Here is a 576,716-nt window from a genome sequence, read left to right as displayed (position 1 = left end):
TTAAACAATCTTGTTCTATTTTTCTAATCAAAACTACTCCAGAGTTGTGTTGAAACTGAGCCGCTGGGTAACTCCAGTTAAAGTAGCAAACTGTTGGATATTGACCTCTTACAGGGGCAATAGGCCTCTCAGCCCTAACCTGCCCAGGAGAAGGCTGGACAGTGCAGAACCCACACTTTGGGGGAAATTCAGGACTGGGAGTGTGTGGGGGCCAAACTGCAAGAAGTAACCCAGGCCGATGGAAGCCAGAATGTGCCTGGAGAGTTGCTGACAGGATGGTGGGTCATAGCTGCAGGACACAGATACTCAGAGTGGTGCATGCTGGAAGGCTGTTTCTGAGATGACCAGGTTGGGCACACCAACAGCAAAGCATTGTGAGGCACTTAGGGTTACAGGGCAGGTGGTGACAACCTCTCACTTGTCTGGACTGCACCCTGGAATGTGACATTTGATAATAACTTCAAAATCTGAATAGACCTACAGACTTAAAATCCTCATTTGCAGGGGATTTCCTGCCCTGTATAGCAAACTCCATTGAATAACAGTCAGTTGTTGTTTAAAAATATGTATATTCCCTTCCTCAGGACAGATAGAAATAAGCAAGGTTCCAGAATGCACTGGTGCCTGGGGGTTGAACTGGAGACTCAAAGCGGCAGTTGTATCAGGCGGCTGCTCCCTCCCCCGGCTTAGAGACATGCTGGCTGGGATGTAAAATTTATTCTGATTTATAGTATAGCTGCCTCTCTAAATCTTAAGTAGGAATCAGTTAGAGGTTAAATTAGAAATGTCATTGAACTGGACCAGGCAGAAGCTGTCCACAGGGAGAATTTATCATCTCATTGGCTTATGGGGTGTCCTGCATATTCAGGAGAGGCTGGGGACCACAAAGAAAGAAAATTAAGCTGATTAAAGACAAAGAATTCTGTTTTCATTGTTTTCAGCTGTCATTGTTAGTGGGGATCCTCTTCACCCTCTTCTACCAATTGTGTGGTTTTTGCAAAAAGAAAAGGAGTACTTGTGGCACCTTAGAGACTAACCAATTTATTTGAGCATAAGCTTTCGTGAGCTACAGCTCACTTCACTTGGAAGCTTATGCTCAAATAAATTGGTTAGTCTCAAGGTGCCACAAGTACTCCTTTTCTTTTTGCGAATACAGACTAACACGGCTGTTACTCTGAAACCTGTGTGGTTTTTGTTCTTCTTTTCCAATTCTGCCCCATTCTCTTGCTTCTCATCTGATTGCTCATGCGTCTCTCTCCCTTCTGACTATCTTCCTCCCTTTCAGAACTCATGTCCGCCTACGGCAGGGTTCAGAGGTGCTGACTTCCCCAGTTCCCAGGAGGTGCTTGACCCCCACTCCACCCCTTCCCCCAAGACACCACCCCTGCCCTGCCCTGCCTCTTCCCACCCCACTTCTCCCCTTCCCCCTAGAGCCTCCTGAATGCCGCTGAACAGCTGATCGCGGCGGGCAGGAGGCACTGTGGGGGTTGGGGAGGAGCTGATCCATGGGGCTGCCAGTGGGTGCTGAGCACCACTATTTTTTTTCCGTGGGTTCTCCAGCCCCAGAGCACACACAGAGTCAGCAGGTATGGCAGAGTTTCTTACCCCTTCCTCTGTAGCATCTGGTACTGACCACCATTGCATTCAGGACACTGGCTTAAATGGACCTCAGGTCTGATCCAGTACGGCAATTCTCATGTTCCTATGTTCGTCCTTTTCTGCCCCTCTTTCCCCTACCCCCAATACTTCCACCCCTTAAAAATTATCTAATTTGGTGTACCTACCCCCTCCCATCCTTTACCGAAATCCCCAAGTGTCAGGGTCATTAACAGAGCGGGGTCACCTCAGGCATGGACCTGTGTTCAGGACATATGCCAATAGAATGGGTATCTTCTGCCATAGGTTTGTTTTCACTGCTGTAGTTGATTTGTTAAAAAGTGACATTGCATGCTTGTTTTAAAGGGAAACTGCCAATTGCTCCCCTTTTACGCTCAGCTGAATTCCCCATCAAAAAACAAGTAAGGCTGACGCTGAGTCATAGAATATCAGGGTTGGAAGGGACCTCAGGAGGTCATCTAGTCCAACCCCCTGCTCAAAGCAGGACCAATCCCCATCTAAATCATCCCAGCCAGGGCTTTGTCAAGCCTGACCTTAAAAACTTCAAAGGAAGGAGATTCTACCACCTCCCTAGGTAACGCATTCCAGTGTTTCACCACCCTCCTAGTGAAAAAGCTTTTCCTAACATCCAACGTAAACCTCCCCCACTGCAACTTGAAACCATTACTCCTTGTTCTGTCATCTGGTACCACTGAGAACAGTCTAGATCCATCTTCTTTGGAACCCCCTTTCAGGTAGTTGAAAGCAGCTATCAAATCCCCCCTCATTCATCTCTTCCGCAGACTAAACAATCCCAGTTCCCTCAGCCTCTCCTCAAAAGTCAGGTGTTCCAGTCCCCTAATCATTTTTGTTGCCCTCCACCGGACTCTTTCCAATTTTTCCACATCCTTCTTGTAGTGTGGGGCCCAAAACTGGACACAATGCTCCAGATGAGGCCTCCCCAATGTTGAATAGAGGGGAACGATCACGTTGGCAATGCCCCTACTTATACATCCCAAAATGCCATTGGCCTTTTTGGCAACAACAGCACACTGTTGACTCATATCCAGGTTCTCGTCCACTGTAACCCCTAAGTCCTTTTCTGCAGAACTACTGCCTAGCCATTCGGTCCCTAGTCTGTAGCGATGCATGGGATTCTTCCGTCCTTAATGCAGAACTCTGCACTTGTCCTTGTTGAACCTCATCAGATTTCTTTTGGCCCAATCCTCTAATTTGTCTAGGGCCCTCTGTATCCTATGCCTACCCTCCAGCGTATCTACCACTCCTCCCAGTGTAGCGTAATCTGCAAACGTGCTGAGGGTACAATCCACACCACCTTCCAGATCATTAATGAAGATATTGAACAAAACCGGCCCGAGGACCAACCCTTGGGGCACTCCGCTTGATACCGGCTGCCAACTTGACATGGAGCCATTGATCACTACCCGTTGAGCTTGACAATCTAGCCAGCTTTCTATCCACCTTATCGTCCATTCATCCAGCCCATACTTCTTTAACTTCCTGGCAAGAATACTGTGGAAGACCGTATCAAAAACTTTGCTAAAGTCAAGGAAGAACACGTCCACCGCTTTCCCCTCATCCACAGAGCCAGTTATCTCATCATAGACAGCAATTAGATTAGTCAGGCATGACTTGCCCTTGGTGAATCCATGCTGACTGTTTCTGATCACTTTCCTCTCCTCTAAGTGCTTCAGAATTGATTCCTTGAGGACCTGCTCCATGATTTTTTCAGGGACTGAGGTGAGGCTGACTGGCCTGTAGTTCCCAGGATCCTCCTTCTTCCCTTTTTTAAAAGATGGGCACTACATTAGCCTTTTTCCAGTCATCTGGGACTTCCCCTGATCACCATGAGTTTTCAAAGATAATGGCCAATGGCTCTGCAATCACATTCGCCAACTCCTTTAGCACTCTCGGATGCAGCACATCCGGCCCCATGGACTTGTGCTCATCCAGCTTTTCTAAATAGTCCTGAACCACCTCTTTCTCCACAGAGGGCTGGTCACCTCCTCCCCATGCTGTGTTGCCCAGCGCAGAATCTGGGAGCTGACCTTGTTCGTGAAGATAGAGGCAAAAAAAGCACTGAGTACATTAGCTTTTTCTACATCCTCTGTCACTAGGTTGCCTCCCTCATTCAGTAAGGGGCCCACACTTTCCTAGACTTTCTTCTTGTTGCCAACACACCTGAAGAAACCCTTCTTGTTACTCTTAACGTCTCTTGCTAGCTGCACCTCCAGGTGTGATTTGGCCTTGCTGATTTCACTCCTGCATGCCCAAGCAATATTTTTATACTGCTCCTTTGTCATTTGTCCAATCTTCCACTTCTTGTAAGCTTCTTTTTTGTGTTTAAGATCAGCAAGGATTTCACTGTTAAGCCAAGCTGGTCGCCTGCCATATTTACTATTCTTTCGACACATCGGGATGGTTTGTCCCTGTAACCTCAATCAGGATTCTTTAAAATCCTGAGTCTGTTGTTCTCAGGTCAATGGGCTTCCTGTTTTGTAACGTAATGCAGCAGCAGTGCCACGGGTGCCCTTTCACTCCCGTCGCCGTCTGCCCTTTCACTCCCTTAGTACAATCAGTACTAGCAGCAGGAACAGTCACAGCGCTACAGGGTGGGGTTCTGTTCATTGAACTGGCATTGGAAGAACTGACAAAATGACATACTTGGGGAGCCCTGGATGGGTGTTTTACCCAATGTCCTGAGTCCTGCTTTACACACTGATCAGATGGATAATGGACTCCCTGACAAATAACAGGCCTATTTATGTGGGAAGGTTCTAAGGGATCTGATTTAGTGCAGTGTAGTGGAGTGACTCTGAACCACTAATGCTCTAACTAGGTGACTATCCTCCTTGAGAGTATATAACCTCTCTCTTGGGACATGCAAGCAAGCCCCCAAAAACGGGAGGGGGAAGGCTGGGAGAGCGTATATGCTTTTTCTTTCTTGCTGTATTATTTTCACCCAGAAACCCAGAACCATTTATTCTATGCTGAATAACCACTGGGGCCTGCGTCAAGCTATCTAGAGTGGCTCATTATCATGAGTGCCAACCTCCAGGCAGACTGTTAAGAACCAGAGCACAAACCCCAAAGTGGTTGTGAGTTCGATACTTAGATTTCACCAACCATGTGTCAACTGTGAACTCCTCAAGCACTGTAAAAGCCTTAACATGGAGTCACACAGTCGCCTTGGGTACTCTGGCCTATCTTGCCTCTCCACACTAGTCTGCCTTTGTGATAGATGGTCTCTTACACCGAAAATCACAATAATATTCAGGTTACTCCCAGTCCCAAAGGCCCAGTCACTTACTCCAGGTCAATTGTACCTCAGATCTCTCATCAAAGACAACGCTTGTAGCCTGCAATAAACTATCTAAAGATTTATTAACTAAGAAAAAAAACTAGAGTTATTTACAAGGTTAAAGCAGGTAAACATACACACACAAAGGAGTTACAGTCTTAGGTTTCAAGAAGTAATAGAAGCTGCTGTAATGTGCAAGCTCTATATGTCCATTAGGGCTAACCCAAGCTAAATAGCTGAGGTTTTCTTGCTTCTGCTTAGAAGTCTTGCCCTCTCCCTGAAGTCCAAACAGTGTAGGGATAACAATTTCTCTTGAATGGGATTTTTCCCTGTCCCCAAGAACTCAAGCTGAGGGGATGAGCGATTGTGCGTGTCTCCTCGTCATGGGGGGAGGGAGGATCAATCAACCAAATCTTTTGTCCACTGATGTTCCACACTGGCTTGTCTGGTGTGCATGGGCCTTCTTTTGTTGGAGAGCAGATGACACCTCTTGTGGTAAAGTTGTATTTCGCACTTGGTAATGCTTCTCTCCAGACTGTGAGGGTTTATAGCTATAGAGCAAACAAATGTTACTTGATAACATGGCGTATAGATGTTATAAATAAGATTAATACATGGTTAATCCTACAAACATTTAATAAACTCTAAATACATTCTTATAACTCTAATATCTGTGTTAACAATACTAACACACAGGCAACCCAGACTGGTTTCCAGCTAAGCACTGGTCAGTGTTCCATGAGGCGTAGGGGCCATGACATAAGCTGGCACCTGGTCTGCCAGTGTCACAGACTGGTCTTGGCTTCAATAGAAGTAAGACCACATTCTAACCATCCTCTTGAATCCTAATAACTCATCAGTGTTTTAGTCTGTGTTTGTACAGTGCCCAGAACATTGGGGATCCTGGTCCATGATGGGGGCTTCCAGGTGCTATTGTACTATAAATAATACATGATAATATTTAAAACAAATAATTTTGTAACAAAAAAATCCACAACACAGTTATAATTAGAACAGCCCATAATAACTGTGTCCATCACAATAACTCCATCTGAAACCTTCAAAATACTTCCCCTTCCATCTCACCAACCCTTCAGTCCATCGCCTCCCCAGATTTCCAAGAGACATTATGAGCTCAACTCAATGCGCAGAAAGCTAGCAAATCCAGTTTCTTGAAAAATGCAGCCTGACCCCCCAGTGAGGCTGTGGTAAAAGCTAAATGATTGAACCCCATTCTGCCTTTGACTAAATGAAAGAGAGAAAGCTGTGTCAGTGGGAACCTAAGTGAAAAGCATACTAAAAGACATCTTAACTGACCCTTACACAAAACATCAGTAGGCTGGCAAAGCAAAAGCACTAGAAGGAGCAGGGTATAACTCAACTCTTTCTTAGTCCAGATTCTTTGCCAGAAAAAAAAATCCTAATGTAATTTCCAGCAGGAGTACATTCCTGTAATATAATTTGGATTGGCTGCCCCATTCAGCCACATCTCCTATGCTGAACTGGCTTAGGTCCATTCTCTTAACTGTCTCAGTAATTACAAATGCAATCGAAATATACCACCAGACTTTCGCTCTGGCCTATTAGAACCTGGAATGATGCCAACATTCATTATATAATTGAGAAGAGCTCTAGTTCACAGCATATAGCACAGCTCTGAAGGTATAACTGAACGAATTAATGTATTAACCTTGGAATGGGAAAGAACAAAAGCCACACGGAAAATGGCTTATTTGTGGAGAAGGGGGAGATCCCCTTTCCTGGCTTTAAGTTATCTGGTCTGTCCGTGCTCAGTCTGTTTGTAAATTGTATAGTCCCTAATGGATTTAGTAGACAACAGCTCTTCCACACTGAATTATTGACAATAGATTTACATTCACCATTTTGTCTGATTCGCTTCATCTTCCTGCCAGCACCATACATTAACCACAGCAGAGTTCACTAACCCGTTACTTGGTGTCTTCCACTTAATAGAATGGTTTCTAGGGACTGGACAATTACTTTGCAGTATATGATGCTTGAAGAAGGGAATGTCAAAGTTCACATGTTACAGAAGGGGCTTTGAAATCAGTTAAAAATGTACTTCTACCTTTACTAACTAGAATGCCCGCTACTTGGAGTAACCTCTTCAAGACATGCACACCACATACAATCGAGAAATGCCTGTAGGTTAACAATACACATCTAAGCAATACAACAAAGTATAGGTCTCTCTCTCTCTCTCTCTCTCTCTCTTTTCATAGCGTGGCCATCATCATAGTATCTGCGTGTCTGTGGTACTGTGTGGCTATATGTAGTGAGGCGGAGTGGCCTCCCTCTGGACTTGAGAGCGAGGGACCACTACCCTGTGCCTGGTGGGGGGAACCAGACCTGCCCTGCCCCCATCACTGGGGTAGCAGGGCAGGACAGGAAGTATAAAGGGAGGGCCCTGCACTTCAGTGAAGTAGGAGCCATGGGAAGGAGATAGACCTCTCCAGTCTGCTGCTGAACACCACAGGCAAGCCAATGCTGCACCACACCCTGGCTCTGGAGGAGACCAACACTGGGAAGGAGTTGCCAGGACTGCCGTCCACAATATACCCTTAGGAAACAGAGGTCCCTTGGACTACAGACCCCTCTCTCCAGACCGTGGTAGGAAGAAATCCAAGGAAACCAGATTTTAGTCCGGCTTTGTTGCCGGAGCGGGGGTTAGCGTGTTGTGGCTGGATTCCCCACTGACCCAGTGGCAGAACACTCCACCACTGTTAGGGCCCTGGGCTGGGACCCGGTGGAGTAGTGTGGGCCCAGGTCCTCCTGCCCTACCTGCCACCAACGCCACCCCTGGTGTGGTGACCTTTGCACCCAGAGGCCAGAAGTCTGTGCTTGGTGCGTGGCTCCCCCCACCCACACTCACCCTGTTAGGAAACAGTGAGCATAGACTGCGTGTTTGCTGGCTAAAGCCTGCACCCTGCTCTGCCCTGCCCAAAGGGCCAGAGCCCCAGACTGTGTTTGCTGGCTGCCTTAGCCAGGAGGCTTGGACTAAAGCCTGCTTTCTGCTTCGAGCGGGGGTGCGAGCACCAGACTGTTACTGCTTGTTTGTCTCTGCTTGGCAGCTACAGCGCTGTAGAACTTTATGGCTCAGCGCTGCCAGAGAGCCCTGAGCCCAGGTGCCATTGCCTGATCCAGCGAGGCGAAGCGTCCTTCCTCCCCACCTGCGAGTGGGGGACCACTACAACGTAATCACCGCTTTACTCTTCGTAGGTGCTAAACAGGGACTTGTATCACTATTAATTATTAATATAATTTATGTATGGTAGCCCCCACTGAATGCTAGCTGCTTTCCAAAGGCTCAAGAAAGGCAATTCCTGCTGTGAGGAGCGCCCTTTCTAAGGACAGAGATGTAGAAAGGGGTCAGAGGAAAAATGAATAGGAACAACATTAGGCAAACTATATACAATTTTTATACATGTCAACTTGATTCTCTGTAAGCAGCAGAGCAGAAATGGGTCTTTAAACATGGGTACAGTAGAGGCTTTGCAGATGAGCTCATAGGTGTTGTACTATACGTATGGTACCATGTGGAAGAATGCACAAAGGTGATTGCATTGAGAGGCTGACTGGCAGATGAGGCTGGGAGCAGAGTGGGGAGGGAGAGTTATATAGAGCTTTCAAGGTGATGATAAGAAGCTCAAATCTGACGCAAGAGTGGATGGGCGCATCTGAAAGTAGTCAAAGAGGGGAACTAGATGGTCAACTCAATGAGCAAAGAAGACGTTTGGTAGTTGCATTTTGTATGGACTGAAGGGAGAGGTGAGGCAATGTGTGTGTTTGGGACACCAGAGAGGCAGCTGTTGCAGTAGACATGACTCTAAAAAGTACCGGGAGCAGATATATTGGTGGAGAAGATACTCTTCATACAGCATCCATTTTCTGATCAAAAGCACACTTGTTTGTCATCTGATGGCTGTCAGAGCAGTACAACCGGACTGTACCACTACTTTACTATGTCCCACTGTAGCTGGGATGGCTAGGAGAATAGATTTATTGTTCACTTTAGCCAATCAGAAACTATCTGATCAATAAGCACATTTCTAAAATCATTACAAGACCGTCTTTTCAATTGCTTATAACTATGAAAACCTGTAACCATTTGGACTGAAATTTCCTGTGCTGGGCATCTGCCTCAAGCTGGGGATTTTTGTTTGTTTGTTTTAAAGTTTCAGCTAAGGCAGTTCCACCCTTTCTAAGAATAATAGTCATAAAAAATATATTGTTGGGCTCATGTTTAAAACACCCATTTGCACACCCATTTCTGCGAGAAGGTTCAGTGTCTCTGTCCTTTGGCATAAGTGCTTGGCATTTGGCAGGGAGTTGTCCAGGTGTCAGGCATGAGTATTTTGCAATCCCTGTGAAAATTCACCTAAATATGGCCAAGATGCAATCTTCTGGAAAACCTCGGTTTGCACATGTTTAGTAGTGACATGTTAGAGTTTGACAGCTAGGTGCTCTGACGATTCCATCTATACTGAGCATGCACAGAGCCAGGGCTGTAGCGGTTGAGCAAGACTTTCACTGCAAGTGCTTCTCCTGGCTGCTGTGATGCCAGGCCCAGGAAATGAGAAGGAGGAGACTGGCTTTCCTGTGTGCTCAATGCTGGCACCCAAGTTTTGAGGTGGAAGTGGCCTGATTTGACAGGGAGACAAGGCAAGGAAAGAACTGGGAGGTTGAAGGAGCCAGTCAATGAGGGTGAGCTGTGGAAGAGGCTTATATAGGTGCAGAAGGGGTGGGAGGCAGATGCTGGGGTGAGGTTGGGATTGGTTACAGACAGGGGGAAGGAAAGCACTTTTCAAACTGCCAGGGGGTGGGGCTTGACCCCTGGCTCCACCGCAGGCCCTGCCCCCACTCCACCCCTTTCCCTAAGGCCCCACCCATGCCCCACCTCTTCCTGCCCATTTCCACCCTCTCCTCCGAGCACGCCGCATCCTCGCTGCTCCCCTTTTCCCCCAGAGCCTCCTGCATGCTGCAAAACAGCTGATTGCAGCCGGCAGGAGGCACAGGGAGGGAGAAGGAGGCGCTGACCTGTGGGGCTCACCGGTGGGCAGGAGGTGCTGGGGATGGTGAGAAAGCGCCTATGGCTGAGGGGTGAATAGGAGCAGAGGTGAATGGGACAGGAGCTAGGTCAAAGGGAGGGGTTGGATAGGAGCTGAGGGGGAGGAGAGCTGCAGTGGAGGTTAGGAGTAGAGGAGTTGATAGGAGAGAGGGGGAGGAGGATCCTGGGAACTACAGGCCAATTGGGAACTTCCCAATCTTTAAAAAAGGGAAGAAGGAGGATCCTGGGAACTACAGGCCAGTGAGCCTCACTTCAGTCCCCAGAAAAATCATGGAGCAGGTCCTCAAAGAATCAATCCTGAAGCACTTACATGAGAGGAAAGTGATCAGGAACAGTCAGCATGGATTCACCAAGGGAAGGTCATGCCTGACTAATCTAATCGCCTTCTATGATGAGATTACTGGTTCTGTGGATGAAGGGAAAGCAGTGGATGTATTGTATCTTGACTTTAGCAAAGCTTTTGACACGGTCTCCCACAGTATTCTTGTCAGCAAGTTAAAGAAGTATGGGCTGGATGAATGCACTATAAGGTGGGTAGAAAGTTGGCTAGATTGTCGGGCTCAACGGGTAGTGATCAATGGCTCCATGTCTATTTGGCAGCCGGTGTCAAGTGGAGTGCCCCAGGGGTCGGTCCTGGGGCCGGTTTTGTTCAATATCTTCATAAATGATCTGGAGGATGGTGTGGATTGCACTCTCAGCAAATTTGCGGATGATACTAAACTGGGAGAAGTGGTAGATACGCTGGAGGGCAGGGATAGGATACAGAGGGACCTGGACAAATTGGAGGATTGGGCCAAAAGAAATCTGATGAGGTTCAATAAGGATAAGTGCAGGATCCTGCACTTAGGACGGAAGAACCCAATGCACAGCTACAGACTAGGGACCGAATGGCTAGGCAGCAGTTCTGCGGAAAAGGACCTAGGGGTGACAGTGCACGAGAAGCTGGATATGAGTCAGCAGTGTGCCCTTGTTGCCAAGAAGGCCAATGGCATTTTGGGATGTATAAGTAGGGGCATAGCGAGCAGATCGAGGGACGTGATCGTCCCCCTCTATTCGACATTGGTGAGGCCTCATCTGGAGTACTGTGTCCAGTTTTGGGCCCCACACTACAAGAAGGATATGGATAAATTGGAGCGAGTCCAGCAAAGGGCAACAAAAATGATTAGGGGTCTGGAACACATGACTTATGAGGAGAGGATGAGGGAACTGGGATTGTTTAGTCTGCAGAAGAGAAGAATGAGGGGGGATTTGATAGCTGCTTTCAACTACCTGAGAGGTGGTTCCAGAGAGGATGGTTCTAGACTATTCTCAGTGGTGGAAGAGGACAGGACAAGGAGTAATGGTCTCAAGTTGCAGTGGGGGAGGTTTAGGTTGGATATTAGGAAAAACTTTTTCACTAGGAGGGTGGTGAAACACTGGAATGCGCTGCCTAGGGAGGTGGTGGAATCTCCTTCCTTAGAAGTTTTTAAGGTCAGGCTTGACAAAGCCTTGGCTGGGATGATTTAATTGGGGATGGGTCCTGCTTTTGAGCAGGGGTTTGGACTAGATGACCTCCTGAGGTCCCTTCCAACTCTGATATTCTATGATTCTATGAGGGAGGCTGAAGGGTCTATAACCATTAGAGTACACATCTCTCTAGGACCTGGAATTGAACCCAGGAGTCCAGAATCGCTATGCAGTGCTCTGCTGTCAGCAACTATCTTCAAAACCCATTAGCAAAATGTGTGTATTATCCCCTTTTAGTGGCTGGTCCATATATAACAGCCTGCTATTGCCACCAGTTGCTAAAGTGGTAGAGGTCTGTGCTGTGGCACTAAGATCCAGACCCTGTTGATCACCTGAGTTGGGGATCATGAAAAAGTGGTTTTTTTAAATTAGGAAATTATATATTTTTTTAAAACTACATTCAAATAACATTAAGTTTATTAAGTCAGCCACTTAAAAATTAGAAAATGCCAGAATTAAGGCTAACTGTGTAACCTTAATTTGGCCCTCTTGTGTGTATGCGTTATGATACAGTCTTTAATTACACGATCACATACTACCTGATCACGTCATGGGCAACCTTAATTCTGGTGTTGCTTAACTTTGGAGTGCTTGACTTTGCAACCATAACATTCTTTTAACATAGGTTTTTTTGGGTGTTATATATTGCAGAAAAACTAAAGGAGAAGGGCCATTGGGATTTATAGGGTATCTCAGAGGTTGCACAGCTGCATGGAGCAGTTAGATGAAATAGAGATGAATTCATTGGAGAAAGCGAGGTGAGTGTGCAGGGGAAAAGAACATGACTGACGTATAAAGGAACAAGGAGTCCTTGTAGCAAAAGACTAACAAATTTATTTGGGCATAAGCTTTCGTGGGCTAGAACCCACTTCATCAGGTGCTTGGAGTGGAAAATACAGGAGCAGGCATAAATACATGAGAAGGTGCTCTCTGAGGAATAGAGAGAAGGTGGATGTCATACAACTGTTCAAAAGGCACAACAGGGCCAAAAACAAAAGGGCACAAACTTAGATAAATGAAGGGCCTGCCATTATAGATGTTTAGAAGATGTCGCTTTAAGCAGAAGATAGTGAATATGAACCAAAGGCTGCTATAGATGTTTCAACTGTGGAATTCTATAAAGGAGTAGGTCCTATCAGAACCCCCAGTCCTGCGTTGGGGATAATGTCTAGCACTGCACTCTTTCTGCAGCGTGCCTCCCCATAGGAACATATGGCCAGCATTACTATGGCACTGCTGTAGCTCACACCTTCAGCTTGTACCAACATACAGCTTGCTTACATGAAGGTTAAATAGCTGCTCTTCCACAGGAGCTAAGATGTTAAGGAAATGTACACAAACCACACAAATCTAACTAAACAATGATAATTTATTAACACCTCTGCTTAAAAAAATTGAAAAAAGAAAAAGAAAAGAAAAGAAAAGAAAAGAAAGACTGATCATAAGATCAATGAGCTGGACCTCAAACAATATTGGCCTTGCCTCATAACAGCATAAATAATACAGGTAAGAGAGAGCCACAGAGAGTGAATTAACTGCCTTTATTTTTATACCAGTGAATTCCAATATTACTATGGGCATGCAGAATTAAAGCCAAGTCTTCTACACATGTGGTAAAAGATGTATATATTGGTTGGTTGGTTTAATGTATTATCATTGTAACCTAACATCCACCTTTAGTTAACCTTTACAGAAGTAACTGCATATATGACAATTGTTCAGTGCTGTCACTGGTACATGTAACTCATGCATTTCAAACATTCACATACAGGATTTATCACAAAGCAGAAACAAGTGGCCCATGTGAAAATGAGACCTGAGTGTGAGGCTTATAACCTTAAATTCCTTTGATTGCAAACTTGTTACATTTGCATGTAGCATATTCAATATTCTTCCCACATAAAATTTGCTCTTTAAACATCTACTAATAAACAAATACATCAATTACCCTGAATGCTATTGGAGCTCACATACCATTTGACCAACTTTTCTGAAAAATAAAAACAATATATATATATATATATATATAATCTATACAGCATATAGACTGAAGGAGAATCCATTAACACACTATTATGAGATTAGTCCTATAGAGATATGAAAATAAGGATATATATTTAATAGTACTGAATGCTAGACGAGAGAAGAAACAGACAGCAATGGATAGGACAGGAAATCTGGAGTGTAGAACTTGACCAAATAACTGATTAAGATCAGGTGGATGAGGAAAAGAAAGGGGAAAGTAATGACCTCTGGTGTAGGAACCAAAGTGAAAGTGAATGATTAAATGTCCACATTTTAATTTTCACAATCATTTTTATGCTATCCTGGAAAGATCTAAACTAAACCATCCTAGTCCATGTGGGATCAGTAATAACGCAGAATACAGCCAGCTTGACAAAAGGATAAGAAAATGAATTGTATTAAATGTTTGCCTTTTTTTATAGTCTGATCTCCTCCTAGGAGACCATATTCCCTGGCCATTCCACAGTTTGTCCATCCAGTTTGGCCTTTGTGTTCAACAACTGTGGGCCCTGTATGAATCACTTGTATATGCATACATACACACACACACATATCTACATATCTCAACTTCTTATCTACTGTATAAACTGTCAGTAAAGTCAATCAGTTCCTTTCCCTGATTTGCTGTCCTTAAAAACACTTACTGGACTGAATCCACCGGTAAGGGTTTCGGTTAATTAGCAGTAATTGAAACTATAATTCATGCGGCTACAACGCATACAAAGTTCACATTGTAGTAAAAGAGTATATAGTCTCTATAAACACCGCATCCAGGATATGCCTTGTGTTTATGCTGAGAAAGTCTAAAAACAAAAACCCTGAAGAGTTTGTATTTAGGTCTAACAGTACTAAGCTGAGGTATTGTTGTCTTGTTACACAATATTCCTGTTTAGTGAAATTCAGTTTTCCAGTGGTTTAGTCTGGCGGTTCTGACAAAGAGCAGTTCCCATAGGCAGCCATGTGAAACACAAGTCTTATTGGCAAACACTGTTTGACATTTTTCTGTTAAGACAGGATGCAGTGGTCCTATTTTCTTCCAGTCGGACTTATTACAAAAAAAACACAATCTCAAAGAGCCATCAGCAGCACGATATTTGTTTTTCCCCCACACAGAGGTTTTGTAGATTTCCCAGTCCTTCTCAGATTGATGATAGTGTAGCACCTGCTGTTTCTGTTACATGTGGGATGCTGCCCACCTCCATTTTTCCTTCATGTGAAATACCGACACTGTGTAGAGTCAATATAACAATAAGAAGTACACCGTAATTTTCCATAAGACCTAAGACAAAAGAGAATGTGCATCAGTTGCAATGTATGAAATATTTGACCATTAATGCATTTTTTTCTCTTTTATAAATTTACAAATATTGTATATAGATGGGCTGTGCCTAATTTGCTGGAACCCTTTAGTACCCAAATTGCCAACATATTGTGCATAGGCTCTGGGAGTAGCTTTCTGGAGGAATCAAGTCTGTTCACATAAATATAAAAACAAGAAACACCAACTACCAATACATCTGACAGCAAAACAGAGGTACAATTTCCACCTATACTCTATGTCATTCACCACTGCCAGTGAAGTTGATCCAGCAGAGTCCAATATACACTAGGGGTAAAATTCAGACCCTATTGAAGTCAATGGGAATTTTTCTAATCCTACTTCCTCCACAAATTCATTGTATAATCTTAGGTAAATCACATAGGGCCTAATCCAATGAGTCAACGAATGTCTCTCTGTTGATTTCAATAGACATTAGATTGCATCCATAAATTCCGTGCCTCAATTGTCCATTTCTGTGAAATAGGGATAACAATACATACACATCATGATGAAGCACTTTGAGATACCTGGTGAAAAACACTATATAGGTGCCAAGTATTATTATGGTATTGTGTGTGCGTGTGTAGGAGGCAGGAGAAATTGTCTTAGATTCATTGATTTCAACTGAGCTGTGATGATTTATGCAAGCTAAAGCCCTGACCCCAAGATTTTTATACAAATGCAATTTTGATGAGGGTTTTTAAAAAAGACGACTTAAATGATCTTTCACAATCTAGGTATACATTGAAGCTGAGGTTTCTCATAAGTCACTAGTGGTTTTCAGTGTCTCCATTTTTATGGTACCCAGCTTAAGACAATGAAGGGGAGACTGATTTTTCAGAAGGGAGTTGCCCACCACATTCTGAAAGCCAGACCCCTTGAAGACATATCAAGTTGTACCCTAAAATTCAGGCACCCCAATAACTAGTCACTTTTGTAAATCTTGGCATAAGCAATCGATCCTATCGAGCTGTGCAACCTCTTAGTCTGTGACTGTTCCAGCAATTGCACTAGGAGGATTAACACAACAGGCAGTTTGCAGAAATGTCCTGTGGTTTCTTATCCCTGTCAATTAGCACATTATAGTTTCACAAACTATGAGGACTCTGCAGATAATTTCATTTACAAATTAAATGTTTCCTGCTAGATAGTAATGATACCTGACAGTGAGATAGAGGTATGACTGTTGGAGGTAAAATGCTGACCAGAGGAAGCCACTTACACAAATGCAGACCAGGCAAATCAACAATAAGCAGATGTTACAATGAAGGATGCTGCCAAGCAGAATTACAGCTTTGCTTTTGTTTAGTATTTTTTGCAGATCGTTCTGGTCTTTGAAAATGCCTGCACTAATATATGACTGACTGGTTCGGAATCAAAGGAATCGCAGGTGGTGGACCCACAAGCTGGGCTCTTTCCCAGTAAAGGTGACATGCAAAGGATGAAATTGGCTTTGTGCCTTTTTTTCTTTCTTACAACTAACATGTCCTTATTTTTACAGCAGAAATTCTGGACTTGTCTACTCTTGAAAATGTTATGAAAACTAGTCTCATGAGAACATCAGAAAAGCAGGAAAGCTGAGATTCTCCAAGATATATTAACACATTAAGGGCAATTAATTATGCAACATGTGTGTACAATTCTCATTAACCACAATAGGAATCAGATGCATGTAGCTGAGAGTTGAATTTAGCCCTAAAAGTCAATACAATACAATTAGACTATATATGAACATCATTTCCAATTCATGCTTTAATAACCACACATGCGTTAGTGAAATACATTCTTGCAGCATTCTTTTGTTTTTGGTGCTCAGTCAAAAAATAAAATGAAGATAGGTTTGTCCATACCCAGGGAGATATGTTTTACATGTCAAATATCCAAAATCTTTTCCATCACAATCTTCTACTCCCTCGTGTCGGTAGCCATCTCCACAGTAAGCATGGTGGCATCCTAATGAACATGCAAGAAAAGGGCACCTTCACAACTGAGACAACCAAGTCAAGGATGCAGGAAAGACAAGCAGGACCATATTATTAAGGGCACAACATGAAACAGGGAATCCAACTGGCATCATAGTAAGACTGCCCACTCAGAAAGGGCTGGTTGCTCTTCATTATAAAGAATGTTCTTTGACTCAAATTGAAGTGATTAGGAAAAGGGAACGATTTAGGTTAGACAGGGCTCTAGGAATTAACCAAAGGAAGCATAAAATATGCTTAGGATAAACTTTGGGATTTGGATTTTCAAAAGCCCCCATGTGACTTAGGAGCACAAATCCCATTGAAAGCTGTGGGACTAGTGCTCCTAAATCATATAGGTGTTTTTGAAAATCCCAACCTGGCTCTCTCCTTGGCATCCCATAATATCCAAGTATATTATGAAAGTAGGTTCCCCTACACAAGGATGTGTTATGTAGATCTATTGTTTCTCCATAAAAAAAAAATCCCATGTATCTGTGTACAGTGACTGCCAATGCAATGTCAATAGGCATGCAAGGTTACCCCAAGATGGGAGAGCAGAATTATTTCGTGTTCCAAGCAGCAGGAAGTAAGCTATCCAAGTCAGTAGCAAAACTCCCATTGACTTAAGTGGGAATAGGCCTTGGCTAGGTCCAATCTGTGGTATTCAGAGAGACCTTGGATTGGTAATCGTGAACCAACCTTGACTTTTTATGGCAATTGCTGTCTGTATCACTGTAATCATTTTTGGCTGGTCAGTAACTGGCATTTGATTTTAAAGTCTGTGATTTTTCTAAGCATAACTTTAAAAGTTGAGACCATGTTCATTTAGCTGTGAAGCAAAAGTTAAAGGGAATTTAATCATTGTTAAGCAAACTACATTGATTAAATGAGCATGCAGAAGGAGTGGGGAAGTTGAGGATAATTATGAAAATTTGGTAATTTACTAATTGTTTATTTGTTAGAAGGAAGGGTGGTCTCCCCTGGAAATAACTCACTTATTACACCAGCGATCTATTTGTCAGAAATTGTTGCTTCTATATAAAGAACAATTAATCTGTTATACAATTAAATCAATCCAAAAGTTAGCTGTTTTCTTTTGATTCAGTCATAAGAGAATCACTGGCAGAAGTACATAGGTCCATGTATGAATGTTTGTTTAGTTTTCATGGGTGCTTAGTTTTCAGCTTTTTTGTCACATCAGTGTCATAACTGCATAGGTCCCAAGGGCTCTAGTCACTTGAAACTATGCTCAGTTTATAGCACTCTACAGTAACGTGATGGGTTTTCTGGGACAGAGTGTGCTCACAAGGAAAGGGGGTGGATATAAAAGGGACAAAAGAAGCTTGCATTTTTCAGAGTCAACAAACTCACTCTGCATTGTGAAAAAGGCTCATCTCTCCTATGTTCTGCTAAAAGTGACTAGAAAGTAGTGAAGAGCTGCTGTATGTATGTCTGGGGAAGGGATGAGGTGATGAATGCCAGAGATAGCTCTAAAGTTATTCTCCATGTTTGTATGCTATCATTTGGCCTCTGCTTTCAGTGACCGGCTAAATGAAAGCTAAGTTTACTTAGCATGAAGCAGTCCTGGGTAGACCTAGAAGTGCACATACTGAGTCAAAATCTGATTCCACTGAATTCAGTGGAAAAACTGCAGTTAATCTCAATGGGACCAGGATCTGGCCCATTATTAATTCCTTTCTAGCAGAAATAGGAACATTTGTGTCCCAATAGCCTGGACAAATTCCCAGCTGGGTAATTAGATCTTGCCTACCTAAAATCCTCACCTGTAGCCTCAACTGGTTAGAGCAGTCATCTCCACTTCCTGTCCTAAATGTTTGAACGATGCACTAACAAGGCACAGTCTTGCACTCAAAATCCCAATGATTTCCATGGAAGTCCTGCATATAAATCAATTGCAGGATCAGGCCCTTTCAAATACGTTTGTCATGTTCTAACTCAGAGGGGATTCCTGTTTGTGAAGTGTGAAAAGCATATCTGGGATCCTTTGAGATAAAAGGCTACATACAAGTTATTATTTTGCCTAGAGTTTATAGCAACTTGCATGCCTGATCTACTCAAAATGCAGCTGTCGTACCTTCCTTTTCAACATCGGTGTTCAGTTTGCAAACAGTCGCCTAAAGGTCCCACATAAGACGTCATGGACTGCACATGTGATTGACATTATGGTTTGTTTAAAGAAAGAAATAACACTTCCCACATGTGACTTACTTATACAGTCATCTGTCACAATAGTATTGCCATCATCACATTCTTCCCCATCCTGGATGATGCCATCTCCACAGGTGCTGCCATCCTCTACAGGGTAATCCACAGGATAGAAAGGGGTAAGCTATCCAAATAAACACATGACAATTACCAGAACTGAACTATCAGAGTCTTGTTATCATTAAAAAGGTAAAGCGGGTGACAGAGATGGGTACAAGCCACATAGTTTGGATCCAAATGGGATCTTTGCCAAAGTTTGGGGTTTTCCAGGATTTGGTGTGGCCTACTACTGAGCCGGTTGGGAACCTGGGATCTGGATCTAAACTTCTTCAGGGTTTAGTGAATGTCTGAAGATTTGATCTGAGCCCGCCTCCAAAGAGACATTTTTCAGGAATTGTCAGTACAGCGGAACCTCTGGGAACTGCTTTACATTGTAACCAGGTATTCAGATCATGTTATTTCAAGGTGTGTACTAAAAGGGTCTCACACAGGGCCTGATTCAAAGCCCACAGAAGTCAACTTCAGTGACCTTTAGATCAAACCCTTACAGCTGTGTGCAACTCAGAGGTTTTGGTTTGCAGGCATTTGTACAAAACTTATGTTTTTCACAACTTTTCATGAGTTATGGCTTTGTACAGGGTCCAAACACTCTGGCAAACCTGTGACATTTTGTCTTATGGGTCAAATACCAAAGCCTCTCTGCTACTTGTAGCGGGGTGGTCACCCGTTCCGGCCTTAGAGGGCTTAAAACAGCCCAGGAGCAAGCAGTTCCCAGGCTGATTGGGTGAAGCAGGCTCAGCTCTGGCCATGCCCCAATCAGGGCTCAGCTGGCCCTTATAAGAGGGCAGTGGGCCAGGAGCAGACACTCTCTCTCTGCCTTTAGAGGGAGAAGGGCCTGGTTGCTGGGGAGCTTGAGATGGTACCTGGAGTGGAGCAGGGCTGGGGAAGGCCAGAGGAGCTGAGAGGCTCCAGACTGGAAAAGCCCCAGGCTGCAGGCCTGGCAGATGGCCTAAAAAGTGGTACTGGCATTGCAGGGGACAGCCAAAGACTGAGGCAAGGTGGGGATAGTGGGTGGGGGTTCCCTGGGGAGGGGAGACCCAGATCTGTGTGGGGTACTGCCAGGGGGCAGCACCTCAGGGAAAGGGGCAGTGGGGTCTGGGAGGGACACAGGGGCAAGTGGGACACCAGCCTGCAGAGGGCGCTCTGGAGGCTGGAAGAGCTAATTCCCTGAGAGACCAGCAGGGGGTGCCGCAGGGGTGAGTCCTGCCCTGTGACACCACCCTAATACACAAAATTCAACCCCAGTTTGTTCACCAGTTGAGCCAGCCTCACAGGGAGGTTTCCAAAATCTGAAACCATTAACAATTTAATACCAATAGTTAAGATTCCAGTAAACACGAATTCCAAAATTTTAATCAGTTCTGGCAGTGCTCCACTTTTTAGGAGAAGTTTCCACAGAAAATAATTAGATGCTCAAACACTGGGGAAAAATGAGCATTTTCTTTTAATTTTTCTTTATGCAATCCAAAGTTCAAAAGCACAAATCTTGTTTTTAAAATGGAACATAAATCTTCATGAAATCAGATGCCTTCTGAGAAACTCATCCTGTTTTTACCTGGATTGGAAGCCATCCGATGGTATCCTTGAAATACAGAGATCTCTGATCTCTTCGAAAGGCTAAAGCATTTTCAGTATTCAGCCGGTCCAACTCCTCCTGATTGTTCACCACAAAAATCTGTGACACAAAAAACAAAATCACTGAGGATCCTTTCAAACAGCGTTTCACTCATGGGGTCTAGTTTGCAGGGTTGACAAACAGCTCTACGTATGTTGATAATCAAACAGAAAAATTATTTAATAGATTGATTCCAAAAGCAGCACTGTATTAATAATACCAGGCTGAAATGTAAACCTGTGCGTTTCCAGGTCACCCAAGGACAGCTAGTAATTGTTAAGAGAGATGAGTTTTAAAGAGCTAGTGTCTCAGTTTCCTAGGACCAAATTTTTTGAACTCAGCACAACGGCTATTCCCACAACAATGCTTGTGCCAGCCCATGCCTGTGCAGAAGCTCCTATACACAAATGGGTATTTGGAGGAGCAGTTACAAAACACATGCACACAAAAGGGTTTTTGGGGATACATTGAGTGTGCCACCATTTCTTCAGGCACATTCACTGCAAAATAAACAATTAATTGCATTGCTAGAGGCCCTACTTAGCTTTTATTACTTTGTTCAGACTTCACTGGCATGGAAACCTGTACTTCTCTGTATGTGTCTGTTTCTATCCAAAGCAAATTTTTTAATTGAATAGAAAAATTAGTTCAAAACTAGGAGAAATAGAATGAGCTTCTCCCTTCCCAAATTCTTTTATGTCTCAGCCATTGAAATTTGGCAGCAAGAGGCATTAAGCTGTAATCTCTTCCTTTAGCAGTTTAATCAAATTAATTTTAGCAGGATTCAAAACATTTTTAAATTAAGAAAAAGTAAATGGAACGCATCTGAAGAAAATGGATTTAGTAACATAATGTCTGAGCCTGATTTCCACTAAGATAAACAGAATTAGTTCTTTTTAAAAAATCAAGGGTAATTTATTTTTACATAGCATGACAATATCCCAGGGCCCCTAACAAAACTCAGCACCATTAAAAACAGCATGGAATAAAAATGCCTTCAGTTCAAATGAAGGAAGACAGGGAAGACTAGAGTCTCCCTCCCCCAACAAGAGTTGAATCTGCAACTGTAAAGCATTCGCGGTTAAAAGAGGAAGGCCCAATACGGTAGCTCTAACTTCAGTTGAAATCAAATGGCAGTTTTGTCTTCTCAACCACTACAAGTTTGAACCCTTCGTATCCTGAACACTACAACAAATCTAAACATTAAAATGAGCCACAGTTACGGAGAAGAAGACTGCAGCGGGTTAATGACATGCGAACCTGAGCTGATACTTTACACAAAGCCAACAAAGAGCTCCCAGAATGGAGAAAGCATTGGGGTTGTGACATGCTGTGAAAGGAATGATGACTTGTAAATGTGAGTAGGTGTCTACTGAATTATTCAGCTCTGGTTGGAATCCTGCTCATAATGAAACCTAGCAAGCCAGGCCAGGAGATATCTCTCCTGATCTTTTACGGTTGCATCTGTCTCAGCATGTCACTTTTCTTTAGGTGATATAAGGGGACTCCAATGGTGCACACAAAGATGGCTTTGAAGAGGAGACATAAGTGCAAACTTAAATCCAAATTCTTAACAGTCAAGCGAGTAAGGACAAATGGAGTAAGCCAGTAGAATTGCCAAGAAGGGAGCATTGCTCAGGAGGTGGTGGGATGCAACCAATGACAACTCAGTTTTATTAGGATATGGCTTCCAAGATTGCCTCCTTTATCCAGTACCCATTAACATTCAAACTGAGTATCAATAATAAAAGCAACCTCAAAATATACTGAGGTCAGAGCAAATGTCTGCAATCCCAAAATAGGGAATGCTAGAAATGGGCTAAACCACATACCCAAGTCGGTGTTATTTCAAGACAGTCCATAGTATCCAACACACCAAGTCTTGGGGCTTGTTATAGGATACAAGTCCCTCACCTAGACTGACTCTCAAGATTTATATACTAGAAATAAAACTCTGAAGCACACTTATGACATTTAGACAAGTTCTCCCTTTGATCCAGAAGTTTGGCCAACACAGTGCCTTTAAAATCAAAGCGCTTAAAAATCATTTACTTAACCTCCTAACAAGCTGCCTTACCGCAGGGACTTTTGGATAGCTGTGTCCAATCACGGATTCCTCATATGGTGGGATATTCACATTTTGTGGGGGTTTGCAGAGACATCTCCCTGGAGGCCCTGGAAGCCCTCTTTCCCCTTTTGGTCCTATTGCTAATTGTCCTAGGAAGCAAAATACCAGGCTGCCATGTTATGTCACTACTGCACAGAACATAAACCCAGCCTCAGAGGGGAACAGCTGAATGTGGACCACATAATACCAGTAAGTTGAATTCACATCTGTCTAAGGTCTGGGCACTGTGAGGTGCTGAGTGTTATCTCCCATAGACTTCACTGAGAGTTCAAGGAACTCATTGCTATGTGGGAGCAGGTCTTAAGAGTGCCTATATTAACAGTATGGGGAGGGACATCATCACAGGGTGAGGTTTTAGGATAATAACTCAAATTATTGGACCAAAAAGGTTTGGAATTAGCAAATCTGATATGTGGAGCTTTCTATGGGTGGAGTGGAACCTTTAAAATTAAATCTCAAGGTCTTGGTTGCCCTCCCAGCAGTATGGAGAAAACATTGCTTTGGAATTTTCCAGCTGATTTAGTCTATGCCTAGGTGTTTCTTATTGAGGGACATCAGCTGTATGAAGATCCATTCCCAGGCAGCCACCAGCGCCATAAGTGTACTGTTTCCAAGCCACTGCAGAGAAGGTAACTCTCGCCCACTGAATAAGCCAAGAGGCGGCAAAGGGAAAGAGAAAACTGAGCAGATGAGCAGCAGCACAACCAGATGGTGCCCATCTGAGACACTCTTGGTTTCCAGCCATTTGTTTTAGTTAAAAAAAAAAAAACGAACATATTTTTTTATGCTTCATTATAAAATCATTAGGGAAAAAAACCTGACTGTTAATATCAACTATTGCTGCCTCAGTATCAGATTCTGTGTTGTCCCACGTGTCTAGATTTTGTCATCTCCAAAGAGAGAGAAATCTGCCTAGGGTTTGAGTGAATTCGTATGTTTGAATTTGTATATTTTTCAATAATATGGTTCTTCCTTCCTCCATCTCCCAACCTCTGCCTTTATTTCTGCAATACACACAAAATGCAGACTGCAGGGGCATTTGCATCACACATGAGGAGAGAGAGACTCCTTTTCATCTCTCCCATTTCCCCCCCTCCTTCTCAGCTGTTATTGTGGCATCACTTATATCTGATATGCTTACGGCTGTTACTCTGAAACCTGTCATTTTGCAGAGCAGTTCAGGGTGGGGCTGCACCAGGTGATTAGAAGGATCAATCTTGCTTTGTAAGCTGGAACATTTTGCGAAGGAAGGCTCCTGTCTCCCAGGATCTACTATGAGGACTCACTAATCCTCCAAGGCTGCCATAGCTTTTCCTCTTCCTCAAGCCCATCACCACAGGATGGGGTTTTAGGATAAGAACTTTCTCTCTCATGTGTGCTGCGAATGCCTCTTTGCTCGGGTATATGGCAGAGATTGGGGGAGGGAGGAAGAGTCTTATTACTGAATATTATACAAATTCACACAAATCCTAGGCAGCTTTGTTTCTCTTTGGAGATGAAGAAAGCTAGACATTTGCCACAACATAAAAGCTGATACCGAAGTTGCAATAGTTGCTATTAACAGTTAAGTGTCTTTAGGGAATCTTATGGGCCAGATTATCTGTTTTTATTTAAATATTAGCAACCATAACAGATGCTTCAGAGGAAGTAGAACCAGCATAATGGACAATCATGGAACAACCTGCCCACAGGGGAAGTCTCTTCCTCAACCCAGGCAGCTTGCGGCTGAACAACCAAAATGTCATGGAAGTTTCTGTGCCGATACCTGTTTAACAACATGATACAGGCCAGAAGAGGGGGTGAGGGAGGGAAGATGGGGAAGATGACTGCTAAGAGTGGCCTCTCTTACCTGATACTGAAGGTCCTGGTGGACCTGGTTGACCTGAAGGACCAGGCCTGCCAGGTGGACCCATAATTCCAGCAGGTCCAATATCTCCCTTTTGTCCCTAGCATATGAAAAACATTCATTAATGACACAGCAAATTAGTGTCTACTACATTTAACATAAACAAAGCAGATTCACCAGTGGAAACACATACATCGTACACTTCATACCCTCCATGCATGGGGACACTGGAAAGGGAAACCTACCTTATTCTCATACATGAATGAGGAGGAAAGTCCTACTGTGATTCTGCTCTGAGATTAGACTATGTAAAAGTGGCGCCATCTTTCTAACTAGATCTGTTCTCTGTGTGTAATCAAAGTCATCTCTGCTGATGTGAGTGATTGAAATTAGGGTTCACTCCTGTTAGCCATGCAGGAGGCAACGCAGAGTGAGCTGGATTCTACTGCTCCTTGTGCATCATCTACAGAATTGTTTACCGAATTCCAATCTATACTTGGTGCAAACCCTTTGATGGTTGGGCTTGTGCTGAGGTGATGGAGGAGGATATAATTTGCTGACATGACAGTGGGGTTGTCCTGCAGAACTTTTACAACTGGTTATAATGCACAAGGAGGGAAGTTTGATTTTTGTTGCCTAGGCTGAGTTTTCAGGGCTGGCAGAAAAAAATTCTTTTCACCTGTAAATGGAGCAAATCTGATCTTGGAATCAATGAGACACAATAAACGTGGAACCCCAGGATGCCATTTTTATTGCCACTTTTTGGGCTAGGGTTAATTTTTTCAAAAGCCACTTAGGAACCTAAGTCCTATTTATACAACTAATTTGGAGCTCGAGTCCTACCGACTTTCACTTAGGTCCATTTGAAAATTTTGCCCTAGGACTTCACAGCATCTGCCAGTTCTTTGCCTGTCTCTAGCCAGTACTGTCTCTTTCATACGCTTTAAAAGCACCCATGCAGATATTAATAAAAAAGAAATGCCAGTTAGAAAAATAGATCAAATCCAAATTGCTCAGAGACCCAGTTTCCTATTAGAGATGTTTCTGAATTTAATATGATGGCACTTATTTAAGATAGTTATATTTATCTTATCTGTACGGTACCTGAGGATTACGTTTCTCTCTCTCTTTTTTTTCTAAAAACGGATCCAGAATTCCGTGGTGCATCACTTAAACCATGGTTTACATAACTGGTATGACCTTGATACAACAAGACACACCATTTTGCATGGTAAAAACTGTATATATTGTATTAACTTTCCTTTAATCCCAAAGGTGATGAATTCCAATGAGATGGTGTAATTCTAGGGTAACATGCGTTCAGAGGATAACGACAGGCCACTGCACGTCTTGTTTCAGAGTAACGGAGAGTACACATAGCCATGTATACTAAAATAATTTTGTGTTATATAATACTCTGTATCCCATGGATAACTTTAAATGTCATCTGCAGTATCTGTAGCCAGGGCCCATCCAGAATTAATGGAATATTTCACTTTGTTTAAATAATCGCTTTTTCACCAATGAACCTTAGTGTCCATGTGAATATTCATGTTGATGGGCAAAATTGCTTACATTATGCAATGGGTATACAAAACTGGCAGAGCACAAGAATAAAAAATTGAGTAACAACCAAGAAACTTCCTAGGAAACCTCCCTCCCCCTCAAAATGAATATATGGCAGAGGAAATAAACTGTCATATATTGGCTGTCTGAGAGGTGCTTGATTTCCATGTGCAATATACTGGATGAACAATCAACTAATGCTCCTTGCTCGATGCAGATAGAGCAAACCAGGACAATAATTTACACTTGAATGTCTTTTGCCTTGTTTCTTTTCACGAATCCCTATAGCACTCGGGAAAGCTCTTCTCAAAGACAAAATTTAATCTTCCCAGATGCAGGGAACCAGCCCTCTAGAAGGGCCTTTTTCCAAGTAACACTATTCGCTCATGATCGATATAAGACATTCTACCTTGTCAACACTGAAATCCTGGATTGGCTACTTAGTGTCAATTTCCATGCCGCAAAACTGAGGGAATGGTCCTTTTTATGTCAGTTTGTTAGCAGCAAGGCTGTGACTTCTGAGTTCCACAGTCTGCCTGTCTTTTCAGAATGGATATGCCCCTGAAGACTCAGCACACAACTGAAGAAGCCAATGAGATAATCAAGATGGATCTCAGAATGGAACTGGAAGTAACACTTTCTTAATTTAGCTGCTATGCAGACATTTATACAGGGATGTCAGCTGTTTCTGGAGACAGGAAACAGCTCTGTGTGGGTGAAAGCTATCTTCTCTGTTTAACAAATAGCCATTTAAATACAGATTTCCCATTTAACACAAGCAACATAACAGGCCAGCAAAGCTTTAAAACAACATTGTAAAGGTTTTTTTAAAAAGAGAAAATAAAAATATCAGCTTAGTTGATCAACAACAAAGAGCGAAACCCAATTTTCAACCTAAGCACAACTAAGATTAGTGCTCAAATTAACATTTAGACACCCAGAGAGTACTCGGATGCTAATGTCCAAACATGGGATTTTGACTTCTAATTTAGGGCCAGATTAAAGTATCCGTAATCTTGTGGAATGGTACTTTACACCACAAGTACTCCTATAAATCAATGGGATTACTTATTGAGTAAAATACTACTTAATGTGACAACGCTCCCAAGCTCAAAAACTGGTAAGATCAAAAGTTACTGCAACTCCAAGTATTAAAGAACTGTGAGCACTGTGCCTTCTCTCTATTTAGGCATCAGAGGCTGACATCTGTGCCCTTTCCTTCTGGTGGGACAAATTAACACAGTGTAAGAAAGATGTCAGAGGGTACATAGCAACTTTTAAAAATTCACATCTGAAAGGGCAAAATTCTTCTCTCCATATCATGCGACAGACCTATTTTGCATATTCTACATTTAGTTTGTATTCTATTTTTAGGATTAACCCTGCAAAAAACTGGTATTTAAAAATTTCCCACATGGTAAGGCATTATCTCACATAGACTTATTCCTGCTGACACTGCACCACCAGCAAATCAGATCAATGATTCAGATTTTCAGTGCTGGGTGTAACCATCTTGCAAATAAAATACCTGCAACTGGCCATTGAACATAAGCTTCTACAAAGGAACTGCTGGAGCTCCTGCAACTGTATGCAAATATTATTGTTTAAAATTGGTTCAGGCTGTAAAGGAAGCAATACGAGGAAACGTACTAAAAATGCAACTGATGATGCATATTAGCTCTTCTGAGTTCATAATTAATGTAATACTTCTAATTACTTGGAGAAACGTATACAACTTGTATTGGAGAAGCTTGCATCAACTTCCTTATACAATTATCAGCTTTTACACCTAATCCCAAAGAATTTGAAGATGTTTGTTCTATACATATAATTATTTTGAACCCCCCAAAAAGAACAAGTTATTATAATATTATTTCATCTGGTGAATCCTGTACCAGATTTCAATTATTTTCATTTTAAAAGTTGCTGCATGCCCTCTGTCACCATTTTAAGAGTGCATGGATTTATCCTTTGTATGCAGTACTATGATGATTGGTTCCATACATGTAACCAGGATGATTAATCAATGCGATCTCAGGATCTACTCCATAAAGTAGAAGAGACAGTAAGAATGTTTTGTAACAGCTTCCTTTTTTTACACTGAGGTGTGGTAACCTCAAAGGTCCCAGCAGTCTGATCTGTGTGGACAGAGACCCATGCAAAGACCATTTGAACTCAAGGGGGCCGTGCCCAGGCACAAGGGTCTATCCATGTGGATCCAATTGCAGGATTGGAATTTAAAATGGCACTGGAGGCATACTTAGTGCTTACACAGTAACATTACTGTGTTTTTGAAGTACAAACCAATGGTTCTTGTGAGTCCACAATGTATTAATCTAGTCCATTACAGTGCCAAGTGGCTCTTTTCCAATGCACACAAGCAGTTTCTCTCTGAGTCTGGTCACTGTTTAGCCAAGCTGAATATATTTAATCTTCCCTCATAAATCAATTCCTCCAGTCTCTAATCATCTTTCTTGCTCTTCGCTGAACTCCAGTTGATATATTTCTGGCATGTGGTGCCCAGGGCTAAACGCAGTATTCTAGGCATGGCGGTCTTGCCAGAACCATAGGAGATGGATTATAACCTGACACCTTTGGTTACACAACCCAGAGCCCCCATTTACTTCAGCATTACTGCCTTCCAGCTTTCTACCTCTTACTAATTATTTGTATTTTATATTCATTCATAGATTAGAAGGCCAGAAGGGACCACTGTGATCATCATCTACTCTGCCCTCAAAAACTGCAGTTTCACATCAGGAAATAAAACTCTGGCCTCCAACATGACAGGCAGGGATACTCACCACTGGGCTAACAAGGAAGGGTCTAGAAGTGTAATTCTGGTGGGATTCAAACCCACAGTCTTTGAATGCCCTCCCAGCTCTAGAAGTCCAATGCATGACAGAGCCAGTAAAAGTGCATTTAAGTGCCGCTGAGATTTGAACGCAGTTTGCTGGATTCAGAGTGTAGCGTGCCAATCATTACATTGTGGAACCACTAGCATTACCCCCTTGACATATTTGTTCCAGGTTGAGAGTAACATTGCTATTTCCTACACATATTTCTAATTTTGAACCACTGGATAGTTTGTTTTCATCTCAGATGCCACGTTGTAGTGACTGCTGGTAAATGATGACAGTGGAATGTTTCTGATTCCAAACCAAACTTGGAAAGCAGACTATAAAGGCTTCCTCCAATTGGTTACTTCCAAAACCTTTCCTTAGAGTGGAAATGGGATACCGTGCAGTGTTTACAACAGGGCCAATGAACTCTGCCCCACTCTGCTGCTGAGGGCAGATGTTAGGGATGCTCTGATCATGTACAGTGGCTTCCCAACTCCATGTGGGTGAGAAAGTTAGTTGGGGAGACTAAGGACCAGATGCTGGCCTTCACTATGGCCTCGCCAGTGCCCCAACAGGTCCATAAAGCCAGCTTACCTGGCTGGCTAAGAATTGCCTTAGCCTGAAGAATCTAGTGCCACCCCTTCTCACAGCCCCCAATGGCAACAGCATGGCTGGAGTATCACTGCATGCTGGGTATCCCTGTCTGCCATAACCATCCCTTGGACTATTGACATCTGGGGGGAAATTAGAGCAGCCTTGACTCCAGGCCAGCCTCAGTACTGGGGAGCCACAAAGGTTTTTTGTGGCTTCACTGTTGCTCCCAACACTTTGGGTCCTGTCCTGTGCCGACTGTACCTCAGTGGGACCAGAGAACCAGGCCCTCATTTGAGTTGAGAGTCAGAACGGGGATACCCTCGCTGCCAGCTCTGACAGGGAAATGTCAACGAGGGCAGGGGTTTGGAGCCTATCAGCTGTAAGAACTACACCCCTGCCATGCAGCTTGGCACTCAGAGGGAAGATCACAGCCCTGTCTGAAGTTACACTCAACCAAACTCTTATCAATCTAGGAAAAATTACATTTCAGATAACATACAGCCTGACCTTCGACCTTCAAATTCTGACTGCATGACTGGCCAGTCTTGTACGCCTACACAAGTAGAACACTTCCATTATATACTGTATGCATGCACACACACGCATGCTCACCCCCCCCCCCACCTATATATATTCAAAATCATCCAATTTCTATGCAGAAAAAGTGGAGAGAATCAATGTAACAAAATATTGGTGCATGAAATGACAGAGGATCTAGTCACTCATCACAACCACACAAGTCCCAGAAAACTCATAAAGAGAAAACGTAGGGTTCCTACTTGTTTGCCTCGTTTTCCTGGTCTTCCAATAGGTCCTCTGTGCCCAGGCACTCCAGGTTCTCCCTTTGGACCCATTTCTCCCTTTGGGAGTCGGGGGTGGGAGGGAAAAGAAGCAGGACTTAAGTATATAAATATGTATTAAATTGGTAATATGTGTCTTATACAACACAGCAGGTAATTCAGTATGTTCAATGTACACTATTACTCTATGTGCACAGTCTGGCCCTGAGAGAATACCACTGTTGTTGTAAAATATATTGGCAGTTTGTGTTATAACTAAATACTTTTAAAAAAATACTTTAAAATTTTAACTTATTTTTTTACCCAAAATCCCTCAGAAATGTCCCTCATCTAAAGAAGAAGCCAGCTGGCGAAATTAGAAACAGGTTAGCAGACATGGAGTTATCCAGGCAATTTGGCTAACAACCCTCTTTCTGACACGTTTAGAAGTATCTAGGTTTGCTGCAAGGATCCATAAGTAATAAAATCACCAGTAAGAAAGGTGATCAGCTCTTTCCTCTGCTATCCCCCTCAAAAGTAGTCATTATTTTCTTAACCTAATTTCCCAGACAAAATGGGATTATGATTGTTACATATAGACCTTCCTTTAAGGATTCTGCCCATAAAACAATCTTTAAATCTGAATTATAATTATTTGTCTAGTTCTTGATAAATGGAGGTACCAAAGCCAGTCAGGGTAAGCCCAGCTATTTAGAAGCGGGTCATTCTAAATCAGAATACTATTTAATAGAGAGGTTTAATAACAGCATGCAATTGGGTCGGCTATAAAGTCACAAACAAGAGTTTGGAAACTTAAAGTGGGGGCAAGTTTCTGATCAAATAAATATTCCTGAAAAGAGAAATGAAAAAAATAACTCACCTTAGCCAAAACCTGCAGTCTTCACCTAAAATAAAAAGACTGCAGGGTTTGGTTCAAGGGATGCAAAATACTGGTCAACTGATTAAAATGAAACTCTCAATTTTCTGACACCCTATGACCAAGTTCCATGGTTCTGGAACTTAGATGCTGCTGAAACCACCCAATGAACCAAGTGTCTATGTGGATGCTTACATAAATTTCTAAGCAGACCCTATATCATGTTTACTTACTTTCTGCCCCAGCATTCCAGGGAAACCTATATACCCCTGTAAAGCAAAAGATGAGAGTAATCCAAAACACGCTGAGTGATCTTTGACAGCATAGCATCAGTTTTTGTTTTGATATACTCCAAAGGAGACAATATATTGAGATTTTGTAGCCAGACAATTTGTCCAGACACATTTTCATTATAAACGGGCAGCAGCCTCTTTGTGCCACAGTAGCTTGAAGATGAAAAATCCCTGGTGGCCAGGGCTGCGTGTGGCTCTTTTAATTAGCCAGAATGGGCTACCAGAGATCTCGAGGGTCTTAACACAATGCAATATGCTTAACATGTCCCAGCGCCCTAACACGGGAGAATATTCTTCACTCACTGGCTGAAATGTAAAGGTCCCTGAAACTCCTCCTCCCAGCTGATTGATGAAGGGGCCATATAACCCAAGAATTACTCTAGGGTCAGTGATGGAGGCATTTCTGTGAACTCTCCTTCTTAGCAGCAGTTCTACAAATGCCTGGCACAAGAAGGCGATGATTACTGTTAGGCCATGTATAGCTAACAAATATTTTTTGTGATTACTATGTAGAATCTCATTTACCCCAAAAGACCACTGATATTTTGATCTGGACAAGGCCCAAAGCATTAATCAAATTCCTGTACTTACATCGGGAGGGACTCACATTCTATGTGGTTGGGAATTTAATTTTATGGTAAAAAATCCACATCATCAAATCTCAGTTTATTTTCAGAACAATGTGATATTATCAGCTAAACCCATTTGAAAAGGATTTTTAGGCTGGTTTATGTTTGTTCAGGTTTAATTTAAAGCCAGTGTGAAACCAAAAAACGTACCTTGTCTCCTTTGAGGCCTTTGTCACCCCTCTCTCCTCTGGCTCCCTGGGGGGAAAATGGTAGAAATAAAGACAATTGTTACTGTTTCATAGGGGATTTTTTTCTTGTCTGTGTGAAGCATTAAGCAGGCGAAGGCAATTTAGTAACATATAGTAACATTCACAGTGTGTGGCAGACAGCAGATTACAAATTCACTTAAAAACTTTCTTTATTATTAATATTTATATTACAGCAGTATCTAGATTAGAACTCATTGGAAAAAAGGGCACATTTGCTAAACTTGAATTTTTTCAACTGGCTCTAGTCTGGAGGCTGCAAACATTGTGCTATGCACCATCTTCACACATGGTGAGGGACTTTCTCTGCGCCCGCCCCCCCCCGGAGCCTATGATCTAAACAGATGATAGACAAAGGAGGGATTACTATGCTTATATTACAGATGAGGAATAGAGAGAGAAAATGATTCACAAGTTCAAATAGGGAGTCTGAAGAAGAGCTAGGAATTGAATCCAGTGCTTTGGGAGCTCAGCCCAGTGCTTACACCACATGCCCATTTTTCTTCTCAGTACAAGTCTTAATACCACTCTCCTTTCATAGGATCTTCTGATTTCGCATCCTCAGCATCTCAACCTGTTCATGGTGTATAGTATATTTCTACAATAGTTTCCATTATTGCTTTCAATTTTTAAGTTATTGCAACACTGACCTTTTCTCCTCTACTCCCAGGATAACCCTAAAAGGGAAAGAGAGACATTTTACTGCTTCACATTTTCTAGATCTTCTGAGAAGTGAATTCACATCTTGCAAATTTAAAAGTCGGGGGGAGGGGGGAGTTTAAATAATTAGTTGCCCCAACTTCTAAATCTAAATGTTTTCTTTGTAGATTGTAAGAGAGCAGAGAAAAAGTATAGCTATGAAGATACAAGACAAAGGCAAGATATTCCAGCCCAAAAGACAACACGAAAAAGCCAGCAGGTAAAGCAAGCACACTAATCATGTTTGAAATTGCTTTAAAAACTAAAAGAGCAGAAAGCAAATGCAATTACTGGTTTAATTAAATCTTATTCAGTCTCTGCAATTAATAACCCCAAGCCATTTTAGAAATAATTTCCCAATCACCTTTTTTTTTCTCCTAAGTGGCAAATATATAAAGTGAAGTCCCTAAAATATGTTTTAGTTGGCTTCCAATGTGAAGATTACGATGACGTTTAGTTTTTCCTTCTTAAGAAATACCCAACAAATAGTCTGGGAGCATGTATAATTCCGTGCTAAGTTAGGGGTAGAAAGCTAAGGGAGGTGTCATTTTATTCATACAAATCTACACAATCATAATTTCAATGGTGTCACCCTCTGCAGCATGGCAGGGGGACTTGCCCTCTCTCATCCCCATCCCCCAGCACCAGGTCCTTAGGTTCTGATAATACAGTATCATCAGGAATGGGTTGAATTGTGCATCATTTGAAACTGCTTTCGACTGTAAACACAATGGTACCACATACGGCCTGGAATAATTATGTAAATATGTATTTGAGAAAATATTTAAAAATCCATTTAAAAAAAATTATTCTTTAACACGGGTGTGTCAAATATGAGGCCCTAACACAGTTAAATTGTGGCCCTTGACTGACAGTACTGTGCTATCAGTTATTGCTCAGGACATGATACCTGATTTATTTATTTTTAATGTTGCACGGTACTATAAAATGGAAGGCCAACCAAGCTGATTTGCCATGACTGGCAAAAAAAGAGGCAGTTCACAGTGATATTGACGATCAGCTTTATTAATTATGCCAAAAAAGTTGTAATGGGGCACTAGTTTGGACGTCAGCATTCAGCCAGACATTACTGGAATTCATCTGCAAATGGTTTGCATATAGTTACACAACGTACATTACATAACATAATGAATTACAATCCCAACATATTTTATTACACAACTCTTGTTTTTACCTTGGTTTTGCTCATTTTTAGATATCAATGTGGAGATGAAGAGTAGCGACTAGTAGCTGAATCTTGGAGGAGCTGGTTAAACACAATGTTCAGTGGCACCTTACACACTAAAAGAAGTGTATACATACATTGAATTTGGCAAGGCGGGAAAGGAAATACATCGAGTACAAGGAAAAAGTTGAAGATGTTGGGACAACTACCAGCTGTGGGCAAATCTTTGCTGCTCTTTATTTGATCTGGCAGGACTGCTAATTGGAATTTGCACCTCACAGCCCTGGAAGATTTTGTGAAATACTTTTTTGCTTTAGATTTAACCAGCTATTCTGCACTGATAGCCTGGTACCTTCCTGAAATAAGAGAAAAGTCTGATCTTGACACATGGGATGAATTTCAAAGAGGAAATTGGGTTGTTAAAAGGTCAGCAGTTCTGCGCACTTGGTTCAGAGAAAGCCCTAGAGCATGGAAACATAGCAATGAACATCATTGAGGGGTTGGTAGGCATAAGACAGCATCCAAATCCTTTTCCCCAGTTTTTCCTGACAGCCCCAGAACTCTATTGAATTTTGAACAAAACATTATGTGCGGCTGAGATGACTTTCCTAGAAATAACCAAGCACCATATAGACTTATTAGGTGCTGTTAAATGCCAAGAAGGGGCTATTTTAAAGCTACAGGACAAGCTTACTCACACTGGCAACGCACTTGCGTATGATGGACCTGAGCACCTCAATATCATGACGAAAGCAGTCTTCAGTGATGAGCTAGCTAGAGATGTCAGTTGAAGGTACATATTGGGTCATGTCTGGTCTGAAGCCTTCAAAACCCAACAGAATATCCAAGGCTCCATCAATCTAAGGGCTCCCGTCAAGAAGAACAGATTAAGGCTGTGCTTTAATGCAACGAAGAAAGTCAGAGTGAAGGTGGCAGGGACTACTACAGAGCGAACCACAGGCAGGTCATTGTTTGCTCATCTCCTGATCGTGTCCAGATCTCATCGGGATGTTGATCTACACGAGACTTTGGGAACGTAAAAGTTTTCCATGGTATCGCGATCCATGTTCAAATGAAATAGAATAACGTATATATGTCAGGTGAACAGCAAACCAATGCACATCGTGCATGCTCTTCCTAAGCCAGAACCTACTAACAGTGTGACTAATATCTTATGCCAGCAAAGGCCTTCAGCATAGCAATCATAGATGCCATGGCTGAGGTACAAGCTCTCATCAAACCAAAAACAGTTAATATCTGCCAAGATTTGGCTGAATACTTCATCATGAGGCTACAAAGTAAATACTGGACTTTTGACAAAGTTCTCCTTGTGTTTGATGTGTATGCAGAGGATTCAATTAAAACTATGACCAGAAAGAAGAGACTTCATGGTATTGAGCCTGTCCAATACAAAATCACTGACTTCACAAACACCTCCAATGTCACAATGAAGAAGCTACCGTCTCATATTTGCATGAAGTACAAGTTAACCTCATACCTTGCAGGAGAAATGCTCCAGCATGTGAAGAATTGCTCAAAGAATTTCAGCATCACATGGCATAATGAAGCTGCTGCCTTGCACTGTTCAGTGGAGTTTCTTCGTAGTATCATGAGGAGGCTGACGCTAAAATTATCTTGCATGCTGTCAATGCCACAAGAGAGGAATGCTACTAAACTTCGGATTTTTGCACAAGACACAGATGTCCTAATGCTCTCTGTAAGACACTACCCCAGACTTCAGCAAGATTCTGTTTTTGTGCCTGCTGCTGGAGAACAGAATCACTGTCCGCCCTCAGAGATGTGTCCCTATCACTCAGACCTTAAAAGCCACAGAATGTGACACTCCTGCAAGGTTGGCTGGAGATCTCAAATTATTTTACTGGAATGCATTTGATTCAGCCTCCATAGACTCTCTCTTCACTATGAAGGTGTTCAGCCAGGCTGAGACAGTTACTGATGAGGTCAAATGCACTTGGAATCATTCGCATGCTGAGTTTATCATTTGATGGCCAACATAATGACACTTGCACAGCTAGGTTGGTGGATGTTTTCCAAGAAGCAAATGGAGAAAAATTGCCACCTACAAGGGGTGTGTTTATACCTACTATCAAGAGGGCAAATTATCAAGTAATGGAAGGACTCCAGGATGATCAAGCACATCCAAAACTGCCCTCCTCTGTTGGGCATGGATGGGTCTGTAAGGATGGACTGATCACATCAGTTGTGTGTGAAATACCATGCATTCCTGAATCAATCATTCAGCTAATCAAATGCTTGTGTGCAAAGACCAGATACTCACCAGCCCGCAAATGTTTGGCCAGCAGCCTGCCTTGTACAGAGATGTGTGAGTGCGTTGCAGATGAGGACAACTTGTGTGATAATGTGTCTAGCAGAGGTGCCTTGGACAGAGACAACGCTGCTGACTTTGATGAATAAATGTTTCCAGTCCTACACGTCAAGGCTAATTTCCCTAGGATTACTAATGATCAATGTCTTTTTTAGGTAAGCAACGCATCCCTATGTGAAAGCATAATTAGAAAAAGTTGATTTTTAAATATTTTCTTCAATATATCCACATACTTGTTCCAGGTTTGTCAGTGTATTTGTGGTAGAAAGGGCACTGAAATAATACCCAACTTGATTAATTTCCAATGACATTGTACTATCAAAATTTCCATAACTTGAGGAACTGGTGCGGAAAGACCATGGGAAGGGGTGGGCAGAGGGCCTGCCATGCTGCAGAGGGTGACACCATTGAAATGATGCCTCTGTAGATTTTTACAAATCAAATGACACCTTCCCTTTCTATCACTAACTTGTCCAGGTAATGAAATTTTACTATACTATGCTCCCAGACTAAAATGACTGCATCTATTTCATCTTTCCTGCTCCGTTTTTGAGTAAGGTAGTGACGTAAAGAGCAGGATGAAATAACACACTCTCTGCATTGGTCAGCGTAGAATTGACATTTGAGTTCGGATCATATTTGGAAACCCTTGTACGTTGCATGAGAGAGATTGTGCTATTCCTGTCATGTTAAAGATATTAGTTCAACTCTAACATTGAACGCAAGGCCTATCCTCAGTGTGTACGTGTCATGGGAGGGCATGGGAGCATTTAGGCAGTTTACTGCTTTCTTTGTTTTTTATTTCTTTAACTGTTGCAAATTTACATTCTACAAAAAATATAGTTACTAAGGTCATATATCTGTTCTCCTGTCCCCTTCTCTCTTCAGAGCCAAGTGGGCAGCACAGTCTTCATATCCTGCACCACATGCTGAACAGTTTGCAGACTTTTACACAGAGGAAATGCCCTGAGAAGTATTACAGCACAAATGACAGGTTTCAGAGTAGCAGCTGTGTTAGTCTGTATTCGCAAAAAGAAAAGGAGTACTTGTGGCACCTTAGAGACTAACAAATTTATTTGAGCATAGGCTTTCGTGAACTACATGGTATCACAAATGTAAAGCAAATAAGTGACCCAAAGTTTTGCTCAGAAAGAAAGTTCTTGCTCTTCATATAATTAGCATCCCAGGCAAGTCTGGAAATTCCTGGAATCTAGGTACTGAGACTCCATAGTGAGCAGAATAACTGTGACTGATTGTGTCTGAATTACTGGGGTATTCACACACCTGCCACTAAGCCCACATAGTCTTGATGGCAATCTACTCTTTGGTTGTTCCAACATCCAGTCCAGGAATCTGAACGAGCTAGCCTCATAACATTGTACTGCCTGTTCTGTGCAGCCACCAGGGTACCCCCATTAGAGCCTTCCTCTCCCACAAGAGAAACAGGTTTCAGCACCTTTGAGGGAAGGATTAAGTCATCAGAGAAGATACCTCATATTTTACCTTTTCCCATTCCCTCATATTTTGTGTCATACACATATACATTCAGAAGCCACAATCTAATCTAATCTAATATCCAGAGACACCATCATCTACATGGGCCAAATTCTTCCCACTATTAAACACAGCAATGAGAGTACATGGTTATAACAGAGGATGAATTTGTCCACATAATCTTACAGGACTGGAGGGAAAATAATGGGATGGGTTACATGCTTTGCTCTTAAAACGAATCTCTTCCCAATTACATTGATTTACACCAAAACGTTTGAGTAAGAATCTAGGAAAGTAGCCACAGCATGCCATATTGCACAACCTTTTTTAGCTTCAAGAAGAAAATCTTGTGGTTTTAATTGTATTTAAAAGAAAACCCCAAAGCCTACTGTTATTTGAAACAGAACCAAAATCTCCACTAGTGCTTTCTACTCATTCATGAGGGAAGCAAACACAGTGTTAGAAACCGATGTCTGAATATATAGCAGCTGGGTTAACAAACCTTTGAGCCAATTGGTCCTCTTGTACCTGGCAATCCCATCACACCCAAATCCCCCTTTTCACCCTAAAGGAGTTAAAAAAGAGAGAGAGAGAGAGAGTTAACAACTGCGGCTCTTGAAAGGTGTCATATTGGAACAACTGATGATTCAGTTTTTGCGTCAAATGTATGAAACATGCCTGACTTTAACAACTCTCAGTGTAGTTTTATAGTGTAAATCCAAACTGTATACTGCCAACTGACTTAGCCTGAGTCATCAGGCATTTTCTTATTCCTTCCACTCTCAGCTCTTTGGGTATGATTTTCTTTCTAAGTAATATATGCTTTAGTTTTCCTAGACCCTGCACAAGGACATGTGGGCAAATTATCCCCGGTAGCATTTTCCCCTATGCCAAGGCTTATAGACTCAACCTGGTGTGCCTTAATGATACCACCTCCCCGGGTTATAGTGACCAAATGCTGTAGCCTGCTGGGATCCTCTTGGTATGGAGAGATACAACCTAGCTGGTTTTATTCTAACAGTGATTTCATTTGGTATCAATCAAGGCCTCAGACATCTACCACCCTGCAGTGCTGCCTGGCAACCATTGTGTCCACACATGGCTTTGCAGGTTCTTCTCTGGCTGTTGTCAGCCAATGTATTGACTGCCTGTCAGATGAGCATCTGAGAAGGGTGAGATCTGGAGTCACAGCAGAAGCAGAAGCCCTAGCAGGGAGGCAAACTTGGACTCCTTGTGCTCCTTGCAGAAGGAAGTGCATTTGGCCTTTCCAGCCTCAGTGGTGAGCAAGATCTTCATGACAGATGCAGCCTAGGCAAGGGGAGAGTTAATGGAGCAGAAGAGAAGGCTTGGAGAAGCAATGTGGGAGAAAGGAGACCTGGAGGAAGGTTATGTCTAAGGGAGACTGGAAACCGGAAAGAGGACTAATGAGAAAGGAAAGAGAAAGGAGACCTGGAGATGGGGAAAGAGGGAGAAAACAGCCCATAGGAGGTTTGTAGAAAGAAAAAGGTCTGGAAGAATAACTCAGGAAAAGGAAGGCCTCTGGAGGCTGGAAAATGGGAGACAGAAGACCTGAATGTGGAAAAGGGAGAGAAAGAGGAATGTACTTTAGGGAAACAAGAACAGGCACCTATAGAAATCTATTTAGGCCAAGCCAACCTTACCATAGATTGGTGGGAAACAGAAATAAGTGAAGAGTAGAAGACAACAAATCTAAAGAACAGAAGAAGCAGGAGAACAGAGGAGGTGGATAGAAGCAAAAGAACAAGAAATAAGGTAGGACTTGGAGCCAAGTTATGAGAAAGATAAGAAGGAGTGGGGTCTGTAAGGGGTACAGTAAAAGCTACACTAATAGATGAAACAGGAGAAAATTGTCTGTATACAGAAAGGTGCCCTTCACTAAAGGATTAGGATTCATGGATGGAAATGGCCAACTGAACCAGTTTTTCATTTTTAAAATACAGTTAATTTGCTCTCAGAACTCAAAGTGTTGAGGTGCTAGATGGTTGTGCTAGATGATGGTGCTAGAATCCTCCCATTCTCATTGCTGCCACTGGGGGAAAATACTGGTGCATATCGTGACTTTTGAGAGGGATCACTTCCCCACTCCCACCACAAATGGAGCACTGAGCCCTTTAATGCCAATGACCATTGTGCAGATTAAGTTCAAGGAAGCCTCAAAATTCAGATGCTACCATGTACAGTAGCAAGATATTCCTTACCTAACTTTTATCAGTGACCAATTGGAGGAAGCCTTTATAGTCTGCTTTCCAAGTTTGGTTTGGAATCAGAAACATTGCACTGTCATCATTTACCAACAGTCACCACAACATGGCATCTGAGATGCTGCAGCATCTCCCTACACAAAAAGCAAGACATAACTGGAGACTGAGATGCTGGTTATACAGTTTGACTTTTTAATGGCAACCACTGTATGTGTTCCTTTTGCCTAATGGTTTATCGGATTGAAGAGATACAGGGTCATCTTGGAATGGAGAAGCACAGTTACCAGCACGTATATCTCAGCTATTGTGACAGCCGTGTATCTTGTATATAAGATGGTGTTCAGTGAAGGAGTATACTACAGCTTCTGTACAATGAGCACTCATCACTGACCGCTCCATTAAAGCAAACACAAAGCTTGTCCCATGATTTTCCATGCAGTTTACTATGAACAGTCACTATAATTAACACCTTGTTGATACTGAACTGAAGTCATGGCCCCAGCAGTAGTGCTAGCAAAAGTACAAAGACAATATAACAAGTGAAACTTTTATCATGACTGATTGAACAAAACCATGAACCTGTATTTCAAAAATCTGATCAGTGTACACCCAGATCTTGGTCCCTTCCACTGATATCAGTTGAGCTTGTTACCTGGAGGTACCCAAATAAAAAGCTGTGCAGTCAACAAGTGTATGTAGTATGTCCAAAGAAGGGGATAACTGAATGGCCATGCAGGAAAATGACCAATCTTGTGCATACTAGAGGGACCTATAATTAAGGCTGCATGTCTGTCACAGAGGTCACGGAAATCATGGATTCTGTGACTTTTCATGACCTTGGTGACTTCTGCGGTGGCTGGTGCCCGAGTTGGGCAGCCCCTGGGCCAGCAGCAGCAGTTTGGATGTGTGGGAGGAGTCTCGGGGCTGGGGGTTGGGGTGTAGGACAGTGCTTACCTGGGCGGGGGGGCTTCCCGGCTACCACCGGCATGTCCCTGCAGCTCCTCGGCAGAGGGACCACGGGGCTCCGCGCCTGCAGGCACTGCTCCCGCAGCACCCAATGGCTGCAGTTCCTGGCCAATGGGAGCTGTGGAGCCAGTGCTTGTGGTGGGAGCAGTTGGCAGAGCCCCCCGGCTGCCTCTCCTGCTAGAAGCTGCAGAGACATGCCAGTTGGAGCTGGGTAGGGAGCCTGCCAGTCCCACCCCCCAGCACCAGCGCGGGTCCCAAGTCGCACACCGCCACCCACCCACCCCTGCATGGGTCCTGGTTCATGTGCCACTGCCCACCTCCCCCCCACCCCCAGCATCAGCAAGGATCCTGGGCCACCATCCCCCAGCACCCATGACACCCCTGGATCACCCCCTGCCACCCCCGAGCACCGGCCCAAGTTTTAGTTAGGGGTATATAGTAAAAGTCATGGACAGGCCAAGGGCCATCAATTTTTGTTTACTGCTCATGACCTGTCCATGACTTTTACTAAAAATACTCATGACTAAAACGTTGCTATCGCACTCCCTGACTTGAAGTGGTTTCCATTATATAAAGCGTTTACAGTTTGGTTCAATGGCTCTCAGCAATCCCACTGTACAAATTGTTCCAGAACCCCTGATTATTAGCAAGTCTCCGTTAGACTTGATTTGGCAATTTTCATTTAACATAGTTTAATTCCTGAAGGGCAAGAAAAAAAGTATCCATTCTGCTCAATATATACAAATTCAATGTAGTAAAAGTGTTTAAATGTTACCTTAGGTCCCATTGGTCCAGGCCATCCAATTGGTCCTGGCATTCCCGGGACACCTGGAGGACCTGGTCTACCCTTAAAAGGAAACAATCAAATATTATGAAAATGGGTTTAATATCATTCCAGCACATGGGGTTCGATCACAGATGAGATGCAAATTAGAGAAGAAGTATTTTAATATCTTCAGTACAGTATCTTCAAGAAAAAAATTGCCACTGAGACATTATTTTGGCTTTTTTTTTTTTTTTAATCCCAAGGAATCCATAGTATGCTTTCTGTTGAGTCTAAGAAGGGAAGTTTGGACTCTCAGAAACAAATATATTCTAACGCATAGTATATATATCAGTGCTGGAAGTATGTATAGTATATATAGATCAGTGATGGGGGACTCTACATGCAATTTAAGATATTCATCCTTAAAAACAGGATCAGTAAACCAAATTCTGCCCTCACGTATGCCAATTTAAATCAGGAGTAACCCCTTGTAGTTACACCAATGCAAACCAAATATACAGTAAGGGAGAACAGAACTAGACCACAGTTGTCAACTTTCACACAGTAAATAAGCACCCCAACTTTCACAATAATTCGAAAATCAAGCTAATTCCATTTCAAAACAAGGCCAAAACAAGCCAATCTCTAAGAACCCCAACACTCTATGAGACTAGGTCCACCGGGCCTGCAGTCTGGGACTGTGGTGGGCACGCTGTGCACCCCTGACTCTCTCCCCTCCTTGCCCCTGCTCGTCCCCCCTTGTCCCGCTTGCCAGGAGTTGATCAAAAAAAAGAAGCAACAAGCTACAAGCCAAAGAAGCAACAAGCTACAAGCCAAAGACAAGCCCAACGTCTGTGTTTTTTCACGGGTTTGGCATCTCTAAACTAGTTCCATAGAATCATAGAATATCAGGGCTGGAAGGGACCTGAGGAGGTCATCTAGTCCAACCCCCTACTTGAAGCAGGACCAATCCCCAATTTTTGCCCCAGATCCCTAAAAGGCCTCGTCAAGGACTGAACTCACAACCCTGGGTTTAGCAGGCCAATGCTCAAACCACTGAGCTATCCCTCCCCCCAGTAAATCACATTTACTAACACTGCATTTCTATAGATTCATTTTACTTTCTTTTTCAAATGTTAACCTAAAATATTGATATATTTTATTAATTATGATTATAATTAGGGTAAAAAACTTGTAAGAAACCTCTAGGACCAGATCCTGGAGCTGCATCCATTTACACTGGCTGTGGAGCTGGCCTTAGGACTCCAATCAAGACCACTAGGGCTAAAAGTATGCCTTAGAATAAGCCAGCCAGCTTTCACTCAGTAGTTGTGCTCACTGACTCTAGGACTGTATTTAGCCCCACTTCTCTTTAGAGATCTGATGATTTTAATGAGAAGAGCAAGTATTCCAGTGTCTAAGATATGCCGTCTCATTATCATGTTTGATGACACTCTCTGAAATATTACTATCTGGGAAACTCAGAGTTATACAGGTCATTTATTTTTTTTTCTATCTGGCATTTGAAATCTAAATAAATAAATAAATACTATATACATAGTTCTTATATTTATATGCCTTGTATTAATTTGAATTAATTGATTTGTGCCTATTGTTAAAATATTCGGTGTATTATTTAAAAGAATGGCTGTTTTCTTGGTGGAATGACCTAATCTCTGCATATCTCTGATTTCATCCTGCAGAGGATTTTTTGGCTTCTTTTGAAAATTAATTACATTAAAAGGAAGCACTTAGCCAGTGAGATGAAATATTTTGTGACATTTAGGGGCACATACTGTTGACAATATAGCATGGCTCACATGTCAGCAAATGCAAGGCTGTAGTCAGCATATTGTGCTGGTGCCAGAACCCCTCAAGTATAATCACTAACAGTTATTCGTCTTTGGACACAAAAGTCATTTAATTGAACCCTATTTTCAATGGGTGTCCGACTTAGGCTTGTGTTTCTCTGTGGATCAGTCGGGATTTTAATTTTGACTTTTTTTTTTTTTTTACAGCTTTTATAACTGTTCCCAAAGTCTACTCCCTTAGGCACAAATATCTAGCTTAGGTTATTCTCCACTCTCTTTTAATAGTGTGGTTAGGAACATATCTTGTTACCCATTTTCACACAGAATTCAAATAGACTCCAATTAGACATCTGGGTCAACCCCTACTAGCTGCCAATGTCAGCTATGAGGCTGGTGCATGAACCAGATTCTATAAACCTTGATTCGTACCTTTCTTCCTGGTCTGCCAATTTCCCCCTGCCACAGGGAAAAAAAACATATTAGTCATGGAGATACCAAGTGAAGAACAGCAGGTCATAAATGAATGTACTTAAAAATGGAATTGGGAAGATCTGTGTGTCTTGGACTTCACTCTATGAGCTAAAGTGGACAGTACTCACGTAACAGAATAAATGGCATCTTCAGTTATATTTGGGTCCCAATTCAGCAATCCCACCCTATTCAGCAAAGCACTTAAACGTATACTTAGCATTAGGTATATGCTTAAAATTAAGCTTCTGCTTAAGTCCTTTGCTGAATGTGTGTGGACTTAAGCATGTGCTTAAATATTTTGCTGAATTGAAGTCAAAAAGATTAATGTGAAAACTATTTATTGTATCTGAATGGACCCACATATTAGATATTGCACGGGATGGCGCTGCTTCTTGTTTCTTCAAATAGGGTACGATTTTCAAAAGTTACTATGCAACTTGGGACCATTGACTTCCAATGTAACTTGTGCTCCCTAAGTGCTTTTGGAAATCCCACCCATAGGGTATCAACAATCAGCCTTTTCTACAGCATTTTGTAGATATAGAAGGTGTCATTATGAAAAGCTATACAATAGGCCCACAATGATACTGAATAGTTATAGTTGAAGCTTTAAATTACAGCCTGAAACTGATCTATGGAATCTAGCTGGTATTAAAGCAAACTCTCACTAGGTGACCAGATAGCAAGTGTGAAAAATCGGGTCCGGGAGGGGTAGGGGGGAAATAGGTCCCTATATAAGACAAAGCCCCAAATATCGGGATTGTCCCTGTAAATTTGGGACATCCGGTCACCCTATCCCCCACCCACCCAAAGAACACACCACCACCAAAAAAACCCAAAAACCTGAAAGCAAAACGAAATCCCAGCCACCTGCTCTCTCTCTCTTTCCCCTACCCTCCAAACAAACAAACAAACAAAAACGCCAAAAGAGTTGGTACTTACTTTTTCTCCTTTTGGTCCCATCACACCAGGAATTCCTTGTGGGCCCTACGAAGAAAAGTGAAGGAAATTGTAAACTTACTTTAAAAAAAATACCCATTCCTTGTTTTCCTTGCCCTGAACTATCTGTCTGAGAACTGAGAGTTCCTCTGGGAAGTGACTTCCCCCAAGTTCACAGGTGTTTGTTGTGCTGGTTCAGGCTCCTCTTTAATTGTAAGTGCTGTGGCATCACTGAATGGCAGGAAATGGAGAGGTCTGGTGCAGTGAATGCAGAAAGGGCAGTTTTGAGGTGAGGAAGAAATAGCAAAAAAAAGGGGCTGGAGCAGAGCAAAGAGGCCAAACATCAAGGAAGCTGATGGAATTCTGGAGAGCAAGAGATGGAACGAATGCTGAAACTGGTGTGGAGTGCTAACACATCAAAAATTGAGGCAATCTGTTCAACCAAAGTGACTGTAAATGGAATAGTCTAAAATGTATTCATTATGCTTTGCAAAAAACCTTGTAATGGGAAGCTGTGACACTCTATAAACCTTTCTTCAGAATGAAACTGCTGAAATAAGTTATTTTCCCTGCCATTGCAAGGGCCTTGGGCATGGGTGCACCTCAGTCCCTCTTATCTCTCTATGCGGGATAGAGGAATAGCCTATTCTCCTGTGGGCTGTAATACTTGGGTCTAATTTTGGTTGTTGGCTTTAGAGAGTGGGTGCTGGCTGGTATTGGTGGCCTGTGATATGCACGAAGTCAGGCAAGGTGATCTAGTGGTGTCTTCTGGCCTTAGACTTTATGACTCATTATCTTAGACAGGATTTCTTAGCCTTTTCAGGGCTGCAGCTCCCTTTTCTTTATGAAGATCTCTTCACCTCCTGCAACTTCCTTCCATCTAGCCAGGACCTTCCTTTCATTTAACAATAAGAGAAGGGAAAGATAGTTGCAAACTGTAGAGATCAAAACCTCCAGGTTGAAAATCCCTGATCATGGAAATTTTGCTGTGATTTTAAGAACTTCTTATTTCAGTGAACTGATACGATTTTTTGTTTGTTTTGTTTTCCCCCCCAAACAAAAAGGGTTTCCAACAGCAAAATTCACCTTTCATTTTTTTGAAAAATAGCTGTGAAACAAATTATATTTACCTCCTCATAAATGTGACAAAAAGGACAAATATTTGAGGGTTACATTTATAGGGTGAAATTTTTCACACCATTCATGTTGTGAAAATGAAATGCCGTGCTCTGAAATATAACTTTCATAACTGCTGTTGTTATAGCATTTTTAAACTAGGAGGTCCAAAAGATCTTAAGTCTCTAAAAAAAATTCTAACTGTTTTAAATTAAATCTCAAACTAAGTTATAGGTCTCACTATCTCTGGTATAAATTTCTCTCATGCTGTCTGATGTCTAACTCAGTCTAAAGCTGTATTTTAGCTCATTGGGATCTGAGGGGACTCTTTTCAATCAGTTGAGCAATGGAGGGGACTCTACACCTCACTGGGGGTGCTGGCCCGACCTCTTCAAGTATCAGGCCATAAAACTGTATCAAACTATTTCATTTCTAATTTCCCTGAAGTGACACTTGAAATCATTACTGTGGCTTTGGTCAACAGGACATTGGTCATGGGCAATGACGATACAATCCAGAAGTCATTATTCAGGAAGGCTCTGAAGAAGGCACTTCTGAAACTCCATTCCCTCGAACACCACAAGTCAGTTTAGTGTTTTAACTGAAGGAGGTGGAGGGATTTTGCCACTTCAGGTGAAGGCATCTCTACCGTTAAACCAGGGGAGACTTTGAGCCTCAACTCAGAAAGATTCTGAAAAACAACTGTTTTGGTTTTAGAATGCACCAGAGGGCAGATATTTTTTAAAAATTGTCCAGGGGAGGATATCCTCTGAGCCTTGATAGTTAGGGACTTGACCCCACCACACAAATTACTTGGTTCAATTCTGAATACTGCCTGTTCGTAGCAATTATACCATCCAAAATACAATGTAAACTAATCATCACACTATATGAATAGGGCCAGATTCTATCCTCAGTTACACTCAAGTATAGCTACTTTGAAGTCAGTGGAGTTACTTTAGATTTACAGTGGTGTAATTCAGAGTAGAATTTGGCCAGCTATGTATATATATGAGGTAAAATGAAAACGTAAAATTCATCTCAGATTCTGTAGAGAATGTTCAGTGTGACTCACATCAGGGACATTCAAGTTACAAAAAAAAAGGTGTTTGGAGCTATTATCGTAGATTATTTGTTTATTTTAGTACCAATATTTCCATTCCATGTGCCAGGAGCTGAAATGATACTGTCCAGAGGATTTTCTGCTCTAAGCTTGGGAACCATGAATCCTTTATAATGCACATTCCAACAGTTTATAATTAAAAATTCCCAGACATGCTACTCCATGATTGTAGTACGACCTGACAGCCAATTGTTTTCAAGTTGTCATAAATATAAAGGGAAGGGTAAACACCTTTAAATCCCTCCTGGCCAGAGGAAAAACCCTTTCACCTGTAAAGGGTTAAGAAGCTAAGATAACCTCGCTGGCACCTGACCAAAATGACCAATGAGGAGACAAGATACTTTCAAAGCTGGAGGGAGGGGAAACAAAGGGTTTTCTGTGTGATGCTTTTGCCGGGACCAGAGCAGGAATGCTGGTCAGAACTCCTGTAAAGAGTTACTAAGCAATCTAGTAAGATATGCATTAGATTCTGTTTTGTTTAAATGGCTGATAAAATAAGTTGTGCTGAATGGAATGTATATTCCTGTTTTTGTGTCTTTTTGTAACTTAAGGTTTTGCCTAGAGGGATTTTCTATGTTTTGAATCTGATTACCCTGATTTACCATCCTGATTTTACAGAGGGGATTCTTTTACTTTTTCTTTAATTAAAATTCTTCTTTTAAGAACCTGATTGCTTTAGTCCTTGTTCTTAAGATCCAAGGGTTTGGGTCTGTGTTCACCTATGCAAATTGGTGAGGATTTTTATCAAGCCTTCCCCAGGAAAGGGGGTGTAGTGCTTGGGGGGATATTTTGGGCGGGAGACGTTTCTAAGTGGGCACTTCCCCTGTTCTTTGTGTAACACTTTGATGGTGGCAGCTGTTAACCTAAGCTGGTAAGAATAAGCTTAGGGGCTCTTTCATGCAGGTCCCCACATCTGCACCCTAGAGTTCAGAGTGGGGAAGGAACCTTGACATGGTGATAGCGGTGGGATCAATTTGAGATTTTTTTGGGGATTAATTTGAAATCATTTTGAGATTTTTTCTTTGAACCAGAAGCACAGATTTTAAAAGGAATTTTTTTTCTTTCTTTTTCCTTTGGGCTGCTTGGAAACAGGTTTTAAGCTGAAAGCAATTACAGTTTTTTTGTCTCTGCCTGGGGCCAGAGCAGAGACAAAAGGGAGCTTGCTTTTGTGAGCTGGAGTTTCTCTACCTAAAGGCAGGGTAGTTAACCTCCTGCAGGGAAATTCACAAGTTCTTCACAGACCTGAAGAGGTGGGTTTTTTTTAGCTAAGAGCAACTAGAGGGGTTTTTCTGTCTATTTGCCTGGAGACAAAGGTGTTAGGTTTTTTTTAAAGGATTTTTCTGTAGGCTGACAATCCCTATCAGAGAACATAGGAATCTGGTTACAGCACAACCTATATATATATATATATATATATATTTGACAAGCCAAGTTTTTGTTTGTTTGTTTGTTTTATTTCTAACTCTTGGGTGTAAAGTTAGTTAAAAAACAGAGAGGCAAACATGACAGAGCCCAAGGTAGAAACAGCCAAAGAGGCTGCCCACAGGAGAGCTATGGAGGCAAAGGAAAAAGAATGGAAGCATGCTGAGGAGGAAAGGGAGGCTGCCCACAGGAGAGCTATGGAGACAAGGGGAAAAGAAATGGAGAAAAAAGTAAAAGAATCCCCTCTGTAAAATCAGGATGGTAAATCAGGGTAATCAGATTCAAAACATAGAAAATCCCTCTAGGCAAAACCTTAAGTTACAAAAAGACACAAAAACAAGAATATACATTCCATTCAGCACAACTTATTTTATCAGCCATTTAAACAAAACAGAATCTAACGCATATCTTACTAGATTGCTTAGTAACTCTTTACAGGAGTTCTGACCAGCATTCCTGCTCTGGTCCCAGCAAAAGCATCACACAGAAAACCCTTTGTTTCCCCTCCCTCCAGCTTTGAAAGTATTTAGTCTCCTCATTGGTCATTTTGGTCAGGTGCCAGCGAGGTTATCTTAGCTTCTTAACCCTTTACAGGTGAAAGGGTTTTTCCTCTGGCCAGGAGGGATTAAAAGGTGTTTACCCTTCCCTTTATATTTATGACACAAGTGCTCTAAGAAAATAAATTTCATAAATTCTTTAGCCACTTTATTAATACTATTTGTGTCAATGGTCTTTGTAGACCATCACATTCAGCATTATTGCTCTTTTAGTTAAAGGAAGAATTGATGTATTCAGTGTTTCAGGAGTTCTATTTTTAGACTCAAATAACTATTGTCATCTTTCCCACATATCGCAGCTTCATAAATCCTTTGGAACATCACTGAGTACATTGTGGGACTGTGTAATAATGTACATAAGACACTGCTCAGTATAGTACAAGAGAACCATGATCATTTGCACGTCACTAATCTACACACACCATATGCAAAATATGTCTGCCTCACCCCACGTTTCAGCAAAGATATAATGACAAGGCGCTATAATGAGACCTTATTATTTTTACAAAATACACTACAGAATAGTTACTAGTCTACTATGAAGTATTATTGTGTAAATAATTAAAACTAAATTCCATTTGAACAAAGCCTATTAGCGTTGATTTTTAAAATTGTGTTTGTGCACTTATTAATATGTAAAATACAGTGATTCCCAAAAGATCTCCTAGTCATAAACATGCATTAGTGAGATTCTACTGTAGCATAGTACATATTTTCGGTATTATTTGTATTGCAGCAGTGTCTAGAGGCCCTAACCTAGATCAAGGCCCCATTGTGCTAGGCACTGTACATTTCATAGTATAGGACAGTCCCTGACCCAAAGACCTTACAATTAGAGCTGAGTAGAAACTGGAATTTCTCACCCATGACAAACTCCCACATTTCCCGAACAAAATGCCATTCTGAATTGCTATGAAAAAATGAAAATTTCCCTGGGAGGAACATTTTAAAGTAATTTCATTTCAAAAGGACCAAAACGTTCTGGCATAAAATTCCTAATCCTCTTCTTTACAAGCGAATTTGACAAAGAATGGGAGGGGAAACAGTGGCACAGATAGATAAAGTTTCTTGCCCAAGGTTGCAGAGCAGGTCAGTAGCAGAGTTAGAAATAGAAACCAGGTCTCCCAAGTCCCAGCCCAGTGCCCTAGCCACTGCACCATATTGCCTTTAATGTATAGACTGTATGCATTTAATTTATGACACAAATATTTCACTAAGATAAAACTGCACAGGTTTTAATCAGTGTTGTGGACCTTTCCTCATAATATGGCATTTATTGGTGTCTGTGTAGAATCCACCTTTGCAAAACATACCATTCTGTGAGGGCTCTGAGGCTTTATGGTCTTCTGAGCTGACATGTGCGAAACACTGTCCAACTCTTGGATCCCGTCTTTCATTTTCTGGTCCTCAACAGCCCACCTTGCAGAAATGTTGCACTCAGCATTGAGGGAGAGCTTTGTTCCACTCACCAGTCAATACTGGATCCGCACTGTAGTGCTCTGGCAAGAGTCTTATCCAATCCTCCATGCCTAGAAAGATGGATTCCCTAGTGGAAATTCCTGCAGAAAATTTTCAGCTGGTTCCTACTGTTTCCAGTTGGCAAGTAGGTTTCTAAACAGAGCAATGGATATTCTGCTAGTAGAGTACTCATTTCTAGAGCTCTTGATCCTCCAGCAGAAAACAACAGAGACCAATATTAAAAGAAAACCAGTAGAGACTAGTTGAAGGCTTGAAATGATGGTTCCTGAAATTTCCATGGAGGTTAAATGATTCAAGACTTTAGGCTGGTTTAAAGCAGATGAAAATGAAGTGCAACCTCAAGTCTTTGCCTGGAGGGCAGTAGGCAGAGAGAGGAAATAGACAAATATGTTATTTATGCCAACTTTTTAAAAAGGCCAACCTTAGTTTAAAATATTGTGAAAAATTAAATACCATTTTCAAAACTGCCGCAGCTTTGTAAGGAGCTTAGAACAGATCAGAACATGGAAGGGTATTGTTTAAGATACAGTACTAACCTGGGGGCCAGGAGGCCCTGAAGGGCAATTGAATTCTGGTTCACGTGAAGCTTGTGTTATCTGAAGCTCTTGACATAAATGTTTCATATCAAGGGTAAGCAGCTTCTAAACAAAAAGAAATATATATATATATATATATATATACACACACACACACATCCACACACATCAATACACATCATACAGGGAGGCATGAACAATCAATCAGCAACAGTACAGATCTCTAGGGCATTTAATACCACCCACTTACAAGGGTCCAGTGCAGGTTTGTGGTTTATCATGCATTTCTCTTAATGGAAACTTAATTATCATCACTTCAGTAACCATCTTAATTATCATCACCCACCCCACGTTTCATCCTCCCTTCTAACAGCACTGTCATAACAGTGTGCCAGCACCATGGCATGCCCTCTCAGCTAGTGTGGGACCCAAATCTATTCTTAAACTTGACTCAGCTCCTTACAGGCACAATTTATGAGTAACAGCACAGCCCAGAAATAGCCTCTTTGCTCTAATAATACAAACTACATTAACCTGTGCTCTCGACTGAGTAAACTTCACTCTAGTGATATTTAACTGCATGGATATTCATTCATTACAGGCCAGATCCAACTCCTTTGAAAGTCAGGGGAAAATCTCCCATTGACTCCCAATGGATAAAGCCCTAAATGAGCATAGACTGTAATCAGGTTAGAGCATGCACCAGGGCCCAGCACAGTATCTTATTGTTAAGACAGAGAGGGGAAACCTAGAGTCAGTCAGTCAAAAAATCTTAAGCACAGTACTAGAGCTGGTTCCCTCAACCACAGTACTTGACCATCAGTAACTGGCTTGCATTAGCAAACCACCTTGCTTATGCCTGCTAGCATAAGAATACTAATACTGAAATGCATAAGAATAATGATATGGAATAACTGGGATTAACAAAACCTGTCTTCACTCGCAAAAGCGAAGATCCATTCCTCAAGCAAGAGTTTAGAACTAAAGTAACATGCTACTGCTGAAAAACCCCTCAGCAGAGAATATTGGGGCTCAGGTCGTGAGGATCCTAGAGACACAGAGATTAATTTGTTTTATATACATTTTTAATAAGAAGATAATGATAAGGTACGCTTTCAGGAAAAATGTCTCTACTTGTGATTATACAGTTGGATTTAAACAGTAGCTTTTAAGTACTGTAGCTGACTAAGAGACTAAACAAAAAATAACGTACTCATTCTAAACACTAGCCAGAACTTCAGAATATTAGAAAGTTCTGGTTTCTTCAGTTTGGTGGGAGTAGTGCTATAAACCTAATCCAAAACCCATTGAAGTTAATGGGCATTTTAGCACTGACTTCAAAGGGTTTAGATCACACCCTCTATACATTCTTGACAAAATATCCAAGGTATACTTAATCCTGCTTCAATGTAAGGGGATGGACTAGATGATCTCTTGAAGCCCTACATTTCTATGATTCTAAAATATTAGTATAATATGATAACTTACACAGTATTGGAAATCATCGGAGTATTTGCCTTGGATCTCAAAGAAAAATAGCTCACAATAGTTGTGGGGCATTAACAATGAGAAATTAACAAGAGGCCAATGAGAAAATTCTCCCTCCCGGGGAGAAAATGTGTGGGAGCCAGTGTAGGCTGGTGACACATGTAAGTGAGCAGACAACACTGCTATGATAAGATAGGCAAAGAGCCAATTCATAGCACTGAGTAACAATCATAGCTATACAGATCTGACTAAAGCAGGGATTCCATACACAGCGCATACACAGAGTGGATGCTGAGGAAAAGCTGATGGAAATGCAGTAGGGAGACTGTTTTGTCAGCTGACCTATTTGTCCAAAGCAAACAAAGATGGAGGTGTTGAGTCAATATCAGATTACTAAAAGCTGGGTGCCAGCCCACAAACAATTGGAGACTGAGTTAGCATCCATTCAAAATGAAAACAATAAAGTGTTTCCTGTTGCTGCACTGTATGGCGAGATGAGATTGCTGGAATACAACAACCAGAAAGTGCTAAGAAAGGATACACGCGTGTATTTAAAAAAACAAAAATAGGAGAGGCAAGAGAAATGCTCCCAGGCAATACTTACAGAATCCCAGCCCTGTTTGAAATACGGTGGTGGAAATAACGGCGGCGGAGGAGGGGCAAGGAGACAGCATGCTCTGTTATTAATTCGTTTCTTCTGTTCCAAGCAAGGGAGGTCTGTTCAAAAGAAACACTCAGCCATTACTAACGGGCAAATGCTGCTAGATTCAAATGGCTTGAAAAATGTAGGTGCATTAATCTCTCTTATGACCTCTGTAGCCCATATTGTAAAGTAATGTTTGAGTAGTTGTATAGTGAGCCTCTGTCACTGCGTAAATCACCAGACAGAAGAGCAATATTAATTAGGGTGAAGGGCAGATCTTCAACAGAAGGTGCTAAGCCCTTTGCAGAAGGAAAAGTCCATTGATATTGTGGGTCGTCGTAACTGGAATTTCCCTACGTACCATCTACCAGAGGACAAAAGACTTTTGTTGTTCTGCTCTCCTCCCCGTGAAGATGAGTCATTCAAGTGGACTCCTCCCATCAGCTGAGTTTTCAGCTCAGAGCACATGGCAGGAAGGGGGTAAAAACCCCACACAAAAAGAACTAGGTATCTCTATGCCTCTTGGTCTCTGAGGGAGGCATAAGCAAGAGATCCCCAGCTGCTTAGCCTGGGTTAGCCCTAAAGGACATATAGCGTTAGCTGATTATAGAAACTTTTCAAACTTAAGATTGTAACTCATTTGTGTATTTATATTTAGCAGCTTTAAACTTGTACATAACTCTCTTTTTCCTTTTTAATAGATCTTCACATAGCTTATTGTAGGATTGGCTACAAGTGTGGTCTTTGGTATGAGATCTAAGGTGCAACTGACCTGGGATAAGTAACTGGTCCTTTGGGATTGGGAGTAACCTGGATATTGCTGTGATACTTGGTGTAAGGGACTATCGATCACAAAAGTAGGCTCACCTGGGTGGCGAGATAGATCAGAGTACCTAAGGGGAGTTTTTCCTTTAACATTTCCAAGTAACATTCTAAAGCGGTTATGAAGTGAAAGGGGCAGGAAAAAAAACCTTATCAATTTGCCACCTAAGATGAATAATTTTCACTCAGCTGAGGTGCAACCAATTATAACCTATTACTTGCATATATCATTTCATCATTTTATTGGTGGCCATTATTCCTGTTCTCAGTATTGCTCAATTCTGAGGAAACAAAACCTAGTGACTTGCCATGTAGCTGTTTTCAGAATACTATACTAGACAATACTAAATGCTGGGGCACTGTATAGCTGGAGTTTCTGTCTTTTGGATGAGACTTAGAACTGAGAACTTGACCTCTCATAGTCCTTTAAAATACCAAAGTACTATTGGCAAGAGTCCAGGGGTCCCATCAAAGGCACTGTGGCTGCTAGGTGATGGCAGAGGCTGCATTGGTGCAGAAAGTAACATGCGCCTGAAGGCCTTCAGTATAGTGTTGATGCAGTAGTTCATCTCACAGTCTCTCTGAGTGCTTTCAAATATATATGCTGAAGAGAAAGGATGACAACGCTGAGCCCAACAGGACTCCATCTGGAGGAGGAGCATCATGACGTTCTGCAAGGAATGATTAAAGCCCGCAGGTGGCTGTTCCACCCATTCCTGCTATGTGCTGTGTGTACGTCAGAGGTATCGTCGCTTTCAGAGGAAACATGCAGAATAAGTATGGAGGCCTGGTTTCTGCAAGGTCAGGAACTTTTTTCCCATCTGAGTCAGGCTACTGTTGCTATCACCTTTGTGCTCACTTTGCTCAGGAAGGAGCATCTGGTAATGGGGGCAGCAGTGAGTACTTTGCAAGGTCATTGACGTCAAGTGTAAGGTTTTGTCAGAACTGGCAGGAGTATTGCATTGCCTTGGATGGCTGATGGAATGCCTTCTTTGAAGTAGTCAGTGATGATTTCGGATGTTCTTTACTTGCTTTCCCCAGCCATAAAGCAGGACAGCCAGCCATGCCCGGGTGCTCCCAGGGTTAGATTGTTTGAAGTCCAGAATCCCCAAAGCACTGAGCTCTACAAGCTTGATCCCTTAGGCCCCATTCCACCCCCATCCCCACGGCCAGGGAGGGCAGCATAATGCCACTTACATCAGCCCTACACTCCTCCTTTGCTTGGGGAATTCTCCTCTGACCCACTGTAGCCTCTTTATCAGCCCCACAGGCCAATGTTGAGTGGCATATAGGAGCTGGAGTAGGGGCCAGAGTCTAACCCTAGATTTCTATGGCTGCCAAATTAACTCTAATTTTTAGTGTTTAAATTAATCGCGGCTGAAAGTGTCTCCCCGGATTCTTCTGTAACAGTGAGCACCGTGTGCAGATGTGGTCACATTAGGTTCTATTCCGTATCTTTTGCATTTTCGTGTGAGTTCAAGCACTGCATTTGCCATAGACAAGGAGATAGATTATGTAAATAAATCTTAATCAAATTGAACAGCAATATACTAACCCAGGACAGAAGTAATAAACCAGGTTTGAAAGAACAACAACATACAAAGAAATTACTAAAAGAACTAACATCTAAAAAAAATACCAAATTAAAATTAGTTGGACTTAGTAAACATAGCCCTGTCTAAAAGCATTATCTTTGTTCTCATACACTCAGTCTCTCTCTTAGAGAACTGAACAACCTTCAGCCGCCCATTAGAGGGACAACCACACCTTTTGTCAAAGCACCTAGGGCCAAATCCCCAAAGGTGCTTAGGCACCTAACTCCCATTGATTTCAGTGGGGGTTAGGCACACAATGCCTTTGAGAAGCTCGGCCCTAACCCTTAAATCCATTCACCACTCACTCAGGGCTTTCTACATGGGAAGTTTAGTGCATAGCAAACTATGTTGTGAATGTAAAATGCACTAGCTACTCCGTACTAATACCCTGTGTGGATACCCTTACTGCACACCCAGTGCCCTCGGGTGGTTTAGCTTAATGCACTCCCTTAATGCACAAAGGCACTCTTAGGCTGCAGTAAACGCATTAACATGGGGAGTTTTAGTGGAGTAGCTAGTTCAGAGTACCTAGTGCACACTAGCTACTACAAGCTTTTTCCCCATGTAGCCAAGCCCTGAGACTTTGCTTTCATTCCAAGGAAAGGTACCACCCAGGTTACTTCAAATGACATTTCTTCTCTTCCAGGAAAACTTCTTGGATCTGCATCTTACCAGTTCCCTTTGCCACTGGCATTCAGACAGGAAACATTTTTTGCCACTCGCCCACTAAACTTCTCAAAGTTTACAGTCCAGTCAGGGAAGCTATATGCATTCCCTCAGTGGCTTCCAGATCACATGTGCTCAGATTGACCTAAGTCAGCCTTGGAACTGAAAATCAAGTTGTGTTATTTCTGATTCATACATCATCACTAGTCATAAAGATTCTGCAATCAGAAGTTAGCTGACACTTTAATTGCTGGCTGATGGGTGGGGCACAATAGAATAATCTTGCTAACTCTTCCATAATTGTATTAATTCTTCAGGAGTAAGGGTAGGAGCTGAAGAGAAATAGTCAAATGAAAAAGGGGCCAATTCAATTACATCACACGAAGGCACACAACTAAATATTGACAAATTTTATAAGTTTATAATTTACTTATACACAAATGCAAGAAATCTAAATACTAAGATGGGTGAACTTGAGTGACTGGTATTTAATTCTGATATAATAGGCACCACATAAACATGGTGGAATAATGATAATCAATGGGGCCTGGTAATATTATCGCACAAAATATATAGGAATTACAGAGTAGGTCACACTAGTGGCAGAGTGACACTATATCTAAAAGAAAGCATAGAGTCAAATATAGTAAAAAAAATCTTAAATGACTCCAACAGTCCCATAGAATCTCTAAGGACAGAGATTTCATGCTTGAATAGGAAGAGTATAGCAATAGGAATATATTACTACTGATAACCTGATCAGGATGGTGACAGTGACTGTGAAATGCTCACAGAAATTAGAGATGTTATGAAAACAGAAAACCCAGTTACAATGGTGGATTTCTACTATCCCCATATGGACTGGAAATAGGTCACCTCAGGATGCGATTCAGAGATAAAATTTCTAGACACCATTAATGACAACTTCTTGGAGCAGCTAGTCCTGGAACATAGAAGGGGAGAGGCAATTCCTGATTTAGTCCTAAGCAGCGCCCAGGATCTGCTCCAAGAAATGAACACTGTTGAACCGCTCAGTAATAGCAATCATAATGTAATTAAATTTAACATCCATGTAGAGGGGAAAGTACCAAAGAAACCCACCACAGTAGCATTTGTCTTCAAAAAAGGGGACCGCACAAAAATGAGGAGGCTAATTAAATGGAAATTAAAAGGAACAGTCCCAAGAGTGAAATGCCTAGAAGCTCCATAGAAACTTTATAAAAAACATCATAAGAGAGACTCAAACTATATATATATATATATATATATATATATGTATTCTTAAAAAAAAAAAGGTCAAAAATGCCATCATGGCTAAAAAACAGAGTAAAAGAGTCAACAAAAAGAAATCATTTAAAAATTAGAGAGACAAGGTGGATGAGGTAATATCTTGTATTGGGCCAATGTCTGTTATCTCACCCAGTTTATGTCTCTAATATCCTGGGATTGACACAGCTACAACTACACTGCATATCATTTAGAAATTGGAAGTCAAATCCCACTGAGGAAAATAGAAAGGTACATAAATTCTGGCGAGTCAAGTATAATTAGGCAGGCCAAAAAAGAATTTGAAGAGCAACCAGCAAAAGACCCAAAAATCAACAGCAATTTTCTTTTAATTACATCAGAAGCAGAAAGCCTGTCAAACAATCAGAATGGCCACTGGACGATCGAGGTGCTACAGGAGCACTCAAGAAAGACAAGGCCATTGCAGAGGAGCAAAAGGAATTCTTTGCATCGGTCTTCAGTACAAAGAGAGATTCCCATACCTGAGCCATTCTTTTTAGGTGACAAATCTGAGGAACCAGATTGACACCAGATTGAGGTGTCAATAGAGGAGTTGTTGGAACAAATTGAGAAGCAGTAAAAAGTCACCAGGGTCAGATGCTATTCACCCAAGTATTCTAAAGGAACTCAAATATGAACTTGCAGAACTACTAACTGTGGTATGTAACCTGTCACTTCAGTCAGCCTCTGCAACAGATGTCTGAAGAATAGCTAATGTAATGCAATTTTTTAAAGAGGCTCCGGAGTTGATCCTAACTTCAAACTATAGTAAAGAATATATGAATATTTTGGGGAAGAGTCAACACAGCTTTTATAAAGGGAAATCATGACTCACCAATCTATTAAAATTCTTTCAGAGTGTCAACAAACATGTGGACAAGGGAGATCCAGTGGATACCAGCTATTACCAGCAGGAGAGTGGGGGGGGGAGGTATTTTTTCATGCTTTGTGTGTATAAAAAGATCTTCTACACTTTCCACAGTATGCATCCGATGAAGTGAGCTGTAGCTCACAAAAGCTTATGTTCAAATAAATTGGTTAGTCTCTAAGGTGTCACAAGTACTCCTTTTCTTTTTCCAGTGGATACTGTATACTTGGACTTTCAGAAAGCCTTTGAAAGGTCCCTCATCAAAAGCTCTTAAGCAAAGTAGGCAGTCATGGGATAAGAGGGAAGGTCTTCTCATGGATCAGTCACAGGTTAAAAGACAGGAAACAAAGGGTAGGACTAAATGGTCCATTTTCACATTGGAGAGAGATAACTAGGAGGGTACCTCAAGGATCTGTACTGGGACCAGTGCCATTCAACGTATTCGTAAATGATCTGGAAAAGGGGGGAAACAGTGAGGCAGAAAAGTTTGCAGACAACACAAAATTACTGAAGAGAGTTAAGTCCAAAGCTGACTGTGAAGAGTTGCAAAGGGATCTCACAAAACTGGGTGACTGGGCAACAAAATAGCAGATGAAAGTCAATGTTGATAATGCAACGTAATGCACATTGGAAAATGTAATCCCAACGATACATACAAAATGACAGGACCTAACTTATCTGTTGCCACTCAAGAAAGAGATCTTGGAGTCATCGTGGATCGTTCTCTGAAAACATCTGCTCAATGTGCAGCGTCAGTCAAAAAAAGCTAACAGAATACTAGGAACCATTAGGAAAGGAATAGATAAGACGGAAAATATCATAATGCCACTATATAAACCCAGTGTATGCCCCACAACTTGAATACTACATACAGTTCTGATCGACCCATCTCAAAAAAAGATATATTACAATTGAAAAAAGTACAGAGAAGGGCAACATAAATGATTAAGGTCATGGAACAGTTTCCATTAGAGGCGAGATTCAGAAGACGGGGACTGTTCAGCTTAGAAAAGAGACAACTAAGGGGGGACAAGACAGAGATCTGTAATATCATGACGGGTGAGGAGAAAGTGAATAAGGAACTGTTATTTACTCCTTCACATAACACATCCAATGAAATGAATAGGCAGCAGATTTAAAACTAACATAAAGAAGTATTTATTCACACTATGCACAGTCAACCTGTGGAACTCATTACCAGGGGGTGTTGTGAGGGTCAAAAGTACAAGTGGGCTCAAAAAAGAATTGGGTAAGTCCATGGGGGATAGGTCCATTAATGGTTATTAGCCAAGATGGTCAGGGATGCAACACAATGCTCTGGGTATCCCTAAACTTCTGACTGCCGGAAGCTGGATGTAGATAACACGGAATGGACCACTTGATAAATTGTCCTGTTTCATTCATTCTCATGAAGCATCTGACACCATCCAATATTAGAAAAGAGGGATTAATATAAAATTTCCAAATTAAATTCCTATGAAAACAAATCTGACAGAAGTGTTGTAGATTAATTGCACCCCTAGCTGACGCAAATAGCTGAGGTGTTACATTCTAGTACGTATTCACTGGATTGGGGACTGTGTCTGTCTCTTTATTCACATAATATACCATTTAATGCAATTCCATGCTCTTCACAAGGACTGGAATTTCATCATAACATCACAACACACAAAAATTACATTTAAGAGTGTGTCTTAAACCAATCAAAATCAGGACATTTTGATTCCAGATTGAAACTTGTTACATTATTCAGCTAAAAGCTGTTCCTAAAATAGCATATAACTCACCTGGCACAGAAGAGTTTGGAAAGCCTGTAATACTTACTGGGATAATATTCATAATTTGATTATTTAAATCTAAAGGGCTTAATTCTTCATTCGGATTGAGCTATGCAATGCACCTCACACATATTTTGAGGCTGCCTGGGGGCCTAACATAAGCTATAGCAATCTCACACAAGCTATGGCTGCTTTAATTTATGTCCAACTGCCCATGTCTCTTAATGGTTGTTTCAGCAGCCATGAAGAGCCAGAATACAACCGGGTTGCAGCCATGCCACTTTCCTTTGGCTACACCCTTGGCATGCCCCCACATTGAGGGCTGTGATGGGTTGGGGGGCGCAGCCTAGAGTCAATGTATAGTAGAATTCCCTAGTGGGTATACCTACTGCCTTTACATCGCTTTTTCACCACCAGAGTAGTGTTGTCTTTGGGCAATGGCGAATGAAATCCTATGTCTAAATTACCACGGATATCTTTGTTTTTGTCATTTAAATCTAGGCTTTTACTTACTGTGCCATTTTCAAAGCATTGCACAGGATTTTCGCCACATGACTCCTATTCAGAATCAGTTTGCTAATTCTTAAGGACCATTATTTAATAAAACATGCATGAATTCCCTTCATCTTTATTTATTTAACCTTAGCTTTACAAGCAAATTAGAAAAGGTCTCCCCATAAAAAGTGTTGATGCAAATAATTAAGAATGATAGGCAGGAAAGTATTCTCGTACAGTTCTATAGCACTTCTACTAGCAACTCCATTTAAATTGTAACCTCTGGGTTCCATAGAGAGTCATCGACTTAAGGACTTGTCTGCACTGGGTTTTCCTGCATCTGTATAGCTACACCAATGTAGCTGCACTGGTGCAAACCACTAGACTATGTACATGCTGTATTGGTATAAAAAGTAATTTGCCTCAGTGGGTCTTATTCCGATTTATAATGCTGTAGCATGTCTATACTGGGAATTTCCACTGGTGTAAAAAACACTTAAAGAGGCAATGTGCTTTAGCGGATTGTGCTCTGGTCTTGGAACCAGGGGACCTGAGTTCTATTCCTGACTTAGCCCCTACCCTGCAGAGAGATCTTGTGCAAGTCACTCCCCTACCCTGGCCTGGTGTCTGCATGCCATATTTGGGGGTCAGGAAGGAAATTTTTCCCTGCCTCAGACTGGCGGAGACCTTGGGGGGGTTTCACCTTTCTCTGCAGCGTGGGGCACTTGCAGGTTTAAACTAGTGTAAATGGTGGATTCTCTGTAACTTGAAGTCTTTAAACAATGATTTGAGGACTTCAGTAACTCAGCCAGAGGTTTGGGGTCTGTTACAGGAGTGGGGTGGGTGGGTGAGGTTCTGTAGCCTGCAATGTGCAGTCTGACTAGATGATCATGATGGTCCCTTCTGACCTATGAGTCTGTCTTGACTATTTAGACTGTAAGCTCTTTGGTGCAGGAACTGCTCCCCGACTCTAGCTACATCTGTACTTGGCACAGCAGGTGTGATTCCCAGCTTATGAAGGCACACTCACACTAGCTCCCACAGTGTCAGCATGTTAACACTAGTAGTGTAGCATGGGCAGCAGAGATCAGTCATGTTGAGTACAAACTCATGGGGTTCAGGAGGGTTCATGGCTAGCCCACGTCACCTTGTATGGAAAAGCAGTTGAACATACAAGCACAGCCAAAACCCTGCAGTTTTCAAAAACCAGCACCTCTAGGAAATAGCTTGAGCTGGAAGTGCATTCTGGGTACTGCCATGCAAATAATATTGAGCATTCTACTTTGCAGCAGGTGTGGAAATGTGAAAAAAATATCCTACATATTGAGGAGTGTAGAATAAAAAAAAACGTTAAACTGCCTCCACACAGCCCAATCTCCTCAAATTGGGGTGTTTTTTTTCAGATTCTTTCCAAAACTATTTGTTACACTAAAATATTGTAAATCTCAGCATTTGAGACAAGCTATTTGTACTCGGCATGCCATGTGTGTTGAATAATAAATAAAACCACAGTGTTGCTACATCCAGCTCTGTGCATGCCACAAGTACTAAACTTGACACAAATGTATCAACAAAAGCCTTTATTTCCCATGAAGCAGAAGCACCCCAGTTGCTTACAGCCAGTCAATCTGACCCCATGCAACCAACAATGGCTGTAGTGGCTTGATTATCAGATTCAAGGTTGAATTTAAGTTGCTGGCAGTTGGAAATATTGCTTTTTTACTTTCAAATGGAGCAATTTTGAATAGGAGTTTATTGGGGGTGGGGGGGAACATATCAGCAAAGCAATTCAGCACATGCTGAAGTTTAAGCTTGTGTGTATAGTTCCATTGACTTTGTGTTTCTCCCCTCCTCCACACTGACCCATTGGAGCAGGACTTCATGAAAAGGTATAACAGATGCATATTCCCATGTGGTCCAGGAGAGTTCTCAGTGATTCTCCTGTGGTGGGATGGCAGCACCGTGTTGTCCTCAGCAGCACACTCTAGCCCATATCGTTTTGTTATCACAGAAGAATTCTTCTGCTCATAATTTGTTTATCCTAGTTCTTTAGAACTATAGTATGGATTTTGCAATTTGGAAATACTCTACAAATGGACAAGCCCTGAACCCATTGAAGCTGATAGTAAAATTCCCATTGGTTTCAAATCCTGGCAGCCTGGGCACTCTTTTTCACCCAATCAAAATACATCATCCAGATTTTCCTCTCTCTGCTGTTTTTCATCCTACCAGTTTAGGACCTGATCCAATTCCCACTGACATTAATGGGATTGGATCAGTCCCTTAGCCTCAGTACTGCAATGCACAAAGAGGTTGTCTGCAGCAATGTGATTCCAAAAATGTTTTCAGTAGCCCAACAAGCAAGTCAGCAGGTGTTTTACTTATTCTACTTTGTCTCAATCACAGATCTGGATTTGTCAGATAAGCTAGAGAATAGAGTTATCCAAGGACGGAATCCAGTTACTATTTGACTCGACTGATGCCAGATTATATCCCACACTTAGGCTGTAAAGACACTCTGGGCACAAGATCCAAAATAAAAACCACTTTTCACTAATCTCGCTTCCAATCACTTTTCTTAACAAGGGTATTTTTACCAGGTGGGACCTGTTCACTTTCACCAGCAAGAGCTGCAGAAGGTTTTTATTTACTTAAGAGATTTGAATATTTATTACATTGCACCTGTAGATAAATAGAGTTAATTTATATTATTCAGAGATCCTACCAAAACATTGTTTCAGATGAGATTAGAGACGGGTAATTCAATCTCAGAAAGAATCCATAATTCAGAACCTTTTTGAATTTCTTAGGTTGTGGTATTTGAATCTCAGCAGAAGATTTTATTCTATTTGGGAGAAGGAAAAATATTTTTTTCTTTGATCAAAAGAAACAAAAAACAGTGTTGTGTTAAAATGTTTGAAGTGCTTCTTATAGACTTTAGATCTCAAAGTACCAAAGGCTTGGTGGTTCTGTACATTTTTCTGAATTCTCCTGTCTCTAGCTTAGTCACGACACAACAAAATATAAACATATTCTGTCATAGGTTACTTTGAATACAGCCTATCTTGCATAGGTGTAACAGATGGTAGAATCCGGATCTTAAATATTTCAGACCGTCAGAGTGTCCCTAATTCCAGGATTGTGCCACAGCTGGTATAAGTATGCAAGAGCATCATTAATATTACTCCTGAATAAAAAGTTCCCGTTGACTAGTCTTAAGTGACAGCTGGATCAGGCCTTAAGGTTATATACCGTATTGCTGCACTAGGGGCCTGATTCAAAGCTCCTTGAAATCAGCAGAATAGAGCAAATTGCGTAATATCACAGGCACCTTATAACCATACATAATAAGATAGTTATGCTAAATATCATCATAGGCTACATTCTGACCCCGTTATTCTTGCTTAATAGTAACTTGTTCGATGATTGATCCCACGGATTTCAGTGGGACTGCTCATGTTATATAATACCATTTAGACTTGCCTGTGTAGATGGGTATAGAATGTGCTGCTCAACCCAACAGTGTTATAAATACAGGTTACTGTGAAGCATTTTGGGAAAGCTTTGATTTGATTGTGCAAAAACACCATGCACTGCCAAGTTCAGTCAAAAAAACACTGGTTTGTTTCAGTGGAACAGGATCAGTCTTGAATTAGAAAGTGTTTATCATTTTTCACCTAAATTGTTGCTAGTGTCTGGGTTATTCTTATATCCAAATCAAGGGCATGAACACTATTTAGTCCTATGCATGTATTTTGTGTCTAGTAGTTGCTTCAAAATAAAAAATATGCTAAAACTAAACTGCCGCAGCATTTAATTTTCTTTTGGCATGTTGCCTATTTCAGCTAGGGGTTTGAAAATCCACCATCTGAGACAGGGTCCAAACTATAGCCTTAGTTCTGCCCATATAGCCACACAGAGTCCTTCTGAAGAAGGATCACTTTGCAGGCTCAGGATCCATATGGACCTACAGATGGATAACTATTGAAAATCCACTGAAGTCAATGGAGCTACATCAGCATAACACCGGTTTGAGATCAGAATCAGGCTCTCAGTTTTTCACTGCTCAAAATTATCTGATTTATAAAAAAACAATTATAGTCTAAGTTAAAAAAAGGGTATGCTAGCTTGTTTAACCAGATTTCCAGACAAAGTGATACTATGGAAAAAATATTTAACATGTTTCTCTTCCACTACGTGCAACCACCATTCTCACCTTCATCACGGACTAGAATCACAGCAGCTGTCTAAAGGCTTGTCTTCCTAATATCTGACTTGATGGCTTGCCCAAATTCTGACTGACAGACTCTGCCAGGCAGAGAGAGGCCTCTAGTCACTGACACTCCATCACAGGTGCGTTTCCCACTTGGCTGTTGATCAAAACTAACCATAAACAACAAGCTGGGCAGGCCAGTTTCTTAATGATTATGTGCTCACTCTCCAGAAAGTGAAACTTTCATCTGCTTTGCTTTGCTTTCATTCATTCAGCCTCCTCTCACTCTCCCCACAAGGACACCACCACTCTATATGTGAGCAGCCTTCAGGTATATATTAATGATTTTTTGAGTGAAAACATCTGTGGCCAAGACACTAACCCCTTTTTAAATGATTTAATGCTTGTGAAGGGGGCCTTTTGATAGCTCTAGCAACAGCTCTTTTGACAGAACATACACAAGATTTAATTGAAGAACCATGAGGGCTTGTTGCTAGAGTCCCAGTCCCCTCCCAACCATTTTGTTGCTCTCTGCATTGCATCACATCTGAAATTAGACTGTAAATTCTCTAGAGCTGGTTGGAAATTGACTTTTTTTCATCCCAGACTGGAAAGTTTTCAGCCAAATTTTCTTCAATGATCATTTGAAATTTTCCACGGGAAACAGGCATTTTCTGCATAAACATTTTAGTTTTGTCGAAAACCCAATTTGCCATCAAAAACAGTTTTGACAAAAAATAGTTCAGACAGCCCTAGCAGAAACACTGGGTTTTCTCTGTCCTGTAATGCAGCAAAAACACTTTCAGAAACTATCAGAAAACTAAAAGAAATAAAATATTTATAACTAATAAAAGTTCAGCAGTCAGTAGCAGCATGGGCTTCCTCATGGTGTCCAGCCAATGAACCTCAGTCCCCTTCATTTGGAGGACAAGAATTTGTTTCTGTAGTCCAGTGGTTCTCAACCCACAGGCCATTTGCAGCCCAATCAGCTCACAGCTGCAGCCCATCTGACATTCTCAGGGCAGGGCCATACAGGTAGTATATTGTGTAGATGTGGCCCACTAACACACCGAGAGCTGCATATGTGGCCCACACTGATAAATAGGTTGAGAACCACTGCTCTAGTCCCATTCAATACTTGGCTCAGAACTGCCAAAAGAGTTCCAAGGTCTGCCAATTGTGTTGGTAAGTCACTTGATGTGGACTTGCATTCGCTGGGAACTGGTGGTTAACCAAGAATGTGTTTGCATAGACTATCAAACAACCATCAGATGGAAATGATTTTGGGGCTATTTCTTTTAGCCAGTGGTAGCAACTTCTACAGCATAAGAGGTGGGCAACACTCCCTACAACAACCCCCTAGTCCTAGCCTTAGGGAGACTGGAAATGGAAGGAGAAACTACCTGGTGCCTGCTAAATTTCCCAGGGAAGGAAAGATCATCTACACTCAAAGGCATCAGAGCTGTATGTCGGAGAGAGAAGTGTTGTATACTGTCCCCTCAAATTCCATGTATAAGGAAGGCTTTGAGATGAGGGACCAAAGGAAGAGAGTGTTTGCATGGATTGGCCCAGAGTTCATGTGAACATGAAACTCCAAGCAAAGTTGAAGGCATGGAACAACTCTGACCATGGATGTGCAGCACCCATCTTTTTAGGCTCACAAAATGTGAGAACCAAAACAGGTCAGTTATGCACAATTTTGCTTCTATAACACCTTTCATCTGAAGAGCAGTAGGCACTTAACAGACATTGATGAATTAAGTCACACAGCTAGGTAACTATTATCCCCAGTTTACCGAATGGGAAACTGAGGTACAGAGAGGCTAAACAATTTGCCCCCAAATCACAAAATGAATCAGTTACAAAATCAGGACTAGAACCAGGCCTCCTGAGTCACCATCCCCGGCTTTAATAGCTTTATAAAACAAGGCTCTAAAACTCAGCAGCTTGATATCACAATACAAAGCTATAGAGAGTGTGATTGTTAAAACCAATATTCAACACAATCCCTGTTACAACCTGCAATCCTAAAGGCCAATGCATTAAGGCTGCTGTATCAGCCCCACAAGAGCTCCGTATGCAGTGCCGTATTATACAGTCCCATAGTATTTTATCTGTGAGGTTAGTAACAATAACACAGTGGAACACCAGCACTGCGCTTCTGCAATTGCAAGAGCAAGATGGGTCAAAATGTACCTGACTTTCATGTTATTCCCCCATTATGTTCAAACAATCCCAAGCAATCTCCATGTGAATCCAGGTGCTCCTGTGCTCTCAAAAAGCTTTCTGAGACTAATTTGAATTCCAATTTTATTCCTGGTGTGTCTCCACTGACTTCAATAGAGTCACAGCAGGGATAATTTTGTTCCCCTGGGCTCTAACAGAAAATGAAACCCATATCAATGTAGCGCATAAACCTGTATTCCTGAAATTTCTGGAACTTTATCATTAGAAATCCATTCCTCTATCTAAAGAAAACTGAAACTGAATCCATGGCTTCTTTAGGTCAATCAGCCCTCTCTGCACATGGGGATACCCTCCCATAAGCGCGTGAATGCACCCACACCCACACCCGCACCCACACCCACACACACTGGATACGTCTATACTGCACATTCCTTTCAGCAGCATGTAGAATATGTACACTACCTACCCCTCAGTAAGGGTATAAATAGTAGTGCAGACGCTGAGACACTGCTTAGGTGAGTCAAGACACACCTGAACCCTTTGGGTGTGTGCTCGGGAATGTACCCTACGCAGCGCACCACTTGCCCAAGCGGTGCCTCCCATCTCTACACTGATACTTTAAGAGGTCTAGTGGCCTGCTGCCTCCCCATGGCTGGAGTCTTTCCCCTGTGGCAGTGGGGAGTCTTCCCCCACCACAGGAACCTGCTGGAGCCTCTCCCCACCACAGGGAAAGGCTCCGCCAGGTAGGGGACAGAGGGAAAGGCTCCAACAGCTCCTTGCTGGCAAACTTTTCTTCACTGTCTCCCCATGCCAGAGCCTTTCACTGACACAGGTAGTTATACACTAAGTGTGGATGCAGCCTGCTTTTCACTGTGGCGTGTAGCAACACATACGCTACATGCCGCCACAAGAGGCGTGCAGTGTAAATGTAGCCATCATATGCATGCAGTTTTTCACATGCTTGTTGCACACTCCATTTCTCTCTGCTAGCCTCCAGTTGCTGAGGAAAATAATAAGCAGGCCCCCCTCCCACTCATCAGGAGTGGCAGAAGCACCCTAAAAGTGTGGGGAGGGCCCCGCCGTGCCATGCAGCCCCCGTTAGGCTCTGCCCTCTTACCGCCCATTGCACCAATATTCGCATCCCCCCGCCCCTTCCCCCAAGACTCCACCCCCACACCACCCCTTCCCCCACTCTCATACCACCTCTTCCCCCCAAAACCCCGCCCCCTCGCTCACTCTTCTCCACCCCCTCCCCACATCGCTCACCTTCACGACCAGTAAAAAGTGAGAGGGCCATGGCCTCTCCTGTTCTGGCACCCCTGCCACTCATCCCTCTCCATCTTCTCAGCCCCTTTTCATGCCCTTCTGACCAGTATGCTTTCATTCACCCAAGGTTCATCTGTTTTGGCCTCTCTTGTGTGAGGGAAGATGATCCCTGGGAGGTGTGGGAATGGTGATATCTCCCTCAAGAAAAAGAGAAGTGGGGTTCTACCTCGAGTTTGTTTTCTTTCCCTCCCCAACACCATGATTAAAGCTCTTCCCCATTCCTCTCCTGCCCACAGAGAGAGGGCCTTAGTGGGTTAGTAAAATAGCTCATGTTACAACACTGTAAAATGCTGCAAGTTGGCACTGGTGCCTCTACATATTTCTCTCTCTTCCAAGTTTGATCCCACAGGGCTTACACACATGTAACGGGTAGCTCCTGGTTAGTAGGGAGCAGCTCAAGAGAAGGTGTACTCATCTGGAGTATTGTGTCCAGTGTTGGGCCCCACACTACAAGAAGGATGTGGGAAAATTGGAAAACGTCCCGCAGAGGGCAACAAAAATGATTAGGGGAGTGGAACACATGTTTTATGAGGAACTGGGATTGCTTAGTCTGCGGAAGAGAAGAATGAGGGGGGATTTGATAGCTGCTTTCAACTACCTGAAAGGGGGTTCCAAAGAGGATGGATCTAGACTGTTCTCAGTGGTAGTGGATGACAGAACGAGGAGTAATGGTCTCAAGTTGCAGTGGGGGAGGTTTGGTTGGATGTTAGGAAAAACTTTTTCACTAGGAGGGTGGTGAAACACTGGAATGCGTTACCTAGGGAGGTGGTGGAATCTCCTTCCTTTGAAGTTTTTAAGGTCAGGCTTGACAAAGCCCTGGCTGGGATGATTTACTTGGGGATAGGTCCTGCTTTGAGCAGGGGGTTGGACTAGATGACCTCTTGAGGTCCCTTCCAACCCTGATATTCTATGATTCTATGATTCAAAGCAGCATTAATGCCAGCAGGGAATTGTGTGCTCCCTGCTTAACTCAAGCCTGGGACAACATCACCATCTGCACCCCAACAGCGGTCCAGGCTCTCACAATTTGTTGTGGCACTGCTACAAAGAGAAATCACTGCCTTCTCTGTGCCTGTGACCTGCTACGCAAACAAAATTACCTTTAGATTCCTCTTCTGAGGCCAGAGTTCAGTTCCCGCTGAGTGCACCTGCCAGGAGCTGCCCCAGATAACAGTCAGCCACCAGTTCAGTTTGACTAAAATCAAAGGAGTTTGCATTTGAAACCTTACAAAAAGGGAGCAGAAGTCCTAAAATACACATCATGCTAAATTCAGAGGTGACCTTCATGGGGGTTTAAATTAGACTTCAATAGGTGGAGTTAAGTGGATGCAAATTCATCTATGTTGGTGCTGAGGAGCTGGAAGACGGCACAAGAAGGGAGTGACCTACTTTAACTTAAACCTTCTTACATCCTCCTGGTAGCTGCTTTTCCTGATGCTCCCTTTTTTTTTCCAGCTCATTCACATGGAATTACACAATTTTAGGCTCCCTAAGACTAATGGACCAAAACCACAAGTGATGTGTATGAGGGTGCACATTGGTAAGTGTTGGGAGTCTAAGGCTTAGTTAGTCTGCACTACGAAGTTTTGCTGGCAAAGCTATGTCGGTTAGGAGAGTGGGGGGAAAATCACATACCTGTAATCTCTACGGCAAAGTTGGCAAAACCCCGTGTGCAAAACCTCTGTCGGCATCTGCTGCATATGCACTGAAGGTTCTGCCAGCACATCTATACTAGTATTAGCTAGGATGGCAGAGCATTTGTAGCTTAGATAAGACCTAAGATGACACAACATACTTGCTGAGGAACCCCCACCTGCTTAGACTGACCTGTACTGACCTGAGAATTGGGCCTTTCCGTACTACATGAATACTACACAGTGCATTGCTAGCACTAGCTTGCAGGAGCTCTTTAGAAACCATGTCAGGCATTTAGTAATATTTGTATTTTCTGTTTTCACTGTTACAATTCCCAGTGCATGTTGTTTGGTGTTTTGTTTTGTTTTTAATCCAAGATGGACCAGATCCATCTGTTGTTAGAGACTGAGTTGGTACGTGTCTAAAAGCTGGGACTTTTGAAGGGAAGATTTTCACTGTCCTCTCAAGAGTAGCAGGAAAAATACACCCAACAGACTACAGTAAGTACTGGTTGATAGTGGTTCCAACTCAAAAAATTCCAGTCCTCCACCCTCCCAGCAGGGACCACACCCCAGTCCCCACTCATTGCCCTCCACAGAGACCCTGGGTCTCCTTTGGCCAGGAGTCTCCACTCTCTCTTACCCAAACTGTGCATGAGATGGTGCCACCGGATGCCGAGTTCTTGGCAGACTCCCCTGCACGTTACCATACAGGAACAGACTTCCCATGCTCAGGTTGTGACCCACTTGGTCTGGCCACCCCTCTGTCTGGATAGACAGGCAGCAAGGTCAAATCTGAGAGCCATTGAGCCCCGGCATGCTTGTTTGCAATGCTTGAATGCCATTCACTGAAATTTGGTTCAATCCCCTTCCATCTACACAGGTATGTGTGTCAAATTTCAGTGCTGTTGGGACCACTCAGCCAGAGCAAGGTTTTGGACTGCTGATTCAGTACAGGACCACTGCTTAAAATTGGTTGGGCCATTCCTCCCCAGACCCACAGCTATGGAACTTACAACCAGAGCAAAAAACCGTGGGTGGGTGGGGGCATTTGTGCTCCCTTACCCCCAAATGGGGATACCACATTACAAATATGCTTGGAGAATGATGTGTGTCTCTATCTCCTAATTAGAGAGCTGGACCCAGTGGCACTAAGAGAGGAAAGCGGCTTTCACAACCTGCAGTACAGATTGCTCTGTGATTGTTATTTAGGCATTGCACTATACCACAACTGCCTGTATTGTATTCCTGTGTATCTAATCTAGAGACAAAAGGGAAGGGGTCTGTATGTGGTACTGCTAATAAAGCTTGGGATTAAGCCAACATTATTTCATACCCATGCCTGCGTGTAAATTGTGTGGAATTAAGTCTGAACTAAAGGAAAGCATTATTCAGAGAACTGTAGAAGTTAGAGATGGAAAAGATTTATTTCATCATCTAAACAACCCTCTTGCTAGGATGGATAGACAGATACTGCGTACTTCAGTGTTCTGACCAAGCTGGTTTTACCCTTTGAGACAAAGGACAAAACTTATGTCCTCCAGGCTTGGTCCCAATTTTCATGTTAAAAAAAAAAAAGAAGTGAATAACTGAGAAAAGTTCAGTATAGCATTAGCACAAGAAATATACACCACTGGCAACAATCTTGCATTGGTAAAGGTCGTGTGCGGGGGGAGGAGGGGCAGAGACCCACAATGCCTTTTTTATATAGTAATTCTATGATTACTTCATATACCTAAATATTTCCATCTGAGGAAAGAGTGCCTTGTCACTGAAGTTGTGGCCCAGAGACCTGGGTTCCATTCCCGCTTTGCCACAAGCTTCCTGTCTGACCATTGGCAAGTCAACTTGCCTATCTAGGCCCCAGTTCCTCATCTGTAAACTGGGGATAAGAATACTTCCTTACCTCACAAGGATGTTGTGAGGTTAAATGCATTAAAGGTTATGAGGTGTTTAGATGTTATGGCGATGAAGATAGATAGACAAGGGAACTTTCTCTCCCTGCAGGTTGAATAATATTAAACAACACTGAGTTTCTGTAAAAAAAAAAAAAAGAAAAACCCAACCCCCGCCCCCAAAAAACACCCCATCTTCTTTCTACAAGGGAGATGGCATTTTAAAGCCCATAGAAAGGAAACATTTATATAAATGCAGCTCACTTGGCCATTAGGTCCCATGGCTATTACTTTCATGAGGTGTTTGAACAGGAGCTTTCTCCCTCACCAACCAGCCTCATCTTCTATTCCTTTATTTGTGATGTCACAAATTGTTACTGTGTGATTACTGTGGAAATTCAGAATGATGTCTTCACTGTTTCATCCAGCAAGAGAAGAGATGCTGGGAGGGGAAATTCCTTATTTAAATAAAATTCCTTATTTAAATAAAATATCTCTGCTAATCAGCAAATATGGCATGAATTTATGAAACACAATGGGAATTGAGTTTATGCCTTAACTCTCTCCTATCATGGATGTACCTCTTTAAATATTTTCCCTTTTGTGTTCAGTAGTCTTTAGCAAACTGATTTTTATCGGCAGAAAAAAACAAAACACTTTGTAGCCTAAAGAACAAAGCGAAGGTAAGGGGCAAGAGGATGTTATCCCTTTTGACCCGAGTGGTTAGCCAATATTCTTAACAGGTTGTTTCCAGTTGGAAGAAGAAACTGAGATAGAGTCGGCTATTTCTTTGATGCAATCCTGTTAATTTCTAAAGAATGTACACAGTGCTGTTTCCCTGAACAATCAAACAGCAGGAGGCAGTTTCTTTGCTCATAGCTCCAAGCCTTTTTCCAGACAGAATACTGCCCAAAAGCACACTCTCTCCCTCTCTCTCTCTCTCATGCGCCTCTCTGGTTGTTTCTGGTCCTTCTGTGGTGTTTCTTCTGCCTCTTTCCACACATATGCAGTTCCCTCAAAAAATGCCCAGCCCCCTACAGTTACACTGAACCTCTAGTAAAACCTTTCTGCCTACATAGCTCAGTTTCAGACCAACCTTGCATGTGGTCTGTGTTTTGGGTGGTGGCTCCTATTGTTTAGCTCTCTAGTCCATAAAGAAGCTTAATTGCTTTTTACATTTATCCTGAATTCAGGGCAACTGTTACACTCACCAGTTTCAATGAGGTTTCACCCAACCCCCAGCATAACACTTTGTTCCTTTTCACTGAAAAATACATCATCTAAAAGCATTCATTTGTCATCACTGTAACTCGGAGCAAGCAAAAATAATGGTAGCAATAACATCAATAATGCTGCATTTTATAATCTTTTTGTATCCTTTAAAATCAGCGTAATCTGCCATGTTCATTTTATAGGACTGGGTATCAATATTCTTAGAAGCCCACAGAAGAAAATTGAATCATACTACAAATTTGTGTTGGGCATAAAGGGACGTTTTGGTCAGTTTAACTATCCAAATATTTTGTCGTCTCCTCTTTTCCCCCCACTTTGTGACTCTCCAGTATTCTACGCTTCCCTTCTTGCAATACAATCCTTGGGAACCTTCAGGCTGGGTCCCTAGGAGAGGGAGGGAGGACTTAGCATGTAAGCTCCTTGGGGCAGGAACTGTCTTTTTGTTTTGTGTGTGTACAATGCCTAGCACAATGGGGTTCTTGTCCATGACTGGGGCTCCTAGTGACTATGGTAACACAAATAATAAACGAACAATAATAATAAGGATCTTTAACTGATCTGAACCTGGAAAGAGGTTTGCTTCACTGCGGTTCTTACAACACTTAACCCTACTAAAAATAAGTGTGAAATTCCTTCTTAGAATTCATTAATAGATTTACTTCATTCCTCTATTATACAGCAGAGTCACTCAGATGCCGTGGTGATGGGCGCAGTGCAAGGACCTAAACAGAATAAAACTTTGGAAAAAAATGATAAAACAACTCAGCCAAACTATATCTTTAGAAGGCGATGCTACAGGACCCTCTGACAATATTAAATAGCCCTGCTGCCTCCAGTAGGGTTTAATTACCTGCCCTCCTCCCCAATGGTTTTATTGCCATGTTGCTACACTGACACGTGGAACCATGGTCTCATGTCTGAGCATGCTGTAATATTATTCCCTGAAGCATTTCCTCTAGAAATGATGTTTCAGCACCAGGAAAACAGACTGGCTGGTGTTGACATGACATTTCCAGTACTTCTAGGAACTGCGAAGCACTGTTGTACCAGGTTGTTGGGGATCTGTGGGGCAGCAGAGTGGAAAGGGGAGAGGGTTTTCCTTTTTAATCTCCATCTTTTTTTAAAAAAGATTGATCCAAGTTGTCATTCCTTCCCAAAATATTTCACATAATCAAGAATGTTTTTTCCTATGTTGTTTATCTCTGCTTCCTAGTTACCACCTCGTGACCTGATAACCTCTTTATTTGTGACCTGTTGCCATGGAAAGATATGTGAGGACATAAATAAAAGACCACAAGTTTTCAAACATATCTGGAAAATAGCCAGATGTATTTTTACAACTATAGGAAAGACTCATCACTCAAGAATGAGCTCACTATTAAATTATTAGTTTTATACTTTGCAAGGTTGGTATTGAAACCTGTTCTTTAAACATGAAGTCAGCTCTTGTTGCCAGATACAGATAACTAGCTTGGTATGCAGGTAGGGTGACCAGATGTCCCGATTTTATAGGAGCAGCCCTGATATTCAGGGATTTTTCTTATATAGGTGCCTATTACCTTCCACTCTCTGTCCCGATTTTTCATACTTGCTTTCTGGTCACCCTAGATGCAGGCTGATAGTGACTGAATGCAATGGGCAAGTGCAAGACCATTACAATATTTGGGAATTCAAATTGTGAAATGTTCGGTTTCCCCTTTCTCCCCAGCTGTGAGATTTCTACGGTCAAATACAGAACTTTGGATTTCCCTTAGAAGTTTATTGTCTCAAATGCAGATATAGTCAGAGCATCTCTTCTTTTTATTTCACTTCCCACTGATAAACTTTTTCCTACTGTTGGACCCCTTAGCAAGCAATTACCAACACATGGGTAAACAACTGCTCACCGGTGTGAGTAAGGGGTTCACAATCTGATCCTATGTTAGGGAATGGGAGAACTATTTCCTCCATTAAGGCCCCAGTCCTGCACTGAGCTTTGTGTAGATGGGCCCCTGCCCCTTACCCTTGAAGTCAAAATAACCCTGTGCATCTGCCAATACAGAGCTCCTTGCAAGATCAGGGCCTAAATTAGCACCCCACTTGAAAATAGTAACTTGTAGATTTAGAATGGAATTTGAAAATGCTTAACTTAAAGTTACATTTGACTTTGGGAAAATGTGAGTTCTGCTCCAATGGATAAATGCATTTGTATATATATTTTTCCAGTTAAGCCTAGATGCAGGAGTAGAATTACTTCCAATAACGAACATGTAATGACTGTGTGGTACAAACATCCATCTAATTAGAAACATATTTTAAATTAATTTAAATCACTGTTTTTCCAAAGGAAAATTAACTAGAGTAAGGTCATCACCAGGATCTTTTAGCTGAACTTTCCCCACTGAATTTTTAGATTAAAAGGAAACTCAGATCTGAACCACCTCTCAGTTTGGTTTTCTAAAACCAAACCCCAGCCTCCATGGGCCACCTTTAGTTTAAAATAAGGATAGAAATTATATGACATCCAAAACAAGCTTGTGAAGCACAAACCACCACTGTGTTCCCCACCCTTATTCCTAGATGTTTATTTTCCTTTAAGGCTGTGGATCAGCCTCTTTGTTTTCAGCATACAATTCACTGACTTTACAGATAATTTAAAAAAAATTAAGGATGAAATCCTGACCCTATTGAAGTCAATGCGAGTTTTGCCAATGACTTCAGTAAGGCCAAGATTTCACCCAAGAGCTTTTAAACCATTATTTGGAGGAATTCTGACATCATCATCCATTAGGAGTTTTTTCTACACAGTATCAAACAAATATTTGTAGTTATTGCAACGGCTCAGTGAAAGAGGACCTGGTGAGGTTTATATGAAATATTTCATACCCGGTAAGACAGTTATGAGGGTTGTCATGGAGAGTTCAAATTTTCAATATATTACAGTGGGATTATTTTTGTAATCCCGCTGGGCTAGGAACTGTCTTGTCATTATTTAGGTGTACAGTGCCTAACACAGTGGAGTCTGGATCCTTGACTGCGGCCTTCACATTCTACTATAATAATAATGTCAGTTTTTAAAAACAGACCATCTTCATTCACCCCGAGCAGAGGTTCACTGGAACTAGCATTGTAATTTTGTACCTTGCAATCATTGACATTAGAGATTGGCCCAAGATGTGACATTTGGATCTGTTGTGATAATTGGGCCTACAAATTTACCCTATTTGTGACTTTAATGTAAAAAGTGAGTGCAAGTTCATAAGATGTCACAATAACCTGTAACAACCAATGGTGATGGGAAAGGTATGAAAAAGAGACAGAAAGATTGAACTAATCCAAACAAAAAGACCTACAGCCATCACTCAAGGACTGTGTGTTAAGATTATGTCTGCTAAACAAGAGAAGTGTGGAACCAGAAATCAGTGAGCCAAAATTGGTATGTTGGAAACTAGGCCTAATTGGTAGACAAAATAATGAGGGGATGGGCTATTCCACCCATCACTCCCTTTGTGGGTCCTTAAAAAAAGACTTAGGGGCAAAAAAATGGCTACTGGAGTGAGCTTCACCATCATGACTGCCACGTCCACCACCACCTGCGCCACCAGGCCTGCTCCTGAGAAATGTTCTGACCAGACCTGGCCAGAGAGAGGCCCCAGATGACATTGCCACTTCTGCCAGCTCCAGCTGAATCCCAAACACCAACTGGGATGAAATGGGATTGGACTTTTAACTACAGCAACAGCTCCGGCCCATCTCAGCTAACTGCTTCTCTTTTCCCCAGATTTACTACCAGTTTTGGTACCATCTCAGAGACTGTCAAAAAAGGGATTTTTCTTTCAAAAACTCTTTCCAGCTAAAGGGAAAGGGAACAAGGGCTGTGGCTGAAAACCTTATTTAATACTTTACATTTCAAATGCTTTAACTGTTTCTCCTTCTTTTCTGTATCTTTAATAAAAGGTTGAAAGAATGTTTAATGGTGTGTTTGCCATGGCACTAAGCAGGTTGAGGTTGCTGTATGCCAAACCCCGAACCTCGTTTAAAGCTGTTTGGCGCTGGACAGTGAGAAGGTTATCACTGGGCCCCTATATTCCATTTAAATGTATGCAACAAAACACACTCTTTTCTGAGACTTTTACTAGAAGACCCAGGCTGGATGGCGCAGGGAAGGGGAACAGAGGCACTTCCTGATATAGCTTCTGCTTTGGGAATCCTGTTGGCCAGGATTCCTCGTAGGCAAGCCAGAGGGGATGCACCATGGAAAATATTTTGCTGCTCCTCTGAACTCCTAGAAGCAAAGCTTGTCTCCACCTGTGAACAGCCAGTACTCTCTGTTGACAGCACGCCAGTTTCAGAGCTACAGGGGGCAGACCATGCTCCTCTTAGGACATGATGTTAGGGCCGGCAGATTAGTCTGTCACTCTCAAGTGCTATATACTGTCCCCACTTATTCCCAAAGCCATATGCTCCATGGGCAGGGCTCAGCCCTATATGTGTGGCAATGTTTACGTAAAACAGGTGAATAGCACTTATGACTCTGAATTTTCTTGTGAATACTGATTTCCATCTCAGACTTCATGCTGTTGCAGTTTTACAGACTCAGCAGTTTCAGTGCCCCCATTGTTGGCACAAACTCACCCCTCCTGCACCAATGTGAACAATGTGAGATTTTAAGCATTTAGATAAACAAAATAATTTCTCAGGACTAATAACATGTATACTACATAACAGTCCAATATGATTTGGCCTATATAAGATATAAATAGGGGGCTTTCTGATATAAAAAGTAGCTCAACACTAACATTTCCCTTATGGAAAAATCATACACAATTGAATAAAAATAATAACATTTCTATAGGTTTATAAACTATCCCATAGAATTTAATGGAAAATTATTTGCCTCCTTACAGAATTCTATAGGATTTAAAAAAAAAAAAAAAAAACTACACAAAGGATATAAAGGATATAAATTCTACACAATTACACAAAGGATATAAATTCTCTTTTAAGAGTAATTTACCATAGAAGCCAGTTACATTTCTATAGAACCTTATTGGTTCTATCCCTATCAAGTGCTACAGGACTTTCCCAAAGGGTTCCCCCCATTATATTTGTTGCCAGCAAAATATTAATACATGAATGATGATATGTTTTTATGAATGAGGAGTTCAAATCATAGGAGCTAAATGGGTGCTGTGGACTGATGGGATAGTTCTGCATTTAAATCTGGCTGACAAAAAAAGAAAAGAAAGAAAGAAAGAAATTGGATCCCAAGTGAAAAAATGAATGTGGTAGTTTTAATCTGATCCCTAAAGGGACATTTTTTTAAATCTCAGCACCTCCCATCTCTGAGCAGCAGTTCCTGCTAAGGAGAGATTTTCATGTGGAATATCAAAACAGATCACGACTTAAGTGCATGGATATTGACAGAGCTGTGAGAAGAAGCTTGTGCAGCGCCTGCCTCAAGCAAATGCAATTAGTTTCTCACTGAAACTAATAGCAGATTTTTAAAGAATTAAAAAACCTAAAGGAAATCTCCCAGGCAGTTAATATTGTATGGCTAAGAAGTCTATCACCATGCACTTGCTTCTTAGTCACTTTTCCCTCTTAAATGTTTTGACTATAATCTATCTGTTCTTTTATTTCACCAGTGAGATTTAAAATAAATAGGAGACAATATATCTTCAAAAGTGATTTTATCTGCAGGTTTTAAATTTGCACCTTTTGGGTAACTTACATTGTGTTAGGAACAGAGACGGAATCTTGGGATCCAGCCAAGCTCAAGCTGCAAAACCGGGATCCAGTTTTAAACAGACCCAAATGTAGACTGGCTGAATCCAAGCTTTTAGTAGGGGGGCCATCTCTGTTTACACATTCATAATAGCGGGAAAGAGAGAAAAAAAGATAGACACTTGCCATATAAAGAGGAAGCTAAAGTAACTCAAAGAAGAGCCATAATCATAGTTCTCCTCAACTTTCCCCTCACCTTCTAGTGGGCAAAGGAAAGCCTAGCTGATTAGAACGGTAAAACCTATTAAATGGGATTTCCAGTGCCCTGGCTCAGCTGACAATTAATCTGTTTTGCCTTTTGCCTGTCAGGGTTTTTCCATGCAGTGGGCTCTTGTTTGCTATGAAAGTCATCTGAGTATTTGTTAGTGTCATAGCCAGAGCCAGATGATGTTTATTCTGCTAACATCCAGTTGGAGTCCAGCAGCATTGGACGAGGTCAGGGATATATTTATAGAAGCAGCTATACATCAGGACTCATTTTCTTTCCCTTGCACTAATCTACCTAAGCTCATCCAAAATAGAAAGAAACATGCAGACATGCAACTAATATACTCATTGGGCTGGATCCTTACTTGGTGTAAACTGGTGTAGCACCGTAGAAGTCAATTGAGCCACACTGATTTACACCAGCTGAGGCGCTGGTCTGTTATTATGAACAGGGAAAGCAATAATAACAATTTTTAAAAAAATCACAGTGTGTTGCAAAACAAGTTTTCAGTGAAAAATTACCAGCCACCTATTCTGGGAACTGCTAAATGTGCAATCAAGTACTGTTCCTCCCACTCCCTCAATTGCTAGAACATGTGAAAGTTGGGCTGGATAGGAAAGATCCAGTCAATAAAAGTAACAAAAAGACTTAAAGCAACATCATCATTTACCTGAGGAAACGGGGAAGACGCTGTCTATGAACGAAGTGTGAGATAGAACACAGCAGAAAAAAAGCTGAAGATAAAATCCCAAAGCTATTAAACTGAAGACAACCATGCTGGCTGCACTCTGTAAAATTCCAACTTAGAGATGCAGGTCTGCTCTGGGGATCTCTCTCTCTCTCTCCACTGTCTTCTCTATATCTGTCTTGCTTGCTCTCTCTTCCCCTTTCTCTGTGTGTGTGAGAGTGTGTGTTTGTATGTCTCTCTCGCGCTCGCTCTCCTTCTGTCTCTCTGTGCCTTTAGGAAGAAAGAATGCCAACCATTTCCCATTAAATCTTCTCCTTACACTAGACAGGGTTATATTTAACTCAAGCAGTGGATCAGATGCCCCCACCATGCATATTAGCTATTAAAACCATGGTGTTGGGGATTCTGTTTTTGTTAGCAGACACCAAAAGGCATTTTAGATGATAATAACAAGGAGGAGGAAAGTGAGATATTGTAAACTGAACCAGAAACAGCATCCCTCATTACTGACAACCAGACACAGACATCAAGATAGGGAAACTCCCAGTCTAGTTTACTTATCACCATTTTGCAGTTCAGTTTTTGCATTACACTAATTTTGGACTGGGCCATTTCACCTTTGGCTGATATGATTATGTGTTAGTTAATTATTGTTAACTTTCTCAGCACCGGGCAAGTCACAGGGGAAGACATGGTTCATGCCAGAAGGGATATATCTACACGGCAAAGGGAAGGGGTGATTGTAGCACAGGCAGGCATACCCAGGTTAGCTTTAATCTATCTAACACGGGTAACAATAGCAGTGTAAATTTGGTAGCACAGTCTTCAGCCTGGGCTAACAACCAGAGAGCAAGCCCTCCACTGGTCCCTGGTTATGTACTATGGTTTCTAGCCAGTGCTGAAGCCCCTGCCACCACAATCTACGCTGCTATTGTTACCCATAGATTAAAGCTAACATGGGCATGACTACCCATGCTACGCTTGTACCTTCATTCTGCAGAGTAGACAGACCCAAAGGAGTTTATCATTTAAGATCCTGATTCTGCAGAAGAATCCTTGTACTAGGACTCCTGATGAGCATAAGGGTCTGCAGTGGCAGATCCCTTTACAAGATCAGGGTCCAAATTAGGTAGCTGGTCAAAAAACACCGTGGGAGCTTCCCACGCTGCAGAGGAAATGTTTAAATAATAATACAAATATTTTTTTAAAAAAACCTTGCCAACATTTTTATGAATAGGCCATAACAGGCCACCTGACCCACTGCGATATAGGCTGGAACAGGGAGCACACGGTGCCAACAGCGGCAACTACTTTACTGAAGACAGCATAGCTCCGAAGTAATACAGCAAGTGAGGCCATATCCGCGCTACAGCTACAGCTGTGCCGCTGTAGGGCCATAGCACAGATGCTTCCTACATTGATGGAAGGGGGTTTTTCCATCTATGGAATTAACCCACCTCTCCAAGAGGTAGCAATTAGGTCGAGGGGGAAAAAATTCTGTTGACCTAGCTACATCTACCCTGTGGGTTAGGTTGACCTAACTACAGCACGCTGAGCGTGAAATTTTTAATATAATTTTTCAGTGTAGACCAGGCCTCCGTGCAACCTACAGTTAACTCTTTCAATGCCTCCCATCAGTTTTCTCCCAATTTCTTTTAATGGGGAATTCTGCTTAAAAATTAATATTACAATATGATCCCACACCTCAAGATAGTTTTGTGAACAACCCCCTTTACTTTTATGGAACAAGCAGTTTAAGCCTATCCTGCCTGAGCTAGATAAACTATTCCTGAGCTAAACCTGGTGCCAAAGGGATATTCTAATGTGTCAAAGAGAATAAAAACAAATCAGGCAAAATACTGCTACAGAAAACATGTCCACCCCCATAAATAAGGTGAATACGGAGATGTTTGCATTTAAACACAAAGGGGCCTTTTCATCACTACATGGCTTAGGCGGATTTAGTTCATTATCATCACTAGTTATTACTGAAGTTGTCACTGGAAACTCAAAAGGTAACATCTGATCTTCAGTCTGCCTAACAGCTCCCAGCTGAAGTCAGCCAGCCAGCCAGGCCCCATCAAGGCACAAGTGCTGAGATTTTGCTTTATTTTCATTAACGGCTCAGTCCTACTGAAATTCATGGCAAAACTCCCCTTAGTTACAGTGGGAGAAGGATCAGGCCCTTTGAAAATGAAATGGTGAAATTATTTGAGTGGTTAATAAAAAAACAGCACTAGGTTTGCCTAAAGTCTTTCCCCAGCCCCTGCATTACATTCAGTGAAGCTCCTCAGTCAAATGGTTTACTTCCCCAGCCACTCTGTTTGGGCTTGATCCAAACCCTGCAGAAGTCAATGGAAAGCTTCCAATCATGCTTAATGGGCTTTGGATCAGCCCCTTGATACAGTGGTTTGGCAAGGTTTGGGGGTTTCATACAGTTAAGCCCCCTATCTATCACCCAAAGGGCAATGAATGCTAAACAGAGATCTTTCCCCTTTATCTTATTGCATCTGCTGTTCACTGGTATGGTTAAAATGCATATTAAAAGTGATTCATAGACCCAGCCACCACAGTTATCCCATAACCTTTTTTACAAGCCAGTTTTTTCCATGCAATGATGTTACAGAAGAGACTGAACTGGATGTGTGTTTTACATGATCCATATTTACATCTTGCCTGAAATTTCTGTTCCAACAGCAGAACTGCTGTGCATAGACTAGAAAGTATATTTATTTTAGGGGTATTTCTATTTTTAAATTCCATTAGCTTCAGGCAAACACAACAGAACCCCCAATCTTGCAGACCCTTAATTAGGTGAGGTACCCCAGTGGGACTGAAAGTTTTGCAGGATCTGGCCCAAATAAATTGTTCCACAGCCATGACCCTTAACACCACTGCAAGCTTCAGTCTTTTGATCCGTTATGGTGGGGTATATCAGTATTTTTATTTCAGGGAATAAACTGGGACTTCAAAAAATCCACATTTGATGCTATATTAATTAAGTAAATGTCAAAAATCCAACTAATCATTATGGGCAAAAAACAACACAGCCACTACCTTACCTGCTCCAATAGCTGTCTATTGCCTTTTTCAGCCCAGAGCTAAACTCTTGAAGGGAGAGGATGGTGGAGCCCTATTGATCAGTTCTCCCATGTAAACTGAATTTATGAACCTGTCCTTTCTGTGCAAGAATTAATGACAATTCAATTAAAGAGAAGGCTTCTTCCCAGTCCCATCTACTTTCAGCTGGCAGCTCCTTCATCTGCAGCCAAAGGAGAACAAATGCACCTAAAATAAACCATCAGTAATCTCAAAGGCCTGTGCAATCAAAAGTTTAATTAAAGAACAAAGCCAATGAAGCCTTTTCAGTTCATATGAATGAAAGATCTTCAACGGTGTGACTGGGTAAAATGAGAACAAGACAGAGTATTAATGCAATAATTTAATATGCCTTTATGTCTGCAAAGTAAGTAGTACAGAAAAAACCTATTCATTTAATTAGAGGAGAGCTGGAAAAGATAATCTTAATTATGTTTTCTTTGCAAAATTTGCAGAATATCCACATAGCATTAATTTAATGCTAGCCATTTTTAACAACAAGAACCTGGTTTTTGTTTGTGTGTGCGCACAAATTAGGTCCATTTACCAACATGGGTGTTCACAGTTCTATGATGAAGCCAAAATTTCTTTGGGAAGATATTACCTGCAGGTACAGCCCATCAAAACCAATTCCTGAAGTAAACAAGGTAACAAATGAGAAATGCAAAGAATGGTCACAACACTTCCCTGCTGTTGTGTTTAGAACTAAAGGTCTCTAGAGACAAGGCAGAAAAATTAGCTAACTTTGTGATGAGCTAAATCCAACTATATGGACAAAAAAGTTCTGGCTTATTCCACATCTCTATAAACACTGTTCATCAACTGACAATACAGTCAGTTGATTAAATACGAGATAGCACTATTAAGTCTTCTTAAGAATACTCATTGGGTGAACACAACCTGAGGGCAGGGCACTGTTGCCTAATAACTTCTGAAAGCCACAAGCTTTAAAAATTAACCACTTCATGGGCATCACATACTTCAGAGCAGCCATGTCCTCAGGTGTAAATGTTGCCAACCTCTCTCTTCTCTCTCTACTCAGCTCTCAACTGTCCTAAAATAAAACAGTAAAAATTGGTAGAAGAAAGATATTTTATTGTCAAGCTTTCCTGGGGTTATCTGACTACAGATAGGCCAAACCTAGCCCTCCCGCATCCAGACTTCCCTAGCCTTTGAGGAAGTTCCGATCTAGACCTAGAGGTTGCAGCTCCAATCCATCTCTAGGGCCCAATCCTGCAACTCTTTTACCCATGAGTAATCCTTATGCACACATGTTGTGGGTATTTTTTCCCCAGCTTCTTCAGCTGTTGCTTTATTACTGAAAAGGGGATTCAGGGTCTCTTCCCACTATCCTGGTTCTGGCTGCCTGTTTAGTCCCTATTTTTATGTATTAATTTATGTTTAACATTTATAATTTAAATGTTAAAAATGTTAAACTTTGTAAAAGCACTGAGACATTCAAAGGGTTATCTAACACAGTTAAGACTACCAGGAGACGTTGGCTGCTGCCCAAGGAGCATCTGTGTCAGTTCTGCAACCTTGAATGAAAGATTTGGATGGATTTTCAGTGGATTTTTTTAAAAGCCAATTTATTTTACACATACTTTTTACAGTTTTTAAAATAGCTTTTTTTAAAATGTTGCAGTCCCTTCCTATGCTGTAAACAGGTTATTAAAAGAGACCACATAAAAATTATAAACTTCTTTGGCTTAGACATGCCAGCTGAACCTTTGAACTTATTTTTAAATGGTTTTATACTTTAGAAACTTTTTTTTTGCAATAATGAGCCAATGACATATTTAAGCTGCCTACTTTTTAAATTAAAATTTGTATTTTTTATACTTAAGCTTTCAATAAGGTTTTTACAGACAATATCACTTTTTTTGACCTGGGCTTTGATAATTGTGTTTTTTTTGTTTTTTAAAGCAATGTTTTGTTTTACTGCCATTTTTCCTTTTTCTTTTGTATTTTAGTTATTTGAGACTTCAGTAGGCTTATTTTTATACTTAAACTTTTTTGACAGGCAATGTTAGCTGCTGTTTTATTTATTTATCACTATAATTTATATAATAGGTCACTATGATAGGTCACGTTTTACTAGTGCATTTGGAAGCAGTGAAACCGTACAAAAACTATTTTTTTGGTCAGTGATTTTAACTAAATTGTTCATAGTCAAACAATTTAAATGAGATTGTCGCTGTACTTGCAGCAGCCAGCACAACTGGTTATTTACAGACACATGTATTAGGAAGGGCACATTTCCTTCAGAATGGCTGTCAAGGCATCTCAGGGAAAAGAGCATAGTGGTAGTAGATGTCACCATCTGATCTCTCCTTTGCACAGTTTGTTTGATTATTAAGGATTTTACTAGGTATGTTATACTGCCATAACTGGGTTTGATTATTAAACCAAGAATTCTTTTAAAAAAACAAACCAACACTTTTATATACTTTTTAACACTTTATTACTTCCATTGCCCCGGCCTATATAGTCCCCTCGAAGCTCTGCTGTGTTAATTTGTGCAAAAGCTCCTTTTAACTACACATACCTTTTCCTAAATAGTCACTTAAGTTTTTCATTCTTTCAGAAGACACTTCCCAAGACCTCACACAAGCTACTAAATTCTGGGATCATAACTCTGACTTCCGAAGTATCTCAACTGATTTTTTCTTGGCGGTTCTAAGCTTATCTTTGATGGGTTTTGCAATTATTTCTTAACTTAGTTCACTTTGCCTGCAAAGCTGTACTCTCTAAATAAAGTCCTTGAAGGACGCCTGGTTTTTACTTTGGATTTATGAAGATAGGTAACAGACATTGTGCTCTCCCTGCCCTTTCAGGAAACTCTTCTATTTAGTGTCTTTCCCCCTCTACAACTTTTATTTGCTCTTCAAGCTTTTTGCATCCATCCCTCAAGGTGGCATGTTTTGTTTGTAACGTTTTAGCCACCAGAAATAATCCTGGTGAAACTGCTGCCTTGATTTGGGCTTTCTTTGCCTTTGGATTAAAAAAAAACCTCGATACTATTTTTCCCATGGCTGCCAATGGGTCCTATTTTTTGAGAATTTCAGTCACATTCAACAGACTTTGCTGAGCTCTGCCAATCATTTATGGCATTCAACAGCTCTCTGCTGTGCGCCGCAAACATTCTTTTAATCTAATACCGCTCTCTGGAGTTCCTTTTACACTCAGTCCCAGTCTCCCCCTAATACTTCTTTAGGGAGTCCATAGGGGCCACCCTTAGATTTAACCCATTTCTCCAGGGCGGTACTAACTTCCTCATATTTAAACCCTTAAACCCTTCCAGTGCCATTTCCCTTATTCTTAGGTAGCAACCCTCAGACTAAGGGGTGTATACTTAACCTCCTCCAGACAGTGGAACCTTGGTTTGCTCTGGGCTCATCACTGAAGTTACTTTACCTGCTCCAGACAAATGGCAGCCGAGTCATGGCACCACTATTTTGGCATTTCCTTGAGACTTCTTCCACTCGGTTCTTCAGGAATTCAGTCTGAGTCCAGGTTCCTTTATCTGGCATACAGCAAAGTTGTGCTGAGTTGATCAGACTCAAATACAGGGGGTGGCTATAGGGCATACCACACACCTAATGTTACACAGCAACTTCTTTTCTATACATTTACACATTACATTACTTTTACTACATACTGCATTACACATTTTGGGATTGGCTTTCTTACTTTGTAGGAACCAATCCCTGCACAGCCTCCATTGTCCAGGCATGACATACTCTCTATCTCATTTAATGTTCTAGGGGCTTATCTTATCCATTGGGATCTTGTTCATTGTATATGGTTCCCTGGGTGTTCCCCCTTATCCGAGCTAGTACAAACAGTCTGTTTCCAGCCTGCTGAGCCATTTAGCTCCCTAATCCTGTCTCCCAAGAAACGAGGCCTCACCCATGACCAGTTACTCATGTCAAGCCTGGCCTACAAATACCAGGTGCTGAAATGAACAAGAATAATTTTACAGTCATAAATCAAACACTGAAACTCCCTATTATTGCTGTTCCCCCTCCTCCCCACACCTGCTTGTTTGTCTCATTGACTTGCTACTGTGCCTCTTTCCCACTCCAAGCTCTGTACTATTTACAGGTTTGTACAGTTCTTAGTGCAACGTGACCCCCAAGCTTAGCTGAGGTCTCTAGGTGCTACCACACAAAAACAATAAATATTGTTTTCAGAGGAAGGGGAATGTAAATAAATCTCAGTTATGAGCTGGGCTCTTGTTGATATTTACAGCCACTCCTGTCAGAAGAGAGGGTCTCTGGTAACGTTTTCATCTCCTTTTCATTTAGAGCTTACTCTAAATGGCTTCTGCACTGCTGCCCAGTGCAAAACTTACCAGCTATCCTAATATCACTGCAATGCTGCTGTAGGTATGAGGCCAAAGAATGTGCGCCAGGAGCTGGCTGTGACGGCTGCTAATTTAAATGATTTATAATTTACCCCTGCCAAGAAGTACAACCAATTAAATACCTCAAAGCACAAAACTCTTCTACATGAGCATTCCTGTTGGAAAAGTATTAATGACATTGCTTTCACATTTATTCCAGCCTCATGTTGTCTGCACCAAAGGATATTATGGAGGCTGACAATGCAGCTGCACTAGGCCTGATTCCCCCATTGCTCAATGGCCTCTTTACCATGTACAGGGCTCATAAAGGCAGTGCATCTGTGCAGTGGAGGATAACGTAGTGCTGCTTGCTGTTTGTCACCCTCCTCTGCATCCCCCAGCATATGCATGTGATAGAGGAGAGGCCAGAACACCACTAATTCAGCAAAGGACTTAAGAATCTGCCTAACTTTACATGAATACTTCCAGTAATGATTGTTTAAGTGTCATGCTGAATCAGAGCCAAAAATCTGTATTAATGCTATCTTTTTTAAAATTACTATACCATTTTCAGTTTACTCTGATTCTCTCAACCATCTTTCCAAGGGTTCCTCCTGCTTTTGGATTACACAAGAGCTATCCACAGAGCTGAAAATCATGTGTGATCTGTGGCGGTGACATAGGCCTACACAAGTTTATCAAAGAGCAGGATTGATCCTGGAACAGGGAGCAGAGCTAGGTGTTTGAGTCAAATGTCCCTCCATACCTGCCAGACTGGAGGAATGGAACAGGGGGGAAGTGGAAAGGGTGTTGCGACTGTTAACTTCACAGATGTTCTAGTAAATGAAAGCATTGAGATAGGAGAGAGAAATGACAGTGAGCATAAGCCTCACTGGAGCTTGGTTTGGGCTTTTCTGGCACAGTGAATTTTCCACTGTCTTTTCTTTGTTAACTATGCATCCCACAATTGGCCTTTAAGGCTTCACACTACTCCCATTGAAGTCGATGGCAAATTTTCCACTGACTTCAAAGAGTGCAGGATCAGGACATTAGTAGAGTGAGAGGTACTGAATATTTATTTTTTGTTAGGAATTAAGAAACCCAGCAGCACCCTGCTACTATTGTGGCCAGACACTTAGCATTGTCTAATCATTCCGGTATGCCAGTGTTGTTGTCTTCTAAATAGAGGATAACAGCTGTACCTAATCAAACCAGACAAATGCATTTTCCAAGCTCCTCTTGCAGAATTATGGAGCTATAATTAAGGCTGTGTCAGCATTTCCATTATTTACCCCTATTTTTGAGGGTTCAGTAACTTGGCTTTCAAATGTCCCTCTGAATAGCAACTTGACACACGAGGACTTAACCTTACGCTAATTTATTGTGGCAAAGGAGGAAAAACAACAGTGCAGCACTTTCCCGACCATACAACGAAGAAAAGGTTTAAAAACCCCTAAATTGACCTGTTTCAGGTGTATTTTTGGAATTTATATATAAAAGCAATGTGCTGGGTAACAACAAGTGGGATCAAATAAAACATGAATAAAGGGACAGATCTTGCTCACGCTGAGATCAATGGTAAAATTCCTATTGATTTCAATGGTGCAGGATTGGGCCTGATATGATCAATTACTTGTAGTATTTTAAACATCTTGTAAATGCCCAAAATATGAATCTTTAAAACATGTTTAGCGGCTCACAGGATGTGGAGTAACCATCCTCACATCCTACTTCACTCAGGGTGAGCAGAGAGTACTCAGCACCCTGCTGGGTCAGGCCCTACTGAGCATATTAATACTTTTTTACATAAACTACAGCAGTGCCTTAATGCAGTTGCAAAGAGGGGCTAGAATTCATATAACTGGAGGTTATCAGTAGCAGTGGAGGTACTGGCAATCAGCACCTCTCCGAGTCATGGACTATAAAATGCTGGGAGCATGTTCATGTTATCCTTAATGACACTGTCAAGGACCCTGATGACAAATCTGTCAAAAATCAGAAATGCTCAACTTTTGGTTTTAGTTTAGATGGGCTGATTCCTGCAAAGAGAGGCTTTTCTGCAACCACCGTGGGACTTAGTCGGATGAGTGCCTGAAGGAGATCATGGATGGAAAGCAATGGCTACCAAATATATGTTTTTGTGCCTCATTAGCATGTTAGAAATGCGTGGCTGTCTTTTCCATTTCTCTCAGCCTATGACTGCACAAGTGACACTCATAACCATAGGCAAAGCTCCTGTAAATACAGATGAACACATTAGAAACTGCCCTTGACTTTTTCATGGCTCTTGTTACTTACAAAGCACTGTGGGGGCTACTCAACACATTACTTTAGGCCAAAAACTGGATGGGCCGAATTCTGCCTTCAATTGCATCCCTGCAACTCAGACTTCATTGCATCCATTTTGACTGGGCAGAACTTGACCCAAAATATTGTATGGTTGTTTTGCTGTTTTTAAAATAGTGGGACAGACACATATGGAAAGCACTAAAACACTGGATCAAACTGCTGGCTTTGTTTGGCTTTTTTAAGGGCACATTTCCATATAGTGCTCCCACCTTGCAGGCGAGACCATGATAAGAGAGGAAAACTTCTTGGATTATTGACTCAAGCAAGCAGATTGCCTTCTAAATTAATTCCCCTCATTTCTTTTTGCACTATTTCAGTCAGCCTACTAGATTCCTGGAAAGAACAGACACTGAAAGCATTTTCATCTATATTAGTACGTGCCATAAATAGCTGAAATGGTCTGCTTTACTCAGGATCTCTCTCAGCCCTGTCCATCTGGCTTGAGTCATGCCATCAAAAGAAACAGCAAAGGTCTGCTTTAGAATAGCTGTTACTTGCTAATCATAATATTCTGTTACAAATAAATGTGTAGGAAAATACTGATACTAGATGGTGTATTACTGAAAGGTGCTAATAGCTATTTGGTCTTGGATTCAGAGATAATCACAGACCTCATTACACCCAATGAGTACCAAGCACTCTCTTTCAGGCTCAACAGAATGAGCAGTCAAGCCCCTTTATACAGTAAAAGCAGCTGCAGACATTGGGGGTTATGACCCAAGGCACTAGGCCATATGACCAGGGCAGCGCTAAACCACGTTGGGTTAACTGGGGTTTCCCTAATTGCAAATGCTAGGATATTTGTTGTAGGCTGTGCGTACTGGAGTTGAGAGTGTGACTGGAACAGGGTGGCTTGGATGAAGTTTTATTTGAACAGCCCAAGAGGGGAAACTGAGGCAGGCTACCTGCATAGTGATCCCAGGCCATGAGGAGGAGGAGGGGAAGCTATTGGCCCAGTGACAGTGACTGTAAGAGAAAGCAGAGGGACAGAACTTCTTAGGCATAGAGTGTGCTGGAGCGGCAGACTTAGGGATTTCAGTGCAAGGAAACTGCCTGCTGTCTGTTTCTACTGTGTTCACGGAAACAGGATTTTCTGTAGGTTTTCCCTAAACACAGTAAGGCCAAGAATATACCTGAGTTTTACCTTCCAATTTTCATCCAAATGGAAACAAGCCTGCAAGGCCTTTAACCTAGGCTAATAGCTTGGACCAACAATGTATTCTACACACACAACCATTTATACAGCAAACAGTTTGCTTACAAAATCCTTTACAACAAACAAAAAGAAAAGGAGTACTTGTGGCACCTTAGAGACTAACCAATTTATTTGAGCATGAGCTTTTGTGAGCTACAGCTCACTTCATCGGATGCATACCGTGGAAACTGCAGCAGACATTATATACACACAGAGATCATGAAACAATACCTCCTCCCACCCCACTGTCCTGCTGGTAATAGCTTATCTAAAGTGATCATCAAGTTGGGCCATTTCCAGCACAAATCCAGGTTTTCTCACCCTCCACCCCCCCACACACAAACTCACTCTCCTGCTGGTAATAGCCCATCCAAAGTGACAACTCTCTTCCCAATGTGCATGATAATCAAGGTGGGCCATTTCCTGCACAAATCCAGGTTCTCTCACCCCCTCACCCCCTCCAAAAACCACACACACAAACTCACTCTCCTGCTGGTAATAGCTCATCCAAAGTGACCACTCTCCCTACAATGTGCATGGTAATCAAGGAGAGTGAGTTTGTGTGTGTGTGTGTGTGTGTGTCCCCGGGGAAAAAGGGGAGGGGGTGAGAAAGCCTGGATTTGTGCTGGACATGGCCCACCTTGATTACCATGCACATTGTAGGGAGAGTGGTCACTTTGGATGAGCTATTACCAGCAGGAGAGTGAGTTTGTGTGTGTGGTTTTTGGAGGGGGGTGAGAGAACCTGGATTTGTGCAGGAAATGGCCCACCTTGATTATCATGCACATTGGGAAGAGAGTTGTCACTTTGGATGGGCTATTACCAGCAGGAGAGTGAGTTTGTGTGTGGGGGGGGTGGAGGGTGAGAAAACCTGGATTTGTGCTGGAAATGGCCCAACTTGATGATCACTTTAGATAAGCTATTACCAGCAGGACAGTGGGGTGGGAGGAGGTACTGTTTCATGATCTCTGTGTATATATAAAGTCTGCTGCAGTTTCCACGGTATGCATCCGATGAAGTGAGCTGTAGCTCACGAAAGCTCATGCTCAAATAAATTGGTTAGTCTCTAAGGTGCCACAAGGCCTCCTTTTCTTTTTGCGAAGACAGACTAACACGGCTGTTCCTCTGAAACCTTTACAACAAACAGTAAAGCAAACTCTTATGAAACACACCACCACGCAGCTGGCAAGCTGAGAATGCCAAGAGGAACACAGGTGTCTGTATGCACAGATGCACACTGGACTAATGTCTGCACGGGCTTAACTCTCTATGATGACTGAGCAGAAATATTACAGCATATGTTTTGTTGGACTGATTTAAGAGTGCTAAGAACTGTGCGTTACTGGGCCCCAGCACAGGTACTTTATATCTTCTGACCGGGTTGAACAATGAAAGACAAATCTTAACAGGCCCCTGGAAGCAGAATACAAAAGCAGCAGAAATGCCACGTTCCTCCTCTTCCTCAGAGTGATGATTTTTATAACACTTTCCTGGTTAGAGGGTTAGATGATTGGCCTGTTTACCATTCTATTTCCTAATTTGGCCATTTTCTGGACAAGATACCTATACGATTTAAACCCTTTTGAATCAGATGATACTGTTGCTTATTTGCTCTCTCTGGTTATTCCACAATTGGATGATCAAGGTGCTACAAGGGCACCCAAGGAAGACAATGGTGTTGCGGAGAAGCTAAATTAATTCTTTGTATTGGTCTTCACTGTAGTCAATGTGAGGGAAATTGCCATATGTGAGCCATTCTTTTTAGGTGACAAATATGAGGAACTGTCCCACCTTGGGAGGGCAGCAGAGGAGGATTTGGAACAAATTGATAAATTAAACAGTAATAAGTCACCAGGACCAGATGGTAAACAGGGAGGTGGCAAAATCTGCAGAGCATACAAAATTACTAAAGACAGATAAGTCCAGATTTGAGTGCAAAGGAATCTCACAAAACTGGGTGACTGGGCAACAAAATGGAAGATGAAATTCAATGTTGATAAATGCAAAGTAAGGCACATTGGTAAACATAATCCCAGCTGTACATACAAAATGATGGGATCTATATTAGCTATTACCACTCAAGAAAGATCTTGGAGTCATCATGGACAGTTGTCTGAAAACATCTGCTCAATGTGTAGGGCCCTTTGTTTTCAGTTTTTATTTTATTTAATTTTTCCTAGGAATTTATCAGTGTTTATTACCACCACAACAAAAACAGGTGAAAATCAGTACAACAACTATTAACTTTTCTGGTAAATATTGGAGTTTATTTTGGTGGATGGGAAGATGGGGAAAAAAGTATTCAGTAGATTAATGCTTTGAATTCCGTTCATCCATGTGGCTTGCTGCAGAACTAAAACAGAACTCAGAACACAATCCCACCCCTGAGTTTTAGAGAACAATATATCTCTAATCCCCAAATAAAACTTTTCCATTTGAATAAAGAGTTTACTGTTGTAGACTTAGAACTATTAGGCTATAAATACTTACATTTAATAATTGGGCCATACCATTTGCAGGGCATACACTCAACTTCATTCTTTTCTTCTGTTTTTGTTTTTTTAAAAACTTTTGAATACTTCCTTGTGTTCTGAAATGTATTTTAATACAGATTTTCATTTTCCTCCCATTTTAGTGTATCAAATCTTTAAACTGCGATCTCACAGCTTGAAATGTGCACGTGGTAGACTTGAGATTCATCAGTATGTTCAGATGTTCATGCACTCAGAGCTTGTGTGCATGCCAGTTTGTTTATTGCGTGTATCTTCTAGACTAATACATAGTCTGACTTCAACAGGCAACTTTGCATATACACACAGACTAATGTATGATCATAATACATATAGCTCATGCAATGTATTATATTTTCCAAATACACATTTTTTTATATATTTGAATGATACAAAAGTAGGGTGAAAATCAGAAAAAAATGAATACCACCTTTTGTAAAACCCAGGAATTTTTCAGTAAAAATGAGGAGGCTGATCTATGTGCAGTGGCAATCAAAAAAGCAATGTGAGGAACGCCACTATATAAATCTATGGTATGCCCACACCTTGAATACTGTGTACTGTTCTGGTTTCCCCCATCTGAAAAAAGATACATTAGAATTGGAGGAAATACAGAGAAGGGCAATCAAAATGATTAGGGGAATGGAACAGCTTCCACCTGCGGAAATATTAAAAAGACAGGGACTATTCATCTTAGAAGAGAGACAACTAAGGGGTATATGATAGAGGGCTACAAAATCATGACTGGTGTAGAGAAAGTGAATATGGAAGTGTTATTTACTCATTCCCATAACACAAGAACCAATAAAATTAATAGGCAGCAGATTTGAAACAAACATAAGGAAGTACTTCACACGCTGCATAGTCAACCTGTGAAATTCATGCCCGGGGATGCTATGAAAGCCCAAAATATAACAGGGTTCAAAAAAGAATTAGACAAGTTTACAGGGTACAGGTCCATCAATGGCTATTAGCAAAGATGGTCAGGGACACAACTCCTTGCTCTCAGTGTCTCTAAACCTCTGACTGCCAGAAGCTGACACTGGATGACATGGGATGGATCACTTGATAATTGCCCTGGTTCTGTCTAGCACTGGCCATTGTCTGCAGACAGGACACTGGGCTAGACTGACCATTGGTCTGACCCAGTATGGCCGTTCTTATTTTCTAACTTTATTTTTCATGGTATACAGAACCAGAACTTTGGCTGGCCCCATCCCTCACCCTCGGCCATCTGTTGGCCCCATCCCCAACCCTCAACCGGGGCCCTTAGTTGCCCCAAGACGAACCCTAGCTTGCGGTCCCATCCCTAACACTTGCATGCAGTTCCCATGCCAGCCACATCCCTAAGCCCAGCCGGCTCCAAACATCATCCTAGCCTAGGGCCTCCAGCCATAATACTAAACCTAGTCTAGGGCCGCATGCCAGCCCTTGGCCCTCCAGTTGGCCCCATCCCCAACAAATGGTCTCAGAAAGCCCCAAACCTAACCCAACCCAGGGCCCTATGCTGGCCCCACCCCTTACCAAGGGACCCCACTCTGACCCTTGCCCCCAGCCAGCCCCAAACCTAACCCTACCTTTAGGCCTCCTGGTGACTGCTAATTTACCCTAATTGTGAATTTGAATGTAAAAAGTCAATGTAAGTTCATAAGATGTTTACAATAACCTAGAACAACCAATGTTGATGGGAAAAGGTACAAAAGGGAGACTCAATTAGTCCAAACAAAAAGGCCTATAGCCATAGCTCAAGGCACGCGTTGAGATCACGCTGGTAAACAAGAGAAATGTGGAACCAGAAATTAGTGAACCAAAATTGGTGTGCTGGAAACTAGCCCTAACGAGTGAGCTTCACCATCATGACTGCTATCCACACCATCTCCTGGGACCCCAGGCCTTTGCCATCCTGATCCTGACAGATGTCCTGACCAGGCTGGGCCAGGGAGGGACCCAGATGAGATCACCATCTCCACCAGCTCTGGCTGAATCCCAAACACAATCTGGGATGTGAGTTTCTCTCTCTCTCCCTGCTGTGACTAGGAAGAGACAACCAAAAGCAAGGCCCTAAACAGCCCAGTGCTGGTACAAGTTTGCCAGGACTCAGAGTGGCTGATAAGATTGTACGCTGTACCTGCGTTTCTCCAGCTGTGAGGTAGCAAGTGAGAGTCAACACCGGAGACAGAAGCTGCATTTTCTATCTTTGCTTTACTTTTCTCTCCCCGTTTGTGCGGGTTTGTTTTATTCTGCCTTCTAGGAAACTGGATTGGACTTTAACAACAGCTCCAGATCATCTCAACTAACTTCGTCCCTTTTCTGCTAAAGGACAGTTATTAACATCTCTAATGCCATCTAAGATTGTCAAACAATGGGATTTTTCCTTCTAAAAACTCTCTCCAGCTATAAGGAAAGGGAACAAGAAATGCTGTTAAAATGAAAACCTTATTCAGTACTTTATATTTCAAAAGCTTTAATTGGTTTCCCTTCTTTCCTGTATCTTTAATAAAAGGTTACAAGGATTTTTAATGGTGTTTGCCATGGTACTAAGCAGGCTGAGATCTTTATGACAAACCTCAAACCTTGTTTAACACTGTTTAATGTTGAACAGCAACTGGGTTACATTAACACTTTTGGCCCATTTATTCCATCTAAATTAATACAACATGACCCAAACCCCAACCCTTGTTTGGGGACCCCAGCTGGCCCTAACCCTCATGCTAGCCGAGAGACCCTGCTCAGCTCCATCTCTCACCTGGCTGACCTAGCCATCCCCAACCCTCATGTTAACCAGGTCCCCATTCCAGCCCCTACCCTCATCTTAGCCCAGGTATTCCTTACCCTATCTCAGGGATCCCTGCCAACCCCAATCCTATCAATAACCCCAGACCCTCAGTCATTCCCACTCCTAACCCTAGCTCTCTGAGAGCCCCAAAATCCTAAACTTATACTGGGCCCCTGGCCATTCCCAACCCTCACCCTAACCCTACTGGTCCAAATCCCCACTGTAGCTTTGGACCCCCATGCTAGCCCCAACACTCACCCTTGCCCGGGTGCCCTCTGTGGAACCATGAGGGCTCAGAGAGCCAGTTCAGCCTGTCGATCCTGGCCCCAACCCTAGCCCAGGTCACCCTTAGATGGCTCCTACCCTAACCCTGCCTTGATTTCAGGGGCCCACTCAGCCAGCCCCAACCCTGACATTAGTTTTGGGCATTCTCAGCTGGCCACAAACATAACCACAACCCTAATCAGGGGGCAACCCTCAGCCAGCTGGTGCTGGCCCCATCTCTAGCCCAGAGGCCCCCCTCAGCTGGGCTCAACCCTAACCCCAGCCATAGCCTGTGCATCCCTTCAGCTGGCTGGCACTGGCCCAGTTTTAACCCAGGTGACACCCATAGCCAACCCCAAGTTCACCGGTCCCCTCAACTGGTCCCAACTTTGAACACTTTGCAATCTCTTGATCCTGGAATATTTATTTCTGAATTCTTGTGCACTACTGATTTCTGCGTGATAGGTATGTGTGGGAACAAGTGGATAAGGCAGTAATTTAAGATTTTCTTTTCTGCAAGTACAGCAGGTTCCAGTTAGCAGGCTGTAGAAATTAATTCAAACAAATAAATTCAGTATTGCAGTGAAATCTGGCATTTTTTAATAAACACTTTAGAAGTTTCTGAAGTGATTCTAGGATACAAAATTGTCAATCCAAAGCCTGCATCTCTGTACAGAAAAATACAGTGCAAGAAATTAAGGGCTTAGTCCTTTTCTGACAAGACTCCCATTGAAATTAGTGGATATTTTGCTGGAGTAGAGGCTGAGCACCAACCATGAAAGGTGCTGAGGACTGTCAACCCCAATGGACTGTGGGAATGGAAAGCAAAGATATTTAGCACCTCTAGCAGAGGATCCAACCACAAGTAAGGGACTCAGATTTGGGCTCTATAAAACAAGCTCTCTAGTAAGCAGCATGTTGGTCAAGAGGGGGAAAAAAAACCAACCCAAAATCAAAGGACAGAAAGACTATGATTGCAAAGATTTTTCCATAAACAAATTCCCTTTCCCCTCCTAGGCCCCCCAAGGACTATGGATTTAATTGACAAGTCTGATCTATTACATTTGTAGTAAAAAGAAAAAAATGATTTTATTATTCAAGTGTTTCTATATGATCTGGTTCATAGCCATAAAAGGAAGATTTCCGTTGAGTGGACACTGATGTACATTTAGGTGTCTCTTGTGCATATTATGATTATTTTTTTAAAAAAAAGAAGTGAAACAAAACTAGGATTTCACACACTTATGTAAATAATTATAAAATATAGCTTTAGCAGTTTTACTCCTGGAAAATGATTTAGTTTGGCTGAAGCAGATGTATTGGCTAGGATTATTGCGCTCTGTATCTCCTGTTACATATTAGAACGAGTCAGCCAGTGAAAATCCTGGAAACAAAAAAAACAGAAACAAAACAGATAGGTGGAGTAGAATGCAAACATGTATTTACTAACATACAATCCTGCCCTTGTGGAATTGTGTAACACTGCTTATGAAAATATCATTTTATTCTCAATTTCTTTGGTAGGAGCACAGAGAAAGGATTTTTGATACTGTGACAACACTCATAACAAAATTGTCAATAAATAAGGACAATTAGGAAAATGGTGAAGTCAAAGGCCCTGATATGACAAAGAGCTGAGCATGTGGGGATCCCTGCATCTCCATAGAGCCTCGCTGCTGACCAGCAACCTCTCCCCATGTCTCAACAGAGGTTCAGGAGGATACAGGGGGTCTGTCCATCAGAGCCTGAGAAAAATGAAAACACGTACCTGCTGTTTTCTGTCAGATTGTGGGTTGATCATTACATTGATAAGGGAAGGCACTTGCTTCTCTGCCAGGCTTGCTTTCAGGGCATTTTGAAGTTCCTCTGGTGTTTTTACAAAGTATCCTTTACCCCCAAATGCAGACATAATCTGCTCATAGTGAGAATTTGGCAGGAGACAAACAGGTGGTGCACTGAAAGAAGCAAAGAGGTTTATGGTACATAGAGTTAAAATTGCAAGAATGACCAACTAGGATTATGCCAATTTTAGTACTTTTAAATGGTCATTATACTGGCTCTCTAAGTTTCTCCTATGCTTGTGGGACACGTAATTCAGTTCCTATGAACTTAGTTGTGTGTAACTGGGCATGGTGATTGTGTAAAGGTAGACTTGTTGCCAATTAGTTACTGATCTGACACCGCAAAGCTTTTCACTTCAGCTTTTAGACTAGAACAGAAAATACTAGCCACGGATAAAAAGACCCTCTTGGTTGCTTCTCAGTTAATTAAAAGCACATAGGTTAGAGGTACTCACCACACAGTTGGTTCTCTAGACTTTAACATCTCCTTCCAGGTATCTGCATCCAAACCACGGTATATCCCATTGTTGTTTACTACGATAATTACAACTGACAAGTTATACCTGCAACCATTCATAAATAAAAGAATGATCATTGGAGAAATTCTAAAGAATTGCATCTTTCTGTGAAGTGCTAAAGGGACACTCTACCAAAAAGAATCACTTCTGAATGAAAGTTCTTATACCTACTATTGTTAAAAGTGTCATAGATTCACAGGGTCTGGTCTATGCTCTGGCCTCTAACCAGACTCCTGGGAATGACCCCTTTAGCATGTTGGACCCAGAGTGATCCACAGGGGTAGGCCTGTGGCCACCATGACTCGCAAACTAGCCCTTTGGGCTCCAACAATCCCTCCCCCTTCTCTCTCCATGGCTCTCTGTGGTGAGTCCAGATGAACCACACGTCTGAGAGAGACTTAGTCACCTCACTCCCATTCGGGGCGCAATGCTTTTCATTAAGTATCTGCAGCCTACACCAGGCAGCCTTTGGATAACAAGGGGATCTTTATTATCACCTGGAATCTAGAATCTGTAAATCTTTAGGTTCGCATGATAATGGTAGGCTTAGTACAGAGTTCATATTGGTGGAAGCCATGGCTTTGCCATGCCCTCCTTCTCTCAGCTCCATCTTCGCGTGCCCCACTGTCCGTCTACCTCCTCTCCCTTTGCTTTCCTGCTAGGGCTTTTGCCCTGCTTCCCTGCAGAGAGATGGTGGTGGTGCTGGGAAATAACTTGCTCTAAAGAGTTAACGTTCAGTCATTAAGGCTTCCATTCAAATGTGTTGATCCCAGCCCAGACAATCCTAGTGGCTATACTTCTCAAATACCTAGGCTGATCTCCCATCTCCCCTTCCCTCCACAAGAGGAAGCAATGCCAAAGGGATAGACACAGAGTCAGACACATAGTTTATAAACATATTAGAAAAATTCCCCCATTTGTCACAAGTAGCACCTAATATTAGTAAGACAAAATATTTTTCTATATTTTTTCAGTTTGTTTTCTTTGTGCATTTAACTGCACTTTGTGTACAGCCAGTTTCCCTGATCTGGATAGTCTGTCAGTTAGACAGGGATAATAAATTAAGATGGTTTACTTGATCAAAAACTTTTTTTTACCTGCAAATAGTTTCCACTTCCATGCCAGAAAATCCAAAAGCACTGTCTCCTTCTACACAGATCACTCGCCGTTCAGGTGTCTGATCTTTAGCCACCATTGCAGCTGCTATAGCAAATCCTAGCCCAACTCCCATTGCTCCAAATGTACCAGCATCGAGTCTACAGATAGAAAGTAGAATTATTGCCTCTTTCTTCACTGCATTATTTTTCCTGTACAGCCAGGCAAACAGCTCTCAACTTGTCCATGACAGTTTGTTCTTGGTTTGTAGTAATTTTGATATAACCCAACTACTTATAAAACAATATCTGGATAGTAAAAAGGCATTTGACACTTGTATTGCTATAGACACATGTTGTGCAATAAATAGGCGTGGTTCTCATACAAGAATCTGATCAAGATTTCATAATACTCTAATGAACACACATATAATGGAACTTTTAAAAAATTAGTTGACTGGAATAAGAGATGCTTACATACTACCAATTACAATGTACTATATTCCTGATTGCCTTCAGTCTGCATTGTATTGGTATTTCAAGACATCTAATTAATATGTGCTCAGATGTTTCAAGTGGTAGTAAAATAGTTATTCTATTGAGTGTTGCATCCCAAAGGTCAAATTAAGAGGGTACATGAAATCTTTTCTCCATTTAACTCCCTGGAAATCCAACTAGAAGCCTGAAAAATTTCAGGCAAATAATGCTATTCAAATTCCAGTCTTCAGGTTCAACTTTTTGAAATCAAATTGCAAGCTGTAATTAAATAAGACCATTTCAACCAGGCAAATGCAAAATACATTTTAAAAAAAAGCACAATTATAGGCTTAACTTTTCAGATTCGCCCTCTTATGTGCACAAGGCTATGTGCAAAAGAAAAAAGCATCAGAGTCACCGTGCCAGCCTTTTAAAAATAAATATATTCCACAGTTAATTTTAAATTAACTTTATTTCATCTCAAATATGTTGTGAGGTTCATTTGTGACCTATCATGCTGTTTTCAAAAGGAGGTTCTAGACTCCACAATCAGATCTGAAGGGTCACCTCAGCAAAGATTGTCCAGTTTTCTCTCATACAATCTAATAAATACAGACTAGCTCTAATTTACAGTCATTCTGTAATAGCTGGCTTTAAGAGTCACAAATCAGAACGTCAGAATTTGTATGTCTACATTTAGGCACCTGAACTCCTATGTAGAGGCCCAATATATGGCCTTTTTCCAAAGATGCTGAGCACGTGTGGCTCCCATTGATTTTAAGGGGATTCTGCATTACAGCAACTTTGTGTGTGTGAATCTGCTTGCAGGATAGGACCCTAGCCTATTTATTTTAAAAAATTTAAGTAAGTCCTAACATTTTTAGGTACAGATTCACATACCAAGTATGGGACTCAATAATATACTTCCATCCCAAAAAGAACTGAGATCTCTGCTAAATAACTTTCACCCGTTTGAAATATGGCCATTTATTACCATTGTACTATTTGCTGAAGTCCCACACAAATCAACGTGTATTCGGTATAAAAATCAATGACAGGGTATGACCAAAAGGGATAAAGGTAAGTTGCCTTAACAAGAACAAACCCATCCCAAAGACACATTATACATTTACTTTACTTAAATAACTTTTTTATTTAAAAAAAGACACGAAGCCAGTAATTTATAACCCAACTACATGGAAACAAACATATGCACATAATTGTTGCATCATGGCAACAGAGCAAATACTTTACCTATGGCGAGGATGATAGTTTGGAAGCATAGTACGTCCAATGTCCATAGTATTAGCTCCCTCACTAACCAGAATGCAGTCCCTGGGTAACAGTTCTCTGACATGATGGAATACTGTATAATAATTCATAGGCAGGGATTTTTGTAATGCCAATGCCTTTAAAAAAAGAGACTATAAATCATTTCTATACGTACTGCTTAGCATAAGGGCAATGTGCAACGCCATGTGTGATTACCACTGAAGTCAGGGACTATTCTCCTGAGAAAGGGTTGCAGAACTAGACTTCCTCCCAATGGCTGAGATCATCAGAGTCACTTTTGCTGACAGTGCCTTTGTAATTCTGAAGAGAGGCCATTTTCAGCAGAGGTTCCCTCAGGTGTGCAACCTGCTCCCTCTGGTGGTGTGCCATCGTCAACAGTTTATTGACATTCAGAGCAACAAGCAAGGCACCTCAGCTCACCATTATTATTATTATTTATTATCTGTATTGCCATGCACCCACTCATGGGCCAGAACCCCATCGTGCTAGCTGCTGTTCAAATGGAGTAAAAATGTTCGACTATTTCTAATCGCAGGTGAGTTGTGTCATTTGTGTGTTGGGATGGTTCAGGAACAGCCCCTGTTTGTGCTGTCACTGAGAGGAGTCTAATTTAGGCTCCAATCCTGCTGACACATATGGGCTTAACTTTCCAGGCCTGAACAGTCCAATTCATATGCAGAAATTTAAGCACATCCGTAAGTATTTGTAAGAAAGGGGCCTTAATGTGTCACAATAACTGGCACATACAAATCCATAAAATAAAATAAAAATAAAGGATCTACCTGAGCAAAACTGAGCTGTCATATGCTAAGAGTAACACCACATCACTTGAAAATCAATTCTGTTACCATATCATCTTCTACACAAGGGCTTCCTTCTGGCACTATGGTCCTGTTCCAAAGCCCAATGACTTCAATGGGGTTTGGATGACAATTAGCTCTTAAGCCCAGTCTGTCCATACAGTAGATAAATCTGAACACAGTAAGCCTACAGGAGTCTTCTGAAACATTTTGATACCATTCAGAATTTAGCAACCTGAAAGTTCCGATTAGTTAGGGAGACTTAACTACAATACTGACAGGGATATGATTGATACTCTTTGTCCAGAAAAGGATCAAAAGCCACTTTTACTGAGCCATAGTATTACCTTGGATGTTTCTTCATTGCTCTTCATTTTCTCTCTTAATCCCTTCCACCACTCCGAATAAGAAGGATATTTCCATTCCATTAGAACAAGTTGTTCTAAAAGCTAAAACAACACACACAAACACACAGACAAAAAATTTATCCTCTTTCAAAACAACATAAACCTCAGAATAATTTCTTCAAGAAAATCTAACAATCATAAACCAAGATCCCAGCACAATACTACATCTACTTTTAAATTTTAATTTTGGATTAGATACTGGATGCACAGCATAAATATACTGCATGAAAAAAAAATGCTTTTCCTAGAACTGTTTTTTTTTTTTTTTTAATAATTTACTCTCTTTCTACAAGTCAAAGAAAGTTATAAACACCTTGCATTACATTACCTGCTCAGTCACAGCATTTATGTCACCTAATAAATGTGCAGCAGGTCTCACGTTATTCCCCAGCTCTTCTGCACAAATATCAACCTATTTTAAAAAAAAAATAGGTTTTAGACAAAAGAACACTGAATCAATTAGAAATATTTTTAAGTCAATACGACTTACACTGTAAAATAGAAGAGTATTTTCTAACAACCTCATTAGTCCTCACTTTGGCTTTAAGAGTAATTTCCTCTAATCTTTACTAGAAGTGCTATTCAAGAGATGATTTACTCTAAGTAAAAACCTACTGTACATACCCATTTTCAGACATTCATTTGTACCCTTAGCACCGACTTACTGCTTCTGTTATACCTCCGACACACCGTACTATATATAACTTTGTTACTACTAGTGTGAAGAGCTCAAACTGGACACCTTTGGAGGAGACCAGATGAGGACTTATGTTTCAGACTACTGAAAGCCAGCTAATCAGAGAGCAGAACTGACTGTTGCCCTTGGACACATGGTTTACAATATTTTGAAATGCGGGAGGGGTAAAATTGTGTTTATATCCTACCCTTCCTAACACAGACAGTTTGCCAGAAGTATTCAGTTGTTAAGTAGCCTTTCCTCCTCTACTCTCATTGTTTCTAAGTGGTCAGGCTCGGATAGTGAGCAGCAAGATCTTGCTTGCTTTGACTGTAAATACAAGATAATGTTTTTAAAGGATCCTACTGAGAGAGGGATCCATTATTATGAACAATTCCACAATTTCATAACTCTTTGTTTCTGACCAAGGAAACTATAGTCCTATACATGGTTCATATGCATTATGGGCCCAATCTTTGGGCTATTGCACTGAATAGGAGCTTTGCCATTAATTCAGTGGGAGCAGCATCAAGTCCTATATGCTCGGAATAACATTATATTGATTTTGAAAATATCAAGGGAATTAAAAACAAATAAAAATAGTTATTTTGGAGAACTACAGTGATCACATGCATTGTACTGCACTGTCAATATGACAAAGATCATCACATGAAAGAGCAGCTTATTACAGAGAGAGAGAGCTAACCTACAGAGGGTGCTGTTCAAATTATTTTCCTAGATTACCTGGATAATCTTTACATCTGGTCGAAATCTTGGTGGAAGTCCAAAGTGCAAAATCCAGTTCAACCTGGCACCAAACAATATTATTACATCAGCATGTTGCAATGCCCTAATAATGGAAAACAAGAGAAAAACATGAAATGTAAATATTTTTTATATTTAATTGCTTTTCAAAAATGGCAATAGTTCCAGATAACACAGCAGCCCTATCATTTAGGAGAATAAAATAACAAATCTTGCTTCCCTCCAGTCTATATTTGTTTAGCTCAGCAAGCTAAAAATCTTTTATACAAACTGTCTCTTCAGTTTATATAAGCAGAAGATTTTCTGAATTTCCAAATAAAGCACTAAGTTCTTTCTAAAACAGCATTCATTTTGTGAAAGTAAATATTATTAGAGCAAAAAACAAACAAACAAAAACTCTACTTTAACAGAATTCTGAGGTAGCAAAGTCAAGTACTCAAAAATTAGAAAATACCAGAATGAAGGTTGACCATGCAACCAAGGTGACCAGATGTCCTGATTTTATAGGGACAGTCCTGATATTTGGGGCTTTGTCTTATATAGGCGCCTATTACCCTCCACCCTCTGTCCTGATTTTTCATACTTGCTGTCTGGTCAGCCTACATGCAACCTTAATTCAGCCCTCTGGTGTGTATGCCCAAGGTGGCCCAGCTGCTAAGCAAAATACCTCAGGTATAGTTTTTAAGTTCTCAGATTTATTAATAACATACTCCATAATGATGAAGGTATTTTGCTCAAAACACAACTTTGTTTACATTTAAGTACATAGGAGTTTCAGCTGCAAAGTAAGCCCACTGTACACACATACCTACAAGTGCTCTATAAGTAAGCTCACCTTCATTTGTGGGTGACTACAATTATTTTTTTAAAACACAATCTTCAATATATGTCTCTTCAATCCAATTAAAGGATTTACAGAGACCCTAGTTCAATTAAACTGGAATGTACTACAAATGATATAAAAGCGAGGCTGCATAAAGCAAAATTTGAATTGTGATACTCCATTTTATATAAACCTTTATAGCCTTAAAGGTCAGAACACTGAAAATGCCAGTAGTTTTCTGCTACATGTAATGTAACTTGTTTACATACTTAATTTTGTGCTATAAACTACATGTTAAAAATACTATGTTGTCTGATATAGGCTTAATATTTATACAACAAAACGTAACTCAAAAGAATTCAGCCTAGCTTTTGCCAAAACTTACTAGTGACTCCCAAGCTTTCACCCCGGATTCAGTTCTAAGCAGCATTTGACACAAGCTGTGTAACGCTACTGGCTTAATCCACTGCCATAAAGCAGGGCACGAAATGCGGCTGCACTTAAACTTTTTTTTGCTTTTTGTGTTAGGCCTTCCACAGTATTTGTAACATATTGCAATTTGCTGTATCTTTAATGGTATGTTCCTATTAGTTTCCCAGAAGATAGGATTGGAAGCAAAGCCTTGGTTTGTACTGACCTGGATCTGGCTGCAGCTACACAGTTTGGATGATTGTCAGGAACAACTCCTTTTCCCATTGGGGTAGGCAAAAATGGTAGCCCGCACTGGTCCACCAACTTTCTGATGCTGTTTTCAGCACGTGAATAAGCAGCACCTACAGGAAACGAAGTATAAAGAAGGGTTTAATGTGATCTCTAATTATGTCTTTTCATGGCCTCATTTAAACAAGGTGCTTAAGTAAGGGCTTATCTTCAAGCATGTGAGTGAACAGTCCCACTGATTTAGAAATACTTATATGCTTAAAATTACAAATATGCTTAAATGTTTCTCTAAAACAGGAGAACAGTGTGATCTCTAAAACATATACTCTTCAATTAACCTAAATCATCATATTATATAGATGGGGCTGGTAGCACTGCCTATTATTAAGACAGCCTGACACTTCCCATTATAAAACCCTGTTTTCAGTTGCTTGTAACTTGCCAAACGTTAACTGTTTGGCTGAGACTTTCCATGGCAGGTGTCTGCCACAGGCAGGATGTGTTCAGAAAAATTTCCACCAAAATGGTTTAGCTGTTTCTGATAAAGAGGTTGGGGAAAAATACATTGTTTTGCCTATGGTATAAAATTCTGGCAATCCTTTCTCTGAGAAGTTTAGCACCCCTGTAATTTGGCACAGGAAAGAGATAGGACTGGGACACGGTCACATTGCAGGGAACGGGGCAGAAGGGGTCAAAAAAAAAAAAAAAAAGGGGTGTAGAAGCAGAAGAATCTGTTCCCACTAGAGCACACTCCTCTCCAGAGCCTGGAATGGAACCTAGGATTCATGAGTCTCATCATTCCTCTGCTGCCAACAAGCATCTGTGAAATCCATTGCAAACTGTGTGTCTCATCTGGTCCACACAGAGAATGATAATCTACTACTGCTATAGTTATTCCATTAGCTCAAGTGGAGGAGGTCTCTGCTGTAAATCTAAAGGTTCTAACCCTGCTCATGAACCACCATGTATGTCAACAGGATACCACATGATGGAATTTCTGTTTTTCAATTTGTTTTTTTAAATACTTAGGAAATTACGCACACAAAAACTATGTTAACAGAAAATTACGGTTGCAAGGTCAAGCACTGGAAAGTTAGGAAATAGCAGAATTAATGTTGTCTGTACAGCCTTAATCCAGCCCCCCCCGCAATGTGTATGCATTACGATGAAGTATTTAACTACAAGATCACATGCTATTTTTTCCACCACACCGATCTCAGTCAGTGCACAAAATTAATAGTGCATAGTTGCTCATTAAGTGAGCACCATTTTATTTTCTCCTCACTGTTCAATGTGTGGTCCTAATCCTTATATACTGTACACTATTCAAACCAGACTCTGAAAACAGATTACTTTCCCAATAAGTTTTTCTATGGTGCTTGTTACTATAGTTTCTGAGTGTTTTACAAACACTACTTTATTTTCACAGTAAGATGGAAGGGTTTTTTTCTCATTTTAAAGACTGGTATCTGAGATCACAGACATTAAAGGTCAATAGAATCCACTAATTTTGGGTGCCCACTTTGAAGCACCTGGGACTTGATTTTTTCAGAGTATATAGCACTTCATATATTCAAAGCACAGCTCCCATTGACTTCAGCTGCAGCTGTAAATGCTCAGCACTTCTCAAATCAGATTTCAGGATCTCAAGTCAGGCGCCCAGAAAATGAAAGACACATAATTATTGACCATCTGTGAAAAGTTTTTTTTAAAGTGACCTGCGTAGGATCACGTAGGAACTCTGTAGCAGAGGCAGGGATAGAATCCAGTTCCCCAGGGTAGCATTCAACTGCCTTAATCATGAGACCATCCTTTCTCTTCTTGCAATCCCCTGCCTCATTCACCACACACCTTCCAACTTCAGGTAATCTTGATTCTGGCATTTCTTTCAAGTACTTGATTTTTCAACCTTGATAATGGCCTTTTAACATTGAGTTTTTGTGGGTAACATAGTAATTTGTGTGTCATGCTTTACACTGAAGCAGCTAAAGACACCTTTATCTAACAGGAATTATGAGGTCTCCCAATGACCGAAGCTTGGAAATAAGGGCGCTAGACATTTAGCATACACAGTAGAAAGCACTGCAATTAAAATATTTGATAAGTGACTTTAGGGTCTCTCTTGGGTTTTAATCAGACCATCTCCTACGCACTTGAATGGACGTGCCAACAAAAGCGCTCTGATTATTTAGTCATCTGCAAGATTTTGACTACTAGAAAACAAGTCCAATTTTAGAGGACTGGAGAACTCTGGTGATTGGTAGGAAGAACATAAAAATTGTTCTAGTGGATCAGATTCGAGGTCCATCTAGTCTAATACCTTGTTTCTAACAAAGGTGATCATCAGGTGCTTCAGAGAAAGGTGCAAGAAGTCCCATAATAAGCAGATGTGGGATAATTTGACCCCAAAGAGGATAATTGGCTTAAAACCTGAAGAATGAGGTTTTATATCCTTAGCAAATTTTTTGCTAGCATTGAACAACAACAATTCTGGATATGTATGTTATCCATACAAATGTCCAATTTCTCTTTGAATTTTGCTGTATTTTTGGCTTCAGCAACATCCTGTGGCAATGAGCTCTGCGGTCTAATTACGCATTGTGTGGAAAAAAGTATTTCCTTACATCAGTTTCAAATGTCCCACTATTCAATTTCATTGAATGTCCCTTTGGTCTTGTGTTACAGAACAGGGAGAAGAGATGCTCCTAATTTACCTTCTCTATACAATTCATTATTTTATATACTCTTATCATGTCACATATTTGTCTCCATTCTATGAGTAAACAATCCAAAATTTTTCAATTTCTCTTTATGTGAGAATATAGAACCTCGCTCTGTGATATCAGAGCCTTCCATCTCTCATTCACCTGTTCATATTCAGCCAGCTCTCTAGTAACTGCCTAGGAATTCAGTGGCCTTTATGAAATAAATTGGTTTCAATTCAATTCCTGGTGGATGTGTGTCTTCATCACAAAAAGCATCAGAACTGCCCCCCTTAGAAGAGAGGCAAAATGACTGAATGCGCATGGTGTCTGATCTACCCTCTGATCCATAGAGGGACCACCTCTAGATCAGAAATGAAGTGCAGTGGCAGAGTGTAGTGGAAAGTCTGTAATATAGCAATGGCAGCAGCAGCTGTTGTATGGTTACAGAGTGGGCTTCATGATCCAGCTCTGGTAGTCTGGCATATTCAGGAGTACAAATCAAATAATAAAGATCACTTTGGTTCAGTGTTCTGATTCTCACAGTAGAATGCAACGGTATTAGACAGGTATATGTCAGAGAAGGGACTTTTACATTTTGACAAACAGGGTTTGTTTAAGCTTTGGTTGGAACAGGCTTTACACTTAGGACAATATTTACCCATTTGTTTTCCATATAGATTCAGTGTATTGTATTGACTTGACTTACTCTAGAAGAAAAAATAAAGGGAAAATCTAGAGCAAGTCAGTGTATGTACAAGACAGAGGAAAAAAATATTCCAGTAGAAAAACAGATTTTAGTTCCAAGTTTAAAGATGTTATTTTATAAACAGTGAAAGGAAAAGAGATGCTTTAAATTTCAGAGAAATATTACTTTGGTCACTATTCTTTCCAACGTGGTAAAGTTCAAAGCTACATCAAATCATGTTACCTTTGCCAATGATTAGGAGAGGCTGTCTGGAATGCGCAAGGATAGATGCTGCTACAGATACAGCAGAGTGTTCAGCTGTGCAGACAGGAGGTGGCAAACAGCATTTAACATATCTGAAAGACAGACAGGCCAGCATCTTCAAAGGAAATGCAATGGAAAGCAAGCAATTATCAAAAGGTAAAATCAGTCACTCACTGTAAAATAACAGAGTTTATTTTAAACTGTCCATGATATTTGTCAGAACAGCAACTTTATTTTACAAACAAAATTTAAAATTGCTCATTATATTCAAACCAAATTTTTCTGAGAATAAGCTACTCCATAGAACAAGCAAAATATTTAGCATGCTGCAAAAATAAACCCCCTAATTTTAATATCTCCTTATTTTAGATGTGCATTACACTGTGAACTAATAACCTATGCACATTTCTATGAACACATATATAGTCATTTTAAATCAAATTATTTGTCTTGGCAAAGCCTGGCATTCTGAACCTTTCCTTTCCTCTCTCTCATTTGTGGGCAGCTACCTCCCTGCATAAACCCTCTCTTCTCATTATAGCAATAAAATGGCTGCAAAGGCTGCTCCACTCTAGTTTCCTCCCCACCGCTTTTGACAAAAGTAAAAAAAGAGATGATATTTTCTTGAGAACTCTGCCAAAGGTTCAAGATTTTCACAGTTGTCCTAGAGAGGGCAGGGGAAGAGGAGGAATGCAATGGAAACCTCCCCTACCACCTTTTTAATTGCAGGTTCTACGGTGTCCCCATATAAGACTGCAAAACCTAGCACTTGACATCACAGGACTACCTCAATTAACACAATACTTGCCATTCAAATGCCACCTCATTAAGTCAATGGGACTTCAACATGTACTTAAGTGCTTTCCTGAATAGGAATAGGGCTAAGTACATGCTTAAGTGCTTTCCTCCCCTAATGTAAACAGTCCCTGTATTCTCAATCTCTCACCATATATATTTTTCAATGTCTCCTAGTAATTCATTGCCGATCATTGAACTCATCTTTCTTCTATATATCCCTAGTATTCTAGGTGAGAATGTACCACTGCTTTACATAATGGCATAACAATACTGTCATAATATTTCACTTCTTATAAATTCACTGCTGCATGACATAATAGACTACTACATCCATAGGCTGGATTGCAAGTAATATAATTTCAGTGTGTTCAAGCCCCAATGGTAGGTTGTGCAACCTTTCCTTAAAAAGAAAAAAATTATATATATATATATATATAATTTTTTATAACTTTTTTTTATAAATTATATATTACTTCAAACAGATTTTTTGGCTAAATGCAATGACCAATGGATTAAAAGATTATGTAGGAAAAATTCTGTATCTAACAACTTCACCCATCCAAGTAACTTGTACTCACTTGACAGAGCTCTTGTTCACCTGTAGATTTACAAAGTCTCCTGGCATGTCAACATAACAGGCACCTGGACGACCATAGGTACTGCACCTCACTGCCTAGATTTATTGAGAGAAGAGAAGAGCACCATTTTAATCACGGTTTAAGAGAATTTTTAAAAATCTTAATACTTAAAAAACAAAAAACAAAACTCAGTGTAATGAAGAAAGTGCGCTGTCTTATTCCCTATGCACCTGCAGGAAAATCTTCCTGGACACAATTTATAATGGGCTATTTTAACCTAACTTTTTAAATTTCCTCCTACCCCATTTAAGCCAGCTGAAGTGAGCCAGTGCACAGAAGCTCTTGGATTGTAAATGTTTTGCCTCATTTACACGGAGACAGCAACACTATCAGCTGTTATATCTGCAGTTACTAAGTCAAAATTTCCTGCTGAATTTCTGTTTAAAGTAGCATGATCCTTGAAGCCGCCATCTTCTATTACTTAGGACACCAGTGCTCCTGTTCCATAGATGCTACTGTGCTGAACTGGCACTTCTGGAAACAGTATTGCTTGTGACAGGATTTAAGTTGACAGGGTTATTGCGGTGCTGGAGCAGTGGCATGAGACTTTTCAAACCTAATCCTGGAGAGCTAAAATAAGGATGTCTCTGTGGAAATCCTAAATCTCACAAAATGAGCATCTAGCAATACTCCTTCACAGCCAAAACTGAAGAGATGAAGTACATACTGCAGTCCTAACTCCTGCACCTCTGTCACACAGAATGTCTTTTTTAAGGCTTTATCCAGCTCCCATTGAAGTCAACTAAAAGATTCTTGTGGACTTCAGTGAGAGTCAGATTGAGCCCATATGCTGTTTGTAACCTTATTCCATGAACTAACATATGGGAAAGATCGCCCAAGTGTTTATAGCGACTTAACTAATCAACAAGCCCGTAGTAAATTTGTAGGATTAGGGAATTAAATGATAACTATTTCCAAAACTTGAGGAATTAAAGAGAAGCTGTCTAAATGCTAACCATGTATTGCTATGTACTGTTTTGTACCTTTTCAATAACAGCAGGAATAGCTTCTAGGCTGCTGGGTCTGACAGAAAATTTGCTGTATAGCCTACAAGCTTCAACCTGCAGAAGTAAAAAAAAAAAAAAAAGAAAAAAAAAAGAAAAAGGAAACATTACAAGAATCACATACTTTTTTCTTTTCTTTATACAAGTGGTGGCGATTAATTCACATTTACTGTTTACAAAAGAAATAAATTCCACAGAATATCAATGCCTACAACAGCTTGTAATGAAACATGCTACAAAGAAGCAAGTGACAAACTCTACCTTTCTCATCATAGAAAAAACAGAATCTTTATCATGAAAAGAAATTATTTTAGTCACCAAAACGGATTCAATGAAGTGTCTTGCCGATTTCTGTCTTACTTCTGTATGAATGGGTGTTCTACATGCTGTGATAAAAAACAGCCAGCCTTCCAGAAAGCAAAAAGTTACAAATTCCTACAAACTCAGAAAGGCAGATCCACAGCTGATTTCAATGGCGCAATGACAATTTACACTAGCTGAGGATCTGCCTCCATTTATTTACCTGAAGCCTTTATGCAGAAAGTTATATATCTGTGTACCTGTGGGAATTCTTGGAAAGCTCCCATGATTTCCTGATTCCTGTCAGAGGAACCTCCAATAACAATCAAAGGCCTGAAACAAGCATAAAAAATATTTTATTTTTAAAAGCAAATTTTAAAAGAGCCCCAAAACAACAAAAAACACATCAAAAATCTGATTCTTAAGATATATATTTTAGGACCCAATCCTGCCTATCGCTTAATGCTTCTTACAGAGATACTATGCACCTTCAGTTTCCATTGACCTCAATAGGAGTAGAGGGACATCAGCACTTATATCAGACTCTAAACAGCATTCATTTGCCAAAGAGTAAACTTTTTAGTATCCTTTAGGATATTACAATTACATTTCTTCCACAGTGCACAGTCATTAGAATAAGGAATTTAGTTAAGTCTCCTTTCTCAAAGAGAGGTTAGAGATCTGCACTGAGTGTAGAGCCCTCTCCTGCACTGCAGATAAGTCATGCAGCAACAATTGGCCATACATTTTTCAGTGATGGCTATGCTTCTATCACATCAAATTTTTACAATGCACCTGAAGGAGAGAGAGATGAGCAACATTTTAACATGGCCATAGATGCCTATGTTATTAGTTTAGTTCTATATATAGTGAATGAGAGAGACAGAGTGTGTAGAAGAGAATGTTAATATGAGACATGGAATACATCTTCATGTGGGAAAGATTCTTAAAACCAGTGCTGTAAGTTATAAATGCCTTCCTCCCAGGAAGGACGAAAAGTAGTTCATTCAGTTTCTAGGTCAGTATGATACTTTATAAGCTGTGAAATGATGAGTTAATATGAGAAGGCCACTTAATCTGCTTTTTGAGTAAGGTTAACTCCAGCATAGCACTCCATTAGCTTTCCAGGATTTTTCTCCAAAAACATTTTCCTCTGTAAATCCTTTTTATTGATTGGAATATGCATAATAGGAGTACTTTAAAAGGCAAAACTAGAGATCCCCCAGTACATAACTCCAATCCTGGACACCACTGGGGACATTTGGATCTAAACCTTAATTTCACAAGCAAGCCACTTCTCTATAGTGAGACAAATTAAAACTTCTGATCCAAAAGTTTTGGAATGCTGACATTGGAACACTGTAGCTTGGTCTCATCTCGAATAAAAATTCCCATGGAAAACAGATCTGAAGCATACAAAACACCCACTTTTACCATTCTGGATATTTTATTTTGTTGGGTGGTGGTACTTTACTTTCCTCTGAGGCGTTAGATATAGGCTGACATCAGAAAAAGGACAACAACCTAGTTAAATCATTGGTCCACTTCAGGATGACAAGTCCTATGCCAATTCCATTTAGCTTTTCCAAATTTCATCTACTAAGAGGACTTTTGCAAAACAAAACACAGCCCTGAGAAACATTCCCCACCCCCCCAAATAAATTCATTGTACATTTCTACAGGCATACTCCCTTAAATGTTACCAATAGTAGCACTTACTACTGTGAGCAGCCTAGCCGCAGTCAAGAGCAGGTTAGGTAGGGAGAATATTGAAGTTAATGGAACTATTCACATTACTGAGTATTTTGCTCAGCAGTAAGTGTCTGTAGGATGAGACCTTTAGCTAAGCTGAAGAAACACTGATGCAACCACAGGTTACAGTACCATGATGAAGTGCTGCTCTTATCTGGAGTTTAATCTTCTAATTGTCATGAGCAATAATACAATCTTTCACGGCAGCTACACCATGATAAAACTATATGCACTCAAAATGATGCTGACAAAAGCAGGGAATACTGTAGATCATTTTTAATAATGGATTATATTTTTTCTGAATGGATGAAGAATGAAAGGTTTTCCTTCTTACAAGCATAATTTACAAGAGCTTCTTAAGCGTCTACTTTAATTGAGCTCACATAGCAATTAGTAACAGGGTAGCAGACTCTCAGAGGGTACATCTACACTGCAAAGAAACAAAAACCCCATGGCAGCGAGTCTCAGTGCTTGGATCAACTGACTCGGGCTCGTACTACAGGACTAAAGACAGCAGTGTAAACGTTCCCGTTTCGGCTGGAGCCCAGGCTCCAAAACTCAGTGAGGGGCAGAGGGTTCTTAAAGCCTGGTCTCCAGCCTGAGAAAGAACATCTACACTTCTTTTTTTATCCCCTTAGCACAAGCCCAACTCAGCTGACCCATGTCCGAGACTTGCTGTTGTGGGTTTTTTTTTTTTTTTTTTTTTTGGCAGAGTAGACGTACCCAGAGTGAAATCCTGGCCCACTGAAGTCAATGGGCTTTCAGTGGGGCCAAGATTTCACCTTCAGATGTTAAAACCTTGAAAGGTAAATACTGGCAAGTTGTGCTGGCAGATGGGTCCAGTTAATTCCAACCAGAGCATTAAAGGTATAGAAGAGTCACTGCTTGTTGCAGGAAATTAGGACAGAGAGGACCCCGGAGAGAAACCACAGAAACAGCCAAGCTCAGTGAGAAAAGCTTAGACTGAGGTTTAAGGTGTATTATTATTTCTGAGTTACTAACACTAAATTAATAAAATAATTCAGGGTCTGTATCTCTGCTGGAAAAAGGGATAGAGACTACATGTCTACACGATGGGCAATCTAGTGCCATCGCTATGCTGCTGTAATCCCATAGTGTGAACACAGACTACAGTGAAGTGTTTCCCCCCCGCATCTCTTTAAGAACTCCACCTCCCCAGTTGATAGTAGCACTCTTCCATTGACTTAGCTGTGTCTATATCAGGGGTTAGGTCGGCATAGCTAAGGCATTCAGGGATGTGGATTTTTCACCACTGAATGAATGCATCTATTTCCATGACACCTACTACGTGTAAGGGACAAAAACATAAACATCTTGGACTAACAGTTAGTCAATTAGCGTGTAGATTGATCTGATTCTCACGATGCTATCAAATCTTCTGTCAAGCTAGAGGATAATCCACTTTCCTCATCTTCTGCCAAGGCTTCAGATTTGTGCAAGATTAAATCAGGCACGCACAACCAGCCTCAGCCAAACTGGATTTTCAGAGGGAAAGTGCAAACATCAGCCAAATATGTCTTACAAATTAACCAAAGTGATATGAAAGCTTCTTCCTAGTGACCAAACTCATCAATTATTTAAAAGCAAAGTCACACCAGGATTTTTTTTGTTCAGGCAGTTTCATATATAACCAAGTATTAGTAGCCAATTCTTGTGTGACAAGCAGTTTGGACCCTATCCGATAAACTACAAAGTCTTCTCTCTATCAGGTGATTCTGTCAGCATATGCAAACACTGCTTCCTACATATGAAAATCTTCTAAAACCGTCACTATTTGCTCTTTGCCAGCCAACTGTTTATTAACTTTATGGTCTGGTGCATATGTACCTAGTGCTATGTGATCTTCTTCCGAAAATGTTTCACGTAACTCGCTCAGCAACTTTATTTTTATTCACAGGCCAATTAAAGTTGCCATATTGGTGCGAAGACTTGTGGGGGTAAACACTATTGCTGCTGCACTTTCATCTTCATTTAATTCAACATTTAACTGTTCAACAACACGCATCAAAAACCAAACATTTTGTTATTACATAGGCCAATTTGTTCACCTCTGAAGAGAGGCAGTCATTAACCCAAAAGCATTTGTAAGCTTCTTTTTGGATTCAGAGCTGCTTCTACCCACTGCACTCATCAACAGAATATCAGAAGACTGGTTACTACCACCTTGATTTTTACATGTATCCGGGTACATTACACAGTAAATAACTGGATTTTACAGAACATATGATGTAGCAAGGCAGGAGGATTTTCATCTCTGAAAATGAGAAAAACTAAACGAGATCAGTTGTACTGAAGAAAAATGAATTCACTTCTCATTTCCAATGACAGAAATTTTTTATTAAATATCAAAAAGGCAGAAATATCTGCAATGAAGAGCAATAAACCAAAAAAATCTGAATATCAGTTTGGACAATGATTGTGCTAATACTTAGAATTAGATAGAGGAAATGTAGTCACATTACCAGCAATTCATGTTCGCATTTGCCATTCCGCCCAGAGCATGTATGAGACCTGGACCAGAAACAACAAGACATACTCCTGGCCTAGAGGCAAAATAGATCAGAAGGAAAATGAAAAATACAGAACATCAAATACAGTACAAACAAGAATTAGAAAAATGCTCAACTTCAAGAATATTAAACTTTTAGAGAGCGACAGTCAAATTGCATCATATGGATGGATGAGCTTGGAGCCAGAGAGGCAGATTAGGAATCAAGGGCTATATCTACACTAGAAACGCTGCAGTGTAGACACTACAGCGACGGAAGGAGTTCTGTCGCAGTAGTAAATCCCCCTCTCTGAGAGGTGGTAGCTAGGAAGAATTCTTACGTTGACCTCGCACTCTCTATACTGGAGCTTGGGACAGGTTAACTACATCTCTCAGGGGTGTGAATTTTTCACACACCCCCCCCCGAGGGGTGTAGCTGCGTTAACCTAACTTTCTAGTGTAGACCAGCCCTAGGATTCATCTTTACCCAGATCCTCTTTATGAAAAACAAAACAAAACACGTGGACAAGGTATGAAAGTAGTTTTCTTCAGCTTTGCAACTTGTGCAGGCTGCACTTGTAGTTAGCTCAGGACCACATAACCTATGCCAGGGGTGGGCATACTACGGCCCACGGGCCAGATCCATCCCCTCAGGGCTTTGGATCTGGCCCTTGGGATTGCCCCCCCATGGTGTGGCAGGCTCCGCGCCGCTCTCAGAAGCTGCCGGCACCACATCCCTGCGGCCCGGATTGGGGGCGGCAAAGGGCTCCGTGTGTTGCCCTTGCCTCCAGGCACCGCCCCCCACAGCTCCCATTGGCCGGGAACAGGGAACTGCAGCCAATGGGAGCTTCAGCTGAGGTACCTGGAGGCATGGCAAGGGCAGCGCGTGGAGCCCTGTGGGTCCCTGTCCCGCACAGGGGCCGCACAGGGATGTGGTTCCAGCAGCTTCCTGGAGCCGTGCAGCGTGGGGCCAGGGCAGGCAGGCAGTGAGCCTGCCTTGGCCCCCGGTGAGCACTGCTGCTACCCCGGAGCCACTTTAGGTAAGCGGAGCCGGGCTAGAGCCTGCACCCAAACCCCTCCTACACCCCTACCCCCCAACTCCCTGCATCTCGCACCCTTCCTGCGCCACAGCTCCCTGCCCTGAGCCCCCTGCTGCACCCTGCACCGAGCCCCCATGCTCCCTGCACCCCAACTCCCTGCCCTGAGCCCCCACTGCACCCCACACCCCTCCTGCACCCCAGCCCCCTGCCCTGAGCTCCCTCCCACAGTCCACACTCCTCCTGCACCCCTGCCCTGAGCCCCCTCCTGCAGTCTGCGCCCCTCTTGCACTCCGCACCCCTCCGAACCCCAACCCCCTTCCCTGAGCCCTCTTATACACCCCACACCCCTCCTCTGCCCCAATCCCTTGCCCTGAGCTCATTCCTGCACACCGCACCCCCTCCCACACCCCGCACTCCCTCCTGTACCCCAACCCCCTGCCCTGCATACAATTTCCCCACCCAGATGTGGCCCTCGGCCCAAAAAGTTTGCCCACCTCTGACCTATGCCCTGGTGGTCAAAAAGCTCCATTACTGTGACTGCCTTTAACCACATCTGCTCCATCACTGGCAGCCTATTATTTGGAAGACAGTGGGAGGTTTAGTCCCTGGCTTGAGCTACCATGATCATACTGTGCTCACCCAGGGTGTCCTGCATTGGTTGCCTCTATTGGTTGATTTAAATTGACACTGCTGATATTTAATGATGTAGATCCAGGGAGTATTCGAGACATCCCCTTGAATCTCAGCCTGATGGGTTTGTGTGTTCAAGCCACCTTCTTTTTAAGATTCTCCATCACAGAACACTGAAATGTAAGTGAAGGATCTTAGGGTGAGGAATTTGCTGTCCCTGAAATCTGTCTCATTTCTTTTCACTTTTAAAATCCTAAATATTTTGTATTCTAGAAGATGTTTTGTTTAATTTCACCACTGCTAGCCATATATGAAAGAGAGAGAGAGAGAGAGAGAGACTTTTCCCTCTCCATTTTGCCTTCTCTCCCCATCTCTTTGTCAGATGTCCATGATTAAATTATATTTATTTTTTAAGATTTTAGGAGTTTTAAATGTATTTAAATTGTTTATTAAAATATACAGCACCCAGAGGACTTCAATAGAGTAGGAGGGTAGGATGTATACAGAGTACTGGGCCCTTTACAGAATAATTCATAATATATAAAGCTACATGAAGACAATATTAATACCGAACACTTAAAGGGACAGCGTCGACCTAAAAACATCATTTTGTCTGATTTTTTTTTAAGCCTACAGTTGTTAAAAGTAACAGACACTATAACTGGAAAAAGGAGTGTGTTTATTTTCTGCATTTTACAGCACTATGTCTAGTTGGTTTCACTTTTTCTCCTCTTATAAACAGTCCTCTAACTTTATACATATGTGTGTGGGGGGGGGGGGGGTCGGGGGGGCGGAGAATTGACACAACAGGGGACAGATTTTTTTTTTTTTTTTTTTAAAATAAGGAAACAATTATAAAAAACAGTGCAGAGGGATTCAGGAGCATCAACATAACATGAAAGCTACTATTAATTCATATTTGGTATTGATTAGATTTCAGGTTGACAGTGTCCCCTTAAACACTTTGGCCACATTTTCCATTCCACCTGAATCCTGCTCAATGATCAAGGGAAAGTGGCATTAAGATATCTTTGTGCTTCCCCTATTCTCAGCTCATCCTCAACATTAGTAAGAGCAGCTTCTAACTATACTTGGCTATAAGTTAACAGCCCTTAAGGGGCCATTCTTGTAGCACAGAATAGCTAGAGTATGGTAGCAATCTGGCCCTGCCCCCTACACCAGTGGCTATGGGGTTGTGGTGGGGAAGAGTCATCACAGAGCCATTACGCTGGCCTTATGCTAAGTTGGAACACTTTTTACGGCAGTGATAGAGTGGCCAGTTCCACTAGCTTTACAGACCCTTTACATGGCAAAACAGAAAACTGGGCTCTTTATTAAACATTTATTCAGAGAAGAAAAATCAAACTATCAATATTTCATGTCATATGTCTAACTCTGAAATGGACGAAGGTGTAGCAGATCTCCCATCCTCTGACAAAGACATAGCACACCTCCCATACTGCAGTAAACGGTGGTAGCTTTAGTTTTTTTATATGAGTGTCTTGGGCTTACGGTGTTGCATTAGTATTTGGAGGTTAAAGAGAAAGTAAAACTGAAGAAAAAGTTGTAAGAGTGGCAATGTTGTCTCTCTCCCAGTGAGACTTAACCACTCAATTTGTGCATGTCACTGTTCTTGCGTTGTGACTTACATCGACAGCAAAGCTGATGCAGCAGTGAACTGCTAACTGTAACTCTAGATTTATGTTCCAACTATCACAACAGCATCTCCATGCTATAACATGCAGCTTGCGTAAGGGCTAACCTTACACAGTTTTGAGTATAGAGCTTAATCATTCACTTAATATTTATTAATACAGCAGGGCTACGTGCCATGCATGTTCTAAATACTAGTTATGTTATTGTGCCCCTCTCCCAAACTGAAAAGAAATTCATTTGGCCAATTTTAACTTAGATGTAAGTTTTAAGAAACAAAATGTTGGTGGGTTTCTATACATGAAAATAACTGATTTAGTTACCTCAAATAAGACTAACTGAGATGGTGCATTTTTGAGCATATAGTTCATTTATCTGAAACTGTAAACTAATCTCACTTCCATTCCTCAATGGATAATTTAACTTCCTGAAGTCACTAGTGGCTAAATCTCAACTTAGGTTAAGGAAGTTAATAGATGCAAAATGATATACAGATATTTACACTCAATCTGTGTAAATATAGATACATCTATGCACTTCTCTTGTGTCATTACGAAGAGGCACCCTTTAGCTTTACAGTCTTACTCCATTTGCTTTAACTCATACATCATTTCCAAAAATAGAACTGAAAATGCCCTAGCTCAAACAATTCCCGTGTTTTATATAAAATAAATATGCAGCTTACCTTCCTGTCAGGTACCCAACAGCAGAGGCAGCATAGCAAGCCTATTGAAGAGCACACAAGGTTACTTACACATATCCACATTTCAGCTTCTCCACATACCAAAACTTTTAATCATAAAATTTAAATTAATTAGCAGCTTAAACATAAGAATTGTTCTGAATAATGGATCTTACACTAAGGTAACATCCCATAGCCATCCCTTCCAAAGGTTATGAGTAAGGGTGCATTGTATACAGTATTAAACAGGACACTCCCAAGGATCTGCAAATACCCTTTAGCTAGGGGTCTGTAGCCAAAGGCTGAGTGACTACACACTTTCGTGGAAACACAAAAACAAGCATCCTCCTTTTCCCTCCAGGCTCTTCTTCTGCATGCTCATTCATGTCATGGAGGTTGATGACATTTATTTTTTTCATCTCCTTTTTTTGTGTTCCCGCCTGCTATTGCGCCAGGATATTGCATCAATAGAATCTGTAAGATGGGTTTTAAAATAGGAGACTGAATGTGCTTCGGTCATTAAAATGATCACTTTTACCTAAAGGCTTAATCAGCTGAAAATGTTGGAAAACCTGTCTTTCCAAGTAAACTTCTACTGTCTTAGAGGCTAAGTGGTTGGCAGTGGGACATAAATAGGAGAGGGTATAAGTCATTCCAACTAGATATCGTTAGACTCCATGAGCCAAATTCAGAAATTATGTGTAAGGAGATTTAAATTACACATTGGTAAGCAGATACAAATCCAAGGGAGTGTAAATTACACAGAGAGGGCCAGAAGAGGGTGTAGGTTTCACAACTTAGACTCTGATGAATTTGGCCCAGTCTTTTGTGTACAGCAGTGCTCCCTGGGACAATGAGCCCAGAAAATTGTCAAACTGCCCCTCCTTATCCTCTGACTTTTTTTTGATGCCATGATAAATCTGGGCTCCTTTTGTATTTTTTTAAGTTGCTTTTCTGGCCACCGATTAACTGGTCATAGGGTAAACATCTGGAATTTACTATAATAGCAATAAGCATTTACATCTTGTTTTCCTTAATGCAGATTGAGGGAACTTGACAGAAAATAACTGTACAATATGTTCTACTGTTTGTACACTTTCACAAATCTTTTACAAGGAGATGAGAAAAACATAAATGAACTGTCATCTATTTCTTGAGTATTAATGTGACAAATTTCTTCCCCTTCTGCTGAAAACATGTCAATGTACAAATGTTTACAGATGACATTTGGAGTGGATGTTCCATGAACAAAGTTCTTTGTACCTCAGAGGCCAGGTGTCATGGCAACAACACATTTTCTAAATGAGTGGCAAAATAAAACAGCATGTAAAATACTACTTCAGATACAGCAATTGCCTTTAAAATCTTCACAGTTTTGCTTTTTCAAGTGGATAACGTTGCAGCACTACCTGTACCAAGTACAGGGTAATACTGTGAACATCATTGTGATGGCAATTGTAAAGATTTTATGGTGAACGCTGTACACAACTTAGTACAGGCCAAGGCACTTTCTCTTTCACAAAAACAAACAACCACCAGTGACTGCACTCCTGTTATATATTAACTTAAATATTAGAGCTGAACAAAATTTTTGCAACAAATAGTAAATTTGCAGAAACATGCACTTTTGGGGCAGCAAAACTATTCACAATTTGGGCCACATTCAGCAAATGGTTTCAGCTGAAAAAAATTGGAGTTTTTTATATGTTTTTTTTCGACCATATTGAAAACAAAACATTTTGACTTTTCATTTTGAAATTTAGCTATTTTTTAAAAGTGAAAAATTCCCCAAAATGATGGAGAGGCAGCAGGGCCAAATTTGAGTGGAATTGTGACCCCATATGGCAGGTTGCAACACCCAGAGGAGGGAGCCACTGATGCAGGTGAATGTGGGGTAGGTCGCTCTCCAACACCCCCTTCCCCACTACTGGGGCTACCCCTTTACACTAGGCTCAGAGAAGTTACTTCTGGGGGAGTTCTGTCTCACTGCACGTGCGCAGAATTCATGTTCCCTGCAGATTTCTTTGCTTCCCCACAGAAAAATGACTTCTGCCAGGGAAGCTGAAAAAGTGGTCACATGCCCCTTCCTGGCAGGATAGGCAGGTTGGTTCAGATACCCGGAGCAGCCAGTAGAGATGTAAATCACTCGGGGGGAGTGGGGGTGCGGGGGGGGGGGGGGGACAGGGAAGGGGGAGCTGGGCAGTCCTGTATGTGACAGACAGACAGACGGACACACTGTGTTCCTCTTGCTTGCTACTGCGACATGCTCAGTGTGGAGGGGCAGGGCTTCAGGGTGTTTCTGAGGTAGGTAGGTGTGGGACAGGTTCCGTCCCCTCAGGTAGAGCAGAATGTAGCAGGCTGCCTGCTTAGTGAATTATTCCCCTTGTCTTTGTGAATTCCCCCAGGAGTATAAAACAGGTGTAAAAGTTTTAAGGCTCCTTTACATTGTCAGAGTGCTGTAAGGACAGTAGAGCCTTATAAATGCTTATGGTGCTTCAGTGATTATAACTGGTTTAACTTTTTGGACTGAAAAAATTTCTTATCAAAATGTGCTCCATGAACTGTTTGCTAATTCCTTTTCTGGAGATGGTCAGTCGCCAATATAAATTGAGAGTTTGACTCCCCAGTCCTCACTTGCTCTTCAGTTGCCTGTGTTGTAACACTCAGCATACGGCTGCATGTATTTGTTGACTAATAACTAGAAATAAAGGGTTAAACCTATCTACATTACTATTAGGCACAGGGGTTTGGGGATTTCCTCCAATGCTCCCCACTTTCATTCTCCAACCATTGTATTGTAGTTTAAATAAATTACTAAAATAACTGGAACCAAAGTGATTATATTGCATTATTTTGATAAATAAAATATGCAGAATTTTAAAATAGTGTGTGCAGAATTTAATTTTTTGGTGCAGAATCCCCCAGGAGTAGAGAAGTGTCTGTTCGCCTAGGGCTCAATGATGGGTTAATCCAGTCCTGACGATTGCTCTCTATAAATAGATTGTGGGGTAAATAGGAGGCACAAGAACAAATGGGTATAAACTGACCATAAATAAGTTCAGGCTTGAAATTAGAAAAAGGTTTCTAACCATCACAGAAGTGAGCTTTTGGAACAGCCTTGCACTTGGAGTTGCTGGGGAAAACATCTTAATTAGTTTTAAGAGAAAGATGGACAATTAATTCCAATTAATAGTCTGGATTAATAGAGATTCCTTGAAATGAAAAAAAAAAAAAAACCCATAAAAAGAATCCAAGAAAAGGATCAAAGAAATTTCTTATACACTGATGCCATCTACAGAAACAGCAGAGAAACAGAAATCTATAGTGCCCGTATGAGAAGGGTCCAATAGAAATAAGAGGGTCAGCCCTCTTCAATAATTACTGAAAACCAGGTATAAAACTGAGGTCAGCAGGTGGGACCTCAGAGTTTTCTGAGCCCATCAAAGAAGATGTTGAACTCATAAAGAGCTACCAGACACTTGGACCAACCACGTGACCAGCTCTCCCCTATCCTAAGCATAACTAGGATTGAGCAGAAGTTGGAAGATTTCATTTTACTTCATGTTCTTTAGTATATAAGTAACTGAAAGGTACCTTGTTGAATCTGTACTCTTTCTAATGAGACCTGAAGGAACCAAATTTTGTATTTCAACTAAGTGATACTATACACTTGTTATTCCTTTGCAAAACAAAGTAAATTGGCCTTGGAGTGCCTCGAACAATAACTTTAGTCCATTACTTTTGATGTATTCAAATTAAATACCAGAAATAGCAGGGAGCACATTCATAAGAGTTCCTTAAATCAAGGTGCATCTTCATTCCCTGGAGATTCATTTAAACTGCAATAAATTTTAGAGAGATACTGAAGGACTGATAAGTGACGATTATAAGTAAATGTAATAAGAAATCTTGGTGATTTATGGTCTTCTATGATATAGCTGCTGGGCCCCATCGCTGGTCTATATTAATCACTTGCAAGACTGCATGTATATTTTGTGTTCAGTAAATGACTGGAACATTTGGTGTATCTAAACTTGAACTATTGATTATATACCCATATGAGTCTTGATGAATGAATACACTTGTTGATTGGCTAAGAATAACTAAAGTTTCCTGATTTGAGAAATACTGTCCAAGTTTCAAGTTGACCTGAGAAGAACCCAGTGTTAAAATTAGTAAGTTATCACTCTCTAAGCTGAATAAAAAGCAGTTATCCTAATTAAATACCATTCACATGTTGGCCTTAATATTTATTTAATTGGCAAATCTAATTTTTTGTTTTAGATTTCATCTTTAAAACCTAAGTGCCACCTGGGCAAAATCATTAAACTGACTCCCATTCATGCTTACGTGATACAGTTGCAATAAGCAAACAGGAATGTTTTGATGTGCTCCATTAATATGGCCGGTGCAAGAGGTCACTGGGACAGAACAAATATGCTACCAATGGAAAGAGAAATGTGACCCACCACTTAGTCATTTTTCTTAATCACATTGAAAACAAAGCTCAACTTAACATAGGATCAGATGTTCATCTATCGCCACCTCTACCAGAAAGGTATAGCAAGAGCTCAGAGAAGAGGAAATTTGAAATGATGGACATAACACTTTAAAAACATTTGAAAGAATAAGGAATTAATGATAACGGGATGGGGGCGGATAAAGAACAATGAATGAAGTTAAGAAAAGGAACATTTAGGCTAAATGTGAGCATAAACTGACAGTGAAATATGTAAGACTGCAGAAAGGTCTCCCAAAGGAAGTGGCTGAAGTCATCACCTAGTATGTTTAAAACAGTGCACAGAACGCTAGAAAATGTATTAGAGAGAACAATTGTGCACATACAGGGAGATGGAGTAAGTGACCTAATAAGTCTTTTTCATTTCTAATTTCTATTGATGGGACCCTGGAACACAAACTCCAGGAACACTCACCAATTTTATCGAAACTCCCAGTAAAACAAAGGTCACTTATGACTAAGGCTAAGATTTTGTCACAGATATTTTTAGTAAGAGTCACAAACAGGGCACAGGCAATAATGAAAAATTCACGGAAGCCCGTGACCGGTTGCGACATCCCCTCTGGTGTTATCTGGATTGGTGATCTGCTAGGTCACTCCAATCCTTGACTCTGGGAGCCAGCCTTACCCTACTCTGCTGTGAGCCCCCCCACTCCTGGGCTGTTCACGCACAGTCTCTGGCATGTAAGCTGCTCCTTGGACACTAGCCAATACCTCCAGCCCCCTAGGAGCCTCCATCTTGCAGTGTCCAGTTATGCCTGCTGGACACTGCAAGCTTATATGAGTTCATCAATTTAACAAAGAAATTAATATGTACCAGGCTTGTTATCCCAAAGGGAATCTCTGACACGCTTCAAACCAAACGCACGGCTTCAGGTGGAACAAACAGATTTATTAACTACAAAGATAGATTTTAAGTGGTATTAAGTGATAGGCAGAAAGTCCGAGTGGTTACCGAAAAGAAAATATAAGCATGCAGTCTAAACTCTCAAGCCTATTAGATTGGGCAACATCTAGACTAAGCATTTTTTCTCACCCCACTGGATATTACAGTCCTTAATATACAGGTTTGTTCCTTAAACCTGGGCCACTCTCCTCTGTTGGAGTCTTGTCTTCTTCTCAGTGTCTTAGTTGCTTGCAGCGAAGGTGGAGGGCAGGAGAAGGGCCCAGTACGCGTCCACTGTCTGTTTTATACCCTCAGTCCATGTGTTTGGGGAGCACAAGTCGAGGCATGTCTGGGGGGCACTGCTGAGTCTCTGCAGGGAAGGCTGAGCAATTTCACCTGCATGAGGCCACACCAGGGTATCATTGCATTTTGTAGTTCCCTTGCTGGACGATGGCTGTTGATGGGTTGTTTGACACCCCGCCTTGGCGTTGCTACTTTCCTTGCTGTTGATTCTGGGGAGCTAATATCTGGATGATTTCCCAACTTACAGCATGTTTTGGTGACCACCATACAATACAATTCTCATAACTTCATATGCATTAATGATACACATATATGGATAGAGAAATGATTTTCAGCAGATCATAACCTTCCCCCCCCCACCCCCGATACATGTAAAGCATGCCTTGTAAGGTAAGATCACGATCATATGAAAATGAGGAATATGGGGTTTACAATATGCTCCTCCAAGGTACAGAATGTCACACCAGTCTCTGAGTTTTACTAAAAATATCCATGACAAAATGGGGAGCCTAGGCATCTGCCAGTGGGCTGCGAGCTCCAGGGTCCCCCTCCGCTGGTGGCTCCAAGCTGTTGGGGTCCCCCTTGCTGCCCGTGGTGGTGGGGGTTCCCCACAGCTCCCTGCCTCAGCAGGCAACCCTGCAGCTCCCAGCCAGCTCTGGCTGAAGTCAGAGAGGTCTTTGGAAGTCACGGATTCCTTAACTTGTGACTAAATCGCAGCCTTACTTATGACCCCTACCTTAGCACTGATTAAAACTGCTGCAGGAGTTGGGAACTCCAACAAGTACAGAGCCTCAGGTTCCAGTCCTGCAGAACTCTTGAGTTCCAAAAGCATGAAGCTAAGCTTCTGTGCTACTGCACTCCTGTTGAGTTTGGGTACTCTATTGTAAGCTCTTGATTACCAAAATCATAGATTTTATGAGTGTTTCATGGGCACCTGAAAGGCATTTATAAAGCAGAGATTCAACTGTAAAACATATAGCTAATATGAAAAGAAAAGGAAGGATGACTAGTCCATAACATATTTACTTACAGCTTGTTCATTTCTCATTCCTATATATTTTATTCCAATTGCTTGGGCTGCAATTGCAATTTCAGTCACTGGAATACCAACAATACCAAACATATATTCAATGTTCTGAAATAAGAATTAAAAAAAACCTGAATTATTTCCAAAATTGATGCACAACGATCAGATCTCTGAAATTTCTTCTGTGTAATGTGCCTATCTTAAATCCTAAAAAAGTACACAATCACATAAAAACAAAGAGGTTGAAGTGCAATAATACCACATCAAGATCTCAAGAAAAAGATAGATATCACTTATGCATATTGCTTGTTCTCCAGTAGGATGTAATTACAATAGATCCTTACACTTTGGTCTTAAAAACCAAGGTTTCTATTATAAATATTTTCCTTTTAAACAATTAACTTTTCACCCCACCAAACTATATTTTAATTGGCATTTCAATAGTGATTCAAATATAAGATTACTAGCATGTTCTTAACAAATACAGTGGTCAATTGTGAATAAAAGTATAACAATAAAATTTATGGGGGAAAAACATCACCCCAGGCAAAACAGTAATACACAATCCAACCCTTGTGTATCCATATAGTCTAGGGTGGGAGAACAGTTTCAAGAGATTCCAGGTCTTGTACCAAATTGGTTATTTGTTTCCTCGGTAATAGATAAGAAAGTTCTTCTATCCTGTTATGTTTAGTCTAAAATTTAAAATCATTGTGTAGTCAGGCACAGATTTCCCTACTATAGAACTGAAGCCAAACACTGTGTGTTCTGGTTGGTTGACAAAGTCTCTCTCCCCTCCCCTTAGTGGGAAAAATGCATTGAGTAGGCCAACAAAAAGGCATCGAAGACTCTTTTATCTAAGGGCCCAGGCCAAGTGCTTGTGTCACAGTCAAACTACAGCAAGCAATGGATTCATAACAAAATCAAAATTAAAAATTGTAAGTGAACTAAGAAGAGAGGAGGATGGGTGTGCTAAACTGATAAAGATTGAAAAGATGGGGTGCAGGTAGTGCGGCTGAACTGATGGAGTGTTGCACTGATGGAGAACGAGGGCAGCTGAAATGATGGGGGGAGCAAAGGCTGAGTGGGGGTAAAATTAATTGCTGGACAAGGGATGGGTAGATGTGTGGTTGAGAGCTCCTTCAGGAGGGGCCAAAATCACCTTACTCAATGGATCTGGGCGAGTAAATAACACTACTTGTTCAAAAACCAGAAGAGAGACCAACACCCGCCCCCCTTCCCACAGCCTTTTTTTTTTTTTAAATAACCTCATGATTTTGTATCTCTTCAGAGGGTTTGACTCATTATTTTTGATCTCTTGTAGCTGGCAATACTGGCATTTCTCTGCTCCATCTCATTTGGGCTTCCCAGTGCACAGTATGTTAGGGAAGTATGATGGCTTTGCTGCAGATAGCAGGATACTTTACCTGGGATAAACTGATAACCAATGAACTAAGGGTATGCTCCTTTCCTGTAACCATTTATTTAATAATTAACTTAATAAGAGAGCCATAGTACAAATGTCATTAAGGTTTTTAGACAAACTGTCCCAACTTTGAGCTGTTTCAAATCAGGAGAGGATATGCAAGTTTGAAAACTATTATAAAATAATAGTAAGTATGATGATGAGGTAGGCGTTTAAACCAAGACCTGGTCTACACTACAGGGTGATGTGGTAACCTGCCTTGTTTCAACTTATCTGAGGAAGCATCTTCACTTAAATTTGGCTTCTGCTGACGTACATGCCTCACTAGCATGACTTAATAACACCACCTCCTCCAGCAGCATGGTCATGATAGATGTAATTAAGTTGATGCAGAGTTAACGTGGACCCTGTGTTACTTATGTCAACTGCTGCTGGCTTTTGGGAGCCATCCCACAATGCCCCACACTGAGAATGCAACTGATACAAGTGTTCCCACTGAGAACACACCCCACTGACAAAGGAGCCAAGTGTGCACATACAAGCAATTTAATAACAACAGTGGCTGTATGTTGATGCAAGTTAGGTCAACATCATTTTGTACTGTAGACATGGCCCCAGAGGCAGGGAGTGGGCAGGCTGATAATTCAAGAAAGCTGTACAACTGCCAGTAAAGGTCTCTCTGCATGAGAGCAAAAGAGCATTTCCAAGTTACATCAGCCTCTGGACAATGACACAGCCAGCTGAGATTATTTTAAACTGTGTATATACACAGACATTGAGAGGTTTTCAATCTAAACTAGATTACAGGAAAGGAGCATGCCCCTAGTTTGCTCGTTATGAGTTTATCCCTGGGTAAAGTATCGGGCTAACGGCAGCAAAGGCATGATACTTCCCTATTGTACTGTGAACGGGGAAGCCCAAATGGGACTGAGCAGAGGGATGCCAGTATTGCCAGCCGCAAGAGATCTAAGCTGATCAATGCCACACAAAACCTGCCTACCTGAACAACTCGGTTAAGGCACTGGACTGCTGCAGCCCCAGGGCTAGCTGCTCAATCTTTTTGTACCTCCATTACCCCAAGTTCACCAATGGTAAAATTATTTCCCTCCCACCCTTTGCTCCTCTCTCTGGACTGTCCGACTGCATTAGCCATGCACACGGTGCCTCGCTGTAATGCCAACACCACCTAGCTCCCTTGGTTACCTTCCATGCAGCCCCCTGGATATCTTCACGCCAGGGCGACGCACCTAGGCGAGGCTCTCAGCATGTAACTGGCTCCCAGGAGCTGGGCTGATGGGAACAGCTTTGCCACCATTCAAGCTCTTAGAGCACAGGGGTCTTCCCCAGCACCTGCCACTGTCTGCTGCCTAGGAGGTAGGTGATGGCACAACACATGTTCCTCCCACAGGGCCAACCGCTTGGGAGGGGAGAGCCGGTGGCTGGTTTCGAACCCAGATCAGTCAGGTGCCAGCGCGGAGCGCTAATTACTACACCACGCGATATGACCCTTCCCCCTTCCCGTAGGGGAAGTATTTCCGGTTACTGTCGGGGGTCAAGGCTCAGCCTGGAGCACTCTTACTTGTGTCTTTAGGGCCTCGGCGACGAGCTGAGCCCCACTCACACATCCTTCCTCCGCAGCGCCGTGGGGAGCCATTGCCGTCGTCCCGCTCGCTCAGAAGCGGTCCGCATTTAACACCAGCCCGCAAGCGCCCAGCAGCGCAAGGTCGCCCCCCGGGCCGAAGGTGCTGCAGCTTCCAACCAATCAGCAAAGTCTTTCGCTCTGATTGACACTTACGTGCAGTCAAGTGTGCACCACCCAGTGTGACGGTAAAAGGAAGCGGGAGAACAGCTGTTGGTTGGGAAGGATACGCTCCCACGCACGAGGCGGAGGCTTGAACCAAAGGCTGTCGATTGGATCGCAGCTGTATCGGAGCTGGCCAATCAGAGGCAGGGAAATTCTTGCCGCTAGCTGTAGGCGAGGGTATGAGAAAGGACCCTCCCCTCCCCGTGTTGCGGCAAGGAGGAGGGCAAGTAAAGAATGAAAGGCCACAGTCGCTTGCGTGAGAACGTGGGCAGCTCGAGCTCCGTGGAAGCCGACCAATGAGAGGAGCGGCGTGCCGCTCAACAGCGGACGCCGGGAGGGGGCTCGCGGGGAGGGGCTGCTCCTGAGGTGGTGGTGGCGACGGCGGAGGGGCGGGCCCGAGGGGAGGGGCTGCTCCTGAGGCGGCGGCGGAGCGGTGGGCCCGAGGGGAGGGGCTGCTCCTGAGGCGGCGGCGACGGCGGAGGGGCGGGGCTGCTCTTGAGGCGGCGGAGGGATTGGGCTGGTGGGAGGGCCGGGGACAGACCAGTCCTCAGCGCCCGCCCGCCCGCCCGCGGTCCGGCCTCGCCCAGGTGCGCGTTGCGGAGCCGAGTTTCCCGTGTGAACAGGGCCAGGCCGACCCGCCCTAAGTCACTGGTCGCAGCCGTGAGCAGGAAGCGATCTGCCCTGGGCCTGGGGCGGAGGGGCCGCGCTGAGAAACAGCCTGAGGTGAAGAGCTCCCTGCCCTCTTCCCCCGAGTCGTTCCAGGGAGGGAGTGGCCACGCTGCAATAACTGAGGGGCCGTGGCTGGCTCCAGGGCTGTAGTATTGCCCTGTGAGGAAGGTCTCAGAGCACTACACTGCTCCCTTTAGGGTCATGGGGCTCCACCGGCCTTGGCTGCACTTACAGATGTACAGCGCTGGGCGTTAAACCCGCCTTCTACAGCTGAGTAGGGAAAGCGCTGCAGTCTCCACGCTGCCAGCGCACTATCCTGGCCCCGTTTGCCGCCGCATTGGGAGCGGTGCATTATGGACAGCTATCCTAGCATTCAAGTGGCTGCAACGTGCTTTTCAAAGGGGGGTGGGGTGGAGTGTGACGGGGAGCGTGAGGGGAGAGAGTGGGTTTTTTTTGGGGGGGGTGAGAGTGTGTCAGCATGCTATCTTGTAAGTGCAGACCCCCTCCCTCCCCTGCCTCTCTGTCACTCACTGAAAGCAAATGGCAGCTGTTCCTCTTCTTTCTCATAGGTGAGATAAGCAGCTGCTAGCCAAAATGGACTCTAACCCCCCCCTTCCCCTCCCTTCAAGCAAACCTTAGCTGTCAGCACTCCAAATGGAGACACCCCCCCCCGCCTGCCTCTCACTCATTCAAAGCAAACAGTAGCTGTATGTGTTGTTTTGATAAGCAGCCCCTGAAACAGAGCTTTGAATGGCATCCACAGTTCACAACAAAACAAGAGAGGATGCGTCAGTTAAAAGGATTATCGGGTGTTTCCTGGGGTCAGTCAGTGCATAATATACTCCCCCTTTTACGCTGGAGCGTCTCAGCCAATGCGCAACAGCTGTTAATCATCTCAGAGAGGTGGAGTACCAGGAGCCCTGTAGCCCCAGAGACACAGCACTGTATATGCCTTGCCAGTGTGGACAGGGAGTGAGGTACAGCACTCTGCGTGGCTTTATTGCACTGTAACTTGCAAGTGTAGGGTTTTTTTTATTGCAGTGTTAACATACTCTTGGTGAGCAAGAGTGGCTAGGCTAATGTCAAGCCCCATAGCCATAGTCTAAATCTGCACTGCCCACTAAGCCTGGACTTTGATTCGGATTTGAACTCAAGCCCCTCTTCTGTCCACATACAAATCAATCTGGCTTGGGTTAGGAAGCACTCAGGACCCAAGTCCCAGCATCCTGCTAGAGGGGAGGGTCAGAGCCCAAGTCCCAGTCTGACTCAGGTCCCAAGACCTGTCATTTTCAATGTGGATACAGCTGCCGCTGCAGGCCCAATTCAGGTCAGTCTAGTGCAGTATGGATGTGTTAGCATGACTGAGACCCCCTAGGGCCAGCAACTGTAAACCCAGCTTTATAATGCAGTGTGGCTGCTTAAGCCTGGGCATGGAAACAAGCCTAAGTCCCACAGACCCAGGCTTAGTGTGAACTGTAGCCATATATACCCTTAGTGCCAGGATTCTGAAACTTCGTAGCCCCACGCCCCCCTTCTGACAAAAAAAATTGCTGTACAACCCCAGGAGGGGTCACTGAAGCCTAAGTCCGCCTGAGGCCCACGGCTCAGGCTAGCAGGCCAAATTCCAAGCCCAACGGCCCTGTGGTGGGGGCCAAAACTGAAGCCCAAGGGCTTCAGCCCCAGGCAGGGGGCCTATAACCTAAGCCCTGCCTCGCAGCCTGAAGCCCTCAGGTTTCAGCTGCAGGTGGTGGGGCTCAGACTTTAGCCTCAGCAAGTCTAAACCAGCCCTAGCAACTGCACTAAAATGGGGTCATGACCCACTTGCTTATGTACTGCTTCTCATGTTATTTACTCTCCTGCCTCACAGGGGTGCTGTAAAGATTAAGTGTTTTCCTTACATTATAGACGAGAAGATAGCCAGAAAGGGGCTTGCCTGAGGCCATCCAGCAAGTCAGTGGCAGATTCAAATTAGAACTCAGCTCTGCCAAAGTCCTAGTTCCTGTGTACATTTCTCCAGGCTATGCTGCTTGCCAGTCTTGGGGGCAGTAGGTGTGATAGACACACTAGAGAACATATATTACTGAGAGAACTCAGATTATAGGTACACTTGGGGTGCATTCCACTTCTACCAGAGGGTGCTATTGTGGGGATAGTGGAAGAGTTTGACAGGAAGAGAAAGATGTCATAAAAGAAAAGAATGGGCTCATTGATTCAGTCATAAGTTACTAATGTGGGTTTTACTTACTTTGCTGCAATACCGTCAAATTGCTACTAGCAAATATTTTAGCACCTAGAACATCAAAATTGTATTTTCCCCTTGGAGGAAACAGGAAGAAGGATAATCTATTTGAGAATACCAAGTGTAGAGAGAAAAAAATGCATGTAGTGTTTTTATGGGCAGCATATTTCTTTTTATGCCTATAATAAAAAGCAGTAATGTCAGTCTGAGCTACAGTCAGCATTTTTCCTAGCAGTTTATGAAAGAGTTCACTGAATCAAATGAGATTTAGTCTACATATATTATCTACTTAAAAAAAAAATCATGCAGGATGATTATACAAGTCCTCAGTCTGATTCTTCAGGAATTATCTATTTCTTTGTTCATGAACCCAGCCCTGTAAATGCAATGATAGTTGCACTGAGAGTTGGGTTGGACACTGAGCAAGGAAATTACTGCAGACATAAATGCAGTGGAAATGAACACAGTACTTTTGAACTGTGACCTGAAATAGATTAATGTGAATTTTAGAAGCAACACATTTATCCAGGAACATGGCAGGGGAAACCCGTTAGGTCCAGTATTGCTGAGAGTCTGAATTTAGATGTCACTGTTAATAAATCAGAGCTAAGAGTGTGAAAGTTTTAAACTGGGATGATTTGTTATTCAAATGTTTTGGTCTTGTCTGTTTCACTCTAGATTTATGGACAAAAGTCATGTTGGAAGCCTGCTGTACAGTTTTTCTTTTCCTTTTCTGCTATCAAGATGCCTCAGCAGAAGTTCACAGAGAAGGACATTATGTTGCTGCTGTGTACGAACATCGACCCAGACTGAGTCCTAACCCAGCAACCCTAACTGATCGACGCTCTGCATTAGAGTTGATGAGCAGAAACTTATATATATATGAAGAGCAAGTAATAGCTGCAGCCAAACAGGTCAGAAAATATGTCCACAGCTTAGTGGCCATTTTAAGTTCTATATAACAAGTTCTAATTATTGAGAACAGTCTTTTCAAATTTGGATGCCTAAAGTTAGACAACTAAACCTATATTTGGCACCTAAACAAGTGGCCTGGTTTTTGGAGATCCTGAACAGCCAGCAACTCTTATTAACTTAAGCACCTCTGAAAATCAGGCCACTTATGAAGGTGCTTAACTTCAGGTACTCAAGTTTTGGGGAAAAAAAGACTAATTATTATAGAAAAATGTGTCTTCCTTTTTTATTTAAGAATCCAGCACCGACCTGATCCCTTAATCAAAGAATCCTCTTAATGGAGGAGTGTCATGACAACAACTCTTCTCTTTCCTAGCTCTTCATTCAAACATCCCACAGAACATTACTTACTTCTTTTGTGGGGCACTGCACCCCTATTTTTAGGTTTGATTGTATAAATTGAACAGCTAGCCACAAATCCAGTACAGACTTTGAGTAAAATAGGAACAAGCACAGTGAACAGCATTATGTATTGCTGGGTGAGATAGATTTGAGATTGTTTTTTGTGCTCCTAGGGGAGAGGGGAGAGTGATGGAGTAGGTCTACTGCGTGGTGGGCAGGAACTAAATAAGTCAAGTGTCTTTCTGACAGTGCTTCCTTTATATACTGCTACTTACTTTTCAGAATGATCTGTAAAGCAGCATTAGACAGCAGCCTGAAGGAGAATCATCTGTACCTAGTATGGGACAGAAGGGGAAAGGGAAAGAAAAAACGGTCACTTACCTTTTGTAACTGTTGTTCTTTGAGAGGTTTTGCTCATGTCCATTCCATTCTAGGTGTGTGCGCGCCCAGGTGCACAGTTGTCGGAGATTTCTGCCTTAGCGGTATCCATAGGGTCGGCTGTGGTGCCCCTTTGAGTGCTGCGCTCATGCGTCTGTACCCCTAAGCACCGGGGAACCAGTGTGCTGCCCCCGCAACGGATTCGGCACCATGCTCTGACTGTGGTGCTGTGGCCAGTTTATCCAAGGTTGCCAGGGAAGGCTGGTGGGAGTAGGGGACTGGCATCACAGGCACTCCCCACGGGTTCCAGTCCAGCCACTGTGAGGGCCACTGCCCTTGCTGTGATGTAACCATGGCGGGTGCTGCACCGCTCTCCAGCGTTGGCGGTGAATCCTCCCTTCGAGGCGAAGGGCTGAACTCTTGGTCCGACAACTGTCCTTCCGGCGACCACGGTGGAGCTGTTGCGGTCTGAGTCTGCCTGCTGACTCTGGTCAGTGACTGGACAGGTGAGGCGAGGGTGAGTAATGATGCCTGCTGGAGGGACTGGGACCAGTACCATGATGGTGAATGGCCACTCCTGGTGGTATGGAGGCTGACGCTTGACTCTGGAGTCCCATGCCTGGTAGGTGGGGAGTGCGTCGAGGGCCTGGGTCTTCTAGCTGGAGAGCCAGGATATGGTCCCCGGGTCCGAGGATGTGGAGATAGAGATCTGCGCCTATGGTCCAGCAACTGGGGGTGCTGCACCATCCTCTGAGGCTGCACCATGAACGGCATGCCCTTAGGTGCCGGGGTCTTAGCCAAGTCCGCCACCTGGTGTGGCACCTATAGTACCAGTTGGCTCACTTGGTCTTTGGCTTTCCGGGGCCACCTCAGGCACTGATAGCTCTAGGAGAGGCCAGGGAACCCTGCCACTTCCTGAGTTTGGGGGTGGATCCCTGGCTGGGCTGGGGGTTCTGACGTCTGCTGAACCACCCTGAAGCGGGCGCAAGGCCTGACATAGGTCCTTTGCCCGAAGTCACCTTGTCCTTTGGTGCTGAGGGGCTCCTCTTCGTTTGCTGCTTCTTCAGCACTGGCGAAGGGGAATGGTGCTGGGCAGAGCCCAGTGCCAGGGGCGCGCGCCGCACCAAAGCAGAAGTACTCAGCGTGGGGTCCACAGTGGAGGGCTCCAACATGGGACGAAACGCAGCCTCCATGAGGAGCGCTCTCAAGCGGATATCCCGCTCCTGCGTTCGAGGTCAGAAGTTTTTACAAATCCGACACTTGCCTTTTCTGTGGAATTCCCCCAGGCACTTCAGGCAACTCTCATGGGGATCACTGATAGGCATTGGCTTGCTGCATGCCGAGCATAACTTGAAGCTGGGAGAGTCGGGCATGCCCCCACACGGGGATGAAGTTCCATCCGGGACTCTGAGTACAATAACGACAGGTTTCAGAGTAACAGCCGTGTTAGTCTGTATTCGCAAAAAGAAAAGGAGTACTTGTGGCACCTTAGAGACTAACCAATTTATTTGAGCATGAGCTTTCGTGAGCTACAGCTCATCTGATGAAGTGAGCTGTAGCTCACGAAAGCTCATGCTCAAATAAATTGGTTAGTCTCTAAGGTGCCACAAGTACTCCTTTTCTTTTTGAGTACAATAACCTAACTCTACTAAAGGCTAGCTCGCTACTTATAAACTACATACAGATAAGAGAACAAAAGGCTATAAGGAATCCCTAATGCTCTTGCAGTCTGCAAGACAAGGTGCTCCAACCAACCGTCACAGGTGGTAAAAAGGAACTGAGAGGATGTGGGATCAGTGGCACCTAATATACCGATGCATGAGCATGGTACCCAAGGGGGTGCCACAGCCAACCCTATGGAAACTGCTAAGGCAGAAATCTCTGACACGTGTGTGCACACACAACTAGAATGGAATCGATATGAGCAAGCACTTGAAAAAGAATGAAGTTACCAACAGTTTGTTTTGTTAGATAGAAACAGAGGGCCCAGGGTCTTGTACTAAAAGGGGTACATTCCTAGAAAGATTGCGTAAAGGTCCTTTCTGGCACACCCTGTGGAGCCATGACACAACCATCCTGAGTGTGAGCCAAGTTCAAGGAGCCAAGAAAACACACACACACAATCACCTTTTTAATATGTGCACAATCTACTGTGAATAGTGCCTTATTTTGGTAACTTATGGGTGGAGCATACTTTATGGGCAGAGTTTGAATGAGTACTGCCTTTTTTCCCCCCCTTAATTTGACCCGTTTCCACAGTGTAAGGTGGCTGCTGATGTATAGGTTAATGTGCATTTTAAAGTAAATAGTTTAAAATACTTTCTACAATGCTACCTAAAAAGGCAAGAAATGCTCCCTCTATATTATGGTCAACCCAACACACTCAAGCAACCCTTTCTTTTGTTTGTATGGAACCTCACCACCAAAAGAGATCCCATTTTGCTTTCTGTGTTAGCATTGGATCATTTTTCCCATGTATAATTTTTGGCTACAAGGTATGTGTTTGTTTTGCTTACAGGGTGCACAGATCATTGTATTTCCTGAAGATGGAATCCATGGCTTCAACTTCACCAGAGAGAGCATCTACCCTTATTTGGAGTTTGTTCCATGTCCCCAGTCTGTGAAATGGAATCCATGCAGAGAGCCACATCTGTTCAGCGATACAGAGGTATAGGTTTTAAAATTGCCTACTGTGGAAGTGTAGTGAACAACAGAGGATTTATACTCCAGGTGGAGAACAAACAGCAGGAGCCAAGGAGCTCTTAAAAATGCAATTAGCCCTAGTTTAAAGAAGTAACCAAGAAAATATTTCATAAGGACCAGACTGTGTTCCCAGTCACTCTCCATTTACCCTGGAGTAGCTCTGTTACCTTAAAGAATTATTCTGAATTTATAGCAGCGTAACTGAGATCAATATCTGGCCTTAAGTAAGCAAAACGGATTCCACATAGACAGTTTGTGAAAATTGTTACTGTGGCCTCTGGGTTTCTAAAGCAGCAAACTGTGAAACTTTGGTATCAATGTTTAATAGGATAGGAATGGTTTAATTTTTATTCCAACTAAAACAATAGTCATATGTAAGAGATGCATCGAGAGTTTCCCTCTAGACATTCTCATTATTTATGGTTTCACTGAAGGCAATTAACACACTAGATTAAACATTCCAATTCAGTGGTAGCATCAAGTGTTCTCTCACTCCTGTTTTTTAAAACTAAAGAACATTATCAGAATCACAAGAAATAGCTCAAATACTCAGATTTGTGTACAACAGATGGTTTGATTAACATGACTGGTTGCATAACCACATACAGAGTTGAAACCTGTTGATCCTATTCACACAAGTAACCACAATGGGCCACAATTCTTGGTATAATGCCACTGAAATTAATGGGGTTAGACCAAAGATAAAACTGACCAGTGACTTCAGTGGGACTACTCTGTTGGTAGAGGGAGCAGGATTTGGCCCACAGTTTACATTGGTGAGTGGATTTTCTGACTCACAAGAATCTTAAATTGTTTTGAAACTGGTTCTATGAACAAACAAAGATCAATTTAAAACTAATACGAAAATAGTATCTTCCCACTCAAGTAGTCCATTCTTGTATGAATACAGAGTTGTATCTGCCAACTTGAGTAACAAATATGTTTTAGCTGCTTTTGACTCCCATTAGCCCTGAAAGAATCAGCACTACAGAGCGAGCACATGTGCGCTGGATTTAATTGACATGTGCAACAGAATTACTAATTATGCTCCAACTGCACTACCAAATTCTGCCTTCAGTTACACTTGTGCAACCATGAAGAATTAATGGGGTTGCACAGGTGTTAATGAGGCAGAATTTGAAGACATGGCGAATTACAGGTATAACTGAGGGCATAATTTGCCCCACAGAATCTATTACTGGTGATACACGCAAGACGGAAAAGCATGAGGACTTCAGTAGCTCAGACATAGGTGAGAGGTTTATTGCCAGAATGGGTGGGTGAGATTCTGTGGCCTGCATTGTGCAGGAGGTCAGATGATCATAATGGTCCCTTCTGACCTTAATATCTATGAACCCAGCTTGACTTTCAGATCCCATGTAGAGTTTGCAGGGCTGGCAGCTAGAAAATTTTTTTTTTTTTTTACTTACAGACGTGGCAAATTTGAGATGAAGTCATTGAAATACACGTATGAGAACAAAGGATGTTTTTCTTTAAATATAAAATATTTAAAGATAGTGCCTAGTAGGGCCTGTTGTCTTCGAGGAGAGGAACAAAGCAAGCCAAAAACCTAGCTCATTCTGTTCCCAGCCATTAAGTTACTCATGTCATCCAACACAACTTTAGTGCAATAGATAAGCTTTTTACTGGTATTTTACTGAAGTTTAGTGTACAGAAAAAAAAGGTTAATATAAATAATCCAAACATTATTAAGTGGTAAGGATACATCTACAGGTATTTACCCCAAAACCGCCAATAAAAGACTTACAGACGAGAAGGAAACCTTTTCCTACAAGCATCACTACCAAGTATTATTTCCTTGGAACCAACTGGATGAAATTAAGGGCATTTATTTAAAGCTTTTCATGGCCAAAATAAAAGTCTCAGTAATAGTTTGTCTTTATTGCTTTGTCATTTTCCCATAATTAAAAACTAAGAACTACCAGTTCATTCCACTGCTGCCCTAAGTTCAGATTTGTCTTCTTCAGTTGCTTACAGTATTCAGTTATTTTGGGTCTGATGAGCCACTACACAACCTCCAATTGTACCAGCAAGCAATTGCAGGAGCAGATCCTCATAATTATGCTTCTCATAGCTGAGTGTACGTGCAAATCAGTTACACTGTCACAGAAGTGCTTTCATCTGGCCCTCATTATTTGCAGACATAATTGCACCCACAAAACTTGAGGCCATTTCTGAAAAATCAGGCCCTTAAAGTGTAAGGGAATGTTTTTTTCTTTTCAATGACTAAAACACTATTTAAGTGTTTCTAAATTGTTTTGGATATCGTGAGACATTCAAGTCAGAAATAATGTGCCTTTTGTATAGAAAGGACCTGCCCCAATCAATCAACAATTTCATCAAACACTTATATTTAATTTTTCCACAAACGCTGACATTTTTAATGTTTTTGCAAATACAGAGTGAATAATCTCAAGAGGTTTGAAATACACCATGTTTGATAAAATAATAAATATCCACACACCTAATAAAATGCTTACGTATTGCTAAACTGTTTCTCCAGGTTCTTCAGCGACTGAGCTGCATGGCACTGAGGAGCAAAATGTTCCTAGTGGCAAACATAGGAGCTAAGCAGCCCTGCGAGTATAAGGATCCTCTCTGCCCACCTGATGGGAGATACCAGTTTAATACTGATGTGGTATTCAACGCCAATGGTACTCTGGTAGCCAGATACCGCAAACAAAACCTGTATTTTGAATATGCTTTCAATACACCTCTAGAGGTTGATCATGTGCTTTTTGATACACCTTTTGCTGGCAAGTTTGGCATGTTCACTTGCTTTGATATGCTCTTCTATGAGCCTGCTGTAAGCCTGGTCAAGGAATACAATGTGAAGCAGGTTGTGTATCCGACTGCATGGATGAACCAGCTCCCACTTCTGTCTGCTGTAGAATTTCAACGAGCTTTTGCAACTGCTTTTAATATAAATGTTTTGGCAGCTAATATCCACCACCCTGCACTAGGTATGACAGGTAGTGGCATATACACACCATTAAAGTCTTTCATCTACCATGATATGGAAAGTCATGATGGGAAGCTTATAGTAGCAGAGATCTCTGTGATGACACCAGAGCATGAATCCCATCTGGAGAGCAATGCAAAACCTGGAAAGAGCATTGAATACCCCCACAACAATTTTGCAAGCCTTCACATGGATGATCAGGTTTGCAATAAGAAGGAACAAGAGGCCCACTGCTGGGTAGCAGAAAAAGACAAAGAAGAAGCCCCTCTGATATTTTACAGGGAGATGATGTATGACAATTTCACTTTGGTTCCTGTAAGGGGAACTAAAGGGGAGCTACAGGTTTGTGCTAACACCCTCTGTTGTTATTTAAGTTACCAGAGACCTACTATATCTGATGAATTGTATGCTTTGGGTGTCTTTGATGGGCTTCATACAGTCCATGGCACATACTATGTTCAGGTTTGTGCCTTAGTGAAGTGTGGTGGCCTCAGTTATAGCACCTGTGGGCAGGAGGTCACAGATGCCACTTCTTTGATAGATTTTCAGCTGGGGGGAAATTTTAGTACTTCCTATATCTTTCCTTTACTGCTGATGTCTGGTATTAACGTAGACTTCACTGATCACTTGGGTTGGAAAAACAACTACTATTTCATGAGTAAAAGTGGACCGGCCTCTGGTTTAGTGACAGCTGCTTTGTATGGACGATGGTACGAGAGAGACTAGTGCAGATTTGACCAGAAATCAAGCTAGGCTCCTAAAATAGATGCTGAACACCCACACCTTTTAGGACTTCAATTATGTATGCTTAGAACATGACTATTATTAGACTTACAAGTTTGAAAATATTGACCAAAGCTCTTTATCCAACAAATAGGTCACAATCCATGGTCTGTACCTTGCTAATATTTCAACTACCAGCAGCAATAAAACCACCTTATCCCTCAGGAAAAAAGGGTCAGCGTAAAGTGTGACAAGATGTTTTATGTTATGAAAATATAGTACTCAGTTGGACTCCATGCTCTGTTTTTAATCTTAAAAGGTGATAAAGAGGCAACTGTAAGTAATTCTTTGGGACCCCTTTATGTGTATCTTAAAATCTGAATATTCAGTTATAAAATAGCTTCCTACTTAGACTTTTGCCATTAATATTGATCATTCTACCTCTGGATTAAAAAAAACACTGCTATTCCTATTTTAACTTCTGCATAGATTATTGATGAGATCAATCTAGATGGAGATGACTAATAAAAATATGCCCTAAGCATGATGCATACGAAGTAAACCTGGTTATAAAAAGCAACTGCTCTAGATTTCTTAATGTTTGCTGATGGATACTGCAGCATTTAAGTTGTATTGTCTATCAAATATAAAAAGTAATGGCTGTCACTCAATCAAGTACGACTACGACTGAAAATCAGTTTCCACATGTAGGGTTCAGGAAACATACCAGAGCACTTAGTGTCTACGTTCCCTCCTGTGTCAGCCGAGTTGGCACAACAATAGTCCGTTGCACGCTCTGCTTCCTTCATAGCTGAGTGCCAAACTTGCCTGTCATGGGTCGTATCCTCTCAGGTCATTAAGTTCAGTCCCACAGACTGTGTGCCACTTGATGCAACCCTTGTAGTGGAGTTTGGAACGGCCAACCTTCCTACTACCTATTTTAAATTCACAGTACAGAACTCTCTTAGGCAGTCAGTTTGCTTCCACGCTGGCATGGCTTCCAGGCTTAGCATGGTTGTCATACGTAGTACTTCATTGTTGGTGATTTTATCAGACCATTTGATTCCCATTATACTGCATAGGTGACACGTTGCAGGCAGTTACGTTTTTGGATATGGCTACGAGTCTCTAACGAATATAGAAGACAAGGGAGCACAACAGCGCTGTAAACTTGGCACTTTGTGGACACTTTGACCCTTTCTGCCCTGCGCGCTCGCTGTCCCCCACCCCATCTTCTCCAGTCTTCTTTGTAGATGACTGAAAGCTGAGGCAGTTGAGTTTAAGTGTGCTGAAAGTTCTTTATCAATGCTGGTGTCATTGGTAACCATGCTACCTAGGTAGCAGAAGGACTTGACGTTGTTTAATTGGCAGCCATTCAATTTTATGTCTGTTAGTGATGGAAGTAATGGGTTTCTGCTAGGAGATGGTTGATACAGGATTTCTGTTTTCTTTACATTAGTACAAAGGTCATAAAGGGATAAAGCATGGGCAAAGGAATTCAGCAAATGTTATAGGTCATTTTCAGAAAGGGCAACAAATGCTGAGTCATCTGCATACAGTAGATCCTTTATTTCACTTTGCTGGGATTTGCTTTTAGCCCTCATTTAGTGGAGGTTTAGAAGTCTGCCACTGAATCATGTTGTTAAAGTGACACCTGTAGTGGTAAATACGTGCAGCGACTTCTAGTACTCCAACCAAGAACAAAGTAAATAATGTAGGGGAAAGATCACAGCCTTGTTTAATCCCATGGGCTACAGAAAGGGATCAGATGAGTCAGCACCCACTGATACAGGGGCCAGCATATTGTCATGGAAGCAGCATATGAGGTTGATTAGTTTGTCCGGTCAGCCAAACTTTGCGAGAAGGCACCAGACAGCAGAGGTCGACAAAGGCAGCATACAGGGGCATTATTTGTTCAGCAGCTTTCTTCTGTAACTGGTGTAGGGTAAATATCACATTGGCAGTGCTGCTTGACGAATGAAAATCACACTGGGATTCAGGGAGTACCTCATCTGCAAGAACCTAAAGCCTTTTCAGCAACTTACCAAGGATCTTACCAGCGATGGAGAGGAGTGAAGTGCCACAATAATTGCCACAATGTCTGTCTGTCCCCTTTACGCTTATAGATTGTAACTATTTTGGCATCTTAGAAATCCTGGGTTAAAACCACTTTTTCCCAGCAGAAAGTAAATAAGTCTAGGAAAGCTTTGTGGAGTGTAAGACTAACTTGTTTCAGCATGCCAGCTGGGATTTCACCAGCTCTAGCTGCCTTTGCTATTTCCATAAGTGCATTTTTAGTCTCCTCCAAAGTTGGTGGATATTCCAACTCAAATCAAACTGGTATTTGCTTGATTGAGCATGCTATTTGATCATTTGCACTCTACTCACAATTGAGGAGAGTCGCAAAATGTTCTTTACATCTTTTTAGTATCATACTGTGCTCAGTCAAGAGGGTACATTTTAAAAGCAAAAACTGTTAACTACAGCGTCCAGAACACACCACTATGTTCCCATTCGCTGACCTTCGCATTGTCACTAGTTTTGTCCCCCCCTCCCACTTTCAGGTCTGTTTGGTTCAGTTCCTCTCCCACAGGCTTTTGGCTGTTTAGCAGCAGGGAGCTTCTTTGTCTGCACGATGGCCTTGAGTGGCAGTTTCGCCCCTTATCTTCAAGCCTAGCTGAATCCTCGAGTTAACCCATTCCTTTCTTTCTCCCTCCCTCTTTGGCCTTTTGTAACCTGCAAAGGAATCTTCCACTCCACACTCACACCTTTCACGCTTCCCAAAATGCTTTGCAATGCCTGCAACAGCATTAGCAACATACAATGCTGATCTGCCTCCCCAGGGGACTCCCTGAGGGAGGGGGCCATTGGGTTGTGACAACTTCATTTCTGTTATAGTGGAATAGTTGACTTGCAGATTTGGTCTGATGGACGCTGGTGCAGTAGCGTGATGGTTGCTCACTTTATCTTTATTAAATAACTGCATATTGAGTGGCTAAGGAGATGGATGGCACACACAAGTCTAACAAGAGACTAGTGATTCCCAGACTTGATTTGGTCATATCAAAGAAGTACTGAGATGTGTGTGCTCACTCAAGGAGAGTTGAATACCTTGTGCCACTTGATTGTCATTTTATTTGCGAGCATAGGACAAGCCATGTGGATTTTGGCTAGATATCTGCTAGCACTAGCATAGAAAGTAAAGCGTGTACATGTATTGAAGGAATTAGAGAGGATGAATGAGGATCCTGCACTTTGAAAGACTCCATGTCAGGGTTTCAAAAAGGGTGATGGTCTCAAGAAAAATGTGAGTTTGTATCTGACACTTTGCACATCTCTGTGGTAATTATGTGGAATCCTTTACTCCCCAGTCTCTTGCAGTCTCCTTCAGGCTATACCCACAGAGATCCAGTACAGTATAGATGACAGCTACACAACAGAATTGTTTTTCCTGTAACATCTGTTTGCCATGTGTCTACCTCATTAGACGTAACATAGGTTATTTAAAAAAAGCTCTTACACCAAGAATTTGTTTAACATGCTCAGAAATGAGAAATAAGGTAAAAGCCACATCCTTTTGTGCTTCCTAAACCCTAGCCAGATGCTGAGTATGCACAGCTGTTTGTGTACAACACAGGAATAGTTTATGCTGTAAGGATGAAATCTAAAAAGGGAATGAATGTTGGGAGAATCCCAGCCTTAAGGGCTAAAAAACCAGTAACTTTGAATCAAGTCTTCTTTTTGGCCTGAGATAAAGTGTGTTTCCTCAAATCACACATTTCATATCTAATTTCAGCTGATGCAGTCAAGTATCAGCACAATCACACTACTATTTTAGCTCAGTTAATAATAGTGTTGCGCACTTAGTGTCTTTCTATCCAATAATTTCAGAACACTTTACAAACATGGAATTAAGTCTCAGCACCCATGTTAGGTAGGTAAGTAGCATTATACCCAATTGAGAAACTTGAGACACAAGGTTTTACGTAAGTTGTCTTAAGGCCTTGGCTTTGCTGCTTAAAAAGGGTACTTTTTTACCTCAGGATAACTAACATACACACATGAGGTATCCCAAGGTTAAAAAAAAAATTACAGTGAAGACCAGGCACTTTAGTTTCATTGCAAGATAAACAGCCCTATGTGCCCTACAGGCATTGACCTTTGTGAGTTTACCTCATAGTAAAATTCAAGTGCCTGGTCTTCACTGTGTTTTAAACTCAGGGTAACTTATATATGTTTGTTACTGTGAGGTAAATAATGTACCTTTTTAGTAATGAAGACAAAGCAGAAGATCATACAGCATTGTAAGTGATAGACATGGGAAGAACCAGTAGTCCACTTGAAACTCTCCCAGTCCCACTGTTCTAATCACTAAAAGTTTCATCTCCCTCTCAGTAAGTTTCTATTGTCACCTAACCTGAACTGGGCAGACAGTAGAGACTCTAGTGCCAGCAGCATGCAGATGAGACACAGCTCTACTCTCCTTTACCACATAGGAGAATACCACTACCATCAAGATGGCCCAGTGCTTGGACAGGATCAGTTCACAGGATGAAGAACAGCTGGTTGAAGCTGAACCCAAGCATAACAGAGGTTATCCTGGTGGACATAGGAAAGTATTCTGAAGAGTCTGCAGCTTGGTTTAATCTCCTTTGGTTGAAGATACACACCCATGATGGTGAATTCAATCCATAGTTTAGGAGTGCTCCCAGATTCCTCCCTGATGCTAAGCTCTCACATATAGCAGCATCCTCAAGTAACACTTTCTGTGATCTCTGGTTGGCTGAGACACTCCATCCCATCCTGGCAGTTGATGACCTGGCTTCAGTTATTCATGCCTCTGTCACTTCTTGCTTGGATTACAGCAGTGCAATATAGCTGGCCATGAAGCCTTCAGTGCTTAAGAAACACCAACTAGAATAGGAAGCTGCAGTGCATCCCCCCCAGCAACACAGGTATAACCATATCAAATCTATCCTCCCCTCCGTATTCTGGCTTCTTATAGAATATTGCATCGAGTTCAATGTCTTGATCCTTCAAGTATCAGAGGGGTAGCTGTGTTACATCCAACAAAGTGGGTATTCACCCACAAAAGCTTATGCTCCAATATGTCTGTTAGTCTATAAGGTGTCACAGGACTCTTTCCCACTTTTATCGACCCTTCAAGGCACTCCATGACCTGGGCCCAGGGTATCTAAAAGACTGACCAAATCCCTAGGATGAAGACCATGATCAGCAACTCTGTGCTTCTGGCTCAGTGGAACTCTCTATGATATAGGTAAAGCTCAGTTGTACAGGAGATGGAACTTCCTCAGGGGTCAGCACAAGACTAATGAACTCCCCCAGGAACTAAGGACTATCAAAAACCTCACCACCTTCTGCTCCAAGTAGAAGTCCCATTTCTTTCGCTTTGCCTTCTCTAACAAACATATAACAGTTTGTGGGCATTTGTGTGTATTTTATATTAATTTATTACCATTATAAATTCCAAAATAAAACACTCCATCTATATGCACACAAATCCCCATGGAAGAGGATGAGACAGATGTTAGTCATGATGCTTCATATACTACAGTGACGAGCACAGCATAGGAACTTATATAGAAAAGAACCAAATCTGTAACATTCCTTAGTATAATGGAAAATAAACTCTGATATGCTGTACAATGAACCATGCTAAAAGAAAAAAGTCTTCTTGTATTTTCTCAAATATGTGGGGCTGTACCGACATCAATTTGGAAACATTTGTCAATTTTTCCAAGCTTCTCTGGGAATGTTCGCTACTTTTTAAAAAAAGATTTTAGATTTGGGAATTAAACTAAACGTTATTTATGAATATCTCGATCAGTTTTCATCACCTTTAACAGTGAGAAAAGCCACATTTTGTGTGTCAAGCCACTAAGAATACTGAGCAGTTTTAAAACGTAATAAAAAAAAATCTAATTGAAGTATCCCCAGTGAGCCTGCTCAGCCCTGCCAAATTTTCCCAAGGTAACTACACCTCTGACCCCTTCATAGCCTCCTTGAGAGCACCCCATTCTTAGGTTTCAGGCCTTTAGCCATCATCTTTCTCTGAGCTGAACCCTGCAATGCTCTCCTTCCTGACCAGAGACTCAGGCTGCAGACTTGCAATTCACTGTGATTAGCTCAGTAAGTCTGACTAATTCAGTACCTGCAGTCTTGTTCTCTCAGGGGCAATGTCAGGGTTAACCAGTGACCAGCCAACTTTCATAAAACAGTCTTGTTTATTCAAAACAAAAGCACTAGGGAGAAACAAAAACAATAAGCAACTTATATGCAGGTGTAGCTAATGAGGCCGTCATCAGGGTCTCCAAGTGGAAGATGGATAGGATTGTAGTCCAGGCCTTTTTCACTGGGCCTGTCTCTCTTGGTCACAGTTTCATGTCAATTCTTGGCTTGAATGCCAGTTACCTGTCTCCTTACATCAGGATGTTTACTTTATACTTTCTCAAAAGTCCTTTATGTTCTTAGGCTTCTTGAACCAGGCCAAGCCAGAGCATGTGATTTCCCCAGGGGATGAAACTGCCACAGACTTGTTACCTGCATTAGGGATGTGCATTAATTACCCTCAGTGGTTTTAGTCCCTGTCAGAAGAATCATTTAGCTTGCCTGCTGAGCCAGAAATTCAATAATTAGCCAGCCCATAAAGATACACTTAACATTTATAAAATCAGTACAAGTCTTTGAATAGTCCCAGTGTCCATAGCATGTCAAATGCCCACGACAGGGACGCTCGTTAAAACCATCGTGAAGATATTGCCCTTCGGAGATTGATGTTTCAGAGCCCTAGCGTATCTCCTTTGTTTGTTTAAACTGTTCATAGATACAAAAGGTAATTTCACTCTTAGACTTCACTCTGTCATGTTTGTTGTCCAGGTATAAATAAGAGATTTGCTTGTCTCTTGCACCTGACCAATTAAGGGAAATTCACTTAGTTGTCCTTAGTGACTTGAATCTTGAGATAATTAGGAAATCTTGTTTAACTAATTCAATTCATTCTCAGTTGCCTAGAGAATAAAACTCCACACACTTCACCATTTGAGAGCCGACTTGTGATTTTTTTTATTGCACTTGCTTAAATCTGCACAGCAACTCATTTGGTATTTCAATTCACGCTTTAAGGGAGAAAAATGACTATTTAATGACACTGCAGTGATACTAATGTAGCTGGAAGAGCCCATGAGGCTGCATATTGTTAAGACTACTGTCTTTATAACGACTTATCCAAATGCTTCAAGGATTTTTCTTTCAACCAGGGTTTGAAATTGCTAAGAAATAAAAGCAAGCTTAGACTGTCAGCAGCTCCCTTCTGCATCACATAAAATGAACCAGAAGACACTAAAAGCTTGAACCACTTCAATTTAGTCTATGACAGACACATAATGCTGGGTCTGCACTCTCATCCCAAGGTAGTTAATTCATATCTTCTTGAAGGTACAGTCTTTAATCTTCTTCCCTCTCACTCTACAGTAATATTTTAAAGGTAAATTCTGAAGCCAAAAAATACCCCAGTGGAAGGATTTGTCCTTTACTGCTCCTGTCACATACAGAAAGGCAACTTCAAATTTGCTTTAAAAAGTTGACTTTCCAAATTGTTTTCTAAATCAGCAGCAGCAGCATCAGGCCCTTACATAAACTGCAGGGGGAGGGAATGCTCTTTCCTACACTGAAATATTAAACTAGGAATTGTCGTCATCCTCTCCCCCTCAGGCATGGAGAGAGCTGTAGTTCAGATGACCGTCATGGGTGTTATTACTATTCAGTTCCTCCAGCCAAAGGAGAGAACCTGATACTACCCCCAATGAAAAAAAAAGCAATGGAAAAAAACATTTGGTCCCATAGTAGAGCTCAAGATTAGGAAAGCCCATCTCATCATCATCTTATTATTTACAGAGTTAAATTTAGAATAACTTTTTCAAATAAATACAGTATCTTGTATTTAAATGTTTGAAAGTTGATTGCTCTTACAGTTAAAAAATCTGCTGTCAATTTGTTTAATAATGAATGGAATTGTCTTTATATTTTTTATAACTGAATAAGAATTATTCCATGATATTTAAGACCTTTGTTGTCAGCTTGTAAAAGACAGCCCTGTTTAATGAATTCCTTTTTTATATGATTTTGCACAAAATACTGGCTGTAGATTAACATTATTTTTGAATTCTGACTTGAGATCATTATTGCCCAACTATAGCATGTATTTCTGAAACAACTTATGGGATCAGACAGTTAAAATATCAGCAGAGAGGAATACAAGAGAGGAAGTATCACCAGTTGGAATAGCTATGATTTGGGAATTTAAATGAATCATGTAAGGCAAAGGTTTCAAAAACTAGAATAAGATAGATAGATAGCAGTTAGGCTTAGTGGTGCTGCTTAGTCATTCAAAGGTGCAGAGTCATCTTCATCAATCAAGCAAGGCACAAGGAGCATAGAAAAAAATGTATCCAGTTTTGAACTCACTTTCTATTTTAATATTTATTAGCTTGTGTCTTTTGATATTAAAATACATATTCCGCAACTTAAACCCAGACCTTTGGGATAGGGACAGAGTGGGACGACAGAAAGGTTGGATGGCTAATTAAATATATATAAGAGACTCTTCTGGGTTACTGGTTCAAATCCAGCCAAAACTGATAGCGGGTAAAAGTTGTTGCCATCCATGTCTGTGTGATGACAATATGTTAAATGACTTGGCCTTTAAATGTAATGGCAGATGTCCACATCACAAAAACCACCACACCACCGACACTCTTGTAGCCAGCGACAGCAGAGACTAATGGCAGAAAAAGCGGTTCTTGCAGGTAAGCACCTTCTTTGCTCTTAAATTAAATAAATAAAAGTAGTCCTGGCAGTTCAGGATTAAGGCAGACTAGTGGGAATACTTGCACGGCCATTCCCAGTATTGTACCAGTTCTACAGAGAAAAAGAGCACACAAGTCTCTAGGTCTGTCAAATTTTCACAGATCTAAAGACTCACTTTTTGCAGGATTGCAGGTTTAGACTTTAATATGTTTCAGAGTAACAGCCGTGTTAGTCAATATTCGCAAAAAGAAAAGGAGTACTTGTGGCACCTTAGAGACTAACCAATTTATTTGAGCATAAGCTTTCGTGAGCTACAGCTCACTTCATCGGATGAAGTGAGCTGTAGCTTACGAAAGCTTATGCTCAAATAAATTGGTTAGACTTTAATATGTAACTCACCAAGCAAACCAAGGAATCTGATAGTCAGTGTAGGAGACCGTGACCTTCAGCATTGTCAAAAACAATCTATGATTATGCATAGGAAGTTAGACTTACCACAGCTGCACACACAAGAGCAATTCTTTGTGCATTCTCCATTTCAGCTATAATGTTATCCCCCCCTTCCACTTGCCCATTGATTGATAGGTCAAACCCAGGAAAAGAAATCCTCTCCCAATAAAGAAACTCTGATAACAGAATGCTACCACTATTCTATCAAAAATACTAGTTCTAAAGAACAGTTTCAATATAAGTTTTTCTATGACTGGAACAAGAAATTTGTGTTTTGCTGGGTTATTGCATTATACATTCCATCCAAACTGCTAGAGTTTCTGGGATAAGACAAGCGGGGTATTTACATTTGAAAACAATTATTGGGCTGATGAATTTGAGAACAAGGGAACTATCTGAAAAGCTGGTATTTCATTGTGTTTGACCAACTGCTTTTGCAACAGGTTCATGACGACTTTGGAAAGCAATATTTTCTCATTATTAACGTGATCAGAATATCAAAATAATATGGCAACACTGTTCACCTTCTTCCCACAAGTTCACAGCTCCACCCTGCACAGCTACTTAGGAGCTGGCATAAAGGAAAAGACCACTGGGCCATTAAGATCCATAGCCAGCCTGACAGTATGGATTGGCCATTCTTTTGTGCCTACGTATGCAGTGCTATCCCATTACTTATATTACAGTAGCACCCAAAAATGTGTTTAGTGTTGTATAAACAAAAGGCAAGTCCCTTCTCTGAAAAGCTTACAGGTTAACACCCACCCTCCTCCCCCTCCCCCATTCCACAGACAAAAGGGAACAATATAAAGCAAAATGGTCAAGGCTGTGTTTGGACATATTTTGATAGTTTCATGTCTATATAGATGTTTGTGTTTTATAAACTATTCCCAGCTACTTAGCCATTAATTGATTAATTTCTGAAGTTGATCTTGTAGAGGATTTGAAGGCAGGGAAGGTAATGAGCTTGATGGACCTGTTCAGGAAGAATCTTCCAGGCTACACATTAGGCACAGAACAAAGTGCAGAGGTAGTTATATGAGACAGAGGGCATCATGGATGGCATCTGTGACAGAGCAGTGTTTGTATTTGTGTACTGGGGGCACAATAAGAGCCTAGAGTTCTGGTTGGGTAGACAGAGAGAAAAAGTTGGATCTTAGCAATGTTGTGGCATAAGCAGCAGCGAGATTTGGAAATGGCCTAGTTGTGAAGGGGAAAGGAAAAGGAGTCTGCCAAGACACCCATGTTACTTGGGTTCCTATACTGCCAAAGTCATTCATAAGTCTCAAATTTGGCCAGGCCATAGCTACCCATGATAAAGGACAAAAGTCAAAGGAGGAGAGCCAAGATTTTTCAAAAGTGACTATTGATTTTGAGTCCTGAACATGAGACACTTTGTAAGATCCTAATTTTCAGAAAAAGCATCCGTCCTCTGGAGATCAAGGCCTGATCTAAAATTGGGGACCCAAAAATGGTAGCACTACCACATTAAGTCAGTTTTGAAAAGCTTAGACAGAATAAACTTCACCAAAAATCACAGCGTTTTGTATTTTGGGTGCAAATTCCACATATGGTGTAACAGCAAAGAGGCTTTGATCTTGGCAAACAAAGCTCAAGCCAGAGACAACTACTGTAAACCCATCCTGGTTCCCCACCTTTTGTTTTTAAATTTTTTTTTCCACAAGAAAAAAAGGAACCCTCATGACTTCTTGGGGAATGAAAACTCTCACCAAGAATTCAGCCTCTGATCATTTGTGTTGCTGCATTGTATTTAAACTTTGTGATTTTTGGTAATTTTTGTTCAGTTGTTATCAGAGGTGGGTGTACAGCTGTAGGCAAAAGTCTCAAGTCATGAATTTTAAAAATGATGGTGCTTAAGACAAAAATCTAGCTTCATAATTTTAATGAAGGAATGATAAGAGTTAGGGAGATAATCCACACAAGCGGAATTCTCAGAGGTACAATGTAACCAGGAAATATACCTTTGTTAAAGGGTGTCAGAGTGAGAGAGAGAGAATTCCAATTCTATTCATACAATTCTGAGTTTTGAAGTAAAAACTTTTGGGTGGAGCGAAGCAGAAGAAGACAGAGAAAAAGTAACAAATACAGGGCCAGATCTTGTTAAGCCATACCCACGGGAACAGCTTTATTGATTTTAATGAGATTATGTATGTAAGGATTCCTTTGTACAGTCCACACACAACGGTCTGTGGGTGACAATTTCATTTGTCAAATGCAGCATCACTCTAAAGTCAAAGTTCCCCTGAGCCAACAGCTCATTGGGCTCTGTGGTTATGGCATGTCATTCAGTTCCCTCTTCTTAGCAAGGCAAATGTATTTGAGCAGCTGCAGTTTCCAATGGTCCACTGATAAAACAGAATGCAGACTAGCCTTGGTGATAATCCCAGAAGGCTTCTTGGGTAAAGCGTGCTATAATAATCATGTACCAGTAATATGTACATTGAGAAATTATATTAGCAAGACACAGTATGCAATGTTCTCTTCTGGAAAGAATTGCTTAATTTGTGGCAGGGTGTGCCAGGGCTGAGCCCCAGCACCTCTAGGCTTGGCAGTTCATAGCCCTGGCACCTCTGAGCTTGCCACATCAGTTATGAAAATAAAAAAATTGCTTAAACCCATGCACCTCATTTGTTACAAATTAAGTCTCCATTCAGACTATGAACTTTGGAAATAAGTTTGACCCAAACATAATTTAGTCTTGAGAAAAGAGCACTGAGGCAGGGACCTGATAAAAACAGTCTTCAAATATGTAAAGGGCTGTTATATAGAGGCCCGTGATCAACTGTCCACTGAAGGTAGGACAAGAAGTAATTATCTTAATCTGCAACTAGGGAGATTTAGGTTAGAAAGCAGGAAAAACTTTCTAACTATATGGGTCGTTAAGGGGTAGAGAATCCCCACACCTGCCAGTGTGGGTCTAGGTTACTTGGTCCTGCCTCATCACAGGTGGCTGGACTTGATGACTTCTCGAGGTCCCTTTCAGCCCAACATTTCTGTGATTGTAGAAGTTTGAAAAAGAGCATCCACAGGCAATCTTGTTTAATCTGTTATATATAAATGTGGAACTTTCTATTTCATGCCATTTCAATAGCAATCTATTCTTTAAACACATTTGCATGCCTTTTTTTTTTAAATACATTTTTTGGAATAAGACCATATTCTTGTAAATGGTGGGCCTGATTTGATGTTCATGTATACTAATGCACCTGTAAAGCCCTTTTACATGATCAGAGTGGTGAAAAGGGGCCTTTGTGAAAATGAGAATTAGACCAGATGGGTACACAACTCAAAAAAAATCTGTGGACACATTAACAGCTGGCTACAGCAGTTCAAGGTATACTGAGAGTTTGACATTGGAAAACATAATTGCAACTATACATACAAAATAATGGAGTCTAAATTAATTCTTACTATTCAAGAAAGTTTGGCATCATCATGGACATTTCTCTGAAAATATCTGCTCAATGTGAAACTGTCAAAAAAGTTCACAGACCGTTAGGAGCCATTAGGAAAGGGATAGATAAAACAGAAAATATGACACTATATACATATACGGTATGTCCAAACCATGAATACTGCATACAGTTTTGATAGCCCCATCTCAAAACACATATATTAGAATTTTAAAAGTACAGAGAAGTGTAACAGAAATTATTAGGGGAATGGAACAGCTTTTATGTGAGGAGAGATTTAAAAAACAGGGACTGTTCCTCTTAGAAAAGGGACAGCTAAGGGGGGATATGGTAAAGGTGTATACAATCATGAAAGGTGTAGAGAAAGTGTATAAGGAAATTTTATTTACCCATCACATAACACAAGAAACAGGGGTCACCCACTGAAATTAATAGGCAGCAGGCTTAAAAACAAACAAAAGGAAGTATTTCTTCACACAGCGCACAGTCAACCTGTGGAACTCATTGCCAAGGGATGTTGTGAAGGCCAAAAAAAGTATCACTGGATTCAAAAAAGAATTAGATAAGTTCATGGAGGATAGGTCCATCAATGGCTATTAGCCAAGATGTCAGGGACACAACCCCATGCGCTCTGGGTGTCCCAAGACCTCTGACTGCCAGAAGCTGAGACTGTATGACACAAGATGGATCACTCAATAATTGCCCTGGCTGTTCATTCCCACAAGCATCTGGGACCAGCCACTGTCAGAAAAACAGGACACTGGGTTAGGTGGACCTTTGGTCTGACCCAGGATAGCCATTCTTATGTTCATATTGGTGACTCACTGCAATTCTAAACTCAGATCATTTTTTAAAATCTTTATATAACAGCATTAAGGGCAGAGGCAGCTTAGACACAGAAATGGCAAGCTCACAAAGAACATTAATTAAAAAGAATACCATTCTAAGGAACAAAACAGACACAGGCTGCTTCCTCCAACCGTGAGCTGCAATGGAACAAGAGAAGAGGTTGGTGAGGGTTGTATTGATATTTTTTCTATTTCTCTTTAGTGCCTTTTTAAAAACAGAACAAAGTTAGCAATGCATTTAAACCAATAGGCTTCTTCGGGGGACCGATGACCTGCCCTAAGTGACCTAGTGTTCAACCTAGGAGCATTTCAAACTAGGTAATTGTCACCCATCCTATAAATTACTGTTTCTTTTCTCTGGGGGGTGGGATGGAGGACCCACACAGGCCAAGGTGACAGACCATCCTGAGATAAAATTATCACATCTTGAAGAGTTAAGAGCAGAAACATTTGCGAGTACAGATTGCAGCTGCATTCAGTATGACCTTCTCACTGTTCTTACGGAGCAGCAAAAACTGAAAAGCACCAGTAACTGAAATATCACAGAAGTTAGCTTTTAGACAACCAGCATGTAACCTAAATCAATTCTCTTCTTTGCAGTGTGGGGAAAACCTTGTCCCAACTGGTTCAAATCATATCATCATAGAAATTACCAGGTTACTGATAGGATGTAGTGAATCAAAAAGTGTGGCTAAACAATAAAGAACTCCAAAGAAGATTCAGAGGACAGTGTGGTAGAGAAAAAGCATGGACTCCCCAACTTTTTCTATAGTGTAGAAGGGTCATATATGCAATATGCTGTTTCAGTCATTAATCAATATTTATGAACTCCTAACAAGAAAGTGATGCTTACAAGACAATCTAGATTCTAAACAGTAATTAAATATCAATTAAGTCTTCCTTGTAAAGTGATTGTAAATCTGAAATTATTTACATGCACTTTGGAATTAAAAGGACAGCAAAGCCTTTGTAAAATAAATTTTATAAATTCTAATAGTTATTCAACAAAAGAATCTTTGTAATTACTGCTTCAGTATGGTACACAGATACAAATAAATTATTCATTAAATACAACTCACATCTGGGTTTTATTATACTCTGTAAAATATACAGGAATCTTGATGTACTGAAAGAGTGCAGGTAAATACAGTATTCAAGCAATCACTATTTCTATGTACATGCTCATTAATTCTTCAAAAAACCCACAAAATTATCAAATAGATCAAAATACTGTCCTGTGTTTCCTCACTTTATGTTCAGAAAACCAGCTGATAATTTACAATGGCATTAAGGTTTCCAGTTTCACAATACAAAAAAGGATAACAGGTAATTGGGATTCAGTTTATTTGTATTTTACCTGGACATGCAAGAATCCCTTGCATGTACGTAAGCAATGTCACTTTAAAAGTAATAGTTATAGTTAAAGCAGAACCCAATAAACTAAATACTCATTTAACAGACAAACTTTGAAGTCTTCCATTTTTCAGGCACCTTTTTTATTTTTTATTTTTTTTAAACAGTAGTCTGTTATAAATAAAAAGACTGAGGGCAAGTTTGTAGTACACTACAGGGGCCTGCATCGTCTATTGATTTTTTAAATGGAGAACACCACAGATATTTCTTCCTGAAGATCCAACATTCTACCTTTTGATAACAGGGAAACTTTCTTTTAAATTCATCTTCCTCCCACCCCCACTCAGAACTCCAGGATTTAAAAGAAATACAATATGGAGGCATAGACTTCATCTCACTTACAAACTTTATGATGTAAATAAGTGGGTGAATTGCTGATAAATCCATTCCCTAAAAACTTTCAGCCACAACAGGGTGTCAGGAGATTCCATTTAAATTTTTATGCAGTTTCATTTTCTCAGTAAATTACCCTTCATGTATTTAAATAAAAAATCTCAATTTAAAACCCAGAAGTTAAAAATCTAAAACTGTGCAACAATTACTGTTTCCATCCCACCCCTCCCCTTGTTTATTATACTGTACACGTTTCACCCTGACTGCACCTTGTTAGCTGGTTTTTTTTAAGCTTTATAAAAGTATGACAAGTTCATTTTTGTTTAATCTAAAAGAAAAAACAAAACTGAAAGATACATCTTCTTTCTTTCATGGTACATTTAATAGTGTCGGAAGGCTTTTAGATTATAAAAAAATCAACATTTAAAACCAAATCTAAGCTTCATTCCCAGAAATAATTAAGGTTTGGTTACGGCAACATCTCATTTAACCTATTCCAGTTTCCACAAAAGGTATTTAATTAAAAAAACTTTAAGTTATTTGGTCCTTTGGCAATTTGCTGCACACACAATGCCTACTGTACCAAACTCATTTATTGCCTTCAAAATGGTTTTAGTTTTATTGATTATAGTTAAATCTAGTGTCCTTTTTGTTGTACAATAGTGTTGTTCATTTACACAGACTAGGGTGCAGAGTCTGGAAAAGTTATTCCTGGCACCACAAACAAAATGGTAATGTACAATTAAATAAAACAGTTTTGACATTCTTAATTTTTTTTGCTGTAGATTCCAAGTATTTTTCAAGAATTTATGCTTCTTTTGCAAAACCTGCTTTTTAAAATCCTCCCAGTGTCACACACAGATCTTTCATATGCACCCACAATTAAAAAAAACCCCAAATCTTCTCGTAGGTCTGTCCTCTTTTGTAATTAAACACTGACTGCTTTTTTTCCAAAAGCACAATTCTGACCTTCAGATGACTGGGTTCACTCTTCAACCTCCAGATGAAGCTTCTTAATAGGTCTCAGAATCTGAGTCATTAAGCTCATCCTCTTCTGTATATGGGTAGCCATCTTCCCTGCCAATGTTGTTGAAACTACAATAAGAGCTATGTTCACTCCTCATGATTGGCAAGGAGTCAAACGTGACAGTTTTTGAGGTGTTGGTGTAATGATTAATGGCATTGAATGTAAGGGAAGGTAAAGTGCTGCTTGATGAAACAGGCATCATCGTGGCCAAAATTAGAGCTAGACAATCAGCCACATCCTTATTGGGAGCACAGGCCAAAGCTGGTGTGTAACCTAGAAATCAAAATAAAATCAAAACCTTTGTTTAAAAAATAGGAAGTGTACACATTCTTCAAGAGCATTCAATCAGACAGCTGTAAAAACGTTTAAATTGCTTAGTTCTGTTTAAAAAGGAACATAAAATTAAACAATTTAAAATTACAGTATCATTTATTTTTGTAAATTTTGCTGTTACAAAAGTATTACAATGTTTATCTGCTGATCACAGTCTATATAAACACACCTTAGCTAAACAGGTTACAATATATCATACAGGCAGCAGGGTTGAAGATCAGGAAGAAAGATAAAACCCTGTGAAATCAGAAGATTTGGGAGGGCAGGATTTGATCGTTTTATTAGGCAAAGTTAGGAATTTTTGGATCAGGGAGAAAAACTGGGATTTCAAGCAGCCAGGAAGTTAACTGAATGAAGACAGGTAATTCCTATTCCAGTTAACTAACTGCAACCAATAATTAATTTTGCAGGAAATCTATAGCCATTATAAAAACCAATTGAAAACATGTAAAGCTCCAGCATAAGGAATATCTGCACAGCTGTTAATTGCAGAATAAGCAGTCTTACTGAAATATTTGACCCAAGGCAAGTTGGCAAAACATTAGCGTGACCAGTGAAAGTGAGATGTTAATTTTTGTACTGGTATAATTTAAGCAATCTAGGTTTTGTTACTAAATAGCAATATAAAAAGGAGATAAACTAAGAAATGTCAACTGCATTACTGGGTTAGGACTTACAGTCTCCTTGCTTTAACTCAGTTCTATTTCAAACAGCACTATGTTGCACACTCAACGTTCCCGAGAATGCTGTACCAGCAGGGTCTACATGGACCAATTAATGCGCAACAACTTTAAATTCTAAAGCATACTAAGCCCATAATGTGTATTACCCCACCATGTAGATTATGATTTTAAGGAGAGTGGAGCTCCAATTTTGGCCCCCAAGTCAGCACTATCTCAATGAATAGAACTTCTTGTGGATATAGCACCCACAAAGCACTTTGATTTTTATCCACCCTGCCATTAATGGACCTATCCTCCATGAATCAATTTTCACTTATTTAATTTTTTTAATAAGCACTAATAAATTCCTAGGAAACCTTAAAATAAAAACTGAAAACAATGATTTAAAAAAATTTTTAAAAAATTTAAATCAGATTTTTTTGATAAAATGCTTTTTGAGGAAAAAACCTATCTAAAGATCCATGATAAGATCTTTGAACTATAATGTAATAGGGATTATAAATTCTAATGCTACAGTATGAGACAATATATTAATGTAATGTTTAAGAAAAGTTTTGTAAATGAGTTCCAATAGTTCATGGATTAGGGACCCAATTTTATGGGGTTCCAGGCGCTTCTGTATAGATTATTTAGGTTAATCTATTAGGTTAATCTTAAACCCAATGGGACTCAATATTTTCTAGACTGAGCACTATCAAAGATGCTTAGTTTTGCAGTTCTCAAACTGTGGATTTGTGTCTCCAGAGATAACATGCTTGTTAACAGCAAACATTTTTTTAAATAAATAATACATAGAGGTGAGAAATAACAGACCTCAACCCTACTGTCCCCTCTGCAAATTTGTGTACACAGAGTCAATCCCTTACCTCTCTCTAAAAGTACAAAGTTTCAAAAAGTTCAATGAATAGAAGGCGGAACAGATCTGGACAGTCGGGAGATAAACGTGAGAAGGGAGGGACAGGCAGAAGAAACAAAAGTGAAACTGTTTGAGCACAATATTCCAGAAATCTTTTGGTCTTTTTGAGTGTAGCCTTCACTGATTTGAGATCTACCATACCATTCTCTCACTAGAAGGGAAAACCTATAATGGCAGCAGGCCATAAGAGAGACCCAGTTTGGGAATATTTTAATGAAGTTCCTCTACCTGTGGGTAAGACAGGCATGCGTGAAAAATGCAAACAGTGCAACAAAGAAATGCAAGGCCGGGTTGGCCAAATGAAACAACATCATGAGAAGTGTTCCTTCTCAGGAGGAAGATGCGTTGAAGATGATGAAAGGAACATGTCTGAACACACAGGATCTTCAGGTTGGTAAACTTTTTTATTTCATACTTCTTTCTTAAGGACTGCCTGTCGTCCTTCTGGACTGTTCTTGGATTCTCATCTTTGAGCAAAAAATATAGCTGTTACTCTATGATACTATCATTTTAGATGCAGTTGTGATAAAAAATAGCTGAAATAGGCAGATCTTCCTTTTACAATTTCACCTTTAAAGTAGTACTGAGTGTCAGTGAATGCAATGAGTAATACTAAATAAGCAGTATGGTAATAATACTTAAATAACTGCATTGACTTATTTTGTTTAGGAAAATCCATCCTCAACATACAGGATTCTAAAGACTATCCACCTTCAAGATCACCATCATTTTCTATAGTTTCAGAGTTATCTGCCAATGATAGTGTTTCAGTCACATCATGTATGTCACATTGCCACAGTATATCATCTGTAGCAAAAAGAAAAAAAGTCTCCATCATCCAGAAACAACCATAGATAAGTTTGTGATAAGAACCAGCAGATTACAAAAAGAGGTAACTGATGAAAAAATTGTCCCGTTTGTTTATGCAACAAACTCTCCTTTCTGTATGATTGAGAACCCACACTTTAACAAAATGGTTCAGTCATTAAGACCAGAATGCAGTCCACCCAACAGAGCAGATTTCACAGGCAAATTACTGGATAACGTGTATGAAAGAGAAATTGAGCAGTGTGCGAGAGGTCTAGAGGGTGAAATTGTTAACCTGAATCTTGATGGGTGGAGCAATGTCCACAATGATCCTGTTGTATGTGCTTGTGTGACAACAGAAGAAAGGAATGTCTTCCCTACAGAAACAATTGATACATCAGGAAATGCACACACAGCAGAATGCTTACAAAAGTAGCAGTAAAAGCTATAACAAACTGAAAAAAAATTCAAATGTCTAGTATGCAGCTTGGTCACAGACAATGCTGCAAATGAATCCAAGATGAGAAGAAATTTAGAAGAGAGTCCCAAGCTAATAACATACAATTGCAGTGCTCATTTGATGCACCTCCTAGCCAAAGACTGCCGTGTTCCAGAAATAAAGGCTAATGTTGTTGAAATTGCAAAATACTTCTGTAACAACTACTTTGCAGCAGCTGCTCTGAAAAAAGTGGGAGGAACCAAGCTAAACCTCCCACAAGACGTGCGATAGAATTCAGTAGTGGACTGTTTTGAGCACTATATCAAGAACTGGCCTAATCTGATGACAGTGTGAACAAAATCGGGAAAAAACAGATGCACTGTCACAACCAAAGTTCTCAACATTGGGATTAAGAGAAATGTTGAACACATGCTGAGTACCCTGAAGCCTATTTCTGTAGCCTTGAACAAAACGCAGGGAAATAAATAGCTGTTTTGTTGCTGATGCTGTTGAAATCTGGAAGGAACTGAGTGAGATCTTAAAAAGAGAAATATGCAATGACAGAGTTAAATTACAAGCATTAAAAAAGAATGGGACAAGCACTATCTCCCATAAAGCTCATTTTCTTGCACATATTCTCAATACTCTGTACCAGGGTAAACCTTAACTGCTGAAGAAGAGGAGATGGCTATGACATGGACATCCAGCAATCATCCCTCCATAACGGCAACTATAATAAACTTCAGAGCTAAGGGTGAACCATTCAAGAAACAGATGTTTGCTGATGCTGTTTTAAAGAAAGTCACACCAGTGAACTGGTGGAAGTCACTTAAGCACTTGGATTCAGAGACTGTTGAAGCGATAATCTCACTTAACAGCAGTAGCTTCTTCTGCCGATGTAGAAAGAATATTTTCTTCCTTTGGACTAATTCATTCCAAATTGAGAAATCGTTTGGAACCTGAAAAAGCAGGAAAGCTTGTTTTTCTTTTTCAGATTATGAACAAACAGGGAAATGAAGGTGAAGACTATTGAGTTAGCTGCATTAGCCAATATTTTAAGCTTCTCATGTTGACCTGGCTCACAGTTTATTTAATTTTTGTTTTTTTAAAGAAAATATTTCATTTAACTATTTTAGTTAAAAACAAATTTTAAAAAACTTGAATGTTTAAATTCAAAAATTCATATGCTTGTTTTGTTAAAATATTATGTTTGCTGTTGAAGAAAAAAACCAGAATACATAATGTTGTTTAATAAAATAAAACAATTAAAATGTCTGTCTGGTGAGGTTCTCCTCCTAATACAGCATGGCAAGAAAATCCTCCAAATATTGATGATTAACCTGTTGAATTGGAGATAGTTCACCTCCCAATGACTTCATAAATATCTGCTTCAATTACCTTTGGGAAATGAAATAACCAATCATTCATTTTCTGATATAGCTGTAAAACTACTCTGAAAAGTTTTCAAAATAAATTACTTTAAAATATACAGTGTGTACCTTCTAAAAATGAAACCTACATCTATCTCTGAGTTGTGAAGAATATGTATTAAGGTTACAACAACCAACAAGAATGCACTTTTATGTAGAAATCCACGATTAAATCGAGTCTTCCTGACTAGTGATTTAAATCAAATCCACCCTGATCAATGGCAATTAGCCACGATGGGCAGGGATGGTGTCCCTAGCCTCTGCTTGCCAGAACCTAGGAATTGGTGATGGGGACGGATCACTTGATGATAACCTGTTCTGTTCATTCCCTCTGAAGCACCTGGCATTGGCCACTGTCGGAAGACAGGATACTGGGCTAGATGGACCTTTGGTCTGACCCAGCATGGCAATTCTTATGTTCTTAGGTGCAAAATATTAACTTCACAGTTTTCTGAGTAAATATCAGGATTAACAGGGGGACGGACGGGAGGGCAGAAAAGAACTAATAGAGAAAAGTAAGTAAAAGTGGTTTAATATTGTGGTTTCTTTCACAAACTGTACATTAACAGTACATACACATATGCATGTCTGCACATGTGCATCTTCCATTACATTGCCTTACTTTAACAGATAGCCTCACATTTCCCCTTAGACTAATTTATTAACAAACACATCTAACTAATATAACTTATTAGATTTTCTTAACATAATCAGTATTTTCAGGTACATGAGTGGTCCAAAATTCTAGTGAACATCAGTAAAAACCAAACAGCAGCTTTTTAAAACCTGGGAATATTTTGGTAAAAATTGTTAAAAACTGAAGAAAGGGCCTTAACTATTAATTTAAAAAACACTGTAAATAAAACAAAACTTTAAAGGAAAGCCATGTGTTTGATTTGTATCCAACCAATTAAAGTGTCATCAAGGAGGTAATTTTTATTTTATCAGCATATACTCTATATGCTAAGGAATTGTTTTTGTTGTAAAAGTAGATCCAGTTGCTCAAGGTTTTTAAGGAAACCTCAACAATTGTTATTGTCTGTTCAACTGATGTACATTAGGTAACTGCGCAGACAACTAACAAACTTGTCACAAAATAATATTTACATGGGATAATATTAAGGAAGAACAGCTAATGGGGGGAAGAAGAGCTTGTATTAAAATTATTTATTTGCTGAGTATAGACATTGTGCACGACACTGTACAGAACAGAGTAAGACAGTTCCTTCCCCAAGGAGCATACAATCTAAGCCCTGGTCTACACTATGAGTTTAGGTCGAATTTAGCAGTGTTAGATCGATTTAACCCTGCATCTGTCCACACAACACAGCCATTTTTGTCGACCTAATAGGCTCTTAAAATCTATTTCTGTACTTATCCCTAACGAGGGGATTAGCGCTGAAATCGACAATGCCGGGTCGAATTTGGGATAGTGTGGATGCAATTTGATGGTATTGGCCTCCGGGAGCTATCCAGGAGTGCTCCATTGTGACTGCTCTGGACAGCGCTCTCAACTCAGATGCACTGGCCAGGTAGACAGGAAAAGCCCCGCAAACTTTTGAATTTCATTTCCTGTTTGACCACCGTGGCAAGCTGATCAGCACAGGTGACCGTGCAGATCTCATCAGCAGAGGTGACTATGGAGTCCCAGAATCGCAAAAGAGCTCCAGCATGACTGAATGGAAGGTACTGGATCTGATCACTGTATGGGGAGACAAATCCCTGCTATCAGAACTCTGTTCCAAAAGACTAAATGCCAAAATATTTGTAAAAATCTCCAAGGGCATGAAGGACAAAGGCTATAACAGGGACCCACAGCAGTGCCACGAGAAACTTAAGGAGCTCAGGCAAGTCTACCAAAAAACCCAAGAGGCAAACGCCCGCTCGGGGTCAGAGACCCAGACATGCTGCTTCTATGATGAGCTGCACGCAATTTTAGGAGGTGCCCCTACAACTATCCCACACCTGTACGAGGACTTCTGCAAGGGAGTCTCACGGAACAGGGATGAAGATTTGGGGGACGAGGAAGATGATGAGGAGGGGGAGGTTGAAGATAGTGCACACCAGGCAAGCGGAGAAACCGTTCATCACCCTGGAGCCAATACCCTCCCAACCCAGGCTCCCGGACCTTGAAGGCGGAGAAGGCACCTCTGGTGCGTGTACCTTTGTAAATATAATACACGGTTTAAAAGCAAGCGTGTTTAATGATTAATTTGCCCTGAAGACTTGGGATGCATTCGTGGCCAGTACAGCTACTGGAAAAGTCCCCTCCAGGGACATCTCAATGAAGCTCTCCTAGAGGTACTCCCAAAGCCTTTGCAAAAGGTTTCCGGGGAGGGCAGCCTTACTGCGTCCTCCATGGTAGGATGCTTTACCACGCGAGGTCAGTAGCACGTAGTCTGGAATCATTGCATAAGAAAGCATGGCAACGTGTGGTCCTGGTGTTTGCTGGCATTCAAGCAACACCCGTTCTTTATCTCTGTGTTATCCTCAGGGGAGTGATATCATTCACGGTTACCTGGTTGAAATAGGGGAATTTTATTAAGGGGACATTCAGAGGTGGCCGTTCCTGCTGGGCTGTTTGCCTGTGGCTGAAAAGAAATCATCCCTGCTGTTAGCCACGTGGTGGGGGAAGCAGTGAATCTATCATCCCAGAGAATTGGGTGTGTGTGTGTGGGGGTGGTTAGTTGGGTTTGTGCTGCATGTTAACCCGAAAACATCAGTCCCTCCTTTTAAATAGCCAATGTGTCTTTCAGTTTTACTCTCCCTTTTTTTCCTCCCGTAGCTGCAAATGTTTCAACACTGCCACTAACATCTCCATCCCAGAGGCTAGTGCAGATAAGAAGGCCAAAAAAACCGCACTCGTAATGAAATGTTCTCTGAGCTCATGCAGCCCTCCCGCACTGAAAGAGCCCCGCAGAATGCATGGAGGCAAACAATGTCAGATTCCAGGTAAGCACAAAATGAACATGAGTACAGGAGGGACGTGCGAGAGGATAGATGGCTGGAGCAACAGGAGAGGTGGCGGCAGCGTGATGAGAGGAGGCAGGATGCAATGCTGAGGCTACTGGAGGATGAAACTGACATGCTCCGGCATAGGGTTGAGGTGCAGGAAAGGCACAGACGGCCACTGCAGCCCCTGTATAATCAACCACCCTTCTCCCCAAGTTCCATAGCCTCCTCACCCAGATGCCCAAGAACACGGGGGGCGGGGGTGGTGGCTCCAGGCACCCAACCACTCCACCTGAGAGGACTGCCCAAGCAACAGAAGGCTGGCATTCAATAAGTTTTGAAGTGCAGTGTGGCCTTGTCCTTCCCTCCTCCCCCACCCAATCTGGTGCTTCCCTCCTCCTGGGCTACCTTGGCAGCTATCCCCCTATTTGTGTGATGAATTAATAAAGAATGCATAAATTTGAAACAATGACTTTATTGCCTCTGCAAGTGGTGGTCGAAGGGGAAGGGGAGGGCGGTTGACTTACAGGGAAGTCGAGTGAACCAAGGGGGCGGGTTTTCATCAAGGAGAAACAAACAGAACTGTCACACTGTAGCCTGGTCAGCCATTAAACTAGCTTTCAAAGCTTCTCTGATGCGCAGCGTGCCCTGCTTTGCTCCTCTAATCGCCCTGGTGTCTGGCTGCACGTAATCAGCGGCCAGGCCATTTGCCTGAACTTCCCACCCCGCCATAAATGTCTCACCCCTTACTCTCACAGATATTGTAGAACACACAGCAAGCAGTAATAACAATGGGAATATTGGTTTCGCTGAGGTCTAACCGAGTGAGTAAACTGTGCCAGCGAGCTTTTAAATGTCCAAATGCACATTCTGCCACCATTCTGCACTTGCTCAACCTATAGTTGAACAGCTCCTGACTACTGTCCAGGCTGCCTGTGTATGGCTTCATGAGCCATGGCATTCAGGGGTAGGCTGGGTCCCCCAAGGATAACTATAGGCATTTCAACATCCCCAATGGTTATTTTCTGGTCTGGAAAGTAAGTCCCTTGCAGCAGCTGTTCATACACACCAGAGTTCCTGAAGATGCAAGCGTCACGTACCTTTCCCAGCCATCCCACGTTGATGTCTGTGAAACGTCCCTTGTGATCCACCAGTGCTTGCACTACCATTGAAAAGTACCCCTTGCGGTTTATGTACTGGCTGCCTTGGCGCTCCGGTCCCAAGATAGGGATATGTGTTCCATCTATCGCCCCACCACAGGTTAGGGAATCCCATTGCAGCAAAGCCATCCACTATGACCTGCACGTTTCCCAGAGTAACTACCCTTGATAGCAGCTCAGTGATTGCGTTGCCTACTTGGATCGCAGCAGCCCCCACAGTAGATCTGCCCACTCCAAACTGATTCCCGACTGACTGGTAGCTGTCTGGCGTTGCAAGCTTCAAAAGCGCTATCGCCCTCACATCTCAGCTGTGAGGGCCGTTCTAATCTTGGTATTCTGGGGCTTCAGGGCACGGGAAAGCAAGTCACGAAGTTCCATGAAAGTGCCCTTACGTATGTGAAAGTTTCACAGCCACTGGGAATTGTCCAAGACCTGCAACACTATGCGGTCCCACCAGTCTGTGCTTGTTTCCCGGGCGCAGAATCGGCGTTCCATGGCATGAGCCTGCCCCATTGCCACCAGAATAGCCAAATTGCCGGAGCCCGTGCTTTGAGAGAAGTCTGTGTCCATGTCCTCATCGCTCTCGTCACCGCGCTGCCATAGCCTCCTCGCCTGCTTTTGCAGGTTCTGGTTCTGCATATACTGCATGATAATGCGCGAGGTATTTACAGTGCTCATAACTACCACGGTGATCTGAGCGGGCTCCATGCTTGCCGTGGTGTGGCGTCTGCAGGAGAGCAGAGTTGCAGGGGAAGCGGTGGTTGGATGGCCAGTTTTGCAGACCTACTGCACCGTCTGCTGCCAGGACACAACAGCTGAGCGGGCTGCACGCTTGCCGTGATATGGCGAGACAAGAGCAGCCAAGGAGAGTTGCAGCGGAAGCGGCAGATGACGATGGTCATACAGAGGACCTGCGAGACCACCAGGAGAGCAGAGTGGCAGCGGAAGCGGTAGTTGGATGACAACGGTTTGCAGCCCTACTGCACTGTCTGCTGAAAGCAGTATGGCGCCCGCACGGAAAAAAGGTGCGAAACGATTGTCTGCCATTGCTTTCACAGAGGGAGGGGTGACTGACGACGTACCCAAAACCACCCACGACAATGTTTTTGCCCCATCAGGGAGCTCAACCCAGAATTCCAATGGGTGGCAGAGACTGCGGGAACTGTGGGATAGCTACTCACAGTGTAGCATTCCAAAAGTCGATGCTAGCCTCAGTACTGTGGCCGCACTCTGCCGACTTAATGTGCTTAGTGGGGGACACACAATTGACAATTAAAATCGCTTCCTAAAAAATTGACTTCTATAAATTCGACCTAATTTCGTAGCATAGACATACCCTAAGAAAAAAGTTCAAAAAGCACCAGCTGACCGGGATGTTCAACAGTGCAGCACATTTTGTTTTTAGTGTTAATAACAAATCATAGCACCTACAGGTTAAAGAGAACAATGACAGTCTTTACAGGAGATGTGCATTTTGAGGAGGATTCAAAGGAAAGGGCTTTTAGAGACTGCTACTCTGGGATGAAGAGGGCATTTCAGGCAGATAGGGCAGAACAGAAAAAGGCTCACTATTCATACTCAATGCACAGAACTCCAGATAACATTTATCAATGCTGCAGATCTCTTGTGAAGGTGACAAGTAAAACAGATTTGTTTACACTGATCATGTGTGTCATTATTTCTACTATTTGTGCACTATGGTGAAATTAATGCAAAGAAGGAAGAAATTCAGAGTACTGATTGCTTTTTATTGTTGAAATTTTTAAGACATGCTACTTGTTAATGCTCTGTTGACCAGTGTTATCTGGAACATGACATCCCAGATGGGCATTAAATGCTGAAAAAATAAAACTACTGGCCAGTCTGAACATTAAACAAATTATTTACATTTAATAATTACTTTAAAAGTACCATTTATAATAATTGTACACTCTTCAGGCTTGAGTTTCTGTCTTGCACCAGCTAGGAGAGATCTCTAACACACTCTATGTTTAAATATACCTAAAAGATTAAGTGACTGCTTGCCTCAAGAAGGGACAATGGACATCTGTGCCCTCAACCATCAGTTCTAATACAGCACTTTTCATCCATAAATCTTTACAAAGGTGGCAAATATTACCCACATTTTACAGATAGGGAAACTGAGGCACCGGGAGGTGACATCACCCAGCAAACCACCAGTGGCAGGCAGAGGAATAGAACTCAGGTCTTGAGTCCCAGTCCAGTGCCCCCCCTGAGAAATTTAAAAATCTCCAGTACTACAAGTGAAGACAGCTGAATACAATAAGCTCAATGAAATTTCATAAAAGTGAACCAAACAAGATTCCTCCCACTCTGAGGGGAAAAAGCAAGACACATTATTCATATTCTACTCATCAATAAAAAGGATTATTGAGAGAGGATTGAGAGAGAGCTACAATGCCTCAAGCATACCCACAGAGGCATTCTAAACAAATTTAAACAGAGCATGGGAAGAGCTGTGACATAACCAGATTTTGCAGCACTGACATGACAATCAATCACTGTGGAAATACAGAGTCCAGAAAATGATGTTTAGCAGAAGTAGAGAACTCATGTAGATGTTCTGCACACCTGAAGTCTGAAACTGGCTGCTATCACTAGTATACTATTGATCAAAGGCACCTTTAATATGATAAGTTAAAGGCAGTTTAGCTAAAGTTATGTAGTCTTGCAAACAATTTTTGAAGGTTTCCTTAGACCAGGGGTGGGCAAACTTTTTGGCCTGAGGACCACATCGGAGTGCGAAATTGTATGGAGAGCCAGATAAGGAAGGCTGTGCCTCCCCAAACAGCCTGGCCCCTCCCACTTCCCACCCCCCTCAGAACCTCCCACCCATCCAACCCCCTCCCCCCCCCACTCCTTGTCCCCTGACCGCCCGCCCAGGACTCCACCCCCTATATAACCCTCCCCCCGCTCCCAGTCCCCTGACTGCCCCCCACCCAGAACCTCTGCCCTATCCAACCTCCCCCCATTCCCCGTCCCCTGACTGCCCCCTCCCAGGACCCCCCGCCCCTAACTGCCCCCCCCCCCAGAACCCCACCCCCTATCCAACCACCTCCTGCTCCCTGACTGCCCCCCAGGACCTCCTGCCCCTTATCCAACCTCCCGGCCCCCTTACCATGCCGCTCAGAGCAGCATGTCTGGGAGCTGCGCCAGAGCCAGACACGCTGCCCTGCATGAGCGTGCAGCAGCATAACTGCGGGGAAGGGGGGGGGGACAGCAGGGGAGGGGCCGGGGGCTAGCCTCCCAGGCCAGAAGCTCAGGGGCCGGGCAGGACAGTCCCGCAGGCAGGATATGGCCCGCGGGCTGTAGTTTGCCCGCCTCTGTCTTAGACCAAAACTTCTTAATGTTGTGGTGCCAAATGAAGGAAAAAACTCGATAAACTTATGGCTGGGTAGCATTTGCCTGATCCAATAAAATTCAATAGACCTTTTCAAATTTACTTCATGACAAAGAGCTTCACGAAGACAGACGTGGAAGCAGAGGAAAATTATTGAATGATTAAAGTGATAACAGATGAAATTTAGGATTAATTTCCACCATGACTTGTACCTAAAACTTAGTACAATCATTAATATCAAGTGAATTTAATCCTAAGAGATAAAGTTGAAGCTAGGAATAAAAGTTTAAAATTAAAATATGTGGTCACAAGAATCAAGTGGCTCAAAAAGAGGTTTTATCAGCTAAGGATATTAATTGCCCATGATACTGGAGGTTATTACTAAGAAGATTTTTAACAGAGTTTTTCAACAATTCTCTCATAAATTGGAAGGTGGCGGGCTAAACTGAAGTAGGTCTATCTTTTCCATATTCATAAAAAGCCAAATTTCTGTTAAATGAACACAGTTACTGTCTGTAACCTAGACAGGCCAGCACAGAAGATATTCCAGCAGTTTTTGCTGGAAGTCCATGTAATGATCCACTTACATTGATAAAACAGTCACCATGCCAAGAATTATAGATCTCACACCTGCAAAGGTTTTTGTTGTTCCGATGACACTTTTTGTACCAAGGTAAAGAAAAGGCTGCAGTAGTAATGAATCCTTTCTGTTTTCTCCTTCCCACCAAACCTATCGTGACTTCTATAATCCTGAACTGGATTTATCAATCTCTTAAAAAAGGCCAAGACAGATATGAAATGTGTGCTCTGTCAACTAAAAGCATCATCATCTTGCTAGCTCACATCCTAAGCTGACATGGCCATGCCAAAGACAAAGTCAGTTTGTATTCATAATGGACATCCAGGGCTGCTGAAAACAAAGAAATCAAACTGTCGCTATAAAGAAAAACTAGAAACCCAAATGATAACTAAATTAGACAAAACCAACAGGTCCTTTTAATTTAAAATTAAAAGTTAAAAAAGTTCACATGCTACATTTACCTCTGAGTCCCTCTGACAATTGTATGATTTTTACTAAAATGTTTCTCTCTCCTGTTGCAGTGTGAAAGATCCTCACAAACAGGGGGACTGACTGACTACATAGGGGAAACTGATCAGACAAATAGTCTGTCAAATTCACAAGCTACACAAACCAAGCTACACAAACTAACCCCACCCCAAATATTTTACCCTTCTAATCTCTTTTCGTTTTAGAGATCTACTGATGTGGCAACCACTACCTACGATAAATAATGACAGGTTTCAGAGTAACAGCCGTGTTAGTCTGTGTTCGCAAAAAGAAAAGGAGTACTTGTGGCACCTTAGAGACTAACCAATTTATTTGAGCATAAGCTTTCGTGAGCTACAGCTCACTTCATCGGATGATAAATAACGTTTCAGATAGATTAAGCAGTGAAATATAGAAACATAATGGGAAGTTACAAGAGAAAGAAACAGCTTAAAAAGTGATTGGAACTATAAATTTCACAGGCATTTCTGTTGAAAAAAGCAGCAACCACTCAAAATCACTTTCCATGCTGGGAAATAAAACAGCACAAGGACTACAAAGCTTTTCAGACAGGAGAAAAGAAAGTGACAGTTGATGGTGTTAAATTCCATTATGTCCCAACAAAGCGCACAATTTCACCTTTGAGATGAGACAGTTCTGTTTCCTTGCTTCTATGTACTGCAAAGCTCTTACAAGCCAGAGGCTTGAGACCCAAAAACTGGGATCTATGGTACATACTTACCTTTAGAAATTTATACTCAAAAGATTTTAGTTAACTGCATGCCTATTAAACCCAAGTCACTAATGTCCAAAAGTAAGAGTATACTCTGATACTGTGTTCTTATGATAGTTTCCAATATTGCTAAAATGATTGTATTTACACCTAATATAATCAGACTGCAATGCGAAATCAGTTATTTGCGTGTGATAACCTGCATTAATGTTCCAAACTTAATCAGGCTCTTCCATTTCCCCTGCTTTGCTAATCTGACCCAGCATCCACATGTCCCATTCTTAGAAGAAAGCATTCCATCATATAACCAATATAAAACTTAAGAAAGTTTACCACTTCACAAATCAAGAGCATAAACTACTGTTTCTTACTGGAAAACAAGGTGAATTTTATTCTTACCATTTTCATCTACAGCAAGTACACTTGCTCCCTTGCCTAAAAGTTCTTGAACTACAACTGTTAATCCATTTCGAGCAGCAACATGCAGAGGTCTGTGAAGACAAACAAACCTGGTTATAGAAGAAGCCTCAAAACAAGATACAAAAGAATATTTTAGGGATCAAGTGCCCATCCGTATTTACAACCACACTATGTATAGCCTTTATTTGTTCTGTTCCTTAACTTCTTATACAATGTAAAATTAAAAAAAAAAAATTTTCATTTAAAAGTAAAAAAAGAAAAAATGTAAAGCCGAATACTCATTATTCCTCTTAACAGCAAAGAACATTTCTGCAGTAAAAATTATGTACTAGTAATACTTGTTCCTTTTTATGACATATGACATTGTGAGGGAATAACTCTTCATCTGGCATGCCTTATGGTAACAAAAATATTAAAAAGCACTTGTTAAAAGGGCAGCAACAAACGTTCCCCTTTAGTGTTATTATAGCAGCTAGTTGTGTCCATAATTAAAATAACTAATCTTTCACTGCAATCTGAAAGTCAATTGCAGCACATCTGGGGAATTATGCAGGTCAATGGCAATTGTCTTTTATTAGAATACCACTAGCAAGATGCTAGTCATATTCTATTATATAGAATAGTTAAAATCAATATTCCCCCAATTTTTTACAAACATGTGTGGAATTAATTTTGTGCGTGCACAAATATGGAGGTTAGGAGATATGGGGGTGGGACCGAGGGGCTCGAAGTGTGGGAAGAGGTTCAGGGCTGGGTAGAGGGTTGGTGTGCAGGCCCTACCATTTGTATTCAAGTGGTTTGCATGTGAGGTGCTGAGTCGGCATACCTTGGTTATGTAGAGTGCGATATTTTTCAAAAGCAGTCAACATTGGCTTAACTCTGCTCCCACTGAAGTTTTTCCATTGACTCCAGTGAAGGAGAGATAAGCAAACACCAAGTGCTTCCAGAAACTTTAATCCTTACTTCCTCAAATGCAGGTTTACTAAACACAAATTGGAGTAATTATAATTTTAAAAGAACTCTGTCATATCTCCCACACTGAAGCCGATCATTTAAAAAAAAATAACCCAAACACTGGTGTTTGCTTTTTAAGTCTTTAAAGATATATGTATAGAAGTTCATAATATTTGCTGTTACTTTAAACTAGCTTATCTCTACCAAATCTTTCTTCTTCTATTTGAAAACACAGCTGTGTGCTATCACCTGCTTTTCCTAATGAAGCTACATTTTATCAAAGGTTCTCTGTTAACCAGCTTGCTTGACTGGGCATTCATACTTTTGAGGTCAGGATGTACTCAGGGACAGAGCATTGCTGATGTAAAACCAGCAGAGGGAGCTAAATTACTTTTCAGGGTAGTGTAAACCTGGTAATAGGTTTTTACTACAGCTGGTCAAAATTTTTCACGCAAATATTTGAAAAGCCCTTTTTCTTGAAATTTTGACAAACAGGAATAAAACTGTGCAGAAATTCTTAGTTTTCCCCACCCCGGCCCAAAATGTTTTTTACTGGCTTGTTTTTATACAAGACTTGCGTGCATTTGGTCTGTGATGGTATACGGAATTTTGATTGATTACTTAATAGAAATCTTTAAGACAGAGTACATTCCCAACCAAATTTAAGGTAGCACAGATTTTTGTGCTCACACTAGTTTTGCATCAGAAGTAGTCATTTAAATTACACATACTCTCTGTGCTGGTAAAAAGTGGAAACAGTTGTTACAATTAAACTGCAACTAGTGGTACAAAACCATATAAACCTTGCTGTGTACACTCTTTTGCACTCTTTTGCAGTTCTTTTCTAGTAGATAGCAGAGATGATTCCCTTTGTAATTAGTGATCTTAAATAGGTTCTAATCTTTTAACCATTAGTAATCCCAGCACCCTTTCCCAGGAGCGTGATAGTCTTAAGAGCCAAGTTTTTTCCTTACTTAACCTACTGTGAAACTAGATAAAGTGAATGCATTGCTGCCCGACCTGCTGCAGCAGGGGATAGGTACCTCTCCCCTGCCGCAGCAGCTCCAGGGCCGGGGCTGTGGGAGAGGTGCTTCTCCCCCTCTGCAGCCCTGCATACCCCAAGTAACTACCTCTGTGTGTCCCTTGGTACCCTGAGCTTAGAAGGAACTTTGGTTGAAATACTAATGCCTTTCTTTTAGACAGATTAACTTCTGGCTTTCAGAAACCAAAGATCTCCAACTGTCTCTGCAGATGGAATAATTTTCTCACAATTCAAGGCACGAAGTGGCAAAAAGAACACAGAGCACAATGAATTCATTATCTACTCAAAACCTTCAATTATTAAATGTAACTTTAAATTTTCGAGACATCAATCCATCAAGCAAAGCAGACAGATTTACCTCAAACATTATAACTGCATCCTCTTTTAAAGCATCATGTGAAGAGGAGTGGTAATCAAAATTTATCTAATTGTTTTTAAAAAGAAACCACAACAGGGCACACAGTAAACCCAATAACTTTGGTAGTTCACCTCAGTTCTATATTGACTTTCATTTATTATGAAGTTTGTGAAAATCCCCAAATTAATCTCACTACACTGTGTATGAAACAAGTACATTATTGATAAATCTTAAACAGAAATAAAGCTCATGGTGTGGGGGCGGAGGGGAAAGAAGAGGTTACATACTTTGTGCAGTAACTGGTTCTTCATGTGTCCCCCGAGGGATGGCTCCACTTCAGATGCACATGTACCTCTCAAGCCCTTGGTTGGAGATTTTCAGTTAGTGTCCATCTGGCCCACGCATATGCCTTAATGCTTCCTCATGTTTAATACCGAGACTGTATAGGGGTGCCCAGACAAACTGCCCTCAGCTTCTTCTCCACCCAAATGTCCCCCAAGGAACAGTCTGAAGCAGAGGGGAAGGAGTGCAGGTAGTAGAGCACCCATAGAGACACACGTCTCGAAGAACTGCAATTACTGCACCAAGTGAGTAGTGTGTCTATGGGTGCTCCACTTCAGGCGCCTTCCCAAGCAGTATCCCGAGATGAAGGAGGGAGCTTTAGAATAGAGTCCAGAACCGAAGACAGTACTGCAGAATCAAGTGCTGCATTGGATCTGGCAGCATGGATCAGGGCATAATGTTTCAAAAATGTACATGTAGTGGCCCTACATATTTCAGATATTGCTACATTCTTCAGTAATGCTGTAGATGCTGCCTACGTTCTAGCTGAACATGTTATCACCCTTTCAGGGAAGGGGTGCTGGTGGATGAATGCCTGCAACATCATAACAAGTGATAATACATCCACATATGCATCTTGATAATCTCTGAGTAGGGACTGAGGACCCTGTGGATCCATCTGTGAAGGAATTGAAGAGCTTAGATGGATTTCCTAAATTGCTTGGTCCTATCGAAGTAGAAAGCCAATGCCCTTCTAACATCCAAGGTATGTGAACAAGATTCCTGTAGAGAAAGAACTGTGTGACTTTGGGGAAAACACTGGTAGATGAATGGACTGCTAAAGTGGAACTCTGACAGACGCTTAGGTAAGAATTTGGGGTGTGGACATAGAGACCTTGTCCTTAAAGAACACTTTGAAAGGGGGTGGGGAGGAATCTGCCATCAAGTCTCAATCTTCCTAACCTTATAGGCCAATGTGATGGCTACTAACAAGGCCGTCTTCGTGCAACACAGAACAGGTTGCCATTAGTTCAAATGGAGATCTCATAAGGTAACTGAATACCAAGTTGAGGTCCTAAGTCAGGATAGGGTTTCTAATCTGGAGACAGAAATTCTCCAAAACCCTTAATAAATAAATAGATGATACTGGATGAGCAAAAATTCTCCTTCTACTGGAGAATGAAAGGCTAATACTGTGGCCAATGGATCTTAGTCGAACTGATAACTTGATTTCTTTAGCTCCAAAAGATAATCAGAGGACTGAAAGTGGCACCAAATAAGACAAGAGGCATCAACAATACCAATGGAAGACTCTCTTCCATTTCTGCAGGTAAGTAGTGCAGGTTGATCTTTCTTTACTATTCAGTAGTGCCTGTTGTACTTCTATGGAGCAGGAGGATTCTCTATGAACCATCAAGGAGCCATGCCCTCAGGCGGAGAAACGCTAGGTTGGGATGAAGCATACAACCTGTATCATGTGACAGTAGATGAGGAATGGCTGGGAGCCTGGACAACAATTGGACACATACGTGAAGCAGGTAAGGGTACCAAGCTTTTCTTGGCCACGTTGGCACTTGATCCTTCCACCAGTCTAAAGAGTCCCTCACTTGAAGAGGAACTATCAACTGTCTGTCCAAGATGTGTTAGATTGGAGAATATGCTGCTTTGAGCCAACTCTGGAAGCAATGGAGAGGTAGCCTCGTGTGATTTGTCAAAAAGGTGCAAGTTGCCACATGTCCCAGGAGCTGAAGTCCATTCCTTATTGTGGTTCAAGGGCTACCCTGAACTGCCCATCCAGAAATGACAAAGTTAAGAAGCTGCTAAAGGAAGATAGGTTCTGGCTGTCAGTGAGCCCAAATATGTCTCTATAAACTGTACCTTCTGTACAAGGGTTAGATGTGGACTTTTTTACATTCAGCTACAGACCCAACTCTGGACCACAGCAAGGACCATCTGGGTAGAAGACAGCATTGCTTCGTAGGAGTGGTCCTTGAGTAGCTGGTTGTCAAGGTATAGGAAGAGTAGGATCGCTTCTTGTCAAAGGTAAGCAACCACTACTGCCAAGACTTTTGAGAACAACCTTGGGGCCAAGGAAACACTGAAGGAAAGCACTCATTATTGGAAATGATCCTAGCCTATAGTGAAGTATAGGTATTTTCTGTGCAATGGGTACATTGTTATATGGAAATATGCATCTTATATGCTGTGGGCTGAAAACCAAACCCCTTTCTCTAATGAAGAAATTATAGCTGCCAGCCACACATTCTGAACTTTTGAGACTTCACAAACTTGTTTAGAAGTCTTAGATCTAAGTAACATCCTTGGCACAAGGAAATACTTAGAGTAAAATCACCTGCCCCTGTGAGGAGGAGGAACTGCCTCTATTGCTCCTAACTGAGAGAGTTCACTTCTTGTCTCAATAAAAGCTTGCAAGAGCGGTCCCTGAAGAGGGATGGGGGGGGGGGGTCAAAGGGAGGGAGGGACATAAAATCAAAGTATACCATTCATTTTATGACTTCTATAACCCAGTTGTCTGTAGTGATCCATCTCCAAGCATGCTGGAACTAGGCAAGGTGGTCTCTAAAGGCGGGAGGTGGGCTAATGAGTGCAGCTGTAAATCCAGAGGTGCAGTAGGATGTGAACCCTCGACCAACCTATCAAACCTGTTGCTTTGAAGACAACTGGGTGATCTTGGACGACGGTTGGGAGGCCCTCCCTCTCCAAAATCTACGTCTCTTTCTGTGGGGTGGGGGATGGGGTTTAGTGGACCTATCGAACCCAGAAAACTGAATAGGATGCGATCAGTGGCAGTCTGTGACTCACTAAACCTTTTCTTATTTGTAGGTGTATATATACCCAACGATAGTAAAGTAGCCCTACACTCCTTTAGAGTATGCAAGGACTCATCTGTGGTTTCCAAGAACAGCTTACAACCATCGAAGGGGAGGTCCCTCCACTGTGTTTTCTATTTCTCAGAAATCCCGAGGGATGGAGCCAAGATGCCCTGCACATCACCACTACCACTATGGAGATGGACCTGGCAACAGTGTCTGCAGCAACTTAGGATTCTTGAAAAGCAGTTCTGGACACCAACTGACCCCCTGACACAGTGGATTGGAATTGCTCCCTATATTCTTGTGGCAGATGTTCAATAAAAGCTATGAATCTGTTATAATTCATAAAATTATATTTGGCTTAGGGATGTAAATAGTGGTTAAAAAAATAACCGTGTAACTGATTAAAATGTTATTGGTTACACAGTTAAATGTTTAACCAGGGAACTAGCACTCCTACATTTTACGCAGGACTCCACTGCCCGCTGGTTAGGGAGGAGAGGGCTGTACAACTCTGGCCTACCTATGAGACAGTATCAATAGTTTGGCAAATTGTTGATAGGCAGCCCAAGGATCACAATATTGCTACTGGGGGGGGCCCATATAGCATTGGGGGTGGCACGCAGGGTTGGTTCCACCACCCTTGATAATGAGCCTAATCTTCCCTATGATTTGCAGAGAATGTGTTCCTGAAGGGATATGTTGCGGAACCCTAAAGAGAAACAAGAGACCAGCAGGGACTTCCCTTCATCCTGCCCTCCATTACATTCAATGGATGACTATCTGCAGAAAATAGTGGAGTCTCCTCCAGTATTGGAGAACAGTAGCTCAGAGTCTGAGTACTCAAACATGCTCAGTACTCATGAGGAACTGGGACTCCGTTATAGAGTGGTCCTTAGTATATCTGAACTCCTGTGGTATCGAGTAGGGGATTGGTACTGATGCGGTAGCTGAGGCCACAGTTGCTGTAGCCAGTGGTACCACTGATGGCGGGTGTACTAAAGTGGACGCCAATGGTGTCTGGTGCTGTTCCTTACTTGATGCCCAGGATTCTGCATGCATGGGTACCAATGGTTGGGCTAAACATCATTGAGTGTCTCTGCTTTTGCCTTCCTTACTGGTAGAAGGTACCAAGGGCCTATCGGAGTCATTTCTCTCCTTCATGCTACAGGACCTTACGGCCCCACCAGTACTGGAGGAGGAGTCCTTCGATTCAACAGTATTGAGTCAAGAGGATAAGGCTTCGGAGACAGTAGATCTCACCAGGGAACTGGGCCTATTTGGAGCTGGCTCCTTAAGGTGAGAGTCCACAATCCTCTTTTTGGAAGCCTTCCTTGAAGCCTCCAAAAAGAGAGGGGAGAGGGGATGGGATGTCTCCTGACCGCACTCAGAAGCTGGCTGAAGGGAGCGTTCCTTCATTACCAGTCTGAGTTTAGTCTCTCTGTTTTTCCTTGCCCTGGAGTTGAGGGCCAGGCAGAAGTTACCCTTCTGGGAGACACAGGACTCCCTCAAGCAACAGACACACACAGAGTGGCTGTCATTCACAAGTATAGCCTCTCAGCATGAGAGGCAATGTTTGAGATCTGGCAAACCAGGTATGCCCAGCCAGGAATAAGATACATCTCCCTGAGGGTAAAGAAGGGAGTAAAATAATCCTCTTGCTACTTACCTAACTGACTAATTAGAAGTACATTAACAACTATAAACACTATCTTAATCACTATAGGAATATTAGAAAAGCTGAGGCACGGTCAATGTGGACATGCTAGGGCTCTGTCACAGGCCAAGGCAGATGAGAAGGAACTGAGGGCGGTTTGCCAGCACGTCCCTATACAGCCTTCGTATCCAGAACAAGGAGCCATAGGCAACATGTGTAGGCTGAATGGTCACTGCTAACTGAAAATCTCCGAACAAGGGCTCGAGGCGCATATGTGCACCTGAAGAGAAGCATCCACAGGGACACTACATGAAAAAGAATTGCACCCATTGTCTGTAGCTCAAAATATTAAAGTTCAAGAAGTAAGAAGCATTTCACACCATGAATAAACTGAAATCCATTTGAAAAAGTTATTTACAATTTGGGCCTACTGGATTGAGTTCCTAAACCAAGTGCATCACAAATTATGTAATGTTTTTTAGCAAGATGTGATGCACTTGGTTTAGAAACTCAGTGTAACTGATTGTAAAATAAGCTTCCATACCAGTAAAATATTTTAAACATTAAAATTACTCAAGTTTTGTGCAGCTAAGTGCATGACACTTCTTGCCAGTGAGAAAAAGGTCACTGATTTTCCCCTGGAGAGGCACATGAGCCGTATGGTTGATTCAGGTTGTTTGGAAGAAGTTAGAAGAGACTGTCCCCATCCTCCTTAGTGTGCCCCCATTCTCTTTATCTTATTTTGTTCCCCCTTTTGTCTCCCAGTTTGTTTTTTCTCCACCTCTTTCTGCCTCTCATTAGCCAAGCACCAGGGCAACCAGTCATCACCTCATCTTCACTCTTCTTCTTGCTTAGTGTGTTCTATGCTGCTTAAGATCCAGCATGGTGAGCAGCAAAGAGCAGCAGCCTACCTGTCTAATTCCCAAATCAAAGCAGCCCCTAATTGACAGAAGGTGATACTGTAAGGAAATCCACTGAGCAACAATTGGATGAGAGAGATTCCAACAGAGGAGCAGGAACACATGACAGGGTTGCTAAATGCTAAAACACCCAAGAGTTGTTTAGCAACCCTGATAACAATCAGAAGAAAACAAAAATTTAAGGCCTAATTAAAAGATTTTAGAAATCCATGTTCTAAGCTGCCAATATCACTTAAGAGAAAAAACCCAGAGGAATCAGTTATTAAAATCCTCCATCCCAGTTCCAAATACATTTCACAGCTTTATAGAATGAAATGATTCTTAAATTTTGAATTTCCCGATAACCAGGCTCAAAAAATAGAGTTCTGAGATAAAAGTTTTTAGACATAATGTTAGCTAGAAAACACCATATTGTCACATTGTTTTAATAAAGGTACACAAAAAGTATTCTCCAGCTAGTATTTTTATAATTAGTTAAGTCACCCTCCTTTTTTTTAAAACAGCAAATTAGATATTTGTAACGATCATTGGAATTAACTACTATTTAATTTTTAATAGAAAAAGCTGAATAGTGCTTATAAAGAATCAACACACAAGACTACTATCCTCTAGATCATCTCATAAGATTGTTGTCATTCCTAGTAGAATTCCTTGAGCCATGATGGCATAAGATTTTTCCAACATTCTCTCTCTTATTCAGATGGAAACCTGAACACTTAAAATTGTTTATACAATTATTAGTTTTACTAACAGCAGAAATATATTGAAAATCTGACTGTAAAATATTGTTCAGTGGCCATACATACGTTTGCAAGGCTGCATTGGTGGCATTGATGAGGTTTCTATCCGTAATCTTCTCCAGTATTAACAAGGCACTAGTTTCATGACCCTAAATATACAGGAAACATGTCTGTCAGATAACACTCATTGAAGAAATTGTTTTGTATGTCTTTTTGAAGTAGTTTCTGGAGATTTTACAGAGTTTGACAAAGATCATATCTTGAAAAATAGTTTCTCATTAACATGCAAAAAAGGGCTCAAATAGAAACTGACACACACCTTGCTGCAAGCCAAATGGAGTGCTGTGTTTTTACTGCTATCTTGCAAGGTCAGATCAGCCTTAGCACTGCTAACCAGCACCTCTGAAGGAAATAAAAGTTTGCATTAACTAAATAGTGTGTTCCTAAAGGAATTATCAATTTTCCACTTTATAAAATGAAGATTAAAACCTAAAATAATATACTTCTAATAAATGTGTGAATGCATAACATATGGTAATTTTAAAGTAACAATATCTATAGTATAATATTACTGTACATTATTAAAAGTTAAAGTAGAAGATATTTAAGCTCTCTCTTTACCAACGGTGTTAGTTTGCCCATTTTCTGCAGCCATCATTAGAGGAGTCTTTCCAGAAGAATCTACAGCATTTACTTGAGCATTATGACTGAGTAGAAGCTGTAAACACTCCACATGATCTGTAAAAGCTGCTGCATGAAGGGGGGTTCTAAAAGAAATCAAGAGGAAATGGGCTTACATCCAGGAAACATACATAATGTTTTATTCACAGGTGCAAACTTTGACTGTGATCCTGCAATTGTACCAGTGTGGGCAGTCACTACCATAAAAATACACTGATGTCGTTATTGGTAGAGTGGTCACAGTTGCTATTAGAAGATCATTTTTCTTTTTTTAAAAATAATTGGCCTCAAATTTAAAATGAATATTTAGCAACCAGTAAGTCCATAATATGGACAAGGATGACTTAGAAAAATAAAATGGACAATATAGTTAATGGGCATAAAGATTTATATTGCACAATTGTTTAATCAATTATAAAAATGCCCAAGCTCTCCTACAAAACTAAAAATCAATTCGGCTCTAACAACACAATACAAGGTTTTTAAAAATCCCCAACAACATTTTTAGTATATAACAAAAAAAGTCTTTAAATAGAAAAGAAGACGAATATGCCAAATAAGTTTAAAAAACATTAAAGCTGTGACACAAAAACAAGGAGATTACTGTTTGTCGTGCACTGTTTCTAAGTGCAGTTGTTATATTCCTACCTTCCTTTTGCATCTGTTGAATTTACAATGCCAGCACCCAACGTATCAATTAACATTTCAGCAGCACCTTCATTGTCATTTATCCTATTAAAAAATTAAACAGGCTGTTACTTAGAGAATGATTGTGCTTTTATTAAATATTGTAATGAAATCAGTTACAGTAATCTTGGACTTCCTTACACAGCACAATGCAATGGGCTGAAAGAATTTCCTTCCATTTTCTGGAAAACTTCCTGTTCCAAAAGAAGCTCTACACAGCTGTCATGACCTAAAAGTTTTAAAATCAGATATTAAAAACAAAAACAACCAACAAACACAGCTAAGGTAAATTAAATGACATTTCATTTGAAAGTCTTAAATGCACACTTGAATTACTTTAGATATGGCTGTATCTGGGGATGAACAAAAACACAGTGCATTTTTAGGAATCTGGAAGCCACAAGTACAATCAGAATATTAGGCCCAGTACTGAAGAAATTTATGAACTTTGAAGTCATGATGCATTGTCTGGGGCACATGAAGAATGTTTAGCTAACTTAGCTCTTATAATATGGTAGCTTTACAGTTAATTCAACAGACTAACCACTTAGTCCAATTGGAAGATTTTCTTCTGTTGTACTCCTTTCTCTAGTGGAAACAAATGTTTTTTGGGGTTTGCTTTTTTCCCCACTGAACTGCTGAATAACGTGGAGTCACAAATTGAGTACATCCACAACATGGGCTGAAAGGAATCATGACCCAAACTTTAAAATAATTTAAACTGTAAAATTACAAAGCAAATATGTTCTTGCTTCTATATTATTCACTGTAATTAATTATCCCAGTATATATTCCTTGCATACACAGTGATATTTATTCAAACATTTACAGTCCTCTCTTAGGTGTAAGCTCCTTCTATATAAAGGCAGCAAGAAAACATCTGCTTCTTGATTTTGATAATTTTCTTCTCTCCTGAACTGTCTGCTCATATGTTGGAGGGACAAGGGTCTCTCCTGCATCCTTACCCAACTGAAAAAAAACTTTAGATTGCAGTGTTTCATCTCTCTCTCTGAAAGGGACATCGTCCTAATGGAATTTTTCCTGGAGTTTGGCCATAAATAATGCCACTGAAACTGATATGGATGACAATGCTGATAAGCCTCTATGTGTCATACTGGAAATTCTCTCACTGATTCTTCAGACAAATACCAATTAGCCAAGGATAAACGATATCATGCATATTTAGATTACAGAGGTGAAATGTAAGAATGAATTAATGTTGTAACACATGCCTACAGCCTTAGGCTTATAAAATATATACCTTAGCCAAACAAGGCCTCAGGCCTGAAGACTGGTTAGTTACTCGTGTCAGCCAATGACTGACTCTATATCATAAGACGAAACAGTCAGCTGCTGAAATTTAGGAAATATGTGGCAATGTATCAGTTAAAGCCGCTCAGAGTATTTGGGGGATTTTGCAAACAAAGCATTAGCAATGTCCTAACCACCAGTATGGTAACTGAGAGATGTAAATGTTAACAAGTATAAGGGGAACTAACAAGTTAGCCTAAGGAAACTGGGTCACGCCAAAGGTAGTGGGATGTGGAAGTTCAAATAAGTAAAAGGGGTTTAAGCCTTCATCAATACATATGAACCAAGTGGGTGTCAGCGAAACATTATAAAAGATGTATCAAGCCCTGCGTGCTTGAGGAGATCCCAGGATGACCACCACCGCTGCTGCTGCTAATGCTGCTGAGAATGATGACAATGAGGATGATGACTGACTCTTTGGGTTTTTCCACAACGGATGGTGTAAGTAAAGCAAATGCTAGATGTTTCGTATTGTTCTCTCTCTCCTTTACCAGACTGCTGTGTGTATACTGTTTGGTTGGCCAATAAAAAGTAAGTGTTACAAAAAGAGACTTTGTTGTCCCTATTGTGCTCCATGTCCCCCCTTCTATTGATAACCTCTCCACTGTACTTGATTTTGGAGCTGAACCCTCACAGACTGGGTATAAACCCTCACATTGGAGTGGGTAATTATTTAAAATAACCTGTAACTATAGATAAGGGCTACACCAAACAGCTTAGTTTTCTCCACTCAAGCACAACTGCTATTTTCATCTTCCTATTTACTGTTAATCAGAGCTTTCCAATCACATAACGAAAGCAAAGGAAAACATTAAATATTTTGAGGATCTGCCTCAATTTGTAGAAGGATATTTTGTTCCTTGGCTCGTTTCCTGCGTCAAAGATATTTTAAACCAATGTTTGTCAATTACTGCACCATAAAAAGCAAGTTTTTAAAGATTCTAAATAAAGAAGCCAATCTTGGATGCCACAGCATTGTGTTTCTAGAGTTTAGTCCTGCATGTTCAAGGATCCTTTCCAGGATATCATTATCACTGGCAAAGACAAAAAGAAAGATATATAAAATCTAGTCCACATTATTCATTGGCCAAAACAAAAAATATGCTTACACTTGTCCCCAAATCATCATCAGATCCATTACTTAACCACACATTAAAACAACCACCTTTCAAATCTTACAACCAAACATGTTTAATTTGCTTATTGTCTATCACATATTAGTACGTAGCAGGCTGTATATACTAAGAAAGCTATTGTGGTGAACTCTGCAATCTGTTTGAACAAGATCAAAGCTCACATTCTAACCCAAATGCCAACCCTGAAGAAGCAGGTTTAACTCAACCCATTTCATCTGTTTCCATTGCTGTTGTCACCTCTTTTTTTCAGGGACTAAGCTCCCACAGAAGTAAGAGCACAGAAATATAGTAGTCAGTCAAAATTCAACTCCAATGTACCCTTGCAAAATACACCAAGGAAAATGTATTTATTACTTCTTGCTTCAAAAGCTTGACAAAAAACAGTCTCAGAGCTAGTAATCCTACCTAAACTGTTCCTCCTCCGCATAAAACTCCTTGGATTTATTTTATTTGATATTTTTAGTAAAAGATTTGCCTAGTAAGACCGATTTTAACTAATTTCTTAGAATTTCTTTTCACCGTCTCTGCAATTTTGACAATTTTAAAGAAACTGCAGTTTAGAATGCTAAATGTTTTTATTTTTCAAGATACAGATAACGAGACTGCATACATCATGAACAGATGTAAAACAGACTATGCAGAAATGAAAGGTAGTCTTCCTTCTCTCTAAAACTTAAGTGTTGACTAATTTGATTTTTTTAAATTAGACAAACTTATACACATGAAATCTAAACAACGCATATTACTTTAATTTTATTTTTTGTAGGAAGTAGCTCTAGCTAGAGATTGCATATATGTTCGCATCTCACAGTAGTTTGACATGAAACTAAAGGCTAGATGGTTATGAAATGAAAACATCCAATTTTTCTGTCGCACTGAGACACTGTGGTCAAATTCAGAGTGGATCACTCATCAATAAAGCTGTGAGTTTGTCACAGAGGTCACGGACTCCGTGACCTCCATGGCTTCTGTAGCCTGCTGGTGTGCCTGGCCCGGGATCTGGACACACTTCCGCCTAGGGGCTGAGCGAGGGGGATGTTGCCACTTCTGGGGAGCGCTCCAGGTAAGCGCCTCCCAGAACCTGCCTCACCCCATCCTGTGCCCCAACGCCCACACCCAAACTCTTCTGCTCCTGCTGGGGGGGCGGGCAGAGCGGGGGTCCTGGGCCGCCCCCCCCCCCCAAGTTTCAGTGAGGGCTATATTGTAAAAGCCATGGACAGGTCACGGGCTGTGACTTTTTGTTTACTGGCAGAGACTTTTACTAAAAAACCCATGACTAAAGCGTAGCCTTACTCATCAACCATTCATAATTTAGTTTTGCACAATGCCATTTTGGAAATCTAGTAATTTTAGTTTATTCTTACTCTATTCAGTAAAATTAGTCTTAGAGATATAGTCTGTAACTTTGCCTAGAAGTATAGGCTGTTTCTCTATTCCTTAGCACTAATTAGAAAATGAGCTTTAAGCTCTTACTTCTCTAATTAACATTTTGGAGAAAGGCAGAAAATGAAGTAAATGAGAACCTTAATTACCTGTGAAGATTATTAGGTTGTGGCTGTGTCATTAAGCAAAAGCTCTGAACGAACCTCTGACCCTCCAGAATGTACTGAGGCAGCAAGCAAAAGGAAGGGGAAATGCTATGACCCTTCCTGATGCCTTTTGTTCTTCAAATACTTGTACATGTGGTTTGATCTGAGGCAGAAGGATCTTATGATATCAGTGAAATACTTCAAGATGAGTTAATGCGGAATTATTTTATTCTGATTAAACTACTTCCTAATTAAAATAATTTCTTGGGATAAGTAGGACGATTTCTGCTTCAACAGTGCTATCCTACCAACATTTTCTCTTTTATTTTTCAACATTTTTACTACTTTTTAAAAAGTACATATTAAAACACAAATGAGCACAGAGACAGTATATCATATTAGAGTTAATATACAAAAATACATTCAATTTATTTAAAAATTATTCAACTAATGGCTTGACCCTGCTCCCATTAAATATAGGCTGAAGGGTTCTGTTTCATAATATTTAGAAACAGACTCAAATATATGTCAATAGAATGGTATATATTCAGTGATTCACAAGAGTTGAGAGCCTTTCCTATAATGAAGATTTGTCACAGTTAGTACAATAGTACCTCAGAGTTACAAACACCAGAGTTACGAACTGACCAGTGAATCACACACCTCCTTTGGAACCGGAAGTTTGCAAACAGGCAGCAGCAGAGACAAAAAAACCAAACAATACAGTACTGTGTTAAACGTAAACTACTAAAAATGTAAAGGGAATGTTTAAAAAAGGATTTGACAAGGTAAGGAAACTGTTTCCGTGCTTGTTTCATTTAAATTAAGATGGTTAAAGGCAGCACTTTCTTCTGCATAGTAAAGTTTCAATGCTGTATTAAGTCTATGTTTAGCTGTAAACTTTTGAAAGAACCACCAAAATGTTTTGTTCAGTTATAAACAACCTCCATACCAGAGACGTTTGTTACTCTGAGGTTCGACTGTGGATGGATGCATAGGAGTGATGTAAATATTAAGAGATATACTTTGATCAAATTTTTTTGATACACACACAAATCATGCATTTGTGTCCAGTTACCTATTTTGCACATCTGAAATCTGGGTATGTAATGATTTGTGTTTTTGTGAATGATACATACCTTTCCCCCCAAGATAATATGAATAAAAGAACAGGATACTGTATGATTAAACATGCCCTGTATCTGCTTAACAGCTAGACAGATTCTAAACCTTATAAAGCCCAGCTTGTAAATTGGTTCTATTTTGTTTCTGAACTTTTCCCCTTGATCTGTTTGCTCCTCGGTTACCTTATATGTGCTAGCTTTGTAAGAGTTCTGTCTTCTTACTTCCAATTGTGCTTAAGTTTGCAAGACAGAGAATGTTTGAAGCACTAGAGAGAAAAAGTCCATCTCTCTTGCAAGAAAGTGCTAAGTACACTGCTTTGGAATGAATGGTAAAATAAATGCAACAAATCCGCCCAGAAAGCTTATTCACTTTTCAGAATTAATGACAATAAAAGACTCCAGTGTCTTTAGTTTGCTTTATGAATAGTGCACCATCTGTTTCACACTTTTTATTATTAATATTTATATTATGGTATTGCTTAGATGCTCTTATCAATATTGGGGCTCCACTGAGCTAGGATCTACACCTACTTACAGATTTCTGCCCCGAAAGCTTTGAATTTAAGACCACTTTACCATTGTACTTACCATTATAACAGGCCCAGTGCAGTGATGTATATCCATGATTGTCTGCTATGGCAGGTACTGCATCCACAGATGTTGCTGACTGCAAGAGAGCTCCTAAAACACCAATATGCCCACATGCAGCTGATAAGTGTATAGGTGTTCGCCCTCGGCAGTCTCGTAGCAAGGACTTAGCACCATGTTGAAGCAATGCTTCCACGCACTCCTCATGCCCTGTAACTGCCTGGAAAAGAAAGATACAATATGCATGTGCATACATACACGTGCAACTAAAGAAAAAAAAAATTCTGTTACTGCCTTAACATATAATATTGAGAGCAGGCAACTACAAAATAAGCCCAGTCATTCTTACTTCAGTAAGTGGGCTCTGCAAAGAAAAATTCAGTAATTATTAGCTTAGTGATAGGGTATGTTTTCCTTTTGCGATGGCCTAAAGTGAGATGCTAATCCCCAGGGCCTCCTTAATTGTAGTATCTGGCATGGACTTTAAAGAAACATTTGGCATATTGTACATAGAAAACACAAAAAAAGGAATTATTTTCTTCCTCCCTCCAATACTCTCCCCCACCTCCATCCCCCCTCCCCCGGCAACAAAAAAGATACCTTTGAATTTTCTAGCTAATGTGCTTCTGCAAGTGGAAGTGAATCAAAAGGTACAAACAACACTGAAGGTGAAATGCAAAAAGGCAAACATCTAACCACTCAAATGCAATAAAAGAGAAGACCAACCAAGAACAGCAGAACACTAATGTCAGTGGAATTAAAAAAAGAATAATAAATTCAGCAATGATACAAAACTGCAGACATTCTCAATTTGTATTTAAAATTGATGCACACTTTTTTGGAAATGACAAAAGGGAAATATTTTCTTACCCCTCTATGCAATGCAGTTCTTCCCCATTTATCTTTGGCATCTACGTTTGCTCCTTTGTTAAGCAATGAATAAACGCAATCTGTGTGCCCGTTGAGAACAGACAGCATCAGAGGAGTCCTGAACAGTGAGAGAAAAGAGTTTCCATGCAGGTTACACTTTAATAGTCTAGTGGTCAGCTAAAATACTTAAAACTCCAGAAACAACTTTTGTCCTCCTAGAGAAAGCTCTTCAACAACTGATCCATTAGTGAATAGCACTTTGTAAACTAATCACAAAAGCAGCACTGATATTTTGTTTAGACATAAGAAGGTAAACTTATTTCTAAGGGCATGGATACACTTGCAGATGTAGAGCGCTTTGAGTTAAACCCGCCTTTGGAGAGCACAGTAGGGAAAGCGCTGCAGCCTGTCCACAATGACAGGAACAAGTGCACTGGTGTGGCCACATTTGTGGCACTTGCAGCGGCATTGGGAGCGGTGCATTATGGGCAGCTATCCCACAGAGCACCTCTTCCCATTCTGGCACTGTGGCTTGTGGGAAGGGGTAGGGAGTGCAGGGCATTCTGGTCCTGTCCCAACGCCCCATGATGCATCGGTTCGCATCCCAGCAATCCCTGTGCTTCCATCCACATGTGGCACCATCTTTCAATGTTTTTTGCACTGCGCGCGCTGTCTTCTCTTTCAATCTGCGGGAATGGAGCCTGAACTGCTGAAGAGTATGCTGACGAGTCTCATCACGTTTGGCAGTGGAGTTATTCCTTATGATCCGAAGTGACAGTGAGGGCACCGACGATATCCATTAGAGTAACCCATATGACACGAGTTTGCCTGTGGTATTCACGGACATGCTCAACACCACGGAACGCTGCTTTTGGGCTTGGGAAACAAGCACTGAGTGGTGGGATCACATTGTCGTGCAAGTCTGGGATGACGAGCAGTGGCTGCAGAATTTTCGGATGAGAAAAGCCACTTTCCTGGGACTGTGTGAGCAGCTCGCCCCCACTCTGCGGCGCAAGGAAACGAGATTGAGAGCTGCCCTGACTGTGGAGAAGCAGGTGGCTATTGCATTCTGGAAGCTGGCAACTCCAGACAGCTACTGATCGGTCGCTAACCAATTTGGAGTGGGAAAGTCGACCGTTGGAATCGTGTTGATGCAAGTTTGCAGGGCCATTAATTGCATCCTGTTTGGAAGAACCTTGACTCCGGGTAACGTGCGTGACATTGTGGATGGCTTTGCACAAATGGGTTTCCCTAACTGCGGAAGTGCGATAGATGGCACACACATTCCAATTTTGGCACCAGCCCACTTAGTCTCCGAGTATGTTAATCGGAAGTGGTATTTCTCTATGGTTCTCCAGACACTTGTGGATCACCATGGGCATTTCATTGACATTGACACAGGCTGGCCCGGAAAGGTGCATGACGCACACATCTTTCGGAACACTGGCCTGTTCAGGAAGCTGCAAGCTGGGACATTTTTCCCCAGACCAGAAGATCACCATAGGGGAAGTTGAAAAGCCCATTGTGATCCTTGGAGACCCTGCTTACCCTTTAATGCCATGGCTCATGAAACCCTACACAGGGAGCCTTGACAGCAGCAAGGAGCAGTTCAACAACAGGCTGAGTCGGTGCAGAATGACTGTGGAGTGTGCTTTTGGCCGTTTAAAGGGCCACTGGCGCTCTCTGTATGGGAAGCTGGACCTTACAGCATCCCCACAGCTATATCCGCGTGCTGTACCCTCCATAACATTTGTGAAGGGAAGGGTGAACGATTCACTCAGGCATGGAACTCGGAGGTTCAACACCTGGAGGCTGAATTTGAACAGCTAGAGAGCAGGGCTATTAGAGGGGCCCAGCGCGGGGCTGCAAGGATTAGGGATTCCTTGAGGGAGCAATTTGAAGCTGAAAGCCACCAGTAATGTCTGGTGCCCTGCACGGGAGTGAAGTGCAGTGGTTCCAATGTTAGTAGGAATCGGTGTTTACTACGCTGACTTGCAGTGCCTGTTTTTTTTCCTGGGCTAAGGTATCTTACTTTATGCAATAAAAAAAGAATGTTTTCAAAGCCAAAAAAACCCATTTATTGAAAAGAAACAACTGCTTGGGAAACAGAAAGGGCCAGGGGGTGGGGTGGGGAACAGTACAATCACAGATTTGCATATGTCCTGTTATCATACTCAGCCTTCCTGTCTGGAGTGCTGTGCAATGAGTGCTGCACTTCAGGATGGCTATACTGCATGGTGCTGGGGGTGGAGTGCAGTGGGTAAGGGTCATAGATTTCAGGGCTGGGTGGTGAAGCTACAGGTGTTGGAGGCAGCTGGTGGCGGTAAGAACCCGGATGTTGGGGAAGGTGCGTTGGAAATGACATGGGGGCACAAGGGAAAGAGTTTTGGGAAAAGGGCTGCAGGGCGGGTCGGGAACAGTAGTGCTCTGCCTGCATGGCTACAAGCGCCTGGATTGAGTCCGCCTGGTGCTCCATTATGCTTATCAGCCGATCCATGCTTTGCTGCCAGAGCACCGTGCTTTTGTGCCAGCGCTCCTCGTTCTGCTGGCAGATCCTCCTTTCACTGTCCTGCCACTCCTGCACTTTTCAATTTTCATTACTTGAATGCTGCATTACTTCATGCAACATGTTTTCCTTGCTTCTATGTGACTTCTTTCTGATTCTTTGGAGTCTTTTGGCTGGTGATACCACGGACGGCTGAAATCTCAAGGTTGCATCTCTAAAGGCAAAATGCAACACTTAACAGAGGCACCATTGTTCACACCAGACAGAATAATGATTCCCTGGTACTTAAGGGCAAGCACAGGATACACAATAGCATAATTTGCCTGTCCCAAAGCAAGCGCACATAACCCTTGGGAGCCCCAAAATGGTGAGTAAGCACAGGATCAAGCGTGACTGATTGTTTCACGGCTGTACTGTCCTCTGGATTTCTGTGCCTTGGGGAAAAGCCAACAGCAGCAGGGGGCCTCTATACTGAACACTGTCCCCACATTTTCCACAGGAGTTCGTCCTGGAAGATATCTCGCTGCTGAGGGTGACCTGGGAAGCAAGGGAGGGCCTTCTACTGCAATGCGGATTCCACCCTGGCCCATATGCAGCTTGCCTGTGTGCAGCAATGGTCCCCTTGCCCCTCACGGCACAGTGGCGTGGACAAGTTAGCCTTACTGGGACAAGAAACACAGTGGCTCTTCTGAGAAACCTGCGTAAGCACATTTCCCAAGTTCTGGACGAAACTTTTGAAGAGATCACTGAGACCTATTACTGCGATGTGAGAGAGCACATCAATGCTCTATTCTGCATCTAGGCATGCATGCAGCCCTAACCCCCCTCATTCTAAGAGCCTGCAGCAAATAACTTTCTTCCCAAAATAAAAGCCGCTTACTGGGAACCTCCTCTGGTGTTTGTCCTTCCCCAAGCACCAGCTGCCGCGACTGGCTACCTTCCTCCTGGCTTGAGAGCAGTTCCTGGCTGCATGCATCTAGGGATTCCGGGGTGTCTTCCTCCACCTCAGCACCCTCGCTCCCGCTCTGCTGCTGCTCCTCCTCCTGCCTTGTTGAGCTGGGCTCTGAAGTGTCCATGGTGGTACTTGGAGTGGAGGTGGGGTCGCCCCCAAGTATCATGTCCGGCTCTTGTAGAAACGGCAGGTCACAGGGGCAACACCGGAGCAGCTGTTTGCCTTACGGGCTTTGCAGTAGGCATGCCGCAGCTCCTTCACTTTAATCCTGCACTGCAGTGCGTACCGATCATGGCCCCTTTCCATCATGTCCCTTGATATCTGCCCGAAGGTATCGTAATTCCTACAGCTGGAACACAGCTGGGACTGGACAGCTTCCTCCCTCCAAACACTGATGAGGTCCAGCACCTCGCCATTGCTCCATACTGGGGATCGCCTGGTGTGTGGAGGCATGGTCACCTGGAAAGATTCATTGAGAGCACTCCACGCCTGGCTGAGCAAACAGGAAGGGGATTTTCAAAATTCCCAGAGAATTGTAAAGGGCGAATCTGATGGTTGGGTCACCCCAAGACAGGGCAGTAGAGTTCAAAGTGATGACCAGAATGGCTAGAACAAGCATTGTGGGACACTTCTGGAGGCCAATCAGAGCACACTAACGGACCAGGGCGTCCACACTGGCGCCGCGGTGCTCCAGCGGGGGTGCACAAAATGTTATTCCACTCGCCAAGGTGGAGTAGCAGGAGTGCTCTAGTCACTGAGTCAGAGCGCTCTACGTGTCTTGCCAGTGTGCCTGGGGCTCCTTTAATTTGCTCTAACTTGCAAGTGTAGCTAAGCCCTAAGAGTGTAACATAAAAAAGCTAATTACGTCTCTAGGGCCTATTTTCTCAGTGTTTAGTGAACAGGGTAATCTTAATTTGTTTCCTGTGGAATGACTATCAAAATTCTGTGAAATTTACATCTGTGGTACTCAGACACAAACTACATTAATCCTAGTTGTCCCTCCATTTAAAGAAATAAAAATAAAAAAATTAAAAAAAACCCCACCAATGGAAAATGACCCTTTTTTTTTTGCTATGGGGTGCAGAAGCTATAATGTATATTATAGGATGCAATATCTTGTGAAAAATCAGAATATGGACTTCTTCAACTTACTGTCCATTTCCATCTTGAATGTCCACTGCATTCTGTGGTTCCGCATTGCCTATCAACAATCGCAAGCATTCTGAATGACCATTTGTAGCTGTAAAATGTTATAAAAACAATCAGCATATCATGTTTGTTGTCCTTGGGTATGAAAATACAAACAGTATTAACAAACTGAAGATGTCAGCTTCTACTAAAGCCATTAATATGAGCACTCATTGGCCATAATGGGGTCAGCATTTATAACTTAATTTGAAAACAGGAAATCTTTGACCTTATATCCAATACTCAAACATGTTTTTAACAGTTAAATATTCAAAATCCATAGAACTATATTACAACTGAACAGAATATGATGGTTTCAAGGTAGTCATTAACAACTGAACTTTTCTTCTTTTGTATGTATATAAGGATGAGAATATTAACCATAACTATAGGAACAGTTCATGCCTATGTTAGTTTAACAAGAAATAGTGCTTCACTTTCATTCCTTATAAATACTCATTAACACAACTATTTATTTAAAGCAAGTGAGTCCTTGTCTAACCTACCACACACAGGTTTAAATGCTAATGTCTTGTGTGTGTGTATTTGTAAGGGATGGGAAGTGAGATCACACTCAAGAGGGGTAGGTGAACAGCTACACAAGTAGTCGGAGGGATAAGCCAAGAAGAGGAAAGTTAGGGAAACTGCATTTAAAAGGAGTTCTTAAGAGGTAAAGTCTGCTTCCTGGCTACTGTACTCTGCCCCAAAAGTAGGATACACCTCATGTTGCTCAGCAACGACCTGTCTGGCAAATCTGAGAATGGTGCTAATGGAAGCTGAAAGGAGGGAGAAAACAAATAGAAGAATAAAACTAGTGTTCAAGGAGGAAAAAAAAGTGGCTCTCTCTCTTATGGCCATCTAATATTGTTAATGGACTGCTCTTTTTACCAAGACATTTTAAATGACATATTTACTACTACGCCATTGCCAACTTAAAAAAAAGGTAAAGTTCACTTGCAAAAAGTCAAAAAAGGAATGAATAATTAAGTATCTCTTAATAATGCATCTTTGGGGGAAACCACAGGGAGAAGTGAGAGACGGAGAGAAAGAATTAAAAATCACTATCAACATTAATTTTTTTCAGAAACTCAGTAAGAGTTCAGTCACATTAATCCTTGAAACACTGAGTAAAAAGTATCAAACTTCTCTCCTCATAAAACTGCCAGAGCTCTCCAAGATACAAATTAAAAGCAAAACACTGTTTGATGCTATCCACAAATTATGACAGGTAAATTACACAACATATTTCAACACTTCAATGTCCTACAAAAGGCAGGGCCACGACCATGTCATTCACCCCCACACATCCAGGACAGCACAGCTGTTTGGCATGGAGGGAAATGCATGCTGCATCCATTTAATGCAGGTATGGGCAAACTTTTTGACCCAGGGGCCACATCTAGGAATAGAAATTGTATGGCAGGCAATGAATTCTCACAAAATTGGGGTTGAGGTGCAGGAGGGGGTGAGGGCTCTGGTTGGGGGTTCGGGCTCTGGGGTGGGTCCAGAAATGAGGAGTTCAGGGTGTGGGAGGGGGTTCCGGGGTGGGGGGCACTTACCTCAAGCGGCTCCCGGAAGCAGCAGCAGCACGTCCCTTCTCCAGCTCCTACGCGGAGGCGTGGCCAGGCGTAGTTTGTCCACCCCTGATTTTGTGGATGGCAGAGGTACTACTCTCCTCCAGAGCCCAAGGAAGACATCTGACTAAGGCACTCTCTCTCTTACTAAGCTAAGGCACTCCCACTACCTCATGCTCTTCCTCATCCTCCACAGTGCAGAACATAATTTTAAATGTAATCTCTGTTAATGCCACAGAAATATAAACCCCAAACCCATGCTCTTGTGTTCAGCACAACGTACCTGCAGCATGTATTGGAGTTCTCTTTACAACATAGTCTTTCACTAAGATTGATGCTCCCTGATTAATAAGTACATCCACACACTCCACATGTCCCTTAAAAGCTGCAAGATCCAATGGTGTCCTTCCATTATTGTTCCTCACATCAAGGTCCAACAAAGACTGCACCAGTACTTCCAGAGCTTGATGGTGACCATGATAGGCCTAAGGGAATATTAATACAGTGCAGTAGTGTTTCATTTACATTAGAAAAGGAGACTATGAAAATAGTGTGTAACAGAAGCATTTAGAAGAATACCTGCTGTTTTAAGTAAAAATCAGTCATTTTGTAACCAATGTTAAAAACATACTTTCAACTGAACGATTTGTACCTATTTTTATTTCATTTATTTTTACCAGTAATTGGAAGAAATTAGAGAAATGTGTCATTTTTCCATCTTGTTCACTTTGTGTATTTGATAACTCTTTAGGTGCAGTGAATTTCACTGCTTTAAGATCAGGTGCATGACTCTTCTGCATTGCTCTAGTTGGGGGCTTATATGCAGACTCTTCATTACCCTCTGCAGAGGGCATTTGTTTGTAATAGCAGCAGCAAAGCTGAAACTGAAGAGGTAGATGTACTCGTATACTTAAAAAGAAAGGGGAAAACAGGTGGACCACAACTATGTTCAGTGTTGTTGTGCTCAGGATGCCCATAGGATCTTATAGGCAGAAGGCATATAGGAAAAACTCATTTTAAAAAAATGATTTTTTTTTTTAAAGGCAGGACAAATATGAAGTGATGTATCAAAAATTGCTCTTTTTAAAATTGTCGTTGGCAGTGGCCCTTTCATAGGGCAAAATGTTCAACTTTCTAAAATACAAATATGGTAGAGCAATAAAAACAGAAGTTAAAAAGCATTTCTTCAAATGCAGTGTATTCAATGGAATGAGGTCATTAGATACACAGATCAATTCTTTATCCTATATTATGTTTTTTTCAGATTTTCTCTTTTCCAGACTTATATACCATAGCCCTGTAAATCATCTTGTGCAAAGATTAAAGGATGATTAATACATAACCACTGCATTTAGTCTTTTATACAAAACACAGAACATTTTCATATGACAGAATAAGGACCCAATTTTACACGAAGCTCTGAGTGGATGAACTCCTGCACCCATGATCTACCAGCTGCCCATGAACACTACCCTTCTCATCATTGATACTTTGTGTGTTCTTCTTAACACTACCTTTCTTTAGCCATCTGTCCATATTTCACCGTTACGTACAAATATAGTTATAGTATGACACGTACAACCGAAAAAAACCCGATTAAGTTCTAAGCTCAGTTAGACTGGACAGATGCTGTCAGTGATTGGAGGTAAGGGCTCTGTACGTCAGCATCTCTGTGTTCTCACTGGTACATCTTGAAGTAAGTTAATTACTGTATTTGATATAACAAATTCTCAGTTTTAAAACTTCATCTGAATAGCCTATTATGAGAATGCAATAAATAAAATAAACTATTACATAATTTCTCCCGCAAATCTCCCAGAGATGTCTCACATATCCCTTTTGGGAACTCCTGTTTTATTGGACCAACTTCTGTTGATGAGAGACAAGCTTTAGAGTAGGGGTGGCCAACCTGTGGCTCCGGAGCTGCATGCGGCTCTTTAGAAGTTAATATGCATCTCCTTGTATAGGCACCAACTTCGGGGCTGGAGCTATAGGCACCAACTTTCCAGTGTGCTAGGGGGTGCTCACTACTCAACCCCTGGCTGTGCCAAAGACCTTGCCCTCCTCTCCCCACCAGCCTCCTGCATGCCCCGAAACAGCTGATCGGGAGGTGCGGGGAGGGGGAGGGAGGTGCTGATTAGCGGGTCTGCTGATGGGTGGGAGGCGCTGGGAGGCGCTGGGAGCAGGGAGTGGGAGCTGATGGGGGGCTGCTGACATATTACTGTGACTCTTTGGCAATGTACATTGTTAAATTCTGGCTCCTTCTCAGGCTCAGGTTGGCCGCCCCTGCTTTAGAGCCACACAGAGGTCTCCTTTAGGTCTGGGACAGGTACTCCGAGCCTCACAGCTAAATGCAAGATGGAACAGATTGATCACCAGATGTAGTTAGCACATATTTTAAGGGACCACTCAGGGTAGTGTGGCCCATTAACACCTACTATGACTTTTTTGTCCTATGACTGCAGAGGTGTTAATGGACCACTCTACCTTGAATGGTGCCTTACACTATGCACTAACTACTTATGCTAAACTATCTGTTTCATCTAGCTGTGATGCTCACAGTACTTTTTCCAGACCTGAAGAAGAGCTGTGTGCGGCTCCAAAGCTTATTTGTCTCACCAATAGAAGTTGGTCCAATAAAAAATATTACTTCACCTACTTTGTATCTCTGATATCCTGGGACCAACACAGCTACAAACACACTGCATACAGAAAATTCGCCGTAAGAAAAAAAAAAAAAAAAAAACAGACCAGGTGGTTGAAGCATTGTTGGCAGAATGGAGAAGATTCGGAAAGTGATGCAATAAGACTAGAATGGATAATTGTGGGAAATCTACTGTGTAGACCTGTCATGACAATGTGTCAAATGCCATGGTACAGCTGTAAGAACAATCAAACTTCAAGTGCTGGTCTAAGCCATTACACAAATAAATAAATACATAAATAAATAATATGTTTATTTACGTTTCAGAGTAGCAGCCATGTTAGTCTGTATTCACAAAAAGAAAAGGAGTACTTGTGGCACCTTGGAGAGTAACAAATTTATTTGAGCATAAGCTTTCGTGAGCTACAGCTCACTTCATCGGATGCATCAAATAAATTTGTTAGTCTCTAAGGTGCCACAAGTACTCCTTTTATTTAAGTTGTCAGGGATCCTTCATACCCCCTTGGGTGTCTAGCCTATAACGGGGCAACACACTGTCCTCATTCTCAGTACTCCAGAAACTGCTCAGACCCGTTTTCTTTTAGTGTTCAGGCTGTATTTTATTCTAAGCCTTCCACCCACACCAGTTCAGTCTAACACCACAGTTTTAAGTCTCTACATCTTTCAGCCCTTCTTTGCTAGGGCCCCGGGAGGAAAAGAGATCACCCTCTTGGAAGCGCTCTCTTTCTACACTCAGCTAGCCCTGTCCTCACCCCCTTTGTAACAGTTCCTTCCTGGCCTTTATCAGCTTTTATAACTAGCTGAGGGCTAATTAATTTCTGACCTCCCTAGCCAATCTTTCTGATTAGCTAATTGTTCAATTAGCCATCACTGGGGAAACTAATTGAGGCTACAGAGATCGGAGTGCTGACTCACCTGTCAGGTTTCAGCACTCTGTCACAAGCCAGTGTCCTCATGTAATTCCAGGACTAGTCCCCTCTAATTTTTTTTTTCTATTGCTAATTTTTAGCAGTCTCCTTACTGATGCCACATAATTTCTTTTGGCCCTGTGTATCAAAAACACATGTGTTTGTCATACCTATGCACCATCAATTTTTAATATTTGCTTTATACTTATTTAGAAGGGGACACTTTTTAATTATTTTAACCTATTCGTATTACAAGTAAAACAATGATTAGAGGAAAAAAATACTTAATTCAAGCTTGCTTACTTTGCATTTCACTGCACTTTTATATGATTGGTTTCATTGTTTTCCCTGTGTAGTCAGTTTCCTGATAATTTGTGTGTGTCTTTCACAAACAACAGGGGAGAGAAAAACATTTTTTAAAATAGGGAAAGGTTGCTCTAAATAATAAAAAATTGGCAAGGGAATTCAGCAGCAGGTACAGTACTTGAAACCAGTTTTAACTTTTTTTTTTTTTTTTTAATACTGAACAGATTTGATGTTGACAGTGTTTCTTCAAGAGCACATTTACAATTGATATACAAAATCTTATGCAACTCATGTAAGAGAGCATGTATATTGCTAATTGAAAACTACTGATATTGACCTGCGAATAAACATCTGGCATGAACCAAAACTATCTTGCATCAGTCAAAAAACTGTTGTGCATACATCTATATGATTCAGTAGACCAACAATCACTAGCGAATGAAATACTTACAGCTAAATGCAATGGACTAATTGGTGCTCTGTTGTCGGAATCATTCAGCATGTCAGTACCTGATGTTTCCATTAGCTAGCAGAAATACAAATATAGATTAAATGCAAGAAAAAGGTTTTAAAATACACCCTTCAACAATAGTATGGGAATTGCTATCCCTCACCACTTACAGATTAAACTGCACAAAAATTCCACAGACATGGTATTTTTCCCCTGCAACTATTATATAAATGACTATTTCAATCTTTTAAAGGCTTCGGGCTGTAAAGGCAACACTCTTCCTGCATCTCCCCTGCCCAACTAGCAGGTGTTTCATTTGGCTTCACATTGAACTGTTCAAATAAGAAATTCTTCCCAAATAAGGTATTTTCTTTTTTAAATAAAAGCAAACAAACAGTTTATCCAATAAGGAACACTGGATAGGTGGGGAACATATGATAAGTAAGGGGAAGAGTAGAAGGAGAAGGAAAAGCAATGAAGAAAATAGACATGGAAAGCCTAATCAAAGTAATCCTCAGCAGCAAGGGGAAGGAGGAGAGAAAAACCACAAATTTACATGAAAAGGAAGAGATGAATCAAGGCACATACAGTATTATAAAATGAGTTTAAAAATCCCTGTGTGTTTTCCTGTGGTGGCCCATTCAAAATTTGCTTGGTGTATTAACGTAGATTCTTTTTCAGGACTGCAGTTAATTAAATACAGCAGAATCCCAACTATTCAAAATGCTTGGACACCACCCAGTACATCTGGATAACTGAATTAATAGACAGGGACCTATCAGTTTGTTTAGAAAGAATGGTTCCAACCACTGAAATTCCACTCTACTTGAAAAGCAATTGCAATTAGCAGGCCTAGGCAATTTCTAAATATGATCATGTAACTGGTTAAACCAATTCAAACTTTATATATATGATTGTAAGCCTCTTGGGGCAGGGACTGTCTTTTTTCCTGTTTGTATGGCACGTAGCATAACAGGTTCTTGGTCCATGACTACGGTTCGTAGGTGCTATGGTAATACAAGAAGTAATAATAATAATAAGTAGTAGTATTAATATAAAATGCATGCCTGTTCACTGGAAAGCACACAGTTGGACACACTAGGATAAGCAATAGTATTCTGAGACATAATGCTCCATTTTGCTATACAATACTTTAATGATAAAGTGTACACACTTACAACATCTAGGGGAGTTTCACTTGCAATCTAAAATTTAAAAAAAATTTTTAGGTCAACAGGCTTGAAAAAATTGAAAATACAAGTGTAATTTTAATATACAAGTACTAACTGTAAACATGGAACAGAAAACAAATGTCAAATCGTATACTTTTGTGCCAAGTGCTGATCAAAATCTACTGTGAAGCTGTTATTTAAATGTATTATGTCGCCACTAGTCACTGCAATATTATGATCAAAATATTTCAAAATTAGATCCTTTGCTTTCAAATAAGTAAATCTCTCTCAGGCAAAACGTATTATGCTCTTGTTTTTAATCCATAGGAGCTCATATTAAATCAGTTAACACATCTCAGAGGGCTACTAGTGGTTTTAATACTTTAGCTAACAGAAGAAAAATTATAGTTTAAACAAAAAATATTCTGTGTTATCCCACTATCTAGAACAATCCTTTCAACCATTTGATTCTGTCTAAGTTATTTACATGTCCTCATTACCACAGTATGCAAGTGTGTCATAATCTTTAATGTTTTTATCTTCAGAACACTCCTGTGAAGTAAAGAAGTACTTTCATCCCCACTTGACAGTTGGGGAACAGAGAGAGACTCAGTGACTTGTGCAACATGTGTGGAAGGTTGCACAGAGTAGGGAATTAAACCTGGATCTTAAATTCTAGGCCAGCAGCCTAACCTAGAAGAACTCTACAGGTAGATAGTAACTATTTCACAGTAAGTTGGGGGTTTTTTTTGTTTTGTTTTTTTACCAGTTCAAGACACAAGCGATGACCGTAGGCAGCAGAATAATGAACTGCATTGTATCCTTGTTTGTCTCGGATCCCTGGATTTGCATCATTTCTTAGTAAGTATTCCAGGCACCTGTGAGAAGTGACAAATGAGAACCATATTAATGTTAAATTCAACTTTTTATTAATTGGTAAACTAGTACTTGCCTTGAAAATACAAAAAGTCCAATTTTATTATATGCAACAAATAGAATCATCAAACTGCCATGCCTTACTACATCAAACAGTGGTCCGTGTATCCCAGTATTCAGACGGACAAAGAGCAGTACCAGAAGATGTAGAGGAGCATGTAAGACCATCACAACAGACATTTACATATGTAATATGCCTAGGGAGACAGTGTCTTCCTAACCCCAGACAGTCAATGGTTGGCTTATGCCTTGTTGCGTGAAGGTTGATATATCTCAAGTAAAATTTCTTCTTCAGGTTGGGGAAAGGTACGGTGACAGCAAAATGCAAGAAGGAACATATTGTTTAGCAAAAGTAGTTAGCACCGATTGTAAGGGACCATTCAAGGCAGAATGATCTGTTAATACCTCAGCAGTCATAAGATAAAAAGAGGAGGTTAGTGGGTTACAGATTGTGTAATAAGCCATAAATCCAATGTGTCTGTTCAGTCCATGACTTTTTTAGTGTCTAGCAGAGTAATGAATTTAAGCTCCCAGGTTTATCTTTTGAAAGTGTTGTGCCGGTTTCCTTTGAGGATGAGGGCGGATAGGTCAGATATAGAGTGATTGCTTTGTGAAAAAAGTGTTCACTCAGAGGTGATAGGGTGTTTTTGTCTTTTATCATTTTCCTGTGAGAGTTTATTTGAAAGCATAGTGATTGTCTGGGTTCACCCACATAGTTGTTGGGGCATTTAGTGCACTAACACATCTTTCAAGATCCATGGATCCTACATGTGCCTATCACAACATGTGCTATACCTCATGTGGTATACAGCACTAAGTCCATATTAATATGGCAGCACTTATATTCCAGTCCATATTACGTCTACCTCTCATTTATTTGCTAGCTTGATGACTGTCAAATATTTCTAAAAAGGTTGAAGCATGACTTTCCTCTACAAAAGCTTATCCCTATTGTTTTATAACTCACTCTATTTTTTTCAACTGATTTATCTGATACAGACTTAAGGCTTGCTAGTTTGATTCCCAGGAATACAAGTATTGTTAAACATACTCTGGAGACAGACTACGTCTACTCTACAGCACTTACAGCAGCGCAGCTACACTGATGCAGCTGTGCTGCTGAAGCGCTTGTGGGGGAGACGCTCTAAGCTGATGGGAGAGAAATCTCCCGTCACTTAAATACTCCACTTCCGACAAGAGGCAGTAGTTATGTTGGCAGGAGAACCTCTCCCACTGACATAGCACTGTCTACACTGGCACTTCCGTCGGTATAACTTATGTTGCTCATGGGTGTGGATTATTCACACCACTGAGCGACATAAGTTACACCAAAGTAATTTCTAGTGTAGACAAGGTCAAAGACTCAGACTTTAAGGTCAGAAGGGACCATCATGGTCATCTAGTCTCACCTCTTGCATGTTGCTGGCCACAGAACCTCACCCACTCACTCCTGTAATAGACTCCTAACCTATGGATGAGTTACTGAAGACTTCAAGTTAGAGAATCCACCATTTACACTAATTTAAACCGGCAAGTCACCTGTACCCCATGGTGCAGAGGAAAGCGAAAAAAAACCCAGAGTCTCTGCCAACTGGACCCAGGAGAAAATTCCTTCCCAACCCCAATTATGGTGATAAGTTACACCCTGAGCATGTGGGCAAGACCCACCAGCCAGACACCTGGAAAAGAATTCTCTGTAGTGACTCAGAGCCCTCCCCATCTAGTGTCCCATCACCAGCTGTTGGAGATGTTTGCTGCTAGCAGTCGTAGATCAGCTACATGCCATTGTAGGTAACTTCATCATACCATCTCCTCCACAAACTTATCAAGCTCAGTCTTGAAGCCAGTTAGATTTTTTTGCCCCCACTGCTCCCCTTGGAAAGCAGTTCCAGAAATTCACTCCTCTGATGGCTAGAAACCTTTGTATAATTTCAAGCCTGAACATGTTGATGGCCAGTTTATATCCATTTGTTCTTGGGTCAACATTGGCATTTTACTTAAACAACTCCTCTTCCTCCCTGGTATTTATTCCTCTTATGTATTTAGAAAGCGCAATCATATCTCCCCTCAGCCTTCTTTCGGTTAGGCTAAACAAGCCAAGCTCTTTGAGTCTCCTCTCATAAGGTATGTTTTCCATTCCTCAGATCATCTTAGTAACTCTTCTCTGCACTTCTTCCAGCTTGAATTCATCTTTCTTAAAGATGGGAGACCAAAACTGCGTATCGTATTCCAGATGAGGTCTCACCAGTGCCTTGTAAAATGGTACTAACACTTCCCTTACTGGATGCATCCTAGCCTTTTTCACGGCTGCATCACATGGCATTTTCATGGCAGCCCACAGTCATCCTGTGATCAATCAATGCTTTTTATAAATGGGGAGAAGGTAGGAAGAGTGCCATTGTTTCAGAAAATCATCTCTGGGAACATCTGCACAAACTTTATGAAAAAGCACACAAATGTTCCGGAGATTCCATATAGATTACTTACCTGACATTGTCTCCAGCACTTATATTCCAGCCCAATACTAATTTCCAGTTTTATTTGTTTTTATTATTAATCTCCTTCTGAATGTGAGCCAGACAGAACTTGTTTTCCAACTGGTCTTAAGCATGTTGCTGCATCCACTCAAAAAGCTGCTTCTCAGGTTCTACTACTTGGCAGTCTGTCTTCCAGAGAGCCAACTGTTCATCAGAACATTAATATTTCAGGGATTTTGGAGATCATTCTTTGAGTTATTTCCCAAAGCACTAAAATATTACTATCATAATTCATCCTCTAACCTCTGCAAGACAGCTGGCAAAACAATGTAACCTCACTCTGGTGCTGAAGACTCACTCTGGCACTGAAGACTCACTCTGGCACTGAGGCACTGATGTCTTTGAGAGCAACTGTGAAACTTGGAATCTTGGAATGATTTAAGTGATAATTAAAGTAAATACCCCTCAACAAATGCCAGCAGGAAGTGGGATTACATACCTAACAGAGAAGTAGCAGGTAAACAACAAAAAAACCTAGACGTTACATGGAAGGGGTATATATACTTTAATGCCTACTAAAATGGCCAGTAGCGATTACTGGTATCTCTACTCTTTATTTACACTTAAAAAGGCCCAATAAGTTATGCACGGCTATTCTGTATCACATGTGCCTCTCATTGTTACCATCACCCTCTCTCTTTCTGTTTGTTACTTCTACATGTTGGGTCTTGAGATTGCAAGCTTTATGCAGAACATCTCTTCTTGTGCTATCCCAGAACAATGACAGTCTTTTTAGTTTTGATGTAATACAAAAAGCTTCTGAGCACATTTCGTTAATAAAAAAACAAGAAATTTGACCAAACTTGTCAGCTATAACAAGAGAATCCTTTTTACTGTTACCATAATGAAGACAAAAGTCATAAAGCAATCTTCGCCTATAAATGTTAAAATGTTTATGTATTTAAATAAATATTTTACATTCAGCCTACCTCAGGATAAGGATAACTCAGACTGGTCTTACAGCATTAAGTCTGATGATCCAGCAAAGGAAACAAATGGGAGAGTCAAGGACCTATCACCTAAAACATATTGCTTCCAATCCTCTAGAGCTGAAATATCGGAATTTTTAGAAAAAATGACTCCTCTAGTATAGCTATCGGGAAGTCTCATAAGCAGCCAAGACCCAGATCACATTTACTTTGTGCAGAGCAGGAATTTAATCCACAGTGTATAGCCAATTAAGACTTCAACATTAAAATCCAGAAGATTACAATACACCTAGCTGTATGGGGAGGGGGAAAAAAAAACAAAAAACCTCAACATGTTTAAACCAAAGTATTTCTTGTATTCTGAACAGACCAATAAACACATTCCATTTAGCCATCTTCAAAGAAATATAAAAATTACATTTGGCATATATGATTACAGAAAGTAAAAACAAAATACAGCAGCTCTGAAGTCTTTAAATATTCACCCTTTCGTATGACATGACACTTACTTGCCATCTGTGTCTGATGCAGCTGCATAGTGCAATGGTGTACAACCCCTCTCATCAAGGTCATTCACACTAGCTCCAGATCCCACAAGGGCGAACAGGCACTGGTAATTACAATTGGCAGCAGCATAATGAAGTGGAGTTCTTTAGTACACATTCAAATACAAGAGAAAGACATACAACAGATTAATGACAAAAATGCAAAATAAAATGAAATTTTAAAAACATGTTTATATTCTATTTTATTATTGGCTGAATAATTCAGTTCTAATATGTAAATATTACATGGTTCCGTAAAAATGATTTTAAAAAGTGTAATAGCAGTCCAGGGTACATATTTGTCAGCCAATACATGGACAGTTTGTGGGTGTTGAGAGGTGTACATACATGCACAGGAAAATGAAAAATAATTATTGAAAGATCTATTTGTTCAAACAATTATATTGTAAGCCATTCACTGACAAAACAGGAGCAAATCTGATCATCCATAGTGCAAAGCCACCAAAAAAGACCGGAACAAAATGCAACTGTTTATTTAGGGTGAAATTTAACCCTTCCTGCAGAACACCTAAAGTAATTTTGTGTGGAGTGCTCAGTAGGGTTTTGAGAACAAAACTGAGGTGTAATGTGGAGTCCTACGGCGTGTCTATTTGTTTCATCCCGTCTTAATGTACCAAAAATATATGCTTGTATAGAAAATAAAACAAATGACGATTTTTTTAAAATATGCATTTGATTTTAAAGAAACTTGAAATTTGAATTTCACATGGAAATATTATATTGATGAATTACTCAGCCTTGGGGGAAAACGATTACAAAGCAGAATATAGTATATAAATAATTTTCAGAAGTCAGTGACCTAGGTGCTTTTGAAAATTTTACACAAGTGACTGAGGGATCTAAGGGCATGTTCATACTATCCCGCAATTTGGACACAGGGATTGGGAATAGCAGTGTGCACCAACCACAGTTCCCCACGTGGACACCAATTTACAGATTCGAAGTTTACACTAATGTAGACTTGCCAGCAAGTTAAAAAAGTATGGGCTGGATGAATGGACTATAAGGTGGATAGAAAGCTGGGTAGAGATCAATTGCTCTATGTCTAGTTGGCAGCCGGTATCAAGCGGAGTGCCCCAAGGGTCGGTCCTGGGGCCGCTTTTGTTCAATATCTTCATTAATGATCTGGAGGATGGTGTGGATTGCACCCTCAGCAAGTTTGCAGATAACACTAAACTGGGAGGAGAGGTAGATACGCTGGAGGGTAGGGATAGGATACAGAGGGACCTAGACAAATTGGAGGATTGGGCCAAAAGAAATCTGATGAGGTTCAACAAGGACAAGTGCAGAGTCCTGCACTTGGGACGGAAGAATCCCACGCACCGCTACAGACTAGGGACCGAATGGCTAGGCAGCAGTTCTGCAGAAAAGGACCTGGGGGTTACAGTGGACGAGAAGTTGGATATGAGTCAACAGCGTGTGCCTTTGTTGTCAAGAAGGCCAATGGCATTTTGGGATGTATAAGTAGGTGCATTGCCAGCTGATCGAGGGACGTGATCATTCCCCTCTATTCGACATTGGTGAGGCCTCATCTGCAGTACTGTGTCCAGTTTTGGGCCCCACACTACGAGAAGGATGTGGAGAAATTGGAAAGAGTCCAGCGGAGGGCAACAAAAATGATTAGGGGACTGGAACACACAATTTATGAGGAGAGGCTGAAGGAACTGGGATTGTTTAGTCTGCGGAAGAGAAGAATGAGGGGGGATTTGATAGTTGCTTTCAACTACCTGAAAGGGGGTTCCAAAGAGGATGAATCTAGACTGTTCTCAGTGGTAACATGACAGAAAAAGGAATAATGGTCTCAAGTTGCAGTGGGGGAGGTTTAAGTTGGATATTAGGAAAAACTTTTTCACTAGGAGGGTGGTGAAGCACTGGAATGTGTTATGTAGGGAGGTGGTGGAATCCCCTTCCTTTGAAGTTTTTAAGGTCAGGCTTGACAAAGCCCTGGCTGGGATGATTTAGTTGGGGATTGGTCCTGCTTTGAGCAGGGGGTTGGACTAGATGACCTCCTGAGGTCCCTTCCAACCCTGATATTCTAGGATTCTATGAAATATAATCAGCAGACCAACAAAAATTTAAGTGCAGCTTCCACAGGGAAAACTACTACAATTAACCCCTCTATTCTCAGCCAAGGGTGCAAGTAGGATTTCAAAGGGAGACATGATTCACAGTCAGATACTTCTGCTGGAGTCCTACTCCTGTCACTCAACCAAGGACTGAGGGACCATTTCCACTAAACCACTGATGCTATGAAGAATATTTTTAAATTATGATAAATTCTTGCCTCTGGTTCTTCGAGAGCATCTCTTCTTATTGTCTTTCTGATTGTAATCTCTTTGGCTGTCTTTAATTAGTGTCTTTCACAAGCACTAACCATGCTGTCTGCACTTAAATAACAATCTGAGGCTAGCAATAGCAGTGGGTTATTTGAAGAAAGTCCAGAGTGAGAGTAAAAGCGAGAGAAAGCTATATGAAGAAGGGATGGATGGAGGTAAAAAGGAAAGTTATTTTATTAAAAGAATTTAGATTTTACTTTAAAAAAATATATAAGATTGCAAAATGTTCAGAAATGGCAAAGTGAACAGGTTGATGAAGAGCATTTATAGCCTTGACACGTGGGCTAATGAGGAAAAAATCAGTAAATCTACAGGTTGAGAGCCACTTAAACCCATCAGGATGCCCCTTACACCAAAAACATCTTTATTAAAGTTACAGTAACATATGAGATCAATTGGACAATTTGAAAGAAAAAACAAATACATACTAAAATACACAAAACTATATAACAGAATGTAACAAATCAAACACCTTGTGACTTTTTTATAATCTTAAACTTTCAATAAGATGCTTAGACTAAATTGGTTGTAGTGCTTGGATGGGGACCCAACAATTTATTATGAATACAATCACTCCAAAAGCAATGTATTGTGATGGAATATGGGCTTCTTCACACAGAACTATTGTGCTACTTATGTGCATATTTTAATGAAGTTCTAAATTCCACACACTTAGAATGTTGTGTCCTACCTCCCAAATTTGTCCTTTTTGTTGAAGTCTGCACCAGTGTTAAGCAGAAGGTTTAGGCACTCCAAATTCCTATTAAATTAATGCAACATTGATTGCAAATTAAATTTTCAAGAACACAGCGCCCTTTACAAACTATCAGAATTTCTGCACAGTTATTTATCACACAACAATATTTTTACTGATAATGAATCAAACTATATTTTACATACAAAACACCACCAAAAACAGACTTTAAAGTTGTAGAAGAAAATATTAAGGACCACAAACTGTCCTTGGTCCAAATGTGGGAATTTTGATGCTTATGTAGCGTGCCTTTTGAAATCAACAAGAGCAATGTCCTCAAGTAGTAAATACACTTCTCATTTGATGGAAACTTAATAGAAAAAATTAATGCATGCTAAGAGCTTTTTGCCAAGATTCAGCCCGTGGCAAGTTTTTACTTATAAATTTTTGTTTGTTTTAAAGCCAATTAATAAGTGACAGGAAAAACAAAGTTTGCAATGTATATGCTATCTTTGATACTGCATTATGAAGAACGCTATCTTAAAAAATATTTATGGCAATAGCTGTGAATATTTTTCAGAGACACAGGAAAATTACGATATGAAGCCTAACTGTGAGGATGGGAGTGAGGTAACATCATAAGTAAGTAATTTTTATTCCAAGGATAATGTTTTATACCAGTAAATAGAGCCCTATGCGGATAAAAAAATTTGTATTTCACATCTGATCTGCAAAAATGATCCACGGATATCTGCAGATTTGCTGAGCTTTAGATATAAAATGTGTATCCTCATCCACTCACGATCGCAAAAATGGTCTGTGGATATCCACCAATTTGCAGGGCTCTACCAGTAAACAACCACCCCAAAATCCCCAAACATAAAAATTACACTTGGTTTTATTATATTACTTTAAAATTATATGTGCATGCAGCATTGGCCATTTGATTTCCTGAAAGCTGTGTGCACTTGAGCATGTACGACAATCTACTGCCCAATTTTTCTAGGCAATATTGAATAGCTACTCTGTACTCTAATTTTATAGTGACGAATACACTGCTCCTCCCAATACCTGTGCACATGCTTGGCTTTATTAATGGGTGGCCAAAGTTAATGGGACTAATATTGTGGTTTTAGTCACAAGCGTGAAGTGTCTGCAGAATCAAGGCCTATATGTTTACATGCACTCCTTAAGATGCCCACCTAGAGAAAAAATGCTAGTCAAATACTAGTTCTTCTACGGTCTGAATTCTTCAGATCACAATCCATCCATGAGCACTATTAATCAAAATTTCCTTGCTTCTGGTTAACTGAACTCCAGAACTTTGTTACTGTATGCAAAATTTAGCTTGACAAATCTATGTGCAGGTATATGCTAAACATACAGGTTTCCCAGGCTCTTACTGTGTGTGAGCACATTCATGCTATCCTCAGCTTCCCTCACATGCTGGTAAAAACATCTAAAACATGTTTTCTTAGTGAATAATCAAAAATAAGTTAGCACCCTTCATTTGCTGAAAGAAGTCATCTAATATCCAAATGTTTATAAATATAACAAACAGCATATACTATAAAGATATACACACAGAGGGTAAAGTTGTAGCTAGCTCATACATAATTGTGCATGGGGAAAGGCAGTAGAGAGCCCTCCCCCAACTCTGTACAGCCTATTTCAAAGGGCTGCCCAGAATTACAGCTCCTATGCCCCACTGTAAGCAACTGAGTGGAAAGGGGATAAGCGAAGCAAGCAGGTGAGGTGGTGGTACCATACCCCTTCACCATGTGTCTCCAAAGTGCTCCTAACATAGGGTTCTGGTAAATGATAGCCCTAAATAACATGGTCTGTACTTTCTATAGGTAGTAAAACATAGAAGTAAAATTAATCCATTTTGAGACAATCCTGAAACTGGAATAACACAGATTACTCCTGGGGGAATTCTGCACCACAAAATTAAAATTTCTGCACACAATATTCTAAAATTCTGCATATTTTATTTATCAAAATAATGCAACATAATCACTTTGGTTTCCATTATTTCAGTAATTTATTTAAACTACAATATAATGGATGGAGAATGGAAGTGGGGAACACTGGAGGAAATCCCCAAACCCCCTTGCCTAATAGTAATGTAGATAGGTTTCACCCTTTATTTCTAGTTATTAGGCAACATATATATGCAGCCATTTGCCCAGTGTTACATCAAACAACTGAAGAGAAAGTGAAGACTGGGGAAATCAAACTCACAATTTATATTAGCTACTGACCATCTCCAGAAAAGGAATTAGCAAACTTCATGGAGTACAGTCTGATAGGAAATTTTTTCAGTCCAAAAAGTTAGACCCATTTTAATCACGAAAGCAACATAAGCATTTATAAGGCCGTACTGTCCTTTACAGCACTCTGGCAATGTAAAGGAGCCTTAAAACTTTTACACCTATTTTATATTCCTGGAGGAATTCACAAAGACAAGGGGAATAATTCACTAAGCAGGCAGGCTGCTGCATTCTGCTCTGCCTGAGGGAGCAGAGCCTGTCCTACACCTACCTGCTCAGAAACACCCCGAAGCCCTGCCCTTCCATTCCGAACATGCTGCAATAGCGAGCGAGAGGGACAGAGTGTCACACACCCACACCACCCACCCCTGCCCATCCCCCAGGTGATTTACATCTCTGCTGGCTGCTCCAGGCACCCGCACCAACCTGCCTACACTGCCGGGGAGGGGCTTGTGACCACTCTTGCGGCTTCCCTTTGCTCCCCCATCAGAAGTCATTTTTCTGCAGGGAAGCAAAGAAATCTGCGAGGGACATGAATTCTATGCACACGCACTGATGCAGAATTCCCCCAGGAGTAACTGATTCTGTTGGTCATTACAATAAAAGATTGATGACTGAGTAGAAATTGCAGTTTATGCCTTTTTAAAGCTTGTAGAAAGACACCGTCTTGAAGTTATGTTCATACCTACAAAGCTCCTTGGGGGAAAAAAGAGGAGAAAAACACTGTCAGGATCAACGATTTAAGAAAAAAAAATTAAAGTGAAGGCAGAGCTGCTACCTACCCTCCAGCTGCAGCTGCATGAAGGCAGGTCCTGCCAAAATCATCTGGGGTGTCTATGTCAAAGCCTACAAAAATAAGTTAGTATATTGTGAAACCATGTACGTAATTCAACCCTTTCACCAAATTGCCCTTCAATAATTAAGCTGTAGTTTATGTTATTTACAACAGTAAATGTTGAAACACAAAAATATACTGCATCTGAAATAAAACCATGTTGTTTGCAATATTTCAAGAAATGTGTATTCCGTTAAAAATGACAAAGGTAACAATGGAAACTTATCTTTAATGACATTAGGGTTAAAAGCAATTTCTGATAGGAGTGTCTTTGTTTATCCCTTCTGTTAAAAATACCAACATTTTTATATCTGATACTGAAACATTTATTTATGGAAAAATGCAATAGCAACTTTAAGCATAAGCTAATACTACTCACCTTAACATTCAGCGTTCTGCATACCAATCTTTTAAAGGGAGGGAATGTCAGCATTACTAAATCCAGAAGCTAATCACATTATTTCATCCTTCAACTTAGTTCTCTATTCCCAGGCAAAGAACTTGGTTAAAATGGAGTGAAGATTATAAACACCAGTTACTCAAGGGGAAAAAGGCCTTTAGAGAATGGTGTAGTTTTCTCAAAAAATGTTATACGAACCCTGGAAATTCAAATTTAAGATCAAACTTAAATCCAAATATTTGAAAGTAGGGAGATGCACAACTAAGGTCACCAACGGAGCCTTAACTTTGCTCCTGTATCACTGCTCTCAGAAACAACTGCTAGGAGACTATCCAATACTTAAGACCAGAGCCGTCCCTTGGGTTCGTTGACTTGGGGTGACTGCCTCGCTCAGGAGGTGGGTGGGGAGGTGAGGCAGGAGGGCAAGCGGGGTGAGGAGGCTAAAGGGGAGGTGAGCGGCAGGCGGGAGGGAGGGAGGAGCAGCCCCCGAACCAGAACCTCCCCTCACCCCCAGCGCCTTCTGCCCGCCAACAGGGCCTGCCGATCAGCATATTCCCCTCCCTCTCAGCACCTACCGTGGATAAGATGTTTCACAGTGTCAGGAGGCGCTGGGGAGGATGGGCGAGAAGTGAAGGTGCAGCCCGCTTGGGGGAAGGGGCGGAACTGGGCGGGGAAAAGGCAGTGCATGGGCGAAGCGGGGGTGGGAAGAGGCGGGACAGGGGTGGGGCCTTGGGGAGCACCCCCCAGTAGATTAGAAACTCGTTGCCTATGTCCCGGGCCCCGTACACCCCTAGGGACGGCCTGCTTAAGACATACAACATCATTACACTACTGACTCTGAAAACTCAACAATGATCATCTAACTGGATTACCTTACTTGTGTTGATAGGTTAGTTTTACCTCACTACAGCAAACACCTCTTGTTTTCTTTAAGTCCCTATGCAATTCATGAAGAGAAAAAAGAACAAAAAGGAAAAAAGAGAAAAAGAAAGAGAAAGAAACAAACCCAGCCCAAATCTCTGCTAAATGCTTCCTCACTCAGGACAATCCACCATAGGAGTCAGGATATCAAAAGCACGGTTATCTGATTAGCATATACACACATGCACAGTCAAAAGAACAGTGCTTTATACATGATACTAAGCATGCTATGCTGAGGGGGAACATGGGGTTTAAAGAAGTCATTCTTCGAAGATAATATTAATAGTAGGGGAACAGAGTGGGAGGTAAAAAAAAGAAGATATGCTTATGTATAACACAACTTTGTTTTCTACAAAGGTTCCATTTCTCTGTTCTGGTAGCTCTCAAGTGGAATAAAGTGAGAGAACTCCCCCCAACCGCACCTCACAGGGCTCACCTGACATACTCCAACTCACAACTGGGAAAGGTCCACAGTCATCTGGCATATGCTAGAGCAATTCAGGGATTTTTCTAATTTAAGCTAATGAACTGGGACTGGCTCCATGACAATCAGGGAAGGGTAACTTTTTGCCCAGTGTCACACCCAAACTAATCTCAGTGCAGGAGAGAATATGGCCCCAAAAGTATGTTAATTCCAAATTAGACTTCCTAAGAAAATAGTGGATTTACCAAGTATAAGAAAGAATGTGACTGAAGTGAAATGAAACAATAAATTGCACGGAGAAAGTACAATGAAACTGAAAGGCAACAAACTGAGAACCAAGAAAAGAAGACAGTTACCTTTTCCATAAGTGGCGTTCTTCGAGATGCGTTGCTCACGTCTATTCCACAATAGGTGTGCGTACTCGCCATGTGCACCGGTGCCAGAAGTTTTTCCCCTAGCAGTACCCGCAGGGGGGAGTGCCCCCCACGACCCGTGGAGTGGCACCTGCCTGGTGCAGTATAAGGGGAGCTGTGCACTCCCCCCACCCTCAGTTCCTTCTTGCCAGACAACTCCGACAGAGGGGAAGGAGGGTGGGATATAGAATAGACATGAGCAACAAATCTCAAAGAACACCAGTTACGGAAAAGGTAACTGTCTTTTCTTCTTCGAGTAATTGCTCATGTGTATTCCACAATAGGCAATTCCAAGCTATATCTGTTGGAGGTGGTTAGGAGTTCACAAGATCCCAGGACGGACGACAGCCCTGCTGAACCTGGCATCATCCCTGGTTTGGGGGACAATCACATGGTGCGAGGTGAATGTGTGAACCGAAGACCACGTGGTAGCCCTACAAATGTCCTGGATGGGGACGTGGGCCACGAAGGCAGCCGATGACGCCTGCGTCGAGTGTGCCCTCACAATGGGTGGCGGGGGGACACCTGCCAGCTCATAACAGGAACGGATTCACAAAGTGATCCAATTGGAAAGCCGCTGAGTGGAAATCGGCTGGCCCCTCACGCACTCAGCCGAGGCGACGAACAGTTGTGAGGACTTTCTGAATGGCTTGGTCCGCTTGAGGTAGAAAGCCAGAGCCCACTGCACATTGAGCGTGTGGAGACGGCGCTCCTCACTGGACGCGTGAGGCTTGGGGCAGAGGACCAGTAGAAAAATGTCCTGACCCATGTGGTAGGCGGAGACCACCTTCGGGAGGAACGCGGGGTGTGGGCGGAGCTGGACCTTGTCTTTATGAAAGACTGTGTAAAGGCGGCTCGGATATCAGGACCCTGAGCTCCGAGACTCACCTGGCCGACATGACTGCAACCAGGAAGGCCACCTTCCACGAGAGGTGAGCCCAGGAGCACATGGCCACTGGTTCAGACGGGGGCCCCATGAGACGAGCCAACACCAGGTTTAGGTCCCACTGCGAGAACGGGTGTCTAGAATACGGAAAAAGATGATCCAAACCCTTAAGGAACCTGCCAGTCATAGCATGGGAAAATACTGTGTACCCTTACACCAGCGGATGGAAGGCCGATATGGCTGCCAGGTGAACCTTGACTGATGAGGGCACCAGGGCTTGGGTCCTCAGGTGGAGGAGGTAATCAAGGATAAGCTGGATCAGGGCGGTCACCGGGGAGACACCCTGGTCCACCGCACACCTAAAAAACTGGGACCACTTCACCAAATAAGCACAGGGCCATCTACTTTCGAGGAGGACGTGCTGCACCTGCTCTGAGCTCGTTCTTTCCTCTCCACCTAACCACTGAGCAGCCATGCCACGACGTGAAGAGCCACCAGGTTGGGGTGGAGGAGGCGGCCCTGGTCCTGAGAAGCAGGTCTGGGCGGAGCAGTAACAGCCAAGACGGAGCTACCGCCAGGCCCATGAGGGTCCCATACCAATGCTGCCTGGGCCACACCAGGACAATCAGGAGGACCCGGGCCTTGTCTGTCTATCTTCTCCAGGACCCTGCTGATTAGAGGGAACGGGGGAAAAGGTTAGAGAAGCTGGCCTGACCAGGACAGGAGAAAGACATCGTAGATAGCACCCCTCCCCAGGCCCCCCGGAGCAGAACCGGGGGCATCGCCGGTGGGCCACTTCCAGGAGCAGGGACCACTCGTGTTGTGAGGAAAAGTCCTTGCACAAGCAATCCCCCCTCTCGTTCCAGGCGCCCGGTAGGTGGAAGGCCTTCAAGTGGATGTCATGGGCTATACAGAAGTCCCATAGCCTGAGGGCTTTGCAGCAGAGGGCAGAGGATCGGGCCCCGCCTTGCCTGTTGGTATAGAACATTGAGTCCATGAGGACCCTGACTACCTTGCCCTCCAGGTGTGAGCGGAAGGCCATACATGCCAGCCGCACCGGCCTGAGCTCCTTGACGTTTATATGTAAGGTCAGGTCTTGAGCCGACCACAGGCCTTGGGTCTGAAAGTTCCCCACATGGGCCCCCCAACCCAGGTTGGACACCAGCTCCAACGACGGGGCCCTGTCCCTTACCGGGACCCCTTGGAGCATGTTGTTTGGGGCGGACCACCACCGTAGGGAGGTGATCACAGAGTCCAGCACGGTGAGGACCTTGTCCATCCTGTCCGTGGCCTGGGAGAACTTCGAGGCCAACCAGAGCTGGAGGGGCCTCATCCTGAGCCTGGCATAACGGACCATGTACGTGCATGCCAACATGTGACCCAAGAGTTGTAGGCAAACCCTGGCTCTTGTTACCGGGAACCTTGTGACCAAATCGATGAGAGTTTTCAGGGTCTCGAATCTGTCTGGCAGGAGAGAGGCCCTGGCCGACACTGCGTCCAGGAGCACCCTAATAAACTCTATGCATTGGAGCGGGACTAACATGGACTTGGTGTTGTTTACCAAGGCAGTGCACGTGGACAGGAGGAGCGCCATGTGATCCCTCACCTGTGACCGGGAGGGGTCCTTGACAAGCCAATCATCCAGATAGGAAAACATCTGGACCCCTCGCCGTCTGAGGTAGGCCACTACCACTGACATGTATTTTGTAAACACCGTGGGGGCAGTGGACAGACCAAACGGGAGGACCGTGAATTGGTAATGATTCTGTCCCACCACGAAATGGAGGAAGTGCCTGTGCCCCTCAAATATGTGGCTGTAGAAGTATGCGTCCTGTAGATCGAGGGCAGCGTACCAGTCCCTGGGATCCAGGGAGGGGATGATGGAGGCCAGAGAGACCATGCAGAACTTGAGCTTCACCATGTACTGGTTCAGACCTCGTCCCAGGCCACCTGGAGGGCTTCAGGCATGGACGGCATCTGGACATCCGGAGAGGCCTGTTCCAAAGGGGCTGGGCTACTCTGCTCAATGTGAGTCAGAGGCCTGGGGCCCGGTGGGAATCGAGGACTGCCTGACATGGGCCTAGCCTCTGTCTCAGACTTCCCTCGGTGCCGCTGCGAAAAGGGAGTCTTCCTGGCCCTCTTGGCGTGCCGACTGGTTGATGGCACCGGAGGGTGGCTGTGTACCGACGCCGCGGTGCTGGGTACCAGTTCGGAGCGGCGTGCTGGGGTCGGAGTCAGCGCCAACTCCATCAGGATGGCCCAGAGCCTAATATCCCTTTCTCTTTTAGTCCGCGGCTTAAATGACTTGCAAATCTTCCACCTTTCGCTGATATAGGTTTCTCCCAAGCAGCACAAACAGTCTGCGTGCGGGTCACTTCTTGGCACAGAATGCCTACAAGAGCCATACAACTTAAATCCCGGGGCACGGGACATGCCCCGGCTCGGGCTCACTGACTAACTAAACAGCTATCTAACTACAGGTACTAATGCTGAACGAATGAACAGTTCTGGGGACGAGCTACAGCAAAGCTGGAGCGGAGCAGAGCAGCTCTGACGCACCTTCACTGGTGGCAAGAAGGAACTGAGGGTGGGGGGGAGCACGCAGCTTCCCTTATACCACGCCAGGTAGGCACCACTCCAGGGGTCACGGGGGCGCTCTCCCCTATGGGTACTGCTAGGGGAAAAACTTCCGGCAACTGTGCACATGACACGCACGCACATCTATTGTGGAATACACATGAGCAACCACTCAAAGAAGAAGAAATGCTTTTGTGCACACCACAAAATTAACTTGTAAACTCATTACCCCAAATATCACAGAGGCTGAGAGTTTAATAGGGTTCAAAAAAGGATTAGAAATTCAAATGGATAATGAGAACATTAAGTTGCATTAGAGTACCTCCTACCCCAAGAAAAACTCATGCTTCAGGGCTTTAGCTAACCACTGAAGTAGGGTTAGAAAGAAACTTCCCAGTGAGAAAACTAGTCCACAACTGTCCATTGAAGAGTTTCTTGTACTTTCCTCCTAAACATCTGGCACTGACTTCTGTCAAACACGATACTGGACTAGATGGACCACTGGTCTGATCCAGTATGGCAATTCCCATGTTCCCAAGTGACCTATCAAGATTTCTTTCACTAAAATGCCACTGTTTTAGGCACAATGTATTACAGGCATGCAGGATGGAATATCAGTGAAGGACTAGGAGAATTACAGTTGTCTGAGTGACTTTAACAGTGCAAGTCCATACTTAATCATTATTTAAAATTAAAGTTATAGTTCAATACAATTTCCAAGCTACATTTATAGTTGTAGTTTTCTCAAATATTCTCTTAAGAGTTTCCCTTTCAAATAACTGATAGATGTTCACAACGATAACTCCAATTTCAGTTTTTTTTGCTGGGATTCAATTTTTTTTGTTTTGTTTTTTCCTTAATTTAAGAATTTCTTAGTGACCGGAATTAGTGAACTACACAGAGATGTATTCCAGTTTTCCCCACATTTTCCCCCACTATGCTTCCCCTCTTTCTTCATCCCAAACTGGATGGACCCTAGGTATGTGTCCCATCTCCATTTCCCTCTCGCATGGAGAGGGCACATAAAGCTAGTTAGTGATCTGATTTGAGAAGTGGTCCCTAGATTACTAATATGGGCTGTCTCTACCGCCCCTATTTGGCACTCTCCCACTCATTAACCCCCTAGGAGGCCTCATCCAAAGTACAAAGTATTTCTCAGTTCTGCTCACTGAACAGTCCATCTCATCACACTAATACCTTGCCTGACACCACTGTCTCCATAATGGTCATCCATATAGGGACAAGCAGACTTTGCAAGCTTTGCATCACTGTGATGGATGAATTCAGATTCCAGAGGGGTTCTTAATATATGAATCAACTAATTTCACCCTCCTCCCTGCAAAAAAATACACTAGTCAAAGATACCAATCTTCAATAACATCAACTTATTAAACAGGAGTTTCTAGGCTCCTGGTGTCCAAACTTTTCAGACTGAGTGCTGCACATACAATTTTTAAATGGTCAAGCAACCATGACTGATGCTTTAGATCAGTGGTTCTTAACCTTTACTGCAGCCCTTTGGTTTTCAACATATGTTCTCGCACCCCTTATCAAAAATCATTGAAGTAGGTCAGTTCTTTAAACCTAGATATATTTTTGTTTGTACATTACAGTAATCGTTAAAGTATAATGTTAATAAATACATCGGTTTGATGAAACAAAGTAGTTGTACTTACGTTCCTGTTCTTAATTTGTGTTTTCGATTATTTACCTTCTAAAAAAAACCTGGCATGTCTCGCACCCCCAGAAAGGGCATCTCATACCCCCTGGGAGTGCATGCACCACAAGTTAAGAACCACTGCTTTAGATTGTGTGTGCTGGTCCACATCCCTTTGTGCAACTAACACAGAGAATGGAAATCATCTGCAAGTCCTCTGATGGAGATTACCTTGACATGGGGAAGTCTCCTGTAGGTATACATCTAGTACAACTTTGCACTGTGACAGAAAGGGGAAGTGGCTGGAGCATGCTAAGCTTTGCCTATCCTACAGCTGCACATGGTACCTAATGGACAGTTGTCAGCTGGTGCAAATTACAGCAAGATGCTGGAGAAGAGAATCAACACGCCTACATTTTGGTTCCTCAGCTTCTCTTCCTTTTCCCCTTCTCCTAGGCTTCCACACTTCCCTGTGGTGTGGAAGGGAGTCCTCCTTTTGATAATCACTCTCCTAGAATCAAGACAGTCAAGCTTCCCTTTTGAGCCCCCTGGAGTTTCCATATCTCATCAGGGAAGCAGACTATGGAGCTGCCAAAATTAGTACGTCTTCCCTTCCTTGCCATGCAGTAGGTATTCAGCTGAAAGGGGACTGACACCTTTCAGCATAATCCCAGCTCACAGCAGAGCTGATCCAGGGGTCACAGGGGAAGCAGTACCCTGTACAGTTTCTTCATAGTGAGGGGGTTGATTAAACACTTCAGTTTGAAAGTTGCAGAGTGCTGCTCAGGGAATATGTTTTTAATTCATAATCAAATACAAACATTGTTCTTAATGCAGTTGCCCTCAAGGCATACAGGTTAAAGCATGGAGAGTCACAGGTTGAACAGCACTATTCTAGGCAAAGTTGTACTGGAATCATGACAATTTGGCGTTTGAGGAGCAAGTAAAGAAGATGTTAAAGTGAAATCACCACATGTTTTGAACCACTATAGTTCCTAAACTACTTGTCTAGTTTGTCTCAATCCCTCCAGAAAATATGTGCATAAGATCACACTTGAAATTTCAGGCATATTGCTTCAGTTCTGGCTAAGTTTTACAAGTTTTGAAATTTAGGTTTACCACAGAAAGCTTGCTCCATCTTTACCTATGCAAAGTAGCTCAGACTAGCTAGCACAATCCTCAGCTATAAATAAGCTAACTGATTATTTCTATGTACTACTGAAAAAGGGCTTAAATATTGTGAAATATAACTGAAAATACTAAAAGGTTAATGTATATGTAGTAACCACAACACATTTTTAAAAGAGTATCCTACCTGATGAAAGGAGCTTTCTGCAACAATCTGAAAATCCACTTAATGCTGCCAAATGGAGAGGAAACATCCCATGTACACCCCTCCTAAGATACAGCATAATCAGACATCATAGTCTCATTACAATAAAAGAATCAAGATTGCATGCCAAATTGCACATGTATAGGGTTTCCACAACAAAATCTAATTAGAATGATTAGATCTAAGAAAATCTCTTAATATGTTAAGAAGCTTGCTTTCAATCTAAAAATAATGCATTCATTCATGACAGACAGTTAAAATGCATGAGGTTTTGGCTTGCATATTTCAACTATTATATTGAAGTACAAGTTGGCAACACAGTCTACTACTTCTTTTCTGATTGTTTAAACTACAATGAGATGTGACACTATAACAAGATACAGTATCTGCAAAGAATATGACTGAATGCATTTCTAATCTCATGTTGAACATTTAAAGAGCTAAGAAAGAAATGTGAAACAATACATTACTCTGGCTTACTAATTAATGCATTTCTGAACTATTTTAGCCTATATCCAAGTCAGTAACTTACTTTGCAGTGTCAGCACCACTTGTAATTAGAGTGTTGATTAGTAGCTCATGACCATATCTAGCTGCGATGTGCAAAGGTGTATTTCCATTCTTATCTTCACAGTCTATTTCAGCTCCTACAATATAAAAGTTAGTGTGAATGCACAAAATGGTACATGTGCATATGTTTGTTAGCAAAATGGTGTTAAAGATTAATAAGTTTAAAGTACAAGTAATGTGATGGAATGATTTTTTTGGTTTAAAAATTTAAAATGTTTCAGTGGTATTGAGTACTAATGGTACTCCTAAGGAATTCTACGCCAAAAAATTAAAAATTTTGTGCATAATATTTTAAAATTCTGCAAATTTTTATTTGTCAAAATAACATGATATAATCATGCCAGTTTCAATTTTTGTAAAATATTTCAAAATACCTGCCAGAAAGTATGTCTGTAACAATACAGACAACCAAAAAGATTCAGAAAATGGTTTTTTGACAGATTCCTTACTAGGCATATTAATACAAAACTTGAGGTATTTTTATTGGCAGTTATCTTGTTTCCGTGAAATTAAATACAACAGAACCTAGTTTAACCAAGCCTCCATTATCTTGCTCTCCTTATTAACCAAACCACCAGCCGCTAGGGGCTGACACCCAGAGCACCCACCACTAGGGTTGCCACCCTTCTAGCTGTTGGTGACCGGACACCCGAGCCCTGCCCCCGTCGCTCACACCTCTTCTCCCCAAAGCCCGGTCCCCATTGCTCATGGGATCGTCTCAAGGAGCCTGCCTGCAGGTAAGAGGCAGCCCCAACAGAGCAGGGGCTCGCATGGGTTAATAATCTGGAGTCTCCGCCCAGCCCACGATAACCAGACTTTTGGTTAGGGTTTCTAATTGCTAGTAACTGGACTCTTGAAGCCCCACCTCCCCAAGGCCCTGCCCCTGCTACACCTCTTCCCTTGAGGCCCTGCCCCCAGCACTTGCTCAGCATCCCACCTCTACCCCTCCCCCGCAATAACAAGACTTTTGGTTTGGGTGTCCTAGGGTTGCCAGGTACCCTTTCACACTGGACTTTCTGGTCAAAAACCAGGCACCTGGCAACCCTAAATGGCACTCCGACAGAGAAGCCAAAAACTGATCTGTCTGGGTAAAACCTGGATGGGTGGCAACCCTGCCCACTCCCCAGTTTATGTGGATTTTTGGTCATCCGATCTAGGTATGGTCCCTATTAGACAGGATACTTGTGGTTCCATTGTAATACATTTGAAACACACAAAACTGGAAAAAGGAAGCATTTTGGTGGAAATCACAAATTCTGCGTGAAAAAATAAAATTCTGCAGGGAACATTAATTCTGTGCAAATTCTGCGCAAATTCTGCATTCTGCAGTGGTGCAGAATTCCATCAGGAGTATAATGGACAGCGAAGTAAATGCGGGTCTCGTCATTTATCTGTAGAGCAGGGGTTCTCAAACTGGGGGGCGTGACCCTTCAGGGGATCACGAGGATTTTATGTGGGGGGTTGTAAGCTGTCAGCCTCCACCCCCAAGCCCTGCTATGCCTCCAGCATTTATAATAGTGTTAAATATTTAAGAAGTGTTTTTAATTTATAAGGGGGGGGGGGTCGCATATGGAGGCTTACTGTATAAAAGGGGTCACCAGTACAATAGTTTGAGAACCACTACTGTAGAGGGCAAACTGTTTCTGTAACTCAATGCTGTAGAAAAGGGACAATGATACAAATACCCTTGCTTTTCCATCCTTAAAGTGAAGCTATAGATGGGTAGGGTCTATACGCATCTTATCAGGTTATAAAAACCTCACTAACTGAAATACTGGCCATAGCAAAATAAGAATGTGAAAATGTCATTAACATTTCAATATATGTACATAAATACTTTTTTTCTTTTTACCATTCTGGATGATGGTTTGTGATCTTGAAAATCTACCATGGATTGCTGTCATATGCAATGGCGTTTTCCCATCTTTACTCTGGGAATAAAACAAAAATAAAAAACTATCAACCCATAGCCAGCTACATTTATCTAGCAAAATTAGCAAGGAGAAGTGATCCTTTCCCACCAACACCATCAATTCCCTCTCCACACTACTATAAAACAATTGCTGGTAGTAACAAACCCAGGAGACATTACAGGCTATTCAACACTGCTGTTATCTTGTTCTTGTTAATCCCTTCTCCAGTTCTATTGACAACTCAATGATGCACACTCACTCAGAATTATGCCTTTAGGACAATCAAGAGGATAGTGGCAGCAGACAGTCTTAGCACCAAGAACTACATTTACTTCCTCCCTACTAAATCTTAAGCCAAAAAAATAAAGCTTCTTTTAAAGAAGTGACTTGTATTCAGTCTGAATACGAGAACCTTATTATAGAACATTTACAAAGTGTTAGAAGACTGACATTAAAATATTAATCTGTTTCTTTGATGTTACTTTAAAATGAAACTCATAAGTAATTCATCACAAACCACAAATAATCCTTAAGGCGAACTATTCAACTACAGGTTTCAGAGTAGCAGCTGGGTTAGTCTGTATTCGCAAAAAGAAAAGGAATACTTGTGGCACCTTAGAGACTAACAAATTTATTTGAGCATAAACTTTCGTGAGCTACAACATCGAAAGCATCCGATGAAGTGAGCTGTAAGGCGCCACAAGTACTCCTTTTCTTTTTATTCAACCACAGAGGGTACTGCACATTTGACACACACATGAAAAGTACAATTAACCACTCACCCAAAAAAGGTACCCTGAAATTAGGTCAACTTTAACACGGAGGGGATTCTAGTTTTTAAAAGCACTATCTAAATGCATTCATAAACTGTCTCTCCTATGAAATTTAGTCCATAGTTAGCACATTACAGGTTAATGAAAAACCTATATGCACACAAAAAAAAGTTACACACACACAAAAAATACTAGGCAATGTGACACTAATTTGCAACCATCATATTACCATATAAAATTATACCATTTTCTATTTCCGTAGGTGCACATACACAACGTATTCATTCTACTGTATGCAGTTAATTAACACAAAATTCCCTATTGCAAGGGGACAAAGTTGAACTTGCTGTGGGAACCTCCCCACTAAATATTTTGATGGTGTGCAATTAAATTCAGAACCAGAACATACAGGTAAGATTTTAGGAATATTATACTTCCTCCAAGAGTTTTGGGTTTTTTGGTTTTTTTAAATATATAAAGTATTCTAAAATAAATAAGTTGAGAAGAAGTATACACAGAACTACAAGAACAGATTCCTTAGACAATGAACAGCAGCTTCACTCCACTGCACCAAAAATATGAGCCTTTCAAATATTTCCTTTCTTCCTTGGAAGTCTTCCATCTAAGTACCGATCAAGCCTGCCCTCGCTAAGCTTATGACATCTGACATGATCATAGCCCACGGTAAAATAGCTGCAGGCTAATTGTTATTTGGTTGCATTCACTGAAGCTCAATGAAGTGAGATAATAGAAGATTAAAACACAAGTCTCTTGTATAATGTACTATCAGGCAATATATGTCTATAAAATACTTATTTTTTTTCCAAAACACAAAAATATCTAGGAGAAGCCATTGTTATTACACAGCAACAACAAGCCCAGAACACCAGGTATTCTCAAGTGGTCAACCATCCACGCCTAAACTTGGCTTCACTTAAAATTAGATATATTCAGTCTACTCAGATCACAGACCATTTCTTTTCAAGAATCCAGCTGATACTAGTTCAAATACAATTTATAGTTTCCCATATACATCCGATAATATACTTCCACACATGCAAAATCGTTATTTGAGTTTGCTATACTCTTTTTAGACTGAATGTTGCAGGAAAGGAATAGTGTTGAGCAGTAGTTGCTAGGATTTAAAGATCTAAATTACCGTATGGATAGTGACAATTTTGTACCTGCCAAAACAATCGATATTTCCCCCCTCCTATGGAAAATGGATGAAGGGGGAAACATATCAAAAGTTCAAACTTTCTGCTAGCTCACTAATCTCTTGTATGCTTTCCTCCCAGAGGTGAAGCCAACAAGAATGGAGTGAACATTTCAAAGTCTCCAGAACACCCAGTGATCAAGGTTCACAGCATATGCACACATACATCTTCCACCTATCCCAGATGCCCACCTATGCCCCCTCTACATCTCTAAAAATCATGTAGATGACAGTGGAAAGAATTATAGTAGAATCTAAACTTACAAAGTAATATATTTGTGATTATAAATAGAATATTGTATTTTTATGACAGTTGCCAAAAACTGTACAAATATTTTGAACTTTAGCATTAAAAGCCAAAAATCAAGATTATATTTAAAAATAAAAAATTGAGCACAGCTGAAATCCTCTATACATATTGCTGAAAAGTTTTACAATAAACTCTACTGAATAAGAGTAGTCTAAAGAAACAAAAACTACAACAAATATAAAATCCTGCTATTTTAACTAAAGGAATAATCCTTTGCGAAAACAAGGAATATAAAGTGGGTATTTGTCCCTAAAACAGGGAACAATCATCCTACTCAATATCTGAAAACCAGAATTGACTGCGCAGAGCTGGAATACTCTATTACTGAGAAGTTAACACTACTACAACCACCTCTGCAAAGTAAAGCTACTACAAAGTCAATCTCCCTCCTTCCCTGCAAAAAAGAGAATTCCCATTTTAATTAAATAACCATCGGCAAAGCAGAAGAGAAATACCAATCTTAGTTACATCAATATAAACGCATAGTATTTCCATTAATTTTAATGCAATTACACTGCATTTATACCAGTGTAAAAGAGATTAGGCCCTTAAACTTCTCTTGTAAGCTCATATATACCCTTCCCTGCAAATGGATCCAGCAAAGCAACAAAGTTCTGGGATGCAGCCAAGGATCTGGATCTCCTTGGTGTGAGGGGCACGCTCTCTTTTCCCGTCATCGGTACCAGTGCTGAGGTTCTTCCCCGGCACAGAAGAGTCTTGTGTTTTTGGAGTGCTGGAGATGGCGGTACCAACTGTTCATTGCTTGGAACTGCTGGATCCCATTGTTAATGGATCATCTTCTTGTACCTGTGGGACTTAGAATGCATTCCACTGTCTTGGGCCGAACTGGTGGAGGGAATGTTGATTTCCTTGGATTTTCAGGAAGATTTAGTCCCATGTTTATGGGATTGCATCCTAATCTCCCAAATAAGCCATGCTATCGGGTCAGCGGGGGTGGTTCTGCTGGCACTGGAGTCGGACATAGTCGTGGGAGGCACACGCCTCGCTGAATTAGCTGTGACGTGAGCTTCTCCCAGGCAGCAGAGGCAGTGTTGGAGGTCATCGCTGATCGAGAAAGATTGCATACAGGAGGCGCAGAGTTTGTAGCCTGGAGCTCTGGGCATAATCCAATATCTGCACGCTGCATGGGGCAGCGGAGAAGTCCCTAAAGTCTACTCTAAACTAACATTAAAACTATTAATTACTAAAACCGGGAAAGAAATAAAACTAGTAAAACTACAGTTAAAACTGCTAAAACTATTTACAACTATGCTTTTTACAATTGCATCAGACGAGGACGATGAAGGTTCCGACCTGGAACTTGCAGTGGTGAGAAGGAACTGGAGACGCAGTCAGTCCATCCCGCCCTTTATTGCATTGGACAGAAGCACAAGGCAAGCCAAGGCACATGCACAGACTAACAGACACTACTTTCAAACTCTCCAACTCTGGGTGCATGGTGCACATGAGTAAACCCCTAGTGGAATACAATAGGTACCATCACTCAAAGATGAACCCTATGTTTAGGAGGGTGGAGAGAAAAAGATATTGGGCATAAGAATAGTAGTTTAAATATTGGTTTTCAACCTGGGAATGATCTGACTCTTCCAATATCACCCATTTGGCTGAAATATAAATATCAGCTGGCTTTGAGATTGAGTGTGCCAGGTTATTCTTGGAGTTGATAGCTGACCAGGATCTGCTAGCTTCCCAAATTATTTTAATACAATTTGCTCATACATTTATTTTTATGGCTTTTGTTAACCTAATTTATTTAAAATAAATCTGGAAACTTGTATGGATCAGATGTCCTCCAGCCAGACATCAGAGCCTGTAGCTAACCGAGAAGACCTCTGGTGTATCTATCAATAAGCCACTTCTTGCTGCTCCATAGAACCTGCTCCCCTTAGTCCTCATGCTAGACATTTTGGTAGCAAGGAATGGGACCAATTAGCGCTTTCGGCATCTGGAAAGGCATGGGAGGCAGCACAGGATTTTGGAGGTAGTTGCTGTTTTTGGCGGGATGTATCTCTCTAGTTCCTCCCATTTGTGGGCAGGAGCAGAGATAACCAGATTTTGCGGGGGGGAGAGAGGGTGTTTATGACATTTGAACTCTAAGTTCCATAAAAAACCCCAATTTCCCCTTGTCTCTACCTTAATAGCCATCTACACACCAATAACAAATGGACAGGCACATTACCTGAATATTTATGAGGACAACTGTCATCATCAGACTTGAGCGCACCTCATACTAAAATAGGGCAGTTCCCACCTCTCTCTGATAGCTGTTTCAGGGCTCTTAGTTTGCAAACTTAGGAAGACCTCACAGCATTTTTCTATATTCAAACTTATTTTTGCAACCATAAGGGTTAGAAATCTAAATTTTATAAGTCAAAGGAAATATTTTCAACAGAGGTGGATTCTATGGCAAGTCCTACAGCCATGGAATTATGGCCATGAGTACATTTTTTCTCTCAGTCCATTTGGGGCCACTAATATCCTGACCATGTCAGCCAGCAATCTGAGTCCTTCGACTGGCTAGGTCTGCACTGCATCAAGTAAAAGTTTTGGTTCCTTACCTTTAAGGCCCTTCACAACTCAACCCCTCCCTATTTATTGACTCTAGAATCTTCTGTTGCCCTTCACCGCTCTACTAAAGATGCCAGCCTCGTTTGCCTCTGTATATTTCTCCCACAAACAGTTGTGTGATTTCTTCCACACTGGTTCTTATTTATGGAGCACTCTCAGAAATATTCTGTAAAACTACTAACCTCTTTAAAAATTTCTTCTCAAAACCAGCTTTTACTGTTATGCATATGGGACACTTCTAACAGATAATGGCCAATATGGACTTCTGACATTTATCTTATTTAGTGGGCCCATCTAAATGCATGTTCTTTCATTGTCTCCCTCATCTTTCCCCCCTTATTCCTTCAGATTGTATACCCACTATTTGCATTTCATCTTAAATTAGACTGTAAGGTCTTTGGGGGCAAGGACTGTCATTTACTCGTTGTCTGTAGAACCCCTAGCAGAACAAGGTTCCACAATCCTGATGGGTATATAGGTACTATTGTAATAAAAATATATTAAACCTTGTAATTTAAATTATAATATCTGATATAAAGACATAGATGTATCGTATGTTACAACTTATTGAATCTACCTTTAGATTAATTTCCTTACCTTCATATTTACATCTGCTCCATTACAGACCAAAAGTTCTAAACACAATGCTCCATGTGTTGATGCAGCAGCAAAGTGCAAAGGTGTAAAACCTCTCTCATTCATCTGATTTACATTAGCACCACAGTCTATAAGTTCATTTACTACAACATCTTGTCCATTGTAGCAAGCTACATGAAGCGGAGTATTTCCGTAGGCATTTGGTTCATTCATCTAATGGGGAAAAAACAAGACAATTAGTAAGATATTGTGAAATTCTACCACACTTCTTTTATGCCATCATGCAACAGTATTTAACTAGGTACAAAAGAACATCTTTTGTTGTTATGCAGGATGTCTTCATTGCATTCTGGAATATCACAAAACAGTACATTAAATGTGTTCTGGACTGGATTTTCTTGACCAAAAAACTTTAGAATGGAATACTTTTCAACCTCTCTGAGAGGAGATAAAGTGTTTGGTAGTGGTTGTGGGAAAGGAAGGTATTCTGCCACTTGTAAATAGAATTCTCTAAGTTTATTATCACAACAAGTCCACATTGTTGGGATCATGTACCTTGATTGTATGAGCCCCCAAAGCTCCTATAATGCAGAGACACTGGTGGCATGTACATACTCTTCCCTTGATCTAATCATCAAGATTGTACAATATAGAGGGTCGCACACCTTCTTGTTTTTGTAGGCACATCCCACTGCACGCAAGAGAGGCTCCTCGCATTCCTTAGCCGCTCCTCATGCTGCCTGTGTGCCACACTCCCATCACCTTCTATTTCAGAGGCTCTCTGCAACCTACCTTTCATGCGAGAGGCGGTGTGCCCTCAGTGTTTCTTCCCCCAATACTAGGGTCTCTCAATTCCAACCCCAAGCAAGGACCCCTGTGCTCTCCTTGCCCCATTCACTCTTCTGCCACATGCCTGGGTCTCTGTGTGTATCTCTATCCATCCCTTTCTCCCATACCAATGTCCCTCATTCTCTCCACTGCCAGGGTCATCCATTCTCCCCCAACCCCGGCAAGGGTTCTGTGTGCCACCAATTCATCCCCCATGCCAGGGCTCCGTGAATACCCCTAGTCCATACATTATGCTGGAACATGTTAATAGCTACCATCAATCAGCTCTTTAATCTACAGACAATTACAGAAGTGGCTGAACTGCTGGGTGTGCTAGGTGAATGCAAATGGCTCCACATGCCCCCATTTCCCTCTTTTGTTTTTTCCAATTTTCACCAAAATCAATAGGGTTAGTTCATTGATGCCTAAAATATTCTCTGAAATTTTGGAATTGAGTGGATGCAGTGCTCAAAAGTTATCACATTACTGACAGACAAGTGCCAATGACTCCACCTCCCTCAATTCCTTACTGCCAGTTCCAAATACATAGTAATAATCTAGAAAAACAAAGCAGAAAAGTAGGTGAGTGTTGGTCCGCAGGGGCAATGTGCTCTGACAACTCCAGTTACAAGTGAAAAATGTTCTTCTATCTTTTGCAAATTATTTTTGCAGATTCCTTTTAATGGACAAGAACCTCACAGAGGAGGGTTGAGTATTTAAACAGCAGAGCTGCTCTCCCAAAATGAACATTAGGAACTTAAAACTAAAATTTTACTCCTGATGGAATTCTGCACCATTGCACAATGCAGAATTTGCACAGAATTAATGTTCTGTGCAGAATTTTATTTTTTCACGCAGAATTTGAGACAGCCGGAGCCCAGCTACCCAGGGCCAACAGCGGTAACCGCGGTATTTCAAAAATACTATTTTGAAATAAATTACTAAAATAACAAACTGATGTGATACTGTTATTTTGACCAATAAAATATGCAGAATTTTAAAATATTGTACGCAGAATTTTTAATTTTGGGGTGCAGAATCCCCCCAGGAGTAATTAAATGTAGAGACTTAGGTGCCTCGATCTAGTCATCTAAATAAATGGTCTGTTGTTCCATGGAACTGAATGCCTGCGGGGCCGAATGAATTTAGTAGGAATTTTGGGTGCCAAGTACTTACGAAAATCAGGCCACATACTAAGATGCCTAACTATGGATTTAGGTGCCCAATTTTAGGCACCCAAGTTTGGAAATATTTGTTTTAGCTCCTAAGATATGAGAAGTTAATACTGCATGAATGTGCAAATAGAGCTCCATATTACATTATACAAAGAAACATCCTAGTTTTCAAACTACAACTTCAGAAGCAATGGTCACTCTGTGGAAGATTGCAAGATTATTCAAAAGGTAGAACGCCAATAGGCCTACAATTCTCTTTAATAAATTTATTTTTATCATCTCAAAAATACTGACAATATTTTTGTTAATATATTTTTAAAACTAGGTACTTATATGACCATCATCAGTGTGGTATAAGAGTACCTCACAATCATTAATGATTTACCCTCAAAACTCCTGTGAGATAGGGAAGTTTTATCCCCGCTTTACAGATGGGGAACTGAAACAAGAGATTAAGTGACTTCCTCAATGTCACAGAAAAAGTGTACGTCAGAGCTTGCAACAGAACTCCAATCTCCTGAGTCCCAGTCCAGTGCCTTAAACATAGGATCACTCCTTCCCTCCCAGAAGATAATGAAACCATTTAAAGGACAAGTTTAGCTTTAAGTGAAAATCTATAGAAGAAACTTAAGCCTAGGGAGTGAAGTTCTGTAACCAATCAATAAATGAGTGAAGACCTTATGAAGTACTCTACCACGATTATTATTCTTGAGCATGAAGAAAGGAGCATTCTCTGCACCACTATATTCCTGATTAGTAATAGTTTAGATTTTTCCTATGTCATTTGCCTTTGGCTACATGTTTACTTACATCAACTCCAAGATCTAGAAGATATTTGACTACACTGATCATTCCACTAGATGCTGCAGCATGTAGGGGTGTATATGATTTCTTGTCTTTGCATGTCACTTCAGCTCCATGGGTCACAAGTAATTTCACAACTTCAATGTGACCTGGGCAAATAAAAGAAAAATAAATATTAAGACATAACTTAATTTATCAATTGTGCTCTGACTCAGAGAAATAATATCAATTTATTATTAGCTGCACTTGATCAACTTTTAAAAGGTGAAAAATGCACTATAGACTCTCCTCATTTAAAAGAAGCAGAGAACCATATTCTTTCCCCATCTCATTTCCTTATGATTTATAAAGGCAGTCTGAAATATTTTGTCCATGTATTTCCTCCTACTCCAAACAATCTCTCTAGCCTTGATTTTTGTTTTATATAAAAAATATCAAATCCTGTCTTCTGTTTTTGCTGAAGGATTTTTTTGGAGGACTTAAAACCTTACGTCAGCCCATTAGCTCTCAAATCCAACTGAGAGGAGAAGGGATTTTTAGTAAGCTATTTAAAACTGTTTGCTTATCTGATTTAATACCTATCTAACTCAAACTTCTGTCAAAGATTTGAAAGAAAAGCTCAGAACCTTGCTCTTTCAAACTGAAGACTGAGAAAACTTCCATTTAATTTCTTAAGGCCTCCTGCATGAATCGTGAAAAGACTTCATATTTCTGAAGTTTCTAAAGTAGAAACAAGCAGAAAGATAAGCCTCTTTTTTAAGAAAACATTTCTAGACTTCGTAATATAAAAAAATTAATTTTTCCTTTACAGATATGTTATTTTTTGAAAACTTTACCCAAAGAAATTTAGAAACGCAAGATCCATTTTCAAAAGTAAATTAAGAATTCATAAGCCTAAGTCTCACTGAAAATCAATGGGACATACGCTCCTAATTCCCTAAGTCATTTTTTAAAATAAAGGCTCGTCTATGATTAAACAGCTGCACCAATGCATCTGCGCCGCTGTAGCGCTTCAGTGAAGACACTACCTACGCTGATGGAAATGCTTCTCCCATTGGCACAGGACGGTAATCCACCTCCCCGAGAGGCGGTAGCTATGTTGATGAGAGACGCCCTCCTGTTGACATTGCGCTGTCTACACTGGGAGTTAGGTTGTTATAATTGCATTTATGTCAGTGTAACTTATGTTGCTTAGGAGGGTGTTTTATTCATCCCCTTGAGCGACATAAATTATGCCGACATAAGCTATAGTATAGACATAGCTTAAGTGAGAATCAGGTTCACTGTATATGAACATACACACAGAGATTTCTTTAAAAAAATGTAAGAAGTTAATTTTATCCCTCCCCCTCCATTGTCTACAAATCTATTTTAAAAATGGAAATTAGACAAGTGATATGCTCCAGGGATAAAGTATCCTATTACAAGTCTATAAAAGTAGCATGTGCTAAAATTGGTAGATAGAATTTAGCTTAGCTGAACAAGAGAAAGCATTTGTTTTTCCAGCTGGGTGAGCACACACCAGAAAATGTACCTCATTACAACCCCGATAATGCTTGTCCATACATAGCTGTGGCATCTCAAGCACTGAATTTCATTCCCTCAAAACTTCTACTGCAGGCAGGATAAATCAGATCTTAACTATTAGTTTTATCTCTAAGAACACTGGATCAATAACAGTCACACACAACCTCTTGGCTGAAGTGATTAGCAATAGTTGAAGTCTGATGTCAGCATGGCTTCAAACTATGAGTAATGGTATTAACACTGCTTAATTCACTGGTCTCAGCAACATTCTAGCTACCATAAGTCTCCCCCCTACAGAAGAAAGTCTGTGATCTTGTTCTGTTTTACTCTTTGGCACTAGGAGTATGGATTTCCCAGCATGATGTACATATTTTACACTAGTTCTGGATGGCTCCAATACCAATTTCACTGATGAAAGACTAATTTAAAACAGGCTTCAAGCAGAGATTTCTGCAATGTGGATTATTAATATTCTTACTTGTATAAGTGAAGCAATTTCTAGGACAAGAAATCCAGATATTCTTGACTAGATCACTTTTACAACCATCCTGATCTATCAGGTGACCAATTATTTAAGTATTTTTTTTCAAATATGCATTTTCTATTTTGTAAACTACAAAAGACTTTACAGACCTCAACACCAAGCATACTTGCAGTGCTTTATAAAGTTATTTAACAACTTTTCCTCAATCCACCCATACAAATTTAGGAGTTTCATTTATTGGGCATATACCTATTCTGACTTCTTTATATTTAAACAGAAACGTACCATGAAACCCCCCAATTATTATTATTATTAATAGTTTGAGTAAACAATTTGAAAATTGTATTTTCCCTGTTTCTAGCTCCTGTCTCCACTTTCTGTTTCAAGTCAGGATTTGGGAATACTGTCCTGACAAAACACTCTGCAAATAAAAGCAACACTGAAAGAGCAAACAGTACCTTAGCACAGGCCTGGGCTAACAATGCTTCTGCAGTAACAGACAGGGGAAGTTTTACTTCTCTAAGGCCTTATCTAGAGTAGTAAAGGGGGTGGGGGGTAAAATCAATTTTTAACCCAATTTAAAACATTACTTAGCATTTAACATATATGCAGTTTAATATCTTTAAAATCATGTTAGACTTTGATAAGCAAATACAATTTTAGAGATGTTAGCACCTAGCATAGATGCAGTTTAAGTGATGTTTCCAATGGAGTTAACTAACTCAAGGAACCTAACTTAATTAAAAACAAACAAAAAACACCCCAAAATATTAAACACTTTTTCTAGTCTACACAAGGCTTAAGAAACTAGACTGAAGATGGCAGGTTGATACCATAATTCTAGCTTCACTGGGAAGAAGAAAACTGAAATACAAAGAGTGGAGTTGTGAATGATACAGGGAGTGATCACTTGCTTCCATAGCCATGACTGGCAGGCAAGGGACTAGAGCCAGTGCAGTCCCCATCTAGGAACAGTGCCAAGAATCAATTCCTTTCCCTGCTGACAGCCACATGATCACCTAACCTTTCTGCAGAAGCATTCAAAGGCTCTGTTTTCTCTATGCCAGTGGTTCTTAAACTGTGGGCTGGGACCCCAAAATGGGCCATAACCCCATTTAATGGGGTTACCAGGGCTGACTTAGACTTGCTGGGGCCTGAGGCCAATGCCCGAGATTACAGGCCCCCTGCCTAGGGCTGAAGCCCTTGGGCTTTGGCCCCTCAACCCAGGGCGGTGGGGCTCTGACTTTGGTTCCCCCACCTGGGGCGGCGGGTCTTGGGCAGGCTCAGGCTTCAGTTCCCCCTCCTTAGGTTGTGTAGTAATTTTTGTTGTCAGAAGGGGGTCGCGGTGCATAAAGTTTGAGAACCCCTGCTCTATGCAAACTATTCCTAGTGTTTCGGGTTTTTTTAAATGTGTTCATTACACATTAATCCTTTAAATGAAAGCTTTTCTGAATCACAGCTGAAAAATAAGCTAAACTGTACTTCTCAGTAAAAATCAATAAGCACAACTTTGCTCTTCCTCTACAACTTCTCTCAGGGCTCGTTACATTACTTGTTTTTGAATAGAAGTAGTTCCTAAGGTTACTACTTCAATATAATCTTTGCTATACCTATATCAGCACAAGCTTGACCTAAAGCAAAAAACGAACACCTACTCAGACACTATGTTAAATGTCTGTCCTACTGACACACATGATGGACATCTGTCCAAGCAGCAATCTGTCCTGGTACATATGTAGTAAGTACTAAGACCAAAATGGGGCAAATTATCTAGATCTATGCTATTATCCCTACTATCACAACAAATTGATATGAACAAAGACCAAAGAGTTAAAATGTTTGAAGTGTCTATGGCATAATCCATATTATTCATCAATAATCCACTAATCTTCAAGTTAGTCAGGCACCAACACAGTTCTAAACCTCACTCTGTTTTACTCCGTGAAGTTGCCATATCAAAGTTTTATGCTTTGTGCAATAACTAAGGTAAACTTGTTCACCAGTCATACAGCTTCCCATTATTAACTGCAATTCAAAGGTTCTATTGGGACAATGATATTGAAGAATCCTTCTTTATGAAAGTGTAAAAATGATGCACAAGACAAGCTGGAAAGAGTAGGAACATGTTCTTATATTAAATGTAGTGGCACAAGATGGGATAAAATCAGCTCCATGATCTAAGCATCAGTGCACTACAGAGGCACTGACCAACAATGATTTTGCCCTTCACCTCCACTCCCCTTGGCTTTTATTTCTCTCTATTCTCCTGAGACTTTTAATTCCCCCACATCAGAAAGTATTTAGTTCCCCTCCCACCACAAAAAAGTTAATAAGAATTGTTAAAAATAAAAACACATTAAGGTTGTGTTTAAATAATTTTGAAAAACAGAAATGTTAATGATTAAACAATATAAGTCATTATAAAATATACTGCTTAATATAGTTAATTCTGTATTAAGATATAGAATCATAGGACTGAAAGGGATCTCAAGAGGTCATCTAGTCTAGTCCCCTGCACTCATGGCAGGACTAAGTATTATCTAGACTATTCCTGACAGATATTTGTCTAACCTGTTCTTAAAAATCTCCAATGATGGAGATTCCATAACCTCCCTAGGCAATTTATTCCAATGTTTAACCACCCTGACAGCTAGGAAGTTTTTCCTAATGTCCAACCTAAACCTCCCCTTGCTGCAATTTAAGCCCATTGCTTCTTGTCCTATCCTCAGAGGTTAACAACAATTCTTCTCCCTCCATCTTTTATATACTTGAAAACTGCTAGCATGTCCCCTCTCAGTCTTCTCTTTTCCAGACTAAACAAACCCAATTTTTTCAACCGTCCCTCATATGTCATGTTTTCTAGACCTTTAATCATTTTTGTTGCTCTTCTCTGGACTTCCTCCAATTTGTCCACATCTTTCCTGAAATGTGGCACCCAGAACTGGACACAATACTCCAGCTGAGGCCTAATGTGCACGGAGTAGAGCGAAAGAATTACTTCTCATGTCTTGCTTACAACACTCCCGCTAATACATCCCAGACTGATGTTCGCCTTTTTTTTTTTTTTGCGCAACAGTGAGTACTACGTATGTAACACTAACAGTGTTACACTGTTGACTCATATTTAGCTTGTGGTCCACTATGACCCCCAGATCCCTTTCCGCAGTACTCCTTCCTAGGCAGTCACTTCCCATTTTGTATGTGTGCAACTGATTGTTCCTTCCTAAATGGAGTACTTTGCATTTGTCTTTATTGAATTTCATCCTATTTACTTCAGACCATTTCTCCAGTTTGTCCAGATCATTGTACCAAGACAATGTAATTGTAATGTCTCATTGCAAATGATCCAAAATAGCTGAGTAAGATTTTCCTTCCCCCCACAAATCTCTCCCCCAAAACCCTCCACAAATCCTGTCCTGAAGAGATTTCAGTCTATTTTTTAAAAAGGTGCTTATAAATGCACAATCTAAACTGATTTCAAAGCATTTTCCATAGTTTTTAGATTCACTAAAAAAAAAGTATGTACAGCATACAATAATCATTTATATCTATGAAGAAGAGCAACTGCCATTAACAGAACTATAGGACACTACACAAATGTTTAGGAATAACTGGGAGTAGGGAAACATAGTTAGACAAAATGTAAACTACCCAGAACAGAATTTGTTCAGCACATTAATGCAAAACTACTACTCCAGAGTGCTATGGGATCTCTAATGATTACAAATGGATCTTGTTTTTATATCTCCTCTGATTAATTTCTGTGCTTGCAGAGAACATAATATAAATTTTTCTATTTTCATTCTTCTCTCCTGTGTCGGATAAACTATTATTTTTGAAAGTCAAACTGCACCTCTGAATAGTCAAGACTATGGAATGGCATCAATTTACTTTTTCCTGCAATTGATAATTAAACTCAAATTGATTAATGCTGACTTAATATGTTTATCACATAATTTACATTTTGAAATGACACCCGCTTCTAGCCAATTTCCTGGAAATAGATATCTGTTACTGTTTCGGAGCTGTGGCCACTACCATAAATTCTTCAGTGAGAACCAATACAGCCCTGCTGAGATAAAAGAAAGGAGAACTGAAAGCAATTACAGCTGGTGTCAAGTCCTAAGAAATTACAACTTTTTGTGATGTCAAGAGAAAGTATTTTGTAAGCACACAGATGCCACAGGTAGAAAAGACACTGAAAAAAAGATATGTTGCACCTGCTCAGAAGTCAAAGAAAACTGGTTGTTACTGAAAAGTACATCAGTAGCTGCTTATGATTTATTTAGAAGTACAACTGAGTTATTTAGCCACGGCTAAGAGGCTTCTGTCAGAGTATTGGAACTAAAAGCCCTTATCTGCTTTTCTTTTAATCTTTGCACTTCTTGAATGAAGCTGGAGGTGAGGAACCATGACTACAGACAAGCTGAAGAAAAGAATTCCCATACTTATTATAAACAGCAAAGTTCTACATAAAAGACTAATGGAAGGAAGTCTACATAAAGGAAGCCTGTATCATTAGGACGTGATAACCAACCCATTGTGGACAACTTCATCGTCAGAGGCAAGACAATGATTGGGAAAAAGAGGCTGAAATCCTGGAAGTGCAATAATTTGAAGTCTTATTCTTGGTCCATTTCCCTATTAAACAAAACTAAACAAAACCCAAGCAGGGAGCGAATCAGAAATATACCTATCTTAAAGTCTATTATTTTTCCTTTGTGAGTCAGCTTCTGATACTTTACTAGAAAACTTCATATTTTTAGTAAGGCTTTTGACATAGTCCCACATGACATTCTCATAAGCAAACTAGGAAAATGTGGCCTAGATTAAATTACTATAAGGTGGGTACACAACTGATTGAAAGACCATATTTAAAGAGTAGTTATCAATGATTATCTGTCAAACTGGAGGTCCCACAGAGGTCAGTTGCAGGTCCAGTACTATCAATTTTTTCATTAATGATTTGGATAGTGGACTGGAGAGCATGCTTATAAAATCTGTGGATGATGCCAAGCTGGGAGGGAATGCAAGCACTTGGAGAACAGGATTAAAATGCAAAATGGTCTTGACAAAATAGAGAATTGGTCAGAAATCAACAAAATGAAATTCAATAAAGAGAAATGTAAACTGTTACACTTAAGGAAAAAATTAAATGTACATACACAAAATGGAGAATAACTGACTATACACTGGAATTGCTGAAAAGGATCTGGAAATTACAGCACATCACAAATTGAATGAGACAATGTGATGCAGTTGCAAAAAAAGCCAATCTCTTTCTGGTGTGTATTAACAGGAGTGTCTTATGCAAGACACAGGAGGCAACTCTCCTGCTCTACTTGGCACAGGTGAGGCCTCAGATGGATTAATGTGTCCAATTGAGGGTGGCACACTTTAGTAAAGATGTGGATAAATTGGAGAGAGCTCGGTGGAGAGCAACAAAAATGGTAAAAGGTTTAGAAAACCTGACCTATGAGGAAAGGTTAAAAACTGGGCATGTTTACTCTTGAGAAAAAAACCTGAGTGGCGACCTGTCACAGTCTTCAAATATGTTAAGGGCTGTTCTAAAGAGGACAGTAATTAATCTTTCTCCATGTCCATCGAAGGGAGAACAAGCAGTAATAGGCCTAATCTGCAGAAGGGAGATTTAGGATAGAAATTAGGAAAAAGGTTTTTAATTATAAGGGTACTGAAGTTCTGGAATAGTCATCCAAGGGAGGTTGTATTTTTAAAAACAGGTTGGACAACACCTGTCAGGTAAAGTCTAGGTTCACTTGATTCTAGCCTCAGTACAGTGGGCTGGACCTGATGACTTCTCACAGTCCCTTCCAGTCACATTTCTATGACTCTATAACCACCACCTATAAGTAATGGAGAATTATATTTATCTCTATTCAGTTTCCTCGTACGCCAATCTTTCCTCTTAATAGCCATGTGGCATTAGTGGTCACATTTTCAATCAGGAATCCACATTAAACCAAAAAGTTAGTGTTTAGGGGAAAAACGGTTTTCCTTTCATTTCTCAAAATAAATTAGCATGTCATTTTTTTCTGCCACAAAAGCATTCATAAAAAAAAGAGTTTGCTGTATCTTATTACAAATGTTATATGAGATGTATAGATACCTTCCTCGTAATCACCTACTACGCAACCTTGACTAAACGCTTTTGCCTAGAAATTAAAGTATATAAGTTCAATAAAATGAAGTGACTGACTTTCTCTCTAATGCACAGAGAATCAGTTGCAAAAGAGTACATACCCATATATGCTCCCCAATGTATAGCTCGTCTGTCTTTCTTGTCAAATGCATTAATATTGGCACCTCTAGACAACAACAAACTCACCATCTAGGGTGAAGAAAGAAAAATAAGTAAAATACCTCTGCTCAGAATATAAAACTATGCACAGAATGTGGCATAATAATGAAAGCGAAGAATAAATCTTGGGTGAAATGAAACCAAGTTTTTAAATCCTTTAAAACCACCATTCCATTTACATCGCTTCTGATATTTTGTGCATTTAAGCATGCTGACTGCCCACACTGTTGACAATGTTGTGATCATAGGATCCTCTAAATTATATATCAAGTGAAAACCAAAATATTTTAGATTACCTATTTTATGCAATTGTTTAACAACCATGGCATACTATATGTACTGTGTCTACTACATACATACTGTTTATTAAAACTAAAAAAGTTAGTTAAAAATCTATGCATTTAATCACCCTACAAATTTACATATTAAAAACCTTTCATTTCCATACAAACTGCTGAAAGTGGATCAATTACACTATGGCTTCAATCACTTGAAATTAATTTACAATTTAAGTTTATACATCTCAGCAGAACCCAGACTATAAATAAAAGGTTGTTGATTTTTTCTGGGGGAATGCAGAAACTAGAAAAAGCGTTCCTACAGGCTACTAATAAGGCCGTACCTCACCACTGGAACAGTATTCTTCAAGGCTTTAGTATGGGGATGTAAATGCTGTAAATATACTTTAGTGTACATTTTACCATTACCAGATCATGTACAAGTATGCAACTAAATAATCAGAGCTTTGGTGGGAGGCAAGAGGGCTAAAAAACAAGATCTGGAAAATAATCCATACCTCAACATGTCCACTGAAGGCTGCATGATGTAATGCTGTTCTACCTGCTCGATCTGACACATTTACATTACTTAGAAGAGGCACCAAAGCTTCAGCACATTTAACAGCTTTATTTGCAGCTGCTATATGTAGGGGTGTCTGCCAGTTTTTGTCACGGGCATTGACATCTGCTGAATGCTTTAACAGCACCTGAACAGCATCCTGAAAATATTTGCAATAAAATAAATTACATTACTAAAGAACTAAAAGAATATACTTAGCAACTCCATGTAAAGTACAACAGAATCTCACTAATTCACACTTTGATAAACTGCATTCACATGTATTTTCAGGTTATGAGTTTATTCTCAAGCCCAGCAAGATTCTGGGATGGTTATAGATCCCCCAAACACAGCTAAGGAAGGTTTCAGAGTAACAGCCGTGTTAGTCTGTATTCGCAAAAAGAAAAGGAGTACTTGTGGCACCTTAGAGACTAACCAATTTATTTGAGCATGAGCTTTCGTAAGCTCATGCTCAAATAAATTGGTTAGTCTCTAAGGTGCCACAAGTACTCCTTTTCTTCTTACAGCTAAGGAACTTACAATTGGCATTTGACACTGGTGGAATTCCCCATCACAAGATCAATAATGCTCAGGACTCCCTCTATTAGTGTGCATTAGTGAGGCACTACTGTACTTGAAATATATTACTACCAATTGTTAGACACCTTTTTTCAAAGAATAAAAATAGCTGCAAATGGTATATTATAGATGGAGAGTTTAATAACCATACTTTTTACAGATGTGCCTGTTTATAATACTATCAATTTAAACAGACATCGGCGGCAAAAGGAATATAATTTTTAATGGTGCCAAAGTGACAATCCTGTTTTAGAGTTCTATATCACAGTAATTTGGTAAATAAGAAGTTTCATTCCCCTTTATAAAAATCAAGTTTAAACTGCAAACTTTTATACCATTCCTTTTACATTCCTACAGCAAGTAAAACCAAACACAATCCTGTTAATAACATATGCACACTATCACACAAAAAAGAAAACAGCTTGTCAATACAAATATTAAGATGTAGATGCAATACTTCATTTTTTCATTAAGTCCACAAAGTTTTCTACACTTTATTAATTGTTCTGATTGTTTCTTTAGTCAAATGCAAAAAGAGTGCAAAAATAAGAAGGTTACTACTCCGAACTTAAAACATTCTACTGAGGCTAAATATTGCAGGTATCTCAAATTATAGAGCAATGTTACTCATACACATCTGTGCTGCAATACCTAGACATCGCTGTGACTCATGAGTGGAGTGGAAATATTAACACTACATTCCATGTATTTATTCCATTAGAAGAACCTGTCAAAAGTTATCCTAAAACTATACATTTAATTTCCTCTCCTCTTAAGAAACAAAAAGTATAAGAGCAACCTAGAAAATACTTGTGCCTTACTTTATAACTGTAAATTGAATGAACAGTGAAATGGATATGGACCCAAAATGTATTTAATAGTTTACTAGGAAAAAGCTGATTACATATCAAGTCTTTGGCTCCTTTGAGCCTAACATCCATGAAAACACCTACAAGAATCAGGAAATAAATACAAGAAGAGCTCTGGAATTGGTTGGGCACAAACTGTCAAAGGAAACACTAATTTTACTGTAAAAAAATTACTCTGGTCTCAGTATGCAGTTAGTATGTGTATGTGCAGTGATGTATTTTCAAATTAAATGAATCTTAACTTTTTTTTTTTGCGCAAAACACACCAGCACACAAAAGGAGTGCAAATTCACATTCTGAAGACTAACAGTCTAAGCTGAAATATGTTCAAGAAAAAAAAGTTTGAAAACTAAATCCCCAAATATATTAAAGATATTTAGGGTGACCAGATGTTCTTGTTTAATTGGGTCTCCCCTCATTTGGGGGCAGTAGTCCTGCTGGATTATACCAAAACCAGGATTTAAATCACAGAGCTTCCTAGCTACTATACACAAGAGCTTGAACAGCGACACTCTGCCCCAGAAACGAGTCAGTAACCAGCTCAAGAGGGAGCATCTCTGTGCTGCTCCCAGCTGCACAGTGTGCTAGTACGTGTCCCCATCCATCTATTTATAAGGTCTTCCATCATCTTAATATTTAAGAGCCCCCCAAATACGTAAAAGTAGAAACAACACTAAAAAGCTCTCTTTCTTCAGTTCCAACCTATAGGATAAATAAATTTGATTAGTGTATAAGATTTGTTTCATTGCATGTTGTGAGTATGTGTAGAAACTAGGGAAAACGAAGAATAAATAAGTTTTGCATTTAAAAGTAATTAGTTCTGTGGTCACTTATCTCTTGCAGGAGCAAATTCCATAGTTTAGATCCAGTCACTGTCTCCCATACACCCTCCCAGAGTTGGCTGACAGATTCATTGTTTTGATAACAATGTTGTGATTATAGGAGGTCATGGTCACAGACGGAGGGTTCTCTCTTAGGCAGCTAAGACAAGCCCATGGAAGGCTTTGAATATCAGGACAGAGGTCTTAAGTTGGACTATATTCAATGAGGAGCCACTGCAAAGAAATGAGCACCATGTGACCTGTGTTGCTATAGAAACAGACTGCTTCACAGCGTACTAGTTGAAGCTTTTTGCGTATCTAAGGCACGTGGGGATTGGGTCAAAATGAAGTCCTACTGGCATCCAGTTCTTTGTGGGGAGAAGGGGTGGTGGGGGAGAAGAGTAGTTGTAGAAGTTAAAAAGGTCCTACGGGGCAGACCCTTGGGCTGGTCCATTTTGTGGGAGAGAAGTGGTGCCCTTTGAAGTTTGGGGAAGGATATGTCCCAATCTCCAGATTTATATATAGTTTTGCCACAATAAAACCAGTTCACTGCAAGTTTTTATATGCTAAGGTTATCTTAATGATATACTAATGTGATTTACAGTTTTCATTTTATTATACTCATAGCCCTAGAAGCAAGGCAAGACTTATACAAATGAGAAAATAATATTCTTATTTTAGGAGTGATAACTGAGCAGAGGAAACTTTTTAAAAGTAAAATGTTCCATAGATTCAAAAAATCATTAGCCAAATTGTGACAGATCCTAGTGAGGGTATTCACAGAAGAGGAGGAAAGGAAGGAGAAAGCACGCAACGAGCATCCCATCCCCCCCAACACAAGGGGCAGAAACAACTATAGTCCCAAATCTCAGGAGAGTGCAAGGACTTCTGCTTCAGTGAGGCTCTCTCAGGGGAGCATATTGCTTTACCCTAAAGGATAGTTTAGCCTATGCACCAAGCCATTCATAGAAGAATTGTGTCCAAGTCCCTTATGGGACAAGACCTCCACATTACTACCTACTTAGGCTAGTGGCTAAATGCTACTATTTGGCCCAAAAGCAAAATCTAAAATGGACGGTTTTAGATCCAAAGTCTGATGCCTGAGACTCTGCAAAACCAAAACAATCTCATTTCATCCCCTCTCTCTCTAATAAAAATAAAACAATAATAGTACTGATATGACTCAGGCACAGTACTCTGCGTAGTCAGGTTCTGTGAAATTCTCCCACATGACTCTAGCAACAATACATGTCAATCCTAACCTTCAGCATTTTTACTGAGCTAATTTTATTCACAGATTTAAAATTCCAGTTAATGACAGTTTGAAACTCAGAATACGATACCTGAACAATGATATAAATGCACCTCTTAATTTTTCTTCCTACGATATTTCTATATTTAGCAACATATTGATACATGCTTCAAAAACCTTGATTTTCTGATGAAACAAAATGTCAGAATTTTATTAGCAGCTTGCTCTGCTCTACTCTGTACATTTGAATGTTTCAGATGAAACTTAAACCTACAAGCCCAAACTAAATACTTTATGTATGTTAAAACGCTTACTGCTGCTAGCTTCAATGTTTTCAATAAAGAAACTGTAGAAATGCTTGCCTATTAAAAAATGAAAAAAAACAAAACAAAATTGTGCTGTATAGGTGAAAACAAACCCTGTTTAGTTTCTAGAGTATTTTTCCCTTATACTGAACCACTTTGGTTATCTCACCCAAAAGGAATCAAGGACTTTATGTTCTGAATTCAGAAATATTCTCTGTCATGGGAATGGCATTCATGATTTATTATTTCCATGTACAAGAATTTCTGGTTTCCTTTTGTATTAAAATAATAAAAACAAACTACCTGTACTTATTCTAAATTCTTTTAATTAACATTTCTAAGAGCATGTTATTTTTGCAATTTTTTTTTTCCTGTTCAGAACCTCTCTCTATTCTACAATTGGAATTATGAAGTTATGCCCTCCCCCTTTTTTTTTCCCTGTTAAATTTTAAAAAATCTGTTGCAAACATCCTGGGCTCTCTAAGCATTTTCAGTAGTTTCACTCTAAGAAAACTGAATAAGAAATAGAAGGTTGTCTGAGATGCTGTATTTTATTTTACATAAACTCATCTTTAAAAAAAAGAAAAGAAAAGAAAAAACGTGTTTATTTCATACCTCACTACATGATGCAACAGCTCTGTGTAAGGGAGTCAACCACTTGCTGTCTTTGGCATTAACTCTAGCTCCTGTAACAAAAAATAAATAAAATTAACTGACAGTGTATTCATACAAAATCTAAGTGTTTCAATAGACAAATTACTGTACAAAGTTACTACAACATTATATGCTAGACTAGTTAATGCAGGAGGATGCTCAGAAAAATACTTTTTTCCATGGGCTTTGGGTTATAGGATTCGCCCTTTGATGCACAGATGGAATTCTGTAATTTCTTGTTCACGAATAGTGAAGTCTATTTAATCAGTTATCTACACTAGTGAAATCTATTTTCCCAATGGTACTTCAAAGGGCTGCTGTGGCAGGAAAAAAAAAAAGAAGCACTGGGTATCCTTGTCTTCATGCAACACAAAGCCAAGCACCCACAACACACACAACTTAATGGTATTCTGAGAGCAGATGAGGGGAAGAAGATTCATGATCCCCATTCCTTCATACCCCTTTGTAGTTGGGCAGATTTGTCTGCTTCCCTGCTGTCGACAGATAGGGGTAGTGCTCGCTGTCCCCCTTGGGAACTGGAGTGCATGAGGGAAAGAAGAGCAATATTTGAAGCTGCTTACTCCTGCCCGACAACTACTTCTCTTCAGCAGCTGGATTTGCAATGATCCTGCCTCCTCAGCCAGAGAGGCTATTCCCCATCAGCTAAGCAATACCAGGGAAGCTCCTCCTTTTGTGGTGGCCTATGTTGTTTACACCTGGGGGAACCAAGAATTTGATCGACTGAAAAGGAAGAACTCTTCTGACTTTGAAAATGATGAGTAATACAGCTAATATGGAGATGTCAGTGCCCCTTCCTTGTTTCTAAACTTGTTCACATACACACAAAAGGATATTTATTATAGCAGGCTGCGAAAGCTTGTTCAAAAAATCTTAGTTCCTTTAAAAAAGAAAAAACCCACACCCTAGAAAGCCCTAAATCCGCGCGCGCTCTCTCTCTCTCTCTTTTTTTTTTTAAGGCCCATTTTGGGCTTGACCCTTGGTTTTTAAAAAGTAAAACAAAATGATAGTTATAATCTACTAGAGTAAATTGGGAAATCATTCCCTCCTCCATCAACAGTTTCAATGAAATAAAAAGTTTGCTTTTATCAAAGGATCTTCACTTATAAATGGAAATTTTCATAAAAAATTCAGTTTAACTCAACCATTTTTTTGCCAAAAAGTGTTTTGATAATTTTTTTTTGACCAGCTCTGGAATCCAAATGTTAATGATACATCTCTATATACTAAGATGAGTGTACACCTCTTAAATTATCAAGAAAGGCAAGCCATTTATTGAGAAATTTATGTTTGGGGAAAGGATCATTGGGACCCAATAATCTAGTATAACAATGTTTGGCCAACTCAGGAGAAAATTACACCTTGTTGATATGTAATATCTCTTCTTTCAACAATTTAAAGACCAACACTGCTTTCTGATAAACAGACATGTAAATCATGTGCCTCATTAAAAAAAATCAGCTACAGTGTGCACCATACTCTTAGTGCACATGAATTTTAATTTTAAACTTGCATAGTATTAGACAGTTGGCTTAAACAAACCACTATCGCAGAGCAGCCTAGAAATCAATCACTTATTAAAACAACCAGCAGTGGATTTCTTAAATTTAACTTTTCTATTTATTTATAACTGCATTCATTTGCTTAAGCCCCCAACCCCACTACTCATTAACGACTATGGAAACAACTGAAAATACAATTCACACTATTTTCTACATGGGCTTATGAACAGTCTCTGCTGTCAGTTTCCTCCATTAAGTGAACACGAACTCCTTTGAGTAATATATTTCCTGAATGTATTTTTTAACAATGTGTTTTCCTGTTTCCTGATATAGCAATATTTCTAATTGCAAAATTGTTTTGTGCAATATGCTGTACTGCAAAAACAATATATTTACAACTGGAAGACAGTTCAGTAAAGACCAGCTAACCTAATTAATAAACTGTACTTCTGTTATCATAGAAAATCAGCAAACTAGACTACTTTAATACGAAATACTTGGTGCTCAGAGTTAAACACAACTAATCCTAGAAAATAATTCATTTGTTTTACATCACGCGTGCCAAAGAATGCACAAGCATGAAAGGTTTGTAGTGGGGTAAAACGTCACCCTGCAAGGGATTTCTAATTTGTTTTATAATGGCTTCCTTCAAACAGTGATATGTGTCTGAAGAGAGAGGGGTGATCATAGAATCATAGAATATCAGGGTTGGAAGGGACCTCAGGAGGTCATCTAGTCCAACCCCCTCCTCAAAAGCAGGACCCATCCCCAATTAAATCATCCCAGCCAGGGCTTTGTCAAGCCTGACTTTAAAAACTTCTAAGGAAGGAGATTCCACCACCTCCCTAGGCAACGCATTCCAGAGATTCCACCACCCTCCTAGTGAAAAAGTTTTTCCTAATATCCAACCTAAACCTCCCCCACTGCAACTTGAGACCATTACTCCTTGTCCTGTCCTCTTCCACCACTGAGAATAGTCTAGAACCATCCTCTCTGGAACTACCTCTCAGGTAGTTGAAAGCAGCTATCAAATCCCCCCTCATTCGTCTCTTCCGCAGACTAAAAAAATCCCAGTTCCCTCAGCCTCTCCTCATAACTCATGTGTTCCAGACTCCTAATCATTTTTGTTGCCCTTCGCTGGACTCTTTCCAATTTATCCACATCCTTCTTGTAGTGTGGGGCCCAAAACTGGACACAGTACTGCAGATGAGGTCTCACCAATGTCGAATAGAGGGGGACGATCACGTCCCTCGATCTGCTCGCTATGCCCCTACTTATACATCCCAAAATGCCATTGGTCTTCTTGGCAACAAGGGCACACTGCTGACTCATATCCAGCTTCTTGTCCACTGTCACCCCTAGGTCCTTTTCCGCAGAACTGCTGCCTAGCCATTCGGTCCCTAGTCTGTAGCTGTGCATTGGGTTCTTCCGTCCTAAGTGCAGGACCCTGCACTTATCCTTATTGAACCTCATCACATTTCTTTTGGCCCAATCCTCCAATTTGTCCAGGTCCCTCTGTATCCTATCCCTGCCCTCCAGCGTATTTACCACTCCTCCCAGTTTAGTATCATCCGCAAATTTGCTGAGAGTGCAATCCACACCATCCTCCAGATCATTTATGAAGATATTGAACAAAACTGGCCCCAGGACCGACCCCTGGGGCACTCCACTTGACACCGGCTGCCAACTAGACATGGAGCCATTGATCACTACCCGTTGAGCCTGACAATCTAGCCAACTTTCTACCCACCTTATAGTGCATTCATCCAGCCCATACTACTATAACTTGCTGACAAGAATACTGTGGGAGACCGTGTCAAAAGCTTTGCTAAAGTCAAGATACAATACATCCACTGCTTTCCCTTCATCCACAGAACCAGTAATCTGTGGTGATGTTGTGGGGAGGGTGAAGACGTTGAGAGGGAACGGTCACAGCTATGCAATAGTCCAACCAACACTGAAGAAAACCACCCTGGACAGCTATCTTCTAACATCCACAGTCAAACCTCCCATTCCTGAGCAAACTCAGAGAAGCTAGCACCAAGCCAGCTACGAACTCATCTTACTGATGGTAACATTCTAGATCCAGCACAACCTAGATTCAGGCCAAGACATAGAACTGGCACTGATGAATGATCCCCTCCTATCAATGGATAGAGGACAGACATCCACTGTTAACCATGAGATACGGCTGTCTTGCCTGAGAAGTGTGGCAGGAATCCCAAATAATGTGCTAAAATGGTTTGAGTCCTTCCCTGGAAGTATGCACCCAAAGAGTAGAGATGGAAAATTGCACTTCCACTGCTAGAACTCTCACTTGTGGAGTTCTACAAGGATCAATTCGCTCTCCGGTCCTCTCATACAATCACTAGGTGAACTTGTCAGATGACACGGATTCCAGTGCCAGCAACATGCAGATAACACAGCTCTACCGATCCTTCATCACACATGACCACACCACTACAATCCAGATGGCCCAGTGCTTGGATGAGATCAACTCATAGATGACGAACAGCTGGCTGAAGCTCAGCAACACAGAGGTGATGCTGGTGGTCCGAGGAAAGTATTTTGAAGAGTTTGCAGCCACAATTTAGTCTCCTTTGAGTGAAGGTTCACTTCCACAATTGGTCAAACTCAGTCCGTAGTCTAGGAGTACTCCTTGATTCCTCATTGATGCTGAGCTGTCACATTGCAATGCCAGCAAGTAATACCTTCTACCATCTCTGATTGGCTGGGAGACTCCATCCCATCCTGTTGGACAAAGACCTGACCTCAATTATTCATGCCTTCGCCACCTGTCAGCTGGACTACAGCAAAGAGATCTACCTGAGCATGAAACCTTTAGCATTTAGGAAACTCCAACTAGTAGCTTACCTTCTTAGCAACACAGACTACCCTGAGCACATCAAAACCTATACTCATTTGCCATAGAATTCTGAATCAAGTTCAAGGTCTCATTCCTTAATTTCGAAGTGCTCCCATGGCCTGAACCCCTGGATACCTAAAAGACTGTCTAAGGCGGCAGGACAAAACCCATGGTCAACAACTTTGCTCCTCTGTCACAATGGAACTCTCAACCTTTAGAGTAAAGCTTGACCAGATGGGAGACAGAACCTTCTCCGGGGTGGTTCAAAACTGCAATGAACTCCCCCCAGAACCAGGGACCATCACAAACCTCACCACTTTGCACTCATTTCTTTGACCATGCCTTCTCTAATATAAAACATATAGCAACAGATATTTAAGAAATAAAAAACCCTACAAAACATGGCACTCCACTGAACAAATTTCTCCAACTGGGAAGAGGAGGAGAGAACAAACAACACATGACAGATGTGAAGTCACATTGCTTAACACACTACTGGGAGGTACTCACAAGCTATGGGCATAAGTGTGGTATAAAAACCTATATAGAACAGATTCATCCATTAAAATAATTCTTGAAAACCTTGTGCAAGAGAATGGGTGGTATTTAGAAAGATTTTTTTTCCCCCTCGAGAGGGAGAAATTTCTAACACATCTAAAGAATCAGCAAGTAAATCTTACTTTTGTCTATCACCATGAAATCACCCAAACACCGTCAGCCCAGACTAACAGTCTCCATACTATTCTATACCCAGAGCTAAAGTCAAATACATCTGAGGACTCCAAATGTTGCTGGAATTGTCTTACAACAGCCTTCCCACTAATTGTCTCCCAAAAAAGGAAGATTTGAGACTGAACAATAATTAAGACCATAAATTGTCTGCATCCTACCAGCCATAAGCATACCTGTCATGCTTCCAGTTGCTCTCCAACCCCTGCCCGGGCCTCTCACTGTGACTGGCAGACAGTAAGATACAAGCAAGAGCCTAAAATACAGAAGACCTACTCACCTGTTAGTAATTTTCCCCCTCCAGCAATTCCATGCACAGTGTACTACTGACTCTCCAAACAGCAAAAGAAAGACAGCGCAGTAAATGAACACAGGGAATTTAAAAAAAAAATGGAAGCAAGAAAATGGAAGGAAAAATGAAAGAAGGAAAGAAATACAGATTGAAGAGAAAATGGGACAGATTTTAGCCCTGCCTGCACTAAGAACACGACCCTTTTCCATCAGCAGTCAAAGTAACTGGTCCACCAAACTGGAGTTGAAAAACTTTGCCCTTTAGTGTAAGGACAACAAAAAAAACTGAGTTACCATTGACTGGATCCTTGGATCTCAGCTCAATGCATGAGATAGGCCAGAACTCCCCTAGCTCTTAAAGAGTTCAAGTGCTTTGGAGACATGGGCGGCCCAATCTTATTCTCAGATCAACTGCCATGGTGTCTCAGGCCACTGCCATTCCTTTCTGTCCATGCTTAGCTATAAAGCACTGTCAGTTGGAAATGCAGTTATTTGGTCATGCAGTTTCAGAGTTCAATGAAGCTACAGACTTTTGCTTCAGTTTGAAAACAGAACACTTTCTAACATTTTTACATCCTTTGACTGATTTCTCCTCATTCCCATGGTTTGCTTGGGGTTCTGGAGTGGTTCCTTACAGAACTAGTTTTCTTTGATGATTTTAGCTGCATAGCTGAAATTGTCCAAGTTGTTGGTGCCTCTATGGCTTCAGTCATGGAGGCTGATTTCAATGCACTGTGGGTCATTAGCCTCATAAGCGCTGATATTCCTTTAGTACTTGGTGTAATACTCTGTTGACAGCATCACTGTCTTGTCATTTGTTCTTCTACAGTCTCTATTTGTTATCATTAATCATTGTGGCAGCACCTACAGGCCTTCTTCAGGGCCCAGGACCTCATTATGCTAGGCACTGTAAACACATGAAGAGATGGTCCCTGCCCTCAAAAGCTTAAAATCTAAGTATAAGACAGGAAACAATGAGCAGCTACTAAAAAGAGAACAGAACACACAGAGACGATTATAAATGTAATAAGTAATGAGTACAACACAAAATTGCCTAGCTTATCTTGGAGTGCTGAATTCCTCATCTAACTCAATAACTTGATGCATTTTTAGTACCTGGGGATAGTTAATCTACGTTCTTTTGTCTTGTCTTCATTTTAGAGCTGGTTGAATCACTCAGATTAAAAGTTTTTAATGGATGTATTGGAATCTTGTGTCTTTGGAAGCATTACACAAAGCTCTCTGAAGACTGGAGAACCTCAGCTCTCCTTAGGCCTCTCACTATATTTCTGCATGCTGGAACCATTCTTGGCCTCGAGTACTTCAGAGTTATTTGCCTCAAAGCAGGTGCCTGATCTAGCTTTTAAAGTGCAGCCTTGCATCGTCCCCCACACCACAAATACTAAATATACTTATACCTGTTGGACAAAGACCTGACCTCAATTATTCATGCCTTTGCCACCCATCAGCTGGACTACATTGAATCACAGAACTGGAAGGGACCTCGAGAGATCATCTAGTCCAGTCCCCTGCACTCAAGGGGCAACTAACTATTATCTATACCATCCCAGACAGGTGTTTGTCCAACCTGCTCTTAAAAATCCCCAATGATGGAGATTCCACAACCTCCCTAGGCAATTTATTCCAGTGCTCTGACAGTTAGGAAGTTTTTCCTGATGTCCAACCTAAACCGCCCTGGCTGCAATTTAAGCCCATTGATTCTCGTCCTATCCTCAGAGGTTAACAATTTTTCCTCCTTCCTCCTTGTAACAACCTTTTATGTACTTCAAAACTGTTAACATGTCCCCTCCCAGTGAGGCAAAGTTATTCTGTATTGGGTTATAAGCCTTTCCTGTGTGAATACACTGATCCAACATGTTCGTGGATGTTTACTATATGCCTATAATGTCTGAATTCAATGTGAATTATACAGGAAGGCAACAAAATAGCTTCTCAGATAACAATACCTAGTTACACACTAAGAAGACAATGGGGACCAGATGTTAGCTTCAAAGATCCTGTATCTTGTCTCCAACACACTGTAAAACTAGGCTAGGAATTAGAGATCAAATGAAGACTGAACAGTTAGAAGACCTCTGAGAGGTTGAAAAGGGGGCCAGGGTTTATTTGCGAGCAAGTATAGGCAGACAGGTTGGCACAGAAAATGCTCTGTGGAGGAGTCAGGCCTCCCAGACCCAGGGAATGGTAAGTCTTAAAGAAGAACTAGATATGCTTACAGTATGTTTTACTGTTTTTGAGATATATTTTTTCTGAAATGGTTTTAAATAAATGATGCTTTGCTTTAAGGAAGCTCTTTGGTCATTAATTACCACAGTCATTGCCCCAGAGGAAGTAGAAATACAGGTTCTGAGCCGAAGTCAGACCTAAAATGGTCAAGATTGAGACACAAGTGACTACCACACAGCACTCTATCTGAGTGAGAGTGAAATACACAAGAAAGGGGTGCTGGCTTGAAGCCTAGAGGAAGTGCATCAGAGGGACCAGGAGATGTTAATAGTGCAGTTCGCCTGATAACAATGAGGTATTTTTGCTATTCTGTTTCTTCTGTTCAAAGGTCACAATCTAAAGTGACTACTCTGTCTGAACAACAATACAACTTTGACAGGTTCACAAACTCATCATTTCAGGTTTTCATAACTTAAGGGTTAGAGTTTGTATATTCTATACCTAAAAAAGCCTGAGATCACAACAGAGGAGAACGTGGATTATATATTAAGAGAAAATTTAGAGGCCATTTCAAACAGATATTCTACAAAAAATGTCCTCCACTTGACAGCAAACCAGATTTGAGAGAAAAAATACATTTGTAGGTGCCCTTTATGTCTGAAGTGGATGCTATACTGTCCAAAGACAGGTTTCAGAGTGGTAGCCGTGTTAGTCTGTATCAGCAAAAACGAGGAGTCCTTGTGGCACCTTAGAGAATAAAATTTATTTGGGCATAAGCTTTCATGGGCTAGAACCCACTTCATCAGATGCATGGAGTGGAAAATACAGGAGCAGGTATAAATACATGAAAAGATGTGAATTGCCTTACCAAGTGCAAGGTTAGTCTAACGAGACAATTCAATTGACAGCAGGATACCAAGGGAGGAAAAATAACTTTCGAAGTGGTAATGAGAGTGGCCCATTTCAGACAGTTGACAAGAAGGTGTGAGTGAGTACCAGTATGGGAAAATTAGTATTGGTGAAATTAGGTTTAGGTTGTAAAATGACCCAACCACTCCCAGTCTTTATTCAGGCCTGGTGTCCAGTTTGCAAATTAATTCCAGTTCTGCAGTTTCACACTGGAGTCTGTTTTGGAAGGGTTTTTTTTTTTTTTTTGGAAGAATTGCCACTTTTAGGTCTGTTATTGAGTGACCAGGGAGATTGAAGAAGTGTTCTCCTACTGGTTTTTGAACGTTATGATTCCTGATGTCAGATTTGTGTCCATTTATTCTTTTGCATAGACACGGTCCGGTTTGGCCAATGTACTTGGCAGAGGGGCACTGCTAGCACATGATGGCATATATCACATTGGTAGATGTGCAGGTGAACAAGTCCCTGATGGTGTGGCTGATGTGGTTAAGGTCCTATGATGGTGTCCCTTGAATAGATCAGTTGGCACCGGGATTTGGCACTCAGGACAGAGTTGGCACCACGGTTTGTTGCAGGGTTTGGTTCCTGGGTTGGTGTTTTTGTTGTGTGGTGTGTAGTTGCTGGTGAGTATTTACTTCAGGTTGGGGGGCTGTCTGTAAGTGAGGACTGGCCTGTCCCCCAAGATCTGTGAGAGTGATGGATCGTCCCTCAGGATAGGTTGTAGATCCTTGATGATGCGCTGGAGAGGTTTTAGTTGGGGCTGTAAGTGATGGCTAGTGGCGTTGCTACTTTCTTTGTTGGGCCTGCCTTGTAGTAGGTGACTTCTGGGTACCCTTCTGGCTCTGTCAATCTGTTTCACTTCACTTCACCTAAACCTAATTTCCCCAATACTAATTTCCCCCTACTGTTACTCACACCTTCTTGTCAACTGTCTGAAATGGGCCACTCTCATTACCACTTCAAAAGTTATTTTTCCTCCCTTGGTATCCTGCTGTCAATTGAATTGTCTCATTAGACTAACCTCACATTTAGTAAGGCAATTCACATCTTTTCATGTACTTATATCTGCTCCTGTATTTTCCACTCCATGCATCTGATGAAGTGGGTTCTAGCCCACGAACGCTTACGCCCAAATAAATTAGTCTCTAAGATACCACAAGGACTCCTCGTTGTTTTTGTCCAAAGAACAAACATCTAAAGAATTCCTGTTAAGTATTGCTTAAAGCAACAGGGCACTATGAAAAACAGTTTTGATGTAGTGGGGGAAAACAGCTACATTTTTTCACATGACAAAGGGAAAATGAGAAATGTAATGCCAATTAGATACAGGCCAGATAGCTGTTCCTTTCAAGTAAATAATACAAAAAATGTTGTAGATACTCTGTCAAAAGAATATCAAAGCCTGTTTCTCAGAAGGGGACCTAAATATCAGATTGACTTGTATAAGGAAGAATAGATAAGATTGCCTTTTCATATAGGCAACTGCCAGCTCTTAAATGAAATTCTCACTGAAGCTAGTTGATTATACTACTACTATAATACCGCATTTCATGGTATGTGTTACCGAACTCATTTCTTCAAACTCTGAATGGGCTTGGCTGTGCATCATGCCTCAGTTTGCATACTGAAGGCAAAATGCAGCACAAACCACTTCTCATTATGTTTTATTAGTTACATGGATGCTAATCCATCCTTTGTTATAGTTCTTACTGGAGATGGGCCAACTCTTCTACAAAGTGTACTTAAATAACTGGCTGGTACTACTAGTAATAAATGCTGAGAGAATGTATTATTTTATTCCCTTTATCACTAATAAACTAAGGAAGCCATCAGCATCTGCTTTATTGAACATCAATGCATTTATTTAACCTGTTTTTATATACATGATAAAATTTCTTCAATCTAAATACCACTGATATAACACTAATTATAATACAATATATATAATAATACAGCACTAAAAGAGTTTCAGGCCAAAGGATTAAAGACCTTGCATGGGATACAGGGCCCAAACAGCCACTTTCTTAGTGTGGCAGAGCTCCGACCTTGTCCCCATGGGTCCCGCGCTTCCAGGCGGTTTATGCTAGCTTCAGAGGCTCACTGCAACCCTCCACGTAGCCCTTCTCTCTCTAGGGCAAGGGACACAGCCTACTGAGCCCTTTTCATCATAAGCCAGCAATGGAGGTTGGTGAGAGAATTCCCAGTCTCTGTTGCTCCTGCGGCCTCATGCCAGAACAGTTTAGGCCTCTGTCAGGACAGAGGCCTGTTTTCCTAGGAGGTGTTTCTGTAGTGGTGGTTTGGGGGGAACCCGGGCCCGCCCTCTACTCCAGGTTCCGGCCCAGGGACCCTAACGGTAGCAGCTGTTGGCAGCCAACCTTTCACTGCCAGAGTTGCTACATTTCCCTGGGCCACTTCCACACAGCTCTCCTGCTTCTCCCTTCTTCACCCTTACCTTAGGGCTCCCTTACCAATGACTTGAGAGTGTCTTCATTAACCAGCCCTTCAGCTGCACTTTGGCTCCCTGGCTCCTCTCTGCCTGACTGGAGTGAGCCCTTTTATATTATCAGAGAGGCCTTAATTAGAGTCAGGTGGTCACATTAGCTTAATGGCCTCACCTGACTCTTTGCAGGTTAATTGGAGTCAGGTGTTCTCATTAGCCTGGATGAGCCCCTGCTCTGGTCAGTCAGGGAACAGAAAACTTAATCCAGTGGCCAGTATGTCTGCCTTCTGCTACTCTGCTGTACCCAACTGGCCTGGGCCTATCACATTAGCTTGGACTTAAAATATGGTCCTATACTGAAGATTGACAACATAAAAATGGCACTTTTATACTGAACAGAGCTGTTCCCTATGTGCATTCAGTCATATCTATTTACTCTATTGACAATTTTATACTGCTTTTGTTCCTGTTGACACTGCAAGACTATACTCCAGTGGTGGAACGAGCTGAATTCCACCCTGGTATTCTATCCAGGGTACCCTGATCAGAACTGCCAATCAGGTTCCTCCCTTGAAGCAAATTTGCCCACAGTTACACCTGTTAAATTCACTGAACAGGCATAACTGAGACCAGTATTTGTTTGGCTTTCAGAATCTTTGTTAAAGGCGGTGCACAAACCAGAAAAGAGTCTTAGCAAAGTTGAATTTACTGGACTGGAAGTTAGAAAGCTATTTTTTACTTGGAAATTTAGCAAGTCTAGCACAGTTGAGACAAATATAAACCCAACTAGACTATTTTTACAGTCATTGTTTTGAGAAGAGCCACATTTTAATACTGGTCACACATACACAGAGTTCTCAGAATATGTCATCTGCAAAGTTTCATATTGAAGGAATAGTACACTGATCTCTTTAGTCCTGGAATCTTTAATAAAATTAGTCTGCACAGCCAGTGGCCATATGCGTAATGCTTAAAAGTTTGCATTAGTCTATTGTGACACTTGGAGCCAAATGTAATGCTGATGTAACTAGGTGTAACTCCATTAAGTGAGTTACCCCATAGCTGATCTGGCCCCATGTTTTTAAAAGGAGGTGCACAGAACCCATAGAACTTAATTTAGAACTGTCTGCCCAGAGAGGAACTCTAAAAAGACAAGCAAGGATGGAGGGATTGACGCAATACATTATGAAAGTTCCAGTTGCCAGTGAATAAGTAGCCTGTGTGACAGATTTTTTCCTGGAAAAAAAGGCTAACTGTGCACACAGGGCTAATAGTTCCATTGTTCTTCCTCCTTCTCAAAATGTAGGCACAATGACTTTTCTTCAGTTATCAGGTGCCTTGGCTGACTCTCATGACTTATTCAAGATTATTCTCAGAAGTTCTGAAATGTCCTCCCTCTGTTAATTGTTTTTTAAATAAAAAGGCTATATTTCACCCAGATCTCAGACTTGTTTATACAGCAAATATAAAATATGTCTGCTATAACAGGAACATATATTTTCAAAAATATTACCATGAGACTTACTCAAAGCCATTCTGCAAAAACTTCAGAAACTAAAAAATGCCTGAAGATCTGGGTAACTATCTTTACAGCGTTTAGATTTCGGCCAAACAGATGTGTACTATATTGCATGATCGCATGAAACTTAATTGGAGTAAATGTTCCAGAAGACACTGAGTTGGTGTCAGGTTTGTCATCCATCCACTTAACAAATCAGTCCACTTGAGGTCAAAGCATTTTCTAGTCAACTGTTATCTGGGAGTTAAGTAATAACTGTTGAACCTCTAAAGAGCAAGATTTTTCCAAGGCCCACTCAAGTCCTATAAACGGCTGCAGTTACAGAAGGTCAAAGCAGTAAATCCTGCATTCTTGTTGGGACAGCAAATCTGTGAACACTGGAAAAAGCTCGTGGACTTCTTAAGAAGTTGCAAGAGGTCTGCAGGTCATCGTTGCCTTAGCCATGCTGGAAATCATTAAGATTATTCTGTCCCCATCCAGTCTTCTCTTTCTGATCACCTTCAAAATTAATGGGAGGATTGGGAGGGAGCAGCGTACGGCCAGATCCTTCTGCCAGTTCAGGAATAAAAAAAACTTCTGATATGGACAGACTGTCCCTGACTGTTCTCGAGCAGAACTGGAGACACTTCATATATCTAGTTTCAGAGTAACAGCCGTGTTAGTCTGTATTCGCAAAAAGAAAAGGAGTCCTTGTGGCACCTTAGAGACTAACCAATTTATTTGAGCATGAGCTTTCGTGAGCTACAGCTCAGTGAGCTGTAGCTCACGAAAGCTCATGCTCAAATAAATTGGTTAGTCTCTAAGGTGCCACAAGGACTCCTTTTCTTTTTTCATATATCTAGTGATTGATCAACAGATCAATGTCTGGAAACCACTGTAGGCCGAAGATGTCACCTATCACCACTTTCTTTATGGACCGTTCATGCAGGGTGGAAAAGGAGATTATGAAACATGCTAGTGCCAAAATGCAGAAGCAGACTTTCCTAATGAAGACCCCTAACCTTCCTTAGATTTCATATCAGATAAAACCTTCCTCCTTTCTTTGGTATGAAGAAACATCTGGAGTATAAGCCCTGATCTCTAAATTCCCTTGGAACCTTCTTTATTGCTCCCACTTATAACAAGGATTAAATCCCTAATCTTAACATGCTCTCATGAGAGGGACCCCTGAACACAGAAGGGAGAGGGGTTTGGTAAAGGTAGAGTCTCAACAGAAGATGTTACTACAACTCAGTTTATCTCCAGAATCCTTTTGTCTGATGTTATGGACTTCCATTCGTTGACAAGGCAAAATTGTCTGTTCTCAAAGATAGGGTCAATGCAGGATAATTTGAAGATCCGGGTCCTGGTGTCAAATTTGGGGCCTGCCATTTTTACCTAGTTGAAACTGAAGGCTGTTTTCACTTCATTCATGGTTTTAAGATTTTCTTCTGGTGCATTTGCACAGGTCTGGGTTGTTGCTGCTGCTGAAAGTGACATCCCTGAGAATAAAGACAAAAGATGATGGTGGATAAATGGTCTATGGTACTAGAGTATAGGATCAGAGGTCGTCCTCCTCACAGGTGGAAAGGCACCTAAAGAGCATGCCATAGACCATGTGTCCAATATTTCATCTTATTACTAAATAACTAAATTTCCTTCCAAAGGAATATCTTCCAATCTTCAACACAGTTTCTGGAGGGAAAGAAAAAGACCATATGACTCTTAAGCAAAGCAGTAGATGCTACCACCCTAGCGCATGGATTTGAGAGCTTCTTTTGATGTTGAGGACACTGTTCATTATCGTCCGACCTTCAGTTATTAACATGTTAGTCAATTTACATTGAGTAACTGATTTTCCAGAAGCAAACGCAGGAATCTTTTCCGATAAGTGATAATGATACTGCAACATCATTGCCTCGTAATCTGTTACTCTTTTCCCAAGTGAAGCAAGAGAACACTTCCTTACCAACTGCACTGACTACTCCAGCCTGCAGTAGTCAATCTAATATTAGAAGATTAACCTCCAGTGGGGCAACCAGAATGCCAAATAATGGATAGATTTCCTCCAGTATTACAGATGGGAGTTCCAAAGTCATTGCCATCCTGTCTGCAAGCTTGTGAAACTGTAAAGATTCCTCAGAGAGAGAGGAAGCTGAAGCTACTCCAACATTTTCATGTGGTGAAAAACCAGTTTCTACATTTGGCTCTAATTACTGGTATTCCATCTGAGCACAGGCTCCCCATTTTCCTCCAACAGAGGGTCAGGCACAATGGTGGGAGAACGTGAAGCTCCGATTTGATGGGCAAGCTTTTTCCTCACCTCAAAAGAGAAGGGAGTTCCTATGCGAATGATGCTATGAAGTCTCTCTATAGTGTTTAGATGGCTGCCAATATGGCCACACCACCTATGGTGGAATTTGCAGGTTGCTGCAATACTCTTATTCCAATACCATATCATAACCTGGAGGATAAAGAGGTCTACATGCTCCATATCTGGGATACTCTCTTTTGAGAGGGTGAAATCTAGGAAGGACCTCTGGAAATTTAGCCCAATCCTGTTCATTTCTGGACTGCAGATCTGACTTTGGATCTGCTACCAAGAAACCACAGAACCTGACAAATGCAACATAGTGAAAGACAGACCACTTTTCTGGCTGGGCTTGAAGGTGTTTTGGACAGAGGTACAGAAGTCTCTCAGGAAAACAAACACTTCATTCAACCTCTTTCATTTTCCAGGAGTAAGATCAGAGAAGGATAATTTGAGAGATGTTTTGTCTTTCCTCCTTTAGATATCAAGCCTTACAGATACATCACGGGATCCTTGTGACTTACTTCGGCTAACAGTGAAACTGATGCAGCTGCATAAATTAGCGATGAAGAAATTGTTGCTGGTTCCAGGTCTATCTTGGATCATTTAGATACGGTCAGCACTCCTAGCATTTGGTTCAGGACCTGATACTGACTGATCAGATTAATTTCCTCACTGGGACTTGGCACTGCTAGCAGGAACCTTTTAGTTCTTTGCCTTCTTTTCCAGAACTGAAGCAGACTGATCCAATGGCTTTTCTCAGAACTTGGCCAACAGATCCTTTGGGGCTTTTAGTGTTGGATCTGATCTTGGAAACTGACTGATGCAATCATGGAACTCTATCCTAGAGCACAAACTGGAGCTTTCATCGTAGTATTCTTATGCTGAGCTTGTGCTTGGATCCCTTAGAGGTATGAGAGCTCAGTGGCTTCGCTGCCAAAGCTTCTTATATCAGAAGTGCTCTTGGACCACATGCTCTCAGAATGAACATAATGCAGACAGAAACCTCGGACACCTCAAAGGACAGTAGCCCTCATCAAGACATGCTAAGCAGCTGACATTCGTGTCTGATGTTGAAAAGACCATCTGACATGATTCACAGCTCTTAAAACCATGTCTCTTTGCCTTTGAATCCACCATGAAACTGAGACAAAACCAAACCTAACAGCTACTTAACTAATCCAAGAAGAACTAGCCTAAACAAACTATTATTTTCCTAATTATACCAACTACACCAAGAGTAAAATACTATGTAAGGCACTAAAAATTTTTTAAGAGAAGGCGCCAGATCTGAGGGATCCAGAGAAGTTTGTGTCCATTTGCTGGTGAGGTTGCTAGGAACTGAGACAACAGAGGGCACCATGCACGCTTTTACAGCCTCATCCCTCAGAATATTCAGGAACTCTGAGGGGAGCAGTCAGAGGGGCATGCAAGCACTTCAATGCCACAAGAAGGTTCCACTGTCTGATTTGGTGATCCCTTCCAACTTTAAGTTCTATGACTTTGAGTTGCACCAGCCAGTGTAGCCCATGAGTGGGAATATGCAGAGGATTCTCAATGAATTCTTATTAAGATTATTCACAATAGATCTCTTCACCTACCCATTCATTAACTCTCCTTTTCATGGAGAATACAGTGGATACTTCTAATCACCCATTTCCAGGGAGCCCTGTCTCCCACCAGTGTTCTAACCTAATCTATGTTAAGGCTGAAACGTATGAAGTTGGAAGCCCTGACATCCCTCCAGCGTCTGCAAGGTCTTCTCCAACCAGCTTTTGTTGGAGCAAATACATAAAGCAGGCAGGCTGGTATGGACTCTGGCACGCGGTGCAGTGTTGAGTCAGTTGGGAAGACACTGGACGCTGATTGGTCCAACGCCTGACATTCTTGGTTGTAATGTGATGAAATCATCAAGTGCCTTTAATGTTTTGTTGCTGTTTCACCTACCCAGCCCCTCTGCAAATTTACAGATGTTTGCTAGAGATGTTAGTTAAATTCTATTTGGTCTAAAAAAAAAAATTGATGATTATGACATGTTCATCAGCAGGTAGGCAGTTCATCTGATGACAAAGTGGGTGAATCCTTCAGGGACTAGCTTACTTTCAAGAGTTCTGAGAGGTATTGTTTCAAAAGGAAAAGGAAATGAGCTGGAAGTCATGGGAGGAATATCCTTCCTCTGCCGGAAATTTGTATCCGACATTGTCAGTTTCAGGCCCCTCCCATCCTACAGGCTTGGAAACCAAGACAAGCCGCAGCAGCAACAAGATTGCAGGCAGAGGTTTACTCAGAACAAGTGTCCTAGTGTTCAACACCCAAATGCAGAATGCTCAAGACATGTATATTAATGCTAAAAGCATGAAACTTTGAGCATGAAGTCTCAGTTATGCACTGAGAATGAACAATATGGGTCTTGTAACATACTTACACTTAGAGAAATCTGGCACAGAAAAAAAATCTCAAATTATACCAACAAGTGAGGAAAAAAAAAAAAATCACACTTTCCAAAACCAACTGTTTTCTAAAAAAGTTTTTTCACGCCAAGGATTTTTTTTTTTTTTTTTTAAGACATTTTAGTGTTTTTGTGGTGTATGTGGTGCGCTTGTTTTTGGTTGTGTTTTTGGGGGGTGGGTGGGAAGGAAGTAAAGGAATTTAATACCACCATACTTTTGCGGCATCTGACACATAATGTGACAGTGTAGCCTATATAATTTATACTAAGAACTAGAAAACTCATTTAATTAAAAAATGTTATGGGTTAGGCTTCAATCCAAAAAACAGTTACGGAAGCGTATAATCCCACTGAACTTAATAAAACTACTTCTATGTAGTTACATGTATGCTTTAACTGATGGCAGGATTGGGAAACCAACGAGTAAGGATCTGATCCAATGCCCACTGATATCAGTGGAAAGACTCCCATTGATTTAAATGGGCTTTAGACCAGGCTTGAAGAGAAACAATAGCAAAGCAAGGAAAATTCCTTGCAATTTAGTTTGTTCATATAGTATGATAATTGTAGATTGGTTTTTAATTTATAGAACTTCAAAATGTACTACAGAGTATTTATTGATGTGTAATAAATATAAAGGTTACAAAGTAAAGGACTCAAAAGTTAGAAAATGAAAGAATTAAGGTTGTGTATAGAATCTTTATTCAGCCCCCTTGTGCATATGCATTATTATACAGTCTTTAATTACATCACATAGTATTTTTTCCACAGGACTCCTTCATTCAGAATAGACACTGCTCACTTAATGAGCAGCTATTCAATATTTTGTTTTCTCCTCACTGTTGAATCTACCACTCTAGGCCTTATTTACTGCACACTACTCAAACCATGCTCTGAAGACAGAATTAATACTTTCCTCATGGGCTTTTCTATGGCGCTCATCATTACATTATGTGAGAGTTTCACAAACATTAATGTATTTTCACAATACCCCCATACAGCGGAAGTTAATAATCCTTGTTTTACAGACTGAGAACTGAGGCACAGACATATTAAGGTCTAAAGTATCCACTGATTTTGGGTGCCCAATTTGACACACCTACAACATGGTTTTTCAGAGTCTTATTATACTGTATAGCACGCAGTGATTTCAGTTGCAGCTGAGAGTCCTCAGCATTTCTGCAAGTCAAACTGCAGGTTCTTAAGACAGACACCCATGAAATGAGGAATTACTGACCTCTTGTGAAAAGGTTAGATTTTTAAGCAACTTCCCTATCATCACACAGACACAGAGATAGGCTTCATTTCCCCAGGACAGCATTCAACTGCCTTAACCAGACCCTCCTATCTCTTCCTGCAATCCCCTGCCTCATTCACTATTAAACCTTCCAACTTCTGCAAAAAAAAAAAAAAAAGGCGTTCTATAGACTACAGTATCCTTCACTACACCACCCTGGTCAATCCTCAGAGCAGGTCCATCCTGGGCACTGAAGGAAGCACAGGTCCAGTGGGAAAGAACAGTATGCGGCATGTAATTAAAGGCTGAATCATAATGCAGATGCACAATAGGGCCAAATTACAGATGCCAGAATTAAGGTTGCCTACACATTTCCTATCTTTCAAGTGCTTCACTTTGCAAGCCTAATAATGTTCTTTTACCATAATTTGTGCATGTAATTTGCTGGGTTTTAAAAAAAGCAAACTGAAAAAAATAGAAAATCCATCATGTGTCATCATATTGACACCCACATGGATCATTAGCAAGGTTGGAAGTAACTTTAGCAGAGTAACTGGTAACAATAGTAAATTGTCATCCTCTACATGGACCAACATTAGAGTCAGATAAGATGCTTTACCAAGAGTTTCACAGATATTTGCTGACAGCAGAGGAATGGCGAGACTCAGGAACCTTGGGCTCCAGGCCAGGCTCTGGAGGGCAACAGGCACTAGAGGACCCAGACTTTTCTGCCCATTCCCACAAGATTGACCCCTTCTGCTCATCCCCTCCAACCTGTCCCTGCCTCAGTTCTGTCTCTCTCTCAACTGTCTCCTCATCCAAGTCCTATTCTCCACTCAGGCATTTTATCCTACTACCAATTTCCTTACCTAGCCATTCCCAGTCCCCCCCCACCTCTTTCTCTGATTTGTCTTCCCTCTGGTCTCCAATTGTAGCCCCATCGCCCCCCAGTTTCCATCTCCTTCTCAGAGCTCTCCATCTAATCTTGATGTCCCATGTCACTCCCTCAGCTCTTTTCCCAGCCAGTCCCAGTTGTCCCTTTCACCTCCTTATCCAGTCTCAGTCTTCCCTCCATCCACTGGCTCTCAGTCTGCTCCCCACCCACCCACCTCCGTTTCCCACCGTCTCCCAGTACAAATCTCCTTATCAAGCCAGTCTGAGATAGACCCTGGCACCAGGCTCCCTGTCCCAATCTACTCCCCATATCCAGCCCTCCAGGTCAGGTTCTTTTTCCTTTTGCATTCAAATAATGCAGCTTCCTTCTTCATGCTACTTGCACTCAGCAGGAGAGCACAGAGAGCTGAGAAATAGGCTGGCTGCTCTCAGTTCTGGTGCCTGGACCTGGCATGGCCCTGAGCAGCTGGAAACTGAAATTGCAAGGAAAGTCCTACTGAGCTCTGGCAGCCCTGGGCTGGAACATACCCATTTTGGATGGAATCTTCAGGGAACTGCGAAGCTCTACCAAGTCTCTGCTGAGCATGTGTGAACTCTGGTTTCTGAAAGGCTTATAACTTGGCCAAATTTTTCACGGGGATGGCAAAAGGCACAACCCTGACAGATACAAATGTACTAGGAACCAGGGGTGGACAAGCTTGGGGTGCATTCAAGCTTCTCAAAGAAAAAGTCACCAATTTTTAACTTGGGCATACTTTTCTCTAATCTTGGTCTCAAATAGCTAAACCATTTTGGCTGAAAGTTTCCCAAAAAATCAGCCTCAGGCAGACATTTAGCATGGAAGTTTTCAATCAAAATGATTGAAGTTCTGCAAAATTATAAGCAACAGAAAATAGGATCTTAAAATGGGAAGTGCTACCGACTCTCCTATAACACCTCATTAAAGTAAATTCTATTACTTTTAAAGCTGAGATGTGGGAATAGATCTGAAGTTTTTGAGCAGATAAGATATGTTTAGTGAAGTGCAGATTAAAGAGATTCTACTGTATTTTATAATTCTGCAATTTCTTCCACTGAGGGGTCTCAAAGCACTTTACAATCATGAATGAAGCCTCAAAACCACCATGGTGAGGTGTAACACACAGAGATTATTAAGGACTTGTTCAAGGTGACAGCAGATCAGTTACAGAGCTGGAATAGTAACTCTGATCTGTCTTCTCTGTCTTGTGTTTTAACCACTAGAACATACTGCCTCACTCATTGCATTCTGTATTGCAAGTGAAGAAGTAAATATGAAAAATGATTTTTAAATTCTTATTTCATTCTTATCAGGTCCTAAAAATCTTGTGTATATATAAGTTAGCAAAAGATAACTAGAAAAATAATGTTGTTCTTAATCTGAAGAAATATCAGCACTTTTAAATGCCATTTTCAATGTTAACATAGTCATTTTTCTAAATTCACCATAGTAAAAAATGTGCGCTAACATTTAGATATTAAGTACACTGCTTTAAATACAATTAAGTACAGACTTTTGAAGCAACTGAATTTGGTCATAAACTACTAATAAATAGCAAACATCACTGAGAAAGTTTAACACTGGTAGGTACTTTTTATAATAACTGAAAATTATTAAAAAAGTGGTTTGAATTAAGGAGTCTGTAAACAAAAGTTTAAGTACAAAAATCCCCAAATTTCAATTGAATTCTTAGCACATTAAATAGCCTGATAAAATTATGCAAACTAAAAGTACATTTAATGTATCTGTGCACAGAATTTTTTTCATTAACATGAACAGAACATACCAGATAAAATAAGTAGTTCAATAATTTCTGCATCTCCCAGATAGGCAGCAGCATGTAAAGGGGTCCTCTTTTCATTATCCTGTAGTAAGAGGGGGGAAAAAGGGTGTTTTTTTTAAATAAAGACATCTGTTTTAGCATTCTGTATGATTCATAAAAAAGTTAAAGAATAAGATTCCATCTTCCAAATACTGAACATTTTATATTTTAGGAAGCAGAGATATTAAACCAAAGAACCACTGAGTTATCACACTTATGTAGTCTGTAACAAACATGCTCTCACTTAGCAATTATGACAGCCCTGTGCAGTCATTCAGGACATGATCCTGAAAGATGCCAATTCCCAAGTACTCGGGACACCTCAGGATGAGGCCATAAATTAAATCAAAATCCATTCGTTTCTTTGGAAGGGGAAAAGTTGTGGGGGAATGTAAAAGTGAGGCTTTCCTAAGCAGCTCAGAGAATGTTAATACAATGAGTATCAACAGGTGTGATCTATGTTTTATGTGACAAGTTGAAGGGTAACTCATGAAACCAGGCTGTAATATTTTCATCATGGTCGCAAATTTAATGGAAAATGCAAAACTTGGATGTTGGACATGAAAAAAAATAAGATCAGCAGAAAACATGAAATTCAAACTTTCACCAGCTTTTTGCTTACTGCATATATGCACAGAAAAGCCCGAGAGGTGGATGTAATTGGCAAATTGATCTCACAGACATAGAAAAGACAGTGCAGGAGGCAAGTGGGACTTAGGTGCTTTTGGGTAGTCTCAGGCTAATATCCTTTTGAAGACACAGTTTAGAATCCACATGTGAGAAATTAAAGAGGACATCTGAGTTGGACTGAACTGAAGAAGATAACACGGACTTTCAGAAGGCTAGCACAGAATATTTCCCAAATCTGGCAAATACTGGCATTAGTTTATGCGCACGAGTCCACCGTGAAAATGGTGAAAGATCATTTTCTCATTATGTTGACTGTTAAAGGCTAACTGTAGGAAATTAAAACCTAATAAACTGCTTCTGTACAGCATGCTGTAGCAAAATTAGTTAAAAACAAAACAACAAAACCAAAAACCCCTTCAGTACAGCAGATAGGTTCATTTTATTGAAATGTGTTGAGCTTTGGAACAAGTTACAAACAAATTACTTTTGGATTCTTGGAATTTTTCAGTGAAGCCCTAAACATGCTTTAAAAGCAAGTGGAAATTTTGTTTTTCCCTCTAGGGGAATGTATCAAAACATTTCTAGCAGATTGCAGAAAGAACATTGTTTGATTATACTGGCCACTAAAATGTGTTTATTAAATTTAATGTTTCCATATTATCTATCATTTTACCATTTTAAAGAAGCACTTTTTTTTTCCACTCACGCAACAAAAGACAACTTTACTCATGGATTTCAGATTAATGAACACTGGCATACAGGCCTACATTTTCAATTTTTTTTTTTTAAACCAAAAACACTTTTTTTTTTCGCTTGCTTTCAAATACATTCTCTTTTCAAACGTAAGTAAATCCCCAAAGCAATTTCAATTTCTCATCTCATCCCCCAAGGTCCTGTCTTTATTGTTTTAAACTTTCAGGGCTGCAGAGCTGGGGGGTGTGGATGCACATTTTAGTGTTTATTACTCAAAGATAAAAGTCAGCACCACAAAAATCCCTAAAGTAGCTGAAATTACTTGGTAGTTAGCTTCAAATGCACTCAAATGTGGGATTATGGCAGTTCAGTAGCAATAATATAGTTATATGGCTAAGATGACATCTATTCTAAAAATGCCTTTTTTTTTTAAAAAAGGAAAATTAAAAGTAAGTACTCTCTCATGCTTGATCTCCACCCAAAAGAGAAAATGTATTTAGAAAGTTCCAGAATTTATCCAGCAGTTATGGCAATAGAAAAAGAAAGGTTTCTACTCTTGTTTTTTCTCCTCTTAGATAACTGAAAACTGACTGCTACTGAATTTCAAACCTAGCATTGACATAACCCTGAATGAGGAATCTATGCTTTGCCTTGTTTAAATATTTATTCTGAAATAAAGATAACATTTCAAAATAGGAACACAAGTAATGTGACAGAACTGTCATATCTGGCTTATTGTTAGAGAGGCGAAACAAAAAAATGGAGAACATTCATTACACATCAAGTTTATAAACCATCTATAAAGTAAGAATTTTAACTTAAATGAGTGGATTAAACTATTTTTAACAGATGCTATTACGGAGGGTCATATACTGGAAATTCAAAAAGCATTAATTTGAATGATCACCTAATTCTATCAAAAAGCAACTAATGTCAAATTCTACCCACCTTAATTGCAGGACGAAACAGGACAAAGATGGGCCACTAGGAAACTGGCTCTTGATTATCTAAGCAATGGAACATTCTCTGGGAAGCATTTACACTCTGGAGGAGATGATGCACAATGGCCAGTAGGGAAGCCTGGTTTGAACCCTACCCCACTCTGGCTAACTGGACAAGTTCCTCTAGTTTCTCACTAAGAAGCTAGGCTACAGGAGCGAAAACTCTGCATAGATGGTATACTGAAAAACTATAGTGATGTCAACTCCCTTTAAAAACAAAACAAACACACACCAATTACAACACGACTTGTGTTTTCTTAAAGACCCTGGAGTCATGTTACTAAGTAAGAACCTTAGGTTCTATTAAGAAAAAAGTTTCTAGCCTTCAGAGTTGTGGAGAAAAGGTTGAAAATATGAACTGTAAAGGCTCAAAAGACAGAAGGCAAATAAAAAGAACCCAAATTGTGTGTTTTAATGTGATTTTTAAGCCAAATCCACATTTTAAAGCCTAACTCATGATTTTGAATCTTATCAATAATTATTAAATCCATCCAAGCATTTAAATGTTTTTGCGTTTTAATGGGATTAAGCACTGCCGTAAAAATTCATTTAAAACATGAGCTTAGATGAAAAACAGAAAGACTAACTGTTGTTCATTAATGCACAATTAGAACTGTGCATAGCAGATTACAGGAATTAACATTACATTAATCTTTTCAGCATTTTGTAGGAAAGACTCTGCAAGGACTTTTGTGCGGTATTCTATATCATGGCACTAAGGTCAATTCTGGCACAATACTTAAGTTTTATAAAAGCATATTGCTATAAAAAGCTAGATCAAGCGAAATGTTTCAAAACAGGTTTTCTAAATGACAAGGAAGAAAGATTTATAAACAAACATCCCCTGCACTAACTACAGTCCAAGTACTGCCATATTCTGACTAGGGCCCTACCAAATTCATGGTTGCGCAAAATGCATCATGGACCATGAAATCTGATCTCCCCTGTGATATCTGGCTAGTGTAGAAGAGGTGGTTCTGATCTCCCCTGTGTTGCTGGGGGCACCCCAGCCAGTGGCTCCTACTTTGTGCCAAGCTCCAGCTTCTAGTCCTGGCCTGGCTGGGGGACTTCCTCTTCCCCTGCAGGGACCACTCCCAGGGCCAGGTCAGACCTACCTTCGGGAACCTGCCCCACCTACATGAAGCTCCGCAACTGTGCTGCCTTTTTCTGCACTGCTTTCAGAGCTGGTGCCAATCCTGTGACTTCTCCTACAATAGCTTTGTGACCGCAATGAACCCTTTTTGGGTCAGGACCCCCATGGCTATAACACCATGAAATTTCAGACGTAAACACCTGAAACCGTGAAACTATTTTTAAAATCCTATGACTGAGAAATTGACCAAAATGGATCCTGAATTTGGTAGGGCTATAATTATGACAGTCTGTCAGGACATGAAAGTGAAACTGATTAGTTTACCTTTGCTGTCCAACCAAAATGAAAAGGAAATACACTGGGCCCTCACTAGAACGCGGGGTTCGGGATCCATGTGCGGTGCCACATTAACGCAGGGACCGCATTATAGCAGGGGCCGTGTTACCAAGGATCCCAATTTAAATATTTAAATTTGGGATCCTTCACCAAGACTGTACTAGATGTGAATCTGCATTCTAGCGATGTGCGCTCTAGCGAGGATCCATTGTAGAATAAGTAGTTTAAAATAAATTTCATTATTAAAAATCCCTTAATTATCTAAAGCAGGGGCGGGCAAACTTTTTGGCCTGAAGGCCACATCGGCATATGGAAATTGTATGGCAAGCCATGAACACTCACGAAATTGGGGGTAGAGGTGTAGGAGGGGGTGAGGGCTCCAGAGTGGTATCAGAAAAGAAGTTCAGGGTGCAGGAGGGGGCTCCGGGTTGGGGTATGGGAGTGGGTGTGGGCTCCAGGCTGGGACCGAGGTGTTCGGAGGGCAGGAGGGGGATCAGGTATGGGAGGGGTGTGAGGGCTCCAGCTGGGGGAACGGGCTCTGGGGTAGGGCTGTGGATGAGGGGTTCAGAGGGTGGGAGAGGGATCAGGGCTGTGGCAGGGCGTGGTGGGGGCTCAGGGGTGCAGACACCGGGCAGCGCTTACCACGAGCAGCTCCTGGAAGCATGTCCCCACTCCAGCTTCTAGGCGCAGCCAGGCGGCTCGGCGCGCTGCCCCATCTGCACGCACCAGCCCTGCAGCTCCCATTGGCCAGGAACCGCAACCAATAGGAGCTGCGGGGGCAGCGCCTGACCACACCTCCATGTACTACATATGAGCCAGCGGGGGGAGATCATGCCAGCTGCTTCCTGGGAGCCGTGTGGAGCGGGAAAAGCCCTCGACGCCACTCCCAGGCTGAAGCAACAGAGCAGGGCAAACCCCCGACCCCACTCTCTGGCGGGAGCTGAGGGCTGGATTAAATGGTCTGATGGGCCGGATGCGACCCACGGGCAGCAGTTTGCCCACACCTGAGCTAAAGTATTAGTAATATAATTAAAGAAAACGGGTTTCTAAAAACCCTCAAAATATTCTATGATATTTAATTGGCCTGTCCCTTAAATAAATTGTTGTGGTAGACTGGATTTACAATGCTCATCCCATTCTTCTATTCAAATACGTGTGCAGAACTATATATTTAGTATGATGCTCAAAAACCTATTTGTGTATATTACCAATGTTTCCTGCATGAGCTAGGACTGATGAAAGGGTGTGGGGCAATAAGCCCAAGGATAACTCTTCAAGACTTCAAGCTCCATGCCCTCCCTTCTCTTTTGCAGAAGCTTAAGGAGAGCTCTTCCACTGCTTCCCTTCATCATTGGCTGGTGCAGTGGGAGCTCCCTTGTCTGTTTCAATCTATCTTAAGTAGGGTGTTTTAACCATTTAGCTGACTTTGATAGGATCACCATCTTGACACCGGAAAACTCCAAAACTAATTATACATAGTGGTTTAATAGTGTTAGGCAAGAGTTAAAATTCAGTTAGCAGCCGAAACAAAAACCTACATAACTAACAAGCAGGAACACCGGAAGCCCAAGGACACTGACAACCGTAAACACTTGATAAACCTATATGGTCAAATGTCCACCCAGTAACTCGGCCCTTAGAACAGAACAAACCCTCCCTTCACAGCCCTCCAGATATCTGTAAACACTCACCCGCACCCCACCCCTTTGCCTTAAGTTAGTCATGAATAATTGATGTAATCAAAACAGTTTGATGAGTGTGTTCTGTTCCTGTCTCTGCCACGTTAAATGCGCTCTCTGTCTCTGAAACAATGTTTGTCTCTGTAAGAACAAGATAAATGCAAATGAAGTGATAAAAGAAAGATATAATTGGTCACTGTAACCCCACACCTTTGAAGCTGTTTACCAGTCTTCCCGGTGCAGTGAATAAATCCTTTTTCAGTATTTGCCTGTGTGGTCTGATTCTTGGGGAAAAAAACTTCTTGATTAACAAGAGTTCTATGTATTTTAAAGTACAAAGTGCCCTGTGAGTTTTACCTATTTGTCCCAATGCATTTTCTGTGAAGTAACACGCAACATAATAGTCATTTTTATGACACGTCAAAGCTGACAGCTCCTCAGAGAAGGGACCCTGTCTTCCAACATGTTAATACAGTTCCTTAACACAATCCCCCAGTTCTGACTGCAGCTTCTGAAAGTTACTGAAATAAACAATTACCTTCCATTCACCTTCTAAATAATCAAGCATCTACTGAACCTGAACATTTTGAAGTGCAACATTTGTTAAAGTATGAATCCAACTTTCTTCCCACTAAACCTTTGTTCAAAAATTCCTCTTTATCCTATTTTAACTCCAAAAAGAGGAAATACAAAAAAAAAAAGGAAACTAGTTAAATTAAATTTTAACAGAAGTCACTAGAGTGAAATGCCTGCAAGCTGCCTGGAAACTATTTAAAAACATGACAGAGGCTCAAACTAAACATATGCCAGTCATGTCAATGTAATTAAAGCTATATCGTTTCATACCCAAAATAAAACTTTATTTGGAGGAGTGGAGTATCTGTTACAAGTATTCAGTCAGCTGGTAAATATTTTACTTTAATGTATATGGTAACTATATCTTTATACAATTTTTAAAAAGGTAGAAATTGAACTTTAAGTGGAAAAAGTTTGTGCAAAGAACATTTGTGAGTAAATGAACTGTTCAAATTTTAGGAATTTTTTTTTCTTTATGTGAAATAGGCCAAGCATCAGATGTTTGCCAATGCCTTTCTACCAGACTCCTCCTCATTAACATCTGTATAAATAAAACAGTTTCATGCAGAAAAGGGGCAGAGAACTTTTACTATATGCTTTTCAGCTAACATATAGTACCCCAAACTTCAATGGCTTTGATAACTATAGGAATTTTTTCTTGCAGGATTCAGAGTTCAGTGAGGTATATGCTTTTGGCATTCAATTCTCAAGTGATGTCATGAACTACCGTTTACCCAAATGTGACTGTGCCAAGTGTGTGTCCTGTGGGGAAACAGTACTACCATCTAAGGTCCTATCCAGGATATAAATTTTGATATAAGGATAGCATTACCATTTTATACAAGGCACTGGTGAGACCTCATGTGGAACACTGTGTACAAAGATGAATTCAAATTGAAACAGGTGCAGAGAAGGGCTACTAGGATGATCAGAGGAATGGAGAACCTACCCTTCATGAGGAGACTTAAGGAGCTTGGCTAGTTTTGCCTAACAAAACAAAGGATATTGGGAGATAGGATTTCTCTCTCTTTGTATATATATCTATGTGTGTGTGTGTATAGATATAGATATAGATATAGATATATATATATACACACACACACACACCCCCATCACAAGGATAAACACCAGGGAGGGAGAGGAGTTATTTAAGTTACAGACCCATGTTGGCACACAAACAAATGTATATAAACTGTCCATCAGTAAATTTAGGCTTGAAATTAGACACATATTTCTAACCATCAGAGGAGTGAAGTTCTGCAACTGCCTTCCAAGGGAAGTAGTGGGGTTAAAATCCTAACTGGTTTTAAGAGTGAGCTTGATAAGTTTATGGAGAGGACGATATGATAAGATTGTCATATAGCCCATTTGCAACTGCTATTAGCAAATATCTCCAATGGCCAGAGATGGGACACTACTGGGGGAGGGCTCTCAGCTACTACAGATGATTCTTTCCCAGATGTCTGGCTGATGGATCTTGCTCACATGCTCAGGACCTAACTGATCACCATATTTGGAGTTGGGAAGGTATCTTCTCCCAGATCAGATTGGCAGAGATTTCAGAGGGTTGCCTTCCTCTACAGCCTGGGTCACTTACTGATTTGAACTAGACTCTAGAGCAGGGGTTCTCAAACTTCACTGCACCGCGACCCCTTCCTGACAACAAAAATGACTGCATAACTCCAGGAGGGGGGACCAAAACCTGAGCCCACCCAAGCCTCAACATCCTTGGCAAGGGGGCCAAAGCCAAAACCTGAGCCCTGTAACCCAGGGCTGAAATCCTTGGGCTTTGGCCCTGATCCCCAGCAAGTCTAATGCCAGCCCTGGTGACCATTACAATGAGGTCGCGACCCACTCTGGGGTCCCGACCCACAGCTTGAGAACCACTGCTCTAGAGTGAATCTGTAACTTGAAGTCTTTAAATCAAGATTTGAGAATTTCAGTAACTGAGTCAGAAGTTACGGGCCTAACTACAGGAGTGGATGAGTGAGGTTCTGTGGCCTGCAATGTGTAGGTTGTCAGACTAGATGATCAGGATGGTGGTCCCTTCTGGCTGTAAAGTCTATGAGCTTGGGATTCAGCCCAAAGAATAGTTATTACCTTATCATTAGGTATCACTTTCAAATTAAGAAAAGGCAAACAGACTCACTATTATCAAAGAGAAGAGCCTATTTCCTTACATCTTTAAAAGCATATATCCAAAAGGTAAAACAGATTCATTTTAAAACTTTTTACTAATTTGACAGTTAGTGAAAACAGTGTAAAAATCATTTTAGATTCAGCCCATGTGGAGCCCTTGTTTTTCCTCTAAACTTGGGATCTCAGAAAAGATGACATTTTATTACATATACTTAATTTAGCAGGCTACAGAATTTCCACCCCCCACTAAGGTTATAGAGAAGATATTAGTCCTGTTTGCCCAGGACACAAATCACCCAATTCCAGAAAGTATAACTTTCTTTACAAGGAAAAAGACTTCAATTTTACACTTTGCTATAGAGCTTATATAACTCCTAAAGGCCAAGAGCTATAAATAGACTCCACACAGTTTCTTGGCATCGCTACTGCATTGGTTCCTTATTTACTCATTCTTACAGGTCTGCACAGCAAGCAGGCTTTTGACATTTCTCTCTCTGTATTTTGGAACCCATCCTTCAAAGAGAAAACAGCTCTGTGAACCCTTAGCTTCTGGAAGGATTAACCTTGAATTCAATTTTTTCAAAATTCCAAAGAAGTCAAGCCATTTTAAGAAAACAGTCTATGTTAACACTTTCTGCCAATACATTTTCACCTTTATGCTCCCTGAACATTCTGTAATATTGCTATCATTTTGGCAGTCCTATCTGATCAGGCTTTTGCACAGTGCAAGTACAGTTCATCAAATATTCCCATCCCAGATGCCATCCTGAAAACAGCTTATGTACAAGTTTAACTTTGCCCACATGAACAGCACCATTGAATTGAATGGGACTTCTCAGGTGAGTGAAGTTAAGCACATGCCTATAAATCTGCGGGATTCCATAATGAGAATTTGGGCATCTTAGAGGGTTTTTTGTCAATACATGAAATGGAGGAAGATAGCTGCCCTCCACATCTTTTGATCTTGATCTTATAAGTCCAAGATTCTTAAGCAAGATTCCCTTCTCTCCCCCGCCCAAGCATTTTAGGACTGTTATCTTGCATAGCATTAAATACAGTAATCCTGATGGCCCAGACTACATCTCAAAATACCAAACTGTCAGTAATATTTTATTCAACATCATTTCAAATAGAACTCTCATATTTTCAAAACAGATGTGGAAAGCAGACATATTAACACTTAGAAACAAACTTCACTTTGGTCTTTTTTAAATAATACAATTAATGGTTTGAAATGCTTAGCTGCAACATATAGCAGAAAAAAAATCAGGTTTAATATGACATATTCTTCTGGTAATGAGGAAGGTCATTCCAGTAGCAGGCCTTTGCACTGGTTTGATGTACCTTAAACATTGCAAAAACAAAAGATATAATCCTGGCTAGTATGGCTAATGAAAGTGAGAGAATATCAGATGAGAAAAGTTATATGGCTGACATAAGAGCATACATTATAAGAGCAATAAAAAACCCTTAAACATATGGCTAAACTCTCAACATAAGGCTATCCCACTGCATAGGAAAAACAAAAAGTATGGCAAGAGACCACCTTGGCTTAACCGGAGATCTTCAGTGATCTGAAACTCAAGGCACAAAAATGAGATTAAACTAGCTAGAGATATAAAGGATAAAAAGAAAGCATTCTACAAATACATTTGAAGCAAGAAGATGATCAAGGACAAGACAACAAACAGAAAAAGTGTAAATGGGTAGAAGTCCTAAATGTCTTTTTTTGTTTCAGTTTTCACCAAAAAGGTTAGTAGCCATCAGATGCCTAAGATAGGGAATACCAGTGTAAATGGGGTAGGATCTGACGCTAAAATAGGGAAAGGACAAATTAATTACTACTAAACCCTGGTCTACACTAGGAGTTGAGGTCAAATTTAGCAGTGTTAAATCAATTTAACCCTGCACCCCTCCACATGACAAAGCCCTTTTTTTCGACTTAAAGGGCTCTTAAAATAGATTTCTTTACTCTATCCCTGACAAGGGGATTAGCACTGAAATCAGCCTTCCCAGATCGAATTTGGGGTAGTGCGGACGCAATTCGATGGTATTGGCCTCCGGGAGCTATCCCAGAGTGCTCCATTGTGACCGCTCTGGACAGTGCTCTCAACTCAGATGCACTGGCCAGGTAGACAGGAAAAGGCCAGCAAACTTTTGAATCTCATTTCCTGTTTGGCCAGCATGGCAAGCTGCAGGAGAGTGCAGAGCTCATCAACAGAGGTGATCATGATGGAGTCCCAGAATCGCAAAAGAGCTCTAGCATGGACCAAACAGGAGGTACAGGATCTGATCGCTGTATGGGGAGAGGAATCCGTGCTATCAGAACTCTGTTCCAGTTTTCGAAATGCCAAAACATTTGTCAAAATCTCCCAGGGCATGAAGGACAGAGGCCTTAACAGGGACCTGAAGCAGTGCCGCGTGAAACTTAAGGAACTGAGGCAAGCCTACCAGAAAACCAGAGACACAAACAGCCGCTCCGGGTCAGAGCCCCAAACATGCCGCTTCTATGATAAGCTGCACGCCATTTTGGGGGGTTCAGCCACCACTACCCCAACCCTGTGCTTTGACTCCGTCAATGGAGAGGGAGGCAACACGGAAGCAGGTTTTGGGGATGAGGAAGATGATGAGGAAGAAGTTGTAGATAGCTCAAAGCAAGCAAGCAGAGAAACCAGTTTTCCACACAGCCAGGAACTGTTTCTCACCATGGACCTGGAGCCAGTACCCCCTGAACCCACCCAAGGCTGCCTCCGGGACCCACCAGGTAGAGAAGGGACCTCTGGTGTGTGTACCTTTTTAAAATAGCATACATGGTTTAAAAGCAAGCATGTTTAATGATTCATTTGCCATGTCATTCACAGCCAGTACAGCTACTGGAAAAGTCTGTTAATGTGTCTGGGGATGGAGCGGAAATCCTCCAGGGACATCTCCATAAAGCTCTCCTGGATGTACTTCCAAAGCCTTTGCAAAAGGTTTCTGGGGAGGCAGTCTTATTCCATCCACCATGGTAGGACACTTTACCACGCCACGCCAGTAGCGTAGTCGGGAATCACTGCAGAACAAAGCATTGCAGTGTTTGTTTGCTGGCGTTCAAACAACATCAGTTCTTTATCTCTCTGTGTTATCCTCAGGAGAGTGATATCATTCATGGTCACCCGGTTGAAATAGGGTGCTTTTCTTAAGGGGACATTCAGAGGTGCCTGTTCCTGCTGGGCTGTTTGCCTGTGGCTGAACAGAAATGTTCCCCACTGTTAGCCAGGTGGTGGGGGGACGGGTGAGGGGTTAGCCACGCGGTGGGAGGGAGGCAAAATGCAACCTTGTAACAAAAGCACGTGCTATGTATGTAATGTTAACAGCAAGGATTACGGTGAAAGAGTGTACCAATTGTTCTATAAAATGTATCTTTTTAAATACCACTGTCCCTTTTTTTTTTCCTGCACCCCAGCTGCATGTGTTTAAAGGATCACAGGATCTTCTCCTTCCCAGAGGCTAGTGAAGATTAGAAGGCGGAAAAAAACGCACTCGCGATGAAATGTTCTCTGAGCCCATGCTGTCCTCCCACACTGAGAGCACAGACAAATGCGTGGAGGCAGACAATGTCAGAGTGCAGGAAATCACAATATGAACACGAGGAGAGGTGGTGGGCTGAAGATGATAGGTGGCGGCAGCAGCATCAGAGGAGGCAGGATTCAATTCTGAGGCTGCTGGAGGATCAAACTAATATGCTCCAGCGTATGGTTGAGCTGCAGGAAAGGCAGCTGGAGCACAGACCGCAGCTACAGCCCCTGTGTAACCGACTGCCCTTCTCCTCAAGTTCCATAGCCTCCTCACCCAGACGCCAAAGAACATGGTGGGGGGGGGGGGCTCCAGCCACCCAGCCACTCCACCCCAGAGGATTGCCCAAGCAACAGAAGGCTGGCAGTCAATAAGTTTTAAAGTGTTATGTGGCCTTGTCCTTCCCTCCTCCACCACCCCTCCCGGGCTACCTTGGCAGTTATCTCCCTATTTGTGTGATGAATAAATAAAGAATGCTTGAATGTGAAGCAACAATGACTTTACTGCCTCTGCAAGTGGCGATCGAAGGGGGAGGGGAGGGTGGTTAGCTTACAGGGAAGTAGAGTGAACCAAGGGAGGGGGGGTTTCATCAAAGAGAAACAAACAGAACTTTCACACCGTAGCCTGGCCAGTCATGAAACTGGTTTTCAAAGCTTCTCTGATGCGTACCGCGCCCTCCTGTGCTCTTCTAACCGCCCTGGTGTCTGGCTGCGCATAACCAGCGGCCAGGCGATTTGCCTCAACCTCCCACCCCGCCATAAACATCTCCCCCTTACTCTCACAGATATTGTGGAGCGCACAGCAAGTAGTAACAACAATGTGAATATTGGTTTCGCTGAGGTCTAAGCGAGTCAGTAAACTGTGCCAGCGCGCTTTTAAACATCCAAATGCACATTCTACCACCACACTGCACTTGCTCAGCATGTAGTTGAACAGCTCCTGACTACTATCCAGGCTGCCTGTGTATGGCTTCATGAGCCATGGCATTAAGGGGTAGGCTGGGTCCCCAAGGATAACTATAGGCATTTCAACATCCCCAACCATTATTTTCTGGTCTGGGAATAAAGTCCCTTCCTGCAGCTTTTGAAACAGACCACAGTTCCTGAAGATGCGAGCATCATGTATCTTTCCCAGCCAACCCATGTTGATGTTGTTGAAACGTCCCTTGTGATCCACCAGTGCTTGCAGCACCATTAAAAAGTACCCCTTGTGGTTTATGTACTGGCTGCCTTGGTGCTCCGGTGCCAAGATAGGGATATGGGTTCCGTCTATGGCCCCACCACAGTTAGGGAATCCCATTGCAGCAAAGCCATCCACTATGACCTGCACGTTTCCCAGAGTCACTACCCTTGGTAGCAGCAGATCTTTGATTGCGTTGGCTACTTGGATCACAGCAGACTCCACAGTAGATTTGCCCACTCCAAATTGATTCCCAACTGACCGGTAGCTGTCTGGCGTTGCAAGCTTCCACAGGGCTATTCCCACTTGCTTCTCAACTGTGAGGGCTGCTCTCATCTTGGTATTCTGGCACTTCAGGGCAGGGGAAAGCAAGTCACAAAGTTCCATGAAAGTGCCCTTACGCATGCGTAAGTTTCGCAGCCACTGGGAATCGTCCCAGACCTGCAACACTATGCGGTCCCACCAGTCTGTGCTTGTTTCCTGGGCCCATAATCGGCGTTCCACGGCATGAACCTTCCCTATTAGCACCATGATGCCCACATTGCCAGGGCCCCTGCTTTGAGAGAAGTCTGTGTCCATGTCCTCATCACCATGCTGATGTCCCCTACTCGCCCGGTTTCGCTTTGGCAGGTTCTGGTGCTGCACATACTGCTGGATAATGCGCATGGTGTTTAATGTGCTCCTAATGGCCTAAGTGATCGGAGCGGGCTCCATGCTTGTCGTGGTATGGCGTCTGCATGGAAAAAAGGCGTGGAACGATTGTCTGCCATTGCTGTGATGGAGGGAGGGGCGACTGACGACATGGCTGGCTTACAGGGAATTAAAATCAACAAAGGGGATGGCTTTACATCAAGGAGAAACAAAAACAACTGTCACACAGAATGGCCCCCTCAAGGATTGAACTCAAAACCCTGCGTTTAGCAGGGCAATGCTCAACCCACTGAGCTATCCCTCCCCCGCCAGGTATTCTAGGCAGGACTGAATCTCTATTAAACTTTTCAAGGTGCCCCTGACAGACCTCACCGAAACAACTGTCGGCCATTGATTTCACGGAGGTTGGGGGGGCAAATGAATACAAAACAAATCTGGTCTATTTCTTGTTTTATAGATTCATAGATATTAAGGTCAAAAGGGATCATTATGATCTAGTCTGACCTCCCACACAATGCAGACCACAGAATCTCACCTACCCACTCCAGCGATAAACCTGTCACCTATGTCTGAGCTACTGAAGTCCTCAAATCATGGTTTAAAGACTTCAAGGAGCAGAGAATCCTCCAGCAAGTGACCCATGCCCCATGCTACAAAGGAAGGCGAAAAACCTCCAGGGCCTCTTCCAATCTGCCCTGGAGGAAAATTCCCTCCCGACCCCAAATATGGTGATCAGCTGAACCCTGAGCATATTGGCAAGATTCACCAGCCAGATACCCAGGAAAGAATTCTCTGTAGTAACTCAGATCCCACCCCATCTAACACCCCATCACCATTGGGCCTATTTACCATGAATATTTAAAGATCAATTAATTGCCAAAACCATGTTATCCCATCATACCATCTCCTCCATAAATTTATCAAGTTTAATCTTAAAGCCAGATAGGTCTATTGCTCCCACTACTTCCCTTGGAAGGCTATTCCAAAACTTCACTCCTTTGATGGTTGGAAACCTTTGTCTAATTTCAAGTCTAAACTTCCCGATGACCAGTTTATATCCATTTGTTCTTGTGTCCACATTGGTACAGTGCTTAAATAATTCCTCTCCCTCGCCGGTATTTATCCCTCTGATATATCTATCTTTTACATCTTTGGCTGACAGCAGACATTGCAGTAGGACTGCTAGCCATCCTCATCTCCTGGCTGCTCGCCAGAAGACGGTGCAATACGACTGCCGGCAGGACTAAAAAGAATGACCTGGTCGAATAACTCCTATTTATGTCCCTGCGCCCATGTTTGCCCAGGTGCTCTTGACCAACCTTACTGAGGTGGCCAAGAGCACCTAGGACATGACGACTCTAGTGATCAGGCCTACTGCACCGTCTGCTGCCACAAGGCAACGAGCTGCTGCTGTGTAGCAATGCAGTACCGCATCTGCCAGCACCCAGGAGACGTACGGTGACAGTGAGCTGAGCAGGCTCCATGCTTGCCGTGGTATGGCGTCTGCACAGGTAAGTCAGGAAAAAAGGCACGAAATGATTGTCTGCTATTGCTTTCACGGAGGGAGGGAGTGAGGGCGGGCCTGACGACATGTATCCAGAACCACCCGCGACAATGTTTTTGCCCCATTCGGCATTCGGATCTCAACCCAGAATTCCAATGGGCGGTGGAGACTGTGGGAACTGTGGGATAGCTACCCACAGTGCAATGCTCCAGAAGTTGACACTAGCCTTGGTACTGTGGAAGCACTCCGCCGAGTTAATGCACTTAGAGCATTTTGTGTGGGGACACACAATCGACTATATATAAACGATTTCTAAAACAACAACTTCTATAAATTCGATCCAATTTCATAGTGTAGACATACCTAACTTCTCTAGGGTATCTTCAAGTTGGCAGGGCCTGATTAAATACATCCTAGAATACTTTAGGAACTGACTGAGGAGATATCTGAGCCATTAGCAATTAACTTCAAAAACTCATGGAAGACAGGAGAGATTCCAGAGGACTAAAAGAGGGCAAATATAGTGCCAATCTCTAAAAAGGGAAATAAGGACAACCCAAGGAATTACAGACCAGTCATCTTACCGGGAAAGATAATGAAGCAAATAATTAAGCAATCAATTTGCAAACATCTAGAAGATAATAAGGTGATACAGAACAGTCAACACAGATTTGTCCAGAACAAATCATGTCAATCGAACCTAACAGCTTTTTTTGACAGGGTAACAAGCCTTGTGGATAAGAGAGAAGCAGTAGATGTTGTATATCTTGATTATAGTAAGGCTTTTTAGTATGGTTTCACATGACCTTCTCATAAACAAACTAGGGAAATATAGCCTACTATAAGGTAGGTGCATAACTGGTTGGAAAATCATTCCAGAGAGTAGTTATCAATGGTCAAACTGGAAGGGCATATAGAGTGGGGTCCCACAGGGATCGGTCCTGGGTCCGGTTCCGTTCAATATGTTCATGAATTATTTAAATAATGGCATAAAGTTTACACAAAGTTTGCAGACAATACTAAGCTGGGAGGGGTTGCGAGTGCTTTGGAGGATGGGATTACAATTCAAAATCATCAGGACAAACTGGAAAACTGTCTGAAGTAAACAGGATAAAATTCAATAAGGACAGATGCAAAGTACTCCACTTTGGAAGAAACAATCAATTGCACAAATACAAAATGGGAAATGATTGCCTGGGAAAGAGCATTGCTGAAAGGGATCTGTGGGTCATACTGGATCACAAGCTAAATATTAGTCAACAGTGTAACACTATTGATAAAAAAGCAAATATTTTGGGATGTACCAGCAGGAATGGTGACGTACCACCATTGTAAACAATACTCGGGAAGTAATTCTTATACTCTACGATAAGGCCTCAACTGGAGTATTGCGTCCACTTCTGGACGCTATATTTCAGGAAAGAGGAGGACAAACTGGAGAAAGTCCAGAGCAAAGCAATAAAAATGATCGAAGGTCTAGAAAACATGACTTTTGAGGAAAGATTGAAAAAAACTTGGGTTTGTTTTGTCTGGGGAAGAGAAGACTGAGGGGGAGATATAACAACAGCTTTCCATACCTGTAAAAGGTTGTTACAAGGAAGGGGGTGAAAAACTGTTCTCAATCTCTGAGGACTGGACTAGAAGCAATGGGTTTAAATTGCAGCAATGGAGGTTTAGGTTGGACATCAGGAAAAACTTCCTGTCAGGGTAGTTAAGAACAAATTACCTGCTGGTAATAGCTCACCTTAACTGATCACTCTCGTTATAGCGTGCATGGTAACACCCATTGTTTCATGTTCTCTGTGTATATAAAATCATCTTACTGTATTTTCCACTGCATGCATTCAATGAAGTGGGCTGTAGCCCACGAAAGCTTACGCCCAAATAAATTTGTTAGTCTCTAAGGTGCCACAAGTACTCCTGTTCTTTTTTGCGGATACAGACTAAAAAGGCTGCTACTCTGAAACCTAGGAAGGTTGTGGAATTTCCATCACTGGTGACTTTTAAGAACAGATTAGACAAACACCTGTCAGACCAGGTCTAGTTATTATGTAGTCCTGCCTTCAGTGCAGGGGACTGGACTAGAACAAGATGACCTACTTAGGTCCCTTCCAGTCCTACACTTCTATGACTCCAATGCAAAAATCAGCAAACAAGCTGTACCAAGCTAAGGTTAAAACTCCCCCAAAAGTGCTTTTAACACTTCAGAAAGCATATTCTTTTACCTGGAGTATTCCTTTGGCACAGCAGGTAGCAGAAGAATCCAAAGATAGGAGAAAGTTGTCATTACCAAACACTTGTGAAAAGGAGGAGGGACTCATGATCAGGCACCCGCAGTATGTTGACATAAAATAAAGCACTTGTAAGCAGTCCCCCCTCCACCCCCTGCATAAAGTCACAAGTGAATTAAAGGTCAGTATCACAGATAACTATATTTTATTCAGTAAAATGTTTTATCCAAACAAAATTGAAGAGGTAAAATTAGGGAGGAAATGGATATTATCTTGGGGATAAAGGGGAAGGGAAAGAATACAAAAAAGGGGCAAAAATTCCAAAAACGTATAGAGAGTGTCTAATAGATACATGCTTTGTCACAGCCCTGGCCAAGTACCCCTAATGGACCGTCACTAGACTATATTAAATCTGACCCACCCTTAGGATCCCGTAAGCATCCAAGCCAGCTGGATCTGAGCAGAGTCCAGACATTATCTCTAGCTCTGAAGCTCTAGGGCACACTCTGGGTGCAACTCCCTGTCTGAAACCCTTCCTTGGGATGTGGGACTTTGCAATTCAATCACCCTAAATCCCAATATCAGTGCCAAGACTTTCTAAATCACCCAGTCACTGATGCACAGTCCTTCAAAATTTCCCATTCAGTGGGCACTCTGGTTTACAGAATGGGTAACAGAATGGGTAACTCTTCAGGAACATAGACTTTGCAAAGGAACTTTGCCAAGGAATACCTGACTCTGTTTTGTCTAGATCTGTAATGATCCTGTACTATCTAACATCTGAACGCAATCTCCCCTCCATGGTCATCCCACTCCTCAGTCCTTGGACAGTGTCTTTGGGGTAAACCAGAGCCTCTCCTGCCCCATCTCTTCCAGCTTTGTCTTCTGTTTCTGGTGTTAGAATGGTTCCCTTGCTTAAGAATGTCATTTACAAAAGCAGTCCAACACTTAAACAAAAGCAAATCAACAACTCTGTATTTCCACTCAGGATGTTCCATGCTCCAAATCTCCCCTCCCACAACTTGTGGGGCAGAGAGTTGTTAAAAGTCAATAGCTCTGCTAGTAGGAACTCCACTGTCCCACCAGGATATAACCATTCATGGCTGATGCCCCTGCTTTCCAGACACAATCTGCTCCTCCTACAAATGGAAGTTCCAATCCACTCTGGAAGTTCCAATCATAAATGATATTCACAAAGCAAAAAGGAATTCATGCTCTGACAGACATTCCCCAAATGGTCATAGTTGCTAGTAAGGAATTCTAGTTTTAAAAATATACTAGGATGCTCAAGAAGCAAATCTTCCAAAAATATTTTTAATAAAAAATTAAAATTTTAATCTTATTTTTTCATTGCTCCTTAAACCTCTGGCTCAGGTCATGGATAAGAAGCAGTCTATATAGTTAGGCTGGGAACTGTTAAGTTTTGTAGATTATGACCAAACCCTGGATTTGGTATCACAAAGAAATTGGGAGCCTTTGGAGAGCACACAGAACTGGTGCCATGTGTTCCTGGCAGCTCATTCTGGTAAGGAGCAGACCACCATGTCCTGCAAAAGCTGGAGCTTTCGCTTCCACCTTCAACCCTAGACATAGTGAACACAAGTAATCTAGCCTGGAGGTGATAAAAATATGCATCATTGTGGTTATAGCCTTGTCAAAAAAGGACAGCTTCCTAGCAAGCTGAAGGAGGAATAAAAGGACAGATGCTTTTCCATGGAAGGAAAGGCCAATACCCACCAATATCACAACCATTTTACTTCGGCTTTTTCAGCATTCTTCATCCAGAAACTTCTCTCCTGTAGGCACTGCAACTTTTTTATATTTTCTATAAAGTCTGTTGTAAAGGAAAGATACAGTGGGGTGCCAATGGCAAAGTGCCTGGGGGGTACTTCAAAAAAAATCAGCAGGCAGATTCTCAGAATTTACTGATAGGGACACGAAGAACAGGACAGATCCCCACCAGATTCTTTTATAGAAAAGAAACATTGGGAAGAGAAGGAGTTGCCCGTAACCAGCCTCTGGGCCCTGTTAAAGAAGAAAAGTGTTGTATTTCCACTAGGCCATGTAAGTGATTCAGCAGTGACTCGTGATCAACAGTATTAAAAGCTACATAGACTGAATAGGATGAGACTGACGTCTGTAAGGCTCATTGGCACTACTAAAGCCATCCTCATGATGAGATCCAGTCCAAAACCTGAGTGTGAGGAATTCAAGATGGTATCAGCACATTGGAGTTCAAGCATCTCAAAGTTATTCCTGAGAGGTAACACGGTCTCCATTTTATAAATGAAGGAACTGAAACATATAACTTAGTAACTTACCCAAAGTTACAAAGAAAGTCGGTGGCAGAAGAAAGAAGAGAACCCAACAATCAGCTGGTTTGGGCTTTGGCCGAAAGAAAAATTTTAAGAGGGGAAACACTGAACACTAAGTCTGCTGTAGCTTTTAAAATGGTAGTAATTACTTAGGGTTTGTCTATACTTAACACAGTACTCTACATTCCTGTAGCACTTCAGTGTAGACTCTACTAATGCCAACAGAAGGGATTTTCCCATCAGCATAGGTAGTCCACTTCCCTGAGAAACGGTAGCTAGGTTGACAGAAGAATTCTTCCATTGACCTAGTGCTGGTCTATACTGTAGATTACGTTGGTATGGCTGTGTCGACTTTTCATACTTCTGAGAGGCATAGTCATACTGAAGTTCCTAGTGTAGACCAGGCTTCAATCAGGATTAAGGGTCATTCTCCAAAATGGAGTAAAACATAAGACTGCTTTGTACTCGAATCTTAAAAGGCAGAGGAAGTCTAGAAACCATGGTTTGTCCCATAATCTTAAACAAAACCATAGATCTTAAAGAGGACGATATTTACACTAGTTAAACTTTGAGGAAAATGCCACTAAAAAAAAAAAATGGTGGAGTATTCTTTACTTCCCTTGCTATTATATTTGAGAGGTGTGAAAAGGAATTTTGTCCTTTCTATCCCAGCTTTTTCTACTGCTTAATCCTGCAAGGAAGTCAACCCTAAATTTATAATCAAGAAGTTTCAGAGGGAAATTATTGATATCAGAATTTCAGTACTATGACTTCACATTCCACATTTTCCTTTTTGATTCCACAGTGAAGGAGTGGAACTTCTTTACTGGCTTTAGTAACTTGCAAATATAACAAAAAATTCATATGAAAACATGTAAACTTTAACTGATTTCAGAAGACTCCACAATGGAGAAAAGACTTAATGATACCTTAAATTGCCTTTTTAAGAACAGGTTTCAGAGTAACAGCGTGTTAGTCTGTATTCGCAAAAAGAAAAGGAGTACTTGTGGCACCTTAGAGACTAACCAATTTATTTGAGCATAAGCTTTCGTGAGCTACAGCTCACTTTTTCTTTTTGCAAATGCAGACTAACACGGCTGTTACTCTGAAACCTATTGGTAGTAGTTACACAGTAGTAATCAAAGGACCCAATAAAGATCGAGGCCCCATTGTGCTATGTGCCATATAAACACAGTAAGAAACAGCCCCTGCCTCAAAGAGCTTAGCATCTAAATAGGCAATACAAAAAGTGCTAGGAGAAACAGAGGCAATGTGACGTGCCATTTGTCATTAGCAGAGTTAGGCAAAAAAACAAAACAAAAAGAACCACAGGTCTGCAGAGTCCTACCCTTGTGTTCTGTTCACACTGCCTCTGTTAAATACCATCCTTCACCCCCAGAGGTGGTTCCATTAAGTGATTCCTACATCCTGTACATACAGTTCTTCTAGGATCTTGAGCAGACAGCTGGTTAAAGAAACTACAAAAAATGCCTCTTTTCTACCACAACAGGCATAACATTTACAACAGCTAACACATGCCATACTGACCTCCCTCAAAAACAACAAAACACTACCTAAAGCAGAGCTTCCTATAATCAGCAAAGACAGAAGATACCATAAAAGTCACTAGGAACCTTGCTATGTCATCAATGTAATTTACCTTGGCAACTCTTTGATATTATAATAAATTGGAGCTATATAAAATCCTAAAAAAGAGCTGATAAACTCTTATGGTTAACTTTAATACATCGGAGACAATCTATTCAGCATATCTGTGCAAGTACAAATAAACTTTTTGCAATTAAAGAATTAAAAAAGAGTTAATAAGCTAACTACACAGTTCTGTATTTCAGTATCCTAAAAACTCTTCTGCCTGGAGACCAACACTACGTATCTACATTTTAGTGAGGCAAAAAGACATAATTTATTTCCAGAATCACATAACGAAGGAAATAGGATATCTGATTATTCATTATAGAGGATACGCTTGAATAAGCAGCCCAAGCTATCTATCCAATGAAAATAAGTAGTAAGTCCACAACTTTACTAACATGAGACTACTGTAATAACTAACTATACTATTAACCCAATTCTTTCTTCAGAAGCCAGTAGGTATTCTTTGCAGTTTAAAACTTGTTGTGGGTTCCTAGTTCTCCCTTGAATAACTAATAGGGCTCCTAAGCCCTCAAAGTTCGTGTAATCAGATTTCAGACCCACAGGACTGAATCCTCCTTGTTCCTATGTTGCATATTGCTCATTCTCTTACTGGATCAAACTAGCAGTCCATAATTGTCCAGTATCCTACCTCCAGTAGCAACCAATACCAGATGCTTCAGAAGAAAAAGGTACGAAACCATGCCATGGGGAATTAAACAATAGCCTGGCTCTATGGAAAGCCAGTTAGAAGTTATCTTATCTCCTGAAGCATGAAAACTGACCTCTTCCAAAAACATATTTTCCTCTTTATTTTAATATCTTACCAAGGTAACTCTGGATGTTCTCATAATCCAGTGAAGTGTTCAAATTCTTCTTTAAATCCTGCTAGCGCTTAATAATATTTTGAGGTAATGAGTTTCATAACCTAATTTTGTGTTGTTTAAAAAAATATTTACACATGCTATCCACCTATCCCCCATACTAAAGAACTGGACACTTTCAGTAAAGAAACTTCCACCAGCAGTGCCCGATGGTCAGGTTCAACTGTTAACTACACCTTCTAAAAAAAAAAAAAAAAAAAAAAAGAATGATTCCCTTTTTCTAAGGCATTATCTGAGTTATAACTGAATTAAAATGACACCCACTTTCAATGTGGCCTTCCTGGGCACATGAACAAATCATTACTGCAAGGATTACCTGCCAGAAAAAAAACAGTTTTGCCTATAAAGCCAAAGTCGTGTTAGAATGCAGCAAGATGAATAGAGTCCTTCTAGGCCAAAGCATGTGTAAGATTCCATCTAAGCTATTCACTTGGCTACGGTCACCCAGAATATAGCTCATCTGGAGTGGATGCCTATAAACCTTTAAAATGTGACTGCAGAGCAAGGACATATCTTCTCGCCAACACACAGAGCCAATAGAATTCTCCACAAAGATTTCAGGACTGCACATAAGAATGGCCCTACTGTGTCAGAACAAAGGTCCATGTAGCCCAGTATCCTGTCTTCTGACCGTGGCCGGTGCCAGGTGCCCCAGAGGGAATGAACAGAACAGGTAATCATCAAGTGATCCATCCCATCACTCATTCCCAGCTTCTGGCAAACAGAGGCTAGGGACACCATTCTTGCCCATCCTGGGTAATAGCCATTGATGGACCTATCCTCCATGAATTTACCTAGTTCTTTTTTTAACCTGTTACGGTCTTGGCCTTCACAACATCCTCTGGCACGGAGTTCCTCCACAGGTTGACTGTGCGTTGTGTGAAGCAATACTTCCTTTTGTTTGTTTTAAACCTGCTACCTATTAATTTCATTTGGTGACCCCTAGTTCTGGTGTTATTGGAAGTAGTAAACACTTCCTTATCTACTTTCTCTACACCAGTCATGATTTTATAGACCTCCATCATATCTCCCCTTACCCATCTCTTTCCAAGCTGAAAAATCCCAATCTTATTAATCTCTCCTCATACGGAAGCCGTTCCATACCCCTAAGCATTTTTGTTGCCCTTTTCTGAACCTTTTCCAGTTCCAATATATCTTTTTTGAGATGGGGCGACCACATCTGCACACAGTATTCAAGATGTGGGCGTACAATGGATTTATATAGAGGCAACATGATATTTTCTGTCTATTATCTATCCCTTTCTTAATTATTCCCAGCATTCTGTTTGCTTTTTTGACTGCTGCTGCACACTGAGTGGATGTTTTCAGAGAACTATCCAATGACTCCAAGATCTCTTTCTTGAGTAGTAACAGCTAATTTAGACCCCATCATTTTATATGTATAGTTGGGATTAATACTTTCCAATGTGCATTACTTTGCATTTATCAACATTAAATGTCATCTGCCATTTTGTCGCCCAGTCACCCAGTTTTGAGATATCCTTTTGTCGCTCTTCGCGGTCTGCCTGGGTCTTAACTATCTTTTGTACTTTTTGTATCAGTAACAGAACTAAAAGAAACTTTATGTAACTGCACCTTACAGAAAAAAAAGTCTCATGACTCACCACTTTATCAGAATCTCCATGTTAGAAAGGAAATGAGTATTTGTGGTGGAAACTTTAAGCAAGTTGGTTATACAGAGTTCCTATATTTAGAATAATTTTTTTTAAATTAAAGACTGGATATCTGTTCCATGTATACTTCAAATAAAAGTTAACACTATACACAAACTTATCCTGTTCTTTCTTTATTGATACACTATAGCCAGCATAGAAGGTTAGTCAGGCTAGGTAAGTTGAAATTCTCTATTTAACATGATTAAGCCTAAACATTTCGTTTTTATAAAAAAGTTGATTACTTTACCACAATATTCAATTAACTCTGCCTAAACTTCTTAAAAGTTAAAAGACCTATCTGAACTCTTATTGAAGAAGAAAGCCCAGTTTTGATTAACAGATTAAACAAAATACATGACTTTTATATGGATAGCCAGGATATCCAGTTGTCAATTAATGAACATAATTTTGGAAGGGACATTAAAAAAACCTCTTGTTTCAGGGCTTAAGTCAAATCCTAAATATTAGAGATCAGGATGAGACCTAATGTGGAGAGTACATTCCCTCGTATCTGCCGATTACAGGGTTCTTACACCAGATCTCTGAAGCATCTGGTATTGGCCACTATTTAAGACAGGTTTCAGAGTAGCAGCCATGTTAGTCTGTATCTGAAAAAGAACAGGAGTACTTGTGGCACCTTAGAGACTAACAAATTTATTTGAGCATAAGCTTTCGTGGGCTACAGCCCACGTCATCGGATGCATAGAATGGAACATATAGTAAGAAGATATATACATATACATACACAGAGAGAAGGTGGAAGTTGCCATGCAAACTGTAAGGCTAATTAATTAAGATGAGCTATTATCAGCAGGAGAAAAAAAACCTTTTGTAGTGATAATCAAGATGGCCCATTTAGACAGCTGACAAGAAGGTGTGAGGATACTTAACATGTGGAAATAGAGTCAATATGTGTAATGACCCAGCCACTCCCACTCTCTATTCAAACCCAAGTTAATGGTATCTAGTTTGCATATTAATTCAAGGTCAGCAGTTTCTTGTTGAAGTCTGTTTTTGAAGCTTTTCTGTTGCAAAATTGCCACCTTTAAGTCTGTAACTGAGTGCCAGAGAGGTTGAAGTGTTCTCCTACCGGTTTTTGAATGTTATGATTCCTGATGTCAGATGTGTGCCCATTTATTCTTTTGCGTAGAGACTCTCCAGTTTGGCCAATGTACATGGCAGAGGGGCATTACTGGCACATGATGGCATATCTCACATTGGTAGACAGACACATTTAAGACAGGATACTAAACTAGACAGACCTGGGTTCTGATCCAGTATGGCAATTCCTCTGTGTGACAGTATATACTGTTATAGTCACCATTTTTACAAGACTATAATAAATTTGGTACAAAGTGAGCCTTGTGAGGTATCATTTGAAAACAATCTGCTGAAGAGAAGGTTATTCACCGTGTACAGTAACTGAGGTTCTTCGAGATGGCTGTCCCTGTGGGCACTCCACTTTAGGTGTCTTGGCGCCCTGTGCTTGTAATCAGAGATTTGTAGTAGTGGGTGTCCAGGTTGGCCACACATGCATGGCAGCCGTCTTGCACCACTCCGAGCAGCTACCTAGCGTGCACAGCCAACCGAACCCCAATTCCTTTTCTACCCCAGAGGATCAGCGTGAAACTCCAAAGTAGAGAGGAGAAGGGAGAGGGTAGTGGAGCACCCACAGGGACAACCATCTCAAAGAACCTCAGTTACTGCACGGGGTGGGTAACCTTCTCTTCTTCAAGGAATGTCCATGGGTGCTCCACTTTAGGTGACTATGGAGCAGTACCCCTCAACGGAGAGAGTGCTTCGTAGTTGGTTTATTGACAATGGCTAAGACCAAGAGCCCAAACTGTGCATCCGCAGCTAATTGTTGCTTGAGAGTGTAGTGTTTAGTAAAAATGTGAGCAGAGGCCCAGGTAGCTGCTTTGCAAATGTCCATGATGGGTATGTCATTAAGAAACACTATTGATGCTGATAACACCCTGGTGGAGTGTGCGCGAACTCCTGGTGGAGAAGGGAGATTGTTCTGCTGTTAACACAAATGGATACAGCCCAATATCCGTTTAGAGATGGTTTGACTCTTCAAACTTTCTGTTTTCTAAATGTTTTTGTTCTTTCTAGGTAAAAGGCTAGTGCTCTATGGACATCAAGCCTATGAAGAGAAGCCTCCCTGCTCTTGACATGTGGTTTCAGGAAAAACACAGGTAAGTATATTGGTTGATTTTGATGAAAGGGCGAGCCTACCTTGGGTATGAACTTGGGGTGCAGCCACTAGATCCCTTTGTATTTATAGAATGTGGTATAAGGTAGGTGTGCCATTAAGGCACCTAGCTCTCCCACCCTTCTTGCTGATGTGATGGCGATGAGGAAGGCCACTTTCATCGACATATGTAGCAATGAACAAGTAGCTAAGGGTTCAAATGCTTTCCCCATGAGGCTACGGAGGACGAGGTTAAGATCCCACATTGGGGTAGGGTCTTTTAGCATTGGGTGGGTATTCATCATGGAACGAGGTGATTGTAGCGAGGTGTACTCTGATGGAGCTAGTAGATAGCCCAGATGTTTTTAAGACCTAGTACATATTGGAGGACTCTGGGCAGTGGAGCCGACTGTGGAGAAATATAGTTAGCCTCTCACCAGGTGTAAAATCATGTCCACTTCTATGTATATGTTTTGCATGTGCTTAGTCTGCGGCTGTTCAAGAGTATGTCTTTAACTTGATCGGAATAGTCTTTGTCAATACCAGTCAGCCATGGAGAAATCGGGCCTTGAGATGGAGAAGAGCTAGACTGGGGTGACTGACGCGTCCTGAGTCCAGAGGTGAGGTGTTACAGGGAGGGTTCAAGGTGGTTTCGCTGCCATTTATCTCAGTTATGGGAACCATGTTTGTCTGGGCCAAGTAGGCGCAATGAGAATGACCCTGGACTTGTTTTGCCTGATCTTGTGTATAACCTGACTCAGAAGCGGAATCAGGGGGAATGCATACATTAGTGGCACCTCCCATTTAATGAGGGCTTCACCCAGGGAGTGGCATCCCAGCCCCGCTCGGGAGCAGTATTGAAGGTACCTTGCATAGTGAGCTGTGGCAAATAGGTCTATAACAGGGAACCCCTGTAGGTTGAATATGGTGGTGAGGATTGCATAGTCCATCTCCCACTCGTGAGTTTGTGAGAAGTCTCTGCTCAATTGGTCCGCCATGATGTTCTGGTGTCCCAGTAGGTAGGATGCAGAGATCTCTACATTGTGGGACATGCACCAATTCCAGAGGCATATTGCCTCCACGCATACAGGGTATGATCGGGCTCCCCTTTGTCGGTTTACATAGAACATGCATGCTGTGTTGTCCATAAGGACTTTGATAGTAGTGTTGTGGATTAGAGGAAGGAAATGCTTGCATGCGTTTCTGACTGCTCTTAGTTCTAATACGTTTATATGCAAGGTGGCTTCCGCTGAGGATCACTGACCCTGGATCATGTTGTCGCCCAGGTGAGCTTACCATCCCATGAGGGAGGCATCCATGGTGATTGTTATTGTAGGAGCTCTCTGTTGAAAAGGGATGTCTGAGCAGACTCTTGTGGGTGTGTCCACCACTCGAGGGAATCCTTTACCTTGCGGGGCATGGTGAGCCTCCTGTCGAGGGAGTGCTTGTGTGGTATATAGCAAGTGCGAAGCCAGGCTTGTAGGCATCTCAGATGTAGTCTGGCATGTTTGACGACAGAAGTCGAAGTGAGCATGTGTCCCAAAAGTTGTGGGCATGTCCTGGCAGACGTTTGTAGGCTGACCGTGACCGTAGTAATCAGAGTGGTTAAGCTGAGGAAGCGTTGTTGAGGTAACCTCGCTGTTGCCCCTATAAATTCCAATTTCTGGACAGAGACCAAAGTGGACTTCTGTAGATTTATTTGGAGTCAGAGATTCGCAAAGAGGTCCATTGTGGTCTGTGTGGCTTCTAGTGCTGTCTGCTGTGTTGGTTCTCTTAACAGGCAGTCATCTAGGTATGGAAAAATCATGACCCCTAGTCTGCGAAGGTGAGCTGCAGCGACAGCAAGGACCTTGGAACAATAACCCTTGGGGCGGTTGACAGTCCAAAGGGTAGCACCTTGTATTGGTAATGTTGATGTCCTAAGATGAAGCACAAGAATCTTCCGTGTGCTGCATGAATGGTGACATGAAAGTAAGCCGAGAGCCAATCTCCTTTCTCTAATGCCAGAATTATCGTTGATAGGGTCACCATTTTGAATTACTGTGTTTTCACAAATTTATTGAGTTTGCATAAATCCAGAATGGGTCTCCATCCGCATTTCTCTCTTTGAATGAGGAAATAATGGGAATAATCCTCTTCCCCTGTGTTGAGGTGGTACTGGTTCCACAACCCCTAATTGCAGGAGGTGGTTTATTTCTTGTTGTAATAGGGGCTCATGAGAGGGGTCCCTGAAGAGGGACGGGGAAGGGGAGTGGGTAGGTGGGACAGAAATAAATGGGATGGAGTAACCCTGCTGGATAATTTCCAGGCCCCATCTGTCTGTGGTGTTGTTCCAGACTGGGTAATATGGTGTGAGGCGATCCCCAAAAGGTGTTAAAGTGGGTTTGAGATCCAGAATTAGAGAATGTAGAGGTCTCGGGCCCTCAACCAGACCTTCAAAGCAATTGCCTGGAAGTGGAGGGCTGGGACACAGAAGGCTGGTCTTGATTCTGCCTTTGTCCGGTCTGCCTCTATTTGCAGCATTGGGTATAGTGTCTTTGAGGCTAGGAGTATGGTGCAGCCTGGAATTTTTGGTTATAAAACCTGCCCTGCTTTTTCTTGTTTACAGGGACATAGATGCTGAGTCTTTAAGGTAACACGGGAGTCCTTTAGACTATGCAAGGATTTTGGCAGGGTCCATTATGGCAGCGTTAATCAGCAGTGCTATTTTTGCCGATGGGGCGCGTCAAGAATGTCAGTGAGCTTATGTTGGGTCTCAGGGAGCTCAGACAAGGGAGTCCGCAACCCTCTTGAAAAGGTCCTTAAAGGACTTGAAGTCATCCCCCAATGTGCGGGGGAGAGAGTGGCATGATAGTTTCATCTGGAGACAAAGATCAGACATGCATAGGTGGCAAGGTGTCTCCTTCAGGTGTGTCCTGTTGCTGATCAGGCTCATCCTGGGCCTCTGAAGGTACTGGGTCTGTTGGTGAGGGACAGCAGGGTATTCTGGAGACCAGTGGTTAGGTGGTCTAATGTTCTGGGCCCTATAAATGGCCCATGTGTCCCAATATGGCCAGTTGGGTGGGAGGGCCATAGGAGGTGGCAGCCAGGATTGGGGCTGCCAAGCTCGTGTGTCTATCAGTGGCTGGTGATGCAAGGGGTGTACAGTTTTGGGTCGTTGTCCTAATCATCATCACTGGAGACAGGTGGCGCTGAGGCCCCTGGGGTGATGATCTGGCTTGGTCCGGGCCTCGCTGGCGTACCATCTGTCCCAAATAGGGGGGTCCCTGGCATAGAAGAAACTGCCAGGTCTGCCTGTCTAGTGAAAAGCTGCAGTACCGGGAAGCTCGGTGGTGGGGATGGCAGTGCAGTCTGAGAGGAGAGGGTCAGAACTGGTGATACTGAGGTCTTGCTGAGCTGTGTATGTGCAGCAGGTGGTGCCATTACCGTGGTCAGTGCTGGGACTTTCTTCAGCATGGTCGGTGCAGAGCTAGGGAGCTTGGCTTTAAATCACGCACCTGAGGGCCTGCCCATACCAGGTCCTTGGCTCTTTGGGAAGTCTCCTTACTGGACATTCCCAGTGCCTCTCGGTCAGAGACTCTCAGTACCATAGGTACTGGGGCAGTTTTTTTGCCAGGAGACAGTTTCCTTTTCGGTGGATCTCACGGTGGCGATGACCAAGACTGGTGTTTGGTTGCCTTTTTAGGAACAGGATCCTTGGAAGCGGTCTTGGTAGTGGAGGCCTTGTCTGAGGCTGCTTCTGGCAACCGTTTGTCAGGAGGTGTCCTGGACTCTGGATCAGAGACGGGCCTGAGGGATTTCTCCATCATAAGTAATTTAAGTTGGAGGTCCCTGGCCTTTAGTGTCCTGGCAGTCAGATTTTTACAATGAGAACACTTTTGAGGAATATGGGTCTCTCCGAGACAGCGGATGCACTGAGTGTAGCCGCCTGAAACGGGAATCGATAGCCAGCAGGTCAGGCAGTGTTTAAATCCTGGGGAATCAGGCATGCCTGAGAAAGGTCCAGCTCTGGAGAAGCAGTCGTCCTTGGCAGAGGCCCGTCGGGGGAAAACTACCCTAAAATAATATATATATTTTTTTTTAATATGGAAGAAATTAAAAGTAATGTTAACCGAAGTTAACTAGAATAGAGGGGATAAAAGAAAAGGAAGGAATATGAACTATCTACAGAGTTGAAGGGACACTGCTGTCGCTCCGACTGCCAAGCGCAGTAGAGAAGGAACTGGGGGTCGGTTGGCTGCACATGCTAGGTAGCTGCTCGGAGATGGCTGCCATGCACTTGTGGCCAACTGCTACTACAAATCACTGATTACAAGCGCAGGGCACCAAGACACCTGAAGTGGAGCACCCACAGGGACACTCCTCGAAGAACATTTTCCTGGTAAAATAGGTGTATTAATATTGTATGTAAAATTAAAAGGTTTCTGCTGCAAAACATTGCTGTAACATGTTCCAGAGTTAGAAGGGCAAGTCCAAACCACTTTTTCAGAGACAAAGACACACTAGCACCCCAGACAGATGTTGAAGAGTGATCACCGGCATAAGCGGCCATTCTTCAGCAACAGGTAGATGCAAGCAAAACGTTTACATTGCATCAGAGGAACATTTCACACCTCACATCAACAACGGACTACGTTTCACCATGACTCAACAAGGATGTTTCTAGCACAAGAAACTGAGTTATAAAAGGCGGAGGAAAACATTTGACTTCAACCTCTCCTCCTCCCATCTCTTTGCTCATGAAAACAACAACTCTCAAAGAACTGAACTAAGGGGGAGTGGTCCCAAGCTGAACAGAGACCCAGCCTTTGAAATTTACAACAGCATATGGTGAGACAAAACCCTTGCTTTTAAAGATACTTAGCTTGTGAAGTTAAGAGTAATATGCAAGCTAATACCTATTTCTTTTTTAACCAATCTTGACTTTTATGCATTATCATTTGTAATCAATTAAAATCTTATCTTTCTGAGGTTAATAAACTTATTGTTTGATCTTAACCAGTGTGTGTTTGGATTAAAGTGTCTAGGAAACTCCATGCAGGATAATAAGGTTGGTGCATCATATTTTCCTTTGATGAAATGACGGACTTTCTATGACCTTGCATTGTTCAGTAGTGTGCTGGACAGTACAAGATGCACATTTCCAAGGGAATATATAGGACTAGGAATTTGTAGCGTCTCTCTATGTAATTCATAAGTGACCATCAGAGTGCTCATATATTTAACTAAAAGAAAAGGAGTACTTGTGGCACCTTAGAGACTAACCAATTTATTTGAGCATGAGCTTTCGTGAGCTACAGCTCACTTCATCAGATGCATACCGTGGAAACTGCAGCAGACTTTATATATACACAGAGAATATGAAACAATACCTCCTCCCACCCCACTGTCCTGCTGGTAATAGCTTATCTAAAGTAATCGTCAGGTTAGGCCATTTCCAGCACAAATCCAGGTTTTCTCACCCTCCACCCCCCCACACAAATTCACTCTCCTGCTGGTGATAGCCCATCCCTACAGCTCACTTCATCAGATGCATACCGTGGAAACTGCAGCAGACTTTATATATACACAGTACAGCTCACTTCATCAGATGCCTGGATTTGTGCTGGAAATGGCCTAACCTGACGATTACTTTAGATAAGCTATTACCAGCAGGACAGTGGGGTGGGAGGAGGTATTGTTTCATATTCTCTGTGTATATATAAAGTCTGCTGCAGTTTCCACGGTATGCATCTGATGAAGTGAGCTGTAGCTCACGAAAGCTCATGCTCAAATAAATTGGTTAGTCTCTAAGGTGCCACAAGGCCTCCTTTTCTTTTTGCGAATACAGACTAACATGGCTGTTACTCTGAAACCTGTCATATATTTAACTGGGAGCGAATCTATGTGCTGAAGGCTGCATGAGCAGGTCAGGATTGGCTGTTCTCACAGTAAAGCAATATAAAAAGCACCCCCGGCTAGAGAGTTAAAGGGACACTACTGTTCAACAATTCAGTTTGTACCTTGGGGAATTCCCCATTGTGGCCCAAAGTATTTTTCCTTTCCTCTCCTAGAATGACTTAAAAGCATAGTTTGTGTTATGAGGAGTGGGAACACTTTAGTATCATTGACATTAAAAAAACCCATCACATACACATATATCCCTATCTACCCAAAACTGGGTTTTGTTTTTTAAAAAATATTTTAAAAGTCATATTTTACCTCATAGTGCTCTTCATTTGCAGGATTCCATCAATTCATGGATCCAGGCGGGGTAGCAGGTTCACTTCAAGGTTATCTAGCTGTATGAGGTATATGATCTGAGATAGGGCATTTCCTGGGAAGGGAGAGGGGAGCCCATGGAAGGTCTTTGGTAGAGAGTCAGGGTGACCCTGGCCCAGGAAAAGTTTGGGGAAAGCAAGTACCTGCCATGCTGCCTACAAAGCACTGCCACCTGATAAAGTCTAAGAAAGTGGTGAGCTAAAACGGTTTACTATGCGTAATGGTTCAGTATATTAATATCTCATCCTTCCATCACATATTTTCCTTTTGTTCATGTCCTCCCTTTATGGTATCTTGTCATTATACAAGAATATGAACTCTTTGGAGTGGGGATTGTTATATTTATGTTTTTACAGAAACCACAATTAAGAATAATTGTCAGGTGCCACAAGTACTCCTTTTCTTTTTGCGAATACAGACTAACACGGCTGTTACTCTGAAACCTGTCAGGTGCTAGGTGCTGCAACATTACAAAAAAAGGAGTACTTGTGGCACCTTAGAGACTAACAAATTTATTTGAGCATAAGCTTTTGTGAGCTACAGCTCACTTCATCGGATGCATTCGGTGGAAAATACAGTGGGGAGATTTATATACACAGAGAACATGAAACAATGGGTGTTACCATACACACTGTAAGGGGAGTGATCAGGTAAGGTGAGCTATTACTAGCGGGGGGGGGGGGGGAGGAGACACCTTTTGTAGTGATAATCAAGGTTTGCCATTTCCAGCAGTTGACAAGAACCTGCGAGGAACAGGGTGGGGGGGGGGTGTAAACATGGGGAAATACTTTTACTTTGTGTAATGACACATCTACTCCCAGTCTTTATTCAAGCCTAAGTTAATTGTATCCAGTTTGCAAATTAATTCCAATTCAGCAGTCTCTCATTGCAGTCTGTTTCTGAAGATTTTTTGTTGAAGAATTGCCACTTTTAGGTCTGTAACCGAGTGACCAAAGAGATTGAAGTGTTCTCCAACTGGTTTTTGAATGTTATAATTCTTGACTTCTGATTTGTGTCCATTTATTCTTTTACATAGAGACTGTCCAGTTTGGCAGATGACCCATCACTCTCACAGATCTTGGGAGACAGGCCAGTCCTTGCTTACAGACAGCCACCCAACCTGAAGTAAATATTCACCAGCAACCACACTAACCCAGGAACCTATCCTTGCAACAAAGCCCATTGCCAACTGCGTCCACATATCTATTCAGGGGACACCATCATAGGACCTAATCACATCAGCCACACTATCAGAGGCTCGTTCACCTGCACATCTATCAATGTGATATGTGCAGCAATGCCCCTCTGCCATGTACATTGGCCAAACTGGACAGTCTTTACGTAAAAGAATAAATGGACACAAATCAGATGTCAAGAATTGTAACATTCAAAAACCAGTCGGAGAACACTTCAATCTCTTTGGTCACTCGATTACAGACCTAAAAGTGGCAATTCTTCAACAAAAAATCTTCAGAAACAGACTGCAATGAGAGACTGCTGAATTGGAATTAATTTGCAAACTGGATACAATTAACTTAGGCTTGAATAAAGACTGGGAGTAGATGTGTCATTACACAAAGTAAAAGTATTTCCCCATGTTTACACCCCCCCCCCTTCCTCACAGGTTCTTGTCAACTGCTGATTATCACTACAAAAGGTGTCTCCTCCCCCCCCCCCCCCCCCCGCTGGTAATAGCTCACCTTACCTGATCACTCCCCTTACAGTGTGTATGGTAACACCCATTGTTTCATGTTCTCTGTGTATATAAATCTCCCCACTATGTTTTCCACTGCATGCATCCGATGAAGTGAGCTGTAGCTCACAAAAGCTTATGCTCAAATAAATTGGTTAATCTCTAAGGTGCCACAAGTACTCCTTTTCTTTCTGCGGATACAGACTAACATGGCTGCTACTCAGAAACCTAAAATTACAAATAGTAATCAGCAGTATTAATACTATCAGACAGGACAGGGAGAGAGACAAAAAGAACCAAAGGAGGCAACAAGAATGGAGTAGCATCCGATGAAGTGAGCTGTAGCTCAAGAAAGCTTATGCTCAAATAAATTTGTTAGTCTCTAAGGTGCCACAAGTACTCCTTTTCTTTTCACCCACCCACAGTTATTCTCACATTCTGAGAAAGAGCAGTTCTCTTCCCTCATTTCCTTTCTTCATGCCTCCTGCCAAGAAAATCCTCACCCCACCCAGCTACAGGCAGACTCCTTGAACTCTACATTCTTGGAAATTTCTCCTGACTCTCCTTCACCATGGCATTTGCAGAGCTAGGCAGCCCTTGAAGTCTTCCATCCATTCTAGTGTCAACAGCAGAACCCCTGCCTAGAATCAGGAAGTCTTGGAAGACTACAAAAGAGAATGATCAATTTTAAATTTGCATTTAAATAAAACAGCTTGAGGTTTCAGTAACAACAACTTACATTAGTTTGAGAGATGTTATGCATGAAAGCCACACTTCAAAAAGGTGGGGTTTTGCTGCAGTTTTGGAGAATGTAATTACTGATATTTCCTTCTGACAAACAAACCCCTCCGGCAGACAGCCATTTAAAAAAGAAAAAAAATACTTTTCTCCAAATAAAATCATTTATGAGATCTCTGTGCATGCCTGAACAGTACCTCTAGGAGGGTGAATAGCAAGTTTATTAAATTAAAACCAACTGAGGTAGGTGGATGAAGTAGTGTTTATGCAAAAAGATTCATCAGTGTTTGTGTGACCATTTCATACACTTGACATTTCCATAGCACATTTCATGCCAGCCAACTTCAGGGGTATCTAGAAAAATGCAATTTGCCTTATCTACAGTATATTTTTCATTACATGTTATTCCAATTTCCATTTATTCATTAATATTGGATTATTTTGGTTTAAATAATGTTCTAGATATATTCAAAATTAAAATACTGCATTAGCCCTAACCTACATAAAGGAATTTTCCTAATAACCATTAAATTCGTTTACAAGATTTCAGCCTAGCCCCCTCACTCCTACTGCTGCAGAGAACATCCAGATACAGTTTTGCCTATTTCTATTCCATGATTTGAATTAATGCAAGTAAAAACTCCTTCTCCCCAGTACGCTTTGTTGCAAGTTTAACCTTCTATGCTTCCATTCATACTTAATAGTCCATTGTACTGTAGGTTACATATGGTGTAATAAGTAATGGGTGCCTTGGAATAGCAACATGAAATTCCAGTTAAATTCTTTTATATATAGCAAGCACAGAGCTCTTTAAAAAGGCTGATCTGAGACTTTAATTGGTACCTTTTGTTACAATATGTTTGACCGCCAGCACTTAATTTTCATGATATTTCTTAGAAAACCCACGCACACAAAAGGTCACTACAGTACACAATCCGACAAAGGATGCTACTGTCTTCCTATAACTGGTACCAATCACTGAACCATTTAAAAACATATCAAGACTAACTCTCCTTAAGCAGAAGATATCCCAGTATTTTCAACTGCGTAAATAAATACAAAGTCCTTTCCCAAGCACAGTATCTGCTGCAAATCCACTCTTTTTCCAAATTTGGAAAAGATAAATGGACTCTCAACTATGTAAACATCTTTATACTGTATAAAACTTCTATGAATGAAGCAGTTTTACTAAAAAATTTCTTTCGCAGGTTAGCCAAAAAAAGAGTTATCCGTTAAGTTGACCATTATTCCCAAATAAAAACGAATCAAAAATTGTTTGAAAAATAATACCAACTGCATTTAATAAACACTATTAACATTTTATGCAAAAAGTGGTCCAGTACTTAAAATCTGTTTGGAGTTCTAAACATTTTTCTGTGCCAAAGTGAGCATACACAGAGTCAGGTAAATATTTAGATGTTTACATATAAACATTATTGGTAAATTACATAAAGATCACTTATTCCAAAACTTAAATGTTTTTTGCAAATACTGTTGATTTTTAAAAAGAGTGGCTCACGAAAGCTTATGCTCAAATAAATTTGTTAGTCTCTAAGGTGCCACAAGTCCCCCTTTTCTTTTTGCGCATACAGACTAACACAGCTGCTACTCTGAAACTTGTTGACTTTTAAAATCAGAAATACTATTCACTTGCGGGTTTTTTGTTTTCAGGTTTTGTTTCTTACTTTTTTGTTTTTTTCAGATATTTAAACAGTGGGCTATTCCAAAACAAAGTTGGGCCAAAGTTTTGCTTTTAGGTTATCAGCTTAGATATTTACATTTATAGTGATTACAGTGTATTTATGTATTAAAAGATCATCTGCCATTAAAACAGAATACTGGTCAATGGCTCAAAACACAGGCTATTTTTCTCTTTAAAAAGAGAAATTATGCCAGTTTTATACAGTGGCTATAACCACTTCAAGAAAGAAAGATTAGAGTATGTGCTCAACAGGACGACAGAATTCACAAGTTTTTTGGGTATTCTTAAGGATACAATTTCTGTTTTCCTGTCTCCTATTTTTTTTTTTTTTTTTAATGACTTGAGTCAGCAGAGCAGCAGCTGCATACAAAGTATTCCAGCTAAGGCCACATCTGGATGCTTCTTCTACAGCCCTGTCTACATTAGCACAACATACCAAGCACAGTTGTAAGTAGCAGGTCCTTCTGATTGCTGTTAACTATTTACATGTGTATGTGAACAGGGCAAAACCATTTTCAACACTGGGACTTAGACATTCTTGAGACAAGGTAGAACAGTTGCCCGCAACTGTCCAATTTGCTAGTATATTCTAAGCGGTAGGCATACTACCCCTCTGCTTCCCTTCCCGATGGAGTCAGCTTGACAGAAAAAGAGTGCACACTTGGATCCAGAGACCTTTGGCACAGGCTCCATCTGGGTCAGATAAATAGGCTGGACAAATTCATAGCAGTGAAAAAAATGCCACGGACCAAGAACTTTGGCCTCTCCCATGAAATCTGGCTATTATAGAAGGGTCGTGGTATTGACACCCCTTACTTCTGTGCTTCCTTCAGAGCTGCACCACTGGAGAGCAGCGGCTGGCATCCAGCTCTGAAGGCAGCGCCGCCATCACCACCAGCAGCGCATAAGTGAGGGTGGCATGGTATGGGGGGCATGGCCGGCTTTACGAGTGGGCGACACCCCAGTCCACCGGGATAACGGGTTCCTGTGGTCACAAACTTAGTGCTGGACCTGGAGGTTGGGAAGGGCTGGACAGGGGCGCCGAGCCATGCACCGAGCTCTAGCTCCGAGTCCTGGCCAGGTTGGGGAGGGATGAGTCTTCCGCTTCCGCTACACAGGCTGCCACTGGGACCGGGTCACACTCACTTCCAGGAACCTCCCCTGGCTGCAGGAAGCTCTGAAGGCAGCACCGCCACCAACAGTAGCTGTCTACAAAAATTTCTCATTGTTGCTAGAATCAGTTCAGCTCCACCAGTGTTAACAATGTAGCGCACCCTAGTGTAGACAGGCTGTTGTGTGCAAATACCATTTTAAAATTAATTAATTTATGTTAATTAAAACTGCTCTGACCGATCTAATCCATTTAAGACAGCAGCTGGTAAGCTCTCACAATAGCGCCTTTTGTAAACTACAAAAACTATTCATTGCTTACAATGAGTAACTCAGAAACCCAAATATTTCACTCAGCAACTAATATGCAAATTCAGTTAACTTTTTTGTTTTAAGCTATAATAAAATTCTGTTTTATTGAAAAAAGAAAAACCTATGTGCACGGAATCATGCAGATCATCATGTGACTTATAGCCATTTGATATAAACAATAATTGGTTACAAAGCAAAAAAAGCTACTGAACATAAAATGATCAATTCTTAAAACCTTTTTCCTTGCATGACATGCTATACTATATTAAAAGTGAAAAATTAAGTTTACATTAAGGATGTAGTACTACACAACTTATTAGACCTAAAGTGTAAGATTGCACCCCCACCACGTTAATGTAGAAGACATGCACTGAATTATCCAGCAACCAACTATCAAGTCATTCAATAATTGCCAACATATTACAGTAATTCTAAAAATGCATCTCAAAGCAAAAATATCCAACATGCATATTTATCTATATATGTTCAGAGGTCTCACATATACCAAAATGTTCTGCTTTTCTGGCTTGCCTAAACTCAGGCTTGCCTGTTCTATGTACAGGCAGGTATGAGTACCATTCTGCAAGAAGGGGAGACACTCCCTATCCAAATCTCATAACCTAGGGTTAGTGCACTGAGATGGCAACCAGGTGACCATGAGTTCAAGTCATCTCGATTGCTGTTTCATCTATTTTAGGTTATGTACTGCCACCCATTACCATAGTATCTGAGCACTTTTTTTAAATTGCCCTTTATTTCTGTCTTAGGTATTTATACACACACACACACCCCATTACTGTAGCGTCTGAGCATCTCACAACCTTTAATGTATTTAGCTTCACACCCCCCATCAGGTTGTTAACAATTTACAGATGGGGAATTATGTCGCAGAGAGGCTAAGTGATTTTTGCCAATGTCACAAGCAGGGATGGAACAAGGATTTGAACCTAAGTCAACCAAATCCTAACCACTGACCAGCCCTTCCCTCCTTTAAAAAGGACACTGAAATGCAGAGAAACATATTTAGCAAGACGATACGCTACCCTAGAAGGCAGTCCAGTATCCACCATTTTGTAACTAAGCAAACAGAGATTTCACAAATCCATTTTAGGCAGAGCTGGGAAGAGAATCCACATCTCTAATACAGCAGTCACTAGTCATATACACAGCCACACTGCCTCACAGAACAACTGTGCCAAATATGTGGGCTTAGATATCTTGTCTACACCCACAACTCTAGTCACTAATACCTCACACCCATTCCCAGATCCAAGAACAGAATCGAGGATTTGGTATCACCAAAATTTTACTGCTGTCTAGCAAATCATTAATCTGCTGGTAAAGCACATGCCAATTTATCCAATAGTGTGTGTTCCATATAGAGAAAAATAGTTACTCCTTTACTCAAGTGGGAGAGTTCTTATATTCCAGAGTTCAAACCCTACTGGCAACCCATGTATGCAGTCCTCATGGTGACACATGAAGGTATTTATTTTTCTAGTTTAAATAAAACTGGTTTAATTCACACAGTGAGAAAACATTTTTAGAAAAAGTTTTTATAGTTTAAAACCACAATAAGCTGTCAAAGGCACAATGCACAACAATATACCGGTGTTCCACATTTCAGTAATTTGTCATACATTAATTGTGTCACACACAGGTAGGTTTGAACATTGGTATGTGCATGTAGCACAGGAATACCACTCTTGCATTAGGAGCTTTGCAGAAGGGGAGCTATTTTGGATTTAGCGGCTGCCTAAACAAGTAAACGGCATATTAAGACTGTAGACATGTTCTGGAGAAGATTAGATGTTTATCCTTGGTCTGAGATCAAGTATGAAAAGTTCAGCCGTCCTAAGAGAGCAAGTGTAATCAGGATTTTAATGGCACCTCTGGATGTAACCATAACTGTAGCAGCATTTGTTACCATGAACACCAATTAGATTTTGCATAATGAGATTATGAAAAATTCTACTGAGTTCAGCGACAATCTGCATAGCTCAGATTGCACTTTAATGCACTCTCCAAACCTCCACTGAAAACCTTTATTGATCTTTTTGCGAGTCACAGACGAGTTTGAGAAATTACAGTTACTCTTTCACTGCTATGTTACAATTCTAGTACAGACAATAATACAAAGTTTGTTAGTCTAAGCTGATATTAGATAAGGCAGCCAATGTTAATTCATAGCAGCTTTTTTCCAGAACATAACTAAAATTTGCTATCTTTTTATTATCTCACTGTTATGCACAGCAGCTTAGAATATGAAAGACCACCTCTAACCTCAGAATTCTTCTAATATGGCACCTTGACAAAAGAGGATAAACTAAGAAAGTGACAGCCTTACAATAGAGTATTTATTTTGTTGTCAAAAGGCATTTGATGCTATCTTTGGACATTTTTCTTTATATAACAGGTTTTACGCATGTTCAGGAATCAATTTTAAGTTTATTTCAGACCCTATAACCAGATTTCCCATGTATTTATCTTAAGTATACTATCTAGTAGCATGAACGCTAAACATTACATTTTGACAGTTTCAAAAGGATTCACTCAATTTTTTGGGCCAGTCTGACTGGAAAACACACATAATCTAGGGATTGCCTTTATTATGTTTGTCAAAAGCACATGGGGCCCAACCTGGTCCTGAGCTTTAGGCATTTCATACTGTTTTTGTGGTAACCACAATCACCACTTAGTTTTAAGAAGTCAAACATTACTCTACATAGATATACCTCACTTTGCATCAATAAAATAAACAGATGCCACAAAACTACAAAAATATTGTCAGACTATTAGAATATGAAATATTTTATATAAACATCCATAATCTTAAAAGATACGTGAAATTGAGTGATCAGAGAAAATGTCCCCCAAGACACTACATCAAAAATGTTCATGCAACATCCTTCTTGACTTTGTCAGATGGCTCCATATGAGATCAAAAGTTAATTGGATAAATTCAGCTGAGACACAGAACTACAATCCACAGAAAAATAAGTTGATAAATAACCCACCCCATCACCCACAAAAGGATACTATCCGCCACAGTAAGAATACTGACTGCACAATAAAAGGTTTCAGAGTAGCAGCTGTGTTAGTCTGTATCTGCAAAAAGAAAAGGAGGACCTGTGGCACCTTAGAGACTAACAAATTTATTTGAGAATAAGCATTCGTGAGCCATTCCTGAATACATCCAATGAAGTGAGCTGTAGCTCACAAAAGCTTATGCTCAAATAAATTTGTTAGTCTCTAAGGTGCCACAAGTACTCCTGTTCTTTTTGCACAATAATAGTTGTTCAGAAAAGCAGCAGGAAGCATTGGGGAGAACGAATAAGGAATTCCCTAGACCACTGCTGAAGTTTCTGGATGGGGATGTGAAGAAACACACACATTGTTTTGTCACATTGTTTCCCCAATATAATTCTCAACAATTAAATAGTCTAATGCAACTCTAATCTTTATTGTCAAATCATGAAAACTTCATTTTCTCCAACTTCTCTTTTCCACTGCCAATGACAGCACATAATTAAGGTGGAAATTCAAGGTCTAGATTAAAAGAACAGGAGTACTAGTGGCACCCTAGAGACTAACAAATTTATTAGAGCATAAGCTTTTGTGGGCTACAGCTCACTTCATCGGATGCACAGAATGGAACATATAGTAAGATAGATAGATATAGATATGCGCGCACACAGAGAAGACGGAAGTTGCCATGCAAACTGTAAGAGGCTAATTAATTACGATGAGCTATTATCAGCAGGAGAAAAAAAACCTTTTGTAGTGATAATCAAGATGGCCCATTTAGACAGTTGACAAAGTTTAGGATAGTTAACACGGGGAAATAGATTCAATATGTGTAACGTCCCAGCCACTCCCAGTCTCTATTCAAACCCAAGTTAATGGTATCTAGTTTGCATATTTAAGTTCAGCAGTTTCTCGTTGGAATCTGTTTTTGAAGCTTTTCTGTTGCAAAATTGCCACCCTTAAGTCTTTTACTGAGTGGCCAGAGAGGTTGAAGTGTTCTCCTACCGGTTTTTGAATGTTATGATTCCTGATGTCAGATTTGTGTCCATTTATCCTTTTGCATAGAGATGGTCCAGTTTGGCCAATGTACATGGCAGAGGAGCCTTGCTGGCACATGATGGCATATATCACATTGGCAGATATACAGGTGAACAAGCCCCTGATGGCATGGCTAATGCGATTAGGTCCTATGATGGTGTCACTTAAATAAATATGTGGACAGAGTTGGCATCGGGCTTTGTTGGAAGGATAGGTTCTAGATTGTGAGGGGAAGCTTGGGACACTAAGCATTATAGTCATCTCATAAACAGCCCGTGTCAGCCAGATAAAAACAGAAAACAAAAAACCAAAAACTGAACTATTCACCAAACAGGTTTCCTCAGTTTTCTCAAAAAAGAAGGGAAGATGTGTCTGTGTCAGCAACTAGAAAACAGGCTGTAGTAAGGGCTGCATGTGAACATACTGTTAAGAAAACTGTACTTCCCACCTCCCCAACCGCAGTTGGGCCAGCACTGAAGCAGGCACTGAGGGTGATAAGTACCTGTCTACATGAGAGAGGGTGGCTGGGAAGCTGCTCTGGGGAGAAGAGCATGTCTGCCAAAACCTGTGTTTATAAGCACATCTTTGTATATGAATAAGCTGATATGCCTACAACATGTTTCCCTCCAAGATTGTTTCTGAGGCAATAAAGCATTAAAATCTAAGGATTTAAACACAAGTTATGAGTATTTTGTTTTTTCCTGTTTTTTTCCCCAACATAAATGCTTATCAGTCAAAAGTATCTCTCTTTCAATAAATTCTTTAACAACTATATGAGCCCCTACCTAATTGGATTGTGCATCTGTTTATCCATGTTCAGGAACTGACTCCATTTGACTGACAAGAGGCTGTGCTGGAAAGATATTCCACACATGCTGAAAACTAAAATAGAAGCTTTTGCTTCAAGTAAAAGAAAGGAAAATAATTTAATTTAAAAAGTACTTCTACTAATAAAATGTTCTTTACAAGAACCAAATTTAATTTTTATAAGTTTTATTTATGTACTGAAAAGCATGAGTCAAGTGACTAACCTATTAAATACTAATCAGGTTTTTAAAATAATAAAGAATGTGCAAGATGTGGTAAAAGTGCACATATGAAAAGAATCAACTTTTAAAAAATTTAACAAGCACATTAAGTTATATATCGCATCACATGATCCAAGCTTCCTTCTGAAACATATGAACTACTATGGTATCCATAAAAAAGCACCCTCTTTTAAAACTATCAGGTGCAACTTCTATAAAAGTGAGCATCACAGAAGAGTCTGAAATGATATCAGAGAGCTGAAGTACTGCAACAGGAAGATTTACAAAGGTATTAATCACAGTGTGCAAAGTAAAAAAACAATAACAAAAGAAAAGTGGATGAACAACTGATCTCTCACCCAAAGCCAATTTTTTTTGTTTTTTTGCAACCTCATATAGGAAATTACTAAATCTCATTAAATTTAACCTTGTAAAACAAAACTTTCAAACCGACAAGAAGTCGCACAGTATTTACTCACACAGGACACAGCCTAAGGTCCATCAAGTCAATGGAGACACTCACATACTTTAATGAGCACTGGATCAGCCCCAGAATCTCATGCAAAATGCTTTCAAATGTCTAAATACATATTTTTGATTAAACTTTTGCTTTAAAGTCTATATATTCCCAATTTTGTAATTATAAACAGTAATTTTTAAGTGTTTCACTGGATCCAAACTATGTTGGATCTAGTGGTCAGCACTAACGCTTTAGGACAACTAATCACTTTAGGACCAATTTGGGAAGTTACAAATGGGAGGAAAGAAATTGCTGCATGAAGTCCTTACATGTGCAAATTTTAAGTGTTTTTTAAAAGCAAAGCGATATCAGCTGTTTACTATGGCTTATCTTTCTAATGGGACGCTATCAAGTTAAAAATTGTACATTACATGAAATTCCTTACTGATGTCTTACACCTTAAATTATTAATAGTTGAAGATGTACTTTATCTTGCACCAGTTATGTGGTTTTAACTTTTTGTATTTCACTCAAATAATGAAACTGGACAAGTCAACTTCATTTCAATATAACAAACAAAAAATTTGTTCAGGTTTGCAACACTGCAGGGTTATATAACAAAAGAAACAGGGCTTCCAGTTTTAAATGACTGCATAAACCTATTTGTTTTTAGAATCTGTGCTTTAAAATCCTCCCAAGATAATATCAGCCTAAATAAAGTTATGCCTACATTTTCTCAGTTGTCTACTGTACGTATATGTTGACTCTTGTGCATCCTTTGATTAAAAATGAATAGACAGACTCCACAAAATATCAGACCTAAAATATTCTCATTTTCTAGTCAAACTTTAATGCTTTAATGTAAACAAACTTTGTGGTTATTTTTGTACAGTGAAACTGGAAATTGGAAGTCTAAAAGTTCACACAGTAAGATTTTGAATTAATTCTTTTTTCTTTAAATAAATTTAGTACAAAAATCTAGGCCTTCTCTCGCACAGGAGCATTTTTACATTTAAACCCCTCATACTGCAGTGTTTCCCAAGCCAAAGATATTAACTTCAAGGTGAGATGGGTCTAAATAAGGAGATTAGGATCATGATCTAGGTGGTTATACTTTATGTAACAATTAAAATTTTCATAAATATCTGCAAGTAAGCACACTTTTGAAGTGATAAGAACATTAAAGAATTGGAGCTGTACCCAAAATGAAATGAATTTATTCTCAAAGGTATAGGGCACGTTTCTCTTTACCTGAAAGTTAACATCTTCTTTCTTAAATATTAATGCTCGAACTTCATCAGGGTCCCCATTAAATATAGCTTGAACCAGCAGTGGCTGAAACAAAAGAAAGTAGTAGTATTTAAAAAACAAACATTACATTCCATGCATTACTTCTACATGCATTTTTTTTTTTATGACAACATAATGGTCATATACCAAATCAAGACTAAGGAAGGTGTTCCAGGTAGCAAAATGAAAAAAACAAACTACTACAAAATTTGGCCTGAAGGAAGTCAATTAACTGCCTTTCCCTCCCTCCCCACCCCCAATATACTTTACAAACTTCTACACAAACTAAAGAACCGCTGGATTTAAAAAAAAGGTTTATAAATTTTTCTAGGTTTTTAACGAATGGTTAAAAAAAGACTACTAAAATAAATTCCTGTGGCAAAGTAAGACCAATTAGTCTAGGATACATTATATACTATTCAAAATATATGTAAAACTCATTTTACATTAGTAAATTAGTAAAATTAAAAGTTCTCGTGTTTGGATAAGAATAAGGAAGCAAGAGTATATTTGAATTATATGGAAACAAATGCACACGTACACACAGGCACTACTAAATATAACTAGATTTCCTAATCAGCATCACAAACTTCTGTGATATATCATGATCTAAGTCAAACCTCAAAATTACATGACAAAGAAGAATAATTTTGTTTTCAAGAAAGCAAATTTCTTCAATGCTTCTGGTAAGTGATAACATGAATGCACAGCTACATTACATCTATAATCTGACTTTCATAACTTTTTATTTTAGTGTGCAACTGATATTCTTAAGATACCCTGGATACGATACCAATTCTCAAAATACACACAGCTTATTATTGCATTATAAAGGTTACATCAGTTTCTAAAGTGGTACTGAACAGATAAAACAACAACAAGCAGGAAAGCAAATATTTACTGCAAATGTAATTTCGTCAAGCTCTCTGGAAAAACTGTGCTATCATAAAACTAACTACAAAGTTGAGATTTCTTAACTCTGCTTCAAAAATATCGTTACACACAAAAAAGGGAGCCCTTACAAGTTTTAATTCCATCCCTAAGTTTTAAATATCATGGTGCTTAACATAGGTGATTTTGACTTCACTAAAGAACTATTCGTTCAACACAAAGGTTTCAGAGTAGCAGCCGTGTTAGTCTGTATTCGCAAAAAGAAAAGGAGTACTTGTGGCACCTTAGAAACTAACCAATTTATCTGAGCATAAGCTTTCGTGAGCTACAGCTCACTTCATCGGATGCTTATGCTCAAATAAACTGGTTAGTCTCTAAGGTGCCACAAGTATTCAACACAAAGTAACCCAGGTGCTACTTTGCTTAGTCATGTAAATCCTATGATAAGATAATCACTAGACCTTTGCAGCACTATTGCAGAGGACATATCTTACCAACACATTTCCAGAAGGTGAAGGACGTACAGATGTATTTTCCTGAGGTAGTTTGGAAAAAAATGTGGGAGAATCATCTTCAACCTCCTCCAAAACAACAATACACACTCGACTCATTCGATCCGTTTGAAAAAACTGTATTCAGAACAACACTGTAGTAACCACAGCTGAGACAGCACAGAAAGTACTTTTACCTCCCGAGTATACACTCACAAACATAACTTCTTAACACTATTGCTGGTGTTTTAAAATTTAAAAAAGGACTTTTTTCCCCACTATATTTCATTTAAGATGTTCAAACAATGCTATTTTAAAAAAATATATACTTTAAAAACAAGGTTTCATTCACCTGTACTACAACACTGAATTTGTGAAAAATGTATTAAAAATATTCTCCACACTAACTAGGTTAGAATAGAAATGTCAATATCGTAAATATCTATAGTATGTCCTTTTACTAGAAAATCTGCCTGTTAATATTGCTATTTCTACAGAATAACTTTATCCACACAGTGAAATCATTGTTGTAGGTGACATGACACCACTCTGTATAGAATGAAACAAGGAACAATTGCTCTGACAGAGATGATCACAGCTATAGCCTGTCTTGCAAGGTCAGTCTCCAATTTACTGTACTAGGCTTTCTGATGACTGAAAATAAACACCACTGCCCTAAATGTTTCAGGATCTTATTCTGCAATTTTGGAACTTCATTTGTCTTAATGTCAGGAATACTTCACAGAATCTATTTTTCAGCAAGGATTCACAACATGATACTCCAAGATTGACAATTCTTCCCTATGTAATAAAAATCTCCGCAATGTACAGCAGAGCTGCAGTACATTTACATGCAATGAGTCAGACCACAAGGGACAATGGGACTCCCGGAATAATAAGATTGCCTGTTTAATCCAGATTTCCCAAGTGACAGAAACGTAGATAGTTTTACTCCATCAATGATACCAGCAATGTAGAGCATTCATTTTTCCTCCATCAGGCAATTGATGTGCTGCTCCAACAGGGAACCCACTATGCAGAAATGCTGTTAAGGAAGAATGTTTCCGTAAAACAAGCAAGCTACTAAGGCACGAAGAGCTCAAATTACTGCCTTAGACTTTTCCTGCATCAGCAGTTCATCACGCAAGTGTTTCTTTTGATCACCATGTGAATATAGCTTCCGTTGTAGTGTTCATTCAGACTGTGGAAAAAAATGAGACTCTGTGCATCTTCTTTGAGCCAACTTCTTTATGCGAATGGCTGTCTCTGTGCCAACCTGATTTTCCTCCAGGGTTTAATACTATATATCAATTTTCTGTCGCTGCTTTTTAGATTGTGTGTTCATTCAATAGATGGTCTTGCAAAGCTTTGAAATCCTACTGCCTGAATTGGTCATTAGAGAACATATTAACAGAGCACAGTTCACATCCACAGCAGCATTCGAACTGAGCAATAGTCTAAAGAGCACAGACTGCAGACCCGCAGCATGAAATGCCTAGTAATGCTCACATGTTACACTTACCAGAGAACTGAGCTACTGCTCTGGATGCAACTTCCTCTAGCAAAAAATAAATAAATAAATAGTGCCTTTTGGGCAGCCATCACAGTTTGAATGTTTGTGCCAGTTTTGTGACTAATTCAGCTCACACGTAAAAATTCTATAATTGAAGAAAGAGCGAGTGTTTAACTTTTTCCACTAAAAGCCACAAAGAAATCTGGTGTACTGGCTCTGCTGACTGACAATTTAGGCAAGTAAACAATTCCAACATTCTAACTGCTTTCACATGTTACTGTACAGAACAACAGAGGAGTCCTCATTTAACTCTCTGAAGACAGAGTATTTTAAACAGAAATCCCCTAAGAACTAAGATATAAAACTAGCTTTTAATGGTCAGTTACTTTAAAAAGATAAACTAACCATTGGTTTCAGAGTAACAGCCGTGTTAGTCTGTATTCGCAAAAAGAAAAGGAGTACTTGTGGCACCTTAGAGACTAACCAATTTGAGCATAAGCTTTCGTGAGCTACAGCTCACTTCATCGGATGCATACTGTGGAAACTGCAGAAGACATTATATACACAAAGACCATAAAACAATACCTCCTCCCACCCCACTCTCCTACCATAAACATTACTTTTGCTACTAGATAAACACACACACACACACACACACACACACAATATACAGAAGTTTGAAAAATGACTCCAAGCATAACGTAGCCTTCATTAATCTCATATTCCAACAAACTGAATTTATATTTTGACCTAAATTTGCTTAAAGTAACTGTGCTGGTCTGTGGGCGTATTATACAACTGCATCATGTGCCATAAACTGTTGGAAATGCTTCAGTGTTAAGCAAACGGTGTTTTTTTGTTCCTACTAGACAATATAAAGATTTTTTGATGGCTGTCAATCACTGATCAATTCACAACATATAAAAGGAGAACAGGTTGAATGATCTAGGAGACTGAGCAACAAAATGGCAGATGAAATTGGATGTTGAAAATGCAAAGCAATGCACAGTGGAAAACAAAATCCAAAATGATGGGGTCTAAGCTAGCTGTTAACACTCAAGAAAGATCTTGAAGTCATCATCAATAGTTCTCTGAAAACATCAGCTCAACGTGCAGCAGCAGTCAAAAAAGCTAAGAGAATATTAGGAACCATTAGGAAACAGAAAGTATCATAATGCCACTATATAAATCCCCGGTACACCCACATCTTGAATACCACATGTATTCAAGTTCTGATTGCCCTATCTCTAAAATGATATATTAGAAATGGAAAAAGTACAGAGAAGAGCAACAAAAATGATTAAGATTATGGAATAGCTTCCATATGAGGAGAGATTAAAAAGATTCAGATTGTTCAGCTTGGAAAAATGATGACTAAGGAGGGATATGAAACATCTATAAAATCATAGATCGTATGGAGAAAGTGAATAAGGAAGCGTTATTTACCCCATTCACGTAACACAAGAATCAGGGGTCACCCAATTAATTTAACAGGCAGCAGGTTTAAAACAAACGTAAGGGAGCACTTCACACAATGCAGTCAACCTATGGAACTCACTGCCGGGATCGATTGTGAAGGTCAAAAATATAACCGGGTTCAAAAAAAGAATTAGGTAAGTTCCTGGAAGATAGGTCCATCAATGGCTATTAGCCCAGGTGATCAGGGATGAACCCACATGCTTTGGGTGTCCCTAAGGACTCTGACTGTTAGATGCAGGGAATGGACGACAGGGGATGGATCACTTGGTGATTGCCCTCTTCTGTTCTTTCCCTTTGAAGCACCTGGCATTCGTCACTGCCAGAAGCAGGATACTGGGCTACATGGATCATTAGTCTGACACAGTACGGCCATTCTTATGTTCTTATCTGATGCCTCTTAATTAAAGTATTCTTACTCTGAAGTCCTATGTACCAGCCCAGGACAAGAAAAAGAAAGAAAACCAGTCTCAGGTGTTTTAACTGCTTTAGATATTAACAGATGTGATTTTTCAAAAGGTTAAGAATCAAAGTTATTCCTACTATCAGCACTGCCATTCCAAACCACTGTAGATATTTTAAAATCATATGCCCACCCTTCAGTAGTTTCACCACACTACATCAAAACGTGTTAAACAATTGCTAACACTTCCTGGAAAAAATCTGAGGTGGGGAGGAGAGGGAGGGAGCATATTTTAAAGTATTTTTGTAGATTATGTAGTCTATTGGTTAGAGGTCAGGACTGGCAGAATTTAACCCAGATGTCTTGTTCACTGTGTGACTCTGTGGCAATATATAAACTCTGTACCTAAATTTTCTTATTTCTAGCATTTGAATAATAATACTTTCCCACCTTTGTAAAGCCTTTTTTATTTCTCTATATAGTTAGTTATTATAATTCCATACAAGATCTTTGGGAAAGTTACAACTAAGGACATTTTAATAAAAGGAAGGATTGTGTTCTGTCAAGCTTATCTATTTCACTTGTCTGTCTACATGGTGGTGGGAGGGGTCACAACTGTCCACAGAATGCAGGATGACAGAGGATTTAAAGAACAAGGCTCAGGTAAATTTCATACAGATGTTCTTTAAGAACCAGGGAAGAGACAGAAAATGTAAACAGTAAAATTATTTCTACATGTAACAAAGATTTCCATGGGATGTCAGCAGCTCTTCCAAGATACGATACCCACTGAAACGTTTTCTGATACACTGCATATATGAAAAATATTTGCCTTCCATTTATGGATACTCTTCAGAAATTGACAATAGCTTGCATATGTGACCAAAAATAACCTTAGAAAAAATCAAACTACTAGATACTGTAAAGTAGCTCTCCCACCCCACCAATATACTGTTTTGGTGGATGGATACAAGTCAGAGGTTGGTAGTAGTCAATATCAAGGAATGTTTTTCTCCTTTCTTCCCACCTTCATTATGAGACTAACTAGCCATTAGTTTACTGGGTCCATATGTTGTGTGGAAATAAGAAGTCTTCAAAGATATACAAATATTTAAGGAGAAATATGAAGAAAAAAGTTAAGTATTGTTTTACTGCAAATTACAATTATAATTTGATATGCTAGCTAGATGCTTTCACTGTGATTTGGGAATTCCCTACTTATTATCTTTGCAATTCATGACCTATCTAGCTATGTGAAGAATCCAACAAGATGTCCAATGAATATATTTACTATAAGGAATATAACGCTTCATACTTACAACAAAAAAGTGGAAGATTGGGCACAGTGATTTAACTATAATTACAGAAGAGATTAATAAAAAATATTTGGATAAGTTCTGACACTTATTTTGGAAATTTTGCCCATAAAATATTTATGTAAAGTTGGTATGGCAATTCACCATATTTTTTTCTTGTACACATTTACTGTAACTTAATTTTTAGAATAGAAGTGTTACCATGTTCATACTGGAAAGAGTTAAAATGCAATTACATCACATCTAGCCACAGCTTTTTTTAAATAAAAAAATCAATATTGTATTAATTTCAGTGGCTATTTAACCCATATACCTAAGGGGTCAAAAACACCACAAATCTGCCATTTAACAACTACACCACCACACATAGGAGACAATGAACACCCCAAGAACATTTTGACTTTTTCTTATATTGAACCAGCAGCATAATTGTTGTTTTATATCCTTCTTAAGATATCTGATCTGGACTGAAAACACAAATGGATTGAGTGAATGCCTAATAAATTACAATATACCAGAGTGGGTCAATCTGAATACTAAAACATAATAGTAATTTGTTCTTGTTTTTTTAAACAAAATTCTTATTTTTGATTCAAATAATTTCTTAAGTAATTTCAAATGTACTCTAAACCAATCTACTCATTTTGAAATTTAAAATGGGCTGCAGAGGGATCCCTTTGCTGTACAAATACCTAGGAAATACCACTGTTACATTACAAAGTCTACTCTGAGTACTAGATGCATAAGTTTATATTCCTATAAAAACAAAAACAAAAGATCAAGACTTTAACCCTTAGCCTCTCTGCATGTTTTCCAGGCCTGGTGGGAACGAACTGTCACAAACTGGATACACAAATTCAAGTTGTTTTTTTTCCTCGTTAAAAAGTAGTAAAGTGTATTATGGTGGTGCTGCAGTAATAACAGACTGGAAGACTTCTCTATTTGGACTCTGAACTTTCTTCTCAAGAGGGAGAAGCAGCGCATTCCTGAACTGACTTAGGAAAGGGGCTACCAACATTACAGTGCAACCACCACCTTCCTCTATTTCTCAGGCAATTATTAATTGCCCTGTAAGAAAGCAGGGCTTCTCAACTTACCACTCAGAGTGAGTGCTGCAATGGTAGGATATCAACACTGAAGCACGTTGTATTTTAGGAGGATAATTGGCTACAGCAATGGTCTATGTGGTATCCTCTCGCTAACCAAATAAAATCAGGTAGATAGTTTAGTCGCAGTTTCTTCTGAATAGTGGTAGAGTTTCAGTAACAGCCAACAGACTGAGAAATTAAGCATGTATGTTCAAGTAGATGGGAGACATTTTATTTCACATTGTATTTAACTGGCAGTCTATGAAACAGGTAGTGAAACAGGTACTTTTATTTCATGTTTGGAAGTACACTGCAACTTCTCTATCAACGGTGGGAGTTGAGCACTTAATATTAGAAAAGAGTGCCACAGATACTCAAAGTACTTATACTAAAAGGTAGGTATCACTACACACCACACCTCATGACACCCGCAACTCAACTTTTAAAGAGAACAACGCTCAGAAACACCTTTCAAGTAGACTAAATATGAGAGAGAAGAGCCAAGAGTCATTGAAAAGACCGGATAAAGATGTTTTTTACAATATTTTAGTCAGTCAATTACATTTCTGGTGGTAAAAGTGAAGGCCTGCTGCCAAGAACACCTTACCACTGGCTCCCAAGTGCCTCACCCTTTAGCTTACTTTTCTAACAGTTCCATGAGGTGTAGCAGGAGAAGGAAGGTCAGAGAAGGAAACAAAGGAAAAAAAGGTAGTCATAGAGAGCTGGACCTTACCCACCTATACATAAAAGGTGGCTCCTAAGCCTAGATATCTCCTACAACAGCTCAACTATTTCCATGCCACCATATCAAACTTTTGCCATTTTCAGTGTTCATTCAATGCATGTGTAATTTTCCAGGTTAGTCTGATTTTGTGCTATTCCCCACCATCCATATACCCTTTTTAATTTTATTTTATAACTCCAAGCCTTTTATTCTTCTTGGTATGTTGATGTTAATGAAAGATGTGTGGCTAAATCCTCTACACTGCTTTGTAAACTCAATCTCCCTAAGCTAGTTCTAGCCTGCATTGCTGCAGTATTTGGCACTTAATGTAGTTAATTATTTCCAGCAACTGATTTTAAAAAGAGAAAATTCCACTGAACAAAGCTCAAGAATAGAAGCTTGAAGCCTGGAACAACAAACTAGGTCAATATCTAAAGAGAAGACTGTTCAAAAAAAATACTAACCAATAGTTTTACAACCAACTGCAAGTACATAACACATACTTAGAGCTAGATCTTGAGTTCAGACGTAGCTATGAGTTTAACCCACACCACCCCAGGAGCCATTGTGACTCAGACACTGAGTCACAGTTCCTCCCCTGCTTCCTCATTGCTCCTGGGGGAACGAGGCAGAACGGGGAAGGGGCTTGTATAGGCCAACAGTAAGTTACTAGACCCCTCCCTTCTGTTGCTACTCTGGCTTGTCTGTGTATCACAGTGGGGTGCAGGAAGAGATAAGGGGCTATTGAGGAGATGAGCCAAGTTCCACCTGTTTTGCCAAACTCCCTACCTGCCCACATTTTGGGTGGTGGGTCCTGTTTCACCTCTCTCTGAACAAAGGGGCATTTAAGTGTTCCCTCATTTAGTCTGAGCAGAAGATGTGACATCCATCCGTATCAACACGGTTCCTCACAATCCCCAGCATAATATCATTATTAATTTAACAATAAATAAATATAGTGAACTTTACTGCTGTGATTCACATAGCTGTTACTGAGCCTGGCTAACAAAATGATCCATGAACCATAATTCGCAAGAGCACTGTATGAAGGGAAGGGAGGGGGGGTTTGCACAGTTAAGATTGTTTGCACGAGTCTCATACATATTCTGACATCTACAGCAAAGGCATGCCAGCACCATGATAGTTATTTACAAGTACTAAACTTACCTGAAATTTTCCTTTCTTCTATTAAGGTCTGCAGATCTGTTACATTGGGAACGTCAGCCTTTTGCAGCTTAGGGACAAACCCAGTCACTCGTAACGGGAACATCCAGATCCCTGAAGTTCCCTTCAGTTCAGACAACTTCCACAGTAATTTCTACTTTCCTAAATAATGGATTGTGTTAACTGTACTTTGAATTCCCACTCACTATGTGCTACCAATCTGCTATCTATCTCAGACAGAATATGGATGAATGCACATTGTGGGACCTTCTGATTTATTAAATGAAGACCAAGAGGGTCTAAGTAGTGGTGGGCTAAGAGGCCTCTTATTGCCTGCTTGTTCTTCCATGTGGACTGCTGTCCCTCTCCACACTCCATCCTGAGATGTGGCGGTGGACAACCCAGGTAAACTGCAGCACATGCTGGGAACAGTATCATGGATGTTATGGTATGGCAAACAGCAGCAACAGCTGGTTCCCACAGCCAAATACTTTCCCAAGCTTTTAGGTGTGATGGGAAACCCCATCCCCTTATTACATCTTCCCAAGGAGCATGAGGAGGAATGTACAGATATAGCTTGTCTAGGAGAGCTGCCGAGCTCCTAACATAACAGTGCCTGAAAGAAGCTGATCTTTTTTCATCATTACATATGTATAAAACTGCATAACTCAGATTAGGTCAGCTTGCCTTCCGTCCCTGAGGGGAAAAAACTCCCTTTGTGCACATACATTCACACAAAGACGACAGCACATGACTGTAGTCTGGTCTTTTCTGCATTGACCTGCTGCTATGCTGTACTCTGAATATGAGCTTGGAAAACAGCACTGATTTCATTTAGTTCCCTTTTGGAAGTCTGTCCCTATAATCCTGCTTCAGAGGAGGGAAGCAAAACTGGGTTCAGAGATTGCTCTGAAAGTATTTCCAGTGCCCATCACCCACCACTTCCTAAAGTAATGTAGGCTTACTCGCTCCCCTCCCCAACATGGGTCCCTGTTGGGTGTTTCAACATCCTGGCTTGAGGTTCAACAACAGACTCCATAAAATCTGTCTCTCTCTCTTCTTCATGGGATCCCCATGGGCCAGACAGATCCGTTTCCCCCTTGGAGATTAAGCAGCTCAACTTTGCAGTCAGGAGAGGGGCTATTGGCATGGGCTCTAGGGACTCAAGCATGTTCTTCTGACATTGTGCCTTTTTGCCTACTCTACTTGTGGAGATAGGGGAGGGGAAAAGGCTTGCCCCAGAGGCAGTTTTTTCAGTCCTGCCTGCCTCCTTTGCTGCAGAGGGAGAACACTGCACTCTGCCCACAGAGCTGGCTGAGCTCCCTGTCAAGGTATTTGATAATGTCAGTGAAGCAGGAGTCACAGACCCTTTCCTTTGCCTTTTCTTAGCCTAGCTTTCTCCATGAAGCCCGTGAACACAATCAAAAGGGGAAGCAGATGTGAGCAGACAACCTCCCCAGAATGCAATCCTCCAGCATGAATGGGAGTCAGAAAGACAATGCTATTGAACTAAAATGTTAGTAATCAATTTGAAAAAAATTTTGGTATTTTCCTCAGAAAAGCTCTCCAGCAAGGAGATCTACCTGAGCTGCTAGACACCGTGAAAGCAGGAAAAAATGGAGGAAACTTCCAGAGGCAGAGCATTCCCTCTGCTGCCAATGATTGGTAATAGTTCTGTTCCCACTCCCAAGCTGCAGACAGACTGAAGTACCACTGCAGTGGATCTGTGACTCTTGTGACCAAGAAAAATGTAATCTTTTCCTAGTTGTAACCATATCTGCCCTTCCCAAGGCATATCCCACATTTTCTTCTGGGAGTTTTTCAGGATATTTTTAGCTTGAGACAGAAGTGGTTAAATTTTATACAAATGTATGTAAGGCTTTGTCTACAGTACAGCTGGGATCCATGCTCTGAGATCGATCCACCGGCGGTCAATTTAGCGGGTCTAGTGAAGATCCGCCAAATGGACAGATCACTCTCCAGTCGACCCCTGTACTCTACCCCCGATGAGAAGAGTAAGCTAAGCCAACGGGAATTTCTCTCCCGTCAACTCCCCGTGGTGTAGACCCTGCGGTAATTCGACCCAAGATATGTCGACTTACCGCGGTAGTGTAAACATAGCCTAAATCACCATACAACCAGGAGATAATGGGACTCCGGACTGACCAGAGGCTTTCAGGTTGGAGGGGGTTTTTTATTATTGAAATGTACTAAACAAAACTGCCTTCTAAAAAGATAGGAAAACAATTTATTCATATGCACACTTTCATATATTAGCCTTTATAAATTTATCACAATAATAAAGTGATTCTTGCAACTGAACTTTAGGTAACGTGTAAAGAGTTATATTTAAAAAAAACTGTAAAATCAGCTGTGCGAATCAGTAGCAGATTATTATAGGTTTGTCACATCAAAGAGCAGGAGGAAAAATCTTCGTGGTTAAAATAAGTTGCTAGGGTTACAAAATGTTTGCCTTTACAACCCAAGTCTGTTTAAAATTCCTATGGAATTCTAATGTGTACAACAGCTTAAGTCAGGAATATACACCATTTCTATTTAAACTATTTGGGAAACAGTAAAATATGATTCATGTCATTCTGGAAGGGTGGAGGACAAACACTGCATTCAACTATTTAAAATCTTCAGTGATGACTCATGAGCTATGGGCATTTCCAGAATCATTCACTTTTTCAAAGTAAAAGACTGCTGTTGATTATTCAAGAAATTATCAGCAAAGATTTGCTAAACAGTAGATCTAGCTTTCAGCGTACCCATTCAATTCCTACAATACTGTAAATAGATGGGAAAGTTTCCTCAAAACAAACAAGAGTGGACTAGGTGGAGTTGAAACTACCCCACTTCAAATGTTAAAGAGATATAGTTGTGAATCTCTTGTCCCAAGGCTACATAAAAACTTTCAAATTAAACATTACAGTTCTTTGATCCTCATCAGTAACAAAAGAATACCCTCTTGCAATCTTTTTCCATGCCTGTGTAATCACAGGAATCCTTCCTTTTGGTCAAATTTTCAGAAGCCAACAGCAACCTCAAATTTTCCAATAAAAACAGTGTGAAATACTAAATGGATGCAGAAATCCAAGTTACAGAAAGTAGAAAGCAAAACCAAACTGCTGCCTACTTAGAGAGATTTTTGTGAAGACAAAACCTGAAATAAATGTGCACTGCCAGGTTCTTCCCATGATCAGCAAGATTTTTTTTTATTCATGGTCTCTGGAAAAATGTCAAGTCACTCTTCCTATTAATGTTTTGTGAACTACTGTTCTAATCAGACTCTTCCTTGGAGAAAGTGTAATGGGTTAAAGATAAATGCCATCCATACACTACATTAATACAACGCCATAATTTAAACTATATGCACAGTCAGGAAAAACAAACTTATGGTATCCATAGTAACCTTAGGTCAGCTTTTACTCACATGGAGTATTTTCTGTTCCTATACATATCAGTAACAGGAAATACCTCAAATTAGCAAGAGAACTAAATTATCATTGCTATGGATACCAACACTTTTTTCTCTCTCTCTTGTATATCTAAATGCTCAGCCTTGCTGCACATGCTCTATCCCAACTCACTTTGCAAACGCAGTGAGAGCCAGGATTATTAATCATCCCACATGCATTCAAAGCAGGATTGATTTTGTCTGTCTGTTTTTGGGTGTCCTAAATTTCTTGGAGGATCTTAGGATCCCTCAGGAGCCCTCACTCCCATGACATCTGGGAAGGGGCTCCTTACTGGCAACAGCAGGTGGACCCAGGAGCAGGAAGTTCAGTCAATATAAGCTTCTATAGGATGAGGGAGCTTATCTGAAGCTGCAGGAGTGGAGGGCACCCCCCAAAAAATTAATGAGTGGGATGGAAAAGCCAGCATCTTTTCTCTAGATACCTCAAACATCATACCAAGAGTCAATGTTTATTCCATATGTGGGAGAAGTGTACATCCCATCACCAAGATTTAAGGATAGCCCTTTCCAGCAAGTTATTAATTCCTTCCCTCCCTTTTTTGCACAGTAAGGAACAGAAGGGAAAATTTGTGTAACTGTTTAATGCAGTGTATTTTATTTTCTTTAAAGAAAGACTGGTGGTCAGAAATTGAAATAAATTCAGTAGGTATGAGACATTCCAATAAATGGTCACAGAGTGCTGCCCAAAGCAAGAAAACTGGTCCCTCGTTAGCAAGCATTCCTATCAATTGGATACACTTACTTTGCTGCCAAGAAAAAACTATTTATTTTGCTTAGATCTTTCTTAAGGGCCCCTAAATAGCCCTCTCAACATCCTGGCAATAAACTTTTTTCCCCACTCTTTTGTTGGATTGCACCAGCAATCCATTATCTTTCTCCAAGATTTTGTAATTCCAGACAGCTCCCTCCCTATCTGAAGATCCCATAAAGCTATTCCTAAAGAAACTAACATCCCTAATTAGGAAATCTCTGTATGAAGAAAGCTTTCATTATCTTCTGGAGGTTTGACTTTGTGGCAAGTGTGCTTCACCTACAATACTAGCTCACTGCAACAATAAAAAAGCTTAAATAATTATACAAGTGTCAAATGAACATATCTTCTTTAAAGTCATTTCCATAGCTCCGCGCTCCTCAGAAATACTGTCTAGATAGAATTTCTAGGGAGATGGGGATCTTGGTAGTGTTGCATATGTGAGCCTGAATATCCTCCCTCCTCAAAAAAGGCCATTTCTGTAGAAAATTTTTTCCAGCATACTGAGTGAATATGAATGCAGACAAAGGAAATCTTTCAATTCCCAGTGGACCAGCCTTATAGTTCAGAAACTCCACCAACCCTCTCTTCCAAGTCAGCAAGAAGCCTTCAAGAGAACATTTCCTGACAGAATGTAGAAGTGGATATGATTCACTTGGGAAGCAGGCGGGGGGGGGGGGGGGTATTAGAAACATTTAATGGATACACAGAGCATGAGTACACAGACCATTTTAAAAAGCCAGTTAAAGGAGCATTACACACAGCAGAAATTCTACTTACAACCTCTATGAATTAGCAACTTCATTATTTTATTTACTGCTGTTATGTATTTTGTCACTGTACTGAGAACAAAACTTTCAGAGCTTGATTTTCCAGAATGAAGACAAGTATATATGCAATTATAGATACAGTAGCCCTGTGAAGAATCAGGATATTGTGTTTGCAAAACAGTAGAGGCTCCCCACCACAATGTATTCAATTTGCATGTGCTACCACAATAATTTCATGTGTGTAACTGTAAAAAAAAACTAAGTGTCCTTTTAAAAATCGCACTAATTGGCAAAAAGAATTTATTATTTTTAACTACAGTTGAGAAACGAAGGACATCAGGACATAAAAGACAAGAAAATAAAATCAATTTTGAAAAGATACATCTGTATCTCAATACTCTAAACTCTCCCTACAATTCCAGGTTTATATCCTCTGAGACTGTCAGAATAATGGCTTTCAATACAAAATCCTGATGATAATGAGCTGTTACATACAAAGAGCACTTTTAATGGTTATTCAATATTTTAAGCCTTGTTTTACAAATTGGAGCAGGAGTTAATTTATTTCATATTACACTTATCCATTGGCTGACATGCACAGCTATAACAAAATAGGCAATGCGACCATTTTAATTGAGACATTTCATTCAATTCAGGGGTTTCAAAAATATCTTTCATATACATTTGAATAAATATTAATCTGACATTTTATTTAGTAGGATTCTTGAAGAACAACATTTTCACAACATTGGCTACCGCATAAAAGACTAAATATTAAAAACAAAGATTAATCAATATGAAAATAGAAATCCTTTAAATCATGGACTTCTAAATGTCTATACCCCAGATCCTACAGCTTATGCACGAGTAATTTGCATTGAATTCAATGGCTCAACTCAAGCATAAAGTTAAGCACATGCTTCAGTGTTTGCAGAGTGAAAGCCTAACTGAAGTATACATGGAGATTCTAGTTTCTCAACTAATTTTCAGTGTTGAGAAACCTTGAGAAAAAAGGTTTGACCTGGAGGTCATATTGTTTATCACCAGACTTCCTTCTCTGTCTTCTCTCTTCTCCCCCAGCTCATTCTTAGACACATGTAGCAGCGGAGAAGGAAAGGGGCACTGGCATCCCCATTCTCAAACCCCATTCTCAAACCCCATTCTCAAACCATCCTAGTTACCAATACCAAGCTGACTGGCTACCCACACAAGAAATTCATCCTGTCCCTCAGTCTTTGAGAGGTGCAATGAATAAGGTCCTGCCTGCACACACCTGCTTTCACTTTTCAGGGAAGCCTGCAAGGAATACCTGGTGTCAATCCAATGCCTTTCATCAATATTAAACATTTCTGGAAACATGGTATGCATATTACACACCAAGTAGTCACATCTGCAAAAAAAGTCACATGGAGCTGCACAAAATGTGGCAGGTGGGTTTATTCGTAACACACCCCCACCAGATATATAAAGTTGAATTGAGAAAAAAGTTATCAGGCCTCATCTCCCCACTCTGTGGCAGACTGCCCTCTCAGTGGGCAGATTTTCCATTCCTAAAAGCTCTCAGCCCAGTGAAGAGAACTGCTCCTCGTCCTCTTCAGGTCTATCAACCTTATCCTTGAGTAAAGGAAGACTACAATGGCTGGGGAAGGTGAATGTACATGTGGCTGGCTAAGCTTGGCTGGATGAAGAAGAACAAATAAAAGAGGTAGTAGCTCAAAGGGATGGATAGATTAGAGAAATGAGAAAGTCAAGTGTGAAAAAGAAAATCAAGACTAGAGAGACCAAGAGGACGACAACGACAGAAGTTAAAAGGAGATAAATTAAAAAAACCTCACTTAGTTTAAGTTAAATATGTTGGGCATGCAGAAAGCGGCTAAAAATTAAACAAAGGAGGTATAAAGGAACTGACTCACCTCTTCTCTACCCCTCCAGTTCCTAAATCCCTTCCATGTGCACTTCTGGCTTCACACCCAAAACTCCTTTGCACCTTCTGGCATATATATGATGGTTATATCTTGGTTTTTCATTTTGAAAATCTCATCACCTTAGCAAGAGTATGAGTCAGCAGTGAAACACAAAAGGGAAGTGACCCCCTCCTACGAAAGTGATGTACAGGGCTGCAGGGGATTATGCCAAGGCAACTGCAGCGTAAAGGACCTCTTGGCCGGGAGGGTTGGGGGCAAAATGGGACAGAGCATTGCTGGGCCCCTTATCCCAGACACCATAAATCCTGTCTGCAGATCTGTATTCAGCATGCTACAGAATATACTCAAAATGAAGTACAAGAAGAAATAGAAAGTGTACAGCAGCTGCAGCAAAACAGGTACGAAAATCAGAAAAGTGACCAGGGATACCTGAATGATTGTATGGAAATGATTTAAACATATGTCTGCTATATTATGGATCCCACATTGCTGTGAGCTACTAAACTCTGTAATGAACATTTTGGCTGCTGCAAATTTCACCAGGCAGGACAAAAGAATGATATGGAACTCAGACAATCTACTGTCCCCTTGGGGAACTAAAACCAAACTCCATATAAGTAAACCTAGCAAATATTTCCAGACACCGAATGTAGTAGCAAACAGAAAAAGCTGGTAATTCCAGAATGATTTACTGCAAGTAGCTGAAGTGTAAATACTACATTTTTAGTAAGCTACTGACAAAACTAAGTTTTTGAATCTACAATTAGTTCAACTTGACTATATTTTTGGTGGCTTTTCATTCTAGTTTGCACTCATAACTTGAACAGAAAAATATTGAAGTAAAAATCCCCTCTTATCCTTAAGCCATCCTAATGGCTAATTATGGAAATTAAGGTATATTTCACACAATCAAAAAAAATGTGATCCTACTGAATATTGCTCTTAATGGGTACGCTTGTTTAATACAAAAACCCAGTTTTCAAGCTGTGACCTCTGGCCTGATAGGTAATTAACAGCTGAAGAAAACAAAGTACCACTACTACAGACCACAACATAATTTGCATCCCCCATGCCTAATTCTCCATACAACTCTCTCTCCTCACACACACTATTCACCTACACTTTAAATATCATGATTTTTTTAACAAAAGAAAAAGCCCCCCATAAACACAAATTTAAACCATTCAACTGCACATCTAATAAAAAGTGCGGTAGCCAACAGCTGAATTACATGTCAGAGTGTAGCACACGAATCTGAACATCTTAAAGAAATTGCATTTGATTTACATTTTTATAAATATCATGAATCTAATGGGTTAAAGGAAAGACCACTTCATTAATTTTCAGCGTGTTTCAGGTTTAAGAAGAATAAATGTATACAAGTTCTGAGACAGAAAAAACAAAACCCAAAACTTTATTTCCAACGTGAGCACAGGATTTTGAAGCTTTCCCATCAGCCCAAGCATACCCCACCCAAAAAAATCCCATCACTCACAGAGGCTGTAGTAGCAGCTGCCACCAGCTTCTGAATCTTGGAACTTTCTTGTTGCTCCACTCCTTCTACAGAGTACCACTCAAGCACCTGATTCCACCAGGCACCTTGAGACTCCACCTAACTACCGATTCACTGCTGCTTCTACGTAGAATGCAATCAGCTATTTGTCCTGCCTCACATCTCTGAGCACACCCTCTCCCACCTGGCCATCCTGGAGAACGCCAACGTCCTAGCTCGCTACACCAGCAACTGACAGCAGAACGGGATCGTGCCCATTGTAGAGCCAGAAATCCTGATCAATGGGGGACCATGACCTGAAGCACTGCCAGTACGTCACCAAGAAGGTGGTGGCAGCCATGTACAAGGCTCTGAGCGACCACCACATCTACCTGGAGGGGACGCTGCTGAAACCCAACATGGTGACAGCCGGCCATGCCTGCACCAAGTAGGACAGCCATGAGGAGATCGCCATGGCAACAGTCACCGCCCTGCGGCGCACCATGTTGTGCCGCCCGCTGTGCCCAGCATCACCTTTCTGTCCGGTGGGCAGAGTGAGGAGGCTTTGCTCAACCTCAACGCTATCAACAAGTGCCCCCTGCACAAGCCCTGGGCCCTCACCTTCTCCTACGGCCGTGCCCTGCAGGCCTCTGCCCCCAAGGTCTGGGCCGGCAGGAAGGAGAACGCCAAGAACGCCCAGGAGAAGCACATCAAACGGGCCCTGGCTAACAGCCTCGCCTGCCAGGGGAAATATACCCCAAGTGGCCAGGGCAGAGCCCGCTGCCAGCGAGTCCCTCTTCGTCTCCAACCACGCCTACTAAATGTGGGATTCCCTCCCCCGCCCCCCTGCTGCCTGCACCCGTTTTGTGGAGTCTAGTGTGGCTGGCTCCTGGCCTGCAGAAGAGCCGAGCTAACTCTGGAGGGACGTGAAGAACCCAGGGGTCCAGGTCCCTCTTCCCCTGTTGTTGTGGCTGTGTCTTAGCTTCCGCTCCCCACCCCCCTTTCTGGTGACAGACAACACTCCAGGCGTGCATCCCATGACGGAGCTGCTGGGCCCCCCACCCCCCAGATCCCACAATAAAGAGGACACTACTTAAACCGTGGGGGCCGGGGGGGACGACACAGGACGGGACACACACATCCTGTTTTAGTTCTTTGGATCCTTACCAGTAGTCCCACACACAATTTCACCTCTCTCCTTCCCCCACGCCATCTTCTTCCCTACCCCATCACTCACACCAATCCATTAATTCATTTTCTTCCCCACTAATCAGAATTAGCATAAATTCCACAATTTTTTTTAGAAAATGACATTTTTTAAATGTCTAGCTATATATACCCACCAAAATAGTCAAGATGTATGTATGTCATACCTAAGATACTACATGACCTAATTTTTGTAATCCTGGTATTCTCTTGTCACTGTTTGCTCACTCTTGTGTTTTGATTTTACATCGTAAGGTCTTCAGGGCAATGGGCATGCCTACTGTTTCATTAACTTCATTTCTGGATACTCAGTGAATATATAAATTATAATTTTTGAAAATGAATATTTTAGCAGTGGGATAGGAAAGTGATCTAGGAGAATTAAGAGAAAATGGGCATAAGCGGTGTTTTAATTAAGTAATTTTGCATTTTGCTGACAGTAGCTCTGCATTCATACTTACGAAAGCATATTTTCTTACATGCCAATTCCTTACGCTCTATAAAGCCTTCAGTTCATAAAGAGAGCACTAAAATGCATCAGCATGCTGATCTAACGGTAATGTTCTGCACTCATGGTCAAGAGATAAATTTGACTCAGTCTTAATTTGTTTTTCCAGGCTAGCAGGAGAGAGGTGAACCAGCACACACGGCTTGTTTACACAAGTTTAGTCTGTACTAACTCACATTAATGCAGATTGAAAATGCTTGCATATGCATGATGCAAACCAGGGGTGGGCAAACTTTTTCACCCGAGGGCCACATCTGGGTGGGGAAATTGTATGCGGGGACATGAATGTAGGACTGGGGCACAAGGTTGGGGTGCGGGAGGGAGTGCAGGAACAGGCTCAGGGCAAGGGATGCAGGAGGGGGCTCCAGGCAGGGGTTTGGGGTGCAGGAGGCGTGTGGAGTGCGGGAGGGGGCTCAGGGCAGACGGCTGATCATGTGCCCACAATGCTGCTGTGCACTACTTGGCACAGAGTCAAGATACAGGTCCACGTATGCAGGGGCCTCATATGGAGCCGGGCATGGCTGATCACATACGTACATGGGCCATGTGGCCCAACAGCCGCAGGCACGTGTGAGCCATGGTGAGCAGGTGGCCTTTATGTGGGAGATTAAGTCCGCCATGGCCTGAAACCATGCCTCTGGAAGAAAGGCCCTGGTTCACATGGAGTCAAGAACTGCCCCGATAAACTGTCGTATTGGCGTTAACATGGACTTTATGTTTATCAACAGGACCAGGCTCAGACAGGTGGAGCAAAACAGATCAAGGCTTATTTGCACCCACTTTGGAGACCTGTCCTTGATGATCCAGTCGTCAAGATACGGGAACAGGTGGACCCCGCACTGCCTGAGGTAAGCCACTACTGGAGCCACGCACTTGGTGTGCTGACAATAGGCCAAAAGGGAGCACCATGAACTGGAAATGGTGCCCTCCCCCTATAAAACAGAGGAAATGCCTGTGTCCCAGGAATATGGGAATAAGCATCCTTCAAGTCGAGAGCGGCGTACCAGTCTCCTGGATCCAGGGAAGGAACAAAGGCCAGGGAAACCATGCAGAACCTCAATTTCTTGAGAGACTTGTTGAGGCGATACAGGTCCAAGATGAGTCTTGGGCCCCCTTTGGCTTTCAGAATTAGGAAATAACGGCAGTAGAAACCTCTTCTGTGCATGTCCCAAGGAACCTCTTGCACCTCCCCAGACACAGGAGCTTTTCGACCTGCTGAACAAGGAGTTGCTCGTGAGAGGGGCCCCTGAAGAGGGACGGGCGGCCATGAACTGTAGGTATAGCACCGGGATACTATATCCAGACCCAGCGGTCCGAGGTTACCCTTTACCAGGCCAAACGGAAAAGTTAAAGGTGGTCCAGGAAGGGGTGGAAAGGATTCTGAGAACTAACTGGGACATCGTTCCCAGGCACACCTTCAAAACAAACGTTTCTGGCCCCCAAGGTGTTTAGAGGGCCCAGGCTGCGCAGGCAAGCGGGAAGAAGAAGGGCGACACCAGCTGAAGCTACTGTCCCTTCTTCTTACAGAACCCTGGCAGGGCTGTTTAGGCCTTGGCGGCGGGGGCGCCCAGAAAGACTTCTGAGCAGGCTTCAGCGTACGTATGCCCAACAAACAAAGGGTGGCCTTTGTATCCTTCACCCCATGCAGCCTGGTGTCAGTCTGCCTGAAGAGACCAACCCTGTCAAAGGGGAGGTCTGGGACTGAAGACCATCTCCTGCGAGAGGCTCTACTCATTTGTAGCCATGAGTTACGTCTCATCACCACTGAGACCGAGCTGCAGTCTGCTGTATCCCAGGCCATTTGTGGGGAGCACCTGGCTGCCGCTGTGCCTTCTTCAACCAGGGTGCCGAACTCCTGGGCTAATCCCTATGGGAGGGACTCCTGAAACTTGCAGACCGTATCCCGTAAGTTAAAGTTGTACCTGCCCAGGAGGTCATGATGGTTTGCCACCCAGAATTGTAGGCTGGAGGTCAAATAAATTTTTCTCCCACAGAGATCCAGTCTTTTGGCCTCTTTATTCTTGGGAGTAGGGGAGGACTGGAGTGGTTTGTCCTTTTCATTGGCCGCAGAGACGACCAACGACCCCGGGAGTGGGTGGGTGTATAAATACTCCAACCCTTTACCTGGGACAAAGTATTACTTCTCTACCCTCTTGGAAGTGGGAGGGATAGACGAGGGAGTTTGCCACAGGACCTTGGCAATGTTTAAGACCCCTTCGTGGGCTGGCAAAGCGACACAGGCTGGGTGGAAGTGGAGAGGACATTGAACTATGAGTTAGTCTGCTCAGCCATCTCCAAGCCCAGATTGTCCGCAACTCTCTAGAGCAGAGCCTAATGCTCCTTGAAGTCAGCGGGCAGACTAGCTCTTAGGTACCACCTCCTCAACCCTTGCCTCTGAGCAACTGGCATGCACCGAGCCCGGTGCCATTGGTATCACCAGTTCTGCTGGCACAGCCAGTGCCATCTGCTGTTGCTCTGAGACGGCCGCTGAAGAACACTGGGAAGGGGACATAGCCATGACCATCATTCCCCATGAGTCCCAATAAGGCCCCTGGGCTGGCCACTGTCCTTGGTGCCATTGCTGCGATGTTGCGGCCGATGAGGTGTCAGGGCCACAATTACGCCGATGGGATCTGGACGAGGGGCTAAACCAGGCCTCTGTGCTAGAGGAATCCCCTTCCAGCGACCACAGAGGAGTCGATGATGCCCACGTGTGTCTGCTGACAGTCGCCGGAAACCGGGGACGAGAGCGGGATGATTGGTGCAGTACCGGGGCGAACGGTAGCAATGTCTTGGAGACCATAGCCTGGATGGGGATCATCCCCACGTGGCAGGCAATAGGGAATGGCAATACGATGTAGACCAGTCGGAAGGCGAGCAGTGCCGGTAGTACAGAGACCGACATTGATCTCTAGGCGAACCTCGCCTGGGTAGCAGTGACTGCGGTGCCAGCGACCATGGGGGTAAGCACCAGAGGCTCTGGAGTGCAGTTCTGGGCATTTTCGACACTGGGGTGGGGAGCACTGTTTTGTCTCAGAGGATCGACTTCGCTCCACTACCCCCTTAAGGTCGCAGTGGCTGTCTTGCCTTTCTGGGGAGCCTTCACTGCTTCCTGCTGCGCAGATGGTGATGGTGGAGGTCTCTGCTCTCTTTGCACCAGGGAGGCCCGGGCAGGTGCCAGTGCAGATGGTGGCGCTTGGGTCCTAAACCGCTCCCCTGAGTCAGTGATGGACCTTTCAAGTGGCCCAGAGTTTCAGCCGGAGAGGCGCGCACTCACGGCTCTGGGATGGCCGGGCAGGCCGAACCAGGTCCCTTGCCCAAAGGCCCTTGGGCCTTTTTGCCTGGTGCCGGAGAGCTGTGCTTCCAGGCCTCCTTCTTAGGCTCTGGGGAAATGGATCAGTGCTGAGCAGAGCCCGGTGCTGGGGGTGCACTACACACTGACGCCAAAGTACTTGCCAATTCCTGGCAGGAGTGCTCAGACACTGGGCAAAGGGCAGACTCCATGAGCAGAGCTTGAAGTCTAATATCCAGCTCTTTCTGAGCTTGTGGCCAGAAGTTCTTACACATATGGCACTTCTCCCTAACATGCAATTCACCCTAGCACTTGAGACAGCTGCTGTGGGGATTGCTAACAGGCATAGGCCTGTTACAATCCATTCAAGGTTTGAACCCAGGGGACTGAGGCATGCCCGGCCTGGGGCAAAGTCCCACTGGGGACTATATCTAACTAGAAAGAACAATGAAAACTATTTACAAAGCCCAAAGAGCTCTTAACGAGGCGAGAATAATAGCTAAACCACTTGTGAAGCAATGGAGAGAGGCGCTCCAACTAACCACCATGTGCAGTAAGAAGGAACTGAGAGGGCATAGGTAGGCGGCGCCCGATATACCACGCCGAGAGCGCCACAGCCGTCCTTACGGATACCGTTAAGGCAGAAGTCTCCGACAACCATGCAGGTGGGAGCGTGTACACCTACAATGGAATCAACATGCGCAAGCACTTGAAGAGGAAATATAGGATTTTTTAAATATTCACACACACACTAATTTATCAGCGGGTTCTCTGAAACAATTTCATTATTAAAAATGCAAACTCCATAGCCAACATTACAACTATGCTTCCATTATAATCCCCATTTTCACTCATTCAAATTCCTCAAGAATTTTCTTTTGAGCAGAGTATTTTTATGTTTGGTCTTAGCGTGGGTTTTTGTTGTTTTTAAATAAGCTTGATCTAAACCCGTACTGCCATTTTTGAACAACATGATATGGATGGTAGGGGACAGAGAATGTTCCCCACTTTGCCTTAAGAACTTTTGCACACTGGATTTCTATTGATATTATTTCTAAAGATTTTGAAACTTCTTACTCTCCAGTTTCTTCACCACCATCTCTTTTTCCAGTATCAAGGTTGGGTAGGGTCGAGAGGTTATAAGCAGATTCCATCCACAACTGTTTTGAGCCTGTTGTGACGTTGCCTACCTAGATGGTTTTCGCAAAAAGAAAAGGAGTACTTGTGGCACCTTAGAGACTAACCAATTTATTTGAGCATAAGCTTTCGTGAGCTACAGCTCACTTCATCGGATGCATGCTCAAATAAATTGGTTAGTCTTTAAGGTGCCACAAGTACTCCTTTTCTTTTTGCGAATACAGACTAACACGGCTGTTACTCTGAAACCTGTCTAGATGGTTTTATATACCGTGTTATACCACAGTTTCCTTGGACGCCCATGCCTCTCTTTCCATACACTCTTCCATACAGAACAATTTTAGGCAGTTGGGGGGTCATTGTAGCAAAATGGCCAAATCACTGTAGTTCACACCTTTAGATGGCTGTAGCCATCCACTGCACTTTCAGTCAACTACAGATGTCATTTCTGTCCATCTAGTTTTTTCACATATACGATACCACACAGACACCTCACTTCAGGTGTTTACAGCTTTTGCTCCAGACATGGTCTGTACCCATATTTTACAACCATAAAGTAATGTGCGTACATTGAACATTCCATATACTCTGGTTTTAGTTGTCACAGACACTGATTTAAGATTCCAAAAATATTTTTATTCACGCACGCAAATATTCTGCTGGCAGTAGCTATCCGCTTGTTGATGTCTTCTTTATAGCAGTTGTCATTTTACGATAGAACCAAGGTAGCAGAAACAGTTTACTTGTTTGATGCCTAGGCAATAATTACTAGTTTAGCCTGTTTCTTGATTTTTGATGTTTACTAGCAAAGAAGTCATCTGACTTTCTGAAAAAGCCCTCTTGCTTTACTTTTTGTTGAAAGCATCATTCCAGCTCTTCACCATCTCTCTTAAGCCAGTCTTTCTTAGCCTTTGAAACTATTCTTTTTCATTCCTCACTGAGCTGTCCGTATTTGTTTCCACTCAAAACAATCTTTAGCTTTCAAATGTTCTGGATAGTCTTCCTGTCTTCTTGATAGGTTTTCAATTTCTGGTGTCGCCCAGTCTTTCCTTTTTGCATATAACCTCATCCCTAAAACTTACTTGCTCCTGGCATGAATATATCCTTCGCTTGTGCCCAGAGTTGTTCTACTGTTTTGTCCCCCTCTTGGACCTAGAGGACACAACAGCCACCAATGATGTTCTGAACAGTCACCACAGTGTCTGTATTTTCAAAGCTTCAACACTATACCCCCCACACACAAATTTTAATGTATTAAGTCTGATCTTGACTGCAGTGATCTATGCCCAACTGTCAAGCCAGATCAAGCTTCCGTAGAAGCTGCAGTCTGGTACACTTGTAGCACAATGTCAGAAAATAAGATGAAGTCAACCATGTTTTTTGGTAGTACCATAATTAGAAATCCATGCTTCTTTATTAACTCATCTGTGTTGAAATATTGTGTTCATTATAAACAATCTACAGCCTCGGTCATGTCTTAATCCTACTCCTTCTGTCCCCATGATGTTCTCCCAGTCTGAATTAGCACTCCTACTCTTGGTATTAAAGTCTCCCATCTCTACAAGGGGTTTATGAAATCTCTGATTGAATTCCATTGTAAAGTTGGTTTATGATACTGTCTTCTGTATTGTTGCAAGTATATATATTTCTACGATGGCTACAAGCCATGTTTCCCTTCTCTTTCCTTTGGTTTAATGTTCACTGTGTGTGACCTATATCTTTTCAAAGAACTGAAACGTTTTCTGACAGCATGAAGTCAATTCCTCCTCTGTGGGCACTGTCTGTCCTTCCAGCATAAATGCTTTTATGTTACTTCATGGAAAGTTTGCTCCAATTTAAAATATATATATATGTTTTAAATAAATGTTTACAATTTTCCTTGTAAGAAAGCGTAGGAGAGATGTAAACAATCCTTGTCTTGATAACTCCTCTATCCTGCAGATTTCCATGAATTTTAAAGGAGTGATTGCACAGATTTCTACTTCTAGAAATTTCTATCAGTGATATATTTCACAATGCAAGTGTACAGTGCACAAAGCCAGTATTGCGTCATAACAGACATCACGTGCCATCACTTTGAAGAAAGTAAGTTTGGTCAAAATTATGTGTTGCTAATTAAAAGTAGCAGTACACACTTTTGTCACTTGGTGGCACCAAACCAAAGAAAACCAAATACTTGAGAAAGAAACCACAAAATCCATTTGTGAACATCCTGCTACCCTCTGTAATTTAAATATAATTGGACATAACTCTTTCTAGTCATTGCACAAATATCAACAGATAGATGCTTAAAGATTTAATGTTACTGAATTTCTGCAGGAAAAGGTACATGAGATACAAGGGTCAAGTTTACTTACAGATCAACTCTGATCTTCCCTCATATTGGCTTTCAGTTTCATCTGCCTCCAACATAAGCAGCACTCTAAGTAAAAACCTTTAAAATCACCTTTACAGATTATAAGGCAAATGACAAAAGAGAAAAGAGCAGCCTCTCATACGGATATATCCAATATGCTGAAACAGTCTTGATTCTACCTTTAACACATTCATTTGTCTGAAAGGATTCCAAATAGATCAAAATAGTTCTGTGCATTCTGAAGTTTACAGATGGGGATCTGAGGCAGAGGCTAAGTGACTTGGCAATTAGGAAGATACCAGATCTTTATAAACAAAACACATTTTGTTTACTGTCTTGCTTCGTTCTTACTTCATTGCCTTTATGATTTTAAGACAGCTATTTGAAGAGCTGCTGGAGCTAGAAACCTGTGCTGTATGCCATTTGAAAGATTGCCAACAGTACAACAATCTCTAACTTTAGCTGTTCAAGAAATATCAGCTGCTGAAATTCTGTTAGAATTGAAGTGTTTAATAATAAAAAAAAAAAGAAAAGAAAAAGCCAAAGGGTAATAAGGATATTTCAAAAATAAATCTTTCATGATCTCAGAGGTCTAGAAACACTTTGGCAGAGCAGTACCAATACCCAAAGTCCCAGTATGTTTTTCTAAACACTGGTCTTGTAAGAGTAAGATAGAATTCCCCAAGCAGACAAAAATAAAACTGGAGCCCAGTTAATTATCTTCAGTTTTGTACTAAATGGAGTATATGCAGCAAACAGTCCCATAGTTAAGAAGTATTATTGTTGATCCACATCATGTTCCTTTAACAATTCTGCCCAACTACATGATTATAAATTTACCATTCCCAGTTCTGCAATATATCTATTTCAACTTCTATTAAAGTATCTCTCTACCATTTCCCTAGAATTGTTCTCTGCATTACCCATCAAATGCAATTCCATGTATTCTAATCATTTGATTGTAAAGGTAGTTTTACAGTCAGTGACAATGAGAACTCCCAACCTCCAGTAAATTATTTCTAGCTGTTAACTTTCCAAATAATCTAGTATTTAATTTCTTACACTTCTGTTCAATCACTACATCCATGAAATGTATGACAGTGTTACTAAAGCGGGAAGAAAATGTAATAGCAAAGTGTATTAAATGTGAACTGCAATTTATTTATTGTTTTAATAAATTTGTTCTACTCTAGCTAGAAAAGATAACAGAATTGTTAGCCATATGACATACCTAAATATAATCCTATATGCGTACACAGTCATCCTGTCATGCAATCCATGGAATAAAGTTTTTTCTGTAATCATGTGACAAACGCCTTTATTTTGCATCACCACCTGCACTCTGCCCAATCTCTGCCAGAGCTACTTCTAACATTCTAAATTACCTGTTGAAATAAATAAATTAAAAACTGTCAAATATTTTTCATCCCTCAAGTGTCAAACACACAAAACCAGGAACTGAAACTTCCACTTGCTATATTAAATCCTGACGCAGTGACACTTAAGGTTTGATATCACAAATTATAACAAGCTCTTCATCAAAGCTATGCTAATAAAACCTTTACAGCACATCACATATGTACTGTCTAAAGACGTACATAATATTATAATATATAAACTCTAACGTAAGGTGCCTTTTTATCAGATTTGTTAACTATATACATGCTTTCAGAAGTCTGTGCAATTAATGTAATATGAAGTAAACACTTTTGTATACAGGTTTTGAATGGGTATGGGGGAATAGCAAATTAGTTAAAAAGTGTGTTTATGCATATTTGCACAATTATGTCTCCAACACTAACTTAAAATTATTTTTTGGAAAAATAATATTGAAATATTATAGGCCAGTGGTTCTCAACTGGGGGTCCGAGGCCCCCCGAGGGTCTGCAAGCCCTTTCAAAGGGACTGCAGGCCCCACAGCTGAAACCCAGAGCCTAAACGCCAGCGACCCGTGCGGGGAAAAAAAGCCAGGAGCCACGGTTCCAAAGCCCTGATCCTCAGCGCTCCCCGCAGGCTGAAGCCAGGAGCCGTGGGCTGAAACTCCCAGGGTCAGTGCCCCACATGGGGCTGAAGCTGGGAACGGTGGAGCTGAATCCCGAGCCCCAGTGCTCCTTATAGGGCAGAAGCCCTCAGCCCATGGGCAGAGTTGGGGGGGGGGGGTATGGAGGCACTGCCCCCTCCAAACTGCAGTGCAAGAGTAGGGCAGTCCCAGGGGCAGATCTACCCCCCCCCCCACCCTCAACACACACACACACACCCCTCCTTCTCTCCCCACTCCCTGGCCAGCTTGGAGGTGGGAAGCCGGAGCTGGGAAGTACAGGGCAGCTACTGCTCTGGCTGGTGCCATGAAACAGACAGCTGCTGCATTCCCTTGTCTCCTGCTGCTGCCCGAGATTGAAACTGCTCCTCAGCTCCCAGCCCGCTTTGCTTGTGCAGCCACTGAGAGCTGCCTGGGTGTGGGGACCCAGTTCATGGTTCGCAGAGCCCTCGGGGAACAGCGACTGCAGGGGAGCCCTCCCAGCGCAAAGCCCCTATCTACTCCTCACCCTGAGCTACCCCCTCCCTGCACCCCCAGGAGGGATGTAAATATTGTTTAAAAAGTTAAATGTTTAAACCGGGGTGGGCAAACTACAGCCCACCAACCGTTTTAAGCCAACCCTTGAGCCCCCTCTGAGGAGTGAGGTCTGGGGCTTCCTCCGCTCTAGTGCTCCAGATGAGGAGCAGGCTGGGGTGCCGCTCCCAGAAGCGGCAGCATGGCCCATCTCCGGCTCCTATGTGTAGGGGCAGCCAGGGGGCTCCCCTCTGCACGCCACTCCCGCAGTTCTCATTGGCTGGGAAGTGTGGCCAATGGGAGCTGCAGGGGCAGTACCTGCAGACCAGGCAGCGCGCAGAGCTGCCTGGACACGGCTCAGCATAGGATCTGGAGTGGGGATATGACTGCTGCTTCTGGGAGCCGCTGAGGTAAGTGCTGCCCAGAGCCTCTCCCCATGCCCCAACCTCCTGCCCCAGCCCTGATCCCCTTCCTGCCCTCCAAAATCCTCACCCCCTAGCCCCACCCCAGGGCCCGCACTCTCAGCCAGAGCCTTCACTCCGCCCCCTATTCCCTTGCCCCATCCCAGAGGCCCCTCCTGAACTCGTCATTTCTGGCCCCAGATGTGGCCCTCGGGCCAAAAAGTTTGCCCACCCCTGGTTTAAACAATTGAAAAATATTTCATTTAAAACAATTAACCGATTAAAGGGGCAACTTTGGCTAGCGCAGCTGGGGCTAGGGCCGCTCTGACTGGCATGGGGTCACTGGGGTCAGCAGGCGAGCTGGCGCAGGGCCACTGGGACCGGCCAGCCCGGGGTTTAACAATTAAGACAGTAAGACTAATGCTTATCAGTTAAAATCCCGAGCCCTGAGCAACCTGCCTGTCCACACACAGCCGGCCCCTAGCTACCCCTCTCCCTGCACCATGAACTGCTTTCAAACTTTTTGAGCTGAGCCCCCTCTGCTCCCCTTGAGTTATAGTTTTTGGTTGCACTCCATCCCCCTCAACCCAGACAGGCTGGGTGGCCTGCTGAGGGGAGTCAGGGGGTAGAGATGGTGCTCTCTCCCCAGACCATGCCATGCAGAGCTGGATCGAGCCCTACAGGCCCCTGCCCCCCAAAACAGAAGTCAAACTACACCGATGCCCAAGGCGAATGCCCCCCGTCCAGCCCGGAACCCCAAGTCCTCTCCTCCCCCACTGGGCCTTGGATTTTTTATAGCATGTTGTGGTGGGGAGGACTCAAAGAAAAAGGCTGAGAACCCCCATTATAGGCTATACCATAGACCTGTATCAGCTTCAGAAATAAGTGTTTTAATCAGGATACAGCAAAAAAGCCTGACTTGTTCTATTCAAATATTAAATTGATCATTACTCCAAACAGCATAGAAGGAGTGGGGAAAAAAAGGCTTGCCGCAGAAACAAGAATTTCAGCAACAAACTATAGAGCTAATAAAAACCTCTGAAACCCAGCAAAGGATAGCACACGCATGTGATTTAAACCAGATATACTAAACAGATCACATGGCTACGATCTTTAGTAAAGGTGATCTTTGTGAAGAGGGCGAAAAAAAAAGTATCAACCAGCTCCAGGGAGGTCTGCAGAGAAGACTGAGTTCAACTACAAGAGTATCAATATTCAGGGTAATGAAAGAAAGACACTACCAACTCTTGAGCATTAGGGAGGGAAAAAAATAATCTACGAGAAGCAGAAAAATTTATTTCTATACTTACAGCTTTTATTACTTACAGGAGAACACAGACCATAAAATGTCCTACTCCTAACTGCTGGATAATCTGCTCTTGGCTGCTGAGAAAGCTTTGTACCATCAGCTCCAGGAGATATTTCCCAAGCTTAATTATACTAGAAGACAACTAGGAGTGAACAGCTTTTTAAGACAAATGCTAAGCAACCATTTTCATAGTACTAATTCTCACTGTATATCTAATAACCTCCATCCTCCAGACAGCTTCAGAATAGACCGTCCATACCAGAACAATACTATTCCACGAAAACTTACAGACAGGAAATAGTTTTTCTTTGTTTCATATGTGGTCCATGAACTGAGACAGACTCCTCACTGCTGGGAAGCAGCAAGCAGTAATTACGTCAAGAAGGGACCATCAAGAAGTTCCATCAGTTATCCCAATTATAAACTTAATTTTTTTTAAAAAAAGTTATGTTCAGAATAGTTTCTGTAACCTCATAGCAAGACATGGCATCGACCAAGAAGAAAAAGAGTACTTAGAAAACAAGTGCTCTGCCAATCTACTTATGCAATGCTAGTGCAATTTTCATTTTATTTGAATCAAAATTCTGGGAAAAGCGTTCTTTATAGCATTCTTAATTGCCCATTGTTCCAAAAGATTTATACAAGATTAAGACTCCAAAACCTTATCTCATGATTAGACAGTCTTCCAATTTAGCATCCTTGGTAAAGCATACAGATAAAATACCTTTTCAAAAAGTCCAACATACCTGCTATTTTGGAACAGATTCAAAATCACTACAATCTTACACTGTTGTACTAGAAAATCCAGTGTTTCAGAAGAATGGCCCAGAGTTCACCACGTGCAGCATGGTTCAGTACACAAGGTCCACCCAGGCTTCCACAGTATTATGTCAATAAAAGTACTGGAACAGTAAAACCTACTGAAATCAGATGTTGAGTGCACGAGTTACTAGTTTTAGAAATTTGTCTGCTGTGGGAATTGCTATGTTCTATCATCAAAATGTGCAATATACAACTGACGGGGGAGAGGGGCTTCAACCTGCACAGAGAGGGCTTTCATCACACAGTCTAAACAATAAATCTACACTCCCTGTTTTCTCAATTTGGAAACCATGAAAATCTATTCAGGTCTGCCTTGGGCCTGAGGGAGAGGGGGAAAGACTTGGCAAGCTACGGGATTAGCTCCCAGGGTCCCTTGCTGGTCCCAAGGGACTTGTGAAGTGCCTGGCATCAGGGAAGAGAAATCCAAAAGGGAGAGGCATATATCAACTCTGACCTGGAGCAGGAAGACTATCCCCAACAGAGAAACAAAACTAACTACACAGACAGGATAGTTTCCTCTGCTAGCACTCATTTTTTCCCCACCAGTCTTATGTTAAATAAAAGAAAACTTGGGGGACCAGATAGGCTGAATAAAGAGTTAACCACACTACTGCCTATACAAAAGTTAGTCAGAAAAGTGGCAAGATGGGTCTCACCATGACTCTTTGTAACCCTGTGGCATAGGGATATGAAGAGAGAATTCTCAAGAGTTGCAAACAGGTGTAAGCAGACTACTCTTGCACAGTACCAAAGATGGCCCAAAAAAGATGGCCAAAATCATTAGTATACTTGAAATCATTAGTTTTGGAAGCTGGTTCATAGGGGAAGGATAATGAAAGGCTAACTAAGTGAAAGAGGTGGGGCAATACAGTGGCTTGTCAGAAGAGGACATCTTGGTATTATCAAAAGTATTTCCAAGTAAAGATACATCCTTCCACAGCTGAAAAAAAAGAACAGGATTACTCCACAGTGAAGAGTCCATCCCAGGGTACGGACAAATCACTTTTGAAACTAGGAATTTTCTAATGTAGAGATTATTAGGAGACCATTTAAATAGGTATAAGGGAATCCTGGTGCTCTCACACTACAGAATGTCCAGAACCTGGGAAGAGGCTTTAAAATTTATTTTTTAATATTTATATTGTAAGATAAAGGTTTCAAATATGCATTTCCAATATTTATTCTAACTAAACCTAAGGCAACTTTAGAGAATAAATTAATAGTTACAAAATCTAAAAACTCAGCAGCATTACACAATAATGTCTACATTTAACAAAGACAAAAGGGTCATTACTGTAAACTTTTTTTTTTTCAGGATCCCTGATGTCTAGCAATTTGGACTTCACTTATTACAACCCACCAGCTTACTACACTACATAGGTGACACTGCACCAATCAGAGAATGCTACTGGAGCACAGAGCTGGCTTTTAGTATTATCAGTAAATGGCCTTTGACTCTACAGTGAAATACTGAGAAATTTCTATTTTAGAATCTGAGAATACTACAAACTGATCAAAGCCATCAACAGTTCAGCAATCACGAGAATTTATGTTCCTTATATTCACCACTCCACTGCTCTAGTGTAATGAATGCTAGCACATCACATTTCAACAAAAGAGACTACAGCAGAGATTCTCAACCAAGACAGGGATGGGGGGGGAGGAAGGGAGGAGGGAACGACGCAGAGAAGAACCCTAAAAAGTTGTCAGGGGTCATGAGCATCCTTTTCTTCCCATAGAGTCAAATGAAAGGGGGTGAGAGGGTCACGGCATCAGAAGTTTGAGATCCACTGACTTAGGTCCCAACCAAGACTGGAGCTCCATTGTGTCAGGCACAGTGTATAAAATGAGTCCTTGCCCAAAAGAGTTTACAATATAAATAGATAAAGGGTGGAAGGGGAAAAAAAGGCACATAAAGATGAAGTGATTTGGCCAAGGTCACACAGAAGGTCAGCCAAGAGCCAGGAATAGAATCCAGGTCTCCTGACGCCCCAGTCTCATGCCCTATTCACCAGACCATTCCCAACACAGTATGAAAACCAGTTCTTTCTCTGGCTGCAGATTAAGACCATTATTTCTTGTCCTATCTTTGGTGGACTTGGAAATAACGGATCACCACCCTTTTTATAACAGCCCTTAACATGTTTGAAGACTTGTCCCATCTCAGCTTTCTTTTCCCTGAAATTAACATGCCCAATTCCTTCAACTTTTCATCACAGATCATGTTTTTCAAACCTCTGTATTTTGTTCCTCTCCTCTGGAATCTCTCTAATTTGTTCATATCTTTCTTCAAGTATGGTACCTAAAACTGGACTCAAAGCTGAGGCCTCTCCAATGCCATGCAGAGCGAAATGACCGCCTTCCAAGTCACATACAGCACCCCTGTTATTACATCCCGGAATTATATCTGCCTTTTTTGCAACAGCTATAACTCCCAGATCTTTTTCTGCAGTACTGCTGCCCAGCCATTCTCCGTTTTTATTTGTGCATTTGATTTTTGTTGGGTTCCTCCCCTCCCTTTTGAAGGAAGTGCTGCAGGGCTTGAGGGTTTTGTTTTTTTTTTTTAAGTGAGTTATCTGTTGAATATCTTTAGCCTTCAACATTTAGAACTGTATGTTTGAAAGATATAGAATTTTTGCCAACTCTGGACAGGTCACTTTTAGAGAGGAAAATACACAATACCTAAGAAAGCTGCCCTACAATTTATATTTTGAAAGTTAACAACTTGTCACGTTCTGTTGGAAAAGTCAAACACATGCACAATTTAAAATAAAGATCAGCTAAAAAGCACTTAAATTATTAAAGAAAATACATTTGCCTCTCTTTACTAAAACCAAGGGCTGCAGGCATGCACGTACAGTGTTAAATATCCAGTCTACAAAGGACAAGTATAAAAAAAGAGTCATGTACCATCTGCACTCACTTTCACAATACAGCCTGGCAGATAGTTGAAACTGAGAACACAAAGCAACATGATATTCCCTTCAGAGCATTACAGAAGCATTAAGGGTGCGGGTGCAATTTAGAAATAAGAATAATTTACATTAACAGACTGCTAAAGTCCTTCCTGTACAAATTTACAATTAGCTGTAAAATACTACCAGCTAATCAACAGCACTACGAAGTTACCCAACATAATTAGGTTTAAAGCCACTGCAGACTGATTAATATTGCTATCATCTGCCATTATAGTTGCACACACATAAGTAGTGATGCTGAGGTAATGCTGAGTGACCTAAACAGAAGTTATTTGAACTATAATTACTAATTAAATACCCAGTTATCTGCGAGACAGCACTTTAACTGAATATGCGAGGTAAGTAAAAGATCAAGTCACTGTACACGATAAGCTGCTCCCAAAGAAATACATCAAACACTAACATGAGTTGAGAGTAGAATGCAGCAAAGAATCACTTTAGAGCATCAGCTTTTGACATCAATATTTGAATAATTTCATTTTTCAATACCTGTTAGGCATATCCAAGACAGAAAGAATAAGCGGAAGTAATATCCAATAAATGACGCAAGAAAATGTCTACACCACATATGAGCCAGCTTAAAGACAGACAAGACAAAGCAAGTTCTGATTACTGAAGCAACAAGTTACAAAAGTTTGCCATTAAGATATATTTGTTTTCTTTAGGGGGGATTCATAATGTAATGACTGTTTTAAATCTTTACATCTGTGACAGAAATGACAACTTCCTGCCATATCCTTGGGACACCTTATTGAATTAAAAGTTTACCGGTAAGTACTTTCGGGGTCCATTGTATTAAATGAATGGCTTATGTATGATTGTTCTACTTCCTAGAGGAGATCTGCCTTAACTTCTCAAGGAACCAAAAACAGTGGGTGGCGATTAAGGCAAATTACTCAGATTATAATACCCCCAGAGAGGTCATTAATTCAAACTGAATTCTCCAGAGACCAAGAGACAAAGAAAGGACTTTTGCATAAATAGGCTGAGTTTTAAAATGACTCAGGACTCTTCTTCCTTATCCAGAAGACAGGACTGTCCGGCCAAGGGGGGGAGGGGGCAATCTTTGTGGAAGGATTGGAAAGACTTTGGCCTATTAAGGCCCCATAAGATTCATAGGTAATCTTTTCCTCTTTAATGGTTTTATCTGAAGAATAAATGTGCTTGCTTAGAAAGAACTGTGTGGTACCTTGTAACTGCTGGCAATTATACTGCTTGTAGCTCTTACAGAGAAAGCAAAGTGCAGGTGCTGGCCTTTTTAGGCAGACTGTCTTACTGAGCATATCACAATGTGGATCAGAGATCAGTGCAGCCTTAAACCCCCTGGTTGGGGGGGCGGGGGGGAAGAGATAGGAGATCTCCACCAAGAAGAGATGCTGGCTGGAAGACAGAAACCTTTAAGTGGGTGCCCTCAAGGGAGCATAGGAGGAGGAATATATGTGTAGTTACCCTGAAACTGTGACATCTTCACCACCTTTCAGAGATTAAGGCCAGAAGGGATCACTGTGATGTAATCTGACCTGTATAATACAGTTCACAGAACATCTCCTTAAATAATTCTTACTGCGTATCTTTTAGAAAAACATCCAATCTGGATTTAAAAATGGCCAATCATGGAGAATCCACCATGTCCTTTGGTAAATTGTATCAATGGCTAATTATTCTCACTGTTAAAATGTATGCTTTATTTACAGCCTGAATTTGTCTAGTTTCAACGACTGGATTGTGTTGTATCTTTCTCTGCTAGACTGAAGAGCCCATTATCAAATTTTTGTTTCCCATGTAGATACTAACAGACCAATCGAAGTCACACTTTATACTTCTTTTTGTTAAACCAAATAGATTGAGTTCCTTGAGTCTATCCCTATAAAGGCATGTTTACTAATACTTTAATCATTCTTGTGGCTCTTCTCTGAACCCTCTCCAATTTATCAACATCCTTCTTGAACTACGAACACCAGAACAGAACACAGTATTCCAGCAGCAGTCGCATTAGTGCAAAATGAAAAGATAATATAACCTGCCTACTCCTACTCAAAATTCCCCTGTTCATGCATCCATAGGTCGCATTAGGACTTCTGGTGACAGCATCACACTGGTAGCTCATGTTCATTGGATTATCTACTATGACCCCCAAATCTTTTTTTGGAGTCACTGCTTCCCAGGATAGAGTCCCCCAACCTGTAAATAGGGCCAACATTCTTTGTTCCTATATGTATACATTTAGTCATATTAAAAAGCATATTGTTTGCTTATGTCCAGTTTACCAAGCAACACAGATCACTTTATCAGTGACTTGTTCATTATTTACCATTCCATCAATTTTTGTGATGAAGTGTAAACTTTATCAATGACGACTTTATGTTTTCTTCCAAGTCACTGATAAAAAATGTTAAATAGCCAACAACCGATCCCTGCAGGACCCCACTAGAAACACCTGCTTGATGATTCTTTGTTGACAATTACATTTTGAGACTTATCAGTTAGCCAGTTTTTAATCCATCTAACATGTGCTATGTTAATTTTATGTTGTTGGGGTTTTTTGTTTTGTTTTTTACTCAGAATGTAATATCAGACTGATAGGTAGTTAGGCATTTATAAATAGAAAAAGCGTGATATAAACCAAAATCAGGGGAGGAGGGGCTTACCAAAATAAAGTGCTTTTCCTCTAGTGAAAGTTATATCTGAAATATTCCATAGCAAGATACATCTTAAGAGTTCAGCCTATGCAAGTCCAACCTTCTTGGTTGCTAGAAACCATGCCCTTCAAATCAGAGAGTTCCTAAGTTCTGAATCTACTACAGAATGCTACAAAATCTGCATCAGAATGACAAGAACCTGATTTTTCCTGATTGTTACACTAAACAGCAATAAGCGTACACAATAAGGGGGTACACAATAAGGGGGTACATCTAAACAGCAATAAGCGTGAGATCTAAAACTTTAATCTAGCCAATGTGGATAACAGTAGTGAACAAGTGGTGGCATGAGACAACCTGAGTACAAGCCTGACAAGAACCATGGGCATGTACTTGGGTTGCTAGGCTATGCTGAATCCTATGGTGCCATCTCTTCACTACTATTACTAGCTAGCTATCCTCACTACAATCACACCTGTATTTACTGTGCAGATGTGTACTGTGTATCCTTTGACAGAGCACAGTACTTTGAGTTATACACCTTTGAGTTTAAACCTTGTTTTCCCACTAGTTCCTGAATAGCCTTGGACAAGACATCTCACTTCTGTATACTTCAGTTTCATCATAAACTAGGGAAATACAACCTACAACCTAGAAATACAATCTAGATTGAGCTACTGTAAGGTGGATGTGTAACTGGTTGGAAAATCATTCCCAGAGAGTAGTCATCAGTGGTTCACAGTCATGCCGGAAAGGCATAACGAGTGCGGTCCTGCAGGGATCAGTTCTGTTCAATATCTTCCGCAATGATTTAGATAATGGCATAGAGTACACACTTAAAGTTTGCAGACAATACCAAGCTGGGAGGGGTTGAAAGTACTTTGGAGGATAGAATTAAAATCCAAAATGATCTGGACAAACTGGAGAAATGGTATGAAGTAAATAGTATGAAATTCAATATGGACAAATGCAAAGTACTCCACTTAGGAAGGAACAGTCAATCAGTTGCACACATACAAAATGGGAAATGACTGCCTAGGAAGCAGTACCACGGAAAGGTATCTGGGGGTCATAGTGGATCACAAGCTAAATATGAGTCAACAGTGTAACGCTGTTGCCAAAAAAAAAAAAGCGCAAACATCATTCTGAAATGTATTAGCAGGAGTACTGTAAGTAAAACACGAGAAGTAAATCTTCCGCTCTACTCCGCGCTGATTAGGCCTCAACTGGAGTACTGTGTTCAGTTCTGGGCACCACATTTCAGGAAAGATGTGGACAAATTGGAGAAAGCCCAGAGAAGACCAACAAAAATGATTAAAGGTCTAGAAACGTGACCTATGAGGGAAAACTGGGTTTGTTTAGTCTGGAGAAGAGAAGACTGAGAAGAGACAGGATAACAGTTTTCAAGTACATAAAAGGTTGTTAAAAGGAGAAGGAAGAAAAATTGTTGTTAACTTCTGAGGACAGGGCAAGAAGCAATGGGCTTAAATTGTAGCAAGGGCAGTTTAGGTTGGACATTAGGAAAAACTTCCTGTCAGAATGGTTAAGCACTGGAATAAGTTGCCTTGGGAGGTTGTGAAATCTCTATCATTGGGGATTTTTAAGAGCAGGTTGGACCAACACCTGTCAGGGATGGTCTAGATAATACTTAGTTCTTCCTTGAGTGCAGGAGACTGGACTAGATGACCTCTCAAGTCCCTTCCAGTTCTATGATTCTATGATCATCTGCAAACTGAAGATATCTACCCACCTTACCAGGGTTGTTGTGGGGATTATTTTACACTTGCACCCAGCTTTGAGCAAAGTATTAGCAGTATAAATGTTACCAATTTAAAATAAAAATCACTAAAGATTTTTTCCATACGGTTTTCCTGCCCTAGTGTAGGTATATCAATATTGCACGAAACGATGTTACAAATGAGTTCTGATGAATAAATTATGGTGCATTCATTTGACTGTTTAGATAAAAACAGCAAAAATTCTAATCATTCTACTGAATGTATTAATAGTGCTCAGATGCAGGGGGAATTCTGTGCCACTGCCCATGCACAGAATTTATGTCCCCCCACAGATTTGTTTCCCCTGCAGAAAAATGACTTTCTGATGGGGAAGCAAAGGAAAGCCACAAGAGCAGACATGCACCCTCCCCAGCAGTATGTTTTGGGTGCCCAGGGCAGCCAGCAGAAAGGTAGATCACTGTGGGGAAGAAGGTTGGATTGGGGAAGACCTGGCTGGTGGTTCCCACCCTGCGTCGAGCTCAGCTACTAGTCCAGCTGGGGAGGATGTAAATTCCTCTTCCCCTGCATAGCGTCCAAGGCCGGGTCAGACCCAACTCCAGATTTCTCCCCCTGCTGCAGGAAGATCTGCACACTCTTCCTCCTCCTCCCCACCCCGCCACTTTCTGTGCCCATCACTCCTCAGCTGCAGGGGGAGGGATCCCTTTACAGGGAGCTGCTCCCCCATGCACACAACCCCCGTGCATCCAGACCCCCCACACACACCCAGACTCTCCCACCAAGCCTCACCCCCCTGCACTCAGAACCCCCCATGATGAGCCCCATTCCCCCTGCACCTGGACCACCCCTACAAGCCACCCAGACCCATATCCCCATCCCACTGAGCCCCAGCTGCACCTGAATCACAGCTGATGTTCAATTTGTGGGCCATAAAAGCATTTCCCTCTCTCAGAGTCAGGGGGAGACAGCAGCGGTGGAGGGGGGCCATAACTGAAGTAACCCCCTTAATTATCCAGACCTCTTCACAATGGAACCAAGTAACAGGAGCAAGAGGGGGATGGGAAGGGGAAAAACTGGAGCTCACTCCCTGGTGCCAGGAAGCAACTGAAAACAGAGAAAGACTCTTACACAGGGCTAGGAAATAATAAGCTACCCAGTGAAGAGGTATTTCTCTACCTTACCCACTGCTTCTGAACAGCCTTGTAGGCAGAAATGTATAGGAGGAGGAAGGTAGAAGAGAACAAGTCAAAGTATGCTTCCTCTTTTTTCTCTAGGGCCCGCCGACCCTTCCTTGCCTACACTCAGAGGCTAGAAAGAGCAGGAACCATTGATCCATTTCCTAAGTATGGTGATAGGCTCCAACTACCAGAGCCTTTCTAGACTTCAGAAGGGTGGAGATTGCCCTATATGGCAAATCACAGTGAATTAGGGACTTCCTCCCACATGTCAGCCCTATATACAGATTTTAAACGAGGGACTCATGAGTCACTATACCAAGAGACAGGAGGTTGAGGAAGACACGTTCTCAACTTCTTCTCAAACTGCTGAAGTCAGCACCTCAGAGTCATCATGACCAGAGGAACAATCTGAGGCAATCAAAATCATTGTTGCCCTTTCCACTCACTTGAAGGAACACCAATAAAGGAAATGGAAGACAACATATACATTTGGGAGTTCCCCACAAAGAACAGAAAAGACAGTGGTTCTCCAAGCACTATCTTCTTATCAGCAACAAAACCTGGAAAGCCAAATGAGTCTTGGCTGAGGCCAGCAGGTCCGCGATGGCGTCCTCCAATTTTTCAGACTCTCTGGAAGTCTTCTGGGGGAAAAGGAGTTACATCCAAGATAAGAGATCTTCCCTTTAGCCAGCCTGCCTTCAGACTGAACACTCAGGCCAAGTGTGGATTGATTTGGATGGCATTCAGGTGGCATTCTGCCCAGACAGAATCACAGCTTCCATGAACAATCTCTAACAAATATAAAGATCACACAACCACATTTTCCATTCTTATCAGCACCCCTGGTTTTCCTCTTATGTTTGGAATACTGGGGAGAGGGGCAGCTACACTACTTAAAGCTCAGTGACACCTAGGTTTAACATTGATTTCCTGGTGTCCATATGACAGAACGATCACCAGGTGATCTATCCACCCAGAGGCCTGCAGCAGTGGTGATGACTGGTACCTGCAACTCCTGCAGGGGCATCTCTGAAGAAAATCACTGGATTCCCCCCAACATGTGAGAGTGACTGGCAGCTGGCGTCAGGACAAATCTAGCTTATAAATCTCCACTGTGCTATGACTGTGAGCTAGAACAGGTGTTTCTCAACCTATGGGTCACAACCATGCTCTTTTTTCAAAACAAAAGGGTGAAAAAAGGAAGTTATGTTTATAGCCTTTAGGCTACAAAAATAATCTTAAAAACGTGAACTGGAGTATAAACCAATACAGTGATGCCTGCCTGATTCTGCAGTCAGGCCAAGACAATAGGTCTAGGAAGTATGACTTGTCCCATTCATCTTACAGCCTGTTAACTTTGATTCTACAGCCACAAACGGAATTGTCCCAGTATGTTGAAGAGTTCAGTATATCTGCCAAGAAATCTGCCATTTTACTGCATCTAGGCACCAAACATTGTTTTTGATATTTTGTGAAGCCATGGAGCAGAACACTCATGACCGGTCTTCCCTTCTTTTCCTCTTCTCTGAATCCACCTCTTCAGCCTGACTCTCCTCACTGGAAGACTCAAATCAAAATGTACACAAATGAATGCTTCTCAGCTACTACAATATTTCAAACAAGTTGTTGCAGTAGCTGACAAACGATTCAGGAACACATAAGCGGCCATTAAAATGGAGGAATTACTGAGAAATTTGGAGATCAACCCACCTTGGGGGAAAAAACCACTGAATTCTTCATGCAAAAGCTTATGAATTTAAAAATCAGAACACTGTTTTAATAAATGGCAATACTGAAACATAAAAGCCCTCTAGCCATCATACTTGGTGTCATTACAAGTAGCAAAAGCTGCCAAACCTCATAATTGGGAAAACACTGATTGCATTCCATAGGTGGATGGTGTTAATGTTGTGCTGGGAGCTGCTGCTGCTTCCAGATCAGGTTAAGGCAATTCCCCACTCCACTCACACAATCAGCTAAATGAATTCATACTATGGTGCCAGATGTTCAGGATCAATTGTTTATAAGGAAAGCCAGTACTTCTCAGTAGAAGCTGAACAAAACTACAGTTTAAAGTTTTGCAAAAAGTGAAACACTTGTCCGGAGTGAGTGGAAAAGATCCATATTGATGACTTCCCGTTTTGCTTTCCACTGACTCAAGAAGTAAAAATAGTCTTTCAGGCTCTCCAGCAATCAGTTCTTGTAACTGGGTTCGGCTGATAGTGTCTTATTAGCTTTGGGCCCCATTAGCAAAAAACAACTATGACCAGAAAACAGAGTGGCCTCATAATTAGACTCTTTCACCCCTAAACTATTGTTTAGCACATTGTTTAACTCACTGGGATGCTCTGGTGGTAAAGATGATATGGCGGAACTCAAATTTACTTGATGGCACTTAAATTTGTGAACTTAATTAGAAATAAACCCACCAATACACATCTCTCCACCAACTTGTGAATAACTGGGCACTCAACAACAGCAACTTTTCTTCCACACCAAAGTTGATTGGTTTTCACATGACAACTTTGTACCACTTGTTTTAACTCAGGGAAGACACAGGCTGTCCTTGCTGAATATTTCACTTACCAACGCCAACGTGAACCATGTCAGAGGGCACTGATGACAACTGACAGAGGGTTTTCTCCAGGCTGGATATACGCATAACAGTTCACTGAAGCATGTGAGGACCCTATCAAAAGCCAGTAGCCCACTAGTCATCAGAATCACTGTGAAATGTACATATGGATAATATTTAAGGAGTTATGTATTTATTTATTTTAAACTGAAAACTATATTGAAGTTAAGGCACCCCTCAAAAAGATTCCTGTCAGCCAAGAGCTAACAGACAAGTATCTCCCTGTCTGGTTGTTTACATATTGCATGCCTCAGTGTATACCTACTTGCAGACTGACTGCCACCTTAAATAGGAGAGATTGTTAAATCTACAAGAAAGGAAATCCACAAGATGAAATGAACATCAGATGGAGTCCTGTTTATACGTAAAGACAAAAGATTGTTCTGGTATATCTTGGGATGCAGGAAAACACCGAGGTGTCCTTCACTGAGAAAGCAAGCTGACATCATACTTGTATCATGAAAGGAAGGTCATAGACAGCCTGGCTATGAAGTACAACAAGGATTTTGGATGAGCATTACTCTATGAGACAAGAGTACCTAGTTAAATAAGTCTAGGCTCTAGAATGCATGTTATGATTTTATATGTAACCACCAGTTTCCAATACTTCTATTTGCTATTACTTGACTCACTATGCTTTGTTATATAAAGTTATACTTGATTTCACTATAAACATATTTAAGTGCTGAATGTTATTTGGAGTGGTGATCTGAGCTGGAATCGAGAAGCTGGGTTACTGGGTTTTTTTTTTTGTTTTAGTTTTTTTGCAAACAATGAGTCTGAACATTACGAGCATCCAGTGAACACGGGGCTGGACATACCAAGTAAACGCTCAGAGAGCTTGAGTGTTCATGTGTGCCAATCACTAACTGGTAAAGTAATAGCGAGCCCTGTGAGGACTAGAGGGGAGTACTTGTGTTGCCCGTGGACAATGGAGTTAGAGAGCTGACCCACAGCAGGCACAGATAAGGCTTCCTCATGCTAAGGGCTGGTGGCAGCGAGGTGACTCAGCACTGGGTACCCCTGGGAAGCATCACAACTGGTTTGCTCTAAATGATTTTTCTCCAAGGGAAATCACTGTTGAACGAAGTGTCAGCACCCTGCACTTCCCATATTGATAAACAGGAAGGGAATCAGGACAGCCCCAGTATGAACAAGGCTGAAAACCACTGGGTAAAAGAACTAAGTAAAATCTTTCTGCATGTTCCTGGTCAGCAGAACTTCTCTGAAGGAGGGCATTATGTCAAGAATTATGTCAGACTGCCCTCCAAGGGGGCAATTCTCAAAGGACTAACATACTTTTTCAGAAATTCACTATAAGCCTTGGGGCACTTACTAGGGACACAGGCTTCTGGATTCCTTGCTGTTCTACACTGGAGCCTTAAAAGTAGTCATCAATAAAGAATAAAGAATATTCAAAACTTCAGACAAAAGAGGGGCTCTACTACCTCATAGTTTTTGTAAAGTCCCTCCAGACTAAGGTAATGCTGACAATGTACTGAAATCGTTCTTGGCCCATAGCAAAGCAGAGGTATTTTTAATGAATGTGCACAATGGAAACTTGCAAATAAGTGTGTCAGAAGTCCATGGATTACAAGAAAGTCTCCTGGTTCCACAGCTATGATATCCGTCTATCTTGACTCTTCTGAAGGCCACAGAAAGGAAGCCATTTACAATCCAACACTAGATAGAGACCTGATGACAAATGGCATTACTGACAGCTAAGAATGGATTCCTGCAAAGCACTCCTGTCGTGGAACCTTTGTTAATGCTTTGCCATTCAGAAGAAAGCACAGCACTTGACCCCACAGCCTCTTCTTTGGGCAGAGAGGGAGAGGTGAAAGGATAAATCTACATATCTGAAAAAAGATCTAAGTCTATGAAAGGTTTCAGAGTAACAGCCGTGCTGTTACTCTGAAACCTGTCATTATGCAAGGCACTGCATTTAGCCGTATGGAGTGGAAATCTATCAACTGCATGAAAAAACTTGCACAGATACAGACAGACATCATCTTCCTTTCCAAATGCAAACAGATGGACATCGTACCAAAAGGACTGAAGGTAAAAAATCCATTACAATCTACATACCACACAGACTATGCTGACAGCTTGTGCCACACGCTCTCAAAGAAACTGCGGAATCACCTGATCAACATCCTCTACAGCAAACAGGGACAGATTAAGAATGAGCTCTCAAAAATGGATACTCTCATAAAAAACCAACCTTCCACACAAACTTCCTCGTGGCTGGATTTTACTAAAACTAGACAAGCCATTTACAACGCACACTTTGCTTCTCTACAAAAGAAAAAGGACACTAAACTTTCTAAACTACTACATGCTACAAGGGGCCACAGCAATGGTTCCCTCAACCCACCTAGCAATATTGTTAACCTATCCAACTATACTCTCAGCCCAGCAGAAGCAGCTGTTCTATCCCGGGGCCTCTCCTTCTGCCCCTCCACCCCCACGAACATGATACAGTTCTGTGGTGACCTAGAATCCTATTTTCGACGTCTCCGACTACCAACACTACAGAAAGAAGGATTCTAGGTGGACTCCTCCTGAAGGTCGAAACAGCAGACTGGACTTCTACATAGAGTGCTTCCGCCGACGTGCACGGGCTGAAATTGTGGAAAAGCAGCATCACTTGCCCCATAACCTCAGCCATGCGGAACGCAATGCCATCCACAGCCTCAGAAACAACTCTGACATCATAATCAAAAAGGCTGACAAAGGAGGTGCTGTTGTCATCATGAATAGGTCGGAATATGAACAAGAGGCTGCTCGGCAGCTCTCCAACACGAGTTTCTACAAGCCATTACCCTATGATCCCACTGAGAGTTACCAAAAGCAACTACAGCATTTGCTCAAGAAACTTCCTGAAAAAGCACAAGATCAAATCCGCACAGACACACCCCTGGAACCCCGACCTGGGATATTCTATCTACTACCCAAGATCCATAAACCTGGAAATCCTGGGCGCCCCATCATCTCAGGCATTGGCACCCTGACAGCAGGATTGTCTGGCTATGTAGACTCCCTCCTCAGGCCCTACGCTACCAGCACTCCCAGCTACCTTCGAGACACCACTGACTTCCTGAGGAAACTTCAATCCATCGGTGATCTTCCTGATAACACCATCCTGGCCACTATGGATGTAGAAGCCCTCTACACCAACATTCCACACAAAGATGGACTACAAGCCGTCAGGAACACTATCCCCGATAATGTCACGGCTAACCTGGTGGCTGAACTTTGTGACTTTGTCCTTACCCATAACTATTTCACATTTGGGGACAATGTATACCTTCAGATCAGTGGCACTGCTATGGGTACCCGCATGGCCCCACAGTATGCCAACATTTTTATGGCTGATTTAGAACAACGCTTCCTCAGCTCTCGTCCCCTAAAGCCCCTACTCTACTTGCGCTATATTGATGACATCTTCATCATCTGGACCCATGGAAAAGAAGCCCTTGAGGAATTCCACCATGATTTCAACAATTTCCATCCCACCACCAACCTCAGCCTGGTCCAGTCCACACAAGAGATACACTTCCTGGACACTACAGTGCTAATAAACAATGGTCACATAAACACCACCCTATACCGGAAACCTACTGACCGCTATTCCTACCTGCATGCCTCCAGCTTTCACCCTGACCACACCACACGATCCATCGTCTACAGCCAAGCTCTGCGATACAACCGCATTTGCTCCAACCCCTCAGACAGAGACAAACACCTACAAGATCTCTGTCAAGCTTTCTTACAACTACAATACCCACCTGCGGAAGTAAAGAAACAGATTGATAGAGCCAGAAGAGTTCCCAGAAGTTACCTACTACAGGACAGGCCTAACAAAGAAAATAACAGAACGCCACTAGCCGTCACCTTCAGCCCCCAACTAAAACCCCTCCAACGCATTATTAAGGATCTACAACCTATCCTAAAGGATGACCCAACACTCTCACAAATCTTGGGAGACAGGCCAGTCCTTGCCTACAGACAGCCCCGCAACCTGAAGCAAATACTCACCAACAACCACATACCACACAACAGAACCACTAACCCAGGAACTTATCCCTGCAACAAAGCCCGTTGCCAATTGTGCCCACATATCTATTCAGGAGGCACCATCACAGGGCCTAATAACATCAGCCACACTATCAGAGGCTCGTTCACCTGCACATCCACCAATGTCATTTATGCCATCATGTGCCAGCAATGCCCCTCTGCCATGTACATTGGTCAAACTGGACAGTCTCTACGTAAAAGAATAAATGGACACAAATCAGATGTCAAGAATTATAACATTCATAAACCAGTCGGAGAACACTTCAATCTCTCTGGTCACGCAATCACAGACATGAAGGTCGCTATCTTAAAACAAAAAAACTTCAAATCCAGACTCCAGCGAGAAACTGCTGAATTGGAATTCATTTGCAAATTGGATACTATTAATTTAGGCTTAAATAGAGACTGGGAGTGGCTAAGTCATTATGCAAGGTAGCCTATTTCCTCTTGTTTTTTCCTACCCCCCCCCCCCGATGTTCTGGTTTAACTTGGATTTAAACTTGGAGAGTGGCCAGTTTGGATGAGCTATTACCAGCAGGAGAGTGAGTTTGTGTGTGTATGGGGGTGGGTTTTTGGAGGGGGGTGAGGGAGTGAGAGAACCTGGATTTGTGCAGGAAATGGCCTAACTTCATTATCATGCACATTGTGTAAAGAGTTGTCACTTTGGATGGGCTATCACCAGCAGGAGAGTGAATTTGTGTGGGGGGGTGGAGGGTGAGAAAACCTGGATTTGTGCTGGAAATGGCTTTTAGATAAGCTATTACCAGCAGGACAGTGGGGTGGGAGGAGGTATTGTTTCATATTCTCTGTGTATATATAGAGTCTGCTGCAGTTTCCACGGTATGCATCTGATGAAGTGAGCTGTAGCTCACGAAAGCTCATGCTCAAATAAATTCGTTAGTCTCTAAGGTGCCACAAGTACTCCTTTTCTTTTTAAGTCTATGAAGTATCCTAATGAGATCAGTGGAAGTACACATTGGTCCTCTGATGTGCCCCCATTGCTAAGACGACACCGAAAGCCTGCATCATAAGAAGGAAAGAGGAGGCCTACTTCCCTAACAGACTCCCCACCAGTTTACGCCTGGAGTAGATGCTGCTAGATTACTTCTGTTTGTGGGAGATTTCTTCTAGTAGGATATCTGGAACTAAAATTCACAGGGAGATCAAAAACCTGGAATGGGAAATAGAAAAAATTTCTTCAACTTTTCATGAGGGGAAGTTTTCACCACACAACTGCTGAAGACCCTCATCCAAATCTCCTCAGTTTAAAAAAAAAGAGTAAGTAGCTTCTATTTTGTCTGGAACTTCTCTCTCAACAGAATTGCAATCGCTATTACAATGCAAGTTGTTGGTATGCTACTAGTGTCTGGCGGAGCTAACCAAAGCAAAACATTGTGTTGGAGAAGGCAGAGTAGGCACCAGGTGTCTCCCAGAATTCCCACACTATTTCCTTGGTGTCATGAAATGGAAGCACATGGAAAGGGGAATAAGCACTACTACCTGATCCCAAGGCCTTTCTGGTGCTGAAGAAGAAGAATCATCACAAGCCAGTGCTCCAATAAATGCAGTTAAGGAGGGAAATCTCTGCTTCACCTGGCTCTGAGGTTGAAGAATCCAAGTTCCTCATGTTCCTGTACTCTTTTACAGTTCTCTGCTTCAGTCCTGGTACTTCCCACACTGAATAGGGAATCTATTTGCCATTAAGCTGGCCAGGAAGACCATATTTGCTGTTTCTGCCATGACTCTTTCTTCCCTGACCTCTAACTCAGTTTCTCTCCCACCCAGCTATCAGTTTTAATGTTTGCTTTGTATCCAAAATATTTAAGAGTTAAAACATAATTCAGGTTTGTACAAAATACATAAAATTAAGACATAATAAAGCTGTACAATAGAACAGCACCAACTATGATGAACCAAACACTAATCAATTGTTTCATGGAGGATGAAGACAGTAAGAGTGCTTTTTCATTAAGACACTGCTTCCTCAATCTAAAACCCACTGTAAAGTTTCTTATTATTGGATCATTCAGCAAGTTAAAACATTCCGTCTTTCAAAAAGATTTTCCAAGGTATAGATTTTACACCCCTTTTTGATTTTTTTATTTCTACAATTTTAAAAGCATCATTCACCACACATACACAGATGTACTAGTTTTGAAACCCTTCTCATGTGCCTGGGACAGCTCTCCCTTTATTTTTTAAATAAACTGATCTTGAGTTATCAGATAAGGAGAGATTACTCACCCTATGCAGTAATCGGAGTTCTTCAAGATGTGTCCTCCCTCCCCCATGGGTGTTCCACTTCAGCTGCACTTATACCTCATGCCTTTTCATCATAGGTTTTTGGTAGAAGTGCCCACTCAACCCCTGCATGCGCCCTACACATCCTCATACCCTGCATCGAGGCTATATAGGGCTGCGCAGTCAAACCACCCTCAGTTCCTTCTCCACCACAAAGTCTCAATGGAAACTCTGAAGCAGAAGGGAAGGAGGACAGGTAGAGGATCACCCATGGGTCGACATCTCAAAGAACTCCAGTTACTGCACAGGGTGAGTAACCTCTCCTTCAAGTAGTGTCCCCATGGGTACTCCACCTCAGGTGACTACCAAGCAGCACCCAGCTGGAGAAGGGGGCTTCAGAATCACATCCCAGACTGATAAGACTGCATTCCCAAAGGCTGCATCCAAGCTTGAAGACAATTACCACATAATGTCTGGAAAAGATGTGAGTTGAAGTCCAAGTTGCTGCCTTGCAACTGTCCAGAACAGGAACACATTTGACCAATGTCATAGAAGTAGAGATCTTGTGAAATGGGCCAACACCATAGGAGGAGGCTGAATGTCAGCAGATTCATAGTATGATATAACAATCATAAATCCACCTGGAGAGTCTTTGGGTGGCACCTAACAAATCTTTAGATCTATCCACAAATGGAAAACAGCTTGAGTGAGTTCCTAAATGACCTGGTTCTGTCCAGATAAAAGGACAATGTCCTCCTAACAACCAAGGTGTGTAAAGCAGCACTCCCTTGGACTGATGAGGTTTTAGGGAAGAAGGGGGAAAAAAAAAAAAAAAAGAGAGAGACCAGAAAGTAGATGACTTTGTTAATTTGAAATTCAGATGACACCTTGGGTAAAATGAGAATATGGACATAAGAAAATTTTGTCATTGAAAAATTTAAATGGAAGTCCCGCCTTTTGAGCCTCTATTTTTTCAATCCTTCAGGCAGAGAGGATAGCTACAAGAAAGACTATCTTCATAGATAAGTTAATGAGTGAAGACGTAGCCACTGGCTCAAAATAGAGGATTTATAAAGGCATTTAAGTATTAGGTTCATCTCTCGAGTTGGAGTGGGTTCCTTAATTTGAGGAAAAAGGTTCCACAATCGTTCAAGAAACCTCAGAGTTGTGGGATGAGCAAAAACGGCGAGTCCCTGAACAGGGGAATGATAGGCTATAATAGCCACGAGTCATACCCTGATACAACAACTCCTAGATCATCCTAGTTTTTTATAAAACTCAAGAAGGTAGTCCCAAACTGTCAAAATGAATGAGTGAGCAGGTAGAGAACATCTGATCACACCAAATGCTGAACCTCTTCCATTTGTGAAAGAAAAGTAGATCTCGTGAACTCTTTTCTACTGTTCAGTAATACTGTTGTGCCTCCTCAGAACAATAAATCTCTATTCCCATTAACGCGTGCCATAGGTTGCCGACCCCTGGGTTCGGGTTACATTATACACACACACACACACACACACCCCCAATGTGTATATATCAGAGCATACATGAAAGAGGAGAAAGAAAAGGTTTTTTGGTAGGAAAGGAGTGCACGCCCCAAGACATGGGTAGAGGTAGAGATCAGGCTAGAATCCTGGTATTTATGGGACAGTAGTACAGCAGTTGCTGGGCAAGGGATTGGCACTATTAACATGAACTATAAGTCTGAAGTAGCATTTTTAAAATGTAAGCATTCAAACTTGTATTACTATATTTTTAATGGTTGCATCTTTGAATACAAAAAGTTCCGTTTTATCAGCCACAGTTGCTTAAGGTGAGAAAGAAAAAGAATGCTAGTAAAGTTTCAGAGCACAGAATGAGTTTGATAAGACTGGGATGTAGGTTTACAGTAATCAGTCAGAATGACCAAAATATAAGTTACCTCCATTTCACAAATATTGTTTGTCCAAGTAGAATGAAGTGCTAAGAGTAATGATAATGGCCTCTCAGTTATTTTCAGGTTCTCATGCACTACCAATATACAATGTTAGAGTCACAAGCATTGTAGAAGAAATGTTCAAATAAAAGTGAAAACGCTAGTTAAAATCCATAAGAACATTCCTATTCATATTGTTTTACAGTAATATATACTTATAAAAACAAAACAGAGTGTGGGACCAGGTTGCCTTATAGTGTCTTTAATGGGAAATGGTTGACACATTGATGAATCTTGTTCTAAAGCAACAGAAAGAATTAACAAAACTGATTTTTTTCTCAATATTCTAGTAGAAACAGTAGTAAAATTTTCAATACTTCCTTCTGAATAATCTTAGTTTATTAGAACAATTATTGAGAATTAAACACACTGCAGTCATTCCTTTACTATTAAGGAAAGTAAATAAAACAGTGTTTATCTTCCTAATGCTCTTCTTTTATGGAAGAGGATGCCACCTAAATTTTCCTATAATAAAAAGTTCTTTGAAGAGCACAATTAAAGATGGGGGGAGCAAAAGTGTGCTCTCTCTCTCTGAACTTGGAGAGCATGAAAACGCTCACATGAACTGCAACATTGTGATTTAACACTCATTTTCTTTGTCTCATCAGCCTTCATACTGCTATTAAGAGACAAAGACATGCCTTTGAGAAAAAAAACTAAATGAAATCCAATTCCTCACTCCCACCAAAAAATACCAGTTCAAGAGCAGTATCACTGATTAGGCATTAATATAATTGTGTCATGATTTACAGGAATTATCCCTGCAAAAAATGCAAGCTCTGAAAGACTGCCTGCCAGCAACTCTAGAGGCAGAAATCCTGAGCTACAGATGAAGCTGCATCCTCCTATAGGCTTAGCCAATGATTGCCAGCTCAAATATGAGTGATAAGCATGATATGAATGCTTAATTAATTTGATGACCATTCTGGTATCAGAAGACAATTCTAGCATGTTCTCCTGGATATATTTTTGATAAGAAAAAAGCATTCTTTGCAGGACAAAACAAAAAGAAAAAATTAATGAAAATGTCTTAATGAAAGTTTACTAAGTTCTAAATAGAAGAACCTCGCACATTCTTAGACCAAACACAAAGAGGTTAATCAAATTTTATGACCAACTCTGCCTATACTGAGAATTAAGAAACCTTCAACGATAAATAAATAAATAAATCACACAAGACAGCGAGGGCAGCAAGTGTTGATAGAGTCCATGTTTCTCAAAGACAAAATGTTCAACTTGCATATAAAACTAGGTTCAGCATTTGTTACAAAACTGATTCTACTCAGGTAGAAAATGGTAGAGTGAAAGAACAAATCGAGGCATGATTATGTCACATCAGCACTAAGCTCGATTTGCTTTCTTTGGTGACCAGAGAGCTTCAGTGCTGCAGATAACTATGGGAATTATCATAAAGAGATCGAGAGTAGTTGTAATGAGCAGTATCGGAATGAGCAGAACAAAAAGCACCCAAATCCAGCTGAAATACTAGGCAAATAAGTGTAAGAGGGAAGACACTAAAGAACCTATAGAATAATAGTATGTACTTTCATATACACGCACTTGTTCATCCCTTAGCAAATATTTTAAAAGTGGCCTCCAAACAGATAGGTTTCACTTAAAGTGTTCCAGACAACAAGGATAAAGGCAGGGTTTGACAAAAATAGACAATTTTCCTTGGCAAATGGGAGCTTAGATACCAATTTCTGCCAAATTTAAGCTTTTTTTTTTTAAATGAAGTGTATCGCCTTTGTTTAGGCTTGGAAGGATTAGATTTTTATCAATAAATGTCAGTAAACAATTTCACTGTACATAGATAAACTAACAAATTATTTCCATCAATAATCTAAATTTATATATAGGCAAAGAAAATAATGCCTGAGAACTTAAAACACAAAGAAAAATCTTAAATCAAACTGACATGATGTTGACAGTTTGTCTTAACAGTTATAGAGCTTGTAACTTTTTCAATCTCAACATCTAGTCATTAAATTGTGACATCCCCCCATAATTTCTCACAACGAAAAATTTAACTCCATAAAAATTTTTAAAAAAAATCTATGTCTATTTTTAAGCAACTGTCAAAATTATAAAAATATAAAAATCCAGTTTGGCCAGCAAAGCCTACCTTTATTGATTGCGGATGACCTTCTAGATGTGAACTAAATGTGAATTAATGCAGGACTGTCTTACTCAGTCTGCAAACAAAGCTTGAAACAAGAAAAGCGTTAAGTGCCTAATGCCCAAATCCTAGCCCCACCACACATCCCAAGCAGCCATGCTGTGCAGTGGGAAGTTCCTCTGGGGGTACAAGCCCACTCCACAGTAATGGCAATGTTCTGTAGCTTCCTCTCCAACCAGTGTTAGAGCACCCTCTGTGTCACTTAGTTTTTCCTCCCCCAAGTACAGAGGGCTGATGGATGTGTCTTCTGCTGCCAATGCCAAAGCCCTTAATTCGGACCTTAAACTTTGCTTTCCACGCTAAAGAAAATTTCCGTTTCACCCTTCTTTTTCCAACAATGACAGTTTGCCATCATTAAAATAACAATGCCTCTTCTTAAATCCTTATTCTTGCCTTAAGTCATCTCCCTTTCAACTACTGCAAACAACCTCTACCTTGATTCTCCATAATTTCAGGAAGTCTACTATGAATAGACTTTTTTGGATAAGAAATAGGGACTACGATCTCTATCATTCACCAAAATTGCAGCTCTAGTTTTGAAACTTCCCAAAGACCATATTACCATGGCCTAGTTTGCCAACCTGTTTAAAAAAAAAAAAAAAGGAATGTATTTACTATCTTCTTTATACACTTCTCTTGTGCTACCCCATGTTGAACACTCCCACATGCACACAAACCACTAAACCCACCTGTTGAAGATGCACTTCAAAAATCTTGTTCCTTATCTTAGAACTGACTTGACTTTTTTTCCCAACACTGTGAGAAACACCACAAAGCATACTGCATCTTGAAGAAGAAATTCATACATTAGAAGTAGCATATCATTTATCACCATATGTATGTCACTGAATTCATGTTTCCTCAAACATGAATAGCCAAAATAGGTACTCCATGGGTTCTCACTGTCATATACTTTTACAGACTATTTTTTCTACTCTTATCACTTTCTTCAGCCCAGCAGGCTACTCCAGATTTTGCTATCTTGTTAGATTTTCAAGTGTTCAGGATTATTTTCTTTTAATTAGATATTGTAGGCAAGTTTGCTTTTATGCAAAACCACCTTTTACAACTCACATTGCCCAAAATAATCCCTTATCCAAAGAAAGCTGTCAACCCAGCTTTTCCTTCTCTATAGCTATAGTTAATTATCAGCGGCCATTTGTCAGCTTCTGTTTTACACTATTAACAACCACACTCTATCACTGTGCCTTTCACATCTTCATTTTTGACCCTTCTTATTCTTTGTTCTTCACTTCAGCAGATCTATAAGGAGAAGGCATTCTGAAAAGAGGGTAACTTTAATTGAATACCGGTGTTATGCCAATACTTGTACTGCAGAACCTCAGAGTTACAACACCAGAGTTGTGAAGTGACCGGTCAATCACAGACTTCATTTGGAACTGGAAGTATGCAATCAGGCAGCAGCAGACACCAAAAAAAGGAAAATACAGTACAGTACTGCGCTAAACAGAAACTACTTTTAAAAAATAGGAAGTTTAAAAAAATATTTGACAAGATAAGGAAACTGTTTCTGTGCTTGTTTCTTTAAATTAAGATAGTTAAAACCAGCATTTTTCTTCTGCACAGTAAAGTTTCAAAACTGTATTAAGTCAATGTCCAGTTGTAAATTTTTGATAATGTTTTGTTCAGAGTTACAAACAACCTCCATTCCCGAGGTGTTCATAACTGTGAGGTTCTACTGTATTCACTGACAGACTGCCTAGCTGCAACTTTATCAAGCCGACTTTTCCGGGGGCAACTACTCTCAATGTGCATGGAGCTCATTAAAGCAACATTCATCTTGAAATCTACTCACTGTAGTACACCAGTGGTCCCCAAACTTTTCAGGGTTGCACCCTGCCCCCTTAACCCCGCTCGCCTCCCCCGGAGCAGCTCCAGGGGGTGTGGGGAGGGAGAGACAGGAGTAAGGGGGCCAAGGCTTGGGCCACATCTGGGGGTATGGGCAGGGCCAGGAGTGGAGCTGGGTGGCACTCCCTCCCTGCCCCCCCAGGGGGGCTGGCCCAGGCCTCAGCCAGGCCCCCCAAAAAACATTCCTCCATGCCCCCCAAGAAGGCCATGCCCCACAGTTTGGGGACTCTGTACTACACCTACCCTGCAATCCTCCAACAGATTTTTGTGGTTTGATAATCACATTCGCATTTCCAAACATTTAGAAGTATTATCAGATGTTCAAAGGCCCTAAACCAAATCCATTTTAAAGACTAATTGATTGCAGTGGATTTTGGATCAAGTCAAAACTGAAAGAAGAAAAAAAAAAAAGATTCTCTGTCTACAAAAACCTCTAATTTATTGGAATTCAATGAATTACATGTTAAACAAATAAAACATTTTCACAGAGGAGCAATTCAATTGCTGTCCTGATAACAACAATGGATGCTATATGGACATGAAGCATAGACTAGCCCATATATGATTTGATATTCCTGCTTCCTTTAGAGCTGAGGTTAAATACATTTTCTGCAAATTACAGGAAACTGCCACCCGCTCCTTAGAGATTGATGTCCAATTATCTTTGTTCCCCTACAGTATTTAATATTTGTATAGCAGAGAGACAGACAGATACATCCAATTTTCATTTTGTATTACAGTTGAGAATTTGTTATTTCTCTATAAATAACTTACTGGTGGGAACAGAAAGTTACTAAGTAAAAGGTGTGCATAGGTAAAAATATACACGTTCAGCTACATAAAGATATCAGAATACACTAGGTATAACAGGCACAGCTTCTGTGTGTTACTGGATGATCCCCAAGAGTTATGACTATGTATCCACAACTACAAAGAGGAAGTCAAAGACGACAAGGCTTACTGTCCATACCTACTATGGACTGAGAAAGAAGATGTAGCAAGCCCAAACTACCCGGGTAAGATGGTATAATAGATAACTTATACAGAAAGGCCTCTTGGGAAGCCTATTGTCTCATTTCACATTAATATTTGTATTGTAAACGCTGTGGGACAGGGACGATCTTTTCATATGTGTGGTACAATGGAACTGGAGACTCCAGGCATTAACCTAAATATAAATTCAGACAATGGTAATAGGAAAATAAAGCAACCCAGCTCTCCTAGAAGGCACAAAGATTCTCCTTGGGCCAGAGAGAATTGCTGGGACACACAGGCAGAAATAAGTTTTTGAACTGAGATTTGGCAGATTTTTCCTCCCATGCCATAGGTAATACTCTGACTGCTTAGTCATATTAGTTTAAAAGTTTAACATTTTATAATTTTTACTAAAAAAAACTTTATTTCCATAAAGACAACCTGAACTCCATGTGATAGCTTGTTTGGGCACTCTTAGGCCTCTTCAAACAGAAGCCAACTGTCTTTAGATCATAAAGGAAGCCAAAAATGGGACTGAGGTAATGGACATGAGTACCCAGTCCAAGGAAAGACTCCAAGCCCTTGCCCAGAAGGTGCTGAGAGGAAACTGGCTTTGAATGGTAGTATGGGGACAACAGGAAAAAAACAAAACAAAAAACCTTGAAAGGTGATAGATGTGATTACAAGTGTTACAAGTGCTATTATTGTTTTGATGTTTTCCTCCATTAGTTTAAAGCTAAATATTTAGATTGTAAACACAAACACACAAGAATCATCTTAGACACTAGGTGCCCTGACAATTAAAAACAATTCACAACCAAAACAAAAACCAGATTAGTACTAAATAGTAACAGATTAGCTACCAGGCAAAAAAGTTGAGACACTTCCTTACTCAGCCTTGAACCCATTCTAATTTAAACAGCAACAAAAACAAAAAAAATATATTTTAAAAGTAACATTCTAAAAACAGGGCCACTACTAAAGTTTCAAACACATTTTCTGAAGAATTTTAAGAGCGCTTGTGAAAAGCCATGTCTACCCTTCTCCTTTCAGAAAGGAAGTGTTCTCACATGGCAAGGAAAGTTCTTTGTTCATGTGACAGTATACCTCCGAAGGCAGACGTAAATGAATGTTTGTGTAAACTGTAACAGGAATTAGTAGTTTCTACCTAGGTTGGATACCTCTAGAGACCAGTATGCCTATCATTACAGGCAAGTACTTCACAATAAAAAATAAATAATTAAATTTGAGTAAAAGCAGTATGAGGGTAGCTGATAAGGAGCTATATCCTAGGCTCCCAGACATCTTCCTGCTAATGATTACATCCCTCACCACACTTTAAACTTTAGTATTTATGATGGGCAAATTATTCTCTCCCTTGTCTCCTTCCACCACAACAGCTACTTTCCTGTACTAGAAGAGCCCTAATCTGGTTGAATAGTCCTGGGATGTCCAAAGGCTGCATGCTTCTTCCTATCCAGTAAGAAAGTGCCAGGAAATGAAAACTTTGGCCTACGTGCCAGGTAGTCTCTCAAACTCCTAATATGCAGTTAAAATCTTCACTTCTCTCATGGGGTAGCATTGCAAGCGGGAGGCATAACACCACCAGAGGTTAAATGACACGGTTTCAGAGTAGCAGCCGTGTTAGTCTGTATTCGCAAAAAGAAAAGGAGTACTTGTGGCATCTTAGAGACTAACCAATTTATTTGAGCATAAGCTTTCGTGAGCTACAGCTCACTTCATTGGATGCATTCAGTGGAAAATACAGTGGGGATATTCATATACATAGAGAACATGAAACAACGAGTGTTACTATACACACTGTAACAAGAGTGATCAGGTAAGGTGAACTATTACCAGCAGGAGAGCGGGGGAAAAAAACCTTTTGTAGTGATAATAAAGTGATCACTAAAGGTGAGCTATTACCAGCAGGAGAGCGGTGCGCGGATCGGGGGGGGGGACCTTTTGTAGTGATAATGAAGGTAGGCCATTACCAGCAGTTGACAAGAACATCTGAGGAACAGTGGGGGAGGGGATAAACATGGGGAAATAGTTTTACTTTGTGTAATGACACATCCACTCCCAGTCTCTATTCAAGCCTAAGTTAATTGTATCCAGTTTGCAAATTAATTCCAATTCAGCAGTCTCTCATTGGAGTCTGTTTTTGAAGTTTTTTTGTTGAAGTATTGCCATTTTTAGGTCTGTAATCAAGTGACCAGAGAAATTGAAGTGTTCTCCAACTGGTTTTTGGAATGTTATAATTCTTGATGTCTGATTTGTGTCCATTTATTCTTTTACGTAGAGACTGTCCAGTTTGACCAATGTACATGGCAGAGGGGCATTGCTGGCACACGATGGCATATATCACATTGGTAGATGTGCAGGTGAACGAGCCTCTGATAGTGTGGCTGATGTGATTAGGCCCTATGATGGTGTCCCCTGAATAAATATGTGGGCACAGTTGGCAACGGGCTTTGTTGCAAGAACAGGTTCCCGGGTTAGTGGTTCTGTTGTGTGGTGTGTGGTTGCTGGTGAGTATTTGCTTCAGGTTGGGGGGCTGTCTGTAAGCAAGGACTAGCCTGTCTCCCAAGATCTGAGAGAGTGATGGGTCTTCCTTCAGGATAGGTTGTAGATCCTTGATGATGCGTTGGAGAGGTTTTAGTTGGGGGCTGAAGGTGACGGCTAGTGGCGTTCTGTTATTTTCTTTGTTGGGCCTGTCCTGTAGTAGGTGACTTCTGGGTACTCTTCTGGCTTTGTCAATTTGTTTCTTCACTTCAGCAGGTGGGTACTGTAGTGATCTTGTAGGTTTGTGTCTGTCTGAGGGGTTGGAGCAGATGTGATTGTATCGTAGAGGTTGGCTGTAGACAATGGATCGTGTGGTGTGGTCTGGATGAAAGCTGGAGGCATATAGGTCGGCATAGCGGTCAGTAGGTTTCCGGTATAGGATGGTGGTTATGTGACCATCGGTTATTAGAGATTAAGTGTTTCTCAATAAATTCAACATAGTTTATTAGTAATTTAGTTGCATGGGAAAAGATAAGACACTACATTCCAAGGAATTCTGAAACCTTTGGATTTCCTTAAATCTATAAACTCAAGTAGTTCTGAAATATAGGTCATCTAGACTTAAAAACCTTACACGTAGAACAGAGACAAACATTAACACTCACGCAAATTAGTCCTCCATATATACACTGGCAGATTTGTATTATCGCTGCATTAGGCAACCACTGATCAACATTTCCCTCAAAAAGCCTTTTAGAAGGATATAAAAAACATCTAGACATTATGGACTCTGAAACCTTGACTGGACACAATGCACCATTGTATGCACTGAGATTAAAACAAAACTTCCTCCAGCTGATCTAGAAACATACAGTAACTCTTCACTTAAAATCTTTCCGGTTAACATTGTTTTGTTGTTACGTTGCTGATCAATTAGGGAACATGCCCGTTTAAAGTTGTGCAATGCTCCCTTATAACATCGTTTGGCAGCCATCTGCTTTGTCCACTGCTTGCAGGAAGAGCTGCCCATTGCAGCTAACTGGTGGGGGCTTGGAACCAGGGTGGACTGGCAGCCCCCGCCCCCCCCCATCAGCTCCCCGTTCCCCTAAGTTCCCTGGGTGGCAGCTGCCCAGCAGGCTATCAATTGCCCGCAGTTCAGCTGTCCCTCCCACCACTGCCATGTGCTGCTTCTGTCCTCTCCCTTGGAGCTGCTCCCCAGAGCCTCCTGCTTGTTGTGGGGTCAGTGTACTTAAAGGAGCAATGCGCCTCTCTCTCTCACTCACACACACTGTGTGTCTCTGTCTGCCATGCTGTCTCCCCTCCCTCCATTTATGCTGCCTTGTAGAGTGTGAGGCTACGTTAATGAGTTAACCCTTGAAGGCTCAGCCAATTGCTAGATCATCATGTAGCAGTAAGGCATTCCCTGGGAAATATCCCATCCTCTGACTTCACCACCTCAACCAAGCTTCACAATTTCTCTGGAACCTAAGGCCCCCCAGCCCTCATTTACATTAATTCTTATGGGGAAATTGGATTCACTTAATATCATTTCACTTAAAGTCGCAATCATAACTACAACGTTAAGCAAGAAGTTACTATACTGTAGACCAAATTCTGTCCTCGGTTACATCCATGAAATTCCATTTAAATCAAAAGTGATTTGCTTCAATTAAATCACATCTCTGAAACCTAGGGCAGAATTTAGCTCCTAGATGCACAAGTGAGAGAGAGAGAGTGAGCTCTTACAGCCATATAAATAAAAAGAAAACAAATAAAGAAGTGGAACCACTACACATTGAGGATGGGGTAGAGATTAAAGATATTCTAGGTTTGGCCCAACACCTAAATGAATACTTTGCCTCTGTTTTTAATAAGAGTAACGAGGAACTTGGTGGCAGTGGCAGGGTGGCTAATGGAAACAAGGATATGGAAGTAAAAATTATAGGGTTCCCAACCCTCCAGGATTGGCCTGGAGTCTCCCAGCATCCATCTCCCAGTGACTACTGAAAGCAATCCAGGAGATTTTAATAGGATATTTTAAGAAAACGACATTATGTCATGTTGGAGGGGAGGAATCTCCCAGAATAGCTTTAGTCAGAGTTGGCAACCCAAAGAAATTACTACATTCAACATGGAAACCAAAATCATGGGACCAAATCAGGTGCCCCAGATAATCATCTTCCAAGAATACTAAAGGAATTGGCACATGAAATTGCAATTCCAATAGCAAGATTTTTTAATGAATCCTTAAACTCAGAGGTCACACCCTAAATGACTGAAAAATTGCTGATATAAAAAAAGGAAAAAATCTGACCCAGGCAACTACAGGCCTGTTAGATTTACTTCAATTGTACACAAGCTCTTAGAGCAAATTTTGAAAGAGAAAGTAATTAAATACATGGAGGTAAAGAGTAACTGGGATAACAAAATATGGCTTACAAAAGGTAGATTTTGCCAGAACAACATGATCTTTCTTTAACTAGATAACCAATTTTTTAGATAAAGTAAATACAGTAGACCTAATCTACCTTGATTTCAGTAAAGCATCAAATATTGTTCCACCTAGGTCTTGAAATTACTAGTTAAATTGGAGAAGGGGATTAATCCAAAAGTGGGTAAGGAAATGATTAAAAGGGGAGACTACAATAGGTCATATCGAAAGGTGAACTGTGCGGCTGAAGGGCGGTTACTAGTGGAGTTCCTGGAGGATTGGTCTTGGGCCCAATCTTATTTAACATTTGCATTAATGATCTTGGACAAAAAGTGGGAGTATGCTAATAAAATCTGCAGATGACACACAGTTGGGAAGTACTGCCAATACAGAGGAGGACCAGAGTATCATACAAGATGATCTGGATGACCTTGAAAAGTGGAGTAATAGAAATTGAATGAAATTGCAAAGTCATGCAATTAGGGACTAACACAATTTTCTGCTAAAACTGGAGATTTACCAGTTGGAAGCAAGAGAGGAGAGGAAAGACCTGGGTATACTGGTCAATCACAGGATGACTATGAGCCACCAGTGTGATACTATCATGAAAAAGGCTAATGCAATCCTAGGATGCATTAGGAGAGGCATTTCCAGTAGAGATAGGGAAGCACGGTGGATTTTATTTAAATCAAATTGACTTAAATCACTAGTCAGGAAGACTCAATTTAATCATGGATTTCTACATAAAAATGCATTCCTGTTGGTTGTTATAACTTTAATGCATATTCTTCACAAATCAGAGATAGATGTAGGTTTCATTTTTAGAAGGGACACACACTATATGTTTTTTAAGTGATTTATTTTGAAAACTATTCAGATTAGTTTTACAGCTATATCAGAAAATGAATGATTGTTTGGTTATTTCATTTACCAAAGATAACTGAAGCAGATATTTATGAAATCATTGAGAGGTGAACTATCTCCAATTCAACAGGTTAATCATTAATATTTGGAGGATTTTCTTGCCATACTGTATTAGCAGGAGAACATCACCAAACTGACATTTAACTAAAACAACATTCTGTATTCTGGATTATTTTTTCCCTTCAACAGAAAACATAATATTTTAACAAAACAAGCATACGAATTTTTGTATTTAAACATTCACATTTTTTAAAATCAGGTTGTTAAAATTATTTTTAACTAAATAAATGAAATTAAAAAAAATTAAATTGACTATCAGCCAGGTCAACATGAGAAACTTAAAATATTGGCTAATGCAGCTAACTCAGTTGTCTTCACCTTCACTTTCCTGTTTGTTCATAATCTGGAAAAGAAAAACAAGCTTTCCTGCTTTTTCAGGTCCCAAACGATTTCTCAATTTGGAATTAATTAGCCCAAAGGAAGAAAATATTCTTTCTACACTGGCTGAAGAAGCTACTGCTGTTAAAAGTGAGATTATCACTTCAACAGTCTCTGAATCCTAGTGCTTAAGTGACTTCCATCAGTTCACTTGTGTGGCTTTCTTTAAATCATCATCAGCAAACATTTATTTCTTGAATGGTTCACCCTTAGTTCTGAAGTTTATTATAGCTGCCGTTATGGAGAGATGATTGCTGGATGTCCATGTCATAGCCAACTCCTCTTCTTCAGAAGTTAAGGTTTGACTCTGGCACCGAGTATTGAGAATATTTGCAAGAAAATGACCTGGAGATGGTGCTTGTCCCATTCTTTTTTTAATGCTTGTAATTTAACTCTTTCATTGCATATTTCTCTTTTTAAGATCTCACTCCGTTCTTTCCAAATTTCAACAGCGTCAGCAACAAACCAGCTATTTCCCTGCATTTTGTTCGAGACTACAGAAATAGGCTTCAGGGTAACTCAGCATGTGTTCAACATTTCTCTTAAGCCCAATGTTGAGAACTTTTGTTGTGACAGTGCATCTATTTTTTCACGATTTTGTTCACAAACTGTCATCAATTAGGTCAGTACTCGATACAGTGCTCAAAACAGTCCACTACTGAGTTCCATCGCACGTCTTGTGGGAGAGTTAGCTTGGTTCCTCCCACTTTTTTCAGAGCAGCTGCTGCAAAGTGGTTGTTACAGAAGTATTTTGCAATTTCAACAACATTAGCCTTTATCTCTGGAACACTGAAATCTTTGGCTGGAAGGCAAATGAGCACTGCAACCGTATGTTATTAGCTTGGGACTCTCTTCACTCTCTATATAATAAATAATTATTTATTATTCTAAATAATTTCTTCTCATCTTAGATACATTTGCAGCATTGTCTGTGACCAAGCTACATACTAGACATTTAATTTTTTTTTTTCACAGTTTGTTATAGCTTTTACTGCTACTTCTTAGAAGTATTCTGCAGTGTGTGCATTTCCTGATGTATCAATTGTTTCTGTAGGGAAGACATTCCCTTCTGTTGTCACACAAGCACATACAACAGGAATATTGTGGACATTGCTCCACCCATCAAGACTCAGGTTAACAATTTTACCCTCTAGACCTTTCGCACACTGCTCAATTTCTCTTTCATACATGTTATCCTGTAATTCACCTGCGACATCTGCTCTGTTGGGTGGACTTTATCCTGGTCTTAATGACTGAACCATGTTAATAAAGTGAGGGTTCTCGATCATACAGAAAGGAGAGTTTGTTGCATAAACAAACAGGGCAATTTTTTTCATCAATTACCTCTTTTTGTAATCTGCTGGTTCTTACCACAAACTTATCTATGGTTGTTTCAGGATGATGGAGATTTTTTTTTCTTTTTGCTACAGGTGATATACTGTGGCAATGTGACATACATGATGTGACTGAAACACTATCATTGGCAGATAACTCTGAAACTATAGAAAATGATGGTGATCTTGAAAGTGGATAGTCTTTAGAATCCTGTATGTTGAGGATGGATTTTCCTAAACAAAATAAGACAATGCAGTTATTTAATTATTACCATACTACTCATTTAGTATTACTCATTGCATTTACTGACACTCAGTACTACTTTAAAGGTGAAATTGTAAAAGGAAGATCTGCCTATTTCAGCTATTTATTTTTTATCACAACTGCATCTAAAATGATAGTACCATACAGTAACAGCTATATTTTTTGCTCAAACATGAGACTCCAAGAACACTCCAGGAGGACGAAAGACAGTCCTTAAGAAAGAAGTATGATATAAAAAAAGTTTACCAACCTGAAGATCTTGCATGTTCAGACATGTTCCTTTCATTATCTTCAGTGCAGCTTCCCCCAGAGAAGGAACACCTCTCATGATGTTGTTTCATTCGGTCAACCAGGCCTTGCATTTCTTTGTTGCACTGTTTGCATTTTGCACGCATGCCTGTCTTACCCACAGGTGGAGGCACTTCATTAAAATATTCCCAAACTGGGTCTCTTTTACGGCCTGCTGATGTTATAGGTTTTCCCTTCTCGTGAGAGAATCATATGGTAGATCTCAAATCAATGAAGGCTACATTCAGAAAGACCTTAAGACTTCTGGAATATTGAGCTCAAACAGTCTCACTTTTGTGTCTACTGCCTCTCCCTCCCTTCTCACATTTATCTCCAGACTTCTTCTCCTTGTCCAGATCTATTCCGTCCCCAACAATATTCTATTCATTGAACTTTTTGAAACTTTGGACTTTTAGAGAAAGGTAAGGGATTGACTCGGTGTACACAAATTTGCAGAGGGACAATAGGGTTGAGGTCTGTTATTTCTCACCTCTATATATTATTTATTTCTTTTAAAACATTTTTTCCGTTAACAAGCATGTTATCTCTGGAGACACAAATCCACAGTTTGAGAACTGCAAAACTAAGCATCTCTGATGGTATCTTCTAGACTGAGCCCCATTGGGTAGATAGAAAGATTAACCTTAATAATCTACACAGAAGCCCCTGCAACCCCAGAAGACTGGGTCCCTAATACTTGAACTATTGAAACACATTTACAAAATTTTTCTTAAATATTACATGACTATATTGTCTCATACTATAGAATTAGAATTTATAATCCCTATTCCATGATGAGATCTTTGAGCTATAATGTATCTTAATTAAAACGATCTTCAGATAAAATGCTTTGAGGAAAAAACCTATCAAAAAATCCGATTTAAATTAAAAAAAATCCAATTAAAAAAATTAAAATCATTGATTTTTATCCACCCTGTAGGGAAGTGTTGTTCCCACTGTACAAATCACCATATCAGGCACTCATCTGAAATACTATGTGCAATTCTGGTCTCTGTTGCTTAAGAATGATGAATTCAAATTGGTACAGGTGCAGAGAAGTGCTACCAGGATGATCAAAAGAATGGAGAACCTGCCTTACAAAAGGAGACTTTGTTTAGCCTAACAAAATTAAGGCTCAGGGGAGATATGATGCTTTTTATAAGTACATCAGAGGAACACACACCAGGGAGGAAGAAGAATTATTTAAGTTAAGGGTTAATCTTGGCACAAGAACAAATGGATATAAACAGGCCATCAGCAAGTTTTGGCTTGAAATTAGACAAACATTTCTAACCATCAGAGGAGGGAAGTTCTGCAACAGCCTTCCAAAGGGAGCAGTGGGGGCTAAAAGCCTAACTGCTTTTAAGACTGAGCTTGATAAGTTTATGGAGGGCCCGGTATGATGAGGGTGCCTACAATGGCACATAGCCCATCCACAACTGCTATTTGCAAATATCTCCAAAACCGCCAGAGATGGGACACTCGATGCAGAAAGCTCTGAGTTACTACAGGGGATTATTTCCCAGGTCTCTGGCTGATGGGTCTCACCTACATAATCAGGGTGTAACTGATCACCATATTTGGAGTCAGGAAAGCATTTTCACCCAGGTCAAACTGGCAGAGACTCTGGATGAATTATGCTTTCCTCAGCCACATGGGGCCTAGATCACTTGCTGGTTTGAACTAGAGTGAATGGTAAATTCTCTAGAACTTGAAGTCTTTAACAAGATTTGAGGACTCCAGTAAATCAGACAGAGGTTATGGACCTATTGCAGGAGTGGATGGATGAGATTCTGTAATCTGTGATGTGAAGGAAATTAGACTAGATAATCTTGATAGTCCCCTCTGGCCTTGAAGTCTATGAGTCTTACAATATATGCAGTAGGATATCAGTTGCACTCAAAGATGAGGAGCTGCTTTATTTAGATTTACTTGCAGTTTTAATATGTCAAATAATTTAGTAGTATGATTTGTATTATACTATAAATTATTACGTGATCGTCCCCCTCTATTCGACATTGGTGAGGCCTCATCTGGAGTACTGTGTCCAGTTTTGGGCCCCACACTACAAGAAGGATGTGGAGAAATTGGAAAGAGTCCAGCCAAGGGCAACAAAAATGATTAGGGGTCTGGAACACATGACTTATGAGGAGAGGCTGAGGGAACTGGGATTGTTTAGTCTGCGGAAGAGAAGAATGAGGGGGGATTTGATAGCTGCTTTCAACTACCTGAGAGGTGGTTCCAGAGAGGATGGTTCTAGACTATTCTCAGTGGTAGAAGAGGACAGGACAAGGAGTAATGGTCTCAAGTTGCAGTGGGGGAGGTTTAGGTTGGATATTAGGAAAAACTTTTTCACTAGGAGGGTGGTGAAACACTGGAATGCGTTGCCTAGGGAGGTGGTGGAATCTCCTTCCTTAGAAGTTTTTAAGGTCAGGCTTGACAAAGCCCTGGCTGGGATGATTTAATTGGGGATGGGTCCTGCTTTTGAGCAGGGGGTTGGACTAGATGACCTCCTGAGGTCCCTTCCAACCCTGATATTCTATGATTCTATGTAAACACAACCACCATAAATAACTTTAAGTAGTTAGCCACTGTAACTAAGGCAGCTTCAGTCTCCCACTCAAGTTCCAGAAATAGGAAAGACAGAATAAAAGCAAGAGGAAAATAAAAGAAATATGGTAGAAAGAAGTTGGTAGGAACAAGAAAACAGATCATATCCAGTAGTAATTTGGCTTCACAAAATTCCAGTGGATTAGGAAAAAGACTGTGGCCAAATGTTGAAAGACATGAGAAAGTGGAAGATATACAAGAAGTGCAGTAGAAGAGTAGATGCATTTCTTTCCCAATGGTTCTTGGTCAACGAACAGACTAACAGAGTTTTGGGGACGTTAATATCCGTACAGGAAGGAGGGACTGTTTGCTAGTTCCAAGTTCACAGTGATTTGCAGACTCCAGCAGATACTGGCAATTTTTCTAGAAGCTTTTATGAAGTTAGCTCTTTATTGGCATGACAGGCACGGTTTGGTTCGCCTTATTTTGTTTCCAGATCCTTGGCTACTAACACACCTGCAAACCTTCAATTGGATCTGCACAAATGGACCCTTATGCCCTCACAGAGGTCAAAAGGATCTGCTCTTCAGATCAGAGTGGAAGCCCAGGGCTTTTGTTTAGGGTTTTTGTTCTCATCTGAAGAAAAGGTCTTGTTACCAAATCAGTGGCTCTCAAAATCCTCCCTCCCTCTTGTTGGGGTCCATTTACTCAAAGACAGCAAAGACCTGTGATACTAGGTACTCCTTAATAGCTTTATATTTAAGGACCATGGAGTGGAAGCAATCCTGAGCTCTGTGTACTGAGATGGATCAGCTGTCTCTTCCATAAAGGGAAAGGTTCTTTGAGCTACCTGAGCCCAGACATCATCTTGTCAATGCATATGGATTCTGAACCCAAGGGCACCAATTATCAGAAAGTCTGAAGAAAATACTAAGAAAGGAAAATATTTTGATGTCTAATGTAGTTTAGATGCAAGTTTTAAGTGTGGGGGGGTTGGGGTTGGTGGTGGTTGTTTTTTAAAGCAACCAAAAAAAGTTCCTAAGAGATTGGAAAGGAGGTTGTTATTGGGCTTGTTTGTTTTTGTTGCTGCTTGGTATTTTAGATGATTTTTTAACCCAACTGCAACCTCTTAAATCTAATACGGAAGAGACATGAATTCTCCAAAATTTGATATTTGCACAGGGTTTAAAGAGTGAAAACTGGTATTTCCATGCTCCCCTCTCACCCCAGAACAACAGCGGCTCTTCTCCCCCTCCCCCATCCCAATGGGGCAATTTATCTTCCTAGTCCAATAAGGATAGTTTGGATGTTAATCCTTTTCAGGATTCATGCCAAGAATAAAGTTTAACACTAGCAGTAATGAAAATAGCAACCATGTAAGCATTCAGTGTTCATGAGGACACTGCAAACATTTTTTTAACTGCCAAACAAATAAGATCCATCTTAGCTACGAGAAAGATAAATGAATAAAAAAAAAATCAGGACATGCACTTTCGAGGTAAGTGGTCAACCTAATAGCTTCATGCAGCCACTTCTAATTCTCTGCCTTATTCCATGAAGCAGAGTCTGACTTCTGGGAAATAATGCATCCTAAACATAGCCTAATGAGTAGTCCAACAGAAAAGTAAAATATGTTGGCAAGTATGCAGTGCACAGATGGCCTTCAATGGCCACTATCACAGGCCTTAACCTTCTCCCCTTACCTGGGGAAGAAAAAAAAAACAGCATGTGAACCATTTAAATATTGATGTCTTAATGGAGGATCCAGTCTTTAATAGTTATAGTGAAGCAGTGTTCAATGAGATTTGCCACAAATCTGTTGCTAGCCTGTTGCTAGAATAGAACGCAATGAGTGGCTATAGATTTTGATGGAAGAGGTCTCCAGGTTTCAGTAAAAAAAAAAAGTGTACTGAAATTAAGTGTACTAACAGGCATGTAACAGATTATTATGGAAAGTATGGTCTTGCAGGTCTTCTGAAATTAAAAATCATTTATCTACCTGTTTAGAATAAGCAATACTTGACAAAACATTCTGGTGCATGCATACAACCTTAATATTTAGAATTCTGTAAAATTTAGTTCATAGGACAAGTAAACTCTTGCTTCTTGCTCAATGTATCAAGGGTTTCCTAATACTTCTATGACTGAACTCTAAAGGAGACAAACACGATTTGGCTTTCAAGATACCAAATCAACAACTCAAAATATTCTCTCAGACAACTAAAAAGCTATGAGGATTAACAAAGAGGAAGTTTTATTCATTAATTGAGGCATATCAGAATGCAGAGAAAACTGCAACTACAAGTAAACTGCTTTTATTTAAAAAGTTAAAACAAATTTCTACTCTGATCAGCCACTCTACAGATATCAAGCATTACTGTATGCAGTGTGTGGTACTGTCACCTCCATTCCAAGTGAAGGGAAGGCAGATATGAATACCATGAAAATTGTTGGTAAGCCTTTCTGGAATAAGGCAGAACATGTGGCATCTGACACCAGGGTGATGGGCACAGTACAGAGCCAAAAAAAAAAGAACACTGGCTGGTGCCAGATGTGTTTAGGATGCCACCCAACAAGTTGCATGAAGTACCACATAAGTTTGTACAGTCAAGCAGCCTGGAACTAAGAAAGGACTCAATATACTGAAAGGATCTACTTTCCACAATGATTAGCAGATACTCTGCTATGCAAGTTAAACATCAGGTTGTTTTCTCATCATTTGCTTGGCTGTAATAGAAAAACATTTACACATTTCAAAAGTGCACTACATTTATCACATGCAGAATCTGAGCCTAAACTATTATATCTCTAGAACTGCTATGAACAAGGCATTTTGTACCAAATTCTGGCCCTATGAGACTCCACAGCCAAGTCAGCTAGAACTCCACAGCCCAGTTTGACTCCGTGGGTGAAATCCCCGCCTCCCACTGTAGTCAGTGGGAGTCTTGCCATTGACTTCAATGTGGCCAGGATTTCACCCTGTGAGTTCAACAAATATCCTGGTGGAGTGATTTCTGACCACAGGTGTTGCCATATTACACACTGGATGACTTCACAACCCTTTCCTCCTCCAAATGTGTCCTCAAAACCCACTTCTGCTGTAACTAATGGTAGCTAGGACAGTGGCCCAGAAACCCAAACCTAACATGTTTAAATGATAAGGAACAATAAAATTGTATGTGCTGATGGCTTATGTAACCTTATTACTGTTCCCTTCATCCTGTAACCCCCCTTTCTATTGTTTGTTCTGCTGGACAATAGAGTGACCGTTACACAGTTAACATACATCCTTTGTAGACAGTCTGAAAGCTTAACACAACTCAGGATTGTCATATGTGAAACTTAAATTAACCCCAAAAGAAATCAACCTAAGAAGAGCATCAGAAGTGCTCTGCAACATTTACACAATAGGCTGATGTCCAAAGAACCAAGTCACATTTCCAGCTCCATTGCCCACGGAAAGTTACCAATCTCTGCTGAACGAATGAGAATGACCTTGCATTTATCTAATATTTTATTAATTGGATTGTACAGCAATCACTTTGCCCACCAATGACGTGTAGCTATCACTGGAATAAAACACAGTATCTCTAACAGCACACAAATAACTTCAATATAGTATTCACTTTGTCTTATCAGAACAGTCTTCTGCCAGGATAAAGGAGAATTAACATCTCTTCTCTTATGAAGAGAGGCAAGGTTAGTTTTTTATTTTGTTTTGTTTTTTAAATGAGCAAAAGATTGGTGACCCCATTTTCACATCTCACTCAAGAGATACTATCTCCTCTAGCATAGTGCCCCTGATCTGGGGCACTGGTTCAGTGCTGACCTAGCAAGAAGAGTTCCACATTAGGATTAATGAAGAAAAGTTTCAACCCAAAAAAAGTTTAGACAATTTTTTTAGTATTTGTAGGAGGTGCAGATGTGATACTCCAGAAACTGAAATTCTCTATCCACAAAAGTTACAAGATTATCAACAGTACAAACATTCTGCCGTTCTACTACAAATATACCTGAGCCCCCTAAAGAAGGATCACTGATGGAGAACAAACTACATTATTCCTTACTCTAAGTTTTTCAATCCTTAATTTCTGTTAAAGTTGACAAGAGTATTAATATGCATTAACTAAACTAGACAGATGTCTAATAGAAACTAGACTGAAATAAATGGGTTTCTCAAAGAACAAAGTACAGACATACACCAACTAACGACTTGACCCAACACCCACTGAAGTTAACAGAATTGCCATTGATTTTAATGAATGCTAGAGCAGACCTTTAGTTTGACTGCTACTAACAGGACTAGTCAGGCTATTCAGTTCTTCACTATAGGTACCTATTGCCAGCACTATGATCTATGTAGTTCCACTAGCATATTATTAATTTGACTGAATAAAGCTAGTACTTTCACAAGGAAGAGTACTTACAAGAATCATAAAACTTATCACAATAACTTCATATATAACAGATTTAACTATAACCACAATTTACAGTTACTGAATGCTGGAGTTTACAGCTTGGCAGCAAATACTAGAAATGATGCAGCATTTGACACTTCTATTAATATGGTACCCTAGAATAACTGCTTCCTCCAAACACTATCCCCCCAAAAATATGCGTTAATTTTCAGGTGGGGCTGGTCAATACCAATTTAAAACAAAAAACTTAACATACTTTAATGGGGCACCTAACTCGTAGAGCATCACAAATTCTAAATGAGGCACATGAGATGCTATCACAGCAGATCACTGAGACCAATCCAAAAGATGGCTATTTGAGTAGCAAGGTGAGAGCAGCATGCCACCAGCTGGGAAGAGAGCAAGATCTTTCATCTCAAAAATCTTCATTTTGTTAAGTAGCAGTGTATCCAAAGGTTATTCTTACTATAAAGAGAAAAATAAATTTCCATTATTTAACAATTATACACACAACTCACTAAATGGGCTTAAAAATTACACGCCATAGCAACGCAGAACATCTTCCAAGTTTTCACACGATTTCAATGACAGCTGGCATTCAATTATCAACAAACACTACACAACTCCAACTATTAATATATCTTTTTAATAACGTATTTTCTTCAAAAGATGCTTCTATCCCTCACTCTTTGGAAATGAAAGTACACTTTCATACCAAAATATCTATACAAACTGACATTCCTATAAATGTTTAATTTCTCCAAATTAATTATTCTTTGTATTGTGGTAGTACCCAGAGGCCAAGCTCCAACCACACTGCTATTTTTTCCTGCTGCACAGTAATGAAATTCAAAGAGATAATTTACATGCTATTGCACGGATATGATTATTACTCCAGAAATTATTTCATACTTAGGGCCCTACCAAATTCATGGTCCATTTTGGTCAATTTCATGGACAGAGAATTTTAAAAATGGTAAATTTCATGATTTCACCCATTTAAATCTGAAATTTCAGTGTTGTAATTGTAGGGGTCCTGACGCAAAAAGGAGTTATGGGGGGGTCACATGCTTATTGGAGGGCGGGTGCAGTACTGCTACTCTTACTTCTGCGTTGCTACTGCTGGCGCTGCCTTCAGAGCTGAACAGCTGGAGAGTGGCAGCTGCTGGCCAGGAGCCCAACTCTGAAGGCAGAGCCACTGCCAGCAACAGCATAGAAGTAAGGGTACCATGGTATGCCGCCCAGCTCTGAAGTCAGCACAGAAGTAAGGGTGGCAATACCAAGACTCCTTAAAGTAACCTTGTGTCCCTCCTGCAACTCCCTTTTGGGTCAGAACCCCCACTTTGAGAAACACTGGTCTCCCCCCATGAAATCTGTATAGGATAAAAATCACACAAAAGACCAGATTTCACGTTCCGTGAGGTGTTTTTCATGGCCAAGAATTTAGTAGGGCCCTATTCATTCTGTACCTGTACACCTGACAGCTTGGAATCTCTAGTATGAAGTACTTATATGTCATATAAATGCGAACAAATCAGCCTCCTCTTCTTTGCTTAGTTAGAAGAAATCAATATAAAGTGATCATAAAATTAAAGCCCAAAATAACTATTGTGAATATTAAATGTATTTGGGGTCTTATAAGACTTACTAATTAAATTTCAGGTCTTCCATTAAATCTGAGTTTTTGTTAATTTACTGACAACAATCAAGACAATTATTTATAATTCAGTAGCCACCGTCCCATCTTGCTAGGCATTGTACAAGTAAACACACAGAGGGCCCCTGCCTGAAAGAGCTTACAATCTAAGTGTAAAACATGATGCACATGGATACAAATATACAGAGAGCGCAATGTAATGAGGAGATACTGGTTAGCATGATAAGCAGTGGTCCACAGCACATCACATCAGCTGCTTCACCACTGCCAACTATTTTTGTAGGCATCACAGCAAATTGTTTTAAGGTGGACAATATAATTGGCTTTGTGGATTTTTATTGAGATGGCTGATGCACAAAGGGCAGCATGGTAGAAAGCACAAACATCCTAAATCAAAACTGGCACTATTGGCAGAACATAGGTGGGAAGTCAGCATCTTCCTACTGTGTAAAAAAAGAGAGGTAAGCCAGAGAGGGCCTTAGAAATGAAGACAAGTAGTTTGTGTTTGATGGGGTGGAGAAGAGAGAGCCAGCAAACCGACACAAAGGTCTGTAATGCAGTCAAAGCAACAAACCAGGAAAGTTATCTTTGTAGCAGCATTTTAACTGGGTACATGGAACACAATGAAATTTGTCAAGGCCAGCAAGGAGGAGTTCGCAGAAGTCAAGGCATGAAATGAAGGCCTGAACCAGGAGCTTTAGCTGTACAGCTGGAGAAGACAGACTAAGATTTAGACACAGAACCAGACCAATGTCAATGCTCACCACTAACATAGTACCTTCCTTCTCCAAAGGATTTTACAAAAACTGAATGGTTCGGATGATCAGGAATACAACCACGCCATTAAAGCAGGGCGGACTTCCAGCGTCAGAGACACTAGAACTGGAGAAAGCAAGGCGGGTATCTTTTTAAAGTGATCATGGTGAAAGGCAGTCACATGTCGGCGTGTTATTTAACCCCTTTAGTCACTCTCACACCTCAGAGGGTGGCCAGCGGGCGTGTGGCCGGGAACGAGGGCGGCTGGGCATGTGGGCGGGCAAGGGCAGACACCGCGGTCACCTGTTCGGCCCGGGCCGGTTACCCGGGAGAAGCCGGGGGGCGGGGACAGGCAGCGCCGAGCCCGCCCGCCCCCCTCACAAACACGCCGCAGGGTAACAAGAGATTCGCCCGCACCGAGCACATGGGCCCCCAGCCCCCTGCCCAGCACGGAGCGGCAGGCACTGAGCCCGACCGCGCACACGGGGCCCGGCAGCCCCCTCCCCCCCCGCAGCCACGGGGCCTCCCCCGGAGCCTGTCACACACGCAGGGTGCGCGCCCGGGCCGGGAATGAAGGAGGGAGGGAGGCAGGCAGGCGCCGCTTCACCGCCCTTCGCACCCACCTGCTCGCGGAGTTTAAGGAAAACCATGGCGAGGCCGCCACACCGACCAGCCGCCGCCTCCGGCCGCCAACTGACTCCGGCTGCCCCGCCTCTTCCCAGGGGCCGATCAGCCCGTGCACAGGCTCCGCACCGGGCGCCGAGGGGGAAGCCGTGAGCCCTGAGGAAACGCGCGCGCGGGGATGAGGAGGGGGAAGTCCCCCTCCTGCCCCGCCCCCTTCTGCCCCGCCCCCGCGTCGTTCTCAGAGGCAGCTTCCGGAATTAGACTCGGGCGGCTGCAAAGCAGCTCCCCAGCCACCCCCCCGGCCCGCCACTCACCATCAAGGGCGGTGCTTATTGGGCCAGGAGCAGGGGTTGGGGCGGAGTAAGAGTAGACCCGATTGGCCGGGCAGGGAGAGCTAGCGTGTGATTGGCGAGGAGCAGCAGCGGGGGTGGGCGAGGCAGGTTCGGGGCACAGGGCGGGAGGCGAAGATAGGGAGGTGGGCAGGAGAGAGGGTGACGGGCGTGAGGGGGGGGCTGAGCCTGTATCAAGAACTGCAATTATCCCCCCCCCACTTCTGCCCCTCCACCGCCTGGGGAGAAAACCCCGAAGGCGCCGGGATGGTCACTGCTGCCACCAAATGCGGGTTCATCTCCCTCCCCCAAAGCAGCGACTCGCGGGGGAACCAGGACCCAGCCTCCGGTGCCCCAGTGACCTTCAGCTCCTGTACTAGCCCGTCTGGCGCCTCGCAGGGGAGCGGGTTATCATTAGGGTGACCATACGTCCCATTTGGGCTGACAGTCCCCTTTTTTAAACCCTGTCCCAGACGTCATGACTTTTTTTTTTTTTTTCCTTTTTGGCAAGAATGGCCATTTGTCCCCTTTGCTCTTGCCAGTTGCACGTTGCTCTGATCAGTCGCCAAGAGCAAACAGAACAAATGCCCAGTTTTGCCAAAAAAGCGAGTTGTGCCCCCTTAGTGGGGGGCAGCAAAACGTTTCGGGAGGCCAGTGGTGACATGAAGTGCTGGGCAGCGGGGCTCGAGCCGCCGGCCCAGGGCAGTGCAGGGATCAGGTGGTCAGCCCCAATCCCTGTCGCATGGGGCTGGGGCAAGCAGCAACACCAGGTGGCTCGGGACAGCCCTGTGTGGAGGTACAGGCGAACGGTGATGTCATGCATCTCAGGCCAGCCCCCCACAGTGTCCCAGATTTACTTTGGTAAATATGGGCACCTTACTTGTCACAGAGTGAGGTTTAGGGTGTGGAGGTGACAACCAAGGTGCTGTCATGAGGCCAATTGGAGCCTCCTCTATGTGGGGGGGGGGGGCGGGGGGTTTTATATTGCCTGGGTTTTAAGGCAAAGTTTCAGAAGATATGGGAGATATTTTCCAGAAACTGTCAGAGAAGTTAAGTAATTTGAGTAGAAACCAGAACTACTTTGTGAAACTTGTATTGCAAACAACCAAATTCTAACTTGGGATTCATTTAGGGTCTGATACCAAGCTCTTTATTTATACTTAACAGCATCTCATTCCACCAGTGGCCCCATTGAGCCCAATACAACTGAGCTCCAGGTGGTCAATGAAGTAAGAAGGAGCTACTTACACTGCACTCATCAACATTGTATCTCAGCATCTTGATTAACATCTGTCATGTGTTACTTCTCTCATCCTCTCCCACAAAGGGAGAAACACGTGCAATGGAATGTCCTGATTTGGTAAGGTTTTAGGGGGAAGAGCCTCTAGGCAAAAGCATAAACAAATAGCTTTGTTATTAACTATGAATGCTCAGAGTCAGTCCTAGCTTTTGCAGAGTCCTATGTTAAGATATGTAGGGTCTCTGATATGATTCTTATCTTCCAGGGGCCACAGATGCACACATACCAAAAAGGGGCTATTTTTAGGAGTTGGATATTTTTAATATATATATGTTGCTATGTATTTATGTTAAAGAAGGTCAAAGAAAGGAGTCTTGCACTTAGAAAGGAAGGTGAAAAAGTTTGTGATAGTCCTTAATTCCCAGGGGAGTTCATTCCACACTCTCAGAAAATTTCTCAGGAGCTGGTCTCTTTCTCTCACACACACACACAAGAGCTATATTCTTATTATAGTGAGTTCTATTGTGCCAGATACACATAGTTATCAACCAGAGTCTTCATCCCAGTACTTTAGGCAGTTAAGAGAGTACTGCTTGAAATAGGACTACTGTAGTGTACACTAAGGAAATTTTAGTGCACATCAGCAAGATCCACCCGTGCCAGTTACAGAGTAACAGCCGTGTTAGTCTGTATTCGCAAAAAGAAAAGGAGTACTTGTGGCACCTTAGAGACTAACCAATTTATTTGAGCATGAGCTTTCGTGAGCTACAGCTCACTTCATCGGATGCATACCGTGGAAACTGCAGCAGACTTTATATACACACAGAGAATATGAAACAATACCTCCTCCCACCCCACTGTCCTGCTGGTAATAGCTTATCTAAAGTGAACATCAAGTTGGGCCATTTCCAGCACAAATCCAGGATTTCTCACCCTCCACCCCCCCACACACAAATTCACTCTTCTGCTGGTAATAGCCCATCCAAAGTGACAACTCTCTACACAATGTGCATGATAATCAAGTTGGGCCATTTCCTGCACAAATCCAGGTTCTCTCACCCCCCTCCAAAAAACACACACACAAACTCACTATCCTGCTGGTAATAGCTCATCCAAAGTGACCACTCTCCCTACAGTGTGCATGATAATCAAGGTGGGACATTTCCAGCACAAATTCAGGTTTTCTCACCCCCCCACCCCCATACACACACAAACTCACTCTCCTGCTGGTAATAGCTCATCCAAAGTGACCACTCTCCCTACAATGACAGGTTTCAGAGTAACAGCCGTGTTAGTCTGTATTCGCAAAAAGAAAAGGAGTCCTTGTGGCACCTTAGAGACTAACCAATTTATTTTAAATTATTTAAATTATTTAAATTGGTTAGTCTCTAAGGTGCCACAAGGACTCCTTTTCTTTTTTCTCCCTACAATGTGCATGGTAATCAAGGTGGGCCATGTCCAGCACAAATCCAGGCTTTCTCACCCCCCCCCCCTTTTTTTTTCCAGGGACACACACACAAACTCACTCTCCTGCTGGCAATAGCTCATCCAAACTGACCACTCTCCAAGTTTAAATCCAAGTTAAACCAGAACGTCTGGGGGGGGGGGGGGGGTGTAGGAAAAAACAAGGGGAAATAGGCTACCTTGCATAATGACTTAGCCACTCCCAGTCTCTATTTAAGCCTAAATTAATAGTATCCAATTTGCAAATGAATTCCAATTCAGCAGTTTCTTGCTGGAGTCTGGATTTGAAGTTTTTTTGTTTTAAGATAGCGACCTTCATGTCTGTGATTGCGTGACCAGAGAGATTGAAGTGTTCTCTGACTGGTTTATGAATGTTATAATTCTTGACATCTGATTTGTGTCCATTTATTCTTTTACGTAGAGACTGTCCAGTTTGACCAATGTAAATGGCAGAGGGGCATTGCTGGCACATGATGGCATATATCACATTGGTGGATGTGCAGGTGAACGAGCCTCTGATAGTGTGGCTGATGTTATTAAGCCCTGTGATGGTGTCCCCTGAATAGATATGTGGGCACAGTTGGCAACGGGCTTTGTTGCAAGGATAAGTTCCTGGGTTAGTGGTTCTGTTGTGTGGTATGTGGTTGTTCTCTCTGGTCATGCAATCACAGACATGAAGGTCGCTATCTTAAAACAAAAAAACTTCAAATCCAGACTCCAGCGAGAAACTGCTGAATTGGAATTCATTTGCAAATTGGATACTATTAATTTAGGCTTAAATAGAGACTGGGAGTGGCTAAGTCATTATGCAAGGTAGCCTATTTCCCCTTGTTTTTTCCTACCCCCCCCCCCCAGACGTTCTGGTTTAACTTGGATTTAAACTTGGAGAGTGGTCAGTTTGGATGAGCTATTGCCAGCAGGAGAGTGAGTTTGTGTGTGTGTGTGTGTGTCCCTGGAAAAAAAAAAAAGGGGGGGGGGTGAGAAAGCCTGGATTTGTGCTGGACATGGCCCACCTTGATTACCATGCACATTGTAGGGAGAGTGGTCACTTTGGATGAGCTATTACCAGCAGGAGAGTGAGTTTGTGTGTGTATGGGGGTGGGGGGGTGAGAAAACCTGAATTTGTGCTGGAAATGGCCCACCTTGATTATCATGCACATTGTAGGGAGAGTGGTCACTTTGGATGAGCTATTACCAGCAGGATAATGAGTTTGTGTGTGTGTTTTTTGGAGGGGGGTGCGGGGGTGAGAGAACCTGGATTTGTGCAGGAAATGGCCCAACTTGATTATCATGCACATTGTGTAGAGAGTTGTCACTTTGGATGGGCTATTACCAGCAGGAGAGTGAATTTGTGTGTGCGGGGGTGGAGGGTGAGAAAACCTGGATTTGTGCTGGAAATGGCCCAACTTGATGATCACTTTAGATAAGCTATTACCAGCAGGACAGTGGGGTGGGAGGAGGTATTGTTTCATATTCTCTGTGTGTATATAAAGTCTGCTGCAGTTTCCACGGTATGCATCCGATGAAGTGAGCTGTAGCTCACGAAAGCTCATGCTCAAATAAATTGGTTAGTCTCTAAGGTGCCACAAGTACTCCTTTTCTTCCATGCCACTTAGTGCACGACACACTGGTGGGCAGTAGAATTTACATCCTTGATGTTATACACTAAGGCACCGTGTAGATGAGACATTAGATATCCTGAGCCGAGGCCACTGAGTGCCTTAAAGATAAGAGCAGAGACTATTAACTTGATTTGAAATTCTATCGGAAGCCAGTATAGGGAACAGAGGACAGGTCTGATGTTTTTGCAATAGCCTGTGTTGCTGAGAAGACACATTCTGTACTAGTTGGAGTTTTCTAAGAGCTGAAGGCATGATGACCAGGTATATTTCATTGTTGTAGCCAGCCAAGAAGTGATAAAGGCACAGTGGATAAAAACCAATAATTTCTAAAAGTGATTATTTTAAATGGATTTTTCCGATGAAAGTTAAATCCATTTTTTTAAAGTTGATCTAAAATTAAATTTGAAATTATGACAACCTATAGTATAGCCCAAACTTACTATAATCTATTAAAGTAATTTAAATTAAATTAAAAAACCATAGTCAAGCAATACATGTTTGCTGCCAAAGTTTTAGAGGCAGTCAAACCATGAAACTTGTGGAAATCTCTGGCTAAGCACCTGGAATCAGAGTTTGTTGAAGTGCTAGACCAGCTTTTGAAAGCAGTAGCTGCTTCTGCAGGTGCAGAGAAAATGTTTTCTTCATTTCAATTTATCCAGTTAGTTCAGTTCAATTATTATTTTTTTCAAAGTTGATAAACCAGTCAGGAGTTGAAAAAGCAGTATAGCTTGTTTTCCTCTTGCCATCTATGAGTAAAATGAGGTGTGGAAAGATGAGATCTACTAGTTCTAATCTTGAAGGACATCATCAACAGAAAAATCAATTCAATTCACTAACTACAGATACTTTATTTAATAAAATAAGTTAATTTTAAATGCAGAACATATTTTGATAAGCTTTTTGATCTTATTTGTCCAGCACATTTAAAGTAGTCTTATTTAACTAATAAACAAACTTGAAAAGCTGTTTTTGTGCATTTTAAGTGATTACTAATGTCCATCCAACTGCAGCTTGACAAGTCATGAGTTAAAAATTATTCATCGTCTAGTAATTAAATATTATTTACCATTTTCTGACATAAAAATTTGTGTAAGGATTATAATTATTCGCAAATCAACATGCTCTAATGGTTACCAATCAATGACAATTCACCTTTCTTTAGCAAAATAACTACAAAACTAAACAAATGCAAAACAAGATTAAAATCAATTTAAATCAAGGTTTTCTACTTAACTGATTTAAATCAATTTTGAATTAGAGGCCAGATCATCATCCACCAAGAAGGGATGAAGTTTCCTAGCCAAGCATGACAGTGTCAATGAGGAACCCAAGAATATTCCTAAACTACAGACAGAGTAGTTGACCAATTGTGGATGCGTAGCTTCAACCAAAGGAGACTGTACTATGGCTGTAAACTCTTTAAAATGCTTTCCTCTTCCCACCAGCATCAGTTCTGTCTTACTTAGGTTCAGCTTCAGACACCTTTTCTTCATCCAGCAGCTGATCTCATCCAGGCACTGGGCCATCATGGTGATATTGGTGTGGTTGTATGTGGTGAAGGATAGATAGAACTGTGTAGCACTTGAATCCTTATTGTCTGACTAGTTCACCTAGTGAATGCATGTAGGTTTTATGTAATGTAACTTATTAACCCATAGAAAAGTGGCACTAAAACGGGTATTAGGAAGCGTTGCAAATCTCTCTGAATACGTCTAATAAAAGGGGAAAGAGAAAGAGAGGTTTTCAGGTACTAACAAAATACTGAGATGGGAATATCCATACAAAAAGGCATATAAGGAAGACAGTTCTCTTCCTAAATGGAAAAAAGTTCTTTCACAATACATGAAATTCACCGTTGGGCACAGGTACTAAAATTATTGCATTTCTTTCATCAGAAACACAAACACAAAAGTCTTTAGAAAACTAAACATAAAAATTGCAAAACTGGTCCTGGAAACACCTATATGCTTAAATTTAAGTAAATGTGTAGTTAATGGGACATACATAAGCGTTTGCAGGATTGTGGCATTATACATATTATATACACATATGCATACATAATACATATATACACACAGACAAAATACAAATTTACATGTAGATCAACTTCAAATGCAGGTCTATTACATATTTTTCATTAATTAATGTTATACACTTTTCTTATTACTATAAACAATAGTTTCAAGAAATAGTTCTTAGTACTTTAACAAAAATATAGGTTTCAGAGTAGCAGCCGTGTTAGTCTGTATTCGCAAAAAGAAAAGGAGTACTAGTGGCACCTAAGACACTAACCAATTTATTTGAGCATAAGCTGTCGTGAGCTACAGCTCACTTCATTGGATGCATTCAGTGGAAAATACAGTGAGGAGATTTATATACATACAGAACATGAAAAAATGGGTGTTATCATACACACTGTAAGGAGAGTGATCACTTAAGATGAGCTCTTACCAGCAGGAGAGCGGGGGGGAGGGGGGGGAGGAGAAAATCTTTTGTAGTGATAATCAAGGTGGGCCATTTCCAGCAATTAACAGGAATGTCCGAGGAGCAGTGCGGGGTGGGGGAAATAAACAAGGGGAAATAGTTTTACTTTGTGTAATGACACATCCACTCCCAGTCTCTATTCAAGCCTAAGTTAATTGTATCCAGTTTGCAAATTAATTCCAATTCAGCAGTCTCTCATTGGAGTCTGTTTTTGAAGTCTTTTTGTTCTAATATTGCGACCTTTAGGTCTGAAGTCGAGTGACCAGAGAGATTGAAGTGTTCTCTGACTGGTTTATGAATGTTATAATTCTTGACATCTGATTTGTGTCCGTATATTCTTTTACGTAGAGACTGTCCAGTTTGACCAATGTACATGGCAGAGGAGCATTGCTGGCACATGATGGCATATATCACATTGGTAGATGTGCAGGTGAATGAGCTTCTGATAGTGTGGCTGATGTGATTAGGCCCTATGATGGTGTCCCCTGAATAAATATGTGGACAAAGTTGGCAACGGGCTTTGTTGCAAGGATAGGTTCCTGGGTTAGTGGTTCTGTTGTGTGGTGTGTTGTTGCTGGTGAGTATTTGCTTCAGGTTGGGGGGCTGTCTGTAGGCAAGGACTGGCCTGTCTCCCAAGATTTGTGAGAGTCATGGGTCATCCTTCTGGATAGGTTGTAGATCCTTGATGATGCATTGGAGAGGTTTTAGTTGGGGGCTGAAGGTGATGGCTAGTGGCATTCTGTTATTATCTTTGTTGGGCCTGTCCTGTAGTAGGTGACTTCTGGGTACTCTTCTGGCTCTGTCAATTTGTTTCTTCACTTCAGCAGGTGGGTATTGTAGTTGCAAGAATCCTTGATAGAGGTCTTGTAGGTGTTTGTCTCTGTCTGAGGGATTGGAGCAAATGTGGTTGTATTGTAGAGCTTGGCTGTAGACGATGGATCGTGTGGTGTGGTCTGGGTGAAAGCTGGAGGCATGTAGGTAGGAATAGCAGTCAGTAGGTTTCTGGTATAGGGTGGTGTGTGGATCTCTTGTGTGGACTGGTCCAGGCTGAGGTTGATGGTGGGATGGAAATAGTTGAAATCATGGTGGAATTCCTCAAGGGCTTCTTTTCCATGGGTCCAGATAATGAAGATGTCATAAATGTAGCGCAAGTAGAGTAGGGGCATGAGGGGACGAGAGCTGAGGAAGCGTTGTTCTAAGTCAGCCATAAAAACGTTGGCACACTGTAGGGCCATGCGGGTACCCATAGCAGTGCCGCTGATTTGAAGGTATACATTGTCCCCAAATGTGAAATAGTTATGGGTGAGGACAAAGTCACAAAGTTCAGCCACGAGGTTTGCCGTGACATTATCAGGGATACTGTTCCTGATGGCTTGTAGTCCATCTTTGTGTGGAATGTTGGTGTAGAGGGCTTCTACATCCATAGTGGCCAGGATAACATTCATAAACCAGTCAGAGAACACTTCAATCTCTCTGGTCACTCGATTTCAGACCTAAAGGTCGCAATATTAGAACAAAAAGACTTCAAAAACAGACTACAACGAGTGACTGCTGAATTGGAATTAATTTGCAAACTGGATACAATTAACTTAGGCTTGAATAGAGACTGGGAGTGGATGTGTCATTACACAAAGTAAAACTATTTCCCCTTGTTTATTTCTCCCACCCCCCACTGCTCCTTGGACTTTCCTGTTAACTGCTGGAAATGGCCCACCTTGATTATCACTACAAAAGGTTTTCTCCGCCCCCCTCCCCCCGCCCCGGTTCTCCTGCTGGTAATAGCTCATCTTAAGTGATCACTCTCCTTACAGTGTGTATGATAACACCCATTTTTTCATGTTCTGTGTGTATATAAATCTCCTCACTGTATCTTCCACTGAATGCATCCGATGAAGTGAGCTGTAGCTCACAAAAGCTTATGCTCAAATAAATTGGTTAGTCTCTAAGGTGCCACTAGTACTCCTTTTCTTTTAACAAAAATATAGAATTTGATAAATACATTAATGTTTCCCTCTTGACAGTATCACTTAAAAATAAAATATTTTGATTCTCAAATAAAAAAAACCCTAGAAATAATACATAGAAAATCTCAAAATTGCATAGATCAGAGTTAAGGTGGTTGTGAGGAAATAAGCGTTTCTTGTTTGTTATGCACACATCATACAATTTAGGTCAGCCTAAACTATATATTATTTTTTATTTTTAAGTGCTTTGGTTTTGTAAATGATATGGTAGATAACTATACGGTTGTCTCTTAGCAACCTTAACAGGTTTTTGAAAGTGCTTTGGATTTGAAGTATATATAACATAAGAAACAGTGGCACTGATAACATTAAGATTTTTGAATCCACAAAAGTTAGAAAATTCCACAACACCCTTATAAAACCAATTTTGTAAAGAGCAATGCAGCACACCTAAGGGCACGCTTTTAGCTGTGTGCGCAAGGATCAGACTACATGGCTCCCATTCATGTTAATGTTAAATCTCCATGCTGAAATCTTACCCCATGATATGTAATATTATCCATTGTTTTTGAAACAGGACCATATGTGCTGCAATTGAAAGACATAAGGGGCCTGAATGTATAAAGATTCTGTAGAAGCCTCATGTATGAGATATTTTGTGAGTTTGTCTGTACTATATTATTTTAACAGTTTTTGTGATTGGTTTCATTTGTTGACAATAGTGCACATTTTCAAAGGATTTCAAAGCACTGCATAAACATTACTTATACCTGGCAAAAAACCTGCACAATAGGTATTTATTATTTTTATACTTTTTAGATGACTAAACAAGCACAGAAAGTTTAAGTGACTTACACAAGGTGTGTCACTGACAGAGCTAGGAATACAATCTAATAAGACCTGATTTCAAGTGCCTTGTTCCAACCACTAGACTATCCCCCTGTATCTAAGCAGGACGGATTTCATTTTTGCACAGAGTGGAATGGATCTGAAATCAATGAAACTTTATAATCTCATATCACAGGTGCATACATCACTGCAATACTATATGAGCATTTGCAGGAATCTAATCTTCCAGTGTAAATCATTCTAATTTTATAACAGCATCATCACAAGGTTTTCATACAAGTGCTTTGAAATACTTTGTCAAAATCCAACACAAGTTTTGTAACTCTGGCTCTACCAATTTGTTTTTGAATCATTTGACCTTCATGCTTTCTAGTTGTAATGGAACTGTAATGGATACCATAATGGCATCATCTATCTGACCTAGTCTATCATCTAAAGTGCCTATCAAAATAGAACATAGGTGCTCTTCAGTCCAGTTTCATCCCTAGACTGGTGCAGGGACAGAAAGTGGTGGCTTGTGCCTTCCTTATTCAAGGAGCCAGTTCAACACCTAGAGGAAGCTAGGGCAACCCTGAGGGCCCTTTGCACTACTTTAGCTGGTGCAAAGGGGCTGCCACACAGGCACGAGTTCCCTTGATAGTCTCTCCATAGTCTTGCATCATCTACAAGGAAATTCCTCTTTCCAATAAAGATGAGGGAAAAGTGTGAAGACAGAGAGAGAAATCAGCAATGAACAATGGCATCATCTGCATTTTGGTGCAGAAGATGGTGTTAGATGTTTGAAATACAAGCTGAACAAAGCAAATACTACCAGGCTACTGGCAGATCCAACAGTAAAAGGCATATGTGACAATAGGGCCAGATTGTTTTACAACAGTAACTTTGTTCTAGTTTCAACTTTCTTGGTAGAAATTTTGTTTTCTTTTCTGGTTTCAGTTACAGATGATGTTTTTTCTCCATAGTGTGAAATTCACTCTTGTTCAGAGGGCCAGCACAAGATCTCATTGGGTCTACAAGGGATACATAAACATTCTGCTGGACTTCAGCACAGGGAGAATTTCCTCCATAAAGCTAGTGCAACATTAACTAGAAAAAGTTGCAAATCTCATTTGGGACTCTGATAATAAAAGGTTTTTTACACTTCCATATATACTTACTACTAACTAGCTGTAAAATCAAAATTATTCCTAGGAATCCAATTAATAATTACCAGAGCGAAAACAAGCCATTGAGCTCACTGGGTGGCGGGGAGGACATCTAAGAGCTTGTCTACACTTAAAGTGCTACAGCTGCGCTACAGTAGCACTTCAGTGAAGACACTACCTATGCCCATAGGAGCGCTTCTTCCCTCGGTTTAGGGTCTCCAGCTCCACAAGAAGCAGTAACTAGGTTGATGGAAAAATTCTCCTGGCTACACTGGGTGTTAGGTTGGTTTAACACATCACTTAGGGGTGTGGATTTTTCATATCTCCAAGTAACATAGGTATGCTGACCTAATTTCCTAGTGTAGACCAGGACTAAGACATAATAACGGTTAGAATTTGGCACCTTGTTTGCACCATTTCCCTCAAATATATCTAACAACTTAGACATCATGAATATAAGTACTGTATATATAAAGACCCAAACTTTCATATGAGTTTGCCTTTAATCTGTATTCATAGGCAAATATCTTGAAAATGGCTTTCTTGCCCTGCCCAGTGTAACACATAATGGTCTCTTTACCAAACTAGCTGGGAAAAAAAAAAAAAGCAAACCTTGTGGGCTGTAATCTTGAAAACTAAATATTTTCAGGCTGGCTCAGTACTTGGAATGGAGGCACCAAAACAGTGGGTGCTACATTACATGGTTATAGTGAATCAGCAGGTGACCTTCTTCCCGCTTAGGAAGAAATTCACCTCTGTGTGGAGTAGCAGTTCTCAACCAGGAGTCTGCGGCCCCCCTGCGATCTGTGAGCCCTTTCAGGGGGGCCGCAGGGCCCCATGGCTGAAACCGAGTGCCCCAAATCCTGGTGCTGAAGCCGACGCTTCCTCTCCAGAGCTGGGAGCGGTGTGGGGCTGATGCCAGTGTAGCAGAGCACTTTGTGCAGGGGGCTGAAGCCAGGATCGCCAGAGAGCCCCACCCCCTGCTAAAGCTGGGATCCCCAGCGCCCCCGCTGAAGCTGGGAGCCACAATGGGAAGCCCCCACTGCCCACACACAGCCCCTATCTACCTGCTGCCTCCACCCCAAGCTACTCCCCTCAGGCACAAAGCCACTCGTTATCCCCTCCCTACACCCTGAGCAATTTTCAAACTTTTTGAATTGAGTTCCTGCTTTGGGTTATATTTTGTGGTTGTGTCCCCCCACAGCTCAGACAGGCTGGGTGGCCTCCTGAGTGAGTCAGGGGGTGGAGATGGTGCTCCCTCTCTGGACCCCGCTGTGCGGAGCTGGCTCAAGCCCCACCAGCCCTTGCCCCCCCAACCCCAAATAGAAGTAAAACTATGCCTATGCCCAAGGATCCCCCCGCCCCGGAGCCAAAGTGTATTAATGCCTAGGCTGACAAGGCCTAGGCCTAGTGCGGCAAATTTGCAGGGGCGGCAAATTTATAATAGCTGCTTCCCCCAGTGTTCCCCCCTTTTCCCCCCTCCTTCGCGAATCTGTTTCGCGCACAAGCACTGGCAGGGAGCGGGGAGAAATAGGACCCAGCAGCGCGCTCAGGGGAGGAGGAGCAGCGGTGAGCTGGGGTGGGGAGCTTCTGGGGGGCGGCAACCATTTTAGGGCCTAGGGGCGGCAAAATCATTAATCCGCCACTGCCCAGAGCCCTGATTTTACCCCACCTCCGGTAGGCCCTGGAGTTTTTATAGCCAGTTGAGGGGGGCCTCAGCACGAAAAAGGTTGAGAACCCCTGTGTTAGAACACTTTATGGCCAAGTAAATTTCACCTGCAGGTTCAGCTGCATGTGCACTATTGCGTACTTTTTGTATTTTCCTTTAGAGGTGGCTTGATTTCAGTTGTGGACAAAGTGATTCCTATTTATAGTTTGTAAATTAGTTTATAAAGCACTTTGGGGTCCTTTGGGATGATGAGCACTGTGAGCCTAATTTGTAGAGGGGATGAGTGCCCAGAAATCCAGTTGTGCACAGGAGCTGCAGGTGCTCAGCCCCCCACCCGAAAATTAGCCCTTATATGAATGTAATACAGTATTACTAACAGGAAGAAATGAAGGTCAATTTGTCACCGAGCTACTGTAGTAACAGATGCAATGGAAATGTGGACAGATGTCTCATGCTGTAAAGGAATGGTGTAAAGATGAACAAAACCTTATGTTATACAAAATACACAGCTGAATGGGCTCATATTGAGAAATATGGTTACAACTTTTTATTTTTAAAAATACATTTACAGGTTGCTGAAATCGCTACTGTCGAGGTCCACTTCACTTCCCACACATGAAATGCAAGCACCCAATGGACTGGTTCTGTAAGTATTTCTACACTTCAGTAGTGGAACTGGAAATCTACCTATGAGAAAAAGGTAAGTAAACTTTTTGTTTCCTCTTTCATATTTTACCTCCTAAAATGAGAACATTATCTAAGCACAGCTTAGAAACACATATTTTGAAAAATGTAATTTACTCACATTTTATGTTAATTTCTTGCTGCCGTTAACTGAAATACAATCTCATAAAGGAAATTCACCTTTTTAAAAATCTGACTTTTCTCTGATTAGAAATATTTATGAATACCTTTAATAATTTATGTATGCCTAGAGCCACATAGATATATGTAAACTCTTCTCAGATAAATACTTTTATCATCTTAAGAGATAAAGAGCTTGAGGCAGAAGACAGGAATGTGTTGTATATACGTCTCTGTGGTGAATATATTTGTCAACTGAGTGCCATTACGATAAATTTCAGGGAAGATGAAAAGCATTTCCTTGACAGTGAAAAATTTGTAACTCAAAGAAGCAAGAATGAAGCAAATAGTTTGTATTTATCTTTGCATCTTAATAGACAACCTTATTCCTGTTTTTATCTTGTTTTCTTCATTCTCACACTAAGATGTTTTCACTTGTATGAAATATTAACAAGAAGAGGAATTCAATTAGAAAGGCATGGCATCCTTGTCATTCACAGTTGGCTACAGAAACTTTAGTCAGATGCATTTCACTTGTACTGATTTTACCCTTTGTTTTGATCAGAGAGCCAAGAGAGACAGGAAGAACTTATCTAAATATCAAAAATTTTACTATTAATTATGATTTAATAAATGATAATCTCACCTCTCCCCTAGTAACACACTATCACACTAGATATCACAAAGATCACTGACTCAATGGGCACAAGATTGAGCCCTAAATGAGAGGGAGTTGCTGGCAGTGTGTTCCCCGTGAAGGGTCCTTGATTTTGGAATTTGCGTCCCAACTTGGTCTGCCAGAGCCTGAGTTTGTTCACTTACTGGGCATGCTACAAAGCCCATATTTTCTTAAACTTTGAGGGGTTGGGCTGAGACATGGTTATAGTGATGAGTAAGGTATAGAACCCTATATAGAATAGAACAGTGATTAAATTCATGGTCAGTGATTTTTTTACTTTGGGTGGTTTAATCTGTGGGCTAGGTGCACAGAAAATATGATGGGTGCCTCTAGCTACATAGGTCCCCATCTATTATATATGAATTTAAATAAATAAATATTACAACAGTGCCCAGGATTGGAGTCTCGTTATTCTGGGCACTGCACAATCATAAAAGGAATGACAGCTCCTGCCTCAGAGAGTTTACAACAATACTAAGCCATATATTAACTTCTACAAGAAAGATAAGAGCCCTAACACATAAAATGCAAGTTATGGCAGTATTATTTTAGTATACCAGAAAAAAGCTTTATCGTGTGTACTTTTTGCAGAAGTTAGGACCCCTTGCAGTATAACATTGTTCTCTATTTTGTAGGTAACTGTAGGACATCCTAAGAATTTGTTTAGTCGTGTTTAGGTCCACACACATTTTTAGCATGATGTTTTATATATTTTGTAACTTTTTTTAAAAAATGAAAATGTACTTTCAGAAAATAACTTATGAATCTGACAGCATAGGAATGAGAGTAATTAAAATAATTTACTGCAGATGTTAACACAAAATATTCCCTAAAGTACTGGATGTAGAATTCTACATTGCTGTAAGGTAACTTGGCTAAATTGAAACTTACATATACTGAGAGAGCATAATGAAACTGAAAAGCTGGAACCAGTCCCTAGCACATATTTTGACAGTGGTTACTTACAAGCTATTGGCCTGTACAGCACAATATTGACTTATAGGAACACACACACACACACACACGTAAAAGAAGCAGAACAACATCCCCACAACTTGAAAATGCTCTAAAATGCATTTGTTTTCCAAAAGTCCATACTTTTCAGGTTTGTACGATATACCAAATCTGAATGTGCAGGCTTTCAAGATTTATGTGATAGAATCAAATTCTATTTTTAATCATAGACGTTCTCTTGTAGTAATACTAGGTTATAAAATCAATGCACTGTGAAAAATTAATCTGTGGAAAGACTTGATCACCATAAGCCCTGTTGTGTAAACAGTACTATATAGCCGCCTCATCTTATCTGAAGTATGATTAAAGAAATGTAAAAAAAAATCTTACCGCTATAGTGTTTGGTATGGCATTGGATTGTGCGCACAATTTTGACATCTTTATTAATTATTATTATTGCTTGTATTACTGTAACCCCTTAGTCATGGACCAGAACTCCACTGTGCTAGGTGCTGTACAAACACAGAACAAAAAATATGGTACCTGCCTGAGAGAGCTTACAATCTAAGCATGAGACTAGAGACAACTAGTGGATACAGATTGGGGAAGTACAAGAAAACAATGAGAGAATATTTGTCGTGGTAATAGGCCATGGTCTATTGTCAAGTTTTTTGTAGGCATCACAGAAAAGGAGAGTATTAAGAAGGGATTTGAAGGAGGATAATGAAGTGCCTTTGCAGATATTTATGTGGAGCATCTCCCAAGTGTGAGGGACAGCATGGGAGAAAGCATGAAGGTGCTTGTTTCAGATTTTTATAAGGGGGTGATGGAGACTCTATTGTCAATATAGGTTTCAGAGTAACAGCCGTGTTAGTCTGTATTCGCAAAAAGAAAAGGAGTACTTGTGGCACCTTAGAGACTAACCAATTTATTTGAGCATGAGCTTTCGTGAGCTACAGCTCACATCTGATGAAGTGAGCTGTAGCTCACGAAAGCTCATGCTCAAATAAATTGGTTAGTCTCTAAGGTGCCACAAGTACTCCTTTTCTTATTGTCAATATAGTACTGCAAGGTTACACCTTTACCTACTTGCTGAGGGGCATGTTGGGGATGTTGTCCAGCAGAGGGAGGTAATTAGATCTCAAAAACTGCCCCGCTGATGTAGTGCTGGACAGTGAGAAAGCCAGGATTAGCCATTGCTAGACCATGAATGACTGAGACAGAAGGCTAAAAGATGTGATCAGGTTATTTTCTGATTTTTCCATTCTTACCTATACATTTGTACCTGTTTAGATGAATTATAAGGCTAGACATGCTTTGATTAGGGCTGTTGATTAATCGCAGTTAACTCACATGATTAACTCAAAAAAATTAATTGCAATTAAAAAAATTAATCCCAATTGATTGCACTGTTAAACAATAGAATACCAATTGAAATTTATTAAATAATTTGGATGTTTTACTACATTTTCATATATATTGTATTCTGTTTTGTAATTGAAATCAAAGTGTATTTTTTTTATTACAAATATTTGTACTGTAAAAGATAAACAAAATAGTGTTTTTCAATTCACCTCATACAAGTACTATAGTACAATCTTTTTGTCATGAAAGTGCAACTTACAAATGTAGATTTTTTTTGTTACAAAACTTCACTCAAAACCAAAACAACGTAAAACTTCAGAGCCTACAAATCCACTCAGTCCTACTTCTTATTCAGCCAATCGCTAAGACAAACAAGTTTGTTTACATTTACAGGAGATAATGCTGTCCTCTTATTTACAATGTCACCAGAAAGTAAGAACAGTTATTTGCAGGGCACTTTTGTAGCCGGCATTGCTAGGTATTTACATGCCAGATATGCTAAACATTTGTATGCCCCTTCATGCTTCGGCCACCATAGCAGAGGACATGCTTCTATGCAGATGACGCTCGTTAAAAAAAAAAAATGTGTTCATTAAATTTGTGACTGAACTCCTTGGGGGAGAATTGTATGTCCCCTGCTCTGTTTTACCCACATTCTGCCATATGATGTTATAGCAGTCTCGACCCAGCACATGTTGTTCATTTTAACAACACTTTCACTGCAGATTTCACAAAATGCAAAGAAGGTACCAATATGAGATTTCTAAAGATAGCTACAGCACTCAACCCAAGGTTTAAGAATCTGAAGTACCTTCCAAAATCTGAGAGGGATGAGCTGTGGAACATGCTTTCAGAAGTCTTAAAAGAGTAACACTCCAATGCGGAAACTACAGAACCCGAACCACCAAAAAAGAAAATCAAACTTCTGCTGGTGGTATCTGACTCAGATGAAGAAAGTGAACATGTGTTAGGGTGACCAGATGTCCCAATTTTATAGGGACAGTCCCAATATTTGGGGCTTTTTCTTATATAGGCTCTTGTTACCCCCCCACCCTCTGTCCCGATTTTTCACACTTGCTGGCGGTCACCCTAATATGCATCAGTCCGCACTGCTTTGATCATTATCTAATAGAACCCATTCTCAGCATCAACGCATGTCCCCTGGAATGGTGGCTGAACCATGAAGGGATATATGAATCTTGAGCACATCTGGCACGTAAATATCTTGTGACACTGGCTACAACAGTGCCATGTGAACACCTGTTCTCACTTTCAGGTGACGTAAACAAGCAGGCAGCATTAGCTCCCACAGATGTAAACAAACATGTTTATCTGAGCGATTGGCTGAATATGAAGTAGGACTGAGTGGATTTGTAAGCTCTAAAATTTTACATTGTTTTATTTTTGAATGCAGGGTTTTTTTGTATATAATTCTACATTTGTAAGTTCAACTTTCACAATAAAGAGATTGCACTGCAGTATTTGTATTAGGTGAACTGAAAAATACTATTTCTTTTGTTTTTTTACAGTGCAAATACTTGTAATCAATAATAAATGTAAAGGGAGCACTGTACACTTTGTATTCTGTGTTATAATTGAAATCAATATATTTGAAAATGTAGAAAACACCCAAAAATATTTAAATAAATGGCATTCTATTATTGTTTAACAGTGCGATTAATCACAATTAATTTTTTAAATCGCCTGACAGCCCTAGTTTTGATATGATTTTTCTCTCTCTGTTTCTAATAAAGTGTTCTTTAATAAGATTCAGACAGTCTTACAGGATGAAATCCTGGTCCCATTGAAGTCAGTGGGAGTTTTTTGCCATTGACTTCAATGGGGCCAGGATTTCACCCAAATTGTTTTGTAAAGGAAAATCATGCACTCTTGTCCCACAAGAGGGAAAGTAACCTTCAGCCTCCAAGGAAAAAGATTAAGATTAACTCTGCTCAGAATCCTAGGTCAAGGGGCATGATTGACAAGGCTTATCCAATCACATGCAAATAGTATCAGAGCTGTGGTTGGCACAATGTACCAGGAACGCCTATAAACCACAGAAAAGAACTGACTTTAAAATTTCCAAGATAACAGAAATATACAAACTCAAATTCCTTTTACAATATTTAAACATTTTATTAAAGCTAATGTTTAAAATCAAATTTACACAAGTTAAGAAGGAAGCTACTGTACATTTGGGGGCAGGCTTGAGTTATGAGAGGTTACAAGTATCGGTTACAAGGTTCACAAGATACATACATAGTACATAACCAGCATAGACCCCCATTGGGGTGCAGGAGTTTTTAAAGCGTCAGTGAATAAGTGATCTCGGGTATGCCACCCATAGAATGTATTATAATGCCATTATATAAATACATAGCATGCCTACACCTTGAATGCATGCAGTTCTGCTTGCTCTATATCAAAAAAGATATATTAGAATTGGAAAAGGTACAGAGAAGGGCAACAAAAATGATTAAGGGTGTGGAACAGTTTCCATATGAGGTGAGATTAAAAAACTTGGGACTTTTCAGCTTGGAAAAGAGACAGCTAAGGGGGGATATGATAGAGGTCTATAAAATCATGAATGATGTGGAGAAAAATGAATAAGGAAGTGTTATTTACTCCTTCACATAACACAAGATCCAGGGTCTCCCAATTAAATTAATAGTAGGCAGGTTTAAAAAACAAAACAAAAAAAATGAAGTATTTCTTCACATAATGCACAATCAACCTATGGAACTCATTGCTAGGGGATGTTGTGAAAGCCAAAACTATAATGGGATTCAAAAAAGAATTTGATAAATTCATAAAGGATAGTTCCATCAATGGCTATTAGCTAAGATGGTCAGGGATGCAACCCCATGCTCTGCGTGTCCCTAAACCTCTGACTGCCAGAAACTGGGAGTGGATGACAGGGGATGAGTCACTCGATAATTGCCCTGTGGTGTTCCTTCTCTCTGAAGCACCTGGCATTGGCCATTGTCGAAAGACAGGATACTGGGCTAGTTGTACCACTGGTCTGATGCAGTATGGCTGTTATGTAAAACATAATATGTTTCCTTGAAAGCATGCAGGAAGGTTATATTAATCACATCACAAATTTCTTATGTATATTTAGTCCTTATGTCTTTACTCTGGAACTTGTCTGCTTCTGTTCTATTCAGGATTTTTAAATTCCATACTGAAACTATGCAAGAGAGATGAGAAAGCACTGAAGGTAGGAGACCCTGGAACAAAAGTGAAAACGATCACTATCAGAAGTAAATTGTAGTTTACTATTTTTATTCATTTTGAAAGAAATACAAAGCAAAAGTAGGGATTTGTTATTTTAGTTTAATTTAAAGAAGACGGACTATTCTATTTGTATTCACTTTGAACATGAACAGTGCCATTTTCAAGTATTCTTATTCATAGATTCATAGATTCATAGATATTTAGGTCAGAAGGGACCATTATGATCATCTAGTCTGACCTCCTGCACAACGCAGGCCACAGAATTTCACCCACCACTCCTACAAAAAAAACCTCACACCTATATCTGTGCTATTGAAGTCCTCAAATTGTAGTTTAAAGACCTCAAGGAGCAGAGAATCCTCCAGCAAGTGACCCGTGCCCCATGCTACAGAGGAAGGCGAAAAACCTCCAGGGCCTCTTCCAATCTGCCCTGGAGGAAAATTCCTTCCCGACCCCAAATATGGCGATCAGCTAAACCCTGAGCATATGGGCAAGATTCATCAGCCAGATACTACAGAAAATTCTTTCCCAGAAAATTCTTTCCCAGGTAACTTGGATCTTACCCCATCTAAAACCCATCACAGGCCATTGGGCCTATTTACCATGAATATTTAATTACCAAAACCATGTTATCCCATCATACCATCTCCTCCATAAACTTATCGAGTTTAATCTTAAAGCAAGATAGATCTTTTGCCCCCACTACTTCCCTCGGAAGGCTATTCCAAAACTTCACTCCTCTGATGGTTAGAAACCTTCGTCTAATTTCTAATCTAAATTTCCTAGTGGCCAGTTTATATCCATTTGTTCTTGTGTCCACATTGGTACTGAGTTTAAATAATTCCTCTCCCTCTCTGGTATTTATCCCTCTGATATATTTATAGAGAGCAATCATATCTCCCCTCAGCCTTCTTTTAGTTAGGCTAAACAAGCCAAGCTCCCTGAGTCTCCTTTCATAAGACAAGTTTTCCATTCCTCGGATCATCCTAGTAGCCCTTCTCTGTACCTGTTCCAGTTTGAATTCATCCTTCTTAAACATGGGAGACCAGAACTGCACACAGTACTCCAGGTGAGGTCTCACCAGTGCCTTATATAACGGTACTAAAACCTCCTTATCCCTACTGGAAATACCTCTCCTGATGCATCCCAAGACGACATTAGCTTTTTTCACAGCCATATCACATTGGCAGCTCATAGTCATCCTATGATCAACCAATACTCCAAGGTCCTTTTCCTCCTCCGTTACTTCTAGTTGATGCGTCCCTAGCTTATAACTAAAATTCTTGTTATTAATCCCTAAATGCATGACCTTACACTTCTCACTATTAAATTTCATCCTATTCCTATTACTCCAGTTTACAAGGTCATCCAGATCCTCCTGTAGGTTATCCCTGTCCTTCTCTAAATTAGCAATACCTCCCAGCTTTGTATCATCTGCAAACTTTAGTAGCACACTCCCACTTTTTGTGCCCAGGTCAGTAATAAAAAGATTAAATAAGATTGGTCCCAAAACCGATCCCTGAGGAACTCCACTGGTAACCTCCCTCCAACTTGACAGTTCACCTTTCAGTAGGACCCGTTGTAGTCTCCCCTTTAACCAATTCCCTATCCACCTTTCAATATTCCTATTGATGCCCATCTTATCCAATTTAACTAATAATTCCCCATGTGGCACCGTATCAAACGCCTTACTAAAATCTAAGTAAATTAGATCCACTGCGTTTCCTTTATCTAAAAAATCTGTTACTTTCTCAAAGAAGGAGATCAGGTTGGTTTGGCACGATCTACCTTTTGTAAAACCATGTTGTATTTTGTCCCATTTACCATTGACTTCAATGTCCTTAACTACCTTCTCCTTCAAAATTTTTTCCAAGACCTTGCATACTACAGATGTCAAACTAACAGGCCTATAATTACTTGGATCACTTTTTTTCCCTTTCTTAAAAATAGGAACTATGTTAGCAATCCTCCAATCATACGGTACAACCCCTGAGTTTACAGATTCATTAAAAATTCTTGCTAATGGGCTTGCAATTTCTTGTGCCAATTCTTTTAATATTCTTGGATGAAGATTCATTCTAATCATTCTCCCACAAGAAGTATCAATAATGGTTATTACTTTACAGCACCAAAAAGCTCGCTCTGCACCACACAAAACTCCATATCAGAAGACATTGGGGCAGTTTCCCTTCTGTGCCCAGCTTCCTGGCAGCAACATAAGGAAGGAAGCTTAGGGGACTCCCAATTTTTCTGCCCCAGCCCAGACCCCTGTGTAAGTTGGAAAGGCCTTGGTGCTGCTGCTCTAAGGTCTTATCTACACTGGAGTTTTAGCCACAGATGTAGCTGCACTGGTGAAAATATGCATATTCTTCCAGATCAAGGATAAGTTGAAATAAAGGTAGTGAGAGAGCCCATCAGCATGAGACAAATCCAGACCCGTGACTTGAGGAAGAGCTCTGTGTAAGCTCAAAAGCTTGTCTCCTTCACCAACACAGTTTGATTCAATAAAAGATATTACCTCACCCATCTTGTCTTTCTAAAATCCAGCACCAATGTCACAGCTGCAATGCCTCATTGCTTGAGGGTAGATGTGTGTGTAAAGACATATAGTGGGGAACCCGTAGCACAATCAAAATGTTCAATATTTCTGCTATTCCATGTCATATAAAACAAACCATTTAAAAGTCTCTTTTTAAGAAAAGAAAAGGGGATCAGATTTTGCAATCTCTTACAGCATCTTTGCACTTGCCTCACAGTGCAAAGTTGCCCAATCATTGGAAAATTCTTCCTATATAAAGAAATCCACCAGTGATGTGGAGTCCCCAATTTAAGGGGCATGTCCAGGGGAAAGGGAGTACAGCTGGGATATTCCCCTACCCCACAATCACAAGCTGTGAGAACAACCGCCAGGAACTATTAGAAACGTGCAATTTAAAAAGACTTTCAAGCTGCTGTGAATGATGAGACTGTCTTTGATGCTAAGCAACCCAAGGATCATACACCGTCACAGAGGTGGCCTAAGATCACTTTGATCCCTATGCTCTAATCTCACACTGAGGGCATCTCGGCAGTAGTGGAGAATCTGGCAGTCTTGAAATTTATTGCAAAACATTGGTGAGCAATGTTTTTTAAAATCCAAGAAAATGTCTGTTAAAATAGAATCATAGAATAACAGAGTTGGAAGGGACCTCTGGAGGCCATCTAGTCCAACCCCCTGCCCAGAGCAGGACCAATCCCCAACTAAATCATCCCAGCCAGGGCTTTGTCAAGCCTAACCTTAAAAACTTCTAAGGAAGGAGATTCCACCACCTCCCTAGGTAACGCATTCCAGTGTTTCACCACCCTCCTAGTGAAAAAGTTTTTCTTAATATCCAACCTAAACCTCCCCCACTGCAACTTGAGACCATTACTCCTTGTCCTGTCATCTGCTATCACTGAGAATAGTCTAGATCCATCCTCTTTGGATCCACCTTTCAGGTAGTTAAAAGCAACTATCAAATCCCCCCTCATTCTCCTCTTCCATAGACTAAACAATCCCAGTTCCCTCAGCCTCTCCTCATAAGTCATGTGTTCCAGACCCCTAATCATTTTTGTTGCCCTTTGCTGGACTCTCTCCAATTTCTCCACATCCTTCTTGTAGTGTGGGGCCCAAAACTGGACACAGTACTCCAGATGAGGCCTCACAAGTGTCGAATAGAGGGGAACGATCATGTCCCTCAATCTGCTGGCAATGCCCCTACTTGTACAACCCAAAATGCCATTGGCCTTCTTGGCAACAAGGGCACACTGTTGACTCATATCCAGCTTCTCGTCCACTGTCACCCCTAGGTCCTTCTCTGCAGAACTGCTGCCTAGCCATTCGATCCCTAGTCTGTAGCGGTGCATTGGATTCTTCCGTCCTAAGTTCAGGACTCTTGTGCAAATAGTCATTCAATTCACTGCAGTAAGAATGCTACCCCTCTATTTCAAAAACCACAGAATCAGAAACTACATTTTTTGTGAAAGCAGCAGAAGAAACAAAATATACTGAAGTTCTCTTCACTTCCTTAGAAAGGAACAAACTTCTTAGAAGATGAAGGGAAACTGCAGTAAAGAGCTGATACATTAATATGCTGGTTGTGCATAAATCATATTTAAGATAACACAGGCCTTCCTCCTGTAGAAGCATCACCACAGTAATATATATTTAAAGGCTATTTCAGGTTTTTGTTCCAATCTGCCTATATCCCAGCGGGACCTCAGCCTGAAATACTGCTCCAAGGGACACAGCACATAATCAATCCCTTTGAAACAACTTTGGTCGTGGTAAATTCATATAAGTGCTGATTCCAATTACATTAATGAAGCTGCAAGGGGACTGCATTTCTTGTAGTCCTAGAGAGGCTCTCTAAATGCTGCATCATCATGCATAAGATCACATGGAGGCTGCATTCAAATTCACTGTACGATAGTGGTGTTCGATATTTTCACAGCCTGACCTAGCATATTATTTCAAAAAGGCCAAGAGGGCCACAGTCAATAATTTGGAGCAGATTCTTGGTCCTGGTCTGCTCCCTTTGCACTGCTGCAGTGGAGCAAAGGGAATGGAAAATTCCCCCAAGTTTCCTGCTGAGGAGTCCCTAATGTGGGGAAGGCTCCAATAGGTGCAGAACCAAGATATCCAACTCCCACACCTTCCTGTCTACAGCCCCTAGTGCAGCAGGTGTGTCCAGAGTGGGAAGGGAGAGTGGCTGCAGTGTTCTGATCTCCAACTATCTCCAGTTGGCATATGCGTGGGACGAATAGCCAGCTTGTGAAAGCTCTGCTCTCACCTGGGCTGGTGCAGAGAAAAATGATGCCATAAGAGGATGCTGGTTCTCACCTTCTCTTCTTTATCCTCGCTCTTGCGCTGTCCAGATTAGCTTCATGGGGGAGAGGAGTCATTCTTTGCCAGGCACTCCCCTAGGTTCAAGCAGAACCAGTCAGGCTCCTAGTTTGCTCACCCTGGGGCTCTTACTGACCAGAAGGGAAGAAGGCTGATTCAAACATTTCTAATTAGAAATCAGAGGATGTGGCTGAGGGAACATTTTCTATTTGTAATCAGATGCAAATTTTCTTCATATAGTCACCCTCAAAGTGCCCAGGTAGCCTTTGAGTCACAGCTTAGATAGATGTTCTGTGGGTATGTCTACAAAGCGCATTAAGCGTGGGCTCTGACTCAGGTTAGAAAGGGATTCTTGCCAACCAAACAGTGTTTGTGAAATATTACAAATATTTGGTATTAATGTTGCTGTTAATGGGTGGCAGTTCATCCACTGGTTAGAGCAGGGGCCTGGAATCCGGCACACCTGGCTTCTGTTCTCAACTCTGCCACTGATTCACTGTGTGAATTTGGGAAAAAACACGGTCTTTATACTTCAGTTTCCTCATCTTTAAAACTGGGCTAATGATTCTTCCTTATTTCACAGATGTGCTGTGATATTTAATATTTACAAAGCACTTTGAGCTCAGCTGAGTGGGTGCTATATAAACACAAAGTATTATTATTTAGTAATGAAGTTTCCATTTGGTGTGGGTGTTGGTGATCTCTAAAAACAGGGTCAGTTTTCAGCTGGGTGGGCAAGAAAAGTGGTCACCTATGCACCAACTTTCAGGGGGCATCACACAGCAGTGCCTGCTGCTTAGCTTTTGGATTTTGTTTGTTTATTTCTGTATGCAAGGCTACTCCAGAGTAGTGCTGAAAATGTTTTCCGCCCTGGACAGCAAAATGCCCAGCATCAACCCCGTCTAGAAAACTTTCTAGTTTATTCTTCCCCAAATAATTCCATTATAAAATTTGAAATCTAATTAAACATACTTTTGGTTAATTTGGTCTTTTAAATATCCTGGTGTGTGTACAGTTATCAAGTTTTAACTTCATATATAAAACATTAAGAAGTAACAAATTGAGGTAAATAACGCAAATATTGAAATTATGAGGAAAATGGTTTAACTACTGATATTATTGGCTTATAACATTTGGATAATGCAAATATATGTATATATTTTAGCTCTTGCTCGAAAAATTAAAAGTACAATTACATTTGGTTTCAGCTTCTTACTATTAAATAGGATTTGTTCAGAAATATTAGTTGGAGAGCTTCATTTTGATTCTGAGCTCATTACTCTGGCAGAGTTTGCATTGATTCCAGTGCAAGATATAGTCCCTTAAATGGCAGTAGCAAGGAGAGTGCTCGTGCCTCAGCACGAGGAAATATTACTGGTAGGAGAAAAAGTACAGAAGCTATAGGTACATGTCTTTTTTAAGATGGGCAAGAATAAACCCAATAAATCTTTCCATATCAGAATTCTGGGGACATTCTAAATCACAATGGAAATGGCTGGTGTAACTGGAAATATTTCACTGCAGTTCAGCTGTTATTTTATTTACAGTCCTTCAATATATTGTTTTATATTTTGAAATTAGTTAAAATGATTGTATAAAAACAAAATAAAGTTTAAATAGTCAAATGAATTGGCTTTTTCAGTTACTGTCAAGCAGGTATAAGAAATTGCAACACATCTTTCCAGAATATCTTATGTTCAAGAGGAAACCTCTGCCTTCCTATACCTACTCAAGCTCACAAACAAGATGTGTTATAGACACAGAACTACATACACAGCTATTAAGAATTCCCCATATGAAAAGTAGGAATACGTGCTTTGGAAATAATCTACAAAATAGATCTTGTTTTGTCAAATGTGAAAAAGATTTGGAAATAGATTATTAAAATTAGGGGGGAATCAAAGATATATAGGAAATTCCACTATGCATTTCTGTGCTATCTGCCAATATCTTAATAAAATATTTAAAGGTACAGCTTGTTTATCTTCTTCATTGCCCCTTGCTCATTGCTCACTGCTGCCACCATGTGTTACCACTAATTCCTTCTGAAATAAGAATACCCCTTGAAACAGGTAGTTACTGAATTTGGTAATGGAGGCCTGCCTGCAAATAGGCATGATGCCACCCAGAAAAAAATGTAACGTTACAAGCAGGAGGGCAAATCTTCCTTTAGAAAAAGTGGGCACTACTGGGAAGGGTATGACCACCTTCCGAAGCACCAATATGGCTAAACAGCAGCCCTTGCAGCATTCTGTGTTGCAAGCCTATGTTGTCTTCTGGCATACAGCCAAAACACTAATCAAATCTGCTCTTCTTCTGTGCACGCAAGGGTCATGAATGTTAGTGGAACTTATGCACATGCATTAAGAGTTGTTAGTTTAAAACATTTCATATATATGCATATGTTTGCAAACACAAATATCCTCAGTCTCCTTCACTTTATAATAACAGAGTGACAAGGACATTTGACCTTCTTGAGCTAGTGCATGGCCCAGAAGTTTCAAAGCCTCTTAAGGGCCTAAGTTGCCAGATAGATTCCTAATAATGGACACTTATGGAACAGACTGCCCATAGGAGAAGTTTTCTCCTAACTTCAGGCAGAGGTTGGCTCATTCCCCAAAGTATGAAGGTCTACATCTCTTATTTTCTATCCTATCAAATGTAATTGTGGATATTCTCATTATTCATGTAAATGGATATTTTTTAAAATCCTAATAACATCCAGGCCTCAATGATAACTTGCATCAATATGTTCCACATGGCAGTTATGCATTGCATTAAAAAACTTAGTGTTCTTAGGCCATACTAGGATGGCAATTTATTATACTGTACAAGCTAAACTTCCTTAGGACTGTTCGGTTCTTTGCTAAATTTACAGTTCTTTAAAGAACTCTTTTAAGATGAGATTAAGTGACAATTTGTTGCTGGTTAATCATAATTAAGTTTACAGGCTATAGTTTCAATTAATATATGAGCTCAGGTTTGTGTAGCCCCAATACAGCAAAGCACTTGAAATATATACTTAACTAAGGCCTCCATTTAGCAAGATACTTAAAGCACATGCCTAACTTTAAGCCCTCAATGTTGCCAACTCCTGCAATATTTAGTGTTTTACTTTTTGCCCAGCTCCTGGGGACCAGTGATTCCATGACAATCTCACGCTTTCAGTTTGAAAATATGAACCCTAAAGACTCAAAAACCAGAACGCAAAGAAATAGAATTGAAAACATTTTAAATCTAAAAGTTATTAAGCCAATCTCCTGATTTTTTAATGTTTGAGGTTGGTAGTCCTGTTGAAACCACCTGCTTAAAGTCTGATCCTGCTTCCCCTAAAATTTAGCCTAATTAAAGGCTAATGCAGCTCCCATGACAAATTTTCCATTAATTTCAATGCATGATAACTAAGTGTACACTAATCTTTATAGTGAAGTGCCCCTCAAAATGGCTAATCACTCTCCAAATACGGTTGAAGACATAGTCCCTGCCCCTGAAGAGCACACATCCTAAAATATACTGCAACAAGCTAATTACCTTAGTCTGTAGCTTCAGGAACTTTGTGTAGCTTCCCCCTCCCTATTGTCTCACCTCTAAGGAATTTTCCAAATAAATCCCTGGCATTAAGAACACCACCACACAGGTGGAGGAAGCACTGCAAAACAGGTCTGGGTGCTCACACAGCTGATATGTCTTAAACATCCTATTCAATTATTACCCTGGCTGCCTCTCCACTCCCTTGTTTGTCTCATACACTGGTGATGGGTTGTCTTTTAAACTATAAATACTTTGAGGCAGGGACTGTCATTTTCTGTATGCCTATAGCACAAAGCCCAGTGGAGTCCCAGCCTGGTTTAGGCTTGTAGTTGCTGCTCTACTATAAAATGTTTAATAAAATAAAATAATAATAATAATTAATAATACTAGGAACATGGCAGCTATCATGTTGGCTAACACCTAGAGATTAAATTGTGTACCTTTAGAATTGTAAAATGCATTGGAGCCAGAGAGCCAGACTCTCATGCTGAAAGCCACATCGTTTTGCACACTCAGAGAAATGACTGTACAATGGGTAAAATGGAGGAGAATCAGCCCCCCCAGTTTCTGTGCCATGTTCCAGTTGCCTGTGATTTCCAGTTGTTTACACATAGTGTCCACGGTGGTATTTGTTCTTCGGTGTCAGGGGGAGGGGAAGTACATAAAGTTCCTGTAACTTGCTTCAGAACTCAGAAATAGGTGCTGGTGCCCTGAATGCCCTATTGTCTGAAAACAATCAGCTTCACCATGTTGAAGCAGGTGCCACTGCATTCAAAAGGGGTGGGGGGGGAAGAAAGGGAGGAAAAAAGTGTTTTGAAGGATGTGGCGGGATTTGAACCAAACTGTACATGAATTATATCTAACTACTAAAGTGATCCGTATGAGCCTCCTACAAAGCACAAAAGGCTCTACATCAACTACCTCTGAGACAAATCTAAATGGAATATTGTAAATGAACTAGGCAGTCATTAAACATGGCCTCTGTTCTTGGCAACAGCATGGGAAAAGCTAGAAATAATTACACAAGTGGTTTTTCAAATGACTGCTGACTGAATTTGTTTTCTGCCCCAGAATGTTGTTGCAGCTCATAATTTCACATTTCCATAATAAAAGTAAGACCCAGTTCAGTGTAGTGTCTAAAAATCTACTTACGGGGCTCAGCATTATTCAGTTTGAATACCTGCTTTTCATACATCCTGTGTTACTGTTCACACTTTTATATTTCTTATTTGGTTACAGAATTTTCAGCGATTCTCATAAAGCTGTCAAATTAGGATCAGTTTGGTTCCAAGTTTTAGGAAAGTTGCAGTGCTAATATACTGTGCTAAGCACATTGTCAGGGCTTAACAAAAATGAACAAACAATACACCTTGCTGTGTCCTGGTCTCAGTGAGGAGGACTGGAATGCTAACATTGTACAAAGGATAGCCTTTGACTTAGCCCCAGATTTTTAAAGTATTTAGGCATCTAAAAATGCAGCTAGGTGCCTAGTGGGATTTTCAAAAGCCTCTAAGCCCCTAACTCTCATGTAGGTACCTAGGCACCTTTGAAAATCCTTTTAAAAATCAGGCCTGAGTCTCATACCATAAACACTGTCAATGTGATCTAATACATCAAAATTAACTTTTTATTTTTCTGTGACAAGAAATACTCTGACGATTTAAAGGTGTGGTGTCTAATTAAAATAATTATAACTGGGATTAATATGTGCTGCTTACCTTTAATATGTACGTTGTCCCCTCATTGTGTGTGTGTGTGTGTGTGTGTGTGTGTGTAATGCCCATGATTGTTAAGGGTGAATTACATGTGTGCATTGTAAGGAGTGTGAATTCCAATACGTATACTTTCTTAAAATCTATTACTACTAGGTCAGATCCTGGGCCACCTCAAGGGGAAGTCCTGCTCAAAAACGGATAACACAATCTAGCTCCTTATGAAATATTAAGCACCAGAAATTCCCATTAAGTCTGTGGAAGTTGGTACCTCTCTGGCATGTCTATATTGCAATGGACCCAGTGGAACTTGGGTTCAAATTCCATCACTTTGTTGTATGGACAGAGCTCAGGCCCGGATCCTCAGAGTCACATCCTGAGAGTCCGCTAACACTATCCCCAAATCCTATGGGCCAGTGTTTGTCTTTTCTATCCCAAGGCTAGACAATCGACTCCCAGGCAATGATGGCAACCCTCCTGGTTCAAATATAGCTGCTCCAAGTTTAACCCTTCCATTTTATTCTGACTGCTGAAATACGAACAGGGTGAACCATCTCCTGTATTAGCTATAGCCACCAATAAGACAAAGTCCTTTGTCAAGCGTGCTGCTACTTGGTCATGGAACCACAGTCAGATTCTGGTAAATCTCTGGTGTGAGGCGAGCAAGACGTTTGACTGCAGTAAGAGTACCAGAAATTATCTTGTATACCAAGGAATAGAGGGCAAGTTGGCAGAGTTGGGGATTCAGTGGATTGGTCACCAGTGCAGGGAATGGATGAAGCAGTTCAAGAGCAACTACTGGTAAGCTAGAGATGAGAACTTCACTTCTGGGAATTTCCTGTCATCCTGCCTCTTTTACGAGGAGTTTGACTGAGTGCTAGATACTAAGGTGAGCACTAAGTAACCGTCAGTTCACAATAGCCTGACAAGCCAGAATGCTTCTGATCCTAAATCTAATATAGCACTGGAGAGGAGCAAGCAGCGGCCAGATCAGGCTAGCAAAGTGACGATGGTGTTCGTGCCAGTACCTGAGGAGTCTTTGTCATTGGAGCAGCTGCAGAATGTCCAGGGTCCGTATTCAGAGGAGCTGTTTGATGACCTCCTGGAGGAGCAGTCCACCATGGAACTGGAGAAGAAACAGAAGAGGCAGAAGTAGCCTTAGAGCCTGGTAAGTTTCTGTCTCTGTTGTTATCAATGTACAAATGGGAGTGATTTCTGGTTTACGACCCAATTCTACTTTTCATTACAAGCAGTGGATAGCAACATGTACCCACTAATAGCGGAATACACACCAATGCCTTGGCGTCTACCCCTCATTCCAACACCACATGGAATTCAAAATGGAACCAGGAAGCACAAACAGTTAAACAATTATATACAATGACATTTTTACTAGATACTCGCACATTCTTGTAAAGATTCTTCCAAAGTTTGCAAACTGAAGAAGAGGTAAAAAAGCAACAAAGGTTGCAGGGTCCCACCAATATGCCTCTCTTCAGCTGTGATAGACCTTCAGAATGGACAGACTGGAAGCAACATTTTTGCAAGAAAATTCCCTAAAGAAACTGGAGATACTCAGGTATCATCTTTAATTCATGTTGTGGGGAAGCTGGCAGAGCATATCTTTAAATCCCTTACCTTTACTGAAAGCAGTCACAAAGATGACTGTGACAGGGTTCTGGCTGTGTACGATGCATACTTTATACCTCAGAGGTATGTGGTTTATGAAAGAGCATGTTTTCACCAGACAATCCAGGAACCAAGAGAAAATGTTGAATCTTTTTAAAAGAGCTTTGCATGCTTAGTCTGAAAACTGTGATTTTTAACTACAAAACACCAAGATATCAATGGCAGGTTGATTATTGGGTCAACAGACAAGAAACCCTCACAGCAACTACAGTTAAAGTAAGACTTAAGTGCACCCACAGCTATACAGATGGCAAAGCATTCTGAACTAGTCAAACAGCATAACAAGAGTCAGAACAACTTGAAAAACCTGAAATGAGCTTATAAGCTGTAAACAGATATAGCATGAGTACTAAAAGTTATTACCATAAAAGCCCTGAGGCTATTAGGCAGTCCTAGGCAAACAACAAAGCCTTTTAGACTAAATGTACAATATGTGAAAAAATTCATAGCCCAATAAATGTAGGAGTATAAAGTGCACAAAATATGGACATTCTGCAACTGTTTGTTGAACCAAGGCAGTCAGGGAGTTGACGATATTGCAGACAATCAAGATACATTGAGCGGATGTTTTCAGAGAACTGTCCACAATGACTTGAAGATCTCTTTCTTGAGTGGCACAGCTAATTTAGACCCCCATCATTTTGCATGTATAGTTGGGATTATGTTTTCCAATGTATGCTATTTGCAATTATCAACACTGAATTTCAGCTGCCATTTTGTTGCCCAGTTTTATGAAATCCCTTTTTAACTCTTCACAGTCAGCATTGGGTTGAGTAGTCTTGAGTAAGTTTGCACTGTCTGCAAACTTTTCCACTTTACTGTTTACCCCCTTTTCTAGATCATTTATGAATATGTTGAACACTACAGATCTGTACACCGCTATTTATCTTTCTCCGTTGTGAAAACTGACCATTTATTTCTACCCTTTGTTTTCTGTCTTTTAACCGGTTACTGAGCCGTGAGAGGACTTTCCCCCTTATCCCATGATTGCTTACTTTACAGAAGAACCTTTGGTGTAGAACCTTGTCAAAAGCTTCTGAAAGTCCAAGTATACTACATCAACTGAATCACCCTTACCCACTTGCTTGTTGAAACCCTAAAGAATTCCAATAGACTGGTGAGGCATGATTTCCTTTTACAAAAGCCATTTTGATTCTTCCCAAATATATCTCATTCACCCATGTGTCTGATGGTTTCAACCAATTTGCCTGGTACTGAAGTTAAACTTATTGGTCTGTGACTGCCAAGAGCACCTGTGGAAACTTTTTTTAAAATCGACATTACATTAGCTATCCGCCAGTCATCTAGTACAGAGGTTGATTTATGTGATAGGCTGCATACCAGAATATGTAGTTCTGCAATTTTGTTTTTGAGTTCCTTTAGCACATCTGGTCTTGCTGATGTATTACTATTTAATTTATAAATTTGTTCCAAAATTTCCTCTTTTGATACCTCAATCTGGGACAGTTCCTCAGGATTTCTTACCTAAAAAGAATGGTTCAAACCAATGCAAAGGATTAATCTAGCTTCTCTGAAATGGCCTTTTCTTCCTTAAGTGCCCCTTTAGCATCTTGATTGTCCAGTGGCCCTCCTGATTGTTTGCCAGGCTTCCTTCTTTTGGTGTACTTAAAAGAAAATTTTCTGTTAGTTTTTGTGTCTTTTTCTAGCTGCTCTTCAAATTCATTTTTGGCCTTCCTAATTATACTTGGACATCCTGGACAGGGCCAACAAACAGCTACAGTACCAAGCCACACAGTCAAGTGGATAAATCCCTTTCAGGGTAGCAAAGAGTTCAACACACTGTCTACCCTCACCAGGGTCTTCAGTCCCGTCTCTGGGCCCCATAAATCCTGCCCTTCACTTGGACTTCTAAGCAAGCTTTCTCCCCTTCTCAGGGCTTAGGCCACTTTCCCAGTGGCTGGTGAGGGAACCCAGGCCTGCCTGCTACTCTGTGTCCCAACCCAGGGACGTCGTAAACAGCAGCCATGTACTGCTGCCTCCAGTTTGCTGCTGTTATTCCCTGGGCATTTTCCTACGTAGCTCTTCTCTCTTTGCTCATACCTCAGGTTGAAGTTCTTAGATCCTCCTCACTGAACACCATCTTCTGGTTCTCCCTTGAGCACCTGTAACCCGCATATAGCTCCCTTCCCTGCTCCTCTGGCCCAACCAGGAACTGACCTGCTTAGCCCCTGCAGCTCCTTTTATCTGATCCCACTGGGTTCTGATAGGCTGCTTCCATGCAGCCTCTCTAGGCAGGCCTGTAGGACCCACTGTTGCTGCTCATTGCTGGGGCAGGCTGCTGTAGTACACAGGGCCTCAAGCAGGGGGTCTTCAGGACCAGGTATGCCTTGTCACTCCTCTGTACAGCGTGACATCACATGCACTGTAGGGGCCCCAGAATTAAGCCCTGAAGGGGGCTCCACACACAACAAACACTGCCACTGCTCCTCCATGTTGCTGACTCCAGTTACCGGGACCCAAAGGACAGCTCAGCAGGATGTGTTGATGAGCTGCCACAACTTCTGGTAAAGTGCCATGGGACGGACAGTCAAGTTTCCCCAAAATTCACCATAGAGGGCTAGGGTGGTGGCTACAGCTGGGGAGGGGACTAGGAAGCCTGCCAGATTGACTTGGGTCTGTGTATTGCAATGTGGATGTGTGAGCACGGGCGTGAGACCCAGGTCCAGCAATTGTAAACCCAGGGTGACTACCTAGTGTGGACACTCAAGCTTACAAATATAGAGAACTGCAGGCTCAAGTCCCATAGATCCATGCTTATATTGCAAATTAGACATACCCTCAAGTGCTAGTGGAGCAACTCCAAAATCTTTCAGTTTTAGTAGTATTATCTAGATAGATGATGGTGGCAGGTGGCTTCTACTTAAAAGAAAATAGATCATACAAGAAAAGTTTCTTCTTTATCACCATTTTTATGTAGTTGTTCACCTGTGACAACTTCACTCCATTTACTGTAATCAGACCATGTATTATAGATTATGTATTATCCATAAGCTGTATTTCACAGTGCAGAAAGCCTTTTCTATAATTGTTTCTACCAGAACATTAGCCTCATAATCAGTAGCACTTACACGCATGGAATAGATGGACTGATTTGCATAGCTGTCCTCTAAAGAGTGTAACATCAATCATAGTACTAATTTGTTTCTGAGGCAGAAAATTAAAAGTGGTCTGATAAGAAAATTCATTAGTTATCACGTTATTAGCTATTGGAGGAATACATCTGCTTTATTTTAATGTCTCTAAGTTTAGAACTTAGCTGTTCTGCAGTAGCTTCATTTCTGTGGTTTTCTGTTGTCATTGGCAATGTAGCTGATGCCAAAAATGTAGGTTTTATTAAGATGGTTCAGTGAAGCTTGGGCCGATCAGTCACATCGGGCTGGTTAAACTTATGCTGGGCCATGTTGGCTCCTGGATTGGTCCAGAATCCTGGAGGTGTAAAGGTGAAAGAAAGCCACATTTCCCCCTGCCCTGGGCTATGCATCTGATGAGGCACAGTGTAGAGTCTGGCCTAACTTTTCTAAGTAACTCCTCTCTTTCTCTGAGTTTGGCTACCATCTATCCCTCGGCACTTCCATCTATGCACTGTTAAGGTTTTGGATTCACTAGCTCCTGTCAGCTGTAGAGATCAGAATTTCTGTTTAGTCAGCTCCATATCTCAGGGGAACTTCTGTCTCTACAGCAATTTGTGAAGCTCAGCCCTTTCAGCAGCCTCTTTTGCAGCCAGTTACCCTGATACAAGAATGCTGTATAGAAGCTGATAACTTTTCTTTCCTCTCATCATTCCATAAGAGCATCTACCTTCAGGAAAGACATTAGCTTAAAAGAAAACCAAGAAAAGCTGATGCACTATCAAATCTGTTCTAATCCTACCACGTCTTCTGTGCTGTCATTATGTTGATACTGCATTTCATGGTTGTTTTTCATCTCATCCTCTTTTAGAAGGCTTAGTTTAGAATGATTGTGTGTATATAGTTTGTGTGTGTGTGTGTGTTTTACAGCTTATTTCTAGTATTCTCACCTTTAATCTCATATCACTGTAATGCAAGGAAAGGTTACATGTTCCAAGTACCAGGCTAAGATATCAAAAGTCATTCACCTGTAGGTATTATAAGGGGAACATGAAACCATCCACCAATATTTTAAAAGTCTAAACACTTAGGACAAAGGAGTGTAATTTAGGTGTAATGGAAATTAAGAAGGGGAAAATTTAGGCTGAAGATCAGGAAAATTCTGTGAGATCTACTAGACTGTGTCATAGTCTCGAGAAGGAAGTAATACAAGCCTGGCCACTTTTGACTTTTATACCTAGATTGGTAATATACTAGATAGTATGCATTATTAGTATGTATATGGCTCTAGTGCTTAAAGGCCCAGCTTTGTGTTGGATGCTGTACAAACACCTAGTCAGAAACAGTCCCTGCTCGCAGGAGCTTATCATCTAAGCAGACAAGAGTGGAGGGGAAAACCCTAGCTCATACAGTCCATTAATGAGAGAACTGGTATTAGAAATTTAGTTTCTTGACTCCCTCTTCACTAGACCACACTGCTCCCCCAGAAGCAATAATCTTGCATTATCAATGAGATAAACTAGATGACCTAAGAGAGCTAGTTTCTATGATATAGTGTAGTATTACAATTTCATATATTCAAAGTAACCCTCATTTAATTTCTATGAGACTTTAACATCTTTGGCTGGGTGCAATGTGTGCTATATTAATTGGAGAGCTCAATAATTAGATTCTTGTGGCTAACCACAGTTTCATCCATTTAGTGAAAAATCAAAGCAAAAGATGATGAAAAAGGACAATTCAAGCTATTATTTTTTTATTCCTTATTACCCTAGCATCATTCCTTCCACTCTTTCTGTTTTAGCTTAAGTGACTTGACTTCCTAAGCCAATCCTCCAGCTAAAGTAATGCTCTAATTTTAGGCTTATCACACAGCAACAAGACATATTGTTTGTGTGAGATTGCAGTGTGGCTCTAAGACAGCTACTGCATGTTGTGTGTTAGGATTCAGAAATAATTCAGAAACAATATTCTAAATCTTTTTCTAATTAATTTTCTATATTCTTATATGGGATTTTGTTCCAAGAGAACTCAGAATAATAAAATGCGCGTCCTCACAGTGTGCTACAAAGTGCTTATTATTTTGCTATTCTAATATACTCTTACTGTCTTTGGAAACAGATGCTCCAAATACTGTTCTTAATTAAATACTAAGAGCTAGATTTGCATGAGGGTCTATGGCAGCAGAAGACAGTATAAATCTTGGCACAGGGCCCCAAATCCACGAAAGGAATGGTTGTGGATGTGCAAGATGCTTGCAACCTTCCCTCTGTTGTAGGATCTGCAGGCCGCCAAGCCACCCCCTCAAAATGGGTGTGTTAGCTGGGGATGGAACTTGGCCAACTAGGGGATGCACTGATGCAGAGCATTCTCATGGAGCCTTTGCTGGAAGAGATCCTGGAGCACCCAGCAGAAATGAAAGCTTCTATCCACTGTTTGAACCCCCAGAGAAGGTGGAGATGATGGATACACTGCTTGCACACTAAGCTGGGGGGAAGAGATAAATACACTGGAGGGTAGGGATAGGGTCCAGAGTGACCTAGACAAATTGGATGATTGGGCCAAAAGAAATCTGATGAGGTTCAACAAGGACAAGTACAGAGTCCTGCACATAGGATGGAAGAATCCCATGCACCGGGATTCCCACAATTGAGGGAAATGATTATTCCCTCCTATTCGGCACTGGTGAGGCTACATCTGGAGTACTGCATCCAGTTTTGGGCCCCCCACTACAGAAAGGATGGGGACAAATTGGAGAGAATCCAGTGGAGGGCAATGAAAATGATCAGGTGTTTGGGGCACATGACTTATGAGGATAGGCTGAGAGTACTGGGCTTGTTTAGTCTGCAGAAGAGAAGAGTGAGGAGGGATTTGATAGCAGCCTTCAACCTGAAGGGGAGGGTCCAAAGAGGATGGAGCTCAGCTGTCTCAGTGGTGGCAGATGACAGAACAAGGAGAAATGGTCTCAAGTTGCTGTGGGGGAGGTCTAGGTTGGATATTAGAAAACACTATTTCATTATGAGGGTGGTGAAGCACTGGAATGGGTTACCTAAAGAGGTGGTGGAATCTCCATCCTTAGAGGTTTTTAAGGCCGGCTTGACAAAACCCTGGCTGGGATGATTTAGTTGGTGTTGGTCCTGCTTTGAGCAGGGGATTGGACTAGATGAGCTCCTGAGGTCCCTTCCAACCCTAATCTTCTTCTATGATTCCTCTGGGAGTGAATCTTTTCTGGGGTGCTGCAGTCCTTAATGAGAGGGGGAGGTGCAAACAGCATCTGCTGCATCAGTCAGGGTGAATCTGACCCTGGGTCATCAAGAGAGCAAAAGGAACAGCTCCATTGAAGAGGATCTGAGCAAATTATACCAGCTAATGCTTGGGCCCTTTAGGTATCAAGTCCTTGCAGAAAAAGGTTTTCTAAAAGACTAATTTTATTTTATTAATAAAAATAAAATACACTAGTGATTGTGCTTCTCTGACCTTAGCCACAGCCAAAGAATATTAAATTGACTTCATTTTGTTGTTTGTAGATATGCCTGTAGGCGGCTTGAAGCTTGTGACTATCACATGAAATGATGATTTGGGTGCTTACTCAGTCATTAATTTATTAATTATTACTATTGGAATAGTACCCTAGCATGATCAGGGTCCTATTGTGCTGGTTGCAGACACCTTCGAAGACTTGGGCTCTGCCCTGAGGGTCTTACAGTGTAAAATGGCTAGTCAGATATAAAGCGTAAAGTAAGTGCCCACTGTCCACACATAAGGGCAGAATGGAAGGAGTCATAAAGACACTTATGTGAGAAGCTGACGGACAAAGGGATGAGGCTGGAAGCATTGGCAGTATGGAGATGCGGAGCAACGTGATGAGTCAAGAGTGGGCAAGCAGAGGAGAGAGAGTTGTGAAGTGCCTTTAACATGAGGATGAGAAGCTTGAACTGGATGCAGGGTGGAGAGACCCAGTGGAGGGATTCAAAGTAGGATGAGGGACATGGTCAGAGCAACAGGCAAGAAAGATGATGTTAGCAGCTGTTTTTTATTCACTGAAAGACTAATGTGGGTGTTAAGGAGGCCAAAGAGGAGCATAGTATACTAATGTTTTCCCTTTGCCAAGCGGTAACAAAATTTGGGGCCTTGCAGGTTATTTCCCCCAATAGAACAGAAATCAGGGGTGCAAAGTCTTACCGCAATTTGTTTATTTGTACAATGTGCTCTAATCCCATTTCTTTGAACAACGGTAGTCACAAATGGCACACAGGCAACTCCTTCTTGGAGAAACTTTAGGCAAGGCACCTCTGTCCTGCCTCAGAAACAGCTGTCTTGTGTGTGTCTCTCTCTCCAAGGTCTTCCACAAGTCTTAACAATTGAAACTATGTCTCCTTTTCTCCTTCAACCCCTGTATACCGAGGCCCATGATCACACCAGGTGGACCTGGGCATCTACCTTCCTTTGGTGCCACTGCTCTGCAACAGAAAGGAACTTCAGAGTTTTAAACACTAGACAAAAAAGAGTGCATTAACTAATGCAATCTCCATAATGACTCTCTGGGTGCAGTTTTTGCTGCATCTTAACTCTCTCGATTGGGAATGTTATTCTGGATGCTTTTCTATTAGTAATATCCAATGGGCAAGACATTAACATCAAAGACCCCTAATGGGGAAACTATGGCAATAGTCAACATGGGAGATGGTGAGGGCCTGGATGAGAGTTTAGGCTGTATAGATAGAAAGCAATGGATGCACCTTACAAATGGTTACGAAGGAAGCAGCAGCAAGATTTGGACACAGCCTGGATGTGCTGAGCAAGTGATAGGAAGGATTCAGAGATGCCCCAAAATTATAGGTCCGAGTAACAGAGACAGTAGTCATGTTATCAACAGTGACAGAGGATGTAGGAAGTGGAAAGGGTTTAATAAGTAGCTTCTAATTTTGTTTCAGAGTAGCAGCCATGTTAGTCTGTATTCGCAAAAAGAAAAGGAGTACTAGTGACACCTTAGAGACTAACATTTATTTGAGCATAAGCTTTCGTGAACTACAGCTCACTTCATCGGATGCATTCAGTGATACATGTGATACCAATGTGATATATGCCATCATGTGCCAGCAATGCCCCTCTGCCATGTACATTGGTCAAACTGGACAGTCTCTACTTAAAAGAATAAATGGACACAAAATCAGATGTCAAGAATTATAACATTCAAAAACCCCTTGGAGAACACTTTAATCTCTCTGGTCACTCGATTACAGACCTAAAAGTGGCAATACTTCAACAAAAAAACTTCAAAACCAGACTCCAACAAGAGACTGCTGAATTGGAATTAATTTGCAAACTGGATACAATTAACTTAGGCTTGAATAAAGACTGGGAGTGGATTGGTCATTACACAAAGTAAAACTATTTCCCCATGTTTATCCCCTCCCTCACTCCCCACTGTTCCTCACAGGTTCTTGTCAACTGCTGGAAATGGCCCACCTTGATTATCACTACAAAAGGTTCCCCCCACCCCGGCTCTTCTGCTGGTAATAGCTCACCTTAAGTGATCACTCTAGTTACAGTGTGTGTTACATTGTGTTACAATGGTAACACCCATTGTTTCATGTTCTCTATGTATATAAATCTCCCCTCTGTATTTTCCACCGAATGCATCCGATGAAGTGAGCTGTAGCTCACAAAAGCTTATGCTCAAATAAATTGGTTAGTCTCTAAGGTGCCACAAGTACTCCTTTTCTTTTTTCTAATTTTGTATGACTCCGTTTCTGGGTGCTCTACTTGAGGCATCTAGATTTTCAGGGATACTGAGCACCCACAGTTCCAACTGAAAATTAGAGTTAATACATGTACCCAAAATACAATGTTAATGGGTTTTACAGTTACTGTCCTGTAGTTTTGCAACATCCATAAGCCAATATACTTCTGTGATAGATATAAATACAAGAAATGTATTTAATTAATAAATGGATTGTGTGTGTTAGTATGATGGAAATAAGTATTCTGTTCAACATTAATTGAATGAAACACGATGGCAATGAGATGATTGCTTTGTTGGGAAGATCAGCCAAAGCATTTTGTAACAGCTTGACAGCCAGACTTGCACATATTTGCGGGCCTAATTAATATACTTATGCTTACAAGAAGGAGGGAGCCTACACCATAATGCAGAGATGGAAAGATGCAGACCTACTGATTAGCTTTAAACGTGCTGAAGTGCCATTAAGAAAGATGCTTTACCAGAGAACTACAGTATAAGCTTCAGAATGCAAATTTCTGTTACGCTTAAACGAATGCATAGAGGTAGGGGCTAGTCTAATTTCCTGGTGCGGCATGGAATTTCACAGACTTAACAAAAACAATGAGGAGTCCTTGTGGCACCTTAGAGACTAACAAATTTATTTGGGCAATAAATGTGTTAGTCTCTAAGGTGCCACAAGGACGCCTCGTTGTTTTTGCTGAAACAGACTAACATGGCTACCACTCTGAAACCTGTCACAGACTTGACAGTCTCCCCTATTACATCAGTTATAAGGTATTGGCACAAATGTTTTAAAATTCTCGTGTGTGTGTGTGCGCAAAACACCCAATGCACATATGTGATTTGGCTTTGCCACACACAGATATGTGCATATGCAAATACCCCACTAACTCATGTGCACTCATCAGGTGTTGCCAGGGCCCTGACTTCCTCAGTAATGTCAATACCTCCGAATCCACATTTTTGGGGTTTTTTTTTTAAAAGTATATTTTTACCCTGACGGTTCATTAGAAAAGTTTGGAAACAAACATGAATTGAGCATAATCTAATGCAGTGATGGTGGCTTGAGTCCTCAAAAGCCTCCCGCAGAGAGGAGGAGTAGCCTCTAGTGTCAGGGGGGAAGTTACCTGGCCCCAGGAGCACCACCAGATCCCAAACCAGGCCCCTAGCGGAAATAAGAGCCCCTTCATGCTGCTCTGGGAAGCACCAACCTGGCACAGCTCTGGTGGTGCCCTCTTGTCAGCATTCTGAGCAAGGGAGGCCTTGCCATTGCTCCTGCTGCTGTCGGGGGGAGCAGACTGCTACCACTGGTTTACCTTCTGCTGGTATGGGGCTGAAGGAGCAGGCCATTTGGGCCTGTGCTTGTCATTCTGGGTTGCCTTAATCTACCCATGGGTGTTTTGTGGTACAAAAGAGAATTTACAAACATTTGGAACACAGCGTACTTTTCTTGTGTAACCAGGAATCTATTGTCACTGATTTTTTTTAAAGTGGACGTTCAGTGTTTTAACTGTATATAATACAAATATTCCCCAATGGAGTCCAAGAGTACTATGTAGTTGTCCATGTGGGTACTATGTAGCATATTCTTCTTAACAGACTCTCTTTATCCTTCCCTTATAGCTGAGATCACATGCGTGTGGCCTGATATTTTGTTTGTAATTATGTTACAGTCATGCTTAAAAGCCCAACCAAGAACAGGACCCTATTGTTATAGACGCTGCAATAAATACAAAGTGGCAGACAATTCCTGCCCCATAGAGCTTACAATCTGAGTAGACAAGACTGGCACAGGGGAACAGACACAGCCATGAGAGGTGAATTGCCCAAGGTCACCCAGCAGGTTGGTGGCTCAGCTGGGAATAGTTAGGTCTCCTAACTCCCATTTCAATGCACTACTTTTAGCCCACACTGCATCTACAAATGCAGCATTATGATATTTGGTCAGTGATCACAATCATAATGGCTGCTATAGCATTGCCTTTAATTTTCTAATCTCTAGCAGTTCCATCCTAGGTTCTAGATGGTGGGCCTGTAATTACAATATTTAATGCTGATTTATCTTGCTATAGCTTAGTCCATGTAGCTTAGTCCATTCTTAGTCCATGTAAAATACAGATCTGTACAAGTGAGTGAACCATCTGAATGTTAACTGTCTTTAAGAGAACAGACCATATCAACTGTATTCACTATCTAGGTATCATATCTTTAAGTATTCAAAATGATGGCCAAAAAGATAACAATTCTAGATCTCCCAGTTACACAAACCCAGCAGGGGCAGTGAGAGGATGGAGTTTGGAGATATATGGTGTTAAAACATCAACAGTGACAAAAACCTTACCCCAGCCAAAGTTTTGACCCCCAAAAGGGTGAAATGCCAGAGACTCCATGAAGTCCTCTAGGGACTTCACAACTGCTACTGATCTTACATGAAAGGCACTCAGATACTACTGTGAAGGACAGCAGTATATAACTGTAAAATAGATAGATTCGGAGTCCCTATTTGAAATGAACTACTTTTTAGGAGCACTAGTCTTGTAAACTGATTTCACATCCTATTCAATGGGCTGTTATTTATCTAGCACCATAACTATGCATGGTGCTTAATAGACAAGCAACACTGATGAATCCCTCCCATCTCAAAATCTCAAGTTAGATATAATATAATATGGGCTGGCAGAAAAAACAGTGGGGAGAATGTGGAAAGATGAGAGTTGCAACAATGAGAGATTCTGAGAGATGTTTATTGTTATGTCCAATCTGTTAGAGTACATTTTCAAAAATGGAGCTATCAATGAAGGGCAGAGTGGAGGTCTGCATTGGAAAGCTGATTGAAAGGAGGGTGTCATGAGAGTTGGGGAGGAGCAGCAAGAGCTGTGTGCTACACAGGGTCAGGGCAGATATTCCAGACATCAGGACAGCAGAAGAAAAAGCAAAGTATTGCTTGTGGATGAGATGAAGGGAACATCAAGTCCAGGTGAACTGGCAAGGCAGTAGAAGGAAGGCATATTATGCTAATGCGTATAATCCGAAGAAAATGGCTGAGCCAGAAAGGAATGTCCTTTAAGAAAATGTCAGTGAATATTTCATCATGTTGGCTCTTTGTGTAGTCTCAAAATCTTCATAGAGACAGTGGCTATAATTGACTCAGACTTTGGACAGAGAGGGGCAATTCCTCCCACAGCAGAGAGACACATGATCCAAGAAAAGGCAGCTTTCAGCTCTGCTCTGCAAGGTAACGTGCGTTGTCCTGTTGCTATATATCTAAGATTCATGTGTTAGCTCAAATGGCCATTTCACTGCCAGCCTAGTAATTAGTAGTTTATAGAGCATTGCCCTTCCCGTATGAGTAGTGCCCTAGTTTGGCTGCATAGAGTGTAGAGGGTGGTGGTATCAACACACTCAGACAAACTCATTCAACTCCAGTAAGATCTCCTGAATGCTGAAAGGCTGTCAGCACATGCTTAATATGAAAGGTAACACAAAACAGACTAGGGACTAACTTTAATTGAGTCTCGGGATCTAGCAGTAATTGCCAATACCCTTTGGGCAGGTTAATGGTAGCTAGGTACTGAGACCCATTTGCTCGACTAAAGTCGGTCCAAAATTTCATCTTTTCCTGGGCATGGGGTAAGCGTCAGATACTGTTATGGTGTTAAGCCTCTGATAGTTTGTACAGAGGCCAATAGACCCATCTAGCTTGGGAGTTAGAACAATGTGTGATCCCCAAGGGCTGTGATAGGGTCTGTTTACATTCAGGGCCAGTGTATCTCCTTTTCCGGGTTTTGAAATTGCAGTTCCAATGGACTGGGAGGCAAGGAGATTTCAGAGTCCTGATATTAATCTTATGAACAGCGGGTGTGCTCAAGTCTTACTTTAAACATTTTGCAATTAAAAGTTTAAGTCTAGTTGATCAGGAGTTGGGTTCTCTGCTGATACACAAAGGCTCCCAGGGCACTGCGGGTGCAGTGTGCGCACAAGGGGTTAAAGAACCTAGCGACTATTCTCATTGCTTAAAGCACCCACTTAAGTGCTTTGCTGGATCGAGGCATTTGGGCTAGTTTCTGCCACCTTTACTCACATTGAGCAGCACCTTATTCCATGTATAGCCCTGTTGGTTTGGACTGTAGGGCCTTTACTCACCCTGGCTGTGGTTAATCAGCTAATAGGTTGTTGAACAGGACATGTCCCTATCTACACTGACTGCAGAGTTGTGGTCAGCATCGTGCTGGTTAATGAATTCCTCAGACTTGTGCTCTAACTTGACAAAATTTTCTAGTGAAGACAAGTCCTTAGGGCAGAAAGTCCCCGGATACAAGAATGTGCACAGAGGAGGTAGTGGCGGTGGAGATGGAGGTGGCGGTGGAGATGGAGGTGGCGGGGAATCTGAGCTATAGCTGGTGCCTAAGCAATGGCTGCTCTTTGTCAGCCCTAAATGATAAAGTTTCTTTTACTTTGTGTTTGATCATGGTTGAAAATAGACTACAACCATATCAGAGGCTTAGTTTTGTCAGTTCTGCTCCTTTTTTGAGTCTTCCAAGGCTACTTTGCCACATGGAAGACCCCCCTCCCCCACCTCAGCTTTTCAGACCACATTACTGCCAAGTTGTCCAAATGTCACAGCATCTTCTCCAAATGGCAGGAGACCATAGTCTCACATGGTACATAATGAACCTGTGTAACAGGCTTCCATTTTGTAATTATTACCAAAAAGTGAGTTATGTGCCAAATAGTTGATGGCATTACAGGGCCAAAGTTTGTATTTTGTTTGCTTTAGTTTTTCCTGTTATCAAGCAAGCTTTGATACTTTTAGAGTCAGAGATAGCAGGCTAAACTGAAGGTGAGGGGAAATTTTACCATGCCATAAACTAGACAGATCCAACTGAAAACTGGGAATAATATTAAATGGGAACTTTAAATTACTTTGTGCAGTACAAGTTTGATCATTCATTCCTAATCCTGTTATCCTCAAAAAAGCAGAGAGTGTCATTTTCTCCTATCTGTTTCCTTTGAGGGCCATTCTGCTCACAGTTCTGTGTCACAGATGCAATTAAGGGTGCCAACTTTTTCACGTATACTAAGCAACTGAAGAGTCATAATTGATCAAAATGGGTTTTAATTGTTCATTTCAATAAAAACACATTTTAAAGTTCTACACTATTATTTATTGGCACTAAACTAATTGACAAAAGCACTAATCAACAGTGATTATTCCTAGCTGAACCACAATTCCCTGAGCTATTATTGTCAAGAAAAATATTTTCCTGAAAGCTGCCAAAAATACCATTCCTGTTCTTAGTCTAGCCTCTTAGTCATTCAGGTGAAAGATAAAGATCCCACTGTGGTTCTAGAAGATGGTAAGTGGACAACTAGTATAGCCTGGCCAACCCTTACTCTCCCATCCCAGATTCATTGGCATTAATGTTCCCAGCTCTGTGTCGCGAGTTCGATATAGATACGGATTTTGACGGTATATCATTACTTCCCCACCCATATGTCATTTATTGCTTTGAAATATCTTCTGCTAGGTGCCCAGAAGTAAAATCACAGAGGTTTATATTAGTACTCCATTCCTGCGCATTCTCTCTCTCTCTCACACACACACACACACCTACCTATTGGACTTCAAACTTCAGCTTTATAGTTTTTTCATATAATAAATTCCACCAACTAACCAACGGTGTACTTTAGTGTAATTGTCAGGACTGATCTGAATTCTAATTTGGAATAAATAAGCAGAATTGTAGTAATTTTATCATCATTCACATTATATGCAGAATGTGCTATAAGGCAGTGGTTCTCAACCAGGGGTCTGGGGCCCCCTGGGGGGCCATGAGCAGGTCTCACAGGGTCCTCTAAGCATGGCCAGCATTAGACTCTCTGGGGCCCAGGGTAGAAAGCTGAAGCCCCACTGCATGGGGCTGAAGCCTGGGGCTCTGACCCCTGCACCCAGAGCTGCAGCTGAAGCCTGAGCAATTTAGCTTCACAGGGGCCCCTATGACGTGGGGCCCCAGGCAACTGCCCTGCTTGCTACCCCCTAACGCCGGCCCTGGCTTTTTTATGCAGAAACCCAGTTGTTGTGACACAGGGTGGGCCATGGAGTTTTTAATAGCATGTTGCGGGGGAGAGGGGTGACGTGAAGGGGGGGCTCAGAAAGAAAAGAGTTGAGAACCCCTGCTACAAAGGCACTTAAAGAGCTAACATTGAATGTCTCACTACACCTGGCAGTAGTGCTGACTGTCACTTCAAGGTTATCAATTTCAAGGTGTCTACCCTGTGTAAAAATTGCATATGTATCTCTCTCTCTTTCCTGTGCAACAACATGACACATAACTATTCATTACATTTCCTCATAAAGGATCATCTTGCCTTCATCACATAAGCTTTCAGCCTCTTATGACAGTTCAGGTCTTAACAAGAGAATGAAATAACATTGCCAGATGATTAACTCAAAGATGAACTCAGAGGAGTTTAGGGTCATAAATAGAAAATCAACTTATGAACAGGCTCTGATCTTGTTTCACTCGCCTATCTCAGAGTTTTCCATCAGTTAGACACCCAACCATGTTATAGTTCTTATACAACAGGAAGCTTGGGAGCACTGGAGAGAATATTGGAACATCCAGAAACATAAAGGACTCTCCTCTGAACTGGCTGAGTAAGACTCCCATAGTGCTCCCAGTTGCCCAATATTATACCATAGAAGGGAAATTTCTTCCTGACATCAGCTCATTATCCACTATGGCCACAAAGCATGAGAAATGAGGGCCATTAAAACACCCAGAAAGACTTGCGAGCACTGGTGAGCACCAGTGGAACATGCGGGCAGGCCATTAATTAGCTGTAACAATGCATATTTTGGTTGGTGCTGGACGGTTTACACAATGTTATTATTATATATATGAGGGCACAGGTGTCCATGTGTCAAATGGATTATGGTAGGGAGAACACACAGGTCAATCTCATCTCTTTCTTTTGATGTGAAGCCAATAAACCATTCACTGTCAATGGAGTGAGGATTTTTACAGCAGCAGAGATCATGTGGTTCATGTCTGTTTCCTAACCCTAGGAAATTCAGAGGGGAGTCTAGTGGCTCTCTAGGGCTGAATGTCTTTGCCATATTGATCACTTCAGCAGCAGATGGAATAGTAAAAGCACCCAAAATTAAATAATCACACTTACCGAAGACCACCAGGTATTAACGAATTACAGAGGTTTAACAATAACAGTGTTTTGACAGGTGCTTTCAACAATCTTTTTCTGACAATCCAGCATTGTTACATGTAGAAAGGGCAATATTAACTATGCCCGTACTTGATTAATGTGACTTATTCCAGACACGCAGTATTCATACCCTTGGTGATAATTACCATAAACTCAAGAGGTGTCGGGGGTGGGGAGACTTTCCATTGCTTCTGGATTAACAGCTTTAGTCACACTATACAGTACTGTGGCATTTTCAGAAATTTACCCATAACTAATCATTTGTGTTTAGGGTGATTCACAGCCTTAGCTTCTTCATTCTTTATGGGGAATTCTTGCATCGTGAAGCTTCTCAAAATCCAACAGGACTGGCATTTGAAGCAGGCTGTCATGAACATCAAGTTGAAACTGCTTTTCTTGTGTGAATGGATGATAAGAGCTTTATGAAGAAGAACAATGGATGCTACTCTGAGCAGATTATATCCAAGCCTTGGAGAACATCACATGTATTTTAATTAAAGTGATACTGTCAAATAGAAAATCATGGATCAAATCCTTAACTAATGTAAATTAGCACAGCTCCATTGACTTAACTGGAATCAATGGAGCTATGCCAATTTACAGCAGCTAAGGATCTGACCACATATAGCTAGAAAACATTAACATCCATGTTACTGCTAACACTTTAGATGATTAAAACAAATATTTTTAAGCATTTCAGTAACTTTTCACCAATTTTGCTGTTGATGTACTGTTCGCATTGCACTCATCTGGCACAATGGGGCTGGATACGTCAGGTCTTTGTTTACAGTCAGATTCTCTTTGCTCATCTTGGCGTAGCTCACTGCTGTTATAAAAGCTGGGTTTTACTGAAATTAAAGAAAGCCACAAAACATTTTCTTAAATGTTTGGGCCTAAACTAAACTGAGGGTGGCATCCCCTTTGTGTTCAAGTCTGTTTTGTGTTCTTTAAAGCAAATAGAGCAGGTACTCAAGAAACAACAGCAGTGCTTGCTTTAATATGTGCATCTCCGGCATTAAATCCCAGCAAATTCTCCCAGCCCCTCTACAGCCACAGCAAAACCCCAAAACTGCTGTGGTTCTGCTACATAGGGGGAGGAGGAGCAGAGACTGCACAGGGGAACTCTGTAGTCCCCTGCATGCCACAAAGACAAGCTCCACATTGACTCTCTTTATGGCTATATTTACCCTTGTGCGCTTTCCTGGGTACTCAGCCACGTACTGCTGCACATGTACTCTGTACTCACGTCGACTGTCCACATATGGTGTGCTGGGCACACCATTTTCAATATGCACAGGCATTAACCTATATCCACACTACCCCTTTTCAGTTTGCAGTGGCATTGCTAGTATTTCAGATTCAGTGTCCCAGAGTCTTGTGTGTCACAGGAGACACTCTGGGACCCGCCTTGTTGTGTGTCACTGGTACGGTGCACTGCCTTTGCACATTTGGCGACAGCAGCTTGCGGTTCTCTCTCCTTTCCGCCAAACTGCACTGAAGAAATGGCCCATGTCATAAATATAAAGGGAAGGGTAAACCCCTTTGAAATCCCTCCTGGCCAGGGGAAAGCTCCTCTCACCTGTAAAGGGTTAAGAAGCTAAAGGTAACCTCGCTGGCACCTGACCAAAATGACCAATGAGGAGACAAGATACTTTCAAAAGCTAGGAGGAAGGAGAGAAACAAAGGGTCTGTGTCTGTCTATATGCTGGTCTTTGTCGGGGATAGACCAGGAATGGAGTCTTAGAACTTTTAGTAAGTAATCTAGCTAGGTATGTGTTAGATTATGATTTCTTTAAATGGCTGAGAAAAGAATTGTGCTGAATAGAATAACTATTTCTGTCTGTGTATCTTTTTTGTAACTTAAGGTTTTGCCTAGAGGGGTTCTCTATGTTTTTGAATCTAATTACCCTGTAAGATATCTACCATCCTGATTTTACAGGGGGGATTTCTTCATTTCTGTTTACTTCTATTTTTATTAAAAGTCTTCTTGTAAGAAACTGAATGCTTTTTCATTGTTCTCAGATCCAAGGGTTTGGGTCTGTGGTCACCTATGCAAATTGGTGAGGCTTTTTATCCAACATTTCCCAGGAAAGGGGGGGGTGCAAGTGTTGGGAGGATTGTTCATTGTTCTTAAGATCCAAGGGTCTGGGTCTGTAGTCACCTAGGCAAATTGGTGAGGCTTTTTACCAAACCTTGTCCAGGAAGTGGGGTGCAAGGTTTTGGGAAGTATTTTGGGGGGAAGGACGCATCCAAACAGCTCTTCCCCAGTAACCAGTATTAGTTTGGTGGTGGTAGCGGCCAGTCCAAGGACAACGGGTGGAATATTTTGTACCTTGGGGAAGTTTTGACCTAAGCTGGTAAAGATAAGCTTAGGAGGTTTTTCATGCAGGTCCCCACATCTGTACCCTAGAGTTCAGAGTGGGGGAGGAACCTTGACAGCCCAAGTCCAGGATGATGTGGTTCTGCTCCTGCTTGCAGGACAAATGTTCATGCGGCGCAGTACACCAGGGACTGGATGGAATGGGACCAGAAGTATTTCAGATGCTCAAAGATGGAAGACCAACAAGACAAATGAAAATTCACTGGGATCCCATAGAACAGATGTGTTGAATGCTGGGATCACAATGGTATGCTCATGGCTGGACCCCACATCTGGACATGGAGAAGTGACATGGTGTGGTGGGACCACATTGTCTTGAGGTGATGACCAGTGGCTTCAGAATGAGGAAGTAGACCTTCATGGAGTTGTGTGAGTAGTTTGCACCAAACCTCTAGCACCAGACCACTTATTTTTTGCAAATCCATACCAGCACAGAAGTGGGTGGCTATTTGTCTCTTGGTCAATTGCCAACCAGTTCAGTGTTGGGAAGGTGTTTGTACACCTTTGCCACGCTAGCAGTACTGTAATGGGTGGTTGCCATAACCAAAAATCCCTGAAATGGCAGGGGGATTTCAGAGGGTGGGGTTGCCAAACTGTGCAGGGGCCATTGATGGATCATGCATCACAATACTTTGGTCACTGAAAGGGACAAGTTGGTACATGAACTGAAAAGGTTACTATTCACTCATTCTCGAAGGCTTAGTGGACCAAAGAGGGTTAGCTCCTGAACACCAACACTGGACATACGGAAAAGGTCCATGATGCTAGGGTGCAGAGATAGCACTGCCGGGGGAAGAAGGGACTTTATTCCCCACAGGAAGGATGTGATTTTTGTATAATATATCTGTGCTGATATATTTCAGGGGACCTCACCTACCCACTCCAAATGTGGCTCATGAAGCCATACCCCCAACGTCACCAACGCCAAGAAAAAGGGACTTCAGCTACTGCCTGAGGAGCTGCAGAATGATGGGGGAGTGTGCCTTTGCTATCTGAAAGCTCATTGGCTCTGCCAGCAGACTCCTGTGGATACCAGTGCAGCTGACCTGGTTCACATCATTGTGTTGTGCGGTGCCTTGCACAACGTAGGTGAGACTAACAGGGAATACTTCCAGAGCAAGTGGACATAGGACAGGTCTAGTTTTCAGAGCCTGTTCAGGCAGCCAGATCCCACCCATGTGCACACTGCCTTTAGTTCCTGGCAGGCAAGGGACATTCATGAAGCTATTTGCTCGCACATTTTGGATCAGCGTGGATCAGAAGGTGACTTGGGACTGTACTGAGGGACACTATTGTGACACTAGGGTGCTGTTGAAAAAAAGTTCAGTAGAGCATTGCCACATACTTGTGTTGCAACTTATCTCAGTGGGTCTCAATCCCCAGCAGCTGACACTAATGTACCAACCTAAAGCAGAGTATCAGGTGAGGGCCCTCAGTGTTAACACCTTTGGCTGTGGTTTTGTGCTGCAGAGAGTGTATATGCACTTTAATGCCATCATTGTACTGGTTTTGGTACAAGTAAACAGCTCTGCTTGGAGTTGCTTTATGGAGATCACTTAGGCATTGTTGAAGTAATTTAAAACCAGTTCTGTAAAGTTTTGGGATGGACTTCACATGTTCCTTCTTCACAATGTTTTCTGACTTTGTTCACAGCACTTACCAGATGCTGTACATGAGTATTGCCATGGTTACAAGTGGTGACTTTCTGATGGGGAAAGAGGAGTCTTAAATGCACGGTTCAATACCAGCGATCTTCACTGTTAATTTACTTTTGTTTCCTTTGTCTGTATTGTCACTTAAGTCCTTAACAGAGCCATAAAGATGTTTCAGGTAACTTCTCTTTGGTTTTCTATTCTGGTCCTTCAGACAGCATCTGTTGTTTCACAACTTAGTTCACTGTTTATTAAAAAAAAAAAAAAAACCACACACACCACCCAGGATTCATTACATTAGGAAATTGATGTCTGGAAAAGAAGGGGGTGTGGGAGGGACAGAATTCATTGGATTTCTTTGGCCCCACATTGGTACAGAAATCACAGTCATGTGCTGTACTCCTGTTGACCCATCCCAAACATGCAGGAAATATCACATTGATCATACTCTGAAAGCAAGGTGCACACACAAGTGAAGTGAACTGTAACTTCAGGCATGTAGTACTGGCACAAGAGGGGATATTTCCAGGGAGCTGTGTGTAGGGGGAGGGTGTATGGTAATTTACAAGCCTTTTATTCCAGTTCCTGTCATGGCTCAGGTTCCTCCTCAGGGAGGCTTCCTCAAACAGGTCCGCTGGGTGAAGGTCCAGAATCACATGGTCCTCTTTCTCTGGGTCTCCCAGGGCTTCCTCTGAGGTCCCCACTGCCTCCTCATCCTGCCCCTCATCGTGTCCTGTCATACGATGAGGCCAGCAAGGTTGATGAGGGGCATGAATCACTTCAGGATCTGTATTCACAGCCTTGGAGAGCACCCAGTCCAGCTCATCATAGGATGTGCAAGTGCTAGGTCCACTCCTGGAATGTTTGTTGGAGTCCTTTATTCTCCGGTTTCAAACACTAAGGTACTTCATATACTCCCAGCACTGGGATCGAGTCCGGTGAATGCCAGCCTCCTCCAGCCACCGTGAAATCTCCCAGAACAGGTGAATGTTCCTGCTGTTCCAGGCAAAGTCATGGAGGATGGTGTACTCTGACCACACAATGATCAGAACCCAGGTGGGCTCCAGAGATCAAGGGACAGCTCTTGAAAGTTGATCTGCGATCACCTGTGCTGATCAATAATGTTCACAGGAGAATTGACATTAAGTCACTCAAGCATAGGTCACTATTACCTCTGGCAAGTGAGCATCAGGGACCTTACCACCAGCAAAGGGATCAGTGCATTGTAGGAATAGCCCTGAAGAGCTATTGATGCCTGGGAGCTGGTACATCTACGGTGCAGCATGGATGGGGCAAGAACGGGTGTGGGGCCATACCACAGCAGAGGGTTGCACAGTCCCACACCTCTCATGTGTGCTAACTTTCATGCTGTGCACTCTCCGTCAGGACCATGCTTCAGGTCTTCAGATGTGGACAAAGGGGGGGCTGTGGCACAACACCACACATGTACAGTCGCAAGTGTAGACATAGCCTATGGGAGCATGAAATGGATTTTGAGCGGCGATCAGGGGAGTAGCAGGGCAGTGCCAGTCTATTTACAAACTGCATTAATCCACTCACCAAACAGACCACATGGGGCAGAGGTCACAGAAGGTCACCATTGTTTGCCTACAGTAATGGCTGCTGTCCATCTGTGCAGGGCCCCCCTGCCTCCAGGTTACAGGAAGGATTTTGTAGCACTCAATAGACAGGACGTTATAACACCACCTCTCAGATTCTCCCTCCCACAGCTTTCTGGTCACTCAAGCAAAACAAAGTTCCACTGAGCTGGAGCCTGCTGTGTCAGGTGATGTTTCAGTCACTTGTTTTCCTGGTGTAGCTCAAACAGGATTTCTCTAGCTCTGACAGATTGTGGCTAAAACCTCCACACAGCTTGTCCTTCAGAAGTCCCCAGATGTCTCAGCTGACACTTCCCTGGCATATACTTCATGGAGAAAATGGAAAAAAGCTGTCACTCATCTGCTTTAAATTTTCCTTGTTACTGTGCTGCCAAATAGCATCAATCAATATTTAGGAGATTGTCACTAGCTCCAAATTTCTCTTTGGTGGCCAAGACTTGTCGATTTGATTCTTAGGGAACTTCCCTGGTTTTGTCTACAGCATTTTGCATAGTTGCTCTCTTCCTTTCATAAGTGATGGCACTCATCTTACTTTTAGACCTTTAAAGGTTGTCTTAGAAAGTTCCTTTGCATTCATGACATTAGATAGAGCCACATATCAATGAACACATTTCAAACATTCCCCTCTGATTTACATTTTCTCTAACGTGATCTGATCACCTCTGCTGTTCATTTTATTAACTGTTTGAAATTCAACCCTGAGCAATGGGCCAGCACAGTCTATGCACTACATAAGCCATGAAAATAGGGCTTAGTGGGATTTAAAAGTTGCATATATAATACACTGGCCACTGTGTCCCCTCATCTATGCCTGATCCACAAAGGAAACAAGTCTGTGACTTATGTGATGGCCACCATCTTGACTGACACCAGGGAATGAACTGGGGAAATCCCAGAGCTAAAAGCACGAGTCTTTACAGTATCAGCTAAGAGCCTGGCTATCAAGGTGAGAGCTGTAATGGACCCATATCCATACCCATCAGGGTGTTCCTTAACACACATCGACTAGTGAGTTACATGTAGGCTTTGTACTGGCTCTCTGTGCTGGGGTTTAGATTATTTCCCCATAGGTGTACTTTAGGATATCTTTATTCATTCCTACTAATTCCACAGGGTCAGTTCTTGAAAAGGACCTTTCAGCCCTCCATTTTTCTGAAGGTAGATAAAAGGCATTCTATGAAATTTACTGTGTGGGAGTCATTTGGATGAGACCTTATGAACCAAGATCCCAACTGCCTCTGTGCCCATTAGAGATCCTCTGGCACTTTTCATAGAAGTAAGGATTTGCCCTAGTGTCTCTGGCCAAACATTTTGCTCCCTCTCCGTCTTGTGTAGTGCCCCATATACTGGTTAGAGTGTCACCTTTTTAGGGTAGGGACAATCTTTTTGTTCTGTGTTTGTACAGCACCTTGCACAATGAGGTCCTGCTCAGTGACTGGGATTCCGAGACACTAACACAAAACAAATAAGTAATAATAATGGTTGGTTGACACCCTCCACCCCAGAGGTGGCTGCATTTCCATGCCGTTTTACATGTATAGCTGAAACCTTCATTTGAGATCATTTAGGATTAAATAAATGTGCTAGTAAACTAAGATTTTATTTATAGCCCAAATGGGGTGGAAGGGGGACAGCATTTTGGCATCGAGACCGGTTGTAGTCTTAGCTATTTCCTGTTTTCTTTGGAAGTTTTCGTTGTCTCAGATGCTTTTGGTTTCTGTTCCATGCATTTAACTTCAGTCTGTGTATAATTTCTCCTGACATATGATCAACAGAAAATCCTTTGTGTTACTGTAATCATGCTGCTGTAGGGGGCCTCCCACCTCAGAAAGCTGGTGAGATTATCAATCATCATTTTCTTAAGTCTGCCTTGAGGAGTGTCACCTCTGCTATTAGCATTTTGATTTCAAGGTGAACTGTGGGCATGGCAAGCTCCCAGGACGGTTCTTAATAGAAGTATTTAGAAGCAATGTGAGAGGATGGAATATCTGGTATAAGAGCATAATTAATCAGAAAGCTTTTTGGTGATCACGTTGTGCTCAAAGAAGGAGAAGCAAGATAAGGCCCTGATCCTGCACACTCTTATACTCATGAACTTTACTCACATGAGTATGCTGAGCCTTTCATAAAAAATATCTCAGCCATCACAGGAGCTCCATCCCAGCCTAGGTCAGCAAGCAATCATACCTTTGCTGTGGTGATCCCTGGGATGTAAAAATCTCTTCTCCTTCACAGTCCCAAATTCTCTCTCCTCACCTTTCAGCAGCAGCACCTGAAAACCATTCTTTCGCAAAGCTGCTTTTTATTATGACCCGTCAGCCCTCATATGAAGTAACTCCTCCCCTGTGTCATCCCTCTATGCAGCACACCTTCTCTGCATCGCCTACAGGGTTCTAGTTAATGATATGCATAAGGCCCCAATTCTGCAAACACTTGTGCACATGGTTAACTTTACACACCTGAATCCACTGGATCAAGTATGAACTGAAGCATGTGTAGAAGTGTTCCCAGAATCAGGCATGAAGTGAGCTGATCTACTTTGAGTGCTTGGTGTTCTTCAGAGAAGCTTGTAAAATAAGAAATCCATATCCCTGCTTAACCCAGGAATTAGGAGCCTCTGAAGATTTATGGACAACTTTTTGATTTTAGACCTTTTGGTATCTAAATTTTACAAAGTTTTCAAGACTCGAGAATATAGGTGTGTGGGTGTTGAATGTGTTTGGGAAGCAGATCCAAAACCAGATTTATCACAAAGCAAAGTGGCACTATGGCTACAGTAATATAATATCAGGAAAATGTGAACAGTAATCAACCAGTCCATCTATTTTAATGTTGCATAGAAATACCTGGACCCATGTAACATTATCAAAAGCAAACCACAGAGATGGTGGTATGTGCCAGCTCTACCAAGATCAAGATTTTTAAAAAGTCTAATCTATTAAAAGTTTTGTAGCCAGGGTATCACAGAATTGAAACACTCTATTGATGAGTTAAAACTAAGCACTATTTGCCTAGAAGTCAAATACAAAAAGATTTCTGCAGGCATAAAAGAATGTATTTGAAAAGTGTGTAAAACGGTCCTACCTTTCTGAATAATTTTGAGTCTGGAATCTGATCCTAATGACACGGGGAATTTTACCATTGATTTCTAAAGCAGCAGAATCATGTCATTTGAATCTCAATGTACAGCAAATAATAATTTAGAGTCTGAGGCAAAGCCCATTTAAATCAATAGGAATCATTCCAGCCTCAGCTTACGTTGAAACCATTGTTAATCTACCCTGTTCAGATGCTCATTCCTAATAACCGCATAACTCTGGTTCTTTAATCCTGGTCTTGTCTGTGTCATTTGATAAAAAATGTGAATATACACATTTCAGACTTGATTTCCTAAAGTTAGGCACCCCATTCAATATTTAATCACCTAAATGAGAGACCTGATTTGCATACATCCTGAGTCTTTTCAGCCCCATCAACTTCAGTGGGAATTGTGTGTACTTGGCATGTTTTGAAAATCAGGTATCTAGTGTTACATGTGTACATATGGGTTTAGGCGCCTACATTTGAAAAGTCTGGAGTGTGGTGAGTGCATGGTAGCGCTGGTCCTGCAGCCTGTACTCACATGAGTAAAACCTCATTAAAGTCAATGGGACTTCACATGTAAGTAAGAGCTGCAGGCTACGGTTGTTCTATTAAATGTTTACTTAATAAAATAGATGAACATAAAAAGGAGATATCTGGATGTCATACTATTCTTCAAGTTTGTGGAAATAATTTCCAAAGAGCCTGCTTAATTTTTAAACATGAACACATTCCTATTTTTAAATTGTTTCCCTCCTTCCATAGGTGCCGACTCCATGGGTGCTCTGGGGCTGGAGCACCCATGGGGAAAAATTAGTGGGTGCTCTTCACCCACGAGCAGCCAAGCTCCCCTCCTTACCCCCCCGCCCAACCTCACCTCTGCCTCCTCCCTAAAGCGCTCCCCGTCCCCGCTTCTCCGCCTACCTTCCAGTGCTTGCTGCCACAAAACAACTGTTTTGTGGCATAACATGCTCCAGGAGAGAAGGGGGAGGAGCAGGAATGTGGTGCGCTCAGGGAAGGAGGCAGGGAAGAGGCGGGGCCAGGGTGGGGATTTGGGGAAGGGGTTGGAATAGGGACAGGGAGGGGGCAGAGTTGGGGTGGGGACTTTGGGGAAGGGGTTGGAATGGGGGGGCAGTGGTGGAGTCGGGGTGGGGCCGGAGGGAGGGGGTCGAAAACACACCGGCACACGCAGAAGTCAGTGCCTATGCCTCCTTCCCAGGCACAAGAGTTTGAGCTGCTGCATGTAGTAGCACTGGCTTGTCTATTGTAGTAGATGAGAAAGATTATTGGTAAATGTGCCAAAATGTCGTTTGTTTCATAGTGAAAAGAACGAGGAGGACTTGTGGCATCTTAGACACTAACAAATTTATTTGAGCATAAGCTTTTGTGGGCTAAAACCCACTTCATCAGATGCATGCAGTGGAAAATACAGTAGGAAGATATATATATACACAGAGAACATGAAAAAATGGGTGTTGCCATACCCACGATAACGAGGGTGATTAGTTAAGGTGGGCTATTTTCAGCAGGAGAAAAAAACCCTTTTCTAGTGATCATCAGGATGGCCCATTTCCAACAGATGACAAGAAGGTGTGAGTAACAGTAGGGGAAAAAATAAGCATGGGGAAATAGTTTTACTTTGTGTAATGACTCATCCACTCTCAGTCTTTATTCAAGCCTAATTTAATATTGTCTAGTTTGCAAATTAATTCCAATTGAGCAGTTTCTCGTTGAAGTCTGTTTTTGAATTTTTTTTTTGTAGTGTTATGACTTTTAGGTCTGTAATCAAGTGACCAGGGAGATTGAAGTGTTCTCCGACTGGTTTTTGAATGTTATAATTCTTGACGTCTGATTTGTGTCCATTTATTCTTTTACGTAGAGAGTGTCCAGTTTGACCAATGTACATGGCAGAGGGGCATTGCTGCACATATCACATCGGTAGATGTGCAGGTGAACGAGCCTCTGATAGTGTGACTGATGTGATTAGGTCCTATGATGGTGTCCCCTGAATAGATATGTGGGCACAGTTGGCAATGGACTTTGTTGCAAGGATAGGTTCCTGGGTTAGAGTATTTGTTGTGTGGTGTGTGGTTGCTGGTGAGTATTTGCTTCAGGTTGGGGGGCTGTCTGTAAGCAAGGACTGGCCTGTCTCCCAAGATCTGTGAGAGTGAGGGATCGTCCTTCAGGATAGGTTGTAGATCCTTGATGATGCGCTGGAGAAGTTTTAGCTGGGGGCTGAAGATGGGCCCAACAAAGAAAGTAACAGAACACCACTAGCCATCACCTTCAGCCCCCAACTAAAACCTCTCAAACCCGAACTAAAATGTGACATATGCCATCGTGTGTCAGCAATGCTCACCTTAACTGATCACTCTCGTTATTGTAGGTATGGCCATTTTTTCATGTTCTCTGTGTATATATTTATATTCCTTCTGTATTTTCCACTGCATGCATCCGATGAAGTGGGTTTTAGCCCACGAAAGCTTATGCTCAAATAAATTTGTTAGTCTCTAAGATGCTACAAGTACTCCTCGTTCTTTTTGCTGATACAGACTAACACGGCTACCACTCTGAAACTTGTTTCATAGTGCTAGTTCAAACATTTGGATATGTCTGCCCCATTGTCTTGTAGCAAAGAGAGCATTATCTGGAGCAATTATAGTGCCGTCATTCTTCACTATCTGCCAAAGCGAAGAGACTCACGTATACTGTACGGTACAGCTATGCAGTATGTTCCTTGTGATACAAACCAGGCCTGGTGCTTTATGGAAGAAAAGAATGTTAACACAGTGTCAATTATGGTGCTATTAAGACACTTTCACATAAGTCTCTGAATTAGCCTGCTCAATTGCTACAAATTCTGAATAACTATGAGAATTTAATCCATGTATAGATTTATTCCCGTTCTTTCCCCTTAGCTAGTTTTGTGATTTTCTTTAATGTTTAAGTACTGCGTAATTTTTCTCCATTGTACTCTTCTAGACTTCCCTGTCTTAATTACATTCTTCATAATGCTACACTATAGAGGAGTAATTATTTCTAATCTTTGCCCTTATTTCCACGAAGTAAAAATCCAGGGGAAAAAAAAGTAATGATTTTCTTGAAGTTTCTGTATACATTCAGATCTGACAAAGTCATCAAAGTAAAGTGGCTCCAAGGTCATCTCAGATAAGAAAGACACATGAAACAGCTCTGTTAATTTGTACTATTAGCCTAAATGTAAAAAAGTGCAAAAATAAAATTCACACAAGGCTGAAACCCTCTTTTTTTTTTTTTTTTTTTGCTTTCTCTACTTCTGGAACTAGGTGGTGTAGAAAATATGGGGCCAAATTCTGTTCTCATTCATACCAGCTGAATCTCATTGAATTCAATGAAAGCAGAGTTTGCATTATAATATATAAGATAATCCTGTTTGGAGATCCTGAAAGAACATGGCTCAATGATGAATTCAGGTGTGTGTGTGTTCGTTTAAAACTATTTATTGAAATTTGCAGTAAAATACAACATTTAAAGAGGATGTGGTGTTGTTTTCTACAAAACATGGTACGACTGGCAAAGCATAAAGATGGAGCAGGTATTTAATGAGCCATATAAATACATGAACCAGCTCTGAGGGTAACACATGAACAAGGAAAGCATACTACTACTATGGAATATCAATCAGAACTAGAACCACCTGAAACTTCTAACAAAGCAGCAGAACTCATGTGGACATGGGAGGGTTGGTATACATTGAGAACTTATTCTTTTATTCTAGAAAGCAAGAGGTAACAACTGTCCTCTTTGTACATGCACAGAATTCCTACCACTGTTAATAGGAATAATGCACATGTATTAAGGGACACATTAACCCTACACTTCCAAACGTTACTTGGGATTTAGTCTAACAATACAAGTTTCTTATCTAAATCTCATGCAAAGACTCAGTGTAGGACACTCTCTCTCTCTCTCTCTCGTGTGTCTCTGTGTGTTTCCCCACCATCACTTGTCTTTCATTTCTTCTGAATCATATTGTTCGATTCTTCCGGTATTTCATGACTGCCAATCTCTAAAGGGGAATTTAGTGACAAGTGAAAAGTGAGGGGTTGTTGCATGTGCCTTCATAATGGAGTGGAGAAATGGGACAGATATGTCTGCGACTGAGAGAGAACTCATCCATTTTCAGCATCTTGAAACTATTTCTAGATTGTTGGGATCACCTCCGAGACCTCTTTCCACCTGGCTTTCCATGAACTCATTTCAACTGCAGACTTCATCACTCAAATATCTTTATTTGGTATTGAGTAATGCTGTGCTGAGTTGATCAATGCAAATGCAGGAGGTGGAGGAAGGGCTCATCACAGATCCAAAGTTATGTAACAAACTTCTCCCTTCATATACATTTACACATGACATTGCATTTAGTCTACACTTTATCACATGTTTTGGCTTTGGCTTGGTTCCTTTCCTATGAACCAATCCCTATACAGCCCGCTCTGTCCACGCACTGACCATGTCCGATGTACCCTTTACATCATCTTTACATTCCCGACTTACCTTATCCATTGTTATCTTGTCTATTGTAAATGTTTCCTGGGGGTTCCCCTTTATCTTAGCTAGTACAGACAGTCTGTGTCCACCCTGCTTATCTATTTATCTCCCAAGTAATGAGGCCTCACCTATGTCCAGTTACTCATATTAAGCCAAGCCTACACAGATTAGTTCATCCTTGTGAAGAACACGTTCCCCCCTTCAATACTGCTGTCCAAGAGAGTGTTAGCTAGAAGGTTACAAAATTTAGACATGCCATATGGCAAAATAATCTTGTATACCTACACTTTTCCATTCATAAATGGAAATCTTTACTCAAGTCATGTTAGTCCCATCTTGTTCCCTCTTCAGCTCTTACCTCATTTTCAGCTTACAATTCCACTGCAGCCCTACACCCCAGCATGGAGAGGGAAGCAGTTTGTTGACGGAACTCCCTGTTTTCACATACTATGCACAATGGTAAATCCCCCTGCACCTGGCAGAACCTAAAATTCTGAAAATGCATACAGTGGCTGTATAATTGGTATATGTGAAAGTGCTCTTCCACTGTAACACTCAGTTCTTCAGCTATGTAGGTTTTGAGCTATTCCTGTCCATTGTACCAAATCCTAGATTATTAGTAGGTGTGTTTCAGCCTGTAATTTGTTTCACAATGTGAGTTCTGAATGCTTCTGTTCTAGTCTCTTTCAGCAAAGCGAGTCCATTATTTGGTACAATTTCAGCCCTGTGTCTCCATTGCAGGCTTTCCCACACATCTCCCTAGCAGGCACTCAGATCATTTACTCGCTGATGACATCAACAGCCAGGGGTTCTTGAATTCCATTTTCATGCAGTTACAAGGCAAGGAGCCACATTCAAGTATGTTATTTTACATAGGGCAGAGCCTGAGAACTGTGAAGGACTGAGTGCTCGCTGAGATGCAATAAGAACCCTAAACTTCAATAGGAGCAGAGCTGTCAGCACCTCTCATCATGTGCTCAGTCCCTAACAGGATTGAGTCCATGGCTAAATCACTTCCCAAAGGTCACTGAGGGACTCAACAGCCGAGCCAAGAATTTGACTCAGCTCCCTGAATCCCAGTCCTCTGCCAACCATGAACACGAAACCATGCTCTGTTTACATGGAAAGCAAATGTTAACAGAGGCTGTATCTGCCTTGTGATTAGAGCCCTTTCATTCACTTCCCCTATTTAAGTTTTGTGTTTCCCTAGAAACACTAAGGGGAAAATTGTCACCCCTCGCCATATATGTGAATGGTGAATAACTTCTAACTATGTGTCTCCCACCTCCTGCATAGGAGGAGGGCTCAGCCTACCAATAGTGCTCTCCACCCTTCTGCTAGACCCTGTGGAAAGTGCCCTCGTTGCCATGCAAGGGGAGAGGGTGGAGTCTATACACAGCTGAGTTTATAATGATCCTTTCCTTATCTTTTCCACAGAGACCCCTCTGCAGTGAGGATCTCCCTTCAAGAAAGGGTCAACCGAGCAGCCATGACCAAGGTGCTGTCCTTATTTAGGGCCAACTCCTCTCTCAAAGGACAAAACAAGGGAGGGCAAAATCCACAAACTTTCTGTTGCATGATCCGCTTCAGGGGGAAGTCCAATAAACTGGTTTAAAATCACACCATTAGTTATAGCACTGCAACTCTGCATGTAGACAAATCCTAGAATGATGACAAAATAGAAAGGAACCTCTAGAATCCAGTCATCGTATTCTGTAATTTGCCATAGGGGATGCAGATGGGGAACATGAGACCTTCCTCCACAACAGAGGCTAAATACAGAGTGGGAGGTAGGAATGCAAAGATACTGGCTGATCTGTTGTACCCCCTTCTGCACGCAATAAAAACATAATTTCCCAAGGTAGAAATGCCATTACATACACTCTGATCTTTAAATACAGAGAGAGATCTTGCCATGTGTTATTAAAAGAGACTGATGAGCCAAAACCCAAAAACAAATGGCAGACCAAACTCCATAGACAGTCCCCCTCCCTCACCTGCAAGGAAGCCAAAATAGCTCACCCTGTACACCACTGTTTCATCGGAAGCAGACATACTGCAACACACCCATGGCTTACTCTGAAGCTTGCATAGCAGCCCACTCTTGCTAGTTTGAGAATCGATTGCTGAGGATTGCATCAGGATTTTCTCCATGGCAATGCAAACTGCTTCTGCTCAGCCATCTGTCTAATCTATTGCCTTTTAAATTTCACTGTGTTTCTTGTCCTTGCATTTTGCATGCTGGTAAGTTGCATACATGTTCCCATTGCCGGATTTCTCAGTGACATACTTGGAGGTTTTCAGAAAGCTTCCTTGAAACCAAAGAATGTTTTTTTCATATATCATTGTAGCAATAAAGAATATTGTTTTTTAAAAAAATCAACTAAACCCTGGCAATTTTATTTTAGATTACTTGTGATCAAAAATGACAAGCTTATTGACATGTGCTCTGATTTTTTTTTTGTAGTCACCATTCAAGCTGCTAATTCTGCTAATGGATTCTAGAGGGAGTTACAGAATAATGAATAATAATAATTAATAATTCACTTGCATTTCTATTGCATCTTTCATGTCAAAGGATCCAAGAGTGCTTTACAAGCTATATATGAAAATAATTGAAATGAGCCACCTCTGAGGATGGGGCAGTATGTAGCAGTTGTTTACAATTATCAACAGCACTACACTACAATCTAGATAGGGTACAACATTCATCTCAAGTGAAATGCTTTGTTCAGCTTGGACCAGAATCCAGGCAGATGTAGAGTATGCAGCATTACCCACTTATGTGATTTCATCATGGATCACAATATATTTGGTGTTTATCTTAAAGCCCCAGCTTTTGGAGTCATGTGATTATGTGAGAATGTCAGGTTTCATTTTTAAAAATAAGTTTCTAGCCCTTATAGTTGAAGAGAAAATCTTGAAAAGGTTAAACCTAAAGGCACAAAAAGCCAGAAAGAAAATTAAAGTAACCCAACTGTATTTTTAAGCCAATTTAATGATTTTGAGGGGCCTGACTCATGGTTTTTGAAGGCTTGCAGTTGGTAATGCTGAGTATGTGCAGAACAGATATTTAAAATAAAAGCAGGAGCACATTCCATTGCTTTGGACATTATGTATGTATAACTTCCCACATGGAAAACAGGCAAGATGCAGCCCCCACAAAAATAGTCTTGGAGCAGTACTAGTCCTTCTGGTCTTTTCCACTGTCACAAGTAAGCGGATGGATCCATGTAGTCACATCTCCAACATTAGAAGAATGACATTGCAACAGAGATTGGTTTAAGGACAACAGTACAAATCATTCCAATTAGAATCTTCAAAGCTAAAACCTTCTATATAAACCAGGGTCACAGATCATTAATTGTTAGGCTTAAAAATTCTGATGGTATTCTTTTATCATCTGTTACTATCAGGAGTTGTAATTCCTCCTCCTTTGTGTATAATTAGAGGTATACCAACATAGGAACTTCAAACCAGAATCATCTGAATATTGCAGGGGAGAGGGGCTGCTGGATTTGAATTTCTGAATTGAAAATTGTTGTTTTGGCTTTGGGCAAACTCCAAACCAAAAGGCGCTCATTCTTTGGTTCCAGGCTGGATGAAGCCGATAGCTTTTAAGAGCAGATTATGAAATGCGGATGCCTTAGCTGGACCTTAGCCTTGAAAATGAATCTTTAAAAATTCTTTCCTTCAGCCTTTCACTTTTTTAAAGAACCAAATTTCTCATGCTGCCACAAGGCTGTTTGTGTCACACACATTTCTGTCATTTTCCCTGAAAAAGGTCAAAAAGAAGAGTTACTGAGCACAGGAGATCACTGTTACTTCCCTTTGCAATTGGCTCAGGCTGAACAACCGCATTCAGCTATAGTGATCTTGCCTTTTTAGAGAACTATTCAAGGAAAGAGGAGGCGATAGTTCAAAAAAAAAAAAACATTCAGCAAGCTAAGGGGTGAACCTCTTAGCTGTGCTGTTTGATAGGATGAACACCAGAGGGGGTCAGCAGAACGGTGTCTGTCCAACTGCACAAAGAAAGCATCAGTGCAACCAGATTAGACGGCTCGAACACTATCATGCTGAATCTGACTATTAAAAATATCTTTCACATGCTGCATTTGTAGAGCACTGGGGTATGCAGCCCCTCAAAACAACAAGCCAAACATGATCAGGGCCAGAACACAGATATTGTATCAGACTGACCTGTATCATTATTTATTATTTGTATTATTGGAGTGCCTAGGAGCCTTAGACATGGACGAAGATCCTATTGTGGTGGGATCTGTGCAAACAGAACAAATGCAGAAGAAATAGATTGTTAACACTGTATCCTGTTTATAAAACACTTTTGGTCTGGACAGTGCTTTGCAATGTATATTGGCCAGGTTTGCAAACTGGTCTCTAAAACTTGGACCTGCATATTTTGCACATGAAACTGTTTTCACTCTCTCTCTCCCCCCCCCCCCCCAAAAAAAAGGACAAAAGAAAAGACGTTATCAGAGATGCTGTCAAAATGGGGCATATTTGGGACAAACATGTGAATGGGGCAACTCAAATCAAGGATGTGATCACTGTGTGAAGCAAGAGGATGTCATGTGCAAGATCAACCACAGCAACTGGGAAACAGGAGGCTCACACAACAATTTAAAGGAAAAGTCCCAAGATACTTATTCCTGCTGCCAGAGGAAAGAAGAAATCATTGGACAGGTTATGCTTTGTTCAGGATACCAGCAAGAACTGTAGATAGACTTTCAGATGCTGCACTGTAGAAAACACGGTATGTCACATCCTGCAGGGAGCCACGGAGAATAATAGCAATGAATTGCCCAATTCTGGGGTTCACCAGCATTTTACCATAAGTGCTTCCACACAGCAAGGAAGTATGGCCAAGTTAGCGGGAAAAAATGTTTGCTCTGTTATCCCCACAAGAAAGTAATGGCATTATGGGACACAGGTGCTCAGGAATCAATGATAATAAATGGAAAGAGGTCCATTTCCTGGAGCTAGACATAAGACCCATTGAAGATCTGTTAGATATTGAAGAGAAATTAGGTGTAAAAGCAGTGAATGGCAATGAACTCCTTTAGAAGGCTGGATCAAAGCAGAGTTGCATGCATTCTGAGGGGCATTAGCATTTCCGTGGATCACCCTAATAACTATTTCAATTATACTGAAGTCCTATCTCCCAGTAATTCACCAGCATAGGAACACATATCTTGTCAATATGATTACTAGCAGAGATAGGATGACCAGATGTTCCAATTTTATTGGGATAGTCCCAATATTTAGGGCTTTGTCTTACTGTGAGTATTACTCCCTACCCCAGTCCTGATTTTTCATACTTGCTATCTGGTCACCCTAGGCAGAGACTCTGAGTGAATCAAGTCCAACATTTTAGTCCTAAAGGATCCCAAAATACTTTTTGCACTGGACAAACAGGAATCATATAATCTGCCACTGAAGTGCAGGTACCTCTTTTAATATCCCATATTTACAATCTGTAACAACTTAGAACAGAATTCCAGGAAAGTAGTATTTCAAATCCAGATGAAAGACCAGACAGACAATAATGGTCTGCATTGGAATTTGGCCAGCATATTGGCTGAACATCCCTATCGTGGCAAAAAATGCCTTAGGCTCGCTCTTTAATGATCATCAATGGCCAGAAGCTCTGTTTTAAATCTTAGCCAAAAGATTCTAATGAAACCAAACATCCTGTGATTGTTCCTGCTAGGCCTGAATGGGAGAAGCTACTTGAGAAATATGACTTTGCTGTTTGTTAGGTATTGTGTTTTAAAGATCTGAAGCAAGGAACAGAGTCCCAGCACCTCTTTCATTTGACTAGAAAACAAAAGTACACAAGTGTTGAAAGAGAAAGAAGGCTAAAGGGAAAGGGAATGTGAAAGAAATAGGAAGCTTAGGATGGATGGTGATGGGGAAAGAAAGTGATGATTGAGTAATGTTCATCCTGCTTATTACTATTTTGTGTAATGGGCCAACTCAGTCCTGGGTTGCAGGATTACACAAAGCCCCCGATTTTTTTTCTTCCCATGAGGAGCACCATCTAGAGGGAGTACAGACTTGTGCCAAAAGAGGCTTATGTCTCTATTTTGAATTTTGTACTTAACTGTGGTGCATAGTTGTTTTTCTCCCAGCAGATCATTTGCAGGATGGGTGTGTGTTGGCTTCACTGTCAGCAAAAAGAACATCCAAAATCCATAACCACATAATAACATCTGGGTGAAGTTTAGCCAGCCGCAGATTTGGGAGCAGATTTCAAATAAAGGCAGCGTGTTTTCCCTCATAACTTCTTTATTTGTTGTTTTCACACTTTCAGTTCTCAGAAACTGTTGGTCAGACAGTCGTACAAATACAGCATAAGCTCAAACAAAGACCAATGTATAGTAAAAACAGGGGATTCACTAGAATTTATAATATAATGTAAAACTTAGTGATCTTGTTTACTAATCTGCATATAGTGGCTGCCTCTATCCGAGTGAAATTCACCCAGCTATGGAGGGCCTTTACTTAAGCCATACATTGGATTGCATGGCAAGGAAGGCATTGATGGAGGGCTCCACAGGAGACTACTGCACCCCCAGAAAACTGTGAAGGAAAGCTCAGCCCTGGTGCAGAAGAGCCCCCTACAGGGTTTGCTGGAGAAAGGTGTATGGGATCTATGTTTACAGACGTGGTGACCCCAAATTTCTGCACAGCAGACACAGAGGGGCAGTGACAACTGAAAGTACCCCTGGGCTCCACACACACTGGTGGTCAAGGAGTGACTGTCCTTTGTGGCACTTGCTTAGATTATTCCCAAAGTCATGTCACATTGTAGATTCAACATGGCTAATGTGAAGCTTACCAACAGGTTGCTCCTGATTATCTGAATGCCAAAGGGGCCATGAATAGTTTGGATAACAAAAGTTTAGCTACTGCACTGTATTGTACGTTTCAGAGTTCTCCTCTTAGTGGAAAAATCTTAGAAGGTGGACCCCTCTATCCCATCCAGGCACTGGATTTCGATTTCTAGCACCACAAACACTATATAAATCTCTGTCAAGCAAAAGGAGAAATACAGACATATAGGACTGTAAAGAAAGCCTATTAATAGCACACTAAAGTTCTTTGTATAGGTTATGGTGCTTTGCAGCAGATACAAAACTAAGAATGCATACTTAGGAATGGCAGCATCCCATGAACGTCCATACTGCTACAGACAAAGCTACAGCTTTTCATTTGCAGCACAATGACCTGACATATATCAAGGAAGCTATATTTGCCTACTGAGGCCTAGGAATTTTCCAAGACACATCCTAGTCAATCTTTTTGAAAGCTAAAGTTGGTTGGAATTTGAAAATGTTTCTCTTTTTCTTTGGCTTGCAGGCAAAAAGCCATCACATTTTGTTCATGCTACAAGTGCATAGGAAATCCACTCCACATCTGGACAACTAAATTGACTGGAGTTACTCAAGCTTTGATGAAAACACATTTAATGTTGAAAGAAAACACTGGTAAGGCCAAAAAGGTGAGATGGTGGCTTATATCAAATCAAAGTCTTTCATAAATTCAGAACAGTGCACATGTGTATTTTTATTTGCAGCATGCAGTTTTTGCTTTGAGTCACATCAATTTGAAACATTCGTATTGCTCCATGCACTTACATTTTGAGAATCATCATCTTTTACTTCTTTTTTAATTAACAGGATTTCAAACTGTTGAGATAATTTTCAAAGATGATAATGGTTGGCACATATGTCTGTATACAGCATTCCATCACTTGATCTCTGAAATGCTTTCATAGATAGCAGACATTTCACTGCTTTCTTTCCTATGGGAAATGATGCCCCCCCCCCTTAAATTTCTCTTCTCATATTTTGCTGGAGGGCTTGTAACCTAGTTGCAAGTGCTTGCTGCGGTAAATATGTTTTCCAACTCTTTCTGGTGTGAAATTCCAGGTACAGTATTATGTCAGATCAGATATTTGTGAAAAAATGTATGTTGGCTCCAAAAGAAAAGAACAGAAAAATCATTCTAACCCTGCCAGGAAAATATTTTCCCCCTTCAGCATGAAAACAAAATGTAGAGTCAGCCGAGAGATCTGTTGATTAAAGAAAAAGTAATGCTCTTTGTTTTTCTTTTTTTTTTTTTAAAAAAAAGATATTTAAAAGCTCTTTGGGAGCTATAAACAAAAAGAAGCTAGTTGGTTGATTTCACTGAACTCAAGTCAGATTTTACTGGCATGTCATACTGCTACTAATATTAAGGACACTTTTACCGTCAGTGCTATTTTTGGCAATGGAGCTAGACAAAAGCTAAGTTAGAAAATAACTTGACAAGAATATAATACAAAACTATTTTATTGGCTTGGAAGTTACTCCCTCCTTTATCTTTCTTGCAGGCAGGCGCAGTTTCTATGCTAAGTGGAAAGCAAAGTATTAAGGCATAGGCAAGCTTGGATGTTTATTGTCATTACATTTTATTAAACTGGCTACCTTGCAATAAGCTTGACAAAGGCCAAATAAATACAAAAGAAAAGAAAAAGAAAAGAAAACCCTTTGTTGGGTATCAAAGCAATGACAGAATTTCATATACGTGTACTATAACTACACAGGCAGAATGGTGCGTTTTTACAGCTACTGTAGGATACCCCAGGTCTCATTGAGGGCCCAATCCTGTTAATATTGAAGTAACTAGTAAAATTCCCACTGACTTCAATATGAGCAGGGTGGTACCTGTAGGCTGCTGTTTCCTTATATAGACAGCCAAAGTAGCTACTTAGAATGTCCTGATTTGGGGAGGAAAGTCTCTACACTGAAAACATACATTGGCCTATCTACCTCTCTTGGGGGTGAAAAATCTACACCCCTTAGTGATGTAGCAATGAAGACCTAGCTCCCGGTGTAGACAGTGCTAAGTGAGTGGAAGAATTCTATCACCTCGCAAGGAGGTGGATTAACTACAGTGTCAGGAGAACCCCTCCCGTCACTGTAGCAAGTGTCTACACTGAAGCACCCCAGTGGTGCAGCTGCAGCTGTGCCGCCGTAGCATTGTAAACATAGACAAACCCAGAGTGCTGACTTCACATTTACCCTGTGCACCGGCGCTGCTGCACTCAGGTTAGGGAGAAGGGCGACCAGATGTCCCCACCTGAAGGGAAAATTCTGACCGTCAAGAAGAGTTCTTTCCACCCTGTACATCACCACTGGTAGTAAAGGTTCTGCAGAGCAAATTCTGCCCTCGGTTACACATGTACAGTCAGTTACCTACAAGAACCTACAATCTACTCAGGAATAAGAAAGGGAAAACTAGGGGGAAAAGTAAAACAGGAATTAAGAATTCTTACCAGTTAGGAGACAGGGCAATGCAACAAGCAGCAGTTGGATATAAGATGACCATTTCAGGGCTAGAGCAGGCTGTATCTGCCAAATTTAAAGGGCAAATGACCCCCAACCCTTCCCCAAAAGGCATGCTGAGGAAAAAAAAAAAAAAATCAGGAAAGCGAGTAGGGATCCAATGGCCATACAGAAAGGTGCACTTGGGAAAAGTGGAGGTGGTGTGCTTAATCACTACAACATCACATTGTGATTGTCTTCAGTGGTTATGCAAAGAGGTAACTGATTAGCTACATGCAACACAACTGAATTTCACCCTATGTGCTTTAAGGAATAATTTTGTGTCTTTCATTATTGTGCATCTGACAATACATTAATTATAAATCATAAACATTTGTTCAATAATAAATCCAATGTTATAGCTTCCTGATATTACAAACTAGAAGACTTTGCCAGGGGTCTGTAGACATCATTTCTTTTTCAGAGGATAGTGCTAGGAGATCATGGTATTAGCATTGACAATTTTCCCTTCGTCAAATTCTTCCAGCTACTTTTCAAAACGTTTATGTTGCCTTCATTTGTTTTGAGCTTTCGTCTTCCTTATCTGGTTTTGTCCAAACCTCAGAACAAGAAAAGAGCCTTTCAAACAGTCATGGAGAAATTCAGGCAACTGGTAGGGTTCATTACTACAGATCGGCACCATATGCAACTTTTTGTTATGGACACATTAAGGGAGAATCTTACCACTGATTGGATGGAAATAAATGTTAGTGTGATTTCTCCACTGTTACTACTGCAATAGAACTGCTAACGAAATAGCCCTTCCTCTATACAATTACTAAAGTCAGCCAATGTCTATGTAATAGGATTGTTAGGCTAGTCACCAATAGCTCTGCAAGTACAAAACCAACTTCTACATCCTAACAAAAGCAATTTGGTAGCTTGGTAAACTTACAAAACATTTCTGTAAGGTCAAAAGAAAACACCACTTTGGGACTATTAAGCTTTCTTCTGAGATCCTGAATTTCAGTGCAAACCTCTTCTTCCCAGCACACACTCCCATAAAGTTATATTTGAAAGGGATACTGGTAAACCATATCAATTCATATGCTATTATATATACGTTGCAAAGATTATTCACTACAACACCAGAAGGTTAAGAGCTGTAACATTTTAAAGTAACAATAGCAATCAAGGGGCCAGATGTTAACAGTCTCTGTAACGTGTAGAGGACTTTTTTCATATGGATCTTTACCCACGACACTCTTCCATGCAGGAGAGGATTTAGTCATCTCCACTACCCCATTTCCCGCCCTTTCTGTGCAGTCCTGGGTCTGCAATGAGGGAAGGGAGGAGACTGAGCAGGCCAGAGGCAGAGGTGATGCATATTTTCCCTGCTCTATTCTCTAGCCCTACCGACCTTACCTGAAAAAGGTAATTCAGTCTCAAGCTGTATTACCCCCACCAGCTGGGTGTCCTGGATGCTGCTGCCAGCAAGGGAATATATCTAGTAGTGTGGCTCCAAAGGAGCCATGCTGAAAGGTGGATTGGGGGGAAGGGCCTTTGGGGACAGAGCTAGTGTGGGGGTACAGGGCCTCCATGTGGTTAGCCCTGGCCTCTGTGTGGATTCGTAGCGATCCGCTAGGTTAGGAGGAAGGCTGTGCACCTTGTTGGTAGGGGGAGGGAAAGTTTTGGCCCACCAGTGAGGCAGTGTGGGACAATCTTTGCAAGAGATTCCATGAAGAGATTTTGGCTCAGAAAAACTGTCCTGGGATTTTAACAGGGGAAGGGACAATCTGGTCGAGGTTGGTTCTTCTAAATCTCTTGGAATTTAGTTTTCCTTTCTGCGTTGATACTTCTATTTATCATAGCTTGAGTGGTAGCAATATCTATTATTAAGATGGCCTAATACTTTCCACTATAATCCTCTGTTTCCAGTTGCTTGTAACTTTGCCAAACTTTAACCTTTAACGCTGAAGTTTTCCATACTTGGTCTCTGCCTACAGTTGATTTTTTTTTTTTTAAATTTGATGCAAAATGGGTCAGCTGCTTTCAAGAACAAAGTTAGTGAATTTGGCAAAGAAACCAATACAAAACACAAACAAACCCCCAACCCCACATCCCCTCCCCCCCCACACACAACCCCCACCTATTTGTAAAGATCACCTCAGGGTTTTGGAGCAGGAAGTTGGAATTTGGTAGGGAGACCGTGCTGAGGTCGGAGAGGTGCCCAGCATTGTCCCCATCAAAATCCACTGAGATTCAGCTGAGTCACAAGCCATAGAAAATTGCCACTTATACACTAATCATGATGCTCTTGGGCTACTCTAAGCTTATAGCATCATTTAAAAGTGATGTTAGGAAGTTCTATCACTGTATAGGAAACAGACAAAATTCACGCTCCTGTATCAAAATACCATTTGGGCTAAGGGAAGAAGCACTGGGTTGGGAGCCAAGAGACTATGAGCCCCTTTTCTTCAGTCTGTGAAGGGGTCACTTTGTTCGGCTTATGCATTGTGAGGAGACATGTGGCGGAACAGAAATGCCTAAATAAAGGAAGTTCTTAAGTTTGCCCACTGATAAGCATATACTATCATACAGGGTAAATTTTTCAAAAGGACATAAGTGACTTTGAATATTAAATCCCATTTTTAAATTTATGCTCCTAAGTTGCGTTGAAAGTAAATAGAAATCATGCTCCAAAGTTCTTACATCACATTTGAAAATGGGATTTAGGCTCCTAAGTCACTTGGGTGCTTATTAAAATTTTACTCAGTCTTTAATTATATGATCACATACAATTTTCCCCTCACAGGATGCCTGTCTCACAAAGACTCTGGTTCAGCAGAGGAGTTAGGCATGTGTGAAAGGTCCCATGATCTATATGTATAGTTATGTAGGGTAGACATCAACACTATAATTAGGGTCAAACTGAGCCACTGAATTGCAAACTCCTCGCTTCAGTTTTTCTGAATTTTTCTTTTGAGATGAACTTTCTCCTGCTTGTTCTCAGCCCAAATGGGATTTGTTTTTAAGAGCCTCACCTAAATCAACCCAGCTTTTAGAGTTGGAGGTGAAAGATTATGTACTTTCTGCTATTTTTAAAAAAATTGTTCAGTTACGTTTTTGAACCTGTTAAAACAAATTTTTGTTTTGTTTTGTCTGAAAAAACATTTGGTTTGAAAATTAGGATGTATTTGGTTTACAACAGATATTGAGTAGACTGCAAACATCATACATAGAAATCTGATGTGGTCTTTATGGTATTGTCCTATAACAGGGTGCACAGCAAACTTCTAGAGGATACCACAGCTCTTCCCAATGAAAAGCTTCTTTGGGAGTCTTGGCTCAGATCCTGCAAACACTTCAACACATGCCTAACTTTACTATTGCAAGTAGTCCCATTAACAGCAATGGGACTACTTGCAATAGTAAAATCATGCACAGGTATAAGTACTTGCAGGATAGGGGCCTCAAGTTGTATATAACTTTCTTTTCTACCTGTATGCTCCAAGACTTAGTACTAAAGTAATGCTTTTCCTTTTTCTATGGGCAGAGCAAAGCACCACCAGATAAAGGATTGTAAGCTCTTTGGAGCACAGCCTGTTTTGGTTCTGGGTTTGCACAGCACCTACCGCAGTAGGGTACTGACCCAAACTGTGGGGAGTCTAAAAGAAAATTCAATGAGGGAAAATGTTTCCCTAGAGGATTCAACTCCAGATACACTGGGAAACCCTTACCTTGGACTGGTGTCTAGTGGACTGTACTACAGACAGAGACTTTGGAAACTTGTCATACCAATACAGAATTTATTTGATTTTACTTCCAGCCCTGTGCTCATTTCTGTAGAGCATGTTGTGACCCGGGGTGCCTAGGGCAGCCCTCACTGACAATGACAAGGTCAGGACAAGCTGCAAAAGGGAGCACAGACACTCCCCAAACTAGTGGTTAATACTGAAGTTAAGTTCACCCACCAGTCACAAACTGTGCTTCTGATCCCCCACACTGGTTATCGAGAAGCTAAAAAAAGAAGTCACACAGCCCCCTTTCTTGCATTCCAGTTCTCTGGCTCCCAATCAGCACATAGGTCCAGTACAGCGAGAAGTTATTTAAAAACTCTGCTTACTATATAAAATGTTCTTCTGACCCCAAAGAGCCAACCATGTTACCAGGTCAATATTAGTTTGGATCTTACTCAAAATACTACACTGCCAGCCAATCCTTTAGTGTCTAAAACTAAAGGTTTATCATAAAAGAAAAGAAGAGAACAAAGAGTTGTTAAATTGTCAAGTAATCAGATACATACATAGACTACAAAGTCCATATATCAGGTTCTTAGCAGTGTTGGTGAGTTTGCTGGCTTGAAAGTCCCTCTGAATCACATTGATAGCTTGGATGGGCCATTTAGTCCTTTCTTCAGAGTTTCAATTTGTACTTCAGAGGTAAGAAGCAGCTGCCTTTTATATTCTTTTGCCATGTAGCTGGTACTTCCTGTGTCTGAAAATATGCTTCACAGCAAATGGCATGGAAAAGCCTTAGAGGTCTCTGTCCACAGGCATGCCCCTACATGTCTTGCCTACTCATAAGATGTAGCCCCACCTTCTCTCAATGGGTCAGTTATATAGCTGATGACGCTTGATGGGCTATCGAACAGGCTAAGCAGTGCTGATGCCAATCTGCCTGGGGGTGTCACCCAGAAACACAGCACAAGTTTGGAAATACAGATATACCCTACATATCTATAACCCATAATAAAAAGGTGATACAAACAAGATCCTATGCATCGACATTCCACTTCCCCAGGGGGTGCTCGACCTCCTTGCTGCCCCAGGTGCCCCCACCATTCCACACCTTCCCCCAAGGCCCCATCATGCCCTGCCTCTTCCTGCCCCTGAGTGAGCCCGGACCTCGCTCCTTCCCCTCCCCTCAGCACTTCCTGCATGCCACTGAACACCAGAGTGCGGCAGGCGGGAGAGGTGATGATCGGCGGGGCTGCGAGTGGGCAGAGGCATTGTGGGGGAGGGGAGGTGCTGAACCACGGGACTGCCAATGGGTGCTGAGCACCCACTATTTCTTTCCCATTGGTGCTCCAGCCCCGGAGCATCCACGGAGTCGGCACCTATAAACAAGATCATCATACTTGGCAAATCCTAACATTTTTACAGATAGCTTACATGGCATATCTGGTCAGATTCCTTGCAATTTTATAATATTGGTATCAACAATATCATGAAGTGTCTCCCTGATTCAATACAGCTGCTTCTGAAACCAGTGGCTTTAGCTAATTTGTGAAGGACACTGTGTGACGTTGCACCCCATAATGCTTTATGGAAATATACTTATGAATGTATATATGACATAACTGGAATGTCATATGCTACATATGTCATGTAACATATCTCTGCAAAGGTTATGATCTACTGAATATATTCATCCTATTTGTATGCATGTATCATTTTTGTATTCAAAGTTATGAATATTGGCTGTGTACTTGTTTGATTTTTAAGTAGCCTTAGTAAGGTATTTGGTCAGCTTCTTAAGAAAGGAATGTGCAAGTTAAGTGCCCAATCAAGAAACAGTTAACAGACAAGGGAACCTTGGAAGACTCCAATCCACATAAGAAGTCTACCTGGGAACATTCAAGGAGCATGTAAGCAATGGCTGCCACTTGTAAGGAACTGAGTTGTGCTTGCACATGTGACTTGCCCATGTGATTCCAAAACTCCATCTTGGAGCTGGATTCTGTGTAGGAGAGAGGAGGGGGTCTCCACCCACAAGAGAAAGTCTATTTAAGCCCCTGGGAGACCCTTCCATTTTGTCTTCAGCTGGCTCAAGAGATGCCTCTCCACCTCCAAAGGATACCTGAAAGAAACTGAACAAAGGACAGGAACCACAGGGGTTTGAGTGATTGCTGGACCCAGACTAGAAGGAGGCTAGTCTGTAAAAGGAGTTTACTGGAACATCTCTGAAGGTGAGATTTCATCTGTAATCACTTTCTTACTGTATTAGGTTTAGACTTGCATGTTTTATTTTATTTTACTTGGTAATTCACTTTGTTCTGTCTGTTATTACTTGGAACCACTTAAATCCTACCTTTTGTATTTAATAAAATCACTTTTTAAATATTAATTAACCCAGAGTATGTATTAATACCTGGGGTGGGGGGGGGAGCTGCTGTGCATCTCTATCAGTGTTATAGAGGGCAAACAATTTATGAGTTTATCCTGTACAAGCTTTATACAGGGTAAAATGGATTTATTTGGGGTTTGGACCCCACTGGGAGCTGGGCATCTGAGTGTTGGAGACAGGAACACTTCTTAAGCTGTTTTCAGTTAAAAGCTGCAGCTTTTGGGTGCATGGGTCAGACCTGGGTCTGTGTTTGCAGCAGGCTAGCGTGTCTGGCACAACCGGGCAGGGTTCTGAAGTCCCAAGCTGCCAAGGAAAACGGGCTCAGGGGTAGTCCCAGCACATCAGTGGCAGTCCCAAAGGGGGTTTCTGTGATCCAACCCAGCACACAATGCAAGCAAAAGTGTTCTACAGGCCTCCAAAAGATAAGACCAGAAGGAAAAAAACAGAGCTGATTTCAGTCCTGGTGAAGGAGACTTAAGGACTTGTCCACACATACAGTGCTGCAGCTGTGCTGCTCTAGCGCTTTAGTGAAGACGCTACTATGCCAGTGGGAGAGCTTCTCCCATCATGGTAGTTAATCCACCTCCAAGAGAGGCAGTAGCTATGTCGATGGGAGAAGCTTGCCTGTCGACGTAGTGCTGTCTACACTGGGGGTTAGGTCAGTCTAACGAAGCCACTCCGGGGTGTGGCTATATCACATCTCTGAGCGATGTAGTTATACTGATGTAAGTTTATAGTGTGGACCTGTAATGTAGAGTCAGGAAGAGCTCTATTCTGAATTTCTCAGCACTGAATTGTTCTCTCCTCCTCCTGGCATACTTGTGTGGGAAGCTGTGAATCAAAGAGCACAGAATAAATAAAAGCTTCCTATTTATAGCTATACAAAGAACCAAAAAAAAAAAAATAGATAGATAGAGGGCATGCATACTACACAGTGAGGGCCAGATGTGTGAATCAAAAATGATTTCTCACTTACTGAAATAAATGCATTTACAGTATCAAGAGTATCAGCTATTCCTGTGGACCTAAATGTTTGCTTACTGCTTAAGGTGTCATAAAGCACTCTATGATCCTCAGAAGGAACAAGTGGTTTCTAAAATGAATGTCCATGTTCTATGTGAGGATTCAAACTATGGCCCTGACAGTGCAATCAGCTCTATACAGGCTGACCCCAGGCCCCTAACTCTTATTATAGCTAAAACCTTTGAAAGCCTAAGCTTTAACTCCACCAGCTTAGTACACACTAAAGCACAACTTGCCTTGTCTTGATTAGAATGTGTTAGTTAGATCAAGTTAGCAAACAAGACACCTTTAAACATTAATCCAGACAATGCCTTAAGTCATTCTAGTGCTGTACAAACCCACAGCAGATTAAAATTCAAAGCTTTTAGCTGTTATAGGGCATCCTGTGAGAGCACAGGGATTGCATGGTTGGAGTGCAGTGAAGCTCAATGCAGCAGCAGGGCCACAATTTGAATTCTGACACAGAACGTAACTATATTCACTTTCAGGACCACTTTTAAAAACAAATCTTCCTTAGTGACAATCCCTTCCAACTGAATACATTAATACTCAAGCACACCCAGTTTGAGAATATATAATTCCCTGAGCTTGATTAGAGCTGGCCACATGAAAGAGCTTTTTTAATTGCACTTTACCATCACACTGTACTGTGGTCTTTGGGTAACATTAAACATAAAAGCAAATGTGTTACAGCTGTTCAGAGACTAGTGAGAGTTTGAAATTACACAGGGTTAGTTTTGGAACTCTCAGGTAGACACTATTAAGGCGAAAACCTTCATGGCAAATGCTATTATTCTAAAGCATTTGAACGTCCTTTACACCCCTTTCTCCTTTTCAACTTTTTTTTAAAACTGAAATGTAATGTTAGATGCATGAGTGTAGACCTGCTGAAGTAGAAATGATACCAAGTATATAATATTATCTGTGTAAGAGCTGAGGATTTAAAGGAAAGGAAGACAGTATCATTCCCATTTTACAGATGGAGAAATGGAGGCACAGATAGTGAATTGACTTGCTGAAGACCATACAACAAGTTGGTGTGACAGAGCTGGGAATAGAACCAAACTCTCCTGGCTCCTATTCTAATGCCTTATCTATCCACTGGGCCACTGAGCAAAATGAAATAAATTGTATCCTTGCAGTCATGGAAGTCAAGGAATTAACGATTCCGTGACTTCGCTTCAGTCAAGGCTGGGGCTGTGCCCCACCACCCCATGGCTGTGGCCAGGGCTCTGAGCCCCACCCCATCCCCCTCAGATTCAGTTGGGGCTTTAGCCACTGCCGTGTGCCCCTGCCCCATGGTTCAAGCCAGGGCTAAAGCTGGGGCTGTACATTCTTGCCTGGGGCTGTGATGGGGGCTGGAGCTGTGCCCCCCATGGCAGTGGGGCTGGAACTGTCCAGTCCCCCACATGGGGCTCCAGCAGTCATTCCTCCTCCCACCCCACCTATTTCTCCCCCCATTAATTTTAGTAAAAGTCTTACACAGGTCACGGCTCCCGTGAATTTTTGTTTATTGCCTGTAACCTGTGTGACTTTTACTAAAAATAACCATGACAAAATCTTAACCTTAGCTATGACATAGCCCTTTGGATCATATGAAAAGTGAAACTGGTCCAGTAGCTTGTAATGGCCTCTGTTCTGCAATAGGTCATCTTGCGTTCTGTTGATGATCTCCTCCTGTGTGTCTTATATAGCTCAGACAGAGTAAAACCATTAAACATATATCTTTATATGGAGTCTTTGTATAGTCCTTTCAAAGCCGTTCGTTGAATTTGAAACCCAACAACCATGGCAGTGGCAAGGGTAAAGAAACCAAGCATGTGTATTACATAATAAGAGTTAATGGTGCTAAGATGACAATGAAGAGATGGTGACTGTCACTGCAAACACTCCATTGTGTATTGTGGAACTGGCTGGAGCTTCAGCTCAGCCACCTTAATATATTCTTATAGTCAGAAAGACCCTCCTTCCTCTTTGACTAGGATGTAAATAGTTAATGGAGGGGGAATCCTTCATTGGATACAACCCAATCTTAACTTCATGGTCACATAGTATGGCACTACAATTTTTGAAGAGAAAAACTGCCTTAAGCCTCCTTGCAAAGCTTGAGACCACTATCACACAGCAGTAGCCTGCTTGAACAATAATGCATTGAGTACTAATCCCTGGCTGCAGTAATCTAGCATGAAGGTTTTGAAGTTGCGAATGACCACAAAAACAGAGGGGAGAGAAAGTCAAAACTCTCCCCATATGAAAAAGTAATAAAGAAAGAGAGACATCATTTGTCTTGTTTATACAGTGCATGGTTCTCTCTCTTTTGCTACGGTCTTGGCCGTTCAGCTAAAAGGCTAAAGTTAGTTTTTACTTCAGATTGAATTACTAGCAAGTCTTTTCACAGCAAAGCTGGGAATGCATGACTGTGGCAAGAGCAAAACAAACTGAGAAGTGGAAAAACTATTGATAGGAAACACTTTAGAACTAGTGTCATAGCAGCAAGGTAAGAGCTAATATCATGGTGATAATAATACTTAACATTTACATAAATACTTTACATTTACATAACCCCATCCATCTGAGCATTTCAAATGACTTTGAATTAATGAATTTAGCTTCACAGCATCTGTATGTAATTCAAAATTACATTTATTTGGAAAAATCAATTTGCTCAGCTGTAGAAAAAACTGTACCGGTTTAGTAAAAAAGATTTTCTAAAATAAATGTCAAGATAGCTTTAAAAGGTACATCCCAGAATACTGATCTCTAAGCACTGAGAAGTTTGACACCTGAAAAGGCATGTGGCAGTGTATGCACACACCATCTCCTGTCAGGGTGAATAGCAGTGTGCTGACACTGCAAGTACTGTCTACTACACTATCCTGGGCCTCACCACGTTGAGGTCCAATGCTCAGAGTCAAAGCAGCAGCCTTTGGGTTCTGGGCTGCATGGCCTAGCAGCCAGAGTCAACACCATGGACCTTGAGTGCAGGGCAGTGTGGCCTACTGGCCAGAGTCAATATAGACGCCCTCAGGTACAAGGCAGTGTGGCCTAGTTGACAGATCTGGGGGGCTACCCCCAGAGGGGGTGGCAGTCAGGGGACCCAGGCCCACCCAACTCCACCAGGTCCTGACCCGGGGCCCTAACAATGGTGGAGTGGTCCACCACTGGGTCAGCAGGGAATCCAATCACAACACACTGAGCGTACATGGGTGGGAGATACCACTCACTCACCCACCCACCCTCCCTGGTTCACTTCCTACTGGGCTTTCTGATGCTGCAGTCCATAGGGCATTTGGGTCTTGGGGCTTCTCAGCACAGGTAACTCCCTGGGACTTCGATGGCAACAGGTCTCCAATCCAGGTCTCAGGCAAGGGTTGTAACACTCCTCGGCTGGAGCCTCCACCAAGCATCCTTCCTCCTTGGCAGTCTGCCCAGACTGGGCTGGGCTGCTCTCCTTTATACTAGCACAGCAGTTGGAGCATGCCCAGCATGGTCTGAGGGGTGGGACTTCCTCCACCCATAATGTGGGATTGACCCTTTCCTGCCTAGCGCGGGGTATGCACACCCTGTCACAGGGCTGCTCTGGACTCAGATAAGCAAGCTTCCAATAGAGTTTGAATCAGAATGGTTTAGCAAAGGAAAAAGATTTCTTCTTACTTTAACAGTAGCATATGATGCTTTAGGAGTGTCAAATGTTGAACCATCTTGTATGCTGTGACGTGTATCTGTTTGTAATCTCTTGTCCCAGGAAAAAAAGCCTGTATGCTGCTAAGAACCAGTTGTACCACTTAGTAAAACATGGCTGCTCAAACTGAAATGTTCGATGGACAATTTTGACTTCTCTAGAAAGTGCCAGGGCTTGATTCTTTTCTCACCCCAATGTAAATCAGGACTAACTCCACAATGAAACTGTAACAGTGTAAGGCTGGTACAACTGAAAAGAGAATTGGGCCTTGTGTCTCTAGACACCAAAATTGTTAACATTGGGTTGGCCTCCCTTTTTTTGGTCACAATTTACCCTGGTTTAGTTTATGTTCATTTGAAACTACTTGGGTAGGGCTGTGATAGAATTTGACACATATAGTTTTCTAAAATTGTCTGGATGCGTGCAATGGGATATAACGATATTGTAAAATATTTTAGACACTAAATTGCATTGCTGCATAAAGTTGTTCAGGATAACACCAAAGCATGTCTGACTATGTGTTCCCTGATGCCCTGGCCCCAAGGACTTTGGTCTCACCAGTACGTTTGGTAAATGTCTTTTTACTTCATTTTCCCTCTCAATAGAGAGTATGATAGATAGGTACATCATTAAACTATTTCTATGTATGTCACTTGTATGTTCAGATAATTAAACCCTCAGTCTATCTCATTCTCTCAACACGCCATAGTCACCCAGGGCCTGGTCTGAACTAGTATGATTGGATGATGACCCTCGATGGTCTGAAGAAAGGACCGTTCTGGGATTTTCCATCTGCAGTAACACTGACATTCAAACTCTATGAATCAAGAAAAACAACATTTTCCCCTCCACTGGGTTATTTCACATGAACCAAATGTATTTCTGGGTCTGTGGAAAGAGCAAGAGAGCCCTCCACTTTCAAACTATCCCATTTTTTTGTTACTTTCAAGTAACTTTTTAAATAGACATGGGCAGCAGTCATAAAATGTCCTGTACACAGTGGGCCAAGTGTTAATGTCTTTTCTCACTCAGGCAAAGTTCCCACTGTCTCTTCCAATGGACTATACCTGAGAAAGGACTTCCCTTTTGTAAGCGAATAGAGCCATAAACCATCAAAAGTATGTGAGTTTGGGGACAATTGTAAGCAAATTTGTTCTATACAACTCAATTGTGGAAGCATCCTAATATCAGAAAGCCCTGTTAGGTAATTTCACGTTGTTCTCTTAGCCCTTAGCTCCCAGGGAAGCTGTCCCTATAGGAGACTAATCATGCAAAGTGCTGCGCCTCCAGAATTCCTGCTCACAACAGTGAGAGTTGAGGGCACTCAGCACTTTGTACAATCAGGCCCTAGATGAGGAATCTACTTCATCTCTGGCAGAACATTATTAGTGGCTAAAAATCCCATTTAGTGATGGGCTAGTTCTTTGCATGCTTTTTGTTAGTCAGAGGTTCCTTGCTATTATGTGCAATTGTGTAACACTGAGTGTAAATCATCAGTAAGCGACATGTAAGTATAACCAAAATTAACATCTCCAGTTTAACAACCAAAAGCACCCAATTAACTGTCATTAGAAAAAAAAAAGTTATATCTCCAGAAATGAAGACAATGACTGGATGAGCATAACTGAAATGAAGCTAGCCAGAGCTTTTCCCCTTCTCAATACCTGTGGGTCATTTAGCCATAGGACTTAAAAATATGATATTGCAACTCACCAAAGTAAGATTTCTGTGATAACCAGGGAATAAAAACCTAATTACTAGGATAAACAACTCTCAGAAGTTATATCCAAATTATCCGTTGTTACTATACCTGCTTAAGAGCTAAATTCTTGGTATTGCAAACTCTTGGTTCCAACAAAATCATGGCTGTTTGCTCAGAAAGCTTGGTCTCTGTTTCAGGGTCATGGACACTAAGGTCCAGATCCTCAATGGTATTTAGGCTCGTAACCCCCTTTGAAACCAATGGGAGTTAGAGAATCTGGGCCTAAGATCCTGAATAAAAATATAGGACTCTGCTGTTACGTCATACTAACGTGTGGGATTTTATTAATTCAAACCAAGACATAAGAGGGATTGGAACATCCCCTTTAAAACAGGGAGAACGAGGGCCTGAGAAGGTTCTGCACACAAAACAATAGAAATAGCTGAGCTTGGGGAGAAAGTTTCGGTCACATTGATGTAAGTCTTCTAGCAAGAGAACTAGCTTTCTCTGCTGTTGTATAAATGAGCACTTTTCTTTCCAGAGCCTTGTTTTTGATTAAATGTCTTGTTGAACTTCAAAACACACAAGACAAAATCTTTCATTGTGGCTGTGAGCTGTGGTTTCACTAGGAAAGTTTAGTGTGAGCAGAAAAACAAGCATGAAGTCAGCATTTAAATCTCTAGGTATCACAGAAAGAGGACTCTGGGGAAATAGGAAGAGGGGCCTTGGACCTGTGAATCCTTGACCATGCATCTATCATCTTATTACAAAGAATACAAATTTCCCATGATAAAAAGTCAAAGTCAGATGGGATCCAGGGAGAAATAACATTCCACTGACAACAAGGGCATGTACTAATTTCAAAGGAAATTACACAGTTACCAGTTAAGCAGGCAGTATAGACCAAAGGAGTAAAATGTAAGTCTTAAAATCTGTGGTGGGGCTTGAGTGGTTGAAGATGAAACTAAAAAGTAAGATATTGAAAGGTAGCAAACTCATTGTACTTGCTTGTTTGCTGATGGATGCCAAATTAACCCAAACAACACTGCCCCTGTATTTGATGTTTAATTCATATATGGAAAGGGAAGGAGAAATAAGAGTTCCTCAGAACTAGAGCAAGTAATTCACAACAAATCACTTACTCACTTAATTTGGCCTCTTTCCCTGCTCATGGAACATCCATACTGGACTGATATTTCCTTGAATTTGAGGTAGCAAATATGAACACTCACCAAAAATGTGCATTGCTGGTGCAGTTCAAGAATTAACAGCATCAAGGAATCCCACCTGGAATGTTGAGAAGAAAGTGACTGAGAACTGATTTAGCTACATTCTCCTTCTCTCCTTTGCACCCAGAGAATGAACCTCCCATTTTGGTAGGCAGGAACTCCTTTTCCCTTTTGCAAACCTTCTTGGTTTGCTTTCTTCCCCAGAGTCTTTCATAGCAGATTACATATAAGGATGGAGGAAAAATTTGTAGGAAGCAAGACCACATAAAGCTATCAAAGCATCTATTCCTATAAACAGCCCCAGTCACATGCTAGAGTACAGGCAGCCTCCAGCAATGTCTTTCTGCCCTCTGCAGTTCACATGTTCGATGTTGGCACATAGGGTGAGTGTTAACAAGCACATAAGCCATCCCTGTCCCACAAAAGGGGCTTTCTGCAGTGTTAGACTGCCTGTCTTAGGCTGCCCCCACTCTCTAGTTAAATAGGCATAACACTGTGGCAGTGCCCACCACATTATCTCAACGGATGGACATGAGTATAATTATTCAAGCAGTCAAATGGACCAGCTGGAAGGGTCCGGTGGAAGGGTCCAGTCATCCTGAGTTTTTGTACTTGTGATTAAGGCAGGGGTTCTTAAACTGGGGGTTGTGACCCTTCAGGGGGTTGCGAGATTATTACAGGGGGAGAGGAGTCCCCCAAGGTGTCAGCCTCCACCCCAAACCCCACTTCACCTCCATCATTTATAATAGTGTTAAATATAAAAAAAAGTGTTTTAATTTATAAGAGGGTGTCATGCTCAGAGGCTTGCTGTTTGAAAGGGGTCACCAGTAGAAAAGTTTGAGACCCACTGGGTTAAGGGGACAGGGCCATTTTCACTCATTCAAATCACAAGTGGAAAGAGAAGAGCATTATTTTTAAGGATCTGATCCTGAATTCCTCCTTCAGGCAAAACCATCACTGAAGTCCAGTGCTGCAGAGTTGAGCTCTAACCATCTGACAACTTTTGGCTCTTTCTTGGGCTTTCACCCAGTTGATTAAAATAAGCCACACTGGATGACCACATTTCTGCTTAATAGAGTTTCAAAGAGTGAAGAAGGTCTACTATAAACATGACATTTGCCCCTCAGAGTGTGAGACATTTTTTAGATCACTCGGACCAGTAATGAGTTCTGGCACCTGGGGTGCTTTAATGCTATACTGCTGTGGCTCAGAGCCTTGACTCCAGTACCCATCCCACAAGCATAAAGGTCTCACCCTGGCTTTCACCAGCCTAGTTACTCCTTTTAGGGTGACCCCAACAGCTCTACTATCCTGAGCCTACCCAAATCCATCTACCCAGAGTTCTTAATTACCAGACGCTTCGGCTTTTCCCCAGGATTCACCACCCCTGAAGGAGTGAAACCCTCTCCCAGTTATCTGTTCACTTTAGCACATACACTCCCCACAGGGTTTGGACGATAGAGACCTGCTTGGAGTCAAAATACACAACATGTTTATTTAATAGAAAAATCAGATTCAAAACTCAACTCGTAAGGGAAAGCAAACACATACATGTTATACAGAAAATAAACAAAGATGCAATTTCAGGCTCTTCACATCTATATTAGTGAATTTCCCTTTTCTAATACAAGTTAAGATTGCCTGTGAATAGCTTCCCAGCATGCCTCATAGCCGTAAAGGGGGATCCAGTATTCACAGACAGGTTTCAGAGTAACAGCCATGTTAGTCTGAATTCGCAGACAGACTCTCCGCCTTCAAAACTATCTCTGAGCTCAGTATGGCCTTCACTTCAAACCTCTTCTCTTTCAACAGGATTTTCTGTTTTTTTTCCATTTCTCTCAGACTATGGTAATTCCTGGTTATTCAGAGCAGAAGGGGGCGGGGAGAGAATTCCCTCTTGACTTGATAGCTGGGCATCTCAGTGTCTTCCCATTAGCTGTAATGATCCATCATTTGCCTTTTTCTGGGTTGTGCCCTGGATCATTACTTGCTGGTTTTATGTACACACCGGGCTTGGGAGGAACCCCTGCCTGCTGTGACGTGTATTGGAAATTGTAGTTCAGGGCATGAGCATAGTATTCTATATACATAAGTACACAGATTCACAGCCACACCTGTATATACATATCTCATAATGACCATCACGTCTGGAACATTACAAGCTTTCATAAAATACCTTACTCAACATATTTTTATACACAATAACATTGTATACAACCAGTCGATTCAATTGCTTACTCTTTGGGGCTCAGACCCCCTGTTTTCCCTTTGGGGTCTGGACCCTGATTATCAGAGATCCTGGTGGCTCAGCTCAGTGAGGTAGTAAGTTTCTCCTTAGGTCAGGCACATTGTCACAGACTATATAGCAGTCTTGGCACTATGGTTGTTTAATGTGCTTTTCTCTGCAATACAGAGGCTTGTATTTTGTGGTCTTCGATAATAAAGACATAGGCCCAATGACTTCAGGGAGTTGTGCTCGTGTATCTCCGAAAAGAATTGGGTCCGGTATTCTGTAGATTATTCAGATGCTTGTGGCAGTTTTTTATTTGCTTTTGGGCAAAAACATGCTCTCCAGAAACATTTGTTGGCTAAACCAGAACACCCATTTTGACCTTGAACCCTTAGATTTCCTTCATTGCTTGCTGAAACAAATGGGTTTTTCCTTTGGGGGTGGGGTGGGGGAATTAATAGAGGCAGTTAACATCAGCCACATGTATCTATATTAGTGATGTATTTTTACTACATTATTGAAACCTGGTGCATGAGAAAGCCTGTCGCATGATTTGTAGTTCTTTGCCAGAGGCTCGCAGGAAGACCTAATTTTAACTAAATCATTCAATCTCATTCTTATTGGCTGTACTAATTTTCAAGGAATATACTCACAGTAGTACTCTTGGTTTTTTTTAAAAAACAAGATTATGTGACTACATAGTGCAGAAACACTTTTGACTCATTACTATTATTAAAAAGCAAATAAAATCTCAAGTTTAATGTACCAAGAGCTGTGGGGGAGTGGAGAAGGTGAGGGGAAACTGAAGCAAAAAAGCCCTTTGGGGTTTGGAGCATGACTTTAAAGCCATGAGAAATTATTCCTCATGTAAACAGATACCTGCTGCCATCTAACATAATGGAAACAGGCACAGCTGCCCGTGGATTTGGGATCCAGTGAGCACGACTAGCCAGAAAAACCACAACAGAAAAAGTCTCTGAAAACTTCTGGGGTCAACAAACTGTACAGTCGTTGGAGATTTGTTTTAATCCAATTAAATGTTGTGAATTATTGTCTTGCTGGTGTTACTGGTGTTTAAAGACATAATAAAACCAAAAGGTACACAACAAAGTAATCTCCTGAAAAAAAAGAATAGATTTACACTACCCTGCATGGGAGGTTTCTCTTTCTCCCCTCTTTCTCTTAATATAGAACAGTTACTTACCTGACAGTAACTGTGGATCTTTGATACTTTTGTCTGTGTGACTCCCATTCATGGTGTGCAAATACCTAATGTGTGTGACTCCTGCACAAGAGACACATGCCTACTATGAAGGGGATCCAATCAGACAATAACAAAGAAAAATGCCTGGTGCTACCATTTTTACTCTAGCCCCAGTATGTCAGATGGATCTGTAGCAACATTATTCTATCCCCATGTTAAATGTATTCACTTACAGATTATTTTTAGGCATATGAAAGAGCTCACAAGAAGTTTGTTTGTTTTACACAGGTGAAGTCCTCTCCCAGTTCACAACAATGAAAAATCAGCTACAAGTATCTGCTGGGAGCCTCTTCTGACAGCTACAGGTATTTTCAGGAGGTCTTCAAAGTCAGGTAGAGCTAGCATGACTTTGGATGGTCCAAAACAATATAGCTGTGGCCTGGTAGTAGGTGTGAAATGCAAACTGTGTGCGATTTAGAAATCATGTACTTGATGAGCGAATGAACAGTATATCAAGGAGAGGTTAGCACTAGACTTGGTTGGGAGTTCGCCATCAAAATGTTTTTGCAGCAGAAAATTTTTGATTTTTATCAAAAAAATTTCTGTTTCTATTGGAATAACAGAAACAAATTATTTCATTTGGGATTGGCTGACACAAATCAGCTTGTTGAAACAAATTGAAGTGTTTAGTTTTAAGTTAATTTGACATTAAGCTTTGATTTGTCATAGGAGCTATAATTCAGATGCCTCATTACCTATTCTTCTTTATGGGCCAGGCTCCATGGCTGGACTACATCTCTCAGGATGCATCAGAGTCTGCTCTCTGGGTGAACCGACACTATGCATCATGGGAATTGTGATTATGGTGCATCATAGGATATGTGGTCCAGATATGGAGCTTGGCCCATAGAGGAGAATAGGGGCATGAGGCACTTAGAAATACAACTCCCATAAGGCACCACAGCAGCACAGGGGATATACATTAATGTTGAACTGAGCTGAAACAACATGTTTCAATTCAACAAACCAAAATGAAATATTTTGAATGGAAATATCTAAATGAAATGTTTTAAAAAAACATTTCTCAACTTTCCATTCCATGAAATATTTTCATTTTTGTTCTGATTTGGGTTAAAACCAAATTTCAAAATACTGGAATTTTCCATGGGAGAGAAATTCCAATTTTCTATCAGCTCCCAATTAGCACAATCCATCCCTGCCATTTTAAGGAAAAGTGCTATGATGGCAGACTCTGAGTATGACTAGGGACGTGCCATTGGCAAGCTGCAATTCTCCATGAAAGCTGAGTGGTGACCACAATTTATTATTATAATATATTTTGTCTAGTGACAAGAGTTAATCCTTTATAATTATGCTGTGTAGAGAAGTCAGTGATGAAAATGTACTTAACGCTGGTGAGTACAACACAACACATGTTGCTGTTTTGTTCAGATAGCTGTGCTATGTGCAGTATTTAAAAGCAGTGGAAGGACTAAAGTATAAGTAAATGAGGGAAGGGCCTAACCTGGAAGGTTATGGAACACAACAGCCATAAAATAGCTGTAGCCTAACCATAGCAACAGAAAGTTGAATCCCTGCCCCTGTGAAAACTAAAGTGCTTTATATTTTACTTTGTATCTTCTTTTGGATTAAAAACAAACTAATTGCCAATGGCTGCAGTGAGAAGGAGCTGAGATTTCATGGAAAGTTACCAGCTTGCAGATTTCAACTCTCTAATGGCCGCCAGGGAGCTTTTGCTTGGTTGACTCCATAACGTCCTTAGGAAAACACCTGCACAAAAAGATGATTCTTGCAATAATCCCTAAGCAAAGTAAGGCTTGGGCTTAGTAGAGGGAGTAATTTCTGCAGTCAAGAGCCCTCCACTGAGTAAGTCATGGCGTGGCTCCGCAAGTTCCACCCTGGGAACTGTTCTTGGTAAATTTGTTATTCTCTGGGACCACTTTATCTCTAGGATTGCTCGTCTCTCTGAGGGACCCTTGTTTCCAGCACCTTCTCCCTGGGAGTACCTATCTTATCTGAGCTTGGGTACCTTTTTATTAGGTCCAGGTGCTCATTATAATATAATATAAGGGTAATGTAATTAATGCAAATCAACTTGGGTTTATGAAAAATACTATCTTGATATCTTTTGTTGATGAAATTATAAGTTTGGTAGATAAAGGTAATAGTGTTGGCATAATATATTTAAACTTCTGTAAGGCATTTGACTTGGTACTACATATTTTGGTTTAAAACACTAGAATGATATAAAATTAACATGGCACACATTAAATGGATTAAAAACTGGCTAACTGATAGGTCTCAAAATGTAACGATAAATGGGGAATCATCATTTAGCTGATGAGTTTCTGGTGGTCCTGCAGCGATTGCTTCTTGGCCCTACGCTATTTAACTTTTTAAAAAATCAACAACCTGGAAAAAACAAAATAATTCCTGATAAAGTTTGTAGATGGCATAAAAATTGGGGGAGGGGGAAATAATGAAGAGGACAGATAATTGATTCAGAGCAATCTGGATCACTTGGTAAATTGGGTACAAGCAATCAATATGTGTTTTAATATGGCTAAATGTAAATGCATACATCTAGGAACAAAGAACATGGGCCATACTTACAGGATGGAGGACTCTATCCTGAGGAGCAGTCACTCTGAAAAAAGATTTGGGGGTCGAGGTGAATAATCACCTGAATGTGAACTCCCAGTGGCCACAAGAACTAATACAATCCTGAGATGTATTCACAGGAGAATCCCAAGTAGGAGTAGTGAGGATATTTTACCTTTTCATTTGACATTGGTCTGACTGTTGCTGGAGCACTGTGTCCAGTTCTGGTCCACACAATTCAAGAAGGATGTTGATAAATTGGGAGGGTTCAGAGAAGAGCCACAAGAATGAATAAAGAATGAAAACAAGACTGATAGTGATAGACACAAGGAGCTCAATCTATTTAGTTTAACAAAGAGAAGATTAAAGGGTGACTTGATTACAGCCTATAAATAACTACATGGGAAACAAATATTTAATAATGGGTTCTTCAATCTAGCAAAAAAGGTATAAATGATACAGTGGCTAGAAATTGAAGCTAGACAAATATAGACTGGAAATAAGGCATACATTTTTAACAGTTGGAGTAATTAACCATTGGAAAAATTTACCAAGGTTGGATGCTTTTAGAAAAAAATGGATGTAAATCAAGATTGGATGTTTTTCTAAAAGACATGCTCTAAGAATTATTTTGGATAAATTCTATGGCTTGTGTTATACAGGAGGCTCTGACGCCCCTCAATTGCTATGGGACAATATGCCACTAGCCATGCAAGAGCCTGATCCTCAACTCCCATTAAAGTCCCTATTGGATGTGAGCACTGTGCAGAAGGCACTACACATGTTGTAGGACCACAGCCTTAGACACTACAAATTCACTTCAGCTTTCAGCTTGTGGAGAAGGATTTATTTAAAACGGTATAAGGATTGTGCAAACACAGGGAATAAGGTGACCATCTGTGCAGCACTCTAGAGACCCAGGGAGATAACCCTTTGCCCTTGAAAAGTGGAAACACTCAAAATAAGGGTAACTAGCCACAGCAAAAAAATCTCATTTATTTTGCCTTGTTAAAAGATCCATCAAACTGCATTTTGTGGTTGGCTGACTGATTAGAGGTAGTCACAACATCCATCGTCTACCTATTGGAAACAAAGATATACATATACTTCTATTTTGTTGTCTTCTTCTCTACAGTGATTTTCCTCAATGAAAATGTTCAGCTACTCGCACACTTTAAAACCAATGATAAAGGATTTTTAAGAGAATTAAACATAGAAAGAACAAAGAACTGAGGCGTTCATCAGTATTTTGAGGAAGAGAAAACGTGAACTAAAGTGATTCAAGAATAGCAGGAAACATACTTCTAAACTTTTCTCCTCTGATTTGCTCAATATAGACAGACAAATGTTGCCTCCATCCTAAGAAGGATTAAAAACTTTCCCCCTGACAATTGGGTTTTCACGTGGATTAGAAGCCCTATTTTAGACTCCTAGATTAGAAAACCAATTCCATCTCATAGTTTCAACCCACCTATCGAAAGAATATAAAAGGAGAAAAAAAGGGCTTCAAACTTTAGGAGGTTTTTTTCCCTGTTATTAACTTGGAGTGACCGAGATCCCTGACAGGAGTTCAATGTATAATAGTTTCCATTGCTTATGGTTCCCTTCTGAACTTCCATTTTGTGGGAATATGCTTGGATCATTGCATATAATACTGACCTGTCTCTAGAAAAGTCTCACTGTATTTTGGCCTGGCTCCTTTCCATTTCTAGTCCCCTAAGTCTGTTCCCCATTTCAACATTGCTTATTGCTACATTCCCAAACACGTTACACAAGCTTAGAGGAGCAATTTATAAGAATATTAGTAATTTGGCTGTGACCAAACAAGCCTTTTTCTCGTATAACAAATCATTCTGCCATGGAAACCAGCATTTTGTGGTTATTTGCTCACTTGTTTACAGCATTTCATTGAATGTGATATTTAAACAGCAGGCAAATGATTCAACCCAATATAAATCCATGAAAACCATGCAGGTCTCTGCAGCAATTTTCAAATCTAAATCTGGCTGGAAACGTACTCTGAAGACTTTTCCAAAAGTGCCTGGAAGAATGTAATATATGAATGTGTAATCTTTCCACAGACAGCCAAATTGTGCCAAATGTGTATATGTAGTGAGCCTACTTTGATTTTTGTAGCCTGAGGCAGCACCACAGTCTAATAACACTGCAGTAAAATATCCTGGCATATTGTCTGTAGAGATGTTTTTCTATAACTGAAAAAAAAAGGGGGGGGGGAAGAATATAAAGGCTGCACAACTCAACCTCAAGAGGGAAATTATCCATAATCACACTTAGCTCAAATGCAGTATCATTGAATGTAGTAAATCTCACCGTCTGGGTCAGATCCTGCAACCCTTACTCTCATGAGCAGGCTTTATCCCACTGACTCCAACGGGACTGCTTGTGTAGGTAGACTTGCAGGATCAAAGCCCTCACTTGCGATATTTTGTCAGAGAGATGTGTCAAGTTAAATGGCATAGTTAGAAAAAGAAATGTCCCATTTCATGGGATTTCAGAATCTGAACCACAACCAGTATGTCTCTTCAGTTTTTTCATTCACCCTATGAAACAATGGCAGCATATTGGTACTATGCTCAACTCTAACTATGAAGCTAGTGCCGGCCACAATAATCTGAAACTAGTGTAGGGGTGAAAATTTTCACCAAAGGTGACACAGCCTCTCACAGAATTGAAGGAGTGGGTTTAGACAGGATCTTCAAGGCCTGGACCTATGGAGGAGGCCAGGGGGAGCAGTGAATCAGAGCAGGGGTGGAAGCACAGCTGGTTGTCTAAACCAACACACAAAACTCCTCCTAGTAAAAACAAACAGGCAGGCAGTGCAGATCACAGAACATGGATGGTTTATGCTAATGGCCAGAAAGACCCCTTAACAAATGCGCCATCACAGTCTTCACTAGCTTGAGTTTCCAATCTGATTAAAGGTATTGCCCTATGTACACACTGCAGTCATCTAACCTTGTGTTAATAAAGGCATGGGTCACTGTAGCAAAGTCCTCATCTGAAAGAAACAGTCACAACCCCCTGAGAAGATGTACAGTAGAACCTCAGAGTTTCAAACTGACCAGTCAACCACACACCTCATTTGGAACTGGAATTACACAATTAGGCAGCAGCAGAGACAAAAAAATAAGCAAATACAGTACAGTACTATGTTAAACAAAAACTACTAAAAAAAAGGAAAGTTTAAAAAAAGATCTGACAAGGTAAGGAAATTGTTTCTGTGCTTGCTTCATTTAAATTAGGATGGTTAAAAGTAGCATTTTTCTTCTGCATAGTAAAGTTTCAAAGCTGCATTCAGTCAATGTTCAGCTGTAAACTTTTGAAAGAACCACCACAACGTTTTGTTCGGAGTTACGAACATTTCAGAGTTACAAATAACTTCCATTCCTAAGGTGTTCATAACTTTGAGGTTCTACTGTAGATTGAAAATACCCATCCTGATCACTGCTGCCATATGATCATCTAACAATAGCTGGGGATCCAACAATATCCCCAGATTGTGTACTTAAGTACCACATGGTGGACACATCCTCACCATATCCAGTTACAAAGTCCCACCCTACCAACATCACTTATGTCTTATCTGGAGTGATCTTCATCCAGCTAGCTCCCATCCATACCTAACCTCTACAGCAGGGGTTCTCAACCTGTTTTTTTTACACCAATAATGGACCCCAGTCCTCCCCTGGTCTTTATTGGCCAAGGACGACGTTTAATCCAAAGCAGAGGCTGAGGCACAATACGTTGCTGACACTTCTAGTACTTAGTGAATGTATCAATGGAGTTACCAGGGATCAATTTGTCCACATTTGCCAAAGTGTCCTCTGTAGTGCTTCTGTGTAGACACTACCTATGGTGACAGGAGGGGTTCTGGCATAAGTATAGGTAATCCACCTCCATCAGAGGCAGTAGCTGGGTCAATGAAAGAATTCTTCCGTTGACCTAGCGTTGTCTACAACAGGGTTTAGATCAGTATAGCTACATCTCTCAGGGACGTGGATTTTTCACACCCCTGACAGATGTAGCTATGCCAACATAAGTTCCTACTGTAGACCAGGCGTCAGTGTCTCTAAAACAGTTTGATGATGAAAAGGTAAGTCACTGTCCTAAAATATGGCCTCAGATTTGTTCCCATGTTGCAGTATGTAGTGATCAGCAAAAAAATGGCACTGGGCAACTACGTTCCCTCTAAGATGTGTGGCCATGCAGCAGGCTATCAAGGGCTGTGCAGGCGCATACCAGGGAGGGGCGCCTCTCCCCATGGCCCTGGGCTGCTGCGGCAAGAGAGGGCTGAGGGGAGTCCTCTCTCCCTGCTGCTGCCCCAGCGCAGACTTTACCCCAAACCCCTCATTCCCAGTCCCACCCCAGAGCCCCCACCCCCAGCCAGAGCCCTCACCCCCACACCCCAACCCTCTTCCCTAGCCCTGAGTCCCCTCCCGCACTCCAAACCCCTCTTCCCTGGCCCCACCCCAGAGCCCGCCCCCCCAGCCAGAGCCCTCACCACCCCCACACACCAACCCTTTGCCCCAGCCCTGAGCTCCCTCCCACATGCCAAACAACCTCGGCCCCACCCCTGCCACACATCACCTCCATATTGGTGCACATAACAAAATTCATTCTGCACATGGAGATAAAAAATTAGAGGGAACATTGCTGGGCAAGAACATTAAAAAAAAAAAATCCTGGTAGGAACAACTGAAATCCCTTTACCGTATACAGGTGAAAGAAAAAGTGTGGCATCCACTTTGGAATGGAGTGTTTAGCTACAGCATGTTATTTTTGGTGAAACATGACTGCGGGGTTTCAGTGCTTAAAGGATGCAAACTCCATGCCTGCTTATCATCACTGGCTCCAGGCTCACCACCTACATCAGGCTGAGGCTCCACTGATATTTCCCGGTAACATCACAGAAAAAGTCTCTCTTCACTGCAGGTATCACCGTGAGTTTACTCACGGCCAGAATCCTTTGGTTCACATAGGAATTAATGCCAGAGTCTAATTTTACAAGTTTCAGAGTAGCAGCCGTGTTAGTCTGTATCCAGGGGACACTAAGGAAGGAAACTGAAATCTTGCTTGCTGGAAGTTCACCCCAATAAACATTGAATTGTTTGCACCTTTGGACTTCAGGTATTGTTGCTCTCTGTTCATACAAGAAGGACCAGGGAAGTAAGTGGGTGAAGGAATAAGCCCTCTAACATCTTGGTGCCGTGACTCGGATGCATCGCATCGGATAGGTGAGTGGCAGCCTGTAAGTCCCCCTCCCCAACAGTCCGCACAACTACTTGGAGGGGGTATAGCGAATGCTCGTGATGGTAGTTGCGGGTTTTGGCAAGCCAGGGTAAAGGATTTTTTGGATAAATGGATAAGGAAGAACCAGGGCCCATACCAGGTGCAGAGGTCAACCTGGGATGAGATTAAAAAGGAAATGGAGGAAGTGTTAGGGGACCCAGAGGGATGGGGGGCAGCTGAGGAGTCCACCCTCCTTTGGTATATGGGCAGTGGAAGAAGGTCCCTGCCCATGGGGACTGAATGCCTTCCAGGGAAAGGAGGCACTTCAGTCTGCTTGTGAGAGGTTTGAAGTAAGGGCAGCATTATGGGAAGCTGCCAGTAATCTTTCAAGTTTGGTGCTGCTTCAGCAAGGGTTGCTGAAGGGTTGTAAATTAGTTAGGGGTGGTTAAAGATGATTTGGCACAACAGGGTTTAGAGTCAAAAGCAGAGTTAACAGACCACCTTTAGAGACTGGAGCTGGGACTTGGTCCTGGGGGAGTGGAGAGAAAAAAAAAGGTTTCAAAGTGCAAAATGGCAGGGTTTGCAGGAGCAGGTAACAACCCCCACTCTTCTCCCAGAGCCAAAATGAGAACCTGGGGATAAGAGTTCCCTACTGTTTCAACCCAGGGAGCCTACTCTTGGCTCAGAGCTAACTATATCCTTTTCTTCTTTTCTTTTTTCTTTTTCTCCATTTACTTAATTTGCTGCTGGTAGCCTATACTTTAAACTGACCTGACAGGATTAATTGGTTTCTTTCCACCTCTTCCTCCTCCTCTCCCCCAGCCTTTCCACACTTTTGTTTTTCTGAAGTTTTAATGCAGGGTACTTTGGATACTTATGTGAAATGTTTCTGGTTATTTTGGACAAAGTATGATGGAGGTCTGCTGTATTCCACTGGAATTTTTGGAGTAAAAGATCCATGGGCATCAATGGAGACAAATGTTTTACTACCTTTTTGAACAGTCTCAAGGTAAAGACAACACAGGTTAAGGCAGCTGTGTGGCAATAATTGTACTTGGTGGCTAAGTTGTTACAGACAAATTGCACTACCTTAAAGAACTAAATGTAGGAGTAAGTGATTTAAAGAAGTGAGTGAAAAGTAAGGTCTGCAATAGCTGCAAAAGTGAGATGGCTGTGAGCCCTTCTAACAGGGGAACAATGACACTGTTGGCCTCTCTGCTATTTAAAATTTATCTCAGTTTTTGCATAACATACAGTGTAGGGCCAAATTGTGTCCTCAGAGGATGTGTGCGCAACTCCCATTGTGTTGAATGTGCTTTATGTGGGTGTCCAAAAGCAGACAGGCCCACAGTGAATGACTGTTTTGGCTTCCTGATCTTTATTATTCTTCACCTCCCACTCCAGTCAACCAGCTGCTCTCCTCAACCCAAAGTAAAAACAACTCCTGTCCTTTAGACTGTGTTCTTAAAGAAAGTGTTACTAATCCAAACTCTGTGGAATTCATAAAATGCTGGCAAATTTCAAATTCCATTTGCCATTGACTTCAGTGAGAGCGGGATCGATATTTTAAACAACGTTTTGCAGCATTTTGGGCTATTCCAGCATTGGAGTTGAGTGTGCTTAGCACTTCTGAAAAATCAGGCCATCATTGTCTTAAGTTAAGCTACCAAAATTAATGGACACTTTTGAAAATTTTAGCCTGTCTAATTTGCCCAAAGATATACAGTGAGTCTTTGACAGAGCGGAGGATACAAACAAGGTGTCCTGACACCAAGTCCTTGGCTACGAATGCTGGACCTCACCGGTAAATATTATCTATGTGTAACTATTTTCTTATGCTGCTTAAGCATATTTCTTAGTTTTTCAAACACAGGGGAAAATAAACACTTTTAATTTTTAAAAAATTATGCAGAGAAACAGACAGAATTTAATCTTTGTAGGGTGAGATGCCTCAACATCTAGCATGGCTTTCTTGTTCTGCCTCTGAGACACTTCCATGCAATTAGTCCTCTTACCACTGTGAATATATTAAGTGTATCCCTCCCCTACTGAGAATTCACCATTTACCATACCAGTCAAGTAGAAAATGACACTTAGACTGTCCATGCTAGTATTTTCTGTCTTTGACAGAACAAATATTTTACTTCCACTCAAATCTCCAATCTCCTACACCCCAGTGACATATGTAAACAATTATCTCTAGCATCTTTTCATGCTGTCAACTATTTTCTTAGAGACAATAGGTGGCATGATATCTTTTACTGAACCAATTTCTGTTGGTAGAAGGGACAGACTTTCGAGCATCAGAGCTTTTCCTCAGGTGTGGAGAAAGTAGTCAGTGTGTCTGAGCTAAATACAAGCTGGGACAGATTCTTAAGCATCAGGGTTACACACACTCACCCTACCTTCTCCTCCACACCCCACTTAAAATAAAGAAAAAAAGCCTCCACTGACTGCATGCTCCTAGTTGTCACCTACCACACCACACTAGATTAATAGATTCTAAGGGACCACTGTGATCATCTAGTCCAGGGGTAGGCAAACTATGGCCCGCATCTGGCCCGTCAGACCTTTTAATCCAGCCCTCGAGCTCCTGCCAGGGAGTGGGGTCGGGGACTTGCTCCTCTCCACCTGCCCGGCGCTGTTGCCGGGGAATGGGGTCAGGGGCTTGCCCTACTTCAGCGATCCCACCAGGGAGTGGGGTTGGGGGCTTGCACCGGTCTGTCCGCCCGGTGCTTCCCAGCCCCCAACTTGATAAGCAGGTGCGAGCAGCACTGCTTATTCAGACTTCACCACGCTGTTTCCGGGATCGGAACCCTCACCCCTGCGTGCCCAATCCCTGAAGCGCCAGCCTCCTCGCGCCAGCCTCCGCCCAAACTAGCCGATGATCAGGGCCAGCAGCATCGCAGGATACTGCCCCTAATCGAGTCCAATTAGGAACGGCAAGCTCCTTCATTGACCAATCCCTGAGGCTCCTCTGAGACACTCGCCTCATTCCTTATCAGCCAATCACCAGGGCCCAGACCCTCCCGGTCTCCTATGGCCCCACCCTTCAAACTGCCCAGGGGCCGTACCCATCCCAGCTAGGGTGCCTCCACCTATGGCGATGCCTGGTACGGCCGCTTTGGTGTCACCGCCGGCAGGGCCCCTCGGAGTCCCTGGTGCCGCCCCTGGAGAGGAGGTCGTTTTAAAATATTAGCTTTAAGATTTTTATATGTTAAACTCTCATAACATGCTAAATAAACGTCTTTTTATTTTGTGTATCCTCTTTGTCACCGTTGCTGACTGACTATAGCAACAATGTGAGAACACACAACCATTTAGAAGTAAATATGTTGCTTTGAAAAAGTGATAATCAAGCATAAGAATTAGTAACACTATTTTTCACTCATTATACCTCGCACCCAAGGTTCTCAAACAACAACAAATTAATTTAGCTTCTCAGTACACCTACTGTGTAACCTGTTTTACTTAAAGGGAAACAGAGGCACCATTTGGGCTCGATTCACCTGCATGAGTGCAGCGGGTTGCAGTTCCTACTAATTACACTCATGGAGGAAGCTGTGCCAGACACACTTCCCCCTTTCGGGAGGTAGGTTCACCTAGTACAGGGGTGGGCAAACTTTTTGGCTCAAGGGCCACACTGGGGTTGTGAAACTGTATGGAGGGCCAGGTAGGGAAGGCTGTGCCTCCCCAAACAGCCTGGCCCCCATCCCCTATCCGCCCCCTCCCACTTCCCATCCGTGACTGCCCCCCTCAGAACCTCCGACCCATCCAACCCTCCCTCCTCGTCCCCGACCGCCCCCTCCCGGGACCCCCCGCCCCTAACTGCCCCCCCAGGACTCCACCTCCTATCCAACCCCTGCCTGCTCCCTGACTGCCCTGACCCCTAGCCCCCCAACAGGCCTCCTGGGGCTCCCACACCTATCCAACCCCCCCGTTCCCCATCCCCTGACCACCCCCCCGAACCCTAGACCCATCCAACCCCCCCTGCTCCTTGTCCCCTGACTGCCCCCTCCCAGGACCCCCCAGCCAACTACCACCCTCACCATGCCGCTCAGAGCAGCAGGAACACACAGCAAGGCTGCGGGGGAGAGAGGACAGCAGGGGAGGGGCCGGGGGCTAGCCTTCCCAGCTGGGAGCTCAGGGGCCGGGCAGGACGGTCCTGAGGGCTGGATGTGGCCCGTGGGCCATAGTTTGCCCACCTCTGACCTAGAAGGACATACTTTTAAGTTATAGTTGGGCTTATATAGGAGCCTAGCTAGCAACTACCTTGGGAAGTGAACTGAATTTTCACATTTCTCAAGTGCCCTAGCCCCACTTCCTCCTTGACCAGTCACACACACTTTAGGGGCTACATCGGCTGCCCCTGAACCCCTGGGGAGAGATGGGGTTGTGGGTAACTTGCAGTGCTGTGCCCTCACTTTAGGCAGGTTTTCCAGTGGTAGGGATCCACAGTCTGAGTTCTGCCAGGCAGGGAATTTAGCCCATTGAATGACTTGCCCAAGGAAGCAAGTGGCAGAACTAGGAATAGAATCCAAGTGTCTTGATTCATGGTCCTGTACCTTAACAACAGGAGCCTCTTCCTTCCCTGCTGCTGGCCTGACAACCTAGGAGACTGAAGTCATCTTTTTACAACCAAATCAGGCTAAGTTACAGGCTTCCTTATGATGCCGCACCCATGCCATGGTGGGGTGTCTATAAGGTGGAGAGGGCAGTCTCCACAGCTATTTAGACCTTGGCCTCTGTATTGAAACCACCTATCAAAAAGGGCCAATTGTGGTAGTGTGAGATATGGACCCCATGTCCCCTGGGAACTGGCCTAAAACCACTACATTTATTTAACAGAATGGATGCTGTTACTTTCTTTTTATTGGCAGATAAGATATTGGCAGTTTTAGTTGTATCCCTCATAGGGCAAAAGTTCCCAAAATGTGGTCAGTAACCAGAGGTAGTTCATGGCACCCTTTGTGGTGGTCCACAGACAGCAGATTGTCAAGTGGTACTGCTCTTCTCCTTGTTTCGAGCTACTAATTATAATAAACTACAGCTAAATATTTCTTTTCAACGTAAATAGTTTGTAATTGGTACAGGAATGTTGTGAGAGCATGTCTGGGAAGGGAGGGGGTCTTCACAATCATGAAAGAGTTTTGAAATTGAGCACAAAACAACCTCTCTGTTAAGATGTAGTCCCCATTCTGAGAAAAGAATCCCAGGAACAGGGACTGGCTGCTTGCACCAGAAATGCCTAATCCATGGGTAAAACATTAAACAATGACTTTGTGACTGCATCCACCTAACAACATTAGGCAGTAATAGCTTCCAGTCATTGCCAACATCATGGGGTGAGAGTCTTTGCCACGCCTCCAGGAGGCATAGCAAAGAACTTGCAGTCTAGGGGGAGAGGGGGCCATGGTGACTTTAAGCCACCTTTGTACCTTCCCAATCCTGGGCTTCTCAGCAGTGACTGGAATCTCCATATCACTGTGGCCCTGCCTCCAACCTGCCCCTCTCACCTCCAGCCCTGCCCTGCCCTAGCAATATGCCAGGGCTTTCTTGGAGGACAGCCTCACTCACTTACATGGCTGTCTTCCACTGTGCCTGCACCAGGGGAATGCTCCCCTGGCTGGATATGGAAATTTTAGACCCCATTTACTTAGCATAAAGGGTCCAAAGCGAGGTCTGAACCTTGCCCCTAGATTTTAATTGCTGCCCTAGAAGTGAAATGCTCTGAGAGTGCCTTAACAAATCCCTAAGCTATCCTCTTCCTTAAAGAGTCATACTTTCTTGAAGGTTCAAAATACAAAGAAATGTTCAGACGAACTAAGCAAATTTTGGGAGCAGTGTATTCTTTTTTAAATTAAAGGTAACACATTGTGCATAACTAAACACAGTGTCATGTAAAGTTGTTTTAAAGGAAGCATTGCTGTTGTCCAAGGGGGAATCCATGTTCAGGCGCAATTGGCTTGTTTTTCCTTTAACATCAGATGCAGAATGCCTCCATTCTCCTTTACAGAAGAGATTTATATGCTGCCACTCTTCTGGTAAAATACTTGAATAATGTAGTACTATTTAGACAAGACGAATTTCTGGCTAAACTTAGTGTGTCACTGCTGATTATTCCTATCCTTAGCCAGTATCATATCACACAAATGCATTAGGACATTTTTCTGGACCATGATGTCTTTATACTTACTGGAACAATTACACAGTCAACAAACGGAAAGGCACTCATGAGGCTGACCTGTGATTCAGAGAGATGCCTTTTAATTTCTTGAACTTTCTTTTCAGTGTACAAAAATATATTCCCCAAAAATCAATAATACTGATGTCATTTCCTCTATTATTAATCTATTTTCCTTAAAGTGACACAATATAGAATATAACATCTACACAAACACACATAGATAAGTATGCCCACAGTCTCATTTCTATACTTGTGGCAATATTGGCTAGGTAAACCTTGTGTCTAATGTTAGATTTTCAGATTCCAACTTGGAAATCTATTACCAATAAACAAGATAAAACTTAAGCCATATTGACAATTCAGTTGGTCTCCAAGGTTCTGGTCAACCATGACCAAGACTCGGCTATTGGTGCTAGATTTGAACTCTTGCTCCCTGGGGCAGCATGATCTGAATCATGGCCACAGACTCAGATAGCAATACTGGCATTTTGCATGGTTTATTTAATGCAACTCACTATTTTGTGCCTTCAAGCATCCCCTACTGCTGGTAGTTATGCTCGGTCTCTCCTGCATTTTATCTGTTGCAGTATACGAGCACCAGAGAGGCTGGGAAGATTAATATAGGGAAGTCCTAAATGACTACTCAAGTGGAGAATCAGACCCATAAAGGAAAGACTGTGACAGCCCTTTATTGGTGGGAAGCATGCAAAGAGTTTTTACACTCTTGGTGCATGGACTGGTCGCTTAGCACATTCTTAGGGGCATACAGAAGGGGTGTAGAGGAAGCAGGACCACTGTCTGTGGAACAGGCTATCCACACTTGGGTGAGCAGATTTCATCTTCCTAAAGGATGATATAGCCCACACAGTCCCTCTAGTTACCATTGAAGAACATGGTGCAGGTTGGGTGGTTGTGGTTCTACACAGCCCTTATTTGAGCCAGTGGATAAATACCACAATTTGGACAGGGGATGCATGGGAACAAATGGTACATTCTCCATGTTGGTTGCACCAAATTCCTTACCCAACACATTGGTTCAGATCCTCAACCACAACTAGGAAAGGAATTCTTTACCCTGGGGTCCCACTTGCCTTGGAAGTGTTGGATAAATACAGGGTTAAAACTGAGTGAATTTAAGAAACAGAATCAGAGCTATGTATGAGAACAGATATGGAGATCATTACTAAAAAAAAATCTGTTCAAAGTAAAGTGCTGAAGAGTTTACTGTTGGTGGAGTGCAACTGCAGTTGGGTGAATGCTTTAGACTACATTTCAAAGGCAAAACTGCAAATACTTTACAGCTAGCTTCAAGCTCACAGAGCTCCAATTAAAATCCTGTGTAACAGATGGCAAATTCTGAGTCATAAAACAGTATTAGTTGGCAACAAACTTATGTTTGTTCCAAAGGGATTCTTGCCATATACTGCTCTGACAACTGTGCATAGTCTGTACCAGTCACCAGCATAGTTCCTGCCCTGGCAAGCAAAGCTCCAAATCAGTTTACACATGAACAGATATTTGAATACGAATGTCTAGTATGAAAAATACAAATACCAGTCTGAGGCAGAAAACCGACCACAGACATGCGTAATCTGGAGATCACTTTTTTTTCTGCTTGTTTCTGTGGTGATTTATGCATACAAGTTGCTACCTATGAACAGATCATATTTTTTAAAGGGCGAGGTGGAATTTAACAAAATGTTAGGTAGTGAGTGAATTGTTAAGACCTGGGCATTAATAGTGATTTTGATCTTCAAAGCACTTTACTCACATTTTAGAGGTGGAGACTGAGACAAAGAATCTTGCCCAGGCTCTAGAGGGAGTTACTGCCAGCAGTGGAGTGAGGAGTTCCTGGCTACAGTCTTGTCCTCAGGTCCATTAGGCCCCATTTGTCTCAATTACATTAATAGAATTAATACAAAATCTAAAACTCATGACCTGTCTGTAGCAAGCCTCTTTATCAAGGAGTCCTCCATAAGAGTTACATTCTAGCATAATGTACAAAACTAATAGAGGACATTCCAGTAGGGACATAATTCATGTTGTGGTGCACATAAGTCATGTACTGAAATCTTATATGGCCCTGAATAAATGAGAACCAAAAAATACATGTGCTCCACAGTGAAATTTACAATATAAGTTAGCTGTTTTGCCTATTATACAGACACCCTGCCCCCCACCCCCATATCTGACAGGGGGGAAGAGGCTAGTGGCCAAATCATAATCAAACTAATATGTCTGTGACTTGAGCATCTGGAGCCCTATTTCTTCATCCACAGGATATGGGTAACACACCCTGGCTTCAGTGGAGTTACTCATATCCTGTGGAAAAGGAGAATTGGGACCCCAACTAGGAAAGGGAAGAAAACCATAAATGACTGAAAAGCAGGGAATATTCACACAATTATGTGATGGGTAGGGCCTATTCAAACCTGTGGGAAGAAAAGAGATTGCTCTGATCAATGTGAAGAATACAGCCTCCCTTTTTCAGTAGATAAAACAAGTTCCATGTGTACAGTTTAGCAAGCGCATGGAAACTGGTTAAACTGCATCTTTTCCCAAGCAACACACCAGTAAAATCTAGGCACTGTCCACTGTGGGAGTGAAAGCATATGGACCTGCAACTAGTAGGACTCAGTGGTATATTTAGCTGTTATAGCTGTTTCCTTTTAAAAGTTTGTCCATCCACAGGAGCAACTGCCATTTTGTGACACAGAACTGATTGCAGCACGTTACAGAGAGGAGATTCCAGAAGTGAGCACAATGTGATTTACATTTTGTTCTCTCTTGTTTTATTGCTCCTGTTAATCTAAAATAAAGGTTCACAACCTGGGTGCTGTGAACAGGTATCAAGAGTCACAACAATTCTGCCCTTTTCATTGTGCTAAGTGTGAAGGGGATCCCAACTAGATCCTGGCTAGATGGAAGGAGGGTCCTGGTAGGGAAAAGGTTGAGACACACTGATCTAAAAAAAGAGTCATTTGGCCTGACAGTAGATGATTGCTCTGTGGGTGTCTGGAAAAACTTAATAGCCAGAAACTGGCACACAGTAACCTTTTAGATTCTACCTTTGTAACTAAGGATTTTTCCAGCATTTTCCTTGTGTGCGTTACATTTTCCCTTCCAACTGCTGGAGCTGCTGGCCGGACTGAACATGTGCACTGGTTCAGTGAAGACCAACTCTATAGAAAGTGTCTTGGCACAGTTTAGGGTGTAATCTTGGTATCAAAAATGTATGGGGTAAAATCCTGGTCCACACTGAAGTCAAGGGGAGTTCTGTAGTTGATTTCAGTGCATCCAGGATTTCACCCATCCATTAAAGATATGTCTAAACTATAATAAAAGGTGTAAAAAAATGTGTTAACCAGTCTGTTTTAAGACAGATATTAAAAAATCCTAATACAGATAATGCAAGTTGTATTTGAACATGTCAGTTGGTCAAGGTGAACCCTAGGGCCAATGGGACTAATTGTGTACTTGAGCACATGCATAAATGCTTTGCTGAATTGGGTCTTTACAATCTAACTGTTGGTCACTACATGAGTGTTCAGACTCTCATTTCTGTCTCTAAAGCCAGTACTTTGTTCTCTCATGTCCTTTCTTGTGAAGTTTGATGGTGTGACCAAATCTCCAGATAAAAATAAATAAATAAATAAAAATTCAAGAGCATAAGAAATGTCATAGCTTTTCTGACACTGGTTAGCAGAAAAATAGAAGTAGCTAATATTAAACATTCGCTGCTGATTTTAACATTGTCCAGCTCACTTCTCCTTTGTATGCTGAAGAGTTTCTGTATGCAAGATGTCAACATGCATGCATCTCTCTGACGCATCGTCTTGCTTGTGAGGTTTGGCTAAAAAACCAAACCCATCAATGACGGCACTGAAAAATATTTGCCTCTAGTAACCTTCCCGCTTGTTCTCCAGATGCTTGTTTTAAAGCCACACACTTTCTGCTACTAGAAAAATTGAAACCTATAAACATTGACTCACTGGCTGAAATAAAAACCCAGAGTTCCTGAGAAAGCTTTTTAAAAGGTGTGGAAGTTTTCTTCCCATAAGACAGACTGCATAGTATTTGGTTCTTCATTTTACTGATTAATATGTTCCATCTCACTTAGAAGTGAACACTCAGCCCAGAACCATTTACCTCTTTGTCATCATTGTACATACTCAGTGATCTGTTCTCTGCCTCGGATAGTGTAACAGGCACCAGCTTGGTCAAATGCTGCCTCGTGCTGTACAGAGGGACACAGAACCATGTAGTGCATTTACAATTCCTTTCCCCTCCATTCTCTCCAGCAGCTAATCATTATTCTGTCTCTTCAAATATCTGGCTCCTCCCTGTAGTACTGTTCATAAACAGCATCCAGATGTTAATAAACATGTCAGATTTATTATTCTTCATGTGCACAACCTTTTCCATTTCAACATTTTCTACAATTTATTTAATCCACCCTGAAGTCTTTGTTGCTTGCTTATGTTTCCATCTCACCAGAATATATTTTCTTCTCTCTAGAATACACTATATGAGCGTCGAGGGAAGAATTCCTTTAAATCTGAACCAAAATAATATTCATTTGTTTCAAACCCCAAGAAACAGATCCCACATTTAAATGTATGCCCTTTGGAGTTTCCACTCACATTTTCTGGACAGGAATCTACTGTGGAACGTCACTCAGTGTTCCAGTTGGAGTTCAGAAGTAAACTTTTAATTTCAGATTTCACCATAACAAAAGGCTGCTGCGCTATATTTTTGAATGTGATTCATTCAATTGAAAATAAGATGCCAGGTCAGTGAGCTATGGTTTATAAATCAATCCAGCCAGAACAAGACTGACAAGTGATAGAAATACAATATATAGCACCTTGTACAATGGGGTTGGGGGCCCAGCTGCTATCACATAAAATAAAATAAAAACAATAAAAAACCCTTTAACTCTTTAAATAAAATTTAGACATTTAAAAACAGTTTCTATAATCAAGATCAGACTGTAAATAAATAAATAAATAAATGCGTACGCAGGCCTGGAGTCTTGAGACTCTACCATTCATGCAGGGGATTCCCTGATCTGCACAGCGAATGCCATTCGCATGAGTTCCTGAAGCAGCAGCAATCCTTCTGCAGGAGAGGTGCCATTTTAAGGTTTCAGGACTTTACTTCTTACTGTAGATTATTTTATTATAAAGTAATTTAAAGCAGAACATTACTACTTATTTGTCAAAAGAAAAGGAGTACTTGTGGCACCTTGGAGACTAACCAGTTTATTTGAGCATAAGCTTTCATGAGCTACAGCTCACTTCATCAGATGCATAAAGTGGAAAATACAGTGAGGAGATTTATATACACACAGACCATGAAAAAATGGGTGATCACTTAAGATGAGCTATTACCAGCAGGAGAGTGGGGTGCGGGAGAGAAAACCTCTTGAAGTGATAATCAAGATGGGCCATTTCCAGCACATTTCCAGGAGTTAACAAGAACGTCTGGGGAACAGTTGGGGGGGGGGGGGAGAATAAACAAGGGGAAATAGTTTTACTTTGTATAATGACTCAACCACTCCCGTCTCTATTCAAGCCTAAGTTAATTGTATCCAATTTGCAAAGGTGAAAACTGTCTAATCACACAAACCCAACACCCTGCCCTGCCCCTTATCCCACCCCTTCCCTGACACCCCACTGCTGCCCCACCCCTTCTCAAAGGCCCTGCTCTGCTCACTCCATCCCCCCTCCCGCCGTTGCTCGCTTTCACCAGGCGGGGGCAGGGGGTTGGGTTGCGGGAGGGGGTGCGGGCTCTGGGCTGGAGCAGACAGGTTTGGAGTGTGGGAAGGGGCTCTGGGCTGAGCCTGGGGCAGGGAGTTGGGGTACACGAGAGGGTGCAGAGTGCAAGCTCTGGAAGGGAGTTTGGGTGCAGGAGGGGGCTCAGGACTGGGGCAGGAAATTGGGGTGCAGGAGGGGTACAGGCTCTGGGAAGGTGTTTGGGTGTGGGAGGGGGTGAGGGGTGTGGGCTCAGAGCTAGGGCAGGGGATTGAGGTGCAGGAGGGCATGCAGGCTCTGGGAGGGAGTCTGTGTGTGGGAGGGGGCTCAGGGCTGAGGCAGGGGTGCAGGCTCTGGGAGAGAGTTTGGGACCAGGAGGGGGCTCTGGGCTGGGGTTGCGGTGTGGGAGAGAGTGATGGGTGCAGGCTCCGGCCACTGGCGCTTACCTCAGGTGGCTCCCAATTGGTGACGCAGCAAGGCTAAGGCAGGCTACCTGCCTGCCCTGGCCCCATGCTGCTTGCAGAAGCGGCTGGCATGTCCCTGTGGAGGAGGAGGCAGGGGGCTCCGTGCGCTGCCCCTGCCTGCAAGCACCACCCCTGCAGCTCCCATTGGCTGCAGTTCCCGGCCAATGGGAACTGCGGGGGCAGTGCTTGCAGGCAGGGGCAGTGCAGAGACCCCCTCCCCCCACCAGGAGCTGCAGAGACGTGCTGGCCACTTCCCGGAGTGGCGCGGGGCCAGGGCAGGCAGGGAGCCTGCCTTAGTCCCACTGCGCTGCTGGACTTTAAATGGGCTAAAATCTCCCGGATTGGTGTCAGTAGCCTCTGAGAGATAGAGCCCGATTCCAGGAGACTCCCAGCAAAACCGGGAGGGCTGGCAACCCTACTGACTTCAGTGGGATGGGTACAGCTAGTATTTACTTATCACCATGTGTGTATTTGTGTTTATTTGCTCTTGCCAGGAGTAGGATTTTTAGTTTTCCAGGACTAATTAGCTCCTCTTTACCTGCAGTCCCCAAGACAAATCTCTACTGGTCACTTGGAAATTTGATTGTGTTTTCCTGTGTGTTCATTCCCTCTCCAAGTTTAGTATCATCTGCGTATTTGATCACTTATACAAAAGATACAACAAAAAAAATCAACAGGCTTGAGGCAGCCACACAAACTGAAAAAAGGGGATCAAATTAGACTCTGGGAATTGTAAGAGAGTTCTGGATTGGGCTACAACTAACTGGAAGTGGTATGGACTTGCTCTTGTAACAGGACAGCAGACTCCTGAGCTGTCCCTTGTGTCCAGCGGTTGCTTCGCAATGCCCTGCCTCTGTTTCCCTCCTTCAGGGCCCTCAACTCCACACAGTCTGTTGTATTTCAAAACAATTTTATAAACACAAAGTTCCAAAAGCTTTGGAACACCAAAACCTGTGCACCCAGTCCTAAGGTGGGTACAGCACCATTGTCCCTGAGGGACTGTGCCTTCCTGCTTTCTGGGCACCTGAAGAAGCTGCAGGGCCTGGACAGCCTTCTTACCAAGCTCAAAATCCCTTCCTCCAGGACCACTGCAAGAGACCCTCTTTACCCTGCAGCTTCACTAGGCAGTTCCTCCTTGACTGACCACAGGCCTCTGTTTTTCTACCTTCCCAGAGGCCTAGTTTAGAGATATGATTTGCTATGTTCTCGCTACCTGAGAAATCAAATTAGTTATGTCAGAGAGGACCTGGGACCCATCTCCCTCTATAAGGGCCAGCCACCCTGGGATAGCTCTCTACACAACACTAAGAATACGGAGAAACCACCCAGAGAAAGTTAGGTTCTAAACAACCATGTTTACTAACTATACATAAACATACAAGGCCTAACTACATATATGTATACACTGCTGCTCTGTTAGGTTCTGACAACTTCTGCAATAAAAATAGGGAAAGCTCGTAAGCTATTTAAAGGGATACTCCACAATTCTTATATACTGCAGGAAGAATCATTGCTTGAAGACTGAAGGTACAGCACCTCCTTGCTATAATGAACCCCTCAGGATCCAAGCCATTTGTTCGGTATAGCCAGGGGTTCGTTATAGCAAGGGGGTTGGGGGACAACTCCTCAGGCACTGGGGCTGGAGGTCGGATCCAGCGAACACGTTTGTGATAGCCCAAGGTTCGCTATTGCGAAGGGCGTTATAGCGAGGGTCTACTGTATGTCTACACTAGGGTGACCAGTCAGCAAGTGTGAAAAATCGGAACAGGGAGTGGGGGATAATAGGAGCCTATGTAAGAAAAAGACCTCAAAATCAGGACCATCCCTATAAAATCGGGACATCTGGTAACCTAGTCTACACCGCAACCACAGGGTGTGATTGCAGTTCATGTAGACATACCTGAGCTAGCTTTAATCTAGGTAGCCTGGGTACTGGAGCAGCGAATCTCTGGCAGCATGTGTTTCAGCACGGGCTGTCCAAGCCCACCTGGAACCCCAGGTAACTAGAGGAGGGGCTAGCCCTCACGGAAGCACGTGCTGCAGCACACACTGCGATGGCTCCAATGCCCAAGCTGCCTAGATTAAAGCTAGCTCGAGTAGGCCTTCATGAGCTGCAGCTGTAATGTGTGTGGTGTGCGGAATTAGACCTGGGACCTCTGGAGTTTAGTGTATGAGCCTCTATGGCATGAGCTAAAAGCCACATGGCTCTTAGCTAAGGCTGTAGCAGACTCACTTTCTAGCTAGTCTAGGTGCCACTAGGGGGGCACAGAGCACCACAGCAAGCAGGCCTGGGTTACACAATCAGACTCTGTGATTGCAGGGTAGATGTACCCCCTCCCATGTGTGACAGAAGAAGCAACCTGGACCACAGCTTGAGCATTAATTGTCATACAACACCAGAGTTCTGACGGTTTTAATAAACCCTGTTTTACACATGCCCTCTGCAATTATTTTATATCTGTATTTTCTTTGGCATCATTCTTCATTAGAATGGGCCTTTTCTGTTACAACAGCAATAAATCAATTTCAAAAAGTTAAAATGCAAGAAAACTGAATTTCAGATTAAGACACTTTAACTAGCAAAATCGAAAATAATTAGCTAAGTGTCGTGGCCCAAAAGAGTACTCTGAAGCTCCTGCTATCTTGTTACTTGGGCCAGCATGAGCTGGAAGCACTCCAGGCGGAAGCACACTTAGGGTACGTCTACAATACAGCTCGGGGAGTAATGTGTAGCTCATGCAGATGTACCTGCACGAGCTTTAATCTAGCTAGCTTGCTAAGAATAGCAGGGAGGATGCAGTGACATGAGTTGCACAAGCAAATATGTACGCATGGGGGGAAGGCAGGCCTGTGCAGCCTGCACCGCCCCATCTACACTGCTATTTTCAGAGGGCTAGCCAGCTTAAAGCTAGTTCAGGTATGTGAATGACACCACCAAATAGCCTAAGCATGCTCCCATGGGAGTGCTCCCCTTATGGTTCATCTGCATTGTAATCAGAAGTGTGATTGCAGCATATGTAGACAGACCTGAGCTAGCTTTAATGGAGCCAGCTTGGATACCAATAGCAGCAAAGCTGTGGCACAATGGATTTCAGCTAGGGCTAGTTACCGAAGTACATACTAAGGATCCCAGCTGGGTTTGCAAGGACCGCACTGAAGTTGCCACATGTTGCCACAGCTTCACTGCTATCGGTACCTGAGCTAGCTAGATTAAAGCTAGCTTGTGTACGTCTACACAGCCTGTAATCACACACTCCAACAGCAGTGTAGACATACCCATAGGTCTTTTTTGGAGAGAGCGAGCACACCGTACAGTTCAGCAGCAGCAGCCCATTTGGATGATAACTAGGAAAGTTTCAAAGATGCCGTGTTCAGATTCAGATCTGGGTTCAGATTAGTGTTCAAATTCAAGGCCAGGCCAAATCGGGGCAGACAATGCCAAAATCTCATCAGCATTTCTCATAAGATTTCGGTCCAAAAAGCTAGAAATCCTGTGAAATTAGTTGATCGCACAGGAATTTTAACACCTGAAATGACATCAAAGGAAAATGAGGGCAACTCAGCACCTCCCAGTACTGAAAACTTGCAATGTCTGTTCGAAAAAGTCCCCAAGATATGGCCAGTTTGCCATTTCCATGATGTTTTACCTGAAAAAGTTTGCTGTGACATTTCAAACAGAGGCAGCCTAGGAGAAAAAGAATTTTTAACCAGCTTCTTCACTGAGCTACTCCCTACTTACATCCTCTTCATACAAATACTGTTGATAAATACAGCTAGTGAAATCCCATTTCATCATGGTAGACCAGATCATCAGCTGGTACAAACTGGCATAGCCCCATTGCTCGCAGTGTCTACACTTTGACCTCCATTTCCTTCCCCTGCTGATGTCTGATTTTTGCTGCTGACTGAGCAAAAACAGTTGTAAAAATGAGTAATGCTGCACCAGCAAGGAGTCACCTTTTGGAGAAATCAATAATTGGCCAATTCTGTTCTCCATGTGAAATTTTTCAGTCAGCTCCCTCTCCATTTAGCACCATTATTTATTTTATGTAAATGGTTCATAGAGGTAAGCTATATCTTTAAAAGCACATGGTAATTCTTCATAGTATCATATAAAATTTTTATGAGGGTTACTTAATGAATCCACACAGCAGGTATAGTTTACCTGCCAGCTCTTACCTCAGTTGGGCAGGATTTATTTATTTTGGCTTTGTTTTTATTAGGTTTTCCTGTCATCTTCCCCCTTTTTAAAGCTATATTACCTTCCAAATAAAGTTAATAAATAATCTCAGTGTGAAGCTTATTACAATCTCTTTCATGTACTGGTTTCACCCATTCAAAATATTCACAGATCAGAATTCTTGACTTGGGCAGGGCCAGTTAATGTCATGAATAATTTTCATCTAAAAACATTACATTATTCCTAAACCAAAGAAAGGGGGGCAAGGGGGAAGCAGTTTTTTTCATACTTGTTCATTTAAGACACATCCACAGTTTAACTACTTTCTGTCTTCTCTTTGTAAACAGAGCCCATTACTATACTAGGAAACAAACTCTGTCACTGGGGCTGTGGACATGGATACCATGAGATGACGACAGCCATACATAAATTCCATCTGCGTTAGTCTAATCCCTCAATAGAGAGATGACTGCATGGTAACTGTTCCTTTAAGCTGCTGTCTTGCTTTTGCTTTTTAAAGAGAATGATAAAGACTTCACTCACTTGCCCTAACCAATACTATTTCCTATCAGTGGTTTATGTGATTGACTGATTTACACTTCAGAGAATTGTGATGGGGTATACAAAACCTGCACCTGGCAAGAAGGGGTGAAGAGGCAGCTTTGGGCCCACGTAGCCCTGCCCCACTGTACCTGCAAGTCATGCCAATCTTGGCAGAGGAGGCTTAGGCTATATCTCCATTTAAAACACTCCAGTGGCACCACTGTAGCGCTTCAGTATAGACACTTACTACAGTGATGGGAGGGGTTCTCCCATCACTATAGGTCATCGACCTCCCCAAGAGGCGGGACCTAGGTCAACAGAAGAATTCTTCCATCCACCTAGCGCTGTCTAAGCCAGGAGTTAGGTTGGCTTAACCACATCTCTCAAGAGTGTGGATTTTTCACACCCCTGAGAGACAGAGCTATGACAATGTAACTTTTCAGTATAGATTGGCCCTTAAAAAGGGAGAAGCTAAGCCCAGAAGGCCCCAGCCTAGGGAGGTGGACAGACCTCTCATCCCACCCCGACTCCCGGAGAGGAGTATAGAGCAGTAGGACAGATGGCTGGAGGATCCTACAACACAGAAGCAGGAGCTGCTTTTTATTTCTGTTACTTTAGTTTCTTTTAGAACTGAGAGTAGGGGCCAGGCCCCAGGGAAGACCCCTGCTTAAAATACAAGCACCCGAGGAGAAGGTGGGCTGATGTAGGAAATAGCCGAGGGAAGAAACAAGAAGTCTGATCAGACGGACCTTACCCACTTGTTACAAGGGTCATTGGGAGGGAACTCTGGGTAGAGGGAGGGACTGGGATCCCTTACAGCCTCACTGGCAGGACTAGTTGGAAGACCCCAGATGGAAGGGGCCAGAAGGAATATATGGGCCTGGCCCAAGACTGTCAACCTTGTACAAGGGCCTGGGACTATTGGATGAAATTCTATTTTGCCCTGAAAGGGGCAAGACCAAAACGGCCAAGTCACAAGGCAAAAGTAGACCACTAGCAGACTGGCCCCCCACACTCCAGAGAATGAAACCCCACAATACCCCACCTCACTGCAAGGCAGCGCATCAGCTGGTTAGTCACTTTGCCACCAGGATAATTTGTTATATCCGAAGATAGACCAAAGTTTCCAGATGAACTGTTCATTTTGGTCTGGTGATTCTGATATCCTTTTTATACCATCATCTATTCTAAGAGATTGCACACTGGCTCCTGACCTACTTCAAAGTACCTGCACCAACAGCCACACTAAAAACAACAAAAAAAGCATCCTAGAAGCAGTATTTTAAGTATAAACATTTTCCTATGTTAAACTAGCTGGTTTATTTCCCCGAAAGAAGCATTGTTAATACATCAGATTGGCAAGTGTTGTGATCATTTAAACAGAATGTTTGTTTGTGTATTGAAGATGTAGATCTTCTTTGTTCAAATGGCAGCTTCCTGCCCCACCTCTGGTAGAAACCTAGGGGGATTCACCTCCATGAGAGATGCAAAGTTCCATCAAAGCAGGGAGGCTTTCATCAGTGGTAAGGGTTCCCCACGGGACACCTATGGTGACGACTTCTGGGAGATACGCAAACTGGCCCTGCACCTGCCACTTCTGCACCCAACCAGCTCCTGCCACTTTTCTGGCAGCACAGGCTGGCTTTGGCACCCCCACTGAAGCAAGGTTGCAAACAGCTTTGGCATCTGTGTCTTCCTTTCATCACTGGAGGTCCACAGCCTGGGTTTCTTGTGGCAGTAAATAAAACCAAATGTACATCCATGTGGCAGAATACACTGAAAAGGCCTTTAGTGAGTGAATTCCTACTGCTATTTCACTCTCCAGTGACCAGCACTATAGGTTTATCTTGAAAGACAGAAATAATAAGCATACCTTTGAAAATACACATCTTCCATTGCCATAGAGTACATGAAACTCACCTTGGTACCACACAGAACACACCATTAAACTGTTCCTTAAGGACTGAAAACAAAAACCAAACACATATCAATAAGCATATGATAGAGAATGAGTTGTAAAAAGAGAGTGCTTTATCCCTGAGACCAGTGGGATGAAGAGGCAACATCCTGTAAACACTAGCTGCCTACATTTTAGTTTTATGTGCTCAAACTTAAACTTCCAAACAACCTCCACAAACTGATTCAAGGCCAAAATAGAATTTCTTTGGGCATCAAGCAGTGTATTTTTGGGAAGATCAGCTTGTGGCTGAGGTGGTGGGGAGAGGAAGGGAGTACAGATGAGTCACACTTTTAATTGGTTGCAGAAACTTTCTCTGCTGCTACCCTCTTTTTTGGACATGAACCGGTCTTTCATTTTTTCTTCCAAGTGGTAAATGCTGATGTTGATGTCGATTTGTGTTTATCCACATACAAATAATGTTGGCTGCTATTTATAGGGACCTTTTAACATCTTTGGTAATAATACAAATATTAAGTACCTGCCTTTCTTTAGCTTGATTTGTAATGATTCCATAGCCCAGCTTGCTGTGGACCTTTTAAAGGTGCCAGAAGTCTGGCACTCCACCCCTCTGCTGAGTGTGTACAGCCAAGCTGTTTACTGAGGGGGAGGAAGGTACATTCCATTCTCATTTACACGTGAATCCAGAGTAACTCCATGTAACTGAAATCAGACTCTGACCAGAGAGTGCATTGCACTTAGAAAACTAAAATTAATACACAAGAAAACAATAGGCATTTATAATGTACTCAGGCTAGAGTCACTGTAACTTACTGATGTACTGAATACAGTGGGAGAGATGCTATTAAATTTATGTTTCCATAGGGGACAAGTTCCATTTTCCATTCCGAGGCCCTACCTATTGTGCATTTTTTTGACTCATCTGCAGACAAGCTGAGAAAGGGTGCACCAAACAATGCTCAAAATTTTAGGAGCAGCATGATGCTGTCTCCATGAAACAGCACCGAATGTGCTGGTGTGAAGATTATCAAACAGTAGCACAGAATAGTTGTCTGGGGAGAGGGGGAGGGTGACAGAACTTGTCCCATAAGGACATGCTACAACCCTTTCCCACAACCATTTCTAACAGTACAATGTTTGTATGAACAAACACACACATTCACACAGAGGAGAAATGGGAAGGGGGCATCAAGACACTGTCTGATCAGTCTATCCATCCCTCTCTGCCTGAAGTGCAACACGTAGCTCAGCTCTGAAGGAGGTAGAAGCCAGCTCTCGTCGCAGTGTCACCACACCTGTGAGCTAGGGAAGCATTGTTGTCCTCTTTTCACAAAGGAGGAAATGGAGAGATTGGTAAGTTAAAAGACTTGCCCAAGGTCACACTCTGGCCTGGATTCTCCCCTGGCTGAGCTACACTTGGCATTGGAATGGGATGGTGGGGGACAAAGATGGATTTACACCACCTTTGTGGCTCCCTAGTTTTGAAGCCTGCTGCAGGTACTAAATTACTCTGAACCGCCGATGAATACAAGGGGCTGTTCCAGAAACTGGGGCTCACTGGACCATGGTGGTATGATGGGCACACCCACTATTCCCAAGCCACTTCTCTTAGGCTTTGGAAGAGAAGAAATAGGGGACTGATAATGTTACACTGTGAGCTCATAATCTGGGAAATCCCAAGGTAGCCAGTTAAGCACTACCAAGCAAGGCAAAGCCACTGGTTCATAGGAAAGAATTAGGGCCAGCAACTCTGCCAGGAATAGAACAAGACTACTGGCTCTTGACTGTAACTACTACAGCATATTCCCTCCTTGGAGCGCTCTGAAAATGGTAAACAACCACGTCTCACTACTCAAGAATGAGACTGCCTGACAAACGTGTTACATACTAACAAAGGAATTCATATCTTTCCATCATTCTTTAGTCCCTGACTTTAGAAGGCTTTTTCCTCCCCAGTGAACCTTGTTCCTCACTTTACCCTCGACTTCTTTAATCCTTTGTTTCACACTGTATTTCTTGCCACATTTGTTTTCACCTCTTAGAAAACTGCCTATATGGACTTGTTTTTTCAGTTTGAGTTCTTGCACTTTTACCTAAAATTTACTAGCCCTGAGCTGAGTAACAAATTGGGTATTCTTAATCACAGGGGCAACATTTAATACAGAAAGAGGACAGAAGCCTATCTATGGAGACAGTGTTACTGACTTCTAAATACAAGGGATTACGTACACAGACTGTACCAAAGAATATCTTCAAATGGTCACAAATAAACAAGATCTAAGGGAGATGTGATCAGGGGATGGATAAGGTAGCAGTTTCTCCTTCCCATCAGCTTGATATTCAATACATCAGTGAGATAACAGCTTGAGCTTGCAAGGACAACTGTTTGTATCTCTGACTTGTGGGTGCCACACTTATGCCCTGCCACACAGTAGTGTGAAAATGTTTGCAGGCTTCTGGCCTTTGTATGCAGGGAGCAAATGAATATGTAAGTTGATCACAGGAGTTTCCAGGTTATACAAATACAGAAACTCAAATAGCAATAATGCCATTTATTGCCCGATGTGTCTTTGAGGACATTAATTTGCTATCTAAATTAGTGGTCTCCTGCCAAAACCTTTCCATTCCAACCAGAATGGATGTCTATGATGATATGCCTTGTGTTTGGATAATACAGTTCCCAGCTATACTCTACTGTACTATCCTGTGGATCAAGACAATTCAGTGAACTGCTAGGGTCAAAGCTCTTCCTTTTTTGTGTTTATCGTTGAAGAGTAAAGGAGTTGGACACACAGTAGGAGGGGCAAAGCTGTGCCCTGACATGAAGTTATGGCAGCAAACCCACAACTTGCTAGAATCCAAGTAGCAAATACCTTTGTGCTTGGAGGGTCAAAATATGTATTAGTAGGGATGTAACGAATACTCAGATGCCCCATATCTAGGATGATTATTTGGCTATACAAGCTGCCACATAAATCCTGTGTATGTTGCACAAATGCACAGAGGTTATGCAATCTTCTGCTTCTGAGGGGCTCAGCCCACCATTCTGCCTTCCTGCCACCATCTTCCTCATCTGTTTCTTTGTGCAAGGAGAAACAGAATCTAATCTGTTCCACAGTTCTGTGATCTTTTCCCCCGCAAAAGGAAACTCAGAGAATTTCTGTGCCTGTTCCCGTGTTGCTCCCATTAAAACAGAGAGAGAAATTTCAAAAACAAATGAGGCAGCTGCAAAGTAAGATCATCAGTGGTCATGAAGTTCATCTCCTTAACCCTCCTTCACCCCTTAGCAATTCCACAAGACAGGAGACTCGCTGGCCAGCTGGAGGAGTGAGGAATCAGAGGCAGCTAGCTGCAGAAAGGGCCACAATGTTTGTGGGGTTAGAAAAAGGCTTGTGGTAGATGGTGGCCTGCTCCTCCCTCTCACTGTTCCAGCCTTAGGTGACAGAAAACCTGTCTCCAAACAATAGCAGCAGAGGGAAACAAAAGTCTCCCTCTTCTTCCTATAAAGAAATATGAACTTCTGAATTTAACCCCATTTATCTCAGTGAGGTGTTAACTTCAGAAGTAAAACCTAGGAGCTACTTCTACAATTGCCTCTTCTCCTTTCCCTCCTCAAACTTCTGGTTAGAGACTATATAGTGCCTAACCACTTCAGTCATCAGGGCCTGAGAAGTAGGGTGACCAGATGTCCTGTTTTTAAAGGGACAGTTCCATATTTAAGCCCTTCTGCAGGTGTCCTGACTTTTTCTTAAAAATGGACAAAAAATCCTGCTGCTGGCTGGATCCCTGCTCACCAGTTGCTTGCCCACCGGTGGTGAGGCAGGGTGGTCCAGTGGTTGACGATGGGGGTGGGTGTGCAAGCTTGGTGGCGGGGCAAAGATGCAGTGTGCGGGGCCGGCCACACCCCCTGCGGGTCCATCAGCACAGCCCCTGCTGTATGCCAGTTCTCGGCCAGCAGGGCCGCACCCCATTTCCAGCCAGCGGTGTCTGGTGAGTGTGGGCAGGTGCCAGGCAGCGGCCGCTTACGTGTCGCCACTGTTGCCCTCCCAGTGGCCCTTTACCTGCTTCCTCTCTCGCTGTCCTCTCCCTGCTTTGCCTCTTGGCCTCCCACCCAGCCGCACTACTCCTCCATATCCCCCACCCATGTGCTGCCTCGGGAAGACACTGTGCCAGGTACCATGAGAGGTGGGATTCATCCCAGGGGAGGGTCAGGTTGGTTAGTCAACCCCCCTCTGTGAGAGAGGTGTATGGGAGTGTAGGGAGGGGTGACATGTGAACCCTAAAGCCTTAAAGACAAGAAGGCAAATAAAAAGACTCCAACTACACCATATTTCTTTTTAACAGGGGCTTGGTCAACTTGATGTTAATTTGAACATTTGTACAATTGATTGAGATTGAACTTGCTTGAATACAAGTAATTTTACCAGGTGTCCCATATTCAGTACAGGGAAATATGGTCACCCTATCGAGAAGTGTTCTTTCAACTGGTTCTTCAAAGGTTTGCCCATTGTGGAAATATTAGAATTTCATTTGTTGCCATACAATTTCTGGCACTGTTAGCTTTGTGCAATAACTGCTCAGATAATATTTAAAATCTTCAATGCACCTTGTCTTTAATTGCCATAGAGACAAACTGAATGAGATAGAGAGATGCTGCATACAAGACCTTTTCATGGACAAACAGGAACTTAGCTAAAGCTGAATGCAAGTTTTGCAAAGCAGAAATTACTTAAGAGGATGATATGTCTGGATACTCTAAATGAGCGATGGAAATGTACTGTGAAATACTGAGAAGCTCATAAAGCCTTCTGAGAGGGTCAAAGAGCTCCCCATATACAGAGGGCCTATAGACCATACACAAACTGCAAATGCAGTGAGTGATGGAGCATGATGAAGCCCAGAAGAGGCCCTGGTAGGTGGGATCTCTCAAGAGTGGTTAGACCAGTATTGCCCGTAGGAAGTTAATGATGGCAGATGACAACTAGCAAACTTCAACTAATGAATAGTACGGGTGCTGTATGGCACTAGGGCTACCCTCCACCTCTGATTCGAAGTTGTCACTTCCAGTGCAGACTATGGGCTCGGCTGTAGCAGACACGGCCCTGCACTTGGGGTGGTGCAGAGCCACACTACCACAGTGGGATACTCTGGGTAGGGCTTGTGCCTCAGGGGGCATCCCTTCTGGAGATCTAAAGGGCACCAGGGGAGCAACCATTCCTTTTAGTGATGCAGCATACTCCCTCTTCCCTATGCACAGATAATAGTTTGTATCTTTTATCCCTGGGGGCACTAGGAGTGAGATTATCCTTGTGCTAGGCAGGAGACCTAGGGTAGATGGGAGTCTTCTTACACCCTCCCTTCCCACCTTTGCTCACTTTCATAGCAACCAGACACTACCTGGGCTTATTCTGTCACTCTCCTCCACTCCTGTAGCTGTTAGAAGTTGCTCCTTATGAGACACTCCTCTGACTTTTGGAGACCACCATTGTTAAGTCCAAGTACTCCTTGGCCCTTCTGCCCCAAAGAAAGAGTGTTTCAAGAGCAATCTTGAGACTCTCATGGCTAAACACTATCTTCAGAGAAGCCATTGGAGCTGGTAAATCAATTTATATTAGACCATCGAGTCCAGCTCCCTGCTAATTCAGGATTGTTCTCTATACTGCATCTTCTAGTTTTAACAACCCCATGTGATGATGCTTCCACCATCTGCCTTGGGAGACAATTCCACTGTCTAATAAAGCTCTCTGTCAGGAAGATGTTCAGCCTACATTTTCCCCACTCTTAATTTTGATCATTTATGCAAATGTATGCATATAAATTCATTATATGCTTACATTAGCTTTACTGCACTTGGATTTAGACAGAATTCTTCAAACACTTCCTATGCAAATTATTAAAGAAATGTTAACATGGCAGCAAGGGTAATTAAACATGGACATGTTACTAAGAAGAACTACAGCTGCTATGATGTGGTTTCATTTTTGTGCATAAAAATATCCTGTAAAAAACCACAGATCTATTATTAAAAAAAATACAACCCCTCAAACAACTTCAGCTGTTAAAATAATTAACAAGTTGATGGGACTAAAGCAAGCTATTTAACAATTGAACAATTAGTCTTTTATTTATGCAATCCAGTTTGAAATGATTTTAATACTGCTAAACAGAAAAAACGAGATGAAAATGGACATTTAAAAAGGTGTGGTTAATAAATCAGTATCTGCAGAAATGACTTAAGTACCTCTTTATTGCCATGTGTAAAGACACTTAAAGGCCTTTAAAAATACAGTAAATGACTGTTCAGAATTTCAACAGGAAGCATGGACAATTCAGTAGAAGACTGACTAACAGCAGTCAAACTATTGTATTGGGCTAGCTGGTTCACTTAGTGACATCATCCTGCACTGCCGTCTGGCAGACCCGGACCATTTGCTATTCCCCAGTTTATCTGGATGCAGCATACTCAGTCCGTAGCGCCATGTTGAGGGCGGGAGGGGGTCTGGTGTTCAAGCCCAGCAGTACCACCTAGTGGCTACACTCTGGGTTGCATTGACTAGTAGCAAGAGTCAAGGGCCATATTGCCCAGAGGCGAGAGTTGGTGGCCAGGGTAGGGGAATTCCACTGTGAGCATGCCTAGCAGGGGTAGCTGGGCAGGGCTTTCTGGGCCCAGAGCTGCTCTTTACCGCCCCAGTGTGGATTCTGTATACCCCACACCACACCCATTATACCCACAGTGTGTCTTTCCAGGTCAAAGCGTGGCTGCACTTTGTGAAGTAACTCTGTACATACAACACTTTAAGGCACATTTTGTGTCATTACCATATCAAGTGTGCTTCATCTATAGGTAAGAATCTTTTTTTCCTAACTACTTCAGGTGTGAAAGGAAGGGCTCTTTTCATGTATGATCAGGTTCTGTACACCAAATTACATTACTGTTACCAGCACCCAGTGCCGAGAGGCTGAACAACAGCTTGAGTTGGTTCATTACCCGGTGTGCTACACCCAATTATCACAACGGGGTGGAGAAGCAGAAAAGTTTATTTGAAGCTTCAAATAGGTACAGGGAGATTTGAATCTCAAATCCTGTACCCAGAGCAGGAAGTTACACAGGCTTTATACATCATTTTTCCCAGCATACTTATCCAATAGCAAGCTGCCCCAAGTATCCATATAGCCAGTCAATCCAGTTCCCAGCTAGTTCCCTGGTTCTCTGTATCATTTGTTAAACTATACATAAAGCTGCTTTATTCAGCATTGTTCTTCCATATCTGCCCTGTGTGGCCTTGCTTAGTTTCAGGCAGTCTGACTCTGCAGCATATTGTTGCAGATCCTCAGCATAACTGCTGTGTGTGCCTCCAAGCGGGGGAGCCAAGGACACTTGGGCCTAGTACGCAGAGCTGCTGCAAGTGCCTCCAGGCGGGAGGGTGGGCCAAGGACACCTGGGCCTAGTGCGAGGGGGCTTCATCGACACTCGTGGTCTTCCATCCCCTCAAGTTACCTAGTGGCCATGCCCCAGTGTCCCCAACATTACCCTACCCATGACAACCGTGCAACCGCACAATTTTCATATTAGGCCTTCAGGGGCATCTTGAAAACCCACTGAAGTGAGCGCATTTGCACAGGTGTAGATAAATAATTCAGTGGATAAATAATAATAATAAATAAATAAATAAATAAATAATTCAGTGGATGAGGCATATGAGAAGTAGAATCCAGCTCACTTTCTCTGAACTGGGCTGACTTTTGCAGGGCTAGCAGTGAAAAAAAACCAAAGACTAAAATAACTGGTGACTTCAGTAAAAACTTATGATGCACAGGGAGCAGATCTATTGAGCAAGACAATGCCATTTTTTATACAGTCACTTTAAAGTGTGATGCTACTCTATGAAGAGTGACATTGATTGCTACAGAAGGAATTCTATCCAGCCTTTTAAGCTAGAACAATTTAGTGTACGTATAAGGGGATGGAACATGCATCTCAGATAACAGAGTCCTAAACCTTTTAGTGGTGCTGTCAGGCCTTGCTAAACATAGGAATATAACTGAAGCTGGTTTATAGTGAGTGGGCCAAAGCCTGGCATTCCTTCTTTCAAGGGAAATTTTGCCTGGGTAAACACTACAGGATTTGACCCATTATGTTTCAAAAATATCAGGTCTTTGGGGTGATGTAAGCTGGTTGACTGGGCCACTCAGTCCAGCAACAACCAAAAGATTGGACATGGCTTAACCATAGGTCTTTTGTATAAACAGAAAATAATATGATCAGGCTACATCCCAGCCGATCAACAGCTAATTATGAAGCTTTGCTCCCTCAACCAGAAGTATCTGAAAATTTCCTTTCAAGTAATAAGGTCTACAGTTCCATTACAATGGTGTCTCAGCCTGCACGCAGCATGGGGGCAGAACCAGACCTGTTAGTCACTGGCAGCAGGAGAATGCTCCATCTTCTAGAGTTCCTGCCATTTGAGAACTTCCACAGCCAGGATAATTCAAATCTACTTTCCTAAATTAAAGACTGCATTAAAAATACTTTGAAGAAAAAAATGCAACAATTTATCTTACTGCAGAGCATGGTGAATTCTACCTAATGACACAAACCCAAATCCTTCGATGTTATTTCCATCTCTGTAGTGGATGATCATTTATCACCAGGGTGATCTGGATCTGTGGACCTTATAATTCAAAGAAAGGAGATTTTCTGGTAAGTGTGGATGCGTTTTCCTGTTCTCTATGCCAAGATCCACAGATAAATTAAGAATGGGATTTTCATAACAGTGTCTTCCCCAGGTGGGAAGCAGGATCATCCTTTAAATATGCACATCCAAAACAAGGTAGATTATATATAAATATCTCCTCTGTTTTCCTTTGGGTACTAAGCCATGGAGGAGAATTCTGTCAAAAGATAGGAAATGGCATTGACTATCAGGGAATGACCAATATGAAGACATTGGAGAAATGACCATCTAATAGATCTCGCTACAAGGACTACGATTACTCTGCTCTGAGATTGTCAGTGCTCCTACGGACTGGACTTTGATGCTTAGCCAAAGGGTGAAATATATCTTGAATTGACTTAGATAATGAATACTATTACAGGTGTGAGGACTACTTGTCTGGATAAAAGTACAATACTGGGTCTTGTTAGAGAAAGCACCTAAATTCAAATTAACCCCCCCCCCCCATCTGATCAGAGATAACTATTGGGGGCAGGGTCTACTCTAATGGATAAGAAGAGTAATGACACGTCTTGCAAGGGTTCAATCTGGGTAGTGCTGTAGGGAACAGAATGAGGCTCCAAGGTCATAATTTATGACCTTGTGACTGGAATAAGGTTGATGCCCTAAGGACACATTGAGCTGAACTCTTGTTCTAAAATCTGAACTAAAAGCTTTGAATTTCCCTCAGAGAAGCTCTGCAGCAGGAAGGTTGGGCTAAGCCAGCAGCCGCTGTGGATGCAGAACAAAAAAATGGAGGGCATTTCCAGAGGCAGGGGCATTTCTTTGCTGCCAGTGACTAATGACTGTTTCTGCCCCCTAAGTCCAAGTAGCTATCTAGAGACCCATTGTAACAGGTCTGTGGACTTTAACAAAGAAAGTCCTTTCGCCTCACCCATAGTTATGGTATCACCACACTTAGAGCACACGGTCTTTCCTCACGTCTGCTTGGACTTTCAGTTCTCAGACCTGCTCCATTACTCCACCTGGGACGCCTGTGGGAGAGGTAACCAGAAAGTTAATTCCTTGCCTGCTGATATTCAGATATAGAGGCTCTATACCCAGTCACTAGCAGATTCACTCTGCTTGCTCCAATAGGTGATCAGTTAGTTACATTAGAATGAAGACCGAAGAAGCCAGACCATTGTTGCCTTGTACAATCCAGGGAGTAGCACTCAGGCATTAACTTCTGACAATGGTGCATGATAGAATGGTGACAACAAGAGCAGGATATGAATTAATCCCTTAGCAGGCTTCAGTTCCCATATCTTAAAAATTCAGCCTCAGCATTCCAAAAATGTCAGACAGATGCTTTAATATTTTATATGCTGTTGGTCTTCCAGTCCAGCAACTGTGCTGGGGCAATTTTATGTTCCATTAAAAAGAAAAAAAACCTAACAACTCCTCCCCACCCACACAGTACAATACTGTGGTAGACTTGATGTACGTGGAAGGAAGGTGGGGGTGTATTTTCTTAGCATACCTCGCAGATTAGTCAGCAGTGGCACAGACACTATTTATAATTTGTTGGATAAAATTAGATTTGCCAGCTTCCTCCCTATTTTACAGTTGCCTGTTCGGGGCCTTCGCCCAACTTCCATTGAAATCAATGGACAGACTTCCAGTTATTGATTTAAGTTTCAGTGGGTGTTGGAGTGGGCCTATAATCAGAACCCAGCCTGAAACAAACAGTGATGGAGTGACTCTTTTCAGGGATTTTCATATTTTTACAAAATGAACAGTTCTATTGACGAGCCCCCTGAAAGGGTAGAACAATTGCCATGCTAAGATTTCCCCCTCCCTCTGCCTTTACCACCATCATTCTACACTGCCTTAATTTGGAGTGGTTCAACATTTTTCTTTGCATCTGGATGCTGACACAAGCTCTTTAATGAAGGCACTTCAATACTTCCCTAGATGAGTAGAACATGCACCTAGAAGTCTAGAGTGCTGAGCAGGCTAGTCATTTGACCGTGTGTACGAGGAGGTTTTTTAATTAACTTCCATACAAAGTGACATTGTTTGAATAATTCCATGAGAACCAATATGTCAAACAGAGTTTGTCTGCATGTCTCTGTGCTTCCAACAGATAAAGCAGGTTTGTAGGTTGGATGCAGCTTATTGTGGGCTGTGTGTGGAAGAAAGACATTGCTGTCCTTTTAGAAGTACTAATGGTAGCTCCCAGAAAGGGATGTATTTGCTCTGGTGCTTTTAAAACTAAACCAAGAAAATGTGCAATGGCTCCAATTTCTTAGAAAATAACTTACAAATGCAATTCAGAAAGAACGTCTATATTGTAGCTGAAACCCACCAAAGTCTTGGCAGAGCGTTGCTGTTGCTTCTGAAGCTGTAAAGTTAAAGGGCTACATTCTTGTATTTTCTCCATCTGTCAGGGAGGTTTATATCCTCACACTGTTAAACAATTCCCCTCTCCAAATCTCTCTGACACACAGGGCAAGATTCTGTGCTGTGCCTCCTGGAAGTGCAGCACACACAAGCGCGCCCAAAGGGATGGAAGGCAAAAGTGGCTTTAAACCTTCTATGGACTGCTCTGGAGCCTACAGTGATCTCTGATACACCCTAGGCAGTCCACAGAGCTGCTCTGCCCAAGCTGCTAATGGGCTGGTCTTGCCTCAGAATCGTGATAGCACTCCAAGCTATAAACCTGCTTTATCAGTGCAGCATCTGCCCCAGGGGAAATTCTCCCTGAGCAGACTATTGAGTGTTCCTGGCCTCTGTACAACTGCCACAGTAGTATACAAAGGCTGCAGCAGAGGGGAGAATCCTTCCCAAAGAGTTTAGCAAGAGGAATAAAGCGTTTCTCAGAATGTAGCTGCCTAGATATAGCAAGTTAGGGTCTAAGGCATATGGTGAGGGAAGGGGAGATTGGATAATCGAGATTCTCTTACCTGTTCCAATGGAACTGTCTGCAAGGCAGAGAAGTAACACATTTAAGGGTGGACCCGTCCAGAAACTGTGGCATTTAAATTCCAAATACCTTATCCACTTCCATTCACTGAAACAAGACATTGAATAATTATTTGACTAGAGTCCCTTTCTCTCACAAATTGACCACACTTCCTCTCCTGGATCTGTCTGGGGCCTCCGACAGACTGTTTCTCCTACTTTTAAACCTTAGCTGCCTCCTCCTGTCACTAGACAGACTTTTTCTGCCAAGTGAGGTAACCCAAGTCTACCCAAATAAACTTATTGCTGCTTACATCTCTGCTTCTGACTCATTCTTGTATCCATCTTCCTCTGACTTCAGGACCCCAAGCCCAAGGCTCCTGCCTTAATCCTCCCTTGGCTCTAAATAATTGATTGAGCAATAGAACATCCATACCATCTCTCTAGTAAAGGCCAGAAAAAATACCAAAGATCCTGTCTTTCAAGATACAGAGTATGATGGAAACATAGAATTTATATGAAACTTTTAATGAAATGCCTAAGTCTGGTCTACTCCAGAAAATTGTGGTCTGATTTCACAACCAGTGCACAGCCTGGAAGAGCAATGGTGGAAGCTGTAGTGTAGTCAGAATACCATTTTTTGTAAACCACCATTTCAGCTAAGCCTGCCCAAATAGAAAGAGCTACGAAGTTTTCTAATGTAGACACAGCCCCTTCGAGCCCATTTCTGTCAGTCATTAGAGAATTGTTAGACCCCCAACAAGGTAAATTTTTTAACACTATTGGGAATTTCACTCTCTTTTGCTAGTCACAGCTATATTGAAGTAAACTACCAAGACCAGAGTGTATTGGACCAGACAAAGTTTACACGTAACAAGTTATTCCTTATAGGGCAATTAAAAAAAAAAAGTTATGAGCTGGGTGGCTTTACCTTTCAATAAATAAATGACAAGTTTGGCACCTCTGCCTCCAAGCCTAGGCAGAAGACACCACAATGCAGTTCCTTAGTACTGAGTTTTGCACTATTGCTTTAGGGCAGTAGTTCTCAAACTTATTTGTTCGCGCCACCCTGCTTTGTATCCGAAGTCCATTCCCCCACCCCCCGTACATATACAGATAAGAAAAACTCACTAAATATTAAAAACAGTAAGGCATTAATTCAAACAGAGCCAACAATCCATTGCGAGAAGAGCAAAAGCAAAACCGTACTTGTGATCAATGCTTAAAATTAAATGAGCACACCGCATCATAGCAAATGGATTAATGTACAGATGGCAACAACTTTGTATAATGCTATGCAAGCTTCACGGAAATCCGTCAAAATGCACAGCGCCATCTGAGGACCTAATATGCCTGGAGGAATTAGCTTTCCTAGTTAGTCATTGCTGTGGGTAAAAATGTGCGCAGTAAATTTCCCCCCCTAAAGCTTCTCATGCCCCCCCTGAATACCTTCTGCACCCACTGTGGGGGGGCCTGTCGCCCACCCCCAATGTGAGAACCTCTAATCTAGGGTGGTTGATGTTGCAATTTAAAACTTTAACACTTCCTAAAAAACAAAAACCCTCTTACTTCCCCAGTCTGAAGAATATATTTTCTTCCACATCGTACCTTACCACATCTCACTTGTTGATTAAATACTGTGGGGTTGATATTCCACTCAGACAAGTACAATCAATAGTAATTTTATCATTATGTATCTTACAGGAGTGCTTGAGATCAGGGCCTGGTTGTGGTAGATGCTATACAAACACAAAGTAAGAGACAGCCCCTACCCCTCAGTTTATAATAATCTAAGTAGACAAAGGATAGGAGGCAAAGTGACCCATAGGTCAGTACTAGAGCCAGGACTAGAACTCAGGTCCACTGAATCCCAGCCACTACCCTACTCCCAGGAACATGCTGCCTCTCAAGTTGCTGAAGTTACTCTAGTGCAAACCTGAATCAAGCTCTTTGTATCCACCTTCATGAAATTTCAAAATGCACTACAGCCACTAACTGCCTCTCTCTTGGGTTCTGGTCTACCAGTTTGTTAGTTCCTTCAGTACTCGCAGAGCTTATGCTCTAGAGTTATTTACCATTACCACTGGTCACGATGTAGTTACTGTGCAACTTCCAATAAGAATTGTTATATACTTACAGCACCGTTATCACATAATACTCAAGTGCATTTCCTGGCAACTCCTTATTCTCATGAATGCCGAGAATGGATGATCGTTTGAATGAAAACAGAGATAACAGAGCTCAGGCAGCAACTACAGGTCATCCCAAGGCAAAATTGCTTGCATCATAGGTCAGATTCTCAAAGCTAAACACAACAGCTTCAACCCTTATTCTCTCCACTGGAGTGGTACTGGATATTAAAAAGTATATACAAAATATGTGCATAGGGACCCAAACAGGTAACTGTCCATACAGACACCAGTTGGATAACTTGCATACATATCTTGGATACAGGTTTTTGTAAATTTAGCATCAGAAAGCCTCAAAAATCCCAAGTACAGTAATTTAGAGTTGAGGCTGAAATCTGTCCCAATTGTGACAACTTAGATACAAAATAATAGCCCTATAAACTCATGACCTGAATTAGTAAAAAGGGAAATTGCACCCCCAGTGTAACTTCATTGGTTTCAAATAAATTACCCTGTAGCTAAATTGGTTTCCTTCTTTGAAGGTGAGAAGTGGTATAATGTGCACTTTAATAAATTCACTATAAAGTCTCACTATTTTGTTCTTATGTACCTGCAAAGTGATACTTTCCAGACAGTATCCTGAATATAAACAGAGTTTACTTTTTGGCATAAAGAAGGTCCTCAAAATTCTAAACCACTTTCTCTCCCAACTGCTGATATACTGAGATCCTGCAAAACCACAACATCATCCATATTTCTAATCCAGATTTACCACATGCTCTCCTGTAAAATAGGCTGTTGCAGACTACAGAGTAAACACAGAAATGAAACAGGCTTTTTAATAATTGGAGAAGGTCCAAGGAGATAGTGTTCAGATCCAGATGCTGATCTTGTCTATGCTGAGGCTAGAGTTCAGTTTCAAAGCTGAACCAGGGCTAGGATTTGGGACTGAAGTGACAGTACTGAAATCTTACCACCTAGTCTGATGAGATTTTGGCCCCAAGCAGAAAGTCTAACAGGGTGACCTACCCTTGATAGATCATTTCAGGAAGTGGCAGAAATCTTGTAACATTAACTGGCCATTAACATTAACTGGATCCTGAAAATGTGCCCTCTCTCATTTTGATGCAGAGTCACTGATTAGAAGCTGATGTCCCCAAAATTTAGGATTGGGCTCACATTTGAGGTTCCCATTCAAGACTTTTTAAAATTGTGGCATTAAGATTAATTGATACTTGCTATAATTGGCAAAACAACTACTGCTAGCAGCTGGAGAAGTGACACTGGAACATTTTTAATGGTGGGGGTGCTGAAAGCCAATCCCCCTGCTCCTGTCCTCCCCCCTCCCCCTGAGCTGGGGTCAGGAACAGGGCCATGTCTCTGGGATGGGGGACCTGGACAGGGGTAAGAAGGCAGAGGCTGGGGCCGGAAGCCGAGATCCCTGGGCGCTAGGCTGGGACCCCATGTGCGGGGCTAGAAGCGGAGTCCCAGGAGCAGAGGCCTGCATAAATCCTGGGGGAGCTGCAGCACCCCCTGAACCCCTAATTCCCATGCCTATGGCTGGAGAGTAGCCAGTTAATTAATACTTATTAACGTATGTATGTGGGTACTACAATGTACCTCTGTAGTCCATTGGTGCTCAAAACAGTGATGTTGTCATTCTCCAAGGTGCACCTTTAGAAATACAGTATTCTTTTGCTAACAATTTATTCGCTTTATTTATTTATTTGCAATTTATTTATTTTCCAGCCCGGTGTGCCAGCACCAGCAGTCGGACTTTTCAGTAGGACTTGGTAGAATGATCCAAAAAGTACAAAGCTTGCCTTGGGAGCCCTTTCCTCCACCCTTCCTCACCACATTCAGCAACTAGAAAGTTTACTTCATCTTCTCTGAACATTGTCAGAAACACATGGCTGAAAGGCTGCTGGGACTAATGCACTACTAGTGAGTAACCGCCAACCTTCACAAGCAAGCATCCTACCATTGGCTTCCCATGCTGAAGGGACTTTATTAATTATAATCCATGGTACTTCCTATTCATGCTCCTTCTATACAAAGCATCAAGAGGTAATGTCAGGAGTGGGCTGGTCAGTGAAAGGTATCTGGATCATATTGCACATATTTATTATGGAATGCTTTACACGTTGCCCTTGATTAATATGGGAAGAAGAGCTCAGCTTATTACAATCAGTGTTTTAAGAGAATGGAGTAGAACCCTAGTCAGAAGTCTCATTCTTGCATAGCTCAAAGGCACATAGTTTGATGATTTGTATTACATGGCCTGTTGCTTGACAGACAAGATCCCTGCCTCAAAGAGTTTATAATCCAAAGGGCATTTATAGAAATGTTTTTTAAAAGCTTAGTTACAGCTATTAATGATCTAGTTTGCACACAAAAGACTGAACTGATCACTTCTCTTTTAGTTTCTTTAAGCTTAGCCCTTCGTGTCTGGCACTCAGTAATGATCCCTATCTACCACTGCTCCTGCTTGATTCCAGTGCCAAGAAGTCACAAGTTTTAGAAATATGAACAATAATTACACTATAAGTTAGTTTCTGAAATCCCCATTACTGCCTAAGACTTTCAGTTAAGGATAGGATGCAGGAAAGGAAATGGTGTAAAAACTCCTTTAAACTATAAAGTACACAAAGGCCAAAGACTGAAGTGACCTCTTATAATGGTCTTTGAGGCGCATACCTAGTTAGACTACACCCTTCCCATTGTAAAATCCCCGGGTGGGCCTGGAAGCATCCCAAGCTTCAAACTTTTTTTGTATTACAGGATGTTTTGTTTAGTTTGACATTTTGGCTTAAATCAATGCCCACAGTACCCCAGAAAAGTATTTACTCAGAGAAAAGCAGGGGCCATTTCCACCACGCTCCTCTCAAGGGACTGTGTTTGGAAAGGACAGCTGTAGTTTGCTTAAGGACCCCAGGTGATAGAGACTGTTATAGGGATATGCTGAATCACCACATATCCCAGGCATTGGGCTCCTCATCCACAACAGCCCCTTCTTTTTAGTTATGCTGGTATGTAGTTGCCCTGGTAAAAAAAGAGGTTGTGGCCTCAGGTCCCTGCCACCCTTGATGCAACCAGGATCCTACATCCCAGTTTATGACAAGAGAAACCAGGGGTCAACCTACCTCCATGAAGTTAAATACGATAAAAGATATAGTCTGCCAAAGAACAAGTGTAATGACAGGAAGAAATTCAAGTCAAAATCCTTTAGACTCTTTGGCACATGTTGGAGCAAAGACAGCAAGCTTCCCCTTTGGTAATTAATACGACTTTTACCACAGACTAATACACTTGGACCGGTAACTTAACCTGTGGAGTCTAATACCTTGGGGACCCACTGGTGCCAATTAAATAGCTTTGAGTCTTGCAAGATAGGATATTCCAGAGATTAAGCTCATTGATGTGAAGATCAAAGAAAAACTACCAGACAAAAAACAATGTTGTGAGTGTCTGAAGCCTCCTTCTTTGTTGCCATAATTCTAAACATCCCCAAGAGATAAATTGTGAATAATGAACAGCAGCATAATTTGGTGGATATAAACTGCTCTCTCTTCACAGCTGTAAGCTAGTTGCCCTTGCTTTCTGTGATGTCAGGCGGCAGAAAAAACACATCAGCACTTAATCCAGCTTTTATGAGCAATGTCATGTTAGACTGTGGTTTGGAATATGATTTTTGGACTAAATTCCACTCTGTGTGACACCCATTGAAGTTAATGGGATAAAGCAAGTGATTTCACTGGGGTTGCATGGGGTGTAACAGACAACAGAATTTTACTTAATCTGTCAAAATTCTGAAGCATATTTATTAATCCAAATTCAATTCAAATGTCTGCCTAAGCCTGATTTTGCAGTCATCATTTGCCTTCCTTGTGCTGTGATGCTTCCAATTGCTCCAAATTCCTCTTTGTTATGGTCTGTCATGACCTTATGGACCTCAACCACTTTCCTAATTTCTCAGTTCTCCATTGCTAGCAAACATTTTCATTTTTGTTTATTTATACAGTTAGAACTTCTTTTCAGAAGAGTTTAGGGGAGCTCCCATGTTGTCAACATTCTCAGTAAGAACTTTTATAGAACTTTCCTAGTGAAGTTTTGTTTATGAATGTCCCTGGAAAAGCAAAATTTCAAGTCTTTAAACAAGCTTTTTTAATCAGTACATTACCTCAGTTTAAACCCTAATTGTACAAAGCCTGGCACATGTGAATAATTTTACACCTGCGAGTACTCATTGATTTTTCTGGAGCTATTCATGAACATGAAGCTACTTATACGTGTTTGCAGAAGCTGGGCCTTGGTGACTAACTGAAGTCGTTTTGGGACGTAGCAATTTATAAAGGATAGGCTCTCCAGTGATGGAACATAAGAACAGCCACACTGGATCAGACCAAAGGTCCATCAAGCCCAGTATCGTATCCTCTGACAGTGGCCAATGGCAGGTGCCCCAAAGAGAATGAACACACAGGTTATCATCAAGTGATCCATGCCCTGTCACCCAATCCCAGCTTCTGGCAAACAGAGGCTAGGGACACCATACCTGCCCATCCTGGCTAATAGTCATTGATGGACCTATCTTCCATGAATCTATCTAGCTCCCTTTTGAACCCTGTTCTAATATTGGCCTTCACAACACCCTCTGGCAAGGAGTTCCAGAGGTTGACCATGAGTTGCGTGAAAAAAATAAATACTTTGTGTTTGTTTTAAACCTGCTACCTATTAATTTCATTTGGTGGCCCCTTGTTCTTGTATTATGAGAAGGCGTAAATAACACTTCCCTATTTACTTTCTCTATACCACTCATGATTTTATAGACCTCTATCATATCTCCCCTTAATTGCCTCTTTTCCAAGCTGAAAAGTCCCAGTCTTATTAATCGCCCCTCATACAGAAGCTGTTCTATACCCCTAATCATTTTTGTTGCCCTTTTCTGAAACTTTTTCAATTCCAATATATCTTTTTTGAGATGGGATGACCACATCTGCACACAGTATTCAAGGTGTGGGCGTACCATGGATTTATAACATGAATTATACCATGTGACCAGTCAGACAGCTTGTACATTAATTCACAAGTATGCAATACTCAGAGCTAAGTCTGCAAGTAACTATTGGGTAAAAGTATTTCCACATAAAAATTTCAAACAATTTCAAAAAGCAAACAAATTCATAAAAAAGCAGTATCTTCTCACAAAGGCTAGTTTTCCAGGAAACATGGTTTTAAATTGAATCTTGTTACTGAGCAACTGGGACACATCCCAAAATATAAATGCCATTCTTCTACCAAAAAGTAAACAAACTTCAAATATAAAAAGCATTTTAAAAAATTAAGACTGATACTAACTCATAAAATCAGACAGTTTTATGCAGTTATATAGAAATGTGTCCCCTATTAAAGACAAAAATAGGATGGCAGCATAGAAAACTAATGTATAGAAATTATGAGTTTTTCACCAACCCTGTTTTCAGTGCTATACTTTTGTTATCTCCTGTGCTGATTAATTCCCTGTGTAAACCCATTTAACTCACCACCAAATGCGGCCAAGGGTTTCTGTTATTCTCTTTCAACCCAAATTCTTCTCTTAAATATGCGGGGCGTGCACAACTCCCATTGTCGTCAGTAAGGATCGCATGCCTAGATCTTTAGGCAGAAGTTAGCCCTTTATGTTTGTGGATATTAATGTGTGTGTTTTAGATTGGCCCCAAATTATTTTCATACTGCACTTTTGGATAAGACTAGCGGTTAAGTCATTTCTGCTCTGTGTGGACATTGGAGATTTCAAGGCACTTTTCAGAAGGATGGAGGTTTTGCCCTGGTGTTCTTGACCAAGCTTTTCCAAACCATCCACTATTGTAAAATGTATTTTGTACCAATTAGTTGCCACCATTCACACCTAAGTGTGGCTACATTTTGATGCTAGTATATGGGATAAAAATATAGGTCTTTATTCTGACAAACCCTCACTGTTGTCCTCAGTTAAACTCCTTTGACCTCATAATTTGGCTCTATATGCACAGCTGTAAAGTTCCTTGGAATGCATCACAAGGAGAGGTGCTAAATAAATGTAATATATTATTTTATCTCTAAAAAGCATATTCAGCATAAAGAACTATCACAGGACACACCACTTACCACCAGACTAGCATCTCCCCTGAGACTCTGGGGATTAGCTGGAGGCCAACACTCTCCATGTCTGCAGCTTGCACACTGTCACTTCATCTGCCTGCAGCTCCTCCCACATCCTCAGGAACCACAGCATCCTCTCGGTGGCTTAGCCCTCCAGCTGTGTTACTGTCTGTGTTCCCCCCCTTCCGGGGGAGTTGAACTTCTCAAAAGTGTGATAGTTTTCTACCACTTGCCCCATGCAGGGCCGCCCGGAGGATTCAGGTGGCCTGGGGTCTTTGGCAGCGGGGGTCCTTACGCTCCGGGTCTTCGGGGCACTTCGACCCCCGCTGCCGAAGACCCGGAGTGGAAGAAGCGGCTGTGGGTCCTTTACTCCGGGTGTGTTCAGCAGCACTGAAGGACCCCCCCGCCGCCGCAGCCCTGCTGAAAACTCTCATGGGGGCCCTCTGGGCGGCCCTGGCCCCATGGCTGGTAGGGAACCCAGGCCTGCCCTCTTCTCTGGGTTCCAGCCCAGGAACCCTCAGCTCAGCAGTCTTGGCCTTCTCTCTCTGGCCTCAGCGCTCTATCCCTAGGCTTCTTCCTACCACTGGTTCCCTTTTTCTTCCTGGGCCTACCAATTCCTAAAGCTTCCTCCCTCTTTCCAGGGAGTGACTGTAGTCTCCATTCACTCCTCCCTTTCTCCTGTGAGCGTCTGACTTTTCCTAGCAGTTCCTTCTCCTTTCACCTCCTGGGCTTTATGGGCCCCATCTACTCCTGCCCAGCTGAGCCTCCTTAATCAGCTGCCTAATGGGTTAATTGGCCCATCTGGCCTATATTGAACTTTGCAGGTGTCAAGATTCCCTCCCCACTCTGAACTCTAGGGTACAGATGTGGGGACCCACATGAAAGACCCCCTAAGCTTATTTCTACCAGCTTAGGTTAAAAACTTCCCCAAGGCACAAATCCTTCCTTGTCCTTGGATGGGTACTGCTGCCACCACAAAGTGAATTAGACAAAGATTCAGGAAAAGGACCACTTGGAATTTCTGTTCCCTAAAATATCCCCCCAAGCCCCTTCACCCCGTTTCCTGGGGAGGCTTGAGAATAATATGCCAACCAAATAGGTAAACCGGATTCTTAAAAAACAGAACTTTATTATAAAGAAAAAAAAGTAAAAGAAGCACCTTTGTAAAATCAGGATGGAAGGTAACTTTACAGGGTAATCAGATTCAAAACATAGAGGATTCCCCTCTAGGCAAAACTTTAAAGTTACAAAAAACAGGAATAAACCTCCCTCAAAGCATAGGAAAAATTCACAAGCTAAAAACAAAAGATAATCTAATGCACCCTGCCTTATTTACTTACTCTTTTTGCAATATTGAGACTCATTTTAGGAGAAGGAGTTTTCTGACCTGATGCTTCTCTGATTCACCAGAGAACACACAAAACAAAGAGCACAAACAAAGCCTCCCCCTCCCCCACCAGAATTGAAAGTTATCTTCTTTCCCCATTGGTCCTTTTGGTCAGGTGCCAACCAGGTTATTTTCCTTCTTAACCCCTTACAGGTAAGGAGGAATTCTAGGCTACCTTTAGCTGTATGGTTATGACAGCAGGGCAAGTGTGGGATAGTCACTCCATCACAAGGACAAATAATGACAACCAGGAGCAATTGGTATTTTTCCACGTACCTGTTACCAAATGTTCAGTTAAATAATGTAGTTTTTGGCTGGACAACATTAAGGGAAGTCACAATTCACAGTAATACATAGGGTCAAACCACAAGCTTATCATATCGTCAGGACCAGACACTCTCATTTCCATTATATCTTCTTCATAACAAAGACGGTAGCACTGAAAAATAATATGCAGTTTATGCTTTTACAGAACTCAGTTCTGGGTACGTATACTGGCTCTTCCACCACAAAACTCCATTATATGCCCTCTTTGGTCCTGTTGATGCCCACCTGCTACCCAGTTGCACCTCATTAAGCTTCACACCTGCAGCAACTTTAAACTCAGACCCTATGGCTTTTATCCCCCCTATAACACATCAGTTGTTTGCTTGTCACACTCTCATTAACAACTGTCTTGTCATCGGGAGTTTTCCTAAACTTATCCTTACTGCCAAAATTCTCTGACAAACCTCAAAAGTCTGATACCTCAGCAGGTTCCTGGTTATCAAATACTGAATATACTGAACACAGACAAAGACACAGTCAATGATAATCCCAGTTCAGGTGACAGGAATACATAGCCAAGTAGTTTGTTCCAGAGCCTGAGGACAGATTATGCTTTTGTTGTACTTTTTTGCATATAGTATGTGTTATTTTTGTGTATCAGAAGGATGGGAAATATCAATTGAAAGAATTTTCTATTTTTCTTAAACACCATATTCCAAACAGTGTTTGATTATCCATGTGATCCATACCAGTAGTGACACAGGCCTAGATCCACCATGGAACTTTTAGGCTTCCTGTCACACAGTGGAATTGAGAGTCCCAAGTTAAGAGCCAAGGCTCCCTATACAATGCAAGGGAAAGGTTAGTGGTGTGGTCTACAAACGTATTAGGCATCTAAGTCCATTTTTAGGCACCTAAGTGATCCACAAAACTCCCACTCTGCTGCTGCCTGTGCATGCTTAAATTCACTTTCGCCTACATTTTTGCAATAAACATTTTCTAGGTGCCTATTCTTTGGCCTCTGAGCATGTGCACAGCTGCCTCACTGTACGTGTCCTATGTCCTGCTTAATCCCGAAAGTGATTCACAAACTGGGGAAGATAGACATTTGACCACCTAAATTGTGTGTGGGGCCTGGTCCGGTATGCTCAGAGGCTGCCTACCAGATTGGGCCCCTGAGCTGTGTTCACACAAAACAGTGAGAAGGGGAGGGGCACCTCCCTTAAAACCTTTAGCCTAGTGGATGGGGTACTCACCCAGACCCTGAGAGAGCCCCAGTTCAAGTCTCCCCTTCTTCTGAGAGGGAGAAAGGATTTGAACAGGACTCTGCTCTGGTTAGGGCAGATGAGTGCCCTAACCACAAGGCTTTAAAGTCTGTCTCATTCTTTCACTGGCCTAATATTTAATTATTCAAGTATTTAATTAAAGTGGAACAACGAGAGAGACTGAAGGAGCTCCACATCAGAATACTCCACAGCCTAGGAGTTAGGGCACTCACCTAAGAAATGACAGAGTCCTGTTCACATTCCTTCTCCCCCCAGGCAGCGGGTCTCCTACTACCAAGGTGTGTACCCTCTCCTCAAGGCTAAAAATTATAAGGGAGCAGCTGCTGCTATCTAGGGGTTGGGGTACTGTGCGTCTGGCAGCAGCCACTCAGGTGCTACACTCTGCCCACCTCCCACAAGACCCTAATGGCTTTCATGTCCACAGTGTTGCTTGCACAATGCAGTTGAGAGCTCAGCTCTAGGAATTAGTTTGCCTAGGACTATTGCACTGTTTTCAGACGTCATTTTACATTGCCCATATGATTTATTAGCAGAAACCATGTTAAAAGAATGACCCTGTCAAAGAAAGCTATCAGGTTGGTTTGACACGATTTGTTCTTGACAAATCCATGCTGACTGTTACTTATCACCTTATTATTTTCTAAATGTTTCCAAATTGATTGCTTAATTATTTGCTCCATTATCTTTCCGGGTATTAAAGTTAAGCTGACTGTAAATCCCCTGATTGTCCTTATTTCCCTTTTTATAGATGGGCACCATATTTGCCCTTTTCCAGTCCTCTGGAATCTCTTCCATCTTCCATGACTGTTCAAAGATATTTGCTAATGGCAAGTTGCCCTCCTCAGTCAGCACCCTGAGTATTCTACGATGTATTTCATCAGGCCCTGGTGACTTGAAGACATCTAACTTGTCTATGTGATTTTTGACTTGTTCTTTCCCTATTTTAGCCTCTGATCCTATCTCATTTTCATTGGCATTCCCTATGTTAGATGTCCAGTCGCCACCAACCTTTCTGGTGAAAACTGAAACAAAAAAGTCATTTAACACTTCTGCCATTTCCACATTTTCTGTTATTGTCCCCCCCACCCATTGAGTAATGGGTCTACCCGGTCATTGGTCTTCCTCTTGCTTCTAATGTATTTATAGAATGTTTTCTTGGTACTCTTTATGTCTCTAGCTAGTTTGATCTTGTTTTGTGCCTTGGCCTTTCTAATTTTCTCCCCATACTTGTGTTATTTGTTTACATTCATCCTTTGAAATTTGACCTAGTTTCCACTTTTTGTAGGACTCTTTTTTGAGTTTCCAATAATTGAAGCTCTCCTGGTTAAACCAGGGTGGTCTCTTGCCATAATTCTTATCTTTCCTCTCAAGGTCCCTTCCAGTCCTACGATTCTGTGATTCTATGAAAATGAAATTCCTCTAATATTTAATTCAAACTCCCCCCCCACCTCCACCTCTCTCTCTCTCTCTCCACTGTGGAATATCAGAGCTAATTTTGATTCCGTTAAGAGTCTAGTTACAGGCTGCTGAGCTGAATTCACTTTGGGCCAACGGTGCACCAGCACTGAGGTTCCCCTACTACAAGCTGAAATCATGACATAGCTAAAATTAGTAAAAGCTGAAACTGGGGATCCCACAGCAGCCAAAGTGACCATTTGGGCAGCTGTGGGCTCATGCTAGGCGGGGTGGGTGTGCCTATGCAAATGAGATCAGCCCCTGAAGTTCTTTTCCACAACTTGCCACAACTCACCACCAGATGTCAGGGTGGAGCACAACCTGACTCTGCTTACACATAACATGTAATTACTTCCATGTTTTATATACTTATTTTCTTCACATCCATGCAAATAAGGTTGATGTTAGGATACAGAAAAGAATTGTACTATGGGGTGTATGTAACTATGCAAATGGAGGGGAGGTGTTAAGATATATGCAGGGCTTTAAATATAAGGAGTCTTCCTGATCATCTGCTCCTGGCACAGGGGTATAAATCAAGTCGAGATGGCTATTATAGAGTAGCAACCTATGCATATACAGTCTCTCTCCCGGGCAGACTTGTGTTCATTCTTTCTTTTTTAGTGATTTTCCTGACTATGAAATAAAAACTATGCAGGTTGAAAGGATATGTTGGCTCTTTGTGTGTGGATAACATAACATGCCACTTAATATTTAACATTGAACTGAAAGGGAATGTTTGGGACTAAAATACATGCCAAAAATGAGAGAGATGGGGAGAATAAGCATGAGTGATGTAACATGGTGATTGAAGGGTTTATTGCTCTGGATAAATCCCCTATATTTCAAATGAATACTAAATCCTATGTTTGATATGTTCTACCTCTTAATGACTAGCAAGCAGATTGCTCAGCAATGGGTGACAGTGAATGCCTTCTATTTTTGCCATCAGGCGGAGAAAGCTGAAGGGGCTAGGTGCTGATGGCTATCTGGACACTAGAGGCCCTAAGAATCAGAGTAGATTAATGATCAACTCAAATTTACATGGGAAGCTGCAAGAGCATAGGAAGCACATAACTTGTTTTCACACTAGAAGAATAAATCCTGGACAGAAAACATCATTAAGCTGTATTTACTTCGTAAATATGTACCCTAACTTAAAGAAAGAAAACCTTATGAAATGTTGCAATTTTATGAACAGTAAATTGTTAAAAGCCTGGAAATTCTAAGTTATGGTTAAACTCTGAAAAACCCAAATGTTTGAAAGTGCAGAACTGAGGCAAGCCCCCAAAATAAGCGTAACTCTGCCCCTACTTACGCGCAAACATAAAACAAAATTTATACCCACACACTAGCATGGGATTGAGTATGGCTCATATCATATCAGTACTGAATAGTGAATACCATACTGTCCAGTATTTCAGGTACTAATATACGCATCACTAACCCACTATTTATGTACCAGCTACACAAGAAGAGACTATCCTCTATTTCCCCTTCCCACTTTGAGGAAGCAACACAAACATCTCATCTTTTACATTCATATAAACACATGGAAGACTTGTCCAGTGCTCAGCCTGCGTTACCAATATAATTCAGTCACATGAGACTTGGGAATTTTACAGCCATTTGAAACTTGTAGGATTCCAGTACCCGCAGACATTGTAAATGAGAATGCCCTTGCCATTCAACTATGAACAACCTATTATTTTATTATTTGTTTGTTTGTTAAGAGCACAATGAAATTTGTTTCAGCTGTCCACAGCAACTGGCTGCAAGCTTCTTAAAGCCCCAAGATGAACTCTGTGGTTCTTTCTAAAATGTTTAAATGTAATATTGCCCATCACAACCATTCAAAAAGTAATGAAACTTGCTTAAAAATCACGATTTCGTCTTTAAATTATAAATCTGAGATTTTTTTAATTTGCCTTCTGTTTTTTTAACTATAAGGGTACACTTGGGTCATTTTTAGCAATTTTTTCTCTGCAACCACAAGGGCTAGAAACTTACCTTTTTAAATAAATGAAAGTTGAGATTCTCCTGTATTTACGTGCTTCCAGGAGTCAGGGCTTCAGCACCAATATTGTAACACTGTAAATGAGTTTGAGAAGTTTAAAGGAAAGCTCTTTTTTCATCTCAGCTTGTAGCAACATAATCATTATTTAATATTTATATGGTGATAGTGCCTAAAGGCCACAACCTATTGTGCTAGGCACTGGGGCACTCCCTGCCCCAAAGAATTTACAATCTAAAATAATGTATTATGTAATGGCATTGATTTTCTTTTTTTAAACTAACATCAGAAGAAAGTTCTTCTCTTTTTCCTGGCAGCTGCCATCTTGCAGATCATTTACTAATCCCTCCACACTGTTCTGGGAACACCGCTAACTTTCAGAAAGTGACATTCCTCATATTTCACAGCTCCTGGGTTCTTTCTCTCCCAGACCTGAAACATCTCTCCTGTTGTTTGAACATGATTTTTAGCTGACCTCATCTCTAGATTCTTTATGGTCTGTATGTCAAGGAGGAGCCTCTGTCTCACATTGGCAGGGTACACAGAGAAGGTATACATTGAATTTTCCATCTGGACAGGACAGGGGGATTGGGAAGACTGGCCTTTCTGCCTCTGAGTGGAATAGCAGGTGAGAGAATGGTGCTGTATCTTGACTGCATATGGAAAGTAAGATGGGATAGAAGTAGCTTCCTTACCAGAGTAAAATTGACACATGGGAATGACATGGCAGTGGTTGTATAGAGAAGGCAGGAAGCACAATGCTCATTTTTCTGACCCAAACTGGGGAGGTGACCTAAGAAATGTTCTGTGGATGGTAAACAGTTTATGAGCGTTTGTTGATTATATTAGAAATGTATACTATGGTGTGGTGAAAAGAAAAGGAGTACTTGTGGCACCTTAGAGACTAATCAATTTATTTGAGCATAAGCTTTCGTGAGCTACAGCTCACTTCATCGGATGCATACGATGGAAAGTGTAGAAGATCTTTTTATATACACACAAAGCATGAAAAAATACCTCCTCCACCTTTTTGCGAATACAGACTAACACGGCTGTTACTCTGAAACCTATGGTGTGGTGGTGTGTAAGAAAGTTCTGAGTTTAGAGACTGAAGCTAGACAAGGAATTAAGGTTGTTTTGGACTGTGCAATTTTACCCATGTACATTTTATTTACTCGACTGTGTGAACTGTATGAGCATATTGAAATATCTATGTACAAATAACTTCCTCAATTGTTCAGTTCCATGGTTCTAAATGGCTAGGGTTTACTTATCTGTTAGACTCTATGTGTTTCCACTTTAATTTTAACTGGCAACCTTTAATTTAAAAGTAGAAAAGATATCTGTGTGTTTGCAAACTGGACTACTTTACCTGCCACTGAAATGCAGCTATCCTTAGAGAGAAAGATGAGCAGCTGCTGTTCAGCACTACACAACATTTCAGTGAAGAACAGAGTCATGTTATAACTCCGATTTCCACCACCAGCCCAGAATTATATTGACCAGAGCTATTATAGCAGCATCTTATAACGGTTTACCTGCTAAAAAATATATTACAAATCAAATAAATGCATTTTGTTAGGTCAACTGGGGGAAAAATCAACAATACTTCACCCACTCCCCTCTTCCTTAATCCTTGCTTCTCCCTTCCTATGAAATTGAATAGTCTGCAAGTTGCTGGTGCCAGCTCTTTGCAAATTGCCTAGGACAGGTCTCTTCACTGACGGTTCATTTTGCCTTTCTGTAGCTGACATGCATTGTTATTTCAATGAAGGCTTTGAACTCAGATTTTTTTCATGCAAATTGGTAATGCTTCCCAGCTGAATTGAAGACATCACAATGTTTTCTATGAAATCCAGTAAAAAGAGCAATATTTTCTCATTAGACAAACTCTGAACTAATGACAGGTTTCAGAGTAACAGCCGTGTTAGTCTGTATTCGCAAAACACACCCCTGGAACCCCGACCTGGGATATTCTATCTACTACCCAAGATCCATAAACCTGGAACTCCTGGGCGCCCCATCATTTCAGGCATTGGCACCCTGACAGCAGGATTGTCTGGCTATGTAGACTCCCTCCTCAGGCCCTACGCTACCAGCACTCCCAGCTACCTTCGAGACACCACTGACTTCCTGAGGAAACTTCAATCCATCGGTGATCTTCCTGATAACACCATCCTGGCCACTATGGATGTAGAAGCCCTCTACACCAACATTCCACACAAAGATGGACTACAAGCCGTCAGGAACACTATCCCCGATAATGTCACGGCTAACCTGGTGGCTGAACTTTGTGACTTTGTCCTTACCCATAACTATTTCACATTTGGGGACAATGTATACCTTCAGATCAGCGGCACTGCTATGGGTACCCGCATGGCCCCACAGTATGCCAACATTTTTATGGCTGATTTAGAACAACGCTTCCTCAGCTCTCGTCCCCTAAAGCCCCTACTCTACTTGCGCTATATTGATGACATCTTCATCATCTGGACCCATGGAAAAGAAGCCCTTGAGGAATTCCACCATGATTTCAACAATTTCCATCCCACCATCAACCTCAGCCTGGTCCAGTCCACACAAGAGATCCACTTCCTGGACACTACAGTGCTAATAAACAATGGTCACATAAACACCACCCTATACCGGAAACCTACTGACCGCTATTCCTACCTGCATGCCTCCAGCTTTCACCCTGACCACACCACACGATCCATCGTCTACAGCCAAGCTCTGCGATACAACCGCATTTGCTCCAACCCCTCAGACAGAGACAAACACCTACAAGATCTCTGTCAAGCTTTCTTACAACTACAATACCCACCTGCGGAAGTAAAGAAACAGATTGATAGAGCCAGAAGAGTTCCCAGAAGTTACCTACTACAGGACAGGCCTAACAAAGAAAATAATAGAACGCCACTAGCCGTCACCTTCAGCCCCCAACTAAAACCCCTCCAACGCATTATTAAGGATCTACAACCTATCCTAAAGGATGACCCAACACTCTCACAAATCTTGGGAGACAGGCCAGTCCTTGCCTACAGACAGCCCCGCAACCTGAAGCAAATACTCACCAACAACCACATACCACACAACAGAACCACTAACCCAGGAACTTATCCTTGCAACAAAGCCCGTTGCCAATTGTGCCCACATATCTATTCAGGGGACACCATCACAGGGCCTAATAACATCAGCCACACTATCAGAGGCTCGTTCACCTGCACATCCACCAATGTGATTTATGCCATCATGTGCCAGCAATGCCCCTCTGCCATGTACATTGGTCAAACTGGACAGTCTCTACGTAAAAGAATAAATGGACACAAATCAGATGTCAAGAATTATAACATTCATAAACCAGTCGGAGAACACTTCAATCTCTCTGGTCACGCAATCACAGACATGAAGGTCGCTATCTTAAAACAAAAAAACTTCAAATCCAGACTCCAGCGAGAAACTGCTGAATTGGAATTCATTTGCAAATTGGATACTATTAATTTAGGCTTAAATAGAGACTGGGAGTGGCTAAGTCATTATGCAAGGTAGCCTATTTCCTCCCCCCCCCCCCCAGATGTTCTGGTTTAACTTGGATTTAAACTTGGAGAGTGGTCAGTTTGGACGAGCTATTACCAGCAGGAGAGTGAGTCTGTGTGTGTATGGGGGTGGGTTTTTGGAGGGGGGTGAGGGAGTGAGAGAACCTGGATTTATGCAGGAAATGGCCTAACTTCATTATCATGCACATTGTGTAAAGAGTTGTCACTTTGGATGGGCTATCACCAGCAGGAGAGTGAATTTGTGTGGGGGGGTGGAGGGTGAGAAAACCTGGATTTGTGCTGGAAATGGCCTAACCTGACGATTACTTTAGATAAGCTATTACCAGCAGGACAGTGGGGTGGGAGGAGGTATTGTTTCATATTCTCTGTGTATATATAAAGTCTGCTGCAGTTTCCACGGTATGTATCTGATGAAGTGAGCTGTAGCTCACGAAAGCTCATGCTCAAATAAACTGGTTAGTCTCTAAGGTGCCACAAGTACTCCTTTTCTTTTTTCTGAACTAATGGTGGCTTGGGATGTTACTGGTTATGTGGGTAAAAGTGGAAAAGGCACACACAATGGTGATGCTTCCAAAACATTGGCTACATACCAATTCTCCCCAAGATATGCTTTGGGCTATAGCATACCTTTTAAAGCACAACTAAGATAGGGAAGGAGCCAAGATACAGCATACTAGTGTGTAAGGGTGCTGTGGGAGTGCACTCTGAAGTGGCAGATAGTACACCCTTTTAAAAAGAGCCAGCCTCCAGTCACTAGAGGATGCTACATCATATCTTCTTGTTTAATGGGACATCACTCATTTTAGTGCCTTCATTTTTATTGTTGAAAATTATTTACATCAGCAACAAAGACTCATGAAACAGTTGTAGTTTATAACAAAGGGGTTATTTAGACTAAAGGAAGAATCCGGTAGCATTTTAAATGTCCTGCAGGAATACGTCTTTGTGTCCCTCATTTAGGATCAGTTCATATTGTGAACCCCAAGTGTTAACACATCATATGTCAGGCCCCAAAAATCGTAAGATTGGCTTAAAAGTCATGAGACTGTTTGTTAAAATAATAAATTTTGGATTCTTTTTATTTGCTGTCTGGTTCCTGAACCTTTAAGGTACACTCAGTTTATGTTTTCAGGCTTTTTTCTACAACTAAAAGGGCTAGAAATATACATTTTTAAAAACTGAGCAGAGATTCTCATATAATCACTTGCCTCCAGGAGCTGAGGCTTTAAGAAAATTACCAAATATCACAAGTCTCATTATAAAATTGTGATGTTGTCCCATATTTGGGCCTTGCCAGGTTGAGAGGCACATGATCCCATGGGATGTGCAGTTGATAGTCTCAGCCAATTCCTATTCTCGTCTCACAAAAACAAATGCCCCAGTCAGCACCAACGAGCACCAACCTTGTTAGTAGTATCAGCAAAGATGCCACAGAGACTCAACTACCCTTTCAGTCCCATAGGTGGGCCTTCCAGATCAGGGTTGCAACACATTAGTACCCACTGGTGGAAAAGCTTGCACTGTTACTGCCGATGCAATATCTGATTTAGGGACGCCAGGCTCCAGGGTTGATAATTCAGTACATTTTGCCAGCACTAAAATGACTAAAGATATAAATATTTATTACACATAAAAATACCTATATATTCCAGAGTCAAGATGTTATGATGCAAACACATTTTAGCATTCAATATATCATGTGCATTCAACCCTTTGTTCAATTCAGTTTGTTATATATATTCCCTGCTTAATAAGGATATTCTAAACTAGAATCATGTGTGCTTCTTGATTTGTTCCCCGAAACAGCATTTGCCTCCTTTTAGTGCACCTCTAACAGTTCCATGCAAAGTTTTGATTTGATAGGACAAGAACAGTGAGGGCATTAGGACCAAGAGAAAGACACACACATTGCTTTGTATTATGTCTGGCAAAGGGTTCCTTGACTGAGTGCTGTAGTTATGTGTGAAAGAAAGTCAGGGACTGACTAGTTCTCATCTGTTGATCACAGTTAACTTGACGCGTCAAAACAGGGGAAGCTGTCAGATCTGCTTGCAAAGATAATATCACTCCAGCCCAGGCAGCGATTGGAAACTTTGCAGTGGCAGGAAATATTCTGGAAGGAAACTATAAAAAATGGAATTTATTTTTACTTTTTCTCAGAATTAAAAACGAAAATCAAACTTAAACCACCTTTTAATGAGCTTTTTGGTCAGCTAAATACATTCTTTCTTAGACAATCTGGGATTCTGTATAATAAAGGATCTCCTTTATCTAATTGGATCTATGTTATCTCTCATAAGTAGGTATTTTTGATTTTGTCTACAAATATACGGGAAAGCATGAAACAACATCAATGAAATGCGAGGGGGAGGGGGAACCTCACAGCAGACAGTAATGACCAGTTTATTGCTGCAAAGAAACCAGAGAGCTGTGCTGTAAAAAATATCCAAGTGATATTTAGCATGACCATCTGTATTGTTTTGTCATCAACAGTATGCTCTTGAAGAAGAGGTGCAGATATGGATCACGTAAGCTTCAGTTTCTCTTGTTGTTGCTGATGCTGGGTTTTTTATTACTGATGGTTACAATCCTGAATCCACCATTCCGGGACCTGAACAAAGCGGGAACATCCCAGCCATTAAAGTTCAGTGCCAGAGAAGGGTATCAGCTGGACTTTCCGGAAACGCAAGAAATGTTGGAGACTCAGGAAGAGAGCCAGCACTACTACCCCATGGTGGGGTTAGCCCCTTTCATTTCCCTCCGGGAGGACGAGCTGCTAGTGGCCATTGTGTCACCCATAGCCAGGAGAAACGACAGCAAGGCTAGAAAAGGATACCGAATGGTGAAGCAGCAGAGCAAAAGGCAGGAGGAAAAGACTTATGTCAAGCCCAGGGGAAACCAAGAGTCCCAGCTCATGTCCTTTCCTCTACGGGATTCAGAAGAGGCTGCTGGGGGTGAGCAATTGGCAATCCTTGGCCTGGAAACTCACGGCTTTAATGAAGCGCTCAGTGAGCGGATTTCTCTGCGCAGGGAGCTGCCTGAGGTGCGGCATCCTTTGTAAGTAAAACATCCTAATTATTTCCTATGAGAAACCTGACCCCTCCCAATTGTCCCCCTAAAAAACCTTTCCCTTGACCCCTGAGAAACCTGTCCCCTTTCTATCATATCATCTTCCTCATTGGAGCAACCAACCATCCTCCCCATAAGGAAATATATCCATTCCCCCAAATCCATGTCCCTTTCCCAAACTCCATGCTACAAACTGGGACCCTGAAACACAGATCAGAAATTGGAGCTCAAACTAGCAAGACACATCCTAGTTAGACAAAGCACACTCCTCTTCCTGTCTCCTAAAATAACTTAGGGTACAACAGCTTTCATTTCATTCCATTATATCATCCCCTGGGGATACTGAGAGCACAGCAAATGCTATAACAAGAGCCATGAGAGACACTTGTCTCATTTTCTCCCTTTCTTAAATACTATAGTTGTTGTGGGGATTTCGGTTTTCTTAAAACAATAAGGTGGTGTGGAAGGAAGAATAACTGCAATGTACCAGAGAGACAAGGTGGGTGAGGTAGTATCTTTTATTGGACCAATGTACCAGTCACTCTGGGGGTTCCAGTCCCAGCAGAGAGGGAAGAACAAGTATACAATGAATTAGTGTACAAGGCTATGTTATTTGTAAAACTCTTTTGCTCCTTGTTTATGTACCTCTCTTGCCCTTTCACGTTCACTGGCAGAGGCAATCGTCCTACTTCACCCAGGTAGCCAACAAGTTCTGACTTTTCAACCTGTGAGTGCACTTATTTATTAGCCTGCTCATTTAATGAGGAGTATGGCGGCCTCTGCTGGCACATATCAGAATGGGAAAATGTTGCAGTTGGCTGCTTTATTTAACAGGTGCCAGGGCCAGTCAGTGCTATTTAGCCATCTGTTGGTGTGTGAGAACTACGGAGCTGGTTGGTCTGTTGGAAAGGCAAGCTACGCAGATGAATTGTGCTAGCCATAAGATGCCAGTATAAGGGACTTATTTATGCTTGTTTAGGTGTCTTTTGTTAAATAATCACATATACTTAAACTTATTTATTTACTGTATTCTATTCAGCTGATGCCATCCTTTGTTCTCAGAGTGCTTCATATGTAGGTAGTGGCCCAGATTCTGCTCTGAATTTCACTTGTGCGGGACCACTGACTGTTTGGGGACTGAAATAAGCAAAACAACTTGGGCCAAATTCAGCACTGAGTTACCCCTGCGTATAGTTATTGTGGGCTTGCTTGGGTGTCACTGTGGGCAGAATCTTGGTCTAAAAATGACTTTGCTCCCTGACTGCTGAATATTTTGCAGTGCACCTGATGTGAACAGAATGCCAGGGCATTTGATGCATGTCCAAAGGGCTATAAAAGTATTGATCTGTTGGGTGTCCATTGCCACTCAGTTAGTAAAGCGATAACATTATTTTCTATTATATTCTGTATTCTCAAGTGGACAGTTTCATGTATTCCCTGCAGGAGCTGATGATACCACTAACACTGGGGAAAGGGCAGAGAATAACCGAAAATCTCTGGGCCTCCTACACTTCGTCTTGTTTGGTTAGATTGTAAGCTCTCCTCTTTATGTCATGGTAGTCATATAACCCTCATCAACATAGTATCTGAATACCTTCCAGTCATTAATTAATTTTATCTCACAACACCCCTGAGAGGTAGGGAAGGACTATTCCTATTTTGCACATGGGGGAACTGAGGCACAGGTAGATTACAGGGCTATAGCATGCTAAGAAGATCTAGTGAAAAGTTCACTGGTAGTTAGTCTGTGCATCAGTTGGTCTTGATGGGTGAGGTTCTACCTAGTACCTAGCCAAGTAGGTAGTGGAGGACAGAGAGAGCATCAATCCCCCTTCCTGAATGGATTCCTTAAGGCAGAATAGCAGCTCTGGAACTCACTGCTACTCCAATTATCATCTGGGAGGGGGGGGTGACTCCGGAATGTGGTGTAGGAGGGGAGAGAAAGCAAGTAGAGCCATGGCTCTGCCTCCCTCTGATCTGGCTAGCCATGTGAGATGGGTTATGTAGCAAGTCTTAGAGAGATATAGCAGCTTCCATGCTCCCCAGAGCACTGGGAGAGCTCTGAGAGGCATCCTGCCTTTCTGAGGCAGACTGTCTCTGATGCATCCCCTTTGAGTAGTGCAGCATACCAAAAAGACGTGATCTGGCCCTACGCAAGTAAGAGGTTTCACATATCTTTTGCAGTGGTCATTTTCTCATGGCTAGAGACAAATGGCAGTCCATGTTTGAGGAGACAAACTTCAAGACTTAGAGGATGTTTTCCATATTTGCTAACAGTGTTTGATATACATTATCTTTAATTTGTTTTTATTTCAGCTGAGTTACACGGATGGAAAACTAGAGCAATGCAGGGGTGAATCAGGCCCTCTATAATTACCCAACCAAAACCAGCTAGAAATGTTCCAGAGAGTTATTTCTATACAATTCTACCTTTGTTGCAGCCTGTCTGAAGTTAGGTGGTAAACTGTTGTGGCAGGGACCATACCTACTTATTTTGAGGCACCTAACTTACTTGCATGCTGCAAAATAATAATGATAAACCCCACTTCTATATATTTCATCTTCTAATAAATCAGCTTTAAGATGTATGGAGTTTGTCATAGAACATACTCTTAGAAGTGCTGTCCCTTAGAGCTGACGCCATACCGTTGCATTGTCTTTTGCATTAAAGCAGTGCACTGGAACAACTAAATTGCCTGCTGTTCACTGCAGCCTGCCACTCATGTGCTGTCCATAAAGTCTTGGACCCGACCATCCAATGTGGAGGGTGGCCCCTTTGATCTCTGCAGCTACACGCCACAACCTTACACATCAAGCATTGCTCCGTACAACCACAGTCTTTCCTGCGTATCCCTGGTGCATGTCGGTGGTACTTTTCAAAACATGTATGAATAGAAGTCCTGGATCTCTGCCAACATGCACTCCACCCTCTCACTAAAACTTATTAATAAGACAAAATCATACCTCATGTAATCCCATTTACTTTTCTGGCTGGGGAGAGAGCGTGGCCAGGTGACCACGCCTAGCCGCTGGGAATCCTCCACTAATGGGGCCAATTGTACTTTAATGCTACTCTCGTTTACCAGGACCCTGAAGGTACAAATGCTCAACACCCTTCCAGTATCATCCCCTGGGGGTGCATTTGCCACCTTTGAGAACACCTGCTTTCTTCTTGCCAAGGTGCAGTTAGCATCCCCCTGGACAGTGGGGGTGAGTCAATCCTGTCATCTTGACTTTATGACAGGGCCTTGTCCACAAACCACGGTTCTTCTCTCTTGGGATTTTAAATGTCAAATATTATGTACCCAGGCAAATGCAAACATACAAAATGTCTAAAAGGTTTTAAATTACCTCACAAAACTACAGCTCCCACTGAAATGCTGCTGGGAATTGAATCTCAATAAGACATTTTTCTGAAGCCGAGCAGGAGTCTCCTTTGACAGTGCCCTTGCCTTGTCTGAATTCATGTAGTGTTGACCACAATTCAGTATTGTTCATGGGTCAGATTAGACCCCTCTGCTCTGTCCCTTATCAGTCATGACCTTTACTTGTTTGAAATGATCAGCCAGTTATGGGCCCCTTCTTGACAGCCTGTGCAGCTGCCCCGAAGTATAGAAAAGGAGTTTCATGCGCCAACAGCCCCTCTCATTTAACTGAAGACTAGTTATTTGTATTTTTAATTCCTTGCCAATCACCATGGCAACTGAATGCCACACCAGCTAGGCTTCATAGTCCAGAGCAGTCATTTTCAGTCCTTTTCCAATCAACACCCCCCAAAATAGCATCAACTTTCTTGTCATGACAACACTACAAGATAGAAAGCATTATGGGATTGTGGAAAAAATCCACAGTTGGTTATGGCAGTATTTGTTGCTCCTCGTTCAGAGGCGCCATCAGTTTCTTGCTTTCCCTTCCCTGTCTCTGAATACAATTGTTAAATCAGATTCTTCTGCTTGGAAACACAAATTGCCCCCTTCAAGACACTGGGTTTATCCCTTTTCTCCTGTCTTAAGTGACAACACAAAGATATTAAACAAAAAAAACCAAACAAACCTGAGCCATATTGATCCCATTGCCTTTAATAAAGTTACACCATAGATTAATTTGGCCCAACAATTGTTAATTTGTTAACTAATTTGGCCCAATGTGTGACTTTCATGAGTGAAATTCTGGCCTCATTGAATTCAATGGCAAAACTCCCATTAACGTCAACAGGATCAGGAATATACCCGATGTGGGAATGCCACAGCAGATCAGAACAGTGAGCCTTCTGGTCAGAAATCCTGTCTCTGAAACTGGCCAGTACCAAAAACCTGAAAGGAAGGAGCAAGAAATCTTGAAGTAGACAATTATGGAATAATCTGCCCACTCAGAGAGTTTCTGCTTAACCTCCATCCATCAATGGATGGCTTATGCCCTGAACCATAACCCTTTTTGAATGTATACCCTTTTTAGAAAAAAAAATATATTTAACCTATGTAATGTAACTATAAATGTTTTCATTATCCATATAAACATCTGATCTTCCTTTGATCATACAAAGTTTCAATAATATCACGTGGCAATGAGTTACACAGGCTTATTATGCATTGTGTAAATTAGTAGTATCCATTTAAAAGTTGTTGATTTTCAAGGAACAGACAAATAAATTGTACTTGTTTTGTGAGAATAGGAAAATAGGCGCATCAGACTGACCTCCTCTATAACATTAATTAATTTAAAAAAGAATAGGAGTACTTGTGGCACCTTAGAGACTAACAAATTTATTAGCGCATAAACTTTCGTGGGTTACAGACCACTTCCCACAAAAGCTTATGCGCTAATAAATTTGTTAGTCTCTAAGGTGCCACAAGTACTCCTGTTCTTTTTGCGGATACAGACTAACACAGCTGCTACTCTGAAACCTGTCATTAATTAATTAATTTCTATCTTATTCCTTATTTGCCACATCTTTAAATCTTTAAAGTCTTTCCATGCTTCCAATCCTTTTTGTTGTCTGTCTGGACCCTTTCTATTTCAGCTCTGTCGTTTTCAAAGTAGGATGACCAGAACCAAGCACAATGTTCCAGGTGAGGGCAAACTATTGTTCTCTATAACGCCATTATAATATTTTCACTGTTATTCTCTATCCCATTCATTAGATATCCTAACATTTCGTTTGCTTTTTTAACCATCACTTCACCCTGAGCAAAGATTTTGAGCTGTCTGCAATGAAGTAAGGGTAGATTGTGACTTTCAGCCTCAGAGAAATGGATGTGTTCATAATAATAAGTAAACAAAAAAGAAGTGTTGCAACCTTCCATATTGTGCCGCTCTCATTCTATCACATACAGCTGTCTGCAACAGGACTATGACCCCAACCTTCCTACTGCTAGTGTCATCATCTGTTTCCATGACGAAGCCTGGTCTACTCTCTTGAGAACTGTGCACAGTGTTATGGATACAGCCCCAAGGGCCTCTCTGAAGGAAATTATCCTTGTCGATGACCTCAGTCAACAAGGTAGCTCCCTTTTGCTCTCCCTAAATTCTATTTTCAAGCTCTTGGAAGGAAATTGTAATACTGCATGGCAGGGTCAGGGAGAATGGAACTAGAAGGATCCTCCAAAAGCAAGCTAAATATAGAGAAAACTGGTTGCCAAATTTTACTTTTCCTCCCCTACAATTCAGCTTCATCCTACGTTTGAAAGTGTTTATGTTTTCCTGTCATTTCCAATAGTTTTAAAAGCCTTTATTTTTTAAACACAGTTCACCAAACAGATTGCTCTGCATGACTGCCCTGTCCTAGTCATTACGTCCCACTCCACCAATCTTTGTGTCAACCACAAATTTTAATCACCAGTGATTTTATATTTTACTTTCAGATCAGTGATAAAGGGGCTGAATAATGGTGGACCTCAAACTGGGAAACACCCCCATTTGATGATGACTCCCCATTTACAACTACTTTTTGAAATGCCTCAGTTAGCCAGTTCTCAAACCATTTAATGTGTGCTTTTTAAATATTGGATAGTGCTAATTTTTTAAATGAAAATGGCCAGCCTTTTTTAAAATCCATGGGGTGCAAGTAATCCGGGCCTGCTGATTTAAAGATGTTTATCCCTAGTAGATGCTGCTTAAAGACACCTTAGTTACTAATGGACTGGAAAGTATCTCCTCATCCTCATGTGACACAAAGTGCATCATCCTGCTTCTTTCCAAATGCAGAACAACTTTTTCCCAATGAAAGCTGAGATTCTTACAGAATTCCAGGAGCTGCAACTTTAAGAAAAAGAACAGATGTCATGAGACTTGTGATAATTTGGGGAAAGCTGGTGGTAACACTCAGAGATGACCCATACTTGCTGACAGTGGGGAGGGCAGAGGGAGAGCAGTGGCTTTAGCAAATGTTACTGAGCATGCTCAGTCCATGTGAACATGTTCAGTACAAGCCAAGTAGCAAATCTGGGGGGCATGTGACCCATGTTTTTCCCCCTTCCCACGCATCGTTTCTGATAACACTGCTTGCAGGGAGATCTTCTTCCATAGATTGCTTCTGGGACAACATGGATTCTTCACTGCTACTAAATTATACTCTCACCTCAGAGTTTGTTCTTCCAGTCTATAATGGAAGGACACATAAGGGACACGTAAGGGAAGGTCACGTAAGGGACACGTAAGGGAAGGTCACATTACTCCTGGCTTGTCCCTATTGGAAACAGAGGACTTCAGTCTCCACAACTGTGTTAGTCCAACATCTATTACAAGTTCTAAATTCACTTCACCTTGCGTCTGTTTTTAAACCAACACCACATTAAAAATAAAATGCTAGATTGTGCCCTTGGCATATAAATTGGTGGTTAAGATTCACTGCCCAAGGAGTAGCCTCAAGAGGAACTGTGACTGAGAAAGTCATCATTCCTTCCCAACTCTCCCCTTTCACAATGATGTCATGTGGGGAGAGTAGTGTACTGCACTCCTTTCCAGGGGCCTGCACATGCCTTCCAGTATGCCCAGCCAGTTCTCCTGGCTGACTTGTGGGGAGGCAAAACCATGGTTCCATCATTACCTACCCAATTTCCTCACAGTGCGGGGGGGGCGGGTGAGAAGGAAGGGGGAAGAAAGGGGTGGCTCAGCACAGCCCCCATGCCCAGAACTGCAAGCTAGAAAGGTCTGACTTAGCTAAATAGGAGTTGGAGATGAGGCTTTGCTCCCCTTTACTCCCTGCATGAATGAGAAGGATGAATACAAAGCTAACCCAAAAATCATTTTACTAACTGGGGAGTACCATTTTTGCCACAAACTATTTTTGGTTTTTGTTTTGTTTTTTTGGTGACAGACTGAATCAGCACTAAAATCTGAATGATTATTATATTTATTGCAGGGCATCTGAAGTCAGCCCTAAGTGAATACATCTCCAAACTAGATGGTGTGAAATTGATCAGGAGCAACAAGAGGCTCGGGGTCATCCAGGGTCGTATGTTGGGAGCTGCACGGGCAACTGGGGATGTGCTGGTCTTCATGGACTCCCACTGTGAGTGTCACACAGGCTGGTTAGAACCCCTGTTGGGCAGACTAGCCACTGACAGGTAAATATCCCTTTGGGCTTAGTGTACAAAATGTTTAGATGCTTGTTAGAAGGGAGTGTGTCACCGTGAAGAACTGTGATCCTTGAACTATTTATATTGTTCATAATGCACAAGTTTATACTAATTCCTGATAATAGGACAACACTTGTGATCTCTTAAAATTCATTTTTACCTTGGGTTTTCATGGTCTCTTCATCCCTTTATCCATACTGTGTTATTTTACTTTTACTCCATGTGCATTAACCTGAAATTTAGGAGACTAGACAGATCAGGCACTTAATAAGACACACTACCAAACCCTTTCTCTCTAGGGCTGCCTAGAGGGAATACCGCCTGTGTCTGTAGTGTCTGAAATGCATTAGTATTGAAGCATATGGTGGCCAACATGAAATGAGTTGGCAATCCCAGACAGCAAGCAACAGATGACAAGCATCCATCAGAGAAACTGCTACAACAGTTGGCATTATTTGCTACACTTGTTGGCAGTCTTAGTAGCGAGGCCAAGGATTGAATAGGCCCAGAGGCTGGATTACCTTCTCCTCCTGTGAGCTGCTCCTGTCAGATCACAGCTGATGCACATTGACGGGGCAGGGTGGGAAGGGCTGCACTGCTTTCTCCCACGTTGTACCTGTGGTTGATCCATGGAAAAACAGAAGACTTTTCGGGCTGCCTAAATCCTAGCTATTTCACCAACACCAAGTTCACAAAGACAAATAGAGATAAAGCCTGGCTGTGATCAGCATTCAGCAATCACCAAGCATCACAAAGAGGTTAGGTTACTGAAGTGTTTCAAGAATCAGATGCAGTAAGTACATACCCCTTAATAAAGAAAGAATTCTGAAGCCACTGAAAAGTAAATGTTTGAACATTAAATTCTGTAACATAACAGTAAACTAAGACTGTTTGTAATACAATGAATTGCTGAGGCGGTGTGGGTGTATTTTGAAAAGAAAAATATAATGCCTCCTTTAAAACACTTACTAGATCAGTAAGTAACCATAGTAAGAAGATGCAAACAAGGTTGTTCCCAGGCAATGAAATAGGCTGCTTTTACTGCTACTGCTGCTTTTTACTGCTTTTAAATTCATTCATGTTCGCTTTTAGAGATGATTGCATTGTTCAAACGCAAAATGAAAGATGCTGTAAGTATGTGGAATAGAATACTGTTCTAGGATTCCATGTCTGCCCTTTTCTAAAAGGGTCTCCCAGTAAAAGCAGATTGCTTTGTCTTCTGGATTATTTGTGGCCCACGCTGTTGAAGCTTCATTGCTCTTGTGACTCAAGCTGGCTTTGACCTAGTATCCAATGTCTGCACATGCTGCAATCATATCTCCTGATTGCAATGTAGATGTACCCTAAAAGAGCTACAGAAACCCTTAAAGGAGTGTCACAGTGACACACTGATCCATGGAAGATTTTCACATGCCACTTCACAGGGAAATTACAAGAGCAGGAGAGGAAGCATGGCCCATGGATCCAATGGCACAAATTCATGCCACACTGATTCACTGGCTAAAATTCCCCATGGCAAGAGAGTGAGGAAGCCACCAATGCTACTGTCACCCCAAGGCTTCCATAGTGATCATGGAGCAGCTTCACTGGTGCCTTGTGCCCCATGGGAAAGGCTTCTGTCCCCTACAGCACACACCAACAACCCTTGTGCAGAGCCAATGTGCTGATTGTTTACTCCGGTTTTGCACAGGGAACCAGGATTTCAGTCCTGAATAAAGGCTGCAGGATTTGCGGCCCATGAATAGAAATGTAGCCTGATTTGGAAAACAGTGGTGGCCAAAATCATCTCTTTCTAAATACCATAGCAGAAGTGTTCCTACTCCAAGCAAGGGAGAATTTTGTAGTAGTTAAGACACAGGGTTGTCAGTCAGGAGAGCTGGGTTCTAGTCTTGGTTCTGCATTGACTTGCTAAGAGAGTTGGCAAATCATTAACCTCACCACGTCTCACTGTTCCCATCTGTAAAATGATGATAATGCCATCTATCCGATGGAGGTGATGGTGCGGGGGAAGTTATGTCATTATTTTTCCTAAAGTCTTTGAGGTGCTTGGATGGAAGGTGCTATAGAAGTGCAAGGCATTAGTATAATAAACTTGAATTCATTAAGCAGGTGAGGGACTGTGAAATTGAATCTATACTCACCTCCTTATACAATAGTGAAGCAGAAAACAAAGTTTCACTGACTCACGAAACGCCCACCTCTTTTCCTCATTGTGCACTAATTAAGTTGTCACTCACTCACTTTAGCTGTAAAAGAAAGTGCTTTAGCGTAGGAGAGCACTTCATCAGCTACAGAAAGTGACTCAGCAACTGCCCGGGTTATATACTGCCTTTCTGATGTCTGAACCTTTGCAGGAGTTCCAACCAATAACAATCCAATGCTCTCCTAGATCTAATGTTAAAAAGGAAAAGAAAGAACAAAACAAATTTTATATATATATATATATATATATAAATTCAAACTAACTTATTACAGGGAGACAAATGTGATATTAATGTAATATCCAACATGAAGGCAGAATCAGATACTTTATCTACACAGACAGCTTCAACTCGAGTTAAGTTATTCCTTTTGAAATACAAAATACAGGCTTCTGGCAACAGCATCATACTTTTGGTTTTCGATTTCTGATATCAAGGAAATAGTCATAAGCAAACAATTTCAGATGTTTGTGAAAATCATGCAGTCCCAAGACTCCAAACACATTCGTGAATCAATCATGTTGCAAAAAGCAAGTTTGAAGAATAAGCAGCAGAAAGATGGTTTCATAATACTTTACACTTACAGTAAAACCTCAGAGTTATGAACACCTCGGGAATGGAGGTTGTTCATAACTGAACAAAACATTATGGTTGTTCTTTCAAAAGTTTACAACTGAACATTGACTTAATACAGCTTCGAAACTTTACTATGAATGCAGGTCTCCCGAGTTGCATTTATTATCCTAACGCAGTAGGAGCTGGTGAAAATAGTAACCTAATACAGGTAAGCACAGATTCCTTGTCATATAAAATACTGACTAATTACATGGTAATCCCAACCCAGCTCACTTTCTGCACTGGGGGTTTTAGACACCAGTACAACTACACAGTTCTAGCTGCTCTGGTGCAACTGTACAAGTTTCAAATCGGGAGCAAATCACAGTTTATGCTGGTGCAAGGCTTCTACATTGAGGGCTTGAATTAGTGTAGCTATATTGGTGTATCTACACCAGTTGATAAAACCTCAGAGTAAGACAAGGCCCCAGTCTCTTATGGCAAAGACCTGTACAATTTAACAGGTATGAAACCAGTAGGTTTGTATAGAAATTATTAAAAAAAAAAACTCCATATGGAATCATATCCTTTTCTGTAGACTTTTTAAGCATTAATATAGAGAATATTGATAGGTTCTATATATAGAAAGGTTCCCATTCTCCAAGACTCCATGAGGATGGATGGCAGACCCCTAAGAAATACTTAGTTGCTCCAGGAAGTGGATCTGATGAATCAGGCCAATTGTTTTCAAAAGTGCCCACTAACTTTAGGATGCCTCAGTTGTTAGGTGCTCACCTTGGACACCTGATTTTCAGACCTGCTGTACACCTGCAGTTCCCACTGACTTGTAGGCAGTGTGTAAGTAATAGAATTGGAATTTATGCAGGATATCAATCGTAACCTTATTTCTTGGGGAAAATGCCATGGGATCTTTAACTAAGACAAGTATAATTTGTTTCATCCAAGATAAACTAATTTCCACAGTACAATGCCCTCAGGTATCATGCTGGTAACTCTACTACCCCACACAAATGCCAATGTCATGCTGCCTAGTGCCTGCCTACATTTCCCTAAAGATTTAGCTAGAGGTGTCATTTTCCATTTCCTGTCCTCAGATGTTGGGTTGTGTTACTGTGTGCCACTGAATTCCATCTCAGAGAGGGCTACATTTCAGTCAAGATCATCAAAGTGCTCCTTATATGTAAGTTTCAATAGCAAAATGTTAGGTAAGCTAAACTATAGGTGTGACTGCCAGCTTCATCCATGAATATAACATATTATTTGTTGATTAAATACTTCCTTTCCCCAAGGATTTCAAGCATTTTACAAATACCCATCTGAGGCAGATAAACCGTGTTATTCCCATTTCGCAGATGAGGAAGTAGGGAAGTGAAGTGAATTTTTCTAAGGAAGCCCATGGCAGAGCTAGGAATGGAACCCAGGGCTCCCAAGTCACCACCCTATGGCTCACCCAGAAAAACATCCTGCCTAAGGTTATGTAGCCCTTTGGAATACCTTGTTATAAAAGGTTCTAGAGAAAGGAAACATTATTATAGAGCTCTTTCCATCCTTATTGAAAAAGGATCACTATACACCTTATTGGATTACTGAATTCACTTAGCAGGGGTACTTGACTAGTTTGTGTTATTTTTTGGTTTTCAGGCTTTAGTTGATAACCTTATCAAAATTCTTTTCCCAGAAACTACAAAATCTTCCTAAAATAATTACCATGTGCACACACCCTCAAGTAAGACTTGTTTAGGATGAATTCTTTGAACCATAAATCTGAACCATAGATTTACTATGAAACAGTGCAGCAGTAAAAAGATAGGAAACAAAGGGTAAGAATAATGAGAATAGGGTCAGTTTTCACCATAGAGAGAGCTAAATAGTGGGGTCCCCCAAGGATCTGTACTGGGACAAGTGCTATTCAACATATTCATAAATGATCTGGAAAAAGGGGTAAACAGTAAGGTGGCAAAGGGTATGTCTACACTATGAAATTAGGTCAATCTTATAGAAGTTGATTGCATATGTCCACACTAAGCGCATTAAGCTGGCGGAGTGCTTCCACAGTACCGTGGCTAGCGTTGACTTTCGGAGCGTTGCACTGTGGGTAGCTATCCCACAGTTCCTGCAGTCTCCGTTGCACATTGGAATTCTGGGTTGAGCTCCCAATGCCTGATGGGGCAAAAACATTGTCACGGGTGGTTTTGGGTACATGTCGTCAGTTGCCCCTCCCTCCGTGAAAGCAACGGCAGACAATTGTTTCGCGCCTTTTTCCATGCAGAGGCCATACTGCTGTCAGCAGACAGTGCAGTAGGACTGCTAACCGTCGTCGTCATCCACCGCTTCCGCTGCAACTCTGCTCTGCTGCTCTTGTCTCCATAGTGAATTTCTCCATGTTGTCTGTCATGTGCTCCCGGGTACTTGTGTTCTTCCTCGGGAAATGTGTACGGTGCTAACCGTCGTCCTCCACCGCTTCCGCTGCAACTCCACTCTCCCGGTGCTATGAATCCACCTCCCAGGTCCTCTCGTCGTTCTGTATAAATATCTATTCTCATGGCATCTGTCGTCATCCACAGCTTCCGCTGCAATTCTGCTGTCCTGCAGACGCCAATCCAAGGCAAGCATGGAGCCTGCTCAGCTCACTGCTGCTGTTGTGAGCATTGCAAACACCTCGCACATTATCCTGCAGTATGTGCAGAACCTGCAAAAGCAGGCGAGGAGGCTACGACAGTGCGATCACGATAGTGATGAGGACATGGACACAGACGTCTCTCAAAGCACGGGCCCTGGCAATTTGGACATCATGGTGGTAATGGGGCAGGTTCATGCCATGGAATACCAATTCTGGGCCTGTGAAACAAGCACAGACTGGTGGGACCGCATAGTGTTGCAGGTCTGGGATGATTCCCAGTGGTTGCGAAACTTTCGCATGCGTAAGGGCACTTTCATGGAACTTTGTGATTTGCTTTCCCCTGCCCTGAAGCGCAAGAATAGCAAGATGAGAGCAGCCCTCACAGTTAAGAAGCAAGTGGCGATAGCCCTCTGGAAGCTTGCAATGCCAGACAGCTACCGGTCAGTCGGGAATCAATTTGGAGTGGGTAAATCTACTGTGGGGGCTGCTGTGATCCAAGTAGCCAATGCAATCACAGAGCTGCTGCTATCAAGCGTAGCGACTCTGGGAAACGTGCAGGTCATAGTGGATGGCTTTGCTGCAATGGGGTTCCCTAACTGGGGCAATAGACGGAACGCATATCCCTATCTTGGGACCGGACCACCTTGGCAGCCAGTATGTAAACCGCAAGGGGTATTTTTCAATGGTGCTGCAAGCACTGGTGGATCACAAGGGACGTTTCACAGACATCAGCATGGGATGGCCAGGAAAGGTGCATGACGCTCGCATCTTCAGGAACTCTGGTCTGTTTGAACAGCTGCAGGAAGGAACTTACTTCCCAGACCAGAAAATTACCGTTGGGGATGTTGAAATGCCTGTAGTTATCCTTGGGGACCCAGCCTACCCCTTAATGCCATGGCTCATGAAACCATACACAGGCCCTGGACAGTAGTAAGGAGCAGTTCAACTATAGGCTGAGCAAGAGCAGAATGGTGGTAGAATGGGCATTTGAACGTTTAAAAGCTCGCTGGCACAGTTTACTGACCAGGTTAGACCTCAGCAAAACCAATATTCCCATTGTTATTGCTGCTTGCTGTGTGCGCCACAATATCTGTGAGAGTAAGGGGGAGATGTTTATGGGGTGGGAGATGTTTATAAGGGGAGATGGTGGGGTGGGAGGTTGAGGCAAATCGTCTGGTGGCCGATTACGCACAGCCAGACACGAGGGCAATTAGAAGAGCACAGCTGGGCACCCTGAACATCAGAGAAGCTTTGAAAACCAGTTTCATGACTGGCCAGGCTACGGTATGACAGTTCTGTTTGTTTGTCCTTGATGAAAACCTGCCCCCTTGGTTGACTCTACTTCCCTGTAAGCCAACCAACCTCCCCCCTTCAGTCACCACTTTCAGAAGCAATAAAGTCATTATTGTTTCAAAATCATGCATTCTTTATTAATTCATCACACAAATAGGGGGAAAACTCGCAAGATAGCCTGGGAGGGGTGGGTGAGGAGGGAAGCACTGGGTGGGGTGGTGGATGAGGGAGAAGGGAAGGACAAGGCCATACTACAGTTCAAAACTTCTTGAATGCCAGCCTTTATTGCATGGGCAATCCTCCGGGGTGGAGTGGCTGGGTGCCCGTAGCCTCCCCCCTAACCCCTCCCGTTATTGGGCATCGGGGTGAGGAGGATATGGAACTTGGGGAGGAGGGCAGGCAGTTATACGGGGGCTGCAGTGGTGGTCTGTGCTCATGCTGCCTTTCCTGCAGCTACACCAGACACCTGAGCGTGTCAGTTTACTCCCCCATTAGACTCAGCATTGCATCCTGCCTCCTTTCATCGTGCTCCTGCCTCCTCTCACCACATTCCTCCCTCCTCTCATTGCATTCATTTAACACTTTCCTGGTCTCTGCCATTGTTTGCCTCCACACATTCTGCTGAGCTCTTTCAGTGCGGGAGGACTGCATGAGCTCTGAGAACATTTCATCATGAGTGCGTTTTTTTCGCCTTCTAATCTGTGCTAGCCTCTGGGACGGAGATGATAGGGGGAGCGTAGAAACATTTGCAGCTGTAGGAGGAAAAAAAGGGAGAGTAGTATTTAAAAAGATACATTTTAGAGAACAAAGGGAAGACTATTTCACACTGAATCAAGTGATTCACATTATATAGCACATGAGCTTTTGGTACAAGGTCGCATTTTGCCTCTTATATTGAGTGCCTGCCGGTTTGGTGTGAGACATCACACACGCTCAGCTGGGCAACAGTATTTGGCTTGCAGGCAGTCATGGTAAGGCAAAGGGTTTCGTCTTCTTCAATCTTCATAACATGTGGGAACGGTTTCAAACAACAACGCCCTCCTTTCCCATACCAAGCAAAGCTCGTTGGGTTGGCCATTTAAAAGGAGGGACTGCAGTTTTAGGGTGAATGTAAAGCACAACCCAACCCCCCCCCAATTCTCTAGGATGATCACTTCACCCCCCGCCCCCCACCACGTGGCTAGTATCAGGGAAGATCCTTGTCAGCCAAACACAAACAGCTCAGCATGAAAGGGCCTCCCCCCACAGCGTGGCCAACAGCGGGGATGATTTCTTTTCAGCGAAAGGCAAACAGCCCAGCAGGAACGGGCACCTCTGACTGTTCCCTTAAACAAATTTCCTGTATTTGAACCAGGTGACCGTGAATGATATCACTCTCCTGAGGCTAACACAAAGAGATAAAGAATGGACGTTGCTTGAATGCCAACAAAGCCTGGGCCCATTCGCTGCAATGCTTCGTTCTGCAATGATTCCAGACTACTTGCTATTGGCTTGGCATGGTAAAAGTGTCCTACCATGGAGGACAGAATAAGGCTGACCTCCCCAGAAACCTTCTGCAAAGGCTTTTAGAGTACCTCCAGGAGAGCTTCATGGAGATGTCTCTGGAGGATTTCCACTCCATCCCCAGACACGTGAACAGACTTTTCCAATAGCTGTACTGGCTGTGAATGCATCCCAAGTCTTCAGGGCAAATTAATCATTAAACACGCTTGCTTTTAAACCCTGTATTATATTTGCAAAGGTACACTCACCAGAGGTGTCTTCTCCGGTTTAATGGTCCGGGAGCCCGCCTTGGGAGTGTATTGGGTCCAGGGTGATGAACAGTTCCTGGCTGCTGGGGAGAAGGGATTCACCACTTGCCTGCTGTGCACTATCCTCAACCTCCTCCTCCTCCTCCTCCTCATCTTCCTCATCCACAAAATCCTCATCCCTGTAGCATGAGACTCCCCCCCTTGCAGGTGCACGGACAGTGATGGGGTAGTGGTAGGGGCCCCACCTAGAATTGCATGCAGCTCATCATAGAAGCGGCATGTATGGGACTCTGACCCGGAGTGACCATTTGCATCCTTTGTTTTTTGGTAGGCTTGCCTCAGCTCCTTAACTTTCACGTGGCACTGCTGTGTGTCCCTGTTGTAGCCTCTGTCCATCATGCCCTTAGCATTTCATCTTTTGGAACGGAGTTCTGCCTGCACGGATTCTTCTCCCCATGCAGTGATCAGATCAAGTACCTCCCATTCGGCCCATGTTGGAGCTCTTTTGCGATTCTGGGACTCCATGGTCACCTGTGCTGATCAGCTCGCCACATTGGCCAAACAGGAAATGAAATTCAAAAGTTCCCGGGGCTTTTCCTGTCTGCCTGGCCAGTGCATCTGAGTTGAGGAGTGCTGTCCAGAGCAGTCACAATGGAGCATTCTGGATAGATCCCGGAGGCCAATACCGTCAAATTGCATCCATGCTACCCCAAATTCAACCCAGCGAGGTCGATTTTAGCGCTATTCCCCTCTCTGGGGAGGAGTACAAAAATCGATTTTAAGAGCCCTTTAAGTCGACAAAACAGGCTTGGTCGTGTGGACAGATGTAGGGTTAAATCAACCTAATGCTGCTAAATTCGATCTAAACTTGTAGTGTAGATCAGGGCAAAGTTTGCAGATGATACAAAATTACTCAAGATAGTTACGTCGAAAGCTAACTGTGAAGAGTTACAAAGGGATCTCACATAACAGGGTGACTGGGCAACAAAATGGCAGATGACATTTAATGTTGATAAATGCAAAGTAATGCACATTGAAAAGCATAATCCCAAATTATGTATACATACAAAATGATGGGGTCTAAATTAGCTGTTGCCACTCAAGAAAGAGACCTTGGAGTCATTGTGGATTGTTCTCTAAAAACATCCAGTGTGGAGTAGCAGTCAAAAAAGCTAACAGAATGTTAAGAACCATTATGAAAGGGATAGATAATAAGACTGCAAATATCATATTGCCACTATATCAATTCAAGGTACGCCCACACCTTGAACACTGTGTGATGTTCTGGTCACCACATCTAAAAAAAGATGTATTAGACTTGGAAGATATACAGAGAAGGGCAACAAAAATTATTAGGGTTATGGAACAGCTTCCATGTGAGGAGAGATTAATAAGACTGGGACTGTTCAGCTTTGAAAAGAGATGACTAAGGAGGGATACAATAGAAGTCTACAAAATCATGAATGATGTGGAGAAAGTGAATAAGGATGTGTTATTTACCCCTTCACATAACACAAGAACCAGGGGTCACCCAATGGAATTAATAGACAGCAGGTTTAAAACAAACATAAGTACTCATTCACAAACAGACAATCAACCTGTGGAACCCATTACCAGGGGATACTGTGAAGGCCAAAAGTGTAACTGGATTAAAAAAAGGATTAAATAAGTTAATGGGGGATAGGTCCATCAATGGCTATTAATCAAGATGGTCAGGGATGCAACCTCATGCTCTGGGAGTCCCTAAAGCTCTGGCTGCTAGAAACTGGGACTGGATGACAGGGGATGGATCACTCAATAATTGTCCTGTTCTGTTCATTCCCTCTAAAGCATCTAGCACTGGCCACTGTCAGAAGACAGGATACTGGTTTAGATGAACCATTGGTCTGACCCAGTATGGCCATTCTTATGTTAGTTACAATATATTGTCTTTCCTTGAAGAATTTATCTTTGATTTGTAAAGACTTTCTTGACATTTCAGTTGTTCAGGGATGACTAATATAACAACCCGTACAGTGTTTTGGAAAACAGTTCAGATGCCCCTCAGATAGTTTCATCCTACACCAGCCTATATTTCAGTCTGCTTCCAGATCAAGAATAATATATAGTTTCATAGCTATGTAATTATTACTGTTTTGTGTATTGCACCTTTAAATCTCTAGGAGTCTGCTGGACCTGCCATTTTGTGGCAGCCTGTTGCAGACGATGCACATACTGTGCTCTATCATGAAGATCTGGCTTTGGTTATTTCTTGTAGAAGAATGGACTCACTGCTACTGTGCCCATTTGTAGCTGATGGTGGCACAGTTGCTTTCTTCTCTCGTACCCCTTGCTGACAGTCACTCCAGTCCTGCCTCTCCTTGCAACTTGACCCTCCAGGCATGTCATTTTAAAGTCTCTCCTATTCCAAAGGACTGCTGTCCCAAGTCTACATAAAAAGATACCTAAGTTCCATTCTCTTCCACCCCTCTTCCTGGGGAATTACTAAGGCCCACAGGTCCTCAGCTGGGATCTTCAACATAGACCATCCAAGGAAATCCCCACACAAGTAGTTCTAGTCACACTCAGCTGCCAGTACTTTGCTAAACACTGTCATGAAGGGAGAACCCACATCTCCTGACATCTTGGTACTCCATCAGTCACAGCTCCATATTAAACCATTGTTTGGGCCCAATGCAGTGAGAATCACCAGCTCTTGTAGCCTTTGCCTTTTAACTGCCCACACACAAGGTTTTCCTAGCCTCAGGTGGCCAGGCCTAACACCCTCAGCTTCCTGGGCTAACTTTCCAGGTCCCATGCCCTCCTTTCTCAGGACTTCTTGAAATGACTCAGCCTAATGATTGTGAGGTTCTTTTTGGCTCTTATTTCAGAGTGTGGGCTCTCAGATTTCTTCCTGGCTCAGGCCCCTCTAGTTCTGGCTGCAAGCTTCAGGCCTCCCAGCCATCTGTCTGCCTGTAGCCCAAGAGAGAAAACTCCCAACTACCTCTCACTTAGGTATTCTCCCTGGGCCTTTTCCACTACTCTGTGGTCCTTTCCTTTATGAAGACCCAGCTTCTCCCCCAGCTGGGCCTCCTCTTCAATTGGACCTAGCCCTCCCTCCAGGTGCAAGCAGGTACCTTAATTGAGCTCTCTAGCTCCAGTTAACCCTTTCAGTGCCAATATGAGGTAGACAGCCCACCACACAGCCCTTAATCTAAAATACAATTAATTCAGACTGAGAGGATATAGCTGATTTTTTGCATATGGGAAAAGCATATCAAGTAGGTTTGATGCTTGGCCCCTGAGAACACCAAATGGAGAAAAAATTAGCCTGGTTATGTCTTTTGTGGAAGGTTTGACTGTAAAAAGGCACAGACTCCATGTTTCGAGTATAGGAAGGCAGGGTTTTCTCATCCCTTAGCAGTCAAAATATCTCACACTAGACCTCTTTCTGGATGCACCTCTCCCTCAACCCTTATTTTAGATTCAAATCTATCATCATGGGATATTTCCCTCTATTACTGGACACTATATACTCAAATTAGGAACAGAAACACAGATCCACTAAGGTTCTTGGGTGCCTAAACCCCAGATTTAGGCACCTAAATTCAATTTTTAGGCATCGCTGCAATCCACAAGCCACCTGCTCAGCTACTGCTTAACCCTGTAGGCATCCAAACTCACTCAGCGCCTAAGCTTTTGCAGTAAAAGTTCCCTATGTGCCTATGTTTCTGCCTCTGGACATGTGTATTACTGCCTCCCTCTAGGTGTCTGGATGCCCTGGACTGGGAGAAGCTAGGTGGGGAAACTCCTAATTCGCCTCAGGGACCCAATCCTGTAGGCATGCTCAGAGGCTGCCTAACTCCATACAAAAGAGCTGGAGGGGGAACCTCCCTTATAACCTTTAGCCAGGTGGTTAGGGTACTCACCTGGGATGTGAGAGACCTCCCAGTTTAAATCCCCCCTCTGCCTGGTGAGGTGAAAGGATCTGCACAGGGATGTGCTACCTCTCAGCGGAGTGCCCTAGCTACCAGGTTATAGAGTCATTATCAATCTTTCTGGTGCTCAATTAGTATTTAATTAATTAATCAATTGGAACAACTTTCATAGAAGAGATTGAGGGAGATCCACATCAGACTAATCTATAATCCAGTGGCTCAGACACTCTCCTGAGAGGTGGCAGAACCCTATTCAAATCCCTTCTCTTCATCAGGTGGAGGGGGGACTTCAACCTGTGGCCTCCTACATCCTGGAAGCGTACCCTAAGTACTGGGCTAAAAGTTATAAAGGTGAGCCTCTTCATTTTGTGTGGCATTAAGCAGCCTCTGAGCATGCCTGCTGGATTGGACCCCAGAAGCGTGTTTGGCAGAGGAGCACCTATCTTCTCCTGGTTCATGGATTGCTAGCCGAGAGAGGTGACTAAATCCAGGCATCATGGAGGCACCTGTCTTCATGAGGCAGACGGGGTGTAGGACACATCCCTCTGGTCGACATCTCTCATTGGCAAGGTTAGGCATCATGCCTCCTGGCATGCTGGATTTTGTAGCTCACATTCTAAGGTACCTATCTCTCCCCACATATCGTAGAGGGAGCCTAGGCACCTAACTCAGGCTTTGTGAATCACAGTGTGGTTCCTGTGATTTTTCTAGATGTTAGGCATTACAACACGGAGAGTTTGTGGAGCCGGGTCCAAAGGCTTCAAAATTGTTAAAAGAAGTTAATTTATCTTCTAACAATCTGGATCTCTTCATTTGGTTCTACAATGTAGATCACCAATTATTTATAAAATTGTTGTTAAATATAATTAAGAATTACTACAGCAACTGAAAATTGCCACATTGTCTGTTTGCTGCTGTTAGAAATCAGAGTTTTGCCAGGTGTCCAGGATCAGACAAAAACACTTCTATTGTTTAGAAAATGTGTGTGCGGGTGTTAGTTTTATGCTGATTTAGCGTAAAGAATGTAAATGTTTTCTACAAAAATCAAACGTCTTCATCTCTTCTCAGCACAACTACTGCAACTCCCTTCTGTACGGCCTGCAAATCCCAGCTTTCCAGATTCCAAAATTCACAAAAAACTGCTGCCTGCCTTCTCACATGCACAAACAAGCATGAACTTATCACTCCCATTCTCACAAAATGCCAGTAGGTCAGCATTCATTTCAGTATACTGTTCAACACTGACCTTGCTTTTAAAACCTTTCACATACTTAGTCCCCTGCAACTATTTAGCTGACTTCACGGACTTTGTCTCTCTTTCTGCTCTTCTTTTCAGGCCCTCCACTTGTCTAGAACAATACTCATTAATATGTTTTGCACTTATATAGTATGTTCATCTGAAGATCTCACAACCCTTTACAAAGGTGGATAAGTATTTCTCCCATTTTAGAAATGGTGGGGAAAGAGAAGTTAAGGTTGAAAGCCAAGATTTTCAAATATGGCTGGCTAAAGTCAGGCATGATTCATGAAAAAGAGGTTTGATTCTCAAAAGTACAGAGCACCCATACAACTCCCAACTGACCTCAGCACCTCTGAAAATCAGGCCACTGATTTAGGTGATAATTAATATGGATTTTGATATCTCATACCCAAATTTGAAACTTTTGATCTAAGAGACTTGTCGGCCACAATGGGAGTAGATTTTCTGGAATTTTTAAAAACAAATATTGATTTCAGACCCGATCTAGCAAAGCACTTAAGCACATGTTTAATTTTAAGTATGTGAGAAGACCAGTAACTTCAAAGGGACTTTTCACATGTTTGAAGCTAAACCCCATGCTGAAGTGCTTGCTAAATCATGGCCTTAGCCTTCTGCTTGCAGAAGCTTCCTTTTAATCCTATTAGCTCCACCTCATTTAAAACTTTCTGCAGTATTATTTTTCTTGGGAGCTTTCCTGCAAGGTGATTTCAGTGGAAATGCAGGTGCCCAGACAGTGCCCAAAGGCAGATGCTTGCCCCAAATTTGGGCCTGAGCAAGAGAGTCAACATGTAGCTTGGATTCCTGAGCCATCTCATTTTTGTAGGAAAAGATCCACTCTGAGAGTGTATTGAGGACAATAGGAACATTTTTACAATTGTTTTCATTGCCTGTGCTCATTTTAACAATCTATTCCTTTCCCAGCAAAGCATGGTACAAATCAATACGAAGCCCTTCTAAAAGCAGTCTGTATGAAACTTTAAGCAGAATGGTTAATTAATTTTTCTTTTTCTCTCATTATTCGTATTTTGACAAGCAAAGAACACAATGTCCACAGCTTATGTAGAGGGTAACAGGAAAACATTGCATTTGCAATTGTATTTGGTTTAGAAATCCCCAAACAGGAAATTATGTTTGTTTGCTTTTTCATAGGTCTCATGTGCGCCAGGCATTTGAAATATTCACAAATTAATGACGCCCCACTCACATTGCACAAAGCATTGCTGCCAGTTCTTTTTGAGTTTCCTTCCTCCCCTTCTTCTTCTTCAGATTCCATGGAATAAAATTAGCAGCTGTCTGCCAGGGTGAACATTTCATTTCAAAGTTCCGAGAAGGTGCTGACTGTCTGCCAGCTACTGAATTAAGAACAAAACAAATTACAAGCAACATCTTCCAACTTTCAATTACCTTTGGCTGAAAATGTGCATTTCTAGCCATGTGAACACCAAATCCACCATTAAACATGCAAAAAACAGATGTTTTAGAAAGGATACTTTAATATTACAAGAAAGATAAGGCAACACTTGATTAAAATAAGAATTGGATATTGATTAGTTTTACTAAAATTAAAGCTGCTAGATTCCTTATTTATGATCAGAAGGACCTTGTAACAATTTGAAGTTTAAGCTGGTGTAAATTAGCACAGCTCCACTAATTTCAGTAGAGCTATGCTTATTGACACCATCTAAGGATCTGACTCTTAAATTTCTAAATGGTATCTTAAAACCCTGTGAAGCACGGAATTCTGAAGGTGTTATCATTTATACAGTAATATTTTTAAAACACAGATATCAGTTTGTAGTGCATATAATTCACTTGAAAAAATACATTACTGGTTCTTTTACTGAAGAATTTGAGGTAAGGTGCAATATGGCATATCCAATGAGTTATCAATTGTCTTCAGTTTCATAATTTTCCACGTGCAAACTTTTTATTTAATGCTTATCCAAAAGTCCTTTTTTTTAAAAAAAAAACTTGCTTGTTTTAGTTTTATATCAATCTTTCCATTGCTGAACAAATTTTAAACAGCCTCACTTATTCTGCTTCTGACAGATTAAGAGAGTAGGCAAAATTGTGCAAAATGTTCAGAAGAGTAGGTTGTTTTGAAAGCACATTTTTACCTGGTTTGGTGGTTGTGATTGATTTGGTTCTGGTTTCCTGAGTGGCTGAGCCTATTCCAGGTAGTGCAGAAGTTTTGTTTTCATAGCACTGACGGTCTGGATCCAAGATTTAAAACAAAACAACAACAACATATAGTTTTAAAAAAAGGACCCTCTCCTGCAAACACTTCTGGTTTTAGAGCTTATTGTCATGAACAATCCCACTGAAGTCAAAAGTGTTATTGGAGGATTGGGCTCTGATATTGGCAACAAATTAGAGAACTAAATCCAGAAAGGATGAGATGTAAATGAATGGAAAATATAATAAGAAGAATTATGCCAATATCACACCCTTAGATCCAGAATTTTATCTCAGTTATACTAGTGTAAATCCAGAGTGACAATATTTACTTCGCTTCAGTTATTCTAGATCAAAAAGAAAAGGAGTACTTGTGGCACCTTAGAGACTAACCAATTTATTTGAGCATAAGCTTTAAGTGAGCTGTAGCTGTAGCTCACTTAAAGCTTATGCTCAAATAAATTGGTTAGTCTCTAAGGTGCCACAAGTACTCCCTTTCTTTTTGCGAATACAGACTAACACGGCTGTTACTCTGAAACCTGTCATTATTCTAGATCAGTGATTTTTAACCTGTGGCATGCAGACCCCTGGTGGTCCACAGACTATGTCTAAGAGGTCCGGGAAAGGTGACTAGGAAAATAAAATTTCAGATCCCAAAAAAGGCATTCAATTTTTCTGATCAATCATTGGGTATGTGAGTACTCCCACCTACAGGTCAAAACTTTGAAGTATTGTCATTACTAGAGAAGCCCACTGTTTAGGGCCCTGTCTCATGCTGTGTCAAATGCTGTGCTGAGCATGTGAAACGTTTATAGTTGAATTCTGTTCAGTCAGTTTTCAGTCTAAGACTTCTATGGTAGGGGTCCGCAGACCACAGGTTGAATTTCCAAAGGACATTCAAGATGAAAAAAGGTTGAAAACCCACTGTTTTAGATTTACACAACTATACATTAGGTAAAAATCTGGCATCCTACTCAAGCATCTTTGAATTTTTTATTCTAAATAATTCCCCATTCATACTTCTCTTCCTAATCTCTCTCACTCTAATATGAAATGTTATTCTAAAATAAACTACCTTACAACAATTAGTTTATCAGTTCTATCTATGTAAGAATATTTAGACTAGAAGCAATAGACTAGAGTGTGTTCATCTAGTAGCAGCAAAGTGAAGCAGGAGTTTCTAGTTCCAATTATAATCATCAATCCCATTTCCACTCAGGCAGCTGTAAGAGGCATTGAGGTGTTTATGCTGGAGGAGGACCTCAGTAGTAATTTTTACTCTAAATGGTGCACACTGCTGTTGCTTGCCATTTAAATTGTAGTTTTATTGACTTGCATTGGAGTTATATGATATTCTTTAAGTTTTGAAATTTAGTCATGCAAGATGTATTACATTTTTTAGCTTCATCTGGCTATTCCTTAGTAAAAAGAAAACAAAAAAATGCATGACTGAACCAATTAAGTAAATCCAGCAGTAAACTGCGTTCAATTTTAGCACATCCCAGAAGAAGGTGGTGACTTTTATTCCGCCTCTTTCCTTTGCCCTAGTGTTCTCAGTTGGAGAACAAGGATTGACACCAACTTTCTTTGGAAAGACTTCTGTTGGCTTTCGTTTGAGTGGAATGCTGTCATTCTGAATACAGGGAAATCTCTCAGGATATCATCAAAGGATGCAATGAGAATTTGATCTTTATTATTTGTATTATGATAATACCATAAAACTGCAGTCAGGATTGGACTTCATTATATTAGGTGTTGTACAAACATATAGCCTATACAGTATAATAATGCTTCAAAAGAAAGTGAAGCCCAGAATATTCCTGGCCGATTGTCAATGTTGTCATAGGGAGATTCCTTCCTGAACCCTACTGCAATTGGCTCATACCCTGGAGCATGACAATGAGTTACTTGGTCTTAACCTGTATGATTACAAATGTTATAATTGGTCATAAAGTTATCTAATCTAGTTTATAAATCCAGTGCTTGTCTCTAAGAGCCCCTATGATTGTGAATTCCACAGGCTGATATAGTCATTTATGAACAAGTATCTTCACTTATTTGTTTTAAATCTATCTGCTTTTAACTCAACAGGTGACACTCCCTGTTCTCTTACTATGGGACAAAGGAGAGACTGAGCAGTTTTAACTATACTCTCCATAATACTACAACTCCCCTCTTGCCATTGAAGACCCATGGACAGTTTTTCTCCACACGTTTCTAAAATCCTCACTAGTGGAATGAGAACTGTAATAGAAAAAAGGATTGAGTCCCTCCCTACTTGCACTGAAAACCATCACTATAGTGATTGTAAATGCAGCAAAAATATGCCCAGGTCATACAAACATCACACAGAATTGTCAGCTCCCAAAGCTGACATCAGTCTCTCTTTCATTGCCCTGGCAAACAGTGAACAGATAACAGGATACTGAAGACTATGGTGTTGACCTTTCCCTATTGGCTGGAGTGTATTTAAACTCAGCTCCTCTTAAGAATGATCTCAGACCAGCAGAGCTAAAACTTTTAAAGAGAAGGCCTTTGGTGTCTCTTTGGCAAAACATGCTGCTTTCTACACAGAGGGGGCCAGATTCTTCTCTCACTTAGGGCTTGTCTACATGTGAACAGGTTTCAGAGTAGCAGCCGTGTTAGTCTGTATCCTCAAAAAGAAAAGGAGTACTAGTGACACCTTAGAGACTAACAAATTTATTTGAGCATAAGCTTTCGTGAGCTACAGCTCACTTCATCGGATGCATGCAGTGGAAAATACAGTGGGGAGATTTATATACACAGAGAACATGAAACAATGGGTGTTACCATACACACTGTGACAAGAGTGATCAGGTAAAGTGAGCTATTGTGAGCTGTATGAGCTTATGCTCAAATAAATTCGTTAGTCTCTAAGGTGTCACAAGTCCTCCTTTTCTTTTTGCGGATACAAACTAACATGGCTGCTACTCTGAAAACTACTCTTATTGCAGAATCACAGTGTCTTTTTCTGGTTTGCTTTAATCCACAACAGCTATTCCCACTTTATATGCACCCCTACCTTATTCTGGAACAGCTTCCCTGTGTAGACTAGCCATTATACTGAAGTCAATGGGAGTAGCTCCTGTGTAATAGAGCAGAAATGGGTTACTTTCCTCTTCCAAACAGCTTTTTTCCTGCAGCTGTCAGATCTGTAATGCTGTAGCAGTTGAACTATTAAGATGGTTTCCAAATGTCATGCACCATTGATTAGGAAACAGGTTTTGATACCACAGAATTTGTTCTTTGCCGAATTCCTGATAATTTCAGGATGTCATGAGGCTCATTGTTAAGCATCATGAGATGTCTGACATGGAAAAATACAGAATAGTCCTGTTCAGATAAAGCCAGATTTAACTGAAGTTAGAAATTAATTAAAGGATATATGTCCATGGGGTATGGGCTCCTTTCTGGCTATTAAAGACAGACAATATAATGGAAACAGTGCAGTGGCAAGAAAATTACAAGTATATGCTAAGAGGGAATGGAAATGTTAACTACACAGATTGTTACAAAGCAACCATTATAATATAGTACAGAAAAAGAATAAGTATACTATATATTGAACACTTGTGTTTTCAATTTAACCTTATCAGATGAAAAATAGGTCTCTTCCAATGACCAGTCCATGGAAAATTATAAGCAAAATACACCTCCTAAATTCCACTATTCAAGTATAGTTCTGCCCTTAGTCATACCCATGAAACCCTGTTGAAACCAGTGAGGTTGTAAGGGCAGATTGTGACCCTTTGTCTATGCAATTGAGATCTCAGAAGGTAGAACAGTGGGCAGAATGTGTCCAGCTGTGTAAAAGATTCAGTGCCAAATCCAGAGATTGTAAGCTTTTGGGGGCAAGGACCATCTCTTGGTTCTGTGTTTGTACATTTTGATAGTGCAACCAAAGTAAGACCCAATTAACAGTGAAATGACTGTGATTATACATTCTTAATAAATTAGTGTCCCCTACTTTACTCACTATAGGTTCAATCTTTCAATAGGCAAAGCACACTCAACTCCCATCAGCAGAGGAGTTGAGGGCAATCGGTACCTCACAGGAGTGCTCAGCACCTTGCAGGGTCAAATCCTAGAACGCCATGGTTTACTAACACACTGCCAACTTATTCCCCAACTTGGCTTTCAAAAGAAAATAAATTCTTTTCAGAAATCGAATCGTCTCCCCTGTCATAGATGTCATTGACTGGAAGACTTTTCAGTATCATCAGTCTGTGGACCTGCAACGAGGTGGTTTTGATTGGAAATTAGATTTCCATTGGGAGCCGCTGCCAGAGCATGAAGAGAAGGTACGCCAGTCTGCCATCAGCCCCATCAGGTAACAGTTCATCAGCCAATATGCTTACTCTCCCCTCAGCAACACAATCACAAAATCTAACACACCCTCCAGCTAACTGAGAAGAGAGGATTACATTCACAGGTTTTTTTGGCCCGTAATTTTTGAGAGGAGAGGGTTATTGGTTTACATTAAGTTTACACATCCGGTAGGTTTTAATTTATTAATAATATTATTAGACTACAATAAGGTCTATGTTATGGCACGTGCTTCCAGACACAGACATTGATCCAAACAGTGTACAATCTGACAGCGGGGCTGGAACTATTTGTATAGTGGGGATGCTGAGAGCCATTGAACCAAACTGTAAACCCTGGATATAACGGAAACCACTTTAAGCCAAGGGGTGTGGCAGCACCCCCAGAACCCCTAGTTCCAGCATCTACACAAACTGAAAAGACAAGGAATGGGGGGAGGGGAAGATGCATATACAAAGTTATTAGGATAATGATAGTCACATGGCTTATTAATTAAATGTTGATGTGGGGTGTATGTGTGTGTATAAGTTTAAAATATGCTAATTTCCCCATCCCTTGACCCTCACTCAACCATTCCTCTCTTGCCTCTTTCTCCTGTACCAATTTCCAACTTCAGTTCCATATTTCCTTCCCTCCATAGAGTTGAACAAGTCAGTCATGCAATAAATGAAGTAGATTAATAGTTGATGTACTCAATTAGGCTCAGAGCCTCAAGGATACTTAGGCACCTAACTCCAAATTGAAAGCAAAAGGATTTTATATGGAGTAGAAAAAAGTGTGGGAATTGCAGATGACTGAGGTGGAGCAGCGGGAAGAGGGATGACAAAATAAGAGACAAGTAGGGAGAAGTAAAGTGTGGCAGTAAAGTAAAGTGTGGCAGAATTATGCAGAGCCTTAAAGGCAGCCACAAGAAGTTTGAGCTTAGTGGAGGTGGACAAGGGGGGGGCCAGAGGAGGGTTTCAAGTGGGGAGATGTGGTCAGATCAACATGTGAGGATAATCTTATCTGCTCTATTTTTATGGCCTGGAGGAGGTGATGAAGTAGTTGAGATGAGAATCTGGGGGAGGTTTAATCTTTTTTCTCTGTTCACCCAGCTAAGAGCCTCAAAATATTGTGCAGGAAAAAAAAAAAAAAAAAGGCTGCAAGATTTGGATATCACCTAGAAGTGTCCGAAGAGGGAGGAGTTGAATTCAGACCTAGTTTACTGAGTGACAGGGAGAATGGTGGTGTGTTCAGTAGTGACAGAGAATGAGTGGAGGTCAGAGGCATTCAATGAAGGTGGCAGTGTAGTGCTGGTTTGGCAAGAAAAATGGTAACATGAAGGAAAAGAGAACAAATATGTAGTGGAAGAAGTCTGTGCAACAATGAGAATGATTTCTGAGGCATTCAGTGGGACAGAACAGACAAATTGGAGGTTGAGGTGAGCCAGGGTTGGGGGTTAGTAGGACAGTTTACAGTGGGGGGGTCAAGAAGGAGAAAAGAGTCAATGGTGGAGGAGAGAAGTGAAGGGATTCAGCAACAGAGTCAGTGGAGAAAGAGGAGGATTGAGCAGGGAGAATGGGGAGGGGCGGGGGGGAATGAGTATAGAAGAGCAGTCATAGACTTGAATGGACTGGAGGTCACAGAGGGCTGGGGAATGTTGGAAGAGATGAGGCAATAACCTGAGAGACAGAACTCTGCTACTGAGAGATCAAAGAAGCAGCAGCCTTTAGTGATTCCACAGTTTAGTTGACCCAATGCCAGGCACATCTCTTGGCTGGTCCACGCTGACCGCAAACTTATGGCCAACATCAGGTCAGCTAACTCAGGTGTTCATAACCATGTTCAAACACGGTAAAATTGTAGGTAAGCCCTAGAATCTAGGCTAATGAGTAACCTTGGTGAGAAGACTGAGGGCAGGACTCAAAAACAGAGAGGGTGCTAAGAGCAAGAGGGTCAGAGGGAAGGAAGCAGCTTCTTCTCTGCAGAGCTTTACACAATAGTGTCTTGCCTGGGGTGTCTGCAAGTGTAGTTTTGGCCATCTCCGTTTAAAGTAAACAGCAATTGTGTACATTTGTAAAATAAATAAATTACACTGGGAAATACCCTGAGCCCCATTTCTCTCCCAACAGCAAAATGGCTCACTGCAAAGTCCCAAAATCTGCCAGTAGTCAGCAAGTGGAAAGCAACACACACACACACACACCCCTACCTTTTAAACTAGAAACACAGTTGACACTTTAAAATTCCCCTGCTACCCTCTCAGTGATTGTAAGGCCCACCACAGGATCATACATTGTTTTATAGAGACCTCTCCATGATCAGAAAGAAAAGGAGTACTTTTGGCACCTTAGAGACTAACCAATTTATTTGAGCATAAGCTTTCGTGAGCTACAGCTCACTTCATCGGATGCTTATGCTCAAATAAATTGGTTAGCCTCTAGGTGCCAAAAGTACTCCTTTTCTTTTTGCGAATACAGACTAACACGGCTGTTACTCTGAAACCTCCATGATCAGAGTAAATCTCATTCTCTGTTTAACTCTCCATCCTAAATTGCAGCAAGATTCACTTTTAAACTGTGCTCTGTCTAGAAGTCCCGTGGTGCCTGGTGGAGTAGTGGCAATGGACCGACATTACTTCCAAAATATTGGCGCTTATGATTCCGACATGACTCTGTGGGGGGCAGAAAACCTAGAATTATCTATAAGGGTAAGAATCTGAAGAAAAATGTCAAGTAACTATTGTGTGTTGAAGAGAACCGCATTTAAGAGCCCAGAAGCAACTCAGAAAATAAAAACCAAATACAAAACTGCATCAGGTGAAGAGAAATTACTGTTTTCTCAGAGAAATCTACCCCTAAAGTTGTCCAGCAAGATGTCAAGTGACAACACACAGAACCACTAAGTTAGAAGCAGTATGTCATCAAAACAAAGTCTCATTGGCTGACCCTCATCTCATGAAAGGACAATATTTTTAGCACCTTCTGAAAGCTGCATTTTGCAAATGAACCCTTTCATGCATGTAGTATTTGGAAAGTGTTAGCTGCAGAATCTTAACAACTGGAATGGACACAGCAGTGTGCCTTTAACACATGTTTAACAATTAATGTTAAAGACTTGAGTAAATCAACAAGTTGCACACATGTTAAAGACACACTGCCTTTTCTACACTAGGCTGTTAATACATGTTAGCTAACACCTCCCAAATCCTAGTCTAGATAAGGCCTCAGAACACAAGCAACCAAATTATAGCTGCCTCCTTCATGGGTGCACTGGGAGAATGGACTTCCTCCTCCTTCTGAGGGCCTCCTCCTTGGGGCATCCCTAATTTGGCCCCATCAGTATTGCTATCAGATAAAATGAATCCACAAGGCTACTGGCCAGAACAGATTTTTACTCATGTCAGTGTCTATTTCACCTTGCTTTGCACAGCTCGATTACTTACCATTTGCTAAATGGTGTTGATAGCGATGTACTGCCTGCATAGCGGATACACCATGTTAGAGTCCTTTTTGTCTTCATCTGTGTTACAGGCCTGGCTCTGTGGTGGTTCTGTTGAAATCCTTCCATGCTCACGGGTGGGGCACATCTTTCGAAATCACATCCCGCACACTTTTCCCAACGAAGAGGCTGCAGTGAGGAACAAAATCCGAATAGCAGAGACCTGGCTGGATTCTTTTAAAGAGATTTTCTACAAGCATGACACAGTGGCATTCCTAATTAGTAAAGTAAAGACATAAGTGATGGTCCATCTCAGGAGGGAGTAAAGTAAATCCTTACCATTTGGGGAAGGGGAGGAGAGAGAGTTTTTCTTTTCATAGCTGATGAATGCTGCCTGTTAATGTCCCACCTATTGTTTAGCCACTTCCAGAGGGAAATAATTTTGTCTGAAGAGAAACAGCCAGCTAGTACACCAGACTCAGGAAAGCATTTATTGAGGTAAAACACTCACAGTAAAGGTGACATCCTGTTTAGCTCAGGGTTGTCCAGAAGAAACTGGCTGTATTCTCACAAAACTAGAGTGAAGCACACAGGAAGATAACAGAAAGGCTCTAAGAGCGACAGACACCCCAACCACGATAAACCAATTAGATTTTCATTTGAGGAGTCATAAGGATGCATTGAAAAGGGGATTGGATACTAGCAGCCATTCTGTCTTACAGTTAGGGTGTGGTACCATAATGACAAAGCATCACTCCTCACAAATCCTCCTGGAGTGACTCAGCCTGCTCCAGAACCACAGTTTAGGTGGTGGCTGTTTGGGTTCAGCCCTGTGACTGAAATATGTCATATACCCAAACATGGGTTTCTTAAAATCCAAACAGCAGGGTTGTGGACAATCCTGCTGCTAGCCCTATTTCTTTGGCTCTGGTACATTTAATTATACCAGGAACCTTTTCCACTCACTGGTAGGGCAGAAGTTTGAGCAGTTTTAGCAAGCAGGTGAAAAAGTAGAATCAGTAAAGGAGAGATGTCATTAATTTTAAAATGCGGTGCTTACGAAACTGAAGACTGATGCTACATCTAGCATTGTGTGGGTTGGCACTTAGCACTGTATGAGTTTCCTCAAACAATTTTGGCACTGCATTTCAATCCTGATCTGCCAAACTCCAGTTGCTGTAGTCCTGAGTTGCCCAATCATGCTAAATTTTATGATAAGTTTGAGACTATATCAAACTAATATTTTTCATCTGATTTTTTTCCAACTGAATTTTCTCTTGCTACTTATATTGCAGGACTTGAACCCCATGGGCCAAATTTCCATCTAATTTATACCCCTGCTGTCTCTTTGAGTCAATGAGCTAGCAGTGTAACTGAGAGGAGAATGTGAGCCCAGGTCTGCAGAGATCAATGACTGGTTTCTTATTTCATTTAATAATTAACTGAAGGTGCTTCTTGTTAACCTGGTAATAACTTTATCCTGAGCTAGTAAACCCTTCAGCTTCCAGCGTTGCAGTTTATGTGCTATCAAAACCTTTGCCTTTGGCCTCAAAGTTTATTTTGCTTAGGTTACTGTTATTATATCACAAATATGAAGTACCCTGAAATGATATTCATGTTCAGCTAACGTAATATTAATCTATTACCTTCTTCCACATACAGTATTTTTGTGTTAGTATAGCATGGTGTATTAATCCATACAGGTAATGAATGAAATAATTTGCAATGCATTCACTTGCAATCATCATAATAGTCTTGTCCCTCCGCGATTTGTTGAATTAATAGGGTAAATAGGGCCATCTACTGGCCACTGGAAAAATCCAGGGAATATTAGCTGAACATTGACATCTATTAAGTATTTAGATTTTAAGCAATTTAGATTGCGTTATACATTTTTTTCCATTCAGAATTTATTTTTTCTGGGTCTGAACTCTTAGGATCTTAGGATTCTTCATCGCAGGCTCACAGCTGGAATAGTTTATGTGACAGAAGAAAATAACATATCCTATGAATATTATTCAACCATTTATGTTATTATTTATTACCAGTATTACCGTGCTGCCTAGAAGCCGTCATCATGGACCAGGACACCATTGTGCTGGGCACTGTACAAACACAGAACAAAATGATGGTTGCTGCCCCGTAGAGCGTCTGCAGAAATAAATTATTCACATAATAAAATGAGCAATTAATGGGAAAAATAGTCAAATCAATTGTTTATATATACAATTTGATCAGTATTACTGCATATGTTAGACCAACTTCTAAGCTCATTCAAGAGAAGATTTTGATCTGTTAAAGCCAGGGCATTAAATGGCAATTAATAAGCCAAATTCTAACAGCCTATGCAACCCCATTGGTTTCAGTGCAGTTAGTGTAGAATTTGTTTTTTGTTAAAAAGAGGGCAAAGAATTACTGATTTTGCAAGATAATTGTACTTGTTATGGATGATGAAAATCCTTATTCCCGCCCCATTTTTAAAAGATCTTTCCACAGTATGCATCCGATGAAGTGAGCTGTAGCTCACAAAAGCTTATGCTCAAATAAATTGGTTAGTCTCTAAGGTGCCACAAGTCCTCCTTTTCCTTTTTGCGAATACAGACTAACACGGCCGTTACTCTGAAACCTGTCATTGTAACTTGCTGTACATACGGGGTGGCAGAACTGAGCCCTCCCTGGGCAGTATACTTCTTTTACAGCTTCTCAAAACCAAATATATTAGTACTTGTTTACTATCCATTCAACTGCTCTATGCTTTCTCATATAAGGCTGAGAAGCCAGACTGCAACCAGCGCCTTCAACTCCAAAAGCGACTGGGCTGTAGAAAATTTCATTGGTTTATATCAAATGTATACCCCGAACTCTACCCACCAGCGTACAAACCAAGATCCTCTGGCAAGGTAAGAGGGAAATTTATTATTATTTGTATTACTGGAGTACCTAGAGACCCCAGCTGAGATCAGAATCCCATTGTGCTAGGTGCTGTACAAATATATAGTAAGAGACAGTCCCTAGCCTGGACAGTTTACAATGTAAATAGACAAGGCAGATAAAGAATTGGAGGGAAAACAAAGGCACAGGGAAGTAAAGTGACTTGCCCAATATCACACAACAAGTTCCAACTCAGGAAGTGAACCCACTTCTCCTGACTCCCAGTCCAGTGCCCTATTCCCTAGCTCATGCTGCCTCCCCAAAAGTTATAGGATTTCACATTTAATAATTATAACTTATTAAAACACACATTTAATAAAACTGTTTAATGGGCCAAATCCTGAGGCTCTTAGTTTCTAGTCAGTCCTTTCTCAGGAAAGTTCCTATTGACATTAATGAGAGTTTGCCCAAGAAAAGACTAAGCATTGTTTTAGGATCTCAAAATCTGACCCAATGTGAAAAGGCTTAGTGGCACCTCAACGAGCGTGAGAGCGAGTATGTGTACATGAGCAGGGGATCACATCCTGAGCTCAGAGTGTAGACATAGCCCTAGCATTCTGGTTGATAGATTCAGAAACTGTAATATAATATACTACTAGTTATCCTCATATTGTATGGAATGATATATAATTCCACGTTTGTCATAACATACCAGGATATGTAATATGGTCATGATACTGAAAACATTCTTGTGACTAATGTATTAAATTCAGTACCATATACACAAACAGGGCAATTATTAGAGGTCATCAGAAAATAGGGTTTTTTGTGGAAAATAGTGACTCTCTGTTGAAAACTGAAAACCCAAACCCAAAAATTTGGAGAGTTTTGGGTGTTCAGTTTTTCTGACAAAAATATCAAACATTTTCAGGGAATACAGACAGTTTCTGCAAAAATTTTAATTTTGTCAAAAACCCAGTTTGCCATAAAAAAATTGTTGGAAAAGGTTTGACCAGATCTACTAATGATAAAGTGGAGGTTTAACTTTAACTTTGCCAAATAGCATTGGGCCAAGCTAATCTCTTGTGTCACTCTACTGACAAGGCTCAGTTTCGCTCAATATGCAAGACTATTTGATCTTGCCTATGAGTGAAAGAACTCTACTGGCTGAATAATTAGCCAAAGCACATACAATAAAAAGGATACAACCCAAGCATCATTAAAAGTTAATTAAAAGACGTTTCCTTTTTAACTGATTGTACTTTATTTCAGTACAAATATTTATTTGCAGCTGTACAATACTGGTGTTGGCTTCTGTGCAGATTACAGATCTGCATGGGGTGCTGCAGAAGGTCCTATTGAGCTGTCTCCTTGTAGTGACAATATTAACCAGGTATTGTATATTTAAAGCTTTTGTGTACTGGCATCAAATTTAAGGCCCCAATTCAGGAAGGTATTTAAACTGGTGCCTAACTAACTTTAAGCATTGACTTCAATAAGAGTACTCGTGCTTAAAGTTAAACAAATGTTTACATACTTTCTTGAATCAGGGCCTAAATGCTGACCAGCTAAATTACTGCAACAATATGTCTTGCTGATTCTGTCCCATCCAAAAAATATGGGTTTTTTTCCATTTGGGAATCAGTTCATCTGAACCTTAAAATATTGAGGTTCACCACACCACTATCCCATGATATTTTCAGTATTCTCTATACTAAAAATGAAAAATGTATGTGATTGGACTGAAACACAACAAATACTGCAGTATATTGAATTATAGCAAATGGTAAATGTCAAGATTTTCATGAAGTTGACTGTTATTTTTTCAATCAGTTTTTGGAAAGTTAAGAAAGGGAAAAATCGTATTTTAGTTAATATAAGAATGATTAAGAATGATTACTTAGCACACTGCTTGACAGAACAATAATTTAAAGCAAAGATTTACAATACAGCAAAAACATTCATTCATTCATTCATTCAAATGAAATCTCAGTAAGCAGTCTTTGTCTAATGAAAATACAAACAGCATTGTGACAGCTTTACTGTATTCTGCCTCTCCTTTTTAAGGTAATATGCAAAGTGTAATTTAACCACCAACACCTAGGATATGTCTGTTCATTTTCCATGACAGATATTTAAAGCTGGCTTCTGTTTTTCACCTGAAATTTTTTGAACATTTTAGGTCATTTTGATATTTAAGTATTTGATCTGCAGCACACTCAATCATCTACATTAACTAAAGTGTTTCTGTCCCTTTGTGGATGCAAAAATGAAAGCCTGGCTTACATCAAGCTAAAAATGAGGTCTTTACTTTTTATCTCCATAGAGGTCAGTCAACAATACTGAGTTCTGCAATAACGTTAAACAATTAGAACTCTATGCTCTGATCCTTTTACATCTAAAACTCCCATTAAAGATAGGGGAAGTTTTGGTAGCTCAAGAAATACAAGACCAGGACTTTAGATTGTATATGCCAATATTTGTGTCTTGATTGGTTTGTAAAAGTTCTGCTTCCTGATTGACTCAAAGATAGATGTTTTCCCCTGAACTTTTAAATTCATCTCTCTTTTTGAATGCTGAAAATGAACTCAGTGGGAGTTGAAACTGTCCAGCACATGTGGATTGGGCCTGTGAGTACAAAGTGATTATTTATTATTTTCAGTAGCATCCGGGGAAATGGAAGACTAGGAAGTTTAGGGAACAAATATAGCAACTCTAGAATAACAGAGATGGATTTTTCCCATAATCTGATGTCTGGGAATGTCCCACCAGCCGGACATTCCCAGACCTTTTAAAAAAAACAAACAAACCAGAAAAACATTGCCTACAAATATTATATTCTGCATCTACTTTGTACATGTTATCCAATCCTAAAAACCTTTACTTATGGAAATAGTCCCAGGAAAGTAGTCGTGCAAGGACTACTTGTAAGAAAATAGGTTTGCAGGTTCAGGCCTATTGTGTCTCCTTCATTCATCTTGGCATTGTATGTTAACAGACAGGAAATGATTTTGGATACTAGCAACTAAAAATGAATTGGAATATTCTTCAACTTTATTAATGCAAACAAACCCTTCTTTTTCTAGCATTTTGAATATAACAGTATGAAGGAAATCCGGTTTGGTTCCGCTCTGCAGTTTTGCTTTGATGTCAGACATGAGAAGGTTATCCTTCAAAACTGTACGCAAGAGGCAGAAAATAACCAGCAACAATGGGATGTCCAAGAGGTGTGTAGTGATTTTGTGATGAAGCTAGACTAACTGAAAACAGCCCAAAAGTTGTGGGGAAGGGGTTACCAGAAGTTTTAGATTACGGTTTCACTGCATCACAGTTTGCATCTGAGGTACTGTGAAGCTATTTGTCCTATTCACACCAACTTCCTCAGACAAATTTAGTTAAGAATAAGAATTAAAGCAATCATTCTATAGAACCGCATGCTCTAGAACCCCTTGCTTGGCTTGAATTGGATCCCTTTTGGGAGTAGGATGGGGCCTTAAAATTCCCCCTCTACTGCAGTATAGGAGTATCTCCTTCTATAAGAATTCAGTATTATTCAGTGGAATTCACCCAGCAAGGTAGGAAATTATCTGCAGCATGGGAAATTTTAAGGCTCCAGGTCAATATATGGAACAAAGTGTTAAAAGAGATCTAGACAGATTTATAAATGGGATTGTATGATGGGTTGCTTGTCATGGTAGGGGGCAGAGCTCAGCAGCCCTGGGACTCACCAGTTTATGTCTTATGTTCCTAGAAGCTCATGTGTCTAGGCTTCAGACAGCTACCTGCAGGGGTCAGGAAGGGATTCCCCCACCGCTGCCAATGTATTCTGTTTTTGTTTTTTTTTGTCTCCTTCCTGTGAAAGGATAGAAGGACACTGAACACTGGACAGGGTGGGCGAGGGCTCTGAGGTGGCATGAAGCATTCTCTGTCTCAGGTGCTTGGCTGGCTGGTTCTTGCTCATATGCTCAAGGTCTAACTGATCACCATGTGTGGAGTCGGAAAGGAATTTTCCCCCAGGTCAGATTGGTGGTGACCTGGGGGTTTTTTCACCTTCTTCTGCAGCATGTGGGTGAGAGTCACTTGCCAGGATTATCTGGGTATATCTCACTTAATCATTTCCCTGCCATTACAGGAGCCTCGGGCACTGGTGTCTGTCGTTCCCACCTGTTCTCTCCCAGTGGCACATCATTGTCTAGTCCTCTGTGGACTGTAATACTTTGGTCTAATTTCAGTTGTTGGGTTTAGTGTGCAGATGCTGGGTGGTGTTGGTGGCCTGGGATATACACAAGGTCAGACTAGGTCCCTCCTGGACTTAAACTCTGACTTGATGAACTTCCAGTTTTTCTACACACAGAACAGGTGCATGGCAATCACATGCGTACTACAGCTCAGAGTCTATTATAGTTGCAGTTATGGGGCACTTCTGCTACCATTCTACTTCCTAATCCCAGTGAGGATTCATTTTCCCCAGCATTGGACTAGGTTAGTCTTGGCAAGACACAGTCCAGCAATTTATGCTGGGGACAACATTTACCCTCTAAAAAGCAGAAGGCACTGGGAGTGGGGTGGGGTCTGATCTTAATAGGTGCTGAGTATGCACAACTCCCATTGGCTCAATTGGAACTATGGGTACTCACCACCTTTCAGGATCAACCCTAAGGCTTTTTCAGTAATGATTAAATTTAAAGTATTACTCCAAACAAAGAAATAATCACTGATCCCTACTGATTGCATTTCTTTGTTAGAAGTTTAAAATACACATTCTGATCTTTATTGAAAGTCCTTTACTTTTTCTCCATTCCTTCTGTCCCTTTTTTGTCTTTTTGTAGAGTGGAATGATTGTCCACATCCTTTCTGGTAAATGCCTAGAGGCGGTGAAGATTGAAGCTGAGAAGGACTTGTCCTTACATGTATGTAACAAGAATGAGAATCAGCTGTGGCGATTTGATCACTCACATGTGCTAGATGAGAGATGACTGACAGGTCTATGTGAAGACTGTCTCCAAACCTCACGGTCACTTTCATTTAGGATTCAAGACACACAGATTCCTGCATGCAAAAGAAAGTTATGTATGTCTGCCACGGTCTTCAGGAGATGCTAGAAAGACCTTGCTTGGAAAGTCTTGCTCAAGTAATTGCAGTAGGCTCCTGGTTTAACCAACTCAAGCGAAAAATTACTATTTGTTCTCTTCAACCAGAGAATAAAAGTACTGTGAGTATCGGTAATGACTCTGCAGCTCTACACCTGCAGAAGACAAGAAGTTTGCCCTTTTAAGGAAACTTGGAAGACAAATTGCCAAAGGGTCTCTCTTCTAAAACTTCTAAGAAAACAGGAAGATGAATCTTTGTGAAACTTTAGAAACTCTCTCAAAGGAAGTCTGCCTTGTTGAGATGAGAGTTTAGCCAAGCTGTACAGTGTACTTGACCCATATAAAACAAAGTAGGTTTTGTATGTATCAAAGTAGAACATAATTACTTTTGTAAGAAATAGTTAATATATTCCTGTCCAAATACACTGAGCCAATACCCCATTCTCAGTGAGATTGCAGTGTGTGTGAATTAGCTCAGAACTGGGCTACATCTTGTTCTTGTTAAAAATTCTCATTGATGTCAATGGGAGTACAATCAGGCTCCCTGTCTTTGGCCCATTGTCTCTTGCCGCCTTAATCCACAATCTAAATTGGATGGGACAATGACTCCAAAGAAATGGATAGATGTACAATGTTCACGCTTTAGTTTCCTTTGGGATTTAGTAACTCCTTGTCAGCAAACTTTCCATTAGTAGGCTTCAGGACACCCAACAAGAGCAGAGTGTGAAATATTTAGGAGAAAAAAACCTCCCAAACAACATGTATTTTGACATGAAATTTATTGAAGGTATTCCATTTTGACTCATAAAACGTTGGGAAGAATTAATGTACTAAAGCAAAGTATCACTAATGTACTAAAGCAAAGTTGTAAAACTTCCAGTTGAAAGCAGAAAATGGAAGAACTTTAGGTGCACAAGACTTTATAGCTACGTAAAAAGAACATATTAGTGTTTGCTTCCTTTTCCTGTATCTGCTGCTAGCTACTTTAAAGAATAAGAGTGTTGACATTGCTGACTCTAGAAAAGAGGATTCCTATAACCCCTTACTCACCATGGGTCTCATAGATGGTCCTCAAAAGTAACTCATCAAGGTTCTTTTACTGGGAGCGTGATCATGCATCCCTTCTGACCTCAAGTCTCTCACTGAAGTTAACAGCAATTATTATAATATCAGGACCATAGTGTCAGGCTCTCTGTGTCAGAAAGTCTAACTTGCATGAACACTTTATCTGGAGTCCTTAAATTAGGAATTAAATCAAATAGGGCTGACACCTTCAGGTGCTTCCAAAATAGGAGGGGGAGAAGCTTGGCAAAACAGAGAGGTGATTGCAGGATGGAGCCTGTTCCTAACTACCTGGCTTTCCTTTAGATCAGCTCACAATTCATTTCCATATCAATCAATCACAGCTTTCAGACAGTCATTAGGGGGCAGCACATCACTATTGAAACCTAATTTATTGTGACTTTTTTTAAAGAGACAGAAAATGTTACTATTACTAAGATTTAGAGCAAATTGACTTTGCAGTGGGGCTTGGCACAAGGCTGAAAATAACAGAATGTTCTGTTCAGAACAATCCAGGTGTCAGCCTTTGGGAAATCCCAGAAAATAACATTCAACAATAGAAATCAGTCACAACAGAAGAAACGAACATCATTGAGTGCTGTGTCATCAATAAAAATATTATGGTATGGTTCCTGTTTGGTTTCAATGCCACAAATTCCACCTCTTGTGCACGAATTACTCCATCCACCATAATCACCAAAACTACCGCCTGTTCCTTCTATGATAGCACCACTGCTACAGCGGAATTTGATACTGTTAGCGGCTGTATCGTCTAAAATTCCTTGGGGTTCTTCAACTTTCAGCTGAAAGGATGTTAGGAACCCAGTTGGACACCAAGTGATTCCTGACCATTGCCCAAACCTAGGGGGGGAAAGAGAATTTCAATATATTTTTCTCTACTTGTTGCATAAAAGTTAGTGAAATGTTATTTTAATCAAGTTTGATCAATTTTTAAAATGGGAAGTATGCCAGATTTTCTGGATTATTTTGAATGTATTATTTATTATGTGTTGAACACCAGCTGTGTTTGGACTCTGCAGAATACACAGCGGATACCATTCCTTACATTCGAAAAATAAAGTGACAGCACAATGACAGCAGGTTATCACAAGCTGAACTCATGACAAAGCAGCAAGAAGCTTTTCCTGTCTGAGGGCAGGAAAAAGTTGGAACAAAACTGAAGAAATGTGAATGTCCTGTTCACAGTATATGTGTCAAACTCAAGAAAACCTGAGAAAACAAGATTCACTGTAGATATATGCACACCAGAAAAAGCCTTAAAGTAAATCCATTCACATCAGTGGAAGTAAGAAGAGAATATGTTTCTTAATATCAATTTAAAATAGCTTGGAGTTTACTCTTTGTTGCCTGCAATAATTGTAAGTGTCTGCCTGGAAAAAAATTATACCCATACTTCAAAATCTGGATTTATGTTATGTCCACTCTTTAAAACTTTGATATTTACATGAATATTAAGAATATCTAGAGTGTTCATAATTAATGTCAACAAACATTTTGGAAGGGATATTAAACCTTGTGCTTCAGGATTCAGGCCAATCTCTAACTATCAGAAACCAGGATTAGACCTATGCAGGGTGCATTCTCCCATCTGCCTACTGGAAGATCATTGCATGTCTTCTGAAGCACCTAGGGCTGGCCACTGTAGGGGAGAGGATACTGCACTAAATGGACTTGAGTCTGATCTAATATGGCAGTTCTTAAAATCAGATAATATAAACTCAATTAAATGACTGAGCCATATATATCAGTGACCCACAGATCCTTTCATACACAAATTACATTTAAAAAACACTCTTTATATTACATAAATACATTGATACAACTGATAGAGGGTGAGGCATTCAAAGTTGAAACTGATAAGTGGGCCCTTAAGGGGACATCATCAACTTTAAAATAATCACATTTCTGTCTGAACATTTCCCTATTACCATTACAAGTAATGCCAAAGACTATTATAACTGAAAAATGAAGGGGAAATATTTCTCTTTTTTTTTTTTTTTCTGTTTCTTTTCGTTGTGCATTTGGCAGAACTTGGTGTATAGTCACTTTCACTGTTTCCCCTCTGTAGTCAGCCAGGTCCTGATCCTGCAATCAGATCTATTAGCTGAACCCCTCCACTTATGCAGTGCCCCATTGGGGTGGAAGGGTCTACGCTAGTAGATCTGATTGCAGTGTCAGGGCTTAGTTACTTAGTTTCCGCTGCTTGGGCAGAACTTTTTACACAGCAAGGTGGGGAAAGAAAAAAATATATAAAAACAGGGAAATGTGATTGCCAACATTTTGGCCTCAGGAGCAGGTAAAGTACCTGGGAATTACTTTAAAGTTGTTATTTTTAAAGTGACTAGATTCCAGATTGACTGTGTCCCTATAACACAAGTTGTTATAAGAAAACTGTAAAGGCCAAATATTCAAGTGAGGATGAGGTGTCAGTTTTAACTTTAAAGACCATCAAAGCGTGCCTGGGGTAAAAGGTAGGAAATTCAGACACAACACAGTCAATGTCTGCTATTTAAATTGTAGCCTTTTCTCTCTGAATTTTGCAAATCATGCATAATTAATACCTTGAGCCAAATTCATTGGGCTACCCTGGTGTAACATAGACCATTACATGGCCGCTTCCTCGGTAGTAGTAAACAATTATATTCCCAGCATAAAAACTTAAAAAGAGCAACCTGGAGGCAATAACAGGCTGCACTGTGGTTGACAGTGCTACAAGTTCTCAGGTTCCTCATCTTCTGGTTTACTATAGATCAAGCAAAATATAAAAGGTTGAAGTACCATTAAACTTACTTTCCAGAATCAGATTCAACGGTATAGACAGCACTATTCGTACTGTTGATTTGTATGCAAAATAAACGGATCCCATTTAGTGCAGTGTCATCACTAGCTCCTCGATACTCCTCCACCTAAAATATACAGAAATACAGTAAGATCATTAACATGATAAGAACCTATAGCTCTGACGAGGGTATGGATAAAGTAATCAGGTTCAGTTACCTTTACACTATATCCCGTAGCATAGAAATGTTCTGGGCACATATCAATCCATGTCCAAGCGCCCCAAGGTCCTCCATTAGTGACGTTTATTGAGCTGTAATACTTTCTGTTTGAAAAAGTGCCATTAGCACGGATTTCTCTTTCACCAAAGACTGGGCAGACACAGGCTAAGCCAACCAAAAGGAGAATAGGACTGGCCTGCATTTTATAACAGCTGGATGAAGTAGTGTGAGCCACAGCACTAGTTACTGCACTCTGTCTTTTATACCCCATTTTATCTCTGCCAATTTGATTAAAATAACAAATGTGTTCAAGATTGTCACATGGGAAAGTAGAACAAACAGTGTGTTTTGCAATGGTGATTTACTGGCTCGTGTTCTTAAATTAAATCTGGAAAGTCTGCAGCCCTCAGGTTCTGCCCTGAATGAAATATATCAGTGCACAGTGAAATGTTGCATTTTTGTTCCTAGGGGTTATTTATTACATAGTTTATCTAATTATTTAGGGTCAGATTCTGTCACCCTTACTCACGTTGACTAGTACATTATTCTGAAAGTAGTTCCATGGAAGGTTCCTAATGGAAAGGTGTCCACATCACAATTGATTAGCAGCCTTATAGAGACCTGTAGGAGATTTGTATTCCCTTGGTGCCACCTTAACTTGGAAACAAATCCTATAGTCCTTCAACATAACTTCCATTGAAGTCAATAGGAGTTTTGTCTGAGTACCGGTGATGATATGGCAATCTATGTACAGCTTATGAATGCTATTTGATATTATGAACTCTGTGTATGGTTATCAGCATCGCCGACCTCAGTGATTCAAACTCCAAAATCATGATTCAGACTCCAAAAAAATCTTGAGATTGGCCCAAAAAATCATGAGATGTTTAAAAAAGATTATGTTTTGTTTTTTCAGTATGCCTTTTGGCTACTGAACTGCCCCAGCCCATTCTGAGTCTGTATGTGACAATTAGTCTTGCCCACAATCCCAAATGTATTAAGTAAGGTGATGTGGACCTCCTGGTCAGGAGCTCTCACCGCCACATCTAGCCACCCCCTGGCTAGCAATTAATCTTGTCCCCAGTCCCTTTATCAGTTCTGTCCCCACCCAGTCCCCCCATCAGTCCAAGCCCCCATCGATTCAGCCTCATCCCTCCCGTTCAGCCTCCCCCAGTGTGCTCTACTCCTCCTGGGGTTCTTCACTCTCTCCCATGCTTGGGTGGACTGCAGCCAGGTCCCCGCTCCTCCTGCCATGCTATGAGGGGTAAGCTCCAGGGACTTTTCACCCCCGTCTGTCCCTTCCTGGGCCAGATGCTACAAGGGGAGAAGGAGGAGCAGAAATGCTGCCCTGTCCATTTTTCTCACAGTAGGAGAGGGGGGATGAGGGAGCAGTGTTGCACTGAGCTGTTAAGCTCTTTGCTCCCTCCTTCCCCTGTGAGCATGGCATGTGGAGAGAAGAGACTCTGCTGGCTTCTGGTGGGGCTGAGCTTTGTGAGGGGATTGGAGCTTCTTGCATCATCATGAGATGAGCTCCAGACACCTCTGAAATC

General features: G+C 41.5%; 6 protein-coding genes, 1 long non-coding RNA gene and 1 pseudogene across 19 annotated transcripts; 4 read left to right on the top strand and 4 right to left on the bottom strand.

The window, feature by feature from the left end:
• Positions 1-14,747: 14,747 nt before the first annotated feature.
• COLQ (collagen like tail subunit of asymmetric acetylcholinesterase) lies at positions 14,748-80,499 on the bottom strand. Its single transcript, XM_077809316.1, has 17 exons — positions 80,394-80,499; positions 53,712-53,824; positions 51,620-51,724; positions 45,390-45,434; positions 44,406-44,432; positions 42,175-42,246; positions 38,714-38,776; positions 33,136-33,162; positions 32,430-32,474; positions 31,591-31,626; positions 30,481-30,561; positions 24,702-24,798; positions 22,802-22,941; positions 20,665-20,784; positions 19,053-19,173; positions 16,710-16,812; positions 14,748-14,817 (listed from the first exon to the last, which is right to left on the bottom strand). Exons 1-17 carry the CDS (start codon positions 80,497-80,499, stop codon positions 14,748-14,750), a joined length of 1,371 nt encoding a protein of 456 aa, XP_077665442.1.
• A 16,542-nt stretch (positions 80,500-97,041) lies between these two features.
• HACL1 (2-hydroxyacyl-CoA lyase 1) lies at positions 97,042-130,839 on the bottom strand. 6 transcript variants are annotated; one of them, XM_077811316.1, is made up of 17 exons: positions 130,707-130,826; positions 127,705-127,809; positions 120,970-121,010; positions 116,936-117,016; positions 112,961-113,033; positions 112,380-112,457; positions 111,337-111,431; positions 109,940-110,052; positions 106,284-106,419; positions 104,803-104,908; positions 103,711-103,794; positions 103,323-103,424; positions 102,137-102,291; positions 100,409-100,567; positions 99,249-99,356; positions 98,721-98,907; positions 97,042-98,336 (listed from the first exon to the last, which is right to left on the bottom strand). In XM_077811316.1, exons 1-17 carry the CDS (start codon positions 130,779-130,781, stop codon positions 98,304-98,306), a joined length of 1,731 nt encoding a protein of 576 aa, XP_077667442.1. In that variant the 5' UTR covers positions 130,782-130,826; the 3' UTR covers positions 97,042-98,303. The 6 variants fall into 6 exon arrangements, with proteins under 6 accessions (XP_077667442.1, XP_077667444.1, XP_077667443.1 ...); XM_077811318.1 differs by having other exon boundaries at positions 127,705-128,396; positions 130,707-130,810; XM_077811317.1 differs by lacking the exon at positions 130,707-130,826 and adding an exon at positions 130,331-130,673.
• BTD (biotinidase) lies at positions 130,824-142,615 on the top strand. 6 transcript variants are annotated; one of them, XM_077811325.1, is made up of 4 exons: positions 130,824-130,954; positions 134,518-134,753; positions 138,050-138,199; positions 140,759-142,615. In XM_077811325.1, the coding sequence occupies exons 2-4, from the start codon at positions 134,535-134,537 to the stop codon at positions 141,941-141,943; spliced, it is 1,554 nt and encodes a 517-aa protein (XP_077667451.1). In that variant the 5' UTR covers positions 130,824-130,954; positions 134,518-134,534; the 3' UTR covers positions 141,944-142,615. The 6 variants fall into 6 exon arrangements, with proteins under 6 accessions (XP_077667451.1, XP_077667449.1, XP_077667450.1 ...); XM_077811323.1 differs by lacking the exon at positions 130,824-130,954 and adding an exon at positions 130,967-131,108; XM_077811324.1 differs by lacking the exon at positions 130,824-130,954 and adding an exon at positions 130,992-131,154.
• Positions 142,616-156,464: 13,849 nt separating this feature from the next.
• Positions 156,465-384,817, bottom strand: ANKRD28 (ankyrin repeat domain 28). 3 transcript variants are annotated; one of them, XM_077811314.1, is made up of 28 exons: positions 384,689-384,817; positions 310,909-310,992; positions 266,264-266,342; positions 245,089-245,159; positions 240,607-240,807; positions 239,753-239,840; positions 231,487-231,629; positions 228,674-228,886; positions 223,128-223,206; positions 221,238-221,352; positions 220,688-220,770; positions 212,042-212,105; positions 208,984-209,052; positions 205,900-206,040; positions 201,755-201,866; positions 200,995-201,021; positions 199,817-199,891; positions 195,770-195,971; positions 193,877-193,964; positions 189,267-189,384; positions 188,397-188,616; positions 182,850-182,937; positions 182,670-182,753; positions 181,962-182,107; positions 181,660-181,742; positions 181,407-181,489; positions 172,533-172,624; positions 156,465-158,544 (listed from the first exon to the last, which is right to left on the bottom strand). In XM_077811314.1, the coding sequence occupies exons 1-28, from the start codon at positions 384,713-384,715 to the stop codon at positions 158,258-158,260; spliced, it is 3,162 nt and encodes a 1,053-aa protein (XP_077667440.1). In that variant the 5' UTR covers positions 384,716-384,817; the 3' UTR covers positions 156,465-158,257. The 3 variants fall into 3 exon arrangements, with proteins under 3 accessions (XP_077667440.1, XP_077667438.1, XP_077667439.1); XM_077811312.1 differs by lacking the exon at positions 384,689-384,817 and adding an exon at positions 312,324-312,449; XM_077811313.1 differs by lacking the exon at positions 384,689-384,817 and adding an exon at positions 312,333-312,449.
• Positions 176,476-178,309, top strand: LOC144260633 (uncharacterized). The gene is made up of 3 exons (XR_013345040.1): positions 176,476-176,727; positions 177,108-177,232; positions 178,034-178,309. It is a non-coding gene; the product is annotated as an uncharacterized LOC144260633 (long non-coding RNA).
• Positions 316,315-329,253, top strand: LOC144261041 (fructose-bisphosphate aldolase A pseudogene; annotated as a pseudogene).
• Positions 384,818-531,410: 146,593 nt separating the features above from the next.
• On the top strand, positions 531,411-570,970 carry GALNT15 (polypeptide N-acetylgalactosaminyltransferase 15). The gene is made up of 10 exons (XM_077811310.1): positions 531,411-531,973; positions 537,319-537,485; positions 539,346-539,550; positions 559,540-559,707; positions 562,275-562,392; positions 563,216-563,410; positions 565,892-566,023; positions 567,286-567,387; positions 569,081-569,221; positions 570,824-570,970. Exons 1-10 carry the CDS (start codon positions 531,411-531,413, stop codon positions 570,968-570,970), a joined length of 1,938 nt encoding a protein of 645 aa, XP_077667436.1.
• A 931-nt stretch (positions 570,971-571,901) lies between these two features.
• Positions 571,902-576,034, bottom strand: LOC144261578 (vitelline membrane outer layer protein 1 homolog). Its single transcript, XM_077811311.1, has 3 exons — positions 575,165-576,034; positions 574,958-575,073; positions 571,902-573,007 (listed from the first exon to the last, which is right to left on the bottom strand). Exons 1-3 carry the CDS (start codon positions 575,435-575,437, stop codon positions 572,710-572,712), a joined length of 687 nt encoding a protein of 228 aa, XP_077667437.1. The 5' UTR covers positions 575,438-576,034; the 3' UTR covers positions 571,902-572,709.
• Positions 576,035-576,716: the final 682 nt, after the last annotated feature.

This window comes from Eretmochelys imbricata, chromosome 2 (genome assembly GCF_965152235.1).
Source record: "Eretmochelys imbricata isolate rEreImb1 chromosome 2, rEreImb1.hap1, whole genome shotgun sequence".
In the NCBI taxonomy this organism is placed as follows: domain Eukaryota; kingdom Metazoa; phylum Chordata; order Testudines; family Cheloniidae; genus Eretmochelys; species Eretmochelys imbricata.
Note: the sequence above shows the minus strand (reverse complement) of the source record. Positions and strands in the feature narration are given on the sequence as shown.

Coding starts and splice junctions, on each gene's coding strand:
- GALNT15 (XM_077811310.1), top strand. CDS start 531,411: ATGCTCTTGAAGAAGAGGTGCAGATATGGATCACGTAAGCTTCAGTTT. Junction 539,551..559,539: donor GGCAGACTAGCCACTGACAG/GTAAATATCCCT, acceptor AATTCTTTTCAG/AAATCGAATCGTCTCCCCTG. Junction 559,708..562,274: donor TCTGCCATCAGCCCCATCAG/GTAACAGTTCAT, acceptor TGCTCTGTCTAG/AAGTCCCGTGGTGCCTGGTG.
- ANKRD28 (XM_077811312.1), bottom strand. CDS start 312,449: ATGAGTCGAGTGTGTATTGTTGTTTTGGAGGAGGTTGAAGATGATTCT. Junction 195,972..199,816: donor TTAGTCCATTGCATTTAGCT/GTAAGTATTTCA, acceptor ATATTCCCTTAG/GCCTATCATGGTCACCATCA. Junction 181,743..181,961: donor TGGGCAAACTAACACCGTTG/GTAAAGAGAGAG, acceptor TATTTCCTTCAG/AGGTGCTGGTTAGCAGTGCT.
- BTD (XM_077811325.1), top strand. CDS start 134,535: ATGTTGGAAGCCTGCTGTACAGTTTTTCTTTTCCTTTTCTGCTATCAA. Junction 134,754..138,049: donor TAATAGCTGCAGCCAAACAG/GTCAGAAAATAT, acceptor TTTTGCTTACAG/GGTGCACAGATCATTGTATT. Junction 138,200..140,758: donor ATCTGTTCAGCGATACAGAG/GTATAGGTTTTA, acceptor CTGTTTCTCCAG/GTTCTTCAGCGACTGAGCTG.
- HACL1 (XM_077811316.1), bottom strand. CDS start 130,781: ATGGCTCCCCACGGCGCTGCGGAGGAAGGATGTGTGAGTGGGGCTCAG. Junction 104,909..106,283: donor GTAGCTGCAGCCAGATCCAG/GTCAGTACAAAC, acceptor TTCCATTATTAG/GGCATTGCAACATGCTGATG. Junction 98,908..99,248: donor TCTAGAGAACCAACTGTGTG/GTGAGTACCTCT, acceptor TGCTTCTTTCAG/TGCACCACCTGTTTGTCTCC.
- LOC144261578 (XM_077811311.1), bottom strand. CDS start 575,437: ATGGGGTATAAAAGACAGAGTGCAGTAACTAGTGCTGTGGCTCACACT. Junction 575,074..575,164: donor CTACGGGATATAGTGTAAAG/GTAACTGAACCT, acceptor TGTATATTTTAG/GTGGAGGAGTATCGAGGAGC. Junction 573,008..574,957: donor GTTGAATCTGATTCTGGAAA/GTAAGTTTAATG, acceptor TTCCCCCCCTAG/GTTTGGGCAATGGTCAGGAA.
- COLQ (XM_077809316.1), bottom strand. CDS start 80,499: ATGGTTGTCTTCAGTTTAATAGCTTTGGGATTTTATCTTCAGCTTTTT. Junction 51,725..53,711: donor TCAAACAGGGCTGGGATTCT/GTAAGTATTGCC, acceptor CTTTTTGTTTAG/AAGCTGCTTACCCTTGATAT. Junction 32,475..33,135: donor CTGGGAGTAGAGGAGAAAAG/GTCAGTGTTGCA, acceptor TTTTCCCCCCAG/GGAGCCAGAGGAGAGAGGGG.